This window comes from Amblyomma maculatum, chromosome 3 (assembly GCF_055883805.1).
Source record: "Amblyomma maculatum isolate TAMU_Amacu chromosome 3, ASM5588380v1, whole genome shotgun sequence".
In the NCBI taxonomy this organism is placed as follows: Eukaryota; Metazoa; Arthropoda; class Arachnida; order Ixodida; family Ixodidae; genus Amblyomma; species Amblyomma maculatum.
In genome coordinates this window covers 161,540,781-162,110,988 of record NC_139346.1, presented here as the reverse complement: position 1 = coordinate 162,110,988, position 570,208 = coordinate 161,540,781, and the positions used below count along the sequence as shown (strand labels likewise).

General features: G+C 46.9%; 10 protein-coding genes and 5 non-coding genes across 24 annotated transcripts; 9 read left to right on the top strand and 6 right to left on the bottom strand.

The window, feature by feature from the left end:
- Positions 1-27,075: 27,075 nt before the first annotated feature.
- Positions 27,076-29,592, top strand: LOC146196683 (organic cation transporter protein-like). Its single transcript, XM_084597053.1, has 2 exons — positions 27,076-27,423; positions 27,817-29,592. Exons 1-2 carry the CDS (start codon positions 27,076-27,078, stop codon positions 29,590-29,592), a joined length of 2,124 nt encoding a protein of 707 aa, XP_084453179.1.
- An 11,902-nt stretch (positions 29,593-41,494) lies between these two features.
- Positions 41,495-41,566, top strand: TRNAE-CUC (transfer RNA glutamic acid (anticodon CUC)). Its single transcript has one exon. It is a non-coding gene; the product is annotated as a tRNA-Glu (tRNA).
- A 7-nt stretch (positions 41,567-41,573) lies between these two features.
- On the top strand, positions 41,574-41,646 carry TRNAQ-CUG (transfer RNA glutamine (anticodon CUG)). The gene has a single exon. It is a non-coding gene; the product is annotated as a tRNA-Gln (tRNA).
- A 5,256-nt stretch (positions 41,647-46,902) lies between these two features.
- On the top strand, positions 46,903-46,974 carry TRNAE-CUC (transfer RNA glutamic acid (anticodon CUC)). The gene has a single exon. It is a non-coding gene; the product is annotated as a tRNA-Glu (tRNA).
- Positions 46,975-46,981: 7 nt separating this feature from the next.
- On the top strand, positions 46,982-47,054 carry TRNAQ-CUG (transfer RNA glutamine (anticodon CUG)). The gene has a single exon. It is a non-coding gene; the product is annotated as a tRNA-Gln (tRNA).
- Positions 47,055-56,320: 9,266 nt separating this feature from the next.
- On the bottom strand, positions 56,321-93,814 carry LOC146196677 (nucleoside hydrolase-like). 2 transcript variants are annotated; one of them, XM_084598459.1, is made up of 5 exons: positions 93,637-93,814; positions 63,267-63,495; positions 61,914-62,238; positions 60,371-60,507; positions 56,321-56,995 (listed from the first exon to the last, which is right to left on the bottom strand). In XM_084598459.1, exons 2-5 carry the CDS (start codon positions 63,468-63,470, stop codon positions 56,660-56,662), a joined length of 1,002 nt encoding a protein of 333 aa, XP_084454585.1. In that variant the 5' UTR covers positions 63,471-63,495; positions 93,637-93,814; the 3' UTR covers positions 56,321-56,659. The 2 variants fall into 2 exon arrangements, with proteins under 2 accessions (XP_084454585.1, XP_084454583.1); XM_084598457.1 differs by lacking the exon at positions 93,637-93,814 and adding an exon at positions 84,401-84,511 and having other exon boundaries at positions 56,322-56,995.
- TRNAQ-CUG (transfer RNA glutamine (anticodon CUG)) lies at positions 82,080-82,152 on the top strand. The gene has a single exon. It is a non-coding gene; the product is annotated as a tRNA-Gln (tRNA).
- A 2,401-nt stretch (positions 93,815-96,215) lies between the features above and the next one.
- LOC146196676 (solute carrier family 22 member 7-like) lies at positions 96,216-102,445 on the top strand. The gene is made up of 3 exons (XM_084597052.1): positions 96,216-96,566; positions 100,454-101,876; positions 102,423-102,445. The coding sequence occupies exons 1-3, from the start codon at positions 96,216-96,218 to the stop codon at positions 102,443-102,445; spliced, it is 1,797 nt and encodes a 598-aa protein (XP_084453178.1).
- Positions 102,446-102,522: 77 nt separating this feature from the next.
- Positions 102,523-123,267, bottom strand: LOC146196675 (salivary peroxidase/catechol oxidase-like). 2 transcript variants are annotated; one of them, XM_084596386.1, is made up of 15 exons: positions 123,075-123,267; positions 117,239-117,312; positions 116,932-117,109; positions 115,905-116,148; positions 113,201-113,513; positions 110,665-110,883; positions 109,674-109,832; positions 108,839-108,949; positions 107,738-107,854; positions 107,036-107,190; positions 104,518-104,853; positions 103,732-103,937; positions 103,194-103,366; positions 102,754-102,850; positions 102,523-102,628 (listed from the first exon to the last, which is right to left on the bottom strand). In XM_084596386.1, exons 1-15 carry the CDS (start codon positions 123,077-123,079, stop codon positions 102,556-102,558), a joined length of 2,460 nt encoding a protein of 819 aa, XP_084452512.1. In that variant the 5' UTR covers positions 123,080-123,267; the 3' UTR covers positions 102,523-102,555. The 2 variants fall into 2 exon arrangements, with proteins under 2 accessions (XP_084452512.1, XP_084452513.1); XM_084596387.1 differs by lacking the exons at positions 115,905-116,148; positions 116,932-117,109; positions 117,239-117,312; positions 123,075-123,267 and adding an exon at positions 113,926-114,021.
- A 37,175-nt stretch (positions 123,268-160,442) lies between these two features.
- On the bottom strand, positions 160,443-287,363 carry MED15 (mediator complex subunit 15). 4 transcript variants are annotated; one of them, XM_084598453.1, is made up of 17 exons: positions 287,261-287,363; positions 286,671-286,758; positions 283,031-283,082; positions 194,000-194,329; positions 193,471-193,631; positions 192,662-192,940; positions 189,576-189,683; positions 186,403-186,485; positions 183,422-183,564; positions 182,536-182,673; positions 182,144-182,207; positions 177,634-177,700; positions 173,222-173,415; positions 172,464-172,636; positions 169,764-169,862; positions 164,856-164,953; positions 160,443-160,697 (listed from the first exon to the last, which is right to left on the bottom strand). In XM_084598453.1, exons 1-17 carry the CDS (start codon positions 287,329-287,331, stop codon positions 160,635-160,637), a joined length of 2,211 nt encoding a protein of 736 aa, XP_084454579.1. In that variant the 5' UTR covers positions 287,332-287,363; the 3' UTR covers positions 160,443-160,634. The 4 variants fall into 4 exon arrangements, with proteins under 4 accessions (XP_084454579.1, XP_084454580.1, XP_084454582.1 ...); XM_084598454.1 differs by having other exon boundaries at positions 172,464-172,627; XM_084598456.1 differs by lacking the exons at positions 283,031-283,082; positions 286,671-286,758; positions 287,261-287,363 and adding an exon at positions 237,965-238,347.
- A 367-nt stretch (positions 287,364-287,730) lies between these two features.
- mEFTu1 (mitochondrial translation elongation factor Tu 1) lies at positions 287,731-289,428 on the bottom strand. Its single transcript, XM_084598451.1, has one exon. The coding sequence runs from the start codon at positions 289,267-289,269 to the stop codon at positions 287,860-287,862; it is 1,410 nt and encodes a 469-aa protein (XP_084454577.1). The 5' UTR covers positions 289,270-289,428; the 3' UTR covers positions 287,731-287,859.
- A 171-nt stretch (positions 289,429-289,599) lies between these two features.
- Positions 289,600-297,323, top strand: LOC146196672 (mitochondrial import inner membrane translocase subunit Tim22). The gene is made up of 4 exons (XM_084598452.1): positions 289,600-289,846; positions 290,352-290,545; positions 296,829-296,901; positions 297,161-297,323. The coding sequence occupies exons 1-4, from the start codon at positions 289,630-289,632 to the stop codon at positions 297,235-297,237; spliced, it is 561 nt and encodes a 186-aa protein (XP_084454578.1). The 5' UTR covers positions 289,600-289,629; the 3' UTR covers positions 297,238-297,323.
- Positions 297,324-301,922: 4,599 nt separating this feature from the next.
- Positions 301,923-461,249, bottom strand: Myo61F (unconventional myosin 61F). Of its 3 annotated transcripts, none has more exons than XM_084598449.1 (31): positions 461,037-461,249; positions 335,104-335,232; positions 334,196-334,311; positions 326,055-326,253; positions 325,218-325,298; positions 324,534-324,713; positions 323,515-323,613; positions 323,246-323,356; positions 321,803-321,874; positions 320,078-320,197; positions 319,900-319,976; positions 319,562-319,667; positions 318,647-318,727; positions 317,172-317,309; positions 315,546-315,594; positions 315,336-315,463; positions 315,111-315,216; positions 314,446-314,680; positions 313,585-313,661; positions 313,319-313,387; positions 311,914-311,998; positions 311,364-311,418; positions 310,889-310,993; positions 310,449-310,532; positions 310,260-310,353; positions 308,578-308,648; positions 307,765-307,906; positions 305,658-305,728; positions 304,631-304,734; positions 303,998-304,097; positions 301,923-302,611 (listed from the first exon to the last, which is right to left on the bottom strand). In XM_084598449.1, the coding sequence occupies exons 2-31, from the start codon at positions 335,227-335,229 to the stop codon at positions 302,534-302,536; spliced, it is 3,159 nt and encodes a 1,052-aa protein (XP_084454575.1). In that variant the 5' UTR covers positions 335,230-335,232; positions 461,037-461,249; the 3' UTR covers positions 301,923-302,533. The 3 variants fall into 3 exon arrangements, with proteins under 3 accessions (XP_084454575.1, XP_084454574.1, XP_084454576.1); XM_084598448.1 differs by lacking the exon at positions 461,037-461,249 and adding an exon at positions 421,654-422,378; XM_084598450.1 differs by lacking the exon at positions 461,037-461,249 and adding an exon at positions 421,654-422,376 and having other exon boundaries at positions 301,923-302,501.
- Positions 461,250-492,203: 30,954 nt separating this feature from the next.
- On the top strand, positions 492,204-497,972 carry LOC146196670 (G patch domain-containing protein 3-like). Its single transcript, XM_084598447.1, has 5 exons — positions 492,204-493,209; positions 493,618-493,852; positions 495,351-495,469; positions 497,190-497,317; positions 497,713-497,972. The coding sequence occupies exons 1-5, from the start codon at positions 492,346-492,348 to the stop codon at positions 497,900-497,902; spliced, it is 1,536 nt and encodes a 511-aa protein (XP_084454573.1). The 5' UTR covers positions 492,204-492,345; the 3' UTR covers positions 497,903-497,972.
- Positions 497,973-500,439: 2,467 nt separating this feature from the next.
- Positions 500,440-548,716, bottom strand: rdgB (retinal degeneration B). 3 transcript variants are annotated; one of them, XM_084598443.1, is made up of 20 exons: positions 548,308-548,716; positions 545,253-545,385; positions 544,258-544,461; positions 541,477-541,737; positions 540,057-540,259; positions 531,585-531,810; positions 530,793-530,900; positions 530,578-530,694; positions 528,973-529,333; positions 526,976-527,183; positions 525,565-525,914; positions 524,391-524,560; positions 523,268-523,438; positions 521,085-521,240; positions 518,007-518,302; positions 515,539-515,798; positions 514,568-514,717; positions 512,275-512,458; positions 511,004-511,132; positions 500,440-508,823 (listed from the first exon to the last, which is right to left on the bottom strand). In XM_084598443.1, exons 1-20 carry the CDS (start codon positions 548,383-548,385, stop codon positions 508,545-508,547), a joined length of 4,044 nt encoding a protein of 1,347 aa, XP_084454569.1. In that variant the 5' UTR covers positions 548,386-548,716; the 3' UTR covers positions 500,440-508,544. The 3 variants fall into 3 exon arrangements, with proteins under 3 accessions (XP_084454569.1, XP_084454570.1, XP_084454572.1); XM_084598444.1 differs by lacking the exon at positions 548,308-548,716 and adding an exon at positions 547,552-547,850; XM_084598446.1 differs by lacking the exon at positions 521,085-521,240.
- Between the last annotated feature and the right edge of the window lie 21,492 nt (positions 548,717-570,208).

The following is a 570,208-nucleotide window of genomic DNA, read 5'->3' as shown; positions in this document are numbered from 1 at the left end:
GAGGTAGATGTCGAATCTCCTCCCCTCTGGACTGCTGAAAAACCGGTTCCGTTGCTGCTTCTAAAGTGCTAGCGTCAGAAGCAAAAAGCAGTCCATCGAGCAATATGGCGGCGCTTAGCGACTACTTAGATAAAATTTATTGGCAGAGAGCTTTGTCGGTTAGAACTACAGAACCGCTGTGGTGGATGATTTGAATAAATTAAATGAAACCGACGGTATTATCAAGTATAATGAAATACTAAGAGTCTATAGTTATCAATTATTATGCCGTTTATAGTACCATACGCAAAAAGGAAGACGACGCCATGGACGGCGTGACACAGCCTTTCCAACGACGAACATTATGATCTGCCTTATTAAAACATCTTCACGTTAGACAACACGAAAGATAACCGGAAACGTAACTCACACAATTACTTTTAATTAGAATAATTTGCTCTATTCGTGCTTTTCAACTTCGCCGTGAGTGCACTTCCCGCTTAATTCTTAATTATTCTGCTTGATAAAACAGACATTTAGGCATTAGTCAAAGGCTCGCTCCAGGGGTAATGCATACACGGAGACCATCAAGGATAAACACTCATTTTTCTCTCTTGCCCCGCCGCGGTCGTGCAGTGGTAACGGCCCCCAACTGCAGTGCTCGATGATGCGAGATCGAATCACAGCCACGGCAGCCTTTCTTCGATAGAGGCGAAAAGCAAGATGCTTATGTGCTTTACGATGTCAGTGCACGTTAAAGAACCCCAGGTGGTCGACATTTCCGGCGCCCTCCACTACTGCGTGTCTCGTAGCCTGAGGCGCTTTGGGATGGTAACCCTTCAAACCAAACCAAACTAAACCAAGCCATTGTTCTCTCTTCGCTTTAGAGATCTGCACAAGTGTATATACATGATTTTTTCTCGAGCTTCTAGCAAGAGTGGTTGTGGTGTGGCGTTTTGTGTGTTCATTGGGTTCTGAGTGACCTTCAATAAGAAAATTTCGATAATCCGTGAAGTGACTCCACGTGACTTTGTCGAAATCATATCGGCATTTATTCGCTTTAAGAGACCATGAATATCTCGAAAGCGAAAATAGAGGCAGAAAAGAGAGAAGAAAACTGCACGCAGTTCTACTTCCCAACTCCGGTACGTGCTGTTTCAGCAACACCACCCTTAGAGGCTCGGCACGATCTTTGAGTGTCCTTATCTGCATGAACCGGATAGTGCGAGTGAATGGGATCTCACAACGACTGCACTGAATTACACGCGCACGGAATAGTGCGTCTAAACCTTCCAGGGGGACAGCACGACACAACTTGAGCGTTTGCTATAGGCAACCTGCAATGGAGTTTGCTGAGACATGTGGCGCCACCTGGCGGCCGACGGGAGCTAATACTGAGGCGGCGCAGAAGCTGACGCCGTATATGCTGCGGCCGCTGTGTTCCTTCTGCGTTCGCGTTTTGTTATCCCAGTGAGTGTGATTTACTCATTTAGTGACTTCAGTGGTCTCGTGCGATGCTTCGACTACTACGGATGTGAACAAGAATAAAAATAAGCGCAACGGTGGAGAGAAAGACTGCCAAAATCACGAAAAAAACCTAACCGCTTGCTGGGAGAACCTGGGGAGAATGATGAAAGGAGATATTGGCTGCGAGAGAGTAATGTAACTGAAATTCATTTTGTTATGTGGCCATTGGCGTACAGACGCCAAGAAGATAAAATAAGACGATTGCCCGTGAGCGGAAGAAACGGCGTATAAACTTCTGACTCGGGGAGTCGCACGCTGGTTGGGGCACACTACTCAGTACGCGCTCCGCGCTGTAAAATTTGGCGTGTACTGGTATATGCTGTGGAAGATTGAGTGGCATACGTCCAGAAAAGCAACTAAGCCGTGCAGCCGCAGCATCGTATTACAGCCGCATTTCAACAGAGGCGAAATAAAAAAAAAATGTTCGTGGATCTGTGAACCGGATTTCTAATGCGGTGTCTATTCGGAACCACAAAGCCAAAATATCTTCAGCACTTCCAATTACAGATTTCAATAAGCATATTTATTTGTAAATTAGTTCTTAAGGTGCTGAAAAAGTCGAAGTGGCGGAGTGTAGAGGCCCATGATACTGTGTATGCTGAGAATGGAACTTCGTTCTATCGTTCCGCGCCAAATATTTCTTTCACCTACTCAAGATTCTCTTGTCCCAGACGATAGACTATTTCATCATTAGTAGCAACAGTAAAAATTCTAACTCTTAGCGACCTCCCTTACGAAAGCTTTGCCATTGAGTGCCAGCATTACCCGCCGGCTTTCCCCAAGATTGAGACACGGAGGTACAAAATGCATACCAGTTGTTGTTGTTAAAAGCTTTATTTTTCCAACGGTGTAGGAGGCCCCCTACTCCCCGCCCCCGGCACGCACAGTTTTCGTTGATGACGCACGCTACAACCGCACAGTACTTGCAATCGCCACATCCGTAGCGGGTACCGCATCATGCCTCCTGTAACTTCCGCGGCACTGTCGAAAGGTGCACCACGAACAAAAGTGTTCGTCATGGTATTAAACTGTAAAGCAAAATCCCGAAGAAATTATTATGCTGCTGTAATCAAACAGCAAGAACAAAAAAAGAAGAAATGGCGATCAATCTCTTCTCAGGTTCTCTCTGCACTTTCAATGTTTGGGTATGAGGTGTGAACGCAATAGGCAAATGAAAAGCTACGTTTACAACATTTTTCATTCATTTAATTATTTCTTAATTCATCATCACATATCCGACTGATGCCCTGAGAGAATAAACTCCGTTAAAAAAAAAAAATCTCCGTCTACTCACGCGAAATTCAAAGCTGTGCGCGCGGGTGTTCTGTCGCGAGCGGCACGCACTTCGCGGTGACGTCGACACCGTTCACGTTTTAAACATGAGCATTCTCGAACAGGCGGTGTCCTTTCGTCAGTATTGGTTTTCGGAAGTAGCTCTGAAGACATTCGATTGCCTTAAACCCGCAGAAAATGAGAGCCGAGATGCTCCCAGCCGTACAACGCGAACGCAACCCGACCGCGCCGGCCTACTCAGATTACTCGGCGCCGCCGTTGGCGGCGCTGAACGCTGCGCTCCACTAGCGCCGCCTGGCCACTGCAGGTTGCCTATTGTCCTATCGGTCGCACGACCGAAAAGAAACCATGAGGATTAGGAGCTGAAAACTAACTGACCAGTTCCAGTGCAGAAGTGCAACGCTATAGCCGCGAATCCGATCCGTCACCCAAGAGGTTGCTGAACTCCACAGCCGCTGCCCATCGCTTTCACCATTATCCGACCGCAAGAAACATGTGGAAAGGAAAATATTTTTTTCTTTTTTCCGCGCAATGCAGGCAGCCGCACCTTAACTTGTCCAAATGTAGCGAATCTCGCCCGAAAACGTGACCCATCCAAAGGACGAAAGTCACTGCTGTTCCCAGCTCCGCTGCATCTCCGTCACGTCCCGGCCTGACGCTTACCTATAGCAACTACGTCTGCTTGACTAGTCGAGGTTGAACCACTGATCATATGTATTGTGTTGCACTTATGCATCGCATACCCCTATAAAACCGCCTGTAGTTTTGTTTCCTCGCTCCAAGTGTGTCAGCGAGCACGACTCACTCTGTTTCACAAACTAGTTGCAGCAATACATGCTGAAAAGTGGGTTTGGGGGGCGGGGGAGGGGGGGGGGGGGGGGAGTTGCAGGCTAGGCGATTGCGCTCGTTCGTACTGTGCTGTGCTGCCGTCGGCGACATCGTGATTGGCCTAGATCACCCCTACATTTCGTAGTGCTGCAAACAGTAACAGCGGTGGCGCGCGCATCGTAATCAATGTGGCCACTCATTGCATCGCGCATACATGGTGATATATCTGGATGATTACAGATTATGATTATGACATGACACGACAGAGAGCGGACGCCGTGGTGAGAGGATGACATGACTCTGGCCTTCTCCATATTGGGAATGGCGTTTATTGAGTGAAAACCGAAAGGATTCTTAGTGGGCGCTAATAATTACATAACATGCCACCACACAAGAACTGACAAAACGAAGAAAAAGATAAAATGATCGCATAAGGAATCTTGAAGGAATTCTCACTAGCCTTCCTGGCAGCGTCTTCTTTGGAAGTGCTAGCAGTAACACAGTTCTCGGGTCTGAGGAACAGTCAGGGCTCTCGTCATGGAGGAATGGTGCGGCTCATTTTCTTTTGTAGACTCAACAGGATAGTAGCCTTGAGCTGTTGCCTGGGGATGCCTTGAGCAGCGCCGCACTCGTAGGTGATGTCGGTTACGCATGTACGCTTGACAGTTGGCTGCTGTAACTTTATACCTTAGTGGTGTTCAAAGACACTGGTAACTGCTCCCTGAAAAAGTTCAGGGGCTGTATTAAGGTCGAATGGTACCCGGAGGAACCTGTAGCATCCCCAAGGTGTGGAAAATGTGCATAAATACGAGCTGCTTTCGTCAAGTGCTAGCTGCCAAAATGCACTTTTAGCATCCAAAATTGAGTACACTGTACACCCACTTAGTCGTGCAAAAGGTCTTCCAGAACTGGAATAGGATAGTGATGTCGCTTCACTGCTGCATTTAGGTTCGTTGGGTCAAGACAAATTCGCACACTTTCACCTTTCTTTGTGGTTATGACAATCGGATGCACCCAGTCTTTTGGTTCTCTTCTGCGCTTTATTATGCCATTCTGTTCAATATGCCGTTCTGTTCAATATGCCATTTTGTTCAAGTGCACTAGAAAATCTTTTCTAGTGCACTTGGTACACGGCGAGGGGCGGCAACTGTTGGTTTTGCGTCTGGCTGGAGGTGTATGCTGTACTTTCCTGGTAGCCTCCCAATGCCTTTGAACACATCACGAAATTCTCGAAGCAGAGCTTCAAACTTTCTAGTAGCCGGAGGGCATGGCTATTCCTTTACTGTGATGTTCCTGACTCTGTGCACCAAGTTAAGGCTATGCATGCAGCTGCTCCAAGTATAGGCCTGAGGCTTTCTTTGACAAAAATTTTAGAAAGCTTTGCTTGTTTTTCACTGAGCAAGGGATCTCATATTCATATTCAATGTTGAGTTGCTCACCTAGATAAGTTGTTACCTTTTCTTTTGTTATTGTCAGTTGGTTGAGGCGTCCATTTGAACATTTTCGCCAAGCATTCTAACTTTTCTCAGTGTTGTTAGTTGCTTCTGGCGGCAAACACTCGCGTAGTGTTTGAACTTCTCACACGATTAGCAGGTAGAGCCGTCGGCAGGACATTGTCGGGGTTGGTGTATACGGTTCCACATCTGCCGCATGTACGCTGAGGCACTGTATCTTTGGGCTGACTGATTCTTCGATGGTGCTGGTTGTCCTGTCGGCTGTTGCTTGCCAGCCACTTGTTGTCGAACGTGCTTGTATTTTTTGTTCAGGTTGCCCACCACCGTTTCATGTCCATCTACAGTCGTTGCTAGCGAAGACACATGCTGCTCGGAGATTTCCGCCGCTCTGGGCGTAGCGATGATTTTCTCCAGTGTCAAGTCTTTCTCGCGGAACAGCCTTTCCCGCAGTGCTGCGTCACAAATGCCGACGATAATCCTGTCGTCCAGGAGGGGGTCATGCTTGTAACCGAAGTCGCACCTTGCTACTTGATGCTGGAGTTCATCAATAAACGCGTCGGTCGGCTGGTTTTGTTTCTGACTCATGCTACGGTGGTCGCTCGCGTCACGTTTTTGTAAAGAAGGTACCACTCGTCGAACTTCGCAAAAATGGCTGCTACCGTATCGCGTCTCTGCTCACCTTCGGTTGGCTCAGGAAAGCGAAATGTCCCCACGACTTTCCACGCTGTTGGGCCCATGACATGAAGTTGCAGTGCTCGCCTTGTTGCTTCTGACTTTGTGGTATATTCGCATGCTGCTTCATAAAGCTGGCAGGCCGCCTTCCAGCCTGACCACGCTCCCGCGGGATTGCTGTCCGGCTTGAAATGCTTCGGTGGTTGAATGAGGGGTAAGGGGGGGGGGGGGGGGGGGAGTGTCATGCCTTATATACTCTGGTGCCGCGTCACTCATGGGCCGAAGAGGTGCTACGTTGTGTTACTTCGGAGAGCATGATATATCTGAATGACTACATATTATAATTATGACAGATGATACGGCAGAGAGCGGATGCCATGGTGAGAGAGGATGACGTCAGTCTGGCCTACTCCATGTTGGGAGTGACGTTTATTAAGTAAAAAACGAAGGAATTCTTTTGGGCGTTACAAATGACATAAGATGGCAGCCTACAGCCAGCAGTCGGAAGCCTACAGGCAGAATCAAGCTGATTTTAAATTTCAAGAGAAACTTGCCCTATTTGTTAAGCGATGTTTTATCAACCAGTCTCATTTCAGGAGCGTGGGCAAAATTAAACACGAGACATGGCAGAACACATTGTGATCTCTGGTCTTTGAAAAAGGTCGGCGTTATGAAGCAGAACCTTAGACAGCCCAATGGGCTTTAGAGAGAATTTAAAATGACATCGACGATTAATACTTTTGTGCAAAGGGGCGACTGGTAAAACCAGAAGCGCTGTTTTCTGCATTTAGCACCACAGGCGAGCAATGCTAGGAGATGATTATGCATAATTGTACTCAGGAGGTCGCCGGCGTCGCTCCGGCCTGTAACCACATCTTGCAGATCACTCAGGTTTTGAAGTCTTTTTACGGGGACGTTTTTGAAGATGTGGAGGACTGGTTCCTTCAGCTTGAACATATCGCTGCTTTCAACCACTAGCTTGACGCTGACAAACTAAGGAAGGTTTACTTCAATTTTGAGGATAGCGCCCGTACCTGGTTCGAAAACCGCGAGGAAGTTTTAACATGGCGAGAACCCCATCGTGAACTTCTCGAGGCGTGCACCACCGCAGATCGTCGCGAAAGTGCAGAGCGTGCCCTCCACTCTCGCGTCCAGATGCTGAATGAGTGTCCAGGTGCATGCGAAAGACATGACGCGCCTCTTCAGGAGAGCCGATCAAGACAAGAAAGTAAAGTATTTAATGCGGGGCGTGAAAGAGCAGTTGTCCGCAGGCCTTGTGCGCAACGTACCGTCGACTGTCCACGGATTCCTTGCCGAGGCTACCACAATGGAAAGCGTACTACAAAAAGCGCACAGTGATTTACGACCAACGTTTCCATGCTGTCAGTCATGTAATTGTTTGCATCTTCCGAGAGGTATCTTGGCTCTTTCCGCGAACAAATTTCTAGCGTCGTGCACGAAGAACTTAGCAAGTTCTACAGCCTATTGCAGCTGTCACCATCTTCCATTTCTACTACTGTGCATAAGGAGGTGCGACTGTCGTTCAAGAGCCCTCTTTCGCCTTCCGATACGCCCCCGCCATCGCTGCCGAAAACCTACACCCGTCCTATGTATGCGGATCTCTGCAGCGTCTGGCTTCACCGCCTTCCTATTCTCGCGCCGTCAAAAGTCCCGCTGCCCTTGGAGCCATCAGCGCAGTTTTTCAACGATCGTACTCTGTTCCGACGGAAAGGCGATATTTGGTGCAATCCTGACAGCCGTCCGCTCTGCTTTCACTGCGGAGAACTGGATCATCTCTACCGTGATTGTTCGTATCGACGCCTCGGTATTCACGGCTTCCGCGTCGACTCGCCTCCTCCCTGGTTTCGCCAACGACCTCGAGTTATTGAAGAGAGACAGAGAGAGAGATTTTAATGACAACAGGAGATGTCCTCGAGTTATTGAAGGTATATATCTGGCGAAGCAGCATTCTTCATCCTGTGTTCAGAAGATGAACAGCTAGTCCCAGACGCCCACCAATAGGCCTTCCGCACTGAGGAAGCCCGCCAGCTCGACCTCGTGCATACACATGAGACGGCAGCAGAGCTCTTAGGCGCGCCGCTGCAACCTCCGTCACCGACATGTCGACTATCGACCTGGTGAAGTCTGAGCGTACACAAATCCGCTGCCAAGGCTTGTCCGAGAAACTGTTTCTCGCTACATCGGGCCCTACAAAGTGTTACGTCGCGTCAGTGACGTCATTTATGAAGTTATTCCAGATGGCGCTGCACAAACAAAACGTCGAAAGCCAGCTCCGACATACATTGTGCGTCTTAAACCGTATCTTTGCGAGTTAGGGTATGGCCGCCGTTGTGACTGATGTCTTATTTGCCTCCCTTGTTTTCGTACCGTTCGTTCCCGCATTCTTCATTGTTCTCCATTTTTATCTCGGAAATAGGGGAAGGGGGGGGGGGGGGGATGACAGCTAGCATTACCAGGTGGCGCATGACTAAAGAAGGAAAGACGACGAAGTGTCACTCGCGCTTGCGCAAGTGACACTACAGCGTGTGACAGATACTTTTATTGAAGGTATATATCTGGCGAAGCAGCATTCTTCATCCTGACAGAAATAGTTTGATTTGTTAGTTATAAAAAGATCTGTTTGTGTTCCTTGTGCCCATCCCCGTCAGTCAGTCATGGTGCGGGAGAGGTCTTATCCTTAAGCGTCGCTCTATATTCTGTCACCGTTTTATCACTGTACTGATAAGGGAGAGCCTCTCTAAACCTCTTCCTAGCTATCTGTCTAGCCGCCTAGCAGCGCGCAACGACGGAACACGCATGTTTTGCTTGCATGAGTTGCAAGTCCATTGCGTTATCAACGACCGCTTGGCAGTGCGAATTCTAGCGGCCCTTTTGAACTAGCCCAAGTCTCCGCTTTAAGATGTCACAGGGTACGCGATCACTCGCATGTGAGCTTTGTTGGCGGCTTGAGCTTTGAGGGCCTATGCGACATTCCAAACTTTTTATCCTTGTTCGCGAAGTTATCTGCTAATCTTATTGCCGTTTCCCTACATACGCGTTGCGAAAAGTTCAAGAGAAGAATTACCTTCAACCTCGGTGCCGGTGAACGGAGGCCATTTTATCGTGTTAATTGTCCTGGGTGGCGTAGGAACACGGCTGGCACGGTCGCTGCGTTCCACCACTGAGGAAAGAAGGTAGTTATTAGGGGCTGCGCTGAGTCCCATGTCAACCTAAATGAAAGTTATCTCTCTAATGACAGCGGCTTGACTTGTAGGCAAGCGAGCAGTCCGGTAACGAAAGCCACTCATGGAAATGTCATTCAGCTATAAGAGGTGGTTTATTCTACAAGGTTAAATTTTTATTACCTGCTTAAAACCTTGTAATTTGTTTTGTTTTGCATACTCACTTTTTTGCCTTTTACGTGGGGTTCAAGGTCAGGTGAAGAAGCGAACATATTTAGCGTAGTAGAAGCACACTGAGCGTATATCGCAAAAAGATCTCTCTCTCTCTCTCTCTCTCTCTCTCTATATATATATATATATATATATATATATATATATATATATATATATATATATATATATATATATATATATATATATATATATATATATATATATATATATATATATATATATATATATATATATATAGTTTGCTTTTGACTTATGGGCCAGGGAAATTCAAAAAGGATGTCACACAGCTATCCAGATCATCCTATTCTGTTAGATATGAAAAAAAAAGGTCCATAATCGTACGGTGAATTCAATCTTAAACTTCTGAGTGCCGCCTCAGCTTCGATATGCGGCGCGCCTGGAGGGGAAAATTAACCCAGACCAGAATCCAAGAAAGTGTTGAGACAACCAGATCATTGCACTGAGTAGCGCAAGTTGAGCATTTTGAGGCATCGCATCGGGGCTTTAACTAGGCACACACGTCTGTAGCCGAATACCCTCCCCAACCACGGTATATTGCGTACCACTCTTTCCTTACTGCCATCAGTCGCTCAAAGCCATTACTTGCTACAATAGCTTTTCCCATCCAAAAAAGAAAAAGACCATGACCTGAAAACGTGAGTAAAAGTATTGAAAAAGGGTCATGCTATGGCTATACCGCGAAAGTACAGCAGCAATTTCACCCCTGCCGTCAGCACTCTCCACCTTAACGCAGAGCATGACGGGAACTTAATAACCCAGGTTCAGAAACAATTTCACCTTATTTTAGTGTTTGATATTGCGATTATATAACTCCTATCTTTCAGCAAGCATAGCCGCAAAACGCAAGCATATGTGCAAAGTACTGGCTAGTCAAATGCTCGTGGTAAGAAAAAGCAAAAATGAAGTCTTCTAGACTACTGACCACGTGGGAGTACCAAATTTATCTCCAAAAAATAAAAGGGAAGGATATGGTAATTTATATCATTACTACTGACCCCGTGGGAGTACCAAGTTTATCTCCGAAAAATAAAAAGGAAAGAAATGGTAATTTCTTATTAACCGAAAAAAAATTGAAAATCGGCACTTAAAATAAACACGAATTATTACAAATAACCAAATAAATAAAAAACGAAAGAATCGAGAAATAAAAACCTAGAAAGTAAGAAAGATAAGCTGATAATGTGGTCGCACGGCTAATTTCTATCCTGACTGGATCCGATCTCAGCTGAGCTTCTAAGCAAGGTTAATATGGAACGTTGCTACACGATGCCATTTGATTTACAACGTCTTATTGGCCTGCATCACGTACTTACGTGACTGCCTAATGTTGTAAAAAGCTTGGAACTAAGTAGAACTGAATGCACTTTTTGGCTAGACGCTCCAGTAGGAGCAAGCGGGGTTTGCTCATTTTTGTGTTCATTTTTTCAGCTGCATGCGAGTTTCTCGATTCAGACCGAAATTTTCGATTCCGCGTTGCCTTTCTATCGATCAGTCACGACTGAAGCTGGCCGTACAGGATCGGCGCATTTGCATAAAGATCCACCTTACTCGGCTCGGTAAGGAGGGAAGCGTGTGAGTGCGACAGGGGCATATCATTTACCTTGTTCAGAGAGGACGTAGCTATAAGATATTTCATTTCTTGTGATTATTTTTATGATTTTCGTCTGCAATGACGACATTGTAGTTATCCCTCCTCACCAAAGCGTGGGAGTCGTCAGGAGCCGTAACCTTTCTTAGGGTGGAGTGAAACAGAAGGAGCACCTACGCTTTTATGTGAGTACGGTTACAAGGCGCAAATATAGTCAGGAGAAAATTAAAATCCGGATGTAATCTACTGTTGAATAATATACCAAGCGGAAACATTTCTGTACGTTGCTTGAAGCTACTCGAACCTCTCTGTCTGAATACAGCAAATTGGTATACTATGCTCACTATAAGCCACCCCAGAGCCTTCGTTATATTACGTGAGATGTCACGTGAACAGAACAATATTGTAAATACATCTTATGCCTCGAAGCTCCATTACCATTTGGCTGTTGAGTTGCGCGCGAGCACTGCCTGTCTCCAGAACAAAAATAATAATGAAGGTGCACTCACGGATCACCTTGTCGTCACGGCGAAGGATCGGCTCTGCAAGAAATGTGACATATTCAAAGATGCGTGCTTTTTATCCCCAACTTTTCCTTACGGCGATAGCTGATCGAAGCCAGGTAGCAAGGATTGATGCTGAGCTGCATATTGGGGCACTTGTGGTAACCATTGAGCTCCCGATTTGCATATTACACTTTCCTAGCCTTTTAAGAACTCTGTCCTCGCCTATATGGCTGAAAAGCTAAGCCCGTTTTCTGCTCACTTTTTGGCAGGCATGGTACATTAAATCTTTGCGTCACTTGCCCCAAAAGTCATTCGCAGGCTTATTACAGAATATAGAATCTGTTCTAAGGAGAAACATTCTCACGCACCATTAATGTATCGTGGGGCATCGATTCATTAGAGACATTTCACTTGCGGCGAAAAATTTCCTGTACACACAAACTTAGCATGAAGTATGAAGTCGAGCATAAAAGTTGGCCACCGCTATCTTGACGCGAAATGACCTTTCACAGAAGTAGTCAGCGTTTAAATCATAATCGGATATAACTCAAGAAAAAAAAAAGCCGCAGATTCCCCTCAAAGGAAGCCCTTCAGCGAATGACGTCGACCGATTTTGATGACGTCGTGGTTAATCCGATTAAGCCCTCGGAACCTCCTTCCATCTGCCACATCCTGCGCTGTCACACTAGCAGATCTAAGAACGTCATCAGAATCTGTCGACGCTATTGGCTGCAGGTGTAGGGAGGGGGGTGTTTAGATGGACAAAAACTGCGATTTTATTGCATCAGGATTTAGTATCGTCCAGTGTCGCCAAGGTGTCGAAATATTGGCATGCATATTTTTCACTTATGCTGAAAACTACCTCACGAGTGATTATAATCACCGATCAAAAATAAAATGGAATGTTCGCATTTTCGTCAGTTGCGTACCTGTATACATGTCGAAAACCCCTTGTGGTTACCCGAAGCGACGAAAGCGTAACCATTGGGTTAGTGCGGAACAACATGATGAGTAGATAGCTAAACGGATTTAGGTTTAGGCCCTAACGTGCAGCCTGACATAGCGTTAGCGTAGGAAGTCGGTTTTCTTACCGGGAGATTTGATGTCAAGTTCTGGTTGGTGCGCTGCCAGAGAATAAAATTGCGAGCAAACCAAATGTAAAAGAGGTATACATGGCTACCCTAGCAAAAACGGGCTACAAAGAGGATTTAACTAGGCAAAATGATGTCTTATATATGTGAAATATAAATCACAAAAATACGACAGCATTTATTTCGCTCGAGATACATAGGGGAAGGAAAGAATAAAATTGAGGTAAAATATTTTAAGCACTGCGTGTGAAACTCATCTTTACATTTTAACATTCATCACCGGTCGTCTTCTTCGGCTTGGTAGAGGAGCAAGCTTGACTAGCTGCTGCTAGGTGGCAGCAAATTGAACCTGACTGTTTTGTCTTGTCTTACAATATAAATTATAACGAAAAAAAATCAAATGAAGATGAAAGGGGCGCCTTTCGAGTGATGGCAGTTTCTTAGGAAGGCGGGGTTAGGGAAAGGAAGGAGAAATAGGGTAAGTGAAAGTTTGAAGCGTTTTGTTTTTATTAAGACGAAAGGAAGCACAAAGGCTATATAGAAAGAGAGCACTTGCTGTTGGGCTAGTTGGTTTCGGTTCATAATTAAATAGTTTTAAAGCGCAAAAAACAGACAAGACACAAAGGCCACCTAGCTTTCTGCACCGAGAAAACTAGGTGGCCTTTGCTCCCGTACCGATAAAGAAAACACCAAGTAACGAGGCTGCGGAACAAAGCACAGGAGACCATTCGTGAAATGTGCTGAAGGGATCGTCTATGAAATCCCCCTGTCTTGCGGGCACTCCTACATAGGTCAGTCTGGCAGGTGCCTGAATGAGCGAACAAGGGAACACGAGAGAAACGTAGAGCAGAACAAGGAAGGCACACATTTAACGAAGCACATTAATGAATGCCGGTTCCGTAATTGTGAGCCACGCTTCACTGATGTGCGCATTCTGGGAAAACGCAAAGATACTAATGCTTGGGAGTTGATAGAAGCGTTTTTTTTTATCAAAAAGAAAGGCAACTTGGGCGTAAGCGACACATAATTTTTGTTGTATAACTGTGAAAAGATATTCCTGGAGCGCGTCTTATCAGGTCGTTCCTGAGCTTTAGGTGACCTACCTACGCATGTCACGACAAACTATATAAATACGGTTCTTGCATGCAATAAAATCAATTGGAAGTATGGCGCTCCGTCCCGTCACCTATCTGTGTGTCTTGTCTGTTTTTTGCACCTTAAAACTATTTAATTATGGAAAGAAAGGGGGGTGGCAGCGGTCTTCGACCTCCGTGCTCGTCACTGCATCTTAGCAAAAAAAGAAATAAAAACTGAAAACGTTCGTTCCACGAAATGGCTTAGGAGTGCGCATACACAGTTCTACGAGGTGGCAACGTCGGAAGGCAAATAAGAAAAAAGAAATCCGAAATGATAGCCAGAAGTCGCAGTTTGGCTTAGCGGTGACAAAAAGGCAGACAATAACAAACACGAAGGGGAAGCTATCACAAGACAGATATCACAAAATAAAAACATAATAGCATATAATCGAACATTACCCCAAGTGATAGTTGCGGCAATGCAAAACAATAGTAAAAGCAACAAGAAAAAATAGAATACGACGTACCAACTGAAGGAGAACATCGCAGCACTCTAATCAAAGAACACTGCAAATCCATACTGGGTCAGAAGAAAGATAAAAAAATTGGCTGGGGTTTAGCTTCGGCTAAACTATATAATGTGAAGCGATAGATCGATCCTGCCGAGGCGCGCGGCGCGCCTCTATATATACTCGAGATGGACGTCAGCGCTCATGTGTCTCGCCACACAGCTGCTCACGCGTTAAGCTACTTCACAAGTTGACCTTTGACCTCGACTTTGGTCTTGACCTTGACCTTTGGTGGGAACATAACTATACAAAGTTTAGTTTGACTTGGTTAGTGATGTTTAACGTCCCAAAGCGAGACGCCGTAGTGGAGGCCTCAGGAAATGTAGGTCACCTGGTGTTCTTGTGCACTGACATCGCACATCACACGGGCGCGTTGCTTTTCGCCTCCATCGAAAAGCAGCCACCGAGGCCTGGATTCGATCCCGCATCCTTGGGCACAGTAGTCGAGCGCCGTAACAACTGTGCCACTCCGGCGGGACTACCCAAAGTGTTTTGTGGCTTATGTTCGAACTTGACCTCTATGCTGCTTGAAGGTTGTCGGAGGCACACGGTGACCTTGGCTTTACCTCGAGTAGTGAAACTATATCTTCAAAAGAAAGATAAGCTCGAACATTTGAAAACAACTGCAACGAGTCGCGGGTAAAGTGTACGATGCGATGTGTACATAAGCGGGTTTCGGTAAAAATGTTTCCGGAAAAGACGGCCCCGGAGTAAACGTCCTCGGAAAACATGACCGCGGTAAAAACGTCCCCAGAAGAAAAGTCCGCATTCGGAAAGTAGGGAAAAATGTCTCCAAACGAGTGCAATAAAAAATGCTTTAGCGTCAAGTTTCGCCTCCCTTAGTGGCCAGCTTATCAGTGATGAATTGCTTTTACTATCACCGTCTTTTACTGATATTACTTTATATTTTCTATGGTTTCAGCCTAAACTTAGTCTGTATTTTTGTCCACCGTTCTTTTTTAATTTCATCGTGCCGCAGTATTACATGATGCAGCACGCTTTCCCCCGTAGGATTTGAAGTATTCAAGGCGACAAAACATCATACTGATGCGGGGCTTCCACAAAAAAAAAAAGAAAAAAGATCATCATAATTTTATTTTGCAGAAAATTACCGGCAGACAAATGCCTTTATGGATCATTCTGTGCTCCAACGACATCGCTGGTTCAAGTTTTTTTTTTACACAACATGACCTGTGCTGCACTGTCGTCGTCTGATCTGGTACACCAATATGGGCTCCGTCGACAGCGCTCTCGTTCTCGTTCTCTTTTTTTTCTTTCTTTTTTTTTTTTTTTGCGAGATGAAGAGTGCGCTGACCAACGCCTTCGGTTGGCCAAACGCTGCAAACAGTACTTGTGGGGACCAGGGTGAACGACAGGTTAGGTCTGGGCCTGCCGTTCTGAGGGCAGTATCTCCATCACCACCGAAAGTGTGGCAAGAATTCTATGCTGTCTCCATCGAATTGTTTGACGCCCGTTACCAGAACACCGCGAGGGTGTTCCAGTAACTCCTCCTGCCGTGGATGGTTCTCGATAACTACCAGTTCAACCAGCCGATTGTATGTTTTTTGTTAGTAACATTACCTAGAAGATGAGATTTGTTTTGTTAAGTGCTTAAAGAGCTAGGGAACTGGGGACCAGACAATGCTTTTTTGCGAAGTGAGTTGCAAAACGATACATTCTTATGACAAATGTTTGGCTTGGGGACGTTTTTTCCTAGGAGCTGCTTCCTCAGAAGATTTTCTTCCAGGGACGTTTATTCCGGTAGCCTGATCTTCAGGGGACATTTTTTCCTGGGACGTTTTTACCTACACCCGTACATAAGCACATTTTCTACTGCGTGCGTATATAGAACGAATAATATCTAAGCAAAACTGCACAGCGTCGTTCTAAGTCGATGTCTTAATGTGCTGAAAATTTGCGGAAAGATCGAAGGTTTTGACGGACACAACTATATGAGTCACTCCAATTAGATATTTTAATTTAAGTGCTGCAAATTTTCATCGCGATCCGCTAAACAGTGATCATGTATATGAAGTCTGTGGTTCAGCGTTCGTTCATTGAAAAGCTTGTTCACTTACATCCTTTAGATTCTTCTCCGCCTGCAAGTGTAAAAACAAAAAGAGAAATTTACAGCGACATAAATTTGTTGAACATTAAAGGGACAGAACACTGAACAAAATATGGCATAATGTTATGGTGGAAATAAAAAGACGTTGCCCTATATGGTAAAGATCGAACACTGCAATATATAAAAAAAACTTTACAATTTTAATTTGCCCTTGCAAATCGCATAAAAACAACTGAGGTGCTACCTTGCGGAGAAACGCTATTACATTTACAGTAGTACCCTGCGTGACTACACCTCAGCAAAATATTGCTGATTTTTTTAAGCGCACACTGTTTTTTTTTTTATAGTACTTGTCATAACATTTTACGCTTTGTGCTCTCTCCAGTGCGTCCTTAAACAAAAACCTCCCATCTTTTCACCTCGCGAGAAGCATCCCTCAGCGAAAAAATCTCTATGAGTCACAATGACCTCACACAGATTTCTCATACTAAACTCATACAAAACTCGTATAAATCTTACATATTCTCATACAAATATTCAACGTACGAGAAATATATGAGATTGTATGAGACTTGTATGAGTTTAGTATGAGAAATCTGTATGAGGTTATTGTGACTCATACTGTTTTTTCGCTAGGAATCCTTTCAGCTTGTGCCACTACATGGCGCGATGGTGTTTTGAATTTCGTGGATGAGATGATAGAGGCACGCTAAACCTTTCGTCGACGAGGCGTACATTATTGTGCCGTGTCCGCCGAATGCGAAGACCGAAAAGCTTGCTACCCTACGCTAAAAATGTCTAATAACTCTCTGGCGAGTGCAATCTAGATTTGCTTTTGGTACATCGTTTTTTGTCGACCACCAGTCGTCATCGCGGTCGCTGCTCATTGTTTACAGCATCGGGCTGCACATAAATGGGCGCATGGATTGATGGAAAAATTCCCGGTAAAACTTTTACACAGCGCTTCTATCAAAACCGCTATAGAATGGAATATTTTAGACAGCAATCTTTCCATTGCGCATAAAAAAAGTCGATACCTAAATTCCAGCGTTCTGTCCCTTTAATAGTAAATAAGGGGGGCCTGCAGTAGGCACACACCCAAGCAACCTCTCTTTTGGTACTATTCTTGTTCGACACGGAGAGCCAGTACTCCCTACCCCCCCCCCCCCCCCCCCCCCGGCCACCCCGATAAAAATTGAGTCCCTCCCGACAGAAACCTTCTGGTTACGTCCGTGACCTGCAGTACAAGTGCATATGATTCGAAGCGTAACATCTCGTGTTTTTCGCGCTACAACGTTTTTTAACCGATTAGAGAGTATATGCATTTCCATACAAACGTTACTCACAATGGCTTTTTTTTTCTGCATTCATAGCCGCCATACGCGCTTTAAAACTTGTCTGCACGTACGTGCCATTCCACGAACGCGCAAACGCAGGTCCTATGTTTTCCATAAACCACTGCATGTGCTTTCTCTTCAGGGATTAGGGCACATAGTCAAAATCATCCTTCGATGGCTTCTCTTAAGCATATATGTACTGTCGGCAGTAAATATTTACGGCACGCGCATTCTGTAAAAACAACAACAACAACAACAACAACAAAACGTCCATGTAATTCTGCCTAGTGAATGGGTGGCGCGATATTGTCGCCAGCCAATATAGCGACTTTATTTCCCTTCATACCTATAGCCACATTTCGGACGACATGATTACGGCACTACGCATTCTCAGGAGCTTTTTCTACCGACAGTATAATATGTAGTCCATATTCGTCTTTCCTGCATTTCCAAGTTTCCTCCAGCTTACAATGACTGCTACGAAATACTTTCAGCGTGCAGCTAAGTTTCGGCAAAGCATTAACATTAAATTCATTCGCGCTTTCACATGTCATTTTGCATTGTTTTTTCCGGTCGGTCATTTCTAAGTTCACCATGTGACATTCTGGAATGAGTCAGGAAAAATGCGTGCACCCTGAAAAATAAAATAAAAAATAAAGCAATGTCGACAATTTTTTTTTTTTTTTGCTAATGATCGTTATTCGGGTCATAGCGAGTACTTATATTTTCCAGTTTCTTCTGTTCAATCACCTCACCCAATGCTCCGGCTAGGAGCATGTAAGATAATAACAACAACAAAGAAATAAATAAACGAAATACCAAAATTTCTCTCTAAGATATAAAAGTGCTATATGTCGTCAGTCCCACCTTACATGCGTCTTTCCGTGCTAGCGTACGTTATATCTCTTGCACAAGACAACTTAGTTCGTGCCTATTGACTTTAATGAATTAAGCAAAATGAAAAGCACCAAAATTGCACAGTACCTCCGAAGTAGCCGTACTTGGCGAGCGCCAATATGATCACGAATATGAGAACAACTTCGATAAGTATGAGCAAGCAGTCACGTAGAATCTCCCGGGAGTGCCGGCCTTTTCTCTCCTCTTTTCTGGATGGCAAGGAAAAGAAAATGGCAAGAGAAAAACGTTAGACACATTGAAACAAGTACCGAGCACTGTCGTTATTACCGTACCCGCGCATGGAAAAAAAAAAGTATACATATAACGCCGCTAATTTGCCACCAATCGTGTTCTTCTGTTTCCTCGTAGCATAAGGACTGATAGGTAGGGCGGCGAAGCTCTAAAAACTGGAAAAGAGAATTTGGAAAATAATTTCTGATTGCATAAGCCATAAATTAACACTTCTCGCGTTTTTTTTTCCAATTTCTAAGTCCCTCTCAAATTTCAGTATCACGTGCTGTAATTCTGCATCTGTCACAAGTTAAAGAAATGAAACCGGCTCCGCGTAATGTGAATATTTGACATTTTGTGACAGTCTCTGACATTCGCCTGATTTTTCATAAGGATTCTCTGCTAATTATATGTAGCTGCTGCGTAATATTTCTATAGAATTCTGTTCCACCAAGGCCGCTCCGATTTTCTCTATTTTGCGACAACGTTTCCCATATGCTCAAATTACCATGCATTTGCATACAGCGCAGCGCCTTGTGTATCATGTCCGCCGGAATAAGAGCTTTCCCGCATGACTGTGGCCTGACAGTGCTTCTGTAGCTGTCATTACGATTACTTTACAGCAAAATATAGCCACGAGTTTTAGGAGACGGTATGATTATGTGAACATGTAAAACATCCCGAATCGGACGCGGTAAATTGAACAACGAACAATGGGTTGATGAATTTGCGGCAGCAGGAGGAGAGAGATTGCGACGAAATTCGTTCTGCTATTCCCAAAGGATCACGTAATTATGATGTTCTGCTTTCGAGCATTTGGCTCAAATGCGCGAATAAAATAATGCACTAAAGAAATGTTAAGGTATAGATAGGGCAGCCAAATGTCAAAAGGAAAAATAAAATAGGGCGAGAAAAGTAATTAACTTTAAACAACAACGAACACGATATCAGACTTGGAGCACCACAAGTCACAGCCGGAGCCTGAGACCGCAGTCCTTATTGCAGTTACATGGTAGCTTCTCTCCAGCACTAGGTTTATTCGCCAAAATTTATAGGGAACACCTTGAAGCAAGAAGAAATGAGCGCTCCCACGCTCAGCTACAGCTAGTGGTGTTTCGCTGATAAGTTAGTACTAGTGGTAAACTACAGCCTCGTACTGGCTGATGACACAATTGGTTTTGGTGATATCCTCATGATTTCCTCAGCACATGATATCCTCCACGCTTAAGTACAAAACCACGATTAAGTTATTTCGCTTTCTCTCTTTATCACCTGAAGCGTTGACCCGAGTTCAAACCTGGTAACGGCGGCGTGTCTAAATAAATTAAGGCGGAAGTGATAAGGAGCACGTGTGCTGCTGCGTGATACCAATGCACTTTAAAGATGGCCAGAAGGTGGAAATCATTCAGTAGCCGTCCACCATAGATAATTTGCTCAACGTTTCTTGAGACTCTAATCTACTTTACAACACTGCTTTCTCTCTCCTTTCTTTCAGGCGCTCCTTTGCACCTTTCATCATGGCGCGGTCGCGGCGTCCGCCGAAAAGCAAAACAGTTACGGCACCATTTCCTCATGGCCAATTTTAACTTGGTAAAATACCGTTGCTCGAACGTGTAGTCTACTTTGATCAAACTTCTCGTAAGGTCTTACTTCCGCTCCCGCTCATCGAGATCCTTGATGATCTCTGAGTAGCTGTCCTTCGATGACTGACGCGGTGTGAACTGCGTCACTTCACCGTACTGCTCTCCGGGTGGTCCAGCCATGTTGGGCTCGCTTGATTGGGGCATGCAGATGCGGGTCGCACTGTCGCCCGAACGGAGCTTGTGCAACTCCTCGGGACAGATGTAGTGCGGGTAGCGGTCCATCATCTCCAGTTGGAGCGCCTTGAAGTCCTTGTCGCGAGACGCTACGGTAGATTTGTACATACATCCGTTGGAAGGGTGATAATGCACTATGCAGCTATGTGTTCCGCCAGAGTCCAAGAATCGGAAACTAAATAGCTTAGGCTTGAAACCAAAATCACAGAAATTGTACCTGCTGACGAGAAGATACAGGCAAGGTGTACTAACAGTCCTGTGTAGAAGCCCTCGCGCCTTCGAAGTGAAACTTTAGTGTGCCAGTCGTCAGTTTATCACAACTAAGCAATTTTTACATTTGCTGTTCTTATTTACAGTACAGTGGTACTAGTTTGATACTACAAGTTGCGCAACGTTGCGACTGAATACCCAGGTGCGAGCAGCTCGAGGCCATGTTGAGTTCACCCGGAAAAAGTCCACGCATAGGTTTGCGTTTAAAAACAACGAAAAAAACAACAACGAATGAGTACATTTTTCTGACCCTTCTCGCCACTTAAGATACGGACTCGTCTGCCTTCATATGATATAACGGTTCTTCAGGTGGGGCTAAAAGAATTACAAGTTAAATATTTTTATCGCAAATCACAACTTTCACACTATTTCACGTCCCCAGTACATAAAACAGTTTTCATTGCTATGAGGTCAATGCGCTAAGTTGCTGTGCGCTGAAAATTACCAACATTAAAGAAAAACGTGTTGGTTTGTAACTCCTGTAAAAGAATGCTTCCAAGGTTATAAACATAATATGAAAGAGTCAAATGTTATTAACGCGTTCCAGCAGTCGTTGTACGTGTTCTATCCGCTTTGTTTTAAAATTGTTTAATTTGCTTAATGGGTTTAATATCCCAAAACGACTCAGGGAATATAATGTACCTTTTTGAGGTATGCACATTTAAAAAGGCGGGCCGATTTTACCTGCCTCGTTCGATTGTTCTAGTTCATAATTCGACAACGTTTCATCGCTGAGGCATATTGAATCGGTCGCTTTTGTTTCATTTGGTTTCAGCAGCATCGGCACCAGAAAAAAAAAAAAGGGGGGGGGGGGGGGGGGGGGGGCGGAGGGATGCGGGGAGGGGGGACCTTAAGCTCCGCCTTCAAGGATGTGACGTCACAACGTTAATGGCATCCTTCCGCGTATTCCCTTGCGGATCCTCGTTCGCGTATATGCTCTTTGCTACCTTTATGTATAACTAATCTTTTAATATTTGCCTTAATTATCCGGCACATGTTCATTAGCATACAGTTTATGCGTATTTAACTAATCTTTTTACTTACTCTACTTACTCATGCCGCTACTTACTCATGTCGAAGTCGTACAGTGCCGACCTACAACTTGACGTTCGCACAGAGGGCGGCGGAGGGAAGGCCGGCAACAGCTTCTTCTTCTTCTCCTTCTCGCTTGTGTTTATATGGCTTATATACCCACAGTGGGGGATTGGCCAGAGTTCAGTGTATGTGTAAGATTTGAATGCATGATCTCGACTTAGGCTTTATGATATATAATTAATAATTAGGAATTAGTGTTGCTGACATTAATTTGGAAAACTTGTAAGGAGATAAGAATAGTAATCAATAAAAGAAGAATATTTTTTAAAAAATTACTCGATTGCACTTAGCTTCGCTTGAGTTTAATGCGAAAGCCTTTACTCCTTCTATTCTTCCTCTTCTGTCTATACCTCTTCTCTTCTCACTCAACCTTGCGTTTTTGCTTATTCTTTATAATTTTATAACTTCCTTATCTTTGGCTTGGTCATCAGAACCTTTGCGACGTCATTAGAGTTGAAGTTATGTGGACGTCAGAACCCATTGCGATGTCTCGCAGAATCTCGCGGAATCTCGCGGACGCACCTCGCAGACGTGAGATATTCACCATAACCCTAGAAAGGCTATCGCCTTTAAAAATTGAAATAAATTTGTAAGCAAATACAGACAAAGACGCGCTAACAAATGTATGTCCCGGTCGCAAAATTATAACTATGGATTAACTCACATACCGGTTTTAAGGCATGCCCTTTGGACAATTGCACCATAGGAGAGGAGGACAGGAATTGTAAACGGCAGTCCTAAGCGAGCAAGAGAAATTTCCAAACAATTTATTTTTTGAGGAGCATACACCTTCGGCAGGAGAGGATATAATGCTCTAAAGTGTCCACGACATTGCATGACGCACAGAGATTCGACGGCGTGAATCCACAGCGACATAAGCAAAGACTGAGGCAAACAATTCTACATCGTAAGTGCGTCATGGAGATTTCAGATTGCCTCGACGTACAATACCAGATATTCAAATGGAAATTTAAATGGTCATAATCCGCAGTCGCAACGAGTGGCTTATGGCTCAAGAAGTGCAGTATTTAAAATCATTCAAAACGAGATATACTCAGCAAAATAATGTTAGGTATAAAATTGGCAACATGCCCATTGAGAGCTCAATTCGCTAAGAAATCGGCCATTATATTGTAAGTAATGCCACAGTGCCCTGGAACTCACTTAAAACACACTTCCTGTAAATGCAAGGAAATTGATTGCAAAACATGTATTTCTTCAGAAAAGGCAGAATGCAGATGACAAGTGCTAGGCGGCTATCAGTCCGTGGCTAACAGCAACCTAAGTAGCCCGTTCAATGACCCGTGTTTGAGCTGCCAGGTCTGAGCTGACCAACACGGCCTCCCTTAGCTCGAGAATATGAACTTATGCTAGAGATTCCGGGGGTGGCTCCTCTTTACAATTCCACAATAAGTGATCATAAGTGGCTATTTCGTCGCATAATATACATTCCGGGTCGTAATCACCGGGAATTCTGATAATAGGTAAGTAGTCATTAAGGACCGCGTCTGGAGTCGCCTCCAGGTGGTCTCCTGCTAATCATCCAAGACTTTGGAGTGCGGAATATCCTCCTTTCAAGCTTAAAATGATTATTAATGTCTTAAAATGATGCTAGGTACTAACTAACTACTGCGTCTCCTGCTTGGCTGACGAATCCTGGAGCTTTGATAAGTGCCGTTTCGTTACCAGGGTTCCCCGAGTGAGCCGGGACCCATATCAATTCAACAATTAAGTGCTTGGTTTGACCCAGTATGCTTACTGCTGCCTGAGAAATTCTACCCCTCTCATAATTGCGTAGGGCCAATTTAGAGACACTACGTACAGTCAGAGCTTCGGTGTTAATGATGGTAAGGGCGATTGTCGCCCCTTCTGCCATTTCCGATGATCTCCTTTTGGTAGTGCCGGCGACTATCAGCCTGCCTCCCGTGTCCACCGCCGCTGGTGCGAACGCTTGTTTCTATCGATATTCTTCGGCATCTATATACACAGCAAGTTCAGCTTGGCTGTATATGCTGTGTAGAGCTTTTGCCCTAGCTCTCCTTCTCCTCTCGTGATGAGCAGGATGCATATTCTTGGTAGTGGCTTGACTCTTATTGCCTTAGCGATACATTTAGGTATCTATGTCTTCGTATCTTGTGGTGGCAACTCGATGACTAGCCCTAAACGATCAAGTATGGTCCTTCCTGCTTTGGTGCGGGAAAGCCGGCCTCGTTGCGCTGTTAAGCTTGGCTTGAACCTAGCGATAGAGCTAGAGCTGTGAGTGTTGCAGCGATAGCCTCTTTAACATCCGCTTTTAAATTCACGGTGTTTTCATAGTTTTTTTTTATTTAAATTAGGTTTTGGGGAAGAGCAGGAGCCTTATACTTTTGAGTGGGCACCACGAAATTCTGGACAGTCAAACCTAAGCAGGTCAAGGCAATGTCTTCATATATTTTTCTTGTATATTGTAGTTTTGGTTTGACAGAAATGTAAGGTGAAGTATCTGTCAGACTAGAGAATGAAGATGGGAGTGGAAGCCGATATAAAGAGATAGATAGATGGGTTTATTGCTCCGTAGCTCTCCACTACGGCTCCCCTTCTCTCTTTCCATTTTCACTTCCACCTTTCTCCCTTCTCTTACGGCGCGGTTTGGGTATCCACAGCGCAAGTGTGACAGATACTGCGCCTTTTCCTTCCTTTGAATCAATTATTACTATTATTATTATCATTTGCACAGAATGTGTTAGTATATCGCTCTTTCGCCGCATTTATTGCAATTTGGGTTGTACTGGCCTGCGTACATGATGGCAAGCACCGCCGGATTCAGGAGGGAGTGTGTTTGTAGTCGGCGCCAGGTATACCTTCCTGTGCCTTCGTTAAGGATTTGTGGGGAGCGGATATGTGTGCCTTTCCAGCCTGAAGTGGTGGATAATATCATGAAAAGAAATTAACCCGTCCCTCATGAAATTCGGGTCGGAGGGCGCGCTCTCTGCCCGGTCGACGAAACTTCGGGCTTGCGCGTAAGCCGCCTCGTTTCCCGGATTAGACGAGGGGGCCGGGACCCAGATTAGTTCAATTTCTCTCATCGGAACAGGGGTGAGACGGACAGGGGTGAGTGAGGTAGACGTGATGCGACCCCTCGCGAAATTGCGAATGGCTATTTTAGAATCACTGAATATAATATCAACGACGTGTTTGCTATAGTTAAGGCTATGGCCACTTCCTCCGCCGTCTCGGAGGAGGAGGTTGCGATTGATGCGGCCGCCAACGGGGGACCGTTCCCATTCACAGCGACCAGTGCGAACGCTTGTCTCTGGGCGATATTCCGCCGCGTCCATGTACGCTGCATTGACGTGTCGGCCGTACTTGGCATGTATACGGCGCGAGCCCTTGTCATGCGTTGACCCTCGTGGTGCGCAGTGTGCATATTCTTGAGTAACGGTTTAATGAATAGAGCTGTCCTAATGTGTGTAGGTAACTGTGTTTTCGCGTCCTTCTCTGGAAGCCCCTGAACCGCGCCTTAGGGGAAGGGAGGAAGGTTGGTTTGGTTTGGTTTGTGGGGTTTAACGTCCCAAAGCGACTGAGGCTATGAGAGACGCCGTGGCGGAGGACTCCGGAAATTTCGACCACCTGGGGATCTTTAACGTGCGCTGACATCGCACAACACACGGACGCCTCTTTGACAGTGAAACCGAGAATATAGCTGTACCGTAGTTGAGGGCTGCAGAGTAATTTCAACCATGTCGGGATCTTTAACGTGCACTGACGTCGCAAAACACACGAACACCTCTCCGTTTCGCCTCCATCAAAACGCAGTCGCCGGCGGTCGAGTTCAAACCCGACTGCTGGGAATCTTAACCACGGCGCCACTGCGGCGTGGCAAAAAAATTCTAGGGGGCACTTTGGACCACTAATGTGCGATGAGGCGAAATCTTTTGTTTGAAACGGCGTTGATTCCTGCCTTACTGCGTCTGCTTCTGTTTGCTTCTGTATCTTTGTGGTGCGACCTTTGAGGAAGCGAAAAATGAAAGGATAAGACACACAGCTCTGTTGTGTCCTCTTGTTCTGTGCCGTCTTTGCGCTGTAATAATGAATGTATGTAACCAACTCGCCCAAAAGGTTGTATTGTAGAAAGGATAAGCACGGAGTCAACTGTGTGCAGTGAGTTGTGCGCTTCAGTTCGTCATAAGAGTTTATCAGGAGGCCTATGTCAACAGTACATCGAATGCTGAAGCATTGTGCAATGAACGTCAATATGCCAAGCTCAGTCATTTTTATACTACTGTAAATATGCGGTGTGGACATTATCACCCTTTTGTGTGCGGGATATGTGTACGGCAGGGGAGGGATATGAGCTGAAAGATCATGAGAGCGAATGCGTAGATTTCGAGGTGTTCTCTGCGAAGCAGGGTTGGTGATTTGGAGTCGGTTCGTTCTTAAAGGAGAGACGCCGTTTCGTGTCTTACAAATAGTGCGGGTTGTGGGCGTCCATGTATACTAATGCAGGGCTGACACTTGAATGAGCTACAGTGCTGTCAGGTTTTTGTAACAGGTACTGTTACGAAAAGAAGCCGAGCGGAAAACTCGCGACAGATTGGACAGTCGGTACTCAATGACGAGAAAGGAACACCATTGCGATTTCGCGCATTGAACTCCGCATATAACCAGAAACACAGGCGACAGAACCTAAATTGATTATATTCACTGGCTCAGTGTGAGCTAAAATAACGTCGTCTTCGCTAACGAAAGTTTCACTTTGCTATCAAAACCGTCGGCCAGCCAAACCGACTGTAAACGACACCGCAGAAAAATTGCTGCGAAGCACCTAATGTCTAATTTCTGAATGCCGAAAAAAGTAGCCTAAAATCCCACGTTGTTGCAAAAATATATAACACTTGCAGCTTGCAATATATATAGCTCGACAGGGTATTTAACGTTCATAATTAAATCTTGGTGTTTCCCGACTCAGTTTTTTTTTACACGTTTCCAAATTAGTACACCGTCAGATGACCTTTTTGGGCCACATTTAGTGTGCGAGGAAAATAGGACATGCGAATGGCACTTGCAACCCTGAGAGAAGAAGATGTTGATGAGGAAGCATTGGTGCTCTAGAGAGGAAGGTTGCGGCTTTCGTCAGCAGCATTTAGAACTCTTAGAGATCAAATTAGCGGCAGCCAAGCCTGCGCCTTATTTCCTGTAACCACCAACGTGCAGAATTTTCTTTTCCCACAGCAGAGTCTTCTTGTGGCGACCTCAGCTGCGCCAGTGGAGTCACCTTGCTAGCTCTGCTCGGAGCAACGGCAGCGGCTACAGCTGGCGACAATCCAGCGCCGAATGGCCTACAGTCGTCACGGCATCACTATGACTCCGACAGAAGACGCCGAAGATATCAGCGCAAAAGCGATGACACCGACACTTCTGCAAGGCTTCGTCGTGTCCGAAAGACGGACTGCCATCCAGGAGAACGTGTACATCATATTGAACCACGGAAAGTTCCAGCGGCAGGTCCTGTTCTGCGCCATCTTCTCCCTGATTGTGGTGCTACTCCACACGTTCGCCTACCGTATTATCGGCCGTCGTGTAGACCACTGGTGCCAGCCACCAGCGGAATTTCGAGACATGCTCGTGCAGGATTGGAAAAACATGGCCATACCCGTGCTGGCTGATGGTAGCCTCAGCCAGTGCACCGTCTACGATCCGGCCATTCCGGTAATTACTTTTGTTTGTGCGACACCCGCACTAATTCAAAGCTCGAGTTTTCGTAGGAGTGAACTATCCTTGTTGTAATAGAGCACTGGGCGCAATAGCGTATAACAGTATTGCCACGTCCATCTTCCAGCATACGGCATCACCTCGATGTTCCATAGAAGCGATCCCACGTGTCGGATAATATCCGCGTGTATTTGTCTGACAATTTATCGATTGAAACTTTAACTGCAGCCGAATAATTATGATATGTTCTTTAGCCAGTGCAGCTCTCCAGAGTGCGAGAGCACACGCCGCAAAAGCAGTGCAGTATCATAGCAATTCACTGAACATGTCCTTGGAGTCGAGCCGTCCACAGGTGTCTATAACATCGCGAATCTACCCCATTTACTGCAGGACGGGAGCGAGGAGCAGCGCTTGGAAGTGCCGTGTGAGAGGTGGGATTACGACATTGGCCACAAGGGGGACAGCATAGTCAGCAACTGGGATCTGGTGTGTCACCGAAGCTGGCTGTACTCCATCTCGCCGCCCATCTACATGCTAGCATCTACGCTCTTCGTGCCGCTGGCTGGCATCGTCTCCGATCGCGTGGGACGCAAGCCAGCCATCATGGCCAGTGCCATAGGTATGCTCTTCGCCACTCTCGGCGCCGGCTCGTCGCACTCCTTCAGCCTTTTTCTCCTGGCCCGTTTCGTCATTTCGGCCACATCCAGCGCTACTAACCTGCTCGTCTTCATAGTGCTCTATGAAGTAACGGGAAATGAGCGTCGTGCCCTCTACGGTCTCCTCGCCACTTGCATCGGCCCCACGGTGACGCCTAGCATGCTGCACATGTTGGCACTGTTCCAGCCGAGTTGGAAGGTATCGCAAACATTCCTGGCTACTGCCACGGCATTTGTAGTGGCCTGGTGTTACTGCCTCGAAGAGTCCCCCGTCTGGCTTCTGGCCACTTGGAAGCTGCGTCAAGCAGAACTCGTCATGCTGCAGGCGGCAAGGTACAATGGGGTCGATCTGGAGAAGGCGAGGTTCACATTCAAAGCATTGAAGAAACAGCTAGAAAAGCTAGAGACGACCGCAACGACCATCTCAACGGCCAGAGAAAGCATGTTACACGGCTCCACATTTCGACGGCGGGCCATATCCGTACTGGTGTCCTGGTTCGGCGTCTCGTTCGCCTATTATGGCACTGCCCTTCGTCAATCGCAAATGAAAGAACAATGGGAGGTGTCGGGTTTTCTCCTCAAAACGGCGCTGTTTGCCACCGTCTATGACAGCATGACGAGGCGAGGCCAGCGGGCGACGCTGTCGGGCGTACTGGCGCTGCTTTGTGCGTCCAGTGCTCTTCAGACAGCCGTCGTCGAGTGGGACATAGCCCACGCAATTCCGCTCTCAACGATCGTGGTCGAAGGTGCTTCGGCGGCGGCCATGGGAGTCAACTACAGCTATACGACGGAGGTGTTTGCCACTACGATCCGGAGCATGGGACTTTGCGTATCGTACTCCGTCGGTCGCGTCGGCGTGCTCCTAGCCAGCTTCCTCGTTTATATAGCACGTGGCAGGCCGTCATCGTGGTTTTATCTTGCCACGACATTTGTAGTCTACGTGAGTGCGATGGCGATCCAGTGCCTTCCCGAAATACTCATCGATCAAACCATTACTCCAGCACCAGATGCTATGGCACGACGAAGTAGCAAAGATGTCCTCAAGAAGTCCCTGAACGAGTGGCGAACGGCCAAAAGCCAGAGTAGCCCGAGCACATCATCTGGGCGAGCTGGGTCCAAGACTAGCTCGCCGCATACAGAGCTTGCGACACAACCTTCAACGACGGTGACACCGTCATTTCAAAGCTGTCCGCGACAACTCTCGACGGCATCGCCGACACCGGTCATCATGGCACGGCGAGGAAGCAAGCAAGCCCTCAAGATGTCTTGGGACGGCGGGAAAGGAACCAAGCTGCGTAACCCGAGTGCGTCATCTGGGCGTGCCGAGTCCAAGTCAAGTTCGCCGAGTACAGAGTTTGCGACACAGCCTGCTCCGACGGTGACGCCATCATTTGAGAGCTGTCCGCCACCCACCACGCCATCGCCGCAAGTGCGCGCGGCGTCTACACCTCGAAAGTCTTCGAAACACCGCAAAAGCCGCCAGTATGCTGAGACGCCCCGAAGTGCGTGACCAGCGACTTCTAACAAATATTCACTTCATATATACTACCTATACGTTCTCTAAACTGTTCATTTCATTAATTTTTGTCGATATGTGATCGAAATTTTCGTCTAATATTTTTTGTGAATGCGTTTTTTTATTCCTTGACAGCCTCGTAATATGTGGCGATTCCCGTAGATAGTGCAAAGAAGGCCTCCGTGATCATTGTATTACCTTGGACTATTTTTTCGCGGTCATGTCGTGGAAAATGCCTTTGACGTGATTGTGATAGCCAGGTGTACAACAACGTCATCTCGCACACCTTTCAGGACACCGTTATTGGCTGAACTGTGTTTTGGCGTAATGCTACTTAAGTATGCATTGAAACTCTCCGCTAACCATTGGGACAACAGCAAATTATTAATTTTTGCTTCGTTTGAAACTCTCCTCGTCTGCCGTGTACATTTGAATTGTGAACTGATCGCCCGGCGAGGACGCCTTTTAGCTTCCGGAGTTGTTCAGAGTACTTTATTCCGTCCACGCAATTGAACATCGTCGATTTTATGGGTCTTCGTCTGGGAAGAGAGCAAATGCAAATCACTTTTTGTCTACAATTATAGATCTTCGAAATATAATCATAGAAGCGCTGAAATATTTTGCACGTCTATTCTGTGTCGTGCTTGACACGACTTTAATGAATCGAGTAAACCGATGTGGGTATCGCTTTCGCCCGTGCCACCTCAGCACCTCAGCTGCTAAGGGAAGATGGTAGGTATGTCGATGAACATTGTTATAGTACACGTGTACATCTAACGTGCCACTGTCATCTTTGTCGGAAGGAATGGTCCAGTGAATCGGGAATCCGCTGATCGTTAGATTAGTATTGAAGGTAACGAAATTATTACAAACTTCGTTCAAAATGTTTGTACTGACACTCAGATGCCTGTGACGCCGAGTGCGGCGTCAGAACATCTCTAAACTTGAATACTTTAACTAGCGCATAGAACAGCATTTCCTCCAAAACTAATACGCGCGTCATTTGTACCAGTGGCGTAACATACGACTACGCCTGCATCGCCGCACATTAAAAGTTACAATACATACACGTCATTGGCCTAAACCTAAACAGTATGCCATATCTATCTGGATAACATCACAATCACTGAAATTCTGATGCATGTAGCATTGGAACTAAGCGAGACGCGCGTGATCCCGCATGAAGAGCGAACAACTACAAAAAGGCGACGCAAAGCGGGGCACATAATGCAGGCCACATTGTCGTACACTTTTTAAGTGAACACTCAACCGCTTGATCGAGTTCCAGTGACTGCATGACTGCGCCCCAAGGCGCATCATTTCGTCCGTGTGGCCTAATATCGAAGTGAGGTGGATCAGAAGACGGAATAGAGGCGGTCCTTCGTGCCGTCTCCTGTAGCGTTTGAGGGTCGCAGCGGATGCTGCTTTATCAAGCCCGGTCCCAGAAGAACGAAGCACTGACATAGTGCACTGCATCAGTTATCTTTGAAGCTACACCCCTTTTCTTGGATGGGTCGCTGCGCCTTACGCGCTCCCGTAGTAGCCCAGACGGTGTCGTCGGCCTCCAGCGCATGCTGAACACCGTCGACACCCGCCAGCTGTGCCGGGAGATGCATCATGGCAATGTTAGTCTATGTTCGGCTTCCGACCTCGAAGAGTCAACACAAGACATCTTTCTACAGCTTCATCTCGAGACTCTCGAACCCGCAGACCCCCACACAAGATAGACCTGACTCGATCTCGAGGGTAACTTCGACAATGCTAAGCACGACGTCATACTAAAGCATTTTAGCGAGACCAACCTCGTACATTCAACTACATCAAACATTTCTAACAGACAGTTTGACCTGTATATACATACAAGAGACCGAGTACGGCCCGATTGAGACGGGAACGCGGGACACACCACATGGTGCTGTCTTGCCCCGCTGTTCTTCAATATTGCCATGATGCGTCTCCCAACAAAGCTGGGAGGTGTCTTAGGTGTTTAGCATACGCTGTACACTGACGACATCACCATCTGGGCCACTACAGGAAAGGAGAGATGAAGGAATACATGTAAGCAACGGCAATATAGTAAACCACTATACCACGCCCGTCTGCCTTCAGTGGTCCCCATCCAAGTGCGAATTCGTACTATTACCGTACGCAAAAGTGGAGAGACCGCGGCTTCGGCGGGAGGAGCGGCGGCGGATCCGCACCACTGCGCTGCTATCTCACGCTGTACGATCGCTGCAAGAGTGCTTGGCATGACGCACACATTTTCTTTCGCTCTCGGGCTGGCGCTTATCATGACTGACAAACTTTGGCGGTGGTGGTGGTGGTGGTGAAAAACGTTTAATGACTCAAAAGGGGTGCAGGTTTGCATGAGCCGGATCTTTGAAGATCCGGCCCTTACAAATACTAGGTGGGGTCCCTAGTACGGGACCCCAGTGGCATTGGCCTGGACACAGTGGCTGCCTGGACACGCTCGATCAAGGCCTTTTGGGCCTGCAGGTCATAGCAGCCGAGCAGTGTCGCCTCCCAATCCTCCCGAGTGGGGTTGGGGTGAGGAGGAATAGCTGGGTTGGATGGGCAAGCCCACATCATGTGGTAGATGACCGAAGACTTCTCCGCACAGTGCGGACAACTGCCCGTGCAGGAAGGAATAAAATATTTGAGTGCTGCCGAACACAGCAGAGTGTCGGTATAAGAGACGGAGTAGAAGCCGCGTCTCCATCTTAGATAGACCTTTACTTAGGCGAGGGTGAACACTATGGCAAGAATGATAATAAAGAACAGTGTCTTTAGAAGAATACGTAGGTTCGAATTCGAGATCTTGCTTTATGCAGTCGAGATGGGAAGCTCAAAAAGAAAGCGCGTGGGCGGCGGCGTCGGCTGCCTCATTCCCCTCGAGACCCATATTGTCACGGGTTCTATCGCTACCCGGACGGCAGTCCAGAAGGACAGGGTCAAAGGACGGGGTTGAGGCACAGGAGGCAGAGAGCAGGCGCTTGACCAGGCAAAAGCAGCGGCGTCCCAGAACCACGCGCACTCCGCAGAACTTCGTCTTCTTCTCCCTCCAGAACTGACACGGTTAGCGCGGGTTACACTACTCCTCCCCCTGAAAGGCGCATCGTCCCGATGCGCGCTCCAGCGTAACTGAAACGTTAAATCAAGCAGAGCTCAGAGTCAGAATACGTGGTTCTAGCGTTCACAGTAAGTTTTGAGGCGAACCACATGCACCACTTCAGGATGAGGGGGCCGACGAGATGTGCTCGGAACAATCGCAATCACCTCGTAATTCACGTCGCTTATACGGCGAACGACCTCGTATGGACCAAAGTAACGCTTTAGCAGGTTCTCGCTGAGACCGCGACGGCGAACGGGAGTCCACACCCACACTTTATCACCAGGTGCAAAATGAACTTCACGATGCCGGAGGTTGTACCTGCGTGCATCGACGTGCTGGCGGTCTTAGATGCGTAGTCGTGCCAACTGTCGGGCTTCTTCTGCGTGCTGGGATACCAGTTGGACATCGTCGTAAGAGTAGGCCTCCGGCTCATGGGGAAGCATGGCGTCAAGCATGGTAGTCACCTCTCGGCCATGCACCAGGCGGAACGGCGAAAACCCGGTTGTTTCCTGAGTTGCGGTGTTATAAGCGAACGTTACGTAGGGAAGAATATCGTCCCATGTACGGTGCTCGACGTCCACATACATAGATATCATGTCGGCCATAGTCTTATTAAGGCGCTCTGTGAGCCCATTCGTTTGGGGGTGGTATGCGGTAGTTTTCCGGTGGTGCGTGTTGCTTAAACGCAAAATCTCTGCCATTAGCTGGGACCCGAACGCGGCACCGCGATCTGTGATCAAGACTTCGGGAGCACCGTGACGGAGGACGATGGACTCGACGAAAAACTGCGCTACATCAGCCGCTGTTGCAGAAGGTAAAGCTCGCGATTCAGCATACCGTGTGAGGTAATCAGTAGCAACAGCAATCCAGCGGTGTCCCGAGTTGGACGTAGGGAAAGGTCCGAGCAGGTCCATGCCTACCTGCTGGAACGGAGTCATAGGCGGCGGAATGGGGTGAAGATGTACTGCGGGTTGTACGGGCGGAGTCTTACGTCTTTGACATTCGCGGCAGGTCCTGGTATAGTGACGAACAGTCTTAGCAAGTTGAGGCCAGTAATACTTGGAACGAATTCGTGCGAGTGTTCGGCTGTATCCCAAATGCCCGGAAGTTGGGTCGTCATGACAGGCGTCCATAATTTCATTACGTAGGTCAGCCGGAATAACCAGTAGCCAAGACCTCGCACTCGCTGCGAAGCTCTTTTTGTATAGCACATTGTTGCGAAGACGTAATGCGGGTAGAAACCGCAAGAAGACGCGTGGAATGGTGCCTTCTTGACCTTCCAGATGGGCGATTACTTCACGGAGTTCAGTGTCGTGTCGCTGCCGCGCTGCCATATCGACCATGCTTATGGTACCTATAAAAGCATCTTCATACTCGTCGTCTTGACCGTCAGACGCTGATTCTATAGGGGCTCTCGAGAGGCAGTCAGCATCTGTGTGCCTGCGACCGGACTTATAAACTATTGTAGCATCGAATTCTTGCAACCGAAGGGCCCACCGTGCAAGTCGCCCTGAAGGGTCTCTCAGAGTGCTGAGCCAACATAGAGAGTGATGGTCGGTAACCACCTGAAATGGGCGTCTGTACAAGTAGGGTCTGAACTTATTAATCGCCCAAACTACCGCGAGGCATTCTTTTTCAGTGGTCGAGTAGTTAGTCTCCGCCTTCGATAATGTTCGACTTGCATAAGCGATTACACGCTCGGTCCCGTTCTGTTTTTGAATGAGCACGGCTCCGAGGCCCTTGTTGCTGGCGTCTGTATGAACTTCAGTCTCGGCGTCCTGGTCAAAGTGCCCGAGTACAGGTTAGGTCTGTAAGCTTTGTTTAAGGCGGTCGAATGCACGCTGCTGTTCATCCGACCACTGGAAGGCGACGTTCTCCTTCGTGAGATGAGTAAGTGGTGCAGCGACATGAGAAAAATTGGGAAAAAAGCGCCTATAGTAAGCACAGAGGCCCAGAAACCTCAGTACCGCGTTCTTGTCCGATGGTGTAGGAAAGGAGGCGACGGCGGCTGTTTTATCGGGATCTGGACGAACGCCCGCGCTACTGACGACGTGGCCAACAAACTTTAATTCATCGTAGGCAAACTTGCACTTTGTTGGCTTCAGAGTGAGGCCTGCGCTTCTTATAGCTTGTAGTACTGCTCTCAGGCGAAGAAGATGATCGGAGAACGTGCTTGAGAAGATTACAACATCGTCAAGGTAGACCAGACAAGTTTGCCACTTCAGTCCGGCCAAGACGGTGTCCATAACGCGCTGAAAGGTTGCTGGGGCGGCACAGAGGCCGAACGGCATCTCTTTAAACTCATATAGACCATCCGGGGTGATAAAAGCAGTCTTCTCTCGGTCGCGCTCATCAACTTCTATTTGCCAATAACCACTTTTCAGATCTATGGATGAAAAGTAACGGGCATGTCGTAGATGATCAAGTGCGTCATCAATGCGAGGAAGGGGATAAACATCCTTCTTGGTGACGTTGTTGAGACGGCGATAGTCAACACAGAATCGAAGAGTGCCATCCTTTTTTTTTATTAGTACCACTGGAGCTGCCCATGGGCTGTGCGAGGGTTGGATTATATCGTCGGCCAGCATTTCTTGCACTTGGTTCTGAATAACTTCACGTTCTTTGAAAGAAACTCGGTAAGGCGACTGACGAACAGGGTGAGCAGCGTCATCGGTAATTATTCTGTGTTTGGCAATGGTCGTCTGGCGAACTCCGGATGACGTAGAGAAGCAGTCTTGGAATTCTGCAAGCAGCGCTATCAATTTGGCCCTCTCGCTCACAGAGAGATTAGGTGCAATGCTTACACCCAAAGGTGCATCGGTCTGCTGCGAAGAGAAAGAGGAGAAAGCACTTTCGGACAGGGCAACAACTTGAATAGGGGTGGTAATGCTCTCCATGGTACCGAGAGCCGTGCCTTTCGTAAGGCGCTGTGGAGTGCCACAAAAGTTGGTGACTAGGACGTGTACGCAGCCAGTATCCAGCTGCGCGATACCTCGAGCAACACCAAGACCCCGTTCAAGAAGCAGCTGAGCACTTCCTTCCAGCAGAACTTCGCCAGAAGCAACGTGGTCGGACGTGACAGGGAGAAATACGCTAGACTGGGGCGGTACGGTTACGTGCTCCGCCAAAACGCGTGCCGTGCAAACTTGGGGCTTTGTTTGCGCCGAGGTATATCGAGGTTGACGAAGCGTGAGGCGGCGGTCGGTAAAGTCGATTACAGCGCTGCAATCACTCAAAAAATCCATGCCGAGAATAATGTCTCTGGAACATTTCGATAGTACGACAAAGGTAACCGGGCACCTGAGACCGTTAATCTCAATACGAGCAGTGCATCTGCCGATTGGTCTCACGAGGTGGCCTCCAGCGGTTCTGATATCGGGGCCATCCCACTGCGTCGTTACCTTGCGAAGTCGGCGGCATAGCTCCCCACTCATAACAGAATAGTCTGCACCGGTGTCAACGAGTGCCGTCACGTCGTATCCGTCGACCACAACATCGAGGTTATTGTACACTGTGGCGCGACGGTCGTCGGAAGCTCCGTCGGGGAGTTCGTCGTAAAGTTCGTCAGAAAGCTCGTCAGAAAGCTCGTCGGAAAGCTCGGCGGGAAGTTCGGCGAGAAGTTCGGCGTGAAGTTCGTCGGGAAGGTCGTCGGGTTGATCGTCGGTTCGCGTGGGGGAGCGGGGCGAAAAACGTGGAGGCTCTTTAACAGGAACGGGTTCGGCAACGTCACCTCCAGACGTCGCCGGGCTTAGTTTTCCCGATGAGGGGACAGGCTTTGCCGTCGATTACTGCGAAGGGGAGATTCGTATCGGCGGGACGGTGTCGAGCGAAGGTCGCGACGTGAAGACCGGTCGGGTGGTGGTGAACGGCGCAGATAATCCGCGATGTCACGGGGTTGCTCGCCGAACTCCGGACGGGGAGCATTCCGCTGGAAACCGCGAAGACCAAGCTCGCGGTAAGGGCAGCGACGGTAGACGTGGCCTGCTTCTCCGCAGTGGAAGCATAGTGGGCGTTGGTCGGTTGTCCTCCACGCGTCAGCCTTGCTCATCCATTGCTGCTGCGGACGAAGATCGTACACAGGGATACGGGGTTGTGCAGGCAAGTACTGACGGCGAGCAGGCGGCGGTGGTGGCTGCTGCGGCGGCGGACGACTAGCAACGGACGCGTACGTCTCAATGGGCTGCGTAGGTGAAGAAGCAACGGAGCACTGTGGATAAAGGGCACGTTGTACTTCTTCGCGGACAGTATCCGTGAGGGCGCAGGATGCCGTACCATCAGCAGGTGGAAGCAGCTGCCGTATTTCCTCGCGTACAACTTCGCGGATGATCTCGCGTAGGTTTGCGGTGTCGAGGGAACCAACAGGGAAGCGAGCAGCTGAAGGGTTCGAAACGCTGGGACCTCCAGCAAGGCGACGATAATGGTCCGCTCGCGTAACCAAGGCTCGCTCAATGTTCGTCGCCTCATTTACAAATTGTGCCACTGTAGTCGGCGGATCACGAATAAGCCCGCCGAAAATGTCACTCTTGACGCCCCGCATGAGTGCACGCACCTTTTTTTCCTCGGTGGCACGGGGGTCGGCACGGGAGCTAAGTCGTAGGACGTCTTGAACAAAACTGGTTACAGTTTCGTCGGGTCGTTGTACTCTTGTTTGCAGAAGGTCTTCTGCTCGCTGTCGCCGATACTGATTGGCGAACGTCCGTCGCAGCTCTTCCTTACAGGTGTCCCAGGATGTAAGGGAGGCCTCGTGGTTTTCGAACCAGTGCCGAGCCGTACTGTCCAGGCAGAAATACAAATTATGAAGACAGTTTTCGGCATTCCAACCATTGTGGCGGGCCACACGTTCGTACTGCTCCAGCCAATCCTCCACATCTTCGGAGACATCGCCATGGAACGTGGCAGCCGCTCGAGGAGCCATCGGTAGGTACACCACGGACGGTGCGAGAAACGAGTCCGTCTGTTGACATTGGGTCGTGGTACTCCGGGCCATTGTAAGTTGTGGAGAGCCGGAGTTCGGCAACAGACCAAATTCAGGAGCAAGCCCTTGAAGTCGCCGGCTGGCACGTATCTCGGCCTCCTCGTCGAAGGGGCGGCGGCTGAGACTTGGGGGCGAACTCAGATTAGCGGGTTTTGAGGGGCTGTGCTGCATTTACCCCGCACCTCCACCAGAATGTCACGGGTTCTATCGCTACCCGGACGGCAGTCCAGAAGGACAGAGTCAAAGGACGGGGTTGAGGCACAGGAGGCAGAGAGCAGGCGCTTGACCAGGCAAAAGCAGCGGCGTCCCAGAACCACGCGCACTCCGCAGAACTTCGTCTTCTTCTCCCTCCAGAACTGACACGGTTAGCGCGGGTTACAATATGAGCAGAAGCCCATACTATTTTCCGGTGAGCGGGGTCTCCGGTATAGGTGCAGTTTTGAAGTAGTCGGTAGGCAAGTATGGAGACCAGCTTGGTCGACGTTCCAGCAGCCCCCTCGCGAGTCGAAGATAATTATTTTGGAAATCAGTGTAAGTAGCTGCTAGCGCAATGGCGACCTCCTCCGCGTGAGTTACTAAAAACATGACACCTGAAGACCACAATGGCCGGCGCTTGGCGGGGGCGGAAGCCCTTGGCCGTCATTATGGGTAGAAACTCGACATTTATTACGTGGACGCCTCCGGCCCCTACCATGGGGGATGGTACACAGCCGCAGTGGTCCACCAGTCCAAACCTGTTAACGGGCTTAAGGCACCCGTGTGCTGTGCGATGTCAGTGCACGTTAAAGAACCCCAGGTGATCGAAATTTCCGGAGTCCTCCACTACAGCATCTCTCATAGCCTGAGTCGCTTTGGGACGTTAAACCCCACAAACCAAACCAAACCAAGCATTTTGCGCTCGCGACAAACTTTGGCGCGTCGTTCGGCTACTCTGCTGGTGACGCTGAACGTTTCGACGAGTAGTTCCTAAGAGGTACGAATGTTTTGCTTGAAAAAGATCACAAGTCTCTACATACGTTGCTTGTCCTTTGAGTACCATGCCGCCTCGTATTCAAAAGTTCAGAATATGTCTGATCAGGAATTGGTTCACATGAACGCAGTTCCCGGACAAAAGCATTGCGACTGCAGACACATCATCAAAAGTGCGACCGAACGCGGCTAACCATGCCTATAGGTATGTACCTTGACAGAGTACCTGCTTTCTTCGACCGGGTCCTTCAGGGCCTACTTGCTACAAAAAGCATGCTTAATGTCATACGAGCCGAACAACATTATGATTACTAGCGCCTCTCATTGCTGGAAGCCTGCCACCACGGCTGGCCAAGAAAAGAAATGCTAGCAGAAGTTTGAAACAGTTTTATCCCTTGCGTGCTAATATTTAGGTTTCCAATGAACTGCTTCCAATAGAAGCCCGCGTCCAAATTTCGCAAAAGCTGCAGAAAAAAAAAATAATCGAACGACAACACGAAGGACACCAAGGTATCGTTCACTGCAGAGCGAAAGCAAAAGAATCAGTTTAGTGACTTGGGCTCAACAAAGGCAGAATCTGTAACGGATAGCCACGAGTGTGCGGCCGAATGTGTGCAGTTTACGGTACCAATGACAGAAACGAATGAGCTACCATGGAAAAAAGTGAGCGTTGACATGCTCGAGATAAAATGGGCCGTGTACCTTGTTGTCGTAGGTTATCATTCGAGACATACAGGGTTGGCCCTTCTGAAGGGAGACACGTCATCAGAAGCGGTCATAAGCAATTTGATGAACATCTTTACCAGGCATGTCTATCCGAACACCGTGGTATCGGATAACGGGCTTGTCTGGTTTGCATTCAAGAATTTTTCAAGTGTGTACGGGTTCAAGCACGTCACAACTAGCCCTCGCTTCCCACAAGCCGATGGCGAATCTAACACATGGTAAAAACCACAAAACGGCTTTTGAAGAAAAGTGACGTTCCATACATTTTCTTGCTGAACTACCGGAACTTCATCAGGTCCTTAAGGTTACAGTCCAGCACAACTTCTGATGAGTCGCCGATGCGCTCAACAATACCTTGTGTTCACCATCAGCTAAAACCCTGTGTCGTATGTTCCTCCTGGAAGAAAATGGATGAGGAGTACAGGAAATGGCAGAAAAGGTACTTTGATCATTTCTGCGCGGCCAGATCTTTGCAGGGAACCAGGTGTGACTGAAAGGCAAGGCTGCTTTTGGAACTATCTTGCTCTGTGGACACCTGAACCGCTTCGTAAGGGAAGGGAGGAAGGTTGGAGTGAAAGCAGAAAGAGAGAAAGGGCTGCTATTGTGGAATGAATGAATGCAAACTTTTATTTTCCTCCGAAAAGGGGCCCTCCGTTTCCCGCCCCCGGCACGCAGGCCGGGGGGGGAGGGGGGGTCGGGAGGAGCCCCGCAGACTACTGACTAGTGAAAGTACAGGAGTTCTTCACAGCCTCAGCCGCCAGACGGATGGCCTGCTGCTGAACGGTGGGGTCTCCGCTCCGCAGCCAAACCTCCCAGGCTTCTCTACTATTAATGTTCATGCTGGAACCTGGGGAGTCAGCGCATTCCCAGAAAAAGTGGAGACGTCAAGAATGTGACGTCACGTTACCGGAAGTAGAACCGAAAAAGGGCATGGGAAGGGATTGAAAGTAGCAAAGACTTAAATGGGTAAACAAGAAATGAATGTGCCGTAGCGGATGTGACGTCACGCAACCGGAAGTAGAGCCGAAAGGGCATAGGAAGGGATTTGCGCGCAAATTAAGCAACTATATTCTGATTCCATGGCACGCGTTCGGGGTGCGGCCACTCCTCAGATAGATGACGGGTCGCAGAAACACAAAGTAAATAATCTTTATCCGTGCATTTTACAGCTTGTAAAAACGCGGTGCTGCCGCACCGCTACAGAGCCAGTAGCAGGCCCGTGCATTTTCTTTTCGTTCTTTCTACAGCCACAACAACAACGTGCACTGACATCGCACAGCACACGGACGCCGCTTTGTTTCACCTCCATCAAAACGCAGCCGCCGGTGATCGCATTCCAATCCGGGTACTCCGGTATAGTAGTCGGGAATTCTTAACCATTGCACCACCACGGCGGGGCATGAAGAGACGCTATGGGAGAAATGACGTCAGCGACGGCGGTCCGCTCTGACTGCTGGATTCCATCGCTGGAGAGCAGGGGGGACGGCACCTCAAATGGGAATTGACGGACACGATCATGCCACACGTTTGTACGGTTTGAAGGCTGCTCCGTCCGGGGGAACGTTCTACCGCCCTCAACAATTGTATTTATCGTCCATACGTTTCTTCACGTATATTCTCTAGTAGGTGAAAGTTTATATTTGAATGTCGACAGACAATAACAAGATGCGGTTAAATTCAGACTGATGGGTGAAAACGTGTGAGAGAGGGCCCAAAACAGCCAGACCTGATTAGGCGAACTTCCGCCAGCAATACGGTATAGTACTGGATAATCCAGATATGACCACTGGCTCGTATGATAAATGGCACTAACCTTCTCCTAATGAAGCTTTTTTGCTTCTGCTGGCGTCGTCGTTGTTGTTGTCTTTGTTGTACTCTAAACTAATGGCACTTACCCACACTGAGGAATCTACCAAGAATTTCGGTGCAGAGAGATTTTTAGATATGTATGTTTATATCATCAAATTGTACTGGCTCGTCTCTGAGTGCAGTACCTTCGCTGCAGCACGCTCACTTACTAGTGGAAATCACATTCCAGAGCTCCGGTGAATGTCAGTGTCAACCTGAGGATCTCTGCACCAATGATTACATGTTATTCAAGGCACGGTGCTGTCTCCGGCGTGGTCTAGTGGCTAGGATACCTGGCTCTCACCCAGGAGGCCCGGATTCGATTCCCGGCGTCGGAACATGTGTGGTCTCATGGTGTAATTGGTCAGCACTCTGGACTCTGAATCCAGCGATCCGAGTTCGAGTCACGGTGAGACCTTTTTTTTTTTTTTTTTTTTTTTTTTTTTTAGCAGTCTTTGTAACAAGCACCTCATGGCGTCTTGCAAGAAACTTATACTTGCAGCTTGCACCAAACTATTAATTACACTAATGATTTCAGCTCGTAGACACATTTTGAATCGTCATTATTGATGACTTTATTTTAGCTGTCATAGATGGCGATATCAATCGCACATCAATTCCTGTAACACGGCAGATAATTGTGTAAGTTAGTAAACGTTCACTGTGAGAAAATTCAAGCGCTATATAGCTCTTCACCGTTTGCCATAATGAACGTCATTTGTAAGCCGCAGCCAAGCTCACGCCATAATTTATGTCGAAGCCTTCGTTTAATATTTCTCGCGAATTTCCTTCATACACGCAAAAAAAAAAAAAAAAGTTCATTCTGAAGGTGATTTCAGTCAGCCTTTTACGTAGATTCCTATGCGAAATGCTCAATCGAAAATTCCTAACCCCAGACACACACATAATCACCCATCCCGTGCATTCGCTAGCAGCCGCTCATATATTTGCGACTGGATCACATCGCATCGCGACGTATCTTTGGCGAGTGCAGTAGAACTCTCCTTGACATTTCCCCTGGTGCAAAAGGTCAGCGACAGACTTCAACTGCCGCAACCTGGAGCCGTTGAAGAAACTCAAGAAAATCACCATCTCACTGGCAAATAAAGTTTTCTCTTTTTTCTCTCTCTCCCTTCTTTAGACGTGGCAGCAATCGCTTATTTTTGTCACGCCTCATTCGCCCTTCTCTTCTGGGTGCTCCAGCGGTTGCAGTTAGTGGCCTGTGTTAGGTTAGTGTTACTGACCTGTGTCCCCAGTCCAGGACATCGAAAGCCTTACAATGGCAACAAGGACTAAATGACATAGAAAGGAAACCGAGCGAAAACAGACGCAGGAGAAGAGCAAATAAGGAACACACCGCTGGACTCACAGCTGATTTATTCCGATGAAACAAAAGCACATTTTAAATGAATTCCCCGCGCACACTGGAAATATACGCCCAGATCTAAAAAGGAGCTTTTGCCGTATGAATCAGACCATTATAAGTTAGTGAAGTGCAGCATCGCAAACTAGTGTTTCTTGAATGCCTTTAAGAAGAGCTGCCCTCATGTGATGCAGCAAAGTCTGGCAGAGCAGGTTGAACGGCTAAGATGTCCTGGGTTTCCACCCTAGGTTTTGCTGGCGGTGGCGGAATCCCTGGGGAAAAAAAAAAAAAAAAGTGAAGTTATCTTCAAAGGCTGTAAGGCCAGTATAAGTAGAAAGAAAAAAGATAGAAGTCGTCCCTTACTCCCACTATACTTCACTTGGGCTTTTCGACTTTTTTTTCGACATACAGCACCATTTTTTGAAGTACAGTTTCTTCGATGGAGGCATTTGCTATTTATGACATACTACAACACCTGTGCGTCATCTTGTTCACGTGACACTGAGGGCGTCATCAATTTCTAGCTGTAACATTCTACGCCATTGCGCGTCATCTTGACCATGTGACTTGATGACGTCAGAAATTTATAGTCACGACATAGAACAGCACATTTCAAGTTATATACTTAGTCGTATAACTTAGTGACGTCATCAACTTGTAGTTATGAGATACTACACTTCTTTTTAAAATCATATTTAATCACACAACGTAATGCAGTCAATTGCTTCTTACGACACACTACAGCACTACGCAAGTCATGTTTGGTCATATGACACTCGCAACTTAATCATGGCGTCGTCATATCCGTTTCTTTGTTTTATCTTTCTATTATATTGTTTCATAACATCTGCTTCTTTACTTATTCTTTCTATTCTTATATGCCTTGCTTTTATAGGCAAACATTAGACAATCATGGTAGGCTCTGGAGTTTCCGGATTAGTGCTTTGTCAATGGTAGTTGTAGATACGCCAGAGAAGCGGTGGGGGCAACCACGGCGGAAATGTATTCCCAGTAATTACCGCACTTGCTACTGGAGACAGATTGGCAATTCTTTGCTATACTGTGCTGTTCCTGCTTCTAACCGAAGCTTACGAAGGAGCCCACGTGTTCCATCAAAAGTGTATTTGTTGTATGCTGCTTTTTCCAAACAAATTTGAATAACGCCGTGCCGCGGTGTCTCAGTGGTTAGGGCGTTCGACTGCTAAACTGTTGAAGGACGTGGTTTCCATACCGGCCACGCTGCCGCTTTTCAATGGATCGGCGAAAAAAAGGCGCCCGTGTACTGTGCGATGTCAATGCACGTTCAGATGGTCGAAATTGTCCGGAGCCCTCCACTCCCTCTTAACCTGAGTCGCTTTGGGACGTCAAACCCTATAACCGACAAGGCAGTGCTCTTTCCTGATGGGGTTGGTACAGGTGGGTCACCGCCGCTTGCGGCGGGGGCTAGCCTGGCGCCGAATTTTTATCTGTTCTAGGCCGTCATCGCACACGCCACCGCTGGTGGTGGACGACGGCTGTTGTTGCGGCGCGCGTCTTTCTTTCCCTCTTCCTTTTCTTTCTTCTCTATATTCTCCTCTATCTGCACGAGGCAGCGGAGGTGGCTCAGCTACAGAGCCAGTAGCAGGCCCGTGCATTTTCTTTTCCTTCTTCCTACAGCCACAACAAACCCTATAAACAAATCAGCCTGAATTTGAATATCATATGGATAACATATCCTGCTGTTAGGTTGGGATAGGCTAGTTTAGGTTAGATTGGTCGCTACTCGGAGGCCCATGTTTTCGTACACGGAACCAACGTTAATAGTTCTCGAAAAATGTTTTCGCTCGTGGATGCTTCGATTCGATAACTAGGATTTCCCACTGTTGTTCTTGATGGCTTGATAAAAATATCCCCGGAGTGCCCAAGCGGAGGCCAAGCGGAGGCTAAGCTAAAGGCACGAGCAAGCCGAAAAACATCTTTTTCCATTTATTTGATCATACCCCTCATCCATAATAACGTATCATTTTATGTCCCGATGTAATAAACACAGCGAAAAAAATATGTCCTCTCCAGGGAGCAAACGTTTTCTGCCGCAGCATTTAGAAAGGATAGATTCCGGTTCGCGGCAAATATAGGTGGCTTGAAAGAGCACTGAATCCGACTTGAAAAGTTGGCTGGGGTTGAGCTCTGGTTAACCCTAGTTGAATTGCGAAAGCAACGCCTCCATGGCTGCGCTTGTGATAGTAGCTTTTGGTTAAGCGTTTGGTTTAGCTCTATTGTATAGTCAAGACAAACTCTTCAGGTAACGACTACCTTTTGTTCCTTATACCAATGTTGACGCTGCGATGATCAGTGAAGTAATGGGACTTGGTTTCCACTCTGCTGACCAAACACTAAAATGGGCAAACAAGAAGTGAATAAAGCAACTAGAAGCAACCAGAAGCAACCAACAGCAGTAGCCATGCTTTCGCATTACTACAATGCAGATTCTGCAGTGCTCTTTATTTTGTTAAAGCCTCTCGTCACGACAACCAGCTCCTTTTCAGTTCGGCTAGGCATTCCGGTAGCCAGAACGTCCAACGCAGTTTCAGCGCGGTTACTACGACCCCCGTTTCGCACAGTTTTACAAAGTGACGGCAGCGCTATCTGTTGGAGCGCGTTCCGTTGAACGCATCAAAGTTCACCCGCGTTTTATTTGGTAGTGGTTAAGGCGTTTATTCCGTCTAAATATGGGGGACACTTAAGCTCCGCCTTTAAGAGTATGACGTGATAGCGTAGGCTACCAGCCCACATATAACGCCCCACTTTAACCAAGCCGTATGAACATGCCTTAGTGGCCTATAGGGGTCACTTGAAAATTACGAGGAACTTTAGCGACTAAAGTAGTGAAAGGCGGAACCCTGAGTGCCGCATTCTAATACGCAACGGACACTAGTTTGTGATAAGTAGGCGTTAGTTGATTAGTAACTAGGTATGTTAAATATTTGCTTACTTAATACGTAATTGATTAGTTAGCAAACGAATTACTTAATTAGCCATCAATTAGTTAGTTTTTAATTGTTTATTATTCATTAATCAGCAATTGATCATTGACTAGTATATGACCATATAAGGCACGCATTCGTGCAAACGGTGGTGGCGCCCTGTAATTGGTCGAGACCTCTATGAAGTCATCCCGCCTCGGCCGATCAGAGCCTTCGCAAAAGCGGGACACATTTTGTCCACGACAGAATGAGTCATTAAAGGCTTTCGCCTTAATACCAAGGTCATGACAGAACAGTCCCATGTTAGACGAGATACCAAAGTTGGCCGCTCCTGCCACAGTTTCGTTGCGTCTGCCATTTGTGGATACGGCATACGAGCATACGCGATGAGCTGAGCTGGCTGGCGTAGTGTTGTTTCGCAACAAAATTCAAAGCCGGACACGACAGCAATAGATAAGTCAGCCATGGTCAATGACACAATACTGTCCTAACAAACTCACTATCTTCTTATTCGCTTTCCTGTCATTTTCTTCGTCTTGCTCACCTCATCGCTGCCTAATACGGCAAAACGTCTCGCCTTTCTTCTTCTCTTCGCCGTAAGCTTGAGCCTCTGCTGGAACGCTGTTCCTTCGGACATTTGCTGCCCATTCTCGCCCATGGAACCTTGTCTCGCATGATTCTTCAAATAAACCGATGTTAGGCTTGATCAAGGACAGAACGAATCTTATATACGCACTTGCCCTATGATTACAATCAGCCCGGCTACTTTCGCTACCACCTCCTACTGATGCCCGCAGCAGTGTCGTCTTTGCGGGTAGTCTTTTCAGTGCAGAGGGCTCAGCTATTTGAAGCAATCACATTCCAGAGCTCCGTTGAATACCAGCCTCTGCCCCAATTAATGAAGAGATGTTATTTATATCGCCGGGAGCATGCGATGCCGGCAGACGCTTTCCTACTCCACTCGATCAGACCTCCGCGGCGGTACGCGCATGCGCAGTGAAGAACCTGGTTACGAGGGACAACGCCGATGGCGACGCCGCAAAACGCAGCAACGGGCGCCAAAGAGCTGCGCACTAAAATAAAATGATTGCTAAGGAAGAGAGAGGGAAACGAAAAGATTATCTTCTTCTGCGTCTTCGTTCCTAAATTATAGACGCGAGGCTTCTGTGCCCACTGTTACACGCGCGATCGCCCCTACCTTGTGATGCCTCATCTTTGAGAGAAGACCCTTCGCTGCAGTACGCTCACCGACTTGAGGAAATCACATTCCAGAGCTTCGTTTAAAGTCAGCATCAATCTCAGGCTTTCTACCCAAATGACGACTTGTTATTCAATGCCCGCTGCCGTCTCCGGCGTGGTCTAGTGGCTAGGATACCTGGCTCTCACCCAGGAGGCCCGGGTTCGATTCCCGGCGTCGGAACGTGTGTGGTCTCATGGTGTAATTGGTCAGCACTCTGGACTCTGAATCCAGCGATCCGAGTTCGAGTCTCGGTGAGACCTTATTTTTCTCTCGTGCGTGCCTGGACACTTTTTTGATGAGGGTGCCTTTTAAATAACATGCACACCATGGCATGTGTTTCCCCAGGAGCATTCTACCACCAGTGCTAATGTTTTCAAAACATTTCCTCACGATCTTCAGTGCTGATGTGGGCTAAATTGCATCCAAGTTCTACCGCCATTTTTAAAGCATGAAATGCTTTCAGCTACCTTCATCGCCACTATGAGTCGAGTATCGATCTGGTGATGTTGATAGAGTCTTGACAATTGAACTTGACACTGTATCTTATTTCTGAGCCAGCGCCTAAATGGCCATGACAAATATCTTTGCGCAAAAAAAGAAAGAAAAGAAATATGACGATCATCCCAAACACTCTACGAAAATAAGCGCTATAGATGCTCGCGAGAAATGCGACAAGAAAATGCATAACTTAAACCGATACGACACCACGCCCAAACAAAGCCTGCGCTGGCAACCACCCATTTATTGATCGGTAAATTGATTACTTCATTTGCATAAGGTCATTTGCATAATTAACTATAGCCTAGTTATTCTGACCGCAAAACAGCGGCCTGTTGGCGGAGCAGCGATCTTCAGCCCCATTAGCAGCGAGGACTAGCTGCGTCACATCAGCAAGAGTCAAGAGAATCCTGGCTAGTTTTGGTCAAAGAAGGAACATAAGAAGCTTCCAGAGCCCCCTAGCCCATCTAGACATTGAGGAACTGCCTGAAGTCGGGTGTGGTAGGTAGAATTTTAAGAGGCTGCAGATTCAGGAGCAGCAACCAGGTGCCCTCTGTAAAGCCAAATTGTCCCCTTCTTTGATAATAGGGCCATTTTTTAAGCTACACCAATCTAGCAAATCTCCAATACCGTCAATAGTTTTTCGCTATATATATATATATATATATATATATATATATATATATATATATATATATATATATATATATATATATATATATATATATATATATATATATATATATTGTCACGCTAATGACGACGATGAGGGATGGTGATGGTGAAGAAGAAGAAGAAGACGAAGCGTTGGTGCCTGGGGCTAGTAGGCTTCACCTTATCCCACTGCCATATCACTGTAAATAAACACCCCTTTGCTATTTCATCGTAACAACTTGGTGGAAGGTGCTCCGTTCGATCCCCAAGTACGGCGCAGCAAGAACCACTGGAGTTTCGACGTAGTCGCCGCCTTGCTGGACTGCCACCGCTTCCAAACATCATGGACCACAGCGATTCTAACCGCGCCGGCCGCGACGCTGCAAGCCAGGCTGGTGACAGGCCTGCCCCCTCCAGCTCTATTCCCTGCCAGCCTTACCGGGAACCACGACCTTTTGCAGGAGAGGAAGGTGAGGACGTTGAGAAGTGGCTACTTCATTATGAACGAGTTAGTCGGTACAACCGGTGGGACCCTATCACCATGCTCACAAATGTCGTCTTCTTTCTAACTCACACGGCGATGACATGGTTCGAGAATAACGAGGACAATTTGACAACTTGGGAACGGTTTGCCACCGAGATCAAACAGCGTTTTGGTGACTCTGTACCGAGCAAAAAACGGGCTGAGCAGACCCTTGCCCAAAGAGCTCAGTTGCCGGATGAAACTTGTACCACTTATACAGAAGAGATCCTCCGATTGTGCAGATGTGTCAATTCCAACATGCCCGAAGAAGATAGAGTCGGCCACATTTTGAAGGGTATCGCGGCTGACGTATACAACTTTTTAATCGCCAAAGACAGCCTTGAAACCGTCTCCGATGTCATTAAACACATCCGCGCTTTTCAAGCTCTGAGAACGCGTCGTATTGTGCCAAAATTTGGGCGGCTGGCCAACGTGCCTACCGTGGCCAGCCTTGATGACCACGCCCAACTAGATCTTCCGTCGACGATCCGGCAAATCGTGCGGGAAGAACTCCTGCGGCTCAACCCACTTCCCCTGCACGAATCTGCTGAGGTCTCTGTCCAGAGGGTATCTAGACGGCCGGCTTCACCACCACAAGCGATTACCGTTCAGCCTTTCCCACAAGCTCCTGAAGTTGCAGCTTCCATTGACTATCCTCCTATGCATTTCGCCAACCGGAATGCGTCGGTGCCTGACGCCCCAAGGTATGACGTCGCCTCAAGTGCCCATAGATCTTCCATTCGATCTACCAGGATTCCTGAGCAGTATGAGCATTCAGACAGACCTACGACGCACCCAGCTGTTCCCTGCTCTTATTCGCAACAGCATTTTCTACCTTCTCCGCCGATATGCTACCGCTGCGGCGTCGAAGGTCACATCGCCAGATACTGCCGCAGTAGGTTCCCACCTCGCTATAACCGTCCGGCGCTTCCAACAGTACCCAACAATCGGCAATACAATCCCGTTTTTCAACAATCAAATACTCAGCGTGGGTATTACCGCAACATCCATAACCAGAATATCCGCGACCACTCCCCTGCATCTGATAGAAGTGTTACTCCACCACCCGCCTTCCGTGCGCGTCGTTCTCCATCACCACGACGGCGCCCCATGTCGCCTCAGCATCATCAGCAGGAAAACTAACCAGCGCGACCAATGGGGGTGAGGCCGCTGGAAATGTGCTGTGTGCCAACATCCCTCCAACTATAATGCTCAAAAACAAAATTCGTGTGTTTATTGATGGTGTGTATACATTAGCTTTGGTGGATACGGGTGCGACTGTGTCTGTGATGAGTAATCAGTTTAGGCGCTTGTTGGGACGCAAAGTGATGTTTGAATATGACCGTGCTTCAACGTTTTGTGGTGTGAGTGGAGAGGCGTTGCGGCCACTGGGTGTATGTAGTGCGCAAGTGTCTGTGGGTGGTGCAATTTTTCAAGCCGAATTCGTAGTCTTACCCCACTCTACGCATGACATCATTTTAGGAATGGACTTCTTGAAGTTTTGTGGCGCTACCGTGGACTGCCGAAGTCAAGAGGTTCATTTTGATGGCTCGCATCTGCCGACACTTTTTGAAAGTGGCCGTGATGAAGAAACAGTTTTTAGTATTACCGAAGACACAGTAGTTCCACCCTTGTCTGCCATGTTCGTCCCCGTGTCCGTTCCACTTCTTGAGAAGGTTTCATTCCAGGCCATGGTGCACCCAGTTCACTCAGCATGCCTGAAGAAAAATGTAATTATCCCTCACTGTATGATATCCGTGCATCATGGTAGTGCCTCGTTATGGACCATCAACCCATCGTCCGAGCCCGCAGTTTTACCAACGGGATTGAAGCTTGCCTCTTGTGGACCCGATGCGCCCCACGTCGTTGCTTTGGTCACAGATGCTACGAGTGCCATCGTACCTTTGCCTGCTGATGAAACTTCAATCTCCCGCATGATCAGCGCCGATCTCAGCTCACTTCAACGCCGTACTCTTGTGGATATTCTTCTACCTTTTTCGCCTATGTTTGACTTTTCTGAAACAGATGGACCAACCTCTCGCCCTGCACATCGGACCCATCATAGCATCGACACTGGTTCGGCTCGTCCCATTCGTCAAAAGCCATATCGCGTGTCCCCATCTGAGCGCAAGGTCATTCATGAACAAGTGGAGGACATGCTACAGAAAAAGGTGATACAGGAGTCATCTAGCCCCTGGGCTGCCCCTGTTATTCTTGTACGCAAGAAAGACGGTTCGTGGCGATTCTGCGTCGATTATCGGCGTTTAAATTCTGTTACGAAAAAGGACGTCTATCCTCTTCCTCGCATAGACGATGCCCTCGACTGCCTCTCTGGTGCGTCCTATTTTTCTTGTCTTGATCTCAGATCTGGCTACTGGCAAATTCCAATGGACCCTGCAGATAAGAAAAAAACAGCCTTCGTAACGCCAGATGGCCTTTATGAGTTTAATGTTATGCCATTCGGGCTGTGTAATGCGCCAGCTACATTCGAACGCTTTATGGACACAGTTTTGCGCGGCTTAAAATGGGACATTTGTCTTTGCTATCTGGACGATGTCGTGATATTTGGGAAATCCTTCCAAGAACACAATGACCGTCTAGTACGTGTCTTGAATTGCCTGCACAACGCCGCCCTAATTCTGAACTCCAAAAAGTGCCGCTTTGGCGAGCGCCAAGCGCTGGTGCTAGGACACCTTGTCAATGGTGATGGTGTAATGCCGGATCCCCAGAAAACTGCCGCTGTTGAGTCTTTTAAACCCCCGCAGACAGTGAAGGAGTTGCGCAGTTTTCTAGGGTTGTGCTCGTATTTTAGACGCTTTATGCATCGCTTTGCTGACGTTGCTTACCCATTGACGTGCCTTCTCCACAAAAACTCTACTTTTAACTGGACACCAGACTGCGACGCGTCATTCCGTCAACTGAAGTTTCTTTTAATATCGAAACCCATCTTACGTCACTTCGATCCTACTGCAATGACAGAAGTACACACGGACGCTAGTGGAATCGGTCTTGGTGCAGTCCTTGTCCAACGGCACAATGAACGAGAGCATGTTATCGCGTACGCAAGTCGTACCCTGAGCAAGCCGGAGCGAAACTACACAGTCACCGAACAGGAATGCCTAGCTGTAGTTTTCGCTGTGCAGCGTTTCCGTTCATATTTGTACGGACGTTCGTTTACTATCGTAACTGACCATCATTCACTCTGTTGGTTGCGGAACCTTCGAGACCCATGTGGTCGCCTCGCACGCTGGGCCCTCCGGTTACAGGAATATGACTTTGCCGTGGTTTACAAAAGCGGGAGGCGTCATGCAGACGCAGATTGTCTTTCTAGGATGCCAATGGCCACGACTGGACCTGAAAGCGACGATTTCGACAATTATATATCGACCCTCGAGCCAGCGTTCCCCGACACGAATGTTTTCAAAACGGAACAGCAAAATGATACCAGTCTGCAGCCTCTCTTTGCCCAAGCCAACGTACCTACAAGCCGTTTTTGTGTGCATGATGGCCTCCTATGGAAAAAGAGTTATTCGCCTGTCGGCCAGCGATACCTACTCGTAGTTCCCAAGACGCTGTGCACGGACGTATTGCGTGTTATGCATGATAATCCAACTTCTGGGCATTTGGGATCGGTTAGAACACTCCACCGTGCTCAAGAAAGATTTTACTGGCCCAGAATGCGCTCGACGGTTGAACAATACGTTGCCAGTTGCAAGCAATGTCAACGCCACAAACGTCCAACTGCAACTCCGTCTGGCTTGCTGCACCCTGTGAAGACCCCGACAGCACCGTTTGATCAAGTAGGCATTGACCTCGTAGGTCCGTTTCCGAAGTCCGTGGATGGAAATCGCTGGATTGTAATCTGCGTGGACTATCTCACACGTTACTGTGAAACCGCCGCTCTTCCATCTGCTACGGCGCATCAGGTGTCGCTTTTCTTGCTGCACTCAGTCATCTTACGACACGGGCCGCCACGAATTGTCATCACTGACCGGGGCCGACAATTCACTGCTGATGTTGTTGAAGAGCTCATGCGTTTATGCGCCGTAACTTTCCGACACTCGACGCCATACCATCCCCAGACAAATGGCTTGACTGAGCGCGTCAACAGAACGCTTATCAACATGCTAGCCATGTATGTGGACGCAGGGCATAAGAACTGGGACACCATACTGCCCTTCATCACGTATGCGTTTAATACCGCCACGCATGAGACGACTGGATACAGTCCATTTTTTCTGCTTTACGCCAGACCGCCACGCTACTCTCTGGATACTATCCTGCCCTTCACAAGCCGTGAAGACCCCTGCCTGGCTGAGACCCTCTGTCTCGCCGAAGAAGCTCGGAGAATCGCCCGATTACGGTCTGGTGCTTCACAAGAACGTTCCAAAGTGCGATACGATTCCAGTCACCGGCGGGTCACGTACTCTGTAGGTGATTTAGTCTGGCTATGGCGTCCAATTCGGCGCCGTGGCCTACATCAAAAACTCTTGGCCCATTATGACGGCCCATATGTGGTTATCAAACGCCTTAGTGATTTAACTTATGGGATAGCCCGCCTGACAGCATCGGGTCGCCGGTCTGCCAAAACCGAACTGTGTCATGTTGCCCGCTTGAAGCCGTGTCAGCCTCGCACGACTCACGAACACGCCCAGAGGGCTTCGTCTGAGTAGGGGGGAAATGTCACGCTAATGACGACGATGAGGGATGGTGATGGTGAAGAAGAAGAAGAAGACGAAGCGTTGGTGCCTGGGGCTAGTAGGCTTCACCTTATCCCACTGCCATATCACTGTAAATAAACACCCCTTTGCTATTTCATCGTAACAATATATATATATACCGGGTGTCCCAGCTAACTTGAGCCAAGGGTACAAAATAATAAATTTGAGGTAGGTCAGTGAAACAAATTGCATACAACTGCCAGCCTCCTTGCGCACTACAGGCAATTTTTTGTTTTGCAATTACTTAATTAGCTAATTATGTTATTTTAATAATTTATTAAATATCGACTTTAGACCAAAAATGTGAATTGGAAAGTTGTAGACCACCTTCAGAAACCCCCATTTCATTAATTGCGACAAAGAAAGTCTCACGTGTATCTTTTTTTCCGGGCTCAGAAGAAAGCCCGCGAAATACAAATAATACCACGTGACTAGTGCATTTGTGCGCCGCGATTGTGGTGCTCTCAGTCGTGGTTTGAGCGAATGAAATTAGCTGCGGCCATGTCTTCTTGGCCCCGTTAAAGCGGCAGGCCGATATGCCTGCGATGGCTTCTTCGCCCGCGTCAGACAGCCGGCCCACGTGACGGTGCAGTAGCAGCGAGAGCGGCGAGCCGACACCACCGAGATTCTAACAAGGCCTCTTTCTCTCCCATCAGCGAACGTCACGACAAACGGATGAGCGATAAGGTATCAGCCACTGAATCTGGGCATAAAGGCTTGGGTAAAGGGGCGAGGTGACATCATGGGACTCGACTAAAATTAGCGCTGCACCTTCATTTGCCGGTTCTTTATCGCCATCCGCCTGTCGTGATGTAGGCTGCTGCGGTGCGCAGGCCTGGCCAAAATCGCGGTGGCGACGGGCGAGCTCGAGCTCGCTCGAACCATCGCCAACATTTCTGCCTGCAGCTGCAACGGGACCATCGGGTCACGGCCGCAGCTGATTTCGTTCGCTCAAACCACGACTGAGAGCACGACAATCGCGGCGCACAAATACGCTAGTCACGTGGTATTATTTGTATTTCGCGGGCTTTCTTCTGAGCTCGGAAAAAAAGATACACGTGAGACTTTCTTTATCTCAAATAATAGAATGGGGGTTTCTGAAGGTGATCTACAACTTTCCAATTCACATTTTTGGTCTAAAGTCGATATTTAATAAATTAGAAAAATAACTTAATTAGCTAATTAAGTAATTCCAAAACAAAAAATTGCCTGTAGTGCGCAAACAGGCTGGCAGTTGTATGCAATTGGTTTCACTGACCTTCCTCAAATATATTATTTTGTAACCCTTGGTTCAAGTTAGCTGGGACATCCGGTATATATATATATATATATATATATATATATATATATATATATATATATATATATATATATATATATATATATATATATATATATATATATATATATATATTATAGAGAGAGCGTGAGAGGTGTACCTCGGCCGGAGCCGCGCCATGGACTCCGAGCAACAGCAACTGAGCATCAGTGCACGTTACGATCGTCGGTTGGCTGCATCTGACGATCCGGAGGACATTGCTTTGCGAGCTCAATGTTTACGATGGAGGAAAGAAGGGGCTAAACTAAAAGAGCGGCGTAAACGTCGGAACAACGTTAGGAGCGTCTTGCGAAACGAAGCCTCGACGATGCTGCAAGGTGTGAGAGACGACCATCAAAGATGGCCGCCGCCGCTTCAGCGTCAACATCGACAGCAGCAAGAATGACCGAAGCGGAACAAGGAAGCAACTTGCAGCGATCGCATGTGTAACCATGCTTCAGCTATCGATTCACACTAGGTTAACCGAAGCTAAACCAAAGAGAATTTTAATCGGCCTCTTATGCGCGTCTACCATTTTATGTTGGAAAATGCATGTTCATGCCACTCTTGTCGAGATCCTTCCTGCCAAATACCTGTTTTAGAGACGTGATTTTAGTAATTACGAAATGAGCACTCACATCAAACTGGCGCTATAAAATAGCTCGGCCTTAATATGTCTTTGATATTCGTCCAAGTATATGTAGGCGGGCGGCCTCTAAGAATAGTTGTAAATAAAGAAGCTATTTCTTTCTGAATTAAGGCGGTGCCTTCTGAGAAACAAGAGGGAGAATGCATGTCCCTTTAAGGCTTATATAGCGACATCATTCAATATGAGGGGGTAGCAACGCAGCTAGCGCAACGCACGTCGGCACAGATCGTATGCCTAAATGGTATGAACACTGCTGTCTCTACGCTGCAGGTAACGCAGACTGTCTGGCCCAGCCAGTAAAAATATCCCGTAAATAGCATTTATCGTTCGGAGGTTTCTGCCTGTTGTTTGGTAGGCAACAACCTGCGCGTGGAGCAGTTTCTCTTTCGAACCTGCTTCTGTCTAACAGCTATAGGGTAACGTGGACACACACACAAAAAAAAAATCAACCAGTTTTTATGCACCTGTCCGACTCCCACCATGCTTTTGTTTCGACTTCATACGAGCCGGTACAAGCGCATGTCCCAATTGAAATTGCAGCCCATCCGTACGCTTCAGCAGCGGCTTTTGACGTCGCCGTTTTGTTTTTCTTTTTTTTTTTTTTTTTGCTTTCCTGGTGTCTGCACGTTGTTGTGTCAGAGGGTGTTACGGAACTGGCTGAGAAACTCTTTTCGGTCGCTACGCTGATGGGAAGCGAGCATTTCTTGTTTACGGGGCCAAGCGAACTGCGCCTTCTGGTTGGCTTTAAGCTCTGAGATACTAAGCTATAACCGTGCCGTCCTGCCGTCACGACCTCTAGTCGTATGTGAGAGCTGTACCTTTGACATATTTTGATGGCATCACCCCTAGCTGATAGTATTCATTATAAAAGCAGGCGTTATAAGTCGTTTGAGCACCTTCCTGGTGGTGTTCTATCCCCAGTACCAAGGAGTACTTACCGATTATCCAGTTGGTGAAAGTTTATTCTAGCCTTCTGCGCGACATTTCAGGCGTGGAATACTTGGGCAATCAGGCTTTTCAATTGTATAAGCCTATTTCTCGACTGTTAATTATTCCCGACCTGACATCGATATCTGAACAGACCAACTCCATTGCATGTTTTACAACCCGTCATGGCGTCACAGGCCGCAACAACCAATGGTGCGAAAGGAGGAGGAGAATGTATTGGGGAAACAATCTTCACAAAATTCGGCCTTACTTAATTTATTTTTCTGTGGTGCCATGCCAGTGCAAAACACTCTTCTACCAAAAAACGTCAACGTAAACGAGGCTTTTATGCAGGCATGGCGTATGCTAGCGCAAGGCGTCATGGCGTCACACAAGCAGGAACGTGCATACTTCTCCTTGAAAAGAGAAAGGTCTTGACGTCAGTTTTCATAAAAGCAACGAAAATATCGTTTCTGGCCCACACTGAGAGTGTCCAGCAAAATGGCCATTACACAACCGTGATGCTTTTCGTCTACGGGCTCTCCTATCTTCTGTCGTCCATGTCCCCGTCGCTGTCAAACGACCATGCGCATGAGCAGTTCCGAGACGCGCTCCCTGTTGAAAGATGTCACAATGCGAACGGTCCTCTCCACTTCCGGTAGCATGTCCGGCGTCCACGCGTGCACCAGCTGGCCCCTGGTGTGCGCGCCTCGAAGCTCGATGGCCACTCGTCGCTCTTCCACCGAGGTGGCCACCGAGTCTGGAGCCAGCAAGGCGGCCACGGCCAATGCGTCACCCACTTCGTAGCCGCCCGAGGAGACCTTGTCGTAGTAGGCCAGTGTGTAGCGCGTGATGGCGCGCACAAAGCGCGACTTGGCAGTGTCCTGGCGTGTCATCATGGAGTACACCTCCTGCGCTTGGAGACACAAAATGAGCCAAGGCATGCAACCGAGATGTTCAAACACATCATTCAACGCGTTAGTACGTCTTTCTAGTGACAAAGAGCCTACACAGGGTGTTTTTTCAGAACGAAACCATTGTCCCAGGTACGCAATTCATTGTTCGCAAACGTGAGTACGACTAAACGAATTTTATTACGTTCAGTAACGACAGATTAACCATTCGTCTCGGCGTTTTGATGCCTTCGGATGAAGGCGGAACGTAAGGAGCCAGTATGCTGCGCGATATCACCGAATCTTGGTTAGTCTCAAACTAATAAGGAGCCCTTCACTGCAGCGTACCTAATAATAAGGCTACGTTTAACCTACACCTAGTGTAGTTTAACCTAGTGTAGCAAAACTGGTTCATAACGGCGGGCGTGGAACGTCCTGCGTTACCACGAGTATCACGTAGAACATGATTTGAAGAGAGAGGAGCTGCAGTGTATGGTAACCCTCGTGAACTACTTATGGCCGAAGCGTGGCCTTGTGGTCCATTACAACAAATATTCATAAGGCGAGGTGCGTGCTGGAATGTTGTGACGTTGCTTGCGCGAGGGTCGCGCTTCTTCAGCTTGACCTAGAAAAGGCGTTTGACTGTGTCCCACATGATGCATTGTTTGCAATATTGGATTATATCAATGTTGGTTCCATTATCAGAGAGGGCGTAGCCCTGGCGTACCGAAACTGCACAACGCGATTGATTGTTAATAAAGTACTAGGGGAACCCATAAATGTGCGGCGTTCGGTACGTCAGGGTTGTCCCCTTAGCTCTCTTCCATTCTGCATTTATATCGAAACTTTATGCCTGTCTATTATGCAAAATCCATCTGTTCAGGGCTTTCAACTGTACATGTCTGAGGTCAAACTTTTGGCGTACGCTGATTATGTAGCAGTGTTTTGTGCGAACAAAGAAAGTATTCGCGCCGCAGTGTAAGTTGTGAAAGATTTTAGTGCGACCACAGGAAGTCCGGTAAACTGGGGAAAGTGTCTTGGCTTCTGGCACGGAGCGTGGACATCAACGCCTGACTTTTTTGCCAACGTTACATGGGTTACAATACCCGTGAAGTATTTGGGCGTACCTCTAGAATTCTATAAAGAGAGCAAGCCATTTTGGCGCGCCCAAGTTCAGGAAATACGGGAGAAGGCTGACAAGTAGAAAGGAGTGCCGCTGTCTATCTTTGCACGAGCCACTATGTGTAATCTATTTTTTGTTGCCAAGGTGTGGTACGTCATGCAAGCACTTCATTGTTCTAGGTTGAGTGTTCAAAAGCTACACCGAATCTTTGCTGTGTTTGTATGGGCATCAAGCTGGGAAAGATGTAGTCGGGATAACCTGTTCCGGCCAATTAAAGACGGAGGTCTCGGGCTTGCTCACTTATTCGTGCGCCAGCTTGTAAACAGATTTATTTTCTTTCGCGACGTTACCGACCCCTTTTTGCGCACTGTGTGCCAAGTGAGGCTCGCGCGGGCGTTGCCCAATTTCGTTGTTGCCACGGAAAGCATGCCAGGGCGTCTTTCTAGTTTTTTCAAAGAGGTTGTCAGCAGTGTTCGAATTCTGTCAGCTCGCTTCTCGACAGAATACTTAAGTTCAGGGAAAAAGAACCTTTATAAAGCTGTTGGTTCCATTATCAGAGAGGGCGTAGCCCTCTTTGATAATGGAACCAACATTGATGTAATCCAATATTGCAAACAATGCATCATGTGGGACACAGTCAAACGCCTTTTCTAGGTCAAGCTGAAGAAGCGCGACCCTCGCGCAAGCAACGTCACAACATTCCAGCACGCACCTGTGTACAGAGCCTTGTATAGCGGCCGTCTAGGTCAAGACGTACTGAAGCGTGCCAAAATAATGCCAGTTTCTCCTGGGGTAAAGACGTTTTTCTTTAAGTTACATACAGGAACATTATCGGTACAAACGTTTTTTGAAAGCAAGGGCTTTTATCTGCCATGGGGTTCACTTTGCTTAATATGTAAACAGCCAGAGACAATAGACCATGTATTTCTGCACTGTTGGGAGGGCGTCTATTTTTGGGATGTGCTGCAACGAACTTTTAAGAAAGAATTGCCATTAGACTCACACGGGATTAGATTCCTGCCAACTGAAAATAATGATGGGATTCCACTTGATACGGTTATGCTAATAGGCCTGCACAGTCTATGGCGGTCCAGAATGGCGGGTTTTCACTGTGACCCTGACGCCTGCCCTGCAAGGCTCTACTTTCGCGAGAGTATACACGCATTGGTTGAAATGCACAAATTGAAGACCACTGTGCCAGACTGGATTTCAAGAGTCGAACCACTATGCGAGCTGAAGGAATTTTAACTTGACAAAGGCAACTCGTATGAGCCTGCCGGCTTCTGTAATTACAGTGTCTTGCTTGTGGTAACCGCTCTGCTGTGAGCATTCTGTTTGTAGCACGTTTTTGTTGGTTTTGTTTTGTGTTGGTGATGACCGGCAATAAAGAAAAAAAAAGCGTGGCCATGTGGTAGAGCATCCGCCTCGTGTTCGGGAGGTAACAGGTTCGATCCCTGGTGCCGCCGGGTACCCACCGGTTTTTCAATGGGTACAAGCTTTCCCCTGGCCTGGTGCTCTGCACTTTGGGGTGAAATGTTTGGGAAAGGGTCATAGGTCCCAAATAGTTGCTCCGATGTGGCAGTGATCCGTTCCGCCATCGGACAACAGTAAGTCCGCCTCACGCGGCAAAAGCCCATTATGTGGTCCTTTTTATTTTCTTGAACCAACATTTTTGGTTCATGGCCCCTTTTCCCAAGTATTTCACCCCAGAAGAGCTGAGCACCAGGCCGGAGGAAATCTCATCAGGTTTGCGGTACTCGTGAGGCTAATCAGCAAACAAACAATTTCCAAGCGTACCTACTAGGGCCATTTTCTAACCTAGTTACACCAGTGTAGCAAAACTCCAGCGATATTTTTCTACACTGCTACACTGCTACAACCTTAAGAATAGGTTACACCAAGCATAAACGCCTAATAAAGCAGTGGTTGAGCGGCCGCCGCAGGAGTAGACGCTCTACAGGTAGAACACCGGACACAATATACGGTGGTTGTGGGCTCGGATTCCACCGAGAGAATGTGGTTGTTTTTTTTTTTCAACTTTATAATCGTTTATCTCCATAATTACATTATTATTTCGCATTGATCAATACAACAACTATGATTTCTTTGGTGTCACTATTTCAGTTGTATCTGGCTCCCTTTGTATATAAGTGATCCCAAGCCTTTAAAATTTGCAACTTCTTTTCTTCAATCTGGCTGAGCGCTACATAAAACCTAGCTGTTATTCGGCGAGGCAGTGCCTGAGCGACTGTCACGCTGGGGAGGCTCACCCACGGTATAGGCGACTTGACCACCGCCTCCCAAGGAACAATGGTGATTGGGCACTGCGCCCTCGTGAGCACAACGCTGGCAGCTTCCGGATCCGTCCTGAAGTTGTACTCTGAGCCAGGAAGGACGTTTCCACGACCTGTAAAGTCACTTATCTATGAGAAATTATTTTTCACATTTTATCTTGTGTATTTTGCAGCAATGGCCCAGAAATGTTTGCTGGGCTTAACGTTGTCTGCCTTGACGTTTAATACGTCTTCATTAAAAGCTGTAACTGAAAAACCTATTTTGTTTTCAATAGTATGAGGGAAATAATGCCTGCCGGAAACTGATAGGCTGCTACTTCGGAGAACCGCTTCATGTGTCACGGCAAATGTGGCACAAAACGACGCTATATTTTGGACGTAGCCCATAAGGTGACGCGAAGTGTTGTGCTGAAATTATAGTGCCTCATGGAGCGTTTCTGCAGTCTACATAAGCTTATTAACCGAGCCATTTGCGGCATCACGACCATTATGCGTCCACGGCGCATTGTAGCTATAATGAGTAGTGACTAATAGTTACTGAGAAACAACCAACATGTTGTGTACTTGGCCTCTCTTGCTTACAGCGCATTAATTTCGAATTTTACCGATTACATTTGGAGTCATGGCTAACCTTCCATACAGATTTGTGCCCTGGTACACATCGGGGCCTACATCGTTATCATCAGGGTGCAAAGGAACAGTCAAAGCCATGCAGGAACGGGTAAACGCCGACCAGTGGTTATTTTTTGGAGAATAACCACATTTCCACTATACTATTAGATACTAAAGTTATCATTCGTTACTCCCTAAGCTACACTTGCAAAAAGACTACCTGCGAAGTTAGTATCGGCACAAACTAACATTTAGAGCAAAGTCTGGCTGCTTTTTCTTCAGTTCTAGCTAATTTTTCTAACCGTTTGTTTATAACTGACTGCACTCAAAAAAAAAAAAGAACAAGTCACTAAAAGAAAGACAATATCTTCGCTTTTTTCATGGTGAACCCAAACCGCTCATTCGGAGCAAGTTTTCATGCTTCGCGAAACCGAAAAGCGTGTTTCAATAGGCGATCTGGACTGGCCGTAATTGCACCCGCCACCGCTTCGGTGGTGGACGACGGCTGTTGTTGCGGCGCGCGTCTTTCTTTCCCTTTTCTGTTCTTTCTTCTCTATTTTTTCTTCTGTCTGCACGAGGCAGCGGAGGTGGCTCAGCTACAGAGCCAGTAGCAGGCCCGTGCATTTTCTTTTCCTTCTTCCTACAGCCACAACAACAACAACAGTTATAATTGGACCGTGACGGTGCGTTCCCTAGACATCTTGCTCCTTCGCGGGCTCGAAGAGCGCTCCGGATCGCCGTTCGTAATTCGCCATTAAAACTATCTTCAAAGTGCAATCTTAAGCTGTCACTTCTAAGCCTAAGTAGCGCAGTTAGACCTACCGTAGTCTTCTTTGGTCTAAAGTATATGCCATAGTAGTAGTTTACGGTATGTGCAGCTTAACGTGCTCGTGTACCGCCAGCGTACCTTCTATGTTGCCGCCGAGTATAAATATCTCCTTGAGATTCGTCCCGAAGCGCGGGTCCAGCGTCATTGCCAGCGCCGCGTTGGTCAACGGGCCCAGCAAGAGCAGCGTGATCTCGCCCGGATGTCGGCGCGCCATTTCGATGAGCCTCTCGGCGGCGTGCATGGGACGGCCCTCCGCGGTGCCGTCGTCGTCATTTTCGTCGGCTGTGTCATTACAGATGCGGAACTGATCTGAGACGTCTCCCAGGCCGTCACTGCCGTGGTACTCAGCAGCGAGGTCGAGGGGTTCGCTCAGCGGCCTCTCGCAACCTCGGAACACCGGAATCTGCAACATTTCCAAATGTAGTAGAACCTTGTTTATTCTGAATTCCCATTTGTACAACTAACGCCTTGAAGAAGGTGCAATTGTAGATATGCCATGTGTATTTAGGTTTTTTATAAAGGCAATAAATGTTAAAAACCAAGGTGGATGACTGTTATTTGCTTTAATCATGACAGGCGTTCTTTTACCACACTGTTTGACACATTATAAATGCCTTAGCTGCTTATGCGACATGAAACCCGTAATAAGAAACTTTAGCACAAAGCTTCCGCCTGTCAACAACAGGTGTATTGAAGAGAGCTTCATCAGGCTGCCTTAATATAAACTTCGCGTAATTTGGAAAAACTTCTGTTTTCCTCAGACTTCGAATTATGGAAAGATTCCACCGGTGTAGTGAATTGTGAAATGTCAGAGCCGAGGGGACAGTTGTGAGGCTCACCGTAATGAATGGCTCCAAGAAAGACCTTCTGGAGTCGTCCGTAACGTACGCCTCAATCTCCCTAAACAAGTGACTTTTTTTGTATTTCGCTTGCCGCTGAAAGAGTCGAACATAGGACATCGTGCTCAGTAGCAGTGTACCGCAGAGGAAGTGAAGCGTAGTGGTGTTTAACTTTCCAAAAATATGTAGGGCTAGACTCTTTCTGTTGTGAAGGCATCGGCGACAGCGAGATAGATGGCGTCTTATTTATGAGGTTTTCGGAAATGCAGCTATCGAATTTAATTATTTGACCTGAAAACCACGAAAGGTTTAGCAGTCCTGTTCCTGGCTACTTTGCTCACCCCATTAACGATGACTACAAAGTCGACAGTTATGGAGCACATCCATTTATGGGGATAGCCGTGGTTAAGGCTGTGCGAAAATTGGGCTGCAGCCATAAATACCTAGCTTTGCGCGCTTCACCACGCAGGACGCACACTCTATCGGACAGTAGAGAAACTAATATTTCGTGAAATTGTGGTCTCGTGATGCAACTACATGACGTGGTATTAGGTTTCGCCGCGTGGCCTAATGCAGGCACGCTCTGACGCACCTCCGGTCTTCCGCACACCGCAAGCACCCGGCGCACATTCCTGCACACGTTGCTCACGGTGGTGTTTCCGGCGACGCACGTGATGGCCTCCACAGTCGAGTGCAGGCTGAGAGCCAGCATAATAGCCAGCGCGTCGTCCACTCCGCAGTCCACGTCCAGCACGAGTCGCCGATCGTGGACCGGCCTGCTGCTGCCGCTGCTCATGACTGGGCCGCACAGCGTTTGCGCGCTGCGGAAGACAAAAATAAACGGAATAATAATAATACGATAAATTAGTTCACAGGAAGTGAAAGGAGCAGTATCTGTCACGTTTGTTTCTGTGGACACCTGAACCGCGCCGTATGGGAAGGGGAGAAAGTGTTATAGAAAGTGGAAATAGAGAAAGAGAAGCCGTAGTGGAGGGCTGCGTAGTAATTTCGACCACTTTGGGATCTTTACTGTGCGCTGACATCGCACAACAGAAGAACGCCTCTTCGTTTCGCCTCCATCAAAACGCAGCCGGCCGCAGAGGAAGCAGCCATCACCCTCGCCATTGCCAACACACCGGCCCTTTCTATATTTAGCGACTCTAAGACCGCAATCCGCAACTTTGCAAAGGGTAGGATCTCTTCCTTTGCGCTCAACATTCTTGAGCACTCCTCCCCCCTTTCCCGTCCTATCCAACTCTTCTGGGTTCCGGCTCACTCAAGGCACCCTGGAAATGAGGCGGAAAATTCCATCACTGGCGAGATGACCGACCGTGCTGGCCACCTCCAATCCGGGATGGACACGCGTGACTCCCTCCTCACCTTCCATGACATTACCCTCCACTACCGCAACACCCGCTTATCCCTCCCTTCCCCTCACAAGTCCCTATCTAAAATAGAACAGAATACGTGGCGCCATTTACAGGCCCACATTTTGCTCACCCCTGCACGCCTTGCCCTTATTAACCCCGGTGCCTTCTCGCCCAAATGCACGCTATGCAGCTCTCCCCGAGCAGACTATGCTCCCATTCTTACTCATGTCCGGCGCGCGTTCCCCCCGTCTCCTGGTAATTAAACAGCCCACAGCTGTAGGAGGCTACTTTAGCCAGTTCGGAGCCGCATATTCAACGGCTTACAACCTGGGCAGCAGAAGTCGCCGCCAGGCGTGAGCTGGAGGTCACGACCAGCCGCCGGAAGACCACCCACGGAACGGTGGCAAAGCAATTTTCTTTTGGCCTTCTCTAAATAAAGTTTTCACCACCCCCTTCACCGGCTAAGAGGTGGTTTGTGTGTGTGTGTGTGTGTGTGTGTGTGTGTGTGTGTGTGTGTGTGTGTGTGTGTGTGTGTGTGTGTGTGTGTGTGTGTGTGTGTGTGTGTGTGTGTGTGTGTGTGTGTGTGTGCGTGTGTGTGTGTGCGTGTGTGCGTGTGTGTGTGTGTGTGTGTGTGCGTGTGTGTGTGTGCGTGTGTGTGTGTGTGTGCGTGTGTGCGTGCGCGCGCGCGCTAGGTTTTTACTCCGCTTAGTGGATGGCTGTACGCTCTTACCCTACCATCTGATCTGCTAACCGTTCTGGTTAGCTGAGTTGGTATAGCAACTGCCTAGGAAACACGGTGGTCTTGGGTTCGATCCCCGAACCAGGACGATTTTTTTTAACAACAAAGTTTCTGAGAAAGCTGTATAGGCTTCCACTGTATCCATATGGAGGCGTTTGGGTAGATGTCATTGAGTAATCATTCCTTATTACAAATCTACTTCACCTTGGGGGATTCCCCTAAATATTCTACCAACCCTGAGTCTATGATCAATGCATGATGACTCGTAAAGCAGGGGAACAGAATTGCTGCCTTAAGAATCCCAGTGCGCGGTTATCCGGGCTTTATAGGTGATATACCTGCGCTTTAATGTCATTATTGTCCCCACGTCTGAAAAATATCTCTGTCCATCCGTCTAATGCGTAGGTTGGCTGGAAAGATGATTGTGGCTTAGCCCAGCCAGACCCAGTTATGCTTATAGAAAGCTTTGTTCTGCTTGGCTATGTTGTGTTGCTAAGACGGATTAGACTCATGTAGTCCTGAACCTAGTTTACAGAGGGAAACCTCGATTGAGCATGGTGCTTGCGAGCCTCAAGCACACCACAGCCAGGTCTACCCGACACAAATGTGTCGAAGGGATTTTGAAGGGGGAGATCCCGGGAGGCGAACCAGACGGGCAGCGGGGACGATGGAGGGAAAGTGTATGCAGGGGACTGGAAAACTGTATGCATTTTGTTAGGCAATGCTGTATATTTGTTAAGATATTGTCACACTAGGCGGTGCATACGCATAAGGAAAGAAGAAGACTCTCGTGAGTTTTGAGAGAAGACGACGTTCAACAGCGTCGGCTGGTGCCTACAGAGAACGTCTGTTTGAAAGCCTTGTCTTCGGTGTCCTCCCTCTGCTACAAGCTGAACTACCCCGTAACACCTTGGTGGAGGTACTTTCGATCCCCTTGCCACAGCTCCTCGTACTTTCGCGCCAGAAACCTGGATTTGCGCAGTGGACGTCATCTCCCCGAGCTCACCCCACCGACTACCACAGTAAGCATGGCATCCCAGGACGCATCACCCGCTACGGAAACTCCAGCTGCCCCCATGGTTTTAACCAAAATCCGTCATCCGCCTATCTTTAACGGCGAAGACAACAAGGACGTTAAAGATTGGCTAGACGAATATGAAAGGTGCAGCAAGAATAACCGCATGGGATGCTAGCATAATGCTTGCAAACATAATCTTCTACCTGGCGGGAACGGCGAAGGCCTGGTTCACCAATCACGAACAGGAGATGCCTACGTGGGACATCTGCAAACAAAAACTGCAGGACTTATTCGGCAAACCAAATGGGCGAGCTCTGGCAGCCAAAAAAGATCTGGCTACTCGGGCTCAATCGTCAACCGTCATACCTGGCCTACATACAGGACGTTCTCGCATTGTGTCGAAAGGTGAATACCTCCATGACCAAAAATGATAAAGTGGGCCATATACTTAAGGTAATCGCTGATGACGCATTCAATATACTTCTCTGCAAAGACTGCTCTACGGTGGACTCAGTCCTGCAAGTCTGTCGCCGTTTCGAACAGGCGAAGCAGCGCCGCATCGTCCATCGGTTTCAGCGCCTTCCCAACACGGCGACTACATCCTCATGTGATGACTTGCCCACGTTACAGCAGCCTTCAAGTCAGAATAACCTCACTACCATCGTCCGCAGAGAAATCGAGGCCTTGACTCCTGTTACACATACGTCGCCTCCTGCACAGGCAACAATAGCTATGATACAGGCTGTCGTCCGCCAAGAATTCGCTAATGTGGGCCTCGTTTCAAATCCTGCCCCACCACCCCCTGCACCACAGCCAATCCCAGTGGTTGCTGTTGCTGCCACAACCTCGCCCTACACACCGCGCTACCCTACCCGCAATCCTGCGGAGTGGCGCACATCTGACGATAGGCCTATTTGCTTCGTCTGCTGTCGAGCTGGCCATACGTCCCGCTATTGCTGCAGCCGTCCGGCTCCCCCCTCTCAACCCTATTACAGCCCTGTCTGCCATAACTATTATGCACCACGACGCGTTTCTGTCACTCCAGCACATCTTCGTACTGAGAACATAGAGCAAGACCGTCGTCCTAGCCGTTCTCCATCGCCTCAAGCCCACCATTCCCGATCACCTACTCGTCGCCGCAGCTTGTCCCCAACGTACCAAGGCACCTACTCGGGAAACTAGGCAACGCAGCGCCCGGACGTGACGCTGCGTTTCCAATCCGGACAGCCAACTGTGTTTCCACCATCGCACCACGCCGCAACCTGATTAATGTCCTCGTAGATCGAGTCCCTGTGCCCGCTCTCATTGACACTGGAGCCCATATTTCAGTTCTTAGTTCGTCGTTCCGCCAGCGCCTCAAAAACGTTCTTACGCCCGCTAACACCTCTACAGTTCGTGTTGCTGATGGAAACACTGCTGCCATCATCGGAATGTGCACTGCATGCGTTAGCATCGCCGGCCACCACGTCCCTGTGCTGTTCGCCGTCCTTACTACTTGTCCTCAAGACGTGATTTTAGGCCTAGATTTTTTAACAGCCCATTCCGCTCTCGTTGACTGTTCCTCCGGACTTCTGCGCCTAGCCCTGCCCTATTGTGTTCACGACCCCAGTGCTGACCAATCCCAGCCTCGCCTCCGCTCCAGTTCATTTACTCGCCTACCTCCCGAGGCGGCAGTATACGTGCCCATGTCACCTTTTCCCTCCCTTCCTGACGGCGACTACGTTGTCAACCCCATCACCGACGTCACTCTACAGCGCAACATTGTCCTACCTCATAACATTGTACACGTCGAGAATAGCCTCACCTACATTCCCGTACTCAACTTCAGCATGTCTTCACAAGTTCTCCCGGAGGGCATTTTCCTTGCCGAGCTGTCGCCTTTGTCCAGCTTTACTATTTCTGCAGTGCTGTCCGACCGTCACGCCGACGTACCTGCACAACCTGTCCCATCACATAGGCCGGAGGACCGCATCTCAGCCATGGTTGCCTCTGACCTGCGTCCCGAATATGCCAGCGCCCTTGCCGGCCTTTTGCGGTCATACAGCGATATTTTTTATTTCGGTCACGGATCCCTGGGCCAAACGTCCGTCGTCACACATCGTATTGATACTGGAGATGCCCGACCTATTCATCGACGGCCTTACAGAGTTGCTCTTTCCGAACGCAGAATCATTCAGGAAGAAGTAGAGAAAATGTTGGCAAGCAAAAATATTGAGCCGTCGAGCAGCCCCTGGGCGTCTCCGGTAGTACTCGTCCAAAAGAGAGACAACAGCTGGAGGTTTTGCGTTGATTATCGACACCTAAACAAGATAACAAAGAAAGACGTGTACCCTCTTCTAAGGATCGATGACGCTCTCGACTGCCTGCATGGTGCTAACTACTTCTCCTCCATCGATCTCCGTTCTGGATATTGGCAGATCTCTGTTGACGAAAGAGATCGTGAAAAGACGGCTTTTGTCACCCCGGATGGCCTCTACCAATTCAAGGTGATGCCTTTCGGCTTATGTATGCCCCTGCGACATTCGAGCGTATGATGGACTTCCTATTACGCGGGCTCAAATGGACCACATGTCTGTGCTACCTCGATGACGTCATCGTATTTTCATCAACCTTTGAAGGCCACCTCCATCGTGTTTCGGCTATTCTTGGCGTCTTCCGACGAGCTGGCCGTCAGTTGAACTCCAAGAAGTGCACCTTTGGTCGCCGGGAACTCAAGGTCCTAGGACATTTATTCAACACCCATGGCATCCATCCGGACCCCGACAAAATTCGCGCTGTAAGGGATTTCCCTAAACCGAAATCTAGCAGCGACGTGCGTAGCTTCCTCGGACTTTGCTCATATTTCCGGCGATTTGTACCAAACTTCGCAGAAATAGCCCGTCCGCTCACGCAGCTTCTGAAAAAAGAGGTCTCCTTTACTTGGGGCCACGAACAATCGGCCGCCTTCGTCGCTCTTATTGGCCACCTCACCGGTCCGCCAGCGTTGGCTCACTTCAATCCGTCAGCGCCCACAGAAGTACGCACCGATGCAAGTGGTCATGGAATTGGTGCCGTTCTCGCACAACGTCAGCTCGGTTTCCCTCGCGTCATCGCCTATGCCAGTCGACTCCTCTCTGCGGCCGAACAAAATTATTCCACCACTGAACGTGAGTGCTTAGCCCTAGTTTGGGCCATTACAAAGTTCCGCCCTTACTTGTATGGGCGGCCATTCACAGTAGTCACTGACCACCACGCACTGTGTTGGCTTTCAACACTCAAAGACCCTACTGGCCGCCTTGGACGTTGGGCCTTGCGCCTTCAGGAGTACAATTTTTCAGTAGTTTATAAGTCTGGCCAGTTGCATCGAGACGCCGATTGCCTGTCCCGTCATCCAGTCGACCCGCCAAGTCAACCTGAATGTGACAATGACGCTTGCGTGCTCTCTATTTCTGATTTCTCCAACATTCGCCATGAGCAACGCCAGGACCCTCAGCTTCGCGAAATTATCAATCGCCTCAGCGCCGATCGCCATGACCCTTCCCTTCGTTTGTTTGTGCTCCACGACGGCACCTTATACCGGCACAATATGCGACCTGATGGCCCCTACCTTCTACTAGTAGTCCCTCAGCACCTACGCTCAGCCGTCCTTCAACAGCTTCACGACGTTCCTACAGCGGGTCATCTAGGCGTCTCTCGCACATACGACAGTGTGCGTCGTCGGTTCTTTTGGCCAGGCCTATATCGCGCAGTCCGCCGCTACGTAGCTGCTTGTGACCGCTGTCAACGCCGGGAAAAGCCAACAGTTTTACCAGCTGGACTTCTGCAGCCAATCGACATCCCCATAGACCGATTTTCTCGAGTGGGTCTGGATCTTCTAAGGCCTTTTCCACTGTCCGCATCGGGGAACAAATGGATTGCGGTGGCCACTGATTGCACCACACGCTACGCGGTCACACGAGCAATGCCAACCAGTTGTGCAACTGATGTCGCTGCTTTCCTCCTCAACGACATTATACTCGTCCATGGAGCTCCCCGCCAACTGCTCACCGACCGTGGCCTTTGCTTTCTGGCTCGTATAGTCGACGAGATCCTACGGCTGTGCAACGTTCGTCATTCTTTCACGACTGCCTACCATCCACAGATGAACGGGCTTACCGAACGCCTTAAACGGACACTGACTGACATGTTGTCTATGTACGTTTCTGATGATCACCGTGACTGGGACATAACGCTGCCATTTGTGACATTCGCTTACAACTCGTCGCGTCACGACACTACCTGCTACTCCCCCTTCTATCTTCTATACGGCCGTGAACCTCTGCTTCCTTTTGACAGCCTGCTCCCGTCTGTCACCACTGCCAGCTCATATGCTCGTGACGCCATAGCCCGAGCTGATGCTGCCCGCGTTGTTGCTCGCAACCGACTCGCAGCCTCTCAACACTCCCAGAAACGTCGCTATGATTCCTGTCATCGCAACACCGAGTATTCTTGCGGCTCGCCCCGTTATACAGGACCCTACCGTATTTTACGACAAGTGACACAAGTGACATACGAAATTGCGCCCTTGCATCCCGTCCGCCATGCCTCTACACCACGCACCGAGACGGTCCATGTTGCACGCCTAAAACCGTACTACATGGACCCTGGTTTGGACGCTAGTACGCACCGGGACGGTGCTTTTCAGCCGGCGGGGTAGTGTCACATTAGGCGGTGCATACGCATAAGGAAAGAAGAAGAAGACTCTCGTGAGTTTTGTGAGAAGACGACGTGTGAGAGCATGTGCGGCTGAAAGAGGACGAAGAGCGGTCAGCCGTCGCAGCGGCCAGCGAAACCGATGTGAGTCAGCAGCAGGCTACTAGACTCACATCGAGCTTGTTAGCACGTTAGGGCACCGCTACGAGCAGAAGGCGTGATTCGGCTAAGTATTGGGCGGCTAGTCCTCTTTTTCTGTTTTCCCCTGCGCATTTGCGCTTTTCACCGTGTTGATAACGCTCGCAGAGAGATTGTAACTGTAAAGTGATGTCTACGCAGTCTCCCGGCCAGGGGCGCTCCCCCTGGTCGGCTTTCATTACTCCTCAAGATCTACCTCTGGAAGCGTTCCAACGATCTGGCGTTCCAAACATTCCTGTGGCGCTAGTGCCCAAGGATGGCGGATTTATTAAAATGAATAACCCTGGGACTGTTCGAGCTGCTCTCCAGGCAGCCTCTACCCTGTATGACTCAATCACAGAAGTGAGGCAGTTTGGGCGCGGCGGGATACTGTGCCGATCTCCAGATCTCAATTGCGTGAAGGATCTGCTTAAATGCAATTCATTTGGATCGCTTCAGGTGAGCAGCTTTATCCCTACTCATCTTGCATGCACAAAGGGATTAGTCCGAGGAGTAGACTCTTCTTTAACTCCAGCTGAGACCCTCGACCTTCTTTCGGCGGCTGGTGTGATAGCGGTGTATCGTTGCAGCCGGGAGGTTAATAATACGCGGGTACCAACAGAGTCGGTGATTGCCACATTTGCGGGAACTTCATGCCCGTCAGAGATAAAAGCACGGCCATTGATCTTCCGTGTGGATCCTCTTAAATCTAAGCCACTGCAGTGCACTAATTGCTGGCGATATGGTCACAGTGCTCGTGGTTGTAAGTCCTCCGTGCGGTGTTCCAAATGTGGCGATGGTCATCATTCGTCATCTTGTTCACAACAAAACGATAAATGTTGCCTTTGCGGTGGAGCCCACGCTGCAAACTCCTTGGAGTGTCCATCTCGAAAACAGGAGCTGCAAATTCTAGAGGTAATAGATAGAAAACGCTGTTCGCGTCGTGACGCTTTAACAGAGGTTAAGGAACGATTACACGGTTATGCAGGTGTATCAGCCCCGATCAGGTGTGCCTCTGGATGCATCAATCTCAAAGGCGATAATGACTGCAGTGGAATCATCAATGACTAAAATGGTCGACCGAATAGTTTCTACTGTCACAGAGTGTTTTTCTAACGTTCTGGCAGTTCAGCTAACGCAAGCCCTGCAATCAGGAACAGCCCCTTTCATAGCAAATATGCCCTCTGAAAGCTCTCAACCGATTGAAAGCACTGCTGTTGCTTCGCCTAACAGGGCTGCTCCTCCAGATGACGATGAAAACATAATGACGCAGAGATGGTAGAATCAGATGTAAGAATTTTAAAACGGTGTGGGTCTCCCATGTCCAATCATTCTTCTCCGCGGTCCCAACCAAAATCGAAGAAACATCAGCATACATTAAAGCCAAAGGATAATATTTTGGGGCAGGCAGTTGCGGCTGCCAAGATTCCACAATCATAGGGGCACTAAGAGTTATCCAGTGGAACTGTCGTTCAATTCTAACAGCTTCAACAGATTTAGTTTACATTTCTTCTCAATATAATCCACATATAATTATTTTGCAAGAAACTTGGCTAACAGCTGAAAAGCATTTCTATTTACAAAATTATAATTCATTCAGACAAGATCGCCAATCAAAAGGAGGAGGTTTAATTATATTTGTCTGTACAAAATTCTGTCACAGGGCTAGGATTTCTTTCCAGTTATCTTCTATAGATTGTGAGTTATTGGCCCTAGACTTAGAAATTCCAGGGCACTGTCCGTTTTCATTAGTGAATGCTTATTTCCCTAGCGGTGTACAAGATACAAAACCTCTAGATCTGCTATTAGTTAATTGTCGAAACTCAGTTCTTCTGGCTGGTGATTTTAATTCGCATCATGTGTCATGGGGCTACAAGACAGATAGTTGTGGCAAGCGTCTTTGGGATTGGGTAACAAATAACAACTTTTCCTGTAGAAATTCGGGTTCGGCCACTTTTATAAGAAAACACAGTCATTCTGTGTTAGATTTAACTTTTACTTCTCCCAGTCTCTTCGTTAATAATTGGTCAACACTTGATTGTGGCACCTCTAGTGACCACATACCGATTGCGTTTGAGGTTAATCACCCTGTAACTCCAGCGACTTCTCAGTTGAGGTCATTTATCAACTATAATAACTTTCAGTCAACGTTACGCTCTAATCTTGAATCATTGACTAACACGGATAAAGAACAAAAATCAAAACGCTTATGCTCGGTGATTGAGGATTGCCGTAAGAAGTCTGAGATCTTGGTACGGAGCTCAAAGGTGAATACTTCAGCTGTTTGGTGGAATGCTGATTGTTCCCGAGATTACAGACGTAGAAAGGCGGCATGGAAAAAGCTTCTCCACAACCAGTGCCCGAAAAACTGGCAGGATTACAAGTTCATTGCAGCTACATTTAAACGTACAGTTGCAAAAGCGAAGGACGAGTATGATGCAAAGCATTTTGATTTCCTCTCTAAATCAGGCAATCGAACTGCACTTTTTGGTTTTTTACGCTCGCGGAAAAAGATTCCGCAAGCACAAAATCTACATTCCTTTATTTTGACTCCCCATGAAGCAATAGACACAATTGAAAAAATTGCCAAAGGACTGGAGAAACGTTTCTCATCTGCACTACCTTCGGGCTCGATATCTGTAATGCCAATGGAACCTGTTAATTATGATCCTCAAATTTCCGTTTCTGAGCTTACTCCAATAGTTATGAGATTACCAGCCGCTGCTTCCGGTCCTGATAAAGTAACTTCAAAAATGTTAAAAATTCTTTTTGACGAGTCACCTCAGACGTTATTAGAGCTAGTAAATTATTCCATTAAACATGCTTGGATACACCCAGAATGGAAACTTGCCAAAATAATTCCTTTACTTAAGAATAAAGGCGGTGCCTTGTCTATTGATAATATAAGACCAATTGCATTAACATCAAACATTGTAAAATTAATTGAAAGAGTCATACTTATACGTGTTTCGGAATTCATGAATAAAGAAAATATCCTCAGTCCTTGCCAAATTGGTTTCCGTCAAAAGTGTTGTAAATTGTAAATTGGTTCACAGGAAGGGAAAGGCGCAGTAACTGTCACACTTGCTCTGTGGACACCCGAACCGCGCCGTAAGGGAAGGGAGGAAGGTGGGAATGAAAGTGGAAAGAGAGAAAGAGGAGCCGTAGTGGAGGGCTACGGAGTAATTTCGACCACCTGGGGATCTTTAACGTGCGCTGACATCGCACAGCACACGGACGCCACTTCGTTTCGCCTCCATCGAAACGCAGCCGCCGAGGCCGGGATTCGATCCCGTCAAAAGTGTTCCATCTGGAATGCGCATGCTGATCTCGAGAGTCGAGTTCTTCTAGCGTGCGCATGCTGATCTCGAGAGTCGAGTTCTTCTAGCGCGGCGCCAAAAAATGCACGCTGCCTTGATAACGCTAGATATAGCCAAGGCCTATGATAGCGTTGAGCATAGCATTCTATTGCAAAAATTAAAATCTCTTCAGTTTCCACATTATTTAGTAGCCTGGATATCCGAATTCCTCCAAAATCGAGAGTTTTACTGTGCATTAAATGGCGTCCATTCTGGCAGATATAAGCAAGCCAGGGGAGTGCCGCAAGGAGCAGTCCTTTCACCAGTCCTTTTCAATATACTACTCAGCTCAATACCTGTTAATCATGACGTTCGCACTTACGTATATGCTGATGATATTGCGTTTTTTGCAACTGCATCGGATATTCAATCCCTTTATCTCCACTTGCAAACGTACCTAAACTCTATTGAGAATTGGTTGTGTGGCTTGCATCTCACATTAAATGTCAACAAAAGCGCAGTCCTCGTATTTAATATAAAAGATTCTGTAAGTCTGTCTGTAATGTATCAGCAACAAATAATACCACAGGTTAAATCATTAAAGTATTTAGGGGTCACTTATGATGATAATCTTTCATGGCAGCCCCACATTAACCATATTGCTACGAAAGGGGCTCGGGCCGTGGGCATGTTGCGCCGAATTAGTCGTCCCAGGTCTGGAATGCGGAGAGATGTCCTTTTAATGATTTATGTTATGTATGTGCGTCCAATTTTAGAGTTCGGTTCAGTCTTGTTTTCTGGATCAGCAGCTTATAAAATTCGACCGCTTGTTCTTTTGGAGCGAGAAGCGCTTCGTTTGTGTATGGGACTTCCAAAATTTGTTGCCAACAATGTGCTCTACCTTGAAGCCCGGATTCCACCCTTGATATATAGATTACAAATTCTAACCGTTCAGACGTACTTAAGGATATATGAATCAGAGTTTCACCGATCTATGTCTATTTTTTGCTGTCAACCGACCTCCTTTTTCGGTGTCCATTGGTCTAAATTTCACACCCCGCAGGTTGTTATGGTCAAAAATTTGCTGGACCCCTTAAATGTTTCCCTTCCTAGTATTCTACCCATACAAACCATCGGTTCATCTATTAAAATTGGCTTTGGCGACATATTCCCGAATAATGCTAAAAACTTATCATCCGTTAATCTAAACGGATTATTAGAAGATCATTTAAGAAGTCTTTCTGCTAGTTTAGTTGTAGCTACTGACGCATCTCAAAGTAATGAAAAGGCGGGAGTGGGTGTATATTGTCCACATTTAGACTGGTCTTTTTCTGTCCGGCTTCCGGGCTTCACCCCAATTTTTGAGGCGGAGTTTCTGGCGGTGGTACTCGCTCTACGTAAATTAGACTCCTCTTTTTCTAAAGTGGCAGTAATTTCCGACTCTCTATCATTGTGTTCATCTCTCTCTTCGTCGGTGGATTCTGCAATAGTAAAAACCTTTGTCTCCCTGATCCCAAAACATTTGAAAATTGTACATATGGTATGGGTACCAGGCCACAGCAATGTGGATTTAAATGAATATGCTGACAATTTAGCAAAAGAGTCCCTTAATGGCCCCGTATTATCTATCCTTCCGGCGACCGCGTACATCACCGCAGCGAGGTTTCGAAGAAACGTTCTATTAAATATGAAAAACGGACATCTTTTAAGATCTGAGGACTACCTGCATCTAAATTATTCTTGGAATAGAAAATTATGTCATTCACGGCAACTTGAGATTTCACTAACAAGGCTGCGATGCCGCATCCCACCTTTAAATTTCTATCTTCACAGGTCTGGTTTGGCAATGTCTCCCGTCTGCGCATTTTGCGGTGAACAAGAAACATTAGATCACTTTTTATTGTTTTGCCGCCGCTTTACTACGCTGAGGAAGCAGTTGATGGAAAGGCCATTGCAACAGCTTGGCCTTAGTTTAAGCAGCCCGACATTGTTATCATTTGGCGCCACCATCCTTGGGCACAGTCACAGGTCTATTTTTACCGCCATGCAAAATTTTTTACTGCACTCAAATCGTTTTCCTTGCTAAATATTAAAACATCACTTGTCCTACAAATATAGTGTCAATCTCCCGTGAGTGTTACCTTTTCATATTATATTTCACTTATTTCCCATTTTGTTTCGTTTCCTCTACCCCTCAAATTATTATTTATATATATATATATATATATATATATATATATATATATATATATATATATATATATATATATATATATATATATATATATATATATATATATATATATATATATATATATATATATATATATTTCTTTTTATGCAAGTATATTAAAAAAAAAAAAAATCTTTGCTACCCAATTCTTGGCCGATCCCCCTCTGTGGGTATGTGCCATAAGTTATTTGGACAACAACAACAACAACAACAACAACAACGACGTTCAACAGCGTCGGCTGGTGCCTACAGAGAACGTCTGTTTGAAAGCCTTGTCTTCGGTGTCCGCCCTCTGCTACAAGCTGAACTACCCCGTAACCATATGTACAGGTACTAATGTTTTCCAGGTGTGTGAAGAAACAGCAGTAGATTAACAGACATGATCATGTCACACGTTTGGACGGTCTGAAGGCTGCTCCGTCCGAGGCGACGCTATACCGCCTTCACCAATAGTATTTATCGTCCATACTTTTCTTCACATATATTCTCTACTAGGTGAACGTTTATATTTGAATCACGAAACAGGCAATAACAAAATATGGTTAAACTCAGGCTGATGAGTGAAAACGTGTGAAAGAGGGCCCAAAATCACCAGACCCGATTAGGCACAATATCAGCCTGGAACACGGTAGTACTTGATACTCCAGCCATCATCACTGACTCGTATGAAAAATGGCGCGCACTTTCTCCTAATCAAGTTTTTTTTTTCTGCTGGCGTCGCTGTTGTTGTTGCCCTCTAAACTGATGGCACATATCCACATAGGGGGATCAGCCAATAATTGTGATGCTGAGAGATTTTTAGAGATGTGTATTGACATCAACAACAATGATTTCGAAGAAGGGGAACAAAGAAAAAAGGGCCATCGCGCTTGTCTTAACCCGAGCCTGAATAACCAGAGGAAAAGCAGTCACGCTCCGAAAAATACAAACCAGCAGTCTGTCCACGACCCCTTACTACGCCGGATATTGCCAACACCACCTCCCTAGTCTAGGTGGTGTTGATATTGCCCACCACCTACAGGTATGGATGCACGCCCTACCACATACGTTGTGGGGATGCAAGGGATCACATGGCACAATAACCACAAAAGAGCTAACCGAAGACCTGTGTGAGACCCAGCTGTCAAGTCCCAGCCTGGATGATCAGCGTAGTCTCGTCGATCGGTCTAATAAGATGGCTCGGGTCCACGGCTTCCTGGATTAAGGAGGCTTCCCATGCACCTAAGGGGAATATATTGCGCCTGCTCCGAATAAATGTTTACCTATTTCCCTCGAAGTCGCGATATCGCTGTGGGACGCAAGTATCGCCAATCAAGGAAAACTGATTACGGAAGAAATAAGTGTGAGGGAAAAAAAGTATATGAAGCAAAACGATGAGAATGTTTACAACATCCGTATAAAGTGTGAAATCACAGTTCCTTATCGACATACTACACCCATGTTTTTAGATCATACTTTCTAGCTGTAACATACCACACCACTTTGCAAGTCCTGCTTGGTTATATGACACTCATATGACACTCAATCATGGCTCCATCACTTCTGTTTCTTTGTTTTAACTTTCTATTCTATTTCTGACATGTATCTCGAATAGGCAAACATTAGGCTATTTGCTAGGCTCTGGAGTCTCCGGATGAGTGTTTTGGCACTGCTAGTTCTAGATACGCCTGAGAAACGGCGGGTGCAATCTTAAAGCTATTCCCAGGGATTACTGCACTTGCTATTGGAGACAGATTTGCAAACATTTGATCCACTCCGCTTTTCCTGCTCCTAACTAGAGTTCCCGAAAAAGCCCACGTGTTCCAACAAATCTTTGTTCGTTGTATGCTGCTTTTTCCAAATACATTTGAATAACCTCCCGCTGCAGTATCAGTGGTGAGGGCGTTCAAATGCTAAACTGTTGAAGGACACTTTTCAATAGCGGCCTACGCAGCTGCTTTTCACTGGAAACGAAAAACAAAGGCGCCCTTTTACTGTGCGATGTCAATGCTCGGTTTAAAACACCAAGTGACCAAAATTATTCTCAGTCCTCCACTCCCTCATAGCCCGAGTCACTTTGGGGCGTCAAGTCCAATGATAAAACGAGCCTCAACTTAAATAATATATTTATAACCTATCCTAGGTTAGGTTAGGCTAGGTTAGGCTAAATTGGCCGTTAAGTGGAGGCCCATTTGTTCATGCACGGAGCTAAAGCAAAATATGAGTTCTCGAAAAATGTTTTTGTACGCGGATGCTTCGATTCGATAACTAGGATTCCTATACTCTAGTTCTTGATGAGGGCGGCGTGAAAAAATATTCCCGGAGTGCACCAGCGGAGGTCAAGCGAAGACCTTGCTGATGCCAAGAGTGAGCCGAAACACTTCATTTATTTGACCATACCCTTCATCCATCATAACATATTCTTTTATGCCCAAATGTAATAAATATTGCAAAATACATCTCTTCTATCCAGAGAGCAAACGTTCTGTCGCAGCATTTAGAAAGGATAGATTCTGGTTCGCGGCAAATATAGGTGTCTTGAAAGAGCTCTGAACCCGGCCTATAGCGGCAAAACTTCACAGCGGGACACGGCAGTATTACTTAATGTAATATAGGTGCCCTGAAAGAGCACTGAACCCAGCCCAAAAATTCAAAGCGGACACGGCAGCTATAGATAATAATACAGTAGTACGTTGAGCTAGTTGGTCTTCGGCCACGATGAAACACGCAGCTAAATAGACATTGCACTGAAGAGGCGCGCACACACACACACACACACGTAGACAAGGACGATGCTGCACTGACAACTAACGATTTATACCCACACACCTTCTTTTTCAATTTCTTCCATGTACCCATCACTTCCTCTTTCAGTGTCTTTCCAGTGATCTAAAAATTATCTTTCTTCATTAACAGAAGGAAGGCGTGCAGAACAATCCTCCCCAGCTGCAGTTATCGCCCAGGCTTGCACAATCTCTCGCGTCAACTTATCCTTATTCTTTCTCAAAACTATGTTATTAAGGTGTACTTTTCTTGCTTAAATCTACACTCATTGAAGGGCAACGCAGTGTTAGTTGTAGACTTGTCAAAACGCTGCTGTGGCGTACGTTCTCTTATCCTGTCGTTGATACACCTCCCAGTCGGGCACTGAACAGGGGAATCTGATAACTATCCATTGGATGCATTCTGAATATCTCGTTCGGTGTGCTGTTTTACATCGTCCTTTATTCACGTCTCAGTCACTCACGCACACATACTTTTATCTTTGTTGGGAGCCTAGGAATAATTTCAATGCCGTGTTGTTTTACCAATCTTCATGAAGTTGTTGAAAGGTCTTTGGTGCCCATGGACGTAGGGCACCAAAGACCTTTTCTTTCTCGGCATCAATTGTACATTCCCTATCCTTTTTCTCTTTTTTTTTTGTTTTCCAACACCAAGCTTTCTGATATGCTGCATAGGAATACAATAGGAAATCCCTCTTCTAGAAGCCTCTCACTCTGGTGTACGAAACTCTACCTCATATGGTGATTGCATAATTTTTTAAGAGCAGAAAGCAAAGCCGCCTTCGCTATGCCTCTTTTCACTCCTTGAATAGTTTAATGTATACGGCAAGAATTGCTTCTTAGATCGATGCTGATAACGCCAACATAGATTCCCAGCCAAAAATTCGAAACGCAAATTAAGGAACCGTAGGTCACCATCTTCCACATCGTCACCGATCATGATTCTCTTTCTTCTCCCCTTCCCCGGTGCAGAGAAGCAGGTCTGACGAAGGTGGCTGTTCCTGGCCCTACGGAGCTATAGGACTGGAAGGTCAACGCCGCTTGCGGCGGGGGCTAGCCTGCCACCGAATTTTTATCTGTTGTAGGCCGTCATTGCACCCGCGACCGCTTAGGTGGAGGACGACGGCTATTGCGGCTCGCGTTTTTCTCTCCCTTTTTTTCCTTCTCTACTTTCTCTCTTTTGTCCGCACGAAAAACTCCCCTGATGGGGCTGGGACAGGTCGGCCACCGCCGCTTGTTGCGGGGGCTAGCCTGCCACCGAATTTTTTTATCTGTTGTAGGCCGTCATTGCACCCGCCACCGCTTAGGTGGTGGACGACGGCCGTTGTTGCGGCGCGCGTCTTTCTCTCCCTCTTCCTTTTCTTTCTTCTCTATTTTCTCTTCTGTCTGCACGAGGCAGCGGAGGTGGCTCAGCTACAGAGCCAGTAGCAGGCCCGTGAATTTTCTTTTCCTTCTTCCTACAGCCACAACAATCATTCCGGCCAACCTCTCTGCCTTTCATATCAGTAAATCTATCTATCTATCTATCTATCTATCTATCTATCTATCTATCTATCTATCTATCTATCTATCTATCTATCTATCTATCTATCTATCTATCTATCTATCTATCTATCTATCTATCTATCTATCTATCTATCTATCTATCTATCTATCTATCTATCTATCTATCTATCTATCTATCTATCTATCTATCTATCTATCTATCTATCTATCTATCTATCTATCTATCTATCTATCTATCTATCTATCTATCTATCTATCTATCTATCTATCTATCTATCTATCTATCTATCTATCTATCTATCTATCTATCTATCTATCTATCTATCTATCTATCTATCTATCTATCTATCTAATCTATCTGTCTGTCTGTCTGTCTGTCTGTCTGTCTGCATGTCTGTCTGTCTGTCTGTCTGTCTGTCTGTCTGTCTGTCTGTCTGTCTGTCTGTCTGTCTGTCTGTCTGTCTGTCTGTCTGTCTGTCTGTCTGTCTGTCTGTCTGTCTGTCTGTCTGTCTGTCTGTCTGTCTGTCTGTCTGTCTGTCTGTCTGTCTGTCTGTCTGTCTGTCTGTCTGTCTGTCTGTCTGTCTGTCTGTCTGTCTGTCTGTCTGTCTGTCTGTCTGTCTGTCTGTCTGTCTGTCTGTCTGTCTGTCTGTCTGTCTGTCTGTCTGTCTGTCTGTCTGTCTGTCTGTCCGTCCGTCCGTCCGTCCGTCCGTCCGTCCGTCCGTCCGTCCGTCCGTCCGTCCGTCCGTCCGTCCGTCCGTCCGTCCGTCCGTCCGTCCGTCCGTCCGTCCGTCCGTCCGTCCGTCCGTCCGTCCGTCCGTCCGTCCGTCCGTCCGTCTGTCTGTCTGTCTGTCTGTCTGTCTGTCTATCTATCTATCTATCTATCTATCTATCTATCTATCTATCTATCTATCTATCTATCTATCTATCTATCTATCTATCTATCTATCTATCTATCTATCTATCTATCTATCTATCTATCTATCTATCTATCTATCTATCTATCTATCTATCTATCTATCTATCTATCTATCTATCTATCTATCTATCTATCTATCTATCTATCTATCTATCTATCTATCTATCTATCTATCTACCTATCTATCTATCTATCTATCTATCTATCTATCTATCTATCTATCTATCTATCTATCTATCTATCTATCTATCTATCTATCTATCTATCATGGCAATAGATAAGTCAGCCATGGCTAATGACACGACTGTCCTAACAAACCCATTATCTCCTCATTCGCAGCTCATTCGGACATTTACTGCCTATTCTCGACCATGGAAACTTTCCTCGCATGACTCTTCAAATAATGCGATGTCAGGTTTGATCAATGACAGAATGAAGCTGATATATACGCACTCGCCCTATAATTAAAACAAGCATTACTACTTGCGCTACCGTCTTTTACTGTTGCCTTGGCACCCTCATTTTTTAATGTAGTCTCCTCGATGCAGGGCGCTCAGCTGTTTGAAGCAATCACATTCCAGACCTCCGTTGAATGCCAGCACCAATCTTCGGCTCTCTGCCACAATTAATGTCGAGATGTTATTTAACTCAAATAGCTGTCTCCGGCGTGGTCTAGTGGCTAGGATACCTGGCTCTCACCCAGGAGGCGTGTGTGGTCTCATGGTGTAATTGGTCAGCACTCTGGACTCTGAATCCAGCGATCTGAGTTCGAGTCTCGGTGAGACATTATTTTTCCCCGTCCGTCCTGAACTATTTTTTATGTGGTTGCCTTTATTACACATACTGTGCCATGCATATAGCCGCAGGAGTACGCTAGAACCAAAAAAAAAAAATGTTTTCCCATTTTCTTACTAAGCTTCAGTGGCGATGTAGGCTACATTGCATTGCACATTTTTCGCAATATTTTTAAAGCATTTTATTTGTTTATTTATTGGTTCACAAGGAGGAAAAGGCGCAGTATCTGTCACACTTGCGCTGTGGACACCTGAACCGCGCCGTAAGGGAAGGGAGGAATGAATCAGGTTTTATCATCGTCGAAATGGGACGAGCACCCCACTGACGCGGTGGATAAATTCTTGATAATTGAACTTCACGCTTTGGCTAATTCTGAAACCAGCGCTTAAAGGTGTCAAAAACATTTTCGGGAAACAAAAAAACAACAACAACCGACAATCATCTCAAACTGCCAGAGAAAATAAGCGTTAGAGCTGTTGGCTTATAAGTGTTTACCAGAAAATACATATTATTGTTAAATTGATTACGTTAACCACGTCAAGTATTGCATCTTTTTTTTGGGGGGGAAAGTATCTAGCCATGCTGTTCTGACCACGAAAAATGCGCCCTGTTGTCGGAGCAGTGACGCTTCGGTCTTCAGCCCCCGTTGGCAGCGAGGACAAGCTGCACGTGGTGTGAATCTTCGTCCTCGCTGTTCTCCTTTTGTAGTCTTCTGATGATGTTAGAAGAGTTAAGAGAATGTGTGGTTACTTTTTTGTTAAAGACGGCAGACTGCGACGCTGCCAGAGCCCCAGAGCCCATTTAAACATGAAGGAACTGCTTCGCGCAGGGTGCGGTAGGTAAACAATTACAAGAGGTTGGAGATTCAGGAGCTGCGACAAGGTGAATCCTGCTTTGATAACGAGAACATGCGAGCGAGCCACTGGAAACGCCTAGCAGCGTTTGTCCTGGACAGACGTACACGAAGCACAATGATAGGCTGAGTGGGAAGCTTTGGCGGCTTAACCGCGTAGTCGTTAGCCGATCACACCGCAGTGGTCAGCGGCCGTTGAGAAGCTCGTGCGAGGCTTCCACCTGTGAATAAATTGATGCCGATTTTCTAGAGGGTTAAAACGCGATTTGCGACGTCAATGCGACAGATACTGCAGAGTCGCCTTTGAATCACAGAATACATCGTAAAACGCACTGTCAAGAGAGCTCTTCGATGAAAAACTGAAGAGCTATACGGGCGCGCTGCAGTCTCTGCCGCCTTCTACCATGGGTATACACCTGCAATGTACTGACCTTAACTTCAGCAGCCCTTGCTTAAACGGCACAACCTAGGCAGAGCTTTTGGATACAAACTAGCAACGGTTTAAAAGTGCGTGTGGTCGTTATATTGCAATAAGAGAAAGCGACTTGAATGCAGTCGGTAGTAACGCTTGCCTTTTCTGTATCCCTCGGTCTTTGTGCTAACCGATGTCGGCTTAAGTATCACACAGCAAAGGGTGTACGTTCTCACCGCCGCTTCGACGGCATAGACGACTTGAAGACGACTTGAAGGTCGCGGGCTCATTCAGAAGGCAAACTTGTGAGGTAGTGAGAAAGACTTCAGGCTTGCCATCTAGTTATCACTCGCATGATTTTTATAGCAAAGAAAGTTGTGAGTAGATGGTGCTTCGCTAAGGCAATAGCATCCGCTGTTAAGGCATTGCGAGGCAAATTATGCACAGATTCTGAAAAATCGATCTACGCTCGAAATTCTCCAAGAGTTGCGCGCGTTCCAATGCTGTATATTTCTGGAAGGCTGCGCTAACAAAAGCGAGACAATCGACTTGCACGGCCTCCGCGTTGATTGAATGCACGGACGCACCCTCTAACTTTGCGACAAGAAACGCCAGTGAACGGGAAACTTAAAGCATTGACTATACACTCTAAAGCTGAGGTCACGAATAACGTCCGCGTACCGTTGCTTCCATGTCATTGAGACAGGACCAAGGAACGCTGACTGAGAGCAATTCAGTGAAACACGTCGCACATATACTCCGCTTCACAATTTGTTTTCAGTACTAGAGGTAAAGGCGATCTGGGTTGAACGGGAGAGAGCAGAGTACGTGAGTGGGCTCCGTGCCCCTTTCACCAATCGCGACCTAGCGGGCTAGGAGCACAATCATGTTGCGCGCGTTTTGATTTGCCAAGATGGCCCTTACCTTTCTCAGTGATGTGAGCAACATATACGGAACAAAACGTGCAAGACTTGCCTGTTTGCGAAAGAAACGGTATGCGTCCGAAGCGCGTGCTGAGAGGCCTTCGTTCCTGCTTTCTTTGAACAGAGCTGCGTTAGCGTAGCCGAGCTATGCCGATAAGAAGAAAAAAAAAAAAAATGCTCGCCTGGCGTCTGCGTTGATTACCGCAGAACACGCCTTATCGCGGTCGTATACATATATACCCCAGATTGCAGCAGGCTTCGCGTTCTTCTCTGGGCCCGCAATTGGCGTCCGCGCACAGCCGCCCGATGTGCTGATAGACAGGTGATAGCGGAGATCTGCCAAGATAGTGTATACATTCTCGAGATAATTTGCTTATTACATGAACTCCGTGGTAAATTCACGGCGGAAAATGCGATGAGAAAAACAAAAAGAGAGAGAGATTATGTATTCACACCGTAGAACAAGCCCTGGGACTATTTGTTTCACAATTCTCCTTCATTGTTCATCATTAGTACCTTTACAGCCTGTGACATCACGTCCGATAGCCAAATGTGAGCTTTTTTTTAATCAGCGACTCCTGTATTTTGTAGTTATTGAATTTTCAGCCTTGTTCAAAACTTTTCTAACGACGGGGTTTAATTTGCATCTGTTGAACGTAGCTCAACACGTACGACTCGCTTAAAAATTTGAATAACTAAAATGTCTTGAAAACGTGAGGAAGGCATCTGACAGGCAAGGCTATTTCAATAAGATATTTGTGCAGCCTTTTTTTTTTCTGGTGATATTAGTCAAATATTCAATTAAAAACCGGGTACACATAAAAACCGTGTTGCTTGGACAATTTCACGAAAATAACCGCGCACTCCACAAGAGAAGTGATAGTCTACCACGAACATTGGCGCAGCTCTTGCTAAGCTTAAATGACAAAAGGTACGTAGAAAAGGATCCTTTGTGAGACAGCACTTGCACAAAACGTCTGTTCTATTCCAGAATCAGCTGGCACACAGCGCGCGACGCTCCGAGCAGCAGTCAGCGATGATGATGATAATGATGATGGATCTATACAGATGAAAGAGGTGAAAGCTCACGCGTTGCGCTCACACAAATCCCCCCGACGAAAGAGCGGCCACCCTGGTCGCTGATTACAGGGATGAGGGACGACGGGCATAGGGCTTCATGCGCGAGACGTGGACGATCTCTTCGGAGCGACGACGTCGATCTGCGACGGTGTGCGAGGGAATAACGCGATAGTTCACCGGAGACGTTTGTTGGAGTACTGTATAAGGGCCAATGTAACGATGGAGAAACTTCTCACACAGGCCAGGAATGCGGATTGGTGTCCACAGGAGAACTTCATCACCGGGGTAAAAGGAGGGAGTTCGATGGCGTTGATCATACAGGGCTTTGCGTTCTTGTTGAGCATCTTCAGTGTTCAAACGGGCAAGTTGGCGACACTGGGCCATACGAGTGGCAAATTCTTCGCCCAGAGATTCAGACGTAGAGGGAGCAGAGAAGAAAGTAGTGTCCAGTACTGTCGATGGTTGACGGCCATAAACTAAAAAGAAAGGGCTATAACCAGTAGTGCGCTTAACAGCGGAATTGTAGGCGTAGGTGACGAAAGGTAAAACGTTGTCCCAGTTCCGGTGATCAGGAGCGATGTACATGGATATCATGTCGGACAAAGTGCGATGAAACCGCTCGATGAGTCCGTTGGTCTGAGGGTGGTAGCTAGAAGAAGTCTTATGGACGGTGTTGGCTGCGCGCAGTACTTCCTCAAGGACTTGAGAAAGAAATGTCTTTCCACGGTCGCTAATGAGAATACGAGGAGCACCATGACGCAAAACTATCGCACGCAGGAAAAAATCGGCGACTTCAGAGGCGGCACCGGAGCGAAGAGGTGCGGTTTCAGCGTACCGCGTTAGATGGTCGATGTCAGTGACAACAAAACGGTTGCCGTCTGACGTCAAAAGGAGAGGTCCAAACAAGTCAATGGCGACCGTGTCAAAAGGCACAGATGGGCAAGGTAGAGGTTGCAGTAGGCCAGCAGGAGGGGATGTTGAACGCTTGCGATGCTGGCAAGACGGACATGATGAAATGTATTTGGCGACGCTGGCAGAAAGCCCAGGCCAGAAGTAGCGGCTCTTGATACGGTCGTAAGTTTTAAAGTGGCCTAAATGTCCAGCAGTGGGGTCGTCGTGGTAAGCCTCCATAATTTTAAAACGAAGGGAGCGAGGGGCAACGGGTACCCAGCGTTGACCCGTAGGGTGATAAACGTCGCGGTAAAGTGTTCCATGGTGAAATCGGAACCGACGAAGCTGCCGGCGCAAGCGACTGTTTGGGACAACTGATTCTCCACGGAGGCGAGCGATGATTGTGCGGCAGTAAGGGTCAGTCAGCTGCAGGGACGAGAAATCAGCATTGTTCTCGAGTGGAGCTATAGCGATGGGTGCAACATTCAGGTGGCCAGCAGAAGGCTGACTCGGATGGCAGCAGGGAGAGGAGACCGTATGTGGGGCCGCGTCAGCAGGTAGCAATGGGCAGCGGGAGAGGGCGTCAGCGTCGAGGTGTTTTCGCCCAGATTTATAAGTGATGGTGAAGGTGTATTCTTGAAGACGTAGTACCCAGCGACCCAGTCGACCCGATAAGTTCTTCAGCGATGACAGCCAACAGAGTGCGTGATGGTCTGTGACAATGGTGAAGTGGCGGCCATACAAATAAGGTCGAAATTTTTGAACTGACCAAACAACGGCGAGGCACTCTTGCTCGGTAATAGTATAGTTACGCTCAGCTGCAGTAAGCGTACGACTGGCGTATGAGACGACTTGCTCTTCAGACATTGCGTTGCGTTGCAAGAGAACCGCGCCAATACCGTGGCCACTGGCGTCTGTGTGAAGTATGGTGGGCGCGTCAGCGTCAAAATGGCGAAGCACAGGGGTGGAAGTGAGTGCCTGCTTGAGAGCTTTGAAGGCGTCTTCACATTCAGTGGACCAGGTGTAAAACACTTGGGAAGACACGAGCTTGTGTAGCGGGGCAGCAATTGTTGCAAAGTTCCGAATAAAACGGCGGAAGTAGGAGGCTAAGCCAAGGAAGCTGCGAAGATCTTTCTGACGTTGGGGCCGAGGAAAATTAACGACAGCCGTAATTTTTTTCGGGATCAGGCTGGATTCCTGCCTTACTGACGACATGGCCGAGTACTTTGATTGTCGTACTGGCAAAGTGGCACTTCTTGGTACTCAGCTGAAGCCCCGCCTGGGCAAGGGACGTGAGGACATCAGTGAGACGCTGCAAGTGCTGAGTGAAGTTTGACGAGAAGACAATGATGTCGTCGAGATAACATAGGCATGTTTTCCATTTCATGCCGCGAAGCACGGTATCAATCATGCGCTCAAAGGTGGCCGGCGCATTGCAGAGTCCGAAAGGCATCACGTTAAATTCGTAGAGACCGTCGGGGGTAGAAAAGGCAGTCTTGTCCTTGTCTGCATCGTGCATAGGAATTTGCCAGTATCCCGAGCGGAGGTCGAGACTGGAGAAATACTCAGCGCCTTGGAGACAGTCTAATGCGTCATCAATACGAGGCAAAGGGTAAACATCCTTGCGCGTGATCTTGTTAAGTGCCCGGTAATCCACGCAGAAGCGGACTGAACCATCTTTTTTGCGAACGAGGACCACAGGTGAGGACCAAGAGCTCGTGGATGGTCGGATGACATTTCGAGCAAGCATGTCAGCAACTTGCTCCTCAATTATTTTGCGTTCTGCTGCTGAAACGCGATATGGCCTTCGTCGAACAATAGCAGAGCCGTCCGTCTCTATGCGATGAGAGGTGACGGAGGTCTTCCCTAACGCTGAGGCGCACACATCAAAAGACTCTCGGTGCCGCAGGAGGGCGTCTAGCAAAGCTGTGGACTGCTCGGATGTAAGGTCAGGGCTGATGGCGGCTGCGAGAGCAGAGGATGTCGGAAATTGAGGCTTGGCAGGAGGCGGTGGTGCGCTGGAAAGTGTGTTGAGGGGAACGGAATCGCAGTCAAAAATAAACCCAACTGTGGCTCCTCTGGGCAGTAAGAACGGCTGGAGAGTTGTATTAAGGGCCGCAACGACCGCGCAACCGCGGGTGAAGGAGGTGAGGCACGAGGCAAGAGCTAGGCCGTCGGAGGTCCACCGAGGAGCGGGCATAACGAAGGCTTCGCCATCGAGAGGGTAGTCCAATGCCACGATGATCAGCTGCTCGCGTCCTGGGGGCAAAACGAAATCAACTGCTGCGAACACGTGTGGTGGTGAACAATCAGAAGTCGGTAATATATCGGGGTCCGCAAGATGAATAAGGCGCTCACGGCAAGAGATGAGGGCGGACGCCGACGATAAGAAATCCCACCCCAAGATCATGAGATGAACGCACGTGGGGAGCACAATAAATTCGATATGATGCCGCTGGTTATCGATGAGGACACGTGCTGTGCATTGGCCGGTGGGTTTCATAAGAGTTCCATTAGCTCCACGAAGTGGCGGACCGATGTATGGCGTTATAACTTTGCGCAGATGAGAACGCAGAGAGGAATGCATGACGGAATAAGCGGCGCCGGTGTCGATGAGGGCCTCAACGTACAATCCTTCAACAATCACCACTAACATATTCGACGGTCGCCCAGGAGGAATTGTAGATTTCGAACTCGAAGCAGCTTTCCCTCCAAAAACTGCTTCGGTTAGTTTTCCGTTATAGGTTGGAAGGGTTGCGAGGCAGGACGAAGCGGTGACGTGCGGCGAAAAGGCGAAGGGGATCGGCGTCGGGAAGGACGCGAGGGCCGTGAAACATTGGTGGAATTCGGAGGAGAGGAAGAACGCCGGTAAAAGTCTGAGTAGGGCAGTGCAGAATCATCAGGCTGGCGCACGCGGGCACGTTCAAAGGGAGCATAACCCCGTTGCTCGTCTTGTTGGCGGCGGCGACAGACACGGGCAATGTGGCCACGTATCCCACAATAGTAGCACACAGGGCGGGAAGGGCGCCAGGCTGTAACAGGACGATGCACTGTAGGATATGGCGTCACGGCAGCGAGGTGACCGCACACGGGTGCCGAACAAGTCGGGGAAGGCGGAGTGGGTTGCCGTGAAGTAATTTCGGCATAGGTTGGCAAGGAATGTTGGGGGGCGTTGGGAGGCGGCGAGGGAGGTTGGGAGGCAATGGGAGGTGGGACAGGTGCCACAGTGCAGTTGAAATTCGCCAGTTCATCTTTGATGATGCTGCGCAAATTCACCGTTGCTGGCGGAAGAGTTGGAGATACTGCAGAGGGGTTGGTGAGGCCGTAGAGCTCCTCCCGGATCATGGTGCGGATTAGGGACCGCAAATTTCCATCTATGAGGGAGCCACCATCACTGGGGTCTTGCACGAGGCGGCAGGACTGTAACTGGTCCAGACGTTGACATGTGGATGTGATGTCAGATACGGACGACGGGTTTTTAAACACGAAGGCATTGATAGCAGCAGTGTTTATGCCCTTAATTAAGTGGCGAACACGCTCAGATTCAGGCATAGCAGCGTCGACACGGCGACAAAGGGCCAGAACGTCCTCGATATACGACGTATAGGACTCGCCGGGCTGCTGGAGATGAGCTTCAAGTTTTTTCTTTGCCTGCTCTGAGCGACCAGCCGGAGTGCCGAAAATTTTCTTTAGCTGGTCCGTGAATGTAGGCCAGTCAGCGATGTCATCCTCGTGATTGAGGAACCAGGTTTTGGCGACGTCAGCCAAGTAGAAGACGACGTTTAGCAGTTTATGAGCGTCATCCCAGCGGTTAAATGCACTGACCCTGTTGTAGTTGTCGAGCCAGTCGTCGACATCTTCACCGCGAAGGCCAGCAAAAATTTGTGGATCGCGCTGGCGGCTGGTGACAGTCCAGGCAGGGGCAGCCGCAGTAGGAGGAGGAGACGCCGGGGGTGAGCGAGCACCGTTGCCCTCATCCATAGCACAGGACCGTGGACGCAAGCGAAGGCCTGAACGGAGCTCCAGGGAGAACGGTAGGCGGGTCTAAAGCGAGAGGTGGGGAATACGAATCGCACCTCCGCCACTTGTGAGACAGCACTTGCACAAAACGTCTGTTCTATTCCAGAACCAGCTGGCACACAGCGCGCGACGCTCCGAGCAGCAGTCAGCGATGATGATGATAATGATGATGGATCTATACAGATGAAAGAGGTGAAAGCTCACGCGTTGCGCTCACACCTTTACATTTCGTAAGAATAATGAACGGCCAACAACGACACAAAAATAAGCGTGACAAAGACAATCCACCATCGCCTACTCGGCAAAAAAGGCTCGTTCGGCTTGTTTTCTCATAAGTTGAAGCCCAGATAAAAACAGCAGAGACTCTGTGTAGGTTTTGTATATTTACCCTTGAACAATGCAACACCTGCATCAACCCCCCCCCCCCCCCTCCATATTGCACTTTGCTCACAAAAAACGAACTGCACGTGGTTGCGCGAGCAAACATGGACAGTTGTTTTGCCCTCCATTTTTCAGCCTTGTTCAGCAAATCATTTGTCTGCTGTCGCCAGTATGGGTCAGTATCCCTGTAGTTCTCAAGTGGGACACCGAGATACTTTGTTGGAGTCCATAACCACGTAACATTCTCGAATATTTGAGGCTTTGTGTTCATTCCCCATGCCAAAATCCCAAATATGCGCTCTCACTGAGGTTGCAAAAATCCCTAACCCTATTCACTGTCTGTTTAACGCTTTCCTTGTTTATTCACAATGTGGCTATATCTTCAGCATATGCTAAAATACGTACTTCACATGACTTACGTTATGACGCCTTCCAAAACAATCGATATATATATACCGAAAAACAATGGCGACAGGGGACACTCCTGCCGCAACTAGCGTTGAACCGGTATCCTCTTGCTAAGTACTTTATTCACTTTTAATCTAGGTTGGTGCCCGGATTATCTTGTTTCGGCTCCCATATGACAAAAAATCAGTGCCCGGATATTGGCTATCCGCTTTGACTCAACGTCACCTCAAGGTCGCCGACAACAAAAGCTAAAGCGTTTCATGTTTAAAAGGCCCAATATTTGTCAATGTCGCATAAACGGTCGATAGGATCTAAACAAAAGCAAACTGGAGCATCAGCAACGAGGCGGTTATCAAGTGCAGAAATGCCGCGGAAGCAAGGTAAACAGCCATAGCTCTAGCTGTGATGGTCATGCACACAAAATTTGCCCTCAAAAACTGATAGACAGCCTACAGCAACTTTATCAAAAGTAGAATTATTCTTCAAAGCAGCAAGACTAGTAGGGTGCATGCACACCAAAAAAACTGAACTTCTGGGTTCCAGGTCATCCCGGCGTCAAAGAGAAGAAATGAGCCCGCACCTCCTGCCATGTTTTTCCCTCGGTGTAGCCTTCCATTTAATTGTATACATTAATTACATGCAATAATATAAAGACACTCTTTAACACTATAGCCTTGAAAGGTGTACATAATATCCCCTGCTAAGGGAATGGATAAACTTCAAGAGCCGAGCCTCAGAAAAACCACACAAACACATGCAAGGCAATGTGACAACACTTACACGCAGAAAATATTGGGTCCAAACGTTAGGCACTTTGGGGAACATGTAGGCCTAAGCCATATGGTATGAGCACGTCAGAGAGAGATGTCAAGACAATCTGGGCAGGGTGCTGGACTACTGTGCTCAAGGATGCCAGAACGAATTTTGATCGCGGCGGCCGCTTTTCGACGGAGGCGAAAAGCAAGGCGCCCGTGTGCTGTGCGATGTCAATGAACGTTAAAGAATCAGGTGGTCGAATTTTCTAAACGCTCCACTACGGCGTCTCTCATAGCCTCAGTCGTTTTGGGACGTTAAAATCCCACAAACTAAACCGAACAATCACAGCCAAACAACAGTGGGGAGGGAGGCAGCTTTGCCCCAAAACAGGACCTTTATTAATTCTAAAAAAAAAACTGATTTATTTATAGGAAGGGAAAGGCGCGGTAACTGTCTCACTTGTTTTTCTGTGGACACCGCAACCGCGCCGTAAGGGAAGGGAGGAAGATGGGAGTGAAAGTGGAAAAAGAGAAAGAGGAGCTGTAGTGGAGGGCTACGGAGTAATTTCGACCACCTGGGGATCTTTAACGTGCGCTGACATCGCACAGCACACGACGCCCCTTCGTTTCGCCTCCATTTCCCGTTTCGCCACTTCACCACCGCGGCGGGGCAAAAGTCAAGGATAGAGGCGCGAGGACCAAAATCAGACGAAAATATGAACGGGTGCCCCACTGCGGTGGCGCAATGGTTAAGGTACCTGGTTATTGTCCCATAGTACGCGGGCTCGAACCCGACCGCTGGCGGCTGCGTTTCGATGGTGGCAGCTTCGTACGGCAGGAAGAGAAAGAGGAGGAAGAGAAGAAGAAGAGGAAGAAGAACGCTCGGTCACCGGCAAGAAAGGCCATTGCAACAGCTTGGCCTTAGTTTAAGCAGCCCGAAATCGTTATCATTTTGCGCCACCATCCTTGGGCACAGTCACAGGTCTGTTTTTACCGCCATGCAAAATTTTTTGCTGGACTCAAATCGTTTGCCTTGCTAAATATTTAAACATCACTTGTTTTACAATTGTAGCGTCAATCTCCCGTGAATGTTACCACTTTTCATTTTATATCTCACTTATTTCCCGTTTTGTTTCCTTTCCTCTACCCCTCAAATCATTTTTTTTTATGCAAGTATACTTAAAAAAAATAAAAAAATAAAAAAAAAATCTTTGCTACCTAATTCTTGGCTGATATCCCCTCTGTGGGTATGTGCCATAAGTTATTTGGACAACAACAACAACAGCTAATGCTTTCGCTCCACAATCGGTTCAGCAGCACTGAACCCTTCTCATTTATATGTGGGCTGGTAGCTTACACTCTCGCGTCATTTAAAGGATGAGCTTAAGTGTCCTCAATAATGTAGCACCTTACAGCGATAGGGTGGGATAGGGGAATAATTTAGCAAGCAAAAGAAGCTTCCGCCTTTGCGGTCGCAATTCAGCAAGGGTTAACCAGAGTTAAACCACAACAAATTTTTTTTTTCGTCTTTGTTTGAAAATTTATGCCACTTATTCTTTTCCTAATTCGCTAATATTGTGTGAATTCTCAGCTACCCCGTTCTGAAAACATCTTCCCCCCTCTTAGTCGCACCACATGCATGCGTCCCCTTAACTGTTACCGGCCAGAACCGACACCACCCCCGTGAGACCGCATCTTTTTTTTTTTTCTTTTTTTTTTAACGCGCGACAACAACAACAACAAATAGTCTCACCTCTCTCGGTCTGCTGACCGGTGTCTTCGCACGTTAATTGCTTAAGGTCTCCCCGTTGTTGTTAAAGCTGGCCTAAGATGCCCGTCCTGACTCGTACTGACTCGTAAAACGGTGTCGGTAGACCGTCTGAAGAGCTCGCACTGTGCACACCGTGCGCAGAGCTCAAGCCGTCGGCCGCTGTGCGATGTGCCAATGCGCGTCTCGCAATCTCCGCGGGCGACGCTGTTTCTTGTCGTAAGACCCCCCGAATGCATGCATGGGAGGCCAGCTACGGTCGCGCCGCCTGGGAGCTGACTACCTGTACTCGAAACTCGATCTCCTTGTTGCTCCCGCGGGACATCCCCAGTGGACGCCAAAGACGAGAGAGAGAAAATACACTTCGTTTTGCAGCTTTTATGTCAGCCGTTAAGGTGATAGCGGGCATACCGAGACAATAAATCACGTGTGCAAAAGCCGATGGCAGAAAGACTATCACAGCCAAATAGCGCGGTCAAAAATACCGTTTTATTCGCTGTGTAATTCTGCTCAGGGCAGCTGTATCTTTAGTGCACTTGATAGACAATATATTTTAGTGCCTCAAAAAGTGGGGTAAGCCAGGGATAGCCAGTACACTAAATAGAAATGAATAGGAAGTTAGGCATATGTCGGACGCGCGTTTGGTCTACAGGGTTGGGACGTCACAGAAATATGACATTTGGCAAGAATTTCCAACACCCGGCCCACATTCAAAATAAAGCTACAATTTTTTTTTTCATTAAAATATTTTTGGCGCTTCTGAGGTTCAAACCCACGTCTGCTGCATGCCACACGAGCGTGGAACGCATTGGCCACTGTGCCAAGCGTGTCAGAAGGGCGCTCTGCGAAGGCGTTGCGGGATGTATACTGATGCTACAATTATAATGATTTCAAAAAATGGAATGATTTAAAGAAGCAAAATTTAAAAAAATCGCGCGATGAAAAGGTGGTGTTCAAGGCGCTTCGCGTCTACTCTTAAAGCAAATTTAAGCGTCCCCAAAATTTGTTTCTTGATATCCGTCCCATCTGTATCAGATCTACTTTCAGCCTAAATGAGGAATTTACAAACAGCACTATATGCATGCGCTTGAGTCGGCTGTAGGATACAAAACTAAATATATGTCCATGCATTACAGGTGTACACGCAGCTCAAACAGTGCTGCTGGCATCCGCGAAACGTCTTTTCGTGCGTACTGAATTCACGCATCGCTCGTGTGACCATTCAGGGCATTCTGATTCACGAAAATATTAAAAATAAATCATTTGGGAAGGTCTGTCTGATTGGGAAACGAATTTAACTTATGCAAGAACTCCAACGAATGAAAAATGAAGGGAAAAGGCTCTTCAGAGCATCTACGGCTTTTTTCTTCAGGTGCGACTGTAGCTGCGAGTGAGTTGCAGCCTGCCCTTTAATTAAACCCTCATTTAGTGATCCGCCGGGACACGGACCGTAGACTGCTGAATATCACATGACTCCCGTTAGAGTCTCCTGCGTGGGCGCGGCTCGCTCTCCAGTACAATGGTTCCCTCGAAGTCAGTGTTGTGGTCACATGTCTCGCAGTGTACTGCCATTGTGCTTCGATATCTGTCCATTTGATTGAAATCCGCTTTGTACAGCTTTATTCTTTCGGGGATGTTCCTGGCTTCGCCAATGTGATGTCTATGGTTTAAAAAAGAAGCCTATTGCATTTATAATGAATCTAATCTTACCCTATGCTACGCACGTTAATTAACTTGCATTCCCATGCAGTCTTCTCCCGGCGTATGCAAGTAGCTCGTGTGTCTGTGTTTTGTAAGAAAGGCGATAGGAATAATCTTGCCCATTATAAACCGATATCAGTTCTGCTAATATTTTCAAAGCTATTAGAAAACGTTGTTCACAGGCGTGCATATGGTTTCCTTCGAAAAAGAACATGTAATTACTTAATCACAGTTTGCTTTTGGTGAGCACTTATTAACTGCTACTGCAACAAAAAAGTACACTTTAACAGAGCTTGAAAAAAAAAAAAAAAAGGTAGTGATTGGTATCTACACAGACCCCACCAACTCATTTCGCTTGATAAACCATGATGTTTTCATCCGTAATCTTGGTTTTTACGGTATACCGCTACACTATTGTCCATGGTATCCCCTTGGACAATATGAAAAGCAAAATAAGCTACGTTCGTGATGCTAGGACACCAAAGCCTCCAAGAGGCCGAGGATGGTTGTACTCCATGTCCATGTTCATAATCATCGTCATCCTTGGGGCGCCTCGCCTGATCCAGAACTTTGTGATCCCCCGATACAAAGGGGAATGGCCGCATCAGCATCAGCATCAGCATCATCATCGCCTTTCTCAAAGAGCGTTCTTGGGTATCCAACGAAGAAGAAGCAGAAGAAGGACACGCGCTCGAGCTGCCAGGTTTCCGTCTTTATCATCGAGCTATAGCGTACAGCTGCCTGGACAGCGGTCTCGACATTCCCTGAGCGCCTCAAGCGACTATCCTCATCGAGACGTTCGAATCGACGTCAGCTGTCAGGGAAGCCGCCACAGCGGCATCGGAAAGACTCGCGGCTAGGGCATGGCGGTCACCCCTCCCTCCCCGGGCCTGACTCGCTTCACCGGCAGCGGAAGCTGGGTGGACGTAGTCATGGTCGAGCTAGGTGCCCCCGTTGAGGACTGCCTGCATGCGGTTATGGGTCACGGCCTCTTCCAGCACCGCCTGCTGCTGCACGCCTCGCTGTCCCTGGCGGTGTGGCTATGCCACGCGCTCGCCTTTCGGCTGATCGCGCGCGACGTCGACCACTGGTGCCGGCCGCCGAGCGGCGTGGCCACGTTCCCCACCGTGGCCGCCTGGAAAAACGCAGCCATTCCCCTCGATGGCCCCGACGGAGCATTCAGCCGCTGCAACATGTACGATCCGCCTGTGCAGGTGAGTGGCCTGGAGCTCCCTTCAGGAACGGCCGAATGAATCGCGTAGCGTGAAACAGCGAGTTCTGGAGGCACGTACGAGTGCCTTGTTATATTATGCTTTAAGCCTAATCCGGAGGGCAGCCATTGCATGTGATGGGCACGCGCACAGAGCATGCACCATCAATAGTTATTAATTGCATAAATGCAAGAGTATTCACGAAACATTAGCTTGACTAAGGAGCAATGGGAGCACGTGCGCTATTCAAGCACAAGACAGATAATTTTGGAAGTACCGGGTAAGGGCCAGCGGCCGCTGTCTGCAGACTCCAATGGTTTCCTTTCATTTGCCACTGAACTGCAGCATACTTCAGCTCTCGAGTTGAAATCGATGTACGAAGAGGATACGGATTTTACAAAAAACATTTCAGAAGTGTTCCGCTATACAAACTAACCATGCACCGCCATGGCTAAGAAGAATGGTGTAATCGGTGCAGGCATAGCCGATGTCTTGAGTGTTGACAGTACTTTGTACAATTGCATTGCCGTGGGTCCAAGTGGCGCTGTTGGTAATGACAGGGTATACTAATGGCTTACAACCCTCATTTATCGCACAAACATCTTGGCTCGTACTTATCAATCACTGTATGTCGCTTGTTCTCACGAATTCTCACAAGTTTACAAGCCAGTTAAAGTGGTCATGCGTTTGCTATTGCGTAAGCTACAGGGTAACAACCTCTTAATTCACTTCTAATCAAGACGGAACCACCCGCCGCGGTCGTGCAGTGGTTAGGACGCTCCAATTCTGTGCACAAAGATGCGAGATCGCATCCCTGCCGCGGCGGGCGCTTTTCGATGGAAGCGAAAGCAAAGCGCCCATGTGCTGCACGATATCAGAGCAGGTTAAAGAACCCTAGGTGGTCGAAATTTCCAGAGCCCTCCACTACGACGTCTCTCATAGCCTAAGTCCCCTTGGGACGTTAAACTCCACAAACTAAACTAAATCAAGACGTAACAGCATGAGGCGAACTTGCTTTGCGGTGCGTCGCATGACTATGACGCCATCGCCTGTCGTTGCCACTGTCGCCCCCACATGAAGCAGCAAGGCTCGGCGATAGAGTGGTGCGTTTTCAGTGTTTCTCTGTTACTGCCGCCTCGTCACTCGGTCTAGGGAAGTTTGAGTATGCTAGTATGCCGTTTTTAAGACTAAGCAGCATGAACTGCGATCAAAGCATTGATGGAAAATCTTGTAATTGATCGCGTATCTTGACAGCACCGTTGCATGTGCGCTCAATGGAAGCACAGTAAGTGACAGTAGGGCCAAACTACGCTCTGCGATGCAATTACTTGCAAAAAGTGACTTTCTTTCACCCCTGCCAATAGAGATCAACACTTAGCCACAATAGCATTTCTTTATCTTGATTATCTTATCAATTTTTCACTGAAATATATCGATGCGCTACATGCACGGCTATGAAGAAGCGAGTGTCTATAGTTTCCTCCAAATCTCACTATAGGAAACAAACTTCACTAGCAAAAAAGCCAGAACGTTAGTTACGTGCCCCGCAAAACATCCTGCGATTAGCTGCTTCGCGGAGCTACTTCCAGTCGACAGGAGAAACCTTCGACAAATCCTGAACCTGAGCAACGCGACGAGCGGCAGTGCATTATTTTAAAAGAGCTTGAGGGCGCGCTGGCTTTCTCCGAATTCATTATAGCGCAATTTAAGTGACGAACAAGCAGAAAGAATGGCACATGGTTGGCGCCAGTTCTGTGTCCTCTTTTAGTCTGTGTTTGCCATTTAAATTCCTCTTTAATGAATCCGGAGAAAGGCGGCGTCTTCGCGGCCTTCAGCCTAGGGGGCTCTCTGTAGGCTCTCTATACTTAAGCCCACCACGTGGCGCCGTAACGCGGCGTGTCGCCGCGAATTATCGCCCCGGGCATTTAGTGCTTTAGGCCTGTTTCAGGTCAGCTGCAGGCATCCTATCTCCGCAAAATTTTCAGTTTCAACTGGTCGCGCAATTTGGCTTTCTGCTTCCTCCTGATACGTTTCTATTCTCGTGGAACCCAATTTTCGATATCTACTAAGACACCGTCAGCTATCTTAACTTTTCATTACACGCGCTGACAATGCCCCTTTTATTCTTGTTATGGATTTCAGCTAGCGTGTAATTAACAAAAAATTATTCCCTAATTCAATCTGCTCTTCTCATCATGTCTATTGACGATAAATCTGTCCTCTACTTCGCATAGCCGGCTGCGCTGTTCTCGGGCTATTTTTCGTTAGCCGAAAAGGTCCTGCCCGACAGGTGAGCACTGTCAAGATACCATTAGTTGTACCTTGAGGGGTCGTCGTAAGTTAATTTCCGTGACATGAAACTTAAAGTAACTATCAGATGAACTAGCTAGACCTCAGTCTTATTCTCACATTTCGACTTCACAGACCAAATCCACTGTCGCTGTCTGCCCTATGTGAATAAATTAAACGAAAGCTTTAAGACAGGAATAAAAAAAAAGTAAAACAGCATTATCGGCGTCAGTTTCGCCGGCGCTGTGAGCGAAAAATAATATGCATGGCTCTGACAGTATAGTAGCTGCCCTAGTGAATAAATCCCTATGAGTCACAATAATCTCACACAGACTTCTCATACTAAACTCATACTAAGCTTGTACCAATCTCATATCATCTCATACAAATATCATTCATCATATAAGAAATATATGAGATCTTATGAGATTTGTATAAGCTTGGTATGAGTTCAGTATGAGAAATTTATGTGAGGTTATTGTGGTTTTTTTTCGCTAGGGTGGTAAGTGACTCAGCCACATAAAGACTGGTCGGCGCGGCTTAGGGGACGTGGCGAGATCATGTGACATGGCAGCAGCGGCCAACTTGGACTTCTACTTTCAAGTGGGTGTATGGTGTGGAAGTCGAAACTTTCAGAACCCTTCTGTGGGTAAAGACTCGCTACTTCCTAGGCCATGCAGACATGTGCATACGGTTTGGTTGAAGTAGGGCTTTCTAAATCTTTATATTGTGTGGTATTTCACATAACCGGATTGCTTAATGCCTATATGCTAATGGATATGTTAGAGATAATACCCTAGTGAAAAACACCGTATGAGTCACAAAACCTCGTACGGATTTCTCGTACTAAACTCATACAAATCTCATTATTTCTGATATATTTCTCATATGATGAATGAGTTTAGTAAGAGGTTATATGAGATCTGTATGAGATTAGTATGAGTTTAGTATGAGAGTTTGTATGAGGTTATTGTGACTCATAGGGAGTTTTCACTAGGAAGCTCGCGCAATTTTAACGATGAGTAATTAAGCGAGCATGTAGCCAAGTGGATGTACGTGGATGAGGATACGCAAACGGAACCGCATACGGAAGGCATTAACGGTACCGCATTGATTAGTGTCAAATGTCCCGTTCTCCACCAAAAACGGCGCTGGCGTCGCCGTTAAATGTGAGCGAAAATCACGGGCATTTCCCTAGCAGGTGGTAGCCGGCAGCTGACACAGGCAGCACTAATTGGTCGTAGGGTGGTGCGACGTCACGCGACCACGTCACATGACGGATTTGGCAGTAGCTGCCAACACTGGCTTCTCATTTCAATTTCCAGGCTGAAGGGGATCGAACCGCTCAGAACCATTGGGCGATAAGTAAGACACGCAGGCACGTCCATACGGCTTGGTTGCTTAGATGAAGCGGGGATTTTTGGATATCTGTTGGGAAGCCTCTCACATAACATGGATAACTTCTGATCGTATTACTGGGTAGCCCCAGTAAAGAGCTGGGTAGGCCTCGTAAAGCTCCGGCGTGCAATAATGACGGTCTCAAATGTTGTTACCAATTTCTACTTATTTTCTCTTGTTAAACCTATAATCAATCACTTCAGGTTCACCCAAACATGGAGCGGCTAACCGTGCCCTGTGAAGAATGGGAGTACGACGAGCACCGCAGCCGGGAAAGCATCGTGGCTGAGTGGAATCTGGTATGCGGCCGCGCTTGGTTCCTGCCCCTGGCCACGGTGCTGTACACCTGCGGAGCGCTGATGGTGGCACCCCTAGGCGGCTTCCTCGCCGACCGCCACGGCCGGGTGACGCTCATCATGCTGAGCACCACCGTGCTCGTGATCGCCAGCTTCGGCAGTGCCTTCTCGCGCTCCTTCCTCTTCTTCGTCGTAGTCCGCTTCTTCGTGTCCGCGGCCAGCAGCACGCTTCAGGTGATGAGCTTCGTGCTGCTCTACGAGTTCACCTTCCACAGCCGCCGCGTCCTCTACTCACTGCTCGCCACGCTGCTCGGACCTCTAGCCGTGCCCTGTGTGTACGAACTGCTCCAGTTGGCGCGGCTTGGCAGGGTCGCGGTGCAGGTACTCTTCATGGCGCCAACCATGCTGCTCGCGCTCTCCTCCTACTACGTCGAGGAGTCACCGTCCTGGCTCCTGGTCACCTGGCAAGTGCACCGGGCTGAGGCGGTCACTCTGCGCGTCGCCCGCGTTAACGGCATGCCAACTGACATCGCCAGGAACCTCTTCAAGCAGGTCAAGAGCATCATCAGGAAACTCGAGGAGACGCGATCGCCAAGCCCATCTCCGTCGCAGCCATCCAGCTCGCCTCGACTGGTCCTGCTACTCGCAGAGAGCGCGTTTCGGAGACGAGCGCTGCCGACGCTGTTCTGTTGGTTCACCGTCACCTTCTCCTTCTACAGCAGTTTGCTGAATGGGGCCGACTCCACGATGCCCTGGGAAAGCGCGGCGTGCGTGTTCATGGCGGTGCCGTTCTGCGCGTCCTACTACTATTACATGACGAGGCACGGCTTGCGCCACACTCTGACCGTGCTGCTCGCGCTGCTCTGCTGGGTGACGACGTTGCTGGCCCTGTCTACGAGCAGAGGCCACGCGACCCTCAAAGCCATCACCTCCTCGGTGGTCAAATGCGGCTCCATCCTAGCCGTCAGTACCACTTACGTCTACGCCGCCGAGATCTTCCCGACCGTGCCGCGTTGTTTGGGCGTGAGCGTATCTTACTCCTGCGGGCTACTGGGCAGCCTCTTGTCCACATTCCTGCTTCAGGTGTCCAGTATTGGCGGCCTGGACACGTCGCTCGTCGTGCTGGTCACCATGGCGACGCTGTTGTTTCTGTGCTGCGTGGCGCTGCAAGCGTTGCCCGAGATTCTGGTTGAGACGGATCCCGGGCCCCAAGAGCCTACGGACGAGGCGGGCCGCAAGCGAGCCTTGCAAGAGTCCCTAAACCGAAGCTGGTCACCAGGAATCCGTTCTTTCGATCTCGACATTATGGACACCTCTTACCGTTCCAAAGGTAGGCGGAGGTCGAAGACTCAATTGAACACGACTTTAACGGCCAGATCGCCTAGTTCACCTATCGATAATATTAGCCCAACAGACAAGTCACCCTGCCAAGAGACGTCTTTGGTCTGCTACGTTACCGAGCTCACTGAAAGGTAGCATAGTGACACCACCAGTGGACTTGACCAGTGGATAGTTAGTTGCCAAAAGCAATGATTGGGCAAATTTCGATATTCAGACTTTCCGCATGTACCACATTTGATATATCCATTTAGAAAGTGATTTTCTTTGTTCGAATTGTTTCTCACGAACATTGCTGTACAGCGTTGTCACAAGCTACTTAATTTTTGTATGAAGTTTACAAACGGTTATCATTGCAACCTCGAAATAATTCTCGCGAACAATTTTAAATCGTTTTGCGTATGCATCTCGTGCACCACTCATCATGCGCTGTGCTTTGCTTGTCTGCTCGTGGTGTGTTCGTTTTGTTACCGGTACTGGCGTAAGACCTGCACTCATGTGAGTGTTGTGTTTTCGACTGATGCGTATCTCCTTGAAGGCACACATTCAAACGTACTTTGAAGGCAGAGTGGCTGTATAAGACGCACCGATTTAAGCCCTAACACTGCGTACTGTGAAAAGACACACTAGCGCGCTGGTTGTGCTTGACTTTGCTAGTTTGTTTATTTTTACTACTTGTACAGATTGTAGTTGTAGTCCGTCTTCGCCAAGATTGTCTTGCAGCTGACCTTTGCGTTGCCTGCCCTGCAAATATGAACAAAAGTACGAAAAGCCGGAGTCTCAACGACGGCATTAATTGTTTAGCTTTCATACTGCTCTGTCGTGTGGACATACGCTTTGAAGTAAGGACATTTTTATGTTTTACTCACCCAGCCATTTTGAAGACGTTCGGTTGGATGTACTCTACATCCGTGTTGCGGCAGATCAGTGTTGCCAACGTGACCTTGGAAATATCCCGGACTTGTTCTGCAAGATTATAAGGTCACAAAATTGCATATTCAAGCTACAACAGCATGATGATCGGGTGGTTGGTTTGTTAATCTATTGTCTGAGTAATAAATGCATTAGAAGATACGGCGGGAAAATTAATATTGTGGCTGGTGGCTGATTTGATGCATGATGAAAACAAGCGCAGTTAACCAAGAAGAGAGCATGAGGACATGACACACTCCTGAAACCAGTAACTAAATAGCCCAGTTAAGAGCCCCGGTGATAGGTAACTGAATGACTGTAGCCTATCGCCTGCTTTGCTATACATATGTTCCCTAACAGGCTGTGGTAAATAACGCTCGAAAAATTAGCCTTGTACCTTTGCTGAAGGCCCCCGGGTGGTAGAGATTCTCGAACCAAAAGCGGTCTCCGTACTTGAGCCGGTAGTACTGTTCACCGAGAATGCAGAGTGTGGTTGGCCCGTAGAAGGAACCTTGCACTGGAGTCTCCAGTGCCAGTCCCGCAATCAGGTCCAGATCTTCAAAGTAGTTCCTGCCGATGACGAAGGCACGTGCACTTTTTCAGTACGATGCAACGGTGAAGTTACAATTACAAATGTGTTATAAGCATCGCTCTTAGGTGTCTGGCGCATTGCACTTAGCCTCTCCTTTCGATGACGAGAACTATATATTTTTGTTCAAAATTTCCTTTCATGAGGGCGTCGCATGCAGTCTCAAATAGGACAGCGTTTGTTGGTCATATTTACAGCACGGATATCTTGACGTACAAAAGGCGATCAGAACTTGAGTTTGTAGTGAAGAGATTACGACCCTCAAATAAGAACGATCACCACTTACTAAGGACACTTCTGAAACTTGGCCCTCAAGTAATGTGGCAGCACAATAAGAAGCACTTGCCCGTAGACGGCCTTGAGCCTGTTGACGGCATCGTAAGACTTGCTCTCCTTCTTGAAGTCGTCGAAGGAGTATATGGGTCGCTGGCCGCACAGCTCTCGGAAATGCGAGTACGGGGGAAGCCCGTGGTCACGGCCGCGGTTCACGTCGAGCGCGAGCAGGTCCTTGCCGAACTGGTTCGGCGGGTTCGCGAACAGGTACCGTGTGATCTGTGAAGTCGAGCAGACAAGGGGTGACACGAGTACTAAGGGGTGTAAAATTATACCTAACGGATGCGGCAGGCTGTTGTAATGCACTGAAACAAAGCACGAATAAGTCATCCAGTTTGTGCCATCGAACGCCGAAAATGTTTCTTGTCATTGTCACTTTTTGGCTACTGGAAAGGTCAAAAGGTTTGGGAGTTCTTTGCTTTCATTATAGAGATGAAACTTTAGCATTTGGCTTTCGCTAGCACTAAAATTCCAGACAACATGATAGGAAACTGCATGAGTGCGCCTACTTGTACCGTAGGATAGCTCGGCATTAAAGTTGCATGCGACTAAGATCCTTTTGTATCGCCTGTCTTTCCTAAAAGCGTGCGTACGCGCTCTTGCGAGACTTCTTTGTGAGCTTAAATGATAATCTCCACCTCGCTTGATCTACCGCGTACACAGAAAGTCAACCTAAAATTTAGAAAGGGTGCCTCCTCCTCCTTACTGTCTCCTACTACTACTGCCTCCTTCTTACAGAGCGCTGTCTGTAGCTAAGCCAAGAGACATCTGGCGGTTCTTTCTCTCGGCAGCGTCGTACCTCCTTGCTGTAGACGGTGTCCTGGTGCTGCATGTAGCTGTAGGCGGCTCCCATGATCAGTGAGCGCACGGGGTCGGTCTTAGGCTTGCAGAAGTCATCCAAGGTGTTCAGGTCGTAGGAGACGCGCGACGTGTGGAAGCACTTCTGGCCCTCGCGCTGGAACTTGGTGCCCACGGCGGCGTGCGACACCCGGTTGGCGGCCGTCGCGTACGGGTTCAGCAGCGACGGGTTCAGCGTCTCGTTGTAGTAGTAGTGAGGTGTGGGGATCGACAGGCGGTAGTCCTCCATAATGCCTGGCCCGAGGACGTGCGGCAGGTACTCCTTGTAGGTGATAACCTGCGTCACGGTACATTTTATATGCCCGGGAATGGGCATCTACGCATTTTATCACAGAGGTACGCACAATAAGCACTGAAATAACCTTTATAGCGCAGGCAAAGCTATAGCCTGCATACGACGGTAACTTCCTGCACTTTAAAAACGATCCTCGTAAAATGAAATCACGATTCATGACGTCTTATAGGCGGGCTCATTTGCATGCCATGTAGAAGCACTGGATGCCTAATATATGTGTCGTTTATTTCCACCTGCTACGTTATACTGCTAGAAACGGTGATACGGTACTCGGTAGCCCGTTACTTTGGGCTTAAAGATGCAAGTGAACAGCAAAACAATTCGGCACGATACAAATAAACCGAGCCAATAGCAATATAAAAAAGCTCTAATCTGCACCAACAATCTCGACACTACACCTCTCGCAAACTGGAGCATGTGGGGTTTAAAGTACCAAAACAAGATGGTTAGCTGTAAGGGACATCGTGTTCAAGGACTCCCGATTAATCCCACCACAAGCGGTATTTTACATCGCTCAAAAACTTTGAGACTACTGCAGACTGCACTGAAGAAATGCGAAAGCCTGAGCGTTACAGCGACTGTTTCGACATGAGACGTGCGTCGGCATACTTCTCTTTTTTTTTTTTGTTCTGTCGCGCCGCCTGTGTATTCGCCCGCCACTATGCTCGCAGGTTTAGCCCGCATTTCTTCTTCGACCTTGATACATGGCACTTGTCCAAATGGCGTACGTGCATGGTGTATTTACGTAGGTTAAATTAAAAAAGCGGCGCAGATTGAAGTATAGAAACGACGAGTCTCACTGCACAGTACGAGATTGTGTTACTTTTGGAACTTGACGAAGACGACTATGTTTACTGCACAGCGCATGAGTGTGTTGCAGTTTTAAATGAGGCGTGATGAGCTGCGGTGCGTATTGCCGCTCCCCGAAATCTGCAGCAACGGAAATTCCGGGCACGTCACTAATAAATAAAACACAACAAAAATCAAGTCAATAAAGGAGCATACAGCGCAGAACGCAAACGAAAATGCCTTATTATTGAAATACTTTTGCGAATTAAAATTACAGTAGAGAGCTTCCGTCACGCCATCTTTGCTACGTTGAATAAATTAACTTGGATATCGGCACGGCGTAATTCCGTTTTCTAAACGGTAGGGCCCTGCGACTCCTTACTCCTTACTAGTTGTCTCTCAGCGAGTTAAATGGCGATTGTTGCTGAGAGGTGTCTCTAAACGCAACCTAAAGGTAAAATACGTTCACTAAAGACAGGAATTGATTACGGTGAAGCTAATTGCATAGTGTAACCGTTGCCATACCGTCACCTCCTGGCAGTGTTCATGGCTCGTTTTGCGGCTATTAAGAATGAAAAACATCACATCCTGCAACCTAAAGGGAAACATGCCCTTGGAAATATGTTAATTATTTATTTGAATGTTGCGAATTGAAAACAAAATTAAAAATTGCACGCACAGGATTCGAACACATGTTTTAGTGCTGAGATAATTAGTGCTAATCTATTGTTCCACACTAGCGATGGAAAGTGCAGGCTTCAAATGCGCTCTTATTCGTTTTCACATCCAACTTATTCAAAGTACTAAAGATGGTGCGATGAACCCAACTGGCATGATCAGTGGATTACTGTAAGCAGTTTAATCCAGCAAACTATTCATTGCGTATGCATTTCAGTTTATGTATTGCTTTCTATACTCAACAAAACATATGGCTTTATTGACGTGTTTTTTTGTTGTGTTTTATTTTTAGTGACGCACGCGGTTTTCCGTTGCTGCAGTTTTCGGGGAATGACAATACGCATCTGCAGCGATAGTATGGTGTCCTTGTGCATGGGTCAGGGAAGATGATCTGTTCGTTCTGGCGGCGCACTTTTTTTTTTCTCGAGTATCAGTTCCTAAGTCTTCCTAAGTGTCGTCACCACACACTCTGGTGACGACACTCTTGAGACAAGAAAGGTTAACTATCCCGCCGCACTGGAAACAGCACCCGAATGCCATAGCCACAGAGCCATCGTTGGGGGCGGATTTGGCAATTAGATTTGCTCGCACAATATTTTGTCTCAATCGACCGAAGACGCATAAAGGCAGTTTTTTTAGAGATTGGGAGGCTACACGAGAGGAGCCGCGCAGACGTGGTCAAGGTTCAGGGGCCCACCTGGAAGCAGGCTCCGACCATCTTCCTGGCCACGTTGTAGGCCTTCTCGTCGGGCCAGCCTTTCTTCTTGAGCTCGTCGGCGATGTGGTTGTGCTCGCGCACCAGAAGCGTCTGCAGCGAGGCAATCACGGGGGTCAGCGACGCACGCTGGTCACCTGCACGAGGCACGTCACCACCATTGCATTACATGTTTTCATTTTTCGTACTTTGTTTGGTGAGGGTAAATATGTAAACGCAGCGCGAGCTATGCTGACTTTTGCGAGTATAACCCGTTGTTCTTGTCTGACCGCACCCGTTAGCTATGGTGCTACGTGCTTTAATGTTGGCCTCGACGGCTGAAGGAGACTCACTAGACTGATGCTGCTACACACGTATAGGTCTATACACCATTGTATTGAGGAATGTGAGCTAGTCTGAAGCTGTAGAGCTATTGCTCCACACTGACTCGGAGTCCTCGAGAAAATAGCGTATAGGTCAGTATGGGTATGTGCCCCAAAGCTAAAACACGAATCCGCTTATGCTTCACAGTTGTAATCAGATTGATCTGCTAGCTGCAGTATAAGCCAACATGTCGAAGTTCATTCATCAAACATAGTGCCAGTTTATGATCGTAGAGTCGTATTGCAAAGAAAGTGCAAACCAACCCTAACACGCACACAGAGATTAAAGCGTAACCGGCCAGCTGAGTGCAGGTTAGCTCACCGGCCATGAAACACTGCTTGTCGCATCCAGGCATGTAGCTGAAGCACTCTCCTTCGCTCTTGCGGGGCAGGAGGCCCTTCGGAATATACAGACTGGACTTGTCTACTTTCATTTTGGCTGCGAAAGAAAGAAAAATAAATGTCGCAAATGTCTGCGCCGCCTGAGTTTGGAAGTGACTTCCGAGACAAAGCGTGCACCCTTCGAGCAGTAAAACACTGATTTAGTTCTGCCCACAGATCACGTGATTGCAACTGCAAACCTCCACACAACATGGTATAGCAGACGGGAGAGGACTATGCAAACTTTTTTTCCTCGTGTGCCGTCGAAACTCCCTCATTCAGCTTCATTCAAGACGCCATTTACGTCCTTGTTGAATAGTCCGGCACAGCAATTTGCGGCCAAATCATATCTGCAAAAGGAAGCTTTCCTTTAGGAAAAAAGAACAGAACGAGAGTACAGAACGTCCCAGATATCATAAAGTGGCGTAGCGACTAATGACGAGATGTCTCTTTTGTGGTGCATGTTGTGTCATCGCAGCATTCTCCGTTATGATCATCATGCATCATAAGCTAAATGCTACGTACATTGCACGGCAAAGGAGTTTTCCCACGCCTCTATCAGGTTTCCTAAGCACATACAACTCCGCAGCGCCCGACTCTTGGCCGCCAAAGGGCGAGGAAGACATTAGCAGCGGAACCGGTTTTGCGGCAGTCCAGAGAGGAGGAGTTTCGACGTCTCCCTCTCCAGATGGAAAGGCGTGCACATTTTCGTATTCTAACAGACCACGGATTACCCGTTCGCGCCATCGCTTAAGTCCCGGCCAAGAACACATTTTCTTTGTTTCAGCTAATCATAGCCTAAACTCAAGATTTATATCTACAATATGGTGTAATTACGTTACTGTGCTCTGACATTACCCCTTCCAGTTTCATTTCCAAAGTTCGCTACGTTGTCCTTACCTCCTCGGGAAGCTCCTTCATTAATATCCAAAAAGTTGGTATCATAGGAAAATATGCTGTAAGGATAAACTTCTACGTCGGAGGGATGACCCGTCAGCTAATTTTTGCCTGCAGCTAGTCGCGACAACTGACGGAGACGTACCTCCCTTGCCGTCGTCGCTGCGTAGTTTCTTGGCGTCTTCCTCGCTGCTGCCGTAGAGGACACTAGCGTCAATGAACGAGGTCACTTCGTTGATCTGCTCCCTGTAATCGCCTGCGTGGCGAAACATTCATCCATCGACTCAGAAGAACGCAATATCACGTTTCCTTCCACCTGTAGAGAAAGAAGCCTCCGGAATACACATGACAAGCTGGTTGATTCGACATATCTGCTAACAGCAGCTTACATATGGACACAAACACACAACAAGAGACGGACGCAACTATACAAGCACTGCTGTACGTGCGCTGCTGTTTACAAGTAGGCCTCTGGAATTGTGTAAAATTACAGATGTGTTAATGTGCAGTCTCTAATATGCGGCTGGTAAAAGGGCCTAGTAAAAAGCAGTCGGGGAGTACGAGAAAGAAAATAACGTATGACTGCAAATAGCCCTCCCTTGTCCAGTGTTGCAAAGGGCCAAAAATATCAAGCGTGCTCGAGCGCTGGTAGACATCTGCAGAAAGTTGTAAGTAGGAGCAAGTGGTAGCCTAGATAGTTGCATCGTATATACGCCGTTCTTGGATTCATTCGTAAGCGAGCGAGAGGGAGAGAATGTCTGAACTAACGACCTTTAAACGGATCCAGGATATGTCATGCATACCAAGTATGCATTGCATCAATGTATACCGCGGATACCATACATACCAAATAACCATGCATCCATTTATACTGTGAATACCAAATGCCCTCATTACGTATCCCCATCGTGATGCATCGCTGCCAATAAGCATGAGCGGATGGAAACAGACTTGCTTTGCGAGAGTAAAGAGTCACAAACCAGGGCTATTTCGTGGGCAGGCCGTGCGACTGGCGTTGTAGGGTCCCGAGCGAACCATGTCCATGCAGTGACCTGACGGGTAGAACTCGTCCCTGTGGTCCATCATAATGTGGCAGCACTCGGGGTGTGGCTTGACACCCTTGCTGCAGCACTTGGGAGCTAAGAGAGACAGGGTCAAGAAGATGTCCGTCGTTGTTCTTTTCCTCAATTTGTAAACTCCTTTCCGCCGATTGCCACTAATGAGTTACTTGCAGCAGGAACTTTTATTAGTCTGTTTTTCCCTGTCACTACTAAAATCAATGTACAGTCTTTGTCAAAAGCGTACGGCTCAAGGATGTTTGTTCTAAGCCCAGTAACGAGGCTCGTAAAGCAACTCTAGCGTTCGAAATCTCATAGATGACAAATATCGCTCTCGTCCTCCTCTAGCTTGAAATCATATTCCAGTATTTCGGCCAGCAGCCGTGTTACATTGCATAGAAGCGAACCTCTTGGGCCGTATACTTTTGACAAAGACTGTACATTCAGCGGCATACGTGTGCAGAGCGCTCGAGCTGGGTACCCTGCACTAAGAACGAAGCGACAATTAGCCGAAACTAAAAAGGTCCATGCTCTGAGGCAATAAACGTTATTAAAAAAACAACAACAAACAAAGGTGCAGCGGCAATGCTTGCAACAGGGTATATTGTGCAATGCATATAGACGTGGAAGCTATGTCTGCAAGGGCGGTTTTCCTGGAACCAGTCAAGTGACTAATTTTTTTATAGTGTAGCCTGCTGAGTACTTCTGGAACCCTCTATGCAGTTGTGACGCCACGAACATGGTGTTACAATAGAGCCATGGCCTCGACTGTAAACCAATGTTTCCAGCTGCACGTGTACTCACGAACAAACTTGCACGGATCGAAAATGGGAATACGGCGTCCTTGCGAGCAAATCAGTGCACTCGAAGAACCGAATGGGCTGGGAAGCAGCCAAGCGAGACGCAAACTCACGGGCCTTGGTGACCTTCCCGTCGACGACCTGCGTGGTGGTGAAGGTGGCGGAAGAGGTGACGTCGTGCGCCAGCAGCTGGCCGAAGTGCACGATCAGGTCAGAGTGGTAGCTGTATTCGGTGTCGCTTGACTGCCACGAGGTGCCCGACAGAGCTATGGACACGAGGCGAGGGTTGGGAAGCTTGCGTCCGTAGGCGCCCTGCCGAGTGGTCCACATGCCTGCATGTGGAGGGTGTCACGCGGTTTACGCCACAGTTCTTCGAATCTACATGCAGTTATGAAACCTCGAATCAGAATCCGGCCATGAACAGCTCGAGAACAGTCATCGTACGTCGCCTCGACTATCAACAGCGCACTGAGGCCTTTTCTTCTCCACTACATGCGGGTTTCGAGTATAATGCTTCTCGGTTAGTCTCAATGTCAGAAATGGTTTGCGAATATGTATACTCAACTCCTAGTTTTGACCTTACCACTTCATCAAACTTTCATGATTGAGGAGCGTAGAGTTGTTAATGATTTATCGCATTTTCGTTTGATTTGGTGTTTTTCCATTGGTTACTGCTCACAGCGATGCAGTCTGGGACGATCGAATGATTTCTTGCTATAGTCCAGGCAAGAACACGTGCGCCCATAACGTATCCCACGCTCATGTCGATATTTATTTATTTATTTATTTATTTATTTATTTATTTATTTATTTATTTATTTATTTATTTATTTATTTATTTATTTATTTATTTATTTATTTATTTATTTATTTATTTATTTATTTATTTATTTATTTATTTATTTATTTATTTATTTATTTATTCATTTATACCGCAATCCCGTGGATATATTTTAGTAGGGTGAGAATACATGCGTAATGAATACAGTTCATAGGAGAGAAATAACATAAACAACAACATGTTTCAACAGTGCAAAAAAAGATAGCGTCAAGCACAGTAACCCACGTCATGACAAGAACTTACAGGAGACCTACAGATGACATTCAAATAATTTCATGAATGGCTGCAGAGCTTGATTGTTGATCAATAAATTCCAGTCAGTCATCTAAAGGGCCCACGCCGACGTTTGACGGAACGCGACAACCTTTATGAGCGCCGAGCTCGCTGACAAGTGATGAAAGTTACAGTGCTGGCACGGACACATGCGCAGTTACCTAACGCCGCCGGTACGCACACGTTATACAAGTGAACCGTCTTGACGTTCTAACTCCCTCCTGGTATCACCCGCGAACAAGTTAGAGATTCAAAACAGCAGGGGTCTAAATGCATCCCCGTACCATCCCTCTTCCCATCCCCTTAAGACTGATGATGATAGTAATAACAATAACAATAAATAATAATCTTTAGTTTCATCGTGAGGATGGAGGAGGCTGTGGGTGAAAGGTGCCCAGACGGCAGCTTGATAGGGGCCCACAGTGCCTCTACAAGGCGTCAACAGCAAAACGAGGAAAACACGTGCAAACATAATTGTATTCACTTCGCAATTTAACTGAGCCAGAAATAATAAGATCAATAACACAAATAAAATTTTAAAAAGCCGCATGGAAAGCAAAATCACAGTCAGTACAATAAGTACAGACAGTACAAAACAGTACAATAAATACAGGGTTAAATATGCACATCATACGAATACGGCAGGATTTTAAGAATATAGGTAGTGAAGCTGTCTTATTTCATGTTTAGGTATCTTAAGAAAGTGGGACTCGTGTTTATAATAGTTGCTTAATAATATTGGAAGGGTGAAGGATAATTTTTTATGGCTTAGTTCGTTTCAGGAGTTACCACAATCCACTCTTCTTTATGACGGGCAGGATACATTGCCCTTTTCCAGTAATAACTCATGTAGAAACTTATCCGATAGGATGATGACGTCGACGGTGCCATGAGACCAAATGTAAGCAACTCTTGTTCAGAGTTCCAGAAGCTATACAAGAAAGAACGCGAAGAACGTACGTTGTTGTTGTGGCTGTAGGAAGAAGGAAACGAAAATGCACGGGCCTGCTACTGGCTCTTTAGCTGAGCCACCTCCGCTGCCTTGTGCAGACAAACGTACGTAGCACCAGCAGGACAAGGGTATACCTTCTGACCCCACTAATTTCGATGCCATGCCAAGTCACCGTAGTGTGCGTTTTAGTTATAGTTGTGGAACTCAACTGATGAACAGACGCATATTCGGAGTAGTTACCAGGTGATACACGAGGGTTACCGTTTCGTTGAAGTTAGAGTGACCGCAGCTGGCGCATTAACCAATTGATTGGCTTTGTTGTGCACTGGATGCGTGGATTTAGAATCGCATTTGATTGGACTTAGGGCCGTTCCATCGGTACCAGGTGGACATAGCGTCCTTGCCGCTGTGGTTGGGTCACTGCCGATGTGGTGTATACACGCACACACACAAAAAAACAACTGCGCATTTGGCGCCTGATGATGATGATGGTGGTGGTGGCGGTGGCGGTGGCGGTGGTGGTGGTGGTGGTGGTGGTGGTGGTGGTGGTGGTGAGAATTAAATGATGGGGCTTCCTACTGACCGTTCCCATACGCTGGCTTGAGAAGACGTCCGTACGACTCTCCGGCGCGACCCCAGCACGGGTATCGGAGGTTGTTGCACGACCCGTCGTGGGTGCGATACCGGGCGTTAGGGTTGCAGCGTACGGGCAGTAGCCGCTTCTGCTCCTTGTCCAGCTTACGGGGCCGAGTGTACGCGGGATGCGAGCCAGGAGCCGGCATCTGCTTGATCGGGTGCGGCGGCGGTGGTGGTGGAGGTGGCGGAGGTGGTGGTGGTGGGTGAGGCCGGACAGGTAGCGGTGGAACGACCATCCGAGGCGGCTTCGGCATAGTGACCTACACAGAGGACTCCCAAACGTAAGCACGGCGTGGCTGGTCACTTGCTACACTTCTTAAAAGTTGCGCAAAGGTAGCACAAATCACACTCGAAAAAAAAAAAAAGGGGGGGGGGCTCAAGAAAAAAAAAGAAGAAATGCGTTTTGACACTCGATCTTCATTCCGTCGGATGTTTGCGGCAGAGGCTCTCAGTTATAGGCGTTGCGAGGACCTCTAGATTGCCAGCAAATATGCTGATGACGTCCTGACTTATAAGGGCAGGAAAGCTCAAATAAGCCCACCTTTTCACAAAGATAATGCGCCGCAACAACTCAAGCATGCAAAGGAGAGTACGTCTTAATCGTTAAGTGCATACCGAGGAAGTTAGAGCTTGTCACGTAAGAAAGAGCTTAGATGACCGACTCGTACACACCTGGCAAAATGTTGACCATGTGGCGCTTGCGTAATACGAGAAGACGACCTGCATGCAGTATTGCGGTCCGTGAGTTTCGCTTGTACAGTATTTGAACTCGACAAGCGCTTCCGACGCAGCCAGCTATAAGGGACCCGCCTGTGACGCGTACGCTTATTTTCGCAACTTCAGGCAATGCGGGATCCTGCTTGAAAAGCGGACAGTGTGTCGAGCAGCATCTTTCTGAATTATGCCACAAAACAATGCAATATTTACTGTGTTTCTGGGTATACTCTGCATAGTAATAATCGTTTCAAAGGTTTCGTGCTTTCGTTTGCATTGGTGTCATGTCCTGAACCAGCTTTTAACATTTTTTAGCGATAGCATGTGAAGTGAGAAATTTTTTTTTTATGTTACTATGGCATAGACAAGCTCTCCTACTATGCTCGAGTCGCCTTGTATGTGCCTCTTCATCTTTTATCTTTCAACATTGGCGCAGCCGACCGTAGCAGCGTACTGGCGCCCAGCCAAGCTGGCCGATTTATGAAGAGCTAAAAACCTGCAATACGTTTCCGATAATGAAAAGCCTGGACAAGTCCACTATTTTTTTGACCCTGCATTATAGCTCGGCGCAGGTGTGCCGGTTTGATCCACCGAGTCTGCCCTAGCGGTTTGGAAGCGACGTGGGGATGGGCTTTCGGCGACCCCGTGCCTTACTTCACTCGCCAAAATCCAGCAGAGTTGTAAATGAAGACCCAGTCACCTGTCCTGTACTGCAGTAATCGGTTGGACACTGATTAATTTGCTGTCCAGTATCTGAAAATCCTTCCCGCTAACAAATACCGCGCCGCGAATCAGCATTTATATCTCATTCCAAGAGATAATTCGCCTACACTTAGAAATCTTATAGAACCAGGTAGGGAAGACACGCCAAAGACAGCTGGTCTTGCGAGCTCTTTGTGCGAGCTCTTGCGAGCTTTTCCTTTCAGCCCTTTGCCAGACCTAGCAAGTTAAAATACTGCACTTAAAGCTGGTCAAAAGAAGAGAAATACACTAACAACATAAATCTAGCCTGTGCTGACAAACGTAACGCGTTCTAATCATAAAGAGATGACTGTCATTCTGAGATGAAGCTTCTTACAAGCTGCCATCTACTGACTAATTTCGTAATTAAAATCGAAGCACCGGCTGCGATTGTTTCGCGGATCTCAGAGACCGCACTACATTACATCGCCGTTCACTTCATAATGGAGATCACTAATATCTTTTCGTCAACGACGTCAGCCACTTGAATCGATTGGCGGGAAGATTTTAAAATTCAATTTTATCCACGATAAATGAGTATTTGGCTGCCGACCATAGCTAGAATGGGCCAGAGAACAAACGTTAAACATGAATAATAATTGAGCAGAATATCCCCAGTGTCCATTTATTATTCGAAGACAGCTATAGTCGCATGCGTAAAACTGTGGATACTCTCCTTCAGGTTAGAGAAAAAGGCGCAGATCAATAGTAAAGGCAATCTGGGTCCGCACATCGAAAGGAGTCTACACACCACAAGAGCTAGTCAGGTCAAAAGCAAAAATTTACTCTTCTTTACTGAAAACAATATCCCCCCAGGGGTGCTCCTTATCGTATACAATAGTGCGGTGGTCATCCGTAATATTACATCCTTCGTTACCTGAGCGTCAGGTGTGAGAGGGAGGGGGGAGGGGGGGGGTCGCGTATTAGTGAGCCAGGCATCTTGGTTCTCACAAAGAAATCATATAAACCATGTGACCATAGCCAAATGGCCACAGACTTTGCTACGTGATCACATTTCATGCGGACAACGACCATATCACGGGTAGTCTATTTCATATGACGCTGCAAAAAAAAAAATAAGACAATAATGATCATTGCCTTAAATCAGGGCACTACACTGTTCATGTACTGCCATAGCACGCGGTATGTGCTTCAGTTCATCCGTGAATGCAATTCGTGTTTAACAGTGCACTCACAGGTGGCGGTGGGTGAAGAAGATACGCTGCTGTCGGGACGGGGGCTGCTGAACGCAGCAGCTTGGGGCCCGGTGGGTACACTGCTGGCGGATGAGGTGGCGGCGGGAAATGCGGGCGCACAGCGTACTGCTTGGGCGGCGGTGGAGGGGGCTTGTGTCCGGGGCCGCCAGGCTGGCTGTACCCCTTGCCCGACCTCTCTTCGGCCTCAGGTACGCCCATGTCCCCCTGAGGAGCGTCCTGCACGCTGCGCGGGATAGGCCGCCGTTACGCGGTGAGTCGAAAAGCCTCATTCCTATAGCGACGCCTTCGGTGGCGTCAATAGGTCAAATCGTGAGAGTATTGTAAATGAAGTGGATATAAAAGTCATAAATGTAGTTGCGGATGCTGGAACGGGTATGTCTTCTTTAATGGAGTTTTCGTCAGTAATAATTAGCACATACTGGTGCGGTTAAATGCTTCGTATATGGCGTGTTAAACGACGTCAGAACTGCAACTGGCTATGACACCGTCAAGCAGAACACCGTATACAGACATTGTAGAATAAATGCTTGGCTCTTGTCCTCTTACTTGAGGGAGCGCGAAATACATTTTCGCAGTGACACCAACTGTTGAGATTGGCTGTAACAACCACTTTATTTTTTTTTTTTTAACGGCCAGATCGAATGGGAAAAAGAGACGATGGAAAATAAAAGCTGTCTGACTCTTTGCTGCATCCGCAAGCAGCCGCCTCTCATATGGTGTCTGCGCTGAAATCGTCAGAGGACAACGAAAAGAATATCAAACTGCCAGTGATAACGTCAAGAAACCTGACATTAGGGCGCGTCACTGACGTTGACAAATTCAACCATATATGGTGCTACGTATAGATTATACCCACCGCTACATAGTTATTAGTCCGTGATGGAAAATATTCAAAGTGTTGCGCGTTGCAGCTTTTTCGCCACTCGGAATGCGCTCTTACTCGGGTACAATCTGTACAAACTGTGGAACCACAAGGAATATAAGAACAGAAACTACAAAGATTCACCCGCCCTCCACTCCTTGTCCTGGGCCTTGTTCGGTCACTGTTCCCTCGGCCAGCACCGATTGGACTGCCTCATGTCGAGCAGGGGAGCTAGCTGTGACGCCATGTTCGTCGACAGCAGGAGCTTTCAGCTGCTTCGTTGCGTAGGCTTCGGTTCCGGCTCCCTCACTTTCCGCGAGTGCTGCGACCGAGAGGATTGGAGAGTCTTGTTATTAAAAACTGCTACTAAAAACTTGTCCAGAGACGATTTTATTGCGTCTGCACGGTGTTGGACAGATGTTTCGCTTAATCAGCGAGGCCGCTAGCTTACCTGCAATTGCAATGGTGGCGCAGCTTCCAACGAGGAGGAATGCCAAGAGGCAAACCTGCTTTGCCCCCGACAATCTGTCAGAAAAGAAATATAAGAGCGTGATCAAAACTTAAACTGTGCATTTACGACGAGAAATGGTGGCAAGAGGTTGTGCTTTGGCCGGCGGGGCGATCTCCTCCGAAAATCGTAGTGGGACACTTAAAGCCCGCCTTTAAGATTATGACGCAGACCTAATGAATCAAGTCTGCTGTTCCCCTTGCGGATCCTCTTTCGCGTACATACACTTAATTGCTACTAGCTTAATTGCTGAAGCCACAATAATTATACATCTGCCAGGTAATATATAGGTCATTATTCCGAGTTTGCGTTGTTTTCAAAGGTGTCGCTATCTCCCTGACCTCAAGCCACCCGATTGGTGAAAACACCGGAACCGGATATCAACTTTGTTACTACCATGTCTGTTTCCGTGGCGTTTTCACCAATCAGATGACTGAAGCTCAGGGAAATAGCCTTTGAAGATAATGCAAACTCGGAATGCGGACCGTATACACTCGTTAGCATACAATTGTTACGTTGTAAACCACTTTTTCTTTTTTTTTTTTCAAAATACTGCAGGCCAATATTTTGGCCCACGCAGGAGGGGCAATACAAGACATACAAAGATTGACAGATAAAAATAAAATAAAAAGGCAGTTCATGCGGTTGCAATCAGTAAGTAAAAGCAACTCGACCACGTGATACGGCCTCCTCACCTTAAGCAACACGCCGATCAATCAGCACTTTTGGCATCAATCAGCATATTTTGGCCCACGCAGGAGGGGCAATACAAGACATACAAAGATTGACAGATAAAAATAAAATAAAAAGGCAGTTCATGCGGTTGCAATCAGTAAGTAAAAGCAACTCGACCACGTGATACGGCCTCCTCACCTTAAGCAACACGCCGATCAATCAGCACCGGGTCATAGCACCTGCCAACTATCGCACATACAAGGCGCACTCGTAATTTCTCGCTCACAACGTTTACTATGCCGAAGCCAGATTTTCGGCAGTTCGGGGCCTTCGTAACTCTGTCACGTTGAAATCGAGTACCTATACACCTCTGATGTACTATCATAAAAACGGTCAAGTGCCTCGACCATAGCTTAGCAATGGGAAGTACCACGTGCCAATATTTAGCACTCAGTTTCAGGCGAAACTATTTCACATCTTTTTGTTGGGTAATAAAGGAATTAGGCCAGCGCAGTAAGCTGTATACTTGGATAACGCCTCAAAGACTGAGCTACATGTGAGCGAAAAAGAGAGCGATCCGACGAAAGCGATCATTCGCTCTATCGCCTACTGGGCAAGATACATGCACGCGACAACGCGAACCGACGGCAACGCGAAACGGCGACGACGTTCCGTGTTGCTGGCATAGTACACCGCAAAGCTATTGGCAAACGCAACAATTCAGTCGTAACAATTGCAATAATTGAAGTATTTTGCGATAATATGCAAAATAAATTGGATTTGAAGCCACTAACATGTGTTAACTTGCACTATATCAATAGTCACGTGATATCTTGTTTTTTTTGGTTGCGATCAGACGTTCTTTGAATCCTTGGGTCATTCACCATTGTTCGTACAAAGGGAAAAATTTACACGGCAATGCACAATCACAATGCAACACTGCAAGATGCCGAAAGCGTGCAAAATGAGCGGCAGTGACGTACGCTTCGCGATTGGCTGATCGCGCATGCAGTTCCGGGCGAAGAAGCAAAATTTTATATTTCGGCAGATCCGAGCGACGAGCCAAGCGGCACATGCATTTCTGTTCGCGCGAAGGCTTCGCATGACGCGTGCCGCAGTCGCGTTCGCGTGAGTTTTCACGTATGCATGTAGCTCAGCCTTAACAGGTAGGTTGTGGGGATGAAGCATACATGCATATACTGTTGCATTTGTGAGGAAGAAAAGTATGCAATTAGGAAGCAATAAAAAAGCAAAATAATAATAAGTTGGCGCAACTTCTTCGACAAAGAGAGGCACATATACTTCGATTGACAAGCGCTGCTGCCAACCGTTTTATTGGGATGTAAACGGATACGTATAGAGGCATATATGAGAATGCGCAGACACTCTGTTTCCCATCCAAACAAAACAGCTGGCAGTAGCGCTTGTCAATAAAAGTTACATTTCTTTTCTGTGTTGTTCTTTTTTTTTTTTCAGTATTTGCGGTAACTTCTTAAGCAAAGCGTACCGACAGCACGCCCAATAAAAAAAGCGAATCTTGCAACGAACTTAAAATCCATGCTTGCACTGCGCATGCGCGTAGCATCTCCGGTAATGCACGCGGCTGTCACGAGGAAGTGTTGCATTCAGTTGTTGCTCCTCAGACGGTTCAGTGCGCCTAATAAATGTTTAGAATAACTGCTAATTACAGGCCGCCGGCAATATAACATGTCGCACTTGTTAGTTAGTTAGTTGGTTAGTTAGTTAGTTAGTTAGTTAGTTAGTTAGTTAGTTAGTTAGTTAGTTAGTTAGTTAGTTAGTTAGTTAGTTAGTTAGTTAGTTAGTTAGTTTGTTTGTTTGTTTGTTTGTTTGTTTGTTTGTTTGTTTGTTTGTTTGTTTGTTTGTTTGTTTTTCGTAGAACGTTCAACTAGTTGTGCCGGTTGAAAATAGGCCGTCTCATCATGACACGCAAGGAGTACAAAACGCTCCTTGTTTCGTACAAAATTCCGTAACCCCTCGGTGAGACGTTATTTCACTGTGTATTTTTTTTTTTCTAGCGCTGTATGCACAGTGCATTCTTTGCCCTAATGTTTCCTGGCTCCTCCTTAGATGACACACGGTAATGACTGTGCCTCATCAAACCCATCCAGCACTGTAAAAGCTAGAGAAATGTGAAGCTATATTGTGCAGCAATGCAGAGCCTATAGCGTTAACAAAAGCAGTTAAGGCAGAAACTGCCTCCAGTTTCAGCTTTAGTCACTTCCACTATAGTCACGAATGACCCTGACGAACGAAAAGCAGCGTCATTGCGCTGTTACATACCGAAACTCACTCCGTTATTGGATGTCGGAATAGTCTGTGATTGATTTGCGCGCCCTAATTGTGATGACGCTCGAGTGCGATGGGCGGGCCGGGTCGCGTATTGCCAAACCATATCCCGTAGGCGCACTGGAGACCATGATGGCAGACGCCTGGCGCGGGCGGAAGCCCTGGCACGCCATTATGGTTCTAAACCCGGCGTTTTTTATGTGGACGCCTCTGGCCCGCACCATGGGGGGTGGTACACGGCCGCAGTCGTCCACGAGGCGAAAACAGTCAACGGTCTTAGCTTCAGGGCCCGCAACACAACTCATGCGGAGGAGGTCGCCATAGCATTGGCTGCTTCCCACTCTGACTCGAAATATATAATTTCCGACTCGCGAGGGGCCTGTCGGAATGTCGAACAGGGCTGGACCCCTTATCTCGCCTACCGAATACTTCAACATAGCTCCTACATTGGGGACCCCGCTACCCGATATATTATTTGGGCTCCTGCTCATCAGGGGCTGGCTGGAAACGAGGCTGCCGACGCCGCCGCCCGCGCGCTCTCTCTCCGGGAAGTTTCCTCCTCCTCCCCCTCCGACCAGGACGCTGATCCTAATCCGGCTTATACATTCAAAGATATCGTAAATTACTACCAATCTAGCCACAGCCTTTACCCCCGCCCATGTAAAGGCCTTTCAAAGGCGGATGAGCGGCTCTTACTCCGCCTCTATACAAACACACTGCTGTGCCCGGCAGCTCTAAAACACTTCGACCCTGCTTTCTCTGGCAGCTGCCCGCACTGTGGGGTGGCGTCTTCGGACATCTACCACATGGTGTGGGCCTGCCCCTCAAATCCGGCTATCCCCCCTCACCCCAACCCAACCCGGGAGGACTGGGAGGCGACCCTGCTCGGCTGCTCCGACCTGAAGGCCCAACGGGCCTTAGTCGGGCGAGCCCGAGCGGCGGCAGACGCCACTGGGGTCCCGAACTAGGGACCTCCACCTAGTGTTTGTGAGGGTTGGCCCCTTCAGGGTCAGCTCACGCATAACCTCCTGTATTTGTCCTATATAAATGTTTTCTACCACCACCGATGACGCTCTGAGCGAGTTAAACGGCGATTGTTGCTGAAAGGTATCTCGGAACGTAACCTAAAGGTAACATAACTCACTGTAACGACGATTGTTGCCACAAGATATCTCTGTGAACGCAACCTAAAGGTAACATACACTCACTGACGCAGGAAATTATAATGGGTAATGTTATTGCTTAGTGTAAATGTTGTGATGCCGATTGTTGATGCCCTTGGGTCCCATGTGCACTGAACTCTAAGCGTGCTTCATTGTGCTAAGGAAAGCAATAAAGGCGATGATTTCGAGCAAACTAACACTCACAATCGGCGTGACATACAGTTGTGAAAATTTTTTTCGTGCTATTCTGTGCCCCTAACCTGACACTATCAGCCACAGAGCCAGGACGGGACAACTATCACCTCTGATTCCGCCATATGCTAACCATCAGGTAGACGCATGAGCCAATTATGATGTCTTCGCGAGACAGGTTCTAATAATTATTTTCCACAACTAAGCATAATTTTTAGAAACTTCATAGCCTGCCTTTTGTATGATTGAACTTTGGTGAATAGAGATGCCAAATATCCCTTCGTGAGAACAGTTTTCATTCATGAGAACAGCTCGGTGAATTTCGTTCTTGAAATCAGCTGTCCTAGCCGTTATCTCCACAACGTTTGGTGGAATATGGCAGGACAAAATACAACCCCAGTTTGGAATCGGTTCTTGTCTTCACCTCCTCATCGAGATCGGCACAACTGTGCGCGAAAAAAAAAGAGAAAAGAACTGTATGGATCACATGCACGACCTTCAAGGACCTAGAGGTTCAGAATGAGCCGATGTACCGGTCCTTCGTGTGACGTCAGCGACCCGACATAAACGGCTCTAAACCTGAACCTCCCTTAGGTGTATATCGTAAGCGTACGTAAGCGTACGTAATTGTATGCATAAGTTTATTGCTTTAATATTATTATATCCGGTGTGCACAATTCATTACGTGGGTTCATCGTAAGGTACGATGGCATCGCATGAGGGCAAGGGACAGGACGCATTTGCCATCTCATCGACCACAGACACCCCTCCGTCGTCAGATTCGAATCGTCTAGTAGAGAAATCCGGAGTCGATTCGTCCCCTCCGCCGGCAACGAGCGGATCGATTTAATGAGCACGAGTGCACATTCTTTTCTGTAGATGCCAATGTAATAAACGAGATCTCGGTCTAGTAAGATCGGCCGCCTTCCCATAAAGGCCGGCACATTCGATAGTCGGAAAGCCCAGCGTGAAGTAGACAAGACCCTCATTAGAGATATTTGCTGCAAAGTACGATGACCGCAAGAGTCCCACAGCCCACGACCTCGAGTGACGATCCACCTTTGAGGAAGCTTCCAGAATTCACGCCACTTTAAGACTGTCGAAGGTCACCAGATCAGCATTTACCTGGACCACCACGACTACAGTGATGCCGCGACCGTACTGGGGTGCCCAGTCAAGTGCGTTTTTTCGATCATTTAGAGTGCGCGCTCTGATTACGACATCAAGCGGTTTGGCAGCGCGCTCGACCACCCCGACCATGCAGCCAGCCTGCGATTGTAGTTCGGCCACAGCATGCCTGCAGACATAGAGCTGACACGCGTAGCACTAGAAAAGTCAACGGCACACCACGAGCATTGTCGTCTCTGAAACGTTTTGGACTGTTCAACGGGCATATGGTTTAGAGTGCCCGTTGTCTTGGAAGAAGGTTCCGTTGTACTCACCCCATGGTCGCGGACCTGCGCGGTTGTCGCCACGCGTACGGACGGCAACCACGACGTCGCTGGAGCGCAGCACAGGCCACGGAGGCGATCCGAAAAAACGCGTCGACGACGAAAGTTGCGGCCGACGCAAACAGGCTGGGCCGCGGGTGAAACCTTAACCATGCCGGTCTACTGATTACCGCGGCCACGCGCCGTACGCCGGCGCTGACTTGGGCACACGCGCAACTTCCTTGGGGAAGCGGTGGCTGATAGAAACCCGCGCCCTGCTACGGCATATGCGTGCGCGCGCGGAGTCTTTGACCCAAGGTGACAGCGTAAGCAACTTGTATACTGTCGGCCTGTCGGCGATGAATTTGTGGAAAGCATTTTCGGCCGTGTCTCTGCCTGCCCCTTTCTCCCATCTTAGCCAATATGTTTTATACGCAATTCTGGGATAGACTCACTTCTTTTTAAGCCTGAAGGATTTAATTTTTTATTACTAGTTTAGCATAACATAAGCTTCATTCGTGCCCCTTCGCCGTAGAGAAGCAGATAACCTGCTGAGGATTTATTACTACAAACCATGTTTCTGTGTCTACAGGCAAGCACTTTATCGTATTTTTAGGTGATTTCTCATTTCTTGCGGTTGTAACGGTCACCTGTGTGCAGTAAGGTGGATTTAACTCCGCCAGTTTGCCCTAGTATGCGACAGTTCGTTTGGCTTTTTTCAACATTAGCGATAAAGGCCCGCGTTTCAGAATTCGGCACTTTCATTGGCCCAAGTTTGAAGGTTATAGAAGCACCATATAAGCTTTCAGGGGGGCCATATTCTTCTGAACCAGTGTTGGCAACCCAATGATGCTGCAACGATGGGCATCAATATGCCTAGGATTTTCTAATACCGGCAAGTGACTACTGCCTCTGCGCCGCCCTCCTGAAATACGAATTACTGATCAAGAAGCTGTTGGGAGCACGGAGCACGAGGCAAACCACGCAGTGCACGTAGAGAAGGCCCTGTGCGTGTCGTCAGCAGGGCCATACTGTCGTCTACTATTGTGTCGCCCCATTGAAATGGATAGGATCCGTTTTCCTGAAACTTCCCGAATAGCTCGTATTCTCATGCAGTGGACGGCGAAACAGGTAGGCATTGTCGTAGGAAATGACTAGAATGGTGACTCGACAAACTGGCGGAAAACGTAAACTGCAATCGGCCATTATATTGAAAGTAATGCCGCAGTGCCCCGGAACTTGTACGTGAAAGGGAAGGGAAAAAAATTACCCATGATTACGTTACTTCCTAATGCGAAATTTGAGCGCAGCTCATCAGCTGTTTCACCTTTTCAATAAATTGAGGCAAAGGTTTCGAGCAAGACACGTATGTACAATTTCAGACTTTTTTTTAATTTTTCACACGTATTCCTTCAAGAAACACTCCACTAACAGTTCTTGGCTGTCATGAAAGAAGCTTTGTGGTCGGAGAAATGAAGGGAGCAATTGAGTTATCGGGAGATTGCGGGAGGCAGCGCGTTGGTCCATAGGAACGTTGCGCGACGAACAGATAGCAGCGCCTGACTGATGCCGCTGACGCCGCTAGCGAGTGAAGCGAGTGAGAACGGGATACACGCACCGTGATCCGCTTAGCGAGCTGGCTTTTCGGCAACCGGAGAGCACCCTCGCCGCCACTCAGGAAGAGGGGGGGGGGGGACCTTTTCTTTCTGCATGACGGAGACGATGTTCTACGCAGCACGTTGTCTTGACTCGCTAGCGACGTCAGCGGCATCACTCAGTCGCTGCTAGCGCTGCCTCCAGCGACCCCCTCCCCCCTCCTTTCCTCGTGCTCTCCGGTTGCTTCACGCACTCCTGCTCTCATCGTTCGCCGCTGAGTGTACCCCCCCCCCTCTTCCTGCGAGGCTCCGGTTGCCGAAGCGCCGGCTCGAACTGGGGGGCTGAAAGGGGGGCGGAACTGGTTACGAGGCCAACGACGCCGACGCCGACGCGAAACCCAGGAACGGCCGCCAAAGAGCAGCGCTCTAAAACATAAGGGATTGCCTGGAAATACGTGTCTTCGGGATTTGCAGCGCTGCTAAGACTGACAGGCAAGCAGTCAGAAAGTATGATTACGTGAGTAACATTACAGCGAATCTTTTGAGGATCCAAACCAATTGCAGGCAATTCGGTAGCAAATATTGGTGTGTAATCTAGGATCCGTGCAGAAAAACGCCAATTGATTGCCTGGGAATGATAGATATTGCTGCTTTTTCATCGCGTTGGGAGGTATCTCTGAAAATAGCTACGTGGCATGGTAATTGGTAATCTTCCCTGTGACCATTTATTAAATTAGTGGTCCGATGCTTTGCGTTAGATGGTAACGAGTAGTCAGAGGACAGTGCAGAAGTAGCTTGAAAGTTACCAACACGTTGTGGGGATCTAAGAAAAACTGCAATTTTCAACATAAATGACTGAGTAAATGCAAATTGCGGTAGCATGTACTGCGGCCAATTGTTATCAGGAAGCAGAGCTTGGTGGGTCATAAAAATGGGAGAAGCCACTCCAGGCAAAGGCACGAGTGCTCGTAAGAGGGATCGCGCAGTTAGAAGCTGAAACCGAGAGCTCCAAGTCTCGTACACGGGCGTATAAAAAGAGGGCTACATTTTTAACCGATTTTGGTAAACCCAAACATACCCCTTACAGCGCGCCTCTCCAAAAGCAACAAAGATCGTAGTTTATATCTATAGGACTGCCAGAGAAAAGAACACGACGGAACTCCAGTATTGATCTCAAATAAGTTTTATATGGAAACAAGAGTATCTCTGCGTATACCGAATTTCTTAATGCTAATTCTAATTAGGCGGCCAAAGGCTCACTCAAGTTTCAGGCAATTGCTTTTGATATGAGGTCGCCAGTCTAACTGGGAGTTGTACATTATACCCAGATATTTTGAGGACTCAACCTGTGCTATCTGTGAGCCGCAATAAAAAATGGAGATATAAAGATGGTGTGCCGATGGGAAAACAAGTACTGAGGATTAGTTCTCGTTAAGAATAGTTCACCTTACCCAGGCATACTTGGAGGGCATTTAGGTAAGCTTGCAAGAACTGGTAACGAATGAACACCTTTCGCAGATGCGGAAAAGGCAATATCATATATAATATTGCGGATATCCGCATACACATACACTTTTATATCAGGAAAAACGAGACTATCCTGCATTAGAATATTAAAAAGTAATTGAAACAGCAGCGATCTCTGAGGCACACCTCTAGTTTGATGATAAGTTTCAGAAGTAAACGAACATCTAACACAGAAAAACTTTCTTTTATTTATGCAGAAATGTAAAGATGTGGCCTAATTTCGTCTGTCTTATTCATATAGGTGTAGCGGTGCCGCGGTAGCGTAGAGAAAGAACATCCGCTTCGCATGCAAGAGGATCGTGGTTCGAATCCTGGTGCCGCGCAATTCTCCACCGGGTTAAAAAAAATAAAATCTGCGTATCGATGGAATTGCATAAACAGGTTTGAGGTGTGACCTGATGCCGGTGAACACTCAGGCGACGCCGTCCCTCGCCAGAAAAGGAGTTGACTATTACAGTTGACTACCCTGTTACAGTAATTGACCACAACCTCCCATGAATAGTAGTATAAATCACCGGCCATCAGTCACCAGCGACTGTGGAGCAACTGACAACGGCGGTGGTCAAACCTGTGACGCAGCGGGGAGTACTCAGAATTTCTGGCTCCGGACAGGCCGCCATTGGAAACTGACCCTGGCAACGTTTAATGCTAGAACCGTAACTAGTGAGGCCAGTTTATTAGTGATGTTAGAGGAGCTAGAGAGTATGAAAGGTATCATAGGGCTTAGAGAGTTTAGGAGGCCGAATCAGGTATATATACTGCACTGAAGGACGGGCATGTACTGTGTTATCGAGGTTTACCGAAGGGACGATAACTAGGAGTTGGTTTCCTTGTCAATAAGAATATAGCTGGCAATATAGATGAACTCGACAACATTAATGAGAGGGTGGCAGTCATCGTAATTAAGTTAAATAAGCGGTATAGACGGAAGGCTGTACAAGCATATGCGCCTACATGTAGTCATGATGACCAGGCAGTCGAAAGCTTCTACGAAGATGTATAATTGGCAATGCGGAAAGGAAAGACGCAGTATACTGTATTAACTGGCGACTTCAGTGCCAAGGTAGACAGCAAGCAAACTGGAGAAAGAGGCAGTGGACAACTATGGCACTGGGTTAAGAAATAGCAGGGAGGCATTAGTTCAGTTTGCTGAACGAAATAACTTGCGAATCATGAATACCTTCTTCAGCAAACGGAAGGACTGGAAGTGGACATGGAGAAGCCCTAATGGGGAGACTAAGAATTAAATTGATTTTATACTCTGTTTTAAACCTGGAATTGTGCCAGATGTAGAGGTAAGCGGAAAGTTTCGATGCAGTGACCACAGGGTGGTAAGGTTTCGAATTAATCTGGATTTGAACTAGGAACGGAACAGACCATTGCTCGGTACGGTGGCTCCGCAGTGAGAAAACGACAGAAGAGACGAAGAAAGCGGGCTGTTCCACTACGGCTCCTCTTTCCTCTTTCCACTTTCACTCCCACCTTCCTCCCTTCCCTTACGGCGCGGTTGAGGTGTCCACGGAAAACGAGTGAGACAGTTTCCGCGCCTTTACCTTCCTATAAATCAATCAATCAGGCCTCCAGAGATACAAGTGTGGCTAATACTGCGCCTTTCCATTCCTTTGAACCAATTATGAAAGGCACGATTCGGAGCTCAAGTGAAAGACGTGACCACACACAAAATAATTTATGAATAATGCGACCGCTCACACCGAAGTGCAGGGTAACATGTGCAGTAATCGAGAATTCACACTCACAGACAAAGAAGCGTCATATATTGATGCAGTTTGCGTATATACAGCTAGTTCGATAGCCCGGATCTCTAGCCGATCGTCCCTTGGCTTTCGAGGAAGGCCTGGCCCGGATCTAGTCCGCCCTCATTTTCCTTTAACACATACTGCTAGGAATTCGATGGGACGCTTGCTAAATTTATCTACAGCGTTTTCAAGTCAGTTTAAAATATTCGCGAAGATTCTTTCTTCTCTTCTGCAGCTTGTGGCATTAGTCTCTTCGTCTCGCAACGTTCCTATGGGCCCACGGGCTACCTCCCGCAATCTGCCGAAAACTTAATTGCTCTCTTCATTTCTCCGACCACAAAACTTCCTTCATGACAGTCAAGAACTGTTAGTGGAACGCGTTTCTTGAAGGAACATGTGTGACAAATAAAATAGTTGTCTGTAACTGTACATGCGTGTCAATTGCTCGAAACCTTTGCCTCAATTTATCGAAAAAGGTAAAACAGCTGATGAGCTGCGCTCAAATTTCGCATTAGGAAGTAACGGCATTTTTTTTTTTTTTTTTGCTAATCTCACCAGGCATGCCGCGTTGTATTTCGTTGCTGCTGAATCATTATATTTCCTTTTTTCAACACGCTACTTCAGCATTGTATGAGGATTTAACCTGCGCAAAAAATAAAACGATAAAGAAGTACAAGCAGTACAAGCACTTTGCTTTCAGGAACGCGTGTTAATACACCGAGAATGCGTAGGCGTGAATGGAGTAGCTCCAATCACGAACGAAACGGAACATGCTTGAACGCGGAGATGTCGACAGCACGAAGATCTTATAGTCTGTGTTCGTCAGGGATATTGGTCTAAAGAAAAAAAAAAAAATGTCGACAGCCCGAAGGCAACACCAATCGGAAATACATCCCAGCGAATACATGTAATCACAGATATCGGCTGGATGCCTCTGCCGTCGTGACGAATATATCGGTCCGCTTGATGAAAAGCGCGTAATCTAAAATCGAGGGACGTGTTTGAAGAGCATGTCGCCTAATCTAAGGAAAGTTGGTGATGTTACCGCTTGTTGTGAAATGCATTCGTTACTGTGCCGGAGTGCCCGGATTCGATCCCGACCATCGGAGGCTGCGTTTCGATAGAGGCGAAACGAAGAGACGTCCGTGTGCTGTGCGATGTCAGTGCATGTCAAAGAGCCCTAGGTGCTCGAAATTACTCCGTAGCCCTCCACTACGACTCCTCTTTCTCTCTTTCTACTTTCTCTCCCACCTTCCTCCCTCCCTCTACGGCGCGGTTCAGGTGTCCACAAATCAAGTGTGACAGACACTGCGTATTTCATTTCCTGTAAACCAATTATTATTATTATTATTATTATTATTATTATTATTATTATTATTATTATTATTATTATTATTATTATTATTATTATTATTATTATTATTATTATTGTTGTTGTTGTTGTTGTTGTTGTTGTTGTTGTTGTTGTTGTTGTTGTTGTTGTTGTTGTTGTTGTAGGGGATCGAAAGGATGCGCGCGGAGGCGTCCATTTCTCTGACGACCAGAAGCCGACAGCCCCGCCGGGGTGGTGCAGTGGTAAGACGCCCGACTACTGTGCCGGAGTTCCCGGGTTCGAACCCGACCGCGGCGGCTGCGTTTCGATGGAGGCGGAACGAAGTGGCGTCCGTGTGCTGTGCGATGTCAGCGCACGTTAAAGATCCCCAGGTGGTCGAAATTACTCCGTAGCCCTCCACTACGGCTCCTCTTTCTCTCTTTCCACTTTCATTCCCACCTTCCTCCCTTCCCTTACGGCGCGGTTCGGGTGTCCACAGAGCAAGTGTGACAGTTACTGCGCCTTTCCCTTCCTGTGAACCAATTTAACTTTAACTTAAGAAGCCGACGAGAAGCGGCTGGGGGGTAAGCCGGTGCCTAGCACCCAGTGTGGCATTGTTTGGTTAATCCTCTTCGAGTCCCTGAATGGGATGTGGCTGCCTCTCCGTGTCGCGTTCGAAGGAATGCGCCGCGAAGCGACGGCACCGCCCCCTTATCACTCCCGTGTGGGGACCTTGTATCGGACAGTGAAGGAGGCAGGTGCCGTTGCTGGACGACAGCGGCGATGGTCAGACGGGTTAGGACTGAAGATGCGTGGGAGCGAAGATCTTCGCAAGTTCCCACGGGGTTAGTTTCCGCGATTAAAAAAAAAAAAACAGAGAAAGAAGCGTCATGGGTCGCCTGCCTGTATTGTTTTTAGCGCTGCGGACAGCGGTGACCAGGTACGGGGCGAGGGGGAATTTTCTTGGCCCAATCAAGCCGCTTATGGCTAGTGATTGGATAGTTCAGGCCAAGGGGTGTGAACCCGAGGTGTAAACGAAGTTGCCGAAGGTTCGTTGGTTGTCCTGGCTTAGGTCGTGTCTTCGGTCGGTGCCCTGCACCATCGTCTCTGCCGAATTTGGGAGTCGCTCCCGGGAGGACAGGCCAAACAGTTGCAGTTGTTTGCTATGGCTTTTGCAACCCTGTACAAACGTACTATGTAAATATTTTGTACATAAGTCATAACTTCATCAGTCAAGATCCTTTTGTCTCGCCCAAGACATCCGTCTCTGACTGAGGAGCACCGCTAGTGCAACAGGCCCCTGCCTGGAAAACGAACCAGTTCGCGCCAACCCCTGGTTGGGCTGAACGGAGGTTAGAAATTTATTATTATTATTATTAGAGCACAGCTCTTTGGCGCCCGTTCCTGGGTTTCGAGTCGGCGTCGCCGTTGTCCCTCGTAACCAGCTCCACTTTCACTCCCACCTTCACTGTCACCCACTTTCACTGTCACTCACAGTGACAGTGTGACAAATACTGCGCCCCTTTCCATTCCTGTGAACCAATTATGAAAGGCTCGCTTCAGAGCTTAACTGAGAGTCGTGACCACACATGGTACACACTGCAATGATGTCATGAATAATGCGAGCACCCACAGCGAACTGCAGGGTAATATGTGCAGTAATCGAGAATTCACGCACTCACAGAGAAAAGCATCATATTTTGATGTAGTCTGCGTATATACAGCTATTTCACCACAATAAAAAAAAAAGAAAAACCTTCGCTTTTCAAAAAATGTCTCCAATGGCATCGTTTCAGCATTAAGCTCTGGCGCCTGTTCCTGGGTTTCGCGTCGTCGTTGCCATAGGCTCTCCCTTGTAACCAGTTGTCTGTAATTGTACATATATGTCTTGCTCGAATCCGCCTTTTGCGGCAGGATGTGGCGCCATCATGCGGGAGCGGGCGGGAAACACATTGAGCGGCAGTGTAGCAGACGACGCGAGAGCGCACCATACGAAATGGCCACGCCAACGCTGGTAGAAAGCGAAAGCTTCCCCCCTTTTTTGGCCTCGGAGCGGAAAGTAGTGACAGTGATTGCAGCATATCATGTTCACGCAGTATGGGGGAAGGTAGAGCGTTTTCACAATCCACTAATAACGCACGTACGCATATACAATCTTCGTATTGTAAGAGCGTGTAGCGCGGGCCGTGTTCGACGTGACAGAATGAGACGCTCTCAGTGTGCAGGTTTTCGGCAGACAGGAGAGCGTGGGGGCAGAGAGAGAGAGAAAGGGGGATCTCAAAGGGCAAAGCAGCCAGGGGTTTGTTGATGCTGCAGAGCTAGGTGGAATCGTCTCCTGTGACTTTGAGCGGCGCATATGCGCGGGGTGTCTTGAGTTACCGAGCACAATGCGGTCACCGCGGCGCCGGCATGGTGCAATGGGCGTCGCTTCCTCCTCGCGTCATCTACAACCGTGCAGCTATAGGATTTCATCCACGAAGATCGGCAGAGAGTCACATATACACACCCCGTGAAAAGGGCATTGTCCCGGCCCTAATGCACACCTGCAGGAAACTCGCTGCATTTTTCTGGCAATGGATGATTCAGAGCTGTAGCCGGTTTCTGGCCTCAGGAGTCAGAACGGATGTGGTCGCAGTGGTGAAAAGGTTCTCGGTGCGCAGAGAATGGTCATTCTGTTGTGAAAGGATCTCCAACGTTCATTTCTGCCTCCGCCGCGATTTCTGCGGAATCAACAACTTGGTGACACATGTGAATCTCCTACATATCGGATGCGCATCTCGGTCAGGAACGATCCACTCTGCAAGTGAACGAGCATGAACCCTCCAGGAGACTCATTCATTGTGCCGGGCGGTTTCCTTGCCGTTGCAAACGGTTGGACGAAGACGACGATTATCAAGCTCCCTAACGAAGTGCATCTGATTGCGTACATTAAAGGAACAAAGTCCGGATGCTTTGGCGTGCACGAAGGCGAGCCTTTTATTAGAAAAAAAAAAAGAAATACTGTGCGTCATGCAAGTGTCAAGTGCGTCATATGCTCCGAGCGGCAAAAACATAGATACTACAGGTATGGATGCATCTAAGCGAAATAGGCATGATGAAAAGTACCTACTGGAGTTTTCACCCAGGCTGTAGCGCACCAGTGATAGGTGCAATGAGGATATCTTCGGTGCGTGATTGCTTCAGTTGCACCGGGGCCTGAAGGCGATGTATTTTGTCCCTTCTTATCTTTATGTGGGAAAGGGCTATAGGTAGCTTAGATATCACAGGCGGCTGTGTGCGCTACGCCGTAATATTTAGCATGTTTTATCGTGACTGCCACCTCACTAACAAGAAAAAAAAAAAATACGGCGTTTTAATGCACTGCCGTTCGCGAGCCTCATGACCAGCTCAACCACTCGGCTCGCTAACGGCGGTGCATCACAACAAACACCCTTTTTTTCTTCTTTTTAGTCAGGCGGCAGTCGCGATAAAACATGCTAAATATTACGGTCTAGCGCACACAGCCACCTGTGATATCTGCGCTACCCGGCCCCTTCGCACATAAATAAAACAAACGACAAAATACATCGCAATCAGACGCGCCGAACAAGTGCTCATTGCGGCTATCACTGGTGGGTTACAGGCTTGGTGCAAACTCCGGTAGATACTTTTCATCATGCACATTTCCTTTAGATGCATACATACCTGTAACGAAGTGTTTTTCGCACAGTCGAGAGCACGCAGTCGGCTGCCAAGGTCGCCCATTCACGTCTTGACGCTTGGTTGCCCTAATCCAAGCTTCACGCCGTTGCAGGTCGCGACTCGCCGAAGGAAACCTAACAAAACGCGTCTTGCATCCCGGCACGCCTCGAGAGTGGCAGCCGTAAGCGGCACAGGTGGTTGGCATCGTTTTACCGAGGCTGTGAACGTAACGCGCCTCCAGCCCCCGTGCGTTGGCTATGAGTGCGGCGACGAGAAGCGCCGTCGACGCCTCTCAATGTGTTTTCATCAGTCGCCGCTGGGGCTTCGCGCATGCGCAGAAAACTCGCGCAAAAGGCGGATTCTTTGCCTCAATCTATCGAAAAGCTGAAACAGCTGATGAGCTGCGCTAAAATTTCGCATTAGGAAGTACCGTAATCGTCGCCAATTTATTATTATTTTTATAGTTGTTGCTGTGCGCTTGTTTTCTGACAGTATGGAAAAGTACGCAATTGTTATTCTCGTGAGAGCAGAAAGGTGTGCGCAAGCGCTGAAAACGTAACCGTGACAGTTCATACTCCGTGAAAAACCATAAAATACTTCGCATATCGAAGCGTGAACACATTCTAACTCTCCGATACACGCAGGTTTTAAGGCGAAAGCCTTTAAGAACATTGTATTATCATTATTATTATTATTGCACAGTGTTGCCAGCGGATGTCAGTTTTGGTTTCGCTGTCGGCAGAGTTATCCGCGACTTTTGGCGCATGCGTGGCGCAGAATTAGGCAAAAAATGATTTTGTAGCAGCATGTAGCAGGATTTCTTATTTGGCGCAGTTTGGCGCAATTGGTGCAGCAGTTCCACCACTGCTTTATTCTTTTTCTCGAAACTCAATTCTCTGCCATTTCGGCATACGTGAACATTCGTAGTGTTTTTTATCGAATAGATATTTTGATAAAACATTGCACACTTATTCTTCATATATTGGGCTGCGCAATGAACCACAAAAATAAAATTGTATGATAACTTTTATTATTGTTGCATTTGTTTTAAAAACATTCGGTATTGAAAACCATTGTTTTTGGTAATTATGTCATTAAAACAATTTATGATATCGTAATTATTTTGATTCATTATTGCACAGCAGCTATCTTTATGAATATATCTGCAAAAGCAATTTTCGTAGTGGCAAGGTATATGAGTTAGGCGGAGACTGGTGACACGCACCGTGGCACCAGTAAAATGCTGCTGCCACGCACAAAATACGTCACCCTACGTCATCATAAACTAAGCAAAAGAAAAAATGTGCGCAACAGCAAGTGAAACCTTTATAATACTAATTTATAACTTAAAATTGTGGCTTAAAATAAGTTATTGTTCATTTTCTTAATAATTTTAACTTATGTGTATCGGCGGCGTTGGCATGGCGTTGGCGCGTTGGTCGCGCACTTGTACTCATGGGTTATTTCCATGCCTATTTCAGTCGAAGCGTTTCGCGTACTCATATATCAAATAGTCCTTGCTAATCTCCTTGCTAATCTCTGGGTTAGCAAGAAGGATTTGAGAAATCCGCGCTTGGTTGCTACAATCAAGCGCGGAGTTTGGACGCGCTTGATTGTGACGTACAGTTGCAGACGAAGTTTTTCTCGTGTAGTGCAATTTCTAGCTTCGCTCTGGGCTTCGGGTTCGGCTGTGCATTGTGCGCTTCATTCGACGCAAGGGAATTAGGCTCCCCGTGGGCTGCTTATCTCGTTGTTCTGCCGAAGGTATTCCGCCTTCAAATACGCAGTTGGTGCAGTGTTCTGTTCCATAGCTCTAAGGCTGTACGTTATGGCATTGCATTTATTTACCTCCGAATTCCTTTTTGCGGTCAGCTAGGCTACGCGTTCGCAATTAATAATTCAGTGTTTAATGTATCTGATAGAGACAGGAAATACAGGCTGTATGGCCGGTTAGTATCGCTTGTCAGAAAGAAACTGCAGGCAGCAACAGCTGGTGAATATTCGAGGTTGCTTTGGTTGCCTTTGGTACTTATATGAAACTTGTATATGTATGACCGCGAACTGGGTTTGCATTATGGCTCAGCAGTGTGGCTGATCAATCTGTAAGTCAGAAAAAACGGTACATAATGCAAACTCCTGTTTTTGGAAGGTTCAGTTGTACTGAGTGTGCCCTGTATCTGAATTAACTCAGCAGTTTTCGTGGAGCCTCCCTGCCCATACTTCTATAGTTTCCATCTTTCAGAGATTTGTTCAAGTCAGTGCAGTGGCATCGTCTTTTGACTTGTTATTATGTGAAAGTTGCGATATGGGCAGTATGGTATGTTTTTCATCGAGACACTGGCCCAGTCAAGAAAAAAAATTATGATTGTCAATTGAGGTTTGCAATTGCAAAATTTCTAAATATGCTTTTGGCACAGACTCGAAGCACCACTTTGAATAAATTGAACATTCCAATTAGGCAGTTCAGCTAAGGCTTCCAGTTTTAATGCTTATTTTGCTGGCACTGACTTGAAATGGCAGCTCCAAGCGGGCGACAGGCAAGCATGCATTCATATGACACATAGACCATAGGAACACTATATATACCCGAAGAGTTGACACGATCTTTTCTTTGTTGGGGTTTAGCCTCGCACATTGGACCCTCCTCTTGCATTCAGTGGCAGATCTTCAGGAGTCAGAGTTACTTCGTTTAATCACAACTTATGTGATTATAGAAATTATGCAAACTACACAGCAGTTTAAGTTGTAACATTTTTTTATTGAATGTTCAACAGGGCCTTCCAATTGAATGTTTCGAAGTAAGTGCCAATCAGAAGTAGAGAAACCATTTGAGCTACCTGATTCACAAATCTAGCTGGCATGTCTTAATCTATTTCATTCCTAATAGACACTTGGTGTCTTTTATCCTGGGGTAAATTGGCAGCACACTTGGCAAAGTTACTGTTCAAAAGCAATTAAATTACATTACCAATTACTTGCTAAGCCTTAAAAATATAATGAAATTGCTAAATACTGCTCCCAAAAAGTAATAACATTACAATTACTTCCGCAGAGCAAATTCCTTCTCATTAATTACTGTCTGGATTTCATCTGTATATAAACTAACTAAAGCTTGTGAACAAAACCTCTCCAAACACTAGAGCACATTCTTTCATCTTCCTGCCAAATTCTATCCAGTAAGACTATTTCCTCCCCTTTTCCTACAGAACAGGCTATTAAAAATATAAGACAACGGCAACAAAAACAGTCGTGGTCAAACACGCCGTGAACATTTCCGCCTGTCTCTTCCCCCAAACCCCTTGTTTGCCCGTGATGGCAAGTGTAACCAGGCGCCACTGCATGCAACAGTGAGTGCTACTGCACACTTTCAAATAGTTTTGACCTTCTACCATTTTGGACCATCTGTCACTTCGATGGACCCTCAACGCCTTACATGTATACCTTCTGCTTAGAGAATGGTTGTGATCCGGAGACACAGGGCAGGTCTGAGGCCTTGAACATGTAGTTCTATCAATTCTGTCTTTTTTTGCTTATCCATCACTGTGGGACAGGCTTGCTGCATGTCATTACTGCTTTCTTGGCATCGTACCGGGAGTACATAGTATGAAGTATAGAAACAGCAGTGAGTCACTTTAGTAAAAGTAATTTTGAAATGAATGACTTACTTTCAGTGCTTAAAGTCTGGCTCTATCAGAGAGACACTAGAAATTTGAGCGCAATTGTTGAGGAGGAACTAAGAGGGTGAGAGAAAGGGCTGGCGGCCTTTGCACATGTTTCTATTTAAATGGGAGAAATTATATATATATATATATATATATATATATATATATTAAGGAGGCTTTTGTGATCATTTTATGACATGCACCTGAAAAAGTGATCCCTGCACTCTGCCAGCATGATCGATGATCTGTGATGTAAAGCAGCTTATAGCGAAACAACAAAGTGTCAGCACTTGTAACATATGCAATATTTCTTTAAAGCACTTTATATAGAAAGTACAATCTTAATTGCACGTTAAATGTAAAATCAACTAAGTAAACAATATATATGCTATAATTTTTACACTTCAAGTGAACGCAATGAAAATTAGCAAAAAATATTGTAAGAGCTACCAGCTTGGTTTGTCTGGTGACAAGTACATCATCTGAATAATATTGCGTGAGCATATTGACAATTTGCTCAGCTAGTACCAAAACACAGTGCGAACCGGCAAAACCGAAGAGATGGCATGTGAAAATACCTTAATTAGTTCCAGCCTCTGTGTAAAAGACTAACTTTTGTTTTCTTCATCACAGGTTTTAGAAAATTCTAATTCTTACTAAATTTAAGTAATAATTCTTACAAAAACTTGCTGCAAAATTTTCTAACAATCATAAGCATTCTCTGATTGCCACTGAAAAGAATAAAATTCGAGGACACTTTGGCGACTAAAGTGATGAAAGGCGTAAGCCTGAGTGCTGCATTCTGCTACGCGACTGTTGCGCATGTAGCGATGAGTGCTGCTACAAGTAAAGCGAGTGACTACTCTTTCACATTCTGCAAGTGCATTTATTCAGTGCATTCTGCTTGGCAGTGCAGTGACAAGATCGCGCTCCTTGTATCTTTGCAGTTGTTCTACATTTACTGTTGTGTGGTTGATTTTACCAGGTGTGTGGCATTAATTAATAATTATGAATGAATTAGCATTAATGTGTAATTAGTAATGAAATAAATAATAAGTCATTTATTTGCAGTTAGCCATTAATTGATTAGTAAACAGTCATTGATTGCCATATGGCCATATAAGCCACGCATTCGCGCATACTGTGGTGGTGCTCTGCGATTGGTGGAGACCTCCATGACGTCATCCTGTCTCGACCGAGTGATACTTTGGCTGACGACAACGATGAGGCAATATAAAGGCCTTTGCCAAACGGATGCACCTGCTTCATATTCGTGCAGTGCTGGACACCGGATATATTCAAGTGCGGGGGGTCTCAGACCTCTCGTAAAAACTGATGAGGGTTCTCAGACACAATGACACCCCCTTGACTTTAAGTGATAATCTTTTCATGTATCTAAAATAATAATGTGGGCTATTGTGAATTGCACCTTTATTGTAATGCTAGTGTAGTGCATCTGGCAAGTATATTCCCACTGAAATCAGGGCTAGCAGCTGGTAATCGATATGCCTCCAAGAGTATATGATACCTATATGATACCTTGCTTGTGACTATTGATGAGATAGAAACTTCAAAAAGGCTTGAAATTGAATCTAAGACAGCAGCAAAGGTAGGAAGAGAGCCTAGTGGATTAGTGAACCAGCAGGAGCTCAAAGGCAAGATATCCAGATGTAAAGGAATGAATTCCAGGAAAAGATATATGTAACAAGGGGACCCAGATAGCCAGGTGGGCTGGTGAAGTAGATAGCTTGTAGGGATAAAGCAGTTTACACTGGAGAGGGTTAGTTGGAGAAAAACTATAGATGCCTTTGTCCGAGCTGTATAGTGAATGCGATTATGCTAATGATATGTAACTTGAAACTTACATGCCCTGGAGAGGCATGCTGTGTTGAACATTTGCATGCCTAAGAGAAACTGAGATATTTAATGTTTAAAACATCTGCATTGTACCGTCATATATTTAATACAAGCTGTTTTCATAGGCAGCTGAATTTGACACACATTTAAGATGGCGCACATATCAAGCACATTAATTTGAGTGTACTAAAATTGCCCTTAGTAACTAGGTCTAGGTCGGTTATCCCCCATGAAAATAGACATCTAGTAGACTTTGTTCAAACGTACCCATTTCAGCTGGAAAAGCACATTTCCAGCTGAATTTCTAGCTGGACGGCCATATTTTCCAGCTGGAAAAAAAATGATATTCCAGATAGAGGCTTGACTGGAGGTGTAAATTTTCCAACTGGAAATCTCAAAATTCCAGCTGGGCATGCATGATTTCTGGTTCCATAATCTAGCAGGAAATAGATGTCAGTCCAGCTGGAATTGCTTTTTCCCAGCCGGAAATCGCAGTTTTCCAGTTGGATAATTTCGGTACACGGTTCCATAATCCAGCAGTAAATGAGTGTTTTTTTTTCGTCTGGGATGAGCTTTAACATCCTAGAGCGGCTCAAGTTATGCGACATGCTGTAGTGGAGGGCTTCATAAATTTTTACCACTTGTGCACTGACATCCCATAGCACATGGGCACCTGCAAGCAGTCTCCACAGCCGTGAATCGATCCCATATTCTTCAATAGAGCAGTCGAGCACCCAATCACTGAGCCATCAGGTTGCAGCGCTATTTAAATACTTATACTTACTATGTGGATTGTATATAGACATATGCACATCAAATGAAAAAAAAAAAAAAAAAAACTGAAGTTATCTATAGGCGGCAAAATGGAACTGCAGTTTCACTTCACTAGCTGTACCATGCATGTTCTGCAGCATACAGTTTTACTGATTCTGACAGAATGTATATGATAATATCGATAGTATTAATTGGTAACTCATGGATGCATTTAGAAACACTGAGCTTTGTTCACCACTTGATGCAGCATATAACTACAGTAGAACCCCGTTGTAATAAACTCGGATATAGTAAAGTGAAACTGAAGTCCCAGTCCATCTTCCATAGACAGCTGTACTTCTTCCCCCCTTTATGTAAAGATAATTTTGGTAAAAATCGGTTATAGTAAAGTGGGCCTGGCCGCGGCGACGACTCCCAAGATATGACATCGCCGCCCGCGTACTACCTAAAATCACGGGGAAAAGATATATATATATATATATATATATATATATATATATATATATATATATATATATATATATATATATATATATATATATATATATATATATATATATATATATATATATTTCGAGACAAAAATAACACCGAGTGTCCTTTTAAGTGACTTTACCATCAGACTTAGCAGTATTCAGAAGAAGCCTACTTTACAAAGGCCCTGGAGCCGTGAGGGAAAGCACGCAGCGCGTAGGATAAAAAAGGAAAAAGCTGTCTACAAACATGGAAAGGAAGCGGCGTTCAGAGAGTAAAGGAGAGTAAAAGTGTACCAAGAAATAGTTAAGGGGAAGAAACGGGCGAACATTCCCAGCACTGTGCAGCAGAAAGCATGAGGCAGCGGTGGCAAGAAGTGAAGGTGCAGCGTGTGTAGTTTTGCAGCGTTTTATATGTTCTGTATGTTGATGATAAAAGCTTTTTCTTACTGATTCGTCCATATATAAGTAACCTATTAAAAAGAGGAAACTTTGTTCTTCAGTCACGGTTAAGATCAAATGGACTTGTTAAAATTGTCAATAGTAAGACATCTCTTTTGACTTTTAAACTTTAAAGCAACTTTATCAATGCCCATTTTATTTACCTTAAAAATTAATAACAGATAGAAATTATCTACAGCTTTAAATCGTTGGGCATCATTTTTGATGCGCATACAGAAGGAACAGAACAGATTACATAAAAAGAGTGCCACAGTCTGTTGGTGTCCTTTGCAGATGTCTCAGAATTTTCTCCAAATCTAAAGTTGATAATCTACAACACAATATTTGAATCTTATCTTAACTATTGCCATTTGGTCTGGGCCGCTACATCAAGCACTAATATTAATAAGTTACTAATGCTTCAAAAGAAAGTAATTAGATTAATTGTCGGGGACAGTTATACAGCTCATAACAGCAGATTTGTCTTCTTAAATATAAGATTATTTGCATTAATGTCCTCTCTAAATACCAACTAGTATATTATCTGAGGTTCTCTTCTCCCACAGCAGCTGCTTTTCTTGTGTCCCTCGCTAAATTAAAACCAAAAGAGAAATATATCTTCACCCGATGCACTGATAAATTGGTTCTGCCACCCTTGAGAATAAATTATGCAAGACACTGCAGGCACTAAAGTAGTTCTCATTGCCTCATTTAATTGGTAAATAAATATACTTCCAGGGTAAATGATTTCTTTTCCCATCTCTGAGGGAACTAAAGTTGCATTTTGTCGTGAGTATGGTTGATGTACACTAACATTATTATTCCATTATATATATATATATATACATATTGCCGTGCAATTCGTTAGCTTTGTTTGCAAGCTCCCTTGTATGCCATTTCGTTGTTTATGTTGCTTTTGCACTGAGTCGCTCACTTTCAAGCTACAGAGTGGTAGCTTTTTCGTCTGCGGTCGCTGACTCACAACCATTCTCCGAGCAGAATTTAAGGTACGTGTGGCGTCGAGGGTCCGTCGAAGGGACAGATGGTGCAAGGTGGTTGAAATTCAAAACTAGTTGAAAGTGCTCAGCAGCACTCACTGTTGTGTCAGCTATAGGCACAGTGGTGCCTTGCACTTGCCGTCACGGGCGAAAAGGGGGGGAGGGGGAGGGGAGACAGGTGGAAATGTTTATGGCGTGAACATTACCAACTGCAAGCTGCTGTGGTCAAGGGTAAAATATATAATGTTCATTCATTCATTCATTCATTCATTCATTCATTCATTCATTCATTCATTCATTCATTCATTCATTCATTCATTCATTCATTCATTCATTCATTTTATGAATAAGGAGACATGAAGCAGTAATATCTACTGCTTTTGAGTACTGCAATTACTTTATTTATATTTGCAGTCTTCTGAAAGTGAAGCTTCCAGTACAGCACTTGGAAAATATTATTTAAAATATAAGACTGTTGGTACTGTGGTTGTTTCAAGTACCAATGAAGAGAAACAAGCCATATATATCTCCTGCTTGCTAACTTCATCTTGAAAATAAACTGACATCTGATGTACAGACCAATTATGGCTAGCCAATTGAACTGAATTGAGCATAGAACTTGCTACAGCAAACAGCTCACGGTTACATTTAAAGAAAACTCAAGTCCCAGTTCGTCTTCCGCAGACAGCTGTAATTTTTTCACTTTTATAGTAAATACATTTTTGACAAAATTTGAAGTGCGTCTGGCTGCGTCGACGTACTTCCCATGAAATAAAATATACCTATAGAATCGCAAAAGCAAAGCTTTTTAAACTCTTTACCACGAGGATCAGCAGCTCTGATAAGCAGATATAGTAAAGAAATTTGCTGGTCCGAGTGACTTTACTATAAAGGGGTTCTAGTACTAGTACTTAATCAACCTGAATCAATGCTTTCAGGGCCTGCATTATACGAGCTCAGTCAAAAAAGACCAATTGGATATTTTCAACTGTAACCATTTAATTTTCCAACTGGAACCAATGGTGTTTTTTGACACTTAACCCATTGCAGCTAATGGGTGAGACCAATTGCACTCAGTTGATCCAAAGGGATGTGCCAATGGTATGTATAAACAATGAGTCACACTCATTGCATACAATGGGTCCAACGGAACATACCGAATGGGACAAAAGGTAGACTGACTTACAATTTGCATGGAAACATGCTTGATGGATATCAAGGAGTACAGGCAAGCATACGTCTCGCATAAGAAATGCAATACTGTACAGTTTCACAGATGCATTATATAAAACAAGATTCCATACACCCAGCAAACATACTTCTTAATTCCTACTCTCATGCTGGGGTCAGTCTTGCCATTCGAGTGTAGCTATTTCATTTAATTTTGTAGGTGCAGCGATAGTAAGAGGAAGAATTGTGTTTTACAGGTTAAGCTACTGATAGTCATATATCCAAACTAATTCGTCCGGTTTTGTGTCTTCCAGAAGTTTACTGCTGATCGTTGTTATTTTGAATATTGTGTTTGTTTTCTTTGTGAAATATGGAAATGTTCCCATGGATACACCCAGCGCAGTTGGCCAGACCAATTGTACTCAGATGGTAATTGTCTCACTGTGTGCAATGGGTTTGATAAAGTGGGCTAACCAGTTGGTAAAGATTCATTTAACCGAGTAATCATTTGGAACATATATGATCTGATTAATACTATAGTTATGCAAAGATGGCACTCTATAGACTACTTTGCACAAGTAGTTGCAGGATCCAAGTGACCTCAAATTGGAACCTACTGGAATGAGATTTTCAAATGGAATCAAGTGTTCCAAGTAGACTTTCCAGTGGGTTCCTATGAATTCCAACTGGAACCCATTGAGCCCAATTGGGCTGCCTACTTGAAAGGAAAATTCCAATTGCAAAAAAATTGAGTGCATCAGTACAATTGACATTCCAGGGGGTTCCAATGTTTTTTTTTTTTTTTTTTTGTTTTTTTTTTTACTGGGGCCACTTTAACTCCCTCTTTGCCATCGCACAGATGAATCGTAAGTGTATCATACTTTCTTGTGGTACACTAGCTTCGACGTTGACATTTGTTAGCACTACATGTTTACAGAATTTTCAACCTCTAGTTGCTTATTTCATCTGGAAGTTTTCTAAATGACATGAAATAAGGAAAAGTTTTGGTCATATATAAAAGACGAAAGAATATTTTCCAAGGGCCTTGAAAAGGTTATTCTAAGCCACCTCGACATAGTCAAGCACAATATTTTATCAAAATCTTGGCATGGCTTTCGAAAGGGCAGGTCGATCCGCCCTTCTATGGTTACAACATTAAGGCTGACATATTCACTTTTGGCATTTTTGTTTTATTTATTATGCCATGTGACTCTTAATAAATTAGATTAGTGTCCATGCTCTTTTGCAATCATATCTAACCGGCTGAACTCGGTACATTCACATCAATGGCTATCATTCTAATTTGCTATGCCAGGTGAAAACCTTAACTGGTCTAACTGGTTTAAGGAACAAATTTCCAGTTAATCGCAGTTGAATTACAGTTGGGGATCCATTGTTATCCAACTGGGATGAACTAGAAATTTGTTCCTTAAGCCAGTTAGAGGGATTTGCACCTATGTTCCACAAGAGCATTCTTGGGCTGTTCTTAAATCTAATTTATACATAAATGATCTCATGCATCAACTTAAGTTTGTTTTTTAGCTCAACTAATAAACTTGATATGTTTGAAATGGCTAACGGCTAGTGCACTGTAAAAACTACTTGAACTACCAAATAAACAGCCTAAAAATTGATGAAACTAAAATCGAAGGAATTTTATTTGCTCCTAAAAACAAACATGTTTCCCCAAGCCTCAATTTAAAATTAAGAAGTCATGAAATAAACGTTGTGATACAGCATAAAATCCTAGGTGTATATTCTCAAGTCAGCTGGCATGGGATAGTCATATTGAGCAGGTATCCAAAAAACTCCTGTTGTAGGTATGCCCTCTTTCAGACCCAGAATCAAGTTTACCATGTCATATTCTGTTCCCACCTTAACTATTGCATGCTGGTATGGAAGGCAACTACTAAAAAAAAAGACATCAGTGCACTTCTGCCTCTAGAAAAAAAAAAAAAGCCGTTTGTTTCATAAACAATTACTGTCAAGCTTCAACAGAGCTAACCATTCAGCATCAAATTGTCTATCTATATTATTTCTTTATAATTTATTATTACCATCTTTTTATCATTTGCACTTTGATGATGAAAAATGTCAGCAATTTAATAACCCAATCAGGAGCAACACTGTTTTAATATTTTGTACCTGTGAAAAAGGGATGATAATTGACATTGCCAAACTAATTACCTCCTTCAGTCTTTTAACTTGTACAGTTCTAGTTCTACTAAATAAACTGTATTTTTCCAATATCAACCTTGTGAGTGACAAAGTTTTGTGTTTAATATTTCTAGAGGGGCCTGTGTTTTCTATTTTACTGTGCATTGCATGGTACCTTGTTCACTGAACCTATAAATGTGAATTTTGTGTGCATTTTGCTATGTTATTTTAGGAATAGTAATGTTGCATATTGTCGGTACTTTGGTTCATCTTTCATTAAATGCATGCACTCAGAAAAGGCTGAATTTCTTCATTAGAAACTTCTTGTTTGAACTTTTGATAATTCTGTCACTGCAGCCTCCCTTACCTCGTCTTAAACTGTCTTTGCAGTTTTTTGTCCGAGAGTTCATAAATCAAATGTTCAGCATAAATTAGATGAATTGAATTAAAATAATTTGAATTACAGCTGGGCTTTTGAACGGGAAATCACTTCTTTCCAGCTGGAAACCATATATATTCCTGCCAGAATGAGTTTTCAGGCTGGATTATTGAACTACCTATCCATCTGAAAAGTATTTTTGTTTCCAGATGGAAAATTTACATCTCCAGTCAAACAGCTAAACAATTTTTAGCTAGAGTGACTCCAACAAGTCATATAGTGACATATATATGATCCTGCACAACACTAAACAACATATACAACTCGGTGCACTCGCGTCGATATCATGCATGGAGCCAAGCATATAATAACCAGGCCATAATTAAGAGGTGCTATATAGTACTTGGTTTTATATGCTAGTGTACTGACTGTGTTTGTGTGATATTATGTAGATATGTTAACGTAATGCTTAATGTGAGACCAGGTGATTCATATGAGTGGGTGAAAATGAGTAGCCAGAGCCCTCTGCTTTATTGTTTATGTAAATAGAAAAAAAAAGGGTGCCCCACGGGGTAGTGATGAATGGGTAGTAAGCAAACCTTTCTAACAAAATACTATATCTGTGCATACGCTCTGTTGCAGGCAGAATTTAAGAGATTTAGTTGCAAAGTACTGTTAGTTAAAGATGTCTTCGCGGTAAGAGACAGGGAGAAAATTCTGCAACCCACTGCTTCAAGTATATTTTTATTATGTTGTTTTACAGTTATTATTGAAAAAGTGCATAACGATGTAGAGAAGACTATATCAAAGGGATTTTGCTTTGTAATGTTAAATAATGTTTATAATACAACATAATGATATTCTTTGATAATTTATAACAACATAATAATTATAACATTGAAAAGATCAGATAATTACTTATGTAACACAAACAATAATACAACTTACACAATAGTTTTATTATTCTAAAGTTGCTACCAGCTGAAGAATTATTTGGCAATTGCTGATTTGCTTCTTGTTCATTGTTTATTGGCATAGATGAAGCATGTATCTATGAGCGGAAACAGGTCTTGTCATCACCTTTGCATGCGGTTCGCTCTGCGGAGCAAGCACTTTACATTAACATGACCAATATATGTGCAGCAATCCCGTCCTTTGAGCTAAATTGTAGAATATATTTGTAGCAAAAGTTATAAATTTTCAACATGGATCTTTTTTATTACATTAACCAATTCCTGTCACTGCTTTGCCGGCTTCCGCCCACTATGCAGCATTACAGCCAGTGAAGAGGATATCGGGTACTTTTTTGTAAAAAAATATCATAATGGGTGGGCTTTACAGCAACATAAGTTGACATGCAGAGAAGCCCCCTGTTTGTATTCTGAAGACGTCCTTGCATTTCATCATTCTACAGTGTTCCTTTTTTTTTTCTCTTTCAAAAACAGCGTACCTGGAAAATCATTGAGAAGGGGCAGTAAGTAAATATTTTCCAGCGCTGAAAAATTCGGCAGATATAATATGTGCCGCGTGACTATAGTTCAACCCGCATGCATTAAATAAAGATTTTAGTTTTTTATTATTATTTTGCATGATCACCACAGCTCGTTTCGTAATATATTCAACCAGCTGTTACGCCCAAATGCGAGCACCCTGTTCTTTCTGTGGTACATATGTCTCACTTGTAATATATGTGGCACATATGATAACAGGCCGCGCGCACTACCGCGACCCTAGTGTGATTCGCATTTCATATAACCTAGAATTGCTTACACGGAAGCTCTACTGATAATATATAGCTACGCTTCGGCGTCGTTAGGTCGGATGTCCTGTTCACTGCAATTCTCTGAGACACTCGAAGTTGTATACTAACATGGTGTTCTCGTGTCTCCCAGGCCGCGTCGTCTGCCATCTCAGCTGCAGCCATGGATGGTATAACAGAATTGACAGGCGAAAACTAAAACAAACCATCTATGCGGACCTTTATAGAGCGTGAAATTTAATTTTTAAGTGCAATATTTCATTTGCGGTTGCTTTCTTTTTCTTTTTTTGTCAACAAATGGTACAGTACGGCACTGCTGCAAGCTAGTACTTTCACTGCGGGACGTATTACAAATGGCGGCGCACTGTAGCTATAGTATAGTTATAGAGGATATTCTAGGCACTATATAGAGGCTAGTCAAATGTGCTAGCCTCTATAGTGTCATGTCTCTTTCCAGGGACCATTACCACATTGAGAACACTTCCCGCATTGACTGTTTTGGTAAGGCTCTCTTAGCATTACTGAAAGTTATATAAAAAGAATTCACAGTGGATTTATTGCATCAGTCATTTATCGTAAAATTTGCGCGTAGATACTTCAATCATTTGTGCTCCCGGTTTCTTCACGTCGTTGGGATACAAGCGGGACAGTGTGTGTACTTGCGAGGTTTGTGTACAGTGCGAGTTGCTTACAGCCCCTTCGGTCACGTCTTCTCCAAGTGTGCAGTGCTGTACTTAAAGTAGTACGTAGTACATGTTAATTTGGTGCGGATACTGCAACAGCTACTCGCTGTTGCAGTATTTTTTTTTTTATGTTGCTTTCCCGAGAACTGGCCTTCATATGTAAGTGCATCGTTGTTGCTTTCAGCTGTCTTAGGCACAGCCTGCCTGTATGCTAGCACACCGTTTGTTGTGTATGCTTCGCCCCTCTGTACTTGTGCACTGCAGAGAAGCACCAGGGCAGATGATCATCACTGTTCATGTCATGGGCTGCCGGGACTTCATGTACTGCCTTGTTGTACATGCTTACATTTTAGTTAACTGTTAATTCGTAAAATATAAACAAAAGTTAACTTTTCTCATATAGCTGTAAATATTTCGTCATACTGTCTAGGATGCCAAATGAGTTGTTGAAATGTCAGGATGATGCTAGAAATATATTGATCCTTGTTTACCCTTTTGTGCTGTGCTACTACCACAAATTCTGAACAGAACCAGTCAATTCATTTTCTATTGCTGTCCAAAAGAACTTCAGTATACTTTCTTCATCAGTTTAAAAGCACTTCTGCTTGTGTTGCCTCATATATGTTCTGTTTTCACCCAGAACACCTCCACCTTCCCCAGTACTTCAAGAAATAAAAGTAGTCACTGAGCCGAGCTTAATTGTCCTTTGCTACTTTCACTAGAAAAACATCACCCTGCTCGTCCATGTCATGGGCACGGTTAATGCAGACTTTGCAGAGCATGCTTTTCTTGTCTGCAATATTTGGGCATTTTCAAAACATATTCATCATTGCTCGTAGCAGGCATGCCCATGTGGACTAAAATACTGACTCTTCTAGAAATGAGCCCCACCTTGGCTTATGTGTCATGACATCAACTGTAGTTGATGTTGGGACTTGAGTCACAGGTGCTGACTCTGTAACTACAAAAGGCCTCAATTCAACCGGGAAGGGCATTCTTACACATCTCTTGACTGTGGACCAGTGCACTTGTGCTATTTCGAAAACATGAAAAAATACAGATCAAAACAGGATTGGTGTGCTGGGTGTTTAAATGTACAGCAGTGGACAGTAGGTGCAGCAATTTCACAAGAGTCCATGTGCCTGGTACGTTGTCACAAGAATGCACACAAAGAGACATATATATTACTTTGGTTGCTTTTATTCTAAAAGTCTTGTGAGCTTGAAAAATTCCTTTATGCCGACAAAAGTATGTTCTCTGTGCGAGTTCAAGGTGTTGTGGTGGTGCCTGCTGGCCACAAGGTCAAAAGAGTTGCATAGAGAGAGAGAGACCCTTTAATGAAGAACAGAGATTTTAGCCGTTTAAATTTCTCTGACATGCTACTCTGTGTAGGAAGGGGAATTCGGGAGGTAACGATGGAAAAAGAATCCTGAGGAGATTAAAAGAAATGAAGAGAGAGATAAAATGCAGCCATTAAGTGCGTTCTAAGGTGCATCGTGGAGTCATGGTATAAAATGAAATGATGAAATGCATAGTCCGATAAATGTGCTTATAGAGTTCACAGCGTGAAAAATGCCACAGTGCGACATTCAAGGTGAACTTAGTTTGTCTAAAAGTCCAATGTCTTTCAAATACGTAAATAAAAAGTTTGTTGCGAGTCTCTGTTGCCTAGGGCAGGCTGAGAGACCTAAAACAATGCCCATTGTTAAAGGCACTGGGGAGAGCTTTTCTATGCTATGTTCGTAGTATGCACGCTCGTCAGCATATGCAGGACACTCAAAAGACATGCACATGTTTATTCAAAGCTTTAGGCACTAAAAAAAAATTATTACTGCTTAGAAGTGTGCTTCCTGTCATAGCAGTATGTGTACACATGCATGTCCTTTTAAGAACCAGCTGGCAGTAAATTTACTACCAGTAGATTATTATACCTACAGCTGTATGCACTCACATTTTCTGTGATTCAGTTAACTTTCTCTTCAGCCGTATAATGTGCTACTCCTGTGTGGGTAAAGAAAGATCACTTGGGGTTTACTTCTTTAGTTAATGGGTTTAACGTCTCAAAGCATAGTAGAATGGTCCAGAAATTTCAACCACCTGGGTTTTATAACGTGCACTGACATCGCACAACCCAAGGGCGCCTTGGTTTACCCATCACAAAAGGGGTCGCTGCGGCATGGAACTTAGGGTCTACCTCAGTCTTTTTGTGAGCCCAAGTATTCAATGTAAGTGTAGTTAATGCAAAAATGATCATACTTAGATCTGTACTGTAACGAAGAAATGCTGCTCTTTTGCTGTTATACACACCTGAAAAAAATTTTTAATGTGGGAAATTTAATAAAGCAAGCAAGAACACTAGTTTGGCGTAGTTTATTTTGATATACGTGATATAAGGTGTATGTAGATGACTTTGTATCTTCTTGCCTGCTGTTCCTTGTATCGCTTAGCGCAAGTTTCTCGGCATTTGACAACTGCCACAAAGGACCAGGCCTGCTATTTTAAAGCAGATTGAAGATCAGGACAGTTTACATGGTTAAACCACATGAGAACATATGTCGCTGCTGATGTCACACGCACATTTAATGCAAGCAAACACAAAGGCAGGTAAATTTAAGACAGATGATGTCACAGAAACAGCCGAAAAGTGGCCAGCCATGCCACCTGCCAGAGGCATGCTGTGAGGTGGGCCGTAATGTGTGCTGCTCAAGCTGCCGGGAGTGACATAGATATAAAGCCCAACTTTAACCAAGCCATATGAATGTGCTTGTGTGACCTAGGGTAGCATGTCTAGCCTGGGACTCAAAAGGCAATTCTGATCTCACCCTCCCATCTCAATGGCGAAGCTAAAGTTAGCAGCACTTGCCGATTCCACCGTGACGTGCGGTCTTGTGACGTCACAGGAGTCACCTGTTCATGTCACCTGCCAACTGCAAGAGGCATCCTCAAATAGTTGAAGACAAAGGCCACGGCATCAGACATACCTCACATCTTTATTTACCCCATGCTTTTGCAGTAAATTTGAATTCGGCATAATTTTTTTGCTTTATCTTGGTTATTGAAAAGTCCTACCTTTGTTAAGAAACGAAGGTGCCATTTAAAAGCACTTTATGAAGCAGAATGTATATAATAGGTCACAATCTTTTGACTCTTTTATGAGGCACAAATAGCCCAAAGCTCAAGATGTATGTAAGGTGAGGATGGTCTTGTCTGCTTCCCTGAGAAACTTTGGCAGCTTCACAAGTTCCCCATTGTGCAGCTTAACTGCACACCCCAAGGCATGGGGTCCTTTGACCAACCATGCAGGTAACCTGCATGCAACAAGTGTGCTACGAAAGCTTTAGTAAAAGTTCACGAGGAATCTGTGCTTGGCTTACTGACTACTGCTGTCAAACCTTATAGGCCACAATGTCATGCAAAAGGTGCTGTCACAGATACCAAAGCCAAGGGAGTAAGTAGACGGGGCATTGCGACAAAAGCAAGCATTTCTGAAGAGTAACAAAATCATAGGAAGTGCCAGGCAACTCTACTCTTTGTTCTTGCAGAGAATCAGGGTCTGCCATTATGGTACTCTCGGTGGAGTGGCACAAAGAAAAAAATGGGGGAGAGTACTGCTCTTCATAAACATAATTCAAAAGAAAAAAAAACAAAAACAATTGTAACAATGAGAGCTTCACATGCTTACCAGGAAGGAGGCATTATATGAAAGTGTTCTTTCTGTCAGGGCCCGAAAAGGGCTATCGGATAGCTTTGTAGATGGTGCCCGCCAGCCACCGTCTCTCGCCTTCCTTCGCCATAGTCATTGCATATAGTGCATTAGGAGTGCACAGTAACTGTTCAAGCTTTGCAACCTGTCACCAAAGTTGCAAGATCACTTGACTGGGTGGCAGCAGTGCCCTCAGCACTGCATGGGGTAAGATGGCCTTAGAGCTTGGGTTTAAAGTTGCGGCTCCATACGCAGAATTCTATATGGGGTTTTATGGCGCATAAGCAACTGTGGCTATCACAAATGTCTTGGCTTTTGATTCATTATTGTCAAGTGAAGTAAACTTAGGGTGTTACAGCAGAGACATGGATGAAACAAACTATGGTGTGTGCAAAGAAAAAAGTCAGGGCTTATATACCTATTTTTTTACTTTTACCCCGCCACAGTGGCTCGGTGGTTAAGATGCTCAACCACTGAACCAGGGTACAGTGGTTTGAGCCATGGCAGCCGTGTTTGAATTGATGCAGAAAGCATAGCACCCGTGTACTGTGCACAGTCAGTACCTGTTAAAGAAGTTAAAGGTGATCGAAATGATCCAGAGCCCTCCCCTACAGTGTCTTCATAGCCCAAGTTGGTCTGGAATGTATACAGCTGTTGTGCTTTTCGTTCGGTTCGATCATGAATTCAACCCATAAAGCTATTGATTAAAAAATGTAATTCCATTGGCTGCAAGGATGTTTTAATATTTAGACATAGTAGGTCAAAAAATATGACTGAACAAACATGTTTACTAAATGCTAAGTAATTTAACTGCATGTGTATGCAACATTCCCCATTTAGGCTCTTGGAACGTCCGATCACTGTTAAAAAGGGAGCTGATCAGTGTAGCGCCTTAACAAAGGAGCACTATTTAATTATTTTCATGGAAACCTGAAGTAAAAGCAGATAACCTTATTGGTGGAAAGTAGTCCTAATAAATAGCGTCGCAGGTCAGTTCCAGCCCAAAATGGGGAGACTCGACTATTCCTCCAGTAGGTGCGCTGAATAGAGCGCCTCTGCAACTCCAGCCAAGGAACATGGTTCCCTCACCACCTTGGATACACAATGCAGTGCCTGCCTATAACGATCGTTTGTGTGTAGAAGTTGAGTGGTCTGGCTTACATTAGCTGTGTACTTGTTCTGGTCTCACAGGAGAATGGCGAAGAAAGCGATTTACGCCAAAGGCTCGCTCTCGACAATGGCGTAAGCTAACCGGTCAAGTGAATTGGTAAATGAGAACATAGATGTCATTTGCCCCGTGCAAACATCTTCAGCTATTTCTGTCTGCTCGTACAAAATCGTGACTGCGACATGATGAAAAATATTGGTCAACGTAATTCACTGTCCTAGTCACCATGCAGCCACCACACGACACTATTTGAAGGTTAGCAAAAGTAAGGAACATCCCTTTATCTTGCGCGCGACAATATGCACAAAAGGCCAGAAGGGCTGTGTAATATATGCAAAAGACTAGCTCATTCCTACCAAATGCCTATACCTGAATTGAGCAACACTTTACATAACCAACTACTGTTCTGAAGCTCCCGGGTTCGAACCAAAGAAACATAATGCAACTTGTAGCGTAGACAAGACAGCAGCAATGCAGCAATTGACTACTCTCCAGCCACTCTATATTTCACTTCCTAGTTTTCTTGCATACACATGTGCAACAACACCGTCTTCATCACATTTCCACCGCACTTAAAAAAACAAACAAAAAAACCTTGCTGGCAAATGGCTAAATATCCTCTAATACATCATAGTCTTTTAAACCTTGCGGGAAGCTTCTTTTCACATTTACTTCTGCGGGGAGAAGGAAGAGGAGTAGTAGTTGCTGCTGTTGAGGCACACTTTGGTTGAGGGGGGTCTGTCAGTTCTGTGTCGGGCAAAGCCAGGAATGAGGAAGTTCCCGGGCTAACACCTGCGTTATTGGGGTTATGCGAGGTTGGACTCTGGTCTGCGTTTCTGGTAGTGGACTGGTCGACACTCGGGTGCAGTCAGTGGGCAACAAAATGTTAGCGGGGAGAGCCATCAGAGCTGAGGGCGGAGGTTGGCGCTGAACAACTGCTTTTCTAACAGCTCATAATTTGGACGAGTGCCACACTCGCCCATCATCCAGCAGGTGTGAGACTGGTCCAATTCGCTCAACAACTCTTCGAGGCTCTGAAACCGAGCAGCCAGCTTGCCTCACACAATCGGCTTGCAAACTCGCACATAGTCGCCAATCTGAAAGTCATAGTGCTTGGTTCCACTTCGCTGGTCTGCATAAAGCTTATATTTGGCTTGCTTCTGCTCTAGCCACTGGCAATAGAGCTTCAGCGCTCTTGTACGATCAGTCGAGAAGCACTGATCCGGGCAGGCACACAACGTTAAGTCTTATGCGAGGCATCTGGCCATGAACTGGGATGGCTAGTGCGATTCCTGTCGTGGAATGTGGCGCACAGTGGTAGACAGTTATAATAGCGGTACGTAGGTCACGTCGCTCGCAAAGAGCCATCTGAGCATATGCCCTGAAAACCCTATTAAACTGTCCTACAAGTCCATTGGCTTAAGGGTCATAAACTGAGGAGTAGCAGTTACGTATACCCCGAGGATGAAAATTGTGGTCCGTGATCCGACACTATTTATTCAGGGTAATCCTCGTGAACAAATGTACCTAGAAGCAATTCTTGAACTGTGGCAGTTGTGAAAGAAGCCTCCGGCCATTTACTGTAATAGTCAATGAGTGTTATTGCAAAGCGACAGTTACTAGGAGCTTGGTCGAAACGGCCCACGATGTCAATAGCAGGCTTATCCCAAAGCTTGCCTGGCAAAGCAACAGGTTGCAGAGGAACAGTAGAGACCTGAATAATAGCAGCACTGCTGGAAGAATCATCTTCGACTTTCTGCACTTCACTAGAACGATCAGACGACTTGCAGACAGATGCCAAATAGCCCACTTCGCCGCACCGACGACACTTTCGTTTGCGAGCTTGCCATGTGGAGTCGTTCGCCAAGTGGGCAGGAGAACCGCAGCGATAGCACGAACACTCCGGAAGTGCAGATGAAGATTTACATACGTGGCAACTGCATTTGATGCAAGGGACCTGAAGGACCCGTTCTGATGTGCACTCGCATCCCACGCGTTCTACTGGAGCGACCTCTTCTGACAGCTCCTTTGCTTCACAGGAAGCTTGCTGGCACTGTCTAGCGCGACAGAGTCATGAAGGAGATGGCGGTTACTGAAATAGTGACTAATGGTCTTCACCAGCTGGTCCCTGATGTCCGCGAAGCTCCCAAAACCGCAGTCGCCGACAAGGCTGCGAAGGGCAGCGATGTACTCATATGCTATCTCTCCGGCAGTTTGTACTCGGCAGTGAAAACGGTGGCGTGCGGCGATCACATTTACGGAATATTTGTAATGCGTCGCCAGTATAAAGATAGCATCGTCACAGGAGTGTGAGGCAGCAGCGGTAGGCGCTGAAGTGGACGACGGCGACAATGTGTAGAAAATTCGCTGGCAGGATAGCCCTCTCCGGTTAGCAGAAGTGTGGAGGTTAGTGGAGGCACCAGACGACAGCATGTAGTTGTGGAACGCCAGCCACCATTACTCCCACGGAAGGGCGGAGGCGGCTGAAGACCTGAAAAGCTCATGATAGACGGCCAGCAGTCCACGCCGAGGTCCTGGTTTAAGCTAACATCCTCGTCACCAAAATATGTAGTATCTTACACGAGACAGGAACGCAGCAATTGACTGTTCTTCTCGCTGCGCGCGTGCAACACTTTGCCTTTAACGCACAACTCACAACACAAAATAGCTCATGCGTACCAATAGCAATAATTAACACCGCCGCAACAAAATTAACACCTTTAAAGCTATGACGAGCAAATATCACACAGATGAAACGCTACTCGGCTGAACACTTGCAGAGCGCCATTTTAAACGGAAGCGCGCATCCACTAACGTCATCATACGCGGGTCACGTGAGTGTGACGTATTTCCGTGCGTGGCAGCAGGAGAAACGTGTGTGGGGGCGGCTGCTGCCACGGGCGTGGCTCTAGCCTCGGCCTATGAGTTAATAATTTTTTTACGATGAAAGTAGAAAAGAAATTTTTCATATATTTATACTTTGACTGGAATACAAAAAAATGCCATCTTTAATATAAGCCACTTATTTCTTCTTTGTGTTTATTTATTTTTTTTTTTTTAACCTCTTCAGACCCCTTGTCCCTCTACAGGGACATTGGTGACATTGGTTTTCAGATCCTGACGTTAAAACCAGCTTGTACAGAACATAGAACCGGTGTCCCTCTCAGAGGACAAACACTGTGGCGCCATCTCTGAAGAGCGCAGCGAGATACCTCGCTCCGTCGAGAAGGAAACATGGCGGCGATCAGCACGAGCACGTTTTACACGCGACGAAGAGGTAAGGCGCATTTATTTGTTGAAAACTCTTGTGATTGGACCTGTATTCAACATGTGTATAATCGCAAACGTTTAGGGAAAACTTTAGTGCTATTTAATGTAAAAAATTCCAGTTTTATGGTTCCCTCTGTTCAATAAATGAAATGTCCCTGCACAGGGACACTGGGTCCCAGCCCTGCTGATCCTTTTACGTGTTACGCGCGAAGAAATGATTTTTTTTTTTCAACTTATGTAGAATAGAAATTGAAACTATTCTGTTTCTTTCAGGTCTATCCTTTAGCAAGGCCGAGGAGATTTTGAGATCAATTTGTGATCGTGATAACTCCGATATTTCTGACTCAGAAAGTCAAAAAGAGGATAATGAAGCATACGATTGTGATACTGAGGTGTACACCGATGCGTCATCGGACTGTGACAGCGAAGAGCCAACTCCTCAAACTTCACAGCGACGTGTTTTGTGGAAAACAGCTAGTTCAGCTCCAGAGAATGATGTGCCAGATTTAGAAACTGGCTGTGTTTTTTCCGAAGAGAGGTGTGACTTCTCACCGCTAGACTACTACAAGCAATATGTGAAAGAAGAGATGCTGGATGAAATGGCACAGAAAACCAACCATCGGATTCACGAAGAGCGGGGAATTGCAGCAAAAATCAGTGGCCAGGAAGTGAAACAATTTCTGGGATGTTCAATGCTCATGGGAGTAATTGGATATCCAAGAATTCGGTTTTTCTGGAAAAGAGGAATGGCTGTGAGTGCCATTGCCGACACTATGCCAAGAGATCGCTTTTTTTTAATCAGATCCAACCTGTGCTGCCGACCTGAGGGGGATGTCACTGAAAGTGACAAGAAATCTGAAAGGCTCTGGAAGGTTGCACCATTTGTTGAGATGGTACGGGAGGGTTGCTTGTCCCTCGAGAGACCAAATTGCTTTTGCGTGGACGAGCAGATTATCCCATTTTCTGGCCGTTGCACTGTAAAGCAGTGTGTCCCAAATAAACCGCACCCAGTGGGACTTAAAAACTTCGTTCAAGCGGGAAAGGACGGAGTCATCTACGATTTCAAGATCTACAAGGGAAAAGACACCTTTCCCGACTTCAGCCTTGGTGTGTCCGGGAACTCAGTGTTGACGCTTGTGGAAACTGTTCCACCGTGTTCGACACTGTACTTCGACCGCTGGTTTTCATCCAGCTCTTTGATGGATGAACTATTGAAGAAAGAGATTGTTGCTACTGGAACGCTTATGAAGAACCGAATTCCAAAAGAAGCGCACCTGAAGAATGACAAAGATTTTGTGAAGCAACCAAGGGGCACGTCGGAAGCGCTATTGAGATCCGATAAGAAGATTGCCTGCACGAAATGGCTTGACAACAAGCCAATTGTCATGCTTTCCACTGCGTTTGGAGTAGAGCTGGAGGACATCTGCAAAAGATGGTGCAAGAAAGAGAAGAAATACCTGGAGGTTTCACGCCCAGTTGTCATAAAAAACTACAATGATAAAATGGGTGGAGTAGACCTGGCAGACCGAATGCTGGCTCTGTACGCTCAAAGGAGCCGAACAAACCGGTGGACACACCGTACAATCCTGCACATGTCAGACTTGGCTTGTGTGAATGGTTGGCTTCAGTACAGGGCAGATAAGGTCGCAATGGGGCTGCCGAGAGAGAACATCATGGACTACCTCGATTTCAAGATGTGTGTATCGGAGGCACTGATATGTGAGAATATGCCGCAAACTCACTCAGAAGAGGAAGACATGGACATGCCACCAAAAAAGCGACCAAATGCTGTACCCTCACAAACATTCAGAAAGCAAGGAGCCCTTCACCTACCGCTGAAGGATGATCTCCAAAGCGGACAAAGATGCCGCAATGCTGGGTGCAGCATGAAAACCCGTCATAGATGTGCACAGTGCAACGTGTACCTTTGCATTGAGGTGGGGAGAAATTGTTTCTACAACTTCCATGCCTGACTGTCCATGTTGCAACAATGCGAACAACGTTCATGAGTGCTTTTTCATCCACGTCTATTCCGCTCAGTTCTTAAATTTGAATAATAAAGTTTTGATTCCTTAAAGATCTGAGTTGCTTGACATTCTGACACGGTTTGAGAATATTTGCACGAGAATAGGAATATCTTGAACCACACAAGAAATATGCATATAGGGACCCAAGTGTCCCTCTAGGGGGACATGCATTTTCAGCAAAGCCGAGATCGAGATTACTGAAACTGAAGTGTATTTATGTTCTGAGCTTCAAATTAGAAAATATCATATGTCAAACAAACATTTTCTCTGAGAAGCTTGATCTCGGGTCTGAGGAGGTTAAGATGGCCTCCCACCTTAAGCCAAGCACACATTTGTTTTAAAAACATTCGGTATTGGAAACCATCATTTTTAGTAATTATGTCACTAAAAAACAACTGATGACACCGTCATTATTTTGATTCCATCTGCTGCTCACCTCAGTGCAACTCAAATACTTTCAGTGGTCTCAAAACCCATCCAACAATTGACAGAGTGCGGAATTTTGAATAAATGCAGAACTGAAGATAAGCCTAGCTTGAAAATAGGAAACCAAGCCACTCGAAAACAGAGGACTATGCTGCTGCTTTCCTGGCAAGCATGGTAAGTGATGCACCTGCTACAGCATGCTATCAAGAGCGGAATGCTTTGCACACATGGCCTCCCACCTTAAGCCAAGCACACATTTGTTTTAAAAACATTCGGTATTGGAAACCATCATTTTTAGTAATTATGTCACTAAAAAACAACTGATGACACCGTCATTATTTTGATTCCATCTGCTGCTCACCTCAGTGCAACTCAAATACTTTCAGTGGTCTCAAAACCCATCCAACAATTGACAGAGTGCGGAATTTTGAATAAATGCAGAACTGAAGATAAGCCTAGCTTGAAAATAGGAAACCAAGCCACTCGAAAACAGAGGACTATGCTGCTGCTTTCCTGGCAAGCATGGTAAGTGATGCACCTGCTACAGCATGCTATCAAGAGCGGAATGCTTTGCACACCAAACCAGCCAAATCTGCAGTTTTCATCGCACCTGCGCCGTCCCCACACCAAGGGCTTGCACAGCAAAATACAATAATGTGCTCCTCTTCACACCATGGCACACAACACAACCTGCGGTGATGGCTGCTTCACTTTCAATGATCAAAGCAGCACTCTCATCTCCGAAGCATCAGTTCCAGACATAACACTGAACAGTATTTTGCAGCGCCAGAAGGTGAGTAAATTGCACACATTTTAATCAGCCAGTGCAACATCACACAAGGTTTAAAGAGATCATGACATGGTCGTCGAACGTATTTCAGTTTTGTATACCTGAAAATAATACAGGAGCTGATTTTATTTAGAAAACCGCGACTGACAGCGCTGATCAATTCCAAAGCGATGTTCATCGTAGCTTTGATGTGAAACAGTCTAGGCCTAGCACTGAGCACAGAGTGGCACACAGCCAAAGTTCCCACCGCGCTTGTGCCCAGCCCAAGATGGCGCCACCTAAGAGCCGGCATTGTTGTGTACACCTCCCAGCAGCTGGTGCTGTAAGCCTTGCGAACTTATATACTTTCATGATGAAGCTGAGGCTGAACCTTTTTCGACATTTCACATGATGCTGCAAAGATGAAATGGGGCAGCAGTACGTTTTTGCTGCCCTTCTGGGTAGTTGAAGGTGGCATAAAAGCATCATTGGTGGTACTCTAGACACATCTATTTGATGTGTTGCTGTTGAAATATGACTTGGTGTGCAATGTATATGCTGTTGGAGTAAACAAGCTCACGCACCGTTCCTACTTGGGCAATAACATGTACCTGCAACCGGCGACACCATTTGCTCAGTTGATACTAACCAAGGTCGCCAAGCTCAGTTTGCAATAGCCGCAGTTAGAGGCATAACAGCAGTTTTGGTCAGCCATGTGAGCTAACGCATAGTAACTGTGGTTATGCTATTGCAGCACAGCAGACAATGTGGCGCTTAAGGGAGTCAGTTTGTTGCTAGTGAGTGTGCCAGTTTCCAGACCAGCAATCAGTTCACGAAGAAACTACCGTATAAACCGGAATAAAAGCAGATTTTTTTTCTTGAAAAAAAAACAAGGTACAGTTGCCTCTCGTCTTTAGCGGTCTTTAGCAGAATGTGAGGCACTGTCTGGCAACATGTGGCGTGCACGCTCTCTCAAATGGACAGCTCATACATGGACATCCAGCAGTCACTTGCATTTTTTTTTTTTTGTCTTCGCCATATTTGTCTTCATGCGTGCACTTTTACCAATAATAATATATAATGTCTCGTCATTAATGAATAGCGACACATGGAGGTAGCTTACGTCAACTTTCCCCCCAAAAAGTTGGATTTTGCCGGAGCAAAAGGCAACAAGCCCGCTTGCTTAGTGACAGTTTGGTGTTTCAGAAAAGAGAGCGCGACATTGGCGTGGACGTGATCGTTGTTAGCATGCAACCTTTCAAGATATGCTACTGAAAAAACACACTTGACGTTAGTGGATGGTGCACTGGAGTAGGTGGCGAGCAATAAAGAATAATCTTCCGACGACACTGTCGAAAGTTTGGAGTGAGATCGGAGGTGCGGTGATGCTGGGATGCAGCCCCCCCCCCCCCCCCCCCCCACCCCCTATGTTGGAAATAAATGCACTTTGGAAAGTTTTTTTGTTATATTTTTCTTTTTTTTTTCCCACTTCAAGGTAAGGCAGTCAACTTATATTCCTACTTGCGAAGTGAGGGGGTGCGATAATTATGCGGGGAAAATGTTCGAGAAATGTTTTGAGACGTTAAAAATTATTTTTATCAATGGAGCTGGAACTTTGTTTCGCAGCTTGGCACATCAGGAATAAAATTCAATAGACAGCTTATGTTGGTATTACGGATTGTAACACCAATATAACCCACAACTTGTGGATATGTATACAGCGAGGGGAGCATGCATCTGCTCCACTCAAGTTGGTGAAGCCACAGAGTGTTTCAAAGAGCACAAAAATGGAAACATTCAACAAAGAGGTTGTATTTTTCTCTCAGTAACGATGAACAGTATATACAAGCAAGGTACCATTGGACCAGCCAGAAAGAGTGAAAAACATTTTGGTGCTGTGCGTGCTGATGATAGCCCAGAAGGCAAGCAGCCATGGTGATTTCAGGTCCTGAGAAGATGAATCAGCTTAGGCCAACAGTCAACATCAATCTCTTCCTGTGGTTGCCATGGTGTCCGGTAAAGAGCAGGCTTTACGAACACACATTTCCTGCACAGAGAAGCAAAGAACAAAATTAATGCATTGTTAGGCCAGTAAAGACCACAAGTCATATGCAGTGCCATCGTCTAAAAACGTAGCACCAGCAATAGCTTAGTGCTTTTGGTTATGCAATGACAAGTGCTACCGTGAAGTCGACCCCTATTTCTTAAATTTGAAAATCCAAAGTGGGGGGGGGGGGGGGGGCGACTTATAGTCGAAAACAAAGCATGGCACTGCCAAAAAAAGCAAGATAAGAAATGTATGAAGGAGGCTATGGCGAATTTGTTTTCTCTGCGGCTCTAACCGCCAGGTACAGTCGAACATTTTTTCGGCATGTCAGCCAGTTGGGAACAGAGAAGTGGCAAAACTGCAGCAGCACACTCATCTGACAAGTCAGGCCCATTCACTTCTGTCAACAAGCACCGGCGCAGCCACTGCTGTTTACTTTCTGTCAGTTCGGTAATGATGATGATGACAGCAACGAGATTTTTTGTTTGTACAGTTAAAGCGGGTTTTTGCTAGCCTGCCTGTAGGCAACTACACATGAACGCGACGCTTTTATTGCGAAAGCAATACTACTCTATTCGAGCCTTCAGCATGGCGCGGCTGCACCCACGTGACGCAGTGATGTCACACCCCACGTGACAGTAGGGTGAGAGCTGGGCTACCAATTCAAGCGGTCGGCGTAGTGCAGTCGCACCCACATGACGTTGTGACGTCACACCCCACGTGACACTAGGGTGAGAGCTGGGCTACCAACTCAAGCGGTCGGCGTAGTGCAGCCGCACTCACGTGACGTGACGTCAAACCACATGTGACACTAGGGTGAGAGCTGGGCTACCAACTCAAGCGGTCGGTGTAGTGCAGCCGCACTCACGTGACGTTACACCACATGAGACACTAGGGTGAGAGCTGGGCTACCAACTCAAGCGGTCGGCGTAGCGCAGTCACAGCCACAGCACAGCGCGTGACGTCACACCCCACGCGACACAAAAGCGAGAAATGGGCTGGCAGGAGCTGCCAACTTGGGTCTCTCATTTCACATGGGACAGTTATGTCAGAATCGGCCTGCTAGGACCCTGGCATTCACGTTACCCCTATAGGCCACTAAGGCACATTCATACGGCTTGGTTAAAGCGGGGATTTATATGTGGGCTGAGGAAGAAGAAAATAGAGAAGAAGAATGTTTGGTCACCCGCAGCTAATGCTTTCACTCAATATTTGGTTTAGCAGTGTTGAACCCTTGTAATCTTTTTTTTTGACAACACCGCCGCCAGAGCAACGAACCCTTCTTTTTCTTTTTGCTGCCACGCCGACCACATTATCTCGCCGTCCGCTTCGTGCATGCCGATTTCGCTCGTGACTTGCATGTGTCCAGCGTTCTCTCTCTCTCTCTTTTTTTTTTTTTGGCCTGTCTGAAACATGCCGCCTCCTGTCAAAAAGCGTAATTTTTTGTTGTTGCAAGAAAAGTCTACAATCATCGCCGGAGCTGCAAAACGCAGAAAGAAGTCGAAATTGCGGAGGAATTCACCATCCCGTGCAGCTTACTTTGTACGATTCTGAAAGCCAGGAACAGCATCATGATGGCACTTCAAAACTGCGCGCGCACAGAACAAGACGGTGGCAACGCCGGTCTACGAAGACGTCGACAAAGCGAGGTCATCTACGGGAGTGTTGATAATTTACGGAAGCGCCGCTATTCCAATCACAGATATGCTCGCTTTTTGCACGTCAGTCGCGTCGGGTCATGTGATATGGCGGCACTTCCAGGGAGTGTTGACGGCTGATGGAAAAGCCTACACTGATCATTCGGTGAGTTAGTTGAGTTCGCATCTTTGACTTGAGGACCGGCCGCATGCTTCGTCATGAGCTCGCTAGTCCAAAAAGCATTCAGCGCTCGTTCACTGAAGATTTCAAGAAGGCGGCTATCATTTATTCTAAAGAAACACCTGCGCTGTGGGCCGCAAGTTATGCGGTTATGCGGTTATGCGGGAGTGGCCGTGGCAGCGAGACAAAATTTTTACAGTGATGTCACGTGAAAAGGCTTCTGAGGGATATAGTCTGAACACTATCCAGAGCTGGAGCCCAAGCTTGCAGCGTATATTATCAAAATACATGACCTCAAGTGGAGACCAGTTGTCCAGCCAAGCAATCAATTTTCATTGTGGAGAGCATCCAACATATGTTGTTTATTTTTCTAATTTTCTGAAGATCCGAATTGGGGAGATCGACTCATATTCTAGTCAACTTACAATCGTGTAAATACGGTAATGTGAAAAGAGCAGAAAGTTGCCTACAAACCTTGTTACAAAAAAGAAAAAGAAGTGTAATAGGTATGTGTTAGTGTAAAAGCTAAACATCATCAAAAAAATCCACAAATCATCATCTACCCATTCCTAACAGTCTCAGAACTAGCACAAGCTATCTCTACAAGTTCATCTATGTTACCATTGTGGGTAAATTATGCAGAAACCTAATGCTTACAAAGCATTCCCACATGTCAGACTAAAGTAAAATGCTAAAGCTCCTATTTGTCAGAACCATTAAAGCTTCAACAAATGCTGATGGAAAGTTAATATCACTACACTGTTTTATTTCAGTCAAAGAAGACAAAAAGCTCCCTTACAATCGCTAGACGAGGAACACAAATGGAGCATGAATTGTCGAAAAAAGGAAGACAGACCAGTACCCTGGCTTGGTTGTCAACTTAATTAGGCCTCCTTCACCCTAACAAAAGCCTAAACTACCCGTCAAGTACTTGGCTTATACATTAAACATGGCAGAGCGTGGTAAAGCAAATGAATCAAAACTTAGCTAAACGAGAGCTAATTTTTTGCGTCTGCATGTATATTCATACCCACTTATTTTTTTCTTTCTTTTTTTTTTTTTTATGAATGCCTGACATATGTTTTTCTAATGATTAGATATTGAAAATAAATTATAATAGCCATATTTCATGGCTTTCTTAAATGCTTGGCTTTGTGCACACTATCCGCAATGCAAAGAATTGCCCCACTGTGTGTGTCTCTGTGGCCCTCTTTGCAGCATGATGCAGTAGCAGTAGTGCCTCTTCACAAACACCTATGTCGTAATTTGAGGATGCGGTGAAGCAATCCCAAAACATTAAGGTCCAAAGCACTCCAAAAGCGGAGTAAGCATGAAAATGCATGAGAGAGAAAGATGCGTAGGTGTTAGAACAGAGTGACACAATCCCAAATTAAATTTACAGACCAGTGAAGCGCAAAGAAGAGTATGAAATGGCGTGGCAGCGGCAGGACGGCACGAATTTAGAAAAAGAAAAGCTGAAACTCTGCTGCTGGGCTATATTTCAGTAATGGGGAACTTCCGATCATTGCAGTGTCTCCCACATCATGCATGCCTGAAGTGTGCGTACACCAGTGTTTTATAAAATTCGGGTTTGAGGAGGTCTATTTGGCCAATCTCTGGCTTCACGCTTATATCTCGACTACTCGACCCCGACCCCCGTCAAGAATAACCCGTGCAAGTTCAACCATGTCCAAATTAATGAGCTTCTGACTCCATACCCTTAGACAATCGTCGACCGGGGCCACGCTTTAAGTCGGAATTTTTCTGAATTAACAGCGGTTGAATTAATAAAATTTCACTATTGTCTTAACTTAGGCTTTATTTCATAAACAAAATGCTCCACAGAAGCGCTAGTGTAAAAAAAAAAAAGCGCGACAACAGGCCACTCTTGTGCACTGCAAGCAATAGTGACTTTGATATGAGCAAGCACGAGGGTTTTGCTCAGTCAGGTGCACCTAAGAAATGTAACAGTACTCGGAGTGCAATAAAGCTAGATGCTTTGCAGCCGAAGGTTTTCTCAAAAAGGCATGGTCTGTGAACAAGTGCGCACGAAACACAAATACCACTAACAAAGCAATAGAGAAAAATAAAAAGGTTGCAGTCATGCAATTACCATTCATGTTTCTATTTCAAATATAATGGTGTGCAATGTGAACCCGCTAAATACTATAGCTGAAGGTAACGAAAAATAAACAAGAACAAAAAAAAGCAGCATTCAGCACCAAAACAGGAAGACAACAACAGTGAAAGGCTCAATTACTAGGCTACGCTACAGGAACGAACTGCCTCAGGAGCTGATCTCATGGCTTATTTTGATGAGCTCAGCACAGCAGCACTTACCCATGTGTCTAGAAGTGACGTGACTGAATACTTCTCAGGCATCTTGTTGAGATGAATGTCCAAGGAGTTGAGAATGTTTCTAAGAAACTGCGTTGAATCTGGAATAGAAAAGACAAATAGAGCAAAACCCAACCAATAAAACTGTAATGCTGTGCCCCCCCCCATTATTAGAAAAAAATAAAGCTTCCCTCAATGCTGCAGCTTTAGAACAGAAAATGCAAGCTACTCTATAAAGCTGGGTGGGGGGCTGTCCCAATGTCTGCCTGAACGAAAGCCCGTCATGCAGTGAAAGGAAACGTTCTCCACTGTTACGTTTCTCCCCCGAGAAGTGGGACAGCTGACGCGGCCACCGCATAGCAACAGGCAGGACCGCGAGCGGATCGGCCATTTCGGCGCCGTTCATCGGCCGCGCAACGCTTCCTCCCGCCGACAAGTCTCAGCGTGTTCCTGCCACGCGCCAAATGTGTGTGCGTGCGTGTGTGTGCAAAAGCTGGCCAAGCCTGGAGATCGAGGGAAAGTGCGTCGCCCTCTCCTGTCTGCAGGAGGTGGAGGAGATGAGGTCGGAACACCTGCGATTGAGTCATTCGTCATGAACCAACATGTTTGGCTCTCCCTTTCCTGTGAGGGTTTACCCTTTCCCTGTGAACTGGAAAAACTATAAAAAGCAGCGGCCAACTCCGCTGAGAGAGAGACTACTTTGACGCGCCGTTGGCACGACGCTAGACACCAGCTGTGTGAGAGTGTCTGTAATCTCTCCGGGTCAGCTTCTCTGCCCGCATCTTCCCGATGTTGTAGTAAAGGTTGTTTCGTTAAAAGACGCCTCGTCTTTGCTGGCACCTTTGATGCCGTCCGCCGTCCACGGAGCCGCCAGGCCAACGCTACCGAGGGGCCGCGCGCCGCGGCGGTACGCAACCCCGGCACTCGCGACCCAAATGTAACAATTGGTGAACATCGGTGGGACGACGACGACCAAGCCGTAACCGTGGTTGGAGGGACGAGCCAGGCGATACAGTCGTCCAACAACTGGTGAACAGCGGAAAGCGGAGAGACGAGGACGACCAAGCAGTGACCGTGGTCGGTGAAACGAGCCAAGCCTGACCGAGGTGCAACATCTGGTGGGAAGAGCGGAGATGTTCGAGGCGTGACTCGTGAATCAAAGCAGCTCAGCGGAAAGGCGGGAGCAGTGCAACGAGCCCTGTGTGATGACTGGTTGCCTGCAGCGGAACGACTGCGTTGGATTCTTGGCTGCGAGGTTTGGTGAGTGCGGGACTTTCTTCTACTGAGTTTTGCCAGGCTTTTGTTAAGTAGAGAACAGAGCTGGTAATTGTGTTGTCGTTGTTGCTGGGTTAATTGCAGCAAGGCAATAGTGGGCAGTAGAGAAGGCAGCACTCGGAACAGCCATGAATTTGGATTTGAAGTCGTTGCGCAAACCGAAATTGCTGGAGCTTGCGGAGGAGTTGGGTCTGAATTTGTCAGACAAACTCAGAAAACCAGAAGTGTTAAAGGCTATTCTTGCGTTGGAAGCTGAAGATGACGAGCTTTTGGAATGCCTTGAGATCATTGACGAACGTCAAGAGGAACGTGAACGTAGAGAACGTCACGAGAAAGAGGAACGTGAACGTCACGAGAAAGAGATGCGTGAACGTAGGGAACGTTTCGAGAAAGAGGACGCCCGCGTAAGGAAACTGATGCAGCTGGAGATATCAGCACATAGAATGAGCGTGGAAAGGATTAAAGCTTTTAATGCCATTCGGTGTAACGGTTCAATACCGCGAGACGGTCCGCCACCGTTCCTCATTGCCGAGGATGTGGCCGAGTATTTGGCAGACTTTGAGAATGTCTGTAGAAGTAAACGTTTCGAGCGAGATAGTTGGGCGCAGAAGTTGGTAGCTCTTCTCTCCGCTGAAGCGTCGGAAGAAATCAAGCGATTGGTTGGCGACCGCTTGAAAAATTACGATGAACTAAAAGAGTCATTGCTGATACGATATCAGATAACGCCTCAGGATCTTCGGAAGAGATATGAGAGCGAGAAACATTGTAACGAGGCATACTTTGATTTGGCCTATCAGTTGAAAGCCGCTGTAAGCGAATGGCTAGACAGTGCTGAAGTTCCGGAGCAAATCGAACTTGCACCGGAGTGTGAGAAACAGCTTGGGGAAGCGGCCGAGCAAGGTGACCGCAGTAGCGAGCCGACCGAGCCTCGAACAGAAGAGTATCCTGTTACCTTGGTCGAGCCACTAGCTGAGACGGTTAGCACATGCTTAATCGGCGAGAAGTCCGAAGTGACGCCGTTAAGCGAGGTGAAGTGCATGCCGACCCAAGTAGCTGCAGGAGATACAGTTCCATCAAATGAGAGTGGGGAACTGGCAATAACTGAACCGCCTCTCGAGTCGAAAGCAGAAGCTTGTGTAGAGCGCGACGGAGCTGGAAACGAGCTAGGAGAGGAGAAACTTTCAGTCTCCGAAATCGACTGTGTTGTAGAGCAGGGCGCGCAGAAAAGCGAATTGCCAATCAGGGAAGCTGCGCAACCCGCGAGTTGTGATCAGCCAGGGCAGATCGACGAGGAGTGCGCGTACGCTGTAGAGAGCGAGACTTGCGAAGGCGACAGCGAGCGACCAGAGCAGAGTCAGAGTCGTTCGTGCTCCGATAGCGGCGAGACATGCGAAGGCGACAGCGAGCGACCAGAGCAGAGTCAGAGTCGTTCGTGCTCCGATAGCACGCTGGGTTGTATTCGCGAAAGCAACCCCAGCGCGAACACGGACGTAGCACCTATGGCCCTCACGCAATCCGAAGCGCCCCAGCTGTCGAATGAGCTTGATCGTGCGCCGGTTAGCGCTGAGCGATGCGGCTCATCGGAGGACCCGTGTAACGTGAGTGGCGAGCCAGAGGAAATGCCTAGCTTGAAGGCTGGCATGAGCGGTTGTTCGGATTTGAATGAAAGTGAGTCAAGCGATGCAGCCGCGGCGCTGCCAGAGGAAATGCCTAGCTTAGGGGCAGGCGTGAGCAGTTGTTGTTCGGACTTGTCTGAAGGTGAGTCATGCGCTGCTGGCCACGATGCAGACGCTGCACCGCACTTTGGCCGCTTCGACGACACCGGTGTCCTACTAGCTCCGGTTACCGCTAGAACGTTGACCGCTAGCTTGCCAGAGCTCGCGCCGAAAGAAGGTAGGACTAGAGTATTCAAGTCCTGCCACCGAAAAACGCAGAAAGGCAGGCGCGAGAAAGAATGCTGCCATCGTAAGGAGAGCAAACTCAAACGATTGCAGAAAGAAAGCAGAAGGCTAGTATTCCAGTGCTGCCACCGAAAAACGCGGAAAGGCAGGCGCGAGAAAGAATGCTGCTATCGTAAGGAGAGCAAACGATTGCAGAAAGAAAGCGGAAGGCTAGTATTCCTGTGCTGCCGACGAAAAACACGAAAGGGCAGGCGCGATAAAGAATGCTGCCATCGTAAGGAGAGCGAACTCATACGGTTGTGAAAAGGAAGCAGAAGGCATGTGTTCCAGTGCTGCCGCAGAAAAAAGCGGAAAGGCAGGCGCGAGAAAGAATGGAACAAGTTGAAGTTATCGCGAAAAAGAAAGAAACTATCCCAAAGGCACAAATTCGCCCGTGCCCAGAAAATGCGTGACTGGTGCGCAACACGTAAGGAGAGGGATAGATTGTTTGGAAAAGTGAGTGACTCATGCTCATGCGTTTCTCTGCACAGAAACAGGAAGGTACGGTTGTTCCGTGAAACGGACAGCCGAAGTTTTAGTGAAAAGGGTGATCTCAATGGTAATGCCGATGGCTTAAGTCGAAGCCTATAACGTGAGAAGAAGCCTTTATTCACTAGTTGGTGTTTTTCTTCCTGACATAGGATTTTGAATAGCTAGATTGCATTGTATTATTTTTGTTTGAGAATGGTGTTTTTGAAAGCACGATTTTCAAATTTGTGGACGCGTTCCAAGTGCTGCTAAGCTGCCCTTTAATGTAGATGGGGGCATAAGAGGGAAATAGTCTGGCATAACTTAGTGAAGATTGTGCCGTGCTTGCTGGCTGACCGGTTGAGTTTTTAGCGTGGTTGTGACGTTGTGGGTTGCCAGAAATCTCTCCTGAAGACAAGTTGCAGAGTGCCTTGGAAACCCGGACTTGCCAAGGACTTCTTCAGGCTGTTTGAGCTCAAGAGAAGCTGAGACGGACGACCCCGGCTAGCAGCAACATCCCGATCCCTCCGGACAGCGGATGCAGTCCCCTGCCCTTCGGGATCTCCCTCCCCCGGCGGGGCAGTCTGTTACGTTTCTCCCCCGAGAAGTGGGACAGCTGACGCGGCCACCGCATAGCAACAGGCAGGACCGCGAGCGGATCGGCCATTTCGGCGCCGTTCATCGGCCGCGCAACGCTTCCTCCCGCCGACAAGTCTCAGCGTGTTCCTGCCACGCGCCAAATGTGTGTGCGTGCGTGTGTGTGCAAAAGCTGGCCAAGCCTGGAGATCGAGGGAAAGTGCGTCGCCCTCTCCTGTCTGCAGGAGGTGGAGGAGATGAGGTCGGAACACCTGCGATTGAGTCATTCGTCGTGAACCAACATGTTTGGCTCTCCCTTTCCTGTGAGGGTTTACCCTTTCCCTGTGAACTGGAAAAACTATAAAAAGCAGCGGCCAACTCCGCTGAGAGAGAGACTACTTTGACGCGCCGTTGGCACGACGCTAGACACCAGCTGTGTGAGAGTGTCTGTAATCTCTCCGGGTCAGCTTCTCTGCCCGTATCTTCCCGATGTTGTAGTAAAGGTTGTTTCGTTAAAAGACGCCTCGTCTTTGCTGGCACCTTTGATGCCGTCCGCCGTCCACGGAGCCGCCAGGCCAACGCTACCGAGGGGCCGCGCGCCGCGGCGGTACGCAACCCCGGCACTCGCGACCCCAAACGTAACACCACTCACCGTACTGATCTCTGCTGGCATTGCACTGAGGAGGTCGGCTCGGGTAATTTTCTGGCACGGCCACGGTTATGGGAGGAACACAAGGTAGGTTTTTGTCATCTGTAGCAAAAGAGGCAAGAAGAAAAGATGACAATGAGACCTACAGTGACGATAAAAACTGTGACAGGATGTGCGTTTACTTATTGTTTTACCTGCAGTGTAACGAAATCACATATTCAACCATTCCACGCCACCGCTGGTTTGCGAAACTGGGTCACTCTTTGGCTAGCGCTTGTAACCAAAACAAACAAAATGCGGCGAAAACAGGCCAAACAGCATACTCATCCCCGTATGAATAGAATGCTCACGCACTTCTGCATTTTGTCCGCTTCCTTATTTTACGCTACAGCTAATAAACCCATTTCACAAGGACACTAACGACAATTCACTGCACTGTGCCTCTACTTTAAAAACTTGGTGCATTCACCACACAATAATAGAATTGTTTTTTTTTTTCACCCTTCAAGAAGGCATTTTCACATAAATCTTCATGTTTCTCATAAGCTAAAAATAGTTACTAACGTCCTTTGTGACACTGCTGCACTACTTTGTGACATTGTACTAAACCAAAATGATTCAACAAAAAATAACCCTTTTCTTGCATTTCACAACGGAAAGATGCTTTCAGAAAGATATGGTAAACCCTCGCTAATTTAACCCTTTCGCTGTCATGAACATACTGGTACCAGTACCGGTACAGTATACAGTCGAACCCGGATATATCGAACTCGAAGGGGATCGCAAAATAGTTTGATATATCGATAATTCGATATACAGAAATCGGCTTGGGACGGCACTTACGATGCGAAAAAACGATACCGTATTTCTCGCTTAATCAACTCACTCGCATAATGAACCAACCCTCCACTTCAGCAACCGAGAATTTGGAAAAAAAAAAAGTGTTAAGGCCAGCTCGCTCACATGCAAGTGATTAAGCGATCTCAGCGACGAAGCGACAGAGCAAAAAATTTCTAACTTGGAACTGCGTACCTCTGCCCTTCGAGCCACCGCGACAGCTCAAAACAAGGTTGCTGTGTCACCGCAGCAGAAATCACCAGCGTTTTCGCTTGCATGTCGCACTCCGTTTCGGTCATCTCATCCACAGCTCATTTCTTGGCAGCGTGCCAAGATGCTGCGTATCTTTTGATAGCTCCTGCAGTGGCGGGGAGCAAACTTGGCAGACTGCCCATGATGGCTTGATTGCACAAGCCTGGTTCGATTTATCCCACCGCGCTTGGGGCGGGCGTAGTCCACTGCCACAAAATCATTGGAAAGCGTGATACAGTAGCGAAAATTGCTAAAAACCGGTGTCATGATCGCAGCCGACCGCGTGCTTTCGTTGATTCATACATGCAAAGATAAACAAACTACTCCCGCAAAAAAAAAAAAAAAAAAAAAAACAAAACAAAAAAACACGCTTCGTAACGCCATATCTTACGCTACATCGAGCTTACAGCACAACAATAAAAATAGACGACTCTCGCAAAAAAAAAAAGGGGGGGATAGATCTGCCGCTTTTTGACTTCCGCAGGCGCCATAGCCACGTCAGCCGCCGCGCGCAGAGGGTTCGCAACACACGCTGGAGAAAACGTCCCATGTTCTGTCTGAAAACAGGCTGAGCTGGCTTGGCGCATGCGTAGCACGTGCTACTGCGAACGAAGGCAGGGAAAGAGGAAGGAGAGAGATAGCTCAGCAAACGAAAGGGCACACCCTTGCACTTCGCTCTGTCGCGTTTTTCCCCTCTCGTTCCCACTGGTTCTCTCTGGTTCATTCACGCACATGGCTTGCAAACGTCACGTGCTGGCGCGCGGGAAACGACAACCGCAAATGCGAGCGCCTTTAGGGAATGGGCTGCCCTAGCCGAACTGTCCCCTCTCATTACTTCCGCGCGTGGCTTGAAAACGTCAAGCGGCAAATGGCCAAGGGTGATGCGATCGTCTTTGGGAAAGGCACATTTTCCAGTGCGTGGTGCGGAGTTCGAAATATCGAACGACCGATGAAATTTAGTTCAATATATAATGCGGCTTTCCTATACTTTTGCATGGGATTTTCAAGGGGATATTACGCGAGTTCGATATAACCAAAATTCGATATATCCCAGTTCAATATATGCGGGTTCGACTGTATTCTTTTTGTGCGTGTGCGGATGTCCACCACAAAAATCCAGACAACCAGACGCTTTTAGAATAGAACAAAATCAGTTGACTAAATGGTGCCGTATTAAATTCATCAGTGCCTACTCTGTACTAGCACTACTTCCGTTACCAGTGAGAAATTTAAGCCATCTCTTAGTACCCTTTGTAACGTTCCATGTTTGTTAACTGCAATGTTAGCATCACATGTCAGGCAAAGCACAGACCACTCTATTACTAATATCCTAAAATAGAAAACAAAAATGGGAGAACGAACGTTTATGTTCACTGTTTATTTGTGAGGCAAACAGAAGTATACAATGACCTGAGGCCATGCCAGATGATCACACTAAAACATAAGCTACCCCTCCCTCTAAGCAGCACCCCAGCGAGGCGAGTGAAAACAGCCTGTAGTCAAAAGCGGCCCTACAGCAAAGAGCGCGATGTGACTGGCATTGGAAATACAAAGCTGGAGCTAGTTTCAGAAGCCCCTGTTGAGAGAGAAAGAGAGAGGGGGTCCACCACCCACCCAGCTGGCATATGAGGTGCACGGTGCGAGAGCCCAGGTGTTGGCTCGGGTCCAGCTGCACCTTGAAGCGCTGGTCTAAGTGGGCGATCTCACCCTGCAGCAGGTCAGGAATCTCCACCACTTCGTCGGGCAAGCGTCGGCGCTTGGCTGGCATCGCCGGTGGACTGCTAGCCCTGCACGCAAAGCACAGGGCACACTCGACACAGCTCTCACTTGAAAAAGCAACTCTGCATTGGTCTTTGGCAAAAACCAGGCAAGTGCAATATGGCGACATTTTGAGAAATGCCTCTGGTACAAAAAAAATCTGTCAAATTTGCATAATAAAATTTTTTGCTTTTTATTTTCCTAGAATGGTGATTCGCCAGTGGACAGCTATATCTAAATTTCAAGGGCCGTGATGGCCAAAAGTCAGATCGGCAGCCCAAGTATGCCCTAACCACCCACAAATCAGGCTTTCTTTTTTTTTTTTTTTTTTTCTTTACATTCAACCACCCAGGACTCCCATCTTCATGCAACATTCTCCAACTAATAATTCTGGTTTCTAAGATGATGTGCTCACATCCCACAATGCGGTTAATATAGAAACAGCCCTGAATGCATTTTCAAAAGGCTGTCCAAATGACTTAGCATATGTTCACCATAACACTCCAGACTTCCTTGGTGTTTATCAAAACTTCCAAGACTGTGACAGCTCAAGTTGCACAAGTAATCAAAAAGCAACCCATCGCGGCGACTGTGCAGTCGAAGGGGCCGCTCACCTCCTGGGCGAAGGTCCCAGCAAAGTGGTAATGGCGGGGCCGAAGACGCGGCTCAGTGTGTGGTTGAACATAGGTGACTTGATGTGGCTGGCTACTGCATCTAGCAAAGGCTGGCATATGTTCTGCTCTTGCAGGCGTCCTCCGCCAACCGGGGCTACGCCTGTCAAACCAGGACCAGCCACAAAGCCTTCCGCCTGTCGGGGCAAAGCAGGAAGGATTCTTACATCTGCCATATGACCCAATGTTCTCCACAAAAGCATAGATAAGCTTGTAGTCACTCACAGGTGTCACGGAAGAACAAAGCTACTAAAGCACCCAAAATCAGGCAGAGTAAGTAGCTTGTGCCTAACACCAAATTCCGAATCTCGTGGTCTTTTAAAGGGGGCAGTTGAAGTAGCAATATGCAGTACAGTTAAAGCTAGATGTGACGAAATATGTTTTGCTGCAATTTCCAATGTAACGAAATTTCGTTGCTGGGTCGAACAAAACATTGAAAAAATTGTACCGTGGGTACGTGTTTAAACTTTTCAGCGGATCGCATACTGAACTATGCATTGAACGCATATGTGAAAGTCGCAATGCATATGTGGAAGTCGTCGTCACTATCTGACTGGCAGATATATTAAGGTGATTGCCATGGCGAGAAAGCCCCCTACAGAAACATCTGGACTAGTGTGGGCAAGGCTGGCACAAGCATCGACACGAAACCTACCAGGCCAGCCCACAGCCCAACTGGTGCAATATCAGCACCCTATCCAATAGTGCGCTGCTTGTAGACATATAAATGCTACCTTGTGCTGTGCCCCAAACGACTCTGCTTGTAGTGTGTAGTGGCACGGACAGAATATTTGTACATGTTAAGGGAGGTAGAGGGGGTGGTGGTATTCAGAGTGCAGCAAAGGCCTATTGAGCACAGCTGACCTCCAGCATGTGCCTGAGCAAGCAATGGTCACATTGTCTGCCATACCAACCAGTCTAACTGCTTAAGACATATTCATACAGTCAAATCTCGATATACCGAATCCCGTGCGACCGCAAAGTATCATCCGTTATTTTGAAATATCGTTGTAATGAAAAATCTGTGATTATAAGCCAGTAGTAAAACCTACGTATGCAAATGACGTGTCTTGGCGGTGGGCACGTGTGTAGACAAGCTAATCCTCAAATGAAAATGTTGCACTAACTCCAAAGCTGATTTATTTGAAGAAATCAATCATTTTCTTCTGCCCCGTGCAGCAAGCACGACCGTGCACTACACTACACCACTACAGCACATACACCTTCCACTTTGCGGAACACCTCGTCGCATGCGTGATTGCACCGAGCGATGAAAGTACAGACTTTGTCCATGTGCAAAAAATAAGCAATAAAAACATAAGAGTTCAATATGACCTCATCTTCAATGCTCCCTGAAGTTTGAAAATCTTGTCTCGGTCTTTCAAAATGATTGCGGCAGTCGATGGGACAATGCTACCTGTCTGTAGAGGCCGAATCACTTTTTCCCTGCGTCGATTCCTTGCAGTAAAAGCGGCTGCGTTCATATCTTCTGGGCACTTCACTGACTAATATTATCGCTCTCGCACAAACGTCGCAATAAGTTAATCCGCGGCATAAAAAAAAAAAATCTTCCAGCACGCTCGAACGCACAAACTACCGACCCGCGTACAACACGCAAGAAAAAAACGCAGGCGGCTAGGCCTGCTGGCTACTGCGTAATAAACCATAGCTTCGTGGTGGCGCTAGGAGCTGGTACTAGATGTGCTGATGATGATAGCTACAGCCCCCCCCCCCCCCCCTTCCGGATCATAAACACAGAAACGGCGGTTTCTGTTTCACGCAAGAGTTGTAAGCTGCGGCGCTGTTAATTTTAGCTGAATTCGTAATACTGATGTCCCAAAATTATCGAGAAGAAATAAAATATGTTCGTTATTCTGAAATATACGCTATTTTGAAATTCGTAATTCTGAAATATTTTTACATTGAAAACATAGCAAATCTGCCAGGGATTATTAAAAAAATTTTTAATTTGAAAAATTCGTTAATGTGGTGTTTGTAGTAACGAGATTTCACTGTAGTAAGGGTGTCCTCCGCTGCTTTTGTAAAGAAAATGTCAGCGAAGAGGGCACTCTCAGAGTTTCCAGATAACCTTTCTCAGCTGGCTGTAGTGCACCATCATTTCAGAAAAACTTTCCACATTCAATGCTAAGGATGTGAAATAAGAAAGGGAAGAAAAAGCATCCAAGCCCCAGGGGATCTTTCTCATATCATGGTGCCAGGTAGTTATCGGAGCCATTGGCTCTTGCGGCCTCCCCATTCCCTCCCCTCTTTATGGCCTCAGTTCCTTGCTCCCAGTCCTCATCCAAATTGAGGTGTTCTAAGTTTTCTAAAACAAAAATAAATGTGAAGAACTGCAGAAAAATAACCAGGTGCAGTCCTAGCGTCAAGGCCATCAAAGAGCCTAAGCAAAAAGGCGTGGTCAGCTTCACCAGCGTCGTCTAATTACAGATAAACAGACGAAGTGCTGCCCAGAATATGTATCCAATGACTCATGCCAGTCTGCTGTGACACCACAGCATCAGTCTCAATTTCAAGAGAGGGGCTGAAAGTATGGCAACAGAGAAGGGAGCACGAGGAGGAAATAGAAAGAGGAGGGCGCAGCAGGGTTAGCCGAGAGTACAGAGAGAAAATGGGGAAGAGGATAGGGAAAGAGTGTCACAATTGGCCGTGCCCTCTCAGCATATTCAGCATGCCATTGCATACAGGTCAAACACCGCGACAGCTGCATTCGTGTTTTGCATTACAGAACACTGTAAATGACAGCATATTTTTTCATACCCTATACACATGCAAACTCCATCTTGTCGAAATTAACCAAGCCATGGACAAATTCTTGCCAGCTAACAAGCTTCATTCCATAGAATAGCAGACACCTTTGACAAGACCAGATGGTGTGTGTGAATTAACAAAGGTCAAGTTAATGAGGTTTTACTGTGCTACCGTTCAACCTCATTATAATGAAGTAGTACGGATGTGAAAATTTGTTCGCCATACACGATAGTCACTTTAAAGATACGTGGCCAAATTCTTGCAATTAAGTCTGCTAATAAAACGAAACAAAATATGCACTAATATGAACAGAAAGGTGCAAAAACAAACAATTATTTAATTACATGCTTGGTATAAACAAAATCTCGCCTTTCATTCAGTGTTGGTGAGCAAAAATGAATACTCAAGTAGGGATGCTGCCTCTGCGCACAAACACATTTGTTAAAAAAAATGGCGCAGTCGTAGCCACATCACTGTTAAGAGCTCGCCCTTCTCTTTCTGGATCTCAGTCATTGTCGTAACTTCCATCATCTGCAGGAATCAACTAATTGATGATTTGTTGGTCGGTCAGTTTGGGTGTCATCAGCAGTGACGAAGTCCTAAAACATAACATTGGAAACGCAAGCTAACGGGGTGACAAGGCTAACACGCTTCCTATCATTCTTCACGGTGCCTTTGAAGTGGATGTCTTCAATCACACTTCAGCATTCTGCTTGCATTCAAGATTGTTGACATACTAGGTACAACAACAAAGTCCGTACCAATGTGCACTTTTTGCACCCGCTCTCGACCATCCTAAATGACTTTCATTGAAAGCAAAACTGCTTCACGCTTCTGCATTGCCATTTTGCGTGACGGAGCCAATGGACTCGTGGAGTGCAGCGCACACGCACGAGTCGGTCAGAGTGACATAGGCACAGCAGGGGCTCATCACATGACGAAGCAATGGTGATCGCATGCCAGTCACATGCTTGTCAGACGTTGCATGGCCGAACTCGAGCGGCGGCAGTCCAGTCGAGATCACCACGCACGGGAGGGTGATCTTGGAGGCTGCGGGCCGTTGGTGCTAATTTTTGTTGCTGCCGCTAGACGGTGTGACAACCGAACGCGCAAGCGATTTAAACACACTTCTGTGGCGGACGATTCAAACAATCGAGAAATTGCATTTCTTGGAAGTTTTTTCCGGCTCCTTTACAAATTTTTTTCCATTTCAATGCAAAAAAAACTGCTTCATTATAACAAATCGAGCGTTAAATTTAAAAAAAAAAATTATGTTTCATTATACAGAAAGAATTCCCAAAGAAATAAAGCCCAGACCGAGCAAACTTTGATCTAAGTTCATTATATCTGATAATTCGCTATATCCGTGTCTGTTGTAGCGAGGTTCGACTATATGGAACAACATAGGACACTGTAAAATATTTGAGAAAGACCATGGACAACCCACACTTTAGATTTGGCCTCTCTCACCACAATTCGCCTGTCTGATGTCATTCACAAGAGCGGCAGCAGTTATGATTTAGAATGCACGATAATGCTGACACACAAAGAGAAGTGGTGCAGAGATAACGGTTGCCCAGACTTACTGATTTCACTTTCAGTTCCAGTCTCTCCAGGACTTGTTCGCACTTCAAAAGAGTTTCCATTGGACATCTGGGCGACAAAAACAGTCAGTTGAAAGCAATTCGCTTATCTCCGTGGAGAGCCATTCATGGGCAAGCAGCGACCATCACAAGCACCGAGACAGTAGAAATAAGAAATAAACACCAATATTCAAAAACAGCTTAGCCTCAACTAAGACAAAAATGTAGCATTCAACATGACAGCCTGAATGACAAATAGTCCCTAGCAAGTGACTTCAACGTCAGGATGTTAAGCAGTCCAAATGCCTCATCTATATGCTGAAACTGGCTTTAAAAAGCGCTTACAGTGTTGTTTCAGAACTCGTGCTAAAAGTTTCTAAAAAATATTCCCATGCCTTGAGAAGTGTACATGCTGTTTGATTCAGCTAGCAAAAGCGTGTCAGGTGAATTTCTCTAAATAAAGTAAAACATGTGTCAAGCATCCCTTTCCCCATTACCAACAGTGCATTTCATTCAAACCCACGACAGAACAAACAGTTAGGCTGGTTTAGCGCGATGCTATTGGGGAAGCAGCAGTAACAGATAGTTATACCGTGGCAACAGTAATAGCCACACAGAATTTATAAATGGTCTAGAAACTGCCTATGAACTGTCTATGGCCTGTCTGTCAACTGCCTGCAGACTCTCCTCGAGCTGTCTTGCTTTCATGAAAAGTCCGTAGACTGTATATTCAAATCTTTGCAATGGCCGCTACTTCAGGGGCACATGTCACAGAAAGAAGGAAAAAAAACCACTTTATGATCTGGACCTTCTTTAAATTACAAGAAAGACAAGCACCTTTTCTGATGTCTGGGTTGCAATCTCAGTGCTGTGTAAGCTGTGGCATGATCACCGAATTCTACGTACAAATTTTCCACATTCGGGTAATAATTCGAACCTGCACTGAGGATGCATGCGTCACACATGGTCTCCCCATGTTCTCTACCATGGGATGCAGACGACAGTGTTCAAATCTGCATTTTAATGTGCTGCTCTTCAAAGAATCGTTGACTTGAGCAAAGCAAGAACGAAAATAAAAATAGCACTAATTAAGCCAGATGGGTACAAGAGGCAAATATGGACACATCCGTGAAGGGTGCGTAACATTGCCAGAAACAACTTACGCACAGGGCACAAGACACAGATGTGCAATATACTGTGCGCAACCAAAACATTCCATAAAAAAAAAAGGTGCACTCATAAAGATGTACAAGGCAATAAAGACGGATCATCACATTAAAAAACTGATAACGAGAGCCCTACAAAGAACACCTTATAACTTACACACACACCCACACGAACAAAGCTGAACAGCAAGGCAACGACGTGGCAAGAAAAGATTGCCACAAAACATAATGTCATGAAGCATGCATCATCAGCATTCACAAAGCATGCTTTGTCAATGTACTTCATCAAATCATCACCTCCCCATGCAAACCAACACCACCACTGTAAAAACCAAACAGCATGCATTTGGATACGTACGATAGACTCCCGTTAAGACGAGCTCTGTTAATGTAAGTTTCCGGATAAGTTGAACAATGTAAGGTGAGGACACTAGTTTGGTGTCCCAAAGAGTAAATGCGAAAAAAAAAAAAATATATTAACTTAAGATGAACCCTGTGTGGGTTAATCGGTTAAGATGGATTTTCACGGCCGACCAAACCTTACGTGCACAGCTCTGCTTGAGAGTCTGCACAGCACTTTTGAGGAAACAAAAAAAAAAAATGGCAACAAAAATGAGTTTTTCATTCGCACGATGACGCACCATGGAGCTGGCCAGCAAAGTCAGAACCGGACAACAATGACAGAAAGAAAAAAGCTCAGCGCAACTGCTGAAGAGAACAAATACTGAAAAGAAAGAACACGGCCAATGCTGTTTCCTAACAGGGACCACGTGACTGCACTGTCACTGCCAATCAACTCCGACTTGCGTCTCATGCCGTTGCGCCACCTCATGGCGAAAATCGCTTAGTTTTGTTTCTGTGCATGCTCTGTACGCCGTGTTGAGATTACGGTCAGTTGGCTAACCACTTGGAAAAAACTGCTTGTGCTTGTGAAGAGGCTGACATATAATATTGATCGAAGCTCCCGTTGGCAGGCTTTCGAAGACTGAAATACCTTACAAGTTCGGCATCGAAAAAAGTACATATATATTGTTACAGCTAGTATTAAAGAGTGCAGGTAAGTGGTGTGTTGGTAGATAGCAAGTTTGCGATGCAGCTGATGCTTGCCTCGGTACTTTAGTGCAGTTTTTCTAACAGTGTGAGGGCACTGAAAGATTTCTAGGAAAGTTGAGCGAGATGTCTGCTTTTCTGGCAGCCACCTGATTTTAAGACAAGCACAAAAGAAGACAACAGACTGGGCGACAGTCCAGAGTGCACGACCATGGAAAGGGCAGAATGCCACCAATAGTGCAATAAGTGCTTAAGAACTGCAGTTACTTTTTCCCTACAAGGCCATTTCATGCGTTTGTTCTCATTTAAGGGAACTATTTGGACACACTCTGCGTGCCCACACAACTTTTTTAGAAACACTCCTGGTAAGACAAACAATATTCATAGTCTCTTGAAGTTCATCTTAAAAGGAGTCTACTGTATTCTAGTAACGCATCACACTCAAGGCTGCCCGTACAGCCAGTGTACACACTATGAGTGCTGCTCGTGCGGTCAAAACCTGAACGCCGAAACAGATTCTTTGAGATATGTTAGCTGAACGTCAACGTTAAACACGGCACACAGTTATCATTAGGACGACGTTCGGCTTCCCAAGAACAGGTAAGGAGTGAAATTCTCCAGACCCGATAAGTTCTACTCACATTGATCTGCTTGTTAATGGACAAAAAGAAGAGACAGTAAAAGAGAAAATAAGAACACAATGCAATGCCACTCAATCTCTTGCTTAGCAGCTAACCAGGCAGCCGGTCAATGCTACAGCAGAAGCCAATCTAACAAAGCAAAATGAAATAAGACATGCGATCCTCCAAGGAAAGAATGAAGCTTCTTTTGGATAGCTTTAACAGCTATGGTTGTAAAGAAGGGGCCGTGAAGGCAGCGAGTAGAATAAAATGTCATTATTTATCCTGCCTTCCCCATAAACCCATTGATTCACACAAGAGAGAGGCACGAATGATTGAACATCAAAAGTGCTGCTAATGCTACGTTAAGTACTGCGGGACCGCCTCTCACAGTCAAGGGGCAGCATCAGGAAGAGCCATGTCACGGCCTCTCCTAATTTTTCTTTCCTCCACGGGCATTATGAACAAGGTGACAGAAATCGATTGAGCAACTGACTCTAGAACCCAAATGTATTCAGAATGCCTACAGCAAAACGGGAGTTAAATTCAATTCAGCTGCCAAAATACACAATTTGAAATACTCAACAAATGCAGTGCTTTGCCCGACACTTCCAAAGCATAGTTACGAGGCTTGCATTTGGCACAGCAATCATGACAGCAAAGAGTAGGCCAAAAATGAAAAAGTGCACATCGAAAGCCAGCAGCAAAAACTGAAAAGAGTGCGAAGCAGCAACACTGACAAAGAGTGCTTGCGTGATACAGGAATGTCTGCCTTAATTCCAATAGAATGTGAACTGTAAGTGAAGCAGAGTACACAATAGCAGCGCTCATCGGTGGCGCAATACATACCATCTGGAGTAGAAACCACCTCGAAGCCAGCAACCGGACAACAAATGACGTGAAGCCAGGATGTTGTGCGGGCAAAGAGCAGCGAATAGAAGCACTGAAATTTTAACTGAAGCTTTCTATTTAAGCTAGGGCAAGTATGCTGCAAAAGTAAAGTTGCACAGCCATCTATTTGGTTGGCTCTCTCCTTCACATACACGTGGAAATGGCTGGAATTTGAGAGTCAACCACTGCTCTAGTGTCTTATAGTATGTATGTATATTAACTATGAATAAGTTGATTTGGTGCCAAAACTGTCAGCTTCTCATTCTTGCAGAAAAAAAAAAAAAAAAAAAAGCTGCACTACATATTTGTGTTCTACACTTTGTTTCGCTTTGTTATACGGGCAGTTTTACGACATTCAGAACACAGCTCGCCCTTCATACACAAAGTTTCAGTGATGCGATCATCCAGTAAGGCAGTGCACAACTGCCGTTTAATTTATGCTGGTCCCTCGTGTGACAGTTCGTTTTATAAAAAAAAAAAAAAAATTGAGAGAAGTTTGTCTTTTCCCTGTGCTGACAACTGGCCCCACTGTTTCAAAAAACTAACCCGCTTACGCCCTACATCGATGCTAAGGAACTGCGACTGCAGGCAACATTTAGCATCAGGCAATTTGCCCTCTACTTAAAGAGCAGGCACGAGCTTCATGCTGGGTGCAAAAAGCAGCAAAGATGGTGACGAGCACGAAGAGACACAGCGGGGCAGGCAAGATGCAAAGATAGGCTCAAGTGCAACACAGACAAATTACAAAAGATGTGGGATGCCAACTTGCAAGCCCAAAGTTCTCACCTCTTGTTGGGATCTGACAGGATGTCAAGGAGATTGTTCATCTTGCTCAGCTCCTTCTTACGGTCTGCCGAAAGAGAGATGACACGCAATAATGTTAGCAACAATGTTTACGCGTGTACAGGCAGAGGAATTACATCTGCGACTACTTGAAAAGCAATAGTGATGAAACAATCTCAACACATTCAGCCCAGGCATCGAGAATATAGTTCATAAGCATTAGCCATGCCTCCATTAAACTTACTAATCCTTAGCTAACTGGTAAGGTGAGTATAAACCCATACAGGTGATGCAGCATTCTCAGAAAATTTCAGGGGATGTTCTGACACCGAAAACCAGGTTAGGTTCCCTTTTCGCAGTAGGAATCATGGTGAAACGGTGAAAAAAACTCATACCTTCATCCTTGTCGATGCGTGCAATCATCCTCCGCAGTGGGTCTATGTACTTGGACAACTGCTTCAACTTTTCCAGATAGACCTGATCGTCCGTCTGGGTGCGGGCTGCAGGACTAGGCGTGGCCCCTCCAACATTGCCTGCAGATATTTCCACTCATTTAGACACTCCATCATTAACACAGGCCTCTACAAGTCAAGTCTTCTTGGCAAGAGCTTAAAGTGTTCATAAACAATAACAAAAAGATCAAAAAAAAGTGACAAAAAAAAAAAAAAAAAAGGCTTCTACAGCTACAGAATGACAAGCAGCAAGATGACAGGACGGCACTGTCATCTCTTTTTTGCATACAGCTTTTACAGTCAAACCCGAATATAATGAACCCGGATAAAGCAAATTATGCTATATAGTGAACGCTCGAAGTTCTTCTGACATTAAGCATGTGAAATGTATTTTTTACAATGAACTAAACATTGAATATAGTGAACTCTGAGCGCGCACGATTAGCCACCAAACGCCCGCCAATGAACTTCTGGGCAGTCTAAGGGTAGCCTCTAGGCTGCCGCGCTGCCTGCCAGTATACTTCCATGAAACTTTGTTGTTGTTGCGACTGTAGGAAAAACGAGAAAAAGCTGTTTGAACAAGCCAAGTGCCCAGCTTTGCCGTGTCACGAGAGAGTGATGAAATGACACGGCTCTTTGCGTTTGACAATTTGCTAATTTTTAGCCTGTTCAGCAACCTTTACTCGTTCACTGCACCTTGTCATACACTGGTGCAATCACAAATGGTGATGCCTTAGAGTACTACCGCACTGTGAAAACACAGAGATAGCTCGGTGCCAGGTGCTAGTTCCACACCCAAGGGCTACTGTGGTGTAGTGTGGTGCTTCACCTGGTGTGCTCAGGGTGCTCCCAGGGGAGGGCGCCCCCACTGTGCCAGGCGTGCGGCCCATGAAGCTGCCCGCGGGTGAAGGCACCACCTGCGATGACGAGGGGCTGGGAGCATAGCCTCCAGCCGGAGACTGCACCATCTGACTGCAATGACAGAAAGAAGAAGACTCCACGGTGAAACCACAGTGAAAGGAAGAAATACTTTGAGAAAGATGGGGAAAAGGTTTAGACGAACACAAGGGAGATGGAGAACTCAAGACGTGCATAGCTCTCCTCCTCCTCGTAGCACAAATTGACGAAGGCACACCACTATCGTGTGCATGCCCGCATTGTATAACGTAAAACGCCATTTTTTTCTAGATGAATCAAAATTGAATCAAAATATGCAAAATCGCCTTTCAACATGTAAAAAAGCATAACCCCACAGATTAGGTTCATTGGTTTATAAAGTTACCAAAGTTACTCGGGCTACGAGGGACGCTGTAGTAAAGGGGCTCTGGGAATTTCAATCGCAGGGGGTTATTTACGTGCATTTATGTTGTACAGTACATGGGTGCCTTGTTTTGAGCATCTATCAACATGTGGCCGCCACAGCCGAGATCAAACCAGAGTCCTTGGGTTCAGCAGTCAGATGCCCTAACCTATGAGACACCGCAGCAGGGCTCAGATTAGTGAGGAAAACACAGTATTGACAGTAAGTGAAAGCTAGGCAAAGCCGAGTCATTCTGACGGACTAGCTTGGCTCTTTGTTGAATGTTGCCATTTGAGCCAGTGGCAATAAGCAAATGCTCGACCTTTTCATCACGGAAGCCTACAAAGAGCACGCAATGGGACTGAAAATGGAACATGAGCACCATCCGCCGCCACCCGCGGGAGGGTATGGTTGCATTCATGATTCATGGAGGCTCTTGTTTCACTTGCATTTTTTATTTATCCAGCAAGTTCCATCTCACAGTCTTTGCTATCGACGTTGACCATGGAAACTGACTGTTATTGCTTCGTGCGGCGCGTGCATTCGTTTGCAGAACGAGCTGTGTCCACAGTACACCGTGAACTGGCATGGACATGACGAAAGCATGATTGGCCGAGATATTCTAACCGGAGGGCTATAGTGGTCACAGCATAGCATGACCTGCTTCTGCGGAGCACCACTGCATACGCGGTGACCACCTTGAGCGAGTTACATGCTTCTCGGCGGCTGCGCCCACCATATCTAATCATGCAAGCACGTGTGCATGGGCAGAGCACGGAAGCCAATCACAGCAGCAGGTCACACTATGCTATAGCTCCCTATTATCGGCATATAAACGAAACATAGGGAGTGGCGAAGTTCGTGATTTGTAAAGCTGTTTTGTCACAAAAAAGTAATTTTTTTTTTTTCATGTTCGCAGATTTTTCGTGCTGTTCGATTATTCAGACCATTTCCCGGGTCTCGCCCAGTCCAAAAAAACGGTTGGCGATTTTAAATGTACCTTGTATAAGGCTGTTCTTGACTGAACCAGTGGTTTGTCCATGCTGTAACTTGAAATGAGGTAAATTTTGGCATCATATAATGCTCCAGTGGCTTCATTTGATCAAAATTATTAGAAATCCACATCATCTGATGCTATGAAGAGCCCAAACAAACAGCCTACGCAGCAATGGTCCTGGTGGCGCAATCACACTTGCTCTGGGTAATTGACTTGACTACCATAGAAGGAGTGATAGTCCACCCAGAGGAGGAAGCGACATGGACCGGAACCATTGCTGCATATGCTGCGCATTTTTCTGACAGTTTTGACCCAATCATGCAAGTACATTTCATAACAAAAAAAAAGGGGGGGGGGGGGGGGGACCATCAGCCATGTGCCAAATTACAACATGGATAAACCAGTTTCTTAAGGTACATTTAGCGATTCATAGCCCAAGATAGCTACAGGTTTGGACGGGTGTGCACTAAATTGTAAAGGAGACCCCATACAGTTTAATACAGTAATAATCTGTTAATGCTATACTAATGTAAGCTATCATTGTGGCTTGTGCATATTTCAGACAATTTTCTAATTGTCCTCAAACAAGAGTGCACGATGGGTACACAGCTTTGTTGAAATGTGGTGTGGGAGCTTTAAAACATTCACAACAATAAATGATCTAAGGTAGTTTGTGGCCATTTCAATGCAACGGAGTAACTAAAGCAGTATTTTTAGTCCCTTAATAACATGAGGGCAGATACAGCAGAATCTGGGTGATCCCTCGGCTGTTGAAACCGAAACTGAGACAGGTGAGAAAAGAAATTCGATTATATATTATTCACCAGTCGTAGGCGAATGTGGCGTGGTGATCCGTGTACAGTAATGTCCTAAGCATCATTATAAATGATAAAACATGAACCTAAAAATGAGGTGTCTATAGGCCTTTAAGAACTTCCACTGTGGCACTCAACAAAACTGCAGATAACGTTCAGCGATCCGATAACTTCACTGAGAGCAGGTGCTTGGGGAGGCTCGTCGGTGTCATTGTCGCTGTCATCGTGTATGTTCGCAACAGTAGTAACCTCTGCAAGAGTAGCCTGTCCGCTCACCCCTGTCAAAGTTCAGATACTCGGCGAAGCCGACTGCGTTGGATTCACCATCCTGTGCACAGAGTGCATTGATGCTCATGATTCTACTGTATCACGTCGCCATTTAGCCATCCCCATACAGCCTTTTCTTGCAGCAGGTAGTAGTTGCGCTCAAAAACGTATCAGCCATGAATTTCAAGATAAATCTGCACTTGGTCACCAGCTTTGTCTCAGGTAGTACATCAGACTTTTATTGCATCAAATTTCATTGCAAACACAAAGCTTTTAATACATACTGAGTGACTTTAAAGATCAGATTAATTTCCTGTGACATCAAATCTAATAGGATATAATCATAGAAAATTGGCATGAAACTTTGTAGCATCTTTTTTTTTTTTTTACGCGTACAAGGGAAGTCAATCGACGAGGAACTCGGGCCTTACCTGGGCACACTGTTTGGCAGAGATGGCCCTCCCACCGGTGATGGAACGGCACCCTGATTGCTGCCAGGACCCTGGCTGGAGACCTGAGGATTGCCAAGTGAAGGAATCACCCAACTTCACCTCTCTCACAAATTATCCCCAGAGAAAAAAAGGAAAAGTGTTTACAGGGCCCTCCCCTTTGAACGAGGTCAAAGCACTGATAAGAAGTTGTAGGTCTTGAAAACAATGAGGGACAAACTGTATGCACCGATACGGGCGGAAAGGCTGCCCAAACTTCCAGACAGTGCCCCAGGAGTCTTTTTTAGCACGGACGGACCTTGCATTACAGACTCTTGCTAGCTTCAAAAATCTGTTGTAACTTTGCTCAAAGCATGGTGCAGGCTGATGGCCCTTCATCACAGCACTTGCTGGAACGTTGAGTTGCTGCACATTGATGAGCAAAATTTAGCTCTAGTCCCAGTTTCAAATCACCTTTGCCGTCGTGAGACACGCTGACATGGCATCCAAACGTTTTTCAAAATGCGAAACGTTCGCCCTTACTCAGCCCTGCCGCGGTGGCTCAGTGGTTAATGGGCTCCTGAAATGCTACTTGCGGTAATATTCCATGGCAAAAGATCCATAGAGGTGGTCCTTATGAGCATTTGAGTCAAATCTGAAAGCTTTGCGCAGAGTGCATAATTTACAAATAATTTTAGAAAGTGCTCCTGGCGACTGCTCGCTACTGATTGAAGCGACACACATCCGTGTGTACCGCACACAGACCTCCCATGTGACCGCACACAGTCCTCCCACAGACCTCCCATGTGGTTTGCTTGGCATACCTGCTCATTGAACACTCTCAAGTTACCAAGGAGGCACATGGCATGATAAGGCGTCATCGCGACTTGTTTACTTTGTTTTTCTTGCATGCTGGTGTGGGCCGATTTGAGGAGAGGAGCATCATTTTCGATCGCACACATATTCGGTGCTCATAACGTTAACTTGAAATTTTTTGCTTGCGGTAACGACTGATGGGATACCTATGCTCGTGCGCGTCTCTTGTTCTCGTGAATAGCTTTTCATGGGCCCTTTAAGACGCCAGCTGCTGAACCAGAGCACCCGAATTCGAACTCGACCAACGGCGGCTGCATTTCGATGGAGGTGAAACAGACTGGCATCCGTGTGCTGTGCAATTTCAAAGCACGTTAACAGTCCCCAGGTGGTCAAAATTACTCCGTAGGCCTCCAATATGGCACCTTTTTCTCTTTCCACTTTCACTCCCACCTTCCTCCGTTCCCTTAAGGTGCAGTACAGGTGCCCACGGAGATAAAAGCGACGGATACTGCGCTTTTGCTTTCCTATAAACCAATTTACAATTTTACAATTTTTTCACCTTTTCTTGATGTCACAAAGCACAGAAATTCCAGTATAAGATTGCAAAATCTTTTGCAAGCACATCTTCTTGGACTTTGATAGTACAGTCAAATCTCGGTATAAAGAATCACATGAGACTACAAAGAATAGTTTGCTATTTTGAAATATTGTTGTAATGAAAAATCTGCGATTATAAGCCAGTGGTCAAACCTATGTATGGAAGTGACATACCTTGGCAGTAGGTACGTGTTTAGACAAGCAAAATTTCAAATGAAAATGTTACGCTAACTTCAAAGCTGATTTATTTGAAGAAATTAGTTATTTTATTCTGCCGCGTAGAGCACAGATGACCACATACTACACTACACCAATACAACCCATACACCTTCCACTTTGCGCAACATCTATTCAAAGACGTAGTTTCACTGATTGATGAAAGTACAAACTTTGTCCATGCGCAAAACATCATAGATCGATATGGCCTCATCCCTAGTGTTCCCCGAGGTTTGAAAATCTTGTCTCAGTCTTTCAAAATGATTGCGGCAGTCGATGGGGCAATGCAAGCTGCCTGCAGGAGCCAATTTGCTTCTTCCCTGCACCAATTTTTTGCAGCAAAAGCTGCTTTCCTATCTTCTTGGCACCTTCACTGGCTGTAGTCATCAAACCTCGCAAAAACTTCGCAATAGGATAACCCGTGACACAAAAATATACCTTCCCATACGCGCGAATGGCACGAACGACCGACCAGCGAATGATATATAACACAGCTAGGCTGCATACTGCACATTAAACCACAGCTTCGCGGTGGCGCTAGGAACTGGCACTAGATATGCTGATGATGATTGCTACAGCCCACGGACCATACACACAGAAATGGTGGTTTCTGTTTTAAGCGAAAGTTGCGAGCTGCGGTGCTGTTAATTTTAGCCGAATTTGAAATAGTGATGTTCCTAGATTCTAGAAGAAAAAATAAAATATGTACGTTATTCTGAAATATACGTTATATTGAATTTCGTAATTATGAAACATTTTTACAGTGAAAACATGTGAAATCTGTTGGGGATTCTTTAAAGATTCGTTAATTTGAAAAATTATTTGTTCTGGTGTTCGTAGCAACGAGATTTGACTGTAGCGCCGTGACTTCAAAAAAAGGAGAATTTAACTTTACACTGTACACAGCACACAGATGACCTAGATGACCAAAAAAGTACTTACGTACAAACAAGCAGCTGCAACCGGAAGGAAGCATGAAATGCAACTAGCCATGGCTATTTTGGCTTTGGCTTTATGTGGCTTTCATCAACTGCACGGCTGATGATGCCAATAATGCTAGTGCGGCCATTGATAGTGATGCTGGTGATTACAATGCAGGAACAGGTTCCACAGTGCCAGCTTCGCAAAAATGATTCTTGGTGGATAGAGGCTACTTATCGAGAGATAGTAGGGCAGTGATTGCACAATCAAGAAGTTCAGTGAAAAATCGAGTCTCCTGGGTGAATTGGGAGGATTGGCAGGTAAGTTAACTTTGTTAAATGCCCTTTCGTGCTCCTTTAGGTGTGATTATTGAGGACTGCAATTAACTACGCCCGAGTCCAAGGTAAAGAAAGTTCATAATCTTTGCACAATGACATGCAAATGGGGCATTAATGAGCAGCTCACATGCAGCCACATTTTCTACTTTCAATCCCATACAGTGGCAGACGACCTCAGGAATGTGTTCTCCTGACTCATCATGCCCCCTGCATTTGATTAATGATTCGAGCAATAAAACTATCCCTGTTTATGTTTAGTATTACTACTAAATACCAATTTGAACTTACTGGCGCAACACTAGCAGCAGTGGGGACAGCCAACTGAGACGCCACCACTGATGTTGGGGGTGCTTGGCTCTGAAACTGGCTGGGCACTGTGCTGGCTTGCTGGGGTGCCTGCAGCATCAAACGAGAAAGACAACGCTCCCATCAGTGTAAACCAGGAAAAAGCTACTGAAGCCGACTCTGGTGACTTGTTTGACGCTACAGCCCCACAGGTCATTCACAAGACGACTCAAAATCATGTGGCAGATAACGCATTCAGTGGTGAACAAAGTGCTTTCAAAATAAAAACAGCAAGTGTGCTTTTCTTGTAGTGACTTGATAAAACAGTGAAATGGTGAAAAAATTATCTCCCCACCACGGTGGTGCAGTGGTAAGACGCCCGACTACTGTGCTGAAGTGCCCGGGTTCGACCTTGACCGCCGGCGGCTGCGTTCAATGGAGGTGAAACGAAGTGGCGTCTGTGTACTATGTGATGTCAGTGCACGTTAGAGATCCCCAGATGGTCGAAATTACTCTGGAGTCCTCCACTATGACACCCCTTTCTCTCCTTCGGCTTTCACTCCCACCTTCCTCCCTTCCCTTACGGTGCAGTCTAGGTGTCCCCAGAACAAGTGTGACAGATACTACACTACTGAAAGTGTACCGCCTATGTTCATCCCTCCTCATCCTGGCCCACCAACGTCGACAGCTGGTTCCTGGGACATATCACCTTGCTGTTACCCAGCCTGCCAGACTTGACTCGACCTCGCTGTTCACCCGAGATGCCGCCACACGAGAACATAGCCTGAGCCCATGCGACAAGAAGAATTACAATTGGCTTCTCACGACCCTGGTGTAGCATAGTGAATTTGTGTGCTCAGCTGGAGATTGAAGGGATAGTGGCTTGATTCCCGGCGGAGACAGATTATTTTTCTTAACTGTCAGTTCGTGCAAATATTTCTGCAGCCCATGCACCTATCGGTTTTCACCTTAAAAGCCAAAGGAAGCTGTATGCCAGGACATCTATCAAAGCTGCCCTACTTAGTTTCTCAAGTGACTAACTAGTGCAATGGAATGAAAATGCAGGCTGGCTTACCACGGGAATATATATTTACCGTGCTACCCACAGTAAAATCATCCCCCACATTTTTCTACCATTGTAGTGCTAACAATCACTCGGCTGGCATAATCCACGCTTCTTGCATCCTGACACAAAGCGTTTCATGCAAGCTTGCCTGGCTTGACCAGCTGCTTCTACTGTTGAGTCAAGCTGAAGTAATAATTCCATCTTACCTGAGCTCTGAAACAGACGTGCCAGTCACTGTTGCTGCCACAACTAAAATGTTTGCAGTACCATGAATAACTTACAGCGAATCCACAGAGAAGGTTATGCCTGCAGCGCCAAGTTGTGTTGTGTTTGGTTTAATGCCGTATAAGCAGCTCAGGCTATCATGCGCCAAGTATGAGGTTATAAATCTTATGTTCTACAGCTTGTTTAAAGCGATTGTTTTCTTTCGAAAGCTGAAAACACAAAATATTCACCTAATATCAGCACTGGATGGAAGGGGAGGCGTTAATTGCAAGATCAAGTAAAATATTTTTTCTTTGTGCTTCAAGTCTTGCGCATGAAAATAAAACGTGGGTTACCGAAAGTTCCTCTCCAGATTTTTTGCAAGCGAAGGGTCAACTGCAAGAAAAAGGATGCCCCTCACCTCCATACCACATGCTTGGAACCTGCACTGTTGCCAAGTTTATGCTACGCTGACTATGCATGGCTAATTGCAGGACCTTACACTGTTGCAGTACTATCAATATTGTGCTATCAATATTTCTATCCACAGTTTTGCACCACTACTTCCAGGTATAGAACGAGAACATGTAAAAATGGTATCAGGCATTTCAGCAGCGTGTGGTTATAAATGCGAGTTTTCAAGTGCATGTAGCAACAGATGGTAGAAAGTGTGACGAATCAACTGTCCATCGTTGCCACTCTGACTACATTAGCGATAATAGCAAGTGTGAGCTAACCAGGTGTGTTGCTCGGTTATTTAGAGACTATGCTGCAGAAGCGAAAATTCGTCTGTGGTCGACAAAGCCTAGGTCTCAGACTGCGAGGATTGAGCTCTATGCAGAAAACTCAAAACTAGCACAGTGCCCAAAAGGAAAATCAAAGAGTCGTCACAATGAAGCTCAGTGCTTTGCTTCTAACACCACAATCTAAAATTACGAAGTCAGTCAACGGTGCCATAAAAAATAAAGACATGCATGAAATTTTCACATTGAGAAACGAAAAGGTGTCCCTGTGCTGTGCGATCTTCAGATAGTTTAAATTACTCCAGAGCCCTCCACGACGGCTTCCTCCTCTTTCTCTATGTCCACTTGCACTCCCACATTCTTCCCTTCCCTTCCAGTGCTGTTCAGGTGTCCACGCAAGCGTGACAGATACTGCGCCTTTCCCTTCATGTGAACCAATTATTATTATGTTATTATTATAACCAACTACGACAAATGTATTGCAAGAAAACTGAGCAGCAACAAGCTTCAGTTACATTATAAAATAGCATCCAGCTAGTTTAGTACGCATTGCAAACTTCTACCATGTGCTGGAAACTTAGTACTCGCTCTGCCCCTTGCCCTGCAATTCCACAATAGGGGTTGTGTTTCTCCCAAAACATACAGGCACACAGGTGAGTAATGATTAAAAAAAATGATGTGACATAGTCATCCAAGGCATGCCATCAAAACCCGAAGGCACAAATTGAAATCTACTGCCAACATCACAAAGAACAAAGAAAAAGTGTCACAGCACCTTCGGAGGTATAAACTAGGCGGCTCTAGCTTCAAATAGTCTAATGCTACCTTCGATGCAAAGCTGCAAGGCTTTATTTGAGTTACTGTTATCACGATCAAAACGCTTAATGCAGTCTATGTACACAAAAAGCTAGAGTACAAGAGGCCCATGATGCACGCATAGCACAGCACAACACGGTGGACGCAACATTTGGGCCAAAATTCGTTGTGTGGCTACGGGCCAGGCAAAAGCTCTGCTCCGATTTCCCAAGAATGGCAAACTTCTGATTAGTTCGAGACGCCCGCCGTTGGCCACTCACCACCGAGACATTGGGTACGGGTCCCTGTGGCCGCAGCTTCTGCATGGTGATGGGGACGCAGTTGCCCATCATCTGTGCCTGCTGAGGTCGCATCTGGCCCTGCAGCTGCCCCTGAAGCTGGCCCTGCAGCTGCCCCTGCAATTGGCCCTGCAGTTGGCCCTGAAGTTGCCCTTGCAGTTGGCCCTGCAGCTGTCCAGGAAGCTGGCCCTGGAGCTGACCCTGGAGCTGCCCCGGGATCTGGCCCTGGAGGGAATTCTGCAACTGGCCCTGCAGCTGGCCCTTGAAAATTGAACAGGAGAAATTGCAATCAGTACTAACTTAGTGACCCAGAAATTTTAGTATTAAAAAGGAAACCGAAGAACATGTGCTGCAATTTTTCCAGTCTTAATAGATGCCTAGTAGAGACTGATATTGATCTCTTCTGCGCAAAATTCACGAGAACTGGACTAGAGTTGACACTAACAAATGCAGCAAAAAAGGAAGCACTTCTCCATGGCATGTACAAAAGAGTGACTTGACAGCAGTGCTAAGTCGCCTGTAACACACGCTTCTAGAGATGCAGATACTGCTTGGAGTTTTGTACCACATCACTGCTCGAGCTAGGTGGTCGGGTAATGGATTAAGAGAACACTTCCGAGGAAAGGATGTGAGAAACCGCATGTTTGAATGACAAAAAACATTGACAATAAAATTCTCCAGCAGCGTGCAAATCTTTCTTGAGCGAGGGTGGGCAAAGTAATTAGCATTTGGAAGTCATGCACAAATGGTGCATGATCACAGCGTAAAAAAACTAGCCTTCACAGTGATACCTGAAGTTGGCCCTGAAGCTGGTTTTGCAATTGCCCTTGAAGCTGATTTTGAAGTTGCCCTTGGAGTTGGCCTTGCAGCTGCCCTTGAAGCTGATTCTGAAGTTGTCCTTGCATAGGTCCTTGCTGAGGCTGCGACATCATCATGTTGCCCACCTGCATCACTGCACACACACACACACAAAAATGGCACACGTAAGAATCGAGAGAAAGACAAGAGAGAGACCACATGAGAATATTTTAGCTATTCTAAATCCACTGGCTTAATAATTATAATCACCTTAGCTATGCTTATGTCAAGGGAAAGGACTCTTCAATAATTTCGCCCCTACACAGGCATTATCCCTCAGGCAAACCTTCATAATGCCTCGCTCTTAGTGTCCGACCTTGATCTACGAACTGGGTGACTAATGAGCGTGGAGCATTGTGACTGCTTTGAGACTGGTTTTGTATTGAAAGCGGCAAAATAAAATCCGACAGAGCATGAACCAAACAAGGACAAAGCCTGTCAACTTGTGTGGGCTGTACTCACGGCGTGGCTGCTGCATAGCGAGCGGGTTGAGCCCTGGGCCGCCTTGGGGCCCCTGCTGGCTGCCGTCCATGAGCTGCCCTGGCGCTGGCTGACCAGGAGGCCCTGCGCCGCCACTTGCCCCGCCCTGGGTGGCCATGGAGCGCAATGCCATCATGGGGTCAGTGGGGGGTTGGCCAGCCCCCGCACCGGCGCCAGCGGGACCCACGCCACCGGGTGCACCACCAGGGCCACCGGCGCCGCCACCAGGTGGCGCCACGCCACCCTGCTGCGGTGGACCGCCCATCACGCCACCATTGGGCGCCATGTTAGCCTGGGGAGCCTTCTTGGAGTCTGCACAAGTCAAGCAAACAGAGGGAGAACGGTGAGCCAAGTCTGACGCTAAACCGCTGCGGCTTGGTAGCCAAGAACTTCATACTTAACCAGCACTTTATCAGAAGCAGTGCAATATTACATATACAGCATTATTAAAATTTGTGCTACAAATTGAAAACTTCAGATATGTTTTCTGCAACTGCAGAAGCAGAAATGGTAAAAAACAGAAGGCACGGAAGTATTGCCACCTTACTGGCACACGAAAATCTTCATAACAGCCGTGTTCGGACAACGCTGTTGCAATTTACTTTGGTGGTCTCAAATGAAAAGTCACCTTTACAAGTCAATGCTAAGCACAATCAGATAGCAAACATTGGTGGCTTTTGGACATTTGCATCGGGCAAAGAGGATATTGAAAACCCTCCTCCATGGGCTGCTGCAAACTGACTCCACTGCTGCTTCCACAGCGCTAACGAAACGTGCACACGAAGCCCCAGCAAGTAATGGGTAGCGTCCAGGGAGCCCTCATTACAGAGGACCGGACTCCTTGCGGTACCAGTGCAACAGCTCGCCCATCAACTTCCGAGGAGACAATGCGCATTATGATGCCTCTGGCCACACCGGCCAGTGGACTCCGAACTTGACGACCACTATCGCTGCCAAATGACATCAACGCGCTCTGGCCCAACATGTGGCCAATATCACCCCCGTCATTGCTATTCGCGATTACAGGCGATTTTCGCTGAATCTGAAGGCACGCAGGTGGTTCACTAACATACATGGTTTCATTTCTATGAAGGTGAGAATGCCCTTTTCGTTCCGAAGTCCGATCGCCGCGGTCGATGCGCAAAGATCGGTTTTCGCGACAGCATTCTCACATGCACGAGCCTTAGAGTATATATAATTACTAAAGTCGCTCTGAATTCCCGCGTCCGGAAGGCATTCAATGCGTCCGAAGACCATCCTCGTTCCCACTTGGCCCTCACAATACTCGTGCCCGTGGACTCGTCTAGCCGAGACATCCGAGCTGCTGCCGCAGGCCGGCACACCACCTTTATTTGTTTGTTTGTTTGTTTATTTTGCAAAGAATTAGCGAGGCTCCGCCGTGGAGCGGCCGGCTGAAGGGAACGCCAGCTCTTGCGTGCAATGTGCGACAGAAAAAATGTTTTCGAATTAATGGAAGTCACATCTGTGTGAGTTGTGTGGGCGCACCTGTGCGAAAGATGGGGAGACTGTAGGAGAAAGCGCGAAGGAAGGAGTGAAATGATTAAATTCCACCATCTGAGACTGTTAGAAGTGCTCTAACATCGCACCGCACACGAGCGCCCTCCGCGTTTCACCTCCGCCGAAACGTGGCCGGGATTCGAACCCGCGTCCTCGAGCTCCGCCCCCGAACCCTCTAACCATAGCGGCGGGTACAGGCGCATCGCCACGCACCGCCCAACCGCACGTGCCGCGGGGAATACGTGGCGGCCCGGAAGCACGAAATGCAGAAGAAAAAAAAAAAAGGAAAGACAAGAAACAAACTCGAAAAAACGGAAAAGGAACCGTATGCCGCGGAGGTGTCGGCGACGGGAAATAGCCCTCCTCAAGGCCCCGACATGACATCCCGGACGGCGAGAGACCACTGTCGTTATCTTTTCTCTCCGCGCACGGAAACGCAGGAAGAGAGTGTACCAATGCGCAGGCCGTGGCGCCTGGCGCGACCGCGTATGGCAGCAGCAGCAGCAGCAGCAGCAGCTTTCCCTTCTTCAGTATCAAACCTGTGAGGCAAACTTTATTTGCGCAGAGTTCCCCTTGGTGTCTTACCATTTTCCTTCCCATTTAGCATCCATCTGCTATAGTCAAGTTGTAGGATAGATTCGAATCGACCACATGCGCCCCTACAATTGTACGCCGTCCAATAAAAACGTCTAAAACACTTTGCCAAACTCTGCGCCAGTCCTTAAATGTGTAACCACCAAGCAAAAACATGCTAAAAAGTGGTTTCCGCATCGAAATCAGCTCGGAAGGAAGACGATCGTTGACGGCGGTAGGGCCACCAACGGGTCACCCACCCGTTGGTGGCGCTTGTCTTGACCGGCACGTGCCAACACTGTGGCGAGGTAGCAGATACCTACCACATGATGTGGACCTGCCATCAAAATTCTGCTTTAACCCCCCACCCTAAACGAGTAAAGGAGAGGACTGGGGAGGCTTGGTTGCTCAGACCTTCAAGGCCAAGAGGCCTTGGTCCAGAGAGCCAGGGTGGCGGCTTCGACCAATGGGGTCCCGGATTAGGGACACCGCCTAGTATGTGGGTCCTCCTGAGGGTTCAGACCTCTACTTCAAATAAAAGTTTTAACCACCACCGCCATCAAAGCCAAGTTCGCTCAGCGCATCGATTCAGCCTTAGGTTTGCCTCCGGTTTGGTGCCCTGTTCATTCTGTCAGCGCACGGACAGCGAGTGCTCGAAGTATTTCATACCTGTAGTGTTTGTCACAGCGCTATCCTCACTGCATCGGCCAGACCGACCTTAGCTGCTGGGAACGCGATTGAATCGGAGACTGCTAGCGGAACAAGGCCGAGTAATCGCGTTAACATACAGGCGCCAAAACGAGGCTGCCACTCCAGCCCCTTGGCCGCTGATGCCGACCAGCTTTAGCTTATAAATGCGCTAAATCGGTATAGTACAGCTACAAAAAAAATTAGAGCACTGCAGAATCTACATTGGAGTAATGCGAAAGCACGGATGCTGCTGTTGGTTGCTTCTGGTTGCTTCTAGTAGCTTAATTAACTTCTTGTTCGCCCATTCAAATGGGCCTTATACGCATCATCCGACATATCGTAAGGCTGCACCCCGACTACTGCGAGGAGCCGAGCCACAGCCCCATTGATTGATTGACTGATTGATTGATTGACTGATTGATTGATTGATTGATTTCCACCGATTTAGGAGGCCCCCTACTCCCCGCTCCTGGCACGCAGGCCTGAGGAACGGGGGCTGGAACCTCCGCGACTAAGGACTGGCGAATATACATTGGTTATTCGCGGCCTCAGCCGCCAGGCGGACGGCTTTTTGCTGGTCAGCGGGGACGTCGCTTTGCATCAGGGTTACCCAGGATTCTCTACTTTTAATGTTGTGACGTCACAAACAGCGATCGCCCTATCTCGGCTGCGACACAGCGCCGTGTATGGACTCGCCGCCATCATCCGATGGCGCGAGCTGGGGTCCCGTCTCTCGGTCTGGTGTGACGTCACACGGTCACATGAAAGGTCATTTATGGCGGCGCCACGACACGCCAAAGGCTCGAAGTGCTAGTAGTATTGCTTTCGCAATAAAATTTCTAGAGCACAGTGGAATCTACACCGCAGAAATGCGAAAGCTGGAGCGTTGCTGCGCTGCACACGAGGCATCATGTTTGCTCTCATCATCATCATTGTCAACTAAATGCACCATCATTATCATTGCTACCGTCACCATGCATTATCACTTATTACAGCGTCATTGTAATCGCTAATGGCGCAGTTGGTTAAAGCACTCGGCTGTGTATCCGAGGGATGGAGGTTCCTAGAGGAGAAAGGGTTTTTATTTTTCTTATTGACAGGCGCTGCGCACGCTCGCTGTCGACGCACGCACGGACGGACGGACACGCTCGCGAGTCGAACCATTAAAGGATTTCCCCTTAATACAAGCACCGCGTTTGAAGTCTCAACATAACCCAGTGCTTTCGGGGGCTCGTATACACTTGAACATGCGAACAAGCAATGCGCCGACCACGTGAGTAGATTTCACACTGTAGGCATGCACTCATTCCAAGCCACCTAGCCTGATCGCTCCTTTTCTTGAAAATTCAGAACCTACACCCCCTAGCAGCACGGCCGGCGGACGCCGCGGCAACTGCGTTCGAAATCCTCGTGTCAGGAGGAAAACTTCAGTTGCAGGCACCATAGAAAAACAGAACGCTATAGAAGAATGCAGCCTCAAACAGCGCAGCAGCCCATTCATAAAAAAAAAAAAAAAAACGGCTCCGTCAGTCCACAGACAGTGGCCCTCCCCCTCTGCATACACCGAAGAGGGGAACCTACGCCGACCAGCAAAGGGCCTGACGTCTTTATCTACAGCGCTCCATTAAGCTGTACCGGCAAAACGTCCTTCCCTCCCTCGGGCTTCTTTTCGATAATGGTCCAGTTGCGACACGCAAGGGGACAGGCAGGCCCTCTGGCGGCCATCGTGTGGCGACATGTTGACTGCCCACATCGCGTGGAAGAAGCACAAGCGCGCCTCACCAACGGGAGGAGTGGGGGGTACGTGTGACGCCGTACGATATACCCGGCGACAGCCATTAAAACATCGGTGGTCGGTATACAGCCCACCCCGTGCACGCTCTCTATCAGCGTATCGCAAGGAACGCCGCGACGACCACAGCGACAGCAGCAGCAGCAGCCGCGTTTACGGTCTACATGCCATCACCCCCCCCCCCCCCTCCCTCCGCCTTCATCGCAACGGTGGGGTCGATCGACCAGCAGCTAGAAAGGGCATGTCGCTACCAAAGGCGGCTACGTAGTTACGCCGTGGAGAACACAGGCCATGGCATGCGGGAGCTGTGTGCATGAAAAAAGCCCGAGTACACGAAATGCCACCGCAGCTCTGCTCAGAAAACATTACTCGCAGCAGCAGCGATAGCTCGTACCCGTTGCATCAGTTGCGGCCTTGCAAAATTTGCGCGAAGTGCGCCGAGGGGGCGGCAGCGCAAACGCGCCTGACTTTAAACATCCCGCTCCTTGAGATCAAAACAGAAGACTGTAGCGCGTCGAGGAGCGGAAAGCCGAGAGCGGTTGACTTCGGACCGCGTGACGCCACAACCTCGCACGCGATGCAGCGTGCGGTCGCAGGCAACGCGTTGACGCAAGGGGCTCCTTTCATAGCCGGAGTTCTGTCGTCATAGCTAACGGTTAAGTCAGGGCGCAGCACCCACCGGGGGTCGTGGCTGGCGCAAGACTAATAATAACCGAAATTGATTAAGAGGAGGTCATTCTCTTACAAACGGACTTAAACTATTGTTCTCATTATCCACAGCGCCGGGGACGGGCGTTAACATGAAAGCATGCAGAATCTGTCTCACTCACGATGAGAGAGAGTCAGAAAGGAGGTAGAGAGAGAGAGAGAGAGCCGCAGCTATGGAAGGCTGCGGACTAATTTCGACCACACCTGGATCTCTCAAAGACCGCCCTCCGTGCCTCACTATCCAGTTCCCTCTGCAGCAGGTTACAAACTGACACTTTTCTTCTTACTCTCCGGGCTTTAACCTTCTTTTATTCAGCTATAGACTTACTACAACTCTTAGCAGAGTAACAGTAGCAACAGCAGTTGTAGTACTACAACCACTACTGTTACTATACTAGCAGCGTAAGTATGCCGACAACTGTCGCCGAAAGGAGGCAGTGTTTCTCTTACGAACAGGACTCGTTATGCGAGAGGGATGCGAGAAAACGTCTTTCGCAAAATCGTGGTTGTCTTGAAAAAGAACGCATCGCTATGAACATTACTGTGGCCCTCCGCAAGAGGAAATATTTCTGGTAGCCCGTTTCCGAAGGAATAAGAAAACCGTTCCATCTCATGTCGACAGCTCAGTCAGCCCAACACGTGCTACAATGTAAAGTCTAGAAAACAGTGACGGCAGCCAACTGGCCTACTCACGGCTATGCAGCGGTTCCTATGCAAATCAATGCATTAACCAAGACACTGCGCGGCAGCCGTGCATAAGTCGTAAACGTACAGTTAATGGAGCGTGGAAACAACAGCCTTACTCAATTAATGAGCTCCCTATCGTTCGCAATTCCAAAGATTAGAGAGAATTTTGTTCTCCAATGCGTTTCAATGAGTATTTTCCAAATCATGTTTTAATGAGTAGTTTAATTAGCCTTACTCAATTGATGAGCTCCCTATCGTTCGCAATTCCAAAGATTAGAGAGAATTTTGTTCTCCAATGCGTTTCAATGAGTATTTTCCAAATCATGTTTTAATGGGTAGTTTAATGAGCTCAGGTGAAGTTACGTGATGTTAGGAAGATAGTGAGAGACCGGAAAGCGTGGCGTGACATGGTCCATAGGGTCACGAAGAGTCGGACACGACTGAACGACTGAACTGAACTGCACCCCCTTATTCCTCTCATCTTGAAAATGATCGCCGCCAGTACGCACGAATTAGGTTGGAGCGCCTATATGTGCAACCATGGTGCAGCCTCCAAGTGTCATGCTTGCTTTCACTGCAAGCCCACTGCGTGCAACGCTGAAATCCACAGCAAGATGCCGTTACTTCATGTGGCGTATTTTCTTTCATTTTGCCCCACAGACAGTCAGTTACCGAGTTTACTAGCAACGACCGAAATAACGGTTCGCTAAAACGAGAGTCCAAATTCGCCGGAAATTTCCAGAGAAAAACAATCGACTTCGATTGCAGGGCACTAGACTCCTTCACCGGAGGTGGACGCCAGCCATGGGTGCACGTGAATAACGGGTGCACATAAGTCAACAGATGGCGCCCACCACGCGTGCGATGGTATACACACGCGTACACCAACCAGTCATGAGAGTACCGGTACATAAGTGCACTAATGAACACTAGCCCACGGGCGACAATATCTTATATAAGAAAACAAAGATGACCGTATACGCGGCCGCATACCCCGCAATCTGCGCTCAGCAAAATAGTCAGGAATACACACACACACAAAAAAAAAAAGTACACGGGACAGCACTTCGTGTGTCCCTTTATCTTTCGCTGGTCCAGCGTGTTAGATTCGCACCAAATGGTGCAAATGGTCACCATGCGCGAGAGCGCACCGTGATCTTGCGTAGTTTACTTTACACAGTGTAGAAACCGGATACTGGCTGCTCTCGAATTAAACCCCTGAACTGCACATTTCAAATTCCCCCTTGCTCAACGAGACACAAACAGATCCGCTTTTTTCACATTCCTTTTACCGCTCGTCGCGAATGTAATTTACGCGCACTCCTCATTTCGACTCCCTCGTCTTCATCCTGCGCGTATAATCCTATCTGGGTCAAACGAAAAGCAAGAAAGCCGAGATTGCCCGTCGCGCGACGTAGATCCGAAGAAGAGAGAAAAAGAGAGAGAGGGAGAGAGGGAGGGGGGAAGTAAACGGATTAGGCAAAATCAATAAGCCAGCGAAGCTGAGCGCAGATCGAGGCGGGGAAGGATCTGCGCAAAATCCGCTCTCGATCCTCTTCCCGAAAAAGGGCTCGCAACAACAGCAACAACAACGAACGCCACGGCACCGACGAAGCTCGAAATTAAAGGCAAAGAAGAAAGAAAAATATATCTACGACGACTAGGCCCCTAATTACGCTCCGCCTCGATCGATAATTCCGCGCACTGCCGCAAATACTGGCCTCGAGGTTGTGCCTCATCCGAGCGATAGGAGTAAACTAAGTCTTCCTGTCACACTACATGCCGCCTCCATATATACGGAGCCGAGCACGGAGGACTGCAGTATCGAGTGGGAACAACTTGAAAGATCAGGGAATCCGAACGGACACGCGTACGCCACGTGCTAGTCTCAATCCCTGCCGCTTCTATAACCCGACCTACAGGAAGCGCTGCAAGTTACGTGACAGGGGAGCCAATTAACCTCAGGATTTAGGCGACGCCGTCCACACGTGCCTCGGTGATGTAACGCGGCCTATACGAAAAACAGTCGAGGCAAGCATTTACGAGGAGCTGCCCAAGTGCCATGTATATGTGATTCTGGTTGGTTTGGAAACAGTGTTCCATTCCGAGAGCACGGATCATGCAAGGGAGTTTCCAAACTAGTGTAGTCCTGTGTCTCTGACAAATCTCCCAACTATACAGCGAGATTTCGAGATGTCAGCACCAAACGCCCGCCATCCGGTCACGGCTATGCGTACTCAGAAGCAAATAGACGCGCAGTCGTATAGTTTACGAGATTTATAAGCCTTCCAGTATTCCCTTCAACCGACCCCCACAAAACGTTCTGCACGGAATTACGTCCCAGTGCGCACGCACGGAGCTATGAAAAGCACGCAGCGACGACGCGCAACGAGATCTCTGTCGCAACGCCAGCGTCAGCAGCAGCAAAGCACGGCACTATGCCCAACTTGAAAAATCGTTCGATCGCGGCGGCATGCAAACGCGCGACATTCCTGCACTGCCCTCTCGACGGCAGCGGAATCAGCAGCGCAGCACGAGAGGACACCGCCTGCTCCCTTCTTTCTCTTCCTCGTGTCCCCCTCTCTATCCCCCCTTTTTTATCCCGATTTCCCTCCGAACCCCCTTTCCCCTGGGGCCTGCAAAGCGAGCTTGTCGCATCGATCGCACGAGCAACAGTGCACAACTGCACCTCCTCGTCCTCCTCCTCCTCCTAGCTCGGTGCTCCCATTCACAAGGCTATAAAAGGGGAAAAGGAGGAGAAGGAGACGAAATGCGCGACTCAGCAGCAGCAGCAGGGGGGGGGGGGGGGGGGGGGGGGGGTATATGCTCGCGCCTGCCTGTTATTAAAACGCGCATATGCATGCACGCGCAAAGGCAAGCGCAATCGCGAACGCCCCGAACGGTCACGGCTCGCTCGCCCGACTTCGAACGCCAGTAGAAAATTTGCGCTCTACGAAGATAGATATGGAAGGAAGAAAAATAATGGAGGGGAACTAACGGTTCGAAACGGACAAATCGCTGCGGTATTGAACGCTGATGCTTGTAAAAAGGCGCTTACTACAAGGCGGACCAATACGCGTGCTCAACGTGGAGGCCGCGCGCTTACTGACCATTTCGACTGAGGTGGGGGTCATTAGTTCAGGTCGAAGTGGGAGCCCCATTTAAACAGACTGCTGAAGCTGCACGCCGTGCAGAGAAGGACGAACTGTCCGCATAACAATGAACATATTGGACAGCGAGCCCTTCGTTCACAAAAGTTTACACGAAGAGGGCGCGCAGACAGTTTATACAGAGTGTACCGGTTTCCGAAAAAAAAAAAAAAAAAAAGGGGGGGGGGGGGGGGGGGGACACTGCTAGAGTTCGCTGTTCCAAACAAGCACGCAAAAACTAACATGTCAGATACTGTGGTGCATTAAATTCAGCGAGCGAAACGGCGATCACGACATTAACATAAATGTTAAAAACGGTACGAGAAGAAACGGCCTTCGTTTAACATTGGCCACATCTAGAGGGAAGAATTCCGAACGCAGATCGCCTTCGAGCCGAACGTTCAGGAAGCAACTTAACGATCCCGAATTATTAGGAGACCATTCATAAAAATCTGGATCCATACACTGCGAAATCCAGGGCGCAAATCTTAAAACACGCGCACTGGGGAGGTCGGAGACTTAACAAAAGCTCTGCCTCGCTCTCTCCCTGTTGTGCCCCATTGTGCGAAGGGAGCGCGCTTGGGAGTTCACATTATATACACACTCCGCTACGAGCCCGGCTCTCGATGTGTAAACAGGGACAAAGGGCTCGAGTCTGGCGAGAAAGGCGCTCCCCATTTGCGTGCGCCGGCATGGAAGAATCAGCTCCGCGGACAAATCAGGAACGAGGAAGACGCCCACCGGCAGAAACGGGAAAAGAAACCGGGCCCTGGGCGATGTAGGGACAAATTGCGATGAATCGAAAAATGGCCGCTTTTAATCACACAGAGGCTAAACACTCGCTGAAGACATGAAGACACAACAAAATGCATAAGTATCGCCACCACCAGTCGTTTCTGCAAGAAAAAGCTGCGGCTCTATCAGGAGGACAGGCTTCTCTGAGCGCAGATCCCTCAGGCTAGGCAGGTGACACCAACCATTCACTCCCTGACGGCAATCATGGGGTCCTTTTAGATCGTGACTTCCCGAGTTTAGATCGGAAGGCGGGGAAAAAAATCCCCTTGAATCAGATTTTTCTCAGCCGGTAATGCGCTATCACAACATGAACACAAGCGACTGTTAACAAGAGAAAAGTGGACGGTGTTGTCCTAGATGTCCTTTTATAGATCAACGACCCTGACGGCAGCAACAGAGGTCACAAAGGTGTTCATAGGGGACACTGAGCTGACAAATCGACGGTGCCCTGCGTCGATCCAGTTCGGTGCTGTCAAAGCGACCGCTTTTCAAGGAAAACGTGAGTTTTTATGAACTAGACGACGACAAAAAAAAAAAAAAAAAATCGAATTCAGAAATCACTGCCTCCCGGCCACATTGGCAAGGACGCTGTAGCGACTTCTTGACCCAAGGACGCGGGATCGAATCCCGGCCTCGGCGGCCGCTTTTCGATGGAGTATAAAAGCAAGGCGTCAGTGTGCTGTGCGATGTCAGTGCACGTTAAAAAATTTCAGGATGTCTCCACTACGGCGTCTCTCATAGCCTGAGTCGCTTTGGGACGTTAAACCCCACAAACCAAACTAAACCAGACAAACTTCTTGACTTTTTTTTCTTTTTTTTTTTAAACCCCAATCTCTCGACAGCTAGGCCCACAGAAAACTCCCTGCCAGCAATCTCGGAATTCCTAATTACCTCGACGTTATTATCATAGCTTACCAAATTTATCATCAAGCAGTTTGACTAATAACGGCAACGAAAAACACGTTATAATGTCTAAATTCCAGTTTCTCTGAAATATATATGCGCCTTTTCCTGCCAAACAAGCAGCAAATAGGAGCGAATTACTCGAGTTTTCCTCAAAACAAAAACCCTACAGAGTTGTCTCGCATATGCCCCTCGATATGCGTAGTTTGCGATGGGAAAACCGTGTTGTTTATAGATCGACAACTGCCATCGGTTTCTTTCACCCGGTTCCCGTATGATCGGGTGTCGCTCCGATGAATCGATCCGAAGGCACGTCGTCGGTAGCGCTTGGTCGGTGGCCGCGCTCATTGTTCGCAACTCCTGGTGCCTAACCGAAATAATTTTCGTCGCCACCTCGATTACAATGGCGCGTGCTCTCAAGAATGTCTGCGCACTCGCGTGGTCCCGCATACCCGACACTGCGTCGGAGTCTGCGCTCCCCTGCAAAGTGGTGCAGGAAACAGCAATCGCCAGTACTTTCTCTTCAATGCGCATTCCGGCACTGAGCAATTATATCATCAGCCAATATATATTTTCATACTTTTACACACTCTCTATAAACAGCTTCACGTGCAATTTTTTTACAAAACGCACCGCAAAGGGGGCTTTCAAACTGAATGAAAATAAATCAAGTCAGTGAATAAAGCGACAGGCCAAAGCCATCCACCGCAGGGTTAACAAAATTCCAGCCGACTTGGTCTGCAGCAGCGCGAGGAAAGATCAACAGAGGTGCCGATCCCTGCTTGAACAGCCAAAACAAAAGTGAAAATAAAAGGGGGGAGGGGGAGCTGCGATAGGCAAGCACACGCAAGCGAGCTGGCGCATACGTAAGCATGCGCACACGCAGACAATCGCCAGCTCGGTGGAGCGGCGCCGGCGGCATCATCGGCTAATCGGGATAACAGCAGCCGCAGTGCACGGCACGCGCCAGCGGCGGACAATGGAGGCGAGGTTTCCTTCCCTCTTTCTCTCCGCCTATCTCGACCCCCCCCCCCCCCCCCCCCCCCCCTTGCCCTTGCTGCTCCCCTTTGGGTCCTTTTCTTCACACTTTCGGGACCAGCGGGAGAGAAGACGAGCCTTTCCTTCCCAAAGTGCAGCGTACCTCTCTCCCGACACTCTTTCTTCTAGCCTCGAACCGCTATGCGGGGAAGCTGTGAATTGGATAACGTCGTTTGTAACGCCACAAGAAACATAAGATTTCCTTTTCAATATTTCTCTTATTTCTTGGTTTACCGGGGCCTTTTCTTTTTAGCAAGGGAGAAAAAGGATGTTTAGGAGGATTAATACTTCAGATAATGGAACTGAAAGACACTGACTTGAATCAAAGGCGTAGAACTCGAATCTGTGACCCCGGTCGACGAGCGCAGAGAAGCCCCTGACCGGCGGCGTGTACGAAAATTCGGTAAAATATCTCGTGGAAGTTCGAAAGACTTTCACAAGGTAAGTGTGCGTGCGTGTGTGCGTGTGTGCGTGCATGCGTGCGTGCGCGCGCGCGTGCGTGTGCGGCATGTGGGCGAACATGCCCGTACAAAAGGTTTGGTTTGGTTTGTGGGGTTTAAGTCCCAAAGCGACTAAGGCTAGAGAGACGCCGTAGTGGAGGACTCCGGAAATTTCGACCACCGGGGGTTCTTAACGTGCACTGATATCGCACAGCACACGGGCGCCTTGCTTCTCGCCTCCATAGAAAAGCGGCCGCCGAGGCTGGAATTCGATCCCGCTTCCTTGGGATACAGTAGTTGAGCGCCCTAACCAGTGACCACTGCGCCATCTCGGAGGGGCCGTACGACTAAAAGAATAAATCAATAAAGATAACAACATCCGCAAATTTAAAGCGAAGAAAACCGCAGCTACATCCACGTTCTCCGCCGATGCGTACTGAATCACCAAGACGAATTCAGCGAATATATTTTACTTATGCACCCAGAACCGAGGTAAGGTGTAATTTGTTCACTAACATTCGCTCTTTAAACGGGGCTCGAGTAATTACGATTTGTTGCATAGACTTGGGCAACATGCAGCAGAAATAGCGCAGCATGGGCTTACGTAATACGCCCTGACACATGCTCAGGTCGCGCTATGAGACGTCTGAAGTGTATAGTGGATGTTTCGGTTCCGCGATGCAAGTCCAAGATAAATCTGAAATCATAACAAGAAAAACGCGTTAGGCCTTTGTCCTTCCGATGTCCAACCCAGAGATTGTACAGATTGCACTGGAACTAATAACTGCACTGCAATGCTTTCACTGCATCCTCACATCGCAAGAAAGAGAAAAGCGAATGAAAAGAACAAGTCGTGATTTCCACATTCGAAAAAGAAAATATTTTTAAACTCCACATATGTTGAATCAAAAGTTTCACAACAGAAGCCTTTGCTACACCTGACCTGAGCAATGTGGCAGCAAAAGCAGCAGTTAGGTCTTGAAAAAGAGTCAATGGTGCTCGGGTTGTCTGGTGTGGCGAAATGAGTCAGCAAATGACCTTTTAAGATTAAGCTTTTACCTTTGGGCGCTTTCCACTGGCTGAAAGTTGCGCAAATTAATTTCGTTTTAGGCTAGATTCTATGGCTCGCTCATTATTTTGTGCTTTCACGTTAGTCGCATCAGACGCATTTCCGAAATGTGTATCAGCCGATGAAGCGCTCTCGCTGATGCGCACTCGCTTGCGACGCCACTCCCCCTTTCCGTCGGGCGTATCTAAGGCTGCCTCCGCAGATAGAGCAGGTTTTGCCCGCCAATCATCGGGCGGAATCAAAATCCGAAGCAGTGTGAACGTTCTAATCCGAACAGTGAACAAAGCATGCAATCACCAGTAGATTAAGAAAAATTGCGGCGGACTTTAGCGACTAAAGTAGTGAAAGGCGAAAGCCCGGGTGCCGCATTCTGCTACGAAACTGGTAATTGTTAGTAATTAATTAGTCATCAGGCCGGCAATCTATTAAATACCGAGTAATTTAAATGACCATTAATTAATTGATTCATTACGTAATCAGTCACGAATTAGTAATTATTTATTAATTATTCAATTAGTAATTACTTTTGATAGTCCATTGATTGAAATAATCAAATTCACAATTTACACGGTTAGCCCGGGTGACAATATGACCATATATAAGGCACGCATTCGCGCATACTGTGGTGGTGCTCTATGATTGGCCGAGACCTCTATGACGTCATCCCGCCTCGGCCAATTAGAGCCGCCGCAAAAGCGGGACACGTTTTGTCCACGACAGCATGAGCCATTAAAGGCTTTCGCCTTAAAAGGGGTAAAATTTAGTCTCCATAATGTGGAGATGACCCTGCCCTTACTCGCTGTAACCTTTTGTAAGTGGGTATTTATTAAATAAATATCAAAAACTGAAGAAAAAGACGTCTGCCGGCCCCGGTATCTGCTATTTATTATCCGAAGCACCAGAACTGGGGCGGCGAAAATAAAGAGATATATTAAGGAAGCGGTGGATGAAATCAAAGAGGTGAGCGACAGGAAGAAATAACAGGACAGGAACTTTCTAACCAGTGTACCGTATTTGTAACCGCGAACGGTGTAACAATTAATTTCTAACGTTCTGACAGTACTGCGCACCATGAATAGTTAAAAACACAAGAAAAACATGCGCCTAAAAGCGTGGCATCACAATTTCCATGGCCCACGTCTACTCAACCCTGAATGCTCATGCTGAAACAACCCCGTCACTTTATGCCCCCGCGCGATCCTGACTGACGCAACACAGCGACGAAAGTAATAACCGTTGAGACGACTCTACGTGTTTTCATCGCAAGCTTCTTTGTATGAAACGAAAACGTAAAGACAAGACGGAAAATGGTGCCTAATCTTCTTCTTCTTCTTCTTTTTTTTTTTTTTTTTTTTTTTTTTACAACGATTGAGCGACTGAAATTTCGAAATTTCATTCGTGTTTTTCCGGTGGAAGCAACAAAAAAAAAAAATACAAAGAACCTCGCGAGGCTTTTGTTAAGTCAGTGGGATCGCGCAGCCTCGACTTGCTAAGCAATGCCGCGACAGAAGCAATACAGCTGTGTAGAAGGAAGGAAGGAAGAAAAAAAAATACGACACAAAACACTCTCACTATATAGGTCCTGACATTTCAGACAATTTTGAAACGACGCAAAAGTGGCCCGATTCTGGCCGGGGCGCTGCCAGCCTATCAAGGAAAATAAAACCAAACGAGCAAAATGAGAAAATGACACGAGAAAAGAAAAAATAAAGAGATGATTATATAGCGATTGCGCAACGAATATCGCAAAAAAAAAAAAAAAAGAAAACAAAACTCTTCATATCATGGCCTGCGAACGACGCCGGACGCGGCCTGGGGTTTATCGATCGGGTTCAAATATCGTCGGCGATTCATAATCCTCTTGGGTCTCACTCGCGGCGGCGGGGTATCATCATCGAGGATATGATGAACGCCCCGCGTGCCAGCTAGAAAAAAGAAATAGTCCATAAAAGTTCTTGGGAACATCTAAAAGCGAGAATTAGTGTGCGGGGTGGCTGAAATCACCTAAATAATGATTTCCGGCGCTGTATGGTGGTGCGACGAGTGCGTCAAGGGTGTTAGATTACCTTTGCTCGATGAGCTTTACCTTTTTTTTATATTTTGGTTAAGCGAAGAAAGTGTTAGGAAAGGAAATGCTATCATTTTTCAGCATATATATATATATATATATATATATATATATATATATATATATATATATATATATATAACATGCGTAGCCCATACCCGCGACGACGCACTTTAGATCCACCGCGCGCATAGTGCGTCACGTGGGGTGCAGCATGAAACTCTCTAGTGCGTTTATACAGAGCGCAAAAACTGTCGCACGCTAAGGGACAGACTTCCTCCCCTGATTCTATTCGAAGCGGTTTAGTAAAATATCTGGCGCACTATTATCAGGGAATGACATATATTTAGACAAAGAAAATGCGGCGTGATGGCGAAGCACGGCAGGTATGAAGGCTGTGGTGCTTATAACCTAACGAAGCAACGCACGGGCTACGACGGAAGACGCACAGTGGAGGGCTCGGGATTAATACAGACCCCTCTGGAGCTCCCTCACATGCGCTGACATCGAGTAGCACGCGGGTGTGCCTCTATTTCGCGTCTATCGAAATAAACGGCTGCCGTGGTCGCGATCGGACCCGAAAACTAGTAATCAGAAGCCGAGCGCCAAAGTCACTAAGCTATATCACGGCGGTTAGGTATGGTAGCTACTTCTACTAGCAGTTACTGAGCGAGACCAGGGCCAGCACTGCCATGTGCTACACGTTTGGCACGCTATGAACACGGTATCGATTAACACGAGCACAAACAGGTCGCTATGGTGAGGCGAGGCACGGCATAGGTACAGCCAGTGCAACGTATATGGTAGGGCAATTCGTCAGTCCCTGGGGGCTTGGGGGTGATGAAAAGCCACAGCTCTACGTGGGGTCACGCTGCTTGGAGCTTTTGTTCTTCTCCAAACACTAATGATAACGAGGACAACGTTCATATATAATGAGACGCGTTCAAATGCTCTGGGGGAGCTTTAGTTTTTTCTACGAGAGCGAGCTTGAAGAACAAAAAAAAAAAAAAATGAAAAGTTCGGGGAGGGGGAAGAGATGGAAGGAACTGTCACGGCGATGCTCAATCATTCATCCTCCTCACTCCCTCTCCCTCCTTCCTCTACCCCCGCTGCAAATCGATCCCGGCGCTCCGTGTGGATCGACAGGGAATGGCCGGAATGGCGCGACGAACGCCGCTGTGTGAGCGCGGAAAACTAATCAAGAGGAAGACGAAGAGCCGATGGATATTGGATGAGGAGGCTGGAAGAGAGGGAGGGACGGGGCGCGCTTCTCCACAAGGATTCCGGTCACCGCGAGGAGGCGAGCAAGCCGGACGAAGCAGGCGCAGTGCACGAGGGCCAAGTGGGCCGAGGTTGAGGCACACACGAGAAAGAGAGAGAGGAGGGGCAAGGCTTACACGTAAACGCGATGAATAATAGAGAGACACAAGTGAAAAGTGAAAGAAAAACGAAAGCGAGAGGAAAAGCAAGAGGTCTAAGCTGGCGTTGAGCCTCGTCACGACGGCCAGGTGCGCACGCCGGCGGATCGGTTCGGATTTGCCCGAGATTATCGCGCCCCAGAGTCCTGGACATATCATTATATAATGCGCAACCTCTTCGTTCATCGTCGTCGGTAGCGCGGTATGAAATGCATTCGAGGGGGGTTCACACTACGCAGGTTTCCCTTCGCTCATACCAAAAAAAAAAAAAAAAATCTAAAACGTCATGTGCAAACGCGCCACTTTCCCAAGCGCAAGGCATGATGCTAAAAGAAAACCTTTCCGGATTTCTTTTTTTTTTCTTTCCCCACAGCCGAGGTACAGCTAGAAGCAATATTAAAGGGAACACGAGAGCGCGTGGCCTCAGCGCTTTGCAAAGCGCTGCCACCAACACAAGACGAGAATGGGTGGCACCAAGGCTATGCTCGGAAAGAGCAGCCGGCCAAGCTTACTTTGGATGCGTTTTTACAACCGATTCTTATCACCTGTCGGTGACAACGCATTTGATAGCGTGGAGGCCACGTGCACCCGTGTTCCCTTTCATATTGCTTCTAGCTGCGCATATTAGTAGCACCAGATCCATTCAGTAAAATACTGAAGGACTCTGGTAGAAATGACGAATCGGACGGCACAAGCAGTTGGCAAGGCTGCAGCCGTGCCTTCATACGTGGTTACCTGTCGCAAGGCCAAAAAGCTAAAGAAACACAAAACCACTCGGGGCACTGAAACTCGTCAGAGAGACAAGCACGCGACGCGCGCATGCGGCCCGTGCATTACCGGGTAGTGCCTTCTCTGAAAGAGCGCCCGCGGCCCCGTACAGACCCTTGCAGACGCGACCAGACCAGACGTTCCACTTTCGCGGGGCCTGCTACTGCCAACCGTCTCCGAGAGCAGACACGTCCTCGCCCCCTCTCCAATCCTGTGAACTTTTTCTTTTCTGTTCAATTCTTACGCATTCCTTCGCACAGTTAGGTTGTTTCTTCCTGTTGCTTTGCTGCTCTTTGCTCCGTAACGACATCACGTGTCCGTTCCAGTTAGACCGGCGACGACAACGTTCCATGAATACGCGGAACGATGCGAACCAGCCACGCGCCGTCGTTACACGCCGCTCATTGACCTCCTTGGGTGCACGACGTAAATGGCATGCACTCGTCCGACTGCATGCCTCGTCGCTACAGGCCAATGGTGGCGGTGTCCTGTACGGAATGCCGCAGCAAACAGCCGGGAACTATTGTCATTTGTTCCGCTGGCCAGACCACTCTGGAACGATTAAATCACACGAGAGAGCTTATGCAAAGTTTTTTTTATATTGTGCGCAGTGTTATGGCAAGTTTCTGACCGTCTTCAAATATACCAGGGCCAAAGAACGACTGGCATTCGATCCCGGCGACAACCAACCGCATCGATCTACTGCTAGTATCCCCATCGCTAAACAGCATTCTCTTTGCGAACACAACCTCGATAATAATAAGCAGCCTGAGCTCTGCGCCAACCTGCTTCTCTGTAGTATATACGGATGAAGCAAGTGACACCCAAACGTGCGGACAAAGAACAGCCAAACACGTATACGGGTCACCATCGGAAGGGACACAATAAAAAAAGATTTGCCGGCCCGTTCCACGGCCAAGTGCAGGTGTGTCCGAGATTCGAGAGCGGTCGAATACACACATAAGTTTCACATAAGTTCCAGTTACAAGTGGATCGCATGTGGAACCAGGTTAAGTGTAGCAGCAAGCTTGCCGCACACAAGCCGTGTTTACATGAATGCGGCAGCTAGCGCATCGCATCGCATCGCAACCGGTTCCTAGCACATCGCATTCATGTAAACAGGGGTAATGCGCTAGGAAAGCGCATCGCATTAATGCGCCAAGCAGGGCTGGATTTAGAGGGGTAAGTCGACTTACCCCTCTCAATCTCAGTAGGCGACACCGCGTTCCGCCACCACCACGCTAGAGATGATGCGCTACATGTAAACGCTGTCGCATCGCATTACCGTGAGGCGCTACTAAATGCGATGCGATACGATGCGCTACTGTTGCCTTCATGCAAACACGGCTACAGTGCCGTGAACACAAGACACAGGACCTCCGAGGCACGAATAAACTTCTCCAGATCACAGCCGCAGAGGCGTTATACAGGACGGTTAATCTCGGACGCTTATAACCGCATCGATCCCCGGGAGACATAATATATCGACTGCTTGTCCAGATAACTGCTTCGCGCTCTAAGTCTGGCCAGAGTACGCGTACAAGTCTTAGTACGTCTCGAATTAAAGGAGTCATCCAAGAACACCCCCCGGTGACGAGAGTGATGACTCCGGCCTCTACTAATCAGAGTAGTGCGCGAGTGTCAGATTCGCTTAACCAAGTGGGGACAGAAAGTTCGGCCGTCCCAAGCGCTGGTTTTCTTTTGAAACGCCGCCGCCCCGCGAGCTCTAAATGAACTCGCACACGCACAACGGGACGTACAGGCGACGGTTATTGCAGCAGGCGCGCGGTCCGTCCCGCTGGAGGAATTAGCGTCTCACGAACGAGGAGACGGCGAACGACCGCCGCGCGAAGAAAAAAACAATCCCCCTCGCGACAGCGCGGCGACCCCGGCTAAAGGAAAACCGACGAACCCCGAGCCGGCTCCCTTTATACGTCCTCGGGAAGCCATTAAAGCCCTTCGCGGCGGGCATAATAAAACGCGTAGCGAGTTTATGGTCGGCCCCCTGGTCTCGAGTACGGAGCAGCGCGTCCAACGCCAAAACGCTTTCCCACAATGCAAAGGCGCTGCAGAGCCAAGGTAGAACGAGTAAGGTTCCCGGAGCACCTGCACCTATAATATCTCGGAGTATCAAAATATGGCTCGAGCTCCAGCGTCTTACGTTCGCCGTCGCAACGTAGGGTGTCGACGAAGGAACACGGTCACCTCCCGTTATCTTTGCTGGTCGGAACTGGCGAGGTCCATCCGCGACAATACCGGACGCGCTGCCCCCGTTCGGGTCGAACAATGCTCCTCTGCGTTTCTTCGGGACCACTAAAGGCTGGTGTGGTATACGTATACGTCAGGCCCGCGGAGCTATATATCCATTAATGCATGGTTAGTACACGCACTCATCCACTGAAATGCAGTACAATACATAGAAGGCAGTGCGGTGCTATATACTCGTCGGTAATAACCAAGAACAGCGTATAATACACTAACTCGGGATGCTATATACCCTTAACGAGGTGGCCACGATGCGCAAGAAAAGAAAAAAATGCGGTTCCCTCGATGAATCCTGCGAGTTATATGTGCACTTCTCTCTCTCTCTCTCTCTCTCTCTCTCTCTCTCTCTCTCTCTCTCTCTTTCTCTCGCGGCAAGGAATTGGTTCAGGTCAAAACACAATTCATCATTGGTCTGCAAGGTCGTGATGTCAGTCAGTCCACCATCATCACGTAGCACCTCTAAGCCAAAGCATGCCGAATATTAGGTTTCCTGCGCCGTAACGCTATAGGCGGTTTCCTTCTGGGGTTAGTTTTTATACAACACAAATATTACATCACTACATGAGTACGCATGTACCGCATGTGGGAACCCTGGTTTAAAAATGATAGAGAATAGAACGAGTGCAAAATTTAGCGGTTCGATGAACATTCGGAGATTACGCAAGGCATTTCGGTGCTTCACGTGCTGAGGAGCTTTCGTCCTAAGGTTGAAATTTCTTCATACATTTTCCATTTCGAGCAGGTATACGGGGTTATAAAAGCGTGTCAACAAAATTAGAGAAATAAGATGCAGAACTCCGACATTTTTCCACCGAACGATTTCGGAATGAAGTCGGTTACCTCGAGACGTGGCCTGCGTTGCTAAATGTTCAGGGTATGCCGCGAGCGCCGGCGAATTTTGCTATTCTGCCCCGCTCCGCACACCACAACGAACAGCGGAGAGTATATAGTTACACACAACGCGGCTCCCGTACAACACGCGTTGCTCACCAGCGTACTCATCTCATTAAATTTTAACCACGCTCCCGCCCGCACAAGCCGGAGCAGCGGCAGCAGAAGTTATTGTTCGAAGGCGCGCCACGGCTCGAAAAACAACTATGACGCCACCGTTAACGCCGCACAGAGCGCGGGTGTCTTTCTTAAGTTTTTATTATTATTATTTTTTTTTTTTCAAAGGCGCCCGACACGACTCCGCTTTCTCTGCCAGAAGGCTCGCTGCGCGCTAATTTCCTAGCAAGGCCATAAACCATTTCGAAACAAACGAGCCGAGTGGGACGAAACGGAAAGGGAAGGATTGTAGATGGGTTGAAAAAGCCGTTTATTTTTGTTTTTTGTTTTTAATTCGCACCGCTCAGCCTTTATTTTTCTCGTTCATGTAAACGCTTGCAGAATCTCCAATCAGTGAAGTTGATCTTACCTAAGGTCACAACGCTGATTAAAGGCTGCTTCCCATAGAGGGAAGCTTGCGGAGAAAAAGATACTTTAATACGGTAAATGAAGTTGAGAAAAAAGAAAACACTGCGCTGCTCAAAATTTCAGCGCACTCCCCCCGTGTGTGAGAACAAGAACTTATGCGCAAACGTCGACCCAAGTTTCGTTCATGTAGCTCTCATTACACCGTAAGGCTTATACCGATATCTTGTCACTTGCAGAGCCTCGCACATATGTCCAATGGACCTTACGCTGATGAAAAAAAAAAAAAAAAGCCCACCAATTTCAAGCAGACGGGAAGTTGGAATAATAAATCAGTTCCTGGTGTAACCGGATTCCACCGCACAGATCAGTTCTGCCAACGTGCTGCTACGCGTCACGCCAAGTGTTACCGTAACTGGTCGTATATATAAAGCCCCTTTTTCCAAACTGCCGTCATGGGAATGCACACTCGTTGAATATATTATACCTATAAACACTCAGTCAGTACATGGCGATTAGCGCACTCTAAACTAGCCTCCGAGCTGCAATCCAAGCTGCGAAATTGGCGATGAAATTAATTCATTCCACCGACGCTGCTTTCCTCGAACGTTATACCGTGCCGGTTATACATATGTACACCTGTGTACCGACCTTCCAACGTACGCCGGCCACGGCGGGGCACTTAATTCACCTTCTTACTAATGGCAGCTGCTGACGTTGCCTTTGCGCTGGTCGACATTACCAGCAGTTTTTTTTTTTTTTTTCTTTTACTCAGAGCAGGCCATCTGGCTACACGCAACCACGAGTGGTCTTCATTTGGCCATCTTTTGTGCGTGTGCGTGCGTTCGCGTGTGTAGCAGGAACGCGAGGCTACGACAGGTTCTGTCCGGCGTGTGCACTCAGCGGCAGCAGCCCAGACGTCTGTTTGGGCAGCACTTAGCCGAAACGCCACAGAAGGGTGCGTAAAAAGCTTGCCCCGCCCGCCGCCGCGCAATATCCTGCCGCTGCTGCACAGCCGACCGCTTCGTGCGACCGTGCAATCGATCCAGCGAGCACTGAATGACCCACAGTGCGTGGCTTTTTGTTGATACAACACATACATGGGAGAGATTAAATCGGCGGGGTTTAATCTCTCCTATCTGCGAAAGCATGCGTATAGATGTGTGTTAGGATGCCTGACAAATGCAGCTCGTATCGTAACCATGAAATAAGCGACGTACGGGTGACGGCAGTATATGCGACCCGGTGTCCCGTTAAGTCCACTAAACCATGGCCAGAGCGTCAGTCACAAACGGCGACACGCTTTAGTGGTAGTAAGAAAGAGTACCCGGTAGCAGTGGCAGCTGAGCAATGTTTTTGTGCTTCAAAAAGCGAGAGCGCTCTATATACATGGACGCACAGACACAGACTTTTCACGAGCATTACATCCCCGCTTCACTTGGAATCAACAGCAAGCCGCAGGTTTGTCAAGAAACTGACTTTATACAATAGAGAGATTTAACACTATCGCCAAACGGGCGAGTTGGTGGAACATATTGGATGGAAAAATAGCGCAAAAGACGAACACCACAGCAAAGAAACCCAACACGAGACGAACGCACGGTGGCGGATCACGGTAGCGGATCGCGGGAGTACGGTAAACTCTCTACTAGTGAGGGCAGGATCGTCAAAGGGAGCCACCGCTAACGTGCTTGCGCGCGATGTGGGCGCCGAAGACTCACTTAAACGCGGCAGCTTTAAAAGCGCCCCCTTCTCCCGAAAACCCGGCGTTGGCGTTGTCTACATTGTGGGCAAAAATTACGAGCAAATGCCTCCGGCAGGTGGCAAACTTGGCAGGTGACACGGCCGGGCATATCATCAGTCGCCGGGTTGGTTGTGTGACGTCATAATATATCGCTCGACAACAAGGGGTGACTCGGGCTTTTCTTTTGTGAAAGAAGGGTGAAAAGACGATCGAACCCTCCGGGACCCTTGAATCTCAGTCAGGCGCCCAGCTCCTAACCACACAGGCACGTCCGTTACAGCTTAGTTACTTTAAGCTAGGCTTTCATGCCGGCTGGATCTCTCACATAATTTCGTATCCTACGACTTTATGCTGATGAGCATGCGCGAATAGGCACAAATTAAGGGGTCAGTGATTGAGGGAAAAGTGCATGTATATGCTAATGAGGATAAGCAAGGGAATCAGCTACACTCTCGCGTCTTAAATGCGGGGTTTAAGTGTTCCCAAAACCCCAGCATTTCACCCCAGAAGCAGCAGAGAACCGGGAAAACCACGTGGGTTCCCGACGGCACTGGGGAGCGACCCCGTGCCATCCCCTAAAAGCGAGACGGACGGACTCATTAAAGAAAAATAAGGATACGCAATGGCAACAATTATAAAAGCAGCAAGTGACGTCCGAAGGCAAGCGCTTCGGTGCGCGAGAGCCCGCGATGCGCGCCACAGCCAAGGTACGGGCGGCAGCAGCTTTCCCTTCGCCCCGCCGAAGTCGATTCGGCGGAACGAAGCAGAATGGCACAAGAGCAGGGCAAGGCTCGGCGAACCATTATTTCAGGTTCAACGGCCAGCCTGCAGACAAAAAGTAAAGAACACTGAAACAGGCACCGTTCGAAAACGACGACGCGAAGAGGGAGCGCCATTCTCGACCAGGAAAAAGGAGGTCGCGCGTACCCCAGAGGACAGAGACAAAAAGACATGCACTGACAAGATGAACGATCGAGACCTGAATCCGGACATATATATGGTATGCCTATAGACTTCAGGGAATAGAAAAAAAAAATGGCATGAGACACTTATCTCACTTCAGAGTACTTATTAGTCATTAAATTAATGGAAACACTTTTCTCAACGTTGGCTTCTGAGCCGTCCTACAATGGCACTGTAGGCAAATGCACTGCATGTTGCATGAAACATTCGAAATCGATTCCAAAACGCCACATCACTTTTGATCACGCGGGGCGGTTCATTCAACGCACCGCGCAAATCGTATTTGTTTTCTCGGGAAATTCACAATGTGCAGTGGATGCGGTCTAATGCGCTCACTGCTTGCACCGAAGGCTGGCGGCCCTTCCTCAACGCAACGCTTGCTTGGGGAACGTTTCGGGCATCTTGAACCGACGCTAGCTGATTCAACGCGATAAAACAGATTTTCTGCGCAAAATAATAATAATAATAAACAAGGTAAGAGTTCCACGTGCAGGACACTGCAGGGATATACGCCGATTAATCGACAATGACACTCTGTAAAATGAGACACTATATCAGCCCCAAATGGAACTAGTACTGGCGCGTCCTGTGCGTTCAGAACGGATAACTATAACCAACCACTGCACAGCTCTGGTCCGAAGATTCTCTTCTGATGCTGCTGGCAGCTACAGCCTAACTAAGGCGGCTATTACTGACTGCAGCTGGATAACCACGCTGGCTGTAATGGTTTGGATTTGGCAACGGACAGCACCCGGTTAAAGCTCATTTTAACCCGGTCAACTCACCACTATTAGTGCACTCCAACGGTTGAAAGGGGTCGTCTAGCGGGACGCAAGTAGAAGCCAATGAAGTCCGTGTGCAAACTCCAGTCAATCATTGTTAATTTTGCTTTCTTCCAGTGAAAATGAGCAAACTAGTACAGCGAGCGAGGCTCGTTTCATTTTTCAGAGCCTCGCGAAATATACCCGCATCACTCGAATACCCGCGCGACTAAAATGTGCAAAGCTAAACTAAAAGAAATTTGTCCAAACAGCACGAACAAGGCATGTCCAAACTAGAGTAACTGGAACAGTTTTCCGCTAACTTTAATACACGGTAAATAACTAGCACCATCTGCACGATCTATGGGAAACTATGTTTTATTGAGTTTACAGACTGCAATATCATCATTACCTATACAACCACTTGTTCAAATACTACTTCCTAAAAAAAATGTAACCCGCGTTTAACTTTTCCACACGCTCCTTCGTGATTCCCTCCCTGTCTGTAACTACCTTCAATGACAGGGCGACGTAGCTATATCGCCGGCATATGTGGCGGCTGTCGAACAATCAGCTTCCGCGTGCGTCATCATCCCCCGCCCCTCGGTCTCCTCGCATTCACCATAAGAGAATTCCAAAGGCAGCGCAGACGTGGCGAAATTACAATCCAGCCAAATATGGGCGCAAATACGTTGTGCCACCCGATGTTCTGCAGCAGTATTTCGCAGATGTAGCCCCATATACATACGGTGCCATATGAAAACTATGCCGCTTTTTATGAGCGTGACCTTTAGCGTATACAACGATAGCGTATACATTTAGCCTACCGACGATTGTGTAGCTGTGAGTCACTCGGCGCTCTTTTTTTTTTTTTTTTTAATTACAGCCTGGCGCCCGAACAGCCACCCTCAAAAGTCTCCGGGCCACGCGGTGCGCTTTCGAGGCCTATATGAAGAAGCCCTTACAGCACAACTGAAGAAAAAAAGAAAAAAAGAAGGGGTTTTTACCCTCGGCTTGCAAAGATAAGAATCCCAAGAGTGTTAACTGTCTCCTCACGCACGGCAGGGCTAAAATGCGAAAAATAAGGCCTAAAGAAGCCTTACCAAGGCAGTACGTAAACAACACACTGTAAAGTCGATTCTCTTGTAGCGTCCATCAAAATGTAAAACGAACCACACTGACGCGGTTGCTTTGCGGAATAAAGAGACGCGTTTCATACGTTTGACAATGCATGGCAGATCTCATCACCCATTTTCAGAAGTGCTTCCCCTATTCAGGCTATCTCTCAGCGTTCACACATTGACTCCTTTATTCACTTATCGCTACAAGACGAACGGACTACACATAGAAAGGAACAATGCTAGAACCGGCGACAAAATTATGCAAACAATCACCGTAAACAGGGGTAAAGGGTTCACTGAAGGACTACAATAGCTTGCTAGGGCACAATGATCCGTCCATTGGTGACCGCTGGATCGAGCGTTCACCCTTAAGGTGGGCGACCCTGTATGTACTACGTCGCCAGGACCTGCATGCTACAAATTACCTATCACAGAAACGCCCAAGCACTTTTAGGCGCAAAAGCATGCCTAGCTGCGGGACACGCCGCAAAGCAGGAACTCGGCTTTACGTCGGCCTGCCACAGCCATTTAACGTGCAGAATAATTTCGCTATATACGTGGACGTCTTATTCATGCACCACCGAAACGCGGCTACCGCTGGAGCAACCCAAAACGGGAATTTTGCTCTCAGTAAAACAGCGCCACAACATTGGCTGGGTATACCATCGTGCAGGATGAACTCAGTGGCTCCACTCCTTAGTGCCCCCCCACTAGTAAACGGAACTCGATCCGCAGCCACTAAGCGAATGATCTGGAGAGAATGCGTGTTTAAGGAAAGACAAGACGGGAGTAGTATACGCTTACAGCCCTCGGGCGCTCGGTTCCGGGGCACGCTCTGCGTGCAACTCGAGTAGCGGCATGAAGCCGCCGCCACAGCTCCCGGTGACGACAGGAACGCGACCGCACGCCAAGGCACCGCTAGCTCCTTCATATCCAGAAGCAAATATACTACACAACTAACAGAAGCGGGGCGCCGAGAAAGGAAGAGCGCGTGGCAAACGCATCGGGAGATCGCGCGGCATTTGCAGACAATACATCCTCGCCGCCAATTAAACAAACAAAAAAAAAAAGGAACCAAATGCGCATCGGTTCTATAATTTGCCATGCATGGCGCATAGAGAGAGAGAGAGAGCCAGCTGAGGGCTCAGAGCGACAAGCAGCAGCGACAGCGGGCGGCGCGAACCCGAGAAGAAAAAGGCCATCTGTCGCGCGCGATACGCGAGATTGAGATGAATGGTTATGTATCACCCGTTAACAAATACAACCGGCATCATGGAAATGACGTGTGCGCATCTTCGCGGAAGGGGGTGGTGGTGCAGACAACGCGGTCCTGGCATTCCATTGTTTCTTCTTAAACATCGAACGAGCAGGGCAAATATGCAACTGGAATGCATACGCGCATGTGGACATGCGGCAAAAAAGGATGGTTCTTGCAGCGGTGAAGAAGTTGGAGTGAACGCGCATGTACAGTCTTTGTCAAAAGTGTAGAGCCCAAGGGGTCTGCTTTTGAGCCACTTCGTGCGGCTAGTAATGTATTTACAATGTTCCAAATCTCTTGAGAGTAAGATTTCTTGCCCTACCCTCTCCTATGGGAAGGACCTCCACTAATGTTAAATCGCGTATTGTTTCGATGAGAACGCCGTCGCCGGAGGCCTTCTGACGCGGCGCGCGCTTTCCCTATAGGAGTAAGGGCTAAAAGAAAAAAATGCAGAAGACAGCGATATTTCCGCCAGCTTAAGTTTTGGATCACCGTGACATTTTTGGGACATGTACTGATGTTGCGGAAACCGAAGTTTAAAAGACATTTCACACGGCTGCTCTGCGCATGCACGCCTCTCCTCTAGCTCAACCTTTTGAAAACGATCACCGCCAGCCTGAACTCCATAAGCGTGCAGCAGACGCGTGCAGCCTGTCAAGTACATACATTGCCCCCACACAGGTGCGGCTGGTTCCACGCGATACCGAATCGCGGCTGCGTTAATGCAAACGTGCGTTAGTATCGACCAGTAGATGACGAATTGTGCGAAAAAGGCAGATTGACCAGGCCAACGTCGCGCTATCTCTGCTCGGAAAGAATATATCAATCGATTCTCAGACGTCACTGGCAATGTTCCTGTATATAGTGATCGAGCTCACTGTTTGCGAAGCGTTCGCTATAAGCAGTCTTTTTTTTTTAGGGCGAAAGCCTTGCTAGGCTATTTGTGTCCGTAAAATGTGTCGCCGGATGTGACGCCGTCACCCAGTGAAAGCAGTCATGACCGGAAGTGGGCTGAGTCAGGGTACATAGTTGTAATTTTTATCAAGTCATTAGACATTAATGGTGTAATATGAAATTAACGATAATCAAATAAGATATTGATGATGATACTAGTATAGTATAATGATAATAGTATAATAATTAGCTCTGATAATCATCTATGCTAACATGACGTCACGAGATATGACGTCATTAAGAATGACGCAATGATGACGTCACACACTCACGTGGCGGCAACGCTAATTTCTCCCATGCGGTTTCTTCAATAATCTGTAAGATTTTTTTTTTTTTTTTTGCTGTTTTACAGGAGGAAGTGGCTGTAGCACTAGTCTGCGCCCAGACAAAGGCGCGTTTCGTGCTCTCCGACAGCAGAACTGCCATACGAAATTACAGTCGTGGGTTGATTGCCCCCCGTCGAATCGAATATAATATCCAATCTCGCGAACTATACAGCTGATTTGGACTCCAGCGCACACTGGCGTTCCCGGCAACGAATCCGCCCATGCCATGGCTCGAGTGCTCTACCACCGAGCCGGCGGCAGAAAAGTGGGGGCTTGGAGCGGGGAGCGTAGTGTGTGCCTAATCTTACTCCGAAATTCTACAGCACTATTGACTGAGTACGTATGGTGGCTGCTGCGCCAGGCCCTACCCTAAATTGCAGGCAGGCCGTCGCCTAGCGTCGCCTTCGGACTGGGACATTCTCACACCCGCTCCTGGTGAGCCATATGCACCCAGGAGAAAGATCAGAATTCTTTATAAACTATCTGTGACTCGAGAGGGACCCTCGAACACATCATCTGGAACTGTCCCTTTTCTCCCGGGAGGTGCCTAAATCTGACGTCGCAACTCTGGGAGACCATGCTGCGCTGCTCGGACCCTGGGCTCCAGCTAGCCGCCATCCAGCTGGCCTGGAATGCCGCCGGCCAACAACGTCTGCCAGCCTGCGTCTGAAGAGGGGGCCCCCGTCATCCATCCCAAGTGACGGAAGGCCGGAGCTCCTTCATTCGCTGGTGTAAATAAAAAGTTCTACTCTCTCTCTCTCTCTCTCAAGAACACGCGCAAAACGACCTAGTAATCAATAATGCGGTCGCCGATTCAGCCGAAGCCGTGGGGCTTCGGCTGCCACAATGACTTGCCAGGCTTCTGTAGCCGCGGAAAGGGTTTCAATCAATGCCGCGTTCGAATGTCTGAGGAGCAGAGAATCGCGTTTCAATATCGCTTCCCGTCAGCGCCTACGAATCGCAAGACCATAGTTTCCAGCACAGAAGCACGCGCAGACTGCGACCGGCGGCAGCGGTAAGCGGAGATGACACAACGTATGCTAAAGCTATGCATGCTGCACTGAAACACTGAACTTCCGCGAGATAGTCTAGACTTCCCTTAAACAAACAAAGGCTTCCCCTTGTCCGGGTCTCGGATAACTAAATATATTACTAAGCCAGATTTTCTAGCCAGACTGCAATGCCTAACTGGCAGAGTGGCGGCCACTGCGATACGCACGACGGAGAAAAGTTCTGCAATGTTCGCAAGAGCAGCCACGTGCGGCCCACCGTACGAGCTCCGCCGCATCTCCATTTCGTGTGCAGAAATGGTCCGCGTGCTGAACGGGCGCCGCACATCCGATTCAAGCCCGGCCTGGACGAACCATGCGGCGAGCCCGCACGCTTCGAAGACGACGAAGCGCACCGTTTCAAGGACGTACGCCAGTCAAATGTCAACGCTAGCATCCTTTCGTCTAGCCAGGCATTGGGAAACGCGTACGTATGGCACTCGGCCCAACTCCGCACCGAGACGTCTAGGGGAGAAGGGCGGTCAGAATGCAAGGGTCATATATGAAGCTCTCGCCCTGTCACATACGAACAAAACCCAGCGGGCCCACGAGCACAAAAACCTGACGCGCATGAGCAGACGGCCTTCTAAAAACAGTCGTTTCAATGCAGCGAGCACAGAGGACTCCCACGCAACATCTGATATCAAGAAGACTCAAATGATGGACAAGACCCCCCAAAAAATGACAAGGCCTGGACGTCGTGGGCGCGCCTCGTCCACAGTGGTACATACACGGCGCCCAGAGGAAGACGACACGCACGAAGCAAGTAAAATCGATCACTCGGCTCACGATGACCATGACGTTTTGTTCGGCACCACGTGAAATTCTTAGTTGAAAATAGAATATTCTGTCAGTATATAAATAAATAAATAAATATATATATATATATATATATATATATATATATATATATATATATATATATATATATGTGATCGCGGTTTGCTATTGAAAACGGCCCATAGGCTTTTCATTTTCAAAACGTTTAGTCAAAACAGCCGCTGTGGCACATCGACGGAAACGTTGGTCCTCACTAAGGGGAAGCTTCAAAGAGGGGGGAAGGGCGGGGGGGGGGGGGGGGAGGGGGGGTTGGAGCGAAGCTGGAGATCACTGCTCCACCTCGGCAAGAAAATTGCAAGAAATTTCCTGTTGAAAAACGACACTACAATTTCTGGCTTTCAAAGGAGGAGGACAAGAAATGCGTCGTTAAACTAGGACCTCGCCCACCAAAAGTTGGCCATAAATCCGTCCCTGCACTCGGTGTTGTTTCAAAATGGCAAGGGCTTTTAAGACTTGGCTTTTCATTGGTCGACGCCAGCTCTCTGCCGGCTCTGACAAAACTATGCGTCGGGTCTCGCTTAGAGACAGCCACTCGCAGAATACATGTATTTGGTGTGCAAAAAAGAAGAAAGAAAGAAGAGAACAAAATACAGAAGGTCTTTAAAGCAAGGCAGGGCGAAGCCAAGACACAGAAGAGGACTGGCCGTTACTGCCGGCGGAGGCTTCGAGACGCGACGTGCGTTGACCTTCCCCGAGAAAACAGCGTGGGAAAACGTAACGGCACCGGCCACGCAGTTATCTACCAGCCCAGCTCCACGTAGTACTTCCCGGTGCCGCAGCTGCTGCTTCGCAGACACGACGGCCAAAGGGGCGAGAAAACAAGAAGACTACGAGCGCCGCCGGGTGAGTAGAGTACCTTTGCTACGCTGCCCAAAGCGCGACCACGTCTAGACGCGCAAAACAAACAGCAACCACCAGATGCCGTCGCATACGCTTCGGCCATCAGGTGGGCCCAGATGGAAAGGAAAATTCAGAGACCGAGAAAGCGAGAAGGAACAGGCGCGCGTGCCTTACGGGGCGATCGTGGTCACGTGCGCGGCGCGCTCGGTGAGACGGGGCTTTAGGTGAGACCGGTTCGGTCCGAAGCGGAGCAGCCGGAGAAAGGAGTCCCGTTCGCATGCACGAACGAGCGTACGGAAACGTCTCACATCAGCCGTCGGAGCGCGCGAGGATAGAACGAAATGCGGCTTCCATCACCCGCGCCTTCTCCGCCGAAGCCTAAAGCCGCGACAGCCCTTTTCCTTTTAGCTGTTGCCACCCTTTCTCGCGCCCTCTTTCGCCTCCCGCAGTGTCGTAAGACCGGTACGTGCGAAACAGCCTGGGCTTGCATGCATGCCCCTTCCGCAGCAGCCGCCATCGATAAAGCGCTGCTTACGGTTGCTGAGGCAAGGAGAGCAGAGCGCCGGCTAGCGATATTTCACAGTGTTGACGGCCGCATTCCAGCGGAAGAGAGAGCGCATGCAAGGAAACCTCTCGCGTGTACCGAGATTTCACGAGCGTTAACGGTTCAGGCGCTAAGAAGAAGACATTAGGTGCACACGCGCACCCCGCTGTACGCCGTCTCCGCTCGAATATAGCGAGTACGATGTTTTACCACATACAGCCTGACAGGACTAAGGCGTGGAGAAGCAAGCAAGTCGCTGCCAAGATACTGGCACGACCGCCTGCGACTTCTTCAGTTAGCAGTCGTGAGAAAAGAAAACACTTTTTTGCGACTACCCATGTAATGTGCAAAAGTTGGGTCATAAGCCAAGTAAAAAAAATAATAAAAACGGAAATCACGTTTCGGGTCTATTATTGCAGCAATCGCTGCAATAACAGGGCTTTTCTTCTTTTACGTACACCACCAACACTACCGTAGCAAAACTTCATTGGATGAGTTTTGCATATTGCTACGTTGGTGTAGCCGGTGTAGGTAGAAAAAAATAGTTGTGGTTTAATTCTGGTTAATCCTAGTTGAATTGCGATAGCAACGGCGGAAGCTTCTTTTGCCTGCTACATTATTCCCCTACCACACCCTATCAGTGTAAGGTGCTACATTATTGGGGACACTTAAGCTCATCCTTTAAAGCATTAGCTGCCGGTGACCGAGCGTTCTTCATCCTCTTATTCTTCAAACGTGGCCTCCGCCGGGACTACGCGAGGACTCGAAACCTGACGCAGTATTGCTGTCGCAATAAAAAGGAAACGGTCGTAGTTAGTGAACGCCGCAAGGTGTTGGGTAAGTGCTCTTTCCACTTCTCTTCCTCGCGAGGCTGCTCACAAGTAACGCATCGACACCGGCCCGCCTGACGATTCGCGTGCCCCGACTTGGTCCTCGTCCGGCAAAACGAACACGTTCGTTCACGACACCGCGGGCGTGTCACGTGCGCTACAGTTCCTGCTGCTCGCTACTCGGCGACGCTTCTTGAAATATTCAGGCTGGGCAGGTTTCTCGCGCGCCGTAGGGAAAGTGCGAACTAGCGCCAGCTGCTTCATCACCACCGCATTATAATAAAGAGGAAAGAAATGTGAAGACAGGCTGCAGGCTCACACAGCTTCGTCGTCTGCGCTTCCTCGCGCGCTCTCCTAGAGTGGGAGACGACTGCGCGGACCTGGAGGCTGAACGCGCGCCGAGATCAGATCTCTACGGCAGCGGCATTTCGAAAGCTTGCAATGTCGAGCAGTTCCCGAATGATACTGTTCTCACAGTCCTTGCGATAAGACGTCCTAGTCCTATTAGAACAAAGGTAGGGCCCATCCTTGCGTACTACAGTCAGCACAAAAAGAGAGCTCGCACGCGAAGTCCTGCAACCTATGACAGAAGAACAAAATACCGAAGCAGAACACAGATATTTTGCCCCGCCGCGGAAAGAAAATAAAATGCACGGGCCTGCTACTGGCTCTGTAGCTGAGCCACCTCCGCGTCCTGATTTATTTATAGGAAAGGAAAGACGCGGTAACTGTCTCACTTGTTTTCTGTGGACGCCGCAACCGCGCCGTAAGGGAAGGGAGTAAGGTGGAGAGAAAGTGGAAAGAGAGAAAGAGGCCCGTGCGAACGGAAGAAAAAATAAAGAAGAAATGAAAAAGAAGAGGGAGAGTAAGACGCACGCCGCAAGAGCCGTCGTCCACCACAGAAGCAGTGACGGGTGCAATGACGGCCTACAACAGATAAAATTCGGTGGCTGGCTAGCCCCCGGCCGCAAGCGGCGTTGACCTACCATCCCAGCCCCGTAGGGCCAGGAGCTGCCACCCTCCACCACCCCCTAGTGCACGTTAAAGATCCCCAGACTGTCGAAATTACTCCGTCGTCCTCCACTACGGCTTCTCTTGGCACTTTCACTTCCACCCTCCTCCCTTCCCCTATGAAGCGGTTCATGTGTCTACAGAAACAAGTGTGACAGATACTGCGCCTTTCCCTTCATGTGAACTAATTATTATTGTTACTAAAGAGATTGGGCCCCTGTTCGGATAGGGTGTCAAGGCCATCTTGGATGACTCTGTACGCAACTTCAACGCATTGCGACGGGCATGATATCATCAGAACTCATTAGGCGAAAAATATACCATCTCGACAGAACTCCTGTTCATCGTAAGTAAAATCTGCTTTGAGGCCTAAGATTGTTGTGCTCAAAGCTTTTCTTGGCGAAACCCTACCTCTTTCCCAGAAATCATCCATCACGCAAGTTTCTGCTCATTTGCCCAAGCTTCTCTGGTCGCGCTGACCGACTCCCAATCCTGGCAGCGTTTCCCATACATCGAGTCACCGCACCTTGAAAGAAATGACACATGAAAATGAGAATAATCGCCAGTTTCCAATATTTGTTTTCCTCAAAACGGTCCCCGCTCGGTAAATAAGCCCCACCTCGGCAAGAAAGCAGTCCCAGAACAGCGCCTCAAGCCAACGGAACCAACGCTCCCCCGGCCAGATACAGATCGTGCTCGATATCAGCTACTGTGTATACACCCCCGGGACAGAGTACGTGCAAATTGACCACTGACGCACACACCCTCCGCGCCAGAAACGGCGAGGACGACACACGCGTGCAGGACCGGGAAAGACGTGCGACCGGAACGGAGGCGCTGGGGGTCAGGAGATGATCGCGGCGATAAACATGTAACATCTAGTATTGAAATACTATAGACTATGAAGAGCACCAGTATTCCCCCATGCATATACGGAAGAAATTTCACACGAGAAAATCACGCTGAAGCCTTTTTCATCCTCGCGCTCCACGCAATAATAAAAACAGTAAGGTTCCACGCACTCCGAGTGGAACCTATCGCTGGCATTCGTGAGCCTTCACTGTAATGCCCATGCACAAACGAAGATAGCACCCGGTGGTAACGGTTGGCGGTAGCGAACCGGTAGACTGCGAAGCTTTAAAAAATATTATAGAAACGGCTTCATGGGGCGCCGTATATACAGCGGAGGAACTGAGGTTTTTCACCGAGCACTGCACAGTACACGGCCGCTTTTTGGATTTCGCATCAATCGGCCGTGGCCTGTATGGAACACGCTGATCAGCAGCCCAATGTTAATAGCAGTCACTAAACCCGCTTATAAAACCCATCATAATAGTACCAACTGCACAGAATACGCTAACTGTTTAGATAACGATGTACTACCCCTCCCCCCTCCCTTCCGTCTTAACCAGCGCGACCACACTGTCAAGGAACGTACAGGCGTGCTGCGAATCCAGTACACCCTGTTAAAGAAAGAAAAAGAGCACGCGTCCCCACCATGCATGGCATCCATGAGAGCGGATGACGGCGCGCATGCGCAATTCGCGCTCACGTACAAGTGGATTCCGCTCGGCGGGAGCACAACAAAGGAGGAGGAAGAAGAGAGATGGTGCGCCCTACCAGTGGCCAATAGAAAAGGGGTCGCCGCCAAGGCGACGCAACAATACGCGCGCACTTTCCCCTCTCAACACATTAGGACCCTCGCAAGCGCGCATCCGCCTTTCGGTAAGGCCGACTCTTTCATTTTTCCTGCCCCGCCAGTGCTACCTCTATTCAGTGCACCGTCAGAAGCGTGCAGCCCTCTTGGAACCTAGAGTTGCGGTCTCAAACACACGATAGGAGGCCGAATTTGCAAACCAGTTCGCAAACTGCTTCTCCTACCCGCTCCAGCCAATCACCAGCCGCAGTTAGGCGCGATACCCTTCCGGTTCCGTCTCAGACAATAGCTACGAATGCTTCGTGAGGCGTTCGCGAATGATACAACTTAAAAGGCATACGTCGGCCCCAAAAACAAAACTTTTTTTTTTCTCTTAACGCCCTTTCAAACGACGATGTCAAGGTCAACCATCAGCACTCACGAGTCGCACGTTTCAAAGAACCGGCTGACCACCGCTGCCGCAGCTTTTACTCAAAGTTCTCGGGGATCTGTAGAATGCATAAACTCTGATAAATAGCCTTCCGTACAGGTTCCTACGTACAGTCAGAAAGAAGTACCAAAAAAAAAAAAGGGGGGGGGGGGGGGGGGTCTTTACTCGCAAGGTCACAAGCTTCCGCCACTGTATGCGGCTCGGGCGCACAGCGCGCGCCCCGAAAACCCGCCGAGGTGGCGCGGTGGTTACGGCGCTCGACAACTGTTCCCAAGGACGCGGGATCGAATCCCGGCCTCGGCGGCAGCTTTTCGGTGGAGGCGAAAAGCAAGGCGCCCGTGTGCTGTGCGATGTCCGTGCACGTTAAAGAACCCCAGGTGGTCGAAATTTCCGGAGTCCTCCACTACGGCGTCTCTCATAGCCTGAGTTGCTTTGGGACGTTAAACCCCACAAACCAAACCAAACCGTGTGTAAAAAAAAAAAAAAGATCTTACTTTCGGACATGCGCAAGAAAGTCTCCAAATACTCACACCTGGACATCCAGTACCCCGCGCCGCTCATGCCGACAACGTCGCCACAGTGCAACGGTGCTGCTGCTGCTGCTGCTGCTACTACTACGACGATTACGACGGAGTCCGCTTTGCCTTTTATGTGTGTGACGATACGAGCGCACTTAGCAAACTGCGCAGGCGACGACACGCTATAGTCTAATGGAGCCAGCAAAGACCGCCGTGTGCGCTGCAGAGTCAGTAACTATATACCACCACAACTAGATTATATTACCAGGGAGAGAGAGAGGCTGGCAGCGAGATGGGACGAGAGCACGGATGCACGAAATACGAGAGCAGATGTGTACACGTACATATTCCTCCATTCCTTATCTGTGCTCAAGCAACGAGCGAGACACACGCACGCCAGCTTTACTTCGCGGAAGTCAGGTGAACAGAACAAGAACAATAAAAGGAAAAAGCAAGGGAACCACCGACTGCCCCATCCTCTTTGCCCTCCCCCGCTCACTCGTAAGCGATGCGAAGCACGCACACCAACATGTACGAAACACGCGCAGTTGCACCCATGGCCGGCCACTCCGCGTCTACGCCGGGCATCAAGCCCACTCACACGCACATAGGCCGCGTCGAACGTGGCTGTGGGACGATGGAGGCAGGATCAAACAAAAAAATAAAGGGGGAAAAAGAGAGAGACAGGCCGGCACGAACGACGAGACGTTGGGAAACCGACCAAACGGGTCAGCGGCGGAAGACAGGAATTCCTGCTTTTGCGGCAACGCCTCCACCACACGCGGATAGCAGCAGGCCACTCGCCCACTGCAAAGCGTGCGGACCTGCTGCTGCGGCTCACGCGTCCGACAGCCGAGTCCAAGGTCGTGGGGACCGAATCCCGGTCACGGCGATCGAGGCCAAATTCCCCCGAATGCTGGAAACGTCCGATGGTCTAAATTAAAATCAGGACCTATCTACATGCTAGCTCTCCATTCATCCCAGATCCATAGTTCGCCTTCCCTTTCCGTATAAACGGGAGAGTGCATCGACTATAACGAAAGAAACACGTTGAAATCTGGCTACTATACAGGCGCGAATGCAATGCGTACTCACCCAACTCCAACTGCGTGAGTGTATATACAAGTCCCGTTTCAGTTGCACAACATACTTTTACGATCGCATTATTAAAATTAGATAACGAGAGTGGTAAACGACCGCCATCATAAAAAGCCATAATAAAAATAATACATCCTATTGGCTGCTCTAAAGCAGCACTCCGAGTTTAATCTGTTTTTGACACATTTGCTGAAGTAACGCCGTCTCATGCAGATTCGTGCGCATTGCGAAATTTGGTCCACCCACTTCGCCTGAAAAAAAAAAAAAAAAAAGCTATAAGAAATAGAACAAGAACTGAAACATTAAGAAAAAAAAGTCACCGACGACCTGTAGCTACCAGGCGCGGCGCACCAATTATCACACGCCCCGATCGCCGGCCAATGCCCCTCCCTTGACACGGTGCAACGCGCTGGAACGTTCACGACGGACACCGCTGTAGCGCACAGGAGGCGCAGTGAGACAAAAAATCTCGAACGTAAAAATAAACAAATAAAGAGCGCTATATACAAGTCATTTCCGGCTTCCCTCGGTCCTAGACTGAACTAGACCAAAATGGGTGCACAGTAATGTATCAATAAAGGAATAAAATCGGCACGCAGGATTCCGAGCAATTTCCCTTCAACACCCGTAGAGAAAGGAGACGCGCGAGAAAGCGGTAGCTTGCAAGCTAGTGTAGCGCTAACGAAGACGCAGACCAATTACTACTACTACTACTACTACTACTACTACTACTACTACTACTACTACTACTACTACTACTACTACTACTGCACCACGCAGGAAGCTATGCAATACCTCTGTGGGGGATTCGCACTCGAATTAACACTCTACTCAAAGTGCCTCACCCAGGCCAGGAGAGAACACGTGCTTCGGCAGGTGACCCTTCGGAACCACGTGCAGTCGCATGCCTGCAGAAACTGCGACGAGCAATGTTCAAACACACCGCGGCTGCTGCGCGGGCTAAGTAGCTGTCAACGAAGATCCCGGAAATGTGCTCGATCGGATACCCGGACGACATCGAAACACGCACATTCCTGTATAGAGGTGCTTTCGTATTATGTACGAAGGCATTCCATATCTGAAACGACTATTTAAAATTTTACCCTAGCAAGAACTAATCGATTATCTCAAGTTTGTGGGATTCGGGCTTGCTGCGGCTGCCCTTTGCGCGGCCGCCGCCCGCTTCCCAGTTCTCCCCGTTCCCTTTCTCCCGCCTGAGGCGGCGGAGAGGGGCTCGGACGACTTGTCACTGTCGTTTGGGCCACAGCTCCGCCCTGGCGTCCCAGTGGCTGTTCTCATTGGCGCCTTTTGGCGGGAGCACGGCACCGCTTCGACAGCCGCGCTCGCGCGACTGTCCGAGCGGAGCTGAGAGAGAGACCCCTCCGAGACATCGCAAGGTGCGTACGCTACTGTTCTTGTCTGCCGGCCTTTGTCCGCGCAGACCAGTGTGTACTCGAGTTCGTCTGCTCCGGGTCGTACCTGAGAGCGCAACTCGAGCCTGTCGATCGTGATCCAACGATCCGAGACAGGCGTACCTTGCGGCGGTTGCCCACCCTCTCTCAAAGGGACCCTCTGGTCACTGCGAGAGAGAGATCACAGCACGCCCTTGCGTGCTTGCGGCGCGCACTCCGTGTCACTTCGTGCGCGCAGGGGAGCCTTGCTCCTCGCGCGCTCCCTTGACACGGTGACTGCGTGGTGTGTGTATGTGCGTTTTGTATATATGTGTATGTGTGTGCGTGTGTGTGTGCCGCTGGAGGATGGCGTTTCAATAAACGTCTCCTTTGTGAACTTGGAGGTTTGTGTCCTTGCAGCGCAGTGCTCTTCTCCCGGTGGAGAATGAGTGCGCGCTGCAGTGTTTCAGTGCGCGCGCGGTGACGGCTGATCGGGGCTTCGGCTCGCACGCTCGAACCCGCGGTGGTTGCTGGCCTATGTCCACGTAAGGAACCACAAGTTCCAAGACAACCACTGCGCAAATAATAAAAACAAATAAAGTAAAGAAGAGACGGCATTTGGTGTTGTTTTAAGTATACAGTGGGTGCTCGCCCAGTCAACGCAGAGCAAAAGGGTTTGTTTGTTTTAGCTTAGATTCATCGAATTGCGACAAGACATAAATAAACAGTATAGCCATTATTCCTACGGATGAAGAGTTCGCCCAAGGAATCCGAATCCCAACGCCTATTATCTATCGTTCTTCTCCGCTCCTCGCCCTCGGACTCGTCACTGTCAAATCTACTGGCCGCAGGACGCGCTCATGTCGTTTGAGATCGCCCTCTCTAGGAAATGGGGTAGGACGTCTTCACACACCGCGCGACAATGTTGTACAGTTTGGACTAATAATTATCGAGAGCATCCAATGACCGCACATCTCGCAAAACGTCTGTTGAGCCGAGCAACAGTGACGTCACATACATAATCGAATACTTCACACGCGTCATCATTATGCATGTATTCGGAGACCATTAGCGCCGTGCACATCGGCACTGAGAGCAGCTGCTCAATGCCGCCACACACCCGGCGCCAGCTGCGCTTCGAGCCAAAACAGATCCCGCCGCACGTCCCGATCGCCAAGGTGGCTAGCAGATGGTGCAGATGTTGTTGCAAATCGCCCTTGAAAATTCGCGCCATTTACCAGGCTGTTTTGTCAAGAAGCCTTTCCGTAGGGCTGGATACCAGCGATGACGTCACGCGTGACCCGTGAAAGAAAATAAGGACGCCAACCGGAAAGAGCCCACGGTATTTACTGCCTCCCAGCCGATGAATTCTGCGACGCTAAAAAGGCACGCAGAACAATGGAGCGACCGACGAATAGAGCGCTCCAGAAGGTCACCCGAAGCCATTCAGCGCTTGTGACGTACGGGCGCGTCTCTTTGTTAATCCACTCAACAGATCCAAGACGTTGCCTCGATTAAGACCGCACGACTCCGTCACGTGACCGGCACGTGCATGCACGCACAACGGTACAACGACCCCTGGGCAACTAAAGGTCACGTCATCCTTCTAACTGGCTAATATTCAAATGCACATCGACAAACATCACAGGTGCTCTGAATACCGAGCATGTGTAAAGCGATTCAAGTAATCGATTTCACTAAAACTACTAACGACCACAGAAAAATACAGTGGTGGCAACGATAACTACTTTAGCACAACGGGGGGACTTGCCGGCTGGCCCTGTGCAGCGGGAAACCACTCTATCACACCCTTTACGTTATCGTGCGCCGATAAGAAAGCGATAGGAGCCACCACCACCGGCAGCCAGGGAAAAAAAAAAAAAAAAAAAAGGAGAGCGCGCACACAACTACCCACGCAAGGGGTTCGTATTCCACGAGACAATGAACAACCCTTCCACGTGGAGGACGCAAACCAGATCCTCGACGTGCATACATATACATAAGAGGAAGGGGGAGTCTACATGAAGCCAAGCACACGCGCGAGGAGGAAGGAAGTCGCACACGCTGACATCGATATCAGGGCGAATTTACGCCCAAGGAAAGTGGCGCTTGAACGGCGCGCGCGCCAACAAGACGTGCATCATGCGCGCAGGAGGAGGAGCGCGATCGGTCCACCGTACGCGAGACGATTAATCCCTATAGGCTGACAAGAGCAGTTATGCGGAGCTGAGGGTCGCATCCTCGAGAGAAAGTGAAAATATATATATATATATATATATATATATATATATATATATATATATATATATATATATATATATATATATATATATATATATATATATATGCGGATCAGACAACCGCAAGCCGCTTTCCATTCATACGCGGAAACACATACGCTCACTGCCGCGATTCGTGCACGCGTGAAGCGTTCCCCAGTTCTGCTGTACGCAAGCCCCCTTTCCTGCTTCTATGGGCGAATAGAGAGGAGTGAAGAGTCGTCGACTTTTCTGCGTAAGGCGGACGAGACGAGAGGAAAGCTGTCGGGCAAAACCAGCGCAATCAATGACCCAGGCAACGCTGTATCTTTCACGTCCATATAGAATCGAGCAACGCTCCCATTCCCGTTACGCACGCTTAAGTAAGAACTGCACAAGCCAATAAATGTGGACGCTATACGCAGGGAAGTGATCGATTCCTTGCCTAGTGACGTCTCTCTCCTCCCTTCTCCCCTCCAGGACAAAAAAAGAATAACTATGCAGCTGCAAAAATGTTCCCCGATGCGAGGTAAAGGAAATGAATTTAAATATGTTCTAAAGACCCCCGGCGCACCAATCGAAGCTTGCGTACATAAGTTAACTGTGTATTAGCCGCCTCACGTCCAAGGAGAGCACCACACATCACTGCCTAACAGAGAGATACAAATACGAGAGAAAAGTACCTTCCAGACGCAGAAAACACCCCAGAAAATACCAGAAGATATCCCAGAGAAGAAAAACAGATCTGCTCTTGGACATTAGTTTATGCCTCTATATAGCCCAGTGTTTGGTTTAAAATGCAAAAAAAAATATATATATATAGTAATGACAAGCATGCATGATAGGCTGATTATGCGGGCTGTGTATTCCAAGCGTAAAGGCCGCACAACACACGAAAGCTGCAGATTACGCAGGTTATGTAACCATATGACGGTAGACGAATTTCCACTCTGATTCGTAATGCGCTCCCGTAGCGGCTGCCACATCGAAAACTCGACACTTCGTGCGAACAGTAGACGCCTTGGCAGCATCGCCGTTGACGGCATCTCCTCCACAAAGAGAACGTAGAATAACACCATGCACTGGCCAACGGCGCCAAACCGGGTTGCAGCCCAACCTGTTCAGTTCGAAAATGAAAGGCTTTATTGCCATTGTCCCCATCGCCTAAGTGAGGAGCGCTCTAGAGAAAGCAACAGGAAACCGAGTCCCTCAGAACTGTTCGAATATGCAGCGCGCCGCCAGCGTTCAAGGGGAGCAGCACTCTTTCAAGTGCGCTCGCGAAGCGCTACCAGATTGCGATGTGGGGAGGAGTGCACTCGAAAATAGTTACTCGTCGCCAGCCTATGAACGCGAATGCATTATGGCCTGAGGCCCGTTCCCAGTTGCGACTAGCGGGTGTTGTGCGACCGCTCTGGTCGAAAAGCGACAGTCAAAAACGGACGCATGGTCGAAAAGCAATAGTCGCAGACCAGTCAGTCGCACGGTGCTCGAGCTTCAGGCTTTGCGACTGCCCATATCGTACACCGGTAATTTAATCAGCTGATTTCCAGTTGCTGGTGAACAGTCAAGATCGACGAACCTCGTCCCCAACGAGACCAATTCGGGAAAGCGACCCGCCCTTGCGAACATCGGTCAAGCTGAGCGGCTCCCTGGTCGCAAGCGACAGCCGGCTCTCGTGTTGAATGCCACATTCTTGTTTCCATCCATCCACTCTCACGGACGCTGTGGACGCCGCCGCTCGAGTCCGACCATGCATTTTTTTTTTGCTACTTCGTCAGTGGCTACCGCAGAATCTGCACAGAATCTGTGCAGTAGAATGTTTATACGCTTACGACACACTACGCCAAGACAGATATTGCAGCAACGCACACGCGTTTCCAGATACGGATATTCGGGCCAGCCCGGACGGGAAACCACTCACACACGAGCGCGCACGATGTGTAGGAGCGCAGAAAAAGAAAAAAAGAAAAAAAAAAGAGTCCAGACCACTACGACGACAGGTGGGATTTACTCCCACCGTCAGCTCCCGTCTGCAGACAGATAGGCAGGCACGCATAGCGCTATCGCAAGCACCTTTCCCAAACCTCGTCAGCCAATCCCGGCACGCGGCCGGCAGCCACCCACGTCCCAACAACGTCAACCGCGGTGTGCAATGCTAGCAGAAACACTGCAACGGGGGGGCCAGGTGGCCGGCTCTCTGGCGAGCTTCCGCTGATGTCGGCACTCCCAGGGGCGTTTATTCCGAGAGGCACAGTGACTGTGTCACGTTCGTATAACTGTTGTTCCGACTCAGTACGTGACAATAAGTAATGCGCTAAAGAACAGAATGCATGTAAGGAATACAGCGAGAGAGTCCCCTACCGCGTTTGCAACACGTACCGCGACCTTAATTCCGCACCTAGCACCCGCTGCTGCCGGGTATGCACGACGCGGGGATGCATAATGGTACATGCAGTGCTCCTGGATATGTACCCAGAATTTCGCTTTTCTCTCCTCTCCCTGCGATTTTCATTGAAAAAAGAAAAGTTTCTCGTCCCTTCACGCATATAGCTGGCTAAATTACTTAGCTGAATCCAGAGAAGAAACAAATATCGAAAAAGCAATGTTCCGAAATTGGGACGCCGAAAGGAGTGTGCGGCACTGTGAGAAACGTAAACGTCTGCGGCGTGCCTGATCACCCGAATGCTTTCCGTGACAACGCTCCGTCTGTGACAGTGCGAAAAGACCAATCCATCAGACTGGGCCAGCAGGCGCAGGCCTCCCTCACAAGCCGTCCCCACCTCAGTTACCCCCGGACGATTCAGCGCGATCAGCCGACGGCGCAGCACGTGCGCGTTTCCCACAGCGCCACGCCGCAGGAGTCGACGACGCCGCTCTCGCCTCCGCGCCGTCGAGAGAGAGCCCAAGCTCGAGAAAAGACGCGCGCACACTCTCTCCGTTTCTCTCCCCCGGACGAGCGTCGAAGCCCCGCGGCAAAACCCCACGACGCCGGCAGCTGCCGCGGCGGCACAACAGAAAAACCGCTGGAACACGACGACGAGCATCGGCACGGGTACGTACACGTGAGCAGGCTGAGCAGCGTCGGCTCGTAGCCTCCCGACACGGAAGGGTGCTGGGGTCCAAAACGATGTTGCTGCTGATGTTGCTGTTGCTGCTGGTGTTGTTGTTGCTGCTGCTGCATCAGTAGCTGCCTCGGATAGGAGGGAGGAGGCGGCGGAGCGGCGTACTGCCTGCCGGCTCCGCCGCCCGCGTAGTCCTCCCATGGCGGCAGCCGGTCCAGCGTCGGCCGCGCCACGAACACTGCCGACCCAGCACCACCGCACCGACAGCAGCAAGGAGCGGGATTCCTCCGAGCGCACCACGACGACGACGTCGACCGGCGCAGCTACGACGACGACGACGGCAGCGGACTCGCCGCCACCGCCGCCTCGCTGTCGATGTTGCGGCCGCACCCCCTCTCTTCCCCCCCCCCCCCTTTGCCGCCGCCGTGCGCACACCTCCTCGCACTCTCCGCCCTCGCCTACGCGCGCTCCAGTCAGCCGGCCTGACGCCGAGCGGCCCCGTTTCCGTTTGCTTGTGCCTGCTTCTACCCCTCTCCCCCGCCGCTTACGGCACACAACACCCTCCGCTTCTCTGCCCTCCGATGCAACCCGCTTTTTCTCTTCCCGCATCCCTCCTCCTCCACAGCCCCGTTTTTCATCGCCACCAACACGAACGCACACGCTCTCGGTTCATTCCGGACGGTGTGCGATGATGTGGGGAGGAGGAGGAGGAGAGTGACACCAGCGACGGCGTCGCCCACACGTAGATCGACGAGCGGCGTACCAGTCACATCACCAGCGCACAGGCATCAGACCACAGCAGCAACAGCTCTGCGCCGCTTTACAATGCCACGATACCACACGAAGAGGTCCTCAACACAAACGCGCCAGGCGCGCGTACCCCTTTCTATTTCTTCCCCTCTCTCTAGTTGCGCCCACGCCTTGGCTTTATTAACGGGAAACAAGAGAGAGGCGGTGGCCGCAGCCTTCTCTCCACCCGCACCTCTTCGCCAGAACGTCTCTCTCTCTCTCTCAAGACTCACACGTCGCCCTGGCCTCCACCCCGTGAATGCACACATATCACGCGAAAGGTGAGGTGAATACGTCGCAGCAGCGAGCTAGAAACAAGCTCCTCGTCGGCGCGGGAGAAATATGGAAGGAATGCGGTTCGACCGGCGACAGAACAATGGCCTCATCGACTTGCTTGATCGCGGAGCCAATGTCGTTTTTTTTTCTTTTCTGCTGATTTTTAGCTACGTAAATACGTCACAAAGAACGCGTTTCTCTGCAAGCATTAAGCCAATTCATAAAGAATGGCCTGGGAGTCATTTTTGACCAACTACCGCAAACACGCGAATCTATCGCCTCCATAGCGGTGTTATGCACGGTGTAAGAAATATTTCTTACACCGTGGTGTTATGAGCACCAGAACTTCATCCCGAAACTTTTTCGTAGGTTTGCCTCGCTCCGCGCGGCTTACAAACATGCCGCTTGAAGCGTCCAGCGCGTACGTGGTTAAACTTCCAACGAAGGATCCTGGGTAAGGAAGCAGGAGAGTTGAGAGAGAAATAGATAGAAAGCTAGAAAAATACGCAAGTAAACAAGAAGCTCGGGATCGGAAGTACATGGTATTTCTTCAGCCCACTACCATGATTACAACGAAATGATCCCGGCTTATTTTTCTGCTCTTCTTTCGTACGTCTGTCGTAACCTTCTTTCTGTACATCCGGGATTTCGACGACCATATATCAGAAAAGAAGAAATTGCAAATCTATGCAGTACATAAGTTCGCAATCTTCAAGAAATTAAATAAAATTGTGAATGCCTCACAAGCATTGAGGTATGACTAATCTTGTCCCATCCGTGTCTGACGAATGTCCAGTTTCGTTAGCGCCTTCTGTAAGCCTTTTTCCCAGAATAACTTATTTTCGTCCCTCGCATATCACAGTGCACTCCTTGTCTATGAAATATGTATATCGAAACAACATAGTAAGCAGAAACATCGATCTCGTTAATCCGAATTTCCGGTTTATTCGAACTGAGGCTTTGGCCCTACGTTTACATCAAACGCACTGAAGATGCTTCCTTTATTACAAATCAGATTTTTTAGTTCCCTTCGAGTTGGAATTCTCTACAATGTATTACAATAGATGCACCGTAATGATTAATTCGGTTCTCTTTTATATTCATTTACAGGGCTGCCTGACGAGAGAGAGAGAGAGAGAGAGAGAGAAGAAGGGGGGGAGGGGGGGGGGGGGGGGGGCTCAATATAACAACCACGTACGTCCTTCGACGCAAAGCCCGCATCGCAGCGCGGCAGCAATCGAGGCCACGCTCCGCGCGTGGGCGGCCGACCCCACGCAAAACGCGTGGAGGCCGTCGCAAAACGGTGTTACAACGCACCGAATGTGAGAACCCTTTCCTCGCCGCATGGCTTCACTGCCCTCTCCTCCTACGTCCAAATTCTTTGTTTACAAACAATTCACCTATCTCCCTTTTAGACGCGTACGCGCCGCTTCCACTGGCCGGATTTATACAAACCAACACGGGCGCGTCCCCAGGACAACGAAGACCAAAAAAAAAAAAAAAAAATTAAAATACACACCCCGCCAGGGAAGGCCAGCTACACAGCGCTCAGAGACATGTGTGCCTCGTCCGCTGGACCGGAAGAAGCGCGCCGCGAACGACATCGTCAGCCAACCTACGCACATGCACGCCTTTTAAACGAAAAAAGAGAGTCGTGCACACACGGTGGGAAAGCATAACAGCGCCGTCGCCTGTCCCTCCTGTCTTCGTCCTCTAGCGTTGTTAGCGCGTTGCCCACGACAAATCTTGGGCGTGGGCGAAGTTGGTAAACGGCGCGGCAGCTCTGCAGCGTTGGTTCACGAACGCAGAACAGCAAAGAAGCACGAACGAAAAGAACCCGCGGCATCCTCTATGCTATGCAACGAAAACGATCAGGAGGGTAGGCCTTCTCTCTTCCTCCAAGCTAGCAAACGCCCGTTCATGTCGCTCCCTCCTGTTACTTACGGTTTTTCTATTTGTTTAAATATTCGTGTTTGTTGCCGCTGTGCATCGGCAGATGCAGGCCTTCCCGCTTCTTGTGCAGTAGAACCAGGGTCCATACATCGTTCGAGTTCGCGTCGCTATCGAAAGTGTCGCTATATCTCCCCGAGCTCGAGTCATCTGACTGGTGGAAACAGCGGAACCAGATGTCAATACCACTTCCGGTTCTCGTGTTTTCACCAATCGGATCACTAGAGGTCGTTCATGGAGATAGTAACCAGCCTCGAGTCAGACAAAAATCACGTTTTCTTTACTATTATTATTAAAGCGATTTCCGGCATTACATGCAACGAAGCTAGTTCTCAATTGTATGAATCGAATAGAGCGACCCCCCCCCCCCCCCCTTCCCTCCCACTGGGGCGATAACGCAAGTGGGATCACTTTACTCTGCTGACTGATCATTTGTGAAACTAACGAATACTGGCAGAATACAAAATATGATGGCTTCTTCACTGTGCAGTACCTTCCTAGACAAAAAAAAAAACCCTCGCCCAAAAGCAAGGAGGCCTCATCTCTTCTCAATAAAGCCACCGATACCCGACAAGGGAAGTTTCGCTGAAACAACCAAAAATATTTTAAAATGAACGAGAAAGCAACTAAGCATGTGCAGGTCGCGATCTGCTGTCAAGAAAGCAGCCCTGCAAGGAAAAAAAAGGAAAAAATATCCGCTCGGACTCCTTGGAGTTAGAGTGCCAAACAGCAGTCAAGAAGAAGGAATTTGATACACTTGACGTACTGCTTTGGTATACAGACTATATATAAGCCAAACTCTATAATGCACTTCATTTTCTTTAGTCTATAGATTAATCTATAGACTATATAGACACAGTTCTCTACAGACATTCTATACACAAGTCTGAAGAGTGTACAGCCATAAATCTACAGACAGAAATTACTGACACAAATCTACAAACAGTGTACGTACTGCATAAAATATTCTGTAACGGGAACGCGCTTCGAACCTGTCAGGCACCTGACAGCTCCTCTCGCAGAGAAATGTTATGAACTGGGTCTAATACTTCAATTCAGGCTCTAACAGGCCCAAACCGAATTGCATAATTTGAAAAAATAATGAATGTAATATTAACGCTCAGTTAAACTTCCCAGGAAAGGCTCACACAGCCGAGAGGTGGCGCCACGGTGAGTCCTCGCACCCAATACTGCAACGGCGATGAACCGCTTTCGCCACGGTTCTATTCTGCGTTTCCTCCCCGGCTCGAGCGCGTATCACGCGGCGCTGCAGTCTTCGCCGAGCTCGGCCGCGATAGAAAAGCAATATAATAATGGTAAAGCCATTGCCGCTGCTGCCTGCGCCACTCCCCATTTCCACGACCATCGAGTCGAATGCCATCAAAAGTGTGGCACGCAGACACTCAGCGAAGAGACGGCGACTACCGCGACTGGGCTTCGCCACCGCGGCCACACTCCTGGGTGCGTAGTGTAACTGCTGTCCATGCACCCCACTCCCCTTACCCCCTCCCTAACGGGCGAAAGGCCGATGGCTGGAACGAAGCAAGGAGAGGGATGGAAGGGGGAGCAGCTAACTTTCGGGCGCGAGCTGCGACTACCGCAAGGCCAACTTGATTTGGGACTCGCGCTGGAATGCGGCGCCGCCGCTCGCGCACGTATCGCGAGGATCAGAATTGCACCGACTCACTGCGCGCTCCCGTTTCTATAGGAGGAGGAGATGGAGAGAGCACACGGGAGCCGGCAGAGCACTTCATAGTTCGGATGCCGGGACAGATTTGAGAGCCGCCGGACCAGAGGGGACGGCATGCCGCCGCAATATATATATATATTTTTTTCTACCTTTCCCAACGACGACAAATTCCGACACCGCGAGGCGCCGCTGCAAAGAGACGAAGCACGAGTCTCGCGTTGTATTAGGCATGGCGCGAGGTACGAAGGGTGGCACCGTTAGCACGACTAGTAGAGACGAGTACACATGCTTGTCAACGGAACGCATTTACAAGATATCATGCGAACCCCGCACAAACTGAAAAAAGCAGTCCCGCACATGCGCTGATGGGAAATCGCTGCACTGTCCCGATGCTTGCAACGTGGAGAGTTTTAGCATACATTTACCGCGTACAGTACACCGCCTGTCGTCAGGCGGCGGTAGAGCAGTAAGCTCATGCGCGCTTCTTTGCTAGCGCGCTAACTTTGTACTGTAAGTGGCCTGTCGAAATGTTATAGCCACCATACACATATGCTTCCCATACTTAGCGAGCGTCTGAACGTGGTAGCGGTGCCGGAATATATATACGGTAACGCTATATTAAAACCGCCATTGCCCTATCTGTAAGTAAGAGGCCGTGAGGTACGTTCATCGCCACAGCCTCGTTCGCTATCAAGAGCGAACAACGGTCCCCTGTGAAGACGCTTCGATGCTCAAAAGTGCGTTCAGGCTTTGGTATGACAGAAGAAAGGGGACGACGCTCTAATAAGACTCCGCTCGTCAACAAAAGCGAAACAGAGACGGCCCCATGTACCCGGAAGAGTGATTTTAGTAGACGGGTTCGCTGGCCGGCCTCTACCGACGGCACGAAGACTCTTCCACCATTAATTAAATTTGCCGACGTCACGCAGCAAACCTTTTTTTTTTTTTTCTTTTTTGGTAAAATGGAAACGGGGCAGCCGCGACTTTCGTTAGATCCCGCCGAGTCCAGCTATGTTGCTATGACAGCTCACGGTGCACAAAAGAAGGCGATTGGGCGGACATGTATTTATTTGGCGCAACGTGCGGATTCCGCACACACAGGCTCAAGACCAATGTATGTACAGCCTTTGTCAAAAGGTGTAGAGGCCAGTTCGCTCCTGAGCCGTGTAGTGGCGCTTAGGGCAAAAAAATCTCACCGTCGAGAGATTCGGAACACTGGAAATGCATAACAAGTCGCACGAAGTGGCTCAGAAGCAGACTTCCTGGGCTCTACGCTTTGGCAAAGACTGCACAAAACTACTACTACGGCAGTAATCGCGGTGTGTATACGGTAGCAGGTGCGCACGCCCTTTTCACCCGATGCGCAGACGTGGTGCGTTGTTGCAAGCCCGCGACCTCCTCTCTTTTTCCCCAACTCACTCTCGTCGCAATTTACGCCGAGGCGGCGCGCAGACACTTGGAATCTCCAGACCCCATTTGCGGCAACTCGCATCATCGCCACGCGCCAGCGAAGCGCACTCAAACGCGACAGCCGTTCCTTCACGTCCTCGCGAGAGAGCGCGCGCCTTCCTCCGACCTTTCGCCGTTTTGCATAGAGCGGGCGAAGAAGAGGCCGCGAGTGTTGTTTTTTTGCAGTCTCCCGTGCCGAGACACGAATGCGCCGCGCACGCGGGGCCACGACAACGTCCAGGCAAAAGGAAAAGAAGGAAGAAGAGTCCAGTCGGGACAGCGTCTAAAATACGCTGGCCTGGGCGAGCAGTGGGCACGAGCGTCGGACGAGCGTGACTCAGGAGATGAAGAACGCGGACGGACGGATCAACGGCGAACGGACGGCGTCTCGCAAACCAGTTCCGCAAGGTCCAGCGCTAAACACCGTGCCCACGAGCGCCTAACACTTCCGCCACTGCGGCACCGTCAGTCCGAAGGCGAAAGAAAAAAAACAAAGGGGAGCTAAACAAGCAAAAAAAAAAATAAAAAATCCTCGACTGCGCTTTAGTCTGCTTATCACTATCATCCCTATATCACTATCGCTATCATCATTATCAACTATATAGCCTCCGTATCGCTGCTATCATCACAACTGCATCGTCATTGTCATCGCTGCTATCGTCCTCACGCTGTAAAAGAATTGTGATCGGTTTCTCACGAGTCAGGCGTGGAGTAGTAGTTTGCGCGCTCGGCTGGAGGTGATTTTTTTCTTAAGCCACTTCCTCGCCATGAGCCAAGAAGGCTTTCGCCTTAAAATTCAGTCTTTCGTCGCCGTGTTACCAGCCACGTAGCAAAGGCGACAGCAAATTTCGATGCCCACCCCAGACCCGCACAGCTGCACACTTCTCGCGGCTCAGTTGTAGCCGACGGGGAACCCCCAAGTGGACCAGCAAAAAGCTCGCATAATACTGAGCCGACTGCGTCCACCCTTATCTGTCTCCCCTTATCCCGGCTAACCCCTCCGTTACCCCCCCACGAACCTTGGTTTGCCCGCACTCCACGGTTTCCAGGCGTACATCTACTCCCTTGTCTCTGCTTTCTCCATTCTCAATACGGCAGTGTACTGCATTCTATACCGAGATGACGGCCACGCCATCGGCCCAGAATACAGATTACCGTGTCGAATTGCTAAAGAAGTCTAACACAATATTTGAGCCAGAGCGGCCTACCCAGTGCGGTGTAGAGAAAATCGAGTCCAACCCCTCGGAACAGTAGAACAATAACCACCGACTCGAATCTCGAAGATACCATCGCGCGACCAGGCGAGTCAAGTGTAATGTCACTGCCCTCTTTCGCCCCACGGCCGCTTTGATGTCCCCCGTAATAAGGCTTTCAATCAATTCTAACGTTATGCCTGGCCATTTTCTTTTCCACTGATCGGTCCTGTGCACCCGAAAATTCAGTTCCTAGCCATTTTGTGAGCCTTCGATTGTTTTTGTTTTGTTTTGTTTTAGCCCCACAGTGCTGCCTCCATTTTTTTTTTTTTTTTTTTTTGATCGCCTGAATACCGGTACCAGAGCATTCCCGGCAGAAGCGCTATCTCGGACGACCTGAGTTGCGCAGATTCCGCGCCAGCTTTGGCTAAAATCTGGCAACCGCAACGGCGAACGCTTCAGGTCCAAAGCACGTGCGGCCTATATTTATAACCAGGGCCTGCCCTGCCGCCGTCGCAGTGTATACGCTCCGCGTACACCACGAACGGGGCGACGGTGACCCAGACGGATCCCCTCGTCTACGACGACGCCGCCGCAGGTCGACACCGCGACCAACAGCATTCGCCGCCGGCGCGCACTTCCCGCGGCGACAAGAAAAGGCAATTACGAAGTTCGGAGCGCAAAGAAAAAGACGCAGAACTGGGGGAGCAGCAAGGCCGCAGGCTGAGGCATTCGCCGAGCGGCCCCGCGAGCGGCACGCGGAAAACGACACCGGTCATGGCAGGGCGACATGTATGCATCCATGCATGCGTACACGTATAGCTGATTTTATTTTTATTGCTCTCGTGACAGGCATGTGTGCTCGTGTGAGCCCCCTTCAGGCGCATGTGTATGTATACCGGATTTGGGCGAGTATTTGTCGCCCCCCCCCCCCCCCCCCTGCTTCCTCTCCTATACTTCTACGTCTTTTATCAACATCTCTCCTCATCCTGCTTCCTTTTCCGCCAAAATATACAGTTGTGAAGGCCGAAGTTCGCGGGAGCCAAGTTATGACACGCACTCGAAAATTTGATTTATTTTTTCGGCGCCTTTGTCACTAACGATTAGGATTGCGTCAGCGTATGTAAAACTCTTCGCAACGGAAAAGGAGAGACGGCAATGCACTTAATCCCAACAAATTATCTTCATTTCGCTCACATTACCCACTCCATACTGAATTACAAAAATCGGAATGTCTCAATTTCGTGCAAGGAACCTGCGCTCACAACGAAATCGCTACGAACTCTTCCTTTTATTTGTCACAAATCTCACAACGTGAATTGTAAGACAAGTGGTAATGGATGGAGAGAAAAGGCCCATACCATGCCAATTTGCAGAAAGTGGACAAGTGAAAATAGGCGCGAATTTAGCTAGTCGCGTACCCCTTTCGTTCGTTCGGAAAGGACACACCGTTAAACGCCGTTCCGATGCCCGTCTGCGGTGATGCAGTGTCGCAATGAAATCGCGGACAGGCATCGGACTCACGAATATACTTGAATTCTCTTTTTTTAATTTTCTACCTATTATCATATCCTTTCTCCCTGTCGCTCACCGCTTTGATCTATACTCGCTATCCCTTTAACTTACGGCGCCGCAATTAAGGTGTTTCCGATAGCAGATACCGAGGAAGGCAAAAAACCTTTCTGCTTCATTTTTAGCACATATGCTGCTAAACAACCACTTACTACAAGTAGAGCTGCGCAAGGGCTCCCACAATTTTTAAATAGAACGCAGGCCATTGGTAACACAGGCCATTAGTACCTGTGCTATCGGACGCTTTAATATAAGTCGTAACACTCATAGCGCAAGCCTTGTAATTACCCACTTCCACACAAATACCACTTATGCATCGACAAGTGCTTCAACCAAGATGACGTAGCGGGGAATGACGCGCAAGCACAACTTCATATGACCGTCTCCTCCGCACTTGCCACGGCTCCAACCAATCGGCGTGAACCGACAAAGGGTCATGGTTAATACAGAATGCTTCCCGAAAGGTTCAGAACGCGATTCGTCAACTTGTATCAAAGCATCGGCGCTGAGGAACGGTTATTCACATCGTATCGAAAACACGTATAGGTATAGGAATGCATTTGTGCAGTAGCTGCGACTAGCACTTCGAAAGTGCCCCTCATGTTCTATCTCTTTTTCTTTTTTGTCCTTTTACAAATGGCACGCGTCGATCAAAGGTTTTCCCTTTATGCGCCGGCGCACCAATGAATACATCCCTAAGCCTAGCGGCTCGTCGACGAAAAAAAAAACATAAAAAGATCCCTTTGGCACTCGACGGTACACCAGGAGTGAAAAAAAGGACGGAAGAGGCGCCTAGTGAGGAGACAGGTGCACATCCTAAGGACCGGCGCCGTCGAGCGGATCTCCGACACACATGGTCCTGGCCATCACCCTGCATACCGACCTCACATCCTCTCCCTCGCTCTCAATCTTTTAATAATAGCTCAGATGAGGGTCCGCGGAATTCTATAAGCGGTAGCGGAGCCTCAACGATCAGAAGCAGCCCTTAGTTTCTATACATTTTGTTTTTTCTTCTTGGAGCGTCAAACTTGGACAAGAGGTGAGTGAACTCTGAACCAACACACAAAACGAAGGAGGCAGACGAACGTCACGAAGTGTGTCTGCACGATAACGGCTTCCTTCATGAGGAATCTGATTCGACTCATAGATCGATCTTCACAATATCGAATTAACGGCGTGCATGGACCACGGGGCATGGAAAGACCGCTCTGGGCGCGACGAGCTGGGGCCTGCCCCTACAGATAACTCGGTACATTAGCCATTGAAATGCGAGGAATCGATCCAGCGACCTCACCTGCAGCAGCCAAAGGGCGTGGTAAAACCCAAGCCACTGCAGCCTACGACCTATAGTTTGATGACGCCAGCGCTATAGCTTCCACACGATGGAGAAACTTGCGCAGTTATTAGGTTTGGTTGGTTAATGTGGTTTAGAGTCCCAAAACAAAGCAGGCTATGAGGGACGGCGTAGAAGGCGGTTCTCGGTTAATTTAGACCACCTGCTGGTCTTCACCGTACGCTGATGCCGCACAGTGCACTCGGGCGCCTTGCGTTTCGTTTCTACCGAAACGCGGCCGCTGCAGCCGGAATCGAACCCAGGTACCTTGGCGCAGATATCGGGAGATCTTAACCACTGAGACACCGCGGCGACCCCTTAAGCTATTACTGCCGTAACTAACATTTAGGATTAACGTACACCGAATACAGACCGCATCCATAACCGCGTAACGTTCTTCAAATAGTGAAAATCCGACCGCAAACGCACTGAAGAACTGTCCAGAAAATTTTACAACACACTTCAGTGCTCGCAGTGGCGGAATAAGAAACAAGCACGGGGGGGTCACAATGCAAGAGGCACACACGTGGCATCGCGCAACGGGACACAATGGAGCGACACAATGCACAGGGTTAACTAGCGCTGCAAAGCACGCGAAGCTACAACAATGGCTCGAAACAGGAGCACGTGTCAGGCGCCTTATTTTTTAAATTTATTTATTCATATTGGCGGTGCGGTTGTACCACGTTCGCGCCGGTTTTTAGATTTTCCTGCGTTATGAAAAAAAAAAACATGGCAACAAATGTCCTAAGGAATTGAGTCCCGACACACACACACACACACACACACACACACACACACACACACACACACACACACACACACACACACACACACACACACACACACACACACACACACACACACACACACACACACACACACATATATATATATATATATATATATATATATATATATATATATATATTGCTTTTAGAACGCAACTGTCAATCGCCCATTCCTGGTTGAGCGGCGTCGCCATCGGCGCACCCGGTAAGTAGGCGGAGGCGTCCCCCTATCACACATGGCACTAACCAGCCTGGATCGCGAAATAATGGTAGCGGTTTAAGAATGGCTTGAACTTAGATAAACGAGCAAAAGCTCTGTTAAGCATGGTTTTACGTGGCTGCATTAGCAACGCTGTGCATGGTGTGGCGATTTCAATTAGGACACTCAAGCTTCGTTTTAAGGAAGGCGCCACAGCGCCTTTCCGTCAAGTTTTTTAAATTTGTTTATAGGAAAAGAAAGGCGCGTTATCTTCCATACTTCTTGGTGGGCACCTCAACCACGTCGTAAGGAAGGGAGGAAGGTGAATGTGAAAGCGGAGGGAAGGAGGTGCCATAATGGGCTACGGAGTTATTTCAGTCATCTGGGAATCTTTGACATGCACTGACATCGCACAGCACAAAGACAGCCCAACCTCCATCGAAACGAAACCGACGTGGTCAGATTCGAGCCTATAGGTACATCGGCTCAGTAGTCGAGCTTCTTAACCACTGAGCCACCGCGGCGGGCAATTTTGCGTTTCGCTGCCATCCAAACGCAAAGGCGTCCGTGTTCTGTGGAATGTCAGTGAACATAATCTCCAGGTGGTCGGAATTATTCCGTAACGGTCCGCCGACATCTCCAGATCTAATCTGCTTGTTTATTGAAATTTGTAGCAAAATACAGTTTTGCCGTGCGGCAGAGACTAAATAAAGGTGACGTACATTAATTGATAAACTTTATTGGGGAAAATTGAGGTCAGGGGTAGTGGGTTAGGAAAGAGCAGTAGCCGGCAGTCCTCTGTCCAGGAGTCCGTTCGCCTCAGCAGCGGCTCTGGCCCGCTGCACCAGCATGAGCTGATGCTGTGCGTCCGAGTCGGCTAGAAGGTCCTGCCACTGCTCAGGACTAGGGCTATCTATTTTAGGCATTATGGGGCTTGCCCTTGTTAGCTGACACTCAAATAATTTATGAGAACTAATTTATTGAGGTCGCATTAGGAAATTAGGTGGAATGTCCGTCCGCAAGAAGAACGCGCCTACGCGAACTCCACTATTGCGATGCGTGTCCGTTCTATCGCTCGGTGCAGCTTCGACCAACGTTAATAGAACTGCTTCGACTGACTCTCTCGGTATTCACATTTCAAACCTTCACATCCGTTCTTCCCAAGGTCCAATCCCTGGTACCGACGCGTACACCAGTCACACGCACGCACACACACACAGCTGTACACGTCAGAGACGGCTCGCTCTCTCTCTCTTCATGTGATCTTGCTTCGCGGTTTCGTGTGCGGCGGCCCCGCCGGGGTGGTGCAGTGGTAAGACGCCCGACTACTGTGCCGGAGTTCCCGGGTTCGAACCCGACCTCGGCGGCTGCGTTTCGATGAAGGCGAAACGAAGAGGCGTCGTGTGCTGTGCGATGTCAGCGCACGTTAAAGATCCCCAGGTGGTCGAAATTACTCCGTAGCCCTCCACTACGGCTCCTCTTTCTCTCTTTCCACTTTCACTCCCATCTTCCTCCCTTCCCTTGCGGCGCGGTTGCGGTGTCCACAGAAATCAAGTGAGACAGTTACCGCGCCTTTCCCTTCCTATAAATAAATCAGTTCGTGTGCGGCGGCGACGGCCGTGAGAAAGTTCGTTTTAGCTCTGGCTGGGCGCGGTGTCGGAGAGCGGCGTCAGCGTTCGATGGTTAAGGTAGACAATGCCTAAACGGGCGCTTTGGTCGGCGTAGCGCTGACACCCTACATCCCCATGTTGTGTGGTATAGTGCAGCAGTGTCTCTGCACCAGACACATTCGCTTTTGTATTGTGTTGGCCATATTTTGTGGTACAGGGCTCTGTTTACGTGACGTACAAGTCACCTACCCGACTGATTCACTCTCATCTTCCTCCCTTCCCTTATGGCGCGGTTCAAGTGTCCACTTAGGAGCGTGTCAATCACATGCGCCTTTCCATCCATAAAAACCGCTTAATTTTTTTTTTTTTTACTTTTATTGCCGCCTTTTCATTCTGTGACTTTTTTGTTTAAGATAGTTTTGAGAGAAGGAAAGGCACAGTATCTGTCTGACACCTTAAAGTCGTTCGGACCCAACTCATGGTCACTTAGACCCAGCGAGGCAATATACGAACTTGCACCCTCGCTTCAGCATTCTGCTCGGCCTCCAGCAGCCCGCCATGCTCACCCGGAGCACAGAAGGCCCGGTTAGTCTGCTGAACGGGAGTTTTGGGATCCTGAGGAACACCCCGACCGAAACACCTTCGCATTTCGCACCGGCTATCGTGACCGTATGAAAATTTCTGTACGTGCGCGCGCGTGTTAGCGCCCAGTTTTATATCGGACCTATGGAGATGTTCAAAAATCATCACTGTAAATATCCCCAGTTCCTTTCTTTTTTTTTTTTTTTCGGCTACGAACGAACCAAGTGTTGAAATAGAGATGGGCCGTGACTTTTACAAGTTTTTCACTATACCTGGGCACTTCAAGCTCAAACACCACATTGGAACTATGCATTTCTCGTTCTCCCAGTAGATGCGAAACGAAAAGAAACTGTCCGCAAGCCCGAGATATAAAAGAAGCTGCTCCGTTCAGAAAGCGAGGTTCTGGCGCTACTTCGTCGTCCCGCCACGAAAGTCGGCTCGCACCGTGCCGCTGCTGTCGTTCGGGGAAACATGGCGGCGGAAATGCGCGGCAACGAATCCGATGTGACGGGGCAGATCGAGTCAGCGGCGGCAACAACGACCTATCGACGACAACGAGACCCCGGAAAAGCGCGCCCTTGAAGGAGATAGCGAAACCCGTGCGAATGACAGAATGACAGCAGCATGAATGACAGAAGCAGTCGACGAAGCTAGTTTGGTCATGGAACAAATTAAGAATCCGAGTAAAAAAAAAATTCCCAGGCTCAATCGAACTGAGCATACGGCACGCAGTTTTATATTCTGTTCATTGACAGGGGAGGATGGGGACGGTGACAATCATTCGGATCATGCGTAGAGACGCTTCGACGCCACGACTCGCCTAGGTCTCGATCAACGAAATGTCATCAGCGCAGAATGCAAAGCGCGCTAAGTGGCGATGCCACACATTCAATGGCACCGGCAATGCCACGCACGCACCAGCGAACACGAAAGCGAAGGATTCGTGCAAAATTCGAGAGTGCACGCGTCTGTGCGAGTCGCACACAGCAAGCGATGCTCAGAGACGTCTTTTGCTCTCCCAGTCAACAAAAAACAAAAAAAAAAAAAATCAATGAGAAAAATTGGGACGACCAGTCAGATTTAATTGGTTATACCGGTTCCAAATGGTTCGTCCACTGTGTCCTGTCCAACTCAACTGGTTTCTTCACTCCCGATTGGGGGTCACGAAACCAATTGGGCTTCCCAATTGGGAGTGAAGAAACCAATTGCGCTTCCCATTGGTTCTAACTGGTCCAAAGGGAACATTCCCAATTGGGAAAGTCGAAGCATGATATCCCTGAGATACACACATCACATGTATACATATCTCTATAAAAAGATAATTGTGAAAAACTTCTCATAAAAAGCATTTGCCGCTTAATCTTCCTAATTAATTTTATCATGTCCACCGCCAGTGCGGGCATAACTAAGTTACCTAAAAAAAAAATGTGGAAGTGCCACTGGCCCCAGCAAAACTAACGGACATATCTGCAAAGTGTCCTGTGGGTATACAATGAACCTGCGTTAGTTCCGTGTGTGTGATGCATGCTTGCCTCTTATGATTTCTGGAAAAACGTCTTGTAATTTCAATCCACTTGTATAAAAGTTTGCACTCCTGCATCTCCTCCAAACAAGGTCGAAAGTGAATTCCTTTTTTTTTTTTTCAGCTATGTGAGTTCAAACCATTTGGGCTCAATTGGTATGTCATTTGAGTTCAGTTGGTGAACCATTTGACCTTGATGGGTGACCAATTATTTCCAACTGAAAGCACCAGTCCATATCAAATGGTTGGGCCCAATAGGTGACAAAAACCCAATTGGCTGACCAATTCGTTGCAGTTGGAAAACTTCCAATTGGACTTATTTTTTTTTTTTTTTTTTTACTGACCTAGAACCTCGACTTGTTCGTTAGCTGGCCGCAACAAAGTAAATGACGTGCCGAAAAAAAAAAAAAAAAGGCATGCTCATACACTACCCGCGCAAGAAAATGAACGCGAGAATAATTGAAACAGATGCGTAATAAAAAATAATAATAAACACATCACGCGCATAACTCGCGCGATCTGTATTCTGTCGTGCAAGAGGCCACGACGACAGCTATCGAAAACGCGTCACGTTCATCACTTATTTCACGAATATTCGCCCGTGTCCTAGATGCCAATCCGACGCCGATGAGTGTCCCGGCATATGCATCTCTGCTTTATTGTTTTGAAATCGGGGCTGCGGCGGAGCATCGCCCAAGCTATATACGTGCTATATACCCTCTCCTCCACCAAGTTTCTTCCCCCTCGTCCACCGGATCCGCGTCACATCTCGCCGTTCCGCACCGGTTGTCGCTGTGGCGGCGGTTCCCTTTCGCTTCTCCTCCGGGCCGCGCCGTTATTCGGGGAACGCGGCAGCGGAAACGCGACGGAAATCAGCGCCCAGAGCGAAGCCCCGAGAGGGGGGAAAGGGTGAGGCGCACCGGACGGGCAAAGAGGGGAGGGCGGCGTTATGCAGAGACAAAACGTTCGTTAGCACGCTCGCCTTCCCAGAACCACGCGGGTCACTGGCAGCTGCTGCCCTGTGTTCGACGGCAGCTGCCTCGGACGAAAGTGTCCTTTCGAACGCGCAACCTGAAGTCCCGGAATGCTACTTTAATACAGTGAATAGCAGCAAGGGACAGCCTGTCACCTTGCTTGGAAAGCTTTGCGATCGGTACTCTATCCTTTTTCGTGTGGACGACTGCGGTCCCAACGTCGTCCCTGTAGGCTGTTTCTATATCTCCTTTTTGTCGCATTTTCTATGGACGACTACTGTTGCTATGTGGTCCATGCAATTTTTTTTTCCTGTCACCATGGCTACGTAACGGCCGAATGAATATGCTTCCACTGAATAAAGCGCCTCTGGGGCTGAAACGTGGAGGCTAATCAAGAGAGTTCTACTTAAGTTGAGGACAACCCAGAGGGCTATGGAACGAAAAATGGTAGGGGTAACATTAAGAGATAGGAAGCGTGCAGAATGGGTCAGAGAAATAACTCAAGTTACCGACATTCTAGTAGAAATTAAGAAGAAGAAATGGGCATGGGCAGAGCATGTAGTGCGAAGAGAGGATAACCGATGGTCGCTTAGGGTAACAAACTGGATTCCAAGGGAAGGAAAGCGTAGCAGGGGGCGGCAGAAAGTTAGGTGGGCGGATGAGGTTAAGAAGTTCGCAGGGGTCAAGTGGATGCAGCTAGCACAGAACCGGGTGAAGTGGAGAAATATGGGAGAGGCCTTCGCCCTGCAGTGGGTATGGTCAGGCTGATGATGATGATGATGATGAAAGCGCCTATTCGTAACCTATGAAAGCATTGCCCAGGGACTGATTACGTTTTGCATATACAACCTTGGTGACAACTCGAATGCACTCTGTTGTTGCTTGCCCGCTCCGAAAATATGCTTGTTCTGCTGGTCCGTTCAAGTCTGTACGGCAGAGCAGCGTTTACCCCCCGCAGTTCTTCCCATTGTGCTCCACGCTAAAAAGCTAATCCGAGCAGCCGCTCTTCTAAGAAGAAAAAAGAAAATTGATGGAATTCTACTTGACGAAAGATGATCCCTCCTTAGCACCAAACACTGACAAATCCGAAATTGCTGTGTGGTACGGGGTAAATGACAACCCATGGCTACACAAAGGCTACGAACGCCCTGGCAGAGAGCTGTGGGATAGCTTACACAACCTGGGGTTCTCTAAAACGGACAACGAGGGCAGATTGAAGTCGACCTACATGTATCGGTATATTTATCGCATTTCAAAGAGAAAGAGGCGATACTTCAACTGAAAATGCAGCGTTTAAAAGGTTTAAATGCAAGGGTTAGCGGCCGATTCGGCAAGCAAACTGAGATGCGCGATGCACGCAGTTCCATGAGCTCACATCCCAGAAGCTAGATAGACAGCGCTGCCATTCACTTCAAAGCAGTGGGCACGGAGTCCTTTTCGATGTAGACGTCACGAGTATGAATCCCCTAACTGATAGATTTTTACTAAATCCTACTTTTATCAAGAATAAATTCGTCTTCTTGCAGAAAAGCACAGACATGACCAACCCGTGAAATCGATTTTTACTAAAAATGAAAATTGGACGGGGTTGTTCTCAGTGTCCCTTTAACGTGCACGCACATCGCACAGCACACGCGGGGGCGTTCTTAAATCTCGTCCCCCGGAGAAATGCAGCAGCGGAGGCCAAGATTCGAACCAGATACCTTTTTTTTCTTCGCGCTGAAAACGATGCCGAAGCACGGCGCTATGACCACGCCATGCAACATGTGGCCGTGACAGTTGACGGGATGCAGGGAGCAACGTACAAAAATGGGCGAACAGGAAACATAGCAGGCTCCGTTATGTTGTCCGTGCAAAACGCAAATTCCGCTAAGTTCTGACCACGTAAGCAGGTATAGAGAGGGGACAAATGTCAGCTCTGTTAGTCATATGTGGCCCGAAAGCACACACACGCACAGGGACTCGCGTGCTGAAATGGACGGCAATCAAATGAGCTGGTTGGCCCCTGACCAAAGCAGCGCCCAAGCGTCAAGATCACTCTTCGTGCATCCTCGGGGCTTTGTGTCCGAGAGCAGATGCATATAGACTAAGAAGTGAGCGGTTAATATGGAACAGGCGGGACAGGGAGCCACTAAGCCAACAACCGTTTGCATACAGGCAAAGCGGCTAAAGCATTCCCGCACACGTCCGCGTCGGAAAGACTCCCTCAAGACTGGCCCGGCGCATGGCCTATGCACAGCGTGGCCTCCCCACGAGCACTGAACTGGCGCACCCAACACCGCGCAAACCCCGGGCATATTGATCATCGGCCACCGAATAAAAATTACGAGGGACGTTTAGCGACTAAAGTAGTGAAAGGCGAAAGCCTGAGTGCTGCATTCTGCTACGTAACTGGCACTGATTAGTAATTAAGGAATTATTAATTACATCGAATAGGTATTTAATTAACTTATTATTACTAGTTAATTACTTAGTAATCAATTAGTAATTGATTAACTGGCCATTGATTACAACTTGATCACTGATTGACATACGCCCATACGAGACGCATTCGCGCATACTGTGGTGGTGCTCTGTGATTGGTCGAGACCTCTATGACGTCATCCCGCCTCGGCCAATCAGAGCCGCCGCAAAAGCGGGACACATTTTGTCCACGACAGCATGAGCCATTAAAGGCTTAAAATCCGACGGACAGAACGAGATATCAGAAACGGAGCGGCACGTCCTCTCGCCCGACACGCGAGGCCAGAGTGTGTGGGTGGAGTTTTTTTTTTTTTTTTTGTTTGCTTGTTTTCCTTCTAACTTTTGTTTTCGCCGTCTCGATGATCCACAGATGACGTGCGCGCGGCGCCGACGGACCCATCGCGACGCGATGCGCATCGTTTAACGCTCGGTCGGTCGCCCGCCGTAAGCAAACACTTAAAGGGCATGCACCCAGCCGTCACAGCGCGCACACGCCCTTTCCGCCGCTTTTGGTCCCCCCTGTCAAGAATGCCAGTCACGTGACGCTCCTTCGTTCATTCATTTTTTTTTTTCTTTTTTTCCTATGCTCGTTAGGGCGTCGCCCCCTTAAGAAAGACGGCGGCACGCTCCATCGCTCTTCCCCTGATCTACTAAAGGAGGAAAAAAAAAAAAAAAAAGAACCGTAACAGCGATCATACGACGCGATGCGACAGATTGTATGCACAGTCTTTGTCAAAAGTATAGAGACCAGGGGGTCTGCTTGTGAGCCATTTAATGTGGTTTGCAATACATTTACAGTGTTCCGAATCTCTTGATGTTAAGATGTGTTGCCCTACTCTCTTCAATGAGAAGGACCTCCGCTAATGCTAAATGAGCGCCACTTCACGGCTCAGAAGGGGACTCCCTGCGCTCTACCATCGCTGAGTATTTGAATTGTAATGGGGATTTATGCGCTACTTGCTAGACGGGGGACAGGTGAAGGACAACACACAACACAAGCGCAAACTTACAATTGTTTATTTTCATCGACAAAGCACGTACATAATATACATATAGCATTGCAGTGGATGTTGGGTGAAGCTCCCGGAAGGTGAAGGTACCTTGTTTGGTGGTGGGAAGGTGCGTCCGTGGTGGGCGGCGGGCTTCCCCAGTGTAGGTGGGTGTGGCAACGAGGAAAGCTGCATTTTACATTTCCGCTTAAATTAATCGGATTCGTGCCGCACATTGGCAGACTATTATTACTCATAAACGGGAACACTTCAAACGACGGACTTACACGAGCCGAAACTGCTCTCTTTGCTACGAGAGATGCCCGCTGAGGACAACTACGAATCAATTCAGGACTATGCCCCAATTCAGGACGACTATAGGACTACCCCAAGTCCCGAACTGCGGCCTTAAAAACGACGGTCACACCTTCGGTTCTCGAGTCCTAACAACTCTGTTCTAGCAAAACCCGCTGAAAAGTTCTGACAAGTCTAGTGCAGAACAACGCGTTGTGCTGCACGACTTTTCGTGAGCGCGGTTTCGCTCGGTTCGCATTTTCTGGATGTGCAGCGGGCAAAAGCGTCGATTTTTTTATTTTCAATCTCCGGCCTCGGCGCCTTGAGCGGCTCTAGTGTTCTGAGGAACTGCAGCGTCCGTTCCGTTTCCTCTGAGCTATCGCAGGACGCGGCGGCCGATAACCGACAGGCCCGAAGAGTGCCGGAGAAAAAACCGCGCGCACGCGAACGACTCACGGCTGCGGCATGTATATATAGGCACCGCGGCCGCAGCGAGCGGAATCGAAAGCCAGTTCTTCCCGGAAGAACCGAAAAGGCTGGGCTTCCTTCCTTCCGCGCATCATCTGCAGCTGCACAGGCTTCAGTGGCGGACGTGCGATTCGGCAATTCGTGCAACCACACTGTTCTCTTCTTTTCTTCCTTGCGTGAGCTCTCGTGATGCAGTTATGGCAACGGACGTTCGAAGAGGAGGAGGAGGAGGAGGAAGTGTGAACGAAAGAGGGAATGCCCCCGGCAAAGAAGAAGGGAGCTCACGTCCGCCAGCCGCACCCGTGTAGTAGAAGAGTACATGTCTCGTACTCACCACACGCGCTGGCAAGAAAGAAAAAAAGGTCACCGATGACGAAAACTCTGCTACCGTTTACGAAACCATACTACGCATCGACAACCAAGAGCACACCTTTAAAGAAAAACAAACGCAAGAAATAGAAGACAGGCGCACTTGCTCGCATGCCACTGCCACAAGAAAACTACAGGGTCTCAGGATATCTCGAAAGAGGTGAATGGCGAAAGCCTAGTAGCAGTAGTAGTAGTAGGAGCAGTAGTAGTAGTAGTAGCAGTAGTAGTAGCAGTACTAGTAGTAGTGGTAGTAGTAGTAGTAGTGGTAGTAGTAGTAGTAGTAGTAGTAGTAGTAGTTATTACTAAACAGTTTAGTCATTTCCAGTCAATTGTAGTCGTCACAAGACGTCCTTAGAGCTGTTGATCATTACAAGCCATTATTAGCAGTCATTTCAGTTGTGGAGATGAACCGCATACCCTCGTCGGGTCTCCAAAAATATATTTGACAGAACCCGCTGAGCCAGACGGAAACGGGACAGCGAACCGCCGGCGTTCAGTCCTGCAGCCACATAACACAATCTGCGCGTGCTTGGCAGGCGTGCCGAGGCTGTCGTCGTCTTCCGCGGCCGGACCACGATGGCATGCTAGACAGTCATCTACTCACTACTAAGCATTTTAGTCATTTGTGGTCGGTAAAAGTCGTCGTTACACACATTCATCATTACGAGTCATTAGAAATCATTTAAGTCATTACATCTCATTACTAAGCATTTTTACTCATTTCTAATCAATCGTAATCGTTACGATTCGTCGTCAGACATGGAGAATTACATGTCATAAGCAGTCATTATTAGTCATTATAACATCTACCAATCTCTATTATAACCTCTATAAATCACTATCAGTCATTTTTCCTTCTTTAATCTGCCTTCCTACGGCGGACATTTCCTGATAACGCGTCTGGCGGTCACTTTCTGCCGCGCACCACGAGCCTATAGAAAGGAACGTCCCTACGGAGAAAAAACATCAGCAACGACACAGACGGCAGCTGGATTTTATTACGGCTCGCGAAGCGCGAAGGGCACATGGCCGACTGTCGCATGCGATCAGAGAGCCACTCAGTTCGGTCGATGGCACATGCGCTTGCAAGGGGGATCTGCGGGTCGCTGTTTCGAACGGGGTGGCGCAGTGGTTAGGGCGCTCGATTACTGTGTCCAAGGAAGCGGGATCGAATCCCGGCCTCGGCGGCCGCTTTTCGATGGAGGCGAAAAGCAAGACGCCCGTGTGCTGTGCGATGTCAGTGCACGTTAAAGAACGCCAGGTGGTCGAAATTTCCGGAGTCCTCCACTACGGCGTCTCTCATAGCCTGAGTCGCTTTGGAACGTTAAAACCCACAAACTAAGCCAAACCGAACTTCCGTTCACTGCAGCTGCGCCGCTGATTGGTTACCTGTGCGTAACCAGCAGCCGCAAAGAGAGATAATCAAGCAACATGTGACTGGCCAGTAACTAGCATTTCGACCAATGCGACCATTAGTGACAGTCGCCAGCCATTTCCCACGGAGGCACCCCCTTCATTCGCTATAGTAATAATAATAATAATAATAATAATAATAATAATAATAATAATAATAATAATAATAATAATAATAATAATAATAATAATTGGTTCAGAGGAAAGGTAAGGCGCAGTATCTGTCACGCCTACTTGTAATGTGGACACCTGAACCGCGCCGTAAGGAAAGGGAAGAAGGGAGTGAAAGCGGAAATAGAGAGGTGCCGTAGTGGAGAGCAACGGAGTAATTTTGACCACATGGGGATCTTTAACGTGCACTGACACCGCACAACGCACTATAATGCAAAAGTGTGCGTTTTCGCAGCGTTTTTCACGTCTGCGTTAAGCGCGACTGATGTTGCACAGTATTTTTTTATAAAATTTATTGCTAGTAGCCTGAGCTGCCGCGTAGTTTCTCGACACATTTTATGCAGCCCTTGCTATTTAGTTTTTTTTTTTTTTTTTTTTTTTGTAAATAACCTTTCAGCGCGTGTAAAGTGCTGTAAAAAGCGTTAGCATTTTTACTCATACGTCGGGGGCATAAACGCTGCTATCAACGACAGAAACAAAAACAAATATGACTAACACTTCTCATCTGTCATCCATGACCCCTCCCCGCACCCCGCCAGCGACAGGGTCCTTCATTGGCGCACGAATTGACGCGTCGTCGACGGAACGACGCAAAACAGCAGCAAGGCGGAGACGGCGGGAATGCTGGCCCGTCAGACAAGACGCGATGCCTCGCGCGCTAAGCACCTCCGGAACGAGTCCGAAAACGCGCGAATACGTCGGCGGCTTTCAGAAAGGAGTTTCGAAACGAGACAAGCGAGGAGGAGGAGGCGCATAGTAGGGAGGGAAATGGATTAGAGAGAAAGAAAAAAGATGAAGAAAAAAAATACGTTCCAAGTCGGCGTCGACGCTGCGTGATTGAGGTCTCGTTGCCCAACACAACTTGCTCGAGCATGCTACGCAGCAGACAGGCGGGTGAGAGGAGATTGGATAAGGACAGTGGTACAACACATAAGCGAGCGCTCGCCCGCACCCTTGCACATGCACACACAAGACAGCAGCGCGTCAGTACATGTCGTTTCGCGCGCAATATGCAACACGCGCACAAACGCCTCCCACCGCAGCAGCAGTCGCGGAGAGGAGGGTCACGTGAGTCTCGGTGGTGTTGGTAAGAGCACGCAGACATCATCAGATCCGGGTGGCGCCCGCTCTTTGAAGGGCGTTTTAAAATAGAGAGGGGGTTTCGAAACACGTACGAATAGGTGTTTTCCGTCTGTACGCGAACAGCACGTCACGCACGCTACGAAACACACCCAACGTATCGATGGAGCGCCGGGAAGACACGTAGTGCCAAACGAAGGGCCACCATAAGTATAGCATAGCATGGCATAGCACACTAGTAAATATGCGGGGTTTTATGGCGCAAAAGCAACTATGCCTATGATGCGCCAATACAGTATCGTATAGCATAGCACAGTACAGTACAGTACAAATGTCAGATGGTATGAAAGGGAGAAAGGTGATTGACATGTCACACGACGCGGTAGACGAAATCGCACAGAACAGCACGAAAGCGTTTGTTATCTTCTCCACCTAGCGGCGGCCACCCCCTGAGCTCTTGCAGCTTCTGGAACCGATCGCTGCAGCCTCTACCACCTCCCCTTTTCTCTTGGAGGAGAGACTTGGCCATAACGAGACTTGCACGTAGCGAAAGGCTCGGCTACAAGACTTGGAAATGACCAGTCGCTCGGATGAAACGAAAAGTATATTAAGGCGAAAGCCTTTAATGGTTCATGCTGTCGAGGACAAAACGTGTCCTGCTTTAGCAGCGGCTCTGATTGGCCGAGGCGGGATGATGTCATAGAGGTATCGACCAATCACAGAGCACCACCACAGTATGCACGAATGCGTGCCTTATATATGGCCATATGCCAATCAATGGCCAATAGGTAATAATGATTAATTAATTGATTAATCACTAATAAATAAATAAATAATTGGTCAATTACTTATTCAATGACTTACTAATCGTTAAATTAATGACTAATCAATTAATTCGTGCCACTTGCGTAGCAGAATGCGGCACTCTGGCTTTCGTCTTCCACTACTTTAGTCGTAAAGTCCCTCGTAATTATTATGTACTCATTACTGGTTTGGTTTGTGGGGTTTAACGATTTAACGTCCCAAAGTGGCTGAGGCTATGGGAGACGCCGTAGAGGAGGGCTCCGGAAATATCGACAATCTGGGTCGACAGCTCACGGGCGCCTTGCTTTTCGCCTGCACCGAAAAGCGGCCGCCGAGGCTGGGATTCGATCCTACATCTTGGGCACAGTAGTCGAGCGCCCCCCCCCCCCCCCCCCCCAACACGTGGGTTAGAATGTCCGAGCGAAGACATTTAGAGACAGACATCCTAACAAGACGAGGAGCTCCAGCAACACCCGGAATCTAACAAGACGAGGAGCTCCAGCAACACCCGGAATACAGTGCTACGCAACACCACTTAGCCTCTCTAATGTCTCAATGAATTGAACATTTTCATGTTAGCTCAGTAACCAGCCTAAAGCTGTAACATGGAGCAGATTGCTACCACAACCATTCTTGCACAAGGACAGCAACAAAAAAAAGTAAAAAGAAAAGCCATCCATCTGATGTTGTGCAAATGCTGCCACCCAGTGTACTCGTGCAGCATAAAAAGTAATGGTGCTACATTGGCATCAACCACAACATGCACGAACATGGCAACATGACACCATGACAACTCGCCTCGTACTTCTTACTAAGTGAAGCCGAACACTGGACAAGCAAAAGGGGGTAGGTCAGTGCCCTCTCGGTGTCAGCCTGGACTGAGTCAAAAAGGCTACGGCTGACCAGCTCCAGCCTCCTCTCGGCTTCATGTTAACGCGCATGACAGCTTCCAATGCATGACTTCGCTCGCGATAAGCGCTCTAAGCCGTAATTTCGTTTCAAGGGACAGGGAAACGAGTCTTTTACCTACAACACCCAAGGAGTCGGTAAGCATCGCTTATCACGTGGAGTTCAACTTCGCACAGTCCTGCTTTACCACCAGCCACACGGCGGCTGTGACGTCATGGGCAGAATTCTAGCTCTTGGTGCCGCTAGTATGAGCGATTTACCGCCGGTGACCACAGAGCAATTACATCGCAGTTTTACTACGCTTCAGACGAACTAAACCTTGCTCGTGAAGACACCACTCGTATGCTCAAACCGAAGATATGTTACACACCAAAAAAAAAAAAAAAAAAAAATGGATCATAAACCATTTCAGCGGGCGAAATTGACGTTCACTATTTCTAGAGTACACACAGTACAAAATAAACGCGTCCAAAAATAAATTCCCGCCCTTACCCCCTTTTACGCGGTTTCGGTCCAACATCTTCCGAAGTGATTCATCCTTCGACGAAACACAGCGTGAGCCGCCTCACTGTACAGAATGAAGCGATATTAAATGCTACATTAAAATGGCACATAAGCAAAATATTATTTGCAGGGAATATATACAAAAAAATTATTAATATTAAAAAAAATATATTTACAAAAGCCGTGTTTCGCTTTACTAGAGTTGTATAACACTTCAATGTTTGTTTCAAGTATGCATTCATAGTGGTGCAATCCGCGAAATAATAAACGTCAGCTGCGGGCGAACGCCAAGTGATAGGACGTGGGCAACACGGCGGCATTTTAAGAAGGCTTAAACAGCCAAGCAGAGAAACGCCACACCAGGCGCGTAGTGCATGTAGGGTGCTTCGTTGTAGCGCGCCGCTACATCGATAGGCGCGCTACATCGAAGCATATGCTAGTGCAACCCGCTGCAGGAGCTTCGCGCGGACGCTACGTCATATTGATGAACGCAAAACGCCAGGGCGGAAGCGTGTTGTCACTGGTCAGGCAGGTAAAACTAAGTTACAAAAAAAAATTGCGATGTCAGTGCATGTTAAAAGATCCCCGGGTGGTCGAAATTATTCCGGTGCCCTCCACTACAGCACCTCTTCTTTTATTCCCACTTTCCTCCCTACCCTTGGCCCCGCCGGGGTGGCGCAGTGGTTGCGGCGCTCGACAACTGTGCCCAAGGACGCGGGATGGAATCTCGGCCTCGGTGGCCGCTTTTCGATGGAGGCGAAAAGCAAGGCGCCCGCGTGCTGTGCGATGTCAGTGCACGTTAAAGAACCCCATGTGGTCGAAATTTCCAGAGCCCTCCACTACGGCCTCTCTCATAGCCCGAGTCTCTTTGGGACGTTAAACCTCACAAACCAAACCATTCTCCCTTCCCTTGAAGGTGTGGTTCACACAACCACATAGTAATCAGACAGTTATTTCCTCTTTCCTTTTCCCTAATCCAATTTTCAATATTCGCACAGTGAGCACTGAAAGGCCACGTCGACTGCGACCGACGCAAGCCAGCACATGCCGCCCGATACGCGGTGATGCAGCGTCAATGATACATCCGCTCCCAATGTACGCGTGCGTCATTCGCCAAAGGAATCCGCGCCCTTTGAAACATGAGCGGAATACGTGCGTCAATGCATCGCCTTTCCCACAGCTGCCCGAGAAGACGAAGACACAATTCGAGGACATGTACTTGTGCGTCATGACTCCCGCGCACACAATGGCGCGCCATATGTATAAGCGCGGGAAAGGTACTCTCAAGTACAGCTAGCTGTCTCGGACGTTACACATTTGCAGAGACTTCGTCCGACCGGTGACGATACAGCCAAGTCACCACATAGCGACAATACAACGGTGAGACCGCAAGATACTGAAAGAAAAAAAATATATAAAACAGGAGGGGGGGGGGGGACGCAAATGAGGCGCGGGAAGAAGAATAATAGGCAGCACCCGACGAAGTCTACTGCAGGCGTTGTTTGCTAAACGGGAACAGTAACGAAACAACGCCGCAACAGGGCGCCCACCCTCTTATAGCACAAATCATTGCCACAGTGCAACGCTATGTTAATGCTGGGTCATGTTTTTGCAACACAGGAAAAAAACAACATCGATAATATTACGAAACACTGCTGCGATGTTAGTAGTTGACCCGCTAGCAGCCTTGTGTCTCCGATGGCTGCATAAATGGTGACTGAAAGCTGCAGTTTGGGAGTCAACAACGCTGCTCTAATACTGCACTACGCACGTTGCGTTAACGTGGACCAAGGCGGGCATTCGCCGCGCTCAGGCAACGTTTGGATAATGGCACTGAGGCAGAAAATTGCTACCACAGCTACAGTGCGCACGGTTAGGGCTCTGCACGCACACGCAGAGCTATAATAACGAAGAACTATAGCTACGCAAATGCATCCAAGCGTCAAAAGCACTAATCATTCGGAACACTAAGAAACATGTACAAGGTGGGTGTGCAATCAGCCACAGATGTTCACAAATAATTTCCCAGATCACTGCAGTATCTGCACTGGATGAATGCGTAAGCGTGAACGTTCCTATGTTGTGTCAGCGGCATTCAGCGAATGACAGATACTGCGCTTACCTTTCCTGTAATTAAACCAATTATAGAGTGCAGGAGCACTTCTGATGCGTTTAACGGAACGTGTTCGACAAGGGGCGCGCGATGTTCGTGCGACACTTCACGCCCACTGAGATACGTGACCGGAAGCTGAGAACCGAAACCGGAAGTTGGCTGGCGGCCATTTTGACTTCCAATTACACAATTAATTGGTTCTAATTTCAGTAATGCTTTTTCAGTATGTCAGCGCACGTTAAAGATCCCCAGATGGTCGAAATTACTCCGAAGCCCTCCACTACGGCTCCTTTTTCAATCCACCTTCACCCCCACCCTCTTCCCTTCCCTTGCGACGCGATTCAAGTCTCCAGAGAAACAAGTGTGACAGATATATTGCGCCTTCCTCTTCCTGTGAACCAATGACCATTATTAAGGTAAGGTTGGGAAGAGGAGGGTGGTGGTGTACGGCATTAGCGAAGGCAACGTGCACAGCTTGCAAGAGGGCGCAATGTCACAGCGCGCGCCCGTCAGGATTTCATAACTGCTGCGGCGAGATAAATTGGTCAAGAAATATCGCAGTGTATGTGACGTTTGTAAAGCAGGAGGCGAGCCCGTGCGATCTCACGGTATAAGTTAAGCTCGTCAAACAAACACCGTTTCGGTGGTGGACGACGGCTTTTTCCCAACGCGCGTCTTTCTCTCCCTCTTCTTTTTCTTTCTTCTCTACTTTCCTCTTCTGTCCGCACGATGCAGCGGAGGTGGCTCAGCTACAGAGCCAGTAGCAGGCCCGTGCATTGTCTTTTCCATCTTCCTTCAGTCGCAAAAACAACGGGCTGGTTTCATACGATATTTTCAAACAATTTATTGGCGGAAGAGGCTATTGACGTTAGCCTCGGATAACTATGTCACTCATCGAAGGCCCGGTGACAGCAAGCGTGCAGACGACATATTTTAGACACCTTCCCATACACAGCAATCACGAGAAAAAGCAATAAGTATCCATGAGGCCGTAAATTCGAACACCAGCGGCAAATGCACCCCAAACAGTTCTAAAAAAGCCCAATCAGGCTGCCACAACAGTCATTTCCTGGAGAAACGTCGAGTGTGCATCAACACGCGAATATACTGCCACACACACACACACACACAAAAAAAAGACGAAAATGCGCAGCAAAGCGCTCCAAGTGCGTGCATATACTTACAGGTAGTGATGTAGAACATGTCGGTCTGGCTTCCAAAGCAGGTCGACAGAGCCAAATCAGTTCGACACGGCAGTTCCTCCCGCTGCGGGCACAATACCGGGTGCGACCACCACGACTGTTGTTAGGTGTATCGAGCGAGGGTCAGTGAACTGCGGTGTCTTCGCTTGTGCCAGTTACACACCTCAAGCTTGGGTTACGTACGGTGCCTTCTCTGACGAATCCAACTCGCAATCTACCGAAAAGCCGTACACAGCGAGTCTAACAACCTCCTCGAACCCGACACGAAATCCGCCACGAACACAGGTCCACTCCTTGTCGCTGAGCTCGAAGCGAGTTTACGGAGATTCACGCCAGGTGGCGTCTAATGAGTTTGCACAGGGAAAAACCGTGCGAACGCACTGCATAGCCCCCTAGCGTGAAAATGTTTTCGTGAGACGTTGGCAAGGACAGCAGTATTCGGTGTCTTGACACATGCGGAGTCGAACAAGACGAGGATGGCCGAAAACGATGCAAAAGTGGCTTCTACGGGCAGCGCTGCCACCAAATGATGGACTACAGCAAGAGCTAAGAGACAGCACACAGAGAAGTTGCGACTAAAGCTATAGACACACTTCACTTAAGAACTATAAAAGCCGTCCAAACCGAGCGGCAAATTCTTGCGATACTTGAGACCCCAAGTTACGTCAGCCATCGCAGTAGGTCAAACGAGGTCAGAGGCCGACAACGACTAGGGTCAGATGGCCAAAGAAGTCTGCGTTACACCGTCCCTAAAGATGCCGTTCCTAGCCAGTCTTTCGTCGGAACTGAAGCAAGCGAGCAATAAAGCGGTCCTCAAATTCGCTCTGTCAAGCAGTTCACAACGAGAAGTCCAAATACGGGAAATACCGTAGCCTCGACGAGGCGACTCGACTTTGGCAGGGGTATAGGCCGTCTAATGGAAGACAAGGAAGGCTAAGAGGTCGCTGCAGCAGTTCCGGGGAACGTCACAAGCACGCGCGACAGCGAGGACAGTCGAGGACAGCAAGACGTGGGGCGGAATCACGTCGGGGTCCAATCGTCGACGTCACGCACTCCAGTAGCGTGCGCTGCTCCAGGCGACGACAGGGGGCGGTACAGCGGCCACCATCCGGGATGGTGCGGGGACAGGGAATGCCAGGTGTCATCTTCGCCGGCGTCCAACCACTCCAACTGCCGCGCGCACAGGGTGAAGAGGGCGCAAACCACGAGTTACAACCGCCGGTCCTCGACCCCTACCGCATCCGTTCAGTTTCTATCTCAGCCACCCTCTCCTTCGCTGATTTGTCAACACCTAGCGATTCTAATTATGGCTGATCTCGCAACAGATGAGATATTACATGAAAAAAAAAATGATAATGAAGAATAAAATAAGCGCGCCATTACCGAGAAAGGATGTGAAAAAAGCCCAATAAAATAAAGGGGAAGATTTCTGTCTCCACAAACAGAGACACATCAAAAAGGAAAGGGTGGTGAATCCCCAGTAGGGATCCCTATTTGCACGCGGGTTTTACTTAGGTGCAGTTTAAGACTTTCTTTGGGCTTTTTTGGTTCTTCTTTCGTAAACGACTTAGCGACACAAAAAGGATCAGTTAACAAACAAAAAGAACAACGCCAGATCAAGTGAAGTGAGCGTCTTAACGGGACGGGACGGAGAGAGTTTCTACGCTGAATCCAACCCCTTCTGCAACTAACTCTCATCGGTAAACGATCGCGCACGTTCGATTAGAAAACTCGTGACCAAAATGTTAAGAGACGAGAAAAAACTTAAGCAACTGCGACACGGGCAAAAATATAATGACGGGGGAAAAAATTACAAGCCAATACAATTATAAAAAAAAAACTACAGCAGCAAACACATGCAATGCGCGAAGAGCAAGTGCAAAGAGTACCAAAGGAAGATGCTCTCCGAGAGAGGAAAAAAAAAGGGGAAAGAAGGAGGAAGAGGGGCAGCTTCGGCGAGTGAGAGCTAGTGCAACAAGGAAACAAGCAGCGGTCCAAGTGTCAGGACTGTACCCCGTGTGGAGAGTACAACTAACCCGCACCGATCAACGGGCAGCTGCCCTTAGACGAGAGGGGCAGGGGGTAGTAGGGCGGCCCGGGAATTCCCAAGCTTCTTCAAAACGCCCCTGTATCGATCTGGCGGACGCCGAGAACGGATACACGACAGGAGTAAAAGAGAAAAGGGGGTCACCAACACGACACAGGTGCCGATAGCGAAGGATACGCCCAAGACTGAAACGGAAATGAAAAACGAGGATAGCGAAGACAGCCGGCGAGGAATATGGTGATGACGTCCAGCCAAAGTCGAAGAGAAGGAGCACGCACGATGGCCGAGAGCTGAGGGACCTTGCTCCGTCGCCATTTGTAGACAGAAGTCGCCGGTATGGATGGATGGAATCAACTTTATTAGATAGCCAGCTCCGAAACTACCTCACTAGGATTCCCTCTCTTCGAAAAAAAAAAAGAAAAAAAAATAGTAGATTGTACACAGAATATACAGGCTATTGGAAATTTTCATAAGAACCAGATGCGAGTCGATATACACCATGGTTCGATCGCAAACAAGAACGTACAGAGAGAGAGAGTAGCTGAAAGAGAAGTGCATAGGCCGTGAGACAAGTCCCCTGAGAGAAAAAGAACAGACTCGCTTTTTTTTTCTCTCTCTCTCAGTGACCGGAGCTAGCGCACGCGAAGTGAGAAGAAAAGTTTTCGGAGGATCGACAGACGCCGCCCGCGAGGTGCCACTCAAGACATAAGCCTCCGTCGAAACTGCAACGTTCGCTTTTTTTTTTTTATCTCTCTCTCTCTCTCTTCCTATTTTTACGTTTTTCGGCTGAGGCGAAATTTTGGTACTGAGCAAGCAAACGGTTTTGGAAAAAGCCTTCTTACATACGCGTTCTCTCCTCAAATTCCCCCCCCCCCTTTTTCCTAGTTTTTTTTTTATTTATTTTCCTCAGTCCGAAAAGAAATCAATACTTAAATGTCGAGCGCGCAAAAAAAAAAAAAAAATTGAAATACTTTTTCCTCAGTTTACGACGACCATCACGAGCGAGAGTACACGCGTATTTCTTTTCCCCTTAATCTATTATCAATAGTATTTTACATTCTGAACGGAAGCTTTCGTTCGATTACCAAACTGAACAACGGCATGGCGTGACTGGCTACATTTACAAAGTGACCAAGGCACAAAGCACGGCAGACAAGCTGGAGCCGTCGAAACGAGAACGCGAAAGCCATTCCTGACAGAGCAAAAACCAACGGTGCGGAGAAAAAAGAATACTATCGGCCGACGTCTACGTAGCAGGTACCCAACGCAGAAAAAAATCCATCACCATCCTACACCCTCCCCTCTCATCCAAGTCCTGGGCATGGCTCCCCACTGACCTCAATTAACCCGGTCCAGCACTGGCTGCGCCCACAATATCCTTGAAAACTTTACATAACCTCACCCCCCGCCCCTCCGAGTCACCAGTATCCCCCTCGCCTCTACCTTTTCGCGGGTACCTCTCCGCTACTCAAAGGGACCACCTATGGCCAGCACTCACTGATTTGTATTCCGCGCCGAAGTATGCGAAGCAAGAAGGCCGGAAAACCTAACATTTTAATCCCAATGTGGAAATAACGAAATGACGACAAATGCGTTAGACGCAACTAATTGCAACATGCTTCCCGAAAACAGCGGGGTCACTATGCAACACGCAATAGGAAAGAGGTCACGTGACGAGGTCGGGCAAGAATCAACAAAAAGACATTTCAAACAAAAACAAAAAATGTGCGGGTTGCGACGAGGGCACTTTCTCCCTAACAAGGAAGGGGGGGAGGGTAGATACGGATGTGAACGGGGGACAACGGCCACACAAAGGGCCCAGCTTCAAGTGACGACCTCTCGTAATTGCCAGCCCCCGTGGGGAACGCCTTCCCCAACAGGTCTTACGATGGCATTTCGGGAACCTAAAAAAGAAACCAACCGCTGAACAGGAACGCGCGAAAGAGCAGAGGAAAAAGAGCGTCAGGCAAGCCTACACCAAAACAACAGACAGAAGACGAACAGGTCCGGCGGGAAAAGTGACAAATCCCAGCACTCTAGCACAAAGGGAAGGAAAACAAAGGTAAGCAAGCACAACGCCAATCACACGAGGGAAGAGGGGGCGAACAAGAAAAAAGATGGTCCACAAAAAGACCCTAAAGGAACAGCGAGCTCTCAGAGCCCAACAAACGTATCGCGAAAGGAAGACAGTCCAGCAAAAACTCCTTCCAGAAGGGAAACACACTGCCTGGATGACAGGTGCAAGGCGGCGCTGCTAATTAGTTCCGTCAGAGCAGCCACAAATGACAGCAGAGGAAGGTGCGCCCCCGTACCTTAAAAAAAATGCGCAGGACCGGAACTACCATCAGAAAAGGAGGGCAAAAGGTGAGACCAGACCTCCTCTTCAAAGCCTGAGCATGTACCTTAACAAAAGACGCGCTGCACACCTTGACCAAAAAAGTCAAGCGGCTTCAAACCCTGCCCGAACCGCAAGGCGCTCAAGAAAGCGGCAACCTGAAATGGGCAGGAAACTAAATACATAAAAAGACGCCCAGTCCCGTCTACCAATATGGGCCAGCAGAACTTGGTCGCATAGTGAGAATCTTCAGCTCTCTTTCAACCTGCAGCCACCTATACAAAGGGAAAAAGACTAGGAAAATGAGCGTAAGAAATAAAAACAAAAGCCCTTACTGCACCGTGACAAGGCAGCACGGAAGGGGAGAATAGGGATGCATGAAGCGTTGGGCCGACGAAAGGGGAGAGGGGAGGGTTGAGAAACGGAGAAGGCCACCAACACCACCAGGGATAGGGGTCAAATAAACCAAACAAAACAGAAAGAAGACCGACGAGCAGGCGGCAAAGCCCTAAGCAGTGCGAAAACAAAACAAAAAAAAAAAGCAGAGGGCGAGAAATAGGCAAATAAAACACCAAGAATGAGGAAGACGCAGCGACGACGAACAGACAGCGTGGGAGCGATGGGTGTTTCGGGACGAAGGCAGCAGAAGAGGAGACGGTGGCCTTGGGTCTTTTTCCTCGCCGCAGACACGCAAAATAATCCCGGGATCCCGGCCGCGCTGCGCGGAGGGGGTCAGGAGGAGAAGAACCCTGGCCGGAGGCTGCACAGCACGGCACCGCAGGGCGAGGCAGGAGCAGCAACAGCGGCAAAGGCAACGGCGCAGCAAGCGCCCCAACGCCGCGGCGTTGCGGGCCCCGGCAGCAGCAGGCAGAAGCGCTTCCGCGGCCAGGAACCGGCGCCAACCCCCCGCACTAGGGTCGACGCACGCTGGCGGGGCGAGAGCTGCTCCGCGAGCGGGAGGATTCCAGCCGGGGCTCCCCGTGACCTCCCTCTCCACTGCGAACACCCTTCCCCGCATCCCGTGTCCCTTTCCTCCGCCCTCTTCCACTATTCTTCCCACACTCCTCGGGGAAAGCACGCACTTCCGTTTCACCCCCTTTCCCCCACACTCACCACGCTTCCGTTTTTACCCTCGCCACGGACCGACCCTTTCCTCCAAGCTTTTGGCCTGTCTGCCCTTGTCGGAAACGAGGCTCGCTTCCTCGTCCCTCTCCTTCCCTTCGATCCCGATGCACCGCCTACCATCCTTTCCGTATCCTCACCCCCTCCCCCCTCTTCCTTTCTCCCTCTCCTGTTCTTTGCGCAAAACTACACACGCACATGGTTTTCTTGTAAACAGACGAACGGTAATAAAAATATACTAGGAGCACTATTTCATCTTCCCTCTCCCTCGTTCATAAAAGGCTGTCAATCGCGACCCTTTCTCTGCGCATTCCACGTAGTGCCTTCGCCAGCGCTTATTACGCAATACGCTTTCCTTTTTTCCCAAACGCCTCAGCAACCTTTTTTTTTTTTTTTGCCCAACGCTCTCCTCCCCTTCCCAAAACTCTTGCCCCTCCCAGGAACCGCGAACCTGCCATCCAGGCACTTGCCCTTGCCGCTCATTCCCTCATCGCTTCCATATTTATCTTTTCTGCTCCCCACTCCTTCACCCACGCACACAAAATGAGTACGTCTCCTCTCCCCAAACGTGCCTCCGTTTTCACCGCGCTTAGGGAGACACGTAGCGACGGCGCATGCGCGAGCCTTCCCGTTTCTCCCCCTCGCCGCCGGCCTCCACGCTTCGCCATTGGCCGGCGCCCCGCTACAGCCCCGTGCTCGGGAGAGCAAAACCAGAGCGGACGACACAGGATGACGTCGGAGGGAGAACGATGGCGCGCGCAGGCGCCGCCGCCGTTTTGTCCGAACAAATGTCCCCGCTGTCGTTCTCTGGACTTTATTTTCTCATTTCCCGGGAGAATTTCTTTTTTCCTTTATCGGCCTACAGCGGCCGCCGTTCGTCTCTGACCGTTTATAAACACAAAACTTGTTTATTTTTCTCTATTTCTGAGGGTATACTGTTGCTCGTTCGGGAAAGGCGCTGCGCGGGGCTATCTTCCGTGTGCTGCCCTGCTCGTAAACGACCCAAAGAAAACCCGCGCGCGACGCTGCGCTGGTGCCGAGCAATGACCGTAAATTGAGCGCGCTGCGGTGAGCAATACGAAGCAAGTCGGTTCTTGCTAACATACCAGGAGAAGCAAGATGGAACAGCAGACAATCGGGCAGACATCGCATCGGTTACCTCAAGAACAGAGAAAATGAATCTATGAGCATCGCGAGCTGACGCGCGCATGATGATGACCGGTAGCGCGGCTAACACAAAAGACGCCGATAAGAGGAAGCCTCGTCGACGGCTGTGGCATGGTATGCCGTAACAGAAAGTTCGAGTCAATGCAATTTATTCACCTTCATTCCATACAGCTCGAAGAGGGCGTGTTCACCAGGCGGGTTCTTACCAAAAGGCACATGCACGAACATGGAGAAAGCGTTGCCACTTTCTATGGTTCAGCGCCTGCCACCCGCGCTCACGCTCCCCGCACTTGGCTCGGCAAAATCATCGCCAAAATACAAAAGGGTTCGTCTTGCGATCGTCCGTGCACGCCGCCCCCCCCCCCCCCCCCCACACACACACACTGTCGTTCTTGTTTGTTCATTCTTACTCTTTATTCGTTGACTCGGTACATTATTCTAATTGAGAAAGGTAGCCGAAGAATAAACGCGAATACGGAAAGAAAAAGAAAAACGAAGAAAAGGAAGAATAAATGTTTAAAAAATGGCGGCAAAAATGTAAGTACCCAGGAGCGGCAGCAGCGAAGCTCAGTTAAGGTTTGACGGCGACATGCCTGAACGGAAACGTGCCTCGAATCTCAAAGAGGAGCACTAGATCGCACAACGCTGCCACATGCAGCTCCCCACTCCGCACGCCGAGCTCTTATCCCGACGAGGTCTGCATTACCGCGAAGCACAAGTTCGGCGCCTGCTGAGCTCAAAACACGACGGCATCCAAGTACTCCACTCTCTTATTTTGCTCGGTTGCTTCCTGAGGCTTCATTTCAGTACGACCGCACATGGCAAGCACGAACCCAACGCTCGCTACAAGTGCTAGCGAAATGTATTTCCGCAGCTTGCTCATATCTATAGGAGCCCCACGTGCATTTTGCACAGGCTGTACCTTATTCGTCCAGTACGTATTCAGTTTAAGGCTCGCCTTGGACAGCATGCGCGGCCATCACGTAGATGATGTGCGCTTTTGAAGGCACCGCCCAGTCGAAAACGACTACAGAACTGTGTCAAAAATACGACAAAATGTCCTGTAGTTCTGTCGTAACCATCAGATGTTTCTGTAGTTCTGTAGTTTTTCTGTAGCAAATTTCTGTTGTCTGTAGTTCTGTAGCACTTTTCTGTTGTAACTACATACATAAATTTCTGATGTTACGAAAGAATGTTCTGTTGTGATAACAGGTTTCCCGTTAAAACCCGCACAAAAATTCTGTCGTAACATCAGAAAATTTTCTGTAGTTTTTTTTCGACTGGGCGGCAATATCTCTTATTGCTGTACAGGTGAGCTTGGACCAGGTGGTGCAAGTATGCATTCAGTGGCGAAGCCGAAACCTGGTCAGGGAAGCGTGGCGTGAACGCCACTGCCTATGCACAGACGGTGCAAATGGAGCCGGAGGTAGCAACTCGCAAATATATACGGACTACCAGGCGCGAGTCCATATCGGATAAACTAGACCTCTGCGAGCCGCTGCTTTTCGCTTTAATTTCAGAAAGCTCCACATGCACCGCTGGCCTGATTACTCGCCTATACTTGTGCCTCTGGAATGCAAGACGAGCTCTGGAATGCACCGGGTTCGAACCCGACCACAGGCTGCTGCGTTTCGGTGGAGGCTAAACGAATATGTGTCGGTTGCTTATTATTATTATTATTATTATTATTATTATTATTATTATTATTATTATTATTAGCTCTTGAATGCAAAAAAAAATCGCATTGACGTGCCGTTGTTTTCCTATATTGTTGTTTCGCCGGCGCTGGGAAGTCCGTTCATGCTTAAGGAGTGCAAGGCAAGCCAAACAGAACAAAAAAGGACTCAGCAGATCTAGCGACCGAGAGAACCCGTGAAGAGCCTAAGAGTTGAGCAACAAAACGTGCATTGCTGTCGCGGACAGAGCCCGATCAATAATCCACTCGAAACGCAGGAACTATTCCCGTCACCAACCTCGACTGTCTTTTTTTTTTTTTTATGCTCTTCTCCATACGACCGGTCGTCTGCAGCTGATTAAATTTTATTCCGGCCGTACAACGAAGAAACACGCACCGACGCACAGGATGGAACCACAGGTCCGGGCACCACCAACAAGAAAAAAATAAAAAAGCGAGTTGAAAGAGATAAGAATGTAACCCACAGAACCTACTGACTGTATATTCGCAAGCAATATTGTTGCCAGCTTAGTTATATTACAAAGTATAGATTGGGAGAACTGAGCCACCCGTTCGATCATCCATTAGAAAAAGAGAGAGAGAGGGAGAAGGAGGAGAAGAGAGAAGCAGCGTAACGCTTATAGCATCTAATGCGCTCTCTGCGAATTCCGAAATGGAATTAGAATATTGCTGCCTATTTATTCAGGCCATATTACAGAGGAACATGTATCGATCGAGATAACTGCGCCGCCGGCTCTAGCACGAAAAAAAAAAAAGAGAAAAAAAAAATGTGTCACACAAAACCAACAGACGCGTGCTCGGAGCACGTCGGCGCGCGGTTAGAATGTTGCTGTCTATTTAGACACGCTATATCTTGCTTTCGCGCACACAACAGCGCTGCTCAGTCAACGTCAAGACCTCCCGTCAAACGCAGGCGCGGCAGGAGTGATTGCACGGGGCCGCAAGAAGACGACAAAAAAAAAAAAAAAAGGAGAAAAAACTAACGACAACATGAAATCGGGAACTGCGCCTTTCAAGATGCGCGCCTTGCCTCGTCTCTTCCCATCCGACAGCACGCACTGCGAGCAACCGTGAGCCCAGCGGACGAAGCACGCTGACCGCACGGACGAGAAAATGCAGGTTCTAAATTTCCCGATTATAATACGCATTGAAGTAAATCGCACGAGCACCACGCATGCACGTCGCCTCCACCCTGTAGATATGCGCCACACCGCTAAGCTGCGAGGTATTCCACGCGAAAAAGGGACGTCGAGGATCCGACAATCATCAACGAACAAAAGCCGACGTGACGGTGCGAGAATGCTTGCACGATGTGTCCTGCGAAACCAACAGCACTGATCCAACCAAACAAAAGAACATGCACCTGGACGCACCCATATGGTACCAGAAAAAATGTACACGTCTTTCTCTACAGATATTCGCCGCGCGAGAAATAAGTAGTCTATGGTATAGGATTCGAACCCTCTAGTGGAACCCTCTAGTGGAATTGCGTTAGAAGCTAACCAGGCGGCTTAACAGTCGGCAGGAGAAAGCCGAACTGATTCACCTGAGTGCCGCTGCCGCGTGTGAATGTTATAATCTGCAATTCTTGTTCGTTTGTCTGGTATCCGGTCCATTCGAGGGATTGCTCTTAAAACAAATTGGATTCCCCCGCCTCCCTTTCCCGCCACCAGCTTTGCGTTGGGATTCGTTCGCCCAAGAAGTCGCCCCAGGGTCTGCGTAAACACTCGAAGCTCTGAAGCGGCCGAAATTTGCGAGCGGACTCGTGTAATTGCCGATTTCTAATTATATCAGAAGATGAACCCCCTTCCTGGCTCAAAGCTTATTTAACCTCTACCCACGAATAGCGGCACAAGAGTGACGAATCTACGATCCCATCCCAGCCCAAGAATGGCGAACCCACGACCCACCATCGGCCCGCCGACAGCACCTGCGCATGACCCGCGGCCATGCACCCACGCAGCAGCAGTTCCAAGGAACCTAAGTGGATTTGCCACCATGCTACGCAAGGAACAGCAACAATGAAAATAAATCCATTATTCACTGAATTCGTTTGTGACCTCATTTCAGGTGGTGTGGAATGAAGTCCCGATTGAAGTAAAAAAAAAAAAACTTTTTTTGGCATCATTAAAAAAGCGTTCCACTAATTTCCATGGAAATGCAGGACTGAATTTTGTGCGAGTTTATTTAGAAGTTTCGTTTTTCTTTTACAACTGACTGCGTTGTGATCTAACCGAACACACCACACAGATATGTAGTTCAACTTTCCAACTTTTTTTGTGTGTGTGCATTACTGAAGTGTGCTGTGAATGTGTCCTGTTATGACACGGTCTGATAGCATTATTGCGCTTCTTTAGCATTTGGACCCATACTACCCGTAAAAGTCCAGCCAACTGTGCGTGCACTGGTCTTTAAAATTAATTTTTAAAAATCTTCTGAACTTGTCCTCCTGCCAACTTCATTCACTGAAATACTCTGACGTGTGAATTTGCCCTAAAAACGTTTCGATTCCACCTTTCTAAGCTCGAATCGGAGCAGAATAAGGGCGTGGTCAAACTGGGGTGCACCATTTGACGCTTGGTCTAAACCACGGGAGGCGCTCACTGCAATAAGTACGCACTTTCAAAGATGAACAAGCCCCAACTCCTTCTCCTAAAGCTAACGCGACATAACTATTCAAAACAAAAAAAAACAAAAAAAAAAACAAAGTGATGGGGGAGGGGGAAGAAGGAAGGAAGGCCGGAGAAGTTGCACGCTAATAGACGCAAGTTTTCCGCGCACTACGAGACAGGGGAGCGGAACGCGAGAGAGCGCGCCTACCCCCACACATTGGATAAAAAGACGATATATGCTTTGCACCATACGGTACCCATCCGGCGAAGCATGTGAGAACACGCGCTGAACAAGAGGCGCGTAACAAAACACTACACACAACTGAAAGCATCTCTGCCCAACGGTCTTTTTTTTTTTTTTTTTTTTTAAGGAAACCACGACTCATGTGAGGCGCGAGGCCGCGTGACACAAAACACTGTAAGCTTCACGCGCTATGAAGCTGCGCTGCGTTGCTTGCATGGAAACGCAAAGATTAAAAGATGGGGGAAAACGAAGTATCAATAAGAAAGCTATGGTGGTTAAGCGAGAGGAGGAAAAAAAATACTGGGGAGTGGGAAAGCGCAGAGCAAAACGAGGGAGAGGCAGTGAGAGAGGGGCGACCCCGCTTGGCATAGCCTGCGGACGGCACAGCGAGTGGGAGAGACGGGGAAGATGGACGCCGAGCCGCCGTGACGTTGCAACGACGTCACTGCTTACGCCAACACTCCAGCGGACCAATTGCAGCGCGCCGCGCTTCCTCTCTTCCCCTTTCATCCCACCCTCTTCTGCTGCTGCTGCTATATAAATATCCCCGCTTCTTTCACTGTCCCCGACTGTTCTTTCCGCATTGTTTTTTTTTTTTTTTTTCCTTACAGCACCGCCCGGAGAACGAAGGATGAGAAGGGAAGTGGAGAAGTGTCATCGGAGAACGACGGACACGCGAGAACGACGCCAAACAAAAAAAGGACGTATGGAACAAACGAGGCAGAGTGGGGGGAAAAGAAAAACGCAACAACAGCATTCGGCTCACTGCAGAAATAATTAACGCGACGACGAAGAGACGAACGAACAACACAGCCGGTAGATCTGATATTGAGGCGACGCTAGACGTAGCGAGCGGCGCGCAGGATTTCCCGCTTGTAGGAGCCCGCCATAAAATGAAAAGTAGCTAAAAAATACAACTACAAGCGGCGGTATTTGTAAGGAAAGCCGGAGACGGAGCATCGGAAACTGAATTAACACAAGCGCGTAACAGGAAGCCTAGGAAAAGGAGCAGGAGAGCTGAAACAGTAAGTAGTGCGCATACGCTGCAGCAAAACAGACAGGGAAGCGAGCACGGAAGCCGTTAGCAACGCGCTACTCGGCTCTCCAGGTTGCGAGTCAGCCGCGTCGCGTCACTAATGACCTTTCCGCACCTCCCTCTTTTTCCGTGACACGCGCAAGCACACAAATGTTAGCGCGCGGAAGCACTGGCGAAACCGACGTCCAGTGAAGTCTAGCTATGTGCGCGTCTCCACAGGGATGTCCAGAGCGCACAGTCAAAACGGTCAAATTAAAACGACACACTGACCCCCCTCGGGTCGCGCAGGAGATCCCCCTGTGAAGGGTGCACCACCTCAATAGCAGTGATGCTGCGGGGAAGTTTCCCTGCTCCGCCTAAAAGGGAACGCCGAGAGGACCCGAGTGCGTTCGCTCGCTGTTGTGCACTGGCATCGATCAGCACGAGAGGGAGTTTCTGCAGCAATGCTTTCGTAAGGAGAGATATAAAAAAAAAAAAAAAACGGACGGACGCGACGATGCTTTTGCGCGGCAAATATATTTCGGACGATGAAGGCACGAACTCGCTAAGCTCGGCGCACTGGAATGGAATTATTGCAGCTTGCCCAACTCCAACGCCATTACCATCAGTGTCATCATCCTTTCCTCCACACTAACCCCCCACAAAAATCACGAACACCTTCTCGTATCCTTCGTAAGCCTGCCTCCATTACATGTCCCTCGACCTTTACTCCTAATGGCGCAGTAATCGGTCACCAATCACGAGCAGTCAGCTAAGACGCGTTTACGAAGTCGTAGCACCCAAATGTGCAGCATCCATCCGAACATTCAGCCGTCAAGTGCGCCATGTATCTCGGAAACCAGTAATTCGCTAGTCATGTCTCCTGTTCAGAATAATCATCCGACATTAATAATGTGCACTTACGTCCCCTCCTTCTGTATTTATAGCCCCCCTAGACGCCTATTTTTAACGTCTAAATCAACGTTCGCGCAAGAAAGCCGCAAGGAGGTAGAATTTCCAATTTTATAGCGAAAAGCCACTCCACATCAGCCCGAAGAATAACACCACGCTGCAGCTGCACAACGCACGTAGCTCCGCCAACTGACACTACACCGAAGCGTAAATGGGTTCCTTATTTTATTTTTCTTTTTTTTTTTCCGTCCGCTCTGCGGCAAGTACTACAGAATGTATGTGAGAAAAATAATGAAAACAAAACTGCATATATTTTACAACCATTATTCGTCCTCGGCGATTTTATATTTTTTTTTTTCAGTAACATGCCAAGTCTTCCTCCTTCTTTTCCAAATACTGCGGCAGGACAACCTCAATCGAAAAATCACGGCATAATCAACGCGACAGTGGAGAAGCAGCAGAAGAGTCTGGCTACAGCAAGAGCGCTATCCAGCGCACAGCAGCAACGCGCCTGCCATCTGGCGGAAGAATGGCGTACTACATACAAGAGCTGTACCATTATCTACCGCGCGATGGCGACACAGCACCGCGCGCGGCATTTTAAAAAAAAACAAAGCAACGGCCGCTTTCCAAAGCTATAGTGCCTATACCAAAGCGATAAATGAAACTCTATTTCGGAACCAAATTTCGAGCCGCGATTCGTGCGCTCCAGAAGTACAAATTCCAGTCTCGACCTTTTCAAGCTCATATAGGTCGTCAGATAACACGAAACAGGAGCTCACAAAAACAGGCACAAGTTATACAAGTGATCTGAAAGCAGTAATCGCTAATTACTGGCTGCATGTAGCATTAATTTTAAATTATTATCCCTTAATAAGACCATTTAGGACAGGCACAAAATGTTAAGATGTAAAAGTTGCAGAGCATCATAAGGAAATAAAAATGGCAATGTTTTCATATTTGCATTTCAAGCTGCAATAAATAGGTATTGGCATATTTTATCGAGAAAAATCCAGTTTTCGACCAACATATTGCACAATTCTTTCGTAGCGAGGCATAAAGAGGCAAAATCTGCTACAAAATGCTTCAGCTAGCATGTATAGCAGTGATGCGAATACTGCTTCAGATGATAGCTCGGAGAGGAGGCAGATAAGCCTGGCAGGTATTGCTTCATTGTAAAAAATGCAAAAAGGAACATGAGAAGAGTAGATATACGGTGCAAAATGAACAGGACGAATGGGCACCGTGTATCTACTCTTTTCACATACCAACTATGCCAGCAGTAGATTCTTCCGAGCTCCGAAAAGGGAACAAAGAAGGTAGACTACTGAAAGAATTCTTATCCTACATTTTCAAAATGGCATGCCTCTGTTCTTACCAACGTACCAACTATGCCAGCAATAGATTCTTCTGAGCTCCGAAAAGGGAACAAAGAAGGTAGACTACTGAAAGAATTCTTATGCTACATTTTCAAAATGGCATGCCTCTGTTCTTTACCAGGAGCTTGGTAAAACTGCTATCTAGAGAGCACTTGGTCGGAAGCATCAAGAAATACACATCCCGCTGCAAGATACTTTTCCAACTATGCATACGAAAGCTGCAATTAATGACCTTTAAGTGGATATGAAACAAAAACATTGCAGCATGATCTGATCCCTTTGTGGATTCCTTTACACAAGCATCTTTTGCAAGAAATGCTCACCAATCCCAAGTAATAATATGTGCCCCTTATCGAAAGAAGAATAGTGCATTGCTAACCGATCAACACATCAAGAATGTACAGCTTGTTACACATAAATGTGTAACACAAAGAATGAAAGCAACGAAGCAGATTTTTTTCATGTCCAAATAATTTGATGCAAGAGCCCCAATTACGAGTTAACACAATTTCAGCAGACCCACAAAACTTTCTGTTCACACCAAATCATCAACTCTGGACACCAAAGTGGACTGTCTTAGTGATTTCTGTAACATGGCCCACTCTGCCACATAGCCCATTCTGCCACACAGCATTTTAAGCCTTAATACAAGTTTCAAGACAACAGGGCTAAAATGATGTCATACTGCAGCTTATTTTGTTGCAAAGTTTCATTGGCAAAAAGCAGTGATCACAGGCGCAAACGAACAATTTAACGATTCTTTCCCTGGTCAAACAACAGTCAAGCAACCACACCTGATGACCATCTCCATTTCCTGTATGATAGCTCAGCTTTCGTCACAGAAAAGCTGCATGTATGGTGTGCTTCACGCTGTATAGCCCATATCACAAAAGATTTGCGCACAGCCTTGCCGGTGACAGCACTTCCCATTCTCAAAATTAAAGGTGGTATTTAGCTTCTCTTACACAGGGTCCAAATGTCATGGAGTGTTATTTTTGGGTGTTAATTTTTTCAGTTTCAGTGCCTTCTACACGAAGGAAGAGAACTAGGTGTACCAGTTTCAAAATCTGGTGTACAAGCACAGCTCCTGGCAGTGTCACCATACAGCTCTTAAATGCAATGTGAAGGCACAAGGGAAGAAGACCATTAGGTAGTGTATGTTCAAGGAGAGCAATTTAAAAAAGCTGCAAAGGCACAACACATGTTTGGTTTGGTTTTTTGGGGTTTAACGTCCCAAAGCGACTCAGGCTATGAGAGATGCCGTAGTGAAGAACTCCGGAAATTTCGACCACCTGGGGTTCCTTAACGTGCACTGACATCGCACAGCACACGGGCGCCTTGCTTTTTGCCTCCACCGAAAAGCGACCGCCGAGGCCAGGATTCAATCCCGCATCCTTGGGAACAGCAGTTGAGCGCCATAACCACTGCGCCACCCCGGCGGGATAAAACTGAACATGTAGAAAGCCAAATAGGTGACAAAAAGGTGAAAGAAGCAGCACAAACTGCCAATGACGTCATTGCATTGGCAGAACGCTCTGCATTATACCCCATACAACTTCTTAAAAAAGAAAAAAAAACGACCCACAGAGCGCTATTCTTACTTCTGCGTGAAGTAATATTTCACCACCTTTAACACTTATATCTAGATCTAAAACCCACAGTCTTAATGTAAAAGAAATAATAAAGCCAGCAGACGCAACCTGAAATGTAAATGTGATAACACCAGCCACTGTGGTCGTTCTTCAGTGTCTTCCTGATACAGCACCACACTGGTCTTGCTAAGGTCCGAAAAACTGAAAGCACAATCAACTCCAAGAGCCACTCACTCATTTCCCGCACATGGATGATGAGTCTTGCCACATATGAAAGGTATTCATCCTGAAAATATTCACAACCGGATGCCATCAGTCAGGCTTAATCACGCAGCATCCGAACGACACAGCTAACACCATGCAAGCTAAGCATCAGGGCTGTAGCAAGCACATTCACACAAAACACTGATATGGAAACGTAGCACTTTGTCACTATGTGAGAAATTTTTCTATCATGAAATGCGATCTCTAGTTGCAACGAACACATGCACACACACATACAAAAGAAAAGCTAATTCGTCATTCTGGATATCATGCCATAAAGATGGCATGATATCCAGAATGTGGGCATGATGGTAGCACTACTGTTGCAATATCATGCCATAAAGATGGCATGATATTGCAACAGTAGTGCTACCATCATGTAATTTACAAACGAACACGCAACTGCACGGCTTGTGTGACCAGTAATGCCACAGAAAGCAAGCCTTCCCCTAAGTCTCCCTCTGCATGGCCCTGTTGCGTATGTACGCCAACACATATGCAACATGTAAGTTGATGCCTGTGACAGATAGTCTAACAATGCCTGAACAAGCTCTAAAGTCGATAAAGGTTCCAACATCATTCACTTTTTGTACACAACACATTTCCTGCTAAATTGGTCAGCAATTTAGGAATGTAAATTAGTGAGCCAACAAAAGAGCATGGATGGCTAAAATATTTTTTTATCTTGCCAGCTATGTCTCCCACTTCAGCAGTTTAAGTACTCCAATCTTTCATTCATTCATTTCTCTTGCAAGATTCTGCAGAGGTGCCATCTGTTCCTTACAATCCACCTTTTCCGTAAACAATCCCGCAGGGACTGAACAGTGCACTTCACGACAAAGTCCACCCCATTCACAGCCCAGCAAGGATTCAGCACAAAAATTCACAGCAATGTGGCATTACCAACATGTTACTAAATACCCCTGCCATACAGGCACTGCAAAGGCGTCTGAATAAAAGGCACCTCCCCAAAGGTGTTTCATCTGCAGACACACGAAAGAGTTTAATCGCCTTTCCAGAAGTGGTCTTTTCTAAAAGCAGAGATCGCCGATCTCTATTACGGCTGGAAAGGCGTAGCCGCCAATCTAGTGGACAGCAGTGTGTATTCTTATGGACAGCAAGGATGTATTCTTGCGTCACGTTTACACATTATAAAAAAGAGTTTTATGCATTGCAGAAGGTTAACTAGGCACAATAATGCATTTTTTCTACAGCACTCTCATAAGCAGTTTGAAGATATCATGTGATGATTCTAACCGCTGATGCGGATGCGGGCCGTCTTCTTTAATTTAGCGTTTGTGAACGTACTGTAGCTAAATTTACTATAAACAACATGTAATAACACACATATTTGATTTATATGTTGCGATACATCGATTTATTCTGAGTGGTTTTATTTCAAGATTTAATGCCATGCTTTCGATAGCATCCTCGGATGGAAACGCTAAAAAGAGATTGCCAGCGCCATGTGTATGCTATGGAACTCCTTTTGAATACAAGTCTTTCAACTCGGTAAAAGATCGCTTGGGTGAAAGAGTTTTTGCTTGCTCGTGTGACAGAGGCATAAATTAAGGCCTGCTTCGTGATTCATTCAACAACTACTGTTGGACAGCGCATCATGCATCGAATCAGTGCATAATGTAGCACTAAAACATTCTGTCACAGTTTTTAAACACCATACTAGCACAGCCAAGAAGCTATAAAAGCTGGTGGCAGAATGACAGTGTTGAGAACATCATTTTGCATTGTAAAGATTGTATTGTATTGTATTGTATTGTATTGTATTGTATTGTATTGTATTGTATTGAATTGTATTGTATTGTATTGTATTGTATTGTATTGTATTGTATTGTATTGTATTGTATTGTATTGTATTGTATTGTATTTGCAAATGAATTCAGTACTGACAGTTTTATGCTTTCAGATGTGTTAACTAGTTCATAAAAATTCCAGCAGAAAGAAGCAAATCTTTTCCTTGAACAGTGGAAATAACCCCCCAAGAAAAAGAATATGCTTTAAAAGGTGTGCAGTAACAATAGTATAACTCAATGCATATTTCAGTACAATTGCTATTTTTACGGTTGTTAAAAATGACGTCAGTCAGCTGTCTGCCCTTCTGAGCTCGCAATTAACTGTTGCACGTAAAAGGAGCTGCTCCTAGTGCCAGCATTCTGGTCCAGGAGATAAAAAGGTTTACTGTACATCTTGAAAACATTCTAATTTTGTATAGCCTCTTGAGAATTGTGAAGCATATGCCCATGGGACAAGTGTACCAGCATAGATAGAAAAGCCTAAAGTTATACTTGTTGAGCATTACTATAAACAATATGACCCCAAATTGAACTATGCTGCTAACTTACATATTTCAACAAGTAAAGTCATAAGTCTCACACTAGATTATAATGCACAAAAATATTTACAGTCAATGCACCATGCATTCCAGACAAAAACTACTCCAGTAATGAGTTCAGGAAAGACAACATTGTCACAATGAGCAGCACTGCACCTTATACATCTGTCCCACGAACATATTCGATTCTATTTTAACTCTATCTGCACTGAGGTTTTCAAGAAGGATTAAAGCATTCGGTGCTACATGGGCGTTTCAAATGACCATTGAGGAGTTTCCTTCGTGTGCGTTAGGTGAAGCCAAGCGTGGTGTCGAGATTGAAAAGATAGCTGCCTATAAACAAGCATAATGTTCTAACAATGTTCTATCATTTTTCTTTAATATGTTTGCGTGTTAATATTTGCTGTTTTATTGTATTATTCCCTTTTGTTTTTAGGGTTCTGTGATGGCGAGGGTGTCGATGCCTGCTCTCGAATGTTCTTGAAAACTCGAAAGGACTCAATTGAGGAAGCGGCTTCGAGTCGAGAAGGCCCATGCCCAATCACACTTGAAAGTTGCCGGTGTGACAACCTCGATCTGCATTGAGTTGAATGCACATCGAGTTCAACGAGGATCGAAAGTGCTCGTGTGACAAAGGTATTAGTCATCAAAAAGGTTTCGAATTGGGCTAGTTGGTGACTAACATGTTCAAACATTGTTTCGCTTTTGAAAAACAGACATAGAAAACGATATGAGACACTGAAGCGCAACAGTGTCTCGTATCCAGTGTCTCATATCGTTTTCTACGTCTGTTTTTCAAAAGTGCAATGATATTTGAACATGTATTGGTCATCCATATGCCTAACCTAACCACGCACCACAAGCTATTGACAGCAATATACAGCACATGTAGATTTAATGAGGCAAGCTCTGTAGGCTCTGGGAAAGACCAAACTATGCCTATTCAGCACACGCATCTCACTGTCAGCATAAGCACAGCTTGAAGGTAAAATGAAATCCCGCTAAGACCGTGCTGGAGGTTACACTCGCAGAGTCAGCCATACAATGGCAATCAAATTCAAGACAAAACTGCCCTCTCAATAGTCAGGACCGGATTCAAACTACGAGAAGAGCATGCAGTTATGATGCTGAATACATCTCTTCGGAGCGATTATCTGAGTTACGAATAGAAACTGAAGTTTCACAAGATTAAATGCGATATTGCTGCAATTAAAAGGTTACGGTCAACGTTGCGCCATGCATTTGCCTTCAATCACTCACCTTAGAACGAGCCTTTTGAAATACGTGGTTTTCCATCTCCGTGGCGCTCCGAAACGTCGGATTCGCCGCTTGACGGATAGCTTCTTCACTGTAACGGGGAAAAAAAAATGCACAGGCTAAAGACACGCATGCTGGCGTCGTAACACTGCTGTTTCCGCATGAAATATCATCGCGAGCGAGCAGGCAACCCATGGCACCAGACTTACAAAATGCTGACGGCCGGCTTGACATCACGCAGCACAACGAAGCCGGAGCGCTAGTCAGTGAATGCCGATCAGGCGTATTCACCTCGCAACGATCACTATTACGGGCTAAAGTAGGCTCTGAAGAGCACTCTTCATATTCAGCAGTTCAACCATTGGCTGCGGCTTTATACAGTGACGGTGTATATGCTACACAATCAGCAACAAGATCGCATAACTCCGCGGTTTTCCTTGTTTACAAGAAAAAAAAAAGTACACACGCACTGAACCGCCGCTCCCAGAAATGCCGAAAGAAGCCAGACTGCGATCTGACTACTGTGGACAAATATGCACAAGTGTGCACGGATGTACTACGTAGCTATGGTAGTTTACAAAACATTTACTTACATTTTTCCCCTGACATTTTGCCGAAACGGCTGAGTTCGCCAGCTCTGGTCGCCTTGCGCGTTGTCCGCCATTGCCAACCTTTAGCGCCATCCGTAGCGCCCCCTTGGCCAAAAGTCAGAGCCGCATAAAAATGTAAATACAAAATATTTTCGAAAAATAATGATTAGAATCTTCCGCCACACTTTACGCAGGCTGCACTTTTACAGCAGCAACTTTGCGGCACTCCAAAAGAATTAATAGAAACTAACTTGGCAGAGTAGCTGCGATGAACAAAGACGGCCCACATTTCGACGTATTTCGGTAATTCCAGTATTTCGACTAAGGATGCGAAACAATGTAAAGCGGCGAAGCTGTAGTAGCTGTAGGCCGCTGTATGAAACAATGACAATATATTTTTCGCTGCAACCTCAAATGATTTAGTATTAGGTCCGTAACATCCCTTCGGCACAAAACATTCAAGGATCGGCACGTGTGATAATGACATTTCTTTTTATTAATTAATACAATGCAAACAAACGATGAGACGTAAGACGGAGAGAAATCTACAGTTGCCTTAGACACACATGCTAGGCATAATCGAAGTCCGCTGGTTCGGCACCCTACGCCTTCTGCTGAGCCTTCTTCAGGGCCTCTTTCTCTCTCTGCTTCTGAGACATGTGTAGGTCTTTTCTCTCATCCTCGTTCAAGTTGTCCAAGATCTTCGTGACAACACCGGTGCCCGCCGTAACATGGCCTTCGCGGAGTGTAAAGCGCTGACCCTGCTCCAGCGCCATTGGCTTCATTAGCCTGATCTCTAACTTGGCGTCTTCTCCCGGCATGACCATGTCGCGACCTTCAAAGAGCACCCTGGACGGGCAGTCGAAGGTTCGCGAGTACACAATGGGCTGGTAGTACCTAAGAATGGGCTTGTCTTTACCGCCCTCCTCTTTCTTTAGCACGTACACCTGAGCCTCAAAACGGTCGTGCTGTTTAAGTGTGCCCGGTTTGCACAAAACCATGCCCCTGCGAACTTCGTCCCTCTTGACGCCGCGGATGAGGGCACCCAGTTGGTCACCAGCTTGCGCCTCCTCCAAGATTTTGTGATAAGTTTCAATGCCCGTCACGGTGGACTTCAAGAACTTGTTATAACCCACTATTTCACAGTCCATGCCTTTCTTCAGCGTGCCGCGGTCAAGCCGGCCTGTGATCACCGTCCCGCGGCCGGGGATGGAATGGACAGATTCGATGGGAAGCAAAAAAGGCTTATCAAGATCACGCACAGGCGTCGGGATGTGGCTGTCCACAGTCTCCAGGAGCTTGAGCACCGCTTGCTTGCCCAACTCCGGATCTTTGTCTTCGAGCGCGTACAGGGCAGAACCTATGACTACGGGCACTTCGTCTCCCTTGAAACCGTATTCTGTGAGAAGCTCGCGCAGTTCCATCTCCACCAATTCAAGCATCTCCTTGTCAGCTGCGTCGGCCTTGTTCAGGAAGACTACGATGTGCTCGATGCCAATCTGCTTGGCAAGCAAGAGGTGCTCCCTAGTTTGCGGCATGGCGCCGTCCGTGGCAGCCACCACCAGAATGGCCCCATCCATCTGGGAAGTACCAGTGATCATGTTCTTGATATAATCTGCGTGACCGGGGCAGTCGGTGTGGCTGTAGTGTCGGTTACCTGTGGAGTATTCGACGTGTGCAACGTTGATTGTAATACCACGGGCCTGCTCTTCGGGAGCGTTGTCGATCTCCTCGTACTTCTTCGCGGCCGCGAGCTTCTCTTCGGCGAGCACCTTCGTTATGGCAGCGGTCAGCGTCGTTTTGCCGTGGTCGACGTGACCTATCGTGCCAATGTTGCAGTGTGGCTTCTCCCTCTGGTACACCTTTTTGCCCGTCGCCGGCGCCGGTGTGGCCAAGAAGCGCTGTGCGATCCATAACCGGGAGGCGCAGGGAACCGAGCACTGCTTGCCGACCAGCGACTTCAAGGGTATTTGCGTGCTGCCCACCAACCGATGCAGGAGTGTAGTCGCCATTGTCGAAGTGTGCTAGCGCGGTTAGCACTCCTTATCGAAGAAATTGTACGCACTTTCAACCGAAACGAGCAAAAAACGGTGCCTGCGTTTCACCTTCCAAAATCAACCACGCCGCACCGCCATACCCCCGCGAGTTTTCGCGAAGCCGGAAGCGGAACAGCATGAAACAAATTTCAAAAGCAAGCAAACATATCTGTCATACACAAGCTAATTAATTGCTCTAGTATAACTGTATTATAATCAAAATAACCAAAGCGTAGTTTTTTAAAGGTTGATTGACTACAGAAAAATTGCTGCCAATATTTTGTTTGCGCTTAGCGCAGTCACAAGAGACGCTGGCAACGATGCGTTCATTTAAAAATGGACGCCAGCAGCAATGCGAGCACGCCAAATAACGTGCGAGAAATAAATTTCTCGGAGTTGATGAATTTGCTCATCGGACCGAACAAGCGAGTCAGAGAGAATGTCGTTTTTCCGCCAGGGCTGTTTCCACACAAGATCAAAACGAAGGATGAATTGCGTGTGGAAGCAGTCTTCGAGAGCTGCGCCTTCAAGACCGGCATCAGCTGTGTTCTCGGTTAGCGATGTTTCGCGGTTTCGCTGTGCGCTTGTTCACCTGATAACGATCTCTCTTCAAATAATGCATTTCTTTCAGTATAAGTTTGAGTGGATGGTAATCAGACGTGATACGAAATTAAATTGATCTCACTATTTTCAAGTGTATAAAACATAGTCTGCTGCTTTGACCTTCGTTTGACTGAATCTTCCGTCGTGGTCGATAGAAACATGAGGACGATTGTACCAAAGTTCAGTCGAATCATTGGTACAGCATAAGTAGTTATAGGAGGAAAGAATTCGCTTCTAGACACGGATTCGTTAATCTTTATAAATGGCTTCAGCACCTTGCCTTGCCTTGAGTTAAGTGGTAAAAATCATGAGAAAAGGTGTGCTGCAAACGCTGTCAGAAAAAAAAAAAAAAAAAAATGTCGTTACCAACTTTATTGCAGAGCTTTGTCTGTCTCAAAATATTTAGCAAACGGGAATTTTAACGCCCTTCAATCGCAATGCCCTGTTTTATGCAGGTGGTGCGTTTGGGGCGGCGCTGGGACTTTTCTCGGCCAGTGTGGACCCGAACATCACAGGCGGTGGTGTGGACCCAGCAAAGATGACAGTGCGACAGGTGTTCGCGGACATGAAGTCGAAGTCTGTGTCGTACGCCAAAAATTTTGCCATCGTTGGTGCCATGTTCGCTGCTATCGAGTGCACGATTGAGTCGGTAAGGGCTGCAGGAAGCCGAAATGTGACGCTTCTGGCATTAACGTTAATCCAGGCGGAGGCACATATCAGATATGTCGCTTAAAGCGAACATTCACTCTAACGAAGTAGGACATTTTTTTTTTTTTTCTTTACCTGCAATCTTGGAGGTCTCTTCTGGTGCTACTGTATTATCAGTGTCAAATGAAACCCGAACATGACCACTGGGATGCAAGCACAAAATGACAAAATTATTGGCTGCTGGAAAAGAAATACAGGCATGGTCACTTAACAGTCCCACGTAGCTGTGTGCGTGCAATCAGGGTAGATGCTGGCTCATCTGTATGCAGTCTCTCTCACTTGAAACCTCTAATTTTGCTGTTTCAGTAGCCTTGTTGACATGTTGTATGACACTGACAATACAATACTGCATTTGTAGTATGCTGCATCTTGCTGTACATGTTGCAGTTTTCCAGCGCACAAAGCTAAAGACACTGCATGAGAATTGGAGGGTACCTTATGTATATTTCAGAGAGGTGTTTTTAAAGATTTTAAACATTTTTAGCACTTGCAGAAGTAATATGGCTTAACTTTAGGATAAGCCAGAAAAGCCCAGTTCAAGAGCCGTAAGCCAGAACACAGGCAGTGACAACACATTCTTAGTGGCATCATATGCCATGCTAACAATGTCCTGCTCTTTGTCTTTAATGCATTTAAATTTGCCGTTATTTAGGATGAATGTTTTTGCTGTCCACAAGTAAAAATAAACAGGTCTACAGTGGATGTGGAAATTCTTTGTAGAGGTAGATGATATGCACAGTAAAATAATTTTACGACATGAAAAAAAAAGACACATCTGATTTAGTGTAGTTTTCGTAGTTAAATCTGCCATTCAACATTCACATTGTCTGCAAAAACAGTTTTCATGGCTTAAACAAAACGAGCACATAATTAGTTAGTTATAGTTTATTGTCTTGCTTTAAAAAAATATTGAAAAAAAAAACTAAATTATGCAACTTTATGTTGAGGGATCCAATTTGTTACTGAACTAGAGCTCTCAATAAATTGCCTAATTTTTACCCATCAAATTGCAAAAGAAATAAATCTTGAAAATGAAGGCCCTTGTATTGTCCCTTACAATTGTGAGAAGCATAACAGGAATGACAAAAGAATCTAAACGAGAATATTGCTTTGCTCACAAAGTCTCACCTCAATCAGCTTGCTAACACAATCATTGCGGTGAGCCTCAGTGTTCTCTGCTTGTGTTACATTGCGAGCGGTGCTTTTATATTCGAAAATGATTGCAGTGTTATGAAAAGGAGGCATACAGCTGAAGGTTTGGTAGTGAGACCGCAAATGGAGCAGAACTGTTGTCGTCTTTGCATTGCTGTTGTGCTGGTTTCAGTAAATTGATGGCACAGCTATTAGCTCTCATTTGTGCATGTTTAGGTCCTGGGCTGCTAATAACTCACCAGTTTTTCTGATACAAGTGATATCCACTTTTGACTGCAAATTCATTTTTTTTTTCTATATTATGTCCCTTTCAGGCTGTATGCACATAAAAGAAAAATCAACCTTTGTGATACATTCAAGCTATGTCAGTATATGAATAGAGTGGTACAGCATTTAGTATATGGATCCTACAGCAAAAACAAAAGAATGGAAAGAGTAGTCAAGTATTTATTGTTGCACCACATGCTTCAGTTAACTTGTCTTTGCCAAGCACAAGATCAGGAAATGCTTATGAAAGGCTAGAATATGATTTGTCCCACAAAAGACCATTGCTTGAATCAATTTTGTTCAAATTTGATTTGTTTGTATGCTTTCTATGGAACTTGTAGATATTTTTGCTGTGTCAGGTTTCTGTATAGAACCTCATACTGGCTAAGGTGCCTTAGAAAAGTCACAGCAGACAAAGCACAAGGGACCTCATCGTCATAGCCTGTGACTCTTGTAAGTTCTTTTGTTATTGATTGCAGCAAAGCCTTGTACAAATGCCAAAAATAGGCTCACAGGAGAAATTGACCAAAGAGCGATGATGATCATACTTGCAGTTGTAGCTGGAAAGAAATTTATCACAAATAAGCTTAAAACACCACAAAGGTCAGCTTGCTGTGTTCTGTCTCATATACAATATTTATTCACATTTAAGCCAACTTCAATTCTAAGCCAACAAATGAAAGTTCAGTTCAGTTCAGTTCAGTTCAGTTGTGTCTGACTCCTCGTGACCCTATGGACCATATCACACCACGCTTTCCAGTCTCTCACTATCTCCTAACATCACATAGCTTCATCTGCAGCGCCTCGAGGCCAGTTGAAGGCCAGGGGTAAAAAAGAACAGTCCTTGAATGTAAGCTGTCTATAAAATAAGAAAATTGAGAATGATAACGGCTGCAAAATGCAAACATTTGTTTGCCATGAACCATGCTCCCGCTTATTTGTTATTGGCATAGTTTTGTTACCTTGTCCCTGTGCCCCTCACAGTCATATTTTTCTGTTTCATCAAGTGCGTTTGAATGCTGCTCTTTATGAACAAGCATGTGACCAAGCCTTCTGGAACGCTGTCCTATGCTGCAGCAATGCAGCTCGCACCACTTGTAGCGACACATGCTTCATGTGGCCTATGGAGGTTAGCTCACACATTTCAGTGAGCCAGTCGACATAAAAAACCTTAGCAGCCAATTCTTAAAGGCTTGTTGATCCAGATCTCAAGGGGCTGTAGTTGACCTGTCATGCCTCCAGGTAGGATAGTGACATCTGCACGAGCTTTGGCAGATACCACTTTCACTTTGTAGGTAGGAATTGGGGACAAGGAGGGAGTTAGTTTAGTTATTTTAGTATGGGGTTTAAAGGCCTACTGTCCACCCTCCGGTCGAAAATATTTTCTTCCCCAGTGACTGTGAGGCTTTGCCTCCAGAACGCAAGGGCACAAAATATTTTTAAAAAGGTAATTAAGGAAGCAGTTACAGCCACCGCAATCACCAGATTCTGTTGTGCTTCTCTCCTCCCGTTCCCTCGCAAATGTTTTTCACTCTCCTGCTCGATCATCTAGCCTCCGCAAGACAAATTTCTCTTCCTCCTTCGCGTTTGGCGGGAGTGGGGCGTGGTACTCCGAGTGCGCGAAAACGAAACAGGCGAGAGAGCTCATGCCGTTGCATGCATTGTGTTCAGTCCGGCCGTGGCGAAGGAAAAGTGCGCAGCAAGCGGCACACACAATTAGTCGTGTATGCCCATCCTTCACTCGTCAGTCAGCGAGCCGGACCAATGGATGCTACTCTGACGTCAGCCATGCAGCCTGACGGACTAGCGTAAAGAACGAGGAAGCTGATTTCCCAAAGGAGAGGATGAGAGAGCTTTGATTTGTATTTTCGCTGCTTTGCGGTGTGCGTATCGCTGTAGCATTTTGCACAGACTATCTCCGGTACCCGATCGAAGCATTAGGCTCCATTGCTTAAGAAGTCATACCCTGGATGGTGACCCTTTAATGTCCCAAAGTGACTCAGTCTATGGGAGATGTCGCAGTGAAGGGCTCCGAAAATTTCGACCACCTAGGGTTCTTTAACGTGCACTGACATCGCATAGCATACGGGTACCTTGCTTTTCGCCTCCATTGAAAAGCGGCCACCGCGGCCGAGATTCGATCCCGCGTCGTTGGGCACAGTAGTCGAGCACACTAACCACTGCGCCACCATGGCAGATTAGGGGACGATGAGGGAGTTTTGAGTTTTTGGAGAGGGCTTCTGGCTGCCATTGCTGTCCCAGTCTCATGGGGAATTAGTTACTGCGAACTGTTACAAAATTTAGTTAAACCTAAAGTACAGCGCTAAAAATTCCTGCCTGGCACTCTTTTTCAAGCACCATTTATATCCAGCGTGCAGGCTGCAAGATCACATGGCAGAATGAAGTCCCGTGACCCGTGGAATTAATGTGTGAAGCCAAAGCCTCAATCTCAAGTATTTCCTGAAATCAGCTATGGCTAGTAGTAGTAATGACTCCTGGTGGCGTTTTGTTGCAGCACCACTTATATGCCATTTTTGCACGTTCAAGGAGTTATCATGAGTAATGAACAATATTTATAAATTATTGAATTTAAGTCTATTGCAAATAGCTGAGGAAAGGAGGATGGCAAAAGCTATGGGGGAAAGAGAAAGATACAAGGTTCTCAATGCGGATTTTCAGAAAATAGCAAGAGATAAGAATGCCTTCCTGAACATACAGTGCCCAGCAATTGAGGACAACAGCCAATTGAGGAACACAAGAGCTCTGTATAAGACAATCAAAGATATCAAAGGAAGCTTCTGTGCTAAGCTGGGCGTGATAAAGGACAAACGAGGCAGGGGCCTCACTGAAGCCTCAGAAATAAAGAAGAGGTGGCAGGAATACACAGAAGAACTGTACAAGAAGGACCTGGATGTGCAAACCCAACATAAGACGGTCGTGATTACTGATCTCGAGCCGGGCATCCTGAAGAGTGAAGTTGAATGGGCCTTAGCCAGCCTTGCTAAGAACAAAGCTAGCGGAATTGATGGCATTCCAGCTGTTGCTTCAAAACCTCAACCATGACGACGCTGTTAACGTTCTGTACACATTATGTCAGCAAATTTGGACAACTCTGCAGTGGCCACAGGATTGGAGGAGGTCAGTTTACATCCCCATTCCAAAGAAAGGCAGTGCCAAAGATTGTTCCAACTACCGCACGATTGCGCTTATTTCGCATGCTAGCAAGGTGATGTTGAAAATCCTCCAAGGTAGGCTGCAGCAGTATGTGGATCGGGAGCTTCCGGACGTGCAAGCTGGGTTTTGCAAGGGCAGAGGAACTAGAGACCAGATTGCCAACCTTCGCTAGATCATGGAAAAAGCAAGAGAGTTCCAGAAACCCATCTACTTCTGCTTTATTGATTATGCGAAAGCATTTGACTGCGTAGATCACAGCAGATTGTGGCAAGCTCTCCAAGAGATGGGAGCTCCAATTCACCTCATCTGTCTCCTCAGGAACCTGTATGAAGGGCAAGAGGCCACAGTCAGAACTGGGCATGGTCTTACTGATTGGTTTCCAATTGAGAAAGGAGTGAGACAAGCCTGCGTACTGCCGCCCTGCCTATTTAATCTATATGCTGAGTGCATCATGAGGAAGGCCGGTCTGGACGAGTCTTCAGCTGGAGTGAAGATTGCTGGGAAACGTATGGCAGAAAGTGAAGTGGAACTCAAGAGACTTCTGATGCGCGTACAAGAAGAGAGTGAGAAGTTTGGGCTTAAACTGAACATTAAAAAGACAAAGATCATGGCGTTTTGCCCTATCAAGTCCTGGAGCATCAAGGGACAGATTTTTTCTTTTTGGGCTCCAAGATTACCCCGGAAGGAGACTGCAGCCATGAAATTAGGAGACGCCTGCTTCTGGGAAAGAGAGCAATGGTTAGCCTTGACCGCCTAGTAAAGAGCAGAGGTCTGCCAACCAAGATTCGTATAACTCGTGCTATGGTCTTTCCAGTTGTGATGTATGGATGCGAGAGTTGGACTGTGAAGAAGGCTGACCGCCGAAGAATTGACGCGTTTGAATTGTGGTGGTGGCGGAGACTCTTGGAAGTTCCTTGGACGGCCAGATGATCAGATCAGTCGATATTGTCGACCATAAAACCTGACTGCTCATTAGAGGGTCAAATACTAAAGTTAAAGCTCAGCTACTTTGGTCATCTGATGAGAAGAGAGGAGTCGCTGGAGAGAGATTTGATGCTGGGAAAGGTTGAGGGTCACCGGAGAAGGGGTAGGCAGTGAATGCGATGGTTAGATGGCATCCTCGAGGCACTGCAGATGAAGTTATGTGATATTAGGAAGATAGTGAGAGACCAGAAAGCATGGCGTGATATGGTTCATAGGGTCACGAAGAGTCGGACACGACTGAACGACTGAACTGAACTGAAATGTTTTGTATAACATGTTCTTAGATGTACTGTCACGCTCAGTTCAGTTCAGTCGTGTCCGACTCTTCGTGACCCTATGGACCATATCACGCCACGCTTTCCGGTCTCTCACTATCTTCCTAACATCACATAACTTCATCTTCAGAGCCTTGAGGATGCCATCTAACCATCGCGTTGGCTGCCTACCCTTCCATTCAAGTAAATACAGTAACTGAAACTTACCATGGAAAGGAGAAGGAAAACTTCTCCATAAGCTCGAAATCAAAACAGTAATTGTGTTGATGTTTGTTGCAAGGCTCGTGCCAAGTCCTGAGCAGCCTTCGGCTCCAAAGTTGTGTAAATGTGCCCAAGAAGTGAAGAACTCTTTTTGGCCTTTTTTGTTTGCAGCACCGTGCGAAGACGGACTGGAAAAATGGCACTATGGCAGGTGCACTGACTGGAGGGCTAATAGGATTTCGAGGTAGGTGCAACAGCATTTACTTGAGACCTGTGAAGCGTTTAGAACCAAATTTTTTCTCCAAGCCAAATCACTCTAGCTAACTAGCCAAGACTTGTGGGCAAAAAATAAACACCTTCGAGGCACCATATAACCGCTCTGTAGTATCACAGTTTTAACAAACAAAGGAAGCGTAAAATACCACGTTATGGGAGAGGAAGGTTCAGTAATGCTGTAGCGCTCTACATTGGGGTGCAACACTTATCCTGGTTTCTCTTCGCAGCTGGCCTGAAACCCGGTCTTCTTGGAGCGGCAGGATTCGCAGCGTTTTCTACACTGATTGACTACTACCTGCGATGACCTTTAGTCAAGCTAATTTGTACATATTCTAGGAGGCACTGTGTAAATAGGACTGAAAGGAAACAAAAGCTCTTTGGAAACGGCAAGTCTCCAGGCTCATTTGTCTGTGGTGGCACAGGTTGTTGTTCAAGAATCACCTTGTGCTGCCTCTGCAAAGTTTACTGTTTATTTAAGATGAGAAGAGAAAAAAAAAAAATATGCAAAGGGCACTAGTATGGCCACTACCGTTGAAGCCAAGTTCAATTAGTCCGTCTACTCGATTGCTTTGGCCCATTCTCCTTGGAAGTAAGGAGCATTTGTGCCGCCGAAGTAAAGGCTCCTTCGTTCCTCGGTGTGGTTGGTGTGTGCACACTAGGCACAGTGCCCAAATTGCGCGCATTTTTTTTTTTTCTTTTTTACAATGTGCGCACACTCCACTCCAGAGGGTTTGCCCCGCGTCTGAATGTGTCCGAAGCAATGAAACATTTTAGTTTAAAGGAACACTGGGGCTTATGTACAATATGCTCTTTGGCATATTCTTTTTCTTTTTTTTTTTTTAAAGCACAATAGGTTTTATCATCAGGGCCAGATTTGCTGGCATTTTTGACCAGTTAACAGTCACTTGTCACAAAAAAGAGCCACTATAATAAAAAAGACCTAAGTGCGTAAACCAATAACTGAATGGTTCCTGAACGTGTTGTGCGCAAGATTTCTGAAGGTGGCTTTTGGTGTGCTTAATAAATGCTTCGTCACTAGCAACACCAAATTTATGCCTACTTTATTGCTGGTTTATTTCTGGGACTCTCATAGCTTCATGCAAGCAAGGATTTTAGCCACCTTGGTCAAGCTGAGCTTCTTATGAGGTGAACTAATTCACAAGATTGTATGATGTTTGGAAACTCGAGTGGTTTTCCAGCTTTTTTAATGCGAAAGCCTTAATGGCTCATGCTGTCGGTGACCGTCAGGTCACACTATAGCTGTCAATCATGAGAACCTATTCTCTACTTCCCCGTCCAAAATGTTTCATTTCTGTCATTGAGTACATGACACTTGAACATATTTAGAAAGTGCCAATCACTAAACACCCCTTTTCTTTTCTGGTTTCATGTGTCAGAGCGAAGTTGCTAGCCAGTGCACTTTACTATTTTTCGTATTGTATGAATGCCTGGGAAGAAAATTCTCTCGACAGCGTGTGCAGAGTAGAAAGCCAAATTAAGCAGCTTTCAGTCAACTGAATGCTATATTATAATGTAGAAGCAGTTCATGGGATGTGAACAGTTGTAATAGAAGTTGTCATTTATCCATGAGACGTAATAAAGCATATCAATATTGCTACACTCATCAAGATATGCTACTTTAGTTCCAGCATAAAGGTGAACGAGATTATGAGGTTGTAGTTCTCCATATTACGACTAGCTTCAACTTCAGCGTCCTCCACTATCAACAAAAGCAGACAGTAGCTATAGCTTTTTATTTTTAATATTTTCTTTGGGATTCATTATTATGGACGACTCGGATTATGGACAATTTTGATCAGGAACAAAAGTGTCCATATTAATGAGGCATGACTGTATATACTATAATAATTATGGTTCATAATTCCATATGGCCACTACTGATTGAACAGACGATGTATTCAAGATTTCTTCTCCGAATTTACGATAGCCCGCTTCGTTTTGACGGCCGCACCTTGGTTATCTTGCTGCTTCAATGGTTAGTTGTACTCGAATAACATTAGTGCAGAACCTGTATTTCAGCACCTGGTAAATACAGCCTTAGCAAGTCCAGAAGCATCTCCGAGATGCGTGCAGTCTTCATAACACTTTTGTGCAAAATATTCCATGCACACATGGACTTATTGTTTGTTGTTAGCGCGGCAGACAACTTTTACCTACCTGTTGCAAAGATTTTTTTTGCTAGGAAATTTAGGGCAGGCCGTGCCTATTGTTGCCAATTGAGGAATCCGTACCTCAACACAGCGAAACTTCCCATAACCCATTGCTCTGTCGTGTATCACGTCAAGTTGAAAACTGGAAACTAAACTGAAGTGAGCCTGCTCAAGTGCCATGAAATTGTTTGAGATGCTGCGTGCTCGCCTGACCAATCCATTTTGTCCTCGACACACGGTGGCCTATAAGAACCACTAGATTATTGGGGGGGGCTCACATGAATGGGCGCATATCTTAAATATTTGATTGCGGGAAAATTATGCCACATTCGGGCAAGCAATTTCGCATTGAAAATATGAACACCATAAAGAAAAATTAAACATGGCTTAGCTTTGCTATGCCTGGATATACGTAGCGAAAGCAGTGACTACCTCGAGATCAGAAGAAGTTAATTTCTCCAGTCTTCTGCGCCGTTCGTCAGCAGCTAAACTCTCCTTGGCTTCCATGTCGAGCGCGTCTAAGTTCACCGGCGTTCTATAATTCGTTTACGGGAAAGGAAAGGCGCAGTATCTGTCACTCGCGGAAGGCAAGAACCGCTGCCCAGCGGCGTTGGAGCGCACTTGTACCCGCTTGGTACTCATAGCTGACGGCAGATGGGTGACGTCACATCCTTGACGTCACCGTAATTGAGTTACTTAACTATTTTAGTCCTTGGTATTTCAAATCGCTCGCCAATCGCAGTATCTGTCGCGCGGAATCCTGTTATCATCCTCACGATACACAAGCGAAATTATGAGCAGCACTTCAGCAGCGTGGCACAGCGGTGAAGCGCTCGGCTGCGGATCCAAGGGATGAAGCTTCGATTCCTGGATGGATACTATCTTTGTTTTATGAGGAGGAGTTGCACACCTCTCAAGCGTTGTTAGGAAACGCCGGCAGAGCTTGGTGAGGGGGCTGCGCATTTGGCCTTATGTCACGCCATACGCGAAGCTTGGCTCCGACCCTCGCAGTGAAGCTTTTCGCTTCAAACACCTGCGCCTGTCCTAGCAACGTCACTCCGCGAGTTTACGCATGCACAGCTGTGGCTAAAAGTGATCACACGCACGCCAGACCCGGTGTTCACTAGCCTAGTGAAGCTTTTCGCTTCAATATAGATTGCAACTTCTTTTCGATCTGTGGGCATGAAAAAATCACCAGAGTTGCTCTTTAAATTTTCCACCATGTTCATCCATACAGTTTTGGGAAGGTTGCAGAAAGGGTGCGACTGTTGAGGGTCAAACAGGGCCATTACTACAACCCATTAATCGAGGCATCATGAAGTTTATTCAAGTGGTGTTCTACCGTGCAACTATCTCGGCTTAAAAGGAATCTGGGGACAAACTGAAGTTGGTCTGTGTTAGATTACTACATAATTGCAGGCATTACTTTCACTGAAAATTAGAGGTGTGCAAATTTCAATATCTTCAAATAGGAATCTAATACGAATATGAGACAAAAGATTCCTTCGAATATCACATCGAATATCTGGTCAGAAAAAAATGCAAATTTAAAAAATAGTAAACTTAGTTTGTCTTGTTTGTTTTAGAAATCACATGGTTTGCAAATAAAATTAAACTATAATTGCACAAAAGTGTATACCCTACTGAAGAATCCAATATGCATTTTATGTAGGATTCCATATACCAGTTTTTTTGTACAGGATGGACCGGCATGAAACCAATTGAAGCTGTCATATTGCTGCTGAGTACAATAAACTCTCGCTGTTTCGGCCTTCAAAGGACAAGGGAAAAAATTGTGAATTAACTGAAAGCTCGAATAATCTAATGGGCCTGAAAAAACTGCCTATAAACGCTTGCATCATAGTAATTTTATCTGATGAACGCCTGCACGATGGCTGTCTGAATTTTAAATAAAATGCAAGTGAAAACGACATCCCCCTCTCCATCCCCCATTTCGTCAAATGTTTTCTTTGCGCACAGTGTTGGGAAGGCCCCTTCATGAAAGGGAAGATCCTTCTTTCCCCTGTTGCGTTTTAGGATGCGTCACTGCACTATCCGCGCTGTCAAACATTGCGCAGTCAAACATTTTAACTCCATTGCACTAAGACAGTTTGAGCATAGATCCCAGAGACCGAGCTATATAGCTGTTTGCTTCATGCTATGGCCACCGAGTACAATTTGTAGTAGATGCCGACTCCAAATGAAGAAGCAGCAGAATGTTTAAATCAGATCATTTCAGCATTCAGTGCTTCATTTGCTGCTAGACAAACATCACCGTAGCCAGGCATAAAATCGATTTTCAGTAAGAATAAAATATGCATACCTAGAATTGTCAGTATTGCGTTAACCCGATTCTCTCCTTAACCAGATTTATTGGCAATGGGATGCATCCGTGTGTCCATTATTATTCTCGAAGTACAGAGAACAGGCTCGCCTTTGCTAATTAACAATGGTCTGGCACACAATGCGAGAGACGAAAAAAAAAAAAAAGTCGAGGTAGAAAAAGTCTGACAATCCAGATGTGAGTCAATCGCTGGTCGAAACGGACAGGGATGGCAAAGAAACACGAATAGAGAAGTGCAGACTTCCAACATTCCTTTCAGCTTGCTTGTGTGCGTCATGTTTCATCACCATCCTTGTCTCTTTGGCACAGCACTTCATGTAAAAAAAAAAAGCCATCTAACCCAACAAATTTTTATAGAACAGCCAGGTGGGTCACTTTCATCCTACTGCATTTGTGTGCACAGGTTAACTGCAGCACTTTATGTACATTGCAGTGAGCTATGCTTTTGCGGCTCCAGGATTGAAACAGTTTACAGTGCATGAAAAGCTTTTATTGAAAAAAAAAAATATTAACAGCAGACAATCGATGTCATGATTATATCACAGTATCTTCCACTTTATTCATCTTAAATATTACTGCACCATCAGTGTGTTTATTAACAATTATTCTTTTGCAAATGCATGTCCACGTGATTGTCAACGGTACAAAGCATTTCGGAACACCTAACACGGTTAGGCTGTTAACACGACAACTGTTTCGTTTAAGTATCAATAACTTTCTCATTTCCTCACTTGATACGTACAACGTCGCGAGGGAATTCATGGCACTTGGCAAAAAGGAAATGTGTTAAGAGCAGTAGAAGAGATGTATGCATGTCGTTTTGTACACATTGTATGCTAACAAAAATAAGTGTTGAAATCTAACAGAACAAGGCACGCAGAGGCGATAAGACACGTGCTCTTCGGCAACTAGACAGTGTGCAACCGTGCATCACTATGGTGTTGGCAAGTCCACCGTGGCTTCCTCTTCGTGCAGAAAGTTCGGGTGCTCGGCGACTCTAAAGAGTCTCTGCGTGGCAGTGGGTCAGCACTGCTCGGGTGCAGCTAAGGCAACCTGCGAGAACAGTTTGCAACAGCTGACGGTCACTAGTCGTTGAGTTGAGTGTAGTGGTAATCAGGACAGGGTGAGTTATCAGGGTCAGACAACTGTCGGGGGAGTGCTGTCTGCGAAATTAAGAGCAAGAACAAGACACGTGGAACAAAGTGCAGGAGCAAGCACATTAACTGAATTGATAAATAATGCAGAACAATATAAACACTTGCAGTACAGTATGCTTGTTAACAATCACACTAAATGTAGAAGAAAATATATATTCACGAATCACAATAAGCAAGAGCAATGTGAATGAACAGCAAGAGAAAAAGCTAGTTTTACAGCCACACATGACGCAAGACAAAAGGTGTCATTTCATTAACAAATCGAGCTTAGTTGTTTCTTGATGTGGTTCAATGTGCTCTCCATAGGCAAAGGTTGCAACGCTTATAACGAAGTTGCACAAGTAGCATTTCATGTTTACACATTTATCCACACGAATAACCAATCATACCTACATCTCAACGTAGTCACTGTTAAGCAACCGGCCCCCAACCTGTGTCGCATTGCAGGCTATATTGACACAAGAATTTTCCTCACATTTCATTCCGCTCTAATCGGACGTTTGCAAAATAATGTCAGCGAAGAAAATTTGTACAAGCGAAACTTGGTTTGAGGGAACCTTAAGCAATTCTTTCCAACCCTTCTTTATGTCACTTGCAACTATTGTTATTCCTAGTGGGAAGTGCTCGACTTTCATGTGCTCCTAGCATAATCAGAAATATCTGGGGGATAATTGAGCTTTTAAAGCTCTGCCTTTAGGAGACATGAGAGCATTAACGGCTCCCATCTGTGGCTCCCCTTGGGTATCCTTATTCCCATGCATGTACTTTGCCACTCACTTAATCACTAATCAGTTAATTTACACCTCCCTTATCTCACAAATACGACTTAGCATACAGTCACAAGCTGGTACATTATGTGCAAGACCACCATGCAAAAAGCCCCTCTTAGCCAAGCCATAATGGCAGCCATCTGCAAAGCTTATCTTGCAAATATAAGCCTTGCGGATCCTCATTCTGGTGCGCATTCACTCCTCTCCAACATGCACTTTGCCATTCACTTAATCACTAATTCTTTAATTTGTGCTTCCTTCATCTCACTCACACTTATTAGCTTACAGTCATAAGCTTCATGCCAGAGATCACCAGCCAAATATATAAAGTTGTAAAGTCCCACTTTATTCAAGCTTTACGAACATGCCTGCATGGCCTATAGGTAGCATCTGCGATCTATCTGTTCCACGAATAGCATATGCAACACTAAGGCCAGTGCCACCTGTTTAAGACGCTGTTCTCGTTTCTTTTATTGTCAGCTTTAGTGGCTGTGGTGTTTTATGTAGCTTTCTAAGGAATGGCATTTGCCATAATTCTATAGTAAATTCGAAAATCCTAATGCTGCAGTCCTATTTTCTGCGACCTGCTCATGCTCTCTAGCGATATTAACCAGCGGCTTACCACTATGAGGTGGCCATTCTTTCCCTTGATGATCTCTGGGTTGGCTCCCATGTTGAAGTCTATTGTTCCTTGCTTGCCACCACAAAGCCGATGGTCCACACTGAAAACCAGAAGTCAAGTCATACTATTTTTATATGACATTTCTAATTCATGACTCAAACATTTTTTTATTAGTGAATTGCTCTGTCAAACCCAGATCATGGCTTTTTCTTGCAGATAAGGCATTGCAGTTACAAATATAACTGTCACGGCTGCACTTGCTAAATTGTGCAAATTTTTTCTTTCTGAAGTGCTGGTGAAAGTGTTGGCAATGCATTAATTGGCATTAATCAATTAGTTATTTAATTAATGCATTAATCAATTGGCATTGCCTTACAATGTGTTGGCAGTTTCTTCAGGTTGATATACATTATGGAATTATTTTTGCCAGGGCACTTGCATCAATTGAAGTAAATCTGAAATTTTAGCTTACTTTATGAGCGGTGTATGTCAAGAACTCGGCACTTTGAATTGTGACATGCTCCATTTTATTTAAACAGGTTTTCGTTAGTGCTTTGACGACATGAAGCAAAATGTGTAGCTTGGTCTAGAAGCGAGCCAGCAGTGTTGCAGGCCTTGTGAAGATGTGCTCACCAGTTGTTCTTGTCAACAGAGACAATGTTTCGGTGGCCGTAGGCCATGGCAATCTTGGACACTGCTTCAATCATGTGGGAGCCCATGTCCAGTATGAGGTCACCCTGCAGAATATGCAAAAATAGGATATGACGCAGATACCAAAAGGTGCGAGTGCAATTCGACAACACACGATTATGAAGCACCAAAGCCACCAGACTGTGTTCTTATTCATTGCTTGTGGCGATGTAAGCGAAAGTATACAATCTTGTCTCATGAGATTGAGCAGTATTTCGGGTGACGTCTACCAGATTGCTTGAAGAAATGTTGCCGTAGAAGTTCCGCATCTTTCAGAAAAGGTTTATAAGTCCACACAGTGTCAGTACACTGCAAATATTGCACAGATGATCAACGGTATATGTGCATGAGGATCATTTTTCTATGGCATGCTATATGTGACTAAGTTATTGCCTAAACAAAGAAGGAACAGAGACATTGTTATTTCTGAAGGGCACTGTTGAAATTTTTGAAGATGTACCAACTAGCTCAAAGTTTTACTACAGCTTTGAAACTAGCCTCGGAGTATTTTATTAACTCACGTCATTCACTGCACACTAATACAACCGCTTCGGAAACAGGAAGAGGAAGTTAACTGAGTGCCAGCGTGCCAGTGCACCTCTGAGCTGTCGGTGCTCAGCAATTTCACCTAGTAACTACTACCAGGCAGAACTATACTCGTGGCTTTTTGAGGCAGCGAGGCTTCAGCGAATCACCCTCGCTGCCGAAGAATTTTTTGCTGTAATGGGGGTACCAATGCTGGTGCATTAAAATGGTTGAATTTTTTATACTTCATCTAACAAACTCTTATAGTGCTTATAGTACCAACTAGGCTTGAGAGTATGTGTGCAGATGCTGCCTGGTTTTGTTTTTGGAAGGTGTCTTTCAGGTACGAGTTCTTTTTCTCCTTTGGCATGCAGCATGTGAGCTGGCTACTGTTTAAACTGTGTGAACCAGTTTTTATGCAAAACTATGTCGAGGGAGATTTCACCTTGTCCTGCTTCATTTCTTGTGGTATCCTGAACAGTGCCAGGCCATCTGTCAGGCTGCTGACCGTGATTCCTGCAGGAGAAAAAAAAGCGTGGGTGATCAGTTTCAGTGCCAAGCATAGATCAAAGCGTAGTCTGTTCAATTGATGGCTTCTTCAAATACTACATGCAGCTGTTCTGCTTAAATTGATATGTGTAATGGATTACATGTACTGTTTACAAAGCAGGCCTTCATCACTGTACATTCAGTGAACAAATATGCTCCAGCAGAGTTCCTGCAAACATGCTGGAATTCCTGCAGTTGTGGTTTAGCACGTAATCAAAATTTTTTGCTTGCTATAGAATTTTAGGCCACCAAGGTTCATTCAGCTGTTTTATTAAAAGCTTGCAAAAATTCTTCTTGGCTGAGTACAAGTATACAAGTTTTTACTCATGATTAGCAGTAAAGCTAAAGTCAATGAATTCGTTTGTTTCACTGACATTTGCTGCTGCACATTTTCTGGGCAAGCTGCTACACTCTATAAGCCCAGCAGCAGCTGCATCACTCTTGCAAAACAGTGATGAGACTGTTCCTGCTTGCTTGCTGCTTGTCTGGTCAGGCATTGGTAATGACCAGGTTACAGTGGTGCTGCAGAATATAGCTTCATCGAGCATGCAACCGTTGTGTCAAAGCCCTTGAACTGCACCTAGTGATGCAACTGTTGCACTGGCTTGGTAGTTTAATGACGAGGCTTTTAATTGATGTCAGGAATGCAACATGTAGGTAAATGTAGGTGCCACTCGTAGGCGCATGGTTATTGAGCTTGACGACATTGACTCGAAATGTCAGAGTTTCACAGCGCGTACAGCCTACATGCACTGTTGGAAAGTTCGAGAAACAAGTAACTAGAATCGGTGTATGTCTGTTATAGTCATTGCTTTCAGCGGAAACTCTTACCACATACGTGCACTTGACTCATCATGCTGCATTGACATCGAAGATGCTACCTATCTCTGCACCCATACAGTCAAATCCCGCCACGGTGAACGCCACTTCAACATGTTTTTATTCCCCTTTAGCTCACCATGTAAAATTTCTCACCACAACGAACAAATTTTGGGGCGCGTTTCCACTTCAATGAATATTTTGCCAAGTGAGGATGGATTTAAAAATGTATTTGGCAACAAAATAGGCACATCGGCACCAACATGTACACTTCCATAGGTTCACACTCCTTTGCTCCACTAAAATTTTCGCTTGAATCAATTGTGCCCCTACTGACCCACCCATTCAGCGATACATGAAGACAGTCATTGCTTGGTGATGATGGCTGTTGGGCTGACTGCTTTGGGGCAAGCCGCAGGTGTAGATGCTGCCATTTTATTCCAAACTAGAGCTGTGATCAACCTGTATTTTGTAGCATCACTCTTCAGTAATTGTGATGGACACATTTGATGTGATGCGTAGTTTTATTGATACCCATAACAGTGGCATCATGACGTATTTGCTCATAGAGTGTGGAAATCCTATCACTGCACTCATGGAAATAAAAGAAAAAAATAGAAGGAACTGATCAACACCTTGGTAAATAAATCACATTTTCGACTGGGTAGTCCAATCTAACAGTGTTTTAGAGCTAATTTTGCCACAACGAAATTTTCGCTTCAACATAATTTTTCACGTGCCCCGTCCGTTTCGTTGTAGCGAGGTTCAACTGTATAAATATCCTTCTCTGGTAAACGCAGGGAGTGGATCTTGGCCACTAACTTGAGCTGCAGTGGCCACGAAAAGGGAGCAGAACGGATGGCAAACACATGTCAAAATCAAGAAGCGCAGTGTCACTTCAGGACGTTTGGCTACGATTGTCAGCTTATTTATTCGCAATCAATTATATATACGCCTATGCACTAAATCACAATTCTGAAAACTGATCAAGTATTTATTAATGCCTTTTAGCATCTAGGAAAGAAGTAGGATAAAAGGCAGAGCCATCGCAATACCAGTTTTGTACAGTACTCATTGACCCTGAAAGCAAAACAGAGAGAAAAAGAAAAAAACAAGGCGGGGAAGTTAACTAGGTGATGCCCTCTAAGCAAAACAGAGCAGAGCAGAAAAAGAATGGCTCTCACCTTCAAGCGACTTCAGGGGAATGCGATGCTTAGAGCGGAGATCCTTCCGGTCCAGCAAGTAGAGGGCTGCGTCAGTCAGGATGAGCACTCGGTCACGAGGCTTGTAGCCATGCCGGTCGTACTTTGTCACTTCCAGGCAGTACTGCATGCAAGAGACACAAGCGGCTGGTTTGGTCTTTGAGTAGTTTTGAATGCTTAATTGTAAGTACATGTCCTTATCTGCACAGGAGAAGATTTGGAGCTGTCATATAAACATTTGCGGCTATCCTTCTACTGAAAGCAAAAATGCAAAGAATCTCAAGGAATCTAGCATCACAGCTTTGTTGTTTCTGGCAGAGACATTGTAATTTGAATGACGTTTTGCTCTCAACTAATGATGACATTGCAACTTGGGTTGCGAATTTCAGCTATGAGTTGACATGGTGTATTCAGAATTTGGTTAATGTCATGGCTAGTCCACATATGGGGACTCACTGTGAGCTATTCAAAGCTCTAACAAGTATCAGCTATGCACACATGCTGCATTAGGCCTGTTATTTGTGAGAAGGATGAAGTTTCACAACTACTACTGTTACTGCAAGTATGTGGCAATAGTGGTAAATAGCTGTTATGAAGTTTGTAGGTAAGATTGCAGGTTTTGAAGCTTCTATATAATACAGTGTGTTGGTAACTTCCTCTCACTTGGTAACTTTTCTACAAGGTTGTCACTATTATGTGGCAGTGTAGTCTAAGTTCAAGAACACAGCAACTATAGCTAAGTTTCTTAAAGTATCATTGGCGTGACAAGAGAGCCAAGTTGCTAAACAAACTTACCAAGGTCATCTCACCCTGGTGTTTGACTGACTTCTCAAACATGTTCTCCCTCCGCAGTTCGAGTTCTGGAGCTGGAAAACAGAAGCAGTCAGACCAACTTTTCATGTATAAAGAAAAACAGCTAATGGCAGCTAAGGGCATGTCTGTAAGGCTTATTACGTTACATTCACATGTATAGACCTTAAACTACAGCATAAACACAGTGCCACGCATGATAAAAGCAGTGGATAGCTCATTCAAAGGATTTTTCTCTGGAATATTTCACAGAATAACTTTAAAAGGGTAGAGGAATTGCTTGGCATTCTGCAAGTTAGCATGGAAGTAGTAATAATCACAAGCATTAATTGAATGTCCAGCTGTTGTAGCAAGCAAAAACGCCTTTTATTTTTGCTTTTCAGGGGGCAGTGAAATATGCTTAAAATGTTTTACTGATGTCACTACACAAAATAAATATAAATAAGCAAGTTTTGCTCTACTCAATCATTTTAGTTACACATAATTTGTTCCAGTATGCTAGCATGAAAGCTTTTTTTTTAACAATTTTTTTCTAAACATTTGCTTCACAGGGATGTGGCAATCGCAATATTTTCATTATTTATGTATTGAATGTAACCAAATTTGGCACCTGTGTGTTAACCTTTTATGCCGATTTTAGAGCTGCATTTTACCTTAAGCTTGCTAGCATGGTTGTTGAGTAGTAACCACTGTTGTACTCATAAAATCATCCCAGAGACATTAAATAATTAAAATAAAAAGGCACAAGTTTGTTGCTTTCAGCATGTTCATAAAGCACTGCATTGTGCAAAAAGTGATTAGTTTTTATTTTTTTAGATGCCCAGTACTCATGGGAGTTCATGTTGAAATTCACCGTGCATTTAACATAAAAATGATTAATATAAGAATGCATTATATATATATATATATATATATCGCAAGTGTGCACAGAATGAGTTTTACTGCACTCCTCAGTGTCTCAGGATTCATGCGCAAAAGGCAATTATTCTCTTTGTCATTTGTTACAAGTGCTGAAGGGATGACTGATAGCAATTACAGAGAAAGTGAAAGCCAAGAAAATCGACCTTAAATGGCCTCTGCTTTTACATTCAGTCAGAGAAGTGCAACATTGCAGCTAATAAACCTCTAATCTTCTGATTCTTCACTTCACGTTAATACTAAAATAGTGGTGCTAGTCATGGAAACTCAAGGAATTCATGATGCAATGGGACCATCATAAGTGCAATTTGCTCACCATCTTGAAAGACCAAACATTAACAAAAAATAATGTTGCTTCCTAAATTGGTACTGGTCAGTTAACTATAATTTTTTGTCACGAGACAGATAGGTGTTGCAGGGATATGGAAAAAATAAAAATAAATATACGAAAGTGATCAAACTGGCCATTTCGTTTGCCCCAGCCTCACTGAAGTATGAAGATGCAGAAATCTTTTTCTTAAGGAATATCACTTAAGAAACATGACTTAAAGAACATGGAGCTGCATTTGACACTTGGCAATAAAGTCTAGTAAGTCTTTAATGAAAGCCAAAGGGCCTTTGTAGATCCCATATGCATCCTTACAGGTAGCATGTAGTCCCAATGCCCACATTAGAAAAGTAACAAGCTCAGTTGAATCAGTGAGCGTAAAGACAGTTTCTTGCATCCATGAACACATTAACGCACTTACGCAGCCTGTTCTCCTGGAACTCATGAGGCACCGACGTCTTGTAGCTCTGCTTCTTGCCTTCAAACAGGGCCTCAGCCTCCACCTTCCACTCCATCTGGACAAGCATTTACGAGATAAATGACTAAATGCTCGCAAGTAGCGACACCCAGTGGCAAACACCGGCATGGTGGCAAAAATGCTGTGACTCACCATCGCTTTTCTCTTGGGAGTGACAGACCTGCAGTACTTCCTCACCAGCCACTTGCGATGTAGGTCGTGCAGGAGCTCTGAGGTCTGAGCAGAAAAGAAAAGTTGCGCCGCACTGATTGGAGATCATCAAACACAGAATGCACGTTCCTTGTTCTGAACATTATTCTCAATTCCTGGTAACAGTTCGTAAACTCGCATTTTCCTGTTGGCTGGATTGAATTGGCACAGCTCCGCCAAGAATATAGAACCAGAAAGTGCTTGTTAATGTGCTCATTAACGATATTTACATTGAGCCTGCATAACGAGCACAATCCCTAGCACGTCCATGTGATAACATGGCAGATTGTACTTGTTACCCATGTACCTAAAGTACGGCTACGCCTGGTACCCAAGTGTCATTTCAGCATGGTGGTCTCAACAAATCATAATGACAGACTTACCTCTTTGCACACGAGAGGTGCAGTCGGCCATGACTTGTCCAGGATGGTCTGAGGCAGATTGGCAGCCAGCCTCTTCAGAAACTCCACACGCACTTGTCGCACAAACTGGTGAAAGTCAGAACACGCTCTAATCAAGCATTTTGAGGCAAAAGTTTAGCCAATACAAAGCTGTAACATGGCATGCGTATGTATTGTAGTAAAGTTACCTATTTTCTGCAAGGGAACTGCAGTGTATTTACTTTAGCATTATATTTCCTGGTACGACTTCTATGTCGCACAAATCCACGACAAGGGATAGCTGAACGAAGTTAGCAGAAAGGTAAGTCTTCCTTAAATGTTCTTGGGAACCCACAAGAATGATACTCTCAACATTCGCGTGCCTAGCCGGAGAAGTGTGCAGGCTCTGGCATTGTGCATGCTGTTGCAAGCCTGTGTGTGTCTTTAGTATAATTTGATGCTGCTTTCGTTCACTTACCCTTGCATTCACATCATTCTCAGGCTCATTTCTGGTGATGAAGCCCTTGATGAATCTGCATGAGAGTAGTGACAAGTGAAGTTACTTTTCTACTAAGCACATTTTTGCTGTCAGCAGTATGACACAACCAAGGTATCTAAGAAATGTACTAATATGTTTTCCAATTCATTAGCGTGGAATAATATAGTATTCTGGCACCAGCAAGAATGCATGAACGAGTTGTCTTTCAATTTATTAGTGCAAAGTGGGGCAAAGAAAACAGGATGCAGTAGAAGAAAGGTTTGATTTATAGATTTTAAGTAATTGCATATAACCAGCCCATTGGTTGTTTATATGTAATTCTGGCAACACAACAAGTGATCACCAGTATAGTGCCAGCCTTAAAAACCATACATAAACCCTCACAAACGAATTCGTTTGCACAGAACGATTACACGTTAAAATTTAATTTGGTCCCACTTTCAACGCTTAAGCAATGACTCTTGCAATGAAAACTGCGTCCTTCGCATCCTTGGCAGTAGTATTTCTGGACAAATGTTGGTGCGCATACCTTCTGATGACCATTGCTGCATTCCTTCTCCTCTCCAGCAAGCACTGAGCCTGGTACCTCCGCCAGGAGTTCTCGATCAGAATCGCTGCACGAGACAAGCACCGCTCAGTCAATTACGAAATGCAAAACCGTGATCACGGCACACTGGTGGAATATGCAAAATGTTCACCTCTTGATCCCTGTAATTTTGTTGAGCATTGCTCTTTGCCAGGCAGTGATCAACTAATCATCTTTAACAAAGTTCAGTCCACTGCAGAATAAAGGGCTGCACCAGTGACCTCTAATTATTAACGAGGACAATGGAGTTAGTTTGTAATAGCTGATAATCATCATCCTCATCAGCCTGACTATACCCACTGCAGGGCGAAGGCCTCTCCCACATTTCTCCACTTCACCCGGTTCTGTGCTAGCTGCATCCACTTGAGCCCTGCGAACTTCTTAATCTCATCCGCCCACCTAACTTTCTGCCGCCCCCTGCTACGCTTTCCTTCCCTCGGAATCCAGTTTCTTACCCTCAGCGACCATCGGTTATCCTCTCTTCGCACTACATGTCCTGCCCATGCCCATTTCTTCTTCTTAATTTCCACTAGAATGTCGGTAACTTGAGTTATTTCTCTGACCCACTCTGCACGCTTTCTATCTCTTAATGTTACCCCTACCATTTTTCGTTCCATAGTCCTCTGGGTTGTCCTCAACTTAAGTAGAACTCTCTTGGTTAGCCTCCATGTTTCAGCCCCATAGGTGAATACAGGCAAGATGCAACTGTTGTATACTTTCCTCTTGAGCGATACCAGTAAGCTGCTAGTCATAATCTGCGAGTGCTTGCCAAATGCACTCCATCCCAATCTTATTCTTCTTTTTATTTCCTTTTCATGGTCCGGATCTGCGTTTACTACCTGTCCTAAGTAGACATATTCGCCTACTACTTCCAGTATTTCGCTACCTAATGTAAACTGCTGTTCCTTCCCGAGGCTGTTGAACATTACCTTAGTCTTCTGCATAGCTGATAATAAACTACATCAATTTATCCTCGTTTTATATTTGCACCGCCACATTAGTCCTTGTAATTGATTTTGTGAACTGTAAGCCCACATTTTGTGCATCAAAAATACAGTATGTATTAAATAAATAATACGTTCATCGCACATTAATTTCGCAATATTTTGTGTAAAAGCTCACACAAACCACTTGCACACACTACGTGAAATATGCCTGAGACATGTATGTGGAATATTGCAGGCCACCTGGGTGTTTTAAAGCATGGTTGCAGGTGCTAATTTCATTTTTTTTTCTTTTTTCATGCATATTTCCATAATCATAAGGGTTGCCCAGAGGCGAGGAGACATCTCATCGGAAAATAAAATTTTCTCCTTTCAGTGGCTGCTGGGACACATAAAACGCTCACCTGCTTTGCGCATCTTCAGATACTTCTTCCTCGCAGAGTAGCATCGAAATTCTGCTTGAATGACTGACGCTAGAGACGATAAAGTAAGAAAAAAGCCAGGTTAAAGACAATTATTAACCTCTATCATACATTTATTAAAAGATTGCATTAAGCACATATATTAAGTAATCCACTCATATTAATTGTGTGAATCACCAAGCATGTGTTGCTTTACATTGATTCACATCAGTATGTAGTAGTGTACAAGACGTATATAGCAAACTTACCCAAGTAGTGCTTCTTCTGCTGAAATGCATCCTCAGTTTCAAACAAGGTCCTTGGGAACCGAATGAAAAGTTTCGTGCTGGAAAGTGGGAATTAAGGGACTATTATAATGCGGTATTACCTTTTACAAATGTTTTGAGGGCACAGCTATATGGGATGTGGAACATAACCAACAGACATTAAGTTACAGAATCAAACCTTACACTATTATAGCCGCCCAGGCAGTCGACATGCTCGGCCTGTAATTTTTTCCCAAATGTAAGTCTCGTACCGCTACTACTACTAGTAATGGTAAAGTTATAACTGAGTGCCCTCTCCCCCTTTTTACTACAGATCTCTGGGCATGTGGCAAACTACTTTCCTTGCCACTCTTTTCTTTCCTTTATCTTCCTTTGTTCCCCTCCCCAAGTGCAAGGTAGCCTACTGGGCATCGCCTAGCTCACCTCTCTGCCTTTCTATTCTTCTATTTCTTTCTCTCTCTCTCTCTCTCTCTAGACAAGTTGAAGATCATCTGTTGAACGCAGATCTAGTTACTGGCATCTTTAAAAGACAAAGGATAGGTAAAGTTTTATGATGTTGTGCTTGTTTTATGTACCTGCATTCTGTCCTTCCTAAAACCGTGCAGTAAAAAAAGTTGCACACTTAACTTTCTTGTCTTTTAAAAATATTCTGTCCTCTTAAATTTGGCCTCAGCTCAAGTGACTATTGCAAGCTACATTTTCTTAATATTCACTTTGATATGCAAAATTTACGTGCAAGCAACTGGCAGTGAATAAAGTATTCTTACCAACTTTAAAACAGCCAGTAGGTAAGTAGGTAAGCTAAATCTGTAGTCTACTTTTCTTAGGTGAATGTATGCTTACTGGCCCATTGAGTACTCTTCGGAGGCATAGTTGAGATGCTTGATGAGCACAGCCACGCCTTCCTTAGCAGTCCCGCCGCGGTATCTGGGCCATGTTTCGGGACAGAGGCACTTGTACCGCTCCAGAAATGTCTCGTACCGACGCCGGTACGCAAAACCAGCACGGCGCACCCTCAAATTTTCCAGGAGGCCCAAGTACTGTACCTGGTGTCCCACGACCTTCTCATCAAATTTGGCTATAAATAATTGAAAAACAACAGAAATGACAGCGTTAGCTGGTTGTCTGGTTGACTTGGGGAGAAACTTGCAAGCTTGTGACAAGTATATGAACGTGTGCCAAATTAAAGAAGTACATAATGTGTAGCAAAGTTGTCAATAAGCAGAGCACACAAAGGTAGCTCTGAGATATGTGTTCTCTAGTCAATAGGTTTTTTTCTCAATATTTTTTTCACCTTACACTGGAATGTATGCAAAGGATGGTTAAGCCAGGATTCTGCCACCAGTGTGAAGCAGAATTCCAACAACTTGCCTAAGCATCAACCAAAACAGTTCACTCTGCTTGTCATGAAACAGTAAAAATTATTTCACTACTTTCAGTTGTTGTGCACCATAGCATGACAAGTTTCTGTTTTCTTTTTTTTTTAAATGTCATCAAAAAATACTCACAGGCCTGCTTGTAGTCGTTGGGTTTAATGCAACGAACATACCAGGGCTCTTTGGACATCAAGATCTCCATGAGCTCCTGCAAGCTGTATTTGAACTGGGCGGCTGCCTGAAAGAAAGAAAAACATTGAAAGTTGTAAAGCTATGGTTAGCGCAGAAAATATAGTAGTTGTCAGTTACTTAATGAACCAAAGCAAATGAATAGTGCGTGAGAGGTGATGCGCTTACTGTAGGTGGCCGCTTCTTGCTCAGCAGTTCGGACTCTGGAAAGGCGTCCTTGATTATGCTGTTGCCAGCACCGGCCATTGCCTTCTTCAGGTCACGAAACAGCAAGTCATTGTTCTTGTCGAGAAACCCTGGGTCATGGCATGCAGTGGATCACATTATGTCTTTTCAACCAGCAACAAGATTAATTTAGACAAGACAATTTAGGCTTACCTTCTATCTTGTAAGTGACATCCCCAGCATAATGGATGAGGCGGAACTCCTGCAAGGTGCACAGAAAGTGGTACTGAAGAAATGCCACATAATTCACCAGCCCTGTTATCTCATTGCAAGCGAGGCATGACTATTGACCTAGCTTGATAAGATAGTGATAAGTGGCAAGAGATTTTGCAGTTCAAGCATAAAACATGATAGGAATAGTAAAATTGCAGCTTTCATTTTTTGCACAGTTTTCATTATTTATTCTTTTGCAGCATGGCTTCTATAGCTGTGCAAGCAACTTTTCAAACTACTTTTTTTTAAAGCAGCTACAGATGTTTTCATGTAGTCACTATTCTGGTTACACTGAGATTCCTGCTGAACAGAATTCCACGGTCATTTCATGCCTAGAACAAAGGACTGCTTTTAAGAAGCAAGGAATAAAAATATGTGTTATGAAGTGTTATAGTGTGCCTAGCGAGTGCCGTCTGGTGCTGCATTTTGTTTCTTCCGTCGCGTAATAAAATGCTTCAAAAGGCCACCCACCAATATTTTGTTAACTAGACAAAAATATGTTTTTGTTTCTTTTTTCAGGAATATGACTGCAATAATATAAGTAGAGAGATGTGTGGCATGCGTGAATTTAAGTTTACAAGCCATTCGTGTTATATTTGCAAAATATTCGGGTTATATTTGCAAATATACACAAATTATCAGATTTTTCTTTATACAGAACATAATGTATGACCAGTATGACTGCAAGAGTGCAAGGGTTGTCAAGTGGCACCATGAGGTGGGAAGTTTGGCAGCAAAGCTGACCAGATATTTAGTAAACATGTGCAGATGCATGCTAGCACAAAACTAAGCAGGAATTCATTAAAATACCAATCAGTGTCAAAGGTAGCAATACTGACATACTCATTGACAAAGGCAAAAAGCTAACAGTTAAGAACCATTACTTCCTGAGCTGTGGTGTGTGGCGCAAATGCATTTCAACATCTCTAGGTGTTTCGTATTAGTTCCAAGTTCTCCACTGTGGCTTCAATTTCATTGCCTGTGTGTAGCTTTAGGATTTTAAACCCATTCATACCATATCATATCTATCTCCCAATTCCAGCCTTCTTCATGGCAAAAAAAAAAAAAAGAAATGCAACATAGTTTTTCTGTTCAGCGCAATATAGCAGTGACCTCATAATGATTTCGGGTCAAAACAAACATGTTTTGTTCTAAGCACGTGGCACTGAGTAATGAGTGTTAGAAACATGTGACACATATAATCCCAGTTGCTTTAGTGTGCAAATGCCACATCTTTCTTCTCACATTGCCACATATTTGTCTACTAAGGGACATTATCAAGTTCCTCCAGACACATAATTTTTTTTTTCCTTCAGCCAATTTATGTGTTAAATGTAAAATTCTCATTCATTTTGGAGAAATCATTGAAACCACGTCTCTAAAAGGCTGAACATAAGATCAAGGAAAATATTTCACAGCGATTGTGTTGAATTCACAGGAAGCTTCTCTTTCTTTCCTTTTTTTTTTGCTCATGACAGTGCAGTGGCACAGTGACAGTGCACTGACAGTGACAAGCAGGGCAGGATGCACAGCAGAGACAAAACAGGACGTGACTGCATCGCTCACATCTCGTGCAATGCTCTTCTTGAGTTTGTTGCTGGCCAGGTTGTGCGAGACGAAGTGAGGGTGCATGCGGATTGTCTGCTCCATCTTGAAGAGGAACGTCTTGTCTGTAGCTCCACCTGGCCTCAGGCACTCCTCGTCCTGCAATGTAATCATGCAGGTGTGACCTTGCATCTCTTGTTTCAATGGCTAGCTTTTTTGTTTCTTTGAATTTATTTGGCCGCAACAGTTTCAAGAGATATCACAACTCAAAGGCAGTCCTGTGACATAGTGACTGACAACTGAATTTCTAGCACCGTATATTTCTTGTATTTTAACTGAAATGAAAAACTGGATGTCTGAGGTGCTTGATTCCACAACAGTTTTGTTAAAGATACTGTAAAGATTTTTACAGAGATGTATTTTTTTTTTTACCAGTGAATGCTCCCGTTTTTGTGTTTCCCAATGCTGGAGGCCAAGAACAGCAGTCCTAATGGCAATTACGTGCTAGCAAAAGTTATGAAATGAAAACTAGCATTTCTCTGCCACCAGACAGTAATTAGACAGTTTTAATACAGAGTAGAGCCCATCTGAGTGTCCACACCCACAGCTTTTACGGCACATCGATGTATGTCTGCTCGACAAAACATTTAGCAGACCATGGTTACTGTGGTGCTATTTAGTAACAAAAGTTCAAATGCAAAGGGAGCATTGCTCTTTACCAAAGAATGCACTGGAGAGAGTGTAAACTCTAATAAAAATAAAAAATGGTCTTGAAAAGAAAAAGCTCTATGCACTCTAATATTCTTAAAGATTAAAGATTCGAGAAATGTATAGTCTCATGTTAGGATACACCAAATCGAGAGGTTTCACCACAGAATGACACTCCACTTTCTTTTGTGCGTCTTTAAATCTCAAGTTAAAATTAAAAACCCTCATTTTTCTGACTCTGCTTGATTGTTACGATATGAGGCACAATCTTTTCATTTTCATCATATTATCGTGACACATTTTGGCCACTTGTCTGTCCCCTTAATTATACTGTTCCTATATTTTGCATAAGCAAACCATAGAAACAGGATGCCCACAAGTTCAAAACTATTGCTTCCTTGACTGGTACATAAGGTAACTATCTAGGCTCGTACATAAATAACATGGAGGCATTATAAAGTAAAAAATTTTGCAATACATACTATTAAAACATATAAATACTTCACAATTTCTGTCACACCAAGTATATATGTGACAACAGGTTTAATTTCTGACAAGGTGTGTACATTACGTAAGGCACTCTTTTTAAGCTCGCATAAACTATTCCTGTGTGCATTTTTTCTGTGCATAAATACAAATTATAATGCTGATAAGGTGCTCTGGGCAGCATAATAAACGAGACTGCAAACAGCAGATTAATGCCTCTTGAGCAGTTCCATGCTGTCTATTGAAGCAAATAATTTGAGCAGGGTTATATTTGTGATTATAAACTAGAGGAGGGTTCTTACCAACAGAGAGATGATGCCCTTGTGCTTCTCTTCCACGAGATCACAAATGACTTTGTTGTTGAAGTAGTTGATTGGTGTCCACTTAACACATGATAGAAGAAAATGGAAAAGTGATCAATCTCTACTTTGAATCATTTATGAAGCTTTACTTAGAATTTCTCTTCTCATGGCAACGTCCAAATGAACACGTCATCCTGTAGTGACGTGTTCATTTTTCCTTTCGAGTAATTTCACTATAGCATTTATATTGCAGTAACTTAATATATTCATGCTAATGTTCATGGCTGATTTAAATGAACAGTGTAGTCAAAGTAAATAGATTTCTGGAAGAAGCAATGAGCACCAAACAGCATTATTTAGAGGCAGTTTATATCCACCAAAAGTTACATTATTGCATATGATCAGAGAGGCTTACTGATTATGTGCTACAAAAGATGTCATGTGTGAACCCAGCCATTCATTGCCCAAGTCTCAACTTCTTAAACTTCTTATCAGACTCAAAAACAACCAAATACCTCATCCCAAGGTCACGATTCTCAGGAGTCAGTTACATGCTGATAACAAGGAAACAGTGGAAGATATAGTTGAACACTGATACTTTCATTCCCATTTATATGTGCATTCAATGCATGAGTCAACTGTGTTGGCTTGTATGAAACTGCCTGAACAGCTGTATATCATGTAATACAAAAATGGATAAAAAATCATTAATCTAGGTTCTATAATGCTAAAAACCCCACAAAATTTCAAAATTTTAAATTAATATTATTGAAACTTGTGTCATAAAAAAAAATCCAGTTTTAGATTCAACCCAAATAAAGTAGCATGAACCTAAGCAAATTACAGCTTGACTGTATTTCTGTGCTCACGAGCAATTTTCTTTTTAGTTTTTGTGATGCCAAATATGTTCCATACCTCAACGCCTTCCCTGAAGTACTCCTCTTGTTCAGACTTCAGCGTAAGCTCGATAAAGAGTTGTTGCAGCTTTTCGTTGCAGTAGTTAATACAGAACTGTTCAAAGCTGCAAGAAAGAAAAATCAAAATTTGCAATACACTGCTACTGTGAAAGCAGAGCATTTTTGCAGATAAAACAGACATACATAACAAGCGTGACTTAAAATTCAAGTGCTCACAGCATTTAAACAGCATTATAATATGTCTGACTAGTGCCAAAAGAGCTTTTATGTATCGAAACAGCGAAAAGTAGGTCAGGGACAAGTACTAACATTACAAGCACAATCAACAAAACAGACCTGTTCTTCTTGAAGACCTCAAATCCATAAATGTCCAGGAGACCCATCAGTGTCCTTCGTTCAGACGAGCGAGTTTTCTACGAGCAAAAAAATGACAAATCATCAGGCTCTCACAACAAACACAAGTCTACTGTTCACAGCATCTAGATACAGGAAATACAAATAAGAGGTTGCATACCAGTGGCTTGAGTGACTGATTTATCTTTTCGACCAGCCACTTGAAGAGACGTTCATAGATCGCTTTGGCCAGAGCATCTCGGGCATAGATGGCCTGATCACGGTTCAATGGTGTTGTAACCTGCATGAGGAACATGTCTCATCGTTGGCAGTGGTCAGGCAGTATGGAGGAAGTGAGTGCTGATATTAGCAATACTGCAGTCAATAATCAACATTATTGCCTCTGATCAATGATGCTCTCATCAGAAACGCAGACACTGATGCTTTTAATCCACAAATTACCTGCCAAGAGATGGGCTGCAAGTGTACTTGCTGTTGAGCTAGTTGATTCGTGCTATACATTATAATGGTGCAAGGGGCACGAACACAGGGAAGAAGGCAGTCTTTCTGTCCCTCTTTTTTCTTGTGTTCATGTCTTTGCACCATTCCAATGGACTGGTTATTGTCACCTATTGATTTTTCAAACAATTATTTAGGATGTGCAGTAAAACTTTGTTAACTTGACCCCCGTTAATCCAAAAATTAGGATAATTTAACTACAACAGCTGTCCCGGCCGACGACCATGTAAATCAGTGGCATCGGACAGTCGTCTATTCGGACACGGGTGCGCTTGCACGGGTTAATTCGGACGGAATGTCATGTCGAGGTAAGGCCCACAAAACCAGAGATCATCGAAGTAGACCTACCCGAAACTTAATTGTACGGAATTAGCGGTGGTACACGCGCACCTGGGGCATGCGCGCTTTGGCAGACGCAACGCGATCGGAAGCTCCCCCCCCCCTCCCCCCAACACCTATTGCCAAAATATAGCCCCGTAAACATAATTCCAGTTCAGTTGAGTCCACGCCATCCCGCTGCTGTCATATCGGGTGCCCGCATCGGCCAGTCGCGCCATTTCGGACGCTATTTTGTGCTTCATTGGTCATTAAGTTCTATTATTTGGCGGCGTTACGCCGTTGTAATGCCTCTGCCTTGCACCCACAGGCTTCTTACACTCTTGCAGTACGCTGATCCGTTGCGTTTTCAGGATGCTTCACCGCAAAATAACTTTCATTGCGGTGAAGCATCCTCACAACGCGAAGGGGCAGCTTGTGAAAGTCGTCCCTGGCGCTGCGTCGCACTGCGGAAAGAGCCGCGGAGGCGCTTGAGATTTCCTGACAGTATGCGGAAAGCATAGCACTTGATGAAACCGTAAAGTATTGCCGTCGCTTAGGTTGCACCTCCTGTACAGGTAGCCATATTGCAGGTATTCATTGGATAAAATTACTATGATTCAAACGTTGTTGTTTTTTTTGGCAGTCCTTTAGGGACTTTCTATCATTTTAACATTTTTCCTGGCCACTTGAAGGCCAAAAAAAGACATTTACATTTTACTGCAACAGTTATCGCTTCAAATAAAAAATTGTTTTCCTGCATTTCGTAGTTTTGGCTGCATGTTGACTGCACTGTTACAAGCATTCATGCCTAAAAATGCTCTAACGCCTGTCGAAATGCACGCTAATTTGCTTACGTTTCCTATTTTACCACTGCCGTAAGGCACGCTCACACTGACTACCACCCTTATAAGAGCTCCTAAACAGGAGGAAGTGATACGAAACTGACCACACAGTAGACAGCAATGCAGACTTTAGGAGTAGCTGAAAAAGAGCGTTTCATGGCACTAAATATCTTGAGGCTAAGTCCGACTAAGCCACGCTAGCAAAGGAAAGTAGCAGCACATCTTACAAGCTCTCCTCGTGCTTCAATTGTCCGGTTGGTCAAAGCATCTCTCAGCACCTCCTCGGGACAGCAAAGCAGCTGTTGGAAGAGAAAGAAAAAAAGTACTGGTTAAGCTCAGACTCCTGCAAAATAAACTACAACTGGTGCTTTGGATTATGTGATGACTTGCATTTTACGTCCTGTAAATGACTTGTGATTGTTGTGATCGATGGTTTTATGGTTTTTACAGTTTAGTTATGAGCCCCTCCTGCTTGGACCATACTTATGGTTCGCAGTATTTACAAATAAATAATTAAGGAATGCTGAAATATATTTCATTTACCGGAGGCCATTTTATTGACTATCCAAGCACTGTACATATTTGACTCAGCCAACAGCTTCTAATGTATGGATCAGGTACCAAAAGGATTAAGGATTAATGAAGCAAGCAAGTACAATGCTGAGCAGAGAAAAGTTGACCACCTCATACATGAAGTTCCAAACACTAATGCACCCCCCACAAGGCTCCCTTTTGATGCCGCTCTGCTGTTCCCATTTTAGCATCCTATTTAGGGAAAAGTATACGTGCCCTCATTACCCCGTGTACATTCCCCCTCCCTCATAACCTAACGAGATTGGAGGAGGTTTCCCTTAGAAGGATAAGAGCTGGGGCGGCCCTTACCCCGTCGATAACATGACGATGGGAATCTTGAAGACATCTGACCAACCACATGCCCGAAGTGTTCCACACCAGCTGCAGAAGTGGATGTTTGCCACTTGCTGTGGACTTGTGCAGGGACAAGGGCATCAAGGACACAGATTCTGCAGGAAGTGGGGCTAACCGCAACAAGGGAAGAGGACTTCTCCAAATGACTCACCGACAACGATAAGAGCAGGGGCCTTCTCCTGTTCCTTACGGAAAATAATTTACATGGGTTTTTTTTAAATATGCCTTATGGCAAGCTTGTCTAACAAAAAAAAAGTGTAATGACTCTACACAATCGCCCTATAAGTTACAAATTTTCTCGGGAAAAATAACTGGAACCTTTTGCTTGTTAAAAATGCTTTATGCTCATCACAATGTTTATTTTATTATATTTATTTTTTTGCAGGGCCTCCAAAAGTATTGTTCCACACTGGAACCAATATGCAGATTTTTCTCATATGAGAGCAATACAGTGATACTGTAGTACACAATTGTAGATTATCTCAAACTTGTGCTGTAGATGACGTTGTATTAACAGCATCATTAGCTAAACTAGGAACAGTGCTTACTAAACCATGCAAAATTAGGTAATGCAAATAGCTAATAGCTCCCTAAGACAGTGGTACCAATGCCCTCTTCAAACAAAGAACTAAGTCAAGCTTTAATGAAAACATTGTGAATGAAATCTATTGGGAGTGAAAATCTCCACCAAGAAGCTAACCAATGATGTGAAAGGTAAACTGATACTGCTGCACAGGTCTTACCTTGGCAATGGCTGCAACAGGTTTGTCTTGTGCAATGATAGCTTCACCGTTTTCTTCAACAAATCCTGTGTTGCCAAGGTGTAGGACGGTCGCCACTATTGAAAATATCTCCTGCAAAATACAATGCATGCAGCTTATAGTAGTATTAGAAAATAGCGATTTTAGGGTTACCAAAGAAATCCACTCATCAGCTCTGCCACAACAGGCAGTGCACAAAAACATTTTATATGCAATGTTTGCAAAACAAGTTCGGAAACTGGGATGCTTACTTCTTCCTCCTTGAGTGAGAAGTCTATTATGGAAAGGGCATCCCTGACAACCTTGAACTGCGTTGTGTCATCAATACCAAATACTTCCGTGCTGTCGCCCTACAAAGGAAATTTGAGAAAACAAATTGTACATTTACTTTGCACCAATAAAGTCATAGAATAAGAGCATGATTGCCAGTTATTCAAGAATAGAAACTAAAGCCTAGAAAACTGGACTCAACTGGACTCAACTGGACATCTAGCATATGAGTGAAGCTACATGACAGATAAAAATGACTACTGCATACTATATATTTCATTTCAATTTGTTCAATATCTTTATGTTGTGCATATCCTACGAGTTACATGTGTAACTTTTATGCGGCTGCATTCTGTAAAAAAAATCTTCATAATATCCTGTAGCGCCTAACAACATCTCAAAGTGGTGTGGTGCCGCTAAGCTTGGCGCTCCATGCCGGTGCCTTGGTGACTGCTATGTATAGTGGAGAAGAAAATAAAGTTTAGTGGCACATACTCGGGGCACAAGCCTGGCACGACCAGATTGGTCTTAGAAGCCAGCTATGTTGCGCGTCTACTTCTGGCACTCCGCTGCAACCATGTGATTACTGACAGTGGTGATTCCAGACCGAGCAATGATAGACAGCTTTCAGGTGACCTTCCGACTGACGCTACTTCGTGCCTACAGAATGTTGCAGCCATCCAGCTTCGCCGGCCATCGTTCTGGCGCAAGAACCTGCAGGTGTAGTTTGCCTAAGTGGATGCTATCTTCCATCTTCACCGAGTCACCTCGAAGGCTTCTCAGTACCAGCACCTCCTGTGACAACACCTTTATTTCCTACTACTCGAAAGCAGCATCATCCTGTACCTCCCTGTCTGTCTTCATCCTTATGCTGGTATTACTCTTTGCAAATATGTACAAATGGCCCAGCTCTCCACCTACAGAGGTGAGAAGCTGTAATTACCCTCAAAAACTGGCAGCCAGTGAGTATAAGCACACGAGGTGAGTGCCAGTGCCTTACCTGGTTGAGATAATAGTAAAAGGTGGGGTCTCTGCGCAGTGACAGCTTCTCAAGGAGTGCATCTTCAGCACCCGCAATGAGTTGATAGAAGATGTGGAAGTTCCTCTCCCCAGAGGCCTGCTGCACCACACGTGACTTCTCCAGCAGGTAGTTGAGGATATGTCCACCCACAGGGGCACCCTGTTTGACACATACAGGAGAAGAAAAAAAGTTGCCACTCATAAAATTGCTTTTATGCTGCCATTTGTCTAAGTTCTACATAACCCAACATGGGTGAAGTAGTTACAGAGAAAAGAAGTTGCTGTAACACAGCAACGACGAAAGTGAACAGAGAATAAAATGTTGCATACTGTCCATTTTTCATGGCTATAACACACTTATGAGGCAGATGTAGTGATGATAAACTGTATCTTAATGTATCAGCAGCCATGTAGCCCACAATGCGCAAAAACCTTGCATTTGAAATTTAGACGGTAGCTGGGAAGCTTAAAGTTTTGCATCTGTGGACAGAGTATTTCGCTGGCTCAAAAAAAAAAAATCGTTTTAATGGGTGACATCCAAAACCAACTCGCGCCACCATTTTCTGAAGAGAGAGGGGAAGGAAGCGTCATGTATGACGATTTTTGCATCACCAGAGCAGAGATAGCTACAGAAATTTTCGGTGAAAATAACATATGCACTTACCAAGTAGTCAAACTCGATGTCCATGTATTTTCCGAATCGACTGGAATTATCGTTCCGGTTTGTCTTGGCATTTCCGAAAGCCTGCGAGAGATCGAGCGATTTTATATAAAATCACCTTTTTCCTGGAGAACTTCCTACACACATGACATACGAAACGGCGAAGGGCAGTGTGGTGTTTGTCGCATCGTCATTTTGAAGATAAACGCGAAATGATGCTTCCTCTGATAGCATACCAACAAAATATCCCGCGTCACCGCAAGCGTGCTTTTCCGCACAGCGCCGGTGTTAAAGGAGAAGCCATCTTGTTTTAGGAGGACAAAGGAAGCGATAGGTCGCAATCACCGCGGTCGCAATCAAGTGCTAACGAACAGTACACAGTTTGAGAAGCAAATGGATTGAGCAGGCAGTATTAAGCATAATATCAGAGCACGGGTAATAGAGAGAAAACTAACAACGATCCTTCTGTACGACGCAGAACCACTGACGTAAAAAAAAAAAAAGAAAGAAGAAATGTCAGCACATTGCAACACGGCAAGCGTTTTTTGCAATTCATAAGAAACTGGTTAAAGCAAAAAAAAAAAAAAAAAGAGCTCGCGGCCACTGAAAAAGAAAAAAAAAAAGGTGCCCCAACCATACCTGGGGTAATCCCCACTGCAATGCTGTAGTGCTGGCGGTGAAGCATCAAAAGTAGAGCAAGGGCAGGGTGCGAACAGATTTGTCAGAAAAGACCGCTCGTCATACAGAAAAAAAAAAAAAAAAAAAAAAAAAAAAAAACATGCAGGCCACAGGAGAAACGCGAGAAAATAGGGGGAACGGCGGAGGAGGATGCAAACGTACCTCGAGCACGGGATTGGACTGGAGCAGCTTGTCCTTGACGCGCTCCACGGCGTCCGAGTGGTGACTGGCGGCGGCCACGTAGTGAAGCACCTTCTTGGAAGCCTCGGTCTTGCCCGCTCCGCTCTCGCCGGAGATGAGGATGCACTGGTCGCGGCACTCCTCGTGCATGCTCGTGTAGGCCGCGTCAGAGATGGCGAACCTGCATCGTCACATGTCACTCATCACTCCGTCGGAGTCGTCACATGCAAGTGTATCTTCTCGACCTCGAATAGGGCCGAAGATTTGTTCGAATCATGGCCGGGAGGCTTGAACTGAGGGAAGACCAGTGCCAGTTCGAATAAACCGAAAGTTTTTATTTACAGAGTTGCCACGAATGTGATTTCACTATCTACATGGCAAAAAAAAGTTCTGAACAAAAAACATGAGACAGGAGCATATTAATCCGTTTCATATTGCGCGCTGTGTATTAGGAGCAGCGTGCAGCGTATAAGCGTGTCAAAGTCGCCATAGTGCGTATTTATAACTCTGTCGTCTTATTTTTTTCGTCTTTTTGTATGTTGTTTGCCCAAATTAATGCTTTCCACTCCCACAGCCCTGAAAGCAAACAGCGCGAAATACAGCAGAGTCATCTTACACAAGTAGTGAGAGTGAAGATAATTGCACGTTGACAGAGGATTTAGCGAGTCAGACGATGAGTTAGGCTGCCCTCCTCGCTTTCTCAGTTCAGAAGACGGAACAGGCAGGGGCTACAAAAAGTAGCCCACACGGGCTACATAAAGTAGCAGACGTTCTCAAATCGAAGCGCAATCAAAATATGCCGAACAAGGCTGATATTTACACCATACCGCAAATTAAAAAAAAAACTGCCTGTAACAAAGCAAAAACAAATGGCATTAGTAGCTCATGTAAAAGCTGCAGGGACGACAACGATTACGTAAACTGTGGCATATCCAACTCAGTTCCAACTTCCGTTTTTTTTTTTTTTTTAACTCCCGTTTTCTTCTGAAATCCCGATTTTTCTAACTCCTTTTCTTTTTAGAACTGCCGCTGTTTCTCGAACTCCTGCTTTATTCGCACTCCCGGTTAATTATTCGGCATGGCAGCCAAGCGTGCTCGCTGAAGCTAAAGGACAACTCGAAGAAGCCTTCGAATAACCATTCGAATAATTGACGTTTACGCATACTTAGCGACGAACATTTATTCCGCACAGGCAAGACTCGGAGCCAGATTTCGGAGGTGAACAGACGAGGCGCCCCAGTGAGACAGCCACAGACGCCGCGTGACAAATTTCCTGTCCCAACGTGCCATGTCGTGAGCTTTCAGTACAACCGGATGAGGCCTGCGAAGTGCTCTAAAATCTCAATACAGTTACTCGTTGACATTTACCTCTCTCTAAAACGAAAGCTTTGCTATAGCCCCATTACGCGAAAATCCTGTCGCCGGCGTGTGGGCTCGATGGTACCCCAAAAAGACTTCAGGTGTCCACAAAAACAAGTGTGAGGGACACAGCACATTTCCCTTCCTGTGACCTAATTATTAAGGCGAAAGCATTTCGTGAAGTTGCCGTGACTCTAGCGGTGGTGGAAGGCTTTCGGAAAAGACGGTCGCTAACAATTCTAACCGACTCTCAAATGGCTAGCCGGAATTTTAGAGACGACAGGGTGCACAAGGCCGCCATGCGCATGCTCCTTGAGGCGACTTGTGATGAAATAAAAAACACTTAAGGAGCAATCAGACCTATATATAGCATAGTATTATATGGGTGCAGGCACACGCAGGAGTGGCGAGGAATCAAGAGGCGGATCGGGTAACCCTAGGATACGTACGGTGCCGAGCTCCCGGGACATCCGACCTCGAGGAACCTAAGCCGGTGCCTTGCGAGTACTTAGCGATACTTGCATATTATAGGCGGGCGAGACGTAGATACGCGTCGCCACATAAAGATCTCAACAAAGATGAGGCGGGTATATGGAGAAAACTACAGATAAGGACGTTCCCGAATCTGTACGTTCGAAACATTATTAATCCCACGGCATATCCGGACGTATGCCTGTGGTGTGGGGGAAGACCCACGATGTATCATATAACATGGGCGTGCCAAAAGATTGACGTGGTACAAGTCATACAAGACCCTAGTGCGGAGCAATCGGATGCAATGCTGGCCAGCGACCGCTGTGAAGACCAACGAGGTCTGAATACAGCGTGCTCTACAGGCGGCGGAAACAAGTGGAGCCCTGGAATAGGGACACCAACCAGCGCTTAAGCCTCCGCAAAAAGGAGCAACCGCATAGAATACCCTGAACAATTAAGTTATTCAATCGATCAATCAATCAAACTAGGCTCACGGTGAAAATAATATACCGTGTGCGAACGATATGCCGTGTGCAGAGCAACGCTGGCGCTTTCGCATTTCTCCACTGCAGATTCTGCAGTAGTGATCTCGGAACACCTCAAGGCGAAAGCCTGTAATGGCTCATGACTCGCCAGTGTGTCTGTGCGTGCGTGCGTCCGCGAGATTAAGTGTCCCACCACTGTTTCGCGAGATTATAACGTCATCACCTGGTGACGTCATCGGCCGTGACCGGATGTGACGTCATGAGGTCACAACCGGTCATGACGTCACGTCTGGTCATGACCGATGGCATCGCTAGGCGATTTACATTGCGAAGCTCCGCCGGACGTCCAATCTGGGCGCCTGTGCTGCGCCTTTCATTTGTCGCTTCCTTGGACGTCGCAACATACAGAAGCAGGCGCAGTAAAGCAGGAATCGGCGGCGTTTCAAACAAAGGCTTTCGTCTCATTGCACTTTAGTGGTCCAAAGTGTTCCCTAGAATTTTTGATATGTGTTGTGATGGGAGTGAGTGTAACGTCACAAAGCGAACTAGGTTATGAAGGACGCCGTGGTTTTCAAAATTTCAACGTCTGGTGCTTTTTAAAGTGCATGACATCGCACAGCACACGGACGCCTTGCTTTTTGCCTCCACCGAAGCGTTTCAGTCGTGGCCGTGATCGAACCCGTGTCCATGAGTTCAGGAGCCGAGCGCCCTATAGCTATAGCACTGAGCAGACCATGGGGGATTTCATATTTTTTCTGTCCAGTCCCAAGGCTGAACTCGGACGTATGCTGATCAGTAATTTCCTCACAAAGTGGACAGCTCCGTGCTGTGCGATGTCAGTGCATGTTAAAGATCCCCAGGTGGTCGAAATTACTCCGGAGTCCTCCACTACGGCACCCCTTTCTTTCCGCTTTCACTCCCCGACTCCTCCTCCCTTCCCTTGCGGCGTGGTTCAGGTGTCCGCAGAGCAAGTGTGACAGATACTGCGCCTTTTCTTTCCTGTGAACCAATTATTATTATTATTATTATTATTATTATTATTATTATTATTATTATTATTATTATTATTATTATTATTATTATTATTATTATTATTATTATTATTATTATTATTATTATTATTATTATTATTATTATTATTAAACAAACGGATGTAATGTGTAGTCAAAATTCCCGTGTGAGAAAGGAAAACAAGCATACACAAAGCGTATATACTACTCAGATATTTCATCTGTGCTTCTGAGAAGAGCAGACGAAAACACACGCCCTTCAATACTTCAATATTGATCTTTTTCTGTTGCCAGAGAAGTCCAGGCTCACAATGGCCCTTTTATCAGTGAATCTAATTTCACTGTCATAAGAGGAGCCTATAAAACGGCCCTAAACCTCCCGCCAACAACATCAACGTCTTTGGGCACTCGGAGTGCACAACAACTTCGAGGAGCTCAAGGAGGCGGTTCTGGAGAGTCAGAAACAACGCATAACAACAACGCAGGCGGGTAGGGAAATCCTGTCAAAACTAGGGCTATGGCAGGCACTAAGAACTTCTGAGATCAAATCACAAATTCCGACATCCACAAGAAACAACATCTATGTGAACCCAATGCCCAAGCATATGCACCATGAGTTACAAAAGGGTCGAAAGAAAGCCAGAGTCAAATCATTTGAAAAACAATTGTCTAAAGACGCGGAAGTTGTCTACGTGGACATAGGGGCTTACGGCGAACCTGGAAAGTTCACAATAGCTGCAGTTGACCACAAGAAGAGGCCGATTATTCAGGCTTCGATCTATGCCAAGGATCCTGCGGAAGCGGAATCACTGGCAATAGCCATCACCATAAAAACACAAGACAACCAAAAGAAGTCATCACACGTAGTGACGGACTCCCAACCAGCCTGCAGGGACTACCTGGCCGGAAAACCTCACAAAAGAGCGTGTGCAATATTACGTTCCATCTCCCAGATGCACACAATTACATGGACACCTGGACACGAAGGCCTAGAAGGAAATGAGGTAGCGAATGATCTAGCCCGAGCTCTCACAAACCGGGCGGATATCATCCCTACCTCACCCCTCTCCTAGGACCCTACGGCGACAGGCTGGAACACCTACGGTCAGAAAGAAGAATTTTCTCACCACCACACAAACAATTTCCTTCCTCGGACGCTATAGACTGGAGAAAAATACAAACAAACACATTCCCTAATCTTCAAATTTTAAATAAGATAAGCCCAACAAGATACACGAGTTACTGTCCTTGGTGCAGTGCAAGCCGCACACTCTATCACGTCTCTTGGGAATGCTAGGACAAACCTGACCCAACGTTAATAGTGCCATGCCCGACACACGAGCAGTGGGAGGCGGCCCTGACCAGCGACAACCTAGACCAGCAAGCCTGGATTATCCAGCTAGTCCGCAAGTCAGCTGCTGCCAGCGGAGCCCTGGACTAGGGGCACCGACCACCCAGCTCCTGCGAATTTTTACTGATTATATGCTCATTAAAAGTTCTCTCTCTCTCTCTCTCTCTCTCTCTCTCTCTCTCTCTCTCTCTCTCCAAGCTCACAGCAGACGACATATAAGGCAATTAACACGCAATTCTAAGTCGTTCCATATATAGACCGCATGCTCGTTAAAGCAAAACAAACAACAACAACAACAAAAAAAAAACAAGCCCGGCAGCGCGTGTGCCTCGAGATCTAGAACACTGTTGACTTTTTCTTTTTTTTTTTTGTTTCGCCTTCCGCTGGCCAACTTCCGCCAGATGTTAGGTTTCCATCGTATCCTCCTCTTTCTGCGTTGTAGGCATGTACGACTGTGCGCGCGTGACTGTCTGCCTGTTCTGCGTATGTTCGCTTTATTCGCGGTAGTGCTGGTGGCTTTATCATACAGGTCACGATGCATATATAGATCTATGTGCCCGCGTGTTCGAAACGAACTAAAGAGTCACTAACTAGTCACTTGTTGAAGGGGGTGAGGCAGGGATGAATTTTTTATCAAGAAAAACGACGCGTCACGGTTCATGCATTTCCTTTTTTTTTCTCTCTCTCTCTCTTCGACACGCTAATCACTAGTAAGACGGGAAAAAACGAAGAATCGTTGTGAGGGTTGCGAAAGAGTATATATAACCTTAATTAGGTGTTTGTCTCATAGGTAAAGAAAAATTCAGCGGAAGATTTTCGTGAAATAAGGTTCACGAAAAATGTACGCTTTCCAATATTCGGCGCATCCGGGAAATAAAAGTAATATTTATATAAGCATAAGTTCATGCACAGTAACAAATTTAAACCGTTTCATATGAGACTTATTAGTATTGTGCATGATACATTAACTGCGTCGCGTTTGTCAAAACCAAAAGCAGAAAAAGCGCTCGCTTTAACTAATTTATCATATAAACGAAAAAGAATGCCCTACGCATCTTTGGCGGTAGACACATCAGGCTTTCACTACACGGCTAGTCTTTTACTTTGCTCAAAGTATCTTGGCAGCAGTTACTGATTATTGGCCAATGAAAAGGAGATCGTATACCTTGTGCATTTAGATTACAAAGGTTTTTTTTTTTTTATTGGAAAACATTTATTGTCATTACAGGGATTGTACTGAATCCAGTGGCCATTGTACAAGACGCCTTGCACAGTGAGTGACCAGTGAACACAATACTGTGAACGGCTCTGCCTTCTGATAAGTGTGGGTTTTGCAAACGAATATTTCTCCGTTTATATAACCAAGAAAAAAATAATTAACGACAATTAAGTCAATCTATAGAACTGAATTACGGAAACAACGCTAACGCAAGTTACGCGAGCTGTCTTCACTTGGTTTATAACTGAACTGTTAAAATAAAACAGCAGCTCATTCTTGCAAACTATAACAAAGCGCATGATGGAAAAGTAAACCATCAAAGCATCAGACAGGAACTGTCCCCGCGTAAGCCACTCACTTCTGGCGACATACTGTCAGTTGGCACTTACGCCCCACGCCATCAAGGCGTAAAAAAGAATAAAATTTAAAAAAAAAATAAAAAAAGACACCTAGTACGTCGAATGACCATTGAGTGATGCCTTTAAGCGTAATCAATGCCGAGGCCGTCCGCCTTTTGCAAAACGTGACAGTCATTGGCGGTCATGCTTACGCAACCTAACTTTATCACAACGCTCGCACTGAAGCGTGCCGTCGTGCTTCTATACTGCTTGCGGCATAGCGATCAGCGTTCTTCTTTTTCGCTATACGCGGAACACCATGACGCAGAGTGCGAAGCTTGCGAAAGCATGCAGCTGTACAGGGTTTCCCGTTTATACTGTGAATACAGGCCGAGTCGTACAACAGTGTTTCCGACATGAATGGCTCTGCATGTGGTCATTGGCCGTTTCTATTCGTTCTATCTTGCGAGAGATTTCTCGAACGCGCCTGTCACGCGCTACTGTAATGGTTAGCTACCGCTAAAAACCGGTTGCGTGCGTCGCTCATCGCGGTTATAGGACAAATCCGCGGCCTTAATTTCAGACGCTGAAGCTTCCATTGGACGAAGGCAAAATAAACAAAGTTAACACTCCAGTGCGCTGTGTGATGCCGGCGCACGTGCTGTCTGATGAATCTGGGATCTTTTACTCTGTGCCTAACATCGAAGGATTAAATACTGCACGAAGCGCGGCAAAGGGCATGTATGAGAACGAGGATCCCAAAAAGGAGACGCGGAGGACGCTGTTAACGCTATCACTTCACATCCTCGTTAAAAGTTTCCTCATTTTTTTCGTCTACTTCATTTTTTTTTCCAAGCTCACCTCGGTAACATGAATAACACATTCCTACATACATAGGTGGCCATTAATGTAGCGTTTTAAGGCTTTCTTGACTCATGGGCTCGTGAAGTGTTCGCAGGAAATATTCCCAGGAAATGTTCCTCCGAACACCAGTCGAGTGCGCAAACCAGTATACGACAAGCCGGGCTCGTGAAGAACCGATCGTAATTCTCTTTGTCTAGCGTGAGGATGATAGTAGCGATGACAACGACAATGCAGTTAGAGATAATGATGATAGTAGTCATGACCATGACACGGCATGAAATGATAATGACGATAGTAGCGATAGTGATGAATATAATGATTCTAAGGATGATAATGACGATGCAGTTTGTGAAAGCACAGTCTTGTAAAGTGGCTTTCGCCATTTCCACTCTTAAGCAGACTTAAGCGCAGTCCTGTATTTTTCTTTTTTTTTTTTTGTCATGAGCCCCGGGCGTATATATATATATATGATTACCTTGTGACCACATGACAAGAAATCTCAGCTTCTCGGGAGATTTTTTACGCGCGTCAAAAGAGATTTTATAGGCGTAAAGTTCGAAGTTGAAAAAAAAAAAAAAAAAAAAAAAAACGACGAACAATTGTTTTTTATTATTATTAATTTTTTTACTCACTGTTTTCGGAAATCTCATCTACATGCATTTGCGGCGGCAAATAGCACTTTCTTCTTCCAATGATACGGCCAAGCATAAAGCAAAACCTGTAATATGACAAGCTCCACTGTTATCTGTTATCACTTCGCATAACTCAGCTCCTATTCACTATTTTACTCACTCACTCACTCTCTCTCTCTCTCTCGAAAATTTCGATGCCGCGTACATGCAGATACACTTATAGTATTTTTCTTTATCACACCAAGGAAACACCGGAATCACAGTCTCAGATTCGCGTTAATTTCAACCTTCACCCGAAACACGCGAGACGGAGTACTGAGAAAGGCAGTTGAGCGGAAGAAAGTGAAAATGGCGGCGAAGGTGGCAGAAAAATCGAAACAGCGTGACTCACACGTGCGGCGGCAGCTCGTAGAAGTTGGCATTGCGGTAGAGGTTGACATAGTCGTCACTGTAGATGTCGACTCGCCGGTACGGGTTCACCGAAACCAGCACGGGCCCGATGTAAGTCTGCGGAAAGGGTGAAGGAAAGGAAAGTAAGGGATGAGAGAGGGTAGGGAGGAAGGGGTGGGGGGGAGGAGTTGTTGAAGCACGCTAGAGAGCTACTTTCACATAGCAACGCGCCTGCTGGAAAAAGGTTCTCGACATTGCACTTGTAAGTCAAGGTGCGTACGGCACTAATTTAATTAGCAAGTTGTGTCGATAAACTGTGTCATAACATTACGTTCTCGAGAAAACTGCCACATTATCTTGCGAGTATGTACTAGGGTTTACCAAGGATACTTTGTTGGGCGAGTTGGTACACATTCATTATTAATTTAAACAGCGCGAACAAGAAGACAATGGACAAGATAAAAGGAAGCCACAGTACAAGCGCTTGTACTGTGGCTTCCTTTTATCTTGTCCCTTGTCTTCTTGTTCGCGCTGTTTAAATTAATAATGTACTAGAGTCCTCAGTCGAACACGCAGGGATCCGAGTAGCCGGCTCTAAGGTCAAAAAATGACGTGTCGGAAAAGCAAATCTGCTGCAACGGCTGTGAAGACCGGAAGTATAACGTATTCTAGAGGGGGCTTGAGCGCAACTCTCACTTGTTTTAAAAGAAGTCGTACACTGAGTGATTATTTGCTTGGAACTTCCTCTTCTCGTTTCTTTTTTGTATGTTCTTTTGGTGTTCGGTGGAACGGAAACAATTTTCGGCTGCCGACAGAAGGGTCGATGAGTAACATCGCAGTCCGTTCTCTGCGATGGGTTACTTTAGAGCGCACTGTCTGCTGGCAGTTAATGCGCGCGGTGTGACTCACGTAGATGAGGTCCTCGGTGAAGCGCTTCCGTAGGTTCTCCACGAAGGCCTGCTCGCTTTCGAAGTCCTCCAGCAGCACGAAGTCCTGCACCCCGACCCGGTCGCGGGAGTGCAGGGCATTCTCCATCGCCTGCACGAGGTGAAAACGTAATACACAATAATTAATACGTACTATACACATACAAAACAGTACAATACTATATGCTAAACTGCATTACATCGCTCCGGAGTGCAAAACAGCGAACAAAGCTACTGCTGACAAAGCGATAACACAACAAAGCTGTCCGGTAAACAAGGCTGGCGAATGAGCAATTGAAACAAACATACGCTCATGTTATGCTGAATGTCCGGCGAAATGTCAGCCTGGTGAACCACGCATGGTGCTGCGGCAGCCAAGTCATAAACCAGCTCTAGCTCACGTCGCCTGCCACGCACATAACTGTCCGACAGCGCGCAACTCGGAACCGGTTTCCGGCGAAATGACACACGCGCTGAACTGTCGAGTTTGCGCCGAGGTGCAAGCGATATAGCAAAATGACGCGCCCGCTTGGCTAACAAAAATTGGCGTTACGTACATGTAGTTACGTTTATGCCTGCTAATAGGCGGAGATTTTTGAATGCGCGGCGTCGTGTCCTTTGTATGGAAAGCCCGCTACGGTGGCTCGGTGCGTTCAGACAGACGTTGCGTATAAGTCGGTGCAACGCCACTTGCGGCTTTATTGATGATGTTGAGCGCCCACCGACCTCAACGTCGAGTTCTCTTCGGAGTTAATAAAATCGTCGTATCTCTCTAGATGGATATGGCTTTTGACGGCTGAACGCGAGTTGTGGTTTACACCTCGGCGATCGCACTTCGGTGTATATTCCAAAGGTAGAAACAAGGCTATGTACTAGATCCTGGAGTAGTAGAGATTAGCTCGGAGCTCTTGGATACAGGGCGCGACTCGAGAACAGCAGCGTTGCTTTGCCAGGTTCGTTAACCGTCATGAGGCAGATTCTCCGGGAAGCGCATTTATATCGCTCCTACGTTGTGCGTCGCTCACTAACGCATCCGTTTTTAGCTACTATACCATCGCACTTTCAAATTAACCTAACGGTATCTTGTCCGAGCAAGATAACGTCCCTGTATTATGCTCCAGCGAGCAATGGCCGCGGCACTGATTGTGCATCTCAGCTATAGAAGAATGGTCCGCGAGGGACAATGAACAAAGACTACTTGAATGATGTGCGGGGAATTTAGTTTACTTGATTCTTTTATCGACTGTGTAGTGACTAATTTGTCTTTCCCCTTGACTGCACGCGTCGGAGCAAGCACGACACAAAGTAATCAAATATAGGCGAAGGCTCACTTCTGAAAAAACGATGACCGGTTCAAGCAAACCCGGTGCAAACCCGTCAACTCGCACGTATAGATGCAAATTATCGATTGTCAGCAGCTTAGAAGGATTAATTGCTGGGTCGCCATCTTATCTAGCGGAAATTCTTGTTTAACAGGGCATATAGAATTTGTTTCGGTTTTTTACTCAAAAAAACTGGTTGGGAGAACCTTATACCCATGCCTGTGTGCAGATGTCTTTTCGAATTAACACGAATGCGCGAACATTCGAATCGCTGAGTCCGGCGGTTACGCTTTCCACGTGACACTTCTTTGATCTTCGAGGCCCTCAACTTCGCCCATTACCATCACCGGTTGCCCGCTCGCCCTGTTTCTATGGAGGCACTTAACGAGTTGCAACGCTGAGCGAAGCGCAACGAACGTGCCCACACTTCGACAAAGCATATACAGCATCGGCAGACTTGTCCGGGCACCGCGCCCGCCGCTGATCGTTATTTGCTCTGCCCGAAGAGAACAGCAACCACGCGTGGAGCCAAGGGTGCACAGAGAAAGGAGGCGATTACGCTTTGACAGCATCAACTCTAGTTGTGCTGATCCGGCCGCAAATGACAGCAATTTTTTGCCGCCGCTTTTCTTGTTTGGCTTCCGAGTCATTTCGCTCCGCCGCGGGAGAGGTGGAGGGCGAGTCGGCAGCGCAGCCTTGACACGAAAGCGGTTCCAGGTAGCCGCGTATGTATACGTGTGTGTAAACCGAAGACACTCCACGTCTCGCTCGATTAACCATTAACGCGCCCGCGCCAGTCGGACAGATAGTTATTTTTTTGTATATTACTAGTACACAGTTTACGCGCAAGCTCAAAGTGGAGCAATCAAGAATCTGAGCGCGGTAGCTACCGGGCCGTGATCGGCACCTCAATGTTAATACGTTGCAAATGTTCGGGCTCAGCCGCTCAGTCACGGCCGAAACACACATTACGAAAAAGGGGAGCGCCTTCAGAAAAATGCGAAAGTAATGCGACGCCAAGGACGTAAGGGACACGTAACTCTGCAGGCGGTTCGCTGTCGTCGCGTTCAGCGCTTCATAATGATTGAGCAAGGGCTGCTCAAGTCAGTAGTGTCAGTAGTGTAGGCCTTTGAGCAACGGATTGGAATGGCCTCGCATCGAAACGAAAGTTTTGAAAGTCGTCTTTCTTGGGAGCGAGCACCCACATTTTCAGAGCAGTCCCAATTACACCTTCAGGACATGCGCCGCGAAATAATTTGCCAGCTGCGTGGTTACGCGAGCGTTCCGCAGCCCACAGAGCTGCACGGGCGGTTCGACGTCTAGACTATATAGGTGGCGCCAGTGGCCACCCATATAGTGTTCCTATAAACTATAGCGTTCCAGAATAAGGAACACTACCCATATAATCTCAACACTTGCCATTGGCGAATGAGGGCTGCTGTTGACGCCCAAAACTGCGCTTCGTGCCCTTTACATCATCATCTGGCTCAAGGCGCTTACTTTTAAAATCTACAGCCTTGTTCAAAAGTATTCGGGCCACGTGGTGTCCGAACACTACAAGGGCGCCTCTCATTCCACAAGTACGGATGCCATAACACCTCCCCTCCCCCCCCCCCTTTCCCCTCCACTACGCAGCCAAGAACCAAATCAAGCTGCTTATCAATACTTTAGAACAATGGTGCATCATTATTTTGACGGGACTCATATCCAAAAAATCCCACAGCACGACGTCCTGACTGGAAGGCGGCTGAAGAAAAACTACACTGCCCTCCTCCTTAAAACGACGGCATGGCGACGTACCGGTGACGTAAGTGCACCAGGCACTGCATGAAAAAGTTATGGCATGCGCACCTGCAAAAGGAGGCAAAGCTCATTGAACATGCATGCCTCGCTTCTCACCAGCTACCGTACACTCACGTGATCCTTGTTCACGTTAGTATTTTGCGCGCGATGATGTTAAGATCTTACACCGCTGGGTAAGCGAATTGGGCTCATGTTCGAGTGATATCTTTTTGTTTTTCACTTTCATTCCTCATTAACGGCCGAGCAGTTAACTTTGCCGAAGAAGACAAGGAGCTTGGAAGACCACTGCACTGTGGTGCATTAAGACCGTTTATCGTTGTGCTGAACAACTTTTTATTACCCCGTAGAATGAAATGTCCGATGTACACGACCCTTCGTTTGCTGATAAAATGTGTGCCTCGTAACCAGTAACCGTGTCGCGGTAAACAATGTCAGGGACGGCGAAAGATTGTCATCGCTGGCGTCCCTTCGCGGCCTTTAATGCACACACAGATAAAGCTGTGCCCAGCAAAGGCTCTTTCGCGCCTCGCATTTCGCATACGGAAACCGACCAGCAGCAAGGCCGGGAACTGCAACAGCCTGCGCCTCTTTATAAGGCGGAGAGAGAGAGAGGGAGAGAGAGAGAGAGTGTGTGTGTGTGTGTGTGTGTGTGTGTGTGTGTGTGTGTGTGTGTGTGTGTGTGTGTGTGTGTGTGTGTGTGTGTGTGTGTGTGTGTGTGTGTGTGTGTGTGTGTGTGTGTGTGTGTGTGTGTGTGTGTGTGTGTGTGTGTGTGTGTGTGTGTGTGTGTGTGTGTGTGTGTGTGCGCGTGCGTGCGTGCGTGTGTGTGTGTGTGTGCGTGCGTGCGTGCGTTTTACTGCTGCATCACTGTAGCCGACATGTTCGCATAACGAGTGTCTGACTTACTGCGCGATAACTCTGATTATAATTATTATGACATTATTGTTCTTGTTGCAATGGACTTAAGTGGAGTCAAAGCCGGGAGGCTATACTCGGCGCAGTGGTAGTAATTTCTGCAGGGCCATGTTCTACGGCGTCCCCCCCCCCCCCCCCCCCTATATATTTCTTTATCTGATTATAGTACATCAGAAAACTGCGACACCAAAATAAATATTTACCAACGCGCATAGCCGACTCCAGAAAATAAGCCGATGCTTACGAATGTAAATGAGGGAAAGGAATGGTTCAGAATGAGAAGACCACGGTCGGGATTCAATGCCGTGAAACTGGGCATCCCACACGCACCTGCAGGTATCGGCACACAGGTGGATTCGCGGGTATATTCGCCGAAGCGACGAGAGACATATATTATGTTGAGGAATGAAAAGCAAAGAAAAATAGAGCCTCTGCCCGTGCCACTTAGTATAACGGGCTTTGCGACGAGAGACAGTCAGGACCTTAAAGGATAGCAAAGCAAGGAAGCTAATCAGGAATCGAACCTGATTCTCAACACAGATTAGAATAGGCGCTGCCAGGAACTGCACGTGTCCTGAGACCTCGCCCTCTTGCCGAAGGCGGCAAGTCTGTACCGTGTTGCTCATTTGGGGGACTCTAAAACACGGCACTCATTCAGCTCTGTGCAATAAGATTACATGGTCCATGGTGATGTGCGGTATGCGCACACCAGCCGCCCTTTCACTGTAGAGGGAGAGGCCATTTTCGTGGCCCGAATTTCACGCCGCTCTGAAGCATTTTGCGGAAGCACTTTTGGAAAGCATATTGTGTATGAATTATCGGCATCATTTATAATCAGAGGTATTGCGTGCCTGTAAATATAATGCCAAATAACGCCGGAGAACAAAAGTAAACCAGGTAAGACAAAATGAATATCGTCTAAATGAATCAAAAATAGAGGGGACGTAGCAAGTGATGTGACAAAGCCAATTGTGACCTGGATACACATTAACACAAAGTTTCGTGATGTGATCTGCTCGTGAATGGGATGCGGGCGCACGAACGTAGAAAGTTGCTATTTCGTCAATCTGCAGCTAGTCCACACACAAACAAGCGAACAACAGAGGATCGACTCGCGCTGTCGAGAGTGTGGCCGCTTGATTCAGGTCTGGTCTCGGAGCGGGTGCACTTGTGAAGTTGGCAGGGAAACGGGGCAAAAAGTCCGGGAGCATTTCTCATTTTTTTTTTTGCTTTGAGGGTATCACACTACTGTGGTTACATTTTATCGAGCGAAATACACACTCACAAAAAAAAAGAAGCGCAACTGCACGTCCGAGGTTGAGTGTCTGCATCAAGAAGTCTTTGCAGAGATGTGGATGCCAGCTTTCGTGCGGGACGCTCTTCGGCAAGTGTCGTCTACTTTGTTGCATATTTTTTTTCTCTCCACCTGTTGATATCTGGAGAGAAACTGTTAAAACGGTAAGTTTTCGAAGCTCCTGGAGGAGGAAGAAGACTGAACGCAGCATTAAGGGCCTTTATCGAAGGGATCATCTAAACGGCTCAGCAAGACGACTCGCATGGACCTGCATTTTCACGATATAAATCTCCGTTCGTGTATAAGATACAGACGACCCATGCGGTGTCCTATAGGAAGGTGCGTCACGGAGGCAGTTTAAAGGCCTACTTTTCCGCGCATTTTGACCGATAACGACACTGCTAGCACAGTATGCACGACCAAGAGTAGCGGGGGACCTCGCCAGGATGCATCCGCAAACTTTTCACGGTTCTTTTTTTTTTTTTTTTCGGTTTTCTCCGTGTACCGCCTCACATACTTTCGTAGAGTCAAGACATACACGGACGGACTCCTGTTGTGGTACCTCGTGCAGCAGGGGCCGGCTGCTGTGCGATGATGCCCGAAATGCGTGCGCTCCATGCACAATAGGTTCTGGGAGTGGAGGGAGCAGATCTCGGTTGTTTCCCAGGTGAAATGTCTCTGAGCAAAGCGCCGCGGAATGGGGGGGTCGTACAACTTATAGTATGTCCGTGAGACTCTAATGGTACCTGCGATGCGTGCCAGCGTGCCGCTCTCCTGCAGCCGCAATGCACTGACACAGAGGACATGTACTCTGTATGCCTGAAACGTGCCGAGAGTATTTGTATGGAGGGCGCTCTTCGGCCCAACAGGTGCGGTGCGGTGTGGGCGTTGCCTAGTCCACCGTTTGCGCGGCGCTGTCAACGACTTCGCGTACGTGGTTCTCGAGACGCATGAGCCGCGTCAAGTGAAGGAAAATAATGCTACGGAAACAAGGATACGCGAACTCGGTATGCAAATCAAGGGCTGCGAAATGTATGGGCCGCACAAAGTGCGGCTTTTTGACAGTGTAGCAGCACAACAGCGTGCGCGTATAACTTGGGTTTAAGTCGTGTCCACCGCAACGAGTACACAGCTAGCGTCCGCACAGGTCCCGCGATTGTGTAACTTCTACTAAAACATGAGGCTTCATTAGATACCTCGTTTGATTATATCTACTTCCGTGTGCACGGGTCAGTACTTCATCAGTGTTTGTCTTCACTCTGTGTGGTTACAGCGTCGTTTATGTCTGTTCGAGACATAATCTGCAAAGTGCTTTTTGCATGGGCCATAAGCAGGCAGCGTCCCACGCCTTCTTCTTATCCGCCGATTACTTATCATAAAGTTCACGAGCCCAACGTGGATATCAAGACCTCTATATACGCAGCCGTGTATGAAGCGTACGTTGTTGTGCCTGGCCAAAGCCGCCTAGAAATTCAGCCGGACGCCAAACTTCTTCGGCGAACGCCTCCTTCACAAACTTGGATACTTCTCTGCAAAGCACCAATGCACTGGAGGCGAGCCGTACCAAAGGCACAGAAGCGACGTGTTTTAACATGCGCTGAACGTCCAGACAGCACGGCGCGCCGTGGCCCTGACGGTGAACCCCTTCTCGCCCCGCGGCATATTTGAAGCGAGAGCGCAGCAAGCTCTCCCATTGGCCCTGCGAAAGTGCTGCCGTCGGATTGGACCATTTTGAGCGTCAACGGTTCTCAGCAACGGAGTCTCAAGTGCTTCCGTTCGAGACTCCGAGAGTGTGAGTTCGTCACTAGCGTCCATCGGGAGCAGTTCGCCCCCTGACAGTGCGGACGCGGCGGAATCTCCCCGGCCGTCGCTGCGCGAGAACAGTCGCGTATGGCTATGTTATACTTCTGTCACACGGGCAAGTCCCAACTCCCTCGAACTTCTTTTCCATAAAGGACCACGGAGGGAGTTCAGCCCTGAAGGAGTTGTAGCCGTGTCACACGGCTAAGAACCAGCTTCTCCGAGACGCCGTCGGGGTCCCATTAGGCGCTGTTCGTTTTGTGTATGCATATAAAATAATCAAGTTAAAAACACGTGAAATAATTTTTAGCTGCTTTCTTTTCAACGGTTTGAATTGACTTTAAAATATAAATGTATCTTTATTCAAGTGAAAGGAATGCGCTGTTACTTTTACTAGCATATCGTATTTGTCTGTTCTGCTGGCCACAATGTGCTTGCGAAATTCTTGCATGTGCTTGCGTGCATGCTTGGATATTTGCACATTTACATTTTTCCATGCTTTGCGTTGTGCTACAGTACTAAAATTAGTTATAAACTCAAAATTAATGCATATGCGTTTATTTAACACCTGCACTGAAGCTCACAGGGAACCAGAGTACTCCCTTTACCTACTCGAGGGAGATGATCAGAACTCCTTACGCTAGGAACTTCCTTAAACTTCCTTTCCTAAAGGACTGCCGTGTGACACGGCACGTATCTCCATTGAGATAAAGACTACCTTGGTTGAAGGGAGTTAAAAGGAGTTCAGCTGTGCCCGTGTGACAGCAGTATTAGCTTTCGGCCCCAGAGCCGATCTTGTTGTGTAAATACATGTAAATAGTGTATAAAGCCTTTTCTTCATCTCACCAACGCCGACTCGGATTCATCGCTACCGCCCAGGAAGCTGACAGCCCTCGTTCACGAAACGGGTGACGAGCGCTGCGTTACCAGCTCCTTGGCACAACCCTGTTGACGGTGGGCTACTGTGTGATAACCCCACCGGCACAACATTGGTGGCAGTTGCAGGATCCTTGGCACAACCCTGTTGACGGTGGGCTACTGTGTGATAACCCCACCGGCACAACAGTGGTGGCAGTTGCAGGATCCACTGGCACAACCCTGTTGACGGTGGGCTACTGTGTGATAACCCCACTGTCACAACATTGGATGGCAGCTGCGGGATCGACCGGCGTCAGGCACCTCGGCGCGGTGAGTACCTGAAGTTTCCCTCAAACGCCAGACTTCTCTAACACACAGGGTAGCTTAGAGAAAGGCTGAGCGTAGCATTGTGTTAACCTTGCGTGTTTCAAGCCTACAGGAAGTGTTTTGAAAACCAGGGGATGCTGAGAAGGGAATCAGTGTGAGAAAGGCTTGCGCATCTCTTGCTAGGAGCGAGATAGCGAACGTATAGTACACTATTCTAAAAAGGCAAACAACAAGAGGCCGGTAATAGATGGAGAGTTACAAGGTCAAAGAACTTCTCCAAATTTGTGATGAGTTGGGCATCGATTTGGGCTCAGCGAAAAGAAAAAAGGATATTCTTGAGATCATGCAGGCAGAAGAAGTCACGGTTGAGGAAGCCGCAGAGGCCTGGGATGACATTCAAGAGAGAAAAGGGAAGGAGGAAGCCAAAAGGCAAGAACTCCAAAAGCGCGATGAACGTCGCGAGAAAGAGGACGCCCGCGTATGGAAACTGATGCAGCTGGAGGTTTCAGTACATAGAATGAGCGTGGAAAAGATTAAAGCTTTTAATGCCATTCATTGTAACGGTTCAATACCGCGAGACTGTCCACCACCGTTCCTCATCGCCGAGGATATGGCAGTGTATTTGGCAGACTTCGAGAATGTCTGCAGAAGTAAACGTTTCGAGAGAGATAGTTGGGCGCAGAAGTTGGTAGCTCTTCTCTCCGCTGAAGCGTCGGAAGAAATCAAGCGATTGGTTGGCGACCGCTTGAAAAATTACGATGAACTAAAAGAGTCATTGCTGATACGATATCAGATAACGCCTCAGGATCTTCGGAAGAGATATGAGAGCGAGAAACATTGTAACAAGGCATACTTTGATTTGGCCTATCAGTTGAAAGCCGCTGTAAACGAATGGCTAGAAAGTCAGGAAGTCTCGGAGCAAATTGTGCTTGCACCAGAGAATGAGACACAACTTGGGGAAGCGGCCGAGCAAAGCGACCGCAGCAGCGAGCTGATCGAGTCTCGAACAGAAGTGTCTAGGGTTACCTTGGTCGAACCATTGGCAGCTGAGACGGTTGGAGCCGACTCCATCGGCGAGAAATCCGAAGTGACACCGTCCTGCACGCATTCCCACGTAGCTGTAAGCATTCCACCAATCGAGAGTGGGGAACTGGCTGTAAATCAACCGCCTGACAACTCAGAAGCAGCAGTTGTACAGCGTGGCGGAGATGTAGTCAGGCTAGGAGACGACAAATTGGTGATTTCCGAGATCAGCGTTGTCGTAGATCATCACTCGCGGAAAAACGAAGTGGCGCTCATGGAAATTGCGCAGCCCACGAGTGTTGAACAGCTAAGGCAAACCCAGGACGCAGACGCTGTCGAGAATCACACCTGTGAAGTCGACAGCGAGCGACTAGACAGGATCGATGAATCTTCCTGTCCTGACGCGCTCAATTGTATTGGCGAAAACAACCTTGGTGCGAACATGGACCTCACGCGATCCGAAGCGCCGCAGCTGTCGGACGAACGTGATCGCGCGCCGGTTAGCGCTGAGCGATGCGGCACACCGGCAGATCAGTGTAACTTGAGAGGCGAGCCCGCAGAGGATATGCCTAGCTCGGGGGCTGGCGTGAGCGAGCCTTGTCCTTGTTCGGACGCGACTGGCAGTGAGTCACGCGCTGCTGGCAGCGATGCAGGCGCGGCGCCGCACTCCGACGATGTCGGCGCCATACTAGCTCCGGTTACCAGCAGCTTGAAAGAGCTGGCACCGACAGAAAGAAAGCAAACATTCAAGTGCAGCCGCCGAAAAGAGCGGAAAGGCAGGTGCATGAAAGAATGCTGTCACCGAAAGGTGAGAAAACGCAAACGATCGCGAAAGGAAAAGAAACGGCGATCTCAGCAGCACAAATGCACTCGTGCTGAGAAAATGCGCGATTGGTGCGCAAAGCGTAAGGAACGAGACAGATCGTTCAACAAAGCTAGCAACTTGTGCACGTCTGTTCTTTCACGCACAAAGTGGAAAGAAAGGTCTCGTAGAGAAATGGACAGCCGAGGCTGTAGCGGAGGGAGGAGAGCCAAACCGCCCGAATACTGCTTCGCGTTCTGCCGCTTGCGGAAAAGAGCAGCACAATGCGAAGTCGGATGCTTTGAGTCATGCACTCGAGACGTAGCTGCCTTCAACGAGCGTTTCGTCGATAACGGTAACTTTGTAGGCAGATCGGGGCAAAATTGAATGTCCTCCTTACTTCCTCAGTTGTGCTTTACGGCCCAAGCGATTTCAAGGAGACTCTTTTCCATTACTTATTGATAATTTTACTTGCTACTTAATGCATCTTTAATATGCAAAATTGTTGTTTGAACCTTGTGTACTGCATCCTATACACTTGTCTCTTGTTGTAGTGGGAGCAAAAAGGGGACAACAATTTAGCTAATTGAATTTGAAATTTTGCCTCTGTCTGGTGTTTGACGGGTGACCGAGGGTACTTGCTTGTGTTGGGTGTTGCCTGTTGTCGGTCGGTTTTGCAAGCCGCAGAACAGTCTACCGTTACCAGTGGCGAGTGGCAAGGGCATCGGAGCGACCCGAGCGAAGTTGGTCGACGTGCCCCGGCAACAAGGCTGTCGGCAAAGATCCTGACCTGGCGAGTGGAACCCAAGGAACGTGAGGCTACCTGGCGCCCGGACACTGTACGTGAGCTTGGAGGAACCTGGCGAACGAGCGCGCCTGGCATCCGAGCCACATGCGAGCAGCTCGTCTTCCCGGCGCATTGTCTGATGGCGGGGGTGCTGTTGTGCCTGGCCAAAGCCGCCTAGAAATTCAGCCGGACGCCAAACTTCTTCGGCGAACGCCTCCTTCACAAACTTGGATACTTCTCTGCAAAGCACCAATGCACTGGAGGCGAGCCGTACCAAAGGCACAGAAGCGACGTGTTTTAACATGCGCTGAACGTCCAGACAGCACGGCGCGCCGTGGCCCTGACGGTGAACCCCTTCTCGCCCCGCGGCATATTTGAAGCGAGAGCGCAGCAAGCTCTCCCATTGGCCCTGCGAAAGTGCTGCCGTCGGATTGGACCATTTTGAGCGTCAACGGTTCTCAGCAACGGAGTCTCAAGTGCTTCCGTTCGAGACTCCGAGAGTGTGAGTTCGTCACTAGCGTCCATCGGGAGCAGTTCGCCCCCTGACAGTGCGGACGCGGCGGAATCTCCCCGGCCGTCGCTGCGCGAGAACAGTCGCGTATGGCTATGTTAGCTTTCGGCCCCAGAGCCGATCTTGTTGTGTAAATACATGTAAATAGTGTATAAAGCCTTTTCTTCATCTCACCAACGCCGACTCGGATTCATCGCTACCGCCCAGGAAGCTGACAGCCCTCGTTCACGAAACGGGTGACGAGCGCTGCGTTACCAGCTCCTTGGCACAACCCTGTTGACGGTGGGCTACTGTGTGATAACCCCACCGGCACAACATTGGTGGCAGTTGCAGGATCCTTGGCACAACCCTGTTGACGGTGGGCTACTGTGTGATAACCCCACCGGCACAACAGTGGTGGCAGTTGCAGGATCCACTGGCACAACCCTGTTGACGGTGGGCTACTGTGTGATAACCCCACCGGCACAACAACGTTAGCCAGTCTTCAAGCGGTACTGAAGGGTTCTGGTTATAAGCCGTCATGTCCATCCATATAGAACATGTTTTTGAATATCTGATTGGTCTTCATTGTTTCAAAATGAGGTTAATTTGGAGTGCTGTCCGTGTGAACACCGCAGCACCGGGAGCAAAAGTTGGTTTGTGGGGTTTAACGTCCCAAAGCAACTCAAGCTATGAGAGACGCCGTAGTGGAGGACTCCGGAAATTTCGACCACCTGGGGTTCTTTAACGTGCACTGACATCGCACAGCACACGGGCGCCCTGCTTAGTCGAAAACAATTTCCGCCCGCATGCCCCGGAATGCGTTCTGAATTAAAAAAAAAAGCCTTCAGAAAAACAAAGAAAAAATTACGAGTGACTTAAGCGATTAAAGTAGTGAAAGGCGAAAGCCTGAGTGCCGCATTCTACTACGCAACTGGCACTAATTACTAATTAGTAATTATTTATTTATTAATTATGCACTAACTCTTTAGTTAGTTATCAAGCAGGTAATTAAGTAGCTAATTAGGCATCATTTGGTTAATTATTTATTACTCAATCATTCATTATTTAGTAATTATTTTATCGATTATTCATTAACAGTAATTGGTCACTGATTGCCATATGTCCATATAAGACACGCATTCGCGCATACTGTGGTGGTGCTCTGTGATTGGTCGAGACCTCTATGACGTCATCCCACCTCGGTCAATCAGAGCCGCCGCAAAAGCGGGACCCATTTTGTCCACGCCAGCATGAGCCATTAAAGGCTTTCGCCTTAAAACTGTGAAGATGTTTTCCTCGCGCGGTGTCGAAAGCAGGATCATCAATGTCAAGAAACAGGAAAGAGAGAGGGGGGGGGGGGGGGGCGCAAACATTGCGTAGAAAGAACGTTTCCGCGTTGCATCCTCGCGGCGTTACAGAAACAAGCGCTCCGCGTGGGTTGTCAGACGCGCCGGAAACGACGTTCACGTGCCGCGACCTCCTTCCTCTCTGTGTAAACTTACGGCTGGGTGGTTATTTGCTTCGCGTACCGCAGAGAGTAATACACTGGTTTCTCTCCAAACCGTCGGGTTACGTGATGGAGGAACCGCAGACCGCACTGTGGTGCCCAGATGACGTGCGCGGCTGGCGGAGCGAAATAAAGAAACGGAGGTTTGGGACGCCGCCAAGCAGGCCAGGTGCGCTTTACTTTACCACGCGGTTTCTGTGCCACACTGACTGGGGAAACATCACGCTGCATACGCATGCCACATATACGCTGCGCGGGTGTTCTATCCCTGTTTGCGTATAGTTTTAAAAGAACCGAGCTGTTGCTGGGGGGTTGCCCTGTGCTCCCCATATCCTATTGAGTTATGTGCACCGGCGGGTGAGCTTTATTGAACAAAATCGTGTGAAATAGAGATGAATTTACTGATCTGCAACATGTCAGCAAGATCATGCACTTAGCGAGGCTTGGTCACCATCTAGAGCTTGTTCCGCAAGGGACATCAGGATCTGGGTGTACATGTGCACTACAAAGCCTTCGTTTTTCTGCAGTGCGAGTAGTCAGGTATCGTTGGCCTGTGTGGTTTGGTTTGGGTTATGGGGTTTAACGTCCCAAAGCGACTCCGGCTAGACACCGTAGCGGAGGGCTGTGGAAGCATCGACCACCTGGGGTTCTTTAACGTGCACTGATATCGCACAGCACACGGGCGCCCGCTTTTCGCCTCCATCGAAAAGCAGCTGCTGGAGCCGGAATTCGATCCCGCATCCTCGGGTATACAGCGCAGTCGAGCGCCCTGATCACTACGGCAACCGGCGGTTTCGTCGGCCCCTGTGCCCGCGCGAATGGCTCTACAGCCAAAAGATTTGTATACCAGCCGATTTTAGTGAAATACACGCGAAGGCAATGCGTTCTCAGAGATAAAGAGTTCAGGTACACTACCTGAAGAGGCAGCTAGCCATAGATGCTTGCATACATCGGTCTATGAAAGGAATCGCTAAATATTATAATCCTAAATAGAACACCGTCTACTATACAGACCTCGTATGAACTCTGTATAGTAAACGATTTTCTGTTGTCGCTTTTTTTTTCGCGGTCATGACAAGGGATATAATTAGTGACAGCCGCAGATGAAGGAACACCTGTGATAACCGAGAAAAAAAAAAAAATAGAAGCCAAACTGAGCATTTTTTTTTTCGATTATGGCTTTAAACTTTACATTCCAATTGTGGCGTTGTACCTTCCGACTATACAAGGCTAAGTTAAACGAAATGGCAGCAAAAAGAAAAAGGAAAATAAATAAATAAATAAATAAATAAATAAATAAATAAATAAATAACTGCGCAGTTTGGCGTCGAATTAATGGCTTTTTCATGCCGATCTCAGTGCTGAGTCAACTCAACCGCCGCAGATGTAGTTACGTTCGGCGCACGAATTTTATCGTAGCCTTCACAACTATGCATAAACGTCACTCTAAAAAGCGCGCAATGATCAAGGATACTCCATTCACAACGCTGCTCTACGGTACATCGTTTGTGGGCTGAATGGCGTGTGTCACTATACAGCAGTCCCCGAGAATGAGCTGAAGACAGTGGCGACATTAGCGGCAAGCATGGTTTCATTCATTAAAGCAGCATCTATAGTTTGCCGAGGCAAACACCTAGGCATAAGCATAGTGGAATATCCTGGTCATTGAAGTGCAGTAGTACTCCACACTAAACCTAGAGGCAAGAGAGTTAAAAAGGTGCATACGCATCGACACCTGGAGGTGCCCAAGCCCAAAATGCTTCAGGATTTATTTTTTTCGTAAACTGCCATAGCTTGCGGACTGAAAATTGTGTCCGTTTCGGCTTCAGTGTTGCCGTGATTCCGCTGAGGTCGCCGATAATGAAAGGTAAATTATTTCACGCTTAATAAATTCTTGGAAACTACTGAGACTAAAAAATAGAAAAATGGAACGAAACAAGACAACTGCACAGAACTGTTAGGCTTTCTTCCGACTATAGCGTTTCCAGGCTGTAAACCGCACAATAAATCCATACACGCACTGAGCAAAGGGAGCGGCGCCACATTTGTGTGGACGATGCATAGGGCGGAGCGTGGCCATCTCTCAACGCATTTACAGCGGCGGTCGGACTAAGTGCCGGCCGCTCGCGAGCGAACCCGAGATGAAGCAGGGCCAAGCTCTTGTTTAACGCAGAGCAATGCATATCGCCACGGTTGGCGCCATTACAGCAAGAAGCGTGGCCAATGAAGTAGACGGAACGACGAAGCAGCAGGCACAAGCACTGGAGGGGCAGCAGAGTTGTTCGCACATTTGTGTATCAGCAGTAGTCGTCTGTTGCACACGCTTGAGCACGCGTGTGCGCACGTAAAAAGTGACCAAAACAGTCGCAAGCAGAATGCGAAGGAGAAAAAAGAAAGTGCATGACGATTACGAATCGTTGACGATCACGATTGGTGTGAACAAAAATAAAAAAAAATTCGCGGCTTTTTTGTGTGTTTTTGCTCGCAAGGTCAGAAGACCATAGGTAATATCAAGGTACCCAGGTATGCAGTCATGGTTTAAAGGGACCTTCTTTCTTAAGGTCGCTTACAGCACACTGATTACAGCCTACGAACTTGAAACCGCGTGTGAACACGGTAGTACGAACTGCCTTTGCGGGATTACGGGTTCGAAACTGGAAAGGGCGCGGAGAGGTTTGAGGATCCTCTTCCAAGCGCACATCCCGCGAAAACCGGGCGCCGGGCCGGGAAGCTTGTAGGATTACCTCCCGCAGCCAAGGCACGGGCGCCCAAGCCAGAATTCAGTCCACTTATCACCTCCCGCCCTCACTCATTTTCATCTCCCAATTTTCTCTGCTCTAGAAATGTGATGATTTCTTTCTCCACTTTTCTGTATGTATGCGAACCCCGACTACGGCGCGAAGTCAGGGAACGAGCTAACAAGCGCTAACGCTTAAGAATAAAACATTCTCCGTTGCACTACGGACACCTAGAAGCAGCATCGCCAAGCCTTGCACGATGTACGGCATGACTATGCTCGCCTAATTTTAGTCAAGATTTCGAACGCGCAGTGGGCCATGTAATTTGGAGCAATTAACGTGCTCTACATTTCAGGAAATGCCCTTTTCTTTTTTTTTTTAGTTCAAACTAAAGAAAAACCTACCCGACGTACAGTATACGAGTAGAGCGAAGCTAAATTATCGCGCTTTTCTACGCAACAACTCGAGTGGAGTGGTGCGGACACGCGAAGGAACGAGGCCTATTCGCTACGCCGACTATACTGTGCCGCAATCTTACCGTCAACTGAAACGTTGAGCTGACTATAACCGAGCAACAAATATGACACCCATTCTTTAACGGGGCGATTAGAGTGGACGGTAATCGGCACACAGCCTTTCCAGTCGTGCTCGTCAGTGCTCTACTCTCCAGATACGTCCCCGCCCGCAGAGCAATGAGAGACAAGTGAGCCGACTGGCGCGGTATACAATCAGGGACAAGATTACAGCCGGCCAGATAAAAGAAGACAAAATATAACAGAACTCGAAGAAAGAAAGAAAGAAAGAAAGAAAGAAGGAAAGAAAGAAAGAAAGAAAGAAAGAGAGAAAGAAAGAAAGAAAGAAAGAGAGAAAGAAAGAAAGAAAGGAAGAAAGAAAGAAAGAGAGAAAGAAAGAAAGAAAGAAAGAAAGAGAGAAAGAAAGAAAGAAAGAAAGAAAGAAAGAAAGAAAGAAAGAAAGAAAGAAAGAAAGAAAGAAAGAAAGAAAGAAAGAAAGAAAGAAGAGAGAAGAGAGAAGAGAAGAGAAGAGAACTAACTGTCCGCGAAACGTACGCACTGCATGAAGGCATAGTCTCAGCGATCCGTAGGTTAAATGTGAGCTTCTGTACACAATGGAAAAAGCTTCTATACTCCATACTGAGGAGCACACGATTCGAAATGACAGGAACAAAAAGAGAGACAAAAATTAACAATGACGTGACAGCGTTATTGCCTCCTCTCCGTCACTCGCGCGACTTCGAAGAGACAAATCTACGCACCTGAGCGAAGTAATGAGAGTCTTTTCATGCCAGCTAATTCCCGACTCGACAAATACATTCGTCGCTACTTGCAGCTGTGTTTTTTTCTTCACAAATATTTTTCGTTCTATTCACACAGAAACGAACGATTGCTGCGTCGTCTCCGGGGAAGTACTCTTTACGTCGTTTCTAAAAGAGGTATTCAGTACACGCACGATTACTTTTTTTTGCTTCTTTATCTCCTTTCCTCGCATAGTGTGCCACGACAAATCACGCGACACGTAAACGGCTCTCGTAAATCACTCGGAACCACTATGTGGGTTCCATCCAGCAGCGCTCCGAGGCCGAGCGTGACAGCCAGTGGCAGCAGCAGTGGGACCTCCAACGGAAGAGAGATGAAGAGGAGATCAAAAAAAAAAAAAGAAAGAACCTGCAGTTTACGTTCACAGAGGCAAAGCAGGAAGTGGGCGCACGAGGAGCACAAATAAGCAGTAAACGAGCAAAGGAAATGAAATAAGAAGAAAAAAGGCGTGTGAGAAACGTCGAAGAAGGGAAGCAACCTGCGTTACGCTCGAGTGATTCTGGAAAGGGTGTCCCCCGTTTCCGTCTCTATCTTTCTTTAATTTCCATCTCATGTTGCATATATATATTGCTCCCTCAGTCGGTGTCTCCGCGTGTAAGAGGTTTGTGACCTCGACAATAGTGTTGTGGTATACGAACACACAACAAGCGGGACACATTGTGGAAGAAAGAAATAAAGAAAGCAGGCACGGGTCGTGCGCACGACGACCGACGACTGCATAATCGCGGAGGAGATGGCGCCGACGTCGCTCAACCTCCTTGTTTCTTCGTCGCTCCTCTTTTCTCATTCTGTAGCTCCTCCTCTCCTCACTTTTCTCCTCAACTCAACCACTTGAGCAATCCGAAAGGAAGGCAGACTCGAGGGCATATTGCAGACTTCCGCTTTCGTTATCTCCTCGCATACAGAGTGACATCTTCTCGAATCGAGACTCTTATCGGTGGTTCGCCGGGGATATGGCGCTCGACCGCTACAGGTCTCACTTCTTTTTCTGTGAGTGTCTTTAGTTTCGTTATCTGGGCGGCCTTTCTTGTATCTTTTTTATTTCTCCAATAATTCTGTCTCTCGACCCGCCGATTTTGCACGCGGAGCGCGTGACTTTGAAATAGGTCGACAGCGCTCGCCGAGTGAAGAAGGGTCCCCCAGGCGTCGGCAAGTTAACAGCTCGGCGGGCGCGGAGTGTGCCCGTGGCGTCGTCGTACGCGGGGAGCCGTTCGATACGCGCCGTTGCACGGGGCACGACCTACGTGTGGCGTTGAGACTGAGAGAGCGTGGACAACAAGTTCGTGAGGCTGACGCGCATGTCTGTGTGTTTGTTGCGCCGCGACAGGACACACCTGCCTTCGTTCGCGGCGTCTATCGGAACTAATGGATAATGCCGCAGCGGTTTATGATCGCCGGTATACGGTGTATATATTTATCTACTGCTCTTCGAATACACCAGTGTGTGAAGATATATCACGTGCTTCGTACTACTGCTGAACAGGGCGCACTAGTCCAAGCTGTATGACGTTCGGTTGCTTAGCGCTAAGTAGAGGGATTGAATCCCGGGGAAGTGTTCCGATGGAGGCGCGATACAAAGAGGACAGTATGCTGCTTAATGTCAGTGCACGTAAAGAAGCCACAGGTGTTGATGATCAGTCCGTAAATAATATGGCCACTTTTTGTGCTTGCCTTCCCTTCACTCCCGCCTGCATCTCTTCCCTTGTGGAGCTGTTTGGATGTCAGCGAACAATAAGCCATTATTACGCCTGCTTTTGTCATAAGGAGGGGGGCACAGGGACGAGACGTCACGCTTGAATAGAGTAGCTTAAACGTTGTCGACGCTGTTGCTTGCGTAAGAAAGGACAAAAAGCTTAGCTGTGGTTTAGCTCGTAGTTAAACCTGGAGTTATGAGACATCCATCTGCATGGCTACGCTTAGGTTCGGCTTGAAAGTAAAGACATGACTTTTGCACATAGTAGTTTAGTCTATGTAATGTACCCTGGTTCCCACAATAAATGTTTTACCACCACCAGCTTACTATATGGTTTTAGATTTATTTATGCCATAGAGGAATCACTTCGCATATGAGCATCCTTGACTCTCGTCGTTGAGCCTTCTGTCCTAGCAACTCGCTGTTGTCGTTCGCCTCTACCAGCTACGGAGTTATCTTTCTTCGCTCTTCAAACAGGCATGGCGAAATGGCGAGACTGTGGCCAATGTAGCTCTCGCTACAAAATGCACTGCCCCTAAGTCTCTATAGTTACGTATTTAAAAAAAAAATGTGGTTGTTGCATTATGACGTCACGCAGAATACCATGCACAGCCAGTGCATTAACTCTGGCATGCACCGCATTGTTTCGTAGATCTACGCCTTGCCAACAAAATATCTTCATTGACTGAATCTAAATTACTGACTGCAATAGAGAAATCACTGAAGACCAAGCTTGCAACCAATAATGACCGTTGCATTCTGCAGAGGTGCAAGTTTACATAGATTCTTCCGCAGTGTTACGTCAAATGAAAAAAAAAAAAAAAGAAAACTGATTTGATTGATTGATTGATTGATTGATTGATTGATTGATTGATTGATTGATTGATTGATTGATTGATTGATTGATTGATTGATTGATTGATTGATTAAAGAACCCGCCGCCTGCCACACAGTGACTGGAGAGGAGAATCGGTACCCTCTACTCTCCCGCGCCACCAGGGTGCAGCACCACTGTGGAGGTCCGGCGCTTGAAGTTGAAGAAAAATATATATATACAGAAATTTTTATATTACCACAACAGAATTTCTGTGTGGTTTCCGACCGTGAACCTGTTGTGACAACAGACATTTCTGTAGTAACATCAATATTGTCCGCAGTTACAACAAAAAAAATACAACAAAACTACGGAAAAACCCTACAAAAGCTAGGCTCGCAGGCCGTTCTTCTGGTGTTTCAGCAGCTCGTGCCATATCCTCTGCCTCTCGCGTTTCTTTTTCATTTGTTCTTATCGCTTGGCCATATCTCCAGTATACATAAATTCGCATTTGAAGAAGTAATTACTGAAACCGATTACAATCTTATTTTACGGCAGACTGCATCTAACGTTGCGCAGTGTAATCGTCCACATCACGTCTATACATCCTCGTCTTCCTCGCTGCGCGGACAGAGATCGATTGTTGCTCTGAGTAGAGGTTTCGATCTAAGAGAAAGAACCAGCCAATTGGCTAGAGCTTCCAAAGGACGCCCGCGTGATGACGCAAGACAGCCCTGCGTCTTCATCCCCTACTGACACTATGGCACGCTGGAGGAGTCACCATGAACGTCGCAACCATTCAGCGCGTCTATAACTGTTCGAGCGGTGCCTTATTGTGTTTCTGTAGTTTTCTGTGATAGCCTAGCTGTACTGAATACTGTGTGGGCTTGTTATAAAATTGGCCCTGACGATGTGCAAGCCACGCCGACAGTTGGCTGAGTTGTTTCACGTTCAAGATGAAGAAGAGAGCGAAAGAGACAGATGAACGGCGAGGACAAGCGCTATATCCTCGTCAATCTTCTCCGTGTTCGTGTTCCCTTTGAGATATTCTTCATGATCCTTAAATCAACATCGCCGCGTCAAGACACTGGTGCACATGACGATGACTGCGAGTCATCGCACTGTTCCTCCAAGACGTGTCGTTGTAAGAAAAGCGGTTTCTACTGACAACGACTTGCACACTACACTACAGCTGCGCTGCTTTGAGAAAAAAAGAAGCGCCAGACAATTGCGAGTTCTCTCTTCCAAGGTGAATGGTGTAGAAGACGCCAAGTCCTGTCGAGTGAGTGAGTGAGTGAGTGAGTGAGTGAGTGAGTGAGTGAGTGAGTGAGTGAGTGAGTGAGTGAGTGAGTGAGTGAGTGAGTGAGTGAGTGAGTGAGTGAGTGAGTGAGTGAGTGAGTGAGTGAGTGAGTGAGTGAGTGAGTGAGTGAGTGAGTGAGTGAGTGAGTGAGTGAGTGAGTGAGTGAGTGAGTGAGTGAGTGAGTGAGTGAGTGAGTGAGTGAGTGAGTGAGTGAGTGAGTGAGTGAGTGAGTGAGTGAGTGAGTGAGTGAGTGAGTGAGTGAGTGAGTGAGTGAGTGAGTGAGTGAGTGAGTGAGTGAGTGAGTGAGTGAGTGAGTGAGTGAGTGAGTGAGTGAGTGAGTGAGTGAGTGAGTGAGTGAGTGAGTGAGTGAGTGAGTGAGTGAGTGAGTGAGTGAGTGAGTGAGTGAGTGAGTGAGTGAGTGAGTGAGTGAGTGAGTGAGTGAGTGAGTGAGTGAGTGAGTGAGTGAGTGAGTGAGTGAGTGAGTGAGTGAGTGAGTGAGTGAGTGAGTGAGTGAGTGAGTGAGTGAGTGAGTGAGTGAGTGAGTGAGTGAGTGAGTGAGTGAGTGAGTGAGTGAGTGAGTGAGTGAGTGAGTGAGTGAGTGAGTGAGTGAGTGAGTGAGTGAGTGAGTGAGTGAGTGAGTGAGTGAGTGAGTGAGTGAGTGAGTGAGTGAGTGAGTGAGTGAGTGAGTGAGTGAGTGAGTGAGTGAGTGAGTGAGTGAGTGAGTGAGTGAGTGAGTGAGTGAGTGAGTGAGTGAGTGAGTGAGTGAGTGAGTGAGTGAGTGAGTGAGTGAGTGAGTGAGTGAGTGAGTGAGTGAGTGAGTGAGTGAGTGAGTGAGTGAGTGAGTGAGCGAGCGAGCGAGCGAGCTAGCTTTACGGTTCGAACACAATCGCTGGCGGCTGCGTTTCAATGGGGCTGAAACAGCGAAGCAACCGTGTGCTGTGCGATGTTAGTGCACGTAAAAGAATTTAAAGAATTCAAGATGGTCGAGATTTCCGGAGCCCTCCACCACGGCGCCTCTCATAGCCTGGGTCGCTTTGGGACGTTGTTGTTGCGACTGTAAAATAAATTTTAGTTGCTGAGCTGGCCTCATGCTAGGTACTGTACATCAATGGTCGCGGCCCCTATTTCAGGGCTTCGTTGTCTTCCGCAATCCTGTTTGCTTTTCTGACAAGGAGGATGTGGTCCTCTAGGTCTGAGCTGGCCAGCAGGGCCTCCCATTGACCTTTATTTGGACTTGTTATGCGGGACTCTGTTGCGTGATGTACGTATTATACTGTACATTGTATACAGCGGCCTGAGGATACGCAAAGTATCAGGCTCCCAACAAGGCCGCGGCATAGAGGACCTAAGGCCCATCGAAACGGATTATACGATATTAAACTTCTATAAGGTGAATCGTGTGATCTACCCGCAGTTATGTACAGCATGGGCCATCTAGTGGAGAAACTTCGAAGCAGAGTTCTGAATGCAAGGCGCGGCGTCACAATGTCGTAACCGAAACCACTTTTGCGTTCACCCTCTAGCCAAACATAATATTATTATTTCAGGCCAGGGTGTTAACACGGTTACTCCATCCCCTATGGATGAAAACTGGAAGGACAGAAAATTAAAGGGAAGCAAGTATACATATAATCCGAGCATTGATCGCGGTTGCTAGATATATTAAAGACAATAAGTTTACCCTTTCTAAAGAAAATTAAATGGTTGAATCCATATCCGACGCTATTCCAACGGGACTTACCAAAGTTACCAGTGCACCGGTTGGGAAGAATATTCATAGCAAGCGCCTAGAGGCACACACAGAAAAATAATCAATACAGAGATGTATACTGACATACCGTCTAATTTCAATTAAGAAGCCAATTACTTATTTACCGTGCCAGGAGTACAACAATTCATACGTTGGAGGGAACAAGCGTATACATATTTGACAAGATGATCTGACTGGCTTCTGCTTGTTTTGTCCCATAACCTCCTACATCCTAAAAGACGTGGACTCAGTGAGTCTGAACCGCACAGCTTCCGACGGTAAAATAGGAACTACAAGCATTTGCCGGCGAGTAATCGCGCCCGACCCTGGGGAATATAGTTCGAAGTGGGAAGCTTCGGCTCAAGTCAAGAAAGCTTTTCCCACACATATCTTGCACTACGCCCTTATCAGAAACCATGCTAGTAGTGGGACGTTGGAAAGACAAACCAAGGCATTGCTCCCAGCAGTGAAAGGCTTCTCGGGATATGAGCAGCTTTGTCTTATCTCCACTTAAGCTCTCGATGCATACAGATAAGCAGCGAAGGACACGGTATACTCGAGCAGTGTGTGCGTGCTTATGTGTATAGGAGATAAGGGTGGACATTTGTGCGCTCCCCAAGAAAAGCCCACTCCGGCTTATCTGACCGAGTCAATATTTTCTCGTGGCAGCAGCGCGGTCGCCTCCGTGCGTTGGGCCATGAAATACAACCTCGCTCGATCTTAACGACGACCAACGTGGCCCTCCCTGTCGTAGGGGATCGTCGAATGCGGACGCCTAAGCGCGCCTACACCGCTATTGACTAAAGCTTTAACTTCCAGTCCGTACCCTGCTGGGCCCGCGATGTCGACTCAGAGACACCCGACGAACCCATGTAGTTAGTAGAGCTTTGGTTGAAAGTCTTCGTGACGCGTGGCTTCGATTACAGCATTAGGGGTTTAGTTTGGTTTGTAGGGTTTAACTTCCCAAAGCGACTCAAGCTATGATAGACGCCGTAGTGGAAGGCTCCGGAAATTTCGACTACCTGGAGTTCTTTAACGTGCAGAGCGTTAAGGCATCACTAAAGGCCTTAGAACGTAGTGACAAGAATTCACACTATAGAAAGTTTAAGGTGAATGTGCTGTATAAGTGCTCCACTCTATATAACGGCTGAACACCCAGCCTGTGGACGGGAGACTTACGATCAAGAGTGTGCATGTGTCCTAACGACATGCTTCCATTATCTGCACCGCGGCTCGTTAACGACGTGCCACAGATGGAGTCAGTCGGGCGTGCTACGAGCACTCATCGACATTACTCACGATCCGAAGTCGGTGCAAAGAACTTTCTCCCCGCGCGCCCAGAGCGAATCGACCTCGGATCACCGAGGTCGATAACGCTGAGCCTAATCGCGCTATTGCTTTTCTCCGGAACCGCTCATTGTGTGGAGGGGAAAGCTCCATCTCACCCTGTACGTGTGTATATAGGGCCGCAATCGCGTACCTGAACACACTCGCCTCTCTATTACTCGAGCCAGGTTACACGGTGTGTCGTTACAAACAACACGTAATCGACGACCTGGTGCATACATCAACCACAGGCTCGAGCCGCGTAAGCGGCGGAGCGTATCCCGTTACAGTTTGTTTGTTCCAGCTGGAAACGCGAGGCGCGGCCGACACGGCGGCGATGCAACGCCGCCGTCCCTGTCGGGGAATGCAGCAGCGGCTGAGGGTCCGCACCCAGCGGCATATGATACAATGCTACTGCGGCCGGCCCAGAATGCGCGCGATCCCTCCCTGCCGCCCCCGGCAGTGTGTGCAATCGGCGACCGCCATCTAGCTATAGCCTAGCGACGGCACCCGGACAGACGACGCCCCTGCAGTGCCACTGGAAACGCTGCGACGGGTAACAACAAGCAATAAAAACGCAAGAAGAAAAAGCGGGAGAGCCCAGAGTGATGCAGTAGATGCCTGGGAGCAAAGGCGCTACCATGGGCAGTGCCATGGCGATGGCACGAGATCGTTTAGATTCGCGATGCGATCTCTCTGATCTAAGCGTGGTGGAGTGTGTTCCAGTGCGCGTATTAATTAGGCGACGCTTTTGAGATCAGTTCTCGATGTCGCGCTGCGGCCGAAATCGGGCTGAAGTAGCGGCTTAATTTTAAACCGCTCAGGAAGACACGCGCAGGTTTCGCAGGCCGCCATTTTGGGGACTCGGGCGAGAAATGTAATGGGGACAGATTATAGCGACTGCCCGTTAGGATATCAGAGTGGATTTCATTGGAAGGCAAGTGTGCCCAGAGCGGCAGATAATGTCAGATCAGGAGATTGCTTACTTTTACGACATAGAGAGTATAGAAATAGCGACCATCGTCGTCAATCGGAAATAAAACTTGCAACGTTAATTCAGCGCTTCGCAAAACTTGCATTAGCTAGCCATGACACAGACCTGATCTTAGGATAGTCGTTAGTACATTTTACAGCATAGTTAGGAAACGTATACACTGTAACTTTCACGCCTTTTACAAATGTAGTGTATACAACGGATGCGAGGCTAAACTTGCACTAGCTCGCCAGGACACGGACCTCGGGTCATCTAACTTCGTATTGTCCGCTGAGCTCTTTTCTGCTGGTTCACCAAACCTAAAAGTACCTATGTAACGCGTTTATTTAATCAATTATTCGTAGAAAAAGAAATGGACGTTCAGCGTATACCTCTCCAGGAAAGAAATTAATTCAAATCTGTTTATACTATGTATATGAAACAAGCGTCAAAAAGTTTCGAGAAAAGTCCAGAGACAACAGACCAGAGGGCGAAGAAACGAGTCTTTCCTCTGGCCTTTCTTCGCACATCACAAGGAGGTGCAAGCGGGACAATGTTTCACCCTTTCCGGCTATCCGGGATACGAGAATGCTTCAGTTCTCCAGGTGGGCAAACGCAATAGAGAGATCGAAAGCAGTCTGTCGGTTGCCCACAAGAGGAGGTATACTTCACCTTACTTTCCGAGCGAGGGGACACTAAACGAACCACAGAAGGAGAGGTAGTAAGAGTAAACAAAGAGAAACGCAAAAAAGCGGGTCGCACTAAACGAGCCACAGAAGAAGGAGAAGTAGTAAGAGTAAACAAAGAGAAACTCAAAAAGCGGGTCGCAGCACACTTCCATCTCCGCCGGGGTCCACGCGGCCTGCTGCTCCGGAAAGATAAGGAGCGGCCCATCGCCGCCGCCACGCGCACAGACCGGTCGCCCATCCCTGCCGCGCGTTCAGCCGCACGTTGTTGCTGCTGCTGCCGCCGACGCCTGTCTTCTCCAGTGTCGCCACAGTAGTGCATGTCCCCTGCTGGGCAAGGGCAGAGGAGATTGTGTGGCCATGGAGCACGACCTTTATGGCGACGACTATCGCGGCGGGCACGCATGCCTGAAATCGAACTGGCACGCCAAGCACCGTTCGGCTATGCTATACCCCATGCTGTAGCCGTGTTTACATGAAGGCGACAGTAGCGCATCGTATCACATGACATTTAGTAGCGCCTCACGGTAATGCGATGCGACAGCGTTTACATGTAGCGCATCATCTCTAGCGTGGTGGTGGCGGAACGCGGTGTCGCCTACTGAGATTGAGAGGGGTAAGTCGACTTACCCCTCTAAATCCAGCTCTGCTTGGCACATTAATGCGATGCGCTTTCCTGGCGCATTACCCCTGTTTACATGAATGCGAAGCGCTAGGAACCGGTTACGATGCGATGCGATGCGCTAGCTGTCGCATTCATGTAATCGCGGCTTGTGTTGGTCTTGGTCTCAGTCGCATTCGCTCACTCTGACTACTTGGCTGCCGAACCTATTGGCTGCACTTTCGTTTTTTCCCACTGTGATCGAACCTATTGGTCATCGCGCATTTTACGACCCCGTCGAAACTTTTTGGTCCCACTCCGATACGCACCGTGCAAGACTATAACCAAGCCCGAATGAAGCGTGAGCGAATATATCAAGCTTTCTTGGCGGAAACTAAGGCCTAATTGATGTTCAGTCCATAGGTGAAGCAGAAATTTCGGATGGCTCGAAAGCTCGAATTAAGCTAGGACATGTACACAGTGCTCAGTCCACAGGTGTATAAACCTTGAGAGAAACCAGAACTTCGAGTAAACCAATAAATAAGTTTAGCTCGAATAACATGTAGAGGAGAAGCGAGGCTCATGAACTTTCGATGGAGGCTGCAGATATGTCCATTTGGCAGGCTACTTCAAAAGTGGCGCATATAATTCACACGGACGGCGCTCAAAACGTATGCACGTGCATACGTTATTAGTTTTACGATTATTCGTTATTTTCGCACTAAATCTCCAATAGATGGGTCAGACAGGTACTCGTTTAATGTATGCGGTAGGCTGTTGGCGCCGACAGGAATATGCATGGTACAGTGTATAATCCTAGCAAACCCGCCCATCCTGGGACACGTTCATTTTCGTCGTGGAACTTGCTTGCCCGCGACAGGTCGTATGTTTCAAAGGAACTGCCGGCCAACGCCCAGCCTATACGTTCCTTTTCTTTATGGGCTGTCAACTTCAAGGCTTAGCTTTCTACCAAGCGTCCTAGAGGTATTACGCGTTTATCCTCCAGACGAGCGAACAGTTGCCAAGAGCAGATCAGTGTACCCTCCACTGTTTCTAAGAATCAAAATCAAAGTTATACCGGCAAACGTGGAAGTAAAAAAAAAAAAAACGTTTGTATGCGAATGCGCCAGTCCGTTAATCACGCGGAGTGAAGAAAATATACCTCCATAACGCTGAGAAATGTAGAAATTTTTGCGGGCGCTTTTAAATAGAGGCTTCTCCGAGGCCACAAGAGCTGTGCAATGCTCGAATGATCGGCCTAAATTTGTTCTTACTATTAACTGTCGCCATGTCAGAGCAGTTGCCAGAATATCACGGTGACTAGGGAGCGCAGCGCCAACAAGTTGCGGCGAAACCGGTCCAAAACATCGACGATGTTGGGGCAAAGCCAAACTATACGTTGCCACAGCCGGTAGGGGAAAGCAAACAAGATGTAAACGAGCCTGCAGACATGGTGGGTGGAGCGACGAAAAATAAACCACCACCGATATAAACTGAAAAGAAAAAAGCGAAGGAATAGGGCGAAAACGGAACGAGGTTTCAGTGCGTTTCAACTCCACCAAGGCCTCTGCATGTTCTGCTCTCTTTTTTTTTTTTTTTTTTTTTTTTTTTTGATGGCATGCTGATGTGTTCGTGCCAGAAGTGCACTGAAGAGAGCGCAAGCACGCGCGCCTGTTCTTGTCTATATGCAGAAACTAATAGTATTCAACGGCCTTATTTTATTATATAGATAACTAAACACGGGAGAAACGCTGCATAGAAGTGCCGCCTGGATGTGTATTATAAATAGATTTGTTCTCTTCTTTCCCCATTTTCCTAATCATCCAAGCATTAAGGTGTGATTTTGTATATATAATGCTGAAAACCCAAAATCGAAATCTGATGAGACTTCCAAGTTATAAATGAGCATAATCCTAGTGGTAATAATCTAAGATAATCAGGTGTTGTTTGATCCGCCTAGTAATCTTTAAAAAGCATGGCGGCTCTTCGCGGTGTGATGATATATTTCCTACTACAAATGTTCGCATCCCGCGAAGTGCAGGTCCGTGGCTGTATACAGACCGCGGACAACTGCTGACACAGTTTTTTTGTTGTTGTTTTTTTTTCGCTGGCATTCATGCAGTAGGACAAATCACAATTAAGGTGCGACGACTGGATCCCTTGGCACCGAAAATCATGACACCGGCATTTCTGCTTTCCCACTGCCTGTTACTGTATCCTCAACTGAAAACGAAAGAAAGGAAAAATTCATTTGATGCAGTCGAGGCATTGGTCGTACCGCTGTCTATATGGACGCGGCAAAAATATAGGGACTCAATGACCTCTGTGCATTTTTACCCGGTCCACCATTCGAACAGCGATCTTGCATGATTCACAAGGTGTAAAGTTTATAATGTTGGAAAAAAACTACCCCTAATTCTTTATGGGCAGTTCTTCCAAAATGTCCTTTATGCCTTTTGTAGTGATTTGTTATGTATTGTGTACAGCGCGTGTATTCCCCCCAGTGTTCGTGCTTGAAGTATGAGTGCTCGGTTTAATCACGAATAAATAAAAAAATATCCACCCAGTAACGGCCCCTAGGCCAGCAGTATCAATAAATAAATAAATCAGCGCGAGGTTGCACTAGCGGGGTACGACTACAGGCCATATGCGGCCACGCATGCACAGCGTCGTGGGCTTTATTGCGATCTGTAAGCGAGCTAATGCAATGCTGTCGCAAAATTGCAACCGCGAAAATTTGGCTCGCAAGACCCATACAGTGAGTGCACATCTACGAACTACGTTCCAAAAATAGGTCGAGAGCAATTAATCTCCCTCGTCACATCGTGCCAGCTACGTATGCAAGAACACGGTGTCCGACTCAATGCTACCGAGCTCGCATTCGCGACTTTTGCAAGGACGGACGGAATCAGCAGCAAAAAGGAGAAGGCGGCACCTTCAATGCACCGCGTCGAGTCTGTTTCCAAGTGCCTTGCTGCGCCTCTCGGCCCTTTATTTTCTGTTTCGCTACGGAAGCGTACACATGCTCTTTCCCAATGGTGGAAAGAACGCATTCCGGGTGCAGTCAACCGAGCCTCGGTGGGTTTTCTTCCGGTGAAGATTGCACGAGTGCCTTGATGATATCATGGAACAATATTTCACGATGTGGTCTGAAGCTGCGCTTGCCCCGACTTGCGATATGGAGGGATCTCTCCAAGGCTTCGGCATAAGAACAGGCCGCCATGCTGCTCTAGAATGGAAGCAGCAAGCAACGGGGAAAAGGAAAAAAAAAAAAAAAAAAGAAAAAAAAAACAGTGCAGATGGATGTAGGGTCGCTTTTGCCTTGAACAAAAAGCTTGAACCCGGAAGGCCGCTCTTTCGGCCTCAGAAGAGAACCGCGACCATGGGTAGGAGTGGAATGTCGTTGGTTTTGACGCACTTTTTGTAGTATGTGGGAGAGAGAGAGAGGGAGAATGGCAGAAGTGATGGGCATCCGCTCAAAGGGTAACTTGTGGTGACATATTCAAGTAACCGCGGCGTCTGGTATCGATGGCAGAGCAAATATTTCGCGACGCAGTCAACGAGGCCACAGCAAGCACGGGTATACAATTCCCATATGGCTTACTAGAGACAGCTAGCTTATGCTTAAGAGGCGTATATATGCCAAGATGCATGAACCATGATCAGGAGAGAAACTCCGCCACACGGTTCTGAAATTCATCCCGGAAAGGCCGCATGAAGTGGCCTGGAAAATTTTGAAAAACACTTTCCTGAAGTCTTACGGGTGCTCAGCAGTGATGATTATACAGTAGACAGCAAGCCAAGCCATGGAAAGCGAAAACAAATCCACTTCCAGCCCAGTCGCTAATTTGCAAAGAAAGAAAGAAAGAAAGAAAGAAAGAAAGAAAGAAAGAAAGAAAGAAAGAAAGAAAGAAAGAAAGAAAGAAAGAAAGAAAGAAAGCCCTCATTCTCTCATGTGCGCATCCTCGAGACAACCGAGAGAAATGTCACCAGCAGACAGTTTCACGTGTGACGTTGTTATTTCTTAGACAGGCTCCTTTCATATTGATTCTAGCCTCTGCAGAGCTCCCACTGAAATTCTCGGCGACACTCCTTGCCCTTCGAGGGCCTATGATTGACCGACAATATCTTAAAGAGCCAGTGCACTTCTAAATAAAGCCAGCAGCGTCACCCCGCACATCACTGATGGCGCAGCCAGGGCCTCTTTGGCGGTGAAATATTCGCAACGCGATGCTTGATCTGAGAGGCATCTCCCGGCAACACAGTCCCCGTGCTCTTTCGCCCCCTATAACGCGCAAGCATCGAGCTACGGGGAAGGGGGCGAGCGCAGATGCGCGGATGACGTGGGCGGAGGATCCCCCCACCTCGTCATCTTCGTCCGTTTTTAGACAAACCTCCCGCGGTCTCGACCCCGCTGGCTGGCACCGTCACTCTCCGTGCGTTCCTGCAGAGAAGACGGAAACGAGAGGGCGAGGAGGAAGGAGATCAGCGATTCTCGAAAAGGGAACCACGGAGCCAGCCCAACACCCTCTAGACTTGGCCAGCCTGACTGCAGCGGAACAAGCGGGCACGAACTTGAGGAGGGCCACACATGCCGATGACGTGGCATATTGACCCGAACAAAGGCTAAGCGACAAATGGTTGCACACTGTTGTAGTAGGCTCGTGCAATGTAGTGCAACAGCTTAAGAGCTCTGCGGAACGAAAGACAAGCTAGAGGAGACTCCCAGCCGTGCAGATAAGACCGGTCGCAAATAGCACACAAGTGTGGGCTCGAACGGTAAAGGTCGTACTCGCCTGATAGATTTGTCTACGTGTATATCTGCACGGAGAGGCAGCTAGCTTCCAGGAAGGCTGTAGTCACGCTTGCAAATAAGAAATACCCAACTTGGACCTTTCTCACAAAGACGACACAGAGCGTCAACGATAGGCATTCCAGCGAGCTCTCTAAGCGCCGCATTATACAGGAGTTGGTAAAGCGCCGTATACGTAACGTGCGCAGGCCGCGGCTTTTGCCTTGAAGCGGCATCGTGTGGTTTCCCTTTTTCTACTTCGTGAAATTATTCCCTGACCAATGCCAGTACCGAATTATTTCCCTTGAAACCATGTCAGTGTTAAAAACAGATTCCCTTACTCTTTCCATGCCGTCTATTATAGTGCATTCTTCTTTCGTACGTTATGCCAATAATAACCTACCCCTCGTATGCTCTATTCTCGCGAGTTCGACCAGACTAGCACGCACATGGACATCGAGAAGGCGAGTACACCGCCTTCACTCTCGTTTCCACACGTCGATCATGTAGAGCCTGCACCGTTTCCGCGTGAGTGAGTGAACATAACCCGTGGCCAAACTGCACACGGAAACAGCCGTGTACAAAGGGTGCGCGGAGGAAACGCATCTCGAACGGAAAAGGACGAAGCGAAGCAGCAGCAATGAGCCGACAGGGGAGCAAGGAGAGGAGGGAGGTTGGAGGAAACGCGACTGCATCCATGCATATATGAAGAGTGCGAAACACATGTGCGAAAACACGAACGCGGCGAAAAGCGAAACGAGCAGCAGAAAGACGAAAGGCGAAAACAAAGAAAGAAACGATCCCAACAACGTGCGCTCTCCGTTACAGCTGCACGAATGCGGCGATGCACAGGAAGACGAAAGGAGGAGAGGTTGGGCCACGCGCGGCTCGGGATCGCGACAGCTGGTGCGCGAGCCACACGCAAGCCGTGACGTCAGGAGTTGTCACGCGCGACGAGCTCGTTCGTTTTGCAGCCTGGTTGGTTGTTGCTCGGTTGGTGACGGCCCGGACCCTGTGGGAACGTACCCAGGCGTGTCGTAGCGAGGAAGTAAAAAAAGAAAAAAAAAAAAGAAAAAAAAAAGAAAAGAAAAGAAAGGAAAAAAAAAAGAAAAAGAAAAAAAAACGCTGATGACAAACACTTCATCATTATCCCTCCTTCACACACAGAACCCCGGAAACAACCGGATTCCCTCCCTTCACTTATTACAGTTTGTTTTTACTTGGGGAGTGACAGACATTCAGCCGATATTGGTTGCTGCACCCCACAGATTGGCTCATTAGTTAATGAGCTGCAAGAACTCAGAGAGCGCAAACGCAACGAAAAGTGGCATATATATATCAGCATTGCACTCATCGAATACCTCTCTGAAATATTTCGATTGGCTCTTAGTCCCTCGTGACAACCATTAGATCGCCTTCCCTTCTGTTGTCATTTTATGCTAATTGACAATGGATCTGTACCAACTAGCTCAACTTCTGAGGTTAGTTGTTCTTATCAGTCTGCGTCTATCTGAGCAACGCCGTAAGTCTGTTTCTGAGAAACTTATGGCGCTGCGCACACTGGGTTGCGCCGGGAGATGACTCTCGCATCAAGCATCGCCTTGCGAATATTATACCTTCAAGAAGCCCTTGCTGCGCGGGGTGACGCTGCTGGCTTTATTTAAAAAAACACTAGCTATTTGGGATATTGTTGGTAGAAGATGCAATTGATGTACGCCACACGCGACACTATATGAAATGCTGGTGACATACCTAGGGATTTATCCCTAGATCTAGCGTTTTTTCATAACATTTTGTGTATATATTTTTTTTCTTTAGAAATCTAGGGCTATTTGCACCCTGCAGTTCTTTGGTTCTGTGTGCCCCGATAAAAGATTAAGAATGTATAATGATTGCCCTCTACGAACAAAGAATAAAAGAGTGTTCATTGCTGACCTCTACATTCCCTACAAAAATACAGGTGACGATTTCAGTATCAGCGAGATGCGACTTCTTATGTAAGCGGATAACAGTGTGTGAAGCTTTGATAAACGACAGCGACGGCTGCTGCATGCAGTGTGAGATTAAAATAACAAACATGGAGCCATTTGGAGCACGTCTAGTTTATTGTTCAATGCGTACTTTTATTTATCCTTGAGTGCAATGGCAACTTGGAACGGAAGATGGTAAACGGGTTGAACGGAGCACGAAGAAAACTGTGCTATAGTATATATGGCGAAAGATATTCGGTACGGTTAGGAAGTTAATTTTAAGTAATGAAATGGCTATCGGAGAGTAAGAAGATTATGCATATATGGTACGTATACACCTCGGAAGCTGATTGCAACTAAAAGATGTCGATGTGTAAAGTGCCCCACATTTTTCTTTTTCTTTTCTACGGAAAAGCCTGTGTCGCAGGCTACAAAGGAGGGAAATCTGACGTTGATCGCACTTTTGGGATAATTAAAACTCAAGAAAAGCTTTGCGTATATGTATCCGCCCACGAGCTAACACACGTGTGACAGTGGAGAAAAGTATCCAAGAGGCGTAAATCAACTCATCCCGAAGAGTGCAACCCTTTCCTTTTCTTTTTTTTTTTTTTTTTCATGAGGAACTTCGTTAGTGTTACTCAGTAAACATTTTTCTTTTTTTTTTAATCTAGGGATTCTCCGGAGGTTATTCCAATGATTTTGAGTCGACTAACGCTGCCTGGCTGTCCGAAACTTCGGCTCTTCAACTGCATCAGACAGACTACTTTTTCCATCTGACGTGGCGGGCCTGGATTTGTTTACGTTCTGGTGCAAGTTACCCTCCGTCTAACTTCAACCTTGACTCTCCAAACTCCGGGTTCTCTGTATTTTGTAAATATGCCTACGTGTCGGAAGCAGTATTTTAGGGGCTCGTTTCTTGAGACGAACCAAGACGTATGTGAGGGTAGCACAGGTGAAGGCGGACTAGTTGGTGGTTCACTATATGGAATGCATATTGAAACCGCGCGAAGCGACAGGGACGACAGGGTCCCGTGCTTTCTTCTCTTCGTCCCTGCCGCTTCGCGCGGTTTCAATATGAATTCCGTAGGGGAATTATAAGGACACGTACAGCTACGGGAGCGCGTGGCCTTCACGTTTCCCAAAGCGCTGTCATTAAAAAAAGCCGGTAAAAGGTGGCACCAGGGGTGCACCAGGGGTACACCAGGGGCGCACCAGGGGTACACCAGGGGTGCGCCAGGGGTGCGCCAGGGGTGCGCCAGGGGTGCGCCAGATATGCTCGGAAAGAGAAGCCGACCAGGTTTATTTTGCATGCGCATTTACCGCTGATACTTATCACATGTAGGAGGCATCACTTTGTGAAGTGTGGAGGCCACGCGCTCCCTTGTTCCCTCTCATATTGCTTCTAGCTGTGCGTACTGTACCAGCAGCGAGTGAAATGCGAAAAAGACAGTTGAAACACGAAGAGCGAACTAAAGATCTTGACCGGAGGAAACTCGACACTTATTTCCATTCTGGAGACCGTCCTTCCTTATATTTCTTCTCTACATCTTTTTTTTTTTTTTTTTATGCCGCCATTTCAGATCAGTTTGTTGCTCATAAAAATTGCATATAGTGCTGCATCCCTCAGGATGGTACAAACTATGCGCACTGTACTTTCGTGCCCGAAATAGCCACGACACCTTACGGTGACCCGTGAGCACTAACCGTTTCTTTTTTTTTCCCCTTTTTTTTGTGTGTTAACCGACTGTTTTTGGGGCCTACCTCCCTCACCAACCAACCTCAGATTTCGCCGATGTTTGTCTGTCCGAAGCCTCTCTCCGCGACCTACAAGAGCGGAGCAAATCCAGCTGGGTCACTCGCTTAAACAGTGAGGAGGCGTCGCTTGCGCGTCATATAGCCAATGAGGAGGAGTGGCGTCATGCACCTGCTGCCAATGAAGAGGTGCGCCTCCTAGTGCTAGCGCGCTTAATTCGCCTGTGCACACCTACGCAAATGGGCGCCATTTTTGATTTCTATTTTTTTTTTTTTCACGTTGCCCCGCTTTTCTGTCCTCAGTACATCCACGTAAAGAATCCGACGGCAAACATCAGGAGCGAAGCTTTAACTTTCACACGGCCAAGTATACACGACCCAGCGCCTCCGGACCCACACACCGACGGCCAGAAACGAGCAGATGCGAGCAGAGATGCTCCCGGAGGTCGGCGCTGTCCCAGTCGGATACTCAGTGGGCGCCGCCGGCTTCGAGGAAGAGAAGCACACAATGTTGCTGCTGCTGCTATCATTAGCCGCGTCGCCGCAAATCTCCGCCGGCGAAGCGGCCGCACGCACAATCAGTCTCGGCCGCTCAGCGCGCTAAAGTGGATTCCCCCCCTCCTCTCTATCGCCATTACGCTGCCTTTGTTTCGGCGCGTTCGTCTCGCAGAGCCCACCCCGTGCACGCCCTGTGACCTCCACCTACAGAGTCCCGTTCACCGCCCTTGTATACTACAGAGTCCCGTTCACCGCCCTTGTATTACTCCCCGTGCACACTCTCTGCAGCTCGCCGCATACGTACCGTATTATACGGAATACAATCTCCAGACTATACATGTGGTCGCCGTTGATGTTCAAAGGATCTATGCAGGCCGCAAAAAAGAGGGATAAATGTTAAAATGTTATCTTCAACATAATACCAACGTCAACGTAATATAAACGTGCCTGAATGTATCTCTCTCTACCACTTACAGCGGTCGCCATTCTACGCATGCTTATTGGCTGCTGGCGATCGCAGAAAGCGGTAGCGACCTACCCCCTCGCGAAATCTTTCCGATGTCAGTGCTTTTCACAAGGCATGCATATTATATATATATATATATATATATATATATATATATATATATATATATATATATATATATATATATATATATATATATATATATATATATATATATATATATATATATATGTATATATATATATATATATTTATTGAAGATTTTTTGTTAGCAGACTGTCGACGGGTGTCAACGAAACTTTTTTTTTAAATTTAAAATTGCCGTAATCAAACGTCATGGTGAGTACAATTACACGGATTTGCACCTTAATACTTGTATTGTGGATCTGTCGGCACCTACCGGTCGAATGGTTGTACTTGTCCTTACTGGCATTTACTACAGTCGTGAGCCAGTCTCAGCGGCAACTTTTTTTTTTTTTTTATTGGCACAATGTTTAAGCGTATCCTTCAAGGTGGAGTGAACTTGTAATTATAGAGTAATTAATGGCACCCAGGCGATGCGACCATGGAAGCGGGTCCTTAGTTGAAACGCGACATCGGCAGTGATAATACACTTTTGTGATGAAAAATGAATAGTGACGCCGGTGCGAGCTATTCGATCGAGTGTTACTTCGGCAGGTGAACTAACGATTATCGAGTTCGTTTCGGACGGCGCCCGTCGGGATGGCTCAATGGAACAGTCGGCTACTGGGTCGGAGCCCTCCGGTTCGAACCTGACCGCCGGTGCCGTTTTTTTTTTTTTTTCACGCACGCGAGGTTATTCCGGAGGCGAACCCTCCACAATACGGTACTTCTCTATTGTTTTGCTGTCTCCTCCCTATCATCGCTAGACGGGTTGCTGATGTGTCCGCCGAGAAGTTGCACATTTACTGCGATTTTTATAGCCTCAAATGTAAGCGTCAATTGGCTTATAGGAAAGTAAAAGCGCAGTACATGTCACACTTCTCCATGGACACCTCTACCGCGCCGCGATCAGTAGAAGGAAGGAGGCATTAAAAGAAACCCGCCACGGTGGCTCAGAGTGGTAACGATGCTCGGCTACTGATCATGAATACCCGATTTCGAACCCGACCGCCGCCGGCCTGGTTTCGTAACCAGCCAATTGTAGATGTTACAGCCGAAAGATTTCATCATTTGGTTGCAAAATTTCAAGTTACTGGTTCCCCGTCTTCGCCCGCAGACAGGATAAGGTGTCCGTTAGGTGTTGGCATTACAGACCCACATCCGAAAGTATCACACTCCGCTTGAACCCGATGCCAGAGGAAAAGTTGAGCGGTGAAAAGGAAAACAAATTAAAAATAACGAGCATCACACAGGATCGCGGTCTTCAGGTAAATGAACAAGTGATGAGAATGAGAGTTTAGAAGTGCGTCCGAAAGAAATGCACGAAGCAGCGAATAGATCGGTACATCCAAACTATAATCCTTGCTCTTGAATCTCAGAGCTATAGGCTTCTCACGAAAAGAAAACAAAAAAATAACCAGACGGCGTCGTTCGCGAGCTGTAGCCACGAAAATATACCCCTCAACCCTACTCGGAGACAAGGATTCGAACCGCCACCGAAAGGTTCGCCGATTGCTAGCTCGCTTGTGTCGCCCATGTTCGGAGCGCATAGGAAAGCAAAATCACGGTGGATATACTTCCGACCATAGATCGAAGCCCGGATGTGCGCCCCTGTGGCAGCATGCTCCGCTAACGACCTCTCCACGCCCCAACGGGAACTATACACCACGACCTCGGCAAAGTCGTTAAACCAAGGAACAAGACATGACTCATGCGAGGCAGGCAAACAGATGGGAGGACGGGCAGGCGGGGACGGATCAGCAGAGCAGTTTCGGCCGATACTATTTCGATCATCCGTCGCTCCGCTCGTCGCAGTCGAGGAGGAGGTGCCACTGCTCCACGAGACGGGCGAAGCGTTCTTTTATTACCCGCATGCATATCGAGGGCCCGTGTGTGAGCAATTTCGGCTCCGTTGAGCACGCACTCGAAGCGGAACCGAATCCTTTCCAGCGTGTCTTCGATAACTGTGTCTCCACGCGCTGCACTTTTTATTGCTCACAACCACCCACGGCGTGCGACTAATGTCCCCTCAACCCTCAATGGGTAAACTACAGACTCCTCCTCCTCCTCGCTCCTAACGCAGCCATTATTTTGTTACGCTCGCGCTTATCACGGTCATTACGACGCAGTGGAGTGCGGGTTACCCTGACGGAACCGAAAGGGAATCCCAGAGTCCCAGCGCAACAACAGGGCAGTATTAGAGCGGGCGGCGGGCGCGCTGAGCTCACTTTTATTTGACCAAAAAGGAAGGAAGGGGTGGGGGGACTTTGAGAATGGAACCCGAATTAGTGTGCGCGCCACTTGGAAAAGGCAGCGCAAGACGCAAGCACAACTTCCCCGCTGTAGTGGGATGGCGTTGGATGTGTACCCCTGTTATTTTCTGCGCTCGCGTAGGAGAATGGACGGAAAGAGATACACGATTCCTCTAAATGAGCTCCGTACAGACTGCTACAGACAGCCGCCGCACGGACTGCTAAACAGCCAGCTTACGGACGAAGGTGGAGGAATAGGAAGGATGAAAGAGAATGCTGTTCCGGCTAAGGTATAATATGAAAAAAAAAAAAATAATAATAATAATAATAATTTAAAAAAACGCACGAGCAGTGTCTTCTGCCAGTTGTGATGGAAAGAGCCTTATTGTGTTCCGCGAAGTCCTTTACAACACGCTTAAAGAGAGTGGGTTACGGCCAAGGGAATTCAAGCCAAAGACCGCGGGAATTTATGTATGACCGGCGCGGAAAAAAAAAAAAAGAAGAAAAAACAAAAGGGGGACTGCTAACGTATTGAACCGGCGAAAGACACAGAAACACAAGAAAAGAAGTACACGGGACAGCTCTGCTGTTTGTGTCTTTCGTTGGTTAAATTTGTTAGATTTGCACCAACTAGCCACGCTAATGAAATAATGTGGAAAACGCATAAAAATGCAATGACTGGTCCTCGGGACAGCTGGAAAAACAGAGGGCTTATGTTCAGGTGGGGACACGCAGGAAGTCCAAGAAGCGCGCTTTTAAAAGAGCCCCGAGATGCGCTACGCAGACACTCCACAACTGTCCACATCCGGAGCTTTTCTTGGCACTAAGCCTACCTCGTGGCCCACTCCGAGCGTGCAAATAAGCGACAGTGTGTGTGTGTGTGTGTGTGTGTGGGGGGGGGGGGGGGATAGAGGGGGAATCAGTGTTACATGTGTTTTTAGTGCGTTATAACTGCTGTCGCGATTTATATATTCATGACCCGTTAGGTGCCCCGACAGAGCTGACAAAACTTGAATGGGTCATTACAACCATCGCGGCTGCCATATAGCCAAACTCTTATTTTTTGTTGTTTTATCTCCACGCACAAAACGGGTGTGGCTGCGGTTTTTCAAACTCGCCTGGAACCACTTCCCGCTCGAATGTTTCCGTCCTGCGGAAGCTCCAGCAGCAACAACAACAATAAAAAACTTGTTTGTCGCTGGAAAGCCGCGATCGATCTCACTGGCAACCCACATTCATCCGCTTTCAACCGAAAGGTATGCAGCTAGGGCGTCGACACACAGCTTCGAAGAACCAGCACCGCGCTCGCCGGCCACAGCTATCACGTGCCTTTACCTATGCAAAACAAAACAACAATAGCAAGTGCAAACAAACCGACATGTAAGCGAGACGAAGAAAAAAAAAAAGGAAGTGAGAAATTCCCAGCACTTTTCGCATTATCCCCCTACACGCCTACGGAGGCCTCTGGTGGATACAGCTGCAACGCCTGCCATCCGTTTGTTCCGCGTACTTCGCCGTCCGTTCTGCCACGCCGGCGTAGCCCGCCAGAGAGAGAGAGACGCGCTGCGTTCTAGGAGGCCGCACGAAGCAACCGTCCGCGGCGGCAGGTGCACAGAACGTGCCGCGCAACCGGCGACGCTTCGTAGTCGTGCGTGTTCCCGCCGTCGCCGAGGAACGCGTTACGTGGAAGCAGAGTTGCCTCGTTCCAAGAGCGCGTGTATTTTCTTGAAGCGCTGCTGAAGTCTCGGGAACAGCTGACGTCATGTAAGCCATGCATCTGCACACACATCAAAGCATCAATGCGTAATGACGCGCAATAAAGGATGCCAGCGATTTCCACTATGGGTGCTGGAGAGAAAGCTTCAACGCCAGGAAGGGTGGAGATATCGTTCGGGGGCACGGGCTCTCCACACTGGGGAAAGGTAAAACTGCGAGCTATAGACGAGGTTCACACACCAGCACACACGTAGCGCGACCTGTCTCACACGTGATACCGTTGTTGCGCATACAACCATGGCTTTCCATTATGTATTAATATAATTACGTATGAATTATTATTAATTGTGATGTAATAAATAACTGCTATGTGTTATTGTTTATTATTAATAATAATTACTTACTAACAATAACACATGGTGACTGCGGCTGTCCAGCTGGTTGGCTGCGGGCCCGTGTGCGTGTGTACCTAGTCGCTAGCGAAGTGCGAAAGTGTGAATACTGCTGTCCTAGCACCGTGGCACGGGCAGAGGCCCGTTTTTTTATTACTTTTGGGCAGCCTCACTACAATATATGTCCCGGCAGCGTCCACCCAGGACTATTTCGCGCCCCAAATGCATGGCTCTACAAGCTTCGAGGAAGTTTCGCGAGCGTCTACGTACGAAGGCGCTGTCCAGACTTCGCATAGTAATAAGACAGCCTGCAGCGACGATTATTTTCGTCGAGCCGAACGGAGCGATTAATTAGTTGAAACGAGACTCTTATCGTGGATGCTACCATGGATGCCAACTGATCCCGAACGGCGTGGCTATTTGTGTGCGCTCGTTTCTGGTCCATTTCTCGAAGGAAAAAAAAAAAAAAAAAAATGAAGATGCACGTCTATGCGCTTCGGCAGAAGCGAAGGGATGATAGAGGGAAGAAGGTTAAACATTGAATGCACGGCTGAACTATTGCCTCCTTCGCTTCGGGGGGCAACCAGACCGTGTTGCGCTGCGTTATATATACTGCACGGTCTACATAACGCGATGGATATCTCAACAGATACAGTAGCTGGGTTCAATAACCAGAGAACAGTGCGTACAACGGTCACGATCGCATCACTTGACGTCAACTAACTTAACGTATTGGCACTGCACGACATGTCCTTAAGCTGAGCTTGTGCTTGAGTGATTGTGTCATTTACGTTCACCAACAGAAAAGTGAATCCTGTGATAAAAAAAAAAAAAAAAAAAGAGCGGACGCTGATTAAAAACCATACAGCCTCTTCCATGGCGCTAGGACGAAGCGGAATAGCAGTGGGTGCGTTTCGACGGAGGCAAGGTGCCTGTGTGCTGTGCGACTAGAGTGCACGTTTAAGAACCGTAGGTGGCTGAAATAGATTCGGAGCCCTCCACTACTGTATACTGTTGTGCCTGGCCAAAGCCGCCTAGAAATTCAGCCGGACGCCAAACTTCTTCGGCGAACGCCTCCTTCACAAACTTTGGATACTTCTCTGCAAAGCACCAATGCACTGGAGGCGAGCCGTACCAAAGGGACAGAAGCGACGTGTTTCAGCATGCGCTGAACGTCCAGACAGCACGGCGCGCCGTGGCCCTGACGGTGAACCCCTTCTCGCCCCGCGGCATATTTGAAGCGAGAGCGCAGCAAGCTCTCCCATTGGCCCTGCGAAAGTGCTGCCGTCGGATTGGACCATTTTGAGCGTCAACGGTTCTCAGCAACGGAGTCTCAAGTGCTTCCGTTCGAGACTCCCAGTGTGTGAGTTCGTCACTAGCGTCCATCGGGAGCAGTTCGCCCCCTGACAGTGCGGACGCGGCGGAATCTCCCCGGCCGTCGCTGCGCGAGAACAGTCGCGTATGGCTATGTTAGCTTTCGGCCCCAGAGCCGATCTTGTTGTGTAAATACATGTAAATAGTGTATAAAGCCTTTTCTTCATCTCACCAACGCCGACTCGGATTCATCGCTACCGCCCTGGAAGCTGACAGCCCTCGTTCACGAAACGGGTGACGAGCGCTGCGTTACCAGCTCCTTGGCACAACCCTGTTGACGGTGGGCTACTGTGTGATAACCCCACCGGCACAACATTGGTGGCAGCTGCGGGATCCACTGGCACAAGCCTGTTGACGGTGGGCTACTGTGTGATAACCCCACCGGCACAACATTGGTGGCAGCGGTGGGATCGACCGGCGTCAGGCACCTCGGCGCGGTGAGTACCTGAAGTTTCCCTCAAACGCCAGACTTCTCTAACACACAGGGTAGCTTAGAGAAAGGCTGAGCGTAGCATTGTGTTAACCTTGCGTGTTTCAAGCCTACAGGAAGTGTTTTGAAAACCAGGGGATGCTGAGAAGGGAATCAGTGTGAGAAAGGCTTGCGCATCTCTTGCTAGGAGCGAGATAGCGAACGTATAGTACACTATTCTAAAAAGGCAAACAACAAGAGGCCGGTGTAAAGATGGAGAGTTACAAGGTCAGAGGACTTCTCCAAATTTGTGATGAGTTGGGCATCGATTTGGGCTCAGCGAAAAGAAAAAAGGATATTCTTGAGATCATGCAGGCAGAGGAAGTGACGGTTGAGGAAGCCGCAGAGGCCTGGGATGACATTCAAGAGAGAAAAGGGAAGGAGGAAGCCAAAAGGCAAGAACTCCAAAAGCGCGATGAACGTCGCGAGAAAGAGGACGCCCGCGTATGGAAACTGATGCAGCTGGAGGTTTCAGTACATAGAATGAGCGTGGAAAAGATTAAAGCTTTTAATGCCATTCATTGTAACGGTTCAATACCGCGAGACTGTCCACCACCGTTCCTCATCGCCGAGGATATGGCAGTGTATTTGGCAGACTTCGAGAATGTCTGCAGAAGTAAACGTTTCGAGAGAGATAGTTGGGCGCAGAAGTTGGTAGCTCTTCTCTCCGCTGAAGCGTCGGAAGAAATCAAGCGATTGGTTGGCGACCGCTTGAAAAATTACGATGAACTAAAAAAGTCATTGCTGATACGATATGAGATAACGCCTCAGGATCTTCGGAAAAGATATGAGCGCGAGAAACATTGTAACAAGGCATACTTTGATTTGGCCTATCAGTTGAAAGCCGCTGTAAGCGAATGGCTAGAAAGTCAGGAAGTCTCAGAGCAAATTGTGCTTGCACCAGAGAATGAGACACAACTTGGGGAAGCGGCCGAGCAAAGCGACCGCAGCAGCGAGTTGATCGAGCCTCGAACAGAAGTGGTTACCTTGGTCGAGCCACTGGCAGCTGAGACGGTTGGAGCCGACTCCATCGGCGAGAAATCCGCAGTGACACCGTCCTGCACGCCGCCTCACGTAGCTGTAAGCAATCCGATTGCACCAATCGAGAGTGGGGAATTGGCAGTAAATCAACCGCCTGACAACTCAGAAGCAGCAGTTGTACAGCGTGGCGGAGATGTAGTCAGGCTAGGAGACGACAAATTGGCGCTGTCCGAGATCAGCGTTGTCGTAGATCATCACTCGCGGAAAAACGAAGTGGCGCTCATGGAAACTGCGCAGCCCACGAGTGGTGAACAGCTGAGGCAGACCCATGACGCGGACGCTGTCGGGAACCACACCTGTGAAGTCGACAGCGAGCGGCTAGACAGGAGCCATGAATCTGGCTGTCCTGACGTGCTCAAATGTATTGGCGAAAACAACCTTGGTGCGAACATGGACCTCACGCGATCCGAAGCGCCGCAGCTGTCGGACGAACGTGATCGCGCGCCGGTTAGCGCTGAGCGATGCGGCACACCGGCAGATCAGTGTAACTTGAGTGGCGAGCCTGCAGAGGATATGCCTAGCTTAGGGGCTGGCGTGAGCGAGCCTTGTCCTTGTTCGGACGCGACTGGCAGTGAGTCATGCGCTGCTGGCCGCGATGCAGGCGCGGCGCCGCACTCCGACGATGCCGGCGCCATTCTAGCTCCGGTTACCGGCAGCTTGAAAGAGCTGGCACAAAAAGAAAGAAAGCAAAAACTCAAGTGCAGCCGCCGAAAAGAGCGGAAAGGCAGGTGCATGAAAGAATGCTGTCACCGAAAGGTGAGAAAACGCAAACGATCGCGAAAGGAAAAGAAGCGGCGATCCCAGCGGCACAAATGCACCCGTGCTCTGAAAATGCGCGATTGGTGCGCAAAGCTTAAGGAACGAAACAGATCGTTCAACAAAGCTAGTAACTTGTGCTCGTATGTTCTTTCACGCACAAAGTGGAAAGAAAGGTCTCGCAGAGAAATGGACAGCCGAGGCTGTGGCGGAGGGAGGAGAGCCAAACCGCCCGAATACTGCTACGCATTCTGCCGCTTGCGGAAAAGAGCAGCAAAATGCGAACTCAGATGCTTTGAGTCATGCACTCGAGACATAGCTACCTTCGACGAGCCTTTCGTCGCTAACGGTGACTTTGTAGGCAGATCGGGGCAAAATTGAATGACCTCCTTACTTCCTCAGTTGTGGTCTACGGTCCAAGTGATTTCAAGGAGACTCTTTTCCATTACTGATTGATAATGTTCCTTGCTACTTAATGTATCTTTAATATGCAAAATTGTTGTTTGAACCTTGTCTACTGCATCCTATACACTTGTCTCTTGTTGTAGTGGGAGCAAAAAGGGGACAACAATTTAACTAACTGAATTTGAAATTTTGCCTCTGTCTGGTGTTTGACGGGTGACCGAGGGTACTTGCTTGTGTTGGGTGTTCCCTGTTGTTGGTCGGTTTCGCAAGCCGCAGAACAGTCTACCGTTACCAGTGGCGAGAGGCAAGGGCATCGGAGCGACCCGGGCGAAGTTGATCGGCGTGCCCCGGCAACAAGGCTGTCGGCAGAGATCCTGACCTGGCGAGTGGAACGTGAGGCTACCTGGCGCCCGGACACTGTACGTGAGCTTGGAGGAACCTGGAGAACGAGCGCGCCCGGCATCCGAGCCACATGCGAGCAGCTCGTCTTCCCGGCGCATTGTCTGATGGCGGGGGTGCTGTTGTGCCTGGCCAAAGCCGCCTAGAAATTCAGCCGGACGCCAAACTTCTTCGGCGAACGCCTCCTTCACAAACTTTGGATACTTCTCTGCAAAGCACCAATGCACTGGAGGCGAGCCGTACCAAAGGGACAGAAGCGACGTGTTTCAGCATGCGCTGAACGTCCAGACAGCACGGCGCGCCGTGGCCCTGACGGTGAACCCCTTCTCGCCCCGCGGCATATTTGAAGCGAGAGCGCAGCAAGCTCTCCCATTGGCCCTGCGAAAGTGCTGCCGTCGGATTGGACCATTTTGAGCGTCAACGGTTCTCAGCAACGGAGTCTCAAGTGCTTCCGTTCGAGACTCCCAGTGTGTGAGTTCGTCACTAGCGTCCATCGGGAGCAGTTCGCCCCCTGACAGTGCGGACGCGGCGGAATCTCCCCGGCCGTCGCTGCGCGAGAACAGTCGCGTATGGCTATGTTAGCTTTCGGCCCCAGAGCCGATCTTGTTGTGTAAATACATGTAAATAGTGTATAAAGCCTTTTCTTCATCTCACCAACGCCGACTCGGATTCATCGCTACCGCCCTGGAAGCTGACAGCCCTCGTTCACGAAACGGGTGACGAGCGCTGCGTTACCAGCTCCTTGGCACAACCCTGTTGACGGTGGGCTACTGTGTGATAACCCCACCGGCACAACATTGGTGGCAGCTGCGGGATCCACTGGCACAAGCCTGTTGACGGTGGGCTACTGTGTGATAACCCCACCGGCACAACAATACATGCATCATACCTTATACATACGGTATTAAAGAGAAGAGAGAGAGAGAAACAGAACAGAAAGGCAGGGAGGTTAACTAGGCGATGTCCTGTAGGCTGGAGGGGAGCAACGGGTGAAAAAGGATACGGCTTTAGAATTACACCAAACCCTCCCGCTAAAACATTGATCTAAGCACTTTACCCCAGACAAGCATACAACATGCTAGTCCGACGAAGTTAACGAGGTAAACAAGCCAATTATAGTACAACCACCAATCATAGCCCTACATATATACACTCGTACATAGGAGGCTATGAACTATGTATAGCATGTGTACCAGCGACGTAAAGAAGAAAGAAAAAAAAAAAAGGGGGGAAGGGGGGGGGGGGGGGGCGTCTTTGCTTCCATAGACCGTACGAGTAAACTAAAAACGCCATTTCTAAAAAAATAATAAACTAAGAAAACATGTGCACTGAATTTTCTCAACACTGGAAGCCGCCTATGCCATTGTACTCCAGTGCAGTTGCCTGAGGCAGGCACTGCGCGTCAGATATATTTCTGTCGAGTCATTCCAAAGTTCGACGAACTGCCCGTGCAGTTTATGTACAAACCGACTGCCACCAGTAGTATGCAAGGCATGCAGCCACCGACCTCCGCAATTGTTTTGTCCCATGTCTAAGCGGGGTGCAAGGGGGGAAGGGGGCAGCATGTGTCCGAAGCATAAACACGCGGTCGCGAGCGAGACGCTCCTGACACCTCCTTGCGAACGAGGTAGCGAAACCCAAATGCGACCATGTATGCATGCGGTCAAGATATACATAGACTGTTTGTCGGCTCACCGCGAACTGAAATAGCCCCGAGAGAAGAGGCGCAACGCGGTGTTAACGAACGCTCCCAGACAATTACGCACACGTGCGCGAAGGCTAACGAGGATTCGGAAAGAAAGCAAGGCGACTAAAGCGCAACCTGTCATTTTGCGCACAAGTTTTTCGGAGATGGAAGCAGGGGACCGGAAATTCCGAACATTTCAGTGCGCGTCTGAAAAACGGTGTTGGGCGAGTATGTTGGCACTTAAGTCGAGTATTTCGGTGTGGTGTATCCGGTGACGCCCTTCTGTTTATTTTTTTTTTAGTTATACACGTTTAAGATTCTATGTAAAAACACTTGTTTCAGAGTTGGCTATAGTCAAAACGCAAAAGAAGAAAAAAAACGGCGCAGAAGTGCTGTGACCGCGACAGCAAAAATGCAGAAGTCTCTGGATCCGCGCAGTAGAGGTGAACACACATCACAAGAGACTGAATTATAAACAAAATTAAAGAAACGTCGAAATATAGTAAACAAAGCCGGGTAACGCGCGAAGCTCAACGTGTAAAAACATATGTGTCGCTCCCAGGACATGCACATGTCCAAAAACCTTGAAAGCGAACACTTTATTTTCATGCCGATATGGCTAATAACTGGCCATTTTGCTTTTGCTAATTATAGTTTGCATAGTGTAGTTAATGAGTTAATTACTCTGGTAACTATAATTTTAGGTGCAATCCGGAAGTGAACGTAAACTTCGTTCCAGAGTTTACACTTGACCTGCCTGACTAAATTAAGCGAGGAAGGACTAAGAATTACAAGGAATATTAGTATTTTGCTTCCTTATTGGTCCCTCGAACGGAGCCAATTACTAACTTACACACTAGCCGCAATATGAGATATCAGACAGACTGAGTAATCACGGATGATACTGCAGTTGGTCCCACGTAGTTAGTCAATTTTCGACCTTGAATTCATACCATCACCAGCGTGCAACCCATCGGAAAAAATAAGCGGCAAAAACCTCGTATAGACATTTGCAACGAGGGCCTCCTAGGCGTCGCCATATTGCTCGCTGGGTGTTGTGTGCGCCTGACGTCAGCACGGTGGAAGCGGCAACGGAACCGGTTTGCAACAGTCCAGAGAGGAGGCGTTCTGACATCCTCCTCGCCCGATGCAAAGGTCTTACAAAGCTAGTTCCTCAATCGCTACGCCTCGCCAGCCAGATTCTCGAAACAATCCGCGGCGCACCGCCACGCCGAGCTCGCAGCAGCGTCAAGTGGGACGAGATAAAGATACGAGACTCCCGCCGCCAGCCGTGAATGCACGCCGGCCGATGCCGCCGGCGGGCAGCAAGGCGACGCCAAACGACGACGAGCGTGAAGTCGGCGGTGGCACGTCGACGAGGTGCCGGGCCACGCCGGTCACGGCGCCCTAACGCGACAGTAACGAAGTTCCGTGACCCGGGGCCACCATTAGGCACGCCGCTGAAGGAATGAGGTGGAGGAGAGCAGGACTGCAGTCTGCACACTCTTTTTCTAAGCTCTCCGCGTATATACGTCGCTGTGTCTAGGTCTACGGGCGGCGAGGCTTTACCTAAACTTTTTTTTTTCTTTTCTACGCTTATCATTATACATTTTTCACGGTCGCGTTCTACGAATCAAGAAGGGTTACTACACACGTGCGAGAAGGGTGGGCAGCGTGTAATTGAACGTAAGAGCGCAACGATGTGTTACAAGTGCGGGGCATATATCATGTGTGTCATATATGAACCATATTGCTGGTTCATACGAGGCACATATGCTGCGCGGGCAAGGTATATTTCTATACATGAGCCGCATCCCTGGTAAATAAATGCTGCTGACGAAAGTGACGCATTTTCGGCGTTCGTTTTACATGCCACCGGTTTTGAGACGGTTTTTAGAAACGCCGCTCGTCGTGGCTTTAGCGATGGCTTTATACAATCAGAGAAGTGTAAGCGGCTGCGGGATCATTTATAGTTATGTAGTACACCAGTATATGACATTTAAGGCGTCAGAAAGATAAATACAAAGGCCGTTAAGCGTTGGATAAAGTCTGGTGACCGCAGTTCAGTTTGAGAAGAGAGTTCTACTGTATGGAAGAATAGTAAGTAATGGACGGGATATGAAAAACCTTCCCGAAAAGAGAAAAGTAAATGTGCTAACACGCGAAACTCAATTTCAGTTTATTCTCAGGTTGCGAAATAGGGAGTTAACCTGCCGCTGTGGCTCCGTGGTTAATGCGCTCGACTGTACTGAACCGGAGTTCCCCGAGTTCGAACCCGATCGCGGCGGTCGCATTTCGATGGAGGCGAAACGCAGAGGCGTCCGTGGGCTGTGCGAGATGTCAGTGCACGTTAAGGCTCCCCGGTGGTTGGAGTTATTCCTTTGCCTTCAACCACGGCACCTCTTTCTTTTTTTCGCTTCCACGTTTCTTCGTTCCCTAACGGCGTGGATTAGGTGTCCCCCGAGAAGTCTGGCAGACACTTGTGTTCTTCCTTTCCTATATGTTAATTTACGATTTACAAGGAACGGGCGTGTTAGGCGGATGTAAACATCTCTCAACAGAGGCGACAACTCGAACTTTGCTATGTGCATGCAAGCAACTTACATCGCGCTATTATAATTTATAAGCGACGGGCAAACGTTCGTCAGAAATGCATACACGGATTTCCTCCACCTCCTCATGCACATTTAATGCGAAACTCCATATCCGTGATGAAGAAAGCGCCAAATATTTATACAAGTCTTACTTATTTGCAGTGCAAATAACGCAGCGTTAATCCCTGCGCTTTTAATTTTGCTCGTTTTGCGAGCGTCCAGAAGCGACCATTTCGAATTAATAGGATACACGGGTCTATACACATACACCGTGTCTCTAACACCACCGAAAATGCCACGCACAATGCGGTCAGAGACGGGGTAACTAATGCGCTCTTCGAGACATCATCATGAGAAACGACGTGTATCTTCACTGTCATTTTACTCTGTATATGTCGTTTTAGTCAGTAATTTACCTGTGCCACTCCCTGTGTGAGAGGGAAACCGCGGACACACCTTACATAGGTTTATTTTTGTTGCATATCTTTCAAGCAACCCTTCCCTTCGTTTAGGCGGCATTTATCGCCTCGCTTTTCTGTATATACGCTCGTTAGGCCCTCCCACGTGGTGTTGAAACAGACACGTACTGGCAGCTACCAGGTGTACGACGAACGCCGGAACGCCGTGTTTGGATGCGCACAGAGCGACGTATACGCTATCATTAATTCGCGGTGAGCCCACACACTCAATGCTAAACGCGCCGCGGCGCGGAAACATGGCGCAACGCGGTCGGAAACGAGAGCCAAGAACGTCGACAGACTCCAATGACGCGCATAGCAGAGCAGAAAGCAGAACGAGCAGCGTTACCCTGAACCCGACCTGTGCGACAAGGGCGCGCGGTTAGGTGTTTGCCAAAATAAAGGCCGAGGCGCTTTATGCAAGCGCGACGCGGCAGCGAAGCGGCTAAAATTGTCTGTATGTACTTCTGAGTGTGCCCGTGTATCCATGCCTCCGTGTATATCTGTGTATCCATGCATGCATGTGTATCTGAATATGTGTACTCATGAGTAGCCGCGTGTATCTGTGCGAACACGTATTCGTATATTCAGTATAATCTTAAATTGCACCAGCGTGATCCACTGATATCGTATCCATATGATATATATATATATATATATATATATATATATATATATATATATATATATATATATATATATATATATATATATATGTGTGTGTGTGTGTGTGTGAAGGAAAGAAGCCAACAGTCGGCGAGGCCAAGGAAAGCATTGGGGATTATGTTTTATGTCTTTTTTTTTTCCCTTGGCCTCGCCGACTGTTGGCTTCTTTCCTTCATGTATTATAACGAGCACCTTCATTTCCCCTATATATTGTCACGTAGTGGTGACAAGGCCGTACACGCCAAAAGAAAACACAGGCGTGATGGTACTGAAATAAACTGTTTATTGGGGCTGACTTGCGCCCGCAAAAGAACTAAGCAACTCGGCGGCGGCGATAGCAATAAACGTGCTCGTCGATCGTCGAACAAAGAATGCTCGTCACACTCGGCAACGCTCAATTTAAAGGCTGCACAGAAGAATCTAGATAACGTCGCAAACAGCTACCAGCATGGGCTGGAACATTGTGGAAAGACAAGCGAGTGGCCGGAACCTTCGAGACAGATCTCGGTGCGTCTTGCGCTACAACAAAACTGATAAAGGTGTGACTCGCGACATCGAGCAGTAACAAACAAAGATTACGGAACTCAGATAAGCCTGTATGCCGGCGGCTGTTAAAAAACAACCAATACTGTTTTGAAGGTTTCGCGGCATTACTCCCCCCTTAAAAAAAACATCGCCTCGATGTTCCAAAACAAAGAAACTTAAACATAAACACTGCAAAGTTTAAACACCACAGATTCTTTAACGCGCGTAATATGGCTTCAGTCGTACAACATGTACAATTTCTGGGCGTGCGCGTCGCCGTTGTGATGCTGACGTTCCGTCGGGAATGACTTCATAGTCCAGTGGTCCGACGCGGCGAAGGATTTTGTATGGCCCAAAATATCGACGCAACAACTTTTCACTTAATCCGCGACGGCGAATTGGTGTCCAAACCCATACTTGGTCTCCTGGATTGTACTCTGCATGGCGTCGTCGTAAATTGTATCGTCGGCTGTCGGTGCGCTGTTGGTCTTTAATACGCAGCCGTGCGAGTCGTCGGGCTTCCTCTGCACGCTGCAGGTAGGCGGCGACGTCAAGGTTGTCTTCGCTGGTTACGTGCGGCAGCATTGCGTCGAGCGTCGTCGTGGGCTCCCTGCCGTACACAAGCTTAAACGGGGTCGCTCTGGTCGTCTCCTGGACTGCCGTGTTATACGCAAAGATCACGTACGGCAAGATGGTGTCCCAGGTCTTGTGTTCAGCGTCGACGTACATAGCGATCATGTCCGCGATCGTTTTGTTCAGGCGCTCCGTGAGGCCATTGGTCTGGGGATGGTATGCAGTTGTTCGTCGATGGCTTGTGTGACTGTATTCCAGGATGGCTTGAGTCAACTCTGCCGTAAACGCCGTTCCCCTGTCCGTGATGAGCACTTCTGGGGCGCCGTGTCGCAAGAGAATTTGTTCGACAAAAAATTTGGCGGCTTCTGCCGCGGTACCATTTGGTAGTGCTCTTGCTTCGGCGTAACGGGTAAGGTAGTCAGTGGCCACGATGATCCACTTGTTACCCATAGACGAAGATGGAAAGGGGCCGAGGAGATCCATCCCAATTTGCTGAAAGGGCAGGATTGGGGGCGGAATCGGGTTTAGTAGTCCTGCTGGTCTGATCGGTGGCGTCTTGCGTCGTTGGCACTCACGACACGTCTTCACGTAGTGGGCAACTTCGGCAGGCAGTCGCGGCCAGTAATACTTCTCTTGGATTCGACGCAACGTGCGCGCAAATCCGAGGTGGCCTGCTGTGGGCTCATCGTGCAACGCCTTCAGAATTTCTTGCCGAAGGGTTTTAGGCACTACGAGAAGATGCGCGGTCTTGTTGGGTGCGAAGTTCTTCTTCACGAGGAGGCCATTGCTTAACGTGAAGGATGATAAATGTCGCCTGAACACACCAGGAGGGGAAGCGGTCTTTCCTTCCAAGTAATCGGCTAGCGCTTTCAGCTCAGGGTCTGATCGCTGTTGTTCTGCGAAACTGCTGGCGCTTACCGGTCCCAAAAAGGCGTCGTCGTCATCGTCCTTCGGGGGAGCATCGACGGGAGCGCGGGATAAGCAGTCTGCGTCGGAATGCTTTCGGCCCGACTTATAGACTACAGTCATGTCAAATTCTTGAAGTCGTAGGCTCCATCTGGCAAGGCGGCCGGAAGGATCTTTCAAATTAGCCAGCCAGCAGAGCGCGTGATGGTCGCTTACCACCTTGAATGGTCGGCCGTATAGGTATGGACGAAACTTAGAAGTGGCCCAGATGATTGCAAGGCACTCCTTCTCGGTCGTCGAGTAATTGACTTCGGCTTTTGTGAGTGACCTGCTAGCGTAGGCGATTACTTTCTCCTGTCCGGCACTCTTCTGGACGAGAACGGCTCCTAGGCCCACACTGCTCGCGTCGGTGTGAATTTCGGTCTCGGCGTTTTCATCAAAGTGACCAAGTACGGGAGGGCATTGCAGGCGGCGCTTGAGTTCGTCGAAGGCTTCTCCTTGCGGCGCTTCCCATTTAAAAGGTACGTCAGCCTTTGTAAGCTGCGTCAACGGTTCGGCGATCCGCGAAAAGTTTCTGACAAATCGTCGATAATAAGCGCACAGCCCAAGGAATCGGCGCACAGCTTTCTTGTCGGCAGGCGGTGGGAATTGTGCGATTGCAGCTGTTTTCTCCGGGTCTGGGCGAATACCGTCCTTGCTAACGATGTGACCTAGGAACCGGAGTTCTTCGTAGGCGAAGTGACACTTCTCTGCTTTTAGCGTTAGTCCCGATGACTTGATGGCTTCCAACACTGTCTGTAGTCGTTTTAGGTGGTCTTCAAAGTTGGACGAGAAGACAACAACGTCGTCCAAATATACCAAACAAATTTGCCACTTCAACCCTACCAGGACTGTGTCCATTACTCGTTGAAACGTGGCTGGTGCGGAGCAGAGGCCAAATGGCATCACCTTGAACTCATAAAGGCCGTCCGGTGTGATGAATGCGGTCTTCTCGCGATCTCTTTCGTCGACCTCAATTTGCCAATATCCGCTCTTTAGGTCCATCGATGAGAAGTACCTTGCATTGCAAAGTCGGTCGAGAGTGTCGTCGATGCGGGGAAGCGGGTAGACATCCTTCTTCGTTATGCTATTCAAGCGGCGGTAATCAACGCAGAAGCGAAGTGTGCTGTCTTTCTTCTTGACCAAAACGACTGGCGCCGCCCAGGGGCTGTTCGATGGCTGGATTACGTCATCACGCAGCATTTCCTCAACTTGATCGCGAATGGCCTGCCGTTCTCGCGGCGATACACGATAAGGGCTTTGGCGCAGAGGTCGGTCGTGTTCGTCCGTTATAATGCGGTGCTTGGCCAGTGGTGTTTGTCGTACCTTCGATGATGACGAGAAGCACTCCCTGTAGTTTCGAAGAAGACTACGAATCTGGTTTTTCCTGCTGTGGGTTAATACTGGATTGATGTCAAATGTGGGCTGACGGAATTGGTCCGGTGCGTCTTCCAGTGGTTGGTCGTGGAGGGTGAATACGTCTTTGAGGTCCGCTAATTCGTCGAGAAAAGCGATGGTCGTGCCCTTGTTTAGATGCCGGTATTCTTCAGTGAAGTTTGTTACCAGCACCTGGGCTTGTCCTTTCCGGAATTTCGCGATGCCTCTTGCGATGCCGATACCTCGTTCCAAGAGCAATTGGATATTTCCTTCGACGATGCCTTCAGCGGTTTCAATGTCTGTGCTACCTACGCTGACGGCGACGCTTGATCGGGGCGGCACGGTCAATTCTCCGTCGACGACGTTTAGAGCGACGTGTTGCGTCGAAGTCGTCGTAGCAGGTATGGCTTTGTCTGCAGAGAGCTTGATGAGCTTGGATCGGAGGTCGATGATAGCCCTATTTTCATTTAGGAAGTCCATGCCTAAAATCACGTCGCGGGAGCACTGCTGCAAGACCACAAAGCTGGTGGGGTAAGTACGCCCATTTACGGTTATTCTTGCAGTACACCGTCCCGATGGAGTAATCAGGTTGCCACCTGCGGTGCGAATCAGCGGGCCATCCCAAGCGGTTGTAACTTTCCTGAGATGGGAGGCTAACGGTCCACTGATGACTGAATAGTCAGCTCCGGTGTCTACAAGGGCAGTGACTCGGCGACCGTCGATATCAACTTCAAGGTCACTTGTTCGCGTCCTCGCATTGCACGTGGGCCTTGGCGCCCGATCTCGGCTGCGTCGTTTCTTCAGGTCATGGCTGGGGCATACCGTTGTTACTTCGCTGGGCGGCTGTGTCTGCTTACACTCTGGTCGTGTTGTCGTCGATGTCGTCGCGTGGAGCGGCGATGAAATGGTTGCGTCGTCGTTAGTGGTCGTCGGCGGCGGAGGATCTTCGTCTTTTCGCCGTTGAGCAACCTCACCTCCAAAGGTTGCTGCCTTTAGTTTCCCCTGCGCGGGCTTGGGGACCTTCCGCGCATACTCTCATCATAGTTACGGCCTGGCGACGCAAAGCGGGCCCTGTACGGCGATGGAGATCTGAACCGACGGCTTGGTGGCGCAATCTCACCGCTACGCAGGTAGTTGTCAATTTCTTGTGGCCGTTCACCTGGGCGTGGTCGTGGAGCGTCGACTGCAAATCCGCGGAGACCGATTCGTCGGTACGGGCAGTGTCGCAGAATGTGGCCGGCCTCACCGCAGTGGAAGCATAATGGCCGGTTGTTTGCAGTCCTCCAGGCGTCGCACTTCCTGGGGTTTGGGGGTCGTTGGTAGGCTTGGCGGGCGGGGGCCAAGGGACGGTTTTCAGGAACAGGACGGTAGCGGCGAGGGCTCGGAAAGTCATCACGTCGGGGCGGAGGGTGACGTAATGCACCAGCGTAGTTCATCGCTGTTGCCTCTTGAGCTGGAACAGTCGCGGCCGTCGCTTGAGGTACGCCCAGCGCTTGCTGGACTTCTTCACGGACGACGTCAGCGAGCGTCGCCACCTGGGGTTGTTGCGATGATGGCTGCATTCTGCGGAGCTCTTCTCGCACGATCTCCCGGATGATGTCCCGAAGGTTCTCTCCGCTTGCAGATGCGCTGGGGTAGTGGCATGAGTAGTCTGGTTGAAGTGGTCGCTCGTAGTGGCGCATCCGGCTGTACAACGTCTTCTCGATGGCAGACGCTTCCGTTTCAAATTCCGCCACTGTTGTTGGCGGATTTCGGACAAGATTTGCAAAAAGCGATTCTTTGACGCCTCGCATTAAAAATTTGACTTTCTCACTTTCAGTCATGTTAGGGTTAGCGCGGCGAAAGAGGCGCTTCATCTCTTCAACGTACGCCAGCACAGGCTCGTTAGGAAGTTGAAGTCTTGACTGAAGGAGGTCCTGGGCTCTTTCTTTTCGGACGACGCTTGAAAAGGCAGTCAAAAACGCTTCCTTAAAAATGTCCCAATCCTTCATAGCTGCCTCATGATTTTCGAACCAAACTCGGGCATGTCCTTGAAGAACGAAGTAGACTTGCCTGAGTTTTGTGGCGTCGTTCCAGCCATTGAATTCTGCCACACGGTCGAAAAGGTCCACCCAGTCTTCTGCATCTTCATCCGGTCGTCCATGGAAGCAGGGGGGCTCACGGGGTTGAACGAAAACAACCGGTGCTGTAGGCTGGGCCATTGTGAGCGTCGATGTCTTCCGAGATCGAGTGGGGTCAGGCAGCAGACCGTGTTCGGGTTGTAGGCCTTGAAGTCGGCGGCTGGCTCGTTGACCTGTAGGATGGTCTTCCAGGGCGACAGGAACACGCCTTGGGTCTTCGCTTGAAGGATCAAAAGCAGCACCTCCACCAGATGTCACGTAGTGGTGACAAGGCCGTACACGCCAAAAGAAAACACAGGCGTGATGGTACTGAAATAAACTGTTTATTGGGGCTGACTTGCGCCCGCAAAAGAACTAAGCAACTCGGCGGCGGCGATAGCAATAAACGTGCTCGTCGATCGTCGAACAAAGAATGCTCGTCACACTCGGCAACGCTCAATTTAAAGGCTGCACAGAAGAATCTAGATAACGTCGCAAACAGCTACCAGCATGGGCTGGAACATTGTGGAAAGACAAGCGAGTGGCCGGAACCTTCGAGACAGATCTCGGTGCGTCTTGCGCTACAACAAAACTGATAAAGGTGTGACTCGCGACATCGAGCAGTAACAAACAAAGATTACGGAACTCAGATAAGCCTGTATGCCGGCGGCTGTTAAAAAACAACCAATACTGTTTTGAAGGTTTCGCGGCAATATATATATGGGTCCGTCCACCCACAGTGTGTCCGTGGACCCATAGTGTGTCCGTGGACCCATAGTGTGTCCGTGGACCCATAGTGTGTCCGTGGACCCATAGTGTGTCCGTGGACCCATAGTGTGTCCGTGGACCCATAGTGTGTCCGTGGACCCATAGTGTGTTCCTTAGACCCATAGTGTGTTCCGTAGACCCATAGTGTGTTCCGTAGACCCATAGTGTGTCCGTAGACCCATAGTGTGTCCGTAGACCCATACTGTGTTCGTAGACCCACACTGTGTCCGTAACTGTGTTCGTAGACCCATAGTGTGTCTGTGGATCCATAGTGTGTCCGCGTGTAAGTGTATCCATAATGTGTTCATGTATTTGTAGTGTGGCCATATATACGGTGTATCCATGTAGCTATCCGTATTCGTGTATGTATTCTTGTACCTGAACCCACGCGTAAGCGTGCGTGCGCGCGAGCTTCTCAAGGAGGAGAAAGGGGATCGAAGGAAATTGTCTATTCAGATGTAAAACTGCAAAAACAACAAAGCACATCCGATAGCCCTCTCGGGTCCCTTTGGCGCGCCGCGGAAGCCGTTGTTTTCCTTTGAAGATGCGGAGGACGTCGCCTCTGCGGCGGCCGGCCAAACAGAGGCGGCGCAGCCCAGAGGAGTTTCCGAAATCTCCAGAAGGCGCTCAGAAATAGAATCCGGCCCTGTCTCACGCGAAGCAGCCAAACCTCGTAACACGGGCTCAGCCACTCTGCGGGAGAAAAAAGAAAAGGAGGCAGCACTGCGTGCATACAAAGGCAACGAACGGAAAGAAAGACAGTACCGAGGTGTTTAGGAGGAGGAGTTAGCCCGGCCCTGGCTTCTTGATGTCGAAAAACACGAGCTGAAAGTAAAGCAGCAAACAGGAGTGGAAGTCAAGGAAAAGGAAGGATAGAGAGGTTGGAAGTGGATGAGGGGGGGAATACTAGACGCAAGAGTTGCGGCATAGCGGTTAGGTTTTCTGCAGGCAAGGCCACTGCCGAGACGGTAGCGAGAGTGTTTTTTAAAAAGGGGGTTGCGCCTGGCGTGCGCGTCCGAAAGCCGGACGACGACACAGAAAGAGAAGTTGGTCCGTGGAGGAAGCTCCTCACACAGGGGAGGGCTGCTTAGCAAGCGAGGGACGCCAAAGCAGGAGGAGGGAGGCATTGAGGAAACCAGAGCGCGCTTACACGCTGATGGCGTCGGCGAAGGAAAGAAGAAAAATAAAGTTCGCCCGTCAAGTGCTTTTCGAGGACGCAACAACAAGTGCGAGTCAGTTGCGTAATTTGTACACGGTGCTGCTGCCGGGAGTGCCTTCTTTCGTTGTCGGTTGTTGCGCTAGGGGGACATACGGTATAGGGAGAAAAATGTAGCGCACTTTGTCCGTCCCAGACTCCACGATGCATACACCCTGTGTAGAAACCGTGTCAACGACTGGGAGCGATTTTCACAAGGTTTGGGGACGATATGAAATAAACGCACGACAGGGAGCTGCTTATCTATAGATTTTATACGGATGCGACAGACCGTCCAAGATGGTGCAAGGATCCAGTCAGAAGACAAACCCACCGTAGAACGGTATATCCGATGAAGCGCATACCGGTCGGTGCGTATATGACGACATCGCATACCTGAGACGCTTTCCCAAACACTTAGTGTCATTGACATTTTTCACAATCAAAGCGCAATGATGTTTGGTTTGGTTTGGCTTGGTTTCGTGGGGTTTAACGTCCCAAAGCGACTCAGGCTATAAGATACGCCGTAGTGGAGGACTCGGGAAATTTCGACCACCTGGGGTTCCTTAACGTGCACTGACATCGCACGGCACACGGGCGCCTTTCTTTTAGCCTCCATCGAAAAGCGGCAGCCGAGGCCGGGATTCGATCCCGCATCTTTGGGAACAGTAGTCAAGCGCCCTAACTTTTGCGCCACCCCGGCGGGGTAATAAGCGCAATGATGTGCGATGAGACATATCAAGCAACCGGGCAGCAGCAGAGCCTAAAGGTGTTAGCAACGAACCATCATGGTAGAGGTACTCAGCTTGGTCTTGACCCTTTCTTGGTTGCTTTGCTGAACGAAAGGCCTCGGATTCGAGAGGTGCAAAGGAAGCGTTGATGCAAGTGCTTTTTTTTTTACGTTGAGGAGAGAGCTGGGAAATTTTGATGATGTGGCTCTTCTGGAAAATCCCAGGGCTATCTCGCATTTCCTGCTTTTATCTCAAGAACGAAATGCAATTGCAACTATCATGAGAGCCGAATCACCAGCACAGACTTGACAGCTAAGCGGACGATCGAGTACCTCTGGGAAAAGATATGTAAGAAAAATTAGATGATTTCCTATTCTCTGAGCGCCCAGCAAGTTGCTGTTTTCTAATTCCCTTATCAGTCAAAATTCCCTGATCATCGAAGATGCGGGAAAGTAGTCGTCGATGATGATCGCAGTATACATTATCTACTCAAAGGGAAGGGGGGGGGGGGGGGGGAGGAGGAACTAACCTAATACAGTTGCAAAATTTGCAAAAGCCACAATGAAAACAACCCCTACGCACACGAGAGCAATCTTCCATCAATCTATTTAGGGCAGCGCGGTGCCTCGAAAAAAATATTATTGGGTATGAATTCAGTGCATTACTGGTTGCGGTTTATTGCGCGCGCGCACGCGCGCGCGCACGCGCGCACGCGCACACACACACACACACACACACACACACACACACACACACACACACACACACACACACACACACACACACACACACACACACACACACACACACACACACACACACACACACACACACACACACACACACACACACACACACACACACACACACACACACACACACACACACACACACACACACACACCATACCTCGTACACAGATACTTTTTTGACGTAGTTGCGTTTATTAGTCTGTTTCATTCCAAACTTAATACAGAGTGTATACAAATCCCTACACAGCTCGACGGTATACAGCATACTCACTTCGTAGACAACATAACAATGAAGCTAGAATTAACTGACAGGATTCCACGACTTACACCCGTTAGAAGTGGAAATACATGTAGCATGCCATTGTGAACGGACCGTGTAGGTGACCACTCAAGGTGCCTTCGGGATACACGGCAGAATAACTGTATAAACTTTCGTCGCCCCTTTTTCCTATCTTGGGCACATTTTGAAAGCGATTCTGACAATTCCCTCACTTTTCCGGGTACATAAAACTTCCCTGGCAATTCGAGATTTTCGAGTAATTATAATATGAATTTATAAATGTAAAAACGAACTACGAATTTTCCCTTTTTTTGCACTGAAATTCAGCTTGGCGTTACACGCCGATATCCTCGGTACACGCACTTCCAAGGTTTGCCGAATGGCCGCCATGAGCCGGCGTCGAGCACATATGGCTGAGCATGGCTCTGAGGCGGTGTTGTGGGCTCCTTCTGGCGAGTGCAACGACTCGCAAAATCGCCGGCCAATACCCGTCTTGAGGAAGCCGGACCACTCAGCCGTGACACAGTAGAGAAGAGTGCGCGGATCGCTGTTCGGCTGTGAGCGCGCACGTTTAACCTCAAAGACGGCATGGAGAGCCAGCCTGCCTGCCATGGCACCCTCTCCTTGTGTTTACGAAATCTGCCGTTGCGCTCCCGACCCCTGGCCGTGAACTGCGTGAACAAAGAGCAACAGCCGGCACCGCAAGAGCCTCCCCCACAATCATTCCATCATGTATATGTACATATCTGTATGTATACATGTATAGTGTATGCAATTGCGCTGTTGTGAAGAAACTGGTGCGTCCCTAATGGTAAGCGGGGCATCCTCCTCTGAAGCCGGAAATCCGCGCTTGTATGAGTTCTTGGACTTCTGCGCTTGGCGTTCCGTTCGTTCCAAGAGTGGCATATGTAGGCACAGTGAAAGGTCTGCAGAGAGCTCTTCGCGCGCCACTGATGAAGGCGACGTTCGATGGCGGGCGCAAAGCTAGGCGGCGCGAAAGAAAACGGGGACAAAGAGATGCTCATGGAAACGAAGGGGTCATACAGTGACGATCGTTTCCATATGCCTGTCTTTGCCCCCGTGTTCAGAATTGTTTACGAGTAAAACCAGGCCAAACAAAATAGTTACTTCAGCATTTCCGAACGCCGAAGTAGAGGGGTTTAGGTTCCGGCTGTTCGCATAGATGGCTGTGTAAAGGGCTTTATATTGTATAGAGCGCTCTAGGGAGACAGGACCTGAACCAAAGGTTGTCATTGTTCTATCTCCGAACCCCGCACTAGAGCCCGAGTGCTCAGGGTATGCGGTTCATGTCCTTTCTTCCACCGCTCTTCTAATCTAGAGAGCGCTACTACAGGAAATGTATACGACTGCATGTATTAGTTGCACGTAGACTGCGTGCATGTACTAGAACTGTAAAGTACGGTCTGTATGCAGATTGCCTACAGATTGTTTTTTGTTTTTTTTTTTTTTGTTTTGTTTTTATTTTTTTTTTTTTTTTTTGCTACCAAAAAGAGCGATAATCGTTGAAGGGCATTCGCATTTTTGCTTTCTTAACCTCGAAGTCCTGGCACAAAAGGCGAAAGGCATGCCAGGCAAGTTGATATTGTGGCAATACACAGGCATAAACACCGCGCAAAAGACCAATTGCAAAGCGAAGTCGCTTATCACTTCAGTGCCGCGCTAACCAATATTGAGCATTATTCGCTCTCCGCCTTTTCGAACTCGACGCACAACGGCTGACAAGCACAGTTCCCGCCGGCGAACAGCGCACACGTACACACCAACGCGTGCGAACACGCACGCGCATGCAGATTAGCTTGCCGAGGCTGCAGGGTGCGATAACGACACGAGCGACCCCGTGCTCTGTAGCTCTCCCTGCTGCAGATATACAAACGCACAGGGACGTATATATTTAGAATCGGCGGCTCCTCGCAGTTTGCAGCACCGACCAGTCATGAGGCTTCGCTGTGTACGGCTGCGCGGTCGCCCAATCCACCGCGGCACGCTTCTTCCTGCGAGAGGCAAGCGAGTGCACGAACCAAATATAGAGCGCGGTTTTGCCCTGACGCGCGAAAGGCGCCTAGCGGAGGAAAGGTGGCTCTGCTCAAGTCGAATGTACTATACAAAGGCACGGAGATCATAGGAATGCATAGAGGGATGCGCATATAGGGCTCTATAGTAAAAGGCTCCGGAAAGGAGCCCCAATAAAGGCTCCATCCAGTATAGGTATACCATACCATGTATATGTATCGTGTAAAGGTACCATTTAAAGGTGCCATGTAAAAGTACCATGTAACAGTGCCATGTAAAGGCGCCATGTAAAGGCACAATGTAAAGGCACCATGTAAAGGCACCATGTAAAGGCACCATGTAAAGGCCCAATGTAAAGGCCCCATGCAAAGGCACCATGCAAAGGCACCATGTAAAGGCCCGTTGTAAAGGCCCCATGTAAAGGCACCATGTAGGAACCCAGTCAGTGGGCGCAGTTATAGTGATCCTAGTTGCAACTCCGGTCCATTATGAGTGAAGCACCAGCGATGCCTGTGCTTATATAGTGGTTTGGGCGTTCATCTCGGCTACGGGGGGTGGTTGGTTCGAAACCCACCACCGGAAATTTACTATAGTACCTATAATATATTGGCAGGCACTATGCATTCACTGTTAAAAATGGGTACCAGCTTCCCCCGGCCTACCTGCATGGCGCCTGGCTTTCTTCAGCGACGTTTGTTTTGGGGGAGGCCCTGCAAAACCCCCAGTGCCAATGAGTCAAACCCAATTTCTAATGACGCCTCCTCAACTATAGAGTCCCCAGAAAGATTGGCAGAAGTATTTGTAGGGGATCTACCTTAACCTGAAAAGGTTGTCCTTCGCCACATTGGTCCTCGCTATGGACCTAACAGCACCACCAGGATTTGCAGCAGTTTCATAAAGGAAGGGCCACAATGGGCTTTGCCTTGCAAGGCGGTTTTCGGTGCCCCGCGAGAGGGCTTGCATCAACGGGTGAATAGTGGACCAAATTTCGACCCCTTTCCAGATATATCTCATTTTTTGCTCCGAGCCACTTAAATAATGAGCCTTCAATAAAGTGCTACATGGTAAACACTATTGCAGCGTAGGACTGCTGACGTGATGCGTTCCTTTCCTGAATATTTGGTGTCTGTTCTTTTCCTCTGCTGTGTACCTTCGAACGCGCTGTTCTAATCGTCCTCTTCAGCGCAGATCACAAGTTTAGCGTTTTGCTCCAAAGTCGCAGCCTCGCGTCGTACACCAGTGGCACACAGCCCAAGAGACAAGTTCTGAAAAAGCGGCGACACATTGTCTGACCTTCGCAAGAGTGCAGAAAGCGAGCACGCTATATCTCTATGCAGGCAAATGACGGATCAGAGCCTGTTTTTCTTTTTTTTTTTTTTCATTTTGCTTTGGAGTGGTCGTATTATGCGCACGGCGAATAAAATGGATCGCTGCACACACCCTCCGATTGCGCTATATAGCGTGCGCAATAAAGCCGAGTTGCATTACAAAATGAGACGCTATATATAGCTGTTCTCGATCCGTCCTTACTATCCGTGCGGCCTGTGATTTTTGGCTCCGGCTCACGCGGGTGCAATTATACAGGGACGTCCAAAGCGCAGGACAAGGCAAGGACGTAGCGAGGAAACAAAATCTGATCGAGCGACGGAAATCGCGGGCGAGCATATTCAGAGACTCATCGAAGTGTTCAAAACAGGGTGTGCGATCGATCCTGACCGAGATCCGCATCTTTTCAGCAGGAACGGGCAGAATAACCCAGCCAGCAGTCAACCTCGGTAAATAAACGAGGGTAAATAATTAAGTACGCATTTCAGCTCATGCAACGTGGCACATAAACAAACAAACAAAAAAAAGCATTGGTAAATAAGCTTTCAAATGGTCGGTACCACATGCAATGATCGATCAAACTTTCGGTAAAGCACAGTGGGTGTATGGTATAAGCTGTTTGCGCGAAGAAGCTGTTGAACAACGCCACAGGCTGTAGGTGGCAGCGTACAGAGCTACGCCACCATCTGCCATCGCAGTGTGGCCAGCTGTAGTTTCGGCGCATATGGCTCACGGGACTGGAACAAATGTCGCAGTCTGCTGCTGTTGTATACGGCCGCTTCCTTTCTTTTCGCGGGGCTCGCGACGTCTTCGCTAAGATAAGACACTTTCACAAAGTGGCGATAGACGTTACAGGACAAGAACATCTGTCACAGGACACTGAGTTCGCTTGAGTTGCTTTTAGCAACTCGTGGGGTTAGAATAGCGATACACTGCTTGATGTGGGAACGCAGCGAAGTTAGTAGAAACCATTACAATCAGCAGCTAACTATTCGTGCGAGAAATTCAGCTCCGAGCGGCCGGGGAGTAAACAAAAAAATAAAGAAAAAAGCAGTCGCTAATGCAGCAGTCTCAACTGTGATCTGTCTCATTTGTACCACCCCGGGGTACTTTATGAACGTAGCTATTCACAAACACCTTGCTTGTGCAACAGCGCCGCATCCGCATGAAGCCGACAGAAACGAACGTATGTACGCGCGAACACTCGGCCACTCTCGCACATTCCGATGCGCGTTTGCGCCACCATTGCCAAAGTGCCTACCATTTTGCTTGCAAAGTGGTAAACTCACAATCGTTGGGAAGCTCGAAATCTCCAGTGATTGCAGACAGTAAAAAGCCCAAGTCACTACCGTTTCGTAATGTACATTGCTTGGAAATGATAAAAACATTTCAAGCAACTGGAATAGGTGCAGTAGAACAATTTTGTCGTTACAAATTCAATCTTCCCACTCCCATCCCAAATCGGTCCTGGGATACGTAGCGCAGGAAGAGAGGAGGGGACACAGAAAAGATGACACAAACGCGGGAGCTGTGTCCACTGCTTCTCTTGAGCTGCGCAAAATGTTTTCTATTCGCTCACCTCATGCAAGAGCAGCGTACCCGTACGCTTCATCCACGGTCCCTGTACCAACACCCTCCCACTCTCCTTGAAACATTTAACTTTATGTCACGCGCCTCTGGAACCGCCCGGTCAGAGTATTAAAGGGTCGCTCCAGCATCGCGACAGACCCACCTGCCTTCATTTGCATGCGTGGTCACGCATCACCGCTCAAAGTCCTTCGCGTGCCCGCCCTTCCCTGAACCGGGCAGTGGGCACTGCAGCTGAATCTTCTGGTCCAACTTTGAATTCTAAACTTTTCCTTCTTCTCCATCCACCTCATATCTTTTTTTTTTCTACCTCTATTCAGCCTCCCCTCTTTCCTAATACATGTTCTCTTCTGTTTATTTCTCTGTCTTTCCTCCCTCCCCCCTTACTCTCCCACTTCCGACTCGAGAATGCGGCCGGAAACAAGTCTCCTTGCCGTCTTCCCAGAGCTGTTCTTGGTTTCAGAGTATTCCGCCAATAGAGGATGACCGTATCCGGCGTTCGCGAACGTCGACCAATCCGCGAGCGGAGCAGCTGCAGGTGCACGGAGTAGCTCGAAGGAGTCGCATTCCTTTGGCGCTGACCACGGCAGCTGCAACAGCACGAGCCGAGCGCACGAGCGAAGAATGCGCGCCGGCCGCGGCGACGTCAGTGACGTCAGGGCGTCCGGCCTCCGTCTCGTTCGCCACCTGTAAAGTATATCGCTCTTTCTCTCTACGTCATCGGCACATTTCAAAGCGGGTTCGAATGACGCGCGCTCTCCTAGAACGCGATGCGAGGCGGAGAGGTGCAATGCGACACTGCTATGCGGCACCTGAGAGTCGTCCTCTGCGTGCAATTGCGCTTCCACCCCTTTTCACAACACGTCCGCCCTCGACGATGATAAATGCCACTGGTTATCTTGAGAGGCGCGCGCATTCCTGCACGACTGAGCCACGCGTGACTCTCTTGAGGAGAAACGTTGAAGACAACGCGCCGTCAGTAAAAAATAAATAAAATAAAGTAAAGTAAAGCGGCACTGGTGGCTATGTAAAGAAGACAAAGAACGGAAAACGCTGCGGCATCGCCATCACCATCGCTTGTCTCCGGCGCCCATCTCTCGTGCTGAAGCTGTGCCCTGCGGCTGGCAATTCGACCCTGCTGTGCCCGAATTACTGGCAGCGCTAGACGTTCAAACCAAGTATTAAATCCACATTTCAGCTAGGAATTTACAAAACCTTTTAAAGAACATCGCTTATACTGTGTGCATTACCTTTTTGCTTGGCATTTCATCGTCTCTCGTTTGGGGCGGTGCACACTGTAAATCACTCTACCTTCCTTCCACACAAGAAAGCGTGCACGGATCAAAAGCATGATCTTCAATTACATCTCACCTGCTAGGATTGTATGAAAGACGCGCTGAGGAGGCGCCACTCGTCTCAAGCCGTACGGTACGTCGATGATCTCATTCAAGTGACCGATTAACTGTCGCGCCAAACAGTTTGTATAAAAAGTGCATGGTATATACACAGGAAAAATCTAAGTCGTGCAGAAACTGCATTGGAAGAATGCGAAAAGATTGGCGCTGTCGCGGCGTTTTTATTGCCTATCACAAACTACACATCACTAAAGATCATATCACTAATTATGCTACCCCTAATTATCTTATCAAAATTATGCTATCACTACTACTCTTATCACTAACAATCACAAAAGATTTGTGTTATTAATTGGATTCGTTATCCCTAGCAATCTATAATTTTATCATATTTATTATCTTTAATCACTACTATTAATGATCAGTGACTCACTATGACACCCAGGTGACGAAGTCACATCCGGCGACATATTTTGATTAGAGATTTTGCGGACACGACATAGCCTAGCCAGGTTTTCGCCTTAACAGGCCCAAGCGTCCCTGCTGGCTACGAGCCGCCATAGTTTTTCGGTCATGGCAACAACTGCCTTGTCGACGCGGCCCGAAGCGACCGAAATTATCTCTCCGGCTTCAAGGAGCAAGCTCGCTGGAAATGCACGGGCTACGAAGCCAGAGGGTTCCGCAAAATATCCTCTCTCACTTCGCACCCCACGCCTTCGTACGAAGTGTGCAACGGGATTCCCGTTAAGCGCCGCAAAAAAAAAAAAAGAACGCGCCCCCGCTAAGCGCCTTTCTGGGAAGCGCATGCTCGCCCGCGCTTTCTTCTACGCCCGCACTTACGCCGATAAGCGTCTCCCAGGCCGCCCTTGATTAGACCCCGATTGCCGTCCATTGACTCTCAAGCAGCTCGCCAGCGGAGCTGAGCAATCCGCCTTTTGCGCGAGGATGTGGCGCCATCATGCGGGAGCGGGCGGGAAACACATTGAGCGGCAGTGTAGCAGACGACGCGAGAGCGCACCATACGAAATTGCCACGCCAACGCTGGTAGAAAGCGAAAGCTTCCCCCCTTTTTTGGCCTCGTAGCGGAAAGTAGTGACAGTGATTGCAGCATATCATGTTCACGCAGTATGGGGGAAGGTAGAGCGTTTTCACAATCCACTCATAACGCACGTACGCATATACTATCTTCGTATTGTAAGAGCGTGTAGCGCGGGCCGTGTTCGACGTGACAGAATGAGACGCTCTCAGCGTGCAGGTTTTCGGCAGACAGGAGAGCGGGGGGGCAGAGAGAGAGAGAGAGGGATCTCAAAGGGCAACGCAGCCAGGGGTTTGTTGATGCTGCAGAGCTAGGTGGAATCGTCTCCTGTGACTTTGAGCGGCGCATATGCGCGGGGTGTCTTGAGTTACCGAGCACAATGCGGTCACCGCGGCGCCGGCATGGTGCAATGGGCGTCGCTTCCTCCTCGCGTCATCTACAACCGTGCAGCTATAGGATTTCATCCACGAAGATCGGCAGAGAGTCACATATACACACCCCGTGAAAAGGGCATTGTCCCGGCCGGAATGCATACCTGCAGGAAACGCGCTGCATTTTTCTGGCAATGGATGATTCAGAGCTGTAGCCGGTTTCTGGAGTCAGAACGGATGTAGTCGCAGTGGTGAAAAGGTTCTCGTTGCGCAGAGAACGGTCATTCTGTTGTGAAAGGATCTCCAACGTTCATTTCTGCCTCCGCCGCGATTTCTGCGGAATCAACAACTTGGTGACACATGTGAATCTCTTACATATCTGATGCGCATCTCGGTCAGGAACCAACCCTGTTCTACGTCCAGAGCGATCCACTCTGCAAGTGAACGAGCATGAACCCTCCAGGAGACTCATTTATTGTGCCGGGCGGTTTCCTTGACGTTGCAAACGGTTGGACGAAGACGACGATTATCAAGCTCCCTAACGAAGTGCATCTGATAATTCGTACACCAAAGGAACAAAATCCGGATGCTTTGGCGTGCACGAAGGCAAGCCTTTAATTAAAAAAAAAAAAATACTGTGCGTCGTGCAAGTGTGTCATATGCTCCGAGCGGCAAAAACACAGATACTACAGGTATGTATGCATCTAAGCGAAATAGGCATGATGAAAAGTACCTACTGGAGTTTTCACCCAGGCTGTAGCGCACCAGTGATAGCTGCAATGAGGATTTCTTCGGTGCGTGATTGCTTCAGTTGCACCGGGGCCTGAAGGCGATGTATTTTGTCCCTTCTTATCTTTATGTGCGAAAGGGCTAGGTAGCTTAGGTATCACAGGCGGCTGTGTGCGCTAGGCCGTAATATTTAGCATGTTTTATCGTGACTGCCACCTCACTAACAAGAAAAAAAAAATACGGTGTTTTAATGCACTGCCGTTCGCGAGCCTCATGACCAGCTCAACCACTCGGCTCGCGAACGGCGGTGCATCACAACAAACGTCCAACTTTTTCTTTTTTAGTCAGACGGCAGTCGCGATAAAACATGCTAAATATTACGGTCTAGAGCACACAGCCACCTGTGATATCTGCACTACCCGGCCCCTTCGCACATAAAAAAAAATAAACGACAAAATACATCGCCATCAGACGCGCCGAACAAGTGCTCATTGCGGCTATCACTGGAGGTGCAAACTCCGGTAGATACTTTTCATCATGCACATTTCCTTTAGATGCATACGTATACCTGTAACGAAGTGTTTTTCGCACAGTCGAGAGCACGCAGTCGGCTGCCAAGGTCGCCCATTCACGTCTTGACGCTTGGTTGCCCTAATCCAAGCTTCACGCCGTTGCAGGTCGCGGCTCGCCGAAGGAAACCTAACAAAACGCGTCTTGCATCCCGGCACGCCTCGAGAGTGGCAGCCGTAAGCGGCACAGGTGGTCGGCATCGTTTTACCGAGGCTGTGAACGTACCGCGCCTCCAGCCCCCGTGCGTTGGCTATGAGTGCGGCGACGAGAAGCGCCGTCGACGCCTCTCAATGTGTTTTCATCAGTCGCCGCTGGGGCTTCGCGCATGCGCAGAAAACTCGCGCAAAAGGCGGATTGCCGCGGCGGCGAGGACCGCGCCGGATTCCGAGCAGTCACCTGCCCGCTTTCATACAGAGCTCTCATCCCCTCCAAAACCAGACACCACTTTGGAAAGCGCTGTCCAAGTCGAGCTGTGCAGCGCTTAACTCTAGATGACAGACTTCCCCCCCCCCCCCCCCCCCCCCCCCCCTTCTTATTGGCCAACGGCTGTATTGTCATGGAGCAGCAGACTCAAGGTCTAACGTTAAATCATTATCGATATGCGCAAGTTAGCGAAGTTAAGAGGCCACTTGAATGACACGAAACTTCCTCTCAACTTCTATCGGTAGTTTCAGTAATTGTGACCTCAACGATCGTAACATCAGTTACCCATAAACTCAGAAAATCAACTATGTCATAGCCAACGAAGTAAAGTTATCTAGTGATAAAAGCGTGCAGTGACAAACTGTCCAGTGAGTGGACAAAATAGCGAATATGTGTAAGGAACAGATTTGAAATAATGACGGTGATAGACGTCGAACTAAATGAGATAATGAAAGTAAGGAGTAAAAATGAAAATTACACAGAACAGTTCTAAAAAGGATGCGAAGCTGTCACTCATCCACATGCAACAGCGAATGTGGAGCTTTACACTGCGTTGTATCAGGTGCCCCGATTGGTCGAAACATGACCGTAGCTCCAGCCGCGCTGCACGGATCTAGACAGCCCCGCTCGCCACACTACAGACGAATAGGGGCGTGCTAAGTATATAGGGAAAGCATAGCTGTAAGCGAGTGCTCGCTACCAGCGCCCAAGATTAATTGGGGCAGAGGTGTCGCCATTTCGGGCCATTAATTAGAGGGCAGAAGAAGAAGAGGGAGAGGGAGGCGGGTGCTTTGGAAGAGGGCTTCACCGCTTCGAGCTATGGCGGCTAGAGTAAATAGTAGGCTACTCATTGCGTGCATGAGGTACAGCGCTTCGCCATATTTGGAGGACAAGGACCGTGTCGCACGGACTGCTTTTTTTAGAACCCAGAGAGACTGCGCAGTGTTCTTATCCGCCAGTCACTCTTATTCTTAAACGTGCGTGTGTGTGCGTGTGTATGCGTGTGCGTGCGTGTGCATGTGTGTGCATGTGTATGTCGCCGCAGGTCTATAATGCAACATGGACGAATTATGTTCAAGACATTGCCGCGTGTGCCCTTTGAAGAAGCTGCTTGATACTAGTGCTATGCCACCAAAGGAATACTTGTTCACGCTTGGCTGTACACTACTAAATTCGCTTTGCTGATATAGAGTGCCTTTTCTACACCTCAAAATATTGATAGCTTATAATTAAGCTAGAGTATGATAGCTGTAGATACCGCGCCACATAGCCGTTTGAAGAACCGCATGATCAAGGTAGTCCAGTGCAGAGATAATATACAGTTTTATTGCAAACTACTTTGTCCTGTCAACAACGTGAAAAAGGAAGCAAGTCCTGAATAATAATTCGCTGTGAGTTGTAGGACGACCTCAATTAGCAGAGCGCACCAGCGTTAAAAAAAAAAAAAAAAAAAAAAAAAAACAAGAAAAAAATGTGCGTTTTTCCCGAGGGGGGGGGGGGGGGGGGGGCAAGAAAACATAGAAACCGAGCAGATCGCTGTACGAGGCAGTGACTGTCAGTATGCCGTCAACTGCCTGTCCCTGCTGCCGTTCAAGTCGTGTGGATGGTTCCGAAACAGTCACAACCGTTTCCTTTCCTCGCTATACAGAACTTGAGAAGCTCCTGGAAAGGCAGACTTGCAAGCCTACAGCTATCGCTCTCACTCTAGTAACCGCGCGGTTTCAGCCGTGCCCCCAAAAGCCTCGCCTAACCGGCCTTCGCTAACCGACTCATTCAACACACGCTGGCGCAATATTTTTGTTCAGCGGACGGCCCTCTCTCCCGGCCAACTGCGAACGCTAACTCGTAGCTATAAAGGCTGGTTCTTCTTTTATATCCGGTTAGTTAAACGGGGTGGGCTTCACCCCGGCCTGCCAGGAAACTTTCTTTATTCTCCCTGCGTTTCTTAATTCTTTTCACGAGAGGTGCACGGAGCCGCACGGGAGACGAAAGCCAGCGCAGTGAAGACCCGACCTACCTGGCCCCGTCCCAACTGTTCCACTCGGAAGAAACCCCGGCGAAAAGAGCAAGAAGGAGAACTAGGCAGCGCACCCTCAAAGGAGAGCCGCACGCGCGACCAACGCCGCGTGGAGTTTCTCCGCGAACGCTTGCGCGAGCGGACGAGCGAACTAAACGAACAAAACAGGAGCGAAGAGAAAAAATAAAAAAAAAAAGAGGAAGGAGGACTGAGAGACACGTGTACGTCAGGAGTTGCAATACTAAAGATAACCCGTCTATTTTGTGACGTCAATCAAGATACGTGCAAGCTTGGGAGACGCCAGCTTGGTCGCGTCGTGAACGAAAAAAAAAAAAAAAAAAAAATCAAAGCAGCGCTCCTGTCACAAGGAGACGAACTTGAGACTGCTCTCTTCCGCGCCTGTTTCGAGCTTGCCTACGCGCTTCTGCAGTATTTTTATTATATATTTTTTTTTCCATCGTGCAGAGACACGTTGATTGTGTTTTATTTTTTGCATTTTTTTTTTTTGAAGCAGGAAACGGAAGCAGACCCGTACCAAAGTAAAAAGTTACGTAGACGAAGTGCTCATTCAATATTCTTGCGCGTGTCAACGAAAGAAGAACCGCAGAATAAGAAATGTGGCAGGCATACTTGTACGCTGCGCTTCCAAGAAAATCTGTATGATGCCAAACTTCCTTGAAGATGAACCTTTAGAGTTTTCTTCGTTAGACCGCAAGGTTAAATTTTCAGCCACATATTGGGCCACTACAGCGGCAATCCCCCAGGCTCGAAACCAACCCCCAGAGAGTTGAAGGGCGAGCATTTTAATTCCTATACTGAGATACGGAACTCCGGGTGTGGTGTAAATTCATCTCTAATTTATGCGACTCTAAGCAAACCCTGTGGCTTGCAGATTTTTTAGGAAAGCCGTACTTGTCCGATTTGGCCGGAAACATGACCACACGTAGCGCAAGATAACGCGCGGAACCCTCAAGATACGTTGAATGGACAGCTCTAACGCGTTGCCCGTATAGTTTGCTCTTTCCATGCAGCCGCCCATCATTATTACAGTGAAGTACACGCGGTCCCATCACTGCCTTCCACCTAAACGCGAGGTTCACTTCCGCGGGGGCGCTTTGCCGAATAAGCCTTGCCTTTCACCCAATGACCTCTGCTTGCATGTGGTCGAGTCAGAAACACGCAGGGGCAATCGCATACACCGCACTCGAGGCCCTCGCCGCTACAATAATATGATAGAAACAAGCAGGACAGCAGCTGCAAGCTTCCTCCGAGGAACTCGCGCCCTTCCTTGACTCGGTGGACCATTGTTCGCTGCGGTGCACCGCTACACGCGCAACGTGTCATTTCTGCTTTGTTTCTCGCGCCTGTCGCGTACAGTCGAGTGCAGGCATTCAGTCCTCCTAGCAAGTCAGTCTGACGATTTCCTCCCCGAACGCATCGTCATCCTCCTCAGACTTTCTCCTTTTCTTCCGCGCCATCCTGGACGCGCCTGCTAACCTTCCGCGAAGACCTCCGTGTAAGTACAGCGACGAGAAATATAAATGGGAACACCAAATGTCAGAACACTACGAACATTTTCGAAGTATGGGTGAGAAGCCTATTTGTTCCCATAATTACGTTTTTCTTCGTCGTCTACTTTTCTCTTCAGAAAAATAAAGCAGAAAAAAAAAAAAAAAACACTCGTTTCCGTGGAACACCCTCCCTCGCGTGATTGAGCGGAGGCCAAAAGGTCGAGGCGGCAAAGGAAGAGAGCTCTCCCTCAGCCCGGCTTCCTTTTTTTTCTACGGAGACCGCCTTTTCCCTTCCCCTCTCATAATGGTCTGGCGTCGCACTCGGCTGTCTTGTTGCGGGCACGAAGGCGAAAGCGCTGCCGAGCCACACAAGGTTGCAACTGATGTTTGCGTGGCTCGCTACCTTTCCCACTAATCTTCCTCGCGCCGGCTTTAGCCATACGCTCAGGTGGAGGGAAGACCGGGTGGTAATGGACACCCTGCTCCTCGTCAATCAGCCGCTTTTGAGTTAAACACACACACAGCTAATAATGATATAAAGTCACAATTAATATTGGCATGTTATACGCCCTTATACATAGCATTCATTGATTACGAAAAAGCATTTGACTCAGTTGAAACCTCGGCGGTGTTGCAGGCATTGCAAAATCAGGGGGTAGGCGAGCCGTATACGTGAAAGTGCTGGAAGATATCTATACTGGCTACACAGCAATCATAGTTCTGCATAAAGAAAGTAACAAAATTCCCATAAAGAAAGGTGTTAGACAAGGAGACACGAGTATTCAGAGATTTGGAATTGGAGCAGTTAGGGATAAGGGTAGGAGAATGCCTCAGTAATATGCGATTTGCTGATGACATTGCCTTGCTAAGCAACTCGGGGGATGAACTGCAAATAATGATTGGTGACCAAGACAGGAAAAGTAGAAAGGTAGGCTTGAAAATCAATATGCAGAAGACTAAGGTAATGTTCAACAGCCTCGGGAAGGAACAGCAGTTTACATTAGGTAGCGAAGTACTGGAAGTAGTAGGCGAATATGTCTACTTAGGACAGGTAGTAACCGCAGATCTGGACCAAGAAAAGGAAATAAGAAGAAAAAGATTGGGATGGAGCGCATTTGGCAAGCACTCGCAGATTATGACTAGCAGCTTACCGGTATCGCTCAAGAGGAAAGTATACATCAACTGCATCTTACCTGTACTCACCTATGGGGCTGAAACGTGGAGGCTAACCGAGAGAGTTCTACTTAAGTTGAGGACAACCCAGAGGGCTATGGAACGAAAAATGGTAGGGGTAACATTAAGAGATAGGAAGCGTGCAGAGTGGGTCAGATAAATAACTCAAGTTACCGACATTCTAGCGGAAGTTAAGAAAAAGAAATGGAAGAAATGGGCATGGGCAGGACATGTAGTGCGAAGAGAGGATAACCGATGGTCGCTTAGGGTAACAAACTGGATTCCAAGGGAAGGAAAGCGTAGCAGGGGGCGGCAGAAAGTAAGGTGGGCAGATGAGGTTAAGAAGTTCGCAGGGGTCAAGTGGATGCAGCTAGCACAGAACCGGGTTAATTGCGAGAAATATGGGAGAGGCCTTCGCCCTGCAGTGGGTATAGTCAGGCTGATGATGATGATGATGATGCGCACACGCTAACACGTTCAAGTTCATTTTATCGTTGCACATCAGCAACAGAACTTATTACGCCTTTCATTTACATCACAACTTGCTTCCGCCTACGAAGGTATGCAGTCACGTAGATGCAATGACGTGCAACATGACAGGGAAAAATCTTGAGCATTCGTTTATGGATTACTTCGCTGTTACATGTGACAAGCCTATATATATATAAATTTTTATTTCGCAACTACGTATGTTCAGTCTTGGCGTATAATTCGCCGAGGTGTGGTCTCTCCATTTTTGCCCAGGATTGTACGGGTGCGGACATAAGTAAACGGAGCACGCTTTTTTGTTCGAATTAAGAACACGTCTTCTGCACTGGAGATAAGAAAGCAATATTTATCAAAGTGAAACGGCACTGGCGTTTTCTAACGGTTAGCACGTACCACGACTGCCAGTTTCAATTATGTAACGCGTGAAAAATGGTAGGAGGAAAAAGCGTGCTCCGCTTACTTTTTTCCGCAACGGTACAGGTATCATTTACCAGTAGCCCTGCCTATGAAAATTGTGGCTGCGAAGAGACAATAGAACATCTCCTATGTGAATGCCCTGCATTTGTGAGACATCAGCTGCATTGTGCGCTGGGCCGCCTCGATCCTCGCCCTTTAACGGCCGATAAGATCCTTGGTCCATGGCCACGACAGTCGACTGCGTTCAAAGCATACAGGGCACTGTTTAGTTATCTAACAGCCGCCGGCTTTGAACGACAAACTCTGACTGTGCTTCACGCCCCTTTTCTCTTCCCCCTCTTTACCCCTTTTCCCCAGTGTGGGGTAGCGAACCGGAGGCCTTTCTGGTTAATTTAACATCCTTGCCTTCTCTCCTCCTCCCTATCTATATATCTATCTATATACTGTACATGCACGTATTGACACTGATAGTCCGAGCAAAATCTGCCTGAACAAAAATGGCGGCCGACATGCTGCCGTTCATGCTACGAACCATACTGTTTCTTAGATTTTTATTTACTGCGTCCGCCAGATGGCATAAACAACCATGAAATATTAGTGACGCAAACTTCGCATGAAACGATTCACTTCTATGAATAGCACATTGAAAGAAAAGGCTGTGAATTCGCTTCCATGCACAGTGTGTCTACGTGCTAGTACAGCGTAACATGGGGACCAAGCTTTAGTCTATTCTTGGGCTGGTGGCTAGTCGGCGAGGTAATAAAACACAGTGCACCCTATAGTTTGCTATTGGCAACTACTTCTACTGTTCTTCCTCTTTTTTTTTTAATTTATTCACTTCTGATGCATACTGCAGCAGCCAACGCACCTTGGGAGAGAGGGGAGAGGGCGATTAAGTAACTTCAGCAAATATTAAGAAACTTCGGCTCTTAGTGCTGCCGTCGACTACTATGTGCGCCGATCCAGCATCTGAAGTCGAGGTTAAATGAAAAAAAAAAAAAAAAAGAAATAAAGAAATAAGGCCCCGTTGATAACCAGGGAATTGGATACCAGGCCAGAAATCTGAAGTCAACCAGTCATATATAGGCAAGTGACTTCATGTCGATATTGCAACGTACGCGGACACGTTGCGAGCCACGAAGCACAGCCACGGCGTTTATGATAGGACGACGTACATTCTCCGGCTCTACTATAAACGTCATTGATCTGTGCCGCGAACAGCTGTGGCCACAGGGTACGTCATGCTGTTAAAGTTTATACATTGGGAAGAAAAACGCCAGATCGGCGCGCTCGACCGCAGAACGTACAAGCCCACCACATTCCTTGTTAATGACGCGGTTTTGTGCAATTAGAGCACAACGATGCCGTCCACCAGTCGCTGCAGGAATGCCAAAATTACAGTCGTCGCAAAGCCGCCCTCCTCTCACCCTCATCGGTTAGGTAAGGAGGGGCACACAGACGCGAGAAGTCCCGAAACCTCAGTGGCATGAAACGTGGAAGCTGTTAGCACGAACGCAACGGATGAGCTCGGTATGCGCACTGCGCGCACACAGCCCTACTCTCTCAAGCAGTCACAATTTGGCAATACGGATGAGTGAGGTAGTTGGTATTGCACTTGCGAGAGACACCTGCGTACAGAGCGGAGAAAAGAAATAAGCGGCGCAAACATACGGAGGATAACGCAAGAAATGGACGCCACAAGTGGTGACTCACTAGCGCTATACAACGCGATAGTATACTGCAGGCTCTTGCTCAGTTGTACTATTTCGACCAGTAATTCGACCACCTGGGGTGCTTTAACGTGCACTGACATCGCACAGCACACGGGCACTTGGCTTTTCACCTCCATCGAAAAGCGGCCGCCGCGGCCGGGATTCGATCCCGCGTCTTTGGGCACTGTAGTCGAGCCCTCTAACCACTGCACCACCACGGCGGGGCGTCATGGTACGTATGGTACGGTATAGCGCGGCATGGCACGGTATGGTAAGATATGGTATGGCATGGTACGGTATGTGGAGTTTAATTGTGGGGCATTATTCAAAACAACACACGGACGATAGTATAGGAGACAGCAAGAACGCCGGGCTCTTGGTGGTGTGTTTAACGTTCCGGAGCAGCACATGAGGTTTGAACGACTCCATTCGGAGGACTCCGGATTAGTCTACTCTATGTGGTTTATGGTGAAGTAGTAGTATAGTAAGACACTCTATTGCAAGAAGAGCAGAGAGAAAACATAGCGCGCGAAAAAAAAAATACGTACAAATATAAGTAGCACGGCACAACAAAAGCGCTATATGTTGTGCATTATTCCTTCTTTTGGTCCTGGCTTTTTCTCGTCATAGCTTCACCATTTATCTAATTTAACTCGTCCAACTTTCCATATTACCCCCCGGAGTAACGTGCACTGACATCACTAAGCATGCACGATGCACGAAACAGCTACAACCGCTATCAGAGAACAAATCACACAAAAAAAAAAAAAATACGGCGATCTCACGGAGCTAACGAAACGAACGCAGCGGCCACCTGGTGGAAGCAGGTGTACGGCCTCGCATCCGCTGCCCGCAGCAGCTGTTCGCTAGGCAATTCCGCCAGAAAACTAGCACCCGCCTTAAGTACACACCGGCGCGGCCGCGTTAATTAGAGTTGTTTAGGTCACCGAAAGCATAAATTTCACGAGCCACCTCTATTTCGTTTATTTTCACTTCCAGGTCATCAGTGACGATTTGCGAGCGCTATAACATCCTGTAGCACTGCAGTGATATCGGCCACAGGACGGGCAGCTGCGAAACCAGTAGAGCCAAAGAAAGAAAGAAAGAAAGAAAGAAAGAAAGAAAGAAAGAAAGAAAGAAAGAAAGAAAGAAAGAAAGAAAGAAAGAAAGAAAGAAAGAAAGAAGCAGCACAGCTGCGGCCTGTCGTCGTCGGCGACGCAGCCCGCGGGCGCGGGGGCAGTAGTATAACGATGTCACCGCATCACCCCCCCCCCCCCCCCCCCCCCCCATTTTAACGCCGAGAAAAGGAGGCCGGTGAACGCACGCAGCATCGGCAGCAGCGAAAGCGACGGCAGCTTCTGGGCAGCAGCAGCTACAGCCGCAACTGCTCACGCAATGAGGGGGAAGCGGAAGCGGGCACGGAGGATCTACTGCCGCTGGCCACTTATACCACCCTCCATCCTTCCCTGCGGTGCGCAGAGTCGATCGGATGACCCGATTAATTATCGTCGCATCACCGAGCATCGGTCCTCGTTGGGCGAGCCTTTTTCTCAGTCTCTCTCTCTCGTTTGGCGCCGGCGTAGCGCGGACACGCGACTGGTCGCCCTGCTCCACTGACGGGGCTGGGTGAGCGTAGGATGGATGGTTTACGCAAGCGCTCTGTCTCGCTCCTGCTACTTCCCCCAGGGGACGACCGTCACAAGTTCAGCTGCTCGAATCCTCTTGATCCCCAAGGAAAAAAAATCCCTGAGATTTGTAACGATGGGATACAACCGCTCGACATCGACCGGCGCACAACAATACGGTTAGTCTGCCCACTGAGAACCCACTCAATCATTACAATTCCGCTCTTTTTTCAAGCTACACACTTAGTCTCGCTTCTTTTGTGTCACACCTCGTACGTTCACGGCTTGCCACATTGTCTGATAAATATTGGGCAAAGGGCGAATATTACAGTTGTCGTTTCCACTTATGACAAGCTCCGGATAGATTGACGAAGCCCAGCCCACCTTACACTGTTGGGTGTAAAAAAGAACCACAAAGATAAGATGGCTGAATGTACAGAGTCAGTTGTCTATAGCGTACATACGAATATCTTTCGGGAAAATGTATATGTAGGGAGGTGTGTTAGCGATCGTTTCCGTGAACATCACAGGAATGTGCGTGGCATGTGTGGAGAGTTCCTTGATGAGTAGTGTAGGAAATGTAAAACAAAAACTGATGAAAGTATGGCACACCTAGTGCCGTTTTAATTGCTGGCATCTGTGCTGAATCAAAGTGTTCGCAGTTGCAAACTGACGCGCGAAATCACTGAGGCAGAAATAATCGATAGATTAGGTGATTCCTGTGTCTCGAAGCTGTCTATTGCTCTGTCTAGAAAATGACTGAAATATTTGCGATGATATTGCCTGCTGTGTTTGCGTGATGACAGGCCACGACTTGCCTTCGTATTACGCCCTGCGTTTCGGAATAATTGTTAGTACTCACGTGCCTCATGTCCTTTCTCATCTTCGCGTTGTTGCGCGCTTATCCTTTGATTTCACGTCTTAACGACGAAGCCCATGCTGCCACGTTAGTGATGCTGTTCAGACATACGACGTAAGAAGCATTAAAAACATGTGTGAATTCCATAGTTGTGTTCATACTGGTATTCTAACTTGAGGTTTACCGCCTCAACATAGTGTTATTTCTTGTAACGCTCGCCTAGCTATCTGTTCACGACTCCATAGGCCCCAGGTAACGGACCAGAACTTTCTGGGAAATTAAAGCCAACTGAAATTAAATTGAATAGGCCCACACACACTACAGCCTGCATGTGAGCAAGATGACGGGCTCGAAAAGCACTTTCACAGAGCTATTATGTTTTTAGGTGCTTTGGGTAAGTCCGATTGGATCAAAAGTCACAAAGCTTGTTTCGCTTTCTAGCTCACCTACTAGCGAACGGTAAAATAGCGTTACACAACTATGAAACTTATAGCAATGTTAAATGCTACATTGGACGTTGTTTTAAAGTTAGAAATTGACATATCGCTACATATTGTATCGCATAGACTAGTTTGACATTCAGGGTAAATATCGTGCTGAAGTTGTGTTGTGTTCAATATCTTATAATGGTAAATATTAAGAAATAAATTGAGATATTGTGTCGTAAACACAATTATCAAACTAAAGATTATTTTCTTACTTTGATTTAAAGGTTATTTAATGTTCAAGTAAAAACGAAAAGACAACTGATACAAATATACTTCACGCAGCCTGTTCCAGCTTATTTCCCATTGTTCTTGCAGTAAAAATGTCTTAACAAGAAGTATTTCGCACATTCCCCTGACTGTGCCACAGGTTACGTGCACAACCTCATATATTGTTAAAACGCGTTGCTTTTAATGAGATGCGTTTTTTGGCTCATATGTGGCGTTTGTAAAGAGACTTTATACACCAGAGTGCCCACACTGTGGAGGAATAGAGCTACGGCTTTTCATATGGTGCGGGCATGCCAATTAATCCTTTTACCGATAAACTTCCTAATTCCAATTTGGAGCAGTGGGGGGTCATTCTGCACAGCGAGGACCCCGACCAACAACGAGTACTGGTTCGCAGGGCCCACGCTGCGGCGCAGGCCACTGGGCTGCCGGAATAGGCGGACCACCAACAACTCCGAAAATTCCTATGCACTCAATAAAGTTTTCAATCAATCAATGGCGTGGACAAGACTGTTACCACGAGATGAGTAACCGAGTTAAAGACGATAAGAACGACGATAACTAACGATGACCATGCAACTAGCAGAGGATAAAGTTAAATTGGTTCACAGGAAGGGAAAGGCGCAGTAACTGTCACACTTGCTCTGTGGACACCCGAACCGCGCCGTAAGGGAAGGGAGGAAGGTGGGAATGAAAGTGGAAAGAGAGAAAGAGGAGCCGTAGTGGAGGGCTACGGAGTAATTTCGACCACCTGGGGATCTTTAACGTGCGCTGACATCGCACAGCACACGGACGCCACTTCGTTTCGCCTCCATCGAAACGCAGCCGCCGCAGTCGGGTTCGAACCCGGGAACTCCGGCACAGTAGTCGGGCGTCTTACCACTGCACCACCCCGGCGGGGCACTAGCAGAGGATCAGTATTGTTAACGAGATAGCGTAGGTTATAGCAACGTTGTGTACAAATTACTAGTTGCAATCATGATAATGATATAAGATAGATAAGACTGGTACGCACCTCAATGAGAATTTACGACACCGTTAACGGTAAACATATGACGTCATCACATTAGAAAGATAGTGATAGTTATTTACCGTGATAGTTGATGACGTTACTGATCATCACGTCATAGCGATGGTCTGCAGGTCTCGAAACGTTCTAGCAACGGACCCATGTATCTGTGATAAGATCGAACAGAAGCTAGAATGATGGCGTGGAAGAAGCTGCAAGTAAATAACTACACTTAAGAAAAAGTGCACGTGCACTAATTCCCCCGTGCACATACCCGCTCTCGCATAACCTAACGAGAATGGAGGAGGTATCCCTTACAAGAATTAGGGCTGCTGAGGCTCTTACCCCGTCGGTGACGTGCCAATGGAGCTCTCAAGGAAATGCCTGAAGTGTCCAAGGACAACCGCCGAGGTGAACCTTCGCCACCTTTTATGGACATGCCCTGAGATGCAGCCATCAAGAACAAGACGACTGCAAGAGGTTGGACTGTCGGCTGCACGGGAGCAAGACCTGCACTCGTGTCTAATGGACAACATTAGGAGCCGCAGCTTGATCCGGTTTCTTGAAGACAATTTAAGTTAAATACAGCCCCGCTCTATGCCACATGGCAAGTCTTCGAATAAAGAAAAAGCTGTACACGAACTTGACTCCATAGTATCCGTTCAGAAGTGAGCGTATGAGTCACAAGTATTGGTCGTGGTGTCGACTCCGTTGTTGGTCGTTGCAAAGCGTTGAGTTGTCTACCCTCTTAACCAGGCGGGCGAACATGCTCTTGCAAGATTATACTTGAGCATTCTAAAGAAAATCATATTTGTGTTTAAAGTTTACTTTATGGTTATGACAAAGTCATTTCAGCTGTTTCTTAATGTTTTAAATACGTTAGGGGGAGAAAGAACAATAAGAATGATGTATTAATGTGTGACTAAAATATAAATACATTGTTGCCACATACCAGGGCTACCTGTAAGTTTTCGTGAAAGACTGCTATTTTCCATAAACTTCATCTAAAAGCCTTGCGAAGCCTCGCTTAGATCGCACAAGTAAACGATCGATGCTATCGCAGTTGTATACACCACAAGAGAGAGCTCAGCTCAGATCAGCTAAGACGGATTATTCTAGAACTTCTCGATTACCTTCGATATCCCCAACTAGCGTGAATAAAAACAGTCGCCAATCGAGGGTAAACAAAAGTGGTTCGGGACAAGGTCATTGATGTAGGAAGGGTGCCACATGCATTTAAAGAGCGCTTTTGAACGATGTAGCGAGTTCGCTATTAAGGCGCCTGTTTAGCTAGACCCGATAAACTTTCAACATAATGGTTTGTCGTAGCCATTGATCGGTGGCAAGCTTTCAGCTTCGCGTCTGTGTGTGGAGATTCCAACGTTGATATGACTGCAGTTGCTTGTTACGTCAGCGTGACGAACTTTTTAACTATACGGCGGATTGAAGGGAGAAGAAGGGCAGGGAAAAAATTGGCAGTGAAAGAATTGCCCCTTTGTCGAGAAAATTTCTACAGAGAAAACGTGTAAACCTTTATAATTGCAACCTGTAATTTTCTATAAATGAAGAGCGAGCCAGCCAATTGATCGAGCATAAACTTGGCCCTTCTTTCTATGCTGTTACTTTAACAATGGAAATCATCCAAAATAAAGCGTGTGTGTGCTCGCCTTAGTACAAAAAAAATATATATACAGATACACAAATGATAAAGATTCGTTTTCCTCGATCGACCGAGATCAGAAAGATGGGCGCCACGCATGCGCTGCTGCACTTTCATTACCTACGCTGCCCGTGCACTGCCTGATATAGGCAGGCATCGCGTATCGTTGAGCAGTAGAACTATACGCTTGAACGGCAAACCATACGATGTCCCAAAATGGTGTGCGAAAGTAAGTACTGTTTTCGTAGAGGGCCAGTCAACAATATGCCCGTGGCGTTGCGAAGATTCGAGAAATTATCGACACCGAAAAGAAAACAAAAATTCTAGATAGGTGAAAATGAAACATCCGTCCTTATGGGGGAAATAAAAACGAACAAGTTCGTTCGTTATAAACCTCAGTCATTGTCCGCCATTTCTCACAGCGACATGTGATGAATAACTGCGGAGCGCTTTCATGCGCGCAGCAGGAGAGCTTTATACTTTGTCATTTTCGCTGTATCCGTGGCGGATCTCGTGGTCCAATTACTCATCGCCGCTTTGTCGGCAGTGACATGAGGATGCGATACACATATTCGTCCAAGTAGCAGCGCGCAGTTTATTTCTGCGCGCTTGCTGTCATCTTTGTTAGGCGATAGCGTACATACAGATCGCTCGCCCGAAAAGTGACCGTCAGCGGCGGCGTGGCAGCGTCTGAAAAACGCATGTGTGATTTTGTGACGAAAACTGTGACGCAAACGCCCGCCCTCCACTACGGCTCCTCTTTCTCACTTTCCACTTTCACTCCCACCTTCCTCCCTTCCCTTACGGCGCGGTTCAGGTGTCCACGGAGCAAGTGTGACAGATACTGCGCATTTCCCTTCCTGTGAACCAACCAACCAACCAAACGCCCTTTGTGCAGTGTTCAAGGTGACGTCATAACGTTTATCTCCCCATTTAGCAACCATCTGCTAGTCAAGATAGTTCGCGATAAGGACGCGAACCGACGACATATGCATGTGCTTCCGATTGTATGCCGTTAATTACAAGAGAACTAAAACAAACTGTGGAATGAAAAGCCGGTGTTAGTGCTATCACGCTTACGCTTAAAGCGAAGATTCAGTATTCATCCATTTCTTGTTTTCCTTAAACAACCAGATTACATCATTTAAACCATCCAGGAATGTGTTGTGATCAGAGAGGTCAAACGCCGAAAAGCAAAGTGTGCCGACTCCTGGAGGTCCACCGATTTCAACCTATTCGTCCTCCTACCCTTTCACCTTTGCCGCGCTACGTGAAAGCGCAAACAATGTCACCAGTGTTCATAATCGTTCCAGGCTACCTTTTTTTTTTTTTACTCTTGCTGTCACGTACTTTGACATGCACTGGTCTCCGAATTTCACCAACAAAGGAATGCGATACAGGATTAAAAAAAAATTCAGAGTGCACATAAGCCTGCTTAAGTGCAGTAATGCGAAAGCATAATATAGAGTTCTGTCACACCACTTAATTCGCCCGACACTATACGCTAGGCGATTTCGGCCGCACTCTACCTGATCTTGTATGTGTATGGCGCATTTACCTAACCTAGGTTAAACGAAGGAGTGACGCGGATGGAACCTTACGAAGACGACGATGTTCATTTCACAGCACGTGAGTGTGCTGCAGTTTTATACGAGGCGTGATCGGCCATGGCGACAGTATAGTGCTACCGTGCCTGGGCCAGGCAAGCTGATTTGCTCGTTCATGGCAACGTCGTTTTTTTTTCCCACTTATGAGCCAAAATGTGCTTCCGCATTAATAGTAGGTAAAAGATACTTGTTGGATGCATATGAAGCGCAGAAATATATATATATATATATATATATATATATATATATATATATATATATATATATATATATATATATATATATATATATATATATATGTGTGTGTGTGTGTGTGTGTGTGTGTGTGTGTGTGTGTGTGTGAGTGTGTGTGAGTGTGTGTGTGTGTGTGTGTGTGTGTGTGTGTGTGTGTCCTTCGACCCCGGCGTCCTATGGAGTGTCTCGATAATTTTTTCGCATATCTACAACCTGCGAAACTCGGCTGCCAAATGTATACTTTCGTATATCTATCACACGAGAAGGAATAAACACTGCGGGCAGGCCGCAGCAAGCAGCCCAGAATTAGGTGGCGCATGCGTCAGCATCCCGACAAGCACATATTGCGACGCCCACGTGACACCCACTGGCTTCGCTGTGTACACACTGTGTGTATGAATACACGAGCGCAAGGTGATCGGCCGCCTGTCGTGTTTATATACGGTGGCTTGCTGCGAGACAGGGGCCTTAATTCGAGTCGCCCACGGGTCACTTCGCGGGTGGCCGCGTCACAGCTCGAAGCACGTGGTCACCAGTGGCGTCTTGACGTGCACCGCCCCGAGGGTGGAGAGAGAAACGAGGTTGCTGCAGGAGGCGCCACAATAGTACTACAGTGTGCCCTGCGTGTGAGATCCGTGGGAGATGCGTGCGAAGTCGCCAGCGGCGCTCGCACACGCTCTTTCTCACGCTGTTCGCTAATTGAGGGCCTTTTAACTAGGACTCTTTGTATCAGCGTTGAGCTGTTATGTGGCATATGTGCCTGCGACATGGCGTGTAGAGGCAACATGGCGTGTAGAGGCATCGCGGAAAGATACGGTGTGGAGAGGTGTGTGTGATGTGAGGTTTTGTTGCCTCTTGCGTCACGTAAGGTTTTTAGACGTGACGGTGATTTTGTGACGTCGTTAGTAGTTTTGAGGAGTAGTGCGTTGGTTTTTTGGTGTACACAGCGGCAGTTGGTTTAGCACAGACTGCAGTATTGTGACGGCCGGGGTGGTGTCTGTCACAATCAATCACACCGAACGAAGAAACGAATCCACACGGACGAACATAAAAGTACTAACAGCAATGATTACCTCGCCAGCTGCCTCGTCCCACTCTGAGAAAATAACCCCATGCTTTGAACAGGAAAACAATTTATATCTGAAACCATATAACACGTGGTTTCACGACCTCGGTCCGTCATTGCAAGCCTGGCTTTATTTCGGTTTGGGTGTCGTTCCCCGCGTTAACACCGAAAAGCATCAGATTTTGACCACACCGGTAGGGTGACGCTTTCCGCACGCGACCTTACGTGTGTTTCCTTTATGCACATGTCGCTACATTGAGAACCAAGTGGATCCGTTAGATTCCTCAATATTTGTAAAATACAGTGATGACGAAGGAAAATGACGCGAAACATCAACCAAGCAACGATTCGTCACTGTCACCTCGGCCTGCGTATCATGCGATTGGTCGGACGAAAGAGGTCCACTGGCAAGACAAGACGTGAAACAAATCTTGCTTTCTCGCCTGTTCGTTTTCAGTCGCTCCCTTTTTTTTGTTTTTACCGGTCTAAACGACCGACGACTGCGGCGGCGCTAGAGCGACTAAAAGGGCGGAAAGACTCGGTACCTGGAATTAAAGTGCACAAAATTGCTCATTGCAGGGCGATTTTGCTAAAAAGTCACGTTCATTACTATTACCCATCTGAACTATCATATTCGTTGCATTACTGCTTCTCGCGTTTGCAGTAATTTCCCCCGCCGTTCGAATTCCGTAATCTCGTTGTAGCTAATTGCGCGCTACATTGTAGTTCTAGGTGATTTGAAGCGTTATTTTTCTTACGCGACAACGATTAGAAACAGGTTCACGTGGCCGGGCAATTCTTCCTCCAGCTTAGCTCTATTAATAGTGTCCTGATACACCAGGGTGGATTTTGATATCGGCCGCAGCGCACTTGTAAGGCTACGCCGAGCTTTTTCTTCGTCTCCGGCGACGACCCAAACGAGAGTTTTTAGCAGTTAGAAAAGCATGCATCTGCACTTATTACGGGTAAGGACGCTATGTTGTCTTTTATACACAGGTACAAAAAAAAAAAAAAACGCGTACACAGGGTTTCTGAACACACGCGTCATTATAAACCCAGACTCCGCCATGAAATCCGTTGTAACGATGTCAAAGGGGCTAAGTATAGTGTGGTGACAAAACTAAATCAAGTGCCTTGTCTGCTGACAGAAGAAAACGCTGGGGGCGTTTCCGCGCTATTCACAAGCGATGCTGATTAACTACTGACACAGAGAAATTCTCTGCTATAAGAACTGATTATAATTGATGTCAAACAGTTCACACAAAAAAAAAAAAAGAATTTTTTTTTCGGTTGTTTATCTAGTCAAGTTGAAAGTTTTTTATCTTTTTTTCTACTTTTTTTTTTAATTTTGTACGCAGAGAGGAAAGCTAACAAATCAGAAGAAATGTGCTTGTCACACACGATGAAGAAGTAATAATTATCTGATTGCTTTAATTTTCTTTCCTTTTATAGTAGAAGCATGTGTACGCGTAAAGTGTCACAATACGTCATGCATTATTGCACCTTTACATCTCATCTCCTTTAATTGGTTGCACATGATCCACCGAGCAATGCACAACCATCAAGCACTCATCTTTATCCTTCGCATCGCATTTTGTTTATAGCGCGACCTTCTCGGAAATTTTTACATATGCTCATTCTTTTTAAACCAGTTTGAGGAATATTCGAATTGTTTCACCCATTCTTTCTCAAATTCACGCTCCTCAAATCCCCGTGCGCAACAGCGCGCTGAGGGTGAAGAGTGGGGGCTAACCAACCTCACAAAAGACAAAAAAAGAGGACAATAAGTAAGACGTGCGTGAAAAGAATCACCTGCTTCCAGTAATCCATGTTGCAAACGCCGGCGGTTCCGCCAAGCCGTAGAAAATCCGGTGTCGCTTATCGCAGGGCACGTTTTTCTGAGGACGACGACACACGAACTGAGGCAAGCGCACCACCTCTCGCTGTGACACCACGACCACAAACGAAACGACAGTCGCTTCCCTGCCAGGCGCCGGCACCGCTGTTCACTTCTTCAACAAGAGCAGCGGCGATGAAAGCGCTTTTTCCGTTGAGCGCGCTCCGTTCGCACCATCACATCGACGACGGTAGCTGCCCATCACGCCACAAAGCTTCTTCCAACGGCGACTGCTTTCGGCATCACCGGGCAGAACTCACGTGAAGGTCGGCAACGCTCCAACAAAACTGTTTCGCGCGAACTACTCGGCGAGCAAGGGAAAAAAACACATGCGCCGCTCCGGCGCGCTGAGCAAACTGCAAACAAGCGCAGCGAACAAAAAGAATAGAACGGCTATGGAAGTCGCCAGAACTTAGGACGCGACTGCTTGTTCTTCGTGGCAGTAGTGTGCTTCCCTAAGCACGAACTGACGAGAAAATAAAAAGCACTGAAGTCGGGAGAGTCTTTGCGGTGCCGCGCGCGCACCGGCGACCGGGCGTTGTTGTGTTGCTTGCGCCGCAGCGCTGCTGTCCCAAAACGTGCCGCACGCGGGCGAATTCGCAACTGGTTTGGGAGGCAGCAGGAGCAGACGACGGGGAGTAGCAGACGGCGGGATTGAACGATAAAAACACCAAAAGAGCTTAGAGTGGAGAGAGGAGGTAGAGAAAGAAGGGTGGGGTGGTGGCAGGCGGCGGCAGATTGCGGCAGACGCAAAGATAAATACGACGAGTGCGGGGAGGACCGGTGGCGCCATCTGTCCGGCCGCATTTCGGCGTGGCGATCTACCGCTGTCGCAGCCTGTGGGGAGTGCAGGGTCGCCGTCGTCCAAGAAGGTCGGATGGGGGGTAGACGTTGTTCCGCTCGTTTCTCGCACACACCATTTTTTTTCTTCTCTTTCTTTTCATTTCACATTTGTTGTTTACCCAGGGCTCGGTTTTTTTCTCTTATTTCCATTGTGTCAGGCAAGGCGCGGTTTCTTCAACAAGGAGCAGGTTTACGGCCTTAACTATACTGGTCTCGAACTGGCTTCGTTTTTCGTGTAAAAAATGGGGGAGGGGGTTTCAGCCCTCTCGTAGTTCACGATCACGACAGAGGGGTGTGGGAAAAAGGGAAGAGGGAAGGTGAAGCCGCAAGCCTGTCTTGGCGGCACCGCTCTTTGAGGGGACGAGGAGCTTGTCCATTTATTTTTCTTCTGCAGAGTGCTGCTTTTTTTTTTTTTTTTTTGCATGAATGAAAATAGAGCACCGCTGTGCTGTATGACAGGCGCCACATCGCATCCCTGGAGCCAACCGACGCGATCGTTCCTGCCTGTCCCCCCTGGCATAGTTTGTGTGGCACTGAGATTTTGTAATTTGTATAGCCATCAGCTCCAACCGCTCTCTGCAGGCCTGTCTCGATATTTTGTGCTCTTTTTCCTACCTTCGTCTTTTATGAGCGTAGGGGCGGAATTCGTGAGTGAAACAAAGTGCAGGGCGATCTGCTCTACGAGCAGTAATTTCAGTAATTTTATTCGTTATGGTACTGATAGGAGTCCAAACATAAATCAATAAAATTATAAAGGGTGCCGTAAAGAAACCTTCCTGTCACTTAATTCTTGTACCCCATCTAGTCTTTTCAATTGATTTTTAATGCCAACGAATAGGCAAGTCCAGATCTGTTCTGCCTAAGGAGTATAGTCTTTTGCGTTATTCGAGTGAGTACAGCAGTTTTTTTTTTTAATTATTTTTTGTCCTTTTAGGGCGGAAGTGACGCCTATTGGTGTCATTAATCAATGAATTGAATCGACCTAGCAAAGTCACCGTGGACTATTTCGAATTTGCCAAAGCTGTGCTGGAGGCGCTGTTTTGTCGCACTTTATTTCGATTTTAGTGCTTATCACCTTCATTTCCGCGTGCGAGTTATCTATACATGCCAAGGGCCCCGATATGTTAGCGCATAAACTACGGGCGAACTGGGCGACACACGTCAATGCCTTTGCTTTTTTTCCTAGTTTCCTATCTCATGTTTTTTTGTCATCGAGTTTCTGCCAGAGGAAACCTGCAGAATATTATCAGCTCCTAACTTGGCCGGAATGCAAAATAAGACCTAGGAGATCGACTATACTCTTTAGGCATGGTAAGGTAAAGTTAAGCTCCGTCCCCCGCCTTTGGACACACTATACAGTGAAGAACCTTCAAAATGCGTGCGGGGTTAAATGTGCGGTTGCTGTCGTTATTGTAGTATAGTCATATGGGGTTTTATGGCGCAAAAGCAGCTTTGGCTATGATGCGCCGTTCTTGTAGTATGTCATTCAGCGCAGTTAGGTCACTTCACCAAAACAAGAGATAACCGAAGAAAAATTGTGTCTTCTTCTTTTTCAAGGGAGGGGGAATAGTCGCCGAAGTAAGGTTTTCAGCACGTTGTGTGACAGTTCCTTCAGGAACGATTCAAAGCGTATTTGCCAAAAGCCACAGAGCAACAGGTTGTTTTTTTTTTCTTAGCCTTTTACTGGAGCATTACACCTGTTGCTCTCTAAATCCGTGCGAAGAAACAATGACCATTTTTGAGGCGTGTACGGTTACCACCGGTGTTTTTATAAGTTTAAGTACATTTCATTTTCTAGAATAAACTATTTCTGCATTATCACTGTGCTGTGATTTTTTCATTTTTCTATGCCAAAAATATTTCGTTTTTCGCACTTTGTACTCGGAGAGCTAGGAACCAGTCAATCTGGCCTGTCAGCTTTTTCTCCCGCACTCGATACCTGGCTTCACCAGTGAAATAAAGGATATTATTATATTTACGCATATCCACTACGCGGCTGAAATCAAACCCCTTTACTTGTTTACTCTTGGCAGAGACTGCGCCTAGCAATAAAAACATGTGCGCTACAAAAGCGTTCACCTGCGTAAAACACTACGCGCTCAACCTGGTTCGGAAAAGCATCCGGCGCATGCGCGTGAATACTTATTGGCAAGAAACGCCGTTCGGAAACGCTTCCTGCTCTGCGGGTGACCGTTACACGTGCAAGGGGCACCCGACTGGCGACCCGAGACAGGAAGGGGAAGCAAAGAAAGAAAGAAAAACGAATTCAAGTAAAAGAGGAGACCACCCCCGCGGTGCCTTGACACAGCGACACGCTTCGCTGGCGCCGCCAAGAGGGAGCCGCGCCTTTGCAAAGGTCCCACCACGACGCCCCATGTTTATGAGCGAGTGCGTGTGATTGTGTATTTATGCTTGCGCATGTCCTGGGAGGTCGCGCTGCGGCAGAGGTCTGTGGTGCAAAATTAAGGGTTAACGCGCTGTGACTCAGATGGGGGGCATTATTTCCACGGTGATGTATACGGTGTTTGTAGCTCGTCGTCATCGGATTAGGCGTTGCTTCCCACTTGTTGCTTTGTGTTCGGAATGACGCCCGCTGTCTCCCGAGCCTCTTGGTATTAAACGACACAAAAGGTTCCCACTGAGCGTTCCGGCTAGGTCGACTGGCGGCCCACATGAAGCTCTCGGCAGTAGCCTCATATTCGAGACAGTCGAACGGAACTGCTGTGAGATGCCGCGGTGCCTCACTTTCGATGTTCCCTACTCTACATCGGAGGCACACATATATCGACAATAAAGTTGTTTATTCCTCCTGCTCCTCCTTGACCCGGTTCCCGCTATTTTCTCTCTACCTTGCCTATCATTTATGGCCTTTTATCTTATCGGTGCCTGCCTAATTTGCTGAAACAGGGAATTATGCTAATATATACACCTAATAAGAGAACACGGTTCCGTTGAGGGGGTGAACTGTGAGATCGCTCTTACATCGATCTTATCATTTCGACATCGATCCCACGAGGATTTGTACGTATAATACAAATATTGTTGTATTGTAAATACAACAATATATTTGTGTAAGTGTATGAATATTGCAATAACGTACCATGTTACGTTATTGCATATTATAATATAATGTATCAATTGGTTTCAGGTGTGAAATATTATTTTCATTTCTTCCATTACGCCACCAGGCGCGAACGGACAGAGCGCCCCATGAATTTAGCCATCAGCAGTTATCAGTCGACTTGAGCAATGAACGACAAAAAGTGAAATTGATTTACATCCGCATACATCATACATGTTATTCAAATTATGATTTTCGTTTTATCCAGACGTCACAGAACATATTAAACTTATTTAGCCTCCGAAAAGTGCAAAATATATATAGCCTCTTCACTGATGCTCTTCTTTGCAGGATGCCTTCGTTCAGTGTCTGGTGATGAGGTGACAAAAACAAACAAAACAATAAACTACTCAGTCACTTTATACGTTCACAATGCCAAATCGCTAATGTCCCATCGCACGGCACAGTAAAGGTTCGCATATTAATTGTTGTTGCGTGCATTGCTTATATTGCTTGCGATTTCAAAGCCATTACCCGTATGGCCACCAAAAAATAGATCATCTCTGTGCTGTACAGATACAGCGGAAAAAGATTAGCACAGGTGACAGTGTCGACAAGCTAGACGAAAAAAAAATAAAAATAAAAGACATATTATTTCCTGCTTGCGGTGACGTTCTGTTGTACCTTCAGCAAGGTTGAGTATTGGGAAGGTTCTCAATAGTAGAGTTTCCTTTATAGCAACAGTGCAGCGAGTGGAGATTGTTTCGCACCAGCGGTGATCAGTCTCTTGCGCTTATCTCCCACGCTCTGCCTCTGAAGCAATGATTTCTCGTTAATTGATGACTTTTATATTGATCATTGTGAGAGAAATGAGTAGGAAGTACCCCCCCCCCCCCCCCCCCTCTTCCTCAAGGAACTGGACAGGGAGCAGGCAAGTAGCCTAGCAGTATAACTACAAACGAACGCTTTCCTGTATATATTTATTCTTCATAAGGTACACCTGACCACAAACGGGAATACGCATATGACTCCGATGCGGAGACGAACTGGCACTTTACCACAGTATACGTGGGGCTGTAAAGATACCCAGTGCAGTTACCATCATGCACAACGCCACATCGAAGCAGCAGTAGGAGGTACCCAATTGGGACTAGGCATGGAAGACCAGCTCTGCCTGGATGACAGCGCACGAATCGCGGCAGACTCCACTGGAACCCTGGACCAGGGCCCCAAGTACAGTATCAAGCTTTTCTAGCCAATAATGTTATTCAATCAATCTGTGTTTGTCGTTAGTGGCTCAATGAACGCAAAGAGGCGAAGTACTTGCGCATCCGGGCGCTGAATGGGCTCTTCTCAACGTTTGATGCATGGTGGCTGCGTATACATGCCATAAAATGTTATGGGGCGAGTGAGTGATGAGAGAGAAGGTGAATGAACTATAGTAAACATTATTCAGCATGGTATGTTTATTTAGTGAGTCAATCGTGACAGTCAACTTCGCCTTGAGCCCACCGCCTTCACATGATGGCGCTATATGCCGCTATCTAAGTGGCCATCTGTAGCCCTAATGAGAGCCTTATCTTTCCTGTCTTTTTTAATGAGAGACATAGACTTCCGCACTACGAAGCCGAAGCACAACCGGCGCGTGACCACGCAAGCGTACACGAGTACTCGTCGCTCCAGAGTCCAGATTCTTATCGCGGCAAGATGACATTCGGTGTTTGTACCATGTGGCACGTACGACCAAGGGTGGCCCCGTTCACGCGTGAAACACCATTCGAATTCACAGACTTGCCACAACTGTTGCGTGCAGTACATGTGGCAGCGAGGGAATGGCTGCAAAGGAAGCAATTTTGTCCAGTGGCCGCCTGAAACAGAGGCGTTGCTGCTCAGAGCAGTACGTTCGTAAATGGAGAGAAGTTGAGAGCATACCAGTCCTGACGTGGATTCATGTCAGCGAATCCGTGAATCTGAACGTTCCAGATCATTTATTGGCGTGTTTCACCTTTGTTTAAAGTCGGCCGGGATAACCATAAGCATCTACAGGCTACAGCCCTCATCAACGTGGTAGCCTAGCAGGGTTGCACAGATAACAAGCATCCCAGACCACGAAGGTTAACATCGCGCAAGCTAATTTTTTGACAACCGATGACAGCATCGCGCACCAACAAGGACGGGCGACCATGCATCGCAGCACAGCATAGAACTGGCCCATACACACACATAAAGAAAAATTACAACAAAGCTATAAGAGCGGCAATTAGCCGCTTGTGGCACAACGTGGAAGGATCGAAGAGGAGGGAAAAATGAGTGGGCGGTTTACGTCCTTATCGAGGGACGCCGTGACCGAGACGCCGTGACGACAGATGCGCCGTTGGCATCACTCGTCGTGTTTGGTTCCTGGGAAAGCGAGGATGAGCAGAGAGTGGAAGGGGTGTGCTGTGCTGCAACCCAATACAGCGGCAGATTTCGCCTTCGCGCCATGGGAACCGGGAGGCTGTGCCCGACAGCATCCAAGGGGACGGAAAAAGAGAGTGCGTCGTTCGCTATAAAGCTCTCGTAACCTTCGAGGATGCGCGTTATCGTTGACGTCGCTGTATCCGAGGTCGCATGCAGCGGCGACAGCCTTGATTGTCTCGCTCTAAGACACGAAACCTCGGTCGCCATGCTGGAGGCCACTAGCGCATGATACTAAATGCGGGATCGAGAGACCAAACTCTTTGTACACTCATTCATGCTGCAGTTCGCTATGTCAGCCCGATCGAAAGGCATCAGAAGAGTAAACAGTAAGCACGGTCAGATATTGGACTCGATTAGGTCAGAGTTACAGCCTGTTAATTTATTTGGCCAATCAAACTAGGAAACGCGTTCGTTCATTTTAACAGCCAAATGGCTCTTTTCTCGAGTCATGAATGAAATGAGCGTGCCATGTCTCCGTATTTGACGCGTACACATAAAAAAAGAGCCTAAATGGGCAGCCGCTAAATAAATAAATAAATAGTCTTCAGCATTGAGTCGAATCTTCAATGTGCATTATTATTTCCTCAGAGGAAGATACACTCGTGGGGACAATCTTGCTGACATTATTTGGAGTCCGTACAAGATATATTTGATTTATACGAAAACTAAGATGTATTGAAATATTAGCGATACGCTTTGAATATGAAAACTTTATTTATTTATTTATTTGTTTATTTATTTATTTGTTTATTTATTTATTACGGTAATACTGCCATACTTTGAATAAATGCTCTTGGCAGGAGTGGGTGTTACAGAGATGGTCACTGAATGGAAAAACTAACAAGGCAGTAATACAGAAGGAAATACAATAACACAACGCCAACAATCAGCATGCGTGAAGACAATATTGGTAACCAACAATACAAAACTGCTGCGCGTCTTGCACAGAGCCAAGTCTTGTACACGAGTGGCACGCCCAATGTGCACATTGAAGATGACATTGTCATGATACAACACTGGCACGGAAGGGGGCGTGCAATGATAAACTGCCGCTTTCACCAGGTGGAGCGCCATTTTAGGAAGCGTGAATGCGCGGACGTGTGCGCGAGAAGCAAATGCAGAAATCCGTGGAATTGCGCACGCAGTGTAAATAATGGTAGATAAAGCAAGACTAAAATCGAAAGGAAAGGGAAAAGCATGGCAAGTAAGAAGCAAATTTGTAACGAAAAATGGCCTTGAAGCATTTTCAAAAAGACTCGAGTGTTCGTCACTCCATGGTATCGCGGCTTGGGATATCCATTTTCGAACGGCCCGTGGGAAGGAGGAATTTTCGAAAGCATCAATCCTACAAGTGAAGTCATTTAGAATGTTGCGATCGTGCTGGACGTCGACAGATGTTTTCGGTGTAGTGATCTCTGTTCAATTTCAACTGACCATGGTAGATTGAGTACGTATATGTATTTTAGTCTTTCACGACGCCTTCTTTCCTGTAGTGTCGCTATAAGTTTGCTCACTTAATGGCTCCCATCTGCTGCTCTTCTTGCGGAGTTTCCCTATATAAACTTTGCGACTGTCTTAGTCACTAATCCCTTAAATTTTGCCTCGTTATCTCACACACAAACTCATTAGCATACAGTCAGTATCCACCACATTAAGTGAGGGTTTACCCGACGTATATAAAGCCCAGCTTAGCCAAGCCTGCGTGGTCTATGGGTACCGAGTCTCAGTCGGGATACAAGTTTCTCATGTGGTTCGTTTCCTTTCTCAACCTCCAATCCCCGAGTTCTGCCAACTCGGTGTCATGTGGTCTTATGACGTCACAAAACATGACGCCAATCAATGTCCAGCCATGTCAGCTGCCAAGTATCACCTGTCAGAGGCATGTCAATGCTTTAACACGAAAAACGTCCGGCGTTGACGTTAGGAGCGAAAAATCACAAGCATGGCAGTGGCAGGCGGTATTGCTGACAGCTGACATGGTCGCATACTGACTGTACGTAGGGATGCTAAATCCAATTGTCCATAGCGGCGGGTTGTTCCTGGATGCCGTTCTGTCTACAATGTTTTCTTATAAATTTATAATACGGCGTCAATCGCAGTCTGTCACCATGCTATTGTATCTCGTAAAAAAAAAAAAAAATCACCTTATTATTACCGAGATTTGCCTAAGAACGAATCACACTAAGCGCGATTATTTGAACAGGTTGTAAGAACCTGGACAAGCGTAAAGAAGGGTATAAAAGCAAATGTGAAAATACCCGTGAGAACGGCTATATAAGGCCGGTTTCGACAGTGTTATTAAAGAACTCGCGTTCTAGTTTGTTTTCTTTCTGTTTTTTTTTTTTTTCTTACCTGTACATGGCTCTGGAACAATGAATGCACCTCGCCCGCGGGGCTTCAATGTCGTCGCTCTGCCCAACCATCCGCGTTTGCGCATGCAAGTGCCGAGAGATCATCGGAAATCGAGAGGGCTCCCGTAACAATGGCTGCGAGCGAGCATACAGCCGGCGGCCGACCCATGCGGTAGCATGCAGCTCGCGCGCGCCTGCCTCATTACGCATTGGCGGAACGCGCGCGTTTCGGAGGGCATTTCACTGCCGCGGCGTGCGCGCACAGCAGTGCGTGAAGGCATTCGCGACCGAACCTGCCCGCGGCAGCGAGGATATCGACACCGCGCGCTCGTTGTTGTCAGGGTAGACGTCGGCGGCATTCCTCGACGGTAGCTGACGCTTGGGCGGAGAGAAAACATAGGGCGAGGAGGTTGCGTGCGCGTGCACAAAGAGCGAGAGCTGTGGTGAAGTCGAGTGTATATACGTATAGGAGAAATTTCCATTGTGTAGAGTTCATGAGCATATCCATATCACTACAAAGGACATGGGTCAGGAGGAATCTCCCTTCATAAGCTTCTCAGAAAAATTACGAGGGACTTTAGCGATTAAAGTAGTCAAGGGAGAAAGCCTGCATGAGTGCCGCATTCTGCTAGCAACTGGTATTAATTAGTCTCTAGTAATGAATTATATAATTATTGAATTGCTTAATTAATCATTAACTAGTAATTACTTATTCAGTCATAGTTAGTAATTAATTATTTAATTTGTCAAAAATTAGCAATTAATCATTGATTGACATAAGGCCATATAAGGCATCAATTCGTGCTTACTGTGGTGGTGGCTCTGTGATTGGTCGAGATCTCTATGACGTCATCTCGCCTCGGCCAATCAAAGCCGCCGCAAAAGCGGTACACATTTTGTCCACGACAGTATGAGCCATTAGAGAGATTTAGCTTACCGTGATCCGCGATCCGCCACCGTGACTCTACCACGCGTGGGCGGGGCGGGGCTGATTGGTCCCAACGCGGTAGGTCTATGTGCCGACATCCAGTAATGTGGCGCCATCTATCGGCGTCAAGGGATCTGGGCATGCGCAGTGGAACGCGCGGTGGCGGTTCACGGCAGCGGATCGCGGATCACGGTAAGCTAAAACTCTCTATTAAAGGCTTTCGCCTTAAAACTCCGTGCCTTTTTTCATTACCATACCATATCATAGCTGTTCTCAGGTGGCTCATTATTACCAGTTTATGTTCCTAATAGCTACAATGAAACATCCGCATTAAAGAAAAAAAAACTACAAGAAATTTTTTGTTGTCGCAACAGAATTCATGTGCCGTTATTGTCCATGAACTTGTTGCAACAGTTGAAATTTCTATACCAACATTAACTTTGCGTAGTTACAACAGAAGAGTACAACAGAAGTAGAAATGTCTGGCGTTGCGACAGAACTACAGAACATTGTTGTATTTTTGACACTATCCTGAAGTTGTTTTTTTTTTCCGACTGGTATTCGTCCGTGCGACTCCCATAATTTCTTGATTTCCAGCGCGGCTCAGGTGGTCGTATGCCTGTATGGCAATGCTTTCTGTCCGGCTGCACGGAGTTATACGTACTGCATCCTGTATCCCACGTATGACTTCATGTGGCTTTGGATTCCACATGGTTTCCTCACGACTTTCAAGGAAAGTGCTAACCTGACACCGACGAACACACACACACACACACACACACACACACACACACACACACACACACACACACACACACACACACACACACACACACACACACACACACACACACACACACACACACACACACACACACACACACACACACACACACACACACACACACACACACACACACATGGCTGTGGTATAACCCTCCTAAACCTATAATTAGGCGAAGCGAAATCCTAGTTGTGCTTGGTTCAGACATGGGCAGATATGGATTTGCAGCGATTAACTTAATTGCCGAGACAGTCGAGGACGTCGTAACTACAAGAGGGAACGGTCAAATGGTGGTACACCATAGGTGGTACCATGGTTAAGCCATATAGCCACACCGTAAACTCTGGCTCAAGGTCAAGCGGAGGCCCAGGTTGACCTTGCCTGATACATGGTATAGTGAAGGTTTGGCTTCAAAATGTCGGAATGTATGCTAGCTCCACGTGACGCCTTGCACATCATGTTAGAGTCAAGCGGAAGCACTCCGGAAAATTTTCGGAAAGCACACTGAGCTCTGCGCATTTTGCAAGTCATACGGACTTCGCATTTCCGCAAATCATTTCCACAAATCGTAAACGCGAGGGCATACCGTAGCACACCCTCTCGACGGCGCCCACGTGATGCTCCAACTCGCCCAGTTGATCATCCTTGTGCAGTTACTGTGTATTAACATTACACGTTTTCCTTTCCGTAGATATCTGCGTTGCCCTCAACTTAAGTAGAACCCTTTTCGTTAGCCTCCTAGCTCGCTTCAGCCCCATAGGTGAAAACAGGTAAGACGCAACTGTTACATACTTTCCTCTTTAGCTAGTAAGCTGCTAGTCATAATCTTGCGTTATCATTGCATTCATTTATTTTTTAATGTACACTTCGGCCCGGGTCAGTTTAAGCTGGACTTGATGTATTCGGTTTACTCATTCGGAAAGAAACCACTTAACCGAGTCAGCGAGCTGTCGAAGCGTAGCCAGGCGGGCTGTAGACATAAATAAGACGCCGACGCGCACCGCAGCATTTTTGTTGCTGTTATGAAAAGAACTGAGGAGGAGGAGGAGGAGGAGGAGGAGGAGGAGGAGGAAACTTATTGCGTTTATCCCTTTCTTTCTTAGTGGCGCCCTCTATCCAGGGTCCCATGTGCCGCTACTATCCTGCAGGCGCGCTAGAGCAGCTGTCACTGGCTTTGCGAATTGGTGCTGGTGAGAACGGACCCATGGAAAAGATATAAGGGTTCTCGATCCAGAGTCCCGTTTGACACCACTATTTTCTCGGTCTGCCGGATCAGTCGGCGCTGGTTGGTTGGCTCGTCGCTGGACAAGGCTTAAAGGGCCACTGTCCAGGGAAGGCCCTTTTAAGAAAAGGAGCCCAGTGTTTCGATCAGGTACCGGAGATAGTCTGTGCAAAATTCTACAGCGACACGCGCGCCGCAAAGCATCGAAAATACAATTCAAAGCTCCCTCATGCTCTCCTTTGAGAAGCCAGCTTCACCGCTTCCTGCGCTGGCCCGACGGGCCCCGATAATGACGTACGTACCGGGAACGACGTCCATTGGTCCGTCTCGCTGACTGACGGGAGAAGGATGGGTGTATATCGCTCGCAGCGCGCTTTTCCCTCGCCACGGCCAGACTGAATCCAGCGGCGCGCGCTCCCTCGACCGTTTTTTTTTTTTTTTCGCGCTCGCGGAGAGCCACGCCCCACATCCCGCCAAACGCGGAGGAGGAAGGGGAATTTGTATTGCGGAGGCTAGACGACCTCGGGCAGGAGAGTGAAAAATCTTTGCGAGGGAACGGAAGGAGAGGGGCAGGGTAGAATCGGGTGATTGTGGTGGCTGTAACTGCGTTATTAGTTACTCTTTTCAAAAACATTTTGCGGCCTTGCGTTCCAGGGTTGAAGTCTCACAGTCACCGGGGAAGAAAATATTTTCGACCGGAGGGTGGACAGTGGGCCTTTAAGAGGGAGTGGGGAGATTTATAAGATGGAACGCCGCCGGGTGGTATCCTACAGGCAAACTGAATGATTTAGTAGTGTAGCTCTGTGTTTCTAGCGGCTGGGACATTTCTCTGGGTATCGGGTCGGGATAATAAGTGTTTGTGGTATAGATTAGGATACAGATTAGGATACGTATGAGTTTGTAGCTGATGCCATGCCGCAGCTTCAGCCTTGGTGAGTATTGGGGGAGATTATGACAGTGTTATTCTTTGTGTACGGTAATATTGCTTTATGTGGGTGTAAGAGTACAGGGCCGCGCAGGCACCCGCTGTTTCTATATATACTTCCTCCTCCGCCGTGCGCGCTCTCGTTGCCGGGAAAGGTGGCGTGATCAAGGGACCATACAATGCGGCCGTTGGTGAATGTATCGGGACATATTGGCGCCAGCACGCGTGCAACCTGCAAAGATAATGCTCTCTTCGCGAAGGCACAGCACGCAGCTTGGGAATTTGCAGTCATTGCGTATTAGATTGGTGTGGCGTTCGTCCCTTGTATTCATACGGTGCATAAAAGCGAGTGGTACCGCTGTGGCGGTCCTCCATTGCATTGTTGACGATGGGTCGTTGGCAGACTGCATATTCCTGGACTTTTGTAAAACTTTTGATAAAGTCTCACATGAATTACTACTCTTTAAACTAAGCAGATTGAACTTAGATGCTAACGTGCTTTCATGGCTTCACTCTTTTCTTGCTTAATCGATCTCAGTTCGTAACAGCAAATGATACTGACTCTTTTTCCCCAGTTGATTCCGGTTTGCCACAAGGTTCATTCTTAGGATCCCTGCTTTTCCTCATATACATAAATGACTTGCCGGCAAACCTTACTTCATCAATTTGTCTCTTTGCGGATGACTGTGGTATCTATCGTAAAATTAACAGTGATCATGACGTCTCTATATTACAATCCAATATTAACAGCATTTCTGAATGGTGTCAGCGTTGAAATATGAAGCTTAACACTAACAAGTGTAAACATATGCGTGTCACTCGCGGTAGCACATTAGCCTCTTCGTACTACCTTTACACTGCTCCTCTTGAATCTGTCTCTTAATACAAATATTTAGATGTTCACATAACCAATAACTTGTCACGGAAATTGCATGTTCATCACGTAGTTAATAATGCTAACCAAACTCTTGGCTACCTCAGAAGAAACTTTTCACATTGTCCTAGCGCACTAAAACTTCTTCTCCTTTACAAAACTTTGGTTCGTCCAAAACTGGAGTATGCAGCTTCTGTCTGGGACCCAGGCGTCGTTTCACTCATTACTGAACTTGAAAGTGTGCATAATCGCGCATCTCGCTTTATATTGTCTAACTACTATCGCACTTCTAGCGTGACTGCCATGAAATCTTCCCTGTCATTGCCTCTTATAACGGAACGCAGAAAAGTATTTCGGCTATGTTTGTCTCATAAGATTTTTCACTATAATACATATCTCAGACAGAAACTTCTAACGCAACCGTCCTACACTTCATCACGCATTGATCAATGTCACAAAGTAGGAATTCCATTATGTCGCTGCCATGACTCCTTCATTCCAAATACTTCTAACAGTTGGAATCGCCTTCCTCGTGCCATTGCTGAAATCACAGACGCCATTGCTTTTCGTACAGCTGTTACTAATCTTTTTTGTTCCAATGTTTAACATACTTTTGCTGTCGTTTTTTTTTTTTTTTGCTTGTTCACAATCTACTGCTTGGTTGCGTTGCTGCTGATTTTGTACTTTTACATCTTGTTGCGCAGTCGTTGTCATTTACTGTATAATGACCATTCAGTTTTGTGTTCTTTTGTTTTGTTTGCTGTATTGTGTTTTACTTTCTTTAGTTCACCCCCACTCCCCTCTGTAATGCCCTTGGGCCCTGAGGGTAAATAAATAAATAAATAAATAAATAAATAAATAAATAAATAAATAAATAAATAAATAAATAAATAAATAAATAAATAAATAAATAAATAAATAAATAAATAAATAAATAAATAAATAAATAAATAAATAAATAAATAAATAAATAAATAAATGTAGTTTCTACTCGTTGAATTAATATTTCTCCCATTCTCACTAGCGTACAGTCCTAAGATACGGATACCACATTGTCCAGGTATTGGTCGTAATCACGTGACCACCCAACATAAGCCCTGTGTACACGAACTCTATAGAATGCAGGTCGAGTCGATTATACGAAGAGAAAGAGCTTGGTTTGAATGAGGTTATACGCGTGATGGTCTTATACTCACTTCCTCTGCGTTTTTGCCCTTTCCCTCTAAAAGGGTATCCTACTCGAGTTTTGTCGGGATCATGTAAACCCAAGGATATATATACATATATAATTCCGCTTTAACCAAGCCGTGCGAACGAGCCATGCGTGACCTAGGGAAAAGGTGCCTTAATTGGCAGAGCCCTCTAAGGTAGCTTCCTATGCTACCCTCTCATGAGCAACTCTAGATGGCAGCTCTTACCAACTTTGTGACAGAATATATGGCGCCATTATTTCACACAACCCATTGTTGAATCAGTATTCGGCGATATCACCACACCAAATATCACCTGCTAGAACCATGCCCGTGTTTTCCCCTTCCAACGTCGATAATATGTCAGCGACGGATTTTGCTGTCGCATTAAAACTGAGGCGGCATCTAAGCTCTGCCTTTAAGGGTACGACGCGATAGAAATAACGGCTCCCACATGAAACTCCTCTTACGTATTCTCGTTTATGTGCATCCCCTCTTCTAATAAATTAACCTCTAATCCTTAATTTGTGTCTTTATTAACTAGCACCATCTTTAACCAAGTCGCAAGGATCCACCTCCATGATAGCGTGTCTTACTCGATCACCACCCAGTTGTTCTGGCAGGTTTAGTGATTAACACCCCACAAACCCAGCTCAACAGAGGTGTCCATGTTGGCAGCTACTACCAAATCATATGGTCCCGTGACGTCGTGCAACCTGCCAACCAATCAGCCGGCTATGCCACCTGCCAACTGCAACCTGCCACAACCATGCCCCTGACTTTTTATTTGCAAAGCCGACTACACCGGGTTTTTTTCAGGATGGGACGTATAAGGAAATGTAACGACCGGACAATGCGTCGAATGAGAAAAATCTTCTCTTTTTCCCTGCTATGACTGCCGTTCCTCTCCATCTCTCAAACAGTCCCATCGGTCTCTTTCTCCTGCTTTCAGAAGCGGAAAGATGTGCCTCCCGGACAAGTTACTTTACTTGTTCTTTCATTGGCTGAGTGTTAGTAAAACTAATGTTAATGATTAGTGCGGCGCAATTCGTTTTTTTTTTTTTTAAATTAGTGGACTTAAAATGAAATTAGTGTAGTGCGGGGATGAGGAGGGAATGCCAAGAGATGGGAAGGAGGCCTACATTCACATTAGCAGGGACCCATTTTTTTTTAATCCGACCTTTATTCCGGGACCCTTGGACGAGTAAGACAAGCAATTCCAAGGCCACGCCGGAACGTCCTTGTGGCTTGGTTAAAGCGACGCTTTATAATAGATACCTTTGTCGGGTGGCCTTCTGTATGCAAATTATTATGTGCAAGATAAAGGAGGCACAAATTCAGAAATTGGTGAGTAAGCGACTAACGGAGTGGATATATGCAAGACGAAGAACTGTGAATGAGAGCCATTAAATCTTTAAATTGAGGCGCCACTTAAGTATCGCCTCAATTTTGTCTTCCATTTCGTCTGCAGCGTGTTTTCTTTTTTTTTTTTTTTAGGCCAAATGCTGCTTTTATGCGACACGTGCTACCCCGCTTTCGTTTTTCTGCTCTTCTCGACGCCATCTTTCCTACGGCTGACGTGGGATGAAAGACTGGTCGCTGCCTCATCGATAATAAGATAACAAGTATATCTATTTATTTATTCAATAATACTGTCAACCCTCGTGCGAGGGTCCTTCAGCGAGGGTATGAAAACTTCATAGAAAAACAGCATTATTCGCAAGCACTGAATACATCAGCATGAAGCAGTACATTTAGTCAAGCATCTAATGGCACTTTCATAACAATCATAACAATCTTCGTAGTTTCGTTTGGTTCATGGTGATTGGCGTCCTAAAGTGACTCAAGTGACCCCCCCTTCCTCGCCTTTTTTTCCCCCGCCCAGGTAACAGCGTCATTGTCCGGAGGGTGAGTGTAGCAGTTTTGGGCAACTCCCTTATGCAACTATAGCGGACAAAAAGGAAAACGAAAATAACAGCATCGATAAGTTGCGTCATCTGACGGGTCGAAGCAACGAAACCACTTCCTGTAATGCCGTTTGTTAATTTGCTTTTTTAGCAGCCGATTGCGACTGTTATGCTTAATTTTCTCGACAGTAATTTTGCCGCTTTCGTTTTAATCTCGTTTCCCGCCATGATTTTACTCATAAACAGAAGCCGTAAATACCTGATTCGTACAAAACCCCGTCACATTCGAATCTTCAGTTAGGTGCACAACCTTTGCGGCGTATTACGTGGGTGCCGCGGCACCCACACGAAATGCAGGGAAGAAACAACTCTGCACTAAGGTGTATAGTCGCCATTCAATGGTGGATAGGGCCCGGGTCTATAACGATCTACGTGGCTCTTCCGCTAACAAGCTTTCGTTCCTCAGCACGCTCCAAACAAGGACACGCCTCTCAAGGAGAACAACACACGGCCAGCCGCGGCATTGTCTCGACACCTTTCAGGTCACCGACGATGTGACAGCCGGGCAACCGTCCCGCCGAGGCGTGCTCACTCCGTTCGCTTCAACAGGGCCCGCTCTGCTGTGAATGACGACAGCGACACCTACCCTGCAGACGCCAGGACGCTTCTGCGATTCTCTTGGCGTATGTCTGCGTTTCGCTGTCTCACAACGCCCTGAGTAAGGGTGGATTATACTTATTGGCTTTTAAACCAGCAGGGATACACGGCAGTCAAATGAAAACGGCTGCATACACACTACTCTGCATTCCTTCAATATTTTTAATCAGTCATATTTTACAGCCCGCGATGTCTAAATATTAAAGCGTTCTCGCAGCTACTGGAGTGACATTTTAACCTCTAACTATTTCGCGGTTTGAATTCATGGCCGAACTGGTCGCCTTGTCAATGCACAGGAAAAGCAAAAGGGCTTGTGTACGTACCGAGGCGAGTCAGACTATCTAATTTCGACCACCTGGGGTTCTTTTTTGTGCGTTGACGCCGCACGGTGTACGGGTTTCATGCTCTTTGCCTCAATCAAAACGCGGCCGCCGCGGCCAGGATCAGACTCGGATGCCCAGACTCAGTAGTCGAGCACTTATCCCCTGAACGACAGCGGCGGGTACTATAAGTAAATGAGTCTATAGACCTCAGCGCGCACCATGGCTTTAATTCATCTGTACTGTCTCTGTAACGCCATAAGTGCAATTCACTACAAAACAGTAAAAAAAAAAAAAAAAAAAAAAAAGAAAAAAAAAAAAAAAACTCGGAACGCTCTGTAAGGGCCCATGCCCGACCTCGGCCCGCCACTTTAAGCCCGAGACCAGCTCCGCAACTTCAGGACAGGGCCCAGCAAAGTAGCTGATATTCCGGCACGGCTCGGGCTTTAGGACCGGCCTGAGCCCGCGCAGTGCTTTACTCCGGATAATTACGACCACCTGGGGTCATTTGGCGTGCGCTGACGCCAAACAGTACATGGATTCCATGTTTTTCGCATCAGTCGAAAAGCGGCTGACGCGGCCAGGACCGAACCCGAGTACCCAGGCTAAGAAGTCGGACGCCTTAACCACTGAGTTCCCACTGCGAAGTAAGAACTAAATAAAGAAGTCAATAAACAGTAATTTCGCTCTCAGTGCGCACCATGCCTTCATTTCATCCATGTCGCTGCTGCAATGCCCTAAGTGCACTTCAACGAATCAAAAACCGCACATCAGGGCCCGTATTCTGAGTTTGCGTCGTTATCGAAGTGTCGCTATCCCAAGTGACCTCGAGTCATCTGATTGGTGGAAACGCCGGAAAATGATGCTGCCATCTCTTCCGGTTCCGTACTGGCAACACCCGGTTCCGGCGTTTCCGCCAATCAGATGACTCGAGATCACGTGAGATAGCGACACTTCGATAACGACGCAAACTCGGAGTACGAGCCCAGCTCTCTATGTACGAACCCAGGCCCGACCCGGGCCCGCAAATTCAAGCCCGGGTACAGCCCAGGCACAGCGAAACAACTGATGTCCCGGCCCGTGTCTTCGAGCTGGTCCGAGCCTGTGCAGTGTTCTACTCTAAAACCCAATGAACGTCTGTGGCAGCAAGCGCGCTTCTCTGCACTACACTAAAGGCTCCGGGAAAAACACGCCCAAGTGGGAAACTACAGATAAATGGCTGCTTCTCTTTATGCTTATCTAACCCAGCTGTACTACTTACAAGCAGTATCTATAAATTCTTCCTACTGAAGGGAAAGCACATTTTATTGAATTTACGCCACTCTAGTCTTAAAATGTGATTTTGCATCTTCATGGCACTGCCTTGCTTTTAAGCCACCAATCTTTCAATCGAACTTTAATAATGCCTAACACTAATTCATTCGCATTCCATTTGTTATCTGAAAACCTTAGGGCCTCATAAATCGTGATTCTGCCTGCGTCGGCATATTCAATGCACGCACTCCAACAATCCATCCCGTTGAACAACTGACTTGGCAAGCGCGCTTTCCTGCACAATAGGTAAGACTTGAGCAGAAACATGCTCAAGTGGGAAGCGGAAGTTTTAAATGTTCGCTTCACTCTAGGAGTCCGCATCACTCTAGGAGATTATATTGCGACGATGCTTGAAGTAAACCTAGTACCACTCCTGCTGAGGCCACAATGTACAGCTGTAAATTGTGGCTGAGGATGTAAAGTGGAGGGCTTTTAGATTGCAACTCTTATTAGGCTGTTCGGCGGTTGAGTTGTGTCGAAGTTGATGCCGCTGCCGGTGTGACCGAGCGCATGAGAGTCACGAACCACAAGGGAATTTCTCAGAAGAAAAGGAAGAAGAGCCACGAGCTCTGCGCTACTCGCTCACGGTCCTTCTTTCTCTTCTTCTGAGAAATTCTCTTTGGTTCATAAGAGAAATAAAGAGCTCTTTGTTAATGGCTATACATACATACGAGCATCTCTCAAATTCTTTGCCTCAATATATTGCGAAAGCTCTCTAATAACTGCGCTCAAATTTTGAATTAGACAGTATCGTTATCGTCCTTTGAATGTTATCTATAACGCCCATTAAATCGCACAGTACCTACCTCTCGTAACCACACTTTGTCACATTACTAACGAATGTGTTGAACAGATGAAGTGAATAACTTTACTGGTGTTTCATTAAGGTTGAAAAGGGTAAATGAAAGAACAACTTGTCTTTACACGAATTAGGATGTATGCGAACCATTTGGAAACTCAAAGTCCTGTTTTTATATACCGCCAGAGACAAGGTTGCCGTGAAGTCATGATGATCGACAACGGAAACACACGAAATCCCTCGTCGTCAGCGTGCAAGGCATGCAAGGCACCAGCAAATTAGTTAATCTTGCAGGTAGCTTGCAGCACACAAGGACTTGAGGACGGCAGGCGGACGATACAGAGAGAAGAATTAAGTGGAACTGAACTTTATACAAAAGCTTAAACGATGGCACAAAGAGAAAACTCATGCTCACGGAAGAGGTAGCACGTACACAAAAACACAGAACGCCAGACTGATTGCGGACGACAGTCTCCCTTTGCAAAGCCAGGACTCGTCTTTCTTTGTCGAATGAAGCCGGGTGTAGTTACACGCGACAACCTCTTTTTTTCGAACCCTCACAAGCAGCCTTCTGCCTTCCGGAGGACCCGGCCGCCGCGCAGCTGAGCCGGGGGTGAGGAAGAAATATGTCCTCGCCACCATATATGAGCACAAGCTAGGATCTTTCTCGATCATTTTAACAACAAGCGGGGGCGCAGTTAGAGACAGAAGACAATTCCTGCAAAAATTTGCGCTTCTCGATCCTCTGGCCATTCAAATTAGTGAGATTTAGCACACCGTGATCCTCCACCGCGCGTTCCACTGCGCATGCCCAGATCACTTTGACGTCAATAGATGGCGCCACATACTAGATGTCGGCACATAGACCTGCCGCATCGGAACCAATCAGCTTGTGCGGCCCGCCCACGAGCGGTAGAGTCACGGTGGCGGATCGCGGATCACGGTAAGCTAAATCTCTCTATTCTTTTGTCACCGCTTTCCGCGCTGCAAAGTCGCCGGGAGAGGAAGGAAATAAATTACGCCAATAATTACTTTCGCTAAAATTGACCGTTGACTACGATACTCATAACGCGAAATTCGAGCGTAGCTCTTCGGGTATTTTAGTCTTGAATATAGACCTTTGCATGGGGCGAGGGAGTTGTTGAAAATCTTCCTCTCTGGACAGTCGAAAACCGGTTTTGCTGCTGCTTCCACTGCGCTTGTGCGCGGTGAACACGACTGTCCAGTGAACAATATGGCAGCGCCCAGGGAGCCCAAAATGCAAAGGTCTATACCGAGAAGACAAATTTGAGGGACAAGTGCATATAGTGCAGTGGGGACGCTCCCATAACACATCCATCTACTGACATGTAATCCAGGAAAGGGAGCAAGCTACCCTTTCAATCGCCGAGGCATTGGAGAGGGGAGTGGGTTTGAAACCCCGAAATTTCAACATAAGAGCAGCAAAATACCGATGCAAAAAACAGGCAAAAATATTTGACATAACAAGCTAACGTGCAAGAAAAAGAAAGAAATAACAACGATAACATCGAAATAAAGAGTGAAAGCACAGAACGCAATAACCTCATGAAAGCGGTGAAAAAGAACACCAACAAAAAAGCTTTAGATTCTTCACAGAAAAAGCAAGCGTGGACAATGATTGCCTAAAAAGCGCATAATAAGGTCATGCACACGATGTCTGAGGGAAGGTCGTTTCAGGCTTTCAATGTGTTCGGCAAGAATGAATAAAAAAATATATAAACGTGTTAGTACAAGAGTGAGGAAGAGAAGCACGTGCTTATGGTCGACACGTGAGGAACATTAGTTGGTGGAATGATGAACCTACTACGTACAATGCATAGTAAAATATTATATGAAACAGACAAATGCGAAAAATTTTGCGACGCAAACTGACACGGCAAACTTAGGGCGTTAGGCTTGCTGTTCGGCCATAGTTGGAAATAATGATTGGTTGGGCTTGATTTGATTGATAAGGTTTAATGTCCCGAAGCGACTCGGGCTATGAGAGACGCCGTGGTGAAGGACTCCGGAAATTCCGACCACCTGGGGTCGTGCATTGACATCGCACAGCACACAGGCGACTTGTTTTTCGCCTCCATCGAAAAGAGGCCGCCGAGGCCGGGATTCGATCCCGCATCCTTGGGAACAGTAATCGAGCGCCCTAAGCACTGAACTACAGCGGCGGGGCAATAGACCCCTTTCATAAATGTTAAGTCAGCTTCACCTCTATGCTGCATTCCCCTCTAATGGCGGAACAGCAATGTATTGAGAAACATTATATTATGGCCATAATTCATATCATTTATGCATCAGAACATATTTGCATAATTGCTCTATTACCACTACATGCATCTGTGTAGAAGCAACATGCGATTTCAGGTCTGTATCGCCATTTTTCTGGCGGCCAGTGACGCCATGTTTGGGGAAAGAAGCAGCGTGGGAAAGCCTACTTAACGATTTTTGCAAGGGGTCCATTAGAAAGGATTCGAATAAAATAATTTTAATTGAACAGAATATGAGATAAATTATTTAATATTTTAATTATTATAAAATTTATAATAATTATACATAATTTATAATTATTTATAAATTATAAATAATTATAAATATAAATATAATTATAAAATTATTATGTAATTATTATTATTTTAATTTAATATACTTAATATAGAAGCTGTATATTCAAGTTTAGAACGGACAACAGTTCTTTAAACGAGAAACTAGCGAAATAGAGGTATTGCTCAAATTATGTCTTAAGTATCCTAGCATCCGGTTAGCGTTACTAGTAATCAGGTCAATGTAAGCTTTACGATTTAACGAGGAAAATGCCAAGGTATCTGTATGAGGACAAGGGCTGATGAGGAGAGTTATAGCGTGTATAGTCTAGCACGATTTGAAGGTAATCACGTTCGTTCTGGCGAAACAAACCAAGAAGCTTTTCGCGGCGTCACGGCCACTTCTTCGCAACAAGCATGACAGTACAAGATAGAGGAATCATTCGGACAGCTAAGCCCACGCATTCGCTGTTCGGTTCTTGCGAACTGAACTGTGATCTGAGTAGGTTAGCCCTGAAGTGATCGCGTTCAAGTCGCGTTGCACAATACGCTGAGGCAATCTCGTCTTGTCGACAAACTCGCATTAATAGCTTATGTTGGGCTTTATCAAAAAGCTTGCGGAAATAAGAATACGCAGTCTTCCTGGGAATTTGGATCAAGCGTTTCATGCAGAGTGTGCGAAATGGAGGAGCTGAGTTTCAAACGAAAAGGAAGGACGAGATCGATGTTGAACAGATGCAAAAAACGACTTTCTGAGTTTCCACTTACTGCTCCGAAAATGTAATATAATTCGATAGCAATTGCTTCGGAAGGGTGATGCAATTACTCTTAGATTACTTTTCGGTTTTCATGCATAGAAAAGACTAACAGACGAAGACAAGTCCACTTGTCGAAACGTTGGCTCGATCTACGAAGTGAGGCTTCCCCCCTTCTACCTTTTCTTCCCACACAAGCGATAAGTCACATTGGTAACAAAACAACGAAAACAGGAGCATGGTCGAGCTTTCATAGCCTCAACACACACACACACACACACACACACACACACACACACACACACACACACACACACACACACACACACACACACACACACACACACACACACACACACACACACACACACACACACACACACACACACGCACACGCACACACACACACACACACACACACACACACACACACACACACACACACACACACACACACACACACACACACACACACACACACACACACACACACACACAATAACTCTGCCTTCGGAGTAAGCGAAGGCATGCTTTGGCTCCGCACTCGTTATGTTGAGGGTCAACATGGTGACGTTGCCGTCCTCCGAGGTCTCTCTGTATAGGGCAGAGGGCAATTAGGAGCCGCTCCAAGTGGGCACTGGGGTCGACCCTCTACACGAACCTACGACCGCACCGAAATGCAACAGCCACGTGCACTTGGCCCCGGAACGCGTCTGAGTATATCTATAGTCTCGACGCGCGTGCACGCATAGGAGGACGGCCCACTGTGGACGTGTCCCTTTGTTCCTTCGACCCGCAAGTGTGGCCGAGTACGCAATCAAGGAGACCCGGCGACCGCGTGACCTCGACGGTTTAACGATGCGACGCGGAAAATAATTGGCAACGAAAATAATGAAGACCAGGGGTTATCATATACACAGCTATAAAATAACACAGAGTAAAATCTAGGGCGACGCAATCCACAACAAAGGCAGTGTTGGACCTGGCACGCCTCCTGGTCGTAAACTCGCGAAGCAGTCGCGAGTAGACAGACCTAGCGGTCGAGTTGCGTTTAAGGAAGGTTGAGCCTGCAGAGTTAAGTACCTAACGTGTGCAGCAGTCGCTGTAGGCTTAAAGTTTAACGCGAGCGAAGTAGGTCAAGGGATTTGAGAACAAAAAGAAAAGAAATAGCTAAAAGCCTTTCAAGTCTTTTCGGGCATTCTGAACAAGGAGGTGGCCCCAGTCAGCTTTAGAAACAACAAAAATTTCATGTGGTTTGTAGTAAGGTTGTAAAAGAACCGAGTCAGTGGATCCTTTCGCCTTGTCTCTGTAGTCATTCCGTGGGATTAAAAAGACAATAAAACGCTCTCACGTAATTATTGTTCACTACGTGAACACTACGCTCTTCTTTGTATAGGTCCCATTGTCCTACTGCAACCATCTGAAGGCTGAATATCCTTTTTTAACCTCTATGTACCATACTACGCCGCTTGTGAGCGATACAGTATAATGCAGCGGTCTTGAGAACGTTCGCAAAAGTGGCCGTTTTTGCGTGGTTAACCCTCGACCCGCGATTAACTCTTCTCTCGTCTCAGCCTGGTTGCTTACCACCAGATAGCGCATATTAAGATCATGATTTCATATATAAGAAAAAAAATCAAGGCTACTCCCTTTAATTTATGAGGCTACACAGGTAATAAAAAATAACCTTTCACGACGAAGGAGGACAGAAACGTTAACTGATTCCAAAGGTTAATTAAGTAGCAAACAATAATGAGAGGCTGAAAACTGTGCCACATACGCGCACCAGTTGCTACATCGTTTAAAAAGCTCAGCACTACTCCGAAAGTACTCCAGGCAACGCGTGAAGCCGTGCAGATGAACATACAGGTTACGCCCAAAGTAATCTTGCCCTTATCTGGTCATTGCGCGTTTCTTCACTTCATCATTTTCACCCTGAGGGAGACCGCTTTTATATACTGTCCGTGGACTCGTTTTTTTTTTTTTTCGCTTGGCGCTATCATTATCATCAACAAACTTAACCCCCACCTGTAGACCGTGGCTATGAGACCTTTATGCCTAAGAAGAAATTGACGGCAATCGTGCACACCAGGAAAGATCTGTGATCTAGGTGCACGAACAGAAAAAATCGCAGCATCTCCCTTGATTGGGAGTATATTTACAACTAAAAGTAAACCGCTACAAGGTGCCGAGGACATAACACACCCTATACTTTCGCGAACTATACGCGCATGTGCCATCATGTGATTGTTTGTCCGATTCGCAACGAAAATGCGAGCCAGCCCATGTCCTTCCATGTCTTACGTAAACTATGACACGAATGCAGTATAACATACCTTCAGCACTGAGTCTACAGCTGATGGACTCTTGTTTCAATCGTACATAACTGGCAATTTGGCAAGGCATCGCTACTAGAATTGGGAGATATACGTGGTTCGACTCCTTACTCGACTATCAACGCGTGGGTTTCGCCAGGGACAGAATGCGATTTGGCACCGAACGCTCTGAGAGACGTTGTCTAAGACGTGATGCATTCTTAGTTCTCGTTGGTTCTGCGTTCCTGGTGCTTTCCGCCCGTAATTGTTTCGAAACGACAGGGAATGTCTTTAGCACTGACAGCGCCCTCCGCACTGCTGTGATAAATCGGAGAGATAAGGACCGTAAATTGCCACATCCAGAATATTGCGAGACAGGAAAGCGGTTGAGAATGGGTGCTCGTTGACCCATTCAACTTGTCCGTGTATTATTATTATTTTTTTATCTCTATCGCTTTTTTTTCGCTCTCGTTTAACGTTGAGCGGGCTTTGCACGCTGGCCGGCATCGTTGAATCAGCCGCGTCCGTTTATCCCCGCTTTCGCGAAGAGCGGTGCGAAGGTCAATTGACCTGCAACTCTCGATGTAAATTGCGCCGGCACCCCCATCGCATACTAAACCTCGCCGTCAGACTGAGCTGCGTCCTCGAGGCTTCCTGCCGTGGATCACGTCCTCGCCTATCGACACTTGGCGACGTTGAAGTACGCGCTTCACGTGACGAGACCATGCCTCGGGATATTGTCAACCTCTTTCACTCTGTGCTACTATATTTTCTACGCGCAAGAAAAAAAAAGAAGAAACAAACAAAAAAAAAAAGAAAAACCCTGAGGGCTGCACAGGAGGCTCTAAGGAAGGACTCTGGATTAACCTATAGACGCGGGTAACACGCGGGCGTTCTTCAGCAAAAGCTGTAAGTAAATACAGGGTATATATCGAACCCGGATATATTGCATTATTGCTTGCATCCAACTCTCAGAATATCGCATTGGAAATTCTATGCGAAAGTGTAGGAGTGGTGTTCGCGTTTATCGAACACCGGTTAAGCGGATATTCGATATATCGAACTTTGCGCTGCGCCTCTGCAAGTGGCGCTTCTCCTATCAGCTCACAGACGATCACTTTTCACACATGGAGCCGTGTTAGACGCGCCGCCCTTGGTACCTGCTGGGAGCTAATGCATCAAAACCGCGTGACGAGCGGATCGTCGCTTCCGCTTGAAAGTGGTCTCCGGCCTAGCGTACTTTTCTTTTTTTTAACCACGACATTGCAATGATGCGGAGAAGCCGACGTTCACTGCACCGGTTGTCGTACTGTGAAGGTGGCCTAGCTGTCTATAAAGGCTTGCAGGTTGCAGCGCCTCTCGCTTGGCCCTATTCGCTGCTGAACGGGACGCGGAAATCATATGTACCCTAATTAAGATATTATTGCGCTTACAGGCACAAGGACCAGAATGAAACCTCTTACTATCTGCGATGGCTTTTCCCAAAATAACCCAAAATTTTCCCCAGAAAGCACTAACTCCAACGGCACTTGTGCGCGCGGCGCGGGAAGCGAGCAGCGCGAACTCCGACGCTCAGGTCTGTAGATGACTCGCTGCCGCATATTTGGTGCACGCTCCCATATTTGGTGCAAAGTGCGCCCAGTGTGCTTTACTTTTCGACGTCCTGGCGGAGGCCCGCGTACGCCTCGCGGACCGCCTCACCTTGCACTGAGCGAGCGGAGCGGTGTGCTGTATGCCAAAGGGCAGCACGTCGCTGCAGGAAGCCCGCCTCTAACGTGAGTGCAGCGTATTCACGCTTCAAGGCTAAAAGATAGGTAGGTTCATCTGCTGGCATATTATATATATATACATATATATATATATATATATATATATATATATATATATATATATATATATATATATATATATATATATATATATATATATATATATATATATATATATATATATATATATATATATATATATATATATATATATCGAGTTATCGATATATCAAACTATTTCGCAATTCCCTTCGAGTCCAATGCATCCGGGATTGACTGTAAAGAGGACCCCTCTAACTAGACAGCGGGATAAAGGACTAATAGACACCAAATTTTGATGGCATTTTTCTTCTTGTTAATGATGCGTAAGCCATTATATCGATCCTCATGCAGTTTTCGCCTACGGCTGCTGAAAAATTTATAATTGAATTTTCTTTTCTTATCAGTTTCGGTTTCAGCAGCCGAGAGATGGTTGTGACGTCACAATCAAGTCTTGACGCTCGGCATGAAATAATAGCGATATAATCGCTGATGCTTCCCTTGTAATGATTATTGTTCTTGAGGAAGGCTGCCTTTACCATTGCAGTGAATTCAAACGACACGGGAATGGTTACATCACGGCTTTATTCGTCCCTCACGTGACCTCAATTATTGCTTTTACTTGTTTACCACGAGGTATGTCGAAAAGCGTGATTTTCATTTTTACTTTGTCTCCACTGAATTGTGACCAGAGCGTTCGGGATCCAACCCCCGAATAGGAGGCTGACGTCATACTTTTCGCTTGGTAGTACGAATGAACAAAGGATATCAACGTAAAGGGCCCGGCAATTGCGCATCATGTCCTTATGCTGAACGATTCATGCGGATTGTGGAACACGTGGTTTAGGTATGACGGCCAGTTGTTCTGTGTGCATTAGGGGAAATTCAATGTGTATTTAAAAATAACGGCAATATACGTTATTTGTGTTGTGCAAACATGAGAAAATTTGTGTTGTTACAGGTTTCACGCGTTTCTGCTACTTTCAGCGCCGAAGAAGTTCGCAGTGGACTAAGTTTCTAGCGTGTCAGCCTTCATGCACCGTTGCACATATGTTGCAGGTGAAAGCCCTGCCCGAGCTCCCGAGCAAGATCATGTCGAAGCCAGATATTTTAACACATTTTTCAAGCAAAAACATTGTTCATACTTCCTCTCGTAGCATAACGCTAAAGCTGTCTTAATACGCGACCCTCTAAGATGAACAACTTTGTTTCTTATAGGGCGGACTGTCACAAAGCAGCGAACTCTGTGACGTCATTAAACAAGACCTACCATGTGGCCTCCGGTTCCTAGCTCGAGGCAATGGCGAGGGCACAGTTTCCATTCGGGTGCGCCGCTGCAGCTATGTTTCCATGCCCAACATCGATAGCACGTGGAGGTCTGAAGAGTGCGCCAAACTGCGTACACTGCTTGTGATGTTTTGGATACGAAGAGTACGAAGAGTTTCGGTAGACGACTTATATCGTATCGTTTACCCTGAGGGGCTGAGGGCGCACAAACTGAACGGCAATGACAAAGAGTCCATTGAAGTTTTTTCGAGGACACTGGCCATGTGAAGCGGTGGTAGACTCATTCATATATGTGGCTCACGCAAAGTAGCTGTCGATAGGAAACTGTAAGGCTAATCACATCTGTGTATCGACAATACCACCACCATCATCCGCAATCTCAATTCCTTTAGAGCGTAGCTCTACTCTTCACACTGCAACTTCCAAGGTCAAGTTTGGTGCTACTTTGACCTTGAGCCGCCGGAGCGGACCTGTGTCGGTGATGTCAAACCACGTGACATGTTGTAGAGAGGTGTGCTTCCTCGCCGTAATACCATATGGCTGCACCGGCCCTTCTCTGTCTCGCCATGGATGAATTACGTGGCGGACTGTGCACTTCGACTCTCTGGAGTAGGCCTGCAACTGATTATCTAATAGATATAGCTCGCCGTGAAGAAGCGCCGAAGCGGAAGCGGGCTAAATTAGCGGCCGAAACCGACGAACACCGAGAAGCACGGGCGAAAGAACCCAGTAATGATCGAGGTGGAAAGGCTAAGCGGTTATCAGAGGAGGTTGCCGCCCATTTGATCTCATCTTCGACGATGGCTTCGTCTGGCGGTGATATCGAGCCAATGGACTGTGAGTCTAACTATATAAAAAAATGCACAGACGAATCTTTGGTAGAGCAACACGAATTTAATACCAGCAGAACAACTGTGTAGCCATGCTTAATAGAGCTTACGCTCGTATAACCAGGCTTGACCGGGATAAACCTCCACAATTTTTTAACCTTGATAGATATGTTTACATACGTGTGATATGGTCTATGCCTGTCCCACTCGATCCAGCGAAAAAGACAGTGTCGATGTGCTTCACATTTACCGCACCGATATCCAAGCAGGTGAACAGTGCATATGTGCTCGGCAGAGGTGAACGGTACGCTTCGTATATGTTTCGTCCACACGCCTGACCAAGGGAGCCAGCATGAGACGCTTTCGCGTGCAATGCCACTCCTCGAGCACGATTCGGAGAAAAAGAAAACATGCCCGGACAGTGGGTCATGACAATGGCGACGTCCGAGAAACGCGCGCTTAACGAGCGCTCAGAAACACACGCACACCCGCACAATGAGCGATCGTGCCGCCCTCTGTAATGGCGATCGCCACCGGGCGAGCCGATCGCCAGGGCCCATGCGTGCGCACGGCAAGCACGCACCACCAGCTAGCAGCAGCGTCAGCGACCACGACGGGACGATGAAAAGACGCCGTGTTCTTCTTGTTCCTTCCTCGGATCGCCGTCGGAGCGCGATATCTATCTCATCATCGGCTCTCAGAAGAGAGGGCTGTATAAAAGCTCACGCCGCCTGGCGAGCAAGCCGACGGCCCATTGTTGCGGAGCAGCGCGAAAGCCGATTATTAATCCGTTCCAAACTTCTTTTTCTTTTTAGGTCGATCCGTTCGTCCTTGCCGCCGCTTCGGCACTGCTTCTCGCAAGCTTGCCAGCCAAGCAAGGAAAGCAACCGAACAACAAAACGCGCGCGAAGCACTGAGCGCTCCAGCGAGCGTGAGCAACGGTGATCGGGCGGAGCCCCTTTTCGTGTTCGGCCACTCTGGCTGTTTCTTCTTTCTTGCCTCCTGCGCCTACCCTCTACGTCTACCGGTGCAATCGGGAAGTGTTACCCGGGTCCCAAGTGAGCGGGGCCTTTCCGTATCTGCTCGCTTCCTTTCACTGTCCACATGGGCGCGCAACAAGTGGACCGGAGACGACCTTGCCGCTTGACAGGCTGCCGCTTTTAGTGCTGGCTGCCGGCTTAGACTTTCACCCCGTGTGTGTAGGCGCACCTAACAAATAAACGGCCATGGCCGAGTCCTTAACGTGAAACGTAAGATACATGGGCGTCCAATCAGCTCCCGCCGAGTGACCTCGTTGAGGCGCGTGCGTGATTATTGGTTCCGTGCTAAGGGATCGCTCCGGAGATTACCGAGCATTAGAGTTTTGTAATACACTCGGTGCTCCAGATTACGGGCAATCCCGCGCTGCAGAGTAGCGACAAGTAATCTGTTATTCAGGCTAACGAGCAGAGATAGGTAATAAGATGTGCTCCAGATGTGTCCTACTCGCACAAACATCATAATCACCAACAGTCACTTGATGGCTTGTGCAGGAAGACGACGTCCTCTGATCCGAGCCACTAATTATGAAGACTACGAGGCAGGCAGTGTAACTATAAACTAATGGTTTTATGCCGTGCTCCAGATTAACGGGTCAGCAGACGCGCCTACGCTTTAATGTCGCCATTATCATCGAAAACCCTATACCATGTGCCCTGCGATCTTTCTTTCTTTCTTTCTTGCTGCGTCGGCTGCAATAGTCCTGATTGGTTTGCGTCGGTGCATACAAGCAGTGTCCATGTTGCCGCACTGTGGACTCTTCGTCTTAGTACCTTGTTTAAAGAGAGGGCGGAACTTACAGAACGGCCAATGGAGGACACGAAATGATTTATTTGATTAGGAAGTGATTGCTCATTAGCGTGTGCCACAGAGCAGCCCAATGCCAAGAAAAAAGCTACACGCCTTTCTCATAAACACCGCAGGTGAAGCCATAAATACGTCCAGGTCTATACGGTTCGCAGCCGGAGGCACCACTTGTATGAAGCATTCGCTCTGCGAACTAAGCTGGCCGAGACTTTATTTTTACACTTGATATCTATCCGACATTATTACGTGAAGGCCAATGTAGCGAGACGGAAAGAGATACATGAAGAAAGGAAACCCAGGAGGTTACCAACAAAAGCCCATGGTTCGATGTTCCCTGCATGATAGGCCCGATCTGTTTAGGGACCGGGATATTTGCAGGATATACCGGGTGTCCCAGCTAACTTGAACCAAGGGTTAGAAAATGATATATTTGAGGTAGGTTAGTGAAACCAATTGCATACAACTGCCAGCCTGTTTGCGCACTACAGGCAATTTTTTGTTTTGCAATTACTTAATTAGCTAATTACGTTAATTTTTCTAATTTATTAAATATCGACTTTAGACCAAAAGTGTGAATTGGAAAGTTGTAGAGCACCTTCAGAAACCCCCATTGCATTAATTGCGATAAAGAAAGTCTCACGTGTATCTTTTTTTCCGAGCTCAGAAGAAAGCCAGCGAAATACAAATAATAACACGTGAATAATACCACAATCGCGGCGCATTGTGCGCCGCGATTGTGGTGCTCTCAGTCGTGGTTTGAGCGAACGAAATCAACTGCGGCCGTGACCCGATGGTCCCATTGCAGCGGCAGGCAGAAATGTTGGCGATGGTTCGAGCGAGCTCGAGCTCGCCCGTCGCCACCGCGATTTTGGCCAGGCCTGCGCACCGCAGCAGCCTACATCACGACAGGCGGATGGCGATAAAGAACCGGCAAATGAAGGTGCAGCACTAATTTTAGTCGAGTCACATGATGACATCTCGCCCCTTTAACCAAGCCTGCATGCGCAGATTCAGTGGCTCATACCTTATCGCTCATCCGTTTGTTGTGACGTTCGCTGATGAGAGAGAAGGAGGCCTTGTTAAAATCTCGGTGGTGTCGGCTCGCTGCTACTGCACCGTCACGAGGGCCGGCTGTCTGACGCGGGCGAAGAAGCCATCGCAGGTATATCGGCCTGCCGCTTTAACGGGGCCAAGAAGACACGGCCGCAGCTAATTTCGTTCGCTCAAACCACGACTGAGAGCACCACAATCGCGGCGCACAAATGCACTAGTCACGTGGTGTTATTTGTATTTCGCGGGCTTTCTTCTAAGCCCGGAAAAAAGATACACGTGAGACTTTCTTTGTCGCAATTAATGAAATGGGGGTATCTGAAGGTGCTCTACAACTTTCCAATTCACATATTCGGTCTAAAGTCGATATTTAATAAATTAGAAAAATTAACGTAATTAGCTAATTAAGTAATCGCAAAACAAAAAATGCCTGTAGTGCGCAAGGAGGCTGGCAGCTGTATGCAATTGGTTTCACTGACCTACCTAAAAAATATTATTTTGTACCCCTTGGTTCAAGTTAGCTGGGACACCCGGTATATATATATATATATATATATATATATATATATATATATATATATATATATATATATATATAAAGAGAGAGAGAGAGAGAAAGAAACAAAGGCAAATGGTAACAAGGCATCAATCAGCAGTGCTAAGTAGTCAATTTTCCACACTGTCGACAAGCTCACCAGGGTGGCTAGCAGATGGCTAGAAAGACCGAAAGGAACTCTTGGCCCGATCTGCTTAGGGGCCGGGAATCTCTCAAACTGTGAGTATAAATTCCCTTGGACGCCACATGGTGACAATTACAGATGAGCCGCTTCATTTCACCCTACCGTGTCTAATGCTTTCATCTCGTTTCACCCCTTATTGTAGCACCTGTTGCCCAAATGTGCATTTTCTCACTACCTTTGGGAATGCACTTCCCCAGAGATAGTTTATAAGGTATAAGAGCGTTCATAAACATTTCGGGAAAATATTGCTGAAATTCATGATTCCTGTTAAGCATATAAAGGACCAGTGGTGCTGTGGTAACCCTCATTACCTCTTCGGGATCTCGTCTTTCTTTCATTAGATACATTTCTCTCTCTCTCTCTCTCTCTCTCTGAATGCCAGCCGCATTATCACGTGTCAAGAAGCAAACGAAAGAGAAGAGATAGCGGGAATCTCGGAAGCGATTAAATGGGTAACATTGGCACACCGCCACTGTACGCCCTTGCAAGCGCGCCCGTCGTCTTCCGCCGCCTGTGCCGCGTCCGCTTTCGCGTTGCCAGCTCCTGAGGAAGCGGCGCCGGCGGCAACGCAAATTTCAAGGGAAACCCGAGGCGGTTCGCTGGCACATATTATACTGCGTTGCAGCGGCACAAGTTGCGCGCTATATACAAGACGGAGACGCGTCGTCGTCGCTCAGCTGCCAACATTTTTGTTTGTTTGCTTGTTGTTTTGAAGCGAAAAGCTTCACTAGGCTAGTCAACTCCGAGTCTCGCGAGTGCTCCGTCGTTAGAAACGCATATAAAGCCCCGCTTTAACCAAGCTGTATGAACGTGCCTTAGTGGCCTATAGGGGTAACGTGAATGCCAGGGTCTTAGCAGGCTGAGTCTGGCATAACCGTCTCATGTGAAACGAGAGACCCAAGTTGGCAGCTCCTGCCAGGGGACCACGGTCATGGACACGGTACACAGCGACGAGTGGTTAGACCTGGCATAGTAATGCTTTCGCAATAAAAGCCACAGTTGCGCATGCGCAAACCGCGTGACGTCACAGGAGAGGCGCAGCTAGTCTTGTGACGTCACGTGGACCGCCGCCGCGACTCCGCCGGTTGACCTTTAGCCGATGCTGTGCGCTTTTACCGGGCTGTGTTTATGTTTATACAGAAGTGTAACGCCGATGACGATGTGGAATCGTAATAAAGTTTAACCTTATGTGATGTACGGCTGTAATCGATGTTTCACCGCGATGATAAGACATGGAATATCTATAAGGTGCCACCGTGAACAACAAGGTAAGCCACAACTACGCCAAGGAACCACAAGCTAAGCCATGGCATCGCCGAAACTATTCGCTTCTGATATCCAGGCTTAACCAAGCTAAGCCACCATCAATTTTCTTTTACAAGAGGAATACTCGGGAAAAGCTCGCGTACAATCATAGAGTGACATCGTGCGCGACGCAGGACGCGTAGTAAAGGAGAAACAGAAACTGACAAGAAGGAGTAAAGAATGAAACTAGAAGACCCCGTTCTACGCGCCGCCTCGTTAAAACTGCGGAAGGTGCAGGTACTTTGCAGAGCCGGTCTCCACTCATCGGAAGCTGAATTCGAAAGGCTGCTTTGACAACTCTTCCTACATAAGGGGCCACTCTTACTGGAAGAATAATGCTGAATTAACTATTTGTAGTGCAACTAATTACTCAATGGATTAAGTTGTAGATTATAGTTGATGGACGAAAAGTATGGGCGCTTAAACGGACGAGCAAACTTACGAAAGAGCGAATAAAATGATTTAATGAATGTCCAATCAATCAACCAATCAATCAATCAATCAATCAATCGCGAGCAGTGCTCGCATAGAAAGTGCGAATATATTCTGGCCACCATGATTCTGGACCTCGATCTCCAGCTCTTGAAACCTAGGGTGATTCATAATGAAATCCCTGCTCGAAAGACAATTCGGCTTATTTCCTACAAAAATATGGAACGCGGTTCTACTGCACTAATTAGAAGGAGCGCCTCAGTGTCGTGGCCTTCCCGTGAATCATATCCGCCCCTTCCTCTGCGGTGTGACGACAGCCAGTGAGGCAGGCTGCGTGCACTGCAGCTCGGCGGCGAATGTGGTTCAGGGACAGGGGCGACGACGGAGCAGGAAGCCTCCGCGGCCAGCGAAGGAAGAGAAGAGAAAAAGAGAAAACTTGGCAGCTGCTCAGGCGAGGAAAGCTTATAGCGGCGCGCGAGGCAAGTTTATAGGAAAAATTAGGCGGGAATCGTTTCCTCCAATGCCACTCAGGGGTCTGTCTGATTAACTTGAATAATGTACTCAGCGCAGAAAGAGATATAGATAAAAGAAGGAAAAGGTGACCGCTGCCAGAGTTTAAAATGCACCGTAGGGCCACTCTGGAACAACGGCAGTGCTTTTCACAAACGATAAAGACGTTTCCTTAATGGCCTCGTTAACGCGGTCGAGATTTGTAATATGTGGTTATGCTTACCGTTGTTGGCACTACTACCTGCATTTCGTTTCTCATTACCTGACCAATAGTTAGATGAAATAACAGAAACTGCAGAAGAACTAAGTGTGTAGCATTATATACAGATGGACGTGCATTATGGTCACTCTTCGACGCCTCGAAAAATGTCTTCCGTAGTGCAAATGCACAGCTATAGAAAACAACGTCGTCTCGGACCGACGGGGTGCAGTCGCGTGGATGCTCGCAACCTCCTTCCTTACGCATGGGCATTCGGCCTCTGCACAAACCCACATTACTGCAGTTAAAAGAATTGTTAGTCGGACAGTTGCAACCAGAAAATGCATTCCATGTTGTTGCACTTTTCATGCACATCTGTTTTTAGTCTGTACGCGTGTCTGTACGAGTGTGTAGCCTGATAATCTATTTCTTCGTATCGCCTTACTTCCTTGGAGTATTTAGTGCACTCCTAGATTTGTAGCCATACTCTACAGAGCCAAAATTCGGAGACAGGGAAAAATACTTCGAATTAAGCATATAGTTGATAACAGCGCTGCGAAACGTGGAAATGAAAATAGTAGGGGTAGAGGGCAGCAGCGGTGTTGAGAGAACGAACTCGAGATAATGACCTCCCAGAAGAAATCAAGAAGACTTCGGTATACGTGGGACATGAGACGCGGGAGACGGGTGACGGGCGTTTTAGAGTTGTTAGTTTAGGTTAGTTTTGGGGCAAGGGAAGGTAAGGCGCAATAGTACTCTCACTTTTCGGTGGATACCTACACTTACAATGAACGGCGCACAATTGAAGGTAGGTATATATGTTGGTAATTGGGATTCCCGTCTCAAAATAATCCCCATGCTTGACCAGCAGATGCATGCTAAATCGGAAGCGAAATGGCATGACGTCACCCTGAAGACTACACAGATTACGGCTGCGTCACTGTCTTGATAAAAAATCACATGCGTATTCTTCCCCAAACGCTTTTCTCAATGTTGGGTTACAGTGACGGCGATGCCACTTCGAACGAACGTGATGTATATGCTGTCGCGTAAAAATGACAGGGGTTTAACTGTTCTCGTTTATTAAAGCACCATAAACTAATGATATAAGAGCGAAAACTTTGTCAAGCATGGTTTTGCATCGTCTAGCAAAGTTGCACACTGTTTGACGTTTTAATTATACGGGTGGACGCTCAAGCTTCGCCTGAAGACGTTTGTTTGCTTGTTTGGTTTGTGTTGTTTAACGTCCCAAAGCGACTCAGGCTATGAGAGACGCCGTAGTGGAGTGCGCCGGAAATATAGACCACCTGGGGTTCTTTAACGTGCACTGACATCGCACTGACACTGACGGGCGCCTTGCTTTCCGCCTCCATCGAAAAGCGGCCGCCAAGGCCGGGATTCGATCCCGCGTCCTTGGGAACAGTAGTCGAGTGCCATAACCATTTCGCCATCGCGGCGGGTTGATTTTCAGCTTAGTAACTGCACTAATATGCAACCATGATAGTATGACAGCCGAAAGTGATTAGAATTTTGGTTGGGGTGAATTATTTTATAGCTATGCTTAATACTGAATGCTGCGCGAAAGTAACAAGATCAAAAAGGAATAGAAAACAGCAAAACAACAGAAAGCAAAGACCGGCGTCAGTTCAATTGTTTTGTATTCCTTCTTGTCCTTGTTCCTTTCGCGCCGTATTCAGTACCAAACACGGGGAAAGTAACGCCCCGTAAGTAATAATTAGGTCGAAAGTCATTGGCGTTTTAAAAATGCAGATTATTAATGTGAACTGAAGAATAGTTACAAGGATATACTAACGCAGGTGCTCCGAAGCAGCTGAGAATGTATTTGTGCGAACAATTATCGCCATTTGGCATCTTCGGGGTTGTTGCGCTTTGGCACTTGCATCGAGGTGTCGCCAGCCAACTCTTAGCCCACAGCCTTCCTCTAGCGCGTCCAAATTGGAAAACGATCAGCCCTGAAAAGGGAGCGATTTCTCTTGGTTCTAATGCGCGAAAAAATATATGAGCTGTGCGGACAGAAGAATATTTCCAGACAAAAAAGTGAGATCAGATAGCGCCTGCCTCGCTTTATTGTGCTCCCACATGTTCTCTGTCTAGAGCACATTGAATCGTGCCAAAACTTTCCGCCTTCGGTTCGTTCTTGCATATCGTAAATATTCAGAGTTTAACACCTTCACTTTACGTATACGCGTACCCTTGGCCGCCTTGGGGTATACGGGAGAAAATTTTTGAGAAGTGTGGGGACCCATGCTCTTCCACATCACAACTGCGTGGTAGAAGACGACATACAAAGAGCTGTCTGAATCGACAGGCTCTCGGTACATGCGGAGATTCAGCTAACCAGGAAAACATGTACTCGGCCGGTACATGCGGAGATTCAGCTAACCAGGAACACGTGTGATTATATTATTAATGAAATCACTAATTATTAGTTAATTTATTAGTCAGCTCTGCAAGCGCACCAATATTTATTTCCTCTTATCTCAACCAAATGTAACTGATAACAAACCGCGAGCGTTTATATATGCAGTCAAAATGGTGTCCGTGACTTGCATTTGTTATATTCACATGCACTGCAAAGAGGAACAGAGGAGATTGCGGTTTTCAAGAAACACCGGTTATCAACTCGGAAGCGCAGTTCAAAAGAACTGCAGCCGAGCCACCTTCCGCTGCACCCAGTGTTATACGCGGTGACCGACGAGAAGCGGGGCTTGGGGAAATTGCTCAAGCGTGAGGACACAACAGGGGAGGGGGAGGTGGTGAAGGGTGGCAGTTCCTGGCCCTACGGGGCTGGGTGGTGTTGGGCTGGGACGGTAGGTCAACGCCGCTTGCGGCGGGGGCTAGCCAGCCACCGAATTTTATCTGTTGTAAGCCGTCATTGCACCCGCCATTGCTTCGGTGGTGGACAACGGCTGTTGTTGCGGCGCGCGTCTTTCTCTCCCTCTTCTTTTTCTTTTCTTCTCTATTTTCTCTTCTGTCCTCACGAGGCAGTGGAGGTGACTCAACTACAGAGCCAGTAGCAGGCCCGTGAATTTTCTTTTCCTTCTTCCTAGCCACAACAACAACAACAACAACAACAACACGGCAGGGTGTTTGATTCCGGCTGTATATTTAGTATATGGTGATGAAATACGAGAAAGAAAATCAAACAACTAACGTTTGCTCCCCCACCTAAGAGCATCGTCATTACCTATCTCGCCCACAACATCGTGCACAGAAAGAAGAACACTAGCTAGTTTGCATGAACACCCAGGGCATGCTATTAAAAGCAACGTTACTATATAAAGAACTCATTAAAAGCGTCCCTGATTGGTTCTCTTCTATTTTTCCCTCACGTGGGCTATCACACAAGGCAGCTTTAACGCCTTGAGCGCAATGCGATTCTCTTCCGCGAGGGGCCGCCGGCGCATGCGCTACTGAGGGCGCACCCCTGCAGCCACTGCGCAAGCGCTGTTGAGCAACGGCAGTCGCGCCGAGCAGAAATCCTCCACTCACACTCGCAAGCAGGTGAAAGCGGGAAACCGTCCAATGCGGCGTGTCTCACACAGGCCATGAGCTTCGAGAATTGGGCACCTATAACGCGTAATGTTATACCACAATTTATCTTAGTCCACTTCTGTGCTGTGACCTCACTTCAAGGTGAAATGTTTTACTGAAACTCAGTAATTACAATGAGAGTGGAGAGACATTCTTACGGACGTACAGTAACGTAATCAACGAAAAACACCGAATCTTGATATTGATGGCACGTAAGTATCCTGCCGCTATCGAAACGTTACAAGTCCTGAAACGTTATTCGTAATAGGTCTAGGACTGAGCGACCAAAAGACGTCAAAAATTAAAGCATTCCAGAAAGCGATGTCTTGAGAGGCATCAGGCGTTTCAGCAGTTTCTGCACGTTCAAAGCAGTCCACAAAACGGTTGCCGTTCTGCGGGCAAGCAATACAGCCTGTATAGGCAACAAGTACAAGGAGAGCGGCGACTAATCGTCACCATTGAGTTACTCATACGCACCTTGTTCTGACAGTAAATTTCCCAAAAGGTGGTGGTATTCCGTTCAGGTACGTGGAAGACACGTCAATCTTTGACCGCTGTACTCTGAATCATAAGCCGCGGTTAGAACACACATACGAAAACAGCGCTTCTCAACCGCACATGTTCTTTTTCAACATTCTCCTCCCTGGCCGACTTTTGGTCTGTTCAGTCTTCGGTGGTGATCGCACTGCCACCTATACAGCGGAGGGAAGCGGCGTATCCGTCGGAGGCGCGACGCCGGCGACACGTCGGGACAGGACATTGCGTCAACGGCAGCCAAATATATGAAGCAAGGCTTAGGAAACAAGGAAGAAAAATGACATGAAAAAGGGCCCCTTGGAAAGGGAGGAAACGGAACAACCTTTACACGACGGCGCGGCTCACCGGTGCGTGTTCACAGGCGTGTCATCCGAGCATTCACTTTGAAAGAACATGCGCGTGCGTGTGTAGCGATCGTGTCATAGCGAGCAGGAGCTGTCAGCCTCGCGAGTTTGACGAGAAGGCACGTGAGTGGTAAGCCGACCGCAACGGTGCGCACTGTAAGAGGCGAGGTCGCTATAACAGGCCTAAAACTGAACACCCAACGAATGCGCACTGGCAGAGCAACCACTGGCTCCTGTTTTTCTCACGGAACACCTAATGCCGCAATAAAATGACTTGCTTCGATGACACCATCCGCTCATCGGAGCCTCGGATTTCCCCAGAGGGTTATTACGATTAATCGCTCAACCAGCCAACCAGAAAATAATAATAAAAAAGCTTGGTAATATAACCATCGACGGTTTCTAGAGTTAGCACTCGATCCTCACGATAGACCACTTTGACTTACGCTTTCCAAAGTACAGAAAAATGGCTCCATCCCCTGTTGCCGCACTAACTAGGGAAATCAGATGCTCTGTTTTAGAATGCCGAAATTGCTGAAGCATCTGTTGTCATTAAGCACGGAGATTGCAAAAAGTGCGTTGTGAGAAATTCGCACCGCTTTAACTTGATAACTTTGGTGTTACTTTCTGCAAGGGTAAGTTTGTGCACATGTATACGTAAGGTTAAGTATACGATTATATTGTATTTGTGCAAAAACTGCTACCTAAGTGAAACCTGGTGTTCTGTATATATTGCTGTATGCTTTGAAAAAAAAAAAAAATGCAGGAGAATTAGTGCTTTTTTGTTCACGGTGATCTACTATAGTGCAAGCGCTGTTGTTACGACCGTGCATCCGCATTTGCGCGCTCTATTGTTCGCCTGTGGGCATGGAAAAGTATTGTGAATATGTGGTGATGGTCCAATGGCTCTAAGTGAGCCTGTTTCCAGGAATCCTGTTTTGTAAGCCTGCTTTGCTTTGTGGACAACCAGCAAATGCCAAATTGACCCTGTCAAGAGAACGTCTGGAAAAACACAAAGAAACGTCCCCCTGCGGGAAATGCAGGAAGTGCTTTCTTTCTTTTGTTCCCCCTTCCAGTCGAGAAGCCCTATCGTCCAGTGAGGAATGCCTACTTTCCAAAGGAGACGACAGATTGACATGTCCGCTGACGTGCAGGACAAGAAAGGAGCATGACGCATACAGCCATTAAGTGATTTCCCAGGAATGCAGGAAAGATTTGCAATTGTCGAAAACGGACAATGCTGGGAGCGGATGCGGCGCCACGTGCACTCGGGTTTCTGAGAAGTAAAACCACTTGTCAAAACCAGCCTGTGGTTTCTTTGCTGAAGAATAGAAATGTACCTCCTCTCCTCGCCGTTCCCAAGCTTTTCCCGCCAACAAGTGATCACGCCCAACGAATGAATACCGGACCAGTCAGTGCTTCAGACCATCAGTGCAGTGATGTGTTCGATTGGATGCCGATACCTGAGGGGCGTGCCCTGGATTTGGTTGGTCAGCATCTTCAGAGAGGGGCTGGACATAGGGGGTTTTAAGGACGCTGCAGAGCACGAAATGTCGCTCTGGGCCCTGGGTAAACGGCTCATCCAGTCGCTTCTCGCTAAGAACTCTTAACGCTTGTCATTTTGCTGATGTACCCTTCTTTTTCATGTAAATATTCTTGTAAATACGTTTTCTCAAAGTGCCAGTAAACCTGCTTGTACATATTTCACCAACTTCGAAGATTCAGTCCTTCTTCAACCCCGAGTCTCTGCACGCTACCAAGTGAAGGCCGGGACGACGTAGCCCCAGCGTCACGACAACTGGTGGCAGCGGTGGGATAAAGCCCCAAAACTGGTGACCAGCGTTGGGATCTGGATCTACAAGCTACAACATCTGGTGATTCGAGGTGGGATCTGAATCTACAAGCCACAACATCTGATGACTGGAGGTGGGGCTGGATCTACAAGCTACAACATCTGGTGATTCGAGGTGGATCAGAATCTACAAGCCACAACATCTTGTGATCGGAGGTGGCATCTCAAGCAACAAGCAGGAGCAACAATCGGCCAACAAGAGGGCAGCTCGGAACATCGATCGCATGTGTGGGTGAGTGCTTGGCTTTTCTTCTGATGTGGACCAGGTTCTAGAACAGGGTTAGATTTTAGAACTGGTAAAAAGTGTTGAAACGCCTTTAGGTTTGGTAGTTTGCACTGTTGTTTTGGAAGTAGCCGACACTCGGAGCGATCATGGACCTACAAAAGCTGCAGAAACCGGACCTGTTGCTATTGTGTAAGGAATTGGGAATTGATACAAGTGGTTTGGCACGAAAACCTTTGATTATAAAGGCAATCACAGATTTGGGAGCCGATGATGAGGAGCTCAGTGAAGCATGGAACCTCATCGCCCAAAAAAAGGAGGAGCAGCTCAGACAGCAGAAAGAGCGGGAAAAAGAGGAAAAGAGGCGTGAGCGTGAACTTGAGAGGGAAAAAGAGGAAAGGGAGCGCGAACGTGAGAGGGAAAAAGAGGAAAGGGAGCGTAAACATGAGAGGGAAAAAGAGGAAAAGAAGCTAGACATTGAGCTCCGGAAATTAGAACTAGAGTTGAGCAAGAGGTCGGGCGATTGTCCCCAGCTAGCGGTACCTCGTCTCAACAAGGAGGCAGATTTCAAGATGTCAAAGTACATGCAGCCATATGTGATATCAGGGGATATCGGTCTGTATCTGGCTAACATTGAGCGAACTTGCGAAAAACTGTCCTTCCAGCGAGACACTTGGTCTCAGAGATTATTGACGGTTCTGCCCTGCGAGGCAGCGGAGGTTGTCGCGCGGCTAAGCAAGGAGGACGCGGACAACTACGAGAAGGTCAAAGCTTGCCTTCTGAGAAAGTATAGGCTTAGCGCCGAGGCGTTCAGACAACGTTTTCGGAACGCTACTAAGTCCAGGGACGAGAGTTACCCTGAATTCCTGTACAATTTAAGAGTTAATTTGGGCGAGTGGCTAAAGAGCACTGATTCCTACAGTGATAGGGACGCTGTAGTCGAGCGAATTCTTTTGGAGCAGTTTTATAGCTGCCTCCCAGAAAAAGAAAGAAATTGGTTACAGGACCGAGGCGACATTAAGTCGGCAACTGAAGCTGCCGAAGTCATTGAGGAGTACGCTTCGCGCCGACAATTCAGCAACCCAGCAGTGGATAGGCTCCGCAATCCCAAGTTGAGTGTAAATAACCGTCAGAAAAGGCACTTTGCTAGATTTGCAAACGAAGAAACGAAGGCTTCTTCAGGCAAACGCCCTAGAAAGGACGGCAGTGAGAAAAGTGGGGAAGTGACCAACGCGCAGAACACTAAGAATAAGCTTGAGGCTAGGAAGCCGCTCACATGCTTTAGGTGTAATGAGCCGGGTCACATTGCCGTCAACTGCCGGAAAGAAAAGATTGCTTTCTCGTATGTCAGGGACTGCGATGAAAATATGCAGCTTTTAGAACCCTACCTGCATGACCTAGTAGTCAACGGGAAGCCTTGCAAGGTACTGCGCGATTCGGCCGCAACGATGGATGTTGTCCATCCGGCGTATGTATCGCCTTCCGACTATACAGGACAGTGTGCATGGATCCGACAGGTAGTTGAGGAACAGAGTGTGTGCTTGCCGATCGCGAACGTGGTCATCGAGGGCCCTTTCGGCGAATTAACAACCGAGGCTGCCGTTTCAGGAAAGCTTCCTAAGTGCTATCCGTATTTGTTCTCCAACAAATCGGACATGCTGCTGCGAAAGAGGGGCATCCTTTTCGGAGACAGAGTTGTGCAAGCCTTAACACGTTCAAAGGCGCCAGAACTAGCTACACTGCTCATTCCAGAAAAATCCACAGCGGAGGAAACGGCAGTTAAAACAGTGGTAAATGCGGAAGATAGCAGGTCAGAAAACTTTGAGAGCGAGGCATCTCAGATATGTCAACTTGAAAGTGAGCTTGATGAGACGCGGAATGAGGACGTTCTTGAGAGTAACCTCTTGCCGCCGGTGTCTAGCAACCTCACGAGACTTCTAAGTGGAACCCGAGAGGACTTAGCTATGGAGCAAGCCAATGATCTCAGGAATAAGCTCGAAGTACAGTGGGAAGGACCTGATGAAGTCGTTGCAAAGCTTTCTAACACTAACTACGAAGTGAAATTCCCCGGTAGGCGTAAAGCAGTGCGCATTTATCATTGCAATCTTATGAAGCCTTATGTGCAGAGGGAAGCCGTGGTAAATCTAACGTTAAACCTTCCCGAGGAGATGGGGGATAACTTGATTTGCCTCAGCGGAAAAGGAAGCAACGCTCAGGAGCTTCTCAAAAAGACAGAGCAGAGAGGAGAACTAAAGAAACCCCAGCTGTCCGATCTGGGCGAGATAATAACAGAGTTTGAGGCCTGCTTCGTGGACAGGCCAGGCAGGACTGATTTGACTGAGCACGATATTGAGCTGACTTCAGACGTGCCAGTGCGATCAAGGTGCTACCGATTCTCTCCAAGGCAAAGAGAAATTCTGGATAGGGAAGTAACTCGCATGCTGGAATTGGGAGTAATAAAACCCTCGGAAAGCGATTATGCTTCGCCTATGATCTTAGTAGAAGCTCCAGGTAAAGACCCTAGGCCTGTGGTAGACTACCGAAAGCTAAATTCTCTCACCAGGGATCAAGTGTATCCTATTCCGAATATTGAGGAGAGAGTAGAACAGGTCAGTAGAGCGGCATATGTGACTACGCTGGACCTTACTCGAGGATACTGGCAAGTACCGCTCACTGAACGCGCCAGCAGATACGCGGCTTTCGTCACTCCGACGGGCAGCTACCAGCCAACAATGATGAGTTTCGGGCTCAAAAATGCTATATTTTGTTTTTCCCGACTCATGGATAGGGTTTTAAAGGGGTGTGAAACATTCGCGGTGCCTTATTTAGACGACATTGCGGTTTTTTCCGACTCATGGGCGGACCATATGGTACATCTAAGAGCTGTACTGAGCCTTTTGCGTCAAGCTGGACTAACCGTAAAGGCCGAGAAATGTTGCCTGGCAAGGGCGACCGTGGACTACTTGGGTCACAATGTAGGTCAAGGTTTCAGGAAACCCAGCGAGATTAAGATTTCTGCGGTAGCAGACTACCCGCGGCCGAGCACGAAGACGGAAATTCGAGCATTCCTGGGTCTGACTGGGTACTACAATCACTACATCCCTAACTATTCAGCTTTGGCTAGGCCTCTGACCGACGCTCTCCGCAAGACAGAACCGACAAATGTAGTCTGGGACGAACAAAAGGAAGCCTCCTTCGTAAACCTGAAGGCTGTGCTGATTAGCCGTCCGGTATTGCGAGCTCCAGACTATGGCCGAGAATTCACGGTCCAGTGTGATGCCAGTGATCGAGGGTTAGGTGCTGTTCTCTGCCAGAGAGATGACGACGGTAATGAGCACCCCGTGCTCTACTTGAGCAGAAAACTGAGTTCTAGAGAGAGGGCTTATTGCGCGTCAGAGAAAGAATGCGCTTGCATTGTATGGGCCATTCAAAAATTGCAGTGCTATCTTGGAGGGGCCAAATTCACCGTAGAGACGGACCATTGTCCCCTGGCTTGGCTGCAAACTGCGACATCAAAGAACAGTCGCCTTCTTAGGTGGAGCCTGATTTTACAGCAGTACAATTTTGAAATAAGATACAAAAAGGGGAAGTTAAATGGGAATGCGGACGCGCTTAGCCGCTGTTTCTAAGCGGTCCGAGGTGTTCCTCACCATGTATCCAAATTGATAATCAGGTTTTATTTTTTTTTCCTCGTGCGCTTGTATATGTGTGACTATGTAAAGCAGCACGTTTGGTTTTCTAGGAATACGTGGGTCCTGAACGTCTTGAGAGTGGGCTTTTCTCGAACAACAATGGCAGTTTTCTTTTGACCTGGTCTCTTCAGACGGGAGCCGAGTGCTTGCTTCGACATGTGGTTGAGTTTCAGACAGCTCGAGCAATTTGGCCTACGACAATCAAGACAACGCGACAAGCAACAGCGAGCTTCAAGCGTTCACGTGCAGGCCATTAAGTCGTCTCTTCATGCAGCAGCTGCGGCTGCTGCCCTCCGAGTCTCTTCTGGCGGGGGAGGAGGCTGTTACGACCGTGCATCCGCATTTGCGCGCTCTATTGTTCGCCTGTGGGCATGGAAAAGTATTGTGAATATGTGGTGATGGTCCAATGGCTCTAAGTGAGCCTGTTTCCAGGAATCCTGTTTTGTAAGCCTGCTTTGCTTTGTGGACAACCAGCAAATGCCAAATTGACCCTGTCAAGAGAACGTCTGGAAAAACACAAAGAAACGTCCCCCTGCGGGAAATGCAGGAAGTGCTTTCTTTCTTTTGTTCCCCCTTCCAGTCGAGAAGCCCTATCGTCCAGTGAGGAATGCCTACTTTCCAAAGGAGACGACAGATTGACATGTCCGCTGACGTGCAGGACAAGAAAGGAGCATGACGCATACAGCCATTAAGTGATTTCCCAGGAATGCAGGAAAGATTTGCAATTGTCGAAAACGGACAATGCTGGGAGCGGATGCGGCGCCACGTGCACTCGGGTTTCTGAGAAGTAAAACCACTTGTCAAAACCAGCCTGTGGTTTCTTTGCTGAAGAATAGAAATGTACCTCCTCTCCTCGCCGTTCCCAAGCTTTTCCCGCCAACAAGTGATCACGCCCAACGAATGAATACCGGACCAGTCAGTGCTTCAGACCATCAGTGCAGTGATGTGTTCGATTGGATGCCGATACCTGAGGGGCGTGCCCTGGATTTGGTTGGTCAGCATCTTCAGAGAGGGGCTGGACATAGGGGGTTTTAAGGACGCTGCAGAGCACGAAATGTCGCTCTGGGCCCTGGGTAAACGGCTCATCCAGTCGCTTCTCGCTAAGAACTCTTAACGCTTGTCATTTTGCTGATGTACCCTTCTTTTTCATGTAAATATTCTTGTAAATACGTTTTCTCAAAGTGCCAGTAAACCTGCTTGTACATATTTCACCAACTTCGAAGATTCAGTCCTTCTTCAACCCCGAGTCTCTGCACGCTACCAAGTGAAGGCCGGGACGACGTAGCCCCAGCGTCACGACACTGTACACCCCGAAGAAATATACAGCTCCGGTCAACAAAGAGTAAGGGCACGAAATCGTGTGGTACGCGTTGTCCCCGTACGAACACATAGCCCACGGTCTGCCGGGTCCATGGAAAAGGAATCGCCCGAAGCTTTCTCATGCCGCTCGAACCATCGGTCCAATATTTTAGTGTTTTGGCAATGAATTGCTCCTATATAGGGACAGACCTATTGGACACAGATACCAATATAAATACGAAGATAAGTGAAGTGGAACTCAAGAGACTTCTGATGCGCGTACAAGAAGAGAGTGAGAAGTTTGGGCTTAAACTGAACATTAAAAAGACAAAGATCATGGCGTCTTGCCCTATCAAGTCCTGGAGCTTCAATGGACTAGAAGTGGAAGCTGTCACAGATTTTCTCTTCTTGGGCTCCAAGATTACCTCGGAAGGAGACTGCAGCCATGAAATTAGGAGACGCCTGCTTCTGGGAAAGAGAGCAATGGTTAGCCTTGACCGCCTAGTAAAGAGCAGAGACATTAGTCCGCCAACCAAGATCCGTATAACTCGTGCTATGGTCTTTCCAGTTGTGATGTATGGATGCGAGAGTTGGACTGTGAAAAAGGCTGACCGCCGAAGAATTGACGCGTTTGAATTGTGGTGCTGGCGAAGACTCTTGAGAGTTCCTTGGACTGCCAGAAGATCAAATCAGTCGATATTGTCGACCATAAACCCTGACTGCTCATTAGAGGGTCAAATTCTAAAGTTAAAGCTCAGCTACTTTGGTCATCTGATGAGAAGAGAGGAGTCGCTGGAGAAAGATTTGATGTTGGGAAAGGTTGAGGGTCGCCGGAGAAGGGGTAGGCAGCGAACGCGATGGTTAGATGGCATCCTCGAGGCACTGCAGATGAAGTTATGTGATGTTAGGAAGATAGTGAGAGACCGGAAAGCGTGGCGTGACATGGTCCATAGGGTCACGAAGAGTCGGACACGACTGAACGACTGAACTGAACTGAACCAATATTGAGCCCATGGTTTATGCCTCCCGAAGCCTTGTAGCTAGCTCTCTGCAGTGTCGAGAAGGGCCGACAAACCTTCAACGCACGGGGTGGATTTACAAGGCAGCAACGGTTTTGCATATCTGGTGGGGCCATCGCACAACGCGCATTGGTGCGTCGCGAAGCCACAGCGCGATGTCACGCACCGCGAACCGAGCTTGGACGCGCACCGCTGTTCCTTGGTTCGATCCGGCCAAGGACCCCTCCTTGCCTTCTGTGCGAGCAGACAAGTCGCCACAGTGGCGTCACCATTTGTTGCCACGATGTACTACAACATACCTTCATCAAGGGCATCGCGCAGTGCAGTGATGCGCTACTTAGAGTAGACAAGACGTGACGAGACGTCTTGAAGCCAAGACGCCCCCACGATTCTATCGACGAGTACCTCACACATAACGGTTCCAACATCGCGTTGTTGTTGTTGTTGTGGCTGTAGGAAGAAAGAAACGAAAATGCATGGGCCTGCTCCTGGCTCTGTAGCTGAGCCACTTTCGCTGCCTCGTGCGGAGAGAAGAGAAAATAGACAAGAAAGAAAAAAAAAAGAAGAGAGAGAGAAAGACGCGCACCGCGACAACAGCCGTCGTCCACCACCACCGAAGTGGTGGCGGGTGCAATGACGGCCTACCGCGTACCAATGCCACTTATGGGAGTGAGTCATGTGAAATAGCGAGCGATGGAATGGGTGCGAAACGGCGATCTATCAGGAGCGCGAAAAAACCAAAGTGCTTTATATATTTACCTCTTGCTTTTCTTCAACCAGTAGTTATTTTTATTCCGTGATAGAGCAAACGAAATACTCTTCGCACAACAACGTAGCACAATGAGACTTCGAATTCTATGCTTCAAACCTCAATTTTTCTCCTTGCTTCAAAGTCATTATTTTCGTTAGTTTGACCCGGCAGTTTTATCTAACTCTGCTGATTGCGCAGCACGCTAAGTGGGTAAGCAGCCCGTCGACGGGACCACACAGAAGCTCGCGAGAAAAGCGTGGCGTTGCGCGTGGGCCGATGCGACGTGTGGTATACGCACTGCGGGGAATGACAGAGGATGGCAGGCTCACCGCGCCGCGAGCGAGAACGTGACGCTAGGCCTCTCGCAGGTCACGCGATTGTAGGCACACGAGCGCGTTTCCGTGTGACCTCAAGATATAGGGCCCTCCTCTACCGATAGTATTACTTTTCTTTTCGGCGTTTATTCATCGTTCTACTATCTTCCAGTACGTTGGCGGAAGGGATTACTAGATAACAAAGCAGCGGGTATCACGGTACGGATCATGAGGCGCTTTTAACGCGATAGCGTCGAAAGGTCCCACCCAGCGGAAAACAGGGCGTCGTAGTGGTTGGCGTGGATGGATGGATAAAGCCTTTTAATACGTTCCAACAACACTAACAAAACGCTATGTTATATGCGACGTAATTTTTCCCTCGCACTGTCTACTTTAGAATCAGCTCTTTATAAAACTTTAATACTTCCAAAGTTAGATTACTCAGCAGCAGTTTGGGATCCTAGCCATGAAAACTTAATTGCTGCACTTGAACGTGTTCAGAATAACTCTGCTCGTTTCATTCTTTCTAACTATAAGCGAGGAGCAAGCATCACAGAAATGAAAACTAATTTGAGTCTTCCGTCATTGGCTTCACGACGAAAAGTTTTCCGGCTTACCCTATTCCACAAATTATATTATCATTCCGTCTTACAATTTTTTTTTTTCACAGACCCTATTACATATCGCATCGCATTGATAATCTCTGCAAAGTAGCCATCCCCTTATGCAAAACAGATTCTTTCTTACGCTCATTTGTTCCCTGTACTTCCAAAGAATGGAACGATCTTCCAAATGAAATTATATCTACTAATGATACAAATAATGTTCGGAAAATTTTAGCTTGCACTGTATAAGCACTACCAGTTTTGTATTGACTAATAAAGTTTTTTTTTTTTTTTTTAGTCGATATTTATTGCCTCAGGGCATCAGTAGGTTATGAGATGAAGGATGAATAAATGATTAAATGAATGGAAAAAGGTTGGCTGATTTTATGAAGTCCAGAAGTGAGCGATGATGGGGTCCCTGCGTCGACTAATAAAGTTATTGCCGACTTTATAGCTAAGATTGTATATATTGGGACTGTTATTTATGTACCCGCTTTTTACGTTGTTTCCTCTGTATTTCCTTTTGCCCACTCGCCTCTGAAATGCCTGTACGGCCTTGGGGGTAAATATAAATAAATAAATAAATAAATAAATAAATAAATAAATAAATAAATAAATAAATAAATAAATAAATAAATAAATAAATAAATGCGGGCTATTCTAGAGCCATGATGGTGGTATTCCTATACTCCGCAAGTCCATATACATGGTAGTGGTTGGCGTTGTGCCCAGAACTTGAATCCGAATTTGTCGGGAGGGTCATATATGACACCACACGGCATTGAAACTGATTAAAAAGTCAGGTAAGTGTCATTGTAATAAAGTGAATATATATATATATATATATATATATATATATATATATATATATATATATATATATATATATATATATATATATATGAAGGAAAGAAGCCAACAGTCGGCGAGGCCAAGGAAAGCGTTGGGGATGGTACTTTGTCTTTTTTTTTTTAATGTTTACTTGGATAATTACAGATATTAGTAATGTAATCTGTTTAGGGGAAAGATAATTAAACACAAAGTAGAAGAAAAAACAACGTACCGATGGTGGGATCCGAACCCACGTCCTCCGAATAACGCGTCCGGTGCTCTTCCAACTGAGCTACATCGGCCGCTGTGCCCCCTGCTACTTTCTTGGGTATTTATGTTGTCTGTATACGAACAGATATATATACATATATATATATATATATATATATATATATTACACTTACATTTTATTGTATTATAATCATAATAATATAACAGTGCCTGCTAAGTGACATACGCAGGCCGTCATGATTTCACATCTCCGTTACAAAGACTGCGAGGACAGCAATTTCAACGTGATCGAGATGAAATTTGAACCCCTATCAGCCAGATAACGCAAATAATCGTGTCTCCAATTTAAGGTCAGGCCGCGAGCTTTCCATATCGGTAAAGATGATGCAAACTGCTCCAACGACAGTTGCCGACTTCGACCGCAGCGTGCGGAGCCGGGACGGGCAGTCGGGCCACAGTGTCCTCAACCCACAAAAGGAAGACAGGCTTCACGGCGACTGTGGAAGATGGCGCACCGCGATAGCGATGTTAATGGACTTCGGCACTTAACCGGTGGTCCTCGGATGAACGGGCTTTCATTTTGCTTGGCAGGCAAAAGGTCTGGGCGTTTTGTATGAAGAGACTTGGAGCATCGTCAATGCGGAAGTATCTGTTGGGCGAAGTATTAGCACGAGGTGGTCTCGGTTGGCGCTCCGAAAGCTTCGGAGAAAACGAGCGTCGACACTCGTGGTGGCATACAGATAGGGGCAGGCCTTTTCGGTTTGAATCGAAAAACACCGATAAAGGTACGCCGAAAGCATTTTTGAAAAGTTCGGTTTAAACCGAAAAAGGTCAGTACCATTTGATGCACACCGCGAACTCTCCATGATGGGAGAAAATTACAACAGTGTTAAATCCAGAGGCATGGTGTAAGACAGAGGGATCATTGATTTAAGTACAGCGGTTGAGGGTTTTGAAGCATTTTTCATGGTCTCACGAATGAGGAAAGAATGACAGCCGTGCTTTCCGACCCTCATAGACATGTCAAGCGTTTGAGAAGGGACGCCTGCGGCAAGGCAGGCACTTCGAGGGGCGGAGGACGGACCGGAGAATTTGCAGCGCAAGTGTATTCAAGAAATCGCGGAGACCAAAGCCCGCCAGTTTCTTGCCACGTGACACTTCTCAGACACAATCCAAGAGAAGCGCGTTTGTTTTTTAAGTGATTTGGTTTATGTAAAAATTTGATCCTAAAAATTGATCCAAATAAATAAATAAAATAAATGAATTTATCTTTTACATATGCGTTTTGTCTTAACGCTAATTTTCATCATGGCACTAGCATTTTCTTCCAGGTTCTTAGCTGTATATATGACCAACTGTACATTAAAAAGAAAGTGCATAAAATTACATTTCAAGAAACAAAAGCCAAAATGTAAACTACGTCACTTTTAACTGTACACGAATGTTTTTATCTCAAGGAAAAAAACTGACATTTATTCAATAGAAAATAATAATAATCGAAAAAAAACCGTAAGTTGGGTTTGCAAATAAACACCGAAAAATGTCAGCCGAATGCTCAGAAAAAAAGAAAAACCTCGAAAACTCCAACCTCTACATATAGGTAACAATGGACCGACTGAATGTGCGTAAAAAGAAACCTAACAATAAGCAATTGCGGGGAGGGGGCGGGGATCATTTAAGCTTCGCCTTTAAGAGCATGACGCGACAGCATTAACGGCTCCTGTATACGTACCGTTCCTCTTCCGGTTTCTCATTCGCGTAAGTACTACTCGCTTGATCACTATTCTCTTGCTAAGGCGAAAGCCTTACTAGCTAGGCTATGATTTGTCGGCAAAGCTTATCCACGAAATGTGCAGCCAGATGTGACGTCATTACCTGGCGGGGCCTAGCTGCGTGACCTAGGACCAGAATAGCAGCTTGGGCTTGTCGGTTATCCATCCTGAAGTAACAGCGCAAAACGTACCGCGCTGTGTGCAAGAGAAGTTTACGCGGCACGTGTGTTTCGATTACGACTGTGCAGAGATGTGCAAGTCACTTGTACGTGATATGTGTGGCGTAAGGGTATAAGAAGTTGTCTATCTTTTTTTTTTTAATAAACGTTGTTGAAAGTCAGCGCTCGTTGTGTCGTCTTCTAGTCTTGTGCTCCCGTCCACCTTTTGCGCTGTTACCTCAGGGTGGCCTAGGAGTTGAATGTCTTACTCCTCGCTCAAGTGTTATGGAAGGTTCGGTTCTTATCTTATCCTCCCACAAAAAGAAGCCCGAGTTGGCAGCAGTTACCATCTCTTTGATTCAATGACGTCACACAACCCACCAGCCAATCAGTGCTCGGCCATGTCACCTGCCAACTACCACCTGCCACAGCCACACCCAGTGATCTTTCGCTCAGAACACCGAAAATTCCGGCAACGCCGGGTTTTCTGCGGGACTAGGCCTTCAAATATATAGCGTTAAAATTGTGCTTTTTTGTTGTTGTTGTACAGCATGATTGCTGGCACGTCGGTCTGCAGTTTGCAAAATGTCGGTGACAATCAACTCGCTTTCGTCGCAGAATGAAAAATGAACTGTCTGACATAAGAAAAAATAAGCATTTCGTAAATCACGCCCCTTTGTAGCGATCGGAGACTAGTGGTGTATGCGTGCCTTTCTATCAACCGAAGATTTTCCGCGCTGAAACAGACGGAAAACCTGTCAATCCTGGCCGCAGAAGCAGCGCTGATTCTTCCAGCACAAAACTTGACTGTTCTGTCGCAAAAAGATTTTCTCTAGGAGGATAAACGCTTGGTTTTTCAATTTTGCAATTTTGTGCTGTACCATATGTATTGATCAAAACGGAACTGCAACAAACCCCCGATTTTAGGCAAAAACAGAACATTTCGACTTTGTTGAAAAACTACAGGAAAAAGCGCCGCGGATAGACGGTCTGATCTCATAGCACCGCTACTGTCAAATAAAATCTTTTCTTCGGACATTTAATGGCATAGTCATCGACCGAAGCTGACAGCGCTTCACCGGTGCGAATACGAACATGCAGACAGCTAGCCATACTACGTGCTATGCGCCTTCGTTTGACCCGTGAACCAAATATCTAACGCAACCCAGAACTGACACACGCAAGACTCGGCTCGTGACCGACAGTTGTACGCCAGTTTCGCCAGGCCTTTCTCCCCGTTCTGCACGTGCCTGTGCGCAGAGACTCATACGCAAGGCGGCCCGGGCCGCGTGCGGCAGACAGGTACGGTCTACTCACCGCAGCGGCTAGCGTGTACCGTTCAAGACAAAACGAAAAGGACCGGCACAGTGACTCACCCAGCGCATCGTGGCGTGGCCGAGCTGTCTGCCGTCAACTGACCGCTTCTCCAACGTCGCCGAAGAACCGGCGCCGCAGGTGCCCGCACGATGAACAATAAACGCCGGCCGGCAGTGCACAACTCCCACACGACGCCGGAGGAGAGACCCACATTCGCTCCCCGCGCCCCACCAGACGGGGCAGAGGAACGGCGCTGGGCAAAGAATACACGCTGGCCGGTGCCGAAAGCACGGCTGCAGCTGACTATTAGCAGCGTCCCACGAGAATACAAGGAACAAGAGAAATGAAAGAGAGAGTAGACAGGTGCACCCTATCCACGGCGCGCACACACACTTTCGGTCTCTCTTCTTCGAACGCTTCGTTCCTTCCTCCTTTGGGCGCCTCACTGCAGCCCGGAAGGATTCGATGCAGAGCGCACTCTCGGACGTCCGCGTGTGCGGGGCCTGGTGGACGTGAGCCTTGTTATCCCGGCGTAACCGTTGACGGAGAGTGGCGTGCAAGGGAAAAACGGCTGCGAGGAAGAGAGGGCAGGCAACAGCAGGAAGGTCGGGCTGGCAGAGAGATGAAAATGAGCGGAACTTGGCCTTCATTCCCCGCCTGCCCCCGTACACCTCGCTGCAGCCAGCTTTCGCTCTCTCTCCTTATCTCCATCGCTTTCTACACAGTGCTGGCACGGACGTCCGCGCTCTCGCGGCCGCAGTTGAGCACTCTGCCCACTGTCTGTGAGTTGCGCCAAGCCGCCAGCCCTACCTGGACTCCTAACATTGGTGTTTCACGTGTAAAAGACAGCGTTCGCGTTTCGGCACAACCTAAACACATAGCCTATGTGCTGTTCGCGCTGTACCAGGTCGTGGTGCAGTGAGTGAAAAAGTGTTGTACGTGCACACCAACGCCACCTAGACATCTAGCCTAGGTCGCAGGTGGCAGAGGTGTTGTACTACCCCTCCCACACCAAGGCTACTCAGACAGGTGGGGGCGGAGGTGATGGGTAAGGTTTTTGCTCATATTAAAGCCATCATGTCAAGTGTACTGAGTGCTACTCGCTTATACCAGTGCCACCTGCATATCTCTTCCGCGTGTACGAAGTGGGATACTATGTAGTGTACTACACGTGCCAGATGACGTTCATATCCCTGCACAATTAAGCCTATACCCCTGCAACCGATACCGGCCAAGAGTTTAAACACGCGGTGTTGGCTGCAAGCGAACGAGTTGCGCGACCCGCTATATTCATTTCAATTTTCATTCCAGATATGGCGAAGCTACTACACAGCTTTTCGTTACCATGCACCTCTTACAACACTTTATGAAGAAACGCGGGAGGCTCTGATGCTCAGCTCGGACAAACCAGTCAAGCACAGGCAGCCGCCAAGTCCCAAGGGATCCTGGCCAACTGCGACTTGGAGGTTAAAACCTCGTGAAATTTGATTGAAGAACTAAATCTCTCTCTCCAACGCCAACGCGTTACAATTTTTTATCTGTGCCAAGTACTGAAAAAATTGTATGAGGCAATAACCTCACATTTGGTTGGTTTGGTTGGTTTATGGGGTTTAACGTCCCAAAGCAACTCAGGCTATGAGAGACGCCGTAGTGGAGGACTCCGGAAATTTCGACCACCTGGGGTTCTTTAACGTGCACTGACATCGCACAGAACACGGGCGCTTTGCTTTTCGCCTCCATCGAAAAGCGGCCGCCGAGGCCGGGATTCGATCCCGCATCCTTGGGAACAGTAGTCGAGCGCCGTAACCACTGCGCCACCCCGGCGGGGCCTAACCTCACATTTCTCACACAATCTCACTCAATTCACATAAGAAATCACATACAAGTCGCATATAATTGCATAAGGTCTCATAGCTTCTTGTATATTATCATACATTATGTGCGATATTTTATGATAATGATGTGAACCGTATGAGAGTCTATGCGATTAGATGAGATTTTGTGAGGTTATTGCCACGTAGAACTTTTCGTTTTTCAGTGGTGTGTACATGCGTTTTTCGAAACGTTCCGACTCCTTTGATAGCGTGTCATCTCCAAGAAATGATTTGTGCTCACCACCTGGAAGAGGCCGTTACGGGAGAGGGCTGACTTCGTATACAGGAAGTGTATTCCAGGAGAGCTAGGCGGTTATGCCTTTGCGTCCATCCGCAGCCACCACTCGCAGTTTGTGTTTCCCCGGGAATGTTTTCGTTACACAGCTGAACACGCCCACATTGTAGGCGGATATCGTGTTCAGTGATCGCATAGGCTGAGGGGAGAGAGCCAATATTGGAACACGAAATTCCGTGTCGGCTAAAAAGTGATTGCGGTCGTCTATATGCGCGGAGTGTGACAAATTTATTTGTTCTGAAACTCCACCTCTAGATTCTGGCAGAAACAGCTAGGAGCCACATTGATCAGCTTAAAAATAAAAAAGAGGTTGCAGAATGCGCTTAAGTCTGCTTCAGAGCGGAATGGCTAAAACCACTTTACAGGCTGCTTTCACTAACTGCATCGTCATTGTCATCGGTACTATCATCATCGTCACTATCGCTTGTGTCATCATAATTAATAACTAAATGCACCGTCATAGTTTTTTTTTTTTCATCAGATATCTAATGATCGGTTCAACAGCTATCACGCACACGGAAAGCTTGGTGTCAACACCAGTTTGTTATATTCGAAAAACCACCATCACTATAGTTACTATCATCATACCATCAACTAAATGCGTCGCCATTATCGCTATATACTATCACTATATACTATACTATCACTACCACCCACGTAGAAACCACAAGCTACTGCCGTGCAAACTACCTGGATAATTTGTCTCACCACATTCACGAAAAGATTGAAAAGACATTTCACATACAGTGACCTGTGGCGTGCAGGGATTTTGCGAACAGCCTATGGATATGTTTGCTGATTATATGTCAGCAATTATCATGCATGCGAATGCACCAGCAGATATACTATTGGGCAGGGTGACAGCGACACAATTATGTGCATACGGTTGTGGCGGTCCTCACGAGTGTGTGGAGAAGCATGAGGAAACTGGCGCCAATGAAAAGAAGCAGTCTTGCATTTATTAATGCGGATGCCTTTTATAAGCCACATGAGAGGGAAACACGGTGTCCTTCAACAAGTGCCGTCATCCAAAAATGGCGTCATACAACCACCTGCTACAATCGACTGAATCAATTAATGCGAAGCATTAGAAGCCTCACTGGAATGGAGGAAAACGCGGTATATATCCTTCAAAATGGCTGTGGCTTAGCTCGGCTCAGCACGGTTAAGCAAGCAAAGCTTTATTGTGCTTGGTTATGCTGTGTTGCATGGCTCACATAGACTTGAAATTAGTTTACATAGCGGAAGCTGGATTAAGTACGGTCAGATACGGTTTGTTATGGTTTAACTCCTCATGGCCCTCGGCAAACGTCAAGGAAACGCAGCCGAAGCACTGGTTCCAGCGAGCGACTCCTCCATGGCTGTCTGTGAACCTGAAAGACACCACAGTCGGGTCTGATCGATACGAATGTGTCGAGGGCATTTGGAAGGGGGAGGTCCCAGGAGGAGAACTAGATGGGCAGTGGTGGTGGTGGAAGGAAAGGGTAGGCTGTGTGGCATTGTAAGACAATGTTGTATATTTGTGGAGCGATGTACCGGTACGAATGAAGCTTGCCAGGTGTGGAAAAAGAAGAAGAAGCAGGTGTGCGAAGTTGAAGAATCAAAGCAGCAGCAGAAGAAGCGAGCCGTGACGCCGCCTGAGGTCAAATTCCCGGCTCCGATGACCTTGGAAAGAGGTTAGTAAAGCCATAAAGCCATGATCCAATAGCTTTGGGAGTTGGATGGTTGTTCCTGGCCCAGTGCTACAGGGAACCAGGTGCCCCTTAATTGTGTTGGAGGCCCACAGCTCCAACGTCAAATAAAATAATTTGGGCTCCTGGCCACCATCGAGGTAACGAAACCGCTGACGCGGCTGCCCGAGCGCTTACTCACCGGGCTCCTCATCAAAGCTCTTCTGACTCGGGGACAAACCAGCCGCTTCTGCGGTTCAAAGAAATCATAAAGCATTATAGCGACAACCACCGCCTTTTCCCGGCTCCTGCAAAAGGGCTGAGTAAGGTGGAGGAACGAACTTTATGGCACCTGCAAACAGGCACTCTACTCTGTCCTGCAGTCTTAAAGCATTATGATTCTAACACGGATGGGCGATGCCCGCACTGTGGAGAGACTTGTCTTCCGCATGGTGTGGGCATGTACTCGAAATCCTCACCTCCCGCCTTCCCCTACCCCTTCCCGAGAGGCATGGGAGACTGCCCTCCTCAACTGCTCCACACTGGATTCTCAACGGGCTCTGGTGAAACGGGCGCGAGACGGGGCCTCGTCATGCGGTGTCCCGGACTAGGGACGCCGACCATGTAGCGGGACCACTCTGTGGCTCCCAAACTCCAATTAACCAATAAACGTTTCCACCACCACCACCTTGTCAAACGGGGTGTCTGTTGCGCATACCGTCGTCGCATTAACCTCCGCTTCAGTGGCAGACGACAGCTGTTGAGACACACGTCTCCTTTTTCCTTCTTGCTGCTTTTTCAACTCTGCTCTGTCCGCACGAGGCAGCGTAGGTAGCCTAGCCAGGAAAAGTGGTAAGCCCGTGCGTACTTTTCCTTAAGTCCCAATAACAGATACAACCAACAGCATCCTGCCGTAATCAGTGAAATAAAGTAATGCGAAAACACTAGGAGTCTCACAGAGAGGAGGGCGGGGACGCGACGTCGTATTAAAAAGATGTTTTGGAACTCTCTTCAGCTCCGCCTTTAACAGCATGGCGTGACAGCGATAATAAGGAACTTTAGAATAGGGTGACCATAGGGTAAAAGCGGGATGACAATGCGCACGCGCGAAATGGTGCGATGAACAGGCGGGGTTGCAGCAATCACTCGATCTGAGCATGCGTGCTCGCGCCTCGCTATTACCCTATTCTCCTAATCGACAGGGTCCCCGTATTTTAAAGCTCTCTAATGTATTCCGTCTACGACCCCCCTTTCGAATCGGATCGCCTTTCGAATACGCGTTCTCTGCCACTCGCTTAGTCACTAATCAATAATCACGCATACTCGATCATTACCACAAAGTCGTAAGGTTCCCCATTCTGCGTGATATCATACGACACGGATATAAAACCACGTTTAAACCAAGCCTTGTATATGCGCGTAGTCTACGGATAGCGTGTATAACTCGAGGTCCCACGTTTAAACCAAGCCATGTATCTGCGCGTAGTCTACGGATAGCGTGTATAACTCGATGCCCCGTGTTCCCAACTCACATCATTTCCCGCCAAGTCGCTGTCACGTGGTCTTGTGACTCGGCACAGCCCAACGTCACTTGCCCTCTACCACCTGCCAGAGGCGTCTACATGACTGTTAGCTTGCAATTATTGCCTTGACCTCATCAATAGAGGCAGTCAAAACGGTGTCAATTAAAGAAGTGGGGTCATGAAACCACCTACCAAAAATAGCATCGTCAAAAATGACGTCCTCAACAAGTGGCCTCATCCCAGAAGATGACATCAAAAGAAAAGTAGCGTTATCCCTTAAAGGTGGTGTCATAAAAATTTAGGGCTTACTTAAGCTCGTCCTTTAAAATTATGACGTCATTAATGACTCCCCTCTGCGGCTCCCCTTGTGGATATTTGTTCCCGTACATGCACTTTGCTACTCACGTTATCACTAATCTCTGCATTTGTGCCTGTCATCTCAAACACAATCATTCGCATTCAGTCGTAAGCTACTTTATTATGGTAAAGACCACTGGGCATAGACATAAAGCCCCGCGCCTTAAAGGCTTTAACGTTCTTGCTTGCCTCAAGGTATCGTGTCTGACTTGGGCTAACAGGGGTCCTGGTGGATTTGATTCTCAACTCACCCTCCCATCTCAAACGTGCTACCCAAGTTGACAGCTCCTGCCAAATCGGCATTGTAAAGTTTTTTCGTGGCGTCACTCAAACTGCTGGCCATCCACTGTTCGGCATCATATCACCTGCCAGCTACTAGCTGCTAGAGGCATGGACGTGAGTTTGCAGCCACAACTCCGACATAGGAATTTCTGGACAACCGGTCCTTTAGCGCGTTAAAAGTTAACAGCGTCTTCTTTTTACTGCTAGCATCCAGGAAACCTCGCTATTCTTGTATGTAGCCGCATCTCCGAAGTGCTAAAATGCTACATGCTGAAGGACTGATGTTGATTTCGGCGCGAAAGGGACGAGGACAAAGAAGGAGCACGAATCAACATCAGCTATGAACCAACTAGCCTAAATCAAAGTACTTCATGCTCAAGGACATACGCTGTCGTTTGGTTTGCATTTATTTCCGTGTCTTGATGTTTGGGCGCAGCTCATGCTCGGAGCAATTTCGTATGCTGGTCTTGCTCTGCGGGGCGGAATACGTATAGCGGCCATCATGCAAGATATGCCGTTGCAAATTCCATCTCCGTATCTGAATCATGATTCCTTCGTGTTCGCATGCATGCACGGGGACCGTAAGAAGGTCCGATCGCCAGAAAAGAAGCCAAATCAAAAGCTTGCTGCGGCTGCATTGTTCTCGTGTTTTCCGGCCTTCTCGAGCCACACCTGTCTGGACTCGGTCAGCTGAGCACCGCACATTTGCATCGAGAGGCGTGCCCCGCATGAACTATTTCGACCGTCATTGCAACAGCACGCATATATGTTGTCTATGCTGTTCAGTCAGCAAATTCATTACTTCACCTTACCGCAGAGCAAGAAATCTTATGGTTTTGTATTTAAATCTGCCTGTGCTCATTGAGCCCCAGAACTGCTCCGTCGTCACGGGCCGTTGGTAATTAATGCCTTCTCATTTCAACGTGGCATTTAGTATGCGCGAGGTACGGGGTTCGATCTCCTTCCTGCCGGGCATACCCTTCTATATCTAGATGTACACGCTTTTCTCTGGGCTGTCTGTTCGGGTTCTTTGTAAATGAATGTTTACAAAATAGTCTTGTACCCAACCTCGTACAACCCACAACCGCTGTAGCCATGGCGATCATCTTCGACGAAGCCACACTCTTGATAAAATTATAACCATCATCACCATCTTCATGAAAGTAACTGGATCTCCTTCGTCGCGAAATATCTATCCCTAACTGTGAAATCCAGGAGCGAAATTTATAGTTTTAAAGCCTTTCGTGTCAAGAAAATCGGCATAGTGAGATGTAACCATTTCTGTCCTGTGCCTCGTGTGTACAGCACGCAGAGTAAACGTGGACACGTCATTAGTTCATTTTCTCCTCACCAGGCGCCGCAAATCTCTTCAACATTTCTTTGTCTTCTTGCTGAGATATAATCTATATGGATGCCTCTGAGGAGAAGTTTGAACCGTAATAACATAAGCTACTTCATGATGTAGTTTATTTTTTCCTGAAACTTGAAAAGGACGGTAGTATATCGACTGTTTGAAAGGGCGTTTGCTCATTCTGATTTTTTTTTTTCCTTTTTAGGAAAAGGGTGGGTTCAAATAGTTGGGAAAGTGTTCCGCAGCAAAAATTTGACTTCTACAGGCCTGGTGTCGCAACCTGCGCTTTGTGCCCTTAATGCGCTGAGCCAGAAACAATAGAACATTGTCGCCGACACACTTCGCTCAGTAGACAGGCAGCTGTTAGAAGTGCCATTTCAGAAATTTAGTTTGCTTCTGCCCTCTGGGGTTATTATTTCCCTTGGCGATTCTATACTGGGACGTGCCAATGGGAATGCTTGCTCTGCCATAGAAAATTTTCTGATAGAAACAAAATGTCTTATATCATAACGTGTTGTTATAACGCTTCATCAATTAATTTCGACATTCTCTTTTTGCTATTCCTATTTGTTTCCTAGTCTCTTTCTTTTCACATTTCACAAATTAAAGCTCAGTGGGTCCTACTACTCCCCTACATAATCTCTGTCACTGAATTTGAGTTGCTCAAATTTCTGATATCATCTCATTTCTGCCTCACGCAATCTACAAATCTGTAATCATACCCTGGTCATGACCAATGCCCCTTGTGGGGATGCGCCATTTTTATGAGAATAACAACAACAACAAATGGGAGCAGTTGTCGGCTAAGCCCGGAACGTCTCGGGAGGGGAAGCTTTAGAACTGGCACAAAAAAAAAAAGAAATAAGAAAGAAAGAGCAAAACGAAAGAAAAAGAGAAGGAGATACTGATGATGATGATGATGAAAGCATCTATTTAGAGCCAGAATAGTTTAGACAAAAGGAAAGCTGATCGGGTCCATAGCCCGGAATATTGTTAGTGAAAGCCGCTGTCCGTGTTTTTTTGACGAGATCTCGTTGTTCCTCGAGGTCCGAGCTAAAGAGGGCCGTCTCCTAGCCCTCTGTCATTGGCTGATTGATAACTTCAATACTGCTATTTTTCTGACAAGCCCATACCATAGTATGAGTTTGCCTCCTTGCCATAAAATTTGCACCGCGCCGAAAAGGAAACGGGCTCTATGGCGTGAAGAGCTGGATTATTAAATGACATGTATAGTTTGTAGCCTCTGAAAGTGACACTCTTCTGATTTTTTTTTTTTTTTATACATGAGCCGGATCTTTGAAGATCCGGCCCCTACAAATACTAGGTGGGTACGGGACCCCAGTGGCGTCGGCCGCTGCCCGGGCGCGCTTGACCAAGGCCTTTTGGGTCTGCAGTTCATAGCAGCCGAGCAGGGTCGCCTCCAAGTCCTCCCGAGTGGGATTGGGGTGAGGAGGAATAGCTGGGTTGGATGGGCAAGCCTACGCCATGTGGTAGATGTCCGAAGACTTCTCCGCACAGTACGGACAACTGCCCGTGAAGGAAGGATTAAAATGTTTGAGTGCTGCCGGGCACAGCAGAGTGTTGGTATAGAGACGGAGTAGAAGCCGCTCCACCGTCTTAGATAGACCTTTACTCGGGAGAGGGTAAAGGTTATGGCAAGATTGATAATATAGAACAATGTCTTTATAAAAGAATACGCGGGTTCAGATTCGAGATTCTGATCTAGGGGGTCGAGATGGGAAGCCCGGAAAGCAAGCGCGCGGGCGGCGGCGTCGGCTGCCTCATTGCCTTCGAGACCCATATGAGCAGGAGCCCATACTATTTTCCGGTGAGCGGGGTCCACGGTATAGGTGCAATTTTGAAATAGTCGGTAGGCTAAGTATGGAGCCCAGCCTTGCTCGACGTTCCGACAGGCCCCTCGCGAGTAGTTTTGGAATCAGTGTGGGTAGCTGCTAGCGCAATCGCGACCTCCTCCGCGTGAGTTATATCGCGGGCACGAAATATAAGCCCGTTAACAGTTTTGGACTGGTGGACCACTGCGGCCGTGTGCCATTCCCCATGGCGGGGGCCGGAGGCCTCCATGTAATAAATGCCGGGTTTCAACCCTTAATGGCGGCCCTGAGCTTCCGCCCGCGCCAGGCGCCGGCCATTGTGGTCTTCACGTGTCATGTGTTTAGGACGAGTGAGTACGTGGAGGGCGCAACTCCAATCGAAAGGGAGCCGTACACGCTCTTCCATAAGGGTGGTATGTTGGATGTGTAGCCGGGCAAGGAGGCAGCGACCCGACAGTGTCTTAGAAAGACGTGTGTATTGGTTGCTTAAGTGAGCCTCTCGGATCTCCCGGAACGTATTCACCATGCCCAGGCCCAGTAGACGCTGGTTGGAGGTGTTCACGGGGAGGTCAAGGGCTCTCTTAAAAATTTTGCGCAGGATGACTTCGAGTGCATCCTCGTCTTGTTTTCGAAAGTGGAGGTAAGGAGTCGAATACAGGATTCGACTGGTCACGAATGCATGCGCCAGCCGCAAGGCGTCTTTGCACCGCAACCCCCCCACGTTTGTTAGAAACCCGGCAGACCATGCGGCCCACCTGGTCCCCCACCTTACGGAGTTTCGCCAAGGTAGTGTCCGGCCGTCTATGTTGGTGAATGAAGAGCCCCAGTACCCGGCCTTCTGTGCGTTCAGGAATTGGTCCTGTCTTTAAAGAGAGCTCAATTTTGTCCGTACGCTTTGGGGCGTATTTGTACGAATTCAGATTTTTGAGGGGAGCACTGAAGGCCCCAGCGGCGAGCATAACGGTCCACTATGGTTGCCGCTTGCTGCAGGTTGGCTTCAATATCTCCAAGAGAACCTTGCGTGGCCCACAGGGTGATGTCATCGGCATACAGCGCATGCTGCACACCAGCGACAGCCCCCAATTGGGCCTGCAGGTGCATAGATAGCCAGATTGAATAAGAGAGGAGACAGCACTGCACATTGTGGTGTTGTTCTGGTTCCTAGTTGGAACGGGCCATGTTCAGTACGTGTCCTGGGTTTTAATGTAGGATTGGCGATGTCGAATGTATCTGAACGCGTTGCGTCTGCAGCCTGTTTGTGAATGATGAGTGAGTATTACCCCATGAGTAACGTTGAAGACTCCCTTAAGTGCGAGCACGACCCTGTCGTTGTGGGGGCATATTCGACTGGGTCAAGAACGTCCCGATTAGGTTGTAGCAGAACATCCTGTGCTGACCTGAGCGGACGGAATCCGAACATGGAGTCTGCGAAGATGTGTTTATTTTCCATGAACTCAGACATCCTGTCACGCACCATCGTCTCCATTAGTTTGCCCGCACACGAGGTTAGAGAGATGGGGCGAAGGTTGTCCGTGATGATGGCCTTGCCAGCTTTTGGAATGAAAGTGACCAGAGCAGTTTTCGAATCGATGGGGAGTGGCGCGTCCCCGAGCCAAATTGAATTGATGTAACCCAATAAGGACTGGTATGTCGGGTCGGGTAAGTTAGTAATTTGACTGTGATTTTGTCCCGACCTGGGGCTATGCCCCGTTTCATTTTCACCAGGGACGCTCGCAGATAGGCGCGTTGGCCATCACTCACAAAATTGGCACTGGTACGCATGCTTCCTTGTGTCAGAGAGTATCGCCCATCTGAGCGCCGCATCATCCATGACAATGTCGACAGTATGCTTAAACGGAGAATTATACAACCCTCTCACAGACCTTGGGCCTCCCCCGCTGTACTGGTGACGAAAAAAATTGGCACGATCCGCTTCTGTGTTGACTACCGCCGTCTGAATAAGATAACCCGCAAGGATGTTTATCCACTACCACGAATTGACGACGCGCTAGGTTGTGTCCAGGAAGCGGAATTCTTTACGTCGCTAGATTTATGCTTCGGCTATTGGCAAGTACCGATGTGACCACCCGAAAACAGCCTTCATAACCCCAAATGGCTTGTACGAATTCAACGTGATGCCGTTCGACCTGTGCAATGCCTCAGCCACTTTCGAGAGAATGATGGATAATATCCTCAGTGGGCTCAAATGGGAAACGTGTCTTTGTTATCTTGATGATATTGTCGTTTTCTTGAAAGATTCCCCCCCCCCCCCTCCTGCGCCTTCAGCGTGTACTCACGTGCACTGCTGAAGCCGACCTACAATTCAGCTTGAAAAATGTTACAAAATGTTACTTTGCCGCTACCAAGACGACGTACTTGGTCATGTCGTCTCCAAGGGTGGCGTTCTACTGCCCCCTAGCAAACTCCGTGCCATCGCAGACTTCCCCATGCCCACAACTTTGAAAGAACTTCGCAGTTGTATCGGACTCTGCTAATATTTCCGCAGTTTCTTCCGCAATTCGCCTGTGTCATCTCCTCTTTAACGCAGCTTATCGTTGGCAGCCCGAACCTCTCGTCTTGGTCGCCAACCTGTGATGATGCGTTCAATGCTTTACGATGTCTACTAGCTGGTCTCTTCCTATACTCCGCCATTTTGACCCTACCATGCCCGATCGAAACACGCACTGATGCAAGCGGCGTGTGCCTGGGCGCTGTTCTGGCCCAACGGAAATCTGGCTATTCAGGATATGCCGTCGCGTACACTAGTCTCACCCTCACCAAAGCGAAATCGAACTACTATGTGACCGAAAAAGAGCGCTTGGCTATCATCTGGGCAATTGCCAAGTTTCGCCCTTAATCTACGTCGCTCATTCTACGTCGTTACAGACCCCCACGCACGCTGTTGGCTGTCCTTCCTCAAAGATCCCTCTAGCCGCCTCGCCCGCTGGGCTTTATGTCTTCAGGAGAACGACATTCACCTCATATATCGATCTGGATTCAATGCCCCTTCTCACTTACCGCTTCCAAACGATTCGATGGCTGATTTCGTCCGTGTCGCCGTTTAACATTGTGTCGCTGTTTAACGTCCTATCCGAGCGGCTGAAGGATGCGTGGCTTTCCTCACTCCTAACCTTTCTGTCTATGCCCGCAGCGATGTGTACTTCCCATGCACTTCGTCGTCAAGCCCACCATTTCGCCATTCGTGGTGGCTGCTCGTGATTGCCTGACACCTCTGTGCTGTCATTTGCGCCTCTTTCCACGCAGATCCGCAATGCGGTAGGTGCACTGAAAACATATGCTGCCTGCGTCCGCGATACTGGCGCGGCATGTACCGCTTCATTGTTCAATACATCAGATCATGTACTGCCTGCCAACATTGCCCCAGCCGCCCTTTTGACCGCGTCGGCATCTATCTCTACGGCCCGCTTCCGACCGCTTCGGCTAACAACACTAGGTTATCGTCGCCGTTGAATTTTTTAAATCCTTTTTTTTTTCCTTTCGGCCTAATCCGGAACTGTCTGTTGATCGCCCGCTACAAAGGGCTGTGGCCACCAATATCATCATCCTCTTCATTGACTACCTAATTACCCGTTACGTGGAAACAACGGCCTTGTAATCTGCCACCACACAGGAGTTGTTTCGTTCATCCTGCATTGCCTGGTTCTTCGTCATCGTGCACCGAAAGAATTTCTCAGTGACCGCGGATATGTGTTTCTTTGCGACACAGTCGAAGCCCTCTTAAGCAATGCCAGATCATTGACCGGTGTACCACAGCTTATCACCCCCAAACAAATGGCATATGACATTAGCGATCTAACCGCACTTTTAGTGACATTCTAGCCACGTACGTTGGTACCGCTCACTTCAATTGGGACCAGGTGCTTTTTTGTCACTTACGCCTACAATACGGCTAGACAGACCAGGACAGGGTTCTCCCTGTTCTTTATTTTATATGGTCGTGGATCTGCGTCCCCCATGGATACTATCCTGCCCTACCGTTCAGCCATCGCATCCCGCCCTGACGTTACAATAAACACCTTGCAACTGCAATGTTTCGTGTTACCTGCATGAGCAGTTAATAGTGATTAAAAATTAAATTTTAAGTTACAGCATCGTCATATTTTGTTGGATAGCTTGTTGTAATAATTCCAAGTATGACTTAATTACCGTTAATTGTCACTAAAATTGAGCTGATATCGTTGGATAGCTTATTTCAAGTACAATGCCGAATGTACGACAAGAAGCATTAGATAGGCCGTATGTACAGTCGCTGCCAACTAAATGTTTCACAAGGAAAGAGCCGAGCACGGTGCTGTGTTGACAAAGTCCTACTTCTCAAGAACTTTACACATCATATATATCGTTGGATAGCTTACGCTAAGGTCTTGGTCAATAATTAACCTTTAATCAGTTAATTGTGAATAACATTTGAACTTTAGGTTACAACACCGTCATATACCTTTGCAATATTCTCGACGAGTAGAATCCAAAACCAAACGCTAAAGTGCACAAAAACCACGTGAAACTACTCGTGTAATCCGGTTAAAGAAACGCGAGAGCTATATGATCAGCACTTAATGTATGTTCCTTATACTTAATGCTCACGCATTCACGGCCACGGCCGGTCTCGAGGGAGAGCAGGAGCTCTTTCCTACGGCCTTGTCAATCGCCGCGGAAGCAGTGGGAGCATTTCTCCAACGCTCTTACGCTCTCCGCCGCCGCAAGAGGCGCGACCTCACTGTTCGTAGGGAGCAAGAAAGCCTACATGTTTCTCTCTGTCGCCCGCGGGTATCGTGGTGAGTGCAGACCCCAAATGAAAAAAAAACACAGAAGTTAGATGCTGCAGCGGCATGTCGTCAGCGTACTACACACGTGAACGGAGTCTTTATATAAAAAAACACTGTCGCTCAGAGAATGTTCAACAAGCATATATTGCGGCATAGTAGCTATTGTTGTTCATTTTAATCCGCATTTTTCCCAAGCCTGTACAAGAATAGGAATAAGAAATTGAATGAGCAGTTCTCACAGCGAAGCTTCAACAAGGCTAACATGACAGCAACTCGTCAGCAACGGTAAACGGCAAAGCCGTTTTTCAGTATAGATACGAAATCATCCAGCTGGTAGCACCGAAGATGAAGTTAACTCTATAAAAATGTAATTGAAGTTGCATAATTCTAGCATATGACATAAAGTGTTATAGTATATATATATAACAGTCAAAGTAAACTCTACAATTAAGGTTGAGTTTTCAGTGTTATTATAATTTATAAATAAGCAAATGTGTTGTTTTATATTGTAAACATTATTTTCATTTTGCAAATAAACACTGTTTTAATGAAATATTAACATGATATTATGCTCATTATGAAAACCAAAATATCGTTTGATATTCATGACACCATGCTGGAAGCGGTAAAAAGAGGCCACTAAATGACGTGGGTGATACAGTATTGCAGTGGCTAACAAATGAGTTCACCTGCTATATCGAAAGAATTCAATAAACTTCTGAAGCCTTTAAGAAGGACACTCTCACAGAAGAAGCATTTCGAGCACTATATAGCGACCCCACTGAAGCTCTCTTCGTGAAAGTAAGGCTAATGCGCGGAAGGGAACGACATGCTAGATATGCGATGGCCGTAACAGCGACACTTGACTCCATTGTCAAGACGGAGGTTTCATCTGGGAGCACAGTCAAGGCACCTTACGTCGATGCCGAAGAAATCATTTATGCTCTGCTGCAATCAGTTACCGAGGAACTGAAGGAGTGATGGCATCTCCTGCCATCCCATATACCCACTGTCACATATATTCCGGTTTAGCTTACGTCGCTGGATATATTGTTAAGTTAATCAGTCACGTTGGGTGTGATGGTTGCGCTATTCTTCTTGAAACTAGCGATAGAAGCAGCCCCATGTACACTCTTATATAAGGACAAGATTCTAGTGGACTGCATTATCTGACACCATAATTTGTTGACCTATTGGACAAGGTTATTTTTTCTTTTTTTGAAAAAGACGTCGTTTACTACTTCGCACAAATGTTCTCGAAGTACTTAAGATCTTGACTTAAAAGCACTTGAGAATTCACCATTGCCAAGTTGCCAGAAAGGAAAATTGACAACAGCCATGCTATAAGGTCCGCTTCTTTGATATCTGAAAAATTTCATAGAATCCTTCTTGTCAAATATGCCAAGAAAGTGACATACAGGAACTATAGGGCAGCTCCTTATGTGCACAAGCCGCCCGGGGAGATTCTGAGACTGAATTTCTAGCCGTAGGTCGCATTTGGATGAATTGACGAACATGCAGTGCAATGTGTAACTTTGAAGGACAATTTTTTATTGTTTGCCTCTCTTTTCAATTATGCATAACTGTTTACTCCCATTTCCTTGATTAAAAGTTGTTGTTTATCGGAGTGTATTAAAAACCGACTAATTCTGACATACATGTGGGTCAGTCGCGATACCATATACATATTCGGTCTTTCAACCGACTGATATGTGTTGAACGAAGGTAAAACAGCCTACACCACTAGACAACTGAAATTTTAACTAACTGTGTAAATTTTTGTTCCTTACTCTAAATTTGAGACGCGTCATGAATTTTCACTGTTGCCTCTTTGGCTCTAAACGAAAATAGCAGGGGTTGACAGAATCTCTAGCCATCAGTTTGCCATGCACTCACGTCAGTTCGTGCTACACCTGCTTACAGTTTTCAAAGGCAGACTGCATAGCCTAGTATTTCTTCTTGTACAAAATTTAGGAGCGAAAAGTGTTGAGGTAATTGAACCCAAAGCTTCATTCGACCGTGCTCGGCCGCACTGACGAAAGCGCGCGCACGCGAGCGCGGATTATTGACTACATTTTATTCCTCATACACGGTAAATCTTAGACGCTGATTACGGTGTCTTTATATAAACCATAAGGGGTGAAATGTCAGGGCCTGCCGGTTGGAATTGATGCAGGTGGAGCAAAGAGCGAGCGCGCGTTTCCCTTGCGCGTGGACGGCGGTAGCAGACGCACAGCAGTGGGGTGGTGGCGACCACACCGAGGCGCGGAGGGAGGTGGAAACTACGGTGGAAACAGACCTCATTGGTGAGGCCGAAGCGCGCTCTCCCTCGAGACCAGCCGTGTCACGGCAGACTGAAGGCGACTTTTGTATTTACTCTTCCTTGAATATAGCTACTAGTGAGATAACCCCTATGCGGTTATTCAATTCATTTTCGGGCACGAGCTTTCGGAATTCCGTAGATAGATAGGGAGGAGGGAAGGTAGGGACGTTAACCAGATAGGCCTCCAGTTGGCTATCCTACACTGGGGAAAAAAAGAGGGGAAGAGGAAAGGGACGGGGAGCACAGTGTATCACTCAAGCCGGTTGCTGTCAGGTATAACTAGACAATGCCCTATGCTTTGAAATAAGGCCGGTCGTGCTTCGAATCAACCCTTTAACCCCTTGAACTTGAACGGCATCCAGCTGGGCCCCCTAGTGGAGATCAGCGGTAGCGACTGCCATCAACCATCATCATCAGCAGGATCTTTAAAAATGGCAGCTGCTAGAGATGTCGCGTAGCGTAACTATAGCGTTAACTACTACGCGTAGCCGACGTAACGTCGCAGATTATCGCAGACAAGATTGTTAGAACCACCGCGGATCGGGCTATGGATCCGATTGAAACCGCTGAAACTCTTGCGTACGTGATTGTCAACAATATTCCCAAGTCCTACCGCTCGGCGGATTTGCGCAACTTTTTCTCCGAGTTCGTCGAGACGTCAGGCTTTGACTGCTTCCACTTTAGACACCGACCCGAAGTTCAGCAAAAGGTACCGACGACGAAAGCTAACATCGATGCCCCCACGGACTCATCTCGCAAGGATGATGGCAGCTCCGCTTCTACGCGTAAAACTACGACATGCTGCGTCGTGCGCGTCCTGGCTAACCGCGTGAACGAGCTTTTCCGAATGTATGACAAGAAGCATTGGATCGGGCGTGATGGACAGTCGCTGCCGACTAGATGTTTCATCAGGAAAGTTCGTGTGCGAAGCAGTGAACACCAGATGCATTCGTACCTTACACGAGGTGAGCAAAGGGCGCTCAGAGCCGAGGAGGGTGCTGTGTTGACAGAGTCCGACTTGAAGACACTCATTGAACTTCGTCCGCCGGCGGTGATGCCAAACGGAAACGTGGGCACGCCGACGAAAGTTTTCCTCGGCCTTATTCAAGCTTGCAAGTTCCCGCCGTACCTGATCAAGAAACTTGGACTGGTGTTTCCACGATCGAGATCACGTGGCTTGTACGGGAGTGTACCTTTCAATTACGGGAATGCCGCGCGAGGCTTGAAAAGTTGTGAAGTCGATGCGAAGGTTGCGATGCGCAAACACTCAGACGACTCTCTCGTTCGGACTGCGACTGGCGCTGTGATATCCGGCGTTGCTCCCACGACGCACTCGAAAACTGATGTTTCCACTTCGCAAGACGCCGAAGGAGAGCGGCACTCTGCCGACACACAAGACAAAGAAGAGAGTGTAAGTACAGTAGCATTTTTTTTTTCCATTTACAAACAACAGTATATAGTAACTTGTGTTTGGTCATAGTATTTTACTATCTGGTTGTTAGTTCCCATGACCGTTGGGGGTGACCTAATTTCTTTGCCTTGGGCCAGACATGATATGGGGCGAAAGTGTTTAGCCGTGGCCATTGCCTTTGAGTACTGTGACCTGTTTTATTTCACCAAAATATAACAATAAGGTCGCAATCTCACGTCACACTATGCAACAGAGGATTCACAATGAATCGTTCGATTCAATATTAACGTACAACACTGCAATGTGTCTTGGAACTGGCATTTAGGAATGATTATTTCATACGACGGAGTCTCAACATTTTATTATGACATGAAGCATGTTGGCCTTACAAAGTTTCTGAACTTTCAGGACGATGAAGAGTGTGAGGAGTGGGACCGTCACGAAGCACTGCACAATGATGTGACGTCTCAAGAACGAACACGGGAGCGACTTTTTGAAGAAGAGCTCGAGGTTCAGTGGGAGAAGGGTGGATCAGGATTGGTCTTTTATACTGATGCGCAATTCTGGGACGAAGTGGAGGGAGATTTTGATGCCAAGACATCAGATGACTGGGATGTTGATATGAGCATCTACTATAATCCTGGTATGTATTCTCTGAAGGAGTATTTTACTGCTCGTCTGCAGCGTGGAAAACATTTACAGCAATCTCTGATGCACATAACTGAGCCCTGAGAGCGGTGCACAAGTCAATTTCAAAACCTTTACTTTTTTCTTTTTAACACATGATGCCGAAGGGAACGATAGCTATACACTACGCTAAAATGAAGTACATCCATGAAACTTGTGATTTTTCTCTTTTTTGTTCATATAGAAGGAATCGTTGAGTATGCCTGATTTGCGAAAGCCTGCCATTATCAGCCCACTATTTGAAGACTTGCTTCAGTTCATGGAATAAGCATTCAAGAAGCTGCTTTTGTCATTCATTCTCGTTTATACAGGGCAATAACCTTATATATTTTTAACATGATGTGATAGTGCACAGGGGAATCATTTCATGTCTAACTCCTTTCTAAAGTTACTGCTTCCTAGGTTCTGATGTTTGAAATGAGATGTTGCTGCCTACTTTTGGTTTGGCTCTGTGCTAGAATGGCTACTGGGGCTTTCTGGTTCTGTATGATCAGCTGCTCTGGTGCACTAGACACATACTCAGATTACATGTGCTAACTTCCAAATATGTGGCTGATTAGAAAGCAGGCAATATCATACCTTAGACCAAGATGATTTCTACAAACAAAACAAAAGTGGCCTTGTCAACACCAGAACAACCAGGCATTAAAAATATTATCCAGGATTTAACCTAGTTATACCAATGACACTGTGCAAACTGTACAAAAGCACTTGAATTACTTGCGCCAGACACATGTACTGCGACGTTAGTGAAGTGAAATTTATTTTCTAGCTAATGCAACAGAAAGAGTTTCTGGTCACTGTGAGTTTACATGCCAGCAGCTGACTGTTATTCTCAAATCCAGCGCTATGTGTATTGGGAGGCTCAGCCACAATTCCTGTCTCAAAACAGCATCAGCTCCTGCCAACTCGGCCACATCTGACATAACACAACCCAACGACCAGTCATTGCCCAGCCACATCACCTGCCACCTGCTGGAGGCATGCCCTTGATTTTTCGCTCGCAATGCCAAAGCTGATGTTGAGTTTCCTGGAAAACAGGGCCTCTAATACTATCACATTTATAATTCACATAGGTCTAACTGCCGTAATTTTCTTACATTTTCAGTGATGCATGAGAGGTGCTTAGCAAGTTGTGCACATAAAGGAGTGAAGCGTTTTGTTGCCATTCTATTATACTTTCGTTTCATAGTGCCTGAGTTCTTTAGCAACAACTGTACACTTCACTTGCAGCAGTTACAAGATGCCATGCTCAACATTCTTTGAGAGAATAAGCTGCTCAGTTTATTTTGGGTACAAGTCTGGAGTACAGTGAAAATTGCTTTGTTGCATTAATTTTTGTTAAGCAGCATTCATTGGTGCACCCTTTGTACAGCAAGCATTTCAGCAAGACAAAGAGGCAGTTGAGCCAGCATGACAGAAATTCTTACAGCACCTGTCAAACTTGCTTTCAGAATCTGGTGACAAGGATGCCAGGGACTATATGTCCATGCTGAGATTCAAGCGGCTGAGGGAAACTGATGAAGAGATGGATGATGAGAACAGGCTGGCCACCTTTGAGAAGCACACGAAGGCAAGAGTGATTTATTGTTTCCAGTTTTTACATCTTTAAACTAGCTGTGCAAAGTGCTGTATGTTACTGCATGCCAGTGGGACTGCCTTTTTTTATAAGGAATGAAGTCTTTAATTCAGTCTAGTGCTTAGATGTCACAGCCGAAATAAAGTGGTTTTTGAGCGCTAGATATGGACCAGGAGCCTGTATGAAAAGGAGCTTAGAGCATGTGCCAGACAAGCCAGCATAACTTCCATAGACTGCAAGAGGACCAAATAAAGATAATTGAAAATAGTGTTACCATGTCCTGCAAACATCTTGCCTTTTGCTATCCTACTGCCTTTGCCTGCACATTGCCTTTTAAATGCATTTAGTTTCAATGATCAAAGTTTGAAAATTCTGCTGGCATCCGTTTAAATATGGTGAAAATTTTAGAAGCTATCTTTGTAGATTGCATTCCTATTGACTTGGTGATTATGCATGATAAAAATTCTGGAAGCATTAGAAAATTGTTTGGTATGACTGCTAAGTGTTCTTATAGCTTTTTTATTCTTTTATTCAACATTATTACAGAGGTCAGATAGACAAGCAGAACGCCGATAGCTTCAGCAAGAGCTTGGCGGGCCTATGCCACTTTACAAATTCATGCATACATGCATGTATAAATGTAAATTTGGCATTATCAATAGCTGCTTTGGTACTAACAGGCTCGGTACAGAGCATTACATGATGGTTTTATCTGATGGAGAAAATTAAATTAACAATGCTGTTGCTAACAGTTGGCTGAAGTGTTCTTATAGCTTTTTTATTCTTTTATTCAACATTATTACAGAGGTCAGATGGACAAGCAGAACGCCGATAGTTCCAACAAGAGCTTGGCGGGCCTATGCCACTTTACAAATTCATGCATACATGCATGTATAAATGTAAATTTGGCATTATCAATAGCTGCTTTGGTACTAACAGGCTCGGTACAGAGCATTACATGATGGTTTTATCTGATGGAGAAAACTAAATTAACAATGCTGTTGCTAACTGTGGGCTGATAATTAACAGTTATCTTGGCAGCAGTACTGAGCAGACAAAGAGATGATATCAGGGGCATAAAATAAAAGGACGGCAGGAGAGAAGTTTGTTGAATGCAAGGTAACAAGGACAGTAAGACTTTAGTAATGTGGCATTATATTGAAATTGAACTGGGCAGATATTCAGAAAAAACGGTTCTATACGAGTTTGATATGGCAAGTAACACACAGATTTCTTTTTTGCAGTAGAAGCTGTTTACATATTTGTTGGAGGCAGTAGTTAAGATGTGAAAGAACGAGGCAGTTAACTAATTCTATTTTGGCCAGAAAAAAAGGAGCAAAGTTTGGTTACAACTACTTTAGTACTTTTGTTAGTCAGTATATCAACATATGAATTCCAGGATAAATGTTCCTTGAATGTGGCACCAAGTCTTTGAAAGAATGAATAACGTCAGGGGCAACAATTGTTCTAATAATGGCATTAGCTGGATATTAATCTTGAAGAGGATGGTCTTTGTTTTATTATTGCTTGTTAACGAGCTTAAAGAGCTTCATTTGTGTAATTTTGATAGCATGAGGTTTATTCACTTTAATAAACCCACAATAAACATGCCAGTGTCATCAGTGTAATTCTTTTAGAAACCATTTGTTATAATTGTTGTGTTGTTGCATGCATTGTTTTATCCAAATTCCTTACGTTTGCTTTCTCTGATTAGGGCTTTGGAAGCCGTATCCTAAAAGAGCAGGGCTGGAGTGAAGGAGAAGGCGTCGGTCGCACAAAGGAAGGCATAGCCATCCCAATTGACGATGCTGGACAACACCCCTGGGACAGGTCTGGATTTGGGTATGTGGGATTTTTGTTTCTTTCACTTTGAGCTCATTGCCCACAGACTCATGCTTTCAGTCATGGCAAAGACTTTTTTTTTTTCTCGCGACTTTGTGTTAGTGACACTAAAGTTCTTACAGCAGGTGCGTAGCTACTAGAAAAAAAAAGGGTATGGGGTGGGGTAGGGAGACTCAAGCAGAAAGACATATGGCTGCATTTAGCTTCAAGCTGCGAGCTAGTGTAGCGTGTGGTGAAGAAGGAAAGCAAGTCACAGTGGAAAACAAATTTTCTCATCAAATTGACATAGTGACATCACGCTGCAAATTCATACCGTGCTTTCTGCATCAAAGTCTTTTGACTGTACGAGTTTTGCACATCAACGTTTCACTGCAACTCTCACATTGGTCTTCCAGCTACCGGGGCGAGAAGCTGGTGCGGACCTTTGAAAAAAAGAAGCGGAAACGCCGCCGAGGAGAAGCTTTCATCTCCACCATTTATGACCGGCCTCAGGAGACCGATCCACCTGATCCTTTGCTGCGCTCTCATGACACTACTTACCTGCACTTCCGCAAGTCATTTGTGAAGGGAAAGGAGCTTCAGTGAACTGTTTATACAGGAAGCATAAATTTTGTACAGTATGTGTATACATAAAAACTTCACATTTTATGCATTAGCCTCTGTTGGCATGTGTCTGTGCATAATTGGTTCATCTCAGTCGCATTTTTATTGAGGTATGTGTAGTCGTAGGGTTTTTGGTTACAGTTTCTGTGCAAGTTATGCAGTGTCATGCTCAACAGTGGTAAACATCGTGGGTGGGCACAAAACTGCAACACCTTGGAAAGTTGGCAGGGAAGCCTGTTTTTATTAAAGGTTTATAGTTTGTTTATAGTTAGAAGACTTGAAAGGTTTAAAGAACCTATCAACTCATTTTCTTGGCATTCAATTTCATTGGTATTAGTTGGACAGTTGGGTTGTTTGCTATCACTTCCCCATTGCTTTTGCATAGCCTGAAGTTTGCATTTTAACAAATAAATTGCCTTTACATGCTCGAGTGGGTGGACTCATCACTGCTTTATGCAGGGCATTTAAATCTGAATAAGTATGGGTTGCACTTTAGCTTTGCCTTTAAGGGTAAGGCGCGATGGCATTAAAGGATCCAGTCTACAGCTCCCGATATGGGTTTTCTCTTGTGTACATATAGTATCTTCTTGTTTAATTGCCAGTCGCTTAATTTGAGCCTTAGATACCCCACTCATTCCCTACTGCCGGTCGTAGAGATAAAAGCCCGTTCCTGCTTAGTCTAAGAGTAGTGTGCCCGAATTGGCACTCGGGAGCCCTGGAAGTTGATTTATATCCCACCTTCGCACCTGAAACGAGCTACCAGAGTTGGCCGCTCCTACCAACATTGTGATGTACTAATATGGTATTGTTAAATCATACATCAAGAATCAGTGCTCAGTCGCGTAACCTGCGAACTACTGCATGCCAAAGCCATGCTTTTGATTTTTTGCTGACAATTCCAGGTTTTCTGCAGAACAAAGCCTCTAATGCTGTTGCTTAAAAAATTTTGTATTACATATTGGAGAGGTCAAGCTCATCAAGCCTGATGCAATGACTGGGCTAGTATCTACACGTGACACCACTGCACCTTTTCTTTCTTGCCATTTTGATTCTCCTTGTGATTCCTCTCTTTTATATGTGCACTAATCCCCCAAAAATGCTTCAAGGCATGGAGCATTGTTCTATCGCGTTCAGGGAGCCATTTGTTGGAAGAACTGCAAGATGCAGCCATGCCATGAAATTTTTGTGTCTCACAGCCGTCATTACGCGTGCTGCAGAAAACTGTGTGGAGAGTTGTGATGACTTAACAGTTCTGGTTTTTACCTTCTTAAAGGCACCATGAAAGGATATTTACCAAAACTAGAAAGCATGCACAAACAATCAGTACTCCATCAGTTAGTGACATTGTGCGGGCTAGTTGCTGATTCATTGCAGAAAGTGATTGCGCAAAAGAGACGTCAGATGTTGGTGATCAAAAATATGTTCCTCGTCTCCCTCCCAGTTCAACTGAACACACGCTGATACGCAAGACAAAATAAGAAATGCCGGTTGCAAAGGCACCTCACCGCACCCTGCTCCGCCCACATCACTTCTGCCCATGATAAGCCCAGTTGACGTCAGCAGGTAGAACATGCAATGAGGTGTTGCTCTATTTGGTTGCGAGTTTTATGAGGAGCAGTTTTTTTTAATTATATTCGTAAAGTATAGGGTCACGCAGAACATCTAAATACGATTCCAAAATTCATGAAGCTCATCTCTATGATTTCGTTCCATTAGACTATGGTCATAAATATCTTTTCAGTGTCCCTTTAAAGGGACACCGAGCAATAAGACAACTCTATCTAGTCACTGTTCTCAGTAAATATTGTTACTCTTTCTGGCTATATCAACGTTTGTCCAGGAGCAGAAGACTTTTTTTATCAGCAAGAATTACATTTTGAAAATCATCTCTCCAGCTGATTCAAACGCATAACATCCTTACCAGAAAGGAGTGAATGGAAATACAGCATTTGCTGTAGGATCTACATATGCAAAAATCGGTGTCAGCGTATGCTTTTTACTTGTGAAATGCTTGCTATTGCAATACCAACATTTTGTTATGTCTTTTCCAGCTTAAATTTTAAAGGCATCATTTTCGTTGAAAGTAGCCTCTTTGTAATTGAGATGTCGTACTGTATTGATGAAGGCCAGCTTCTACTTGTCCTTCGTGTCCTTATAATAAAGCCCTATTGAATGGAAGGAACAGCTCAAATGGACGGGACATGTAGGAAGGCGGGACAGACACATGAGCTCATCATGAGCTCGCCTTCCTACACGTCCTGTCCGTTTAAGCTGTTCCTTCCTTCCATTCAACATGAACCAACCAGCCCGACAAAGCCCTCTTCTTAAATAAAGCCCTATACTTAGTAACACGTGCACATCTGACATCCTTGAAAGGCGATACCGCAACCTACAACCACTTTGTATTGTGGCTGCCCCTTTGAGAAATGGCAGGAATAAAACAGGTTGGACAAGTGAGAAAACACTATAGAGAAGCAGCCTGTGTAAGACAAGAAGAAAAAGTGGAGATTTTTTTTCCAGTTTTTTTATTTTTGTAAATAAAAAATTAAACTTTCATCGTTCCAGTTTTGACAGCAAACCATGCCTATAGCGACAGTGGGAAACATGGGAGCCAAACTGTGCAATGCCCATTTGGCATCAAGTGCAGCAAGGGGGTGCGCTTTTTTTCCAGTTTGGTATCTATACAGACAAAGTGATGCACGTTGAGAGAGGGCAGCCAACGACATGGACATGTCCTCTTTCCTCCTGCATGTCCTCCAGAACACATCCTTCTGCCTGTGTCGCACAATGTCCAGGAACGTGTGTGGTATCCGAAAAACATGGAGTACATAAGGACATGTACTCTTTTCCATCAAGTCCACAGGACACAGTCCTCATCACTTTTGTGCGCAGTGTCAAGGAGTGTACAGTATCTGGCAAACGTGGGAAAAAAAAGGACATGTCCTGTTCTCCCGCATGTTCCACCAGGACACAGTTCATCAGTGGCGTGCAGTGTCCACGAGTACTCAGTTCCAGCAAATATGGGATACACAAGAACACGCTCTCTTTTCCTGCATGTCCCCCAGGACACAGTCCTCAATTGATACTGTGTTTGGGGGTGTTATAATTCTATGGTGTCCGGCAAACATGGGATACACAAGAACATTTCCTTTCCTCCCACAAGTACCCCAGGTCCTCCTCATCTTGTGCACAGTGTCCAGGACCGTACTGTGTCCAGCAAACATGCTACTCGAGGACATGTCCTCTTCTCTTGCAACTCCCCCAACAGTCTTCCATAAGTGGTACACAGTGTCCAGGTATGTGTACAGCTGTGTCTGGTAAACATGGGAATACAGATGCACGGCTGCTTCTGCGGGGAGCAGCAGGCTAAGAAGCCAGCAGTGTGTGTACAACAGCGACAGTTTTGCTCTCGACCTAGGACAGCTGCAACAATTTTGATCTAACAACAGTGAAATATCCCAAACACTCAACGTTCAAGGCTGAAACTTTCCTTTCTCACAGAAAGGAAAGGTTGTGACATAGTACATGTTTCAAGGGAAAAAGATGGCAGACCCTGGCAAGTAAAGGCGAAGCACACAAGTAAAGCTGCAGGCGTGGTGGGACAGTTACATAATTCGGTGTTGTCATTTAGAGCACCAGTTATTTCTTCACTGTTGCAGCCTCTCAAATGGCTGTTTATCTTCACATCAGCTTGCACAGTAACTATGGCGTCAGTTGTACTTGGGAAAGTTACTTCCACGTAAGTGTTCATTAACTATGAATTTTTTTCCGCATTAATTTCCAAATGCGGCTATTCACATTTTTGGTTTTTCTTTGTATCCACTTCACAACAACTTCTGAGCACTATTAAGCTCGTGCTGGGTTTCACTTATTGATGCAGAACATGAACAGCTGTTCTGAACACAAACATTATGCTATGCGGAAAGTGAGCAAGGATTGCCACCAGGTGTTATCGACCTCATGCAATGAATGTAATACTTGGCAAGCTGAATACGAGCCGATTCACATTTGGCATGTGAGACAGGATTGGGACACCCTGCGTAGCTGATCAATTTACAAATGCTGAGCTTAAATAATGAATGAGCAGCAAAGAAATCAAATGCAATAGTCAGCAGGCATGAGCACAACAGTTACACGCACCAACACAGAAACATATTAATCAATAACCAGGAACACACGGGTGCAGAAAAATATTTTGTGAACAAATAGTGAAGCTTGGGTGTCCACAGGTCCTTGGTATCGAAATCGCGAGCCTAAGTGTGCTGCTTGCCACAGGCTGCAAATCCTGTGAGCTGTCAGAGGCACAGGCAGTCCAATCAATTAGAGCAGCGTTTGGTGAACATAAATAAATATTGCTTCCACCACAAAACCTTCGAGCAGAGCAGCAAAAATAATGTGCAATGTCAAGCAGATAAAAACAAATAAAGCAATTTGAGGTTGACCGAAATGAAATCAGTTTCCTGGTGCTAATCACAAGAACAGTAAATTATATTATATAAATCTGCGTGCCTTGCCTAAAAACATAACAGCCCTGCGGCATGGTTGAGTATAGACAGCAGAAAAGCATGTTCATGCCTAAAGGTTACACATTATAAAAGCTGCCTGTACGTGTCAGACTAGTCAAGTTCTCCTTTGACTAGTGGAATGGGCACTTCAAACATTTTTTTATATATGTCTAGCCCTGTAAGCCACCCTGGTGCACTAAACCGAACCACATTGTGCAAGACAACTGAGAGGCTTTTAGGATTTTCTTGCTCTAACAAAATGACAAGCGACAGCTTTTATGCTAACATCTAAGCGTAGCACGCAGAGCAAGAAAGGATACCTTACGAGGAAGCCAGCCAGAAAATGTAGCTCTTCTGAATGCCGCTTCCCACATCTGCCCATAATCAGCAGATGAGTTCCAAATAAACACTGTGAAGATATTTCAAATGTCTCCATTCATGCTACTGTGGCCTCATCACCATAGAAAACAGAGAGAAACTTCAAGCCATGCAACTGTCAAGGCATCTGTACTGAATAGCGTGCAATCATTTACATGCTCGTGCAGCCACTGCATCAATCAGCGTGCGTAATTCTGAGTTTGCATCGTTATCAAAAGTGTCGCATCTCATCGACCTGAAGCCAGCTGATTGGTGGAAACACCGGAACGAGATGTCACTACCGCTTTCGATTCCAGATCACTCGAGGTCGAGGAGATGGCGACACACACGAACTTAACTCCTTGTTGAGGTCTGTATTGAGAAACTATTTTTCTGAAAGAATTGTTTGAATGTTGATGCAAGAAAGATCTCAACTGGGATATCCGTTTTCAGCTGTGCTTCATTCTACCGGTTCATGTCCCAATTTAGATGTCCATTTTTGGGTGCGATTCGTTCTTCCGCCAGATATCCCGATCCGGCTTCGGACGTAGGGACTTTAAACGGACATCCCTCAGACATTATGGGCCGTGTGGACAGTAATGATGCAAACTTGAAATACGGACCTAGCTTGTGCTCCTACCAGCAAGCTAGTACAAGTACAGGCTACCAGCGGAGGCTACAATGCACCATACTGGTGAAGCACCATGAAAATTTGTGTGCACTAATTCTCTGCCCGCTGCTAATTGTGCCGCACTACTAGTGCTGTACAGTACCATAGTCTAGTCTGGTGCCACGTAGTAGCAGTGTGCTATATTACTTTGCATACCTTTTAGCCAGTAGGTCACCACATTCATATTGTAGACATGAAAGTGAGTACTAGGCAGCTTTCAGCAACTATCCCCGCAGATATCCCTATTCACAAGAGTTGAAACAGATATAAATGATGGGTAAAATGTGAAATAGAGCTTGCAGTGTGGGAACGCTGTGCCCACAGCTGAAGAAAACAGGCATATTCTCTTTTATTTTCTAGGCAATAATCTTTGAACCTCTAACCTACATCCAAAAGCAACCAATTGTTGTGGGACTACCATTCAAAACCATACATCTTTGACACACAGATGTGAAGTCAAGCAGTTGAGGACATGTTTAGTTAGTTCTGGTAGTAGTAATAAACACTTAATACAGTATTGGCCATAATTTAACATGGATTGCAAGATGCTGACGGTGAAATAAACACTGGTTCCATTTACCTTTGAAACTATGCGTAAAAGGACATCCTTAATAACATTAGCACATCAGCTTTGCCGTGTCTTTTTTGCATGAAAAGCACAAAAACTAAATACAAGCAGGATCATCAGATCGTCAGACATTTGTTGATTCAAGTTTTAAATGCTATGTTCTAAAATAGAATGTGTGATCTGCTTTTAAACTTATCTTCAGTTGCAATCCTTGTTCCATACAGCATCCTTTGACTGAACCCCATTAAATTTAAGCCAGCTCAGGTGATGTACGACACAGATGGTATATAATCTCAATGCAGCACTTGAAGATGTTTACAGAGGAAAAAAAACAAAACAATTAACAGCTTGTATCTGAACACATCATCTCTTCATGTTGAGCGTAAGGAGCAAAAAAAAAATGAAATTATTACAATATTTACAGGGTAAACAGACGGTAAACAAAGTGCAGCACATAGCTATTTTTGCAATAGGTGTAGACTGAACTAGAATCACAGCAGCAAATAAACTAGGAAGATCAGGAGCAATCCCAGTGCAACAGCTTGGTAGTGCAACAAACAGATAAGGTAACAAGGACAAATACAGCAGTAATTACAAGGAGTTATTAAAGTTCATTAATATTATTATTAATGAACTACAAAGCAAAATAATGTTGGCACAACAAGAGCATGTACTTGCTTCACAATGCAAAATTTCAAGCAGAGCCACAGGTGAAAATAACAAATTAATTAAGATGGGTGACTAGTGCATTTCAAATCAGCAGGAGCTGGTTTCTGCATGTTTCGAGAGGCTCCTTTAACCGATTATGAACAGGAATGGGCTCACAATCAAGTTTAACTAGTAGTTCACCTTAAACACACTACCTGGCAACCGAAAGTATCTCATTTGTCAACAACACAGTATATCTTTGACAGTTCATAATAAACAAAATGGAAGGGGAAGAAACTCATAATGCCACTTAAATAATGCGTGTGGTACGTCAATGATTCATCCAACAGGTCTCAAACCACTTGTAAATCATGTTGACATATAAAGTTATCTTAAACTAGTAAAACAAGCTTACCTTAGCCGCGGTAACAAAAAAACAGGGAGGAAAAAACTATCAATACTGTACAAAATGTGGTGGTCTTGCAGGATTGCACAGATGAATGCCACGATTTAAGACATGGAAAAATAATCATATAGCAGTCAGAATACAAGTAAGAACCTTTGTGTCAGGGATGCAAGGACACAACAGTGTGACAGATTTGCACAACAAAAAGGTTCCATAAAACACCCGCATTGGGAAAGGAAAGAACGATGAGCATCAGTTCCATTCACAACCGTTGAAAGAGAGATGCTATGTGAAAAAAAATCAAGAACAAAAACCAAAAACTGACAAAAAGAGGAGTTTTCTCAACATACAGTGTACAACACACAGACTAACAAATTTAAGGAATGCAACAAGGAAAGAAACGACTTTCCCTCATGCCACGTGTGGTCTCATTTTTCAAACTGAGGAGGAACCTCTGCAAACTGCCGAATGTTGCGTCGCACAGAGAAAATTAGACAAAAATTCCCACAGCAAAGCCACTGGCTTGCTCGTGCTCATATTTTTCACAGAGGCAGAATATAGATTTAGGAACGAACAATCCAGTGACTTAACCGACAGAATTTTTCTCCAATTTTCTCTGAGTAATGCACACTCAGTATACTTAAAACAAAACGATACTGGCAAGACAATCTGTACAACCCTCTGTAATGAGAAAACTATCCTGGCAAGATAAAGGTAGGGAGCCTTAAAACATGTAAAAGCATGTGCCACTGCATTCTTCTTATAGTCAGCCAAAAATGTAAAGAAAGAAAAAGAGCAACGCTTTGATTGTTTTTTCTCGCTCACACGAAATATATGTTTGAGCAAGCATGGTTCAACAATACTGTGACAAAAGGCAAGAAGTCGTTAGTGAAATGCAACGATAACAGTAAAATAATATTGGCCCTTACACATCTTCCCAACAGTGCCATGGGCAAGATGTCGGCTTTAAAGCTGTATTGATCCTTTCCCATTTTTGTTTAAATTGGTATCTATCTTAAGAGGCAAGGCAGTTTCTTTGGAATGCTTGAAAAAAAGATTGCACTTGAGAACAAAGTAGGCAATCTGGTGCCTGATAAGAATTGGCTCTCTTGATATGATAGCCCCATCAGACTAAAAAATAAATCAGGAAAAATAAAGAACAAAATGAAAAATAAAAAAATACAGTTACCAAGGTTAGCAGCTAATTGCAGCATAAAGGGGTTTTACAGTAACCATGCAGACAGGAGAAGCTTGCAAATGAAACGTCAGGCGGGCGCACCACTTCGGTCTATGCTCGATCTGTAGCAAATTATTCTGTTGACTTCTGTACTGTGCCATTACAACAGCAAGTACAAGAAAAACATCCTGTATTATGCTGCAAAACAGATGCTGAGAATGAAATGCAAAGGCTATTTCAGAGAATTCAAGAGAGTAATGTAATTATAGTAAAATGACGGTGACTAGGTTCCTTGTATATTGGAGCATTAGTGTATATCTCAGTTGCCAGCACGACAACATAAAACAAGGGTCATGAGGTGCACATCCAAGGAAGATGCCTCCTCCCTCCATCTTGGCTTGCAAATAAACAACATCTACGGTATGGGGAAGAGGGAATATAATGAATGCCTTTAAAGATAAAATGCCATTATTTCTTATACTGTGACCACTACATATAAGTGCACACTGGCCGCATGGATAAATGAGTGAGCTGCAAGCTTCCACAGGCTCCAACTATTCTAAACCTTGTCCATCCATTAGTGCTTGTAGCCTCTGGTAATGCTACCAGCGACCAAGCGCCCAGTTATGCAACCCTACCAACAATACTGAATGTGGTTTGTTTATCAACCTTGTCTCTTGCTTATTGAAGTCCCTTCTCAAAAACGAACAGCATGCTATCTCACAGTATCTTTCCCAGTAACCAACTCAAACCAAGGTTCGCAAACGCCTTGTAATGACATACAACAGACAGGCCTTTCACGACATATGCAAAGGAACCTCTCATTATATCTCTCAACTCTATTTAAACATGGCTACGCTGCTTTACCAGTGTTTTAACACTTCAGCATGAATCCAAACCAAAATGTATCGCTTAGAACAGCGCATATCTCAATGTAAGAAAATCACTCTCAAGAAGTCAACAACCATGCTTACGATCCAACCGTGTTTGCACTATGTAAGCCACACCGGGAAGGGTTGGGAATGAGAGACGAGCAATGTGTGACCTGAGCACCTTCCCACGCTAGAGTTCGTGCCAATCCACACCGGCAGCGACAAACAAGGATCACTTTAGCTTTGAACTGACACTAGTTCATCGCCCATGCTGGAGGCACAAAGCAGGGCGCCAGCGGAACAAAGTGTTGTTTGTGGCACCTGGCCATCCAAGTCGAGATGGTCGTTTCACAACCTACGGTGACAATGAAGGCAGGGTCCCTTCTTTTTGTTTGTCCTTTCCCTGCTTAGGTGTGTTACACAAACACTTGCCTGCAACACTATGCAGGCAAAGGTGTCCCCGGAACTCCACAAACAGAAACGACGGCACAGCCCACTTCCATCAAAACAAGTCAAGCTGTGTGTGAACGCGAGAGAAACAGAAGCATGTGAAGTGCACCAGTAAGGATGACGCTGACACCTACAAACTGCACCTCAGCTCCCCAATCTTGCACTTCAAGTGGATCATGCACTCAATTTGAAACCATTGGCGATGATCCGCAGCTGCCCAAACATTCATACGTCTTGTGGCTTCTCAAACAACGACATAAAAACGCATGATGCAGGAATAGAACACCATCACTGCAAATGCCAAAGCTTGCATCGCAGAAGTCACACTGTCACGTGCCACACTGCATACATGTGCACAGTGCAGCTCCATGTGTGAACAAAGTTCCCAGCTGAAGCCACAGCACAAGTGATGTTGCAAAAACCAGCTGCTAGTATGACTTTTCCACACAAGCGACTCTTTCCTCACGCGCCTTGGTTATCGAGAAAACTTGCGCTCTGCTTGAGTGACACTGTCGACGAACAAAGCTGCTTGACCTGCCAATTCCTTGCAAGGCATGCATGCTCCCAGTGCTGTGAAAATGAGCACGCAAGTCCTTCCCAAACAGACATCCGACTTTGGAGCTCAGTTTTATATGTAAGGCTTGGATCAGATGCAACGCATGGTGCAGGGATCAATCCACACAAGTGCTGCCTTGCAGTAACTTATAAAGCAAACTCCGCTTTTCAAGCATAAGGGGAAGATCTTGCGAAGACGGTTACAGATCCTACAAGTGCTCCTCATTCTGGATAGGCGAAAGAATGGTGCAGTGGCGAAAATAAGAACTTGAGGATGACCGTGGGGATCTCTTGTACAATCCGTCGTCCTCGCTTGAGGCGGGTGCCTCGATGGCGCGGTTCGGCTCAAAGCTACAAGGATGATGGGGTGATGCTGAGGTGATGGTAGCGGTTCCACTTGTAGTGGCCGAGTGCACTCACACCTTGCTGCTGGCGGAGGACCCACTTTTGAGGGTTCCCCCCGAAGTGGAGGAAGGTCCCGGAGATGCCGGCGAAGCTGACAGTGGGTATGAGGTTGTTCGTTTGGCCGAGCGGCGCCGCCTCAAAGCTCCTGCGGCACCGGAGAGACCCTGGCCGGGCAGCCCAAAGCAGCCGCGTGAGAGAACCATGCGGGCGTTACCCTGGGCAGGTCGGCACAGCGGCATACCAGGGCTCTTCAGATCCGTCAGGTGGAGTGCATAGCCTTCAGACAGCACCTGCAAGTGGACACAGGAAACATCCCTCAGGCAGTCATATACTGAGCACTCGGCTAGAAATTTTTGTTATTTGAGATGAAGAGAAGACTCTAGTGGCAGTTCTCCTAATAAGTGGACAGGGTTTGGTTTGGCTTATGGGGTTTAACGTTCCAAAGTGACACAGGCTATGAGAGACACCGTAGTGGAGGGGTCCGAAAATTTCGACCACCTGGGGTCCTTTAATGTGCACTGACATCGCAAACCACGTGGGTGTCCTGCTTTTCGCCTCCGTCGAAAAGCAGATGCCGCGGCTGGGGTTTATTCCTGCATCCTTGGCTAGAGTAGTTGCGCGCCCTAACCACTGCACTGCCATAGCGGGACAAAAGTGGACAAGGTTCAACTCGGTTAGCATGAGGCATCAAGGGCACACACATTTGCCACTAAGAAGGAGGGGGCTTGGGCTGTTTGGGAATGAATTTACTTAAAAAGTGAATAAGTAACTGGGTGAATAAATTGATGAACAAGACGTGGTTAGCCTAGGATGCAGTTTGGAAGCCACTTTCATGTGGGCAATTCCAGAAAAGCTATGACTCAAATGTAGAAAACCTCCAAAAAGCATCAGCTTTAGTGCACCTACACAACATGCACACAAACCTCCACGTGTCTGGAACGTGCTCTTTAAGACAAGAAAACTACACAAAGTGCTGCAGACTTTATTGGTGATGGGGATCACTACTGTCTGGAAAAGGCTTCTTCAGCCTTTTTGACCTGTACCTTGCTAAGACAGATTTGTCAACTGACTGCGAATTGCAGAAAGAAAGCATGTACAGGATGTATTAATGTCATCTTTTTCCAGTACATACAAACTTGATTTGCGACGCACTTCTTCCCAGCACTAGTACGGAGCCTCTACATGTATGACATATGCATCAAAGGACTAGCATTAGAGAGAAAGCTGGCAACAAAACTGGAGATGGGCGACTGGATCACTTGTTAGTTTAAGGCTTCTACAGAGCCAAAACAATGGTGAAGTTTTGTACATTTGCTGAATGTGTGGCTTTGCTCAATGATACATGAGAAAATTTGTCTTATGAATCTCTGTTTTCTTACAGAAGCATGCTAAGATGCAGAGCCAATGCCCACCCTTATTTCCTGCTGAAATCTTCTCTTTGAAACCCACGATAGTCACGGCTGGGTATATGGTGAAAAAACATTTTCATGACACTGTGCTTTCTGATAACACTACCAGCACCATTAGCAGGACAGGTGTCTTGCTATAGATGTGACTACACAATGAAGGCAGACTTGTTTTCATTGAAACTTTTGAATCACTTTTACTAGCAATCTTCTGTAAGACTAGCAACAACTTTCTGCAGGCTATCATGAAAAGCAGCCTAAATGAGTAATACAGGCACAAATGGCCTCAATCTGCCACTTTCAAGGTTCTAGCCAATTGCAGCTTTTGAGGAAGGAAGTCCCAATAGCTCAATGTATATTTGAGGGACACTTCGGACAAATTGAAATTGACCTAGACTGATAGATTACTACTACTTCCTAATGACAAAAATGCTTTGTCTGAGGTAACTGAGGTAATACAAGAGAAAAAAAAAAAACAGGGGGGGGGGGGAAGAAACAAAGGTGTCCCCATCACCCTGTAGTGATATCACTAGATGGCACTATCTATTATTAGGGTACCCTTTGCACTACTACTACCTGTGCACATCTGCTGCATAAGGAGTATGAAAAAAAAAAATCTAAGCACACAAAACTGAGCGAAGCAAACCCATCGCACTCGTCATCACCACCAATGCCGATGAGTTCGAACTGAATCGAGGAAAAAGACAGCAACTTTCAACTCTTAACTAATGTTTCAGCAGTTCAACTAGTATAGTGCCAAAACAGTCATGAAAGGCCCACCTACTGACACACATTAAGAACAATGAAAAACATAATTGGAGAAACTGCAAGCCTGCATTATTATGTAAAGTACCTAAAAACAAATTTCTCTATGGTTTTGTAAGTTCATCAGTTGCCCCCAAACCTCATGTTTGTTTTCCATCATCCACTTGCCTTGATGTTCGGGACACGCAGTCAGTATACGCTAAATTTGAAGCATGCAGGCATTGCCACAAATAGTAAAGCAAAAAACATTGATGTGAAAGCAAAGTAGTTTTTGGTGAGACGCAGGTAGAAAGCCTTACCGTGGCTTGGGATTGTTGCTTCTTAGAAACTTTTCCAACTATAAATATCTGCTCCTTCGTCAGGCCCAGAGCAGAGTAAACAGCAATGTCCTTCGCAGAGCCATAGGCAGCGTGATAGACAATCTCCGCCTGGAAAGAGCCAAGAAAAGCGGCTGCCGCAGTTGCACATACTTGACTTGAAAGTTACGCTGTACAAACAATGCAATGTGCAATGGTGGCATATGCAAGAGCTTATGCCTTAATGCAACGAATTTTGCACTCAGAGCTCTACAGTAAAGGTTCTATGAAAGGCGGGAAGGCTGCAACCAAATTTTGGCGCACAACGGTGTGCCCCTTACACCACAGTACAGCTTTCTTTATAATTGCAGTTCCTTAATTTTGGCAACATTCTGTTCCAAACATGGTTTGCGATGGCCGAAAGGAAGGCTGATTGGTGAATCGAATTTTCTGAAATGACGAAAAATTCGAATCGTCAAGTACACCTTCTTGCTTTTAGCTCGAATCCTTTCTAGTATGTGCGATCCTGTGGTTTCTCTGCACTTTTCCATGAATCCCTCTGTATAATATAAAGCCCAGTGATATTCCACTCTGCCTTTCTTCTATGCATCCATCCTTTACACTGGTGCAGCATTCTAAAGCTGCAGTTAAATTTCTTGCTGTGATAGAGCATAGTGGTATAGTTGCAATGCCAACAGTTGCAGCAGCACCTGCAATGACTGTCGCATTAGTCACCCAAATTCCTCATGAATCTTCATAATGCGGGTGAGAACCTTATTTCTGATGCGCTCTGTGAACTTACATTGTGTGGCGACTCTCAATGAACATTACAGGGGCCACACTGTTGGTTGCCGCTTTTGGCAATGCTTTTACTTTCGCACAATGTCCACAGTGGTCCACGGGCTGTGGCACGACAAAGCGTCAGACACAACTGCGTGCTGAATTATCGTGGATTGTACCTCCAATCATACCATGATCACCATCACAAGGGCAACCTCATTGAGTGCACACTCAGAGTTCAGCTATGCAGTCCGCTTTTACCCACAAGCACTGACGGTTGGCAAGTGCTGCATAGTTCAAAGATTGCAGTTCAGTGATTACGCATAGTAAGTCTGACATCCTGGCATTTGCAAGTCAAAGGCCATCAGTCGTTGACCTCCCTACACCTATAGTATTTGCAGTCGGCAATGTTGCTGCCATCGAGCAGCTTACGAGGAAATCATAATCGTGGGTAATCATGCTTTGTCGCAGTGTGCATATCGAGGTGTGCTCACGTGCGTCTGCAGGTGGCGGAGGTAGCTGGCCTTGTGCCTGAGTGGCTCAGTGGAGAGTCCCTCGGCAAAGGAGACCAGGCCGTGGGGGAAGTTGTGCTGGGCCAGCCAGGACACCACCCGCTGCTGCTGCATGTCAGGCCGGCCCGTGATGTAGATGATCAGGTAGCCCAGCTCCTGCCAGTGCCTGCAGCACAGCACGCGAGTTGTGACAACCGGTCGACACGAAAGCAAACGTGCGCTGTCTTATTCCTGGTGGGTATACTCGAACTGTGCTCTAGTGGAGGGCTCCATGCTTTTAGACCTCCTGGGGTTCTTCATACTGTGCTGACACCGCACAGCATGTGACCATCTTCAAAAACAGGAAGTTTAAAACAGGAGTTCAACTGTATGGCAGCAAAGACCCTCTGAGTTCCCTGAGGGCATATGTGGGGTTTTGAGGCTCTTGCTCATCAGTGAAGCCTCTTACTTATCGTGGCTTTAGATAAAAGAAACCGGCAGAGTTTTCTATGCTGATTTAAATTAGGTTTGCAAATTTAATCATATCTGTTTAATGGCTGTCTCAATTCATATGTTTAAAACCTAAACTGAGATGATAAACTAAGCTGTACATGTAAACTGAAAAGTAAATAAATTGAATGAACTGCGTCATAATGCCAGATAAGTTGGCATAGTGAGAACTAGTCATTTCTTCTTTTTTTTTTCATGGCTACCACCAGCAAAACAATTGAGAGGAAAAAGACCAGAGGCTTATTTTTAATAATTTTCAATCACCAATACCGCATCTGGCATTGCACAGGCTAGGTTGAAAATTTTTGCAGAAGAATGAAGGGTGATCCAACATCTATATCAGTACTCAGGTTTTCCTCACTCTCCTTGATGATAATTTCTGAGGTGCTTTAATCCTGTCTTACGACATTACAATCCATTCTGGCTACAGGTCTTTCAATGAAATGGCAGATATTGTTAGAAACTGTGCACTAATGAAACCTTCTGTTTTGTTCACACAACTTTCAGGTTAAATGTGACTTTTTTTTTCTCAGGCTTTGTAGGGCCCGTGGCGCGCCGCGCATTCGAAGGCCGCGCCACTTCCCAATGCTCCCTGTGCGCTGCCTGTTTCCCTCTCCCCGCTCGTTCGGGGATAACCGGTCCCGCGCGAGGGAGCTATAAAAGAAGGCACGCGCTGCCGTCTCCCCCTCTCTTCGCTCCTGCTCTTCGTTCCTGCTTCGCGCCTGGCGCTTCTCCACGGAAGGCGACCTGCAGGCTGCAGCCCCCCGGACGACGACCTAGCACCGCCTTCGACGACCCCTGTGAGATTAAAGATGTTTGTTATGCGGCCCACTGTGTGTTTGTCGTGCGCATCTCTCGGGCAGAGGAATCGCCCACAGCTTCAAAGTCGTCAGCCAATCCATCCAATACTAGTATTTATAGTTTCACAATTGTCAGTACTTACAAAATTTAAAAAGGAATGCTTAGGATCCGAGCCATAATTCTGATTCAACGACTGATCAATAAAACTAAAAAATTTCAATAAAACTAAAGAATTTCAAGTGTGAAAAATTCCTGAAAATCACTGCAATGCTTTCTTCTATTACTTGATTCAAATGCATAAAAAATAAAACTAAGACTTGAAGACTTCTGTTTCAGTTCGAAATGCCACAAGAATGTGCATGAAGGTACAGTATATCCTGAAAAATATTATTAGTTTATGTAATTTTTACCTCTACTTCTGTTGTCGACAATTCAACTTGCTTCAACTTGCATCTCACAGTTTTGCACCGTCATTGTGATGTTGCATTCCACAGAGCATTCCCTGATAGCGCACCAAGATACGCTGTGCACCGATAACGCCATTTCATGTTCATTTTTTGACATGAACTCCTACGGGGGGCAATGCGCTCGGTGAACTTAGCAGAGCGGCCCTTATCAGATGCCCTTAACAGGAGCGTCAGCAATGGTAGCTTGCTCGGTGCGCTTTTGTACACCCGGTAGCGCAAGCCTGGTGTTCAGCATGTTCACTTCATCTCGCTGTAATTGGCAAGTGTTGTGTCCGCTACCAAAAAATTCCGGGATTGCGCATTCACACAGCAAATACCTTTTGAAGCAGATTATGATAAAAACTGGAGACATGATCGTGGCTGAAAACATGCTTTGGATGATGAATGGACATGTGACATATAATTTTGAGTCCCCCCACCCAAAAAGAAAATTCCAGAAATTTAGGCATTGCAGCAGTCAAACTGGCAGCCATGCTGACCTGCAGGTGTTCGGAGTAGCACTCTCATGGAGGACTCACCTGACGACGTCGACTGCTCCAGCCCGAACTTTGGGATCCCGGCCAGAGACCGAGACACTCGCCGTAAATGAGCCGTCGATGCTGAACACCACACATTCAGTCTTCGGTGGCACAATCGCCAGGAAGAAGTCGATGGCTGTGTGATCACCCCTGCAGAGCCAGTAAATATGGACATTCAGGACAGCTCAAAAGGAAAGCTTGCCCTGATGCTGTTGTCAACCTTTTCCGTTTCTGCTTTCTATGCCTTGACATTACGTGTAAGAGATCTGAACTACAGTAAATTGTCTTTCACGAAATGTGGAAAGAAAACTGGTAGGAGCAGAGTTTAAGGAGAGAAAAGGAGCAGAGAGGGCAAGGGAACAAACCCGAGCTACTGATATTTTGATCAACAAGAGGGAATTTCACATGAATGGTTTGAGCAGCGTGAGCTTAACCAGTGGAATTTTCAATGAGGCAGATTCAAAGAGAAGGCAAATGTAACAAAAGACAATGGAGAGCTTAGGAAGTTTATGGGCACAAGGTGGAATGAGGAACTATTGGATGTTGTTCAGATGATAATGAAGTTTTTTTTTGCCACTGATAATAAAAATTCATTACTGGCTAGATTTTGTTTCAGTGTGCATAATTACAAATGTAATAATGAAAAAGATTAATTAAGGAGCTAGAGCATGCAGACTGTGTCATGTCACTGGTCCAGCATTGTGGCCACACTGCATAGCCACAAGAGACCTCTCAAAGGAGACAGTCAAGTAATGTCACATGCGCTTTGTAGTAGAGCACATAACTTCAGTAGCGCAGGCTAGAACAAGAGGTGCTCAATTGGCTAGACATGCACGAAGCACATGGCATATTCCATTCATAAAAAAAACGGCAGCCACTGTGGCCCGAGTATCTATACTCCCTATGACAATCCAGGGGTGCAAACAGTACTAAAGTTGATGGGGAACAGTTCAGGGGGTCATGTGGCACACCTGACAATGGCCTTGACGGGAAAGAGCCCGTATCCGAGGCCCAAGTCCTTGGGCACGCTGAAGGAGAGGCGTCCGTTGCGGTCGGTCAGCTGAGTGCCCAGCAGTGTCCAGTGGCCAGAGTCGCGCATCAGATGCACATCTACCTTCTCGCCCGACAGGGCCACCACGTCCAGGGGTCCGTACATGAAGCGTGCGGTCAGCACCTGAGGCTCACCCTCCTTCACAATCACATCGTTGGCACGGTGGTTGGCTGCCACATTCTGCGAGGCCAGAAAGGCTCAACTCACATTGCGACAAAAGGACAACACACATGAAGCAGGGAAATGCATGAGCGAATAAGCAAAAAGAATTTTAACCCGAAAAGAAAGGCATGCAGGGGTGAAGAATTCAGCTGGCCATGGAAAATGGCTTTCACAATGGCTGACAAAATGCTGCAGAAAGTCAATCAGCCAAAGACTGTCTGACAGAATGATTTTAATGCGACAGCATTAAAGGCCCCGTTTTCAACAAAATCTGGTACTGCCACTGGAAATGGCAGGTACAACTCTGGCACGTGGTAGATGGCATCTGATGCGGCTGGTACTGATAAGTCGTAGAGCTGTGCGACATCACACGACTATGTGACATGGCCAACGTGGCATCAGCTGTAAACTCGGGCTTCTCATTTGGGATGGCCGGGTGAGGGGAATCGAGACCTCCAAAACTTTTGCATTCCAAGTCAAACATGCTACCCCTAGGCCCTGCAAGCACTTTTTTTTTCTTCATTACCTGCTTTACATAAATGCAGTACTGCCAGCAAAGAACACAGGGACGTGCCAAACATCCGTTTTCACATAACACTAAAGCTTCTTCAATGCAGCCAATTTGTCAAACAGGCTTCGCCAATAGGTGGCTCAGGCTAAGCTCTGAAAACGTCTCGCACATAGGCCATGCACGCACGTTCGCATGGCTTGGTTGAATAGGGCTTTATATCTATGTCAGGTGGCCTTTCAGATAATGTGGTAGCTTGAAACTGTATTCTAAAGAGAACAAGTAAGATACTAGAGATGGATTAGCAATTTAGCTAGTTGCAACGGGACCCGTTAAGGCTGTTATGTCATATCCTTCAAGACAGAGCTTAGGTGTGTGTCCCATCCAAGCTCCCCTTCAGATTTGTGTATCCCAGTTTTTTAACTCGGATAGCAATGTACTTCCCAGAAAATGGCATCACAGTGTGCATGAAATCTAAAATCGCAAGACAATTTCTTTTTTTTTTAAATTTATTTTTGGAGAACAATTATGACAAAACAGCCTATTTTGAAATAATTTCGCCACCAGCTTCACAAGGCTTGAGGAGAAGCCAGCTTTACAAGGGCCTTGAAGCCGTGAGGCAAAGCATGTAACGCGTAGGGAAAAAAAAGTAAACCTGGCTACAAGTGTAAAAAAAAGGCAGCGCGGTCCGTTGAGAAATTAAAAGAGAGTAAAGGTATAATGAGTAGAAGAAAAGGGAAGAACGGGCCTGAAGTTCGTAGCACTGGGAGGCGCGGAGCATAAGGCAGTGGTAGCAAGAAGCAGAGGCACAGCATGTGCAGTTTTGCCACGGTTGACTGTCTTGCGTGAATTCTCAACTATATTGCCTTTAAATGAAACAGTGAAAGAAACAGTGGAAGATGACACCACGATGTTCTTTGGTTTGTGTATTAAACCAAGGTCGCTTTGTATTCATGCTAAATTGGTACTTAAGGTAAGGTGTACACAAAATTTGATAAAAAAATATTGCACAAAGAGACGATAAGAGGATGGAAGGTATTTTGGACTGTTTTATGACGTATATAGTAAGTAACCATTAGGTTACCTTCAAGCACATTCAAGGCCATGTCATCACCAACAACTGATATAGTGAAGACCCTGATATAGTAATGCTTTTTGGCTGGTGACACTGCTATGGAGGGAAAATTTTCTGACCATACCTTTTATGATATCGTGCTCCCTACTGCTGGTCAGGCCCATCTTCGATACCAGAACTAGCAAATGACACTAATTGATTAGCTGTTAATCAGGATGCCAAAAGTTACAACAGTGGCAGAAAAGCAAAATAATAAATGTTGTATGTTTGTTTGTTTTGTAGGGTTTGGTGTCCCTAAACAGGCTATGAAAGGTGCCGCAGTGGAGGACTTTGGAAATTTCAAACACCTGGGGTTCTTTAACGTGCACTGACATCACACAGTACATGAGCGCCACTCCATTTCGCCTCCATCAAAATGCAGCCGCTGGCGGTCGAGTTCAAACCCAAGTACTCTGGTACAGTAGTCGGGCGCCTTAACACTGCACCATCATAGCGATTAAAAAAAAAAGAAAAAGGCTTCCAAATACTTTACCAGTCACAAGGTAAGGACCCAATTAAATGTCTGATGGACATCAAAGGGCTTGACCTGCCTCAGTCATATACACACTAGGAATCAAAAAGACCAGCCCTCAAGCATGGTTACCTTGATTTTGACGGAGGTGCGCTTGCGAAGCCACTTTTCGCGTGGCTGTCCAGGCACAAAAGGGGCCAGGTCCCGATCGAGCGTGCCGGCAGCAACGCCACCAACTCCGCTGCCATCCAGAGCACTCGACATACCTCCCCGCAGCAACTGCCGCAGCAACAAGCCAACCACATCCATGGACTCCCAGTAGGAGGCATGGAACAGGTGGGGCAGGACATGCGGTGGGAAGTTGGCCAAGCCCTCGGGGCAGTACAGGGCGAAGTCCAGGCGTCGGCTGCCCCACCACTTCTGTGTTACTGCAAGGCCGAAAGGGCGAGAAGACAAGACGCGGTCAGTCGGTGTGGTACTGCAGCGCTGCAGGAAAGGTTTTACTATACACATACTTAAAGGGACAGAACACTGAAATTTAGGTCTCAATTTTTTTTTTCGCCGCAGTGGAAAGATTGATGTCTAAAATGTTCTATTCCATAACGGTTTTGTTAGAAACGCTGTAGAAAATTTTTACCGGGAGCAATGCGTGCACCCGTTTTTATGTAGTCCGATGCTGGAAACCATGAGCAACGACCGCGATGACGACTAGTGGTTGACAAAAAAGACGTACCGAAAACAAATATAACTTTCACTCGCCAGACAGTAATCAGACATTTTTTGCGTAGAGTAACGTCCTTTTCAGTTTCACACTCAATGCGGTTATGGCAAAAAAATGCACGCCCTCGTCGATGAAAGCTTTAGTGGGCACTGTCATTGCTTCATTCACGAAATTACAAACACTGTAGTGCCATCTAGTGGCAAAACCTGAAAGCATACCTCTAGCGGTGCAAAAGCAGGGGTAGTTTTTATTTAAGGACGCACTGGAAAGAGCGCAAAATATAATAAAATATGGCAAGCATCCCTAGAAGAAAAAAGAACAATATGCAGTTACGAAAATCAGCGGTATTTTGCTGACATATAGTCACGTGGGGGACTACACTGAAAGTACTAGAGTTTCTCCGCTAGATAGCGCCTCTGTTGTTTTTATGCGATTTTCAATGGCATATTAAAATTGTAAAGCCTTTTTTATTTTGATATTGTAGTGCTCGATCTGTACTATATGAGGCAAGATCTTTTCATCTCCACCATAATCTCATGACATATTTTGGACAGTGTTCTGTCCCTTTAACAAAAAAAAAAAAAAGTTAAATGCTGATTTACCAAACTGTCTGTAAGCAGCCAAGTTGTATGTGAATGAGGAGGCCATGCTGGATATATGAATGTGTAGTCATAAAGAAAAAAAGAAGAAATAATCCACTGCCCACACACCTAAACTATTAGACACGTGGATGAAGGATAGAGAAACATGTAAAAAGCAGCCAGTAAAAGCTATTCTTGGTAGGTTATTATGGCTAAGATTGACTTCAGAATCAAAATAAGCGTCTGAGACAGTGAAACTCTTCATACACAGATCAGAGACAACTTTACTTTCATTACATGAGATGCACCTCACATGAGGTGGTATCTTGATTTCTGCACTGTATAATTAACTGACTGCTTCCTACTGAGATCTTAAAAGCAGCAAAGTAAAACCTCCAAAAAATGAATCACTAACAAAAGACAGTTCCAGGCACAGGAGTCTAAATTAAAACGTCTACTGTGTCTAATAAAAGGTATAAAAGGTCATTGTATGTGAAATATAAATGTTACGTGCTACACTAAACCAGAAATGCCCGGTCAAGCCTGTTTGACTAATGCTAATGACAGCAAACAAAAGATTGCAACAGAAGTGCAGCAAGAAAAGCTTAAAATTCAGTGCAGACACTTTAGGTTGGTTACGGGTGAGAATGCGAAAGCATTACATTTTGCGTGACCAAGTTTTTTCATCATTTTTTTTTTTTTTCAGAATGTTTTGTATGCGTAGATTTTTTTGTGAACGAATACCGGCTCACGTTCAGAACTCTGAGCTGCACAGAAAGGAGTGAAGCTGAATCAAGGTTGAGCGGCAGCCGTTGATTCCCCGTTTTCTACCAGCTGTGGTCCTCATTGCCACTGGCAGCAACGCTTACTCGCTGCGGCCTCTCATCTTTGCAGCGGCCTTAAAGCATCAATGGCACAATTCTCTCCAGACTCAAGGGGATTCGCCAGATGGCAGCACTGGGCGCATATACCACTTTTGCCCCTCACTTGCAGGCTTCCCCCCACAAGTTGGAGCTGAAGCGGGATCATCAATGCTCTGAGTTGGTGCCGTGACATCACAATACATACGTGCATCATCTATCAGCACAACAGGTGCACCCTGCTCGGAGACAGTGCAATGAATCTCTTCGGGACCATCTCAAACCGACAAAATGGTTGCCGACAAAATTTTCGCCTAATGGGGCTAGAAATGCTTTCGCATTAAGACCATCAAGAATGTGTTAGCTCATATTGCAACCCACCATTAGTGTAAGAGATTCATGCAAGTGCAGCAAGCGCAAACAGGTGCAAACAAAGACATGCATGCATGAGTCAACTGAACTAGAAACAAAATGCACAAAATTCACGTGCTGGAGGTCAGACAAGATACTGGAGTGGTGTGCTTTACATGAAAAAGTAAAGTAATAAAAAAGCACAAATAATATTCAACAAAAAAAAAATGCTGCATACGTTTGGCAGTGTTGAACTACAACAAAGAAAATGACAAAATTGCAAAATTCCCAAAAACCTCAGAAAGAACTGAGGAAGAAGCAGAATACATTAATTACACATGGCAAACAATAAAAAATATGCCATGCACCCAACGTGGCCAAAAGCACTGACAACAAAGCGAAGCCTATTTACCAGTTACAAGGAAAAAAAAAACAAGTAGCTTCAGTGACAAAAAAATTTGAAGGCTTGAAATAGGTGTACCCCAAGCAAAAAATGAACTGCCACATGCTTTCTTTTTTCTTCTTCCGAGAAAGAAAATAAACACCCCGCAGCAGATTTGAAGGCAAGAGGGAGAGTAGCAATTTTCCCAGTGCTACCTTGCACCCAAAGCGAGAAAAAAAAAGAGGCCTCGAGGCGGGGCACGAAAAATGGCCCTCCCAGGAGGGGTTGGCCAGTTACTGAGCCTGGTGTGCTCACATGAAGTGACAGTGCTGAGGGGGAGGGCCTCAGAGACGCCCGACACAGTGCTGGAGATGCTGGCCTCGCTGGTTCGTCGGCCCATGCAGGCGTAGTTTGATGACGTCGGCGGCAGCCCTTCCACAAAGATGTGGGCATGGCTCTGCAGGTATTCCACTGCCCCAGCGCAGACAGGCACAAAACAAACACACAGGAACAACATGTATGCCCACTAAGAAGCAAGTTGAGGAACAAAGAAAAAACAGAAAGCAGGTTGAGGAGAGGAAGTTTCTACGGGGAGCAGGACAGAGTGATTGGTCGACTGACCAACTGCTGCTACAATGCACATGTCAGAGCCTTGGGTTAACTGCTGTTGATCAAGCGGCAACTGACCAAACAGAAAGCACTGCCTGATTGGCACGAGGCAAAAAACAAGCTGCTAGGAAGGAGGCACCAGGCGACTTATGAGTGAAAAAATCCAGCAATGTGCACACATCAAAACTTTGAGTTGGTACACAGAGGACTTTGCTACACACTGTCAGAATTAAGCCAAGCGACAAAAGTTTCATTTTATTAAGAACAAGCACATGAAGCTTGCAGTGAAATAAGGCCGTGCAGGCATCTGTTGTGTTTACAGTAAATTTAATTCATATCTCAGCCACCTTGCACTGTGCCACAACCATTTCACATTAAGTGTGATGCATATACATGTCATTAGCACAGAGTAGAAAAACCCATCTGAAGCGCCTGGAACAATAAATGAGCTTGCTATAGTATGCCTAGTTGCCAGGTGGCCTCAATCACTCAATTTTTCAAGATTCTTACACCATCTAGGATGTTTACTTTACAGCTCAATATTCTTATCAATTAAGTGTAATATCATACTTATTGCAATTGTACTGTAGAATACAACTTTAAAAAACAATTACAGTTGGTAACAATGTCCCATGTTTCCCAGTGTCCTGCATTACTTCACTTACCAATCACTACAGTAAACAAAACCAGCTTATTAACGTTTGACTTATACAAAAAATTCCAAAGGCATAAAAATTATTACTATAAGAAAACAGAGCAAAGATACTGACAAGTAGAGCATCTGAGGTGCTACAGCCCTTTCTTACTAATGCGGAAAAACTATGAACTAGTGAACCTGAAATTAATTATAGTAGTACTACAAAAAAAAAACTTTCATGCAGCTCACCTTAATCTCAACCCAAATTAAGATTCTCTTACTCAATTATAGCTAAAACAACCGGCCGAGTTTGCCTTCCACAAACCTATTCATAAAAGTGACCATTGATGAAAAGTTGTTACTTGTGCTTTTAATTTCATGCAAAAGCACTTGACGCATATGTCAAAGTTTCAGAAAATCTGGGCAAATGTATTTGTACTGAACATCATTTTTAGATACATTGTACTAATCGTGTCCAGAAAATATAACATACAAGGCAATTCAAGGTTAGTCACAAAATCTGCGGGAGAGGCAGACAAAGTAATAAGCAGAATGCAGCATTTCCTAATGCAACCGTACAGTCACTAACCCACTAGTAAAGTACAATACAGCACAAGCAGAATGCTATGCATTTTGTTGTGCTAGTACCATGAACTGCGAAGTCCAGTAACTCAACAATGCAGTTACATTACCTGCCAAAATTGTACTTCAAGTGCAACAATTAGAATTTGCATTCTGTCATGTGATGGTCAGTTCCTATTTTTCTTTACCAAGAACTGTCTTCGACACAGATTTATCAAAGGCATGACCTGTCCTTGCAATAAGTCAACCAAATACCAGAAGACTTAGGCTGAAACATATTTGCAGATGCCATAAGGATAATATTATGAATAATGTGGGCATCATTACTGCAACAAAGAAGGAGGTTGCACTTCTCCCTCCTCCGAGCTCTAGGTACTGTACCTATTATGAACTTTCAAGTTATTCAGATGCTTTAAACATAAAAAACCAGCACTTTCACAGCATGTTTTCCGAAAGGTTGCAACATGCTCTAAAAACATGATTTTTCCAGCGGACTAGTTAGAAGCCTGCACCTAGCTCCCTCTTGAGTGCATATCATGCAGTAGGCTAAAGTAATATGAAGCGAACCACAATAAAATTACATACTTGTGTGATGCTGAAGCTAAATAGTCATTCAAGGTATAGCAATTTGGATGCTGGCCTTAGAAACCAGTCAAGCAAGAGGACTCACATAAGTGAATCGGCTGGCCGTCGCCGAGTGGGTACTTTTGGTACCGGGGCACGTTTACGGGCGGCAACTGGGAAAATCGGGCACTCAGCAAAGGTTCGAGGCGCGCTGCCAGGGGGTCCGTGGGGTGAAACAGGTTGTAAACTTGTGAGCATTGTGGCCGAGGAAGGGGAGCTAGGAAAGAAAAAAGAAGAAACAGTGAAGAAAGGTCGGACCCTTGTTTTTTCATGTTACATTGCAAAAACATGCATGAATATGCCAAGGAGTGCATGAATACAGTGAGGGAAAAGTACCATTATAAGCAGCAAGAAGCAAGACAGAGCACCGAAAAATCATATCCACTGCTTGCTTCTTTGTGGCACAGTGAGTCACATATGCGGCTCTCTGTAAACTACATCAGTCCGAAACCTAAACAAGCTTGGTTAAAAAGAAAAGAAAATCTAATTTGGCACTAACAAGTTGATGTGCACATCTCCAGGAAACAAAGATCCAGTAACCTATCAAGTAGCTTTTATGAACACAAGTTGAGAAGTAGGCAAATAATTAATTCTCATCCATTAAATGTGATGAGAAAAGATCAAACAGAATGCTGCCCTTTTCAAAAGTTCACTTCTAACAATTCATAAAAACTTAACAGTTCATAACTAGACCTAACCTGACGTTTCACATTTGCATGCTGCATTTTCAATGGTACCATATACATAGTACTATATTCATAAGGCACCAATCCATGATATGTTTTGAGAGGGGACAAACTCCCTGTTCCCACAGAGTGTAAGACTCAATATGCACTGCTCAATCAAATACACACATAAAAAAAGGTGCTGGAAGAGGAAAAACGCGTTTTTAATAAGAGCAGCAAGAGCAAGCTTGTATAACCTCAAGTGCATATCAAACATTAGAAATTAAATTAGAAATTAACAGTGCTGGTACCTGGATCATAGGCCACACCCCACCAAGTCCTCTCACTGATATGTTCGCACACACTTAAGTGTCTTTTGGCAATGTCCACCTCTCACACATTTCAAACTTTCGTGAAGTGCAAAGAATGACACTTTTTGTTTAACCCTGCTTGACATTCGACAACATGAAAGCTTTTTTTGCAACAAGTCCCTTCTCTACCTACCGTTCTTGTCATCGAACGAAAGCATCTTGCGGTAAGCCAGCACCAGAGCCATGGGGGAGCCAAACATAAAGAAGTCGGACACATCAAAGTCAAACCGGCCATGGCCGCCCTGTTCACTGGAGCACGAACTGGAGCGCCGTGGAGGAGGGGCACTGAGCAGTCTGTGGAACCTGGAACACCGTGAGAAGAAGTCTGATACTGTGACACACCGACTGAGCAGCAAGGCCATGCGAGCCCCTGTCCCACACACAAAAGTGGAATGAGGCAGACCAGGTCACAATTGGCCACAAATGTATCCCGGAAACTATTCAGAGACAAGCCCTTTGGCTGCAGGTGCTCAGTATGTGGCCATGGTCCTGTACATACGGTCTTTATGACAACAGATGTAACAACATTGGAGTTCAGCCTGTCACCAAGAGGGGGCACATGCGTGAAATGCTCAGAGCTTGGCAGTGCGGCATTGGCCAACACTACATCTAAAGAAACTTGGCGACAGGTGACCCGACACAAACTAGTGCTACATCCAACCATGCTGGTATGTGGTATGTGGGGTTTAATGATCACTATAATTTGTCATGACAGAAGGAAACACACACAGCTGTATCACACAGGGAGGACACCTAAACTCCACCTTGATGGATTTGAGAAGTTCAGGGGTGAAGGAGGAAATGAAAGGAAGAAGAAAAAAAATGCAGAAGCTCTAGATCAATTAAAAATGTCCCAAAAGTGCAGGTTGGCGCCAAGAGAGGCACCGCAAGAAAGCAGCACAAACAAATTTTGACCATCTGGCTGCTCTTTAATGCGCACTGACACTGCACAGGACATGAATGCTTCTACATTTCACCTTCGTTGAAGCAGTACTACTACAATCTGGATCTGAACCCACAACGCTGGGTTCAGTAGCCAAGTTTATCATTGACAGACCATGAGTTATCGTTATGCTTTTATTGGGGCTGCGCTACAGCCACACTACCTTCAGTGACTGAGCTATATGTAAATGCAATGAGTTTCTATTACTCACATTACTAGTCTATACACCCTTCAGTGCAACTCTGATGGCTTTGAGCAAACTTAAGAGATGCAGTGCAACTTTAATTAGAATTTCCTCAAATTCACTCCCGAAATCCTGCAGAACTGCGGTAATGAGCACTGCTGGATCGAGGAGGCAACTTACGATGCAGCTCCTTCCCCTATGCCAGTGACTTCCGACGCAGTGGCAGCTGCAGCAGCTGCATCAGGAGGGTGTGATGCTGACTTGCGGTAGTTACGGAAGGGGGTTCCCTGAGCTGCAGCGACGGTTCCAGCCGCCGCTGTTGCTGGTGCTGTGCCACCAGTAGCACCATCTTCAGCATCCTCGTTCCCACTACCATCGCTGATGGAGATGAGGGGGTTTGGGCGTGGGGCAGAGCTCGCATTCTCCTCGTTTATGCTGTTCTCACTGCCATAGCGGCTGCTCATCTGGGCTGCCCGGCAGAGCGCATCGAAACCCAGGATAGAGCCAACGCTGTCTCCAATGAGAGCAACCTGCAAGAAAGGACATGCTGATGTAGGACATATATGCCTCACAGGGAAACGTGCAATGCATTTCTATAGCATGAATTTCTTATGCACAAACAATGCCTTTCAGAGTGGATGCAATCAAATGTAATGGAACTTGAAAAATAATGCCTTGAAACACATCAAACCAGGCATGTCAAACGAATGCAGGAAATCACTTTTATGATGAACAGGTTAAATCGCAGCTCTGATACATCTCCAGTGGCTTGTTTACATAGCAACTTCAAGTGACAGGAACCAATATACATACTGCCAGAGATCTCAGAACCAGTTCTGTGTCATAAACTTGGATATACAAGGGCCTTGAGGAAATCACATAATTAATCACTTAAAGGTGGAGATTTTTTTCTGTGACTTCTTAAAATGTTCCTTTAACAGGTATAAAAATTTACTTGAAAAAAAAAAATGAATTTGAAAAATTTTCTCCCATTTCGATAATTATTAACGCCTGGATAGAGCTATATAAATTTTTCTGACAAAAAAAATGGACACATAAAAAGAAACAGTGCAAGCTTTGCATACGTTCATATAAACATAAAGTGCACGCGAGCGACACGAACTGGTTGACCATTTGTATTTTGTAAATAATGTACAAAGCTCCCGCTGTCCTTTCTTCCTATCGCTCCCCTCTATAGTTTCCCTCGCTATCTATCCCCTTTTTTTCCCCGCCAGCAGCCGCTCAGGTGCTTCAGATGTTTTAGATAGCAGTTGCCGCGGCCGGCAACACTCTTCTCCTACTTTTTGATTATTTAATAATAATAAACCACTACAACCACCAAAAGAGCAATGACACAGAAACAGAAGTGAAAAGTTTGATTCAACAAAGTTAACATGCCAAACGCAATGGGCCCTTGCATTCCCTGTGGGATCCCTTTTTGTCATCCAATTTTATCAACCTCTATTTCCTGTTGTCTGTTTTATTACCACGACCAGGCAGATACAAGTGCTGACCCACTGTAATGCTGCTGCAAAGAGATGAGACAGAGTGATTGTTTGTAGAAATCGTAACAAGCAGAGAGTCACAGCACCTGTCCTGCAAAGCCCTGGCCCTGTTCCGACTTCAGGAAGTCATGGTAGGCTTGGTTGGCTGCACAAACAGTTCGAGACACGAGTTCCGGGTACTCGGGCGAGGAAACCGCAAACAGTGGCAGTGCGCCCAGTGGTATCGAGTCTTGGTGACGGAAAGCGCCCCCGTCAACCGCTGACGGTGACGCCTGGAAGCTGTAAGGGCTCAGGCTGCATGGGAAGGAAACAAAGAGACCCATACATCAGGAGGGATACACTTGTATATGAAAGACATGTGTAACATAATTTCTTTGTTTTCTCCTTTCACCTGCTAGAGAAAAAGTGAATATAGCATTACTTGCACTTCCAAACTAACATCTTAAAAAGAGTACCTTTCCTTTTTCGTTGACTCCCCTAGGCATGTGTATCCAATTAAAAAAGTTTGACAGATATGCCATGAGGAAATTTTTGCCCCTTCCCCTCCTCAACGTTATCAGTTTTTTTTTTAAAGGAGGATGCAGGACTAAAGGTTCTACTTTTTAACCGCTCCATCTATTTCAATAAAATTTTCAGGGATGGCTTATCCTTCTCTTATTAGAATATATTCTAATTTTCATCAATTTAGCACAAATAGAAAAAAAGTTGTAGCTGTCATAATGAGTTGTTAGGTGTGTCAGCATAAGAAAACTACCATTTCAAAAATCACGAAGGTGTACTAACCGTTTGTCCTTAGATAATTTCTAGGTAGTTCATTGTGCAGGATAAGGCCAATTGCAAGTTCTTTAGGACATTGTTGTAAAAATCTGTGCCCTTTAAAAATGAACTTCATTTTTTTCTGTTGTCATTATATGTCTCATATTTGACTCTTTTTTTCCTTAGAGAATAATTAGGAGTCCAAAAAGTACCTTATCCTGTTTCCAACAAAATTTTAGTCCAGAAACCACCTTGAAAGCAGCCTTTTCAAAACAGTTTAGAAAGTGCTCTCCTAACGTTTGTGCTCGTGCAAAAAGTGTAGACTGAAAAAATAAGTTCAATCTTTTCAGAACATCATATTCAAATTTACGGCCTAAATATATATAAATCAAAGTGGCTTGGTGCATACATTGGACGATCCTGTTCAACATGACACTGCTTTGTGGTGATTGCTTCCTGTTGCCTCTTTCTTTCTTTTTAGCTGTCCAGCGCCCTTGTCTGCACTCGTGAAATGCTTTCCTTGATTGCTTGCTGGGCGTGCCTCTTTGTCTATGCTCCATATTCTATCTCCAGCTTGTCGCATACTTTCATTAGCTAGGCTCCCAGTTGTGCAAAAAAGTATTTGAATGTTACGTGCTGCGTTTTAGTCAATCCAAGCTCCTAATTCAGTTTACCAGCCAATCTGCTGTTGCCAGGGCCCAAAATTTTCCTTTTTTTCTGTTTTTCTTTTTAGCTGTCTGTTGTACTCTCGATGGCAGGTCCTTTTTGGCTACACTCTGCATTCTGTTTCTTGACCGCTATGAGGCTGTGCCACGAAATCAGCGTCTATAGACGCTTTCGGTAGTGAGTGCAACCTATCTCGCAAAAACATTTATTTTAATTATTCTACTGTGCAGGTGACAGCCAAACTTGGTGAGAAGTTTCTTTATGCACAATCCAAAGCAACAAAATTTTAAAAACACTTTTTTTTTAAATTAAAATTATGATTTTAGCCCCGCATCACCCTTGAGTTCTTCAGCATTCTTCATTGGTATTGTTGTGTCTAAAGAGCATCAACTGCATTGCGAAAAATTAAATACCACCAGTGGTTGATTTCCTTACACGAGAGAATGAAAAATTGTCTTTGAAAATCCATCACTGAGAAAAAACTTGAAAAGGCATTGAAAGTATTCAATGAATTTCGCCAGACCTTTCTTTGTGACCTTCCAGCTCGCTAGAAATGCCAGAAGGTGACAGGGAAAGAGGCCCCGAGACAAAGAAACAGTAACATTAATAGAGGGTGTTCTAGTGGACCTCCCTTCTCGGCCTTTTCCTACGTAAGACTCACTTGGAGAGAACTGCCAGTGCCTCGGCACAGGGTGCCGGGCAGCTCACTAGGCGCAAGGCGACACGCCCCAGCATGGTCGGGTAGTGCTGCCGAATGGCCGAATCCATGGCAGCCCGGAAGGTGGCCAGATCCGCTGTCTTCGGGGTGGGTCCTTCGGCACCAGAGTCCAGCACGTTGCCAGCATGCAGGACCAGCACCAGCACCGAAGTTGGACAGGGCGTTGCCGAAACTCCTGCCTGGTGCCCCGGCGACGCCATCGGAGAATCCGACAGCGAAGTCGATGCACCCGTCGTGGACGCAGAGCGGCCAAAGCTCACCGCGTGTGTGCGTCGGATGTGGGATGCACTAAATATGCTGTCCTCTGCAGGAACAAATGTGTACCATGAGGAAGCCCTGATTACAGCACTAAGGTAAACCATTTTTTATAGTGTGAGAGAATACAGAGGCTGTTACCCTTTTGCTTATGGAGTAACTGTGATTCATCCACAGTTGCAGAGCAACAGCATAACAAATGCATAGCAATGCACTGCCAAAGCAACGGCAAGTCCTGCAGTACGACGCTGCAGTCGCACAGTCAATTAATAAGAGAAGAGATTTAATTGGTGACAGATGTGTGCCCCATTCCGGCCAACGAGGCACAGCTAGGTGACAGAAGAGCAAGACTTGTGTAACACCACTTTCGACTGATATTGAATTTTTAGCCGAAATTCTCCGCATTTTTTTACACGCCTCTCAATAAGAAATGCAATTAATTATATATATTACTCAACAAGTACCTCATTACATACCACATTTTTAATATGTGGTATTTGAGTAGGGCTTATTAATTTTGAGCACAAATTTAGCACATCTATAGATAAGCTTAGCTAATACACTCAACAGTAAGCAGCATGAGATGCTAGCACTTTCATACTCTGAACAAAAATGCAGGCTGCCTCTTTCTTGTGAGGTGTTTATCTGTTAGTTGGTCGATACAAATGCCAGTGAAGAGTTTTCCTGATGTATGATCTTGCACCATCCTAAAGATCAGCTTGTCTTGCAACAAAATAGCCAAGCTCATGCAAGACAATAACATCCAAACCTACCAGTTCGGTGCAGCAGTGGCCCCGGTAAAAAATTATCAGGAAAATGCACCGACACCAAAGGTAGCATTGAAATGCAAATTTTTAACACACAATGAAAACAATTTAAACAGTAAGGAAGTGCAGGACACCCCCTATAAATACTCTCAATTTCTCGGTACCATCCCATCTCAGTCAACTTAACAGAAGACATTTAGAGGAACAGCTTATCCTTAGATATGATTATAGAAATAATAGCATACACTGTTTAATTTTCCCTAACGATGACATTAATGAGGCCAGAACTCGTGGTTATTGGCAGAAAAGTATGCTTTAAATTGGCAAAGAAAGTTGGGTCAGAGACAAAAGTTGTGTCGTGCTGTGTTAAAACTTCATAGATCTCCATATAGTTGCATGATGAGGATATACTACCGTTTGCAGACAGAACTGAGAGCCGCATGGAGGGTTAATATTACTGGAAGATACCCTAGATGTCAATTCGGCTTTACTTTAAAAAGACATTAAGATTCTCATTTGTGCTCACCGTCCGGTGTGGATGCCCCGCCGAAGATTCCGCCTTTCTCATTTTCCGAAGAGACCATTTCCAGAGAACTCCACTTCGTCATTGGGCTAAAGCCATAGTCCTCAGCAACGCAGATGTCTACAAGTATGCCGACAGTGCAAAGACAAATATACAGGGTAAGTGGCCTGGACCGAGTCTGTTTCCATGCACTACAGAATTCATGAATAAGGGCTTACCTTCAGCGTCAAAAAACTCGTCATTGGAGCTGCTGTCCGACTCCCGAACTATACTCTCCATCCTCCAGTTGGCAAGCTGCAGGTCAAAACTTTGCGTGGAGCTTCCACCTGCGCAGCCGAGTTTGTGCATGAGTCACAATAAGGAGCCCTTCATGCCTGAAGACAAATTCACTTTTAGTCAGCTAATGCAGCCACCTTAGACAGGTAAGCAGGGAGCTTACGATTCCCCTGCTACCATGATGCTCAATACATGGCAAGTTTCTTTGATCAACATACTGTTTTTTGGCCCTGTGTTTTCAAGAGGGCTACACCCATAGGCCACAGTAGAAGTGATCTACAGATTAAGGAACTTTGGCATGCGAATAAATAAATGGGCTGTTGTACTGGTGAGCAAGTAAAATGAGAACCCAAAAATAAGAAGTCTAGATCCAGAGCCACACAATTAATTTCAAAACATTGTCTACCCGTGTGGAAATCTGTCATAGAGGATGCACGTCTTCCATCTTGAAGAATTCATTCCAAGACGTTGATCTTGACTTCAAACAGTGACAGAAGCAGTTGGCTGTTGTTGCGGGGCTTGCAAGTGTGGTGAGCATAGTTTTGTTATGTTACAGATCTGTGTCTCAAATTCTCGCACCTAATTAGCAATTAAGTATCGCTAAGGTGCAGCAATTTCCAGCAGATTAATTTCAATACTAACCCCACTAGTGGTTTACAGTAACCTCCACCTCAACACTGTATGGTTCTTCTTCACTCAATGATGAGTGTACTGACAGGTGACTGTCAACTCACTGGGCGAATGGAGTGCCCCCTTCGAGTTGCTCCTGACCCAGGACTTGCGTGGTCCTTGGGCATGACCCCTGCCGTCCGCCGGTTTGGAGCTTGCAATGTCCGGCTCTGACTCTGGCTCCTGAGTCAGCCTTGTTGGGCTGCGGCTTTTGGAACGCGCTCTGCTGGCAGGCTTGACAGGGTCACCCACTGTCACCTCTTTGTCCTTGTCTATCACATTTAGGTCCACCTTTAATGAGATGGAAAAGAAAGAGAAAGTTCTTTCACTTATTCTTTCCAGTTTTCTTCTTCTATGAGCCAATGAAAGTGCATTCATTGTTTTACCGTATCCAACCTCGAATCACTAGAACCACCCACAAAGGGGAAGAAAAAACCACTGGTCTCTCCAAGAAAGGTAATATCACAGAATCGCTACAACCTTTTCTGGTGCTAGATGGTATACGCTCCAGCGTAGATAACATTCTCTATGTAAGTAGAAGCAAAGACTGTGTTTCAATCACAATTAATCTGAGGCAGCGCATCCTTCTTTTATTAAGATACTTTAAGTTGTAAAGAGAGTGAAGATGCTTGCATTAGGGAGTTGCTATCTGCTTTCACCACTCCTCAATCAGTGGTAAATGGAGCTGCTATCACTACCCACAGCTTGTTACCATAAAATGCTTTTTCATGAGATTCTGTTGCAAATGACAGCAGCAGGCAGAATTCCTTGCATGCAGCTTCCCCTCCTGGCTTTGTAGCAAAGTAGGCACAAGCAGAAAGCTGTCAAGCACAAACAGAACGTAAACATCGATCAGTAAAGCCAACACGCCAAACAAAATAAATGATAATAAAAAAAAGAATTTAGAAATTTGACTTTACAGACAAAAGAAAAGAAATAGTGTCCTCATTTGCAGGTAATTATAAGTGCACTGAAATGGGTTCAAAATTTAAACAACAGATAGTGAATGCTAATGATTGTTGGACCCTAACTGTACATGCAGTACAAGATGCTTGGTAGCCACTTGGGTCAAACAGAACACTTCGGAGTTCTGTTATTTCTCTTCTAGTGCGTGAAGCCAATGTAAAAAGAGATATTTTGTACCTTACTTTTAGCCCCATGAAAGAATACATAATTGTACGGTAAATTATTTTATGAGTTTGTCAAAATTTACAATCTGGATCATTCGAGCAACAAATGTGTGTTTTGCCACTGCAATTTCTCGAATAAAAACTGCCATGTATAATGTGAAGTAGTAGGATCAAAAAAGAAACACTGAAAGACCTCCAACTATTCACTATTCCTCCAACACTAGACCTCCAACACTATTCAGCCTTATGCACAAGCAAAAACGCCTACGACATTTTAGTGCCCCGTCTGCTTGATTGATCAGCATTCAGACAGCTTGCTCTACACCTCTAATCAATAAAAAAATGAAATGATGATTTCGCAAAGCAAAAAACCAACAAATATCTATGACTCTGGCAGCTGAACCAGTTTCCCATTTATATCATAGCAAAGCATGAGGCACTTTGGATATTTTAATGGCTTCTCCTGGCTTACCTTTAACTGTCGAGTCGTGAATACTCAGAATTAGATAAGAAAGTAGCTGGTAAAATGCTGCATGTATTCACAAAAGAAAGACGATTGGCAGCAAGGAGGAAAGTGCACACAGTTTTGTTTTTCCATGAAAAATAAAATAAAATTAGAAAGGATGACACTTCTAGCAGTATTATTTGGATAAAACCAATTTTATTTGCACATTTTCAAATTCACCACTCCAATTTTAGTTCAAATGCAGAGAGTCGACTGTTCTGGTATACAGCATCTGCCCAAACAAGAGAATAAAAAGTTGAACAACAAAACAAAACTCTGTCACTAAGATCCAAAGTCCCCGCAAAACATATTGCCACTGGCCACCACCTAGGATGCATACATGTAATTAAGCCCATTCAAATAATAAAGCAAGACAAAAGAACATCCAAAGTCCCCGCAAAACATATTGCCACTGGCCACCACCTAGGATGCATACATGTAATTAAGCCCATTCAAATAATAAAGCAAGACAAAATAACATGAATGTCTATCAAAAACACATAATTTCTGTGAATAAATACACATAAAAGAACATTTGTGCAACCAAAGACAATAAAACTATGATGTTCAAAGAGTGTAGAGGACTCTCAAACACTACTATGGTACCGTGCCATCACGACGACCAGCACATTGCTCGCTGAAACAAGAGACGCCTCTACAGAAACAGCCCTTCAGGCATGATAAGTGTAACATGGATGGAACACACACACATCAAAAAACGGGGTGAGCGATAAAGATCACAGCAAGGCATGCGTGCATATCCTAAAACAACATTTGGAGGTACACGCATATCTTCACTCTCTATCAGAAAGAGACAAACAGAACAGGACAGACCGAATCTTTGGCCAGCATAAATGAGCTGAATAATCTGACAGCTTAAAGACAAACAAAAAAGAACAAAGGCACAAAACGTGTCACTTTCCGCCCCATACTTCATTGAATGTTTATCTTGCTCAACGGGCAACTGCTTAACCCTCCTTGATTCTCATGACATCGAATGCACTGGTAACTAAGGAAGGTGGAGGATGTACACAGCTGCAAAAGACTTGAGACTCTTTTCTTAGATATGAGGGGCAGATATCTCATGGTGCCCATAACAAAGAAAGCAGTGTGCATTAAATGGGCTAGCTGTCATGGCCTTGGAGAAAAAAAGCTGGTTCATGATTGGCCAGCAAAATCCATCCCCCTTGAACCTGTCACATTTTGCCCCATACAGTATGCAAACCCACAAGTGCTTGTAACAAGGACAAACACAGGAACATAGGCTATTGCACATTACAGCATTTTAGCCACAGGAAAACATGAACACCGCTAGAGAACACATGTGGAACTGCAAAAATGTGCATTCTAAAAATGATCAACACATACATTGGGACAATATCACAAAACTAGGCTACTTTCAGAAATGAGCAGTCTACTAAGTAGAAGCAGTTCGACCAGGCGGCTAGCGGCGTTGCAAATGACTATGGACAAGGTAAGTAAAAGAAAAACAACACTCCAAGTAAAAACAAACCTATTAGAACCAACTGCAGTCGATACCCTGAGAGCAGCTTGTGTACCAAAAGAGCAACACTAGTAACAAAAAGAAAAGAGAGGCGCTTTGGAGAGGGTGTCATTTGCAATGCCTACGATTTTTAAAGCTGGTGAACTTTTTGAGACATGCAAAAATAATTCAGGAATGAGGAAATTAGGCATTCATGTCACACACTCTAGAGTAGCGAGCAACAACAGAGAAATAATTCAAGGTAGATAAATAGAAAAGGAGTTAAAACACATCACATGCAGAATCCAATAAACCCTTATGCCACAACCAAGCTTTCCGCCACAACCATAACATTCGAGGAGGATAATCACATTCCATATTTGTCCAGATAATAAAAATGCAAGCAGGACTGTGTTCGAGAACTGGCACACTCATTGCAATAAGAATTTCTTTATAAGAAACGTAAAAATCTCATCGTGAATTGCCTTTGAGTATTGGTATGGTAGATTAAGCAAACATATTCCTATGCCAAAAATTTGAGACGTAAACATTTCTAACCATCAGCTTATTTGGAACAAAACCAGAACATCTGTTGATAGAGCCCAAAGGATCCTAAATTATTTTTCACAATATTCTAACACGTTTTTCAAGCCTTGTGACAGTTGCCAACAAATTTTTAAGATTCAGTGGTGGACTGCTCAAACATTTGAAAGATCAAGCAGTCTAAAGTGACTAATTTAGCTAAAGAAAACTGAGTGATTTCAAGGTCACCTGCCCATTACGACGTTTTTGTAAAGTCACATCACTTTGTGTATTGCTAGACATGAAGTTATTACGGTACAAAGACAGTAGCACGCGATTGCTTTCATAAGCTCAATGTTCCACGACTGAAACGTGGTTGGCACATCACCACGGAAATCCAAGCGTGAGAACGAGCAATGCTGTGGTACATTAGCCGCAACAAGGGCTTTACAAAAATTATTCAAAAAAAAAAAAAAAAAAAAAAAAAAAAACAGGTTAGAAAAATCAAGGTTCCTGACGCACAGTGCCATCTATGGCTTCTTTAATTAGGTTTGGAGGTTTTTAAAGCTGAAGACAAAACTTGGAACCACCACTTTCCAACACAGGAACATGCTCAAAAGAAGTCAGTTATTGTTGATGTCATGCTAAAGAAGTCACAACCGGTAATGCTGCAGTGTTCTCAATAGAGCAAATGATGTCTGAATATTAAACAAAAAAGTTTCAGCAACCACTGAAATTACTGCCGCAGTTACAGATCCACACAACAAAGCGCCTGGTGATGCTGCAAAAAAACATGAAGCATCAAGCATCTCCAAAATTTTTGGATCCTAAACATCCTAGCAGTCATAAAATCAATGTAGAGATAAAAAAAAATGATGATGGCTATTTTTTTAGAAGTTCAAACACAGACTAGTGACAGTCACAAAAACGTGGCAGTTTCTCGCCACCCCTCATCCAAATTGCTTTGTTAGGCTTCTATACGTAGGAGTCAAAGTATTTGTAGGTATAACACTCTAAGACTAGAATATAGTAAAAGTAATTGCACAAAGTTACTTTTGGTCAAAAAGAAACTCGGTGAGAGGAACTCTCGTAGGAATGCTTTGGCACAAAGATAGTGGAACATAAAGTGAAGAGAGAGAGAATACTACTTTCTTCATTGAAATAATAATGGGAAATTGAAGGCACACAGCACTATAATTTCTACCTGTAACCATTTAGAAGAGGCATAAAAATTGGATTGCACGAGATGCCATTAAGACAGAAACAATTGTCTCTTTGCGTGGTTAGTAAGTGTCCCCTCCGTTTCCCTCCCAGCATATCTGAATGGCAGTACATGCTAAAAGGTTTCTTGTGCTGTGCATGTCTGTGAATCTTCTGAATAAACAATAGAAGAACCACTTCATTCTTACAGTAAGTAATACACTTAACTGGAAATTAGCACTCTGTATGTGCTCTTGCTTCTTGGCCGCATCTTCTCTCCGCCACGATTTTAAATTTGGTTCATTGCCTCAAAGTGCCAAAGTTACATGAATAAAGATTTCACACTGATTAGGCTCTGCACAGCCAAGACTATGTACAGCCTAGACTCTGTACAATAGTACATTTGATATTTATTTCCACACATAGCGCCAAATCTACTATTTGCTGCACTGCTTTTCCTGGACATATAACTGCTAATTTTTAAATACTAATAAAGACCAATGAGCGATTTCACTTCTGCCCACCATGTAGCAAAAGAGCGAGAGCCACTCAATGTCCAGGTAGCATATGTGCAATCCGACAGCAAAATAAAACACTATAGCCTTTGACACCTATCCCTGGCAAGTCAATATTTAAACCGCTTAAAATCCCAGCACAGCTGCGCACACTTCATAAAAGGCATGTTGCCGTAAGCATTTTTTCTTTTTCTTTTTTTTTTCTCATGCAGTACACAAGGTAAGGAGAATGGCAAGTTTTTCTCTAGCACCCTGTCAAGTCCTCCTCCTACATCCCCAACACAGGGTACCGATTACATAGGGTTTCGCATATCAAACGAGTGCTTTCCAGCTCTAATGCTTGGATGCAATTTAAATCCATTTCCGGAGCAAACTAAACAATGAACTGCTGTCTCACTTTGTATAAGCCACATGATCGATCTACAATAACCCTTCTCTGCAAAAATTCGGTATTGCAAGCTTTTTGCAAGATGTGATTATCTTATATTTTGGCATTAGCCACCGTGTAACAACTTCAAGGAGATTCAACACCACCACCACTTATACACAGATTTGTGCAAATGATAAAAAGATCCAGTTGCAATGCAAATAAATAAAATAAAAAACTGGCTGCAAACCGCATGGAATATCTTAATTTATTTGTGAATATCACTGTAGGTAGTTCAGAATTTTCACACAGATGCTTTTCCACAAAACCAATTTTTAAAAAGGAACAAGAAACACTTGATATGAATTTTGTTTTCATCCATTATCAGCCAAGTACGCCATAAGGCCTACCAGGAATTAAACAATTGAGGAAGAACTTTGAACCAATGATAGTAACAAACTTCATATTGCAGACTAATACTTTGCTTGCAATCGCTTTGCTAACAGCCGCATTCAGTAAAAAAAGAAAAAAAAAATTCACTAGAGACACTTAAGATGGCTTACATGTTGAAATGCAAAAGCATTACTTTTTGCGAGCACAGCCCTCTTCGCATGTCGAGCTTCATTCCTCCGCTTGAGCACCTTGCCCGTATCTGCGTACTTGCAAGGACGGCCGCACACGGCCAGTGCAGCCGTAGTAAATGTGGACGCTTCCCCTTCCATTTCGGTGAAAGAAGCGCCAAAAGCAGAGCACTATACATTCTTCGATCATGTCCTCATTGTCTTGACAGAGGCCTCTCATTTATGCAGTACACTGAAGCGCACTTGGCCTTGAAGGGTTGTTGACATGACTCTGCCCATAGATGATGCCATCTGATCCTCCTGTAGAGCGCTTGGCCTTAAAGCAATGACCTTTCACGGTCAGATGCCTCATGTCACCTAGCTGTGCTGTTGCTGCGCTGCTGCTGTGCCCGACGACAGCGTGATGCGCCATCTTTTTGGGACCATCTTAGCCTCAACAACGGTCGCCGGTGGAATTTGGCCTAATGGGGCTAGTAATGCTTTGGCACCACAGTCTAACTTAATGCTCACAAGAGAAAGGAGCTCACGAATGCTGTCAAAGCATTGCAAGGTGACCAGATACTTCCATATTTGGAGGAGTGACGTCAGCAGCCGGTTATAGCAAGGGCAAGGATCACTGAACTAGTGACAAAAAGTGACAAGACGGGTTGCGAAACGGACGCAAGAGTTGCAAGCTGACCTGTAATGCACGCAGGAGTATCCCCTCTGCCTCGAAATTTTACCTCATGAAACTTGAGAATGATCAAAGTGGTTACCGCAGAGCAACCGCAGCACTGTGTGCAGGGCCACAACTTTGTTTGTTCCACCATCCTCTACAAGCCGGGTTACTTTGACACTTGCACATGAATCAAATCAAATAACAGGTGATTATTTACTGATCAGCATCCATCAAATTGCAGCCTTGTGGCTACAAAGGAAAGCTATGCAGCATTGTCAAAAATTCGATAGTTCAAGAACAAAATTCATCTTGGTCTGGGGTTCGAGTCTTGGACCACTGCCCATAACAGGCTGTCACTCTACCAAAGGACGGCTAGCAGTCAGATGGTAAATGCTGGATAAGATGCGAGCACATTATTTGCAATAAATTATCCAAAGTTTCGAATGTTTGCACATCGCTATTTATACAAGCTGTTTCAGTGCATGCAAACTAGAACTTCTACATATAAGCATTTTTAAGGTGATAACATGGCTGCTATAGCATTTCAACGCCAGTTTTAGCAGACATCAAAAAACAAGTTAATCATGCCCAATTAGTAAATTGGTTAACTTTCTAACCATTGCAGTTTGTAAGTGGCCATTATGATAGTTATGTCACTGCAGAATTTCAAGAACACAATTAACTTCAGTGTTCCAGCTCGACAAAGTACGAGCTTTACTCGCATACTGCAGTATGTGCGCCAATGATGCGAGATGTTTTAACTGTTTTAAACAGGTGGGCCAAGGCTGAAATTTATTGAGCGATTACATCAAAAGTACCTGCATTCTTCAAATTGTGAAGAACGATATGGCTATTACTAATGGCCTGCTACAAATCTCTAATTGTAACTAAGCCTCTAATAGTAATGGTTAAAAAACTAGCCATCAGAAATTAGTTAACCAGCTCAGTGCCTAGCATGATTCACCTGTTGTCTGAAGTCAGGGAAGACTGATGTTACAATGCTGGAGAAGCCAAGCCCTTATAGCTTATTGCTGAATCAGTTTGTATATCAAACAATGCTCATGCCAGGAAAGCATACTTCTTTCTTCCAGATCATCTGCATTTAACTCCTAAAGCTGAAGCAATTTTGCGTGCCACTACACTGCACCACTGCACCGTACACAGAGGCACAACTGACTGCACACTCAACAGCAACGCTTGACAACAGCAGAGCAAGAAAATGTGAGAACTCTCTGGAGTGGTTTGTGCATAAAAAATTCTCCAGTTTGCCACCAATTGCATGTTAGTGCCATAGGTTGGTTCACATGGCAGCTTAAGTGCCGAAACTCTCGCAGTGCTAAAATTTGATATAATAGGGTGTTTGTTTGCTGCAGCTGAGTATGTGCAGACATTTGAAGGAATCCTTGACAGTTCAGTTTGCTACAGCTTTCACAGCATCGGGATGCTTGCATTCCTATGCACACTAGCTGCTCGTTCAATCCACGCAAGGTGCGAGGGTGGATGGAGTGCAGCGGGAGGTTTTCAAAGCAGGGTGGTGTGTTCAGGAGGAGGGGAAGGCAGCAGCGGCAGTGCCCACCTTGGGGATGGATGCGGCTGAGCAGGAGTGGGCCAGGGCCTCTTCCTCGTCCCCTTCACTCGACTGGTCGGCAGCCATCTTGCGCGCCAGGGCTTCCTGGGTCTCACGCTCAATCTGCCGAATGTCCTCCATAGTGAGCCCCACCCACTCGTCTTGCCAGGCCCACGCCTGCCGATGTGCCCGCAGCATTGTCTTGCGGAGTGCTACACAGAGGGGGTACAGGACAAGTGCATCGGCAAAGAAGTTCATGTCAAAAACTAGCACATTACACACACATGGTGTGCGATGCGACCTGCTTTATACCTCTATGCCACAAAAAATGGGCCTGGGCATTCCTACTATGCCCGATTAGACAGGTTTCAAATTAGCAGAAAACGTCTGGAAGAAACATTTTTACAGTTTCTTCTGACCAGTATCTCACAAACTGCATGCACAGGCATGGATCACTATAAAAAGTCAACTCGCATGTAAGAGTTCTGCACCAACCAAAAACATGAGGAGTTTAAACAATGTTGCACCAGGTAACATAGCAATGTCCAGCTATATATTTGCTGTTTCCCATCAATGGAAGGAAGCCAAATAATGCACAGAGCATTGTGAATCGTGCTGTCCTACTGTGCTACAAAGGAGCCCTCAAATTCATAATTTCAAGTCCAGTGACTGAGGGTAGCTTAGACTGTATTTAAGTTGCCATGTCGCATTTCCTCGTTGTTGGAACTACCTTCGGGCAGCACATATTTCTTGTGAACAAAAAATAAATAAATAAATAAACAGATTATGGCACTAAACATTACCCCGTCTCTTCAAGACATGTTGTTAGGCAGCGCATCAAGGCAGGAACTCTAAATAGTGAAATAAATGGATGCACTGAATTTTGTTATACAATGGTTCAAAATGCATGTTCCAAGAGAAAATTAGTCTCGATTCAGGCTTAATTTCCAACAGGTTACAGCTGGGGAAGTATATACAAAGTATTTGCCTTAGTCAACCAGCCTGCAGTCTGTACTACAATTCAGCAAATGATGGCAACCATTTATACGTGCTCATCACAGTGGTCAACTATTACATTGATGACATTAAGGAAGGCTTCTAAGCCATAGTGAAGACGAAGGTATTAGAGAATAATAATAAATATACTTTATTAACTCCATCAGCACGGCCTGGAAGGTAAATGATACATATGTTTCAATTTTCACAGTTCGGGAAATTTCTAACCTAGGATCCGACCCCGGACCATCATCACACCAAAATAGCCATCCAAGCAGATGTTTTAAACAAACATGGGTGATAGATAGCAAGCACAGTGAGATCGAATCAACCCAGGACTAAGTGCTGGCCGTCACATGTAATTACTGTTAAAAACTTGAAAAGTCTAGGTGGACTCCAGTGAGAACTTAGAGCACACACCAAAGCTACTCACCCACATCGTGGATGAACTTCTCAATCTTGCTTTGCATGCCCCAGTAGCGAAACTCAACCCGGCAGAGCTTGTAGGCACACATGATAGTCCCATCACCAGGAGGGGGTGCGGGCGTCCCAAGCTGCCGGTGGTCAAGGTAGGCCTGGATCCAGTCATCGTCCAGAGGGCCCCGTGACGTCTTTTGTGACGCGTAAACCTTGGGGTCCTCTTCACGCACATAGTCCGAGCCAGTCAGCTGGTCTCGAACCACATCGATGACGTCTGTTGACAATTTCATCATTCTTTAAATTGCAGCAAGGCAATAAAATTTTTCATTGGTCACACTGCTTAAAGTTTAAATCTGTGGTATCAACCAGAGATATCAGAAGACTCTTGCAAAAAAAGTGCAACAAAACCAAATCTGTATAATGAACCAAGAAATAGTGGAGTATGCATATACATACACTTCAAAAACAGTATAAAACATCAGAAATTTGTCAACAAGAGTAAATAAAAAAGTCAGTCCAGTAATTCGAATTCTCCCACATGACGTAGCTATACTGATGCAATAACTGAATACTAGTCACTAAACTGGATGTCACTCACACTGCTCACACTTAAAAACCTGAACTTCTGGACTATCTCTTTGCCTCTTCGACCAAGCCCCTTACTTCCATTCTCACCCAAACTCAGACACGGTGTTCACACAGTTGACAGAAATGTACCTGCTTTAAATACATAAAAACATAAAATTCACTTCCAAGAGGTGGTGGGAACAGATGTCTATAGAATGACTAGGCAAGAAGAACAAATATGGGGCAATTTTTTTTTAACACCTGCAGATCTTTTTTAAGAGCTTGGGAGATAAGAGGCAGCTTGTACACCAATGCGGATATCATGTACAGTAAACTCTCGTTAATTTGGCCTTCAAGGCACCAGAAAAAATCTTCGAATCAATAGAAAGTCCGAACTATTGAATGAGCCTGAAAAAACTGCCGAAAACAGTTTGCATCCCAGTAATTTCTTGTAATTAACACCTGTATGATGACTGCCTGCATATATGAGATGAAACCGAAGTGAGAACGACAATTTGTTTAAGTTTCTTCAAGAAAACACTGTCGGGAAGGTTGAAGCAGTGTTTCAAAACCGTAAAGCCTCCACTGCCCTCTTTGCAGTGCGATGCAGCAGGAATGGTACCTCCTCACAAAACAGCCCCATCGCGTTCTGAGGGTGCTTCACCGCACTGCTCACGCGGCAAAGCGTTGCGGTGAAGCGCGCTGTGCGGTGAAACTGCCCGCGGCTAAAGCGCAGTTTCAGCGTACTGGAAGCAGTATGTGGAGGCACGCAAGGGATATATGAGTAGGCAATAGAACTGCGCGACGTCCGCGCAAAATGAAAGAAAAATAATAGTAACGCGCCTAGCAGCGTCCGAAACGGCGCGACTTGGCGAGGTGCACAACCAATCGCAACCGCGGGTTGACTCGAAGTTCAAGAAAGTGAAACCGAAACTACGAATGAGCTATCTTCGGAAATGGGGAGCTTCTGATAGTTGTTGCAGCTGTCATGGCGGGCACGAGTGCGCGGGCATCACTGTTCCATGCAATCAAGTTTCGAGAAGGTCTATTTCTGTGATCGCGGGCTGAGTGCGTGGGTCGCACCTCGACGCTATTCCCGTTCGATTTAACTGGGGTGAGGCCGCCGATTGTTCGAATTAACGAGCGTACAACCTACATGACTTAGACACGGACTTACATGGCGTCGGCCGGAACAGTGCTCCTAGTTCGAATTATCCGAACTTTCGAATTAACGAAGGTCTAATTAATGAGATTTTACTATACCTGATGTCGCCTAATCAGTAGACAATGAACTAATATGAACAAATAAACTTTCTCTTGTAAGGGGCGATATCATATTTCAAAGTGGAGGGCTGCCAACATCAAAAGTGAGTCCTTAATTATTTAAAATTTTCTTGTTCTTAATCAGCAATAGAGTACGAAATATGCAACATCAAAAATACATTTCAAAGCTCATTGAGTTGGCTTTCCAGCAATTCTATGTTTTTAAATGTCACTCACGTTTTTCATGCACTAAATACAGACATTCTGTGTATTTGAAGGTACAGAGGAAGTTAACACAATTTTTGTCATAGCACAACATGCAGCGATGATATTATATATATGCAATGCAGGAAAATGCACTCAATAAGCTTTCAAATGCATATTTTTGGGCATTTGATACTTCTAACTACATGGCCACTTAGGAAAATTTACAAACTGGACTCATTTTTGATGTTGACAGTCTTCAATATGTCATGCACAATACAACGGTGCCCATTAAAACTTTAAATAAATATGTTGGTTTGTTAATTTGAGCTAATTGTGTAACCATTATGTCCTACTACGGAGTGTGCACACTAATAAGTTTTTCTGACAACACATTCAACTAGGCAAGTTGAACTGTCTGTACTATGAGGAATGAAAGTAATCCCACTGTCAACGTGGAAACCTCTGGTTGTAATTGACTGGTTTGGAAGCAAACTTAATGAAGAATCAAAGAATAAATGAAATGTGTTCTTACTCCTCCTGCATGTAGAGAAAGTTCACATTTGGAAGCAGGCCACTATAGGCCGCACTCTGAACTTTCCCTGCTTACAGCTTCAATGTAACACTGCGCACAGGCTTTAGACGTGTCCCAAAGTGGCTAACCTACTTCAGGGCAATAAACATGCAGACCAAGAGAGAGAGAGACAGCATAAAATAAATAAAAACACACTAATAATGCAAGGAACTGAGAAGCCCTTACCAACTTGCAAGTTACGCAGTTCTGCTCCAGACAGCTCAAAAACGTTTTCCTGTTCTCCAGCATCGGCAAAGTATTTGGTCTCAATTTCGAGGTAGAAACGCTCAATGAATGGACATGTGTAGCGAGTCTTGGTATAGGGGTATGCATTCCAGGCCTCCTCTTCAACAGTCAGTGCCGATTTCGGGAGAAGTGCTTTGAACCAACCTGAAAATAAAATCCACACACGTGGGTAAGGGTGAAAAAAATTTGCCTAAGTACAAAGCTGCACGAAAATAGGATACCATCTCAGAGCAATAGCTAGTTCCATGGAAAGAAAAATGCATACACCTTTCAAGAATACTGAACGGTGATATGTGCTTCATTCCATGGTAAATCTCCTTTATGGCTTCACAGCAAGGATTACATATCGTGCAGAGGCATTGTCAGATTTTATTATGTCTTTCAAAACAAGTCAGCCTCTAAAACAGTTCGCTTTGGGCAATCCAAACTCAAAGGAGACTGAAAATTTGTTCAATCTATAAAGGATACAAATCAAGGTGGCTATAATTTGCACACTTGATGTAAGCTAGAGCAAAATATCTGTCTATAAACTCTGTTCACGTTACACAAGTTTTGTACATTAAACATACTTTACTTCAATCTTCATCTAACCTTTGCTTCATACCCAGAATGTTTCCTCTCAAGATAGAGGTGTGATCTCACCACAAGGAAAATGTTTATAGCTACATTCCTGCCCACGAGATATTTGGCAGAACAGTGAATGTTTACCCCGAATCAGCCCTTCTTCTCAGTGGTCCTGTGTTTGTTTACAATACCAAACCGACTTCACATGACTGCTAGCCAAGGAAGTAAAGCAGCTGCTGTGGACAGTAGTTAGAGTTATTACCACCACAGGCTTAGCACTACAGTCAACGATTACACCACAGTTCAGGAGCCTATTATGAAATACAGCACATCAAGAAGTACACGAGAAGCAAGGTTATGGAGTGACCAACCTGGCAAGTGGCTGCCAATGTGGTAAATCTTGCGGGTGTACTGGCCTGAACCTCCCGGCCCATCGGTGTAAGGCTCATTCACTATAATCTCAACACCGCTGCCTACTCCTTTGCTTTCTTCACGGCTCTTTTTCTGCAAGATAAGACATCAAGAGACACATTGCTGATGAGGTGGTCCAATAGCATTCATCAGGGGCAGAGTTACAGGTGGGCACATCTTCAGAGTGGGTGGCGGGGAGGGGGTCCTATTTGAGCAATGCATTCCTTGAACTTTCTTTGTTAAAAAAGCGGGGTTCTTCATGTTTTCCTGTACATAACTTTTCTCTGAAAAGGGGTGGAGTGGCCACCCTTTATTTAAATCTTGCACTGGCATAGATAACACATGCTCTGCTGTACAATTTTTCGTTAGTACAACAGGATATCTCATACTGATGATGCACAGCGCACAATGTGAGAGCATGGGCATGAAATGATACCAAAAATTATTCTTCATGAACTTTGGTGTAGAGCTGGAACAGAAGATCACACAAACCTAATTTTTAGGAATGAAAGAATCAAACATCCCGCACAAATCAGTCATAGCAAGTAATATAACAACATGTTTGAAGGTGGCCAGTGTTTCAAACTTAGCGCTTTTTTCCATGGACAATGAACGGGATGACTTAGTGGGGCTGTTCATTCTCAAAAGTAGTTAGTTGTCCCTTCAGCTTTTATGCCCGAAAATTCAGAGGTAAAAGCAAGCGCACATATTACAAGATGGCACCGTAATCCTACTACAGCTAGCTAAAATATCAATAGCGCACAACAGGTAAAAGCATGCGCACATATTACAAGATGGCACCGTAATCCTACTACAGCTAGCTAAAATATCAATAGCGCACAACCACAAAAGAATCTCAATAAAATGAACCGCTAATAACCAATGCACAGTATTATATCATGCATGTACAACAAATTTTAGTTTGTTCCATCTATGTCTTAAATTTTGCTATAATAGCCACATTACACTATTCCTGAGTAATTTGCGCTAAAATTAACAGCCTACATTTGCCAGATGGCACAAAGTAAGCTACCTTTCAAAATAATTGCCATAGGATGAAATGGCACATTTCCAGTCATGCATCATTTATGCAAATATCTAACAATCACTTTGCAATCTTTTGAACAGTGTCATCTAAACAGCTGCATATATCACACATTCTACAATTCACTAGCTCACTAAGAATTCAACATGATTTACAATACATGAGACACTAAAACAGAAATAAGAAAGTGAGCCATAAATTCAACATGATTTACAATACATGCGACACTAAAACAGAAATAAAAAAGTGAGCCATGACGGTTTTTGTACTCAATGTCCCCAGTCTAAAGGGCCTGGAAGCAACCGTAAGCATGCAAATTTAATGTATGCTTTCAGCTCAAAGGATATCAGAAAGGAAGACCAACACGAGCACTTGCTCACGTTAACCTTCTTTCCTGCTTGCCCCACCCTTTGTACTAAATGGGATGAATGTGATGTCTGACTAGCAAAGCCTGACAATTAACTGAAATGTAACACAGCAAACTAGAATCAATAAAGGTACTTCAATTGAATGTCACACAACTGTGCAAAGGACTATGTTACCGTCAATATACGCATATCTCAATTTTGTGCCAATGGAGATTCACATGTGCATTGCTCCAAGCATAAATGAATGCCCCAAGCAACCGCCTGACCTATCTTCTTTCTTCAGACTCTAAAAATACATCTGTTTAGATTCGAAAGTCCGCGAGGGCCGTGCACTATTTTCTGCCACAGTAAACTCCCCGGACTTCTGGTGCGTTTCATTGGTGCCAGCAGAATGAGAAGAGAAAAGATAGAACCATGCGTCTGCCCCCCTCTATGACGTCCAAGCGTGCCATCAGCACGAGGTCCAGAGCACTCGTCATGTTTACATTATCTCGGCCCACTTGGATTGGAACAGGCCTTGTCTTTTCACGAGCCGATCAACCACAGACAAGATTCCTTTTTTAAACAGCTCCCAGCTGCGACGCCTGCCCTTGGTGAACACTTGTGCGGATGCCTCGAAAACTCGCAAGATAGTGATCTCGGAATGCGGCCTTAACATGGGTCAAGGCCTGAAATATTTCCAAGGCCATGGTTTTTGTAGTGCGCTTGTGAGATGAGAAGTAGGGAGAAAGTGAATTGAAAGCATGTAGTCATCTGCGGTAAATAATAGAGCAGCACGGCAATCGATTCTGCAGCCAAATACATAACTGAAACCGAACTGTGCACTACAGATCGGCGCGAACTTACGCTGCACTGTGTTAAAAAGCAAAAAGCGAGCAGCGCAGTGCACATCCATGTTCTTGACCATATTTACTTCGTGCTGAGCAGAAGAAATGTCCAGGAATCGATAGGATATTAGAACCATATGAGAACATGCAAGTGACAACCGCCGCATCACGGTAAACACATTCATTCAAGCAGAGCGGAAATGCCGCTCCGTCACTCCCTTCTCGAGGTACGGTTTGACAGCCCGAACGATCAGCGCGGAGCTATGTGCGAACACCCGTACAGCGCCCGGTTACAACTGACTGCCTCGAATCGAAAAGGCAGAGAGCCGTGTCCTTCAATGCTGTCAGACACATTGAAAGGGGGCTTACATAAGTCTACGAGCGAGATCGCCCGTGTGGAGCTACCGCAGACCCGCGACGCGTCGATGAGTGCGATAACGAAACCTATATGTTGGCGCTTTCGATTCACGCACGCACGCACGCACGTATGTACTTTAAGCGCACACCTTGTTCTTATCAACGCTGCTCGTCTTCGCTATCAAAACAAAAAACGCAAGGATGGCGGTGTTGATATCTACGACGAGGATAATGGTACCTGGCATCGCACCTTGTAGCTAGGCGACCAACGCCAAGCCATGAGGCCCGTTATAATGCAGTCGGTGTCTTTAGGCGCGGACATCGGCGGCGGCGCAGGGCTTCAACCTGTCGCACCGCGCAGATTTCGCTAGCCGGGATAGGAAAGAGGCGAAGAGAAGCTGGGGAACAACACACTCACGGCGATCATGTAGAGCTGTGCCACCCGGTACTCCTCGACCGACAGGGGTAGCGGGATCCTGTATTCCTTGAGCAACATGTTGGGCCACGCTCGACCGTCGACGGTGTCGAGCGGCGCCCGAAATCAAAAGGGCTCACTGGTGCTATTCAGGCGGTCTCTTGAATCCGCAAACGGTGGCCGGCTTGTACAGCGGATCGCCCATATTCGTCGCTGTTGCCCAGATCACCCGGTGATGGGGCCAGCACTACACGGATGGTGTTGATCATAGCATTGCTCCGCACGGCGATCCGACAAGCCAGCGTACAACACGGACTGGCTCGCGCAACCGCCGATGCACGGCTTGTTCGGCTGCTCGCCTCCACTGCTGCCTGCTGCTGCTGCCACTGCTGCGATGGCTGCGACATCTGTTTACTGGAGACTCCGCGTGATGGGGCCACTATCGGGAGACGATGACGTCGAAGGAGCGTAGTTTGTGACGTCGGTCCGGATTCTCGGCTAAAAGGTTGCCGCGCTGCAACGAACGATGGTTCGGAGACGCTTCGATATGTTTGCTTCGTGCCCTTTTCTGTGCCCCAGTTTTCATTTGCCCTATCGCATTTTCGCCGTGACATATGCTGCACTCCATATCCGCGCTGCCGCTATTTTCCTACCTTTACCTGCCACCTTTTCACTTCGTAAAAATGTCATCCTCACTGTAAAACACGCGCACTTCCAAGTTCGTTTCGCGGTTGCAAAGAAAAACGCGTTGTCTTAGTAACTAGAAGCACGCGCATGGCATTTTCGAATGCCTCCACCAGAACTAAGCGTACGAAGGAGAGGTGGTGAAAATGACATGCTCGTCATCGGCTTTTGACCTAGTCGGCAGCATGTTACGCTCAGACGCATGCACCTGCTTCCATGATCAATTCCACCGCCAGCAGCAGCATTGAAAGACGCGGCGGCGTCCTTTCGGAGGTCATCCCGGTGCAAAAACGAGGAAAACACAAGCCCGTTACTTCCTCGCACACGTCATCACGGAAGGTCAGCAGGTTTGAGAAAGGATTCAGCCGTCACGTTAAGACAATATTGCAAACAATATATTACATAGACCTTAACAATTTATTTTTCGCTGCCTGCACTTCGAATGCGATGGACATAGATGTTTGCCAGAAAGACCACGAATTCATGACATTTGCCAGTCTCCGACAATTGCCTATATATATATATATATATATATATATATATATATATGTGTGTGTGTGTGTGTGTGTGTGTGTGTGTGTGTGTGTGTGTGTGTGTGTGTGTGTGTGTGTGTGTGTGTGTGTGTGTGTGTGTGTGTGTGTGTGTGTGTGTGTGTGTGTGTGTGTGTGTGTGTGTGTGTGTGTGTGTGTGTGTGTGTGTGTGTGTGTGTGTGTGTGTGTGTGTGTGTGTGTGTGTGTGTGTGTGTGTGTGTGTGTGTGTGTGTGTGTGTGTGTGTGTGTGTGTGTGTGTGTCGACAGTTTTAACGAACAATCAATTGCGAATTTGCTTTTTCTCTTCTCATGAAAGCGGATAGTTTCAGTGTTATACTGTGCAAAATACGGCAGCAGGAAAGGCGTGTTGCCTTACCTACAATCGCCCGAACTGGTATTAAAGCTAGGTCACGGAGAGGAGCAACGAAAGAGCTTGCACAGATATGCAACGCAAAAGCAATTACTCAGCGCAAGAGACGGGAAGGTAAATCCTGTTTGACGGTTGGAAGCCATTCTATGCTCTGGACAAGGCAGCACTGTCGGCATTCTCAGGCCAGTGGCAGGAACCTGTTAGGTTTCAATCACAGGGAGACAAGCGAAGATGCGTGCAGACAATATATAGCCCCGCAAAGACCAGTAACAACAGTGACATGGAAAAAATGCAATTGCACGGAGGCTACTGAAAACACAGAGCGGAGGGAGAAGTACGCGCGCTCTTGTAGCTAGCACAAGCCCAACATAAACAGAAAAAAGAAGTCTGAGGTAAGGTTTTTGTAAAGATGGCTTCGCCGCTGTGCAAAAGTGCCCAACAGAAAAGCCACTTTTTCAAAGCGCCTGGAATTGGCGGCTTGAGCGCGCTTTGTCCGCACGTACAGTGGTAGTGCGCATTGGAGCGAAGCGAGCATGCGGCAGCGCAGGCCGCTGTTTTCGCGGTACTCACGTCGTCGGCAGCCACCGGTTATGACTTGACGGAGTACGCTTGCATTCAGTGACTGCATGCACTGACGACAGATGTCGATCGCACTCTCGGTATTTGAACGCATCTTCATCACCAACATCATCTCTCGCGTGCCCTTCCTAGGGATTTTACGATATCCATTTCTATGTTTTTACTTTTATCAAAAGCTATATAAATGAATCTAATTGTTATTTATAAATGTTGGTTCATTTATTGAAATAGTGTATACGTATATGCAATGGCACTTACCATTGTTCCCTACGTCACGGAGAGGGGAAAACAAATCTAATTTTCACAAGTATGCAACGCAAAAACAATAATAATTAACTATGTTTTGAGGCAGCTAGAAGCAACAATGAATCCCGGCACAGACAAAGACTATATTCAAAGCCACGAACTACTGACGACAGCACAGATAAAACTTGAGTGTAAAGTCAAGTAATCTTCATATTGAGACGCCCCGTTCCAACAAATTTTGCTGCTTTCTGCCGCCATACTGATCATTGTTCGTTAATGGTCGTCATATTAGCGCTTAAATTCACCAAACTAATACGTACTGTAAGTATAAGAGTTCTTGAATTTTTACTTAGAGCATGATAGACTTCAACTGCAGCCGAAATGATGTCAGTCACTGAAGTCGTCGTCGTACGAAGCCCGGCGAACGTGAAAACGAACGACATTTGCCGAGAGAAGAGAGATCAGTCAGGGAGGGGATTAGACTTAGAGGGGATTAGAGGGGACTAGAGGATTAGAACAAGTGCCCTCTTCTTGAAACTGCGATTAGATTTTGCGTAAAAACTTAGCGAAAGGAATCTCAAAGGTGGCACGGCTTGCAGGCTCTTGTGCTAAGCAAACAGCCACAATCAACGTATTCAAAACTAATAATAAAAAATTTTGTCGGGGGGATCTCAGACCCCTCGAGACCCTCCCTGACTTTAAGGCCTGGCCCCACGGCTGTTTCGAATAACTCCAGCTACCGCTTGAGCTATTTCCCGCAATGGTTTCACCACAGCAGCGTGGCCCACGCGTTGTTTAGTCTGCTCCGCGCTGAGGCAGTCGCGGGGATGAATGCAAGCCACGACGGTCCTAAGTTTAACTGAGAGCGTTTGTCATTGGAAAAACTTTGCTAGCGTTCGTTTTCATTCAGAGTAATGGAGGCAGAGACGTGATATAGGAGTGGGTTTACAGTTTGCTGCCATTGCATGGGTGAGGGTATGTGAACGGCAACAGAAAGTTCCACGAGACGATATTGTTTCATTCGCAGCTTTATATGGTTCCAAACTTCTTAGAGTTTTTCTGGCAGATGACATTCCCTGTTCCGGAAACCGCCACCATATGTATTCACTTAATCCAGCGGTACGTACGCGATGTATAGCGTATAAAGTTTTTACCATGTGCATTCATGGCAATATGTGCGATATATGTATTGCAACCGTTGCGAAATATCAAGCGGTCGACTTTTAAATAAGGGCTTCAGTAACGACCTCAGTTCGAAAAAAAAAAAAAGGTATTTCACGCGAGAGCTCCTTTGGTCGAAAATTCGCCGTCGTATGTCAGTTTCGGCTCGGGTTTTGTCGGAAGTGTTCGGAACATGGTCAAAAGAATGGAAGCCTGTAGCTTAGGCGGTGTACCTTCCCTTAAGGCGCAGTCCAAGTGTCAACCGAGGACTTTGAGATACTAGCTGTGCGAGACTGCAGGGTGATCTCGACCAGACTCTCAGGAGTGCGCAGACCTTTAATACATGGAACGCTGAGGTCCAGGAATTCCTGCACAAAGAGACCAAGCAGAAGCTGGCACTGAGCTTGCATCTTGGCCAGCTTGAGAGCGAGCGCACATCCCCCCAGGAGCAGGAGGAGGGGGAGGTCAAGCGCAACCTGGAGAAGGAGATCGCCACCTTTATGCAGCAGGTGGCCGAGCTCAAGAAGAAGGTGAACGAGGGGGGCAAGGTGGCCGATCAGGCGGAGGATGCCGCAAGCTGCTCCAGAAAGACATGGAGGGCCAGCAGTGGCAGATCTGCAGGAACTGCGGACCCTCAACGACAAGCTGGACAAGCCCAAGCGCAAGCTCCAGGCCGAGGTCGAGGACTTCACTATCGAGCTTGGAAAGCAGAGCTAGGGCCAAGGTTTCGAAGCTGGAGAAGAAGCAGCGCAAGTTTGACCAGCTGCTGGCTCAGGAGAAGACCGTGTCGGAGCGGCTAGCCGTCGAGCGGGACATGGCCGAGCGGTAGCGGCGCGAGAAGGATACCTGCATCCTGGTCCTGTCGCGGCAGCTCGAGGAGCGCAACGACACCCTCGAAAAGCTTGAGCTGTACTGCAAGATGTTGCAGCTGGAGCTGGAAAACTTGGTCAACTCGCAAAGCACCGCAAACCAAAATGCGCATGAGTTAAAGAAAGCCAAGCGCTCCCTGGAGAACCAGCTGGCTGCGCAGAAGACACGTCTGGAGGAGCTAGAGGAGGAGCTGCAGCTCGCCAATGACGCCAAACATGCGGCTGGACATCACCCTGCAGGCACTCAAGGCCCAGCGAGAGCGCGGCCTGCAGGTGCGCGACAAGCTGGCCGAAGAAAAGCGGCGGGCTTTACCAAGCAGGTGCGGGATCTGGAGGCGGAGCTGGATGAGGAACGGAAGCAGCGGTCAGTAGCCCTGACGTTTCGCAAGAAGCTCGAGGCAGCTGTCCAGGAGGCCGACCGGCACATGCAATCGGCGAACAAGACTAAGGAAGTGGTCCTACGGGCACACAAACGAAAAGCTGAAGCACAATTGCTAAGGAGTTGAGCACGGAACTGAAGACGCTGAAGACCAGGCACGCGAAGGAAATCAAGAGCCCGAAAGAGAGGTTGTTGGCAGAGTGCAAACGGAAGGAGAGGGAGCTGCTGGAGCGTTTGTTGTCTGCCGTCAACGTGGATGGTGGTCTGGGCCACTCAGAGTGGCTGGTTGCATTGAGAGGGAGCTGCCGGAATGGCTCAAGAAGCAGTAGCTACAGCATGGCATGGGCGACCAACTCGCACAGGTTGACGGTTCTTCCACTGCAGATGTGGAGCGCCTGCAGCAGCTCACCGAGATCAACACTCGGCTGGACAGATATGTGTGTCTGGTGAGCGAAGCATCCAGAAAATCGACATGCTCATCTGGAGGCTTGGATAGCAGTTTTGGTTTTCTTCCTCGTGGTTACATAGAAGGTTTCATGTGCTTACCTAGACTTGGCGCTCAACGGATGCACCGGGATGAAAGACCCGACTCTGCATGTGGGCAAGTCGTCCAAGCTGGGGTTTGAGCTACATGAGCCCACGAAAAGTGAAGGCGTCGAGGGAGAGACCAAGGTGCAGAGGGCAGCACTGGTGAGGGTGACGAGAGAGACCAGTCCGTGAAAGTGGAGATCGAGAATAAGGACTCTTCATTGAGCAAGGAGAGTGAAGAGAAGGACAACGACAAGCCCAAGAAGCCGAAGGTCGAGCTGGACACGTCGCCCACGCTAACAGAGCCGGACATTAAGGCCATGGGTGTCATCGTCCAGTTGAACGTCTTAAAACTCAACCAGTCCAACTTCGACCAAGTGGATAACAAAATGCGCTACATGCTCCTCAACTTCTACGCGCCATGGTGTGGGCAATGCATGAAGCTGGGGCGTGAGTACGCCCGCGCGGCCGCCCCGTTGAGGCTGCGGGACCTGAGGTGCCGATGGCCAAATTGGACACCACAGTCGAACAGAAGTTGGCCAACCGCTTTGGCGTCAGCAAGTACTCTACGAATATGAGATTGAAGGGATCATCGATGCGATGGCAGAGAAGACAGACTCGCTGTTTGCGTCACCAGCGGAAGCATCGCTCGAGCTGACCGCCGTGAACTTCAAGCTCACCGTCGCCAACTCCAAGATAAGGCTGGCCTACTTCTACGCCCCATGGTGCGGCCACTGTCGCCGCATGTCATGTCCCTGGAGTTCGAGCGGGCGGTGCGGTGCCTCAAGGAGTACGGTATTCCGCTGGGCAAGGTGGACGCCAGTGAGAAAGGACGCCCTGTACGCGATGACTACGCCCCAGTGCACTTCAGTGAGCGGCCGTCGCCGTGGGACGGTATTACTTGATGCTGCCGTGCCCACCGGCTGCTCTCCACGGTCTTCGACTGGACTCTGTGCTTTCCCCGGACTTCGACTGTGCTTTTTTGAACGTTTCCGATTGATACATTGGTGTGGTCTTGTGTGGTGATTGTTATCGTCCATTCCCTTGTAGTCGGTTTTCGTGTGTGTGTGTGTGTGTGTGTGTGTGTGTGTGTGTGTGTGTGTGTGTGTGTGTGTGTGTGTGTGTGTGTGTGTGTGTGTGTGTGTGTGTGTGTGTGTGTGTGTGTGTGTGTGTGTGTGTGTGTGTGTGTGTGTGTGTGTGTGTGTGTGTGTGTGTGTGTGTGTGTGTGTGTGTGTGTGTGTGTGTGTGTGTGTGTGTGTGTGTGTGTGTGTGTGTGTGTGTGTGTGTGTGTGTGTGTGTGTGTGTGTGTGTGTGTGTGTGATCGGACACAGTGAGCTCACTGTCCCTCCCCCCCCCCTCCCCCTCCGGTGGAAAGATGTTACGGTATGAAGAGGAGGAAGTGCGGCACTAGCGCGAGGGGTAAGCGCGTGGAAGGGAGAGCGCGATAAGGAAGGCGTTGTAGCCGGTGTTCGGAGAGTGACTGTGCCTGTCTCTGTGACTGTCTGTATGCTCCTACCTCGTATGCGTGTCTCCTGAGTGTCATCCCTGCCCCGAAACAATATATTTAGATCCTTATGCCGAAGGGCTACATGCGCAATAAAAAAGACGTGCTTCGGAACAGCCGCCGTTCGCCACCGAAGCGGTGGCGGGTGCAATGACGGCTTACAACAGGTACAACCACCGGTGGCAAGCTGACCCCCACCGCAAACGGCAGAGACCTACCAGTCCCAGCCCCGTAGGGGACGGGCCGGTGGTTGCTCTTGGCCCTACGGGGCTGGGACCGAAGGTGCCCGCCGTTTGAGCCAGGGGCTATCCGCCACCGGTGGTTGTACCTGTTGTAGGCCGTCATTGCACCCGCCCCCGCTGCGATGACGGACGATGGCTGTTGCGACGGGCGTCTTCTCTCTCCCTCTTTTTCTTATTCTTTCTTAATATTTTCTCCTGTCCGCTCGAGGCAGTGGAAGGTGGCTCAGATATATAACCAGTAGCACGCCTGTGTAGTTTCCCTTCCTTTTTCCTACAGTCGCAACAAGGGCAAGGTGCAGCCATCCCTCTCCCCTTATCCAAGTTTCCTCCTCATCCTCATCCAAGATGTTTTGGGTGATACATTGAGAATGAAAAGGCTCTTGGCCTGTGTATGCTGAGGGACCAGTTCCAGGAAGAGATGGTCGAGGTTTGGTATGGCTAACGTATGAGTTATAGCGTGGCTGACTGAGAAAGTAATGGGACATAACCTGGGAGGGTTATAGGATTGGTGAGTTCCTGCAGAGCCAGGACGTAAGGGCCGGTTGCGCAATGAAGTTGATGAAGTATTTTGCGTTTTCGGCCAAAACCCCGGCAGTTCCACTGCCATACAGTTATCATTGAACTAGGTTTCACCATCATGGATTATAGGCATGAGGGGACCTGCAACAGGAGGGGGATGATCCTGTACAGTGGGTACTGTGACTCACGTTTGCATACCCCAGCCGTAGTTCTGTCCTTAACGTCTTTTCTGTAGTCCTGTAGAAGTCTACGCACAATATTGATGTTACTACAGAAATTTATGTTGTCAAAACAAGTTCCCTGTCAAAAACCACATAGAAATTTTGTTGCGACAACAGAAACTTTTATGTAGTTTTTTTTCCGACTAGGAAAATCGTGGACGATTTCCTCGCGACCTACAAAGTGTGCCCTGACGCAGCTATTCCCGAACTATTTCGCGGACAACATTCCTCAAATTATCTCCGCTTGTTGATGTGATGTCATGCCTTGCGACGGGTGCACGAAGCAGTCGATTGCACAGGCGGACCAGGCCGTCTATTTTCTTCTCTATGGTAGAAGCTTGCTAAACTCCGCCACGATTTTGGGTGGCTGAATGGAGTAGGATGGAGCGCATTTGCAAGTACTAGCAGATTATGACTAGCAGCTTACCAGTATCGCTCAAGAGAAAAGTATATAACAGTTTCGTTTTACCTGTACTCACCTGTGCGGCTGAAATATGGAAACCGACGAAAATGGTTCTACTTACAGGACAACACAGTAAACTATGGAACGAAATATGGTAGGTGTACCGTTAAGTGCGTCAGAGAAATAACTCGAGTTAATGACATTCTAGTGGAAAACAAGAAGAAATGGGCATGAGCAGGACATGTAGTGCGAAGAGAGGATAACAATGAGTAACCAATTGGATTCCAAGGTAAAGAAAGCGGGGCAGGAGGAGCCAGAAAGTTATGTGGGCGGATGAGGTTAAGAAGGTCGCAGAGGTCAAGTGGATGCAGCTAGCACAGGACCGAGTTAGCTGGAGTAAATGGAAGTGGCTTTCGCCCTGAAATGGGTATAATTCGGCTAATGATGATGATGATGTTGATGGTGGTGGTGGAGTAGAAGACCAACAAAAAGTTGCTCTTTGATGACGCGCACATCAGGAAGTTCGCTTTGTTCTGCTCGGTCGTTCCAGATCGATGTGGCGAATGAGACACTTCATCTCTCCCAAGTGAGGACGAACTTGTTCGAGTATCAAATGCTTGACTGGAAGAAGGGTTCGTTCTTTTCTAAAGACGTTCGTAAAGGCCTTCAGGCATTCCGCTTCTTAAACGTTCCGATCCTTCAAATAAGCTTCATGGTTTTCATACCAGATGATGAACTTTGCAGAACTGTTACACGCGTCGAATGTTGTCACGTAGTCGAAGATGCTAAGCCAGCCTTCCCCATCTTTACCCTGTAGCCCCGCCGAAAAGATACCGACTATGATTCTCGTGAAGTCCCGTGAGCGCCCGTCACCGGGCTGCCCGGTAAAGATGGGCGGGGGGGGGGGGGGGGTGCTCACAGTGTTCTACTAAAACCAGAGGTGGTTTCTATTCGGCGGGGTCCATCCTCAAGATCATGCCACTTTGTCGGGATCGATCCAGCACCCCACCAGATGTCGTTGTGATGACGGCAGTCCGGTAGTCAGGAGGACACGAAATGCTTGTAAAAGATGGCTTGCGCCTACAAAGAACTGTACGAATCGGCGGCGGCGATAGCAGAAAACATGATTGGCGGTCGTTGCGGCATATCACAACCAACAGGGAGCCACGTCGTCGGTGCGCGGCGCAACCGCAGTGAATAAATAGTCTAACCAGGCAGGGAGGCGTTGTCTTCATGTTCTGTGTGCGCACCGACAAGTCATCATCAATAAACCTGTTGCACCTGCTTTCTCGCCTCTAACAGTCGTCAGACGACAGAATGCCTGCAGATCTCCATCGCGTTCAATGGCGCCAAAAGCAACTAAAACACTCTAGAACAATGCGGTAGCACTTTCTTCTCGTGGCTGAAAGCCTTCGAGATAACTATGGGCGCATATCACGTCATCACAAAATTGACAAAGCCGCGTCCTGACGGCACGGAGCGTGTGCAAACAGAACAGAGCTTCATGGTAAAATCGACATAACACTATCAGGGTTCGTGGGGAAATATAGACTGCTGAAAAAACTTCCTTCATACTGCTATATCGGCAAACTGTGAGACGAGAAAACGTCCATATGGACAAGAGGGCAAATGTTATTTAATGAGAAGTGTAGAATTTGCTGACATTAAAACTCTGTATGGGAGGTAGGGTTCGAGGGAAGAAAGGCGACAGTAAGAAAGCGCTAACAGATACGTCAAGCGGTGAAACAGACGCTGAAGTTTTATTTCTCAAGAAGGCTAGTGCGTTGCGATATAAACAAACCATAATTTAAATTCATGTCTGTAATGCCAAAGGCAGAGCGAGGATGTAATATTTATAAAGTTCAGTCAAATGTCACTGACATTTGAGTAAGTTTCCTAATTTTAAAATCGCGCGGCGTGACCCCTTGCTTTCGCAGGGTAAAGATTCCAATGGAATGCGCTGCACTGTTTCAAATAATTCCCTGTTTTACGCGTAGTGTATACAGCTCGTTCGGCAAAAAAAGCCGTAGCCAAAACCCGAATGGAGAAAAACCTTGTTGGAGAAAAATATGCACGTGATTTCGCTTCATAACTGTGATGCAACATTATGTGCAGCGTTCACTATGACGTCATACCATTTCGCTTCCCATTTACATCAACTTCTAGTTAAGTTGGAGGATGGTTTGCATTGGGAATTCTAATCGACATGTTCGCCTCTGACAAGTATGTGTATGAAAAACCAAAAGATCGGAAACAATAGAGAGTTTTAGCTTACCATGATCCGCGATCCACTACCGTGATCCGCCACCGTGTGTTCCGCTGCGCATGCAGACCCCCCTTGACGCCGATAGATGGCACCACATACTGAATGTCGGCACACAGACCTACCGCGTCGGGACCAATCAGCTTGAGCGCTCCGCCCACGCGCGGCAGAGAGCCACGGTGGCGGATCGCGGATCGCGGTAAGCTAAATCTCTCTAATACCAAGATTTCAGCCGTCATCCAAGACAGTGTGAGCAAGGAATTCTTGCAGGACAGGTGACCCGGCTGATAACGGTACGAATGAATCAACTGCAGTTATTAAAAGCAACACTAATTCAAGACAATATCAAGAAAAAATATCCCTCTAACTGCTTTAATATGGCGCTCGAGAAAGCAAGCACTGTAAATCGCAACGACGCGTGCCCAAGAAACTACCAAAAGCCAACACTGAACGCCAGTCTTCCTGTATAACGAAATAGTATAACGCCTTTCCAAATATAAACAATTTTCTGCGAAAATGACCCCCCCCCCCCACCCTCCCCCTAATGCTAATATGTAATGGCCGCCAGAAGAAGATATTCCCAGAGGCACCAATGGTAACATACACAGGCAATACAAACATTTGAGATATTCTCCTACATTCTAAACTCGGCAACAAGTGTCGAACACAATCACATCCTTGTTCTCGATTCAGAAGTAAGAAGAGCAATAATTTACAAAAGTACACCACGATCAAAAACACTGTTTGCGAAAAGTAAAATCACAAACAGTGTTTTTGACTGTTTGCGATTTTACTTTTCGCCAACACTGTTTTTGATCGTAGTGTCCTTGTGTAAATTATTGCTCGTCTTACTTCTGAATTGTCACATAAAAACATGTTTTAATTGCCCTTTGTCAAACGTTATTTTTCTTTTAGATGCCCCTTCTTCATGAAATATTACAGCGGAAAAACAGGGCAGTTAATGAGCGTAAGGTTAAGTGGTCATAGTGCATACATAGGCAAAACTTCCCGAAAGTTCCCAGTATTTAAAAAAGAATTGTCACAATTTTGATGAAATTAAATTATTTATTATCCAGTCAGGCTTTAAACCTTCAACGGGCAGAAAATACAGGGAGGTATTTCTAACCCACAAATTTAAAACATTGAAACCAACAGGAATAAATATGTCGAAAGGAAAACTAGAACTTCTGAAATATATTCCCTCTGAGCCACAATTATTCTGGAATACATTCATGTAAAGCTCGAAGTGTAAAATTTATTCACAGCATTTGTACCCCCCCCCCCCCCTTATAATGGGCCCCACACGTTTTTCCAAATATGTTTCCTTCTTTTTATTTCTCAATTTTATTTAATTTTGAACCTTTCCGTCCTGATAATGACGTCGCGCTTGGAAGGTATGGTGTACACTGAATTATTATTTTGCTATTTTTAATATTGCTCTCCGTCTCTCTCTCTCTTTTTTTTTATTATAATAGCTCTTCACAAGTATACCGCTGCAGCTGTGCTGCTTAACATGTACTTTGGGATGCGTCCTCTTCCAAGAAACATCTGCCAATATCGAACATGCTTCTGATGCTAACTCATCACATGCCTCGCATTATTATTTTCTCTACTGCTGCCATCTTTCTTTTCTTTTCGAGTCACAGGAGCACCGGCTCCATAATCACAGAAATTCACGTTCCACGAACGTTGGCTCGGCTGGCGAACTGCGGCTCCCCCTCACTCCTTATTCGGACTCTTTCATCCTGTGCAGCCATCACATTCTTCTCGTTCTACCATATGTCCACTGAAAAGTGGGATACCTCGCATTCATTCCTAAATAAACAACTTAAAAAAAATTATTGGAGGCACTACTCCATTTTTTCCTTGTCGAAGAAACAACATAGCACGTTCTGCGATCCATATGCGAAGAGATCCTGCGCATTGGTTCTGGCAAGAGTGCGCCTTTCAGGGCCATTTGCGCGAGCAGATGGCCCCGGTGGCAAGAGTTATGGTCGGAGACAGGAACGGATCGCACTGCGCTAAATCTCAGTCATATATAGGCTCGACTACACTGTATAGGCCAGCCTCCCCGAGGACACGCCATCGCCGAGGACGTCCACATACAGATGTCGCATGTCACAGAAGTCCGCGAAAGCGCCACAGTTGTCACTCGCCTCCGTCGGCAGTAGTCGGCAGCTGTTTGTCGTGCCACAGTTGACAGAAGATGGACGGGGTCGGAGCACTACTACCTGAATCTGGCGTATGCATGTACCGTCTTTGCCAAAAGTAACCAGGCTGCAGGGTTTCCTTCTCAACCGTGTTTGGAGCCCTTTATCTATTTCAAAAGACAAGAAATGGTCTTTACAGATAAGTGATGGACTTTCTTTCCGCACAGGTGATTATTAATTTGACATGTCCTGTAAAACGCTTAACTACAGGGCTAAGGAGCAAATCGGACAGCCTGGTTACTTTTGGCAAAGACGGTACCTTCTCCCGAGTATGGCTTTTTTTTTTTCCAAAGCACCAAGTTAGTACAATGAATAATACCGTCCACACTGCACTATACCCTCCCAACTGTCGTCTTAGTTTTAGAGCCTGTACCCTAGTCTAGTAACGTTGGCCTGTACAGAACAGACGATAAAACAACAGGCATAAGAGCGGTGGAATGGTCTGGCAGATCAAAGTGGAGTGAAGTCCGGGATTTTGCACAAAAACCTGTATTCAACTTCGAAAGGTTGGCTCTCTCAGAAGAGCTAAGAATCGGCGAAAATTGATTCAATGGGCATATTATACGGTCTCATTTTAAGTCTGTTAATTTGTTTCATATATATAAACATCGTACAAACAACAATAGCACAGGCGAAGGTGGTGGACATGGGAGGCTCGATTTGGCGTTAGAAACAAAAACAAAACATTAAATAAACTAGAACTGAACAGAACTCTATACTGCACGGAAAGGAGAATAAAGGAACAATCTAGTGTGTATACATCAAAATGAAAGCACCAAAAAAAGACTTTAAAATAAAAATTGCCTAAGATTATATCTTATCCCTCGTAACAATATATATATATATATATATATATATATATTTCGACCCCCTGGGCTACTTTAACGTGCACTGACATCGCACTGCACACGGACGCCACTCCGTTCCGTCTCCATTTGAAAAGCGGCCGCCGCGGCCGGGATTCAATTGCGCATCCTTGGGCACAGCAGGAGCGCCCTCACCAATGCACCACCAAAGGTTTGGTTGGCATTTCTGGACATGCCCATAAAATGCGGGTCAGGTTTACGGTTTCTAGCCTTGAAGTTGCCATGAAGAATTAATGGGGCGTGTTTTTGGAAATTAATAGCAAAAGACAATATGCTTACCGAGGGAAGATCGGCGGATATATTTATTGTTAGCGTAATGTTAAACTATAGGGAGCTTGCATAAAGCGATGCATGCTGGGTATTCCGCCATGTTGTCGTCGTTGGCAGCAGACGACGCAGCATCGCACGTGAGCCACGCAAACGATGCTGGCGCAGTCGACAGGCTGATTGCGGGTTCTTTACGATCCCAAAAATACGCCTGCACGAGTGCGAGAAGGCAAAGGAGCTCTCAGAGCGACGCCGACGCGAATGGCTCGCACGACCAACAGAAGCGATATCGAAGCCAATCCGGGCAAGCAGAAAACTAGTCGCCAGAACTACAGAAATCCATGCAGGTTGTAGAAATCATGAATGTCGGCGATGTCGATGGGCAGCCACAAGCCCAGACCCATATTTCAGCCGTCCGCAAGTAACTTGATCACGTCTGTGCCTCAATGTTTTGCCTTTCCTTCATAGCGCCCGATCTTTCGGCCACAGTGCCTACTCGCATACGTTCCTCAGGAATCTGTCGACATCTTGCACCACGTAAAAGCAGTGCACACAGTAGCCGCGTTTGATGGATGAACCGTCGAAAATGAAAAGGCACCCGGTAAATTCAGCCTGGCTGCGCTGCGCATCATCTGCTGCCAACGATGACATGGCGGGTTACCCAGCATACATCGCTCATACAAGTTCCCTTTATGTAAAAAAAAAAAAAAATACGTTCGATAATTTTTTTCCTGAAAAATGTTCAGAATTTTCGGGTATAGGTTTCTCATTGTTGTAAACAGAAGACTATGGCTCTCCAGGCTGCGATATTTCTTTTCCTCCGCTGAATCGGGTTTTTTGGCGCATTTCAAAAGTTGGTAATTATATTGTTGCAAACAAGAATTGTTTGTCAACGTGCAGCATTACTGACCAGAACCACATCATTACTGTTAAGGCCTTAATGTGCACACTGGTTCACGCTTGAGTATAAGAAAGCTATTAATGCAACTGCGCTTCCTTACCCGAATCACGAGACCTATTCGTATTGGATTCGCATAGGAAAACTTTGATATCCGCCCGCGTTCAAATCACGTCACACTTATGCGCGTTTTTATGCACGAATGCATCTAACGCCTGTGTTGGCGCATCTCAATTACCGCCAAGTCAGCGAACTTCTGTCCGAGCGTAACTATCAGGATTACGTGGAATCAAAAGCCCCGTGTTTCAAGCCCATAAAACGAGAAACAATTCGCAAGAGAAGAGTGCACCGGGACTGAATGGCGCAATACACGTGTATGCAGCGTATAAGCAACGCACACTGGTCGAATACACATGTAGCATACGCTTCAATAGGTGCATGGAGCACACACACATGGCCGCGCAAGTAGAACAGGTGCAGCTGTCACTGCTGCCAGCAACTGACGACATAGGACAGCATTTCTGCGCATTAAACGCATTCCTGCGGTAGTCCGGTTCGCTGCAAGGGCGACATGGCTGCAACAATTTTCTTTGTTCAAAGCAACACGTTCACAGTCGCTATCCTGCCCTTTACCCGTGTACTTGAAAGGTCTTCATGTCATGGTCTGTCAGACAGAGGAACAACGATTAAATTGAACAAAAGGTTTAATTACGTGCTTCGTTATTTTTGTTGCAGCTTGGATTAATTTTATTACACGCGTTTCATACGACATGTGCACCCAACAATGAAGAAAAGGCAGTAGTTGATACTGGTAAAATAATTAAAAAGTGCAGCGTAAAAAAAAATTTAAAAAGAAGTGGGCACACCAACCGATTCGCGAAAACCTCTTGCTGATATTGTAGAATCACACTCACACGCTACGATTTCCATGACCAAACTGCCAGAGTTAATACTGACATCAGTTTAAGTCGTGCATTAATTGCACGGTGGTACATATGGAATATCTTCTTAAATCATTCAGTTCGGACTTGTCACCTTCCCGTGCACTACTTATTACTGGCAAAATACATATGTGCTTCGCGAAGGTGAATCATTTTTCCCGGGTGCTGCCGGTTATTAGCGGGCGCACGAAAAGCTAGCGCACACGTCACCAGAAATAGAGCGCGGGGGCTAGTGACGTCGTAGGCTCGTGCGCAGTCCACGTCCCGCGCGCGTCGTCAACAAGCCCAGACGCGGCGCCGTGCCCTGACAGGAAAGAGAGACGTTCTGCGGGAATGGTCGGCAGCGCACGTCAGCTCGTTGAGGAGGTCTCCTCGTGTGTTCAGAGGAAAGCGGGAATTCATAAAACAGCTATCGAGGGAAAGATTGCAAAGAAAGTAAAGGAGAAGAACATGGAAAGGGTGGGGGTGAATTTAGGAATAAGAACCGGCGTTTTGACCATGCGGCTAGGTGGCAGCAATCGATTGGAATGTAAAGCCTTCTTTTTCTCCTCCTCGCCTCCACCTCCGTCGCACCTTGCTTTAGAAGCCCGGTGAAATGCCCTCGTCCAAAGAACTGCACCCTCCCTCCCTTTGTCCTCCTCTCCCATTCCTTCCAGGGCGGTCAACAATGTCTTCTCTCGTGCTCCCTCGCACTCAGATCTGGCTCGCAGGGCTTGCGTCGGCGCGATGGTCTTTCCCCCCCGACCTTTAGAGAGTCTGACATTCACCGTTTGGTGAAGGTTAGTAAATGTAGCGAAAAAACAACAACTTAAGAACAGTCTGAAGGCATTAATCCCTAGAAATACCCCCAAAAGAAGTCGTTTTTTTTTTTTTTTGTATGATGGTTTGGTTTGGTTTGTGGGGTTTAACGTCCCAAAGCAACTCGGGCTATGAGAGACGCCGTAGTGGAGGACTCCGGAAATTTCGACCACCTGTGGTTCTTTAACGTGCACTGACATCGCACAGCACACGGGCGCCTTGCTTTTCGCCTCCATTAAGGGGGATATGGAAATGGTAGGTACGTGAAGTGTGATGTCCCATAGTTCCCAAATAATTTCGGCCACTCGAGGATTTTTATTGTGCACTGACATCGCATAGTACACGAATATTTTCTTGCACTTGGGTTCCATTTAAATGCGGCTGGGATTAGATACCTCGGTCGAGGCGTCAGAACCCACTAAACAGTGAGGTACCACAGCGGATGCGAAAGCACCGGTTTCGTTGCTGCTTACCAAGGACGATCACTCAGCTTGACGTCCAGGACTTGCATGTTTAATTAGGTTTGCTTTAAGAGACTTAACGTCCCAAAGACGAGAGATACCGTAGCGCAAGACTTCGGGAATTTCGACCACCTGTGGTTTTTTAACGTGCACTGACATCGCACAGCGCACGGGCGCCTAGCTTTTCGCCTCCATCGAAAAGAGGCCACCGCGGTCGGGATTCGATCCCGCGTCAGACAATAGTAGCGCCCTACCACTGCACCACCACGGCGGAGGTGCAGCTTTTACGCTCAAATGAGCAAGTTTTTTTAACGGCTCTAACTACTTTTTCATGCAATCTCCATCACCAGCGATGAAGCTGGTTGGGCCCGGCTCCAAGGCGAATGAAGATCTCCCTTCATCGAATTGTAGTTGTCTCTCCCAACTTGTGTGAGGCCGACCGCTGGCACATACGTACGCTATACGTAGAATTTCACTCAATTTCTATGATGCTTTCTCGTCGCGCGTTGTTTTATAACTTTGCTCCGGGGCGTTACAATGAAGTCAAGCAGTTCACAATATCGTCACGCTCTCAAAAGATAATGGCCGTCAGTTTTACAGCTAATGGTTATCCTGAACTCTTTTTACGAAAATTCCGCTACTGTTGCTCAGACTACATAGCTCAAAGAGCAAGTGTCGAGCCTTGGCCGCGGCGAACACATATCGATGGAGGCAAAAGGCGTGTGTTGCGTAATGGAAGTGCACAGTGAAAAGGCCAAATGGTAGAAATTAATGCGGGGCATCTCACTACAAAGCGTTCCTCATAGCCTGCGTGTAGCTTCGGGGTGTTAAACTATACGAGGCCGACTTTTATGAGTAATGCCGAAAGTTGGGCGAGTTGGTTAACATTCATGATGGAAAATAGCGCGAAAGTACACGAAGGACAGAAGGAAGTAAGACACGGACAAGCGCTAACTCGCAACTGCAGGGTTTATTGCTGAAGCACGCAATAAATACAGGTCACATGAAAAAAAAATAACAGAAAAAACAAACGGCAAGGGAAGAGAGAGAGAGAGAGAAGCAGCCTCCTAAATGGGAAGCTAGGTCATAACATAGACAGTGATACACAGTAACACGTGCCACTCATTGCTGGGGGGGGGGGGGGGGGGGATACAGCTAAGTATAGATAAGTAATGTTAATGTACTGTAGAGTCTAAGAAATCAAATTCGCAATCTACCAAGTTAACCGACGGTTCGCTGACACACACATTTTGACATTTTTTAATATAGTAAGCCTCCATAATTTCACGAACCAGCTTGTCACGATGTCTAAAAAGAACGGTGGCCATAGAAAAAAGCGGCGTGCACTTTTGATTCCCCTTATGGTTCTGTTTAATGCTACAAGCGCGGCAATGCTCCGGAAGATTACCAGACTGTTCTTTTAAGGAGTTGTGGTGTTCCCCTAGCCTAACGTTGAGACACCGCCCCGTTTGTCCTATGTAAACGCCTCCGCAAGACAAAGGCAGCTTATACACCACGCCGATCCCACAGGGTACAAACGGCGAGCGGTGTTTATTGGAGCACCCACGCCTCTTTTTCTTGTCGCCGCCAGTTTCCTGCCGATTTCGAATATGGGAGCACAAACTGTTCAATTTTGTCGGTCCAGAAAAAACCACGGAAACACCATAGCGGCTTCCCACCTTCTTCAGTCCGTGTGCCATCCTATGGACATACGGCACGACCCCAACCTTTTGACGCTCCCGTTTAACAAGATTTGACTTATGGCCTGCCTTAATCTAATGCACCAGTTTTCCACAAGTCATCTTAATTACATGCATGGGATAGCCAGATTCCTTCAACCTGACGACCTGTGCAAAGACGCTCTTTTGTAAGGAATGAATACAGGATTTTGTGATTGCTGCTTTGAGACAGGACGTCGCGATACCATTCTTAATAATTTTTGAATGTCCAGAGGAAAAACTAAGAAGTGTTTTGGCAGATCGGGGGCTGTAAACCCAACAAACGTGATCCCGGCAAACGGACAGGGATAAGTCGAGGAACCGTAGTGCCAAATCTTTAGGCTGCTCAACGGTGAAATTCAGGCATGAGCTGCAATCAATAAAAACCTTCAAAATGTCAGGAATGCTATGGTTTAGATCAGACTGAACAGTAAACACTAGGTAGTCATCCACATATCTACAAATATTATAAACCAATCCAACTGAATTACGAAGAATGTTCCTGTCTACCTGCGCGAGAAAAATATTGCTTAGTACGGGGGCAACGCACGAACCAATACAAACACCAGTGCGTTGAACGTAGCAGCTTCCTTCCCAACCGATAACTGTAGATGAAAGATAAAAGGACAGAATTTCCATGAATGAGTGTATACAGACACACCGCAACTGTTCACAAAGGAAAGTTCATCGTTATCATTCATGATACAACCCTTAACACTTTTCATTAACTCATCATGAGGCATAGAATAATACAAATCTTCGACATCAATGCTAAAAACACCACACTGCCCTGGGTTCTTGGACCTCAGAAAGTCAACCAGCGCTTCCGAATTTGGAATGACGAATGGATCCAGCACGTTCAATGATGTCAGATGCTTCTGCAGGTAAAGGGCGACCGAGTGTGCCAAGTGTGACGCTCAGAAACAATAGAACGGAAAAGCATGCCGGTTTTGTGGGACTTAGCTGTGAAAAACACCATCAACTGCCCAGCGTCTGCCTTCTTCACGGAGTTCGCCAGCTTTTCCAAGTTGTGGCTTCGGAGCAAGGAAATAGCGTTTTCTTGAACTCTCTTGCCCTTGAACACGATCCTTTTAAAGTTCTCGATGGCATCGGCAGCCTTTTCCCCAAAAGTGCTATCTGGCATCACCACAAAACAACCCTCCTTGTCAGCGCATACTACTCTCAGATCATTCGAGACAAGGAAATCGACGAGAGAACTGTAACAACTTCAACTTCCACGACCCCGCAGTGATCGTGGCACTCATTGCTGTTTGTGTCTGTAAGGCTAGGACGTTTTTTTTTGGCCCCTTCGCTACGGACTATGTCCAGCCGACGTTCAATCTGTTTGCGGTTTTTTGGAGCCTTCGGCGGGTCCCCGCAGAAGGTTATGCAGACTCTTGCGTTCCGAGTGGTGGCGACAGGCCAGGTTCTTCAAGGATCAGCTCCGAGTGGCGTGCGGCCAAACCAAGAAAGACAGGACCTTCAGGGAATGGTGCGCTTCTTCGACTGACATCACGGAACTGTTGTGGAATTCCGTCATTCCGACATTACCTAGGAGAAAGCACAACGAAACCAGAGGAAACGTCATCATCGTTGGCGATATGGAAATTCCGAACGAGCACAGGGATATGCTCAAACTTGGGCCAAAATTCGGCTTTGAGACCGTCCTCAAGCCTGCCAAAAAGTTGGCAGCAGCCAAGTCTGTCTCCCGTCTCGCCCGCGTTGATGTTCGCCCTAGGTGCGTGGAAGAATGCGTCGGCGTCCTCGAGAAGACGAAAGGCAGGCAAGGAAAGGTAAAGAGCACCAGTTCTCTCGTCGATTTCCTTGTTTCGAATGATCTGAGAGTAGTATGCGCTGACAAGGAGGGTTGTTTTGTGGTGATGCCAGATAGCACTTTTGGGGAAAAGGCTGCCGATGCCATCGAGAAGAACTTTAAAAGGATCGTGTTCAAGGGCAAGAGAGTTCAAGAAAACGCTATTTCCTTGCTCCGAAGCCACAACTTGGAAAAGCTGGCGAACTCCGTGAAGAAGGCAGACGCTGGGCAGTTGATGGTGTTTTTCACAGCTAAGTCCCACAAAACCGGCATGCCTTTCCGTTCTATTGTTTCTGAGCGTCACACTTGGCACACTCGGTCGCCCTTTACCTGCAGAAGCATCTGACATCATTGAACGTGCTGGATCCATTCGTCATCCCAGATTCGGAAGCACTGGTTGACTTTCTGAGGTCCAAGAACCCAGGGCAGTGTGGTGTTTTTAGCATTGATGTTGAAGATTTGTATTATTCTATGCCTCATGATGAGTTAATGAAAAGTGTTAAGGGTTGTATCATGAATGATAACGATGAACTTTCCTTTGTGAACAGTTGCGGTGTGTCTGTATACACTCATTCATGGAAATTCTGTCCTTTTATCTTTCATCTACAGTTATCGGTTGGGAAGGAAGCTGCTACGTTCAACGCACTGGTGTTTGTATTGGTTCGTGCGTTGCCCCCGTACTAAGCAATATTTTTCTCGCGCAGGTGGACAGGAACATTCTTCGTAATTCAGTTGGATTGGTTTATAATATTTGCAGATATGTGGATGACTACCTAGTGTTTACTGTTCAGTCTGATCTAAACCATAGCATTCCTGACATTTTGAAGGTTTTTATTGATTGCAGCTCATGCCTGAAGTTCACCGTTGAGCAGCCTAAAGATTTGGCACTACGGTTCCTCGACTTATCCCTGTCCGTTTGCCGGGATCACGTTTGTTGGGTTTACAGCCCCCGATCTGCCAAAACACTTCTTAGTTTTTCCTCTGGACATTCAAAAATTATTAAGAATGGTATCGCGACGTCCTGTCTCAAAGCAGCAATCACAAAATCCTGTATTCATTCCTTACAAAAGAGCGTCTTTGCACAGGTCGTCAGGTTGAAGGAATCTGGCTATCCCATGCATGTAATTAAGATGACTTGTGGAAAACTGGTGCATTGGATTAAGGCAGGCCATAAGTCAAATCTTGTTACACGGGAGCGTCAAAAGGTTGGGGTCGTGCCGTATGTCCATAGGATGGCACACGGACTGAAGAAGGTGGGAAGCCGCTATGGTGTTTCCGTGGTTTTTTCTGGACCGACAAAATTGAAAAGTTTGTGCTCCCATATTCGAAATCGGCAGGAAACTGGCGGCGACAAGAAAAAGAGGCGTGGGTGCTCCATTAAACACCGCTCGCCGTTTGTACCCTGTGGGATCGGCGTGGTGTATAAGCTGCCTT

What these genes read in the sequence shown, in the direction of transcription:
- LOC146196675 (XM_084596386.1), bottom strand. An exon ending in CAGCGACGACGGCAAGGGAG is followed by an intron (nt 107,855 to 108,838) that starts GTACGTCTCCGT and finishes TTTCTTTCGCAG; the next exon opens with CCAAAATGAAAGTAGACAAG. An exon ending in AGGCTCAAGGCCGTCTACGG is followed by an intron (nt 103,367 to 103,731) that starts GCAAGTGCTTCT and finishes CGTCATCGGCAG; the next exon opens with GAACTACTTTGAAGATCTGG.
- LOC146196670 (XM_084598447.1), top strand. Translation starts at nt 492,346, where the DNA reads ATGGATCCGATTGAAACCGCTGAAACTCTTGCGTACGTGATTGTCAAC. An exon ending in CCTTTGAGAAGCACACGAAG is followed by an intron (nt 495,470 to 497,189) that starts GCAAGAGTGATT and finishes TTCTCTGATTAG; the next exon opens with GGCTTTGGAAGCCGTATCCT. An exon ending in TGGGACAGGTCTGGATTTGG is followed by an intron (nt 497,318 to 497,712) that starts GTATGTGGGATT and finishes TTGGTCTTCCAG; the next exon opens with CTACCGGGGCGAGAAGCTGG.
- mEFTu1 (XM_084598451.1), bottom strand. Translation starts at nt 289,269, where the DNA reads ATGGCGACTACACTCCTGCATCGGTTGGTGGGCAGCACGCAAATACCC.
- MED15 (XM_084598453.1), bottom strand. Translation starts at nt 287,331, where the DNA reads ATGGCGGACAACGCGCAAGGCGACCAGAGCTGGCGAACTCAGCCGTTT. An exon ending in CATCCATGTGCGGGAAATGA is followed by an intron (nt 194,330 to 283,030) that starts GTGAGTGGCTCT and finishes TGACTTGTGCAG; the next exon opens with ACTCCAAGAAGGCTCCCCAG. An exon ending in CGTCACTTCTAGACACATGG is followed by an intron (nt 160,698 to 164,855) that starts GTAAGTGCTGCT and finishes TTCTCTGTGCAG; the next exon opens with GAAATGTGTGTTCGTAAAGC.
- LOC146196672 (XM_084598452.1), top strand. Translation starts at nt 289,630, where the DNA reads ATGGACGCCAGCAGCAATGCGAGCACGCCAAATAACGTGCGAGAAATA. An exon ending in CGGCATCAGCTGTGTTCTCG is followed by an intron (nt 289,847 to 290,351) that starts GTTAGCGATGTT and finishes TGTTTTATGCAG; the next exon opens with GTGGTGCGTTTGGGGCGGCG. An exon ending in AGGGCTAATAGGATTTCGAG is followed by an intron (nt 296,902 to 297,160) that starts GTAGGTGCAACA and finishes TTCTCTTCGCAG; the next exon opens with CTGGCCTGAAACCCGGTCTT.
- LOC146196677 (XM_084598459.1), bottom strand. Translation starts at nt 63,470, where the DNA reads ATGAGCAGCGGCAGCAGCAGGCCGGTCCACGATCGGCGACTCGTGCTG. An exon ending in CGGTGTGCGGAAGACCGGAG is followed by an intron (nt 62,239 to 63,266) that starts GTGCGTCAGAGC and finishes GAAATGTTGCAG; the next exon opens with ATTCCGGTGTTCCGAGGTTG. An exon ending in TCAAGTCGCCTATACCGTGG is followed by an intron (nt 56,996 to 60,370) that starts GTGAGCCTCCCC and finishes CTCCAAGCGCAG; the next exon opens with GAGGTGTACTCCATGATGAC.
- Myo61F (XM_084598448.1), bottom strand. An exon ending in TACGAGCTGCCGCCGCACGT is followed by an intron (nt 326,254 to 334,195) that starts GTGAGTCACGCT and finishes GTGACGATGCAG; the next exon opens with GTTCGCCATCTCTGACGCGG. An exon ending in CTGTTGCAGCCATTGCCAAG is followed by an intron (nt 321,875 to 323,245) that starts GTAAGACCTGTG and finishes CTCTTCCAACAG; the next exon opens with CTGCTTTGCTGTCCCGAGGA.
- LOC146196676 (XM_084597052.1), top strand. Translation starts at nt 96,216, where the DNA reads ATGGCGGTCACCCCTCCCTCCCCGGGCCTGACTCGCTTCACCGGCAGC. An exon ending in TGTACGATCCGCCTGTGCAG is followed by an intron (nt 96,567 to 100,453) that starts GTGAGTGGCCTG and finishes CAATCACTTCAG; the next exon opens with GTTCACCCAAACATGGAGCG. An exon ending in CACCTCTTACCGTTCCAAAG is followed by an intron (nt 101,877 to 102,422) that starts GTAGGCGGAGGT and finishes ATCTCCTTGAAG; the next exon opens with GCACACATTCAAACGTACTT.
- LOC146196683 (XM_084597053.1), top strand. Translation starts at nt 27,076, where the DNA reads ATGACTCCGACAGAAGACGCCGAAGATATCAGCGCAAAAGCGATGACA. An exon ending in TCTACGATCCGGCCATTCCG is followed by an intron (nt 27,424 to 27,816) that starts GTAATTACTTTT and finishes CATTTACTGCAG; the next exon opens with GACGGGAGCGAGGAGCAGCG.
- rdgB (XM_084598443.1), bottom strand. Translation starts at nt 548,385, where the DNA reads ATGTTGCTCAAGGAATACAGGATCCCGCTACCCCTGTCGGTCGAGGAG. An exon ending in GGGGGCACTCCATTCGCCCA is followed by an intron (nt 530,901 to 531,584) that starts GTGAGTTGACAG and finishes TCGGCTGCGCAG; the next exon opens with GTGGAAGCTCCACGCAAAGT. An exon ending in CGGCCAGCCGATTCACTTAT is followed by an intron (nt 521,241 to 523,267) that starts GTGAGTCCTCTT and finishes GCGCTGGGGCAG; the next exon opens with TGGAATACCTGCAGAGCCAT.